Source organism: Centruroides vittatus, unplaced genomic scaffold, assembly GCF_030686945.1.
Source record: "Centruroides vittatus isolate TY-2023 unplaced genomic scaffold, ASM3068694v2 contig_885, whole genome shotgun sequence".
In the NCBI taxonomy this organism is placed as follows: Eukaryota; Metazoa; Arthropoda; class Arachnida; order Scorpiones; family Buthidae; genus Centruroides; species Centruroides vittatus.
Window position 1 is genome coordinate 702,696 of NW_027122577.1, and position 576,716 is coordinate 1,279,411.

Here is a 576,716-nt window from a genome sequence, read left to right on the forward strand (position 1 = left end):
AGCATACTCTGTTATATGCAAAAATATGGTAACAACAGTATGATGTCACAACAATTTTTCTCAAAAATATTAAATAAATGATGTAATAAAAATAATTGTTATGAATTTAATGAATAAAATGTTATGAAGTTAAGCTAATAAAAGAAATTTGTTTTAATGTATTCTTTTAAAATAGCTATGGTATATAATAAACGTGTATACTGAAAAAATATTGTTTTATAATGTAATAGCAATTTTATTTACTACTCAAATTTCAAATTGACAGTTTATTTATGTCCATCAATAGCACAATATTACACTTTAAAACCACGGCTCTTCCTTCGACCACGAGCTCTCTCAAATTTCCTTCCCTTTGATCTAACGTAGGGCCTATAAAAGAAAATATTTGTTATTTTAAAACACGAAAATCAATAATTTGATTATATTTAATCCAATTAAGATTTCAAAATTGAAAAAATGGTATTCAGATTTTTGAAATGTGCAAAGATAATTTAATTATTAATTCTTTTTACCTCTAGGTCCTTATTGCTTTACATTTCTGTGTATATACTGTCTACTTGGATCTTATTTATTCATAGGACTTATTATACTGGTGTAGTTTCTGATTAGCAAATCGAGGAGATCTAAGTCAAAAGTCAAAACAGAATAGCTTTATCTTCACCCGAATGAAATTTCAAGCAAAAATAAAGATATTTTGTTTTGACTAAGATCTCCTCGATTTGCTAATCAGAAACTACACCAGTATAGTAAGTCCTATTAATAAACAAGGTCCAAATAGATGTAATATATACACAGAAGTGTAGAATTTAATTATAAATTAATAAAGATGTAAAACATTTTCAGAATTTCTTAAACAGTATGTACATAAATATTTTCAAAACTAATAATAATCATAATCAAAATATGATGATAAATTGATAATTAGGTTAATATTAAGACAAATTGAGATTTCAGTTCTTGATTTGTCAATTGCAATGTTGTAATTTTATAGTTTTGAGTTTTAAACTATATTTTTAATAATACTTACTTAGTGTGGCTGTGTGGAACTCCAGGAGCTGGACCAAAATGTCTACATGCTTCTCTAGCTTTTCTTGGTCCTACAAAATTAATAACAACTCATTAATTTTGTCACAGTAATTCATAATTTAAACAAATTTTATTCAAACACGTATACTGTATTAACAAAACAAAGCTGTAAAGAAAAAATTAAACACTATTCAAACATCATTAAATAACATTGTGAAGACCCATTTTATTATTATTGAATCTATTTATTAGAAATTAATTTCAACAATTTTATTTCAAGTCATGGGTTAAAGTTACACTTAAGTTATCTGCTGTGTTAAAACATTACAGTTTATCAATTTACATCTGTAAACCTACCCAAATTTATTTATTATATTCTCATGATTAATTTTAATCCTTCAATAAAGTCTTTGGATCCATTCTGACAACATTTATACCTTCAGAAAGGGCATGTAGCAAAGATAAATGTAAGAAAGGTAATAATTGTTTTAACAAATCTTACACAATACATAATTAGCATATTTTTGAAAAAAATGACGTTATAAAAATAATAAAGATTTCTTCAAATGTTTTAAACAATCCTTTTAGAATTTGGTTTGAAAAGCAGTTGAATCTTTTGAACTATGAAAGTTGAAATGGAATAAGGCCCATTCATAGAAGGAATAAAAAGATGACATTGATCAAGTGCTGTCCCTTCACTCTTAACTAAAGAGTGAAGGGACAGCAATTGATCAATATCATCTTTTTATTCCTTTACATGAGAGATTCTTTCATAAAGAATATCTCTCTTCAATCAATCTCACCATCCTCAGTGAAACAATTTTTGAATTATGGAACACAATTCCAGTACTAGCCTTATAAAACTTCCTTGACTGAAACAGCTTTTGTCACAGTGTCAGTGACATGAATGGCACTAGTGTGGAGTGAGAGATGCCAGCTCACCCCAAAATAATTTATTCAATTTACCTATATTGACTATTAAAGGAGAATTTCTTTAAATGTGTATTAATTGTTCACCAAATAATTACAATTTTCATTAAACTTTTTCCACTTATGTCTTACTGAAGATCACTGAAGATCAATTGTTAAATTTAAAATCTGCAGATAACATCCACCCCACTAAAACAATGTTCTGTCCCATCGTCACTCCCAGAATGAAAATCATAGCACTAGTCAGTGCCAGTTTCTTTAATAAAAGCATTCTTGAATTCTCCTGGAATAACTATTCTTTGAGTGTTCATATGTCCCATCCTAAGTAAATAAAAACTGTAATTGAAGCCATCAATCAAAAAGGGCCAATGTCAGGAAAACCTAATTTTTACAAATTACAAAAAACTGAATTGTTTTAACACACTGAAAGAAACACAGTCTTCACAATGAATTAAATGATAGGTTACACTTTGTTCAATTACAAAGGTGATTTGATAGGATATGAGACTTCAAAATGAAAAACCTGAGTTAGTGAATCATTTCTTTTGTTTTTCAACACATTTCCTTTGTAATTCAACACAGTAGAACCAGCAGTGCTGAAGTGCCATTATGCCTGTTCTATAATGATTGACTTCAAGGCTGCAAAATACTGCTCCATTGCAGCAATAACTTATTTATCCAATTTAAATTTCTTTTGACAAGGAAAAGTTTGAGCTTGAAAGCCACTCTCTGCTAGATATAGTGTGAAGGATTACTTGGAATCACAACAGATTCTTTCGAACAATGTGACTTAATACAAGAAAACACATTATCATGATGGAACAGCACGTTTTTCTGTAATTGCTGCTATTCAATTGGTCTAAAAGAGCAGCATAATAAGGACAGGTGATAGCTTGGCCTTTTGTAAGGTAATCAATGAGAAATGCCCCCTTCAAAAATCATGGTCATTACCTTCTCAGTTGATGGAAATGACCTGGCCTTCTTTGGTGGAGAACTGCCATGATGCTTCTGTTCTTGAGATTGCTGTTTAGATTATGGAATATAGTTATAATGCCAAGTTTCATTGACTGTCATCAGATTTATGTGAACTTGTAGCTCACTTGCTTGAGAACAAAGTGATACAAGAGTTCTTACCAGAGATACTTTATTACACCTGTTACATTGATGACATTTTGATCATTTGGAAGTTTGAACTAGATGTGAATAAACTGTTGCAGTGATTCAATGTCAACCCCTAATGACTCTCACTTAAAATAGACCAAATTAGCACTAACGAGGTCCATTTCCTTGATCTCTACATCATATTAAGAAATGGCAGGATTGAAACACAAGTTTATAACCTACCTCATCCATGTTCTATTCCTTCAGTTTCCAGTGACCCATACCATTATAAGCTGGCTGGGTTTAGAGCATTAGTAGAACTTTTACACACTGCTCCAACACTAAAGGTACTAAGATAGAATTGGAGTGCATTAACAGCATAGCAATAAAGCACGGATAGAGCAAAAACCTTATTCCATCATTAGCTTGTAAAATTGAATGTAAGAACAATATCCACCCTACTAACAACAGGGAAGAAGAGATACAACCTCAAGAAAAGGAACAAAAATGCCTCATAGTGGACTATGATCCAAGGCTGCAAGCCAGTTATAATTAATAGATTTGAAAGAGATTTTAATTATGTGGGCTCTACTAAGAGATCATAGACACCTAGAATTAAAGAACACCACCAAGAGGACATCTCTAATAATAAACTAGTAATAATTCTGGTCCAACATGTGAGTGAGCCAGGGTGTCAATCATCTGGAGTAAGGCAAAACTCATAAGGAGTCTTAATGCATCAATTGATGGAAAGTGCATTAATAGTAAAAAGACCATGAGACAATATCCACTGCATGGCAGTTGTTGGTTGATAACTCTCTAAAGGGGAACAGATAAACTATATTACAACATGATGATACTATAGATAAATAAGTTTTTGTACTATGTGCATGTATCCTCTTGTTATAACAATTTGTAGAATATATGTAAAATGTAACACAGGTGTTAAATATTCAAAAACCAGTTGACACAAATAAAAAAAAAATTTTAAAGAGACATTCTAAAATAGAATCTCTAAAGTTCTGTAAAGTTCAATGCTTGAGGCCCCTAAAAGAGGCTGAAAACATTCTGTTTTGTATATAATTCAAACACACATTATTTGCTGGAAGATTGTATACATGGTATGCAGTGTTTAATCAGTGTCATAGATAAATGTTCCAGCTGTTACAGACTTTTATAAAAAAAAAAACAAGATTCACACATTTTTCTAATGCTTCTTTACTTTTTTAACATAATTATATGTATTAAATGACAAACTGTTTATATTTAAATAACAATTTATAGATACAGTATTTAAAAATTCACCTTGTATCAATACAGTTCCTTTTCCTTTTGGTGACTTCAGAGCTAACTGATCAAAAGTCATTATTTCGCCTCCAGCTTTCAAAATTCTACCACGAGCTCTCTCAGTAATTCTCAAAGCACAGATCTATAAATGACAATTTTAATAAATATTAGCTATAAACATCAAAGTTTTACAATAAAATATTTTTGTTTCAAATCCTTAATTAGCTATTTAGACATTTTGGTAATTATCGAGATAAGATCATACACAACAAACTGCACTTTCTTTTATTGCTTTTTTTTGGCTTGTTCATTGTCACCCCATCACTTTGGGAAATAAGAGTACACAAAACAATAAACTTTAATGTTGTACTGCTCAAAATGAGACAAAATTTAAACTACAAATAATTCAATGTGCTTGACATTTCTTAAAAAAAAAAAAAAAGTACAAAAATCCATTAATAGGTGGCGCTGGAGCACAGAAATATTGAATATGCGTACACATGTAAATGTTGAATATGTAGCATTAAATAACTGCTCAATATGTCCTTCTTCATTTTAAACAATGTGCTCTAATCGCAAAATCATATTTTCCACAGCCGAATGCAGAGTGTCTTCCAGAATATCCAGAACATGGCATCGAATGCAGTCCTTCAGATCTGGTACAGATGCAGGTCTTCTACAGTAGACAATGTCCTTCAGGAAATCCCATAACCAAAAGTCACAAGGAGTGATATCCAGTGAGCAAGGAGGCCATACTGTAGGAAGATAATGGCTGATTACCTGTGCATCTGTGAAATGCTGTCTTAGTATGGTTTTGTGATTAGAGCGCATTGTTTAAAATGAAGGAGGACATATTGAGCAATTTTAGTGCTACATGTTCAACATTTCTGTGTGCTCCGGCACCACTTGTCAACGGACTTTTGTATTTTTTTTTATATTTAAGAAATGTCAAGCACATCATTTGAATTATCTATAGTCCAAATTTTGTCTCATTGTGTCTCAAGCAGTAGAACGCACTCTAGAGCTCTCTAAAGTGGGAAACTTATTTCTTGCTAACCTTCTACTTGGATATTTAACAAACCTGTTTATAATAAAAAAAAACTAAATTTTTATAATCATGCCTATCAATTTATTAATTACTTTTTACTTATGTCCATGCTTCTATATATAATTATGAGTTTACAAAACTGTTTAATTATTTGATCAAAATTATATAATAAAATTATCATTCGTTCATCAAAAAGATTGCCTGAATTTTTAACTGTAAAAGCAACTTTTAGAGCACATATAGAACTTAATATTGGCAGTCAAAAACATAGTAGTTGACATGCGGTGGCCATCCCCGAAACCTCAGCAAGAGGGATAAAGTGCTACCTATATAATTCTTCCAAGACTGCATATTACTCAATAGATAAACATTTACTCTAAAACCTTTTAAACGTGCAGCCAAATTTATTAAATTCAAACGTTTTCGGTCATGTTAAAAGACCTTTCTCAAGAAAAACATTGTAAAATTCGAAGACTTAGTACGAATGCAAAAAACGAAAAAGCTTTAGGATGTTTTTGAACGATACTCCGTTGCAAAATTACTTGCGTCATCTTAATAAATAGCTAATGTTACAATGTGCGCGCAAAATAGAGAAAAGAAAAATAAAGAAAAGAAAGGAAAAAAAAAAATTCCCGAAATATAACATATAACCAAGTGAAGACCTATATAAAGTAGTAAGGTTAAAAGCCTTTGCGCTGTCTGTTTTAAAAAAGATCGTATTCTGTAGTTTCGGTTTCTTCTGTTTACATAGGTTTAAATTAAGCTTGAACGCCAAATTTGGCTGCACGTTTAAAAGGTTTGAGTAAGTGTTTAGCTACTTCATGTATAAACCACATGTAAATGCTATCACCAGTAAACAGCACAGTTGAAATCTTATCAATAGTGCTCAGGAGTTCTGATTGTAATAATTACAGAAATGAAAATATTATAATGCATTGTCTTTAATGGGTCAGGAATTAACTACAAATGCTATTATATCACTTATTTTTAATTTTATCCTAAACATAAACACATCTTGTAAACAATCAAGTACTCCAAACACATGCTATCCAATATGCAAAAATATTTTATAAAATTAGTGCTGCCACCTGTAAGGCTTTTTGGCTGCCAATTAATTTATACATATTACATTTGTATAAGTTACAAAAGCACAATTCTGCACAAGAATAATGAACTTGTTAATTACAACAAAATTAGTTTGATCCATTTTCACATAGCAAATGATTGTCTTAGTAACATGATTTCTCACATTATACAAGTACATATAGAATAATCTTAATTTATTTTATTTAAAAATCTTTTAAACAAATACTTGCTTTCAAGTTTGGTATTTCAAAGATACGAAGATCATCTGTAATCGTGCCAACAACAACAGCTATTTTATTTTCCCGTCCAGGTTTTTTCATCATTCGAACCTAGAAACAAAAATGTAATAATATGCACATATATCTTTCAACACAAATACATAATATTTCATTTTAAAAAGCCAAAGTGTAAATAATTTTGTAATTTAAAGGCAACTGAAGAAAGCTTAAAATGCATGTTTCATGTGAATAGATAACTCAAGCTTGTTTATTGGTCAATAAAAGAAAATTTTTAAAAAGTCCATGCATTGCTTAATATTCAACTTGAAGACAACATAACCTACTTAATTATATGTTTCAAATATAATAATAATAATAATAATAATAATTAAAATTAAACACAAGAATTGTTTACACTAGTCAGAATTATTTTTTAACAGAAAAATCACTTACCAGTCTTGCAAGAGACATAGGTGGACGATTAGTTTTGCTCATGAATAAACGCTTCAAAATAATCTTATTAAATTTTGCCCCTGTTCGTCTTGCCATAAAACGATACAACTACAATTAGAAATACTTTGTCAAAACATTTAAAATATTTTAAAAATTCAGTTGTTTAATTTAAAATAACAACAAATTGTAAAGTATATCAGGAAAAAGTGCTATATTTATTTATATTTTAAAATAAACTTTCTATCAAATTTGCTTTGGGATCAAGATATTCCAATCTCTGAATATTTTCATGCATTTCAATATATTGGGGCAAGTCAAATAAATAAATGAACCAACACAATTTATTCACCAACGATACATTTAAGTTAAAAGTAATTACCACCAGCACTGAGGCATTTGTCCAACACATTTGTCAAGCTATGGGACAAATGGGTATATTCAAAAGCTCAGCATCAACACTTTAGCAACTGAAAAATTGTGATGTCTTATGCAATGCAAATATACTAGTATATTAAAATATTCTATTACTGTATTAACCCGATTTTAATTTATTCAGGAACCATTCAACAAATAAATTAAATTCAAAATTGTCAATGCAAAATAGACTTTCACAAGTTTCATGGTGGTTCCCATATTGTTTGCTGGCATGTCAAACACCAAGACACTTGCAGTTGGCTTGCAACCAGAAGTTGCCTGGGATTTTGAATACTTGGTGCTGGTGAATTCACATTCGTAGTATTCGTTTGGCTTCTGACAAAAGAAGTCTGTGACCCATATCCTGCACTTTATCATCAAATGGAAAACCTGTGGTCTTTCAACAATTTTTTCATGTCACTAAAAACAAAAGTTGCATAGGTAAAGATCAGATCAGACCTGTAAGGAAATGATTGAATGATCCACAATTTTCTCACTTGAAAAGTTCAAGTGTGTCTGAAGTCATCCTGACTTTGTAGTCTCACATGATCTTAGAACAAGATTATCTCATCTGTTAATAAACTTGAGCCCTTGTTCTTGATTAATTGCTGTGTGGAGATATTGAATGACTAGTCTTCACAGTTTAAGTCAATTCATCAATACTCATTCATTGATCTTGTTAGATTAAGACATTCATCTTTGCTATTGTCTCACATGTAGTGAAATGATGTACCATCCTACACCATTTCAAGTTTTCCCAGTCTTCTTTAAATTGTTTGCTCTATCCTTTTACTAGCTAAAGAAATGCAACATTCTCTGTATTGAAAAATCAAACTTTCAGACACATGTACATTTTAGACCACGATGCTATAAAAATTCCAAAACCCCAAATGCTAAATTCAAAATTTAATTGTCAAAAAGGCAATAAAGTATACTGTATATGTACTGTACTAGCTATAACTTTACTATAGTAATAACATTTAGATTAAAACAATTATTGAAACAAACAAGTAATATGCATAGTCATTATATACAGCTTATTGTTTTATATTCTGCATGTAAAGAAACATGGAACTTATATAGCAATTTAAATGTCCATTTGAACTGTTATGTGCTTTCTCATGCAATATGCAAAATCTAAGTTAATTATTCATCTGCCAAGTTAATCTCTGAATCAATAGACTCTTACATATAAAAATCACTTGTTTTCATATTTCTGAAACATATATCCTTTGCTTATAAGAACATACCTTAAACATAAGACCACTACATGACTGTGTCAATGATCAGGTTACCATTTTCATTTATACAGTAAAGAAATCATTCCATTTATCTGTATAATAGTGGCAGGTTGCCAATTTATGGTGGATGTATGTACATATGCAGCAAGGAACAAAAAAGTGACATCATAAAACATATCTTTTCCATTTGTCTGCATCCTATTTGGCTTGTAATTTTAAATCTTTATTAAAATAGGGGTAATTACATAAAAATGGATAATTTCTTACAGTATCAAGAAACATTTCTTTATTGAAAATCATTTTTGAACCTTTTGACACAAAATTACACACACTGTATACTTTATTCACAAACTCAAATGATAAACATAACTACTGAGAGGAGCTGATTAGTTGTAGAAAAATTGTCTACTGCTTGTTTTGCAAGTTAAATCTCACTCTACTTTTGAGATTTAATGAAAACAATTAAGATTGCTGCAAACATGCTACTTTCCCATTCTGCAGCACATGTGCATTCTCCTTTACACTATTTTATTGTAAATTTAGGTTTTTTAAACCACTGTTAGAGTTAGATATTCTGTGTTAAGGGTTAGAATATATTTTAGTTTTTTCTGCAGTATGTAATCTGATAAACAAACATTAAAAAATTTATATCTCCAAAGTATCACTTGGAAAGTATCTTGTTTCTTTGCTTTTACTCCAACTTATTACTTATTGGATAGACTGGTGATCAGAAGGCTATGGCAACTGAAGGATTTATTAAATAACATATAATAGACATGAAGAAATGAGTAAGCTCATTTGATGAGTCATATTTCCAACTGATTTGGGCAGATGGAAGAGTTAAATAACTCCTTGAAACCTTCAAAAGCACCAGCACAATAATATATTTAATACAAATATGTTGAGACAAATGTTTTTGATCCAATCGGGATCTGCTTCAGGTCATTAATGTTTGAAAGAATTAGAAAATGCATTCTAATTCTTTCGAACATTAACGAAGTGCTGGCTGTTTTATTTTAAAACATACAAGAGGTTAAGCTAACTATAAGTGTATGAATATTTATTTCACGAGTGTTTGATCTTTTGGATAAAAGTGAGAAGACTATGCATCAAGCTCGATGGAAGGCAAGAGCAATTTATTCCCTAAAAACATTTCTCCTAAGGTCAGAATTTAACACTAGAACCACGAATGAGGTCATTTGACTCAATGACATGTTTAATTAATATCAAGTCTAAATAAGCATTATTTTTCAAAATACACACCTAGAACCACCAGTTTGGGTCATTTTTGACTATACTGTTAACCTCCATTTAGAACAGTGGTTCTTAACCTTGCTGGAGGTACCGAACCCCATCAGTTTCATATGAGCATTCACCGAACCCCTTTTAATTGGAAAAATAAAATATAATTTTTCAAATTCAAAACATACGTATATATTTTATTGGTCCACAAAATAAACAAAACCATTATAGAACAAAACATTATGAACAAAGAACAAAACATTAAGAACAAAGAACAAAATTTAAAATCAGTGTGACTGCTGCTGTTGCCTTTTAGACACCAGTTCGGAAATGCGAGGCTTTACCTTGGAAAGTGCCACTCGCATGTCATTTTCGCAACTAAGTCTGTTCCTTTTCTTCGTTTTAATGTCCAGCATCCTCGAAAAGGATTGCTCGCAAAGATATGTTGTCACAAACGGTATCAAAATCTCCAGAGCTTTCTTTGCAATAGCAGAGTACGTTACTATTTGGTGGCATCAAAACGATGAGAGCGTTGTTGTTTTGAAGAGTTGCTGTTGAACCTGGCTCTGCTGAATTTCAATGATTTCATCCAGGTATGTATCATTGACATCTGTTTTCTCAACATCAAACGTAAACGGCTGCCTCACCCATGCTGGATATAACTCTCTTGAAGGGAAGTACCCTTCAAGAGACTTTGCAAGCTCGTCTAAGTGCATGGAAATTGCGTGCTTCAGTTCCCCCGATACAGAAATATCTCCGATTCCAGGCACATCATAATTCTTATTTACACATTCGTCTAGCAGGGTAAAGTTTGCAAAGTTATCGTTTTCTATTCGTCGTTTCCACAACGGTAGCTTTTTTTGAAACGCCTTCAGGGCTTCTTCCGCTTCGATGATGTTGACACCACCGCCCTGCATCTGTTGATTCAGATGATTGAGAGCTGCAAAGATATCAGCCATGTACGCAAGCATGAGAATAAATTCAGAATTTTTGAAGCAATCTGCATGACCATGTTGGTGCTCTTGCAAAAACAGGGCTAATTCCTCACGTAGGGCAAAAACACGATTCAGAACCTGTCCCCGGGATAACCACCGAACGTTTGAATGGTACAGAAGTACCTCAAATTCAGACCCCATTTCTTTACACAACTCCTTGAAGATGTGGTGCCTCAGAGCACTATTTCGCACATAGTTCACGCATTCCACTACAATTTTTAAGACTTCTGCCAGTTTTGGAGGCATGGTTTTTGTTGCCAACGCATGCCTGTGTAGAATACAATGTGTAACAACTATGTGTGGTGCATCGGCTTTCACTAGCGCACCAAAACCAGACTTTCTTCCCAGCATGGCTGGAGCTCCGTCCGAACAAACTGCAGAAACCATATCCCACGAAAGATTATTTTCTTTGAAGAAGTCATCCACAAGTTTCTTTACATCGACTGCCTTAGTTGTTGTTGTAAGAGGCTTACATAATAAAAAATCTTCCTTTATAACGTCGTCTTTCACATAGCGCACAAATACTGCAAGCTGACTTAGACTGGAAACGTCTGTAGTTTCGTCGAGTTGAAGGCTGAATTTTGCCGGGCTTGAAATCAGATCTGCAACTACTTGGGCCAAGATATCTTTGCTCATGTTGTCTATTCTGTCACTGATGGTGTCATTTGAAAGAGGAATTTGGGATAACTTAACTTCAGCCGCTTTTCCCAGCATGATATTCGCCATCTTCAACACGGCTGGTTTTATGAGTTTTTCACCAATATTGTGTGGTTTGCCCTGCTTTGCGATAAGGTAAGCGACTTTGTATGATGCTGTAAGGATCGGTTTATCGATGGGTACAAAGCCGAGGACAGGCAGACTACCCTTTTCATCAAATCTGGCCCTCTTCATCTTGAATTCAGCGAGTGTTGTATTTTTGTAATTTCCATGCAGATTAAAGAAGTGTTCTCTTAGTTTTGCTGGTGCTAAACTAGAATTGCTCAACTTGGCATTGCAAATCATGCAACAAGGACGCTGACTCCCATCACGTTCCGTTATACATGTGAATCCATATTGTACATATTCGTCCGACCACTTTCTTTTTTTGCTCGACATAGTATGAAGGGATTAAAATATTAAAAAAGAAATCACACGACGTACAATCACGACAGTCACAATTTGAATACTGGGCGCACCAAATTTCATGCAGCATAGAAAGGCCAAGCGATGTTACGTGATCACCCGCAGCCAATGAGAGCCGAGTGGGGCATGTCATCACGAACGTATGAGTCGGGTGTGTGCTTGACTGTCTTGCAGGTCGTTTATACGTGTATTCGATTGGGACCTCTTCACTTCGTTTCAGTTAGAGAGTAAGAGAAGTTAGTTTCCCAATAGAACACACGTTATGTAGCATTAGTTTTCGAAACCAATACGGTTTCTACGTCACGATGACGTCAGGTGGTTGATCTCCGCCGAACCCCAGGGGTTCGGTCGAACCCAGGTTAAGAACCACTGATTTAGAATGTTTATGCCTGCAAAAAGTAGTTTTTTTTCGCCCAAAGCTAATTGAATGAAAGAAACTATGTTAATTGTGGTAATATACATTGACATAAGCACATGCTAAATATTTTCAAAGTGGTCTTGTCAAAAAATAGTTCAACGTAGAACACAGTTGTTTGAATGAAAATAGAATTGTTTTCTCAAAAACTGTTTTGAAATGTTTTCACAATATTGAAGAAAATCAGTCTGATGTTGAGAAAGATAATATGCAAGTAAATATTTTAAACAATGACACTGTTCCTGCCAGCAAATCAAATTTCCATGAACACGGAAACTGTTAGATGAGAAATATCAATGAGGAAAACATCTCTAAAAAGTCAGTCGTTCATTAAGTACAGGTATTTTTATTGTTTTTAGTTGATTATTATAAAGTAAAATTTTCAATTGCAACTCAATAGGACTGGATGGTAAAAGAAGTAAAAACACAGATACTATAACTACATCATCTTCAAACTCTATCACATAAGATATAATGTCTCATCCCAGTGATATTTTTCACGAAATTTTCATCAGTCCTAGTCTGTCCCAGAAGCCCTTCACTCATTTGCACGCAATGAAAGAATATCACAAAATGCAATCAACATGCATTTCCACAGATGAACATAACACAACAAATGAAGATAGAACAAACTGCTTTTGGAAGATACTACATAAAACTTGCTGCTAGAGTTGTGCAAGTTGCATTCATATTCAACTATCGGTTAATGCATAATTTAAAAAGTTCACAAACTTTCCGAACAGACCTCATATAATTGTTATATCACTAGTTCAAATTTTAAAATAAAACAATTAGTTACATAAAACATATATTTGTAGTCAAACTAGACAAACTTACTATTACACATTTTCTTTTGATTTTTTTTAAAACATATATTTGATAGACATTTCCAAAAATTATAGACATTTTTGTCGCCAATGCATATATTAATAAAAAGTAACAATAGCAAGAAAATCACAGGACTACTTGTCGAGTGTGCACCATTTGAGATGCCATTGCTTAAGCTTGTTTTTGTTACAGAGCAGCATGGTGGACCTTGCTTCAACACCACTCTGTCATGTGACTACCTAGAAACATCACCACCTCAGTCATGAGACATCACTGATGTATTTCCTGATAACTTTCTTATTGAAAAAGACTTTTGGGCTGAACTTTGAAGGCATCACTTAAGAGCAGTGAGATCATATTTTATATAAAGTTATATCTATTCCATTTTAGCATTTTTAGTTAATCTTTAAGAAAGAATTACTTTCAGTAGCAAGACATTTTGTATTCATTGTTTCACATAATCAGAAAAAATAAACTTGAGTAATAACTCCATTTTATAATTATTTAATTTCAGGAAAATACTGGTCCATGAACACAAACTTTGAGAAGCACTGCTTTAACACACACACTACATGTATTGTTTTAAATATAGTAGATTCTTATTAATTTAAACTTGATTGTGCAGCCTTCTGTTTAGTTGAATCAAAAGTGTGTGTTAGTAAATTGTAATCATCTATTTTTGGAATTTAAAGATTTAATTTAAAAACATTTCAAATCAGTTGGGACATAATTACAACAGTTTACAGCTGCCCTGTGGTGCTTGCTCATCATGGCTTAGTGATGAGCAAGCATCATAATGATAAAGAAAAAAAATCATTACGGTGAAATTTTTTCTTTATCATCTTGAATGAACTACTATATTTTGTATTTCTCATTCATTAAACATTATTTTGCTTGCCATGTGGTGTTAAAATCCTCCCTTTTTTCTTTTGTTCTATAGCATCTAGAAATGGCCTCCTTTTAACTGGAATTGTTTACACTGTTCCAGAATTCAAATTAATGAGTATTGTAAAACATTTTATTTCCAAACAGAAGTCTTTATTTATGTAAGACAATTATATACACACAATATATATATATATATATGTATTATATACATGTATATGTATATAATTGTTATATAACTTTAGTTCAAATTTTAAAATAAAGCAGTTACATAAAACATACATTTGTAAATTTATATTTATTTACATCCTTTGTCAGAAAAGTTCCAAGACAAAGCTTGTAAAAAATAGAAAATTGCAATTATCAAGTAATAATGCTAACTCCTTTGTCAGGAGTTAGCATCATTACTCCCTTGGCTATCTATACACAATTTCCAATACTTCTGGAGGTCTTGGAAGCAAGCAGAGGAAACTTCAGGTGTGATGCTCGTTAGCTGATTTGTCACAGCCTGTTAAATGTCTATGATACCTTGACAAAATGTTCCTTTCAGTTGCTTTTTCACTCATAGAAACAACAACAACAAAAAAAAAAAAAAAAAAAATCACAAGGTGAGAAGTCGAGCAAATATGAGGGATGTGGTATGGCAGTAATGGAATGTTTGACCAGATACTCTTGAATTGATAAAGCAGTGTGGGGTCTTGCATTGTCATGCAGTAAAAACCACTCCCAAGCATGCCACAAATCAGGATGCAGATTCTGAATTGCTTGCCGCAAACGTTTCAGGACCTCGATGCAATGAGTTTGGTTCACTGTCTGACCTTTAGGAACACACTCATGGTGGACCAATCTTTACAATCAAAAAATGCAATCAACATTGTCTTTGTTTTCGAAGCTTGTCATTTGACTTTTTTCATGGCTGGTGATCCATGACCCCACCACTCAGCACTTATGATGCTTCGTTTGACCCTCAAACGAAGCATCATAAGTGCTAGACTAGTAGTGAGACTAGTCTAGCACTTAGTGATCATAAGTGCTAGACTAGAAGTGCTAACTGGTAACACCAACTTTCATCCCCTGCAATAACCTTTGACACAAACATGAGATTATGTCTGGCTCTGTCCAATAGTTCAGCAGCAATTGTTCATCTGTGATCTTTCTGTTCAGCTGTCAGTACTCAAGGGATGATTTTTGCATTAAGTTTCCATTTCCCTAAATCTTTGCATAAAATCTTATGACACACATCATGATTCAAATTCAGTTCTTCTGATATCATATGTACAGTTATAAAATAGTCTTCTTGCAGTAACAGCCTTACACGTTCCATGTTTGCATAGCTATGTGCTGAAGACAGGTGACCAGCTCTAGGATTGTCTTGCACTGAATCTCTGCCTTTGTGAAACCTTTTGTGCCACTCAAAAACCCGGCTTCTTGAAAGTGCCTCGCCTGCATACGCCTACTTAATCATGTTCCATGCTTCAGTTGGGTTTTCCCAAGCTTAACGCAAAACTTAATGTTCACTCTTTGCTCACAATCAGCATCCATCGTGTCATTCTAACTATTAAGACAGCAATGCAAACAGTGTGTTGCTAAGCTAAGCTGCCATCTAGTGAGTTTGCACGAAAACATTTCCAAAAACATGTCGAAATAAGGACACATACCAGGTGACACTAAAACACCAATTTATTGTTTATTATTATCATGTGTACAGAAAAAAAATTGTCCTGGAACTTTTCTGACAAAGGATGTATTTAGGATTATAAGTATGTCACCTGAACTTTAAAATAATTCCATTATTTCTTATTTTATTTGTTCTTTTTTATGTGGAGTTAATATTGAAAAATAAATTGTTGTCAAATTTCACCTTTGTTGGGCTTTATTGTAATGTTGATACTGGGCGTGCAATTTTTAAAACCAATATGTGACACTAATATCAGACATATGGATACATAGTTTTCTGTTTCATCTGTCATACTGTGTTTATGTTGTTTAAAATTATTATTTTTTTACTTATTCGAATATTATTGAAATGCTGGTTTAATTGTTATGTGCATCAGTGTAATGCCAATAATAAAAATAGAATGGGAAGTAAAGATAAAAACCAATCAATACACTTGGATCTGTATCAGGCATTTCGATGAAAACGATTATGAAGTTACTAGTTTAGACAAGTTTACAGGACACTTCTAATTTATACACTTTATGAAGTGCTACTTGTAATTGTAGAATGATTTTTATTTGATAAAAACTGTATGATGTTAGTGCTTTTCACAGACTGTGTATTTACTGTGTGTAGTCAAATCTATGTCTAAAAGTGCAAAAGTATAAAGCTTCACAGCGGCAAGCAACAAATGGTGGAAATGCTGATTTAAGTTCATATATTTAGATTTAAAAAGATGTTCGGCTAAACATCCAATCATATGTTCTTCTTGTCGACCACTGACAGGAATGTTCGAGCGGACTGTGGTATGTGGTATGGGTGCCTGTCTGGGATCAATGAAGTTATATGAGTGATTGACTGTCAGATGGCAAAAGCCCTCATTTTGGAGGCAATCGTAGGCCCTCCAACAATAACTGATAACTGTTGTCCCCAGAAGCACCCACTCCAACACATTCAGTAATGTCTTGCTGTCACGAGATTCCACAGGGACAAGGCATGTTGAGACTCCTGCTCAATACCTCCAAAAATCCATTGACCTGGAATCACTCTTCCCCTGTTGTATTTCTGCTTTCCAAATTTGGCTTCGTCAATCTCCATTACTCAGTTTTCTCCTCCAATTTTCTCTGATATTGTAATCATATCGTAGATATATACCTCTCTAAAGAAAGAGGCCCAATCCACGACTGTGTTCAGGAAAACACAGAGTGTTTGCTGTGGAATATTCTGCCTTGGAAACAGTAAAATCACCGGGTGATGAAATCTCTACAGGGTAAGGAGCGGAAGATGTGTACCACCAAGAAATGTCCTACACCAAATAGATTTTGACTAATTGCAACTTGCCACATTGCTTTCCTCACCGGACTAATTTCCAGCAATGAAATCGTCCACTTTCTCCTGCCAAATGCTGTGGCATAGCAATTCCTAATTGATCTGGGGATCGGAGAAGTCCATTACAAAATGCAATTCCCAACCTGAGAAGATAGAACTTGGAGTAGCCGAATCATTCAAAATGGAAGAGAATTTAATGAATTAATGCTATTATTTTTACAAAATGTTCCGCAAGAGTTTTCGATTACTTTACGAATATGTATGCAAACAGAAATAGTGAATGGACTACTTGGAATCAGAAAAATTCATTAGTTAGCACAAACATGTACGTGGAATCATTCCACAGATTATTGAAACATGGTGAAGACATGATGCAGGGAAGGCAAAATAAACAAATGGATGCACTCCTTCATGTATTGATTAAATTAGAAGATTACTATGTCAATGAATGGATTTGTAAATTGGAAAAGGGTAAAGTGACCAAAAGAATACAAACCATAAATTCTCGACATCGTTCAAGTTTGAATTTAAGTGAAGAAGATTATTCCTTTATCAATGTAAATGAATGTTGGAAGTTTACTAAAAAGAATCACATAATTGTTAGAAAGAACTGTCCAAGATCAGACTGTCGACTAAGATGTGGTTTATGCAAAATTTGTATACATGATTGTATACTGTTCTTGTAATGATTCATTGTATGTAAAAACAATTTGTAAACATATTACTTGAAAAGGAAATTGGATACAACAGAAATAAGTACTGGTGAAAATAATGGTGACTATAACTTGGAGGTCAGTAATGACAAAGTAATAGTATCGCTTGAATGCAGACAGTCAACAACTGAAATTGGAAGTGAGAGATTGGAGCTGGATGATAATGCAATGCAAACTTCAAGTTCCGAAACCAGAAATGCAAAAAACAAATTTAAGCAAGTTCTAGAAGCCAGATCAGTTCATGAAATGGACATTAAATGCAGGGTTTTTGCTACAACACAAAATTTACTTAAAACAAAGACATTTACACTCCCCTAACTGAAATAAAAAGAATTTGAAGGTAACTAAGAGAATTACAACACTGCAGTACGTGTAACAATGATGATGACCAACAAGAAACAATCTCGTGGATACAATGCATGCAGTGTGATTCTTGGCATCATACGTTTTGTCCCAATAACAATTGATACTACAAATTTTATGTGTAAGCTATGCTTGTAAGGATTGTAACACACATTAAAACCTTTCAAACTCATGAAATCATCAAAAATCATTATTTTTCCTACTAAATTCACATTAAGCACATTAGAAAACATTCTTAAAAATATAAAATCATAATTTTTTTATAATAAATTTTTATAACATCACATTTTTATTTATAATTTTTTTTATTTTCATATTTATAATTTTTAAAACATGAAATATAAAAAAATAAATATGAAACTACTAGTAAAGGCATGTGCAGTCTGCATAATGAATGTGACCAATAGGAGCGCGACAAGATCTCAGGCTCTAGTCACTTGTCCTACACATTAGTGTAGGCTATGTAGTGTAGCATTATTACCAATTACCAATACTTTTGTAAAATTAAATAAAAATAATTATAAAAAAAGAGTTTAAATGCATTTTTTTTACAGTTTAGACGAAAAAATTGGAAAAACTACAACAAAATATGATCCTAATAGTCTTTAAAGATGTGTTTGTGAGCAGATTTTGATCGTCGGTACACCTCTGACACTAAGGGTTTAAATAATTACAAAAAGCTTGTAGCTTTTAACACTAAGTAGCATACAAAAATAAGTCAGCATTGAAAGAAATTGGAAATAATGCCATCAACAAAAAATTGTCAACTGAAAGGGAACTGCTGGAGTGTCTTTTAATAAATATTAATAAAATTTAGTTAATAATTACATTAAAAGTGTACAAACTCTATATTAAATTTGTAATACAGTATTTACTAAAACTGTTAATCAGGGTTAATAGCAATCAAATGTCATACTATTTTATCTTAGTTTAACACAAAAAAGCAAATTTTTAACAATGAAAAGGTTGTGGAGGAAGACGACGATATTACATTTAGAATAAATTCTAGAATTTTCGAAAATGGGAGAAGACTTAAATGTAAATATTCAGAACATTATAGTCAAATTTAAATGTTTATGTGATAATGTCTGGCCTACAGAAGAGATTTGTAGGTCTATTATTTTGCACATTAATAAACAGATAACTAAAATGCTTTTTAATGCATTTAGCGATATTTTAAGTAATTATGTAAGTAGAGATGAACAGTTTTGTCAGATAAAAGATAATAATTTGATTAAAGATATTTCAGATGGAAAAAAACACTTGTTTGCTTCAAGAAAAAGTTGTTATGCATTTCCCAAATGTCTATTAAATATACTTTCTTTTTAAAATAACAATTAAAAAAACTCGTATTACCTTAAACTGTATAATCTCCCTACTTAGTCTCGAATTTTTTGTTTACAGCACTTTTTACACGGACTGCTCCCAAAAAATGCTTCATTTTGTTAAACACTATCAAATATGTCTTTTAAGAAGGAAATTAAAAGAAAATGCATAATGGTCTGCTTCTAGTTTTATCAACAGAACTCTGGTAAATCACACATAGTTTACAATTTCAATACTTAAAATGAAATAAAGAAATCAGATTCTGTATGGGTAAAGTATCCACAACTATACTTCAGTATGGTGCATAAATCATCATTTTACTTCACTTCATCAATTATTAAAACTGTAAACTATAAAATATCGCTTATGATTCACCAGTTGTCTCAATAAATACAATGTATTTTAGTAATTTTTCTATTATGAAAATGAACATGAACAGATTGTAACCAGGCTGCAGTTACTGTAAATATGAAATAATAAACAGTTTATGTATTGGATTATTCATATTCGGGCAAATCTTTCTCTTTTGTTAGCCGCTAAATTAAAAAGTAACAAATTACCTTAACTAAAAGCCTCAGGTATATATCATTACTCTTCGGAGCACGTCGGACGACTTTCCGATCATGTTTATGATTAATGTCGATACCCTAAAAATATCGAAAATTATAAATTTACAAACATTTATAATTAGTGAATTATAAAACATAACGACTAAGAACAAAACGGAATGGATTAAAACGGATTAAAATAACACGCCACGAAACTCACCATCTTCGACTTTGATAACAAATGGCCGCAAACGAGAACGAAACTTCAGTGTTGCCAACAGAAGAAAGTCGAAAAATTTTTAACGAAATTTTAAATTTTATGAAAATAACTACAATTACGAAAAATAGTATCAATTTAATTATTAATATCTTATTGAAATTTTAATAATTAAAATATAACTTAAATTATATACGACGTAATTATGAATTACAGAATTTGTCTTTATTTTTCAAAAGAACAAAAAAATTAATAATTACATTAATTTAACTTTGTTAATTTATTAACTATTTTTAATTAACTAATGATTGATTTTAACTATTATTAATTTAGCTTGTTATCAAAATTTATAATTACATTAATTTAATTTACAGTATTGTTATTGTATTGATAGTACTGTACTGTACATTGCTTTTTACCCAATCCGATACTGTAATGTAGTAAAGATAATTAAAACATGTAAAATTGATATGTGTTGCCTTTTTCTTTTCTTTTTATTAAAATTAGCTGATATACCAGATACTTTATTTGTCAATAATTAAAGATACCCTGCCGCCCCATATGATACCAAATTATTTTATCACACTCCTACTGTATAATATAGGGTGGCTGCACGCATTCGTTTATTTTCTTGTTTTACTTTCCCGGCTCTGTTATATATAACAGAAGAAAAGTATGGTAATCGGTAAAAATAATGATCCCAAGAGTTTTACGTCTATTTTTGGACTTAGGGAGGGTGACTATATCATTTACAATCCAACCGAAACACATTTTAGAATCAGTGAAAATAAGGTCTAAAACCGATTGAACTTTGGTTATGTTTTAAAATTTGTTTATTAATTAATCTATAAATTGGTAAAATTATATTGGCGTGTTAATAAAATAGTTCTATTCAAAGGTGGATTCTATAATCAAATATTAAAAATAGGCAAAATCGGCGACGTCTGGTCACTCTAACTTAGGGAACCTTGAAACAGCGAGAAATGCATAAAAAAAAATCGGGTTTTTTTCCTGTATGTATGGATGTTAATGTGTGGAGGGCACGATTTTGTTCACTCTCTTTGAAACTTAATAACCTCCGTGCTTTCGTAGAAAATTTCCGAAATTTTGCATGGAGGTTTCTGTATTAGGGAATTGATGCTATTAAATTAAAGGTCGACGGTATGAGGAGATGAAGGGAGTCGTGTGTCATATTTCTTGTAGAGTCGGAGTTAAATGACAATTTTACTCGTTATTAGCATTTACATTTTTTTCTTTTTTATAAAATCCACCCCTACCCTCAAAATTAACCTATTTGTCATTTTATAGGAACTAAAAATATTAAAACTTTTTAAAAGTCCAACCTTGCTAGAAATACACACGACCCATCATCTTCCCACCCCGTCGACCTTTAATCACTAAAATTTAATAACATCAATTCCTAATAAACAAATCTCCCTGAAAAATTTCAGGAATTTTCGACATAAAGCACAAGAGTTTTTAAGCTTCGAAGAGGATAAACGAAGTCATGCACCACACACACCCCACAAGCGCACAAACACAAACACATACACACACTAACATCCATATAGGCTATACGGAAATTACCCCCGATTTTTTTTTTTTTTTTTTTTTTTTTTTTGCATTTTTCGACGTTTCAAGGTCTCCTAAGTCCAAAATGTAAAAATCTGGGAGGGGTCATTTTTTGACCGATCGCCATACTTTTCCTCTGTTACACATAACAACCAGAAAATTGAAAATGTACTGTACAATATATCTTCTTACACAATTTAGATTGTATAACCGATAGCATAATGATTCTGTTACGAAGTATCAGAGGAATGTATATTTTTAAAATAATCGATACCATCAATTGAATTACTTATATCTAAGAAAATTCACTTCTATGAACAGAGATATTTTACTAAACTCAATAATCGAATATTTACATAATTCCTATTGTCAAATCTTTCTTATTGCCTACGTACTGTACAGTGAAGTTATTCACAATAGATGTTCAAGACTAGCCTCAATAAATGTATTTTTTGGAAAGAAATTCTTTTCATAATTTGGTAATTTCTTGAATATCTCAATGCAAAACCTTCAATGTTTGCTAATACATATTTCATATATTACAATACTGGTATTCAAAAACCTTAATCTATTTAATGTCGACTTACGTAACGCTTTTTGTAGTGATATAAAATATTCAACACAAAATCTATTGTTCAGTGTGCCGGTATATTAAAAGCTTGGATGATCATTTTTTCGTGATTCCTGGTTGCGTTTGCTTAACAAACAATACTGATGAAAAATATTTTAATAGGCAGTAATTATTCAACTAATTAAAATGTTTTAAAAATTTCTGTCAACTTATGAATGATCGATTGATGAAAGCAATGCACACTTGGGTGACATTGCAAGAGATGTTGCCTCTGGGGATGATTTTCAATAGAAAACTGGTCCTAGTTAGGTGTTAGACACGTGAAGAAAACACGGGAAACTCCACTTGGCCAGCCAGTGGGTGATGCGCGAACCCCTGACCATCTACCATTATTGTGCAAGTTTATCCATTCGGACACTGGTGGACCGCTGTAAATTACTAAATTTATTCGTCTTATATTATTATTAGTCGTAGTAGTAAAAATACAATATCATTAATTAATCTAGAAGTAAAGGTAAAATATATTTAATATTTCCTAGATCATTATATTAGTACCTATATATTTTCTTAATTAGAGAAAGATAGAAATATTACTATTGCATAAAAGCTTTAAAAATAATCAACATTGCTTATACGGGAAGTTAAATATGTATAATAATAATTTTCTAAATTGACAAGATTCAACTAAAGTCAAAGATCTGATCTGCAAAATATGGATGGCAATTCAAACGTTTCAGTGGGAATAACAGAAGAACAAATATGTTTGAACTGTTTACTTCGTCCAGTATTTTCTCTAGTTAAAACTGTGGGACTAGATATATTAGAATCGTGCGAAAAAGAAAGTAATTTTAAAACACGAGCATTAAAAATCTATTCGTATTTCGTGCAGTTAGTTTTCTTCGTCCATGCTTCTTCTAAAGCGACAGAAATTGTTTATAAATTAAAAGGAATTCATATCGGATGCCTGTCAGACCATTCTTCTCAACAAGACACAGTATTCTTCGCTAGCTTATTTTGTATCGTTTCAAGTGGATGTTTCTTAATTTCTGTCAGTTTGAAAGATAAAAAAATGCTATTAAATCTCTCAGTCGACTTCGAAGAATATTGCCAAGTAATTAAATATCAGAGCAAAATTATTATGTTGTGGGGGTCTATTCACTTTCTTCTTGTTTCTTTATATCCTACGACTTTGTTAGTGATCCACTTCCTGAGTAATTATAAAAGTTCCACTCATTTATTCTGCGGATCTTTAAAAGCTTTAAATTGCATATTTGCAATCAATCTAATCATATTCTTAGTAATGCCAGTTAATGTCATTTTATATTTGATTCAAATAAAGATGTCGAAAATGGAAGAATCTACCGGATATACCATAGCTTCAGTGGATCCTCGAAACATGCAGCGCAACATGAAGAAGCACGAAAAAATGTATCAATTCTTAAACCATATAAACGATACATTGGAAAATTGTATATTTACGGCTTATTTCACGGGTATTTATGCATTGAGTTTATGTTTTTATAACATAACAATCGGAGAATCAGAAATTCTGTTTCAGAAGTACTTTTTAATCCCAATTACTATTATCATTACTCTTACTTTCGTTTATCTTGCATACGTAGTTTCGAAACTTTCTATTCTGGTAAGGCTTTTTTAAATTAAAATATTTGTTATTCTTCAATATAAAATATCTTGTTTATCCTATTATTGGCTAAAAAACTGACAATTGCATTATTTTTAACCTCTATAATTCTAGTTTTACGGATCTTATCAAGAAATCAGAATATTCTCTATTTCTTCTTTGCCCATTCAAGTGAAATTGAAGGTCTATTTTTATTTGTTGAATAAATAGCGAGGTTGAGGCCGAAGTTTTAAACTCAAAAACGTGTACGTCGGACGTTCGGCGCCGCTTTCTTGTAAGCCCAGAAGTTTGACAATGGTGTTTAGAATGTCGAGCATGATTCCACTGACTATCCAAACACCATTGTCAAACTTCTGGGCTTACAAGAAAGCGGCGCCGAACGTCCGACGTACACGTTTTCGCGTTTAAAACTTCGGCCTCAACCTCGCTAATATCATAAAACTAATTTTAATAATAATAATTACAAAATTAATTTCAGATGTTGTGTTTCATGAAGCTATTTTTTGACAAAAAAATTGGCTTTTCATGTGGCGGATTTTTTACTCTTTCAAGAATCTTTCCTTTAAAAGTTCGTAATATATCATATAATAGAGAGAGGCGCAAGTACAGTACAAACGTTAAACTTGTACGGCAAGCAGAAGTACACGTTTGACGTTCTAAGTCCAAGTAAAAGACGTTACGGCGCTCGTTCACAACATCACGTGACTCAGTGAATGTCGCGCATTGACTCACGGGAAATTTGTTGAAAAAAATGGCGGATACATTTAAACTGTTTAAAAGTATTCATAGGATGTTTAATAACACTAAATAATTATTTTTAATTAGCGTTGTGTCTCCTACCGTACGATAGGACTACCTCATACTTTTGTCGAGGGTAGTGGCGGCTTATGTAAATTCGAAAGCAGCTCGGAAAATTAATTTTTAGAAAATTTACAAACGTATTACGCTTTTGATGGTAGAAGATGCCGTGGAAGAATTGGAAGAACAAACCTACCTTAAGATAAGCTACTATGAAGACAAATATATGTAAATTCTATAGTCACTTCGCATCACTCGCTAAAAAATTGAATTATTAACTAATTTCTGGGTTAAAATCGTCCGTTTCTTTACATTATTATTCGTAAATGCTTAAATAATCATTATTTTAATAAAATAGGTCATAATTTTAACCCAAACACAAAAAAAATGAAGAAGTTTAACCGATCTTCTACTCGCCATTCTAGACGTAGCGAACGCCATTATCGACCGTATAGAATTGCCAGATGGCGGCGCTCGTCCGTCCGCCGTTTACGTTTTGGGCTGAATACGTGCGCCTCAACCTCTCTAATATTTAAATATATTTTAATTAAAACAAACTTTATTATTTACTTTTTTTCAGGTTACCAAAGCTCTCTATAGCACATTTTCTGCCTTGTTGGAACTAAGAAGTTTAATGGAGGAAAAAAAATCTTGCAGAGATATTTACTTGGCTCAAAATATCAGTTCTAAATTCAATACATTTTCTCAAAATTCTATTCTTAACTTATAAATCCGTCTATAATGCACTTTCTAATTCGAATAAGTTGTTTTCATGCGATGAGATTAGATTGGATTGATGGAATAATTTCAAGTAACGTAACACATGGGCGATCTGCGAAGAGGGATGGATCCCTTCGCAGATCGCCCATGTGCCAGCTGGGAGGATTTTCTATAAGAATATGGCCCCTATTTAGATGTTACACACCCGAAAAAACCCGGAAACGCCACGTTAGTGAGGTAATGAGGTGCGAACCCACGATCGTGTTCAACGGTTTTTATCTACTCGGCTTCTGCTGGGCCACCTGAATTAATTTCGATAATTTGAAAGACTTCATTATTTGTAACACTATGCAAATAGTGCACGTTTTCTTCAACAATAAAACTGCTCTTTGTACTGTAGACTTCTGTACACAACTTTGAAGGTCAACTACACCATGTCGTCCTGAGCATAAAAAAAAAGCTTTTTTTTTTTCAAACCAATTGTAAGTTCGGCTAGGTCCACAACGGCGGTTGGGTTAGAGACGGGCCAACACATTCTGAACAGATCCCGAAAATTCCTGGGGTTTTTCAGCCTGCCTGGATTCCATTCCAGGTCTATAAGAGTGGTATGTAGTAATTCTGGAATTTAAAAAAAAGTAAATTATGGACTGTAACAATGGAGAATTCTATAAATCAAGCATGGACAACCTGCAATCCTCAGCGACTTTTATGACTTGCATAATATAAAGATCTTTAAACATATTTGTCACAGGTAATTTACAAGTCAATATGTCCAGTGAACAAATCATAAAGCTTTTAGCAATATATTTAAAAAGTAGTTATCCATAATATTCACCTTTCCTTTACAAATTAGTAAAAAATAAATTCATCCTAATTAAAATTGTGACAAATGTGTGAAAACTGCCAATCATATTCTGCAAATTCCTTCTCTTTAAAACAAATAATTGTGTTGTTTATTCATCTATCTTAAAATTTTAATCATTTTCAAATAATCTACTCATTAACAGCAAATATAATTGTGTTATTTTGATGCAGAAGACCAGTAGCACAAAGTACTATTGTATTAATACAACTAGATTTAATAAATTAGTATTTCTAGTTTCTTTAAGTTTCTAATTGGCATTTTATATTACCTTCATTAGATAATTTAATTCATTATACACCTTTGCAATACAATCTTTGGTTGAGTGTTTTTTTTTTATTAAAAATATTTACATTGTAAAAGTTACATGCAGGAAAAAGAAGTAAATACTTTTATGGTTAATGTTATCTTAAGTAGCCAAGATGGCGGCTGATCTCTAATTCCAGCAAGGAAACAGTGGGACACACGTTCTAACCTAACCTATTCTAATAATTTGGTTGCTAATAATTATGGTAATTTATTAGAATAGGTTAAGTTAGGTTAGAACGTGCGTCCCACTGTTTCCTTGCTGGAATTAGAGACGAGCCGCCGCCATCTTGGCTACCTAAGGTAACATTAACCACTTTTACTATTTAAAAAATAATTTCAAATTCAATGAAACTTTACAAATTATATGAGAAATTTTTTTAACATGAAAAGTATCAAATTCTTTCTACATTTCTTTCAGCTAATGTTTTTCAGTCTGTAAAAAATATTTTAATATAGATAAACCCAGCACGTTTTATGTTGCAATTATTAAGCAAATATACTCTTAAAATATTCAAATTAAAATGAAAAACACACAAACAAAAAGAAATTATAAAATGTAAAACAATTTTATTGATATAGAAAATGTTATTGCTATTACAAACTTTATACATATACAAGTTTTATACTAATGGAGGGCAGGATTTACTGTAGAAGTACAAATTAATTTAATTAGTTGTATATTCAAGATAGGAACTTAGATGAGGTAATACTGAGTAAAATATTTGGAATGTTGATCATGTTTGTTTTCAGCCAGTGTTGCTTAATTAGGAAAATTTAACAATTTACAACATTAAACTTGAAACATGATGATTTGGCAACTTGATGAAAATAAATATAAATTAATTAATGAATGATAATGTTGTTATATAACAAAACTTACATGAAAATGGAATTTTGCTGGTCAAAATTTGGCACAATTTGTTTTTACTTATAAAGCTCAAATTTTTTAAAAAACCACATTTGATCTCCTAATCATCTCTAGGATACTAACAAACATTTATTTTTTTTTTTTTAAATTGTTAAATTTGAATTTACTGTGTTACAGTATACTAGATACAGTATATAAACCACAACAGTAAGTTTGAAAACTGTACACATAAATTTCCAGTTGTGCTCTGCTATATACCCTGAGTTATTTATTACACCTTAGCCAATTGGATGGATATTTCCCTCCGGCTAATTAAAAATATGATTAAGAAAACGTGTATGTATGTGTATATATATATATATATTTATATATATATGTACTATAAAAGATGATACTTAATACAATCCAAGTCCCCTAACATCGTACAAAAAATATTTTATGTGTTTTGGCATCCATGGTATCTATGTCTTATACGTAACACTTTTCAACAATTAACATAATAACACACAAACATGTACAGTACATAAACACACGTGTATATACAAGTATGTAAAAATAAAGTTTATGAAATATTTAACATTATTCTAAGATTTTATTAAGCAATAAATATTGGTCTACTTTTAGGTAAAACTAACATTTTAAATTTTTAATGAAATTTTATTTCATATCAAGGTTTTGAATGTTAAACATTATATTTTATTATGCCCCAAATGTTCGTATTAATTAGCACAATCGTATCTAACAAACAATAACAATGATGCAATTGCACTAATAAATAGACCAATATTTACTGTTTAAAAAATGTTAACATCATTATTTAACATTAATAGAGTATATTCTTAATCTAAAATTGAATGCAATCTTTATATATCTACACTATCTTGTTTTAATTCAAGAAATTGATATGGAACATGTATTGTATGATTTTTATATTCTACGATCAAATGACCTCGTCGTGCAGATGCTCCAACAACTAATACTGACTCTCCTTTTAACAGTATCACATCAGCATTTCCTTCCTCTATTAAAAATTAATTAAAATTTATAATTTGTAAGAATTAAAATTAATTAATTATAAAATATTTATATACCTGGATAAGTCATCTTCATTATTCTTGACTGTGGATAGCCCATTTTTGTATTTCCTGAAACAGTGTAAGGCCGACTTGGTGGGACAGGTGGAGGGCGTTCCTTTTAAATTAAAAAAACATCACATTTAGAGTTTTACAAAAATTAAAAAAAAATTAGAAATTTAAATTTAAAAATATTTAAATTTTGAATAATAAATGATAAGAGAGAACTAAAAGCATGCCATTGTTATAACTAGTACTATTTTCTAAATTCACATTTTAATATGCATGAACAACTTTTTAAGAAAAACCTGGCATATTTAAACTTTGAAAATAAATATAAATAATGTTAAAGATAAATAAAATTAAGTTAAAAACTATAATTAAATCAGTTATAATTATTATTATTACTCCTCGTAAAAAATATATGGTTATGTAATTAAAAACGTAAATCTCACCAAATCTAATCCAAATAACGAACAGGTTTGCTGAATAGTTTTCTGATCGCATTTTTCTAGATCAGGTGGTGGTGTTCCAGCTATTGGCTGAGGTCGAGGTCTTGAGCATAATCCTTGGGTTGAAGTATTTACAGTTGTTGAAGATTGAGGTCTAATAATAATAAATTTGATTAAGATATATTTGAATTCAAATATATTTTAATTAATACATTAATTATTTAGCATATACCTAGTAGTTTTAACTCTTGCCTGAATTTGCAAATTTCTTTTTAAGGTAAGCCAATGACACCTGCGAAAATGCCATCCTCTCCATACAGATTGAATGAGAACGGAGGCATTGTGACGTCTTTCCACCCTTAATAATTCTAACTGCTGTCTAGCTCCTTCACTGTGAAGTTATTTTATAACATTTACATGATTTTTATGAGGCACTATTGTTTGCTTTTAATTAATAACATCAAATGATAATTCTAATGATACCTAAGGAAAATATGACGTTTTCCCATTGACCAAGCTGTAGATGCATGCGATAAAGAACATTTTTCAGTTGCTCTCACAAAATATTCTAAAATTAACTAAAAAGAATATTTTAATGTAATAATTTAAATTTTAAAATTTATAAAAATCTATTATATTTTTATTTTTATTTATCTGTCATTATTTCAACAATTTTTATATTTTTAAAATTAAAAATATAATTTTTTAATTTAATATTATAATAAAATCCCATTTCTCTTATTTTTAAACTATTATTTTACTAATATTTATATAATTTAAAAGAAACAAAATTTAATGATATTAATAAAATAATGTCACCTTAGGATACGTGAGAAGCTTTCTGATTGGTCCAGAGTGGGACAATAAGTGAAGCGGACTTCCGGAGAGCGGGAAATATAAATTGAGGGACTCTCACGATTGAGGACACTTTTTGGCTGCTTTTGGATTCGTCGAGGAAGGTTGCCGAGGAAGGGTCAGCAAGGACGTCGGAGTTAGACCGGGAGAACAGGAGTCTAGAAAGGGCGACCACTTTCAGTCGGGAAGCACAATCCGTTTCCATCGTAGTGTAATTGAGAAGTATCAACGAGGGACGTACTTCTGGTGACGTAAATTACGTTCAGGTATCGGAAAGAACTATTAGTTTTGTGAATTAACGTAAAGAAAAGGAACGCTTGGAACTCGAGATCGTGTTGCATTTACTTAACATAATACCGTGATTCGTCGAAGGCTAATATATGCAATTATTGTATAGAAGGAAAATGTGTATGTATATATGTATATAGAGTATTGTAAATTTCGTTAGTTTTAAGTCGTGTATCGTGTAAACTTGAGGGTTAGGAAGCATCTCGCGGTTATTGTACTGTTAGAATAAATTACTGTTGTTTCGCCAAATTCGTGCACGTGTAATTGGTCATTACTTGAGTCCTTAACATACATCCTTATTACATCCGTGGACTTAGATCCATCGGATAATCAACATTGGCGTCCGCGACAGGATATTGATCGGGTTGTTTGTTGTAAAAGGACCGACCAAACGTGCATCTTGTATTAACCCCTCATCCTACTGCCGCTTATATCTGTAATTATAGCCATTGGAATTGTAAATTATATTATTGTAAAACCAAAAGGTTTCGGTAAACTATGGATGAACAAATTACCAGCGGATCTTCAGGGGCAGGGGAATTGGGCAATGTGCCTATTGTAACGGGATTTATGGGCATGATCCCATGTTTTTCGAACCTGCCCGGAGATATTTTAGATGTGAGTAGGTTTTTCCAAACCGTCGAGAACGTCGCGTCGTTGGCAAGCTGGGATGAGACTGTGAAGGTCACCGTAGTTCAAGCCCGCCTAAAAGGTGAGCCCTTGTCTTTATTTTTCGATTTAAGGGACCAGGGCGTCATGAGCTATGATGAAATAAGGAGGGCTCTTATAAAGTGCTTTGGTCGTAAAGAAAAAGAACAGGACCCGTTTGATCAGGTATTAAAGATCTCCCAGAGAAGAGGGGAGAGGGTTTGCGAATACGGGATTAGGATTAAGTCGTTGTTTTCACGAGCGGTGACGCGCAATTCTAATTTAGCGACGCTTCGCGACAATGCTGTTAAGGAATGCTTTATAAAAGGACTACTAGCGGAGATTAGGAGGCAGGTGATGCAGAGGCGGCCGGACACCTTGGATGAGGCGATAGTAAAGGCCGAAGAAGAAGAGGAAATCGAATCGGCCTGCAACAAACGAGGTGGGATAAGTGAGGTATGCGCAAATGTTGAGCATGAAAGGGGGTTGGAGAGAAGGGAAGTACAATTGGGTAAGCGTGTAGAGGAGTTGGAGACTCAAATAAGGAGTTTGACCGAGTCCATGGCATCTTTACTCGAGCACATGAAGGGGAACAATAACCGCGAGAGGTGGGGAAAAGAGCGCCGTTGTTACACGTGTGGTGAAATAGGCCATATTTCGAGAAAATGCAACAAGAGAAGAGGTTTAAACTAGTCAGAGGTCATTTGAAAGGTCAGGCGAATGACCGGTTAGTTAAATTAGAACTGACCAGAAAGATCCACTTGTCAGACCGGGGGTTACCGATTGTAAGAGGTGTAATCCTAGGACGTGAAATTGCTGGTCTAGTAGATACAGGTGCAGAAAGGACCGTAATTAAGAATGAATTGACTGAATATATCAGGCGTGAAAATAGGAATTGGGTGGTCCCAAACAATTCATGTATTAGTGGGATGTCGGGAGCACTCATAAACAGTGATGAGGCCGTAGCAATCGAGTGCTGTTTCCACGATGGGAAAAAGGTATGCACGACAACACCAAGTGTTGGGTTTCCTGAAAGGGCAGGTTACGAGATGATCATCGGGATGGACATTATTTGCCAGCACCCTGGGCTGTTGGTGGGGATCGAATCAGTGGTTAAGGCAGATAAGCAAGGTCGTGAAGGGAGATTTTGTATTAATATAAATAGTGAGGTAGGGGTGGCAGAGGTAGAAAGAGAGGTGTGGAGATTGGATCACCTAGATGAACCGGTTAAGAGGAAAATAATAAATATTTTGAGAAAGTATCCGGACGCTATTGCTAGCGAAATTGCCGAGTTATCTGGCACTAGCAGACATATGCACTCTGTTAGCCTGACGTCGGAACGTCCGGTCAACGTTAGACAGTACCGAATTCCGTACAGTTACTTACCTGGCCTTAAGAAGCAAGTTAGTGAGCTGATAAAAGCAGGTATATGTGAGGAGAGCTCATCGGAGTGGAACTCTCCTATACATGTTGTTCCTAAAAGCTCTGGTGAGATTCGTATCACTTTGGACCTGCGAAAAATTAATGATATAACAGAACCCCAAATATTCCCGATGGCTCGAATAGACGACATCTTATCCCAACTTAATGGGAACAGATATTTCTCGGTATTGGACTTAAAAGCAGGGTATTTCCAGATTCCTCTAGATCCCAAGGTAAGACACATATTTGCGTTCTCCACACCATGGGGAAAATACCAACTTTGTAGGATGCCTCAGGGTGGGAAGAATAGTGGGAGGTTTTTTCCAATACATTATGACGAAGATCTTAGCAAAATTTGTCGGAAATAGCTGCTTTGTGTTTCAAGATGATATTGTATTATTTTCACAAAGTTTGGAGGATCATCTTGAGCTTGTCGATCGAGTAATTAGTACATTAAGGGATGAGGGCCTAAAATTAAATCCGAGTAAATGCCAAATATTAGCAAAGGAGGTGAGATATTTAGGACATATTATTAATAGCGAGGGTGTGCGACCTGATCCCAACAATGTTGAGTCGATCAAGAAAGTGGAAACACCTCGTAGTGTAAAAGAGGTCCGCAGTTTTCTCGGTGTGGTTGGATTTTTTCGGAATTTTATCCCGTCGTTTTCCGATATCGCTGCTCCATTAACAGAACTCACCAAGAAAGGGAAGAGATTTTTATGGAGCCCAGAATGTCAGAGAGGTTTTGAAAAGTTAAAAGAGGCAATAGCAAGCCCACCAATTCTAGCTCACCCGGATTTTGATAGACCATTCTATTTGCACACTGACGCATCTGACAACGCGGCAGCTGCGGTGCTCGAACAACGGCACGAAAAGGGACTGGCTCCGATAGGCTATTTTAGTAGGAGATTTCAAGGGGCAGAAATCAATTATTCCACAATTGAGAAAGAATGTCTAGCAATTGTTTTAGCCTTAAGACACTTCAAATTTTTAATTCTAGGCCAAAAAACGATAATACTCTCTGACCATAAACCCCTTGTGTTCCTTAGCAACATTCAAAATGGGAGCAAGCGTCTGACTCGTTGGATAATGGAGATTATGGACTACCATATAGAAGTCCAACATGTGAAAGGCGTTGACAATAAAGTAGCGGACTTCCTTTCGAGGAACGTTAACGGGGTTCATCACTTCGATGTTGAATCTACAAGGGCTGTAATCCCTAATAGATACGAGATTGGTTTATCACAGGATCGCGATGAAACTTTTGGCCCCATAAAAAGGGATTTACTGAGAAGCCCCGGGAATAGAAATATTGGGAGCTATATGCACCAGTATGTAGTAATAAGCGAATGCCTGTATAGAAGAAGCCTCTTGAAGTCCCGTGACAAGTATGTTAGCCAATTATGCGTAGGGGAGGATCTTGCTAGGGAAGTGATTAAGGCTGTTCACGAAAACAATCTGTCGGGGCATTGGGGCGTGCGAAAAACTATAATTAACATTGAGAAACACTATTATATTCGGAATTTGAGGGAGAAGGTCGAAGGTGTCATTAAGACGTGTGAAAGGTGCCAGAGGCATAATGTACACAAAGGAAAGGCTCCTTTCCAAGAAAACGAGACGGCTGAGGCACCTTTCCAAAAGATTGCTGTGGATATAGTAGGACCTATCCGCACATCGAGCAGCGGTAACCGATTCATCCTTGTAATAGTAGATATTTTCACTCGTTTCGTCGAAGCACACCCTTTGAAGGACCAAACTGCATGGTCTGTGAGTAATACAATATTTAATGAAATCGTTTGTAGGTACGGTGCCCCAGAAGTAATTATTTCCGATAGAGGTACCAACTTTCTATCATCTTTATTCTCGGACTGTTGCAAGTGGTTAGGAATTAGGAGGAACATTACTACCGCTTATCGACCTTGTGCGAATGGCACGTGCGAACGGGTGAACAGATCGTTAGTCGAAATGATAACTAAATCCTCTGACGATGGGAGAGTCGAATGGGATGAAATGATACCTTCTGCATGTTTTGCCTATAACAATTCGCACCACACTGCCATAAATGAGTCACCTGCCTTCCTCTTGTATGGTGTTGATCCCCGTACCCCTAATATCGAATACCTGCCTGATGATATGTCTACCGATGAGCGTAGGGCATTCCTGGTCACGAAACTCCGTGCATTACGGGAAAATGCGAGTATCCATGCGCGAAATTACAACAAGAAAGGAAGGGATTATCGAAGCAAAGGGAGAACATTAGTAAGTTTTTCGGAAGGGCAGAGGGTTTGGGTGAGAAAGAAAGGTGTTAAAGGGAATAAGTTTTCTTATAATTATAAAGGACCCTTTCGGATCACCAAGGTGATAAACCCAACTACGTATCGTGTGGAGGGTTGCAATATGAAGGATCAGGAGACTGTCCATGTCGATCGCCTAAAACCTTGCTATGGCTATCCGATTTGTAATAAGAAAAAAAAGAGGGAGGATAGAGGAATTGTACTGGAGGATGATGATGAAGTCCTGGATGATCGGTTGGTGAGGAGACGTGGGGTGGTCACTAACACGCAAGGTGTTGACACAAGTGGTGTGCAGAAGTGCACTGACCTTGAGGTGCGTAAGAAACCTTATAACCTACGTGAACGCAAAATTGATTTCCGTAGTTTGCACTACGGGAAGTGAGTCGCTTGGGGGGGAGATATGTAGTGCTACGCAACTATGTATTATTGTTATTATTATTATTATTAATTATTTTCTCGGTTTCCTTTTTGTATGTATCGGGTTTTCTTGGTTTGTACCGTGTCGCGTGGAATTTTCTTATGATGTCACCTTAGGATACGTGAGAAGCTTTCTGATTGGTCCAGAGTGGGACAATAAGTGAAGCGGACTTCCGGAGAGCGGGAAATATAAATTGAGGGACTCTCACGATTGAGGACACTTTTTGGCTGCTTTTGGATTCGTCGAGGAAGGTTGCCGAGGAAGGGTCAGCAAGGACGTCGGAGTTAGACCGGGAGAACAGGAGTCTAGAAAGGGCGACCACTTTCAGTCGGGAAGCACAATCCGTTTCCATCGTAGTGTAATTGAGAAGTATCAACGAGGGACGTACTTCTGGTGACGTAAATTACGTTCAGGTATCGGAAAGAACTATTAGTTTTGTGAATTAACGTAAAGAAAAGGAACGCTTGGAACTCGAGATCGTGTTGCATTTACTTAACATAATACCGTGATTCGTCGAAGGCTAATATATGCAATTATTGTATAGAAGGAAAATGTGTATGTATATATGTATATAGAGTATTGTAAATTTCGTTAGTTTTAAGTCGTGTATCGTGTAAACTTGAGGGTTAGGAAGCATCTCGCGGTTATTGTACTGTTAGAATAAATTACTGTTGTTTCGCCAAATTCGTGCACGTGTAATTGGTCATTACTTGAGTCCTTAACATACATCCTTATTACATCCGTGGACTTAGATCTATGCTAGCAAAAAGTTTTTATAAAATAAGGCAAAATTATTTTGCCCATTTTCAGTAACGTAGTGAACATAACTGGTGCCCAGGGCACAACACTTTATTGGCATCCCCCTCCAGAAACACATATAGTAATATAATATATAGAATTTACTCATAATAAGAATATAATACAAATAATAATAGAATGTAGTACCTACTTTAAAATATCTATAATATATTACGAATAGTTACTATTATCTTCATTCCCCGGGGCACCCCTCTGCGAGTGGTGCCGGGGGCATGATAGACCCCCTCGCTACACTACTGCCCATTTTGAACTGTGTGTTTATTATTATTAAAAATCTAAATTAAATAACTGAACTACAACTCAAAATAGCTTTTAAAATTAGCTACTTTAAATTGTAGTTCAAAATACCTAATTTTAAATTTTCTTACCTTACAATCCTCGATGGCTTTATCATCGCTTCTTCTTAATTTTCTGAATGGAGCTAATAGTCTATATCTTGAATTAAAAGCCTTAAATCTCATTCTATGTGGAAAACCTATTAATAATATTAAAAAAAAAACAAAATTTTATATTATATATATCCTATTTTAAATTTATTTTTCCTTTCAAAAGTAGTATCACTTTATATTATTATTAATATATTTTATATATTAAATTATATTAAATAATATTTATATTTATTGAAATTAAAAATAATAACAAAAATTTAACTAAAATAGATGAACAGAAAGTAATTTAAGTATCAAAAAATTTTAATTTAATAATATCAAATAAAAAAAAAATTTAAACTATCGTACTGTATTTATCAAACAAAAGTTTTTTCCTTCTCTTTTCTTGACTTATATATTAATTCATACCAAATCAATGGTAACTACTTGATATTAATGGGATATTTATATTCAATCATTTTAATTTATTCTTTATGAGCATAAATATACATAGCCTAAGTCTATCAATTTTAAAACTTAGAAAATTTACAAATTTAAATGGTAGATAAGAATAACTGAAGTTTATCCATTTGTTCACATTCATTTGTCTTAATATATTTTTTAAAGAAGAAGTGTTGAACATGAGATTGTGTTAGTAACAATCACATGACTTTTTCCACCTTTATTTAGTTGATATGGTTTTTCTCTTATACGTTTCGGGCTTTGTGCCCCTCATCAGTCAACAGTTTCCCCCAGTATGGCATGTAATATACAAACTTACAGTGTACAAGTGCCATACTGGGAGAAACTGTTGACTGATGAGGGGCACAAAGCCCAAAACGTGTAAGAGAAAAACCGTATCAACTAAATAAAGGTGGAAAAAGCCATGTGATTGTTACTAACACGATCTCGTGTTCAACACTTCTAAGATAATACAACACGGTTTCACAACAAATTAACAATATTTTTTAAAATAATTTTTATAAAATTATCTTTATGTTATCAAAGATTTAACCCCATTAATACAACAATATAAAGAAAAAAAATATATTAAAGTTTGAACCTATGCTTAATCAAACTTTAGTTTTATTTCTATTGAAAATATAACATGAAAATAATACTCATTCCCAAAAATATTATTAATACTTTAGAAATATTTATTTGTATGTTTTAAAAGAATACCTCCTGCCATTAAATTGACAGTTTCCAAAATCTGAAGAGCTCTGACTTGTCTCATCACTACAACTCGATCAAAATGACCTGATTGTTCACAATTATTTGCCTAAAATACAAGGATAGTTTATTTATACAACTGCATTACAGAATATAATAAAATTAATATACAAATCGAAACTGAATTTAAATAGTTAACAAAAATCAAAACATTAATATTAAAATAAAAAATTAATACAACAGCAAACCACAAAATTGTAAATATGTAAGGCAATTCAAACTAAATAAGGTATGCACTATTTTATTTAATTTGAATCACTTTCCATATTTAGTTTAGTTTGTTTGCAAATTTTTTTAAGTAAAAATATATTATGGTACTATGAAAATGTACTATGACAATTAAAATGTTCCAAATATCTTTTTAATCTAAAAATTTTATTTCATATATTGTGAAAGCGTTTTTAGTTTATAATTGTAAATTTCACTTATAAAATGTGTATCTTCTTTTCAAATAAATGAATTTATTGCAGTGAAGAATACTTAAGCTTTTCTTTTTTCCAACAAATCAGTGATTTTTCTATTCAAATTATTATGTCAGTAATAAATCTTCGTAGGCTGTTTTTTTTTTTTTCAACTTCCAATGATCTATAAAACAAAGACAAGTGAAAACAAAATGAATTTATTACCAAAAGTTAGGTACAAACCTGGTTACTCTCTGACATAATCACCGTGAAGATTGAGGCATTTTTCATATCTGTGGACTAGCTTTTCAATCCCCTCTTCATAGAATGTTGCCGCCAGTGACTTAAGATGGGCCTTAACATTGTTTTGAAGATCGTCATTAGTCTCGAGCCTCTGCCCTCCTACCACGTTTTCAGTTCAGGAAAGAGGTGGAAGTCGTTTGGTGCTAAATCGGAGCTATACTCTGGGTGTTTAAAAAGTTCCAAGCTGGGTGGAAGTCTGAAAGATGGAAGTCTTCACATCTTTAATGTGTGAAGACTTCCACCTCTTTCCTGAACTGATAACGTGGCTAGGAGGGTAGAGGTTTGAGACTAATGACAATCTTCAAAACAGCATTAAGGCATCATCTCAAGTCACTAATGGCAATATTCTATGAAGAGGGGATTGCAAAGCTTGTCCACAGATATGACAAATGCCTCAATCTTCATGGTGATTATGTCAAAAAATAACCAGGTTTGTACCTAACTTTTAGTGATAAATTCATTTTGTTATTTACACTTGTCTTTGTTTTATGGACCATTGGAGATTGAAAAGAAAACTGTCCTCATATTTAATTTATTTTTTGTTATGTTTATTTGAAATAAAATTAGCCATTGCTAACAACAGGAAAACAAAAACTCTTCAGCAACTTTCATAGCAAAACATGTGTTTTGTTTAAAATAATTAAATCATCCAATATTAATCTCTACATTCAATTAACAATCACACCAGTTTCTGCTTTAGTAAAACATAAAGTCTTAAATAGTCTTTAAAATTTCAATTTAAAATTGATTTTTTGTGTTACAATAAAGCAGGAACTAATGTGATTGTTAACTGAATTATTGTATAAAATAAAGATTCTATTCAGATTGAAAGGAATCTGACAATCTTTAACTAAATAGAAATATATGTAAATAATTTCTTTCTCCACTCTACTGTAAGGTTATTAATGATTGGATGACTTTAGAAATGAAATAGCATCCTGCCAAAATATTAAACATCACATTTAAACTGATGTAACTGGTAAAAGAGTTTATAAGTAAAAAGTCTATTTAAAGTTATTTAATTAACACCTTAAAAACAGTGTAAATGAGAACAGAACCATGCAAATGAAGTTGGCATTAGGTAGTGAAAACAGTTTGTCATAAAAAAGAGAGACTAATTAATCCAAAGAAAAGCAAAATTGGAAAAAAGTTGCATACTAAAAAGGAAATGAGAAGAGATGATCAAGAGAAAAGAAAGATTAAAGTTAATCACATTCTCCAAACCAATTACAGTGAGTAGATAGTGAAAACAAACAAAAACGTTTTCATTATCTACACACCGTAATTGATTCAGAGTATGTGATTAACTATATCCCGCTGTGGTGAGTGGTTGAAAGATTAAAGCATACTTTCTTGAATTGTTGTTACTGTATAAATAAATAAACAACTACTAGCCCGTTATAGATAACGATCAACCAATGCTGAATTATCGGGCTAGCAAAAGGCTAAAGTAATATTAATAATTTAAGATAATTTGGTACTAGAGTTAGGCGTTAGGCGCCATCTCTTGCTAAATTTAATAATTAGAATTTTAATTAAATAATTTAAATAAATTTAGGCCTAACTGGAAGAAAAAAACTGCCCGAAGCAGGACTCGAACCCGCAACTTCTGCTATCCGCGCAGACACGTTACCAGTTACGCTACCCGGACCTCCGATCCGCTCTCGTCTTCCAGCTGATATAAGAATCATCGTTGATAAGACATCAATGTAACTAGTGTAATACTTTCTGTTTTCCACCCCAGTGATGCCTAGCGGTACTGGGGCTTTTAAATAAAGAGTTTTACAAAGTGAAGTGAAAGCTGATATAAGAATATCGTACGACCGATGGTCATTACAATGCCGGCTGGGGACAAATTAATTGCCCACGTCCTCCCAAAGGCACTCAACCGACCATCGCAACCCCAGCAAGGCGTATATATATAAACAACTACTAGCCCATTATAGATAACGATCAACCAATTGGTTGGTTCGTTAACTGGCATTGGTTGATCGTTAACTGTATAAATAATAATACATAGTGTAAACAGTTTATAGTTTTATAAATAATTAGATAAAAGAGCAAACCTAAAATTGACTGTGATTTATAAATCATTTCAGAGGACAAAAACTGGCAATAGTCAATTCTCTTCAAAAAGAACATAAAAGACAAGAAGCATTGGACTTCTGGAATTACGAAAGGCAGGATTGTAAGTGAAATGAAAATTACAAGTAAAGCAAGAGAAGGAAAATATTTTTTAAAAATTTTATTATGTAAACTTTTGAGTAAGTTAGAATTTCTATACTGAAAAGAAAGATCTTTGTATGAAATGTACAGTACATTTTCTTAATTTGGTTTTTATGTTGTTATGTTATTTTAGTTTTCTCTTTTACTATTATTTTACTTCATAATCCATAGTACAAAAAAATTAAACATTTTCATAACATGATAAAATATTTATTGCGTTTTTTTTAGTAAAATCAAGGAAAAAGATAAATAAAATCATTTTAATGAAATTTACCTTTATACATCTAATAAAATGAGGTTTGGCATGAACTAATGTGCGCAGCAAATTATCTAATCTAGTGTGAAAGTCTTGAGTTAATGTGGAAACTGGTTCTTCCCCATTATGTCTATAAAATAATGAACTGACTATAAATTCTTAAACCACCAAATATAATAGTTAATTATAAAACAATAATCACTTAAAATATTTATCATATAAACAATCTAATAATAAAATTACTAACAGATCACTGTATCCAGTGGGAGATATTCGAAATGCTACACCTCTTGGAACAGTTTCCCCTAAATTTTTACAGACAAAATTATATAATTGAAAATTAAATTATTATACCTTAACTAGAATTAGAATCTTACCTTGATTATACAATGTTTTTAATTCACTACCAAATAAATGAGTGGCAAAACCAAAATTACAAGTTGTTTTATAAAAAACACAAATTATATCATCAGTGACAATATCTCTATTAGTTTCTAAAAAGTTTGCGGTGTCGTAAACTACTGTTCTAGCAAAATGACGAATTCCGAACATATGAGGGTCTGGAGGTTTAGGTTCAAGAAATCTTAAAAATATAAAATTGATATATAATGGCATTAAAATTAAAGTTAATAAGTAAAAATAATATGTAAGTGAATGAAATAAGTTAAACTAAACTTTTAATTTTAAAAATAAACTATTTTAAATTTAAATAATTAAAAATAAAATTTTGTATACAGGTTAAAATATTTACTACTTACAGTAGAACCCCTCTAATCCGTCACCTTTGGGACTGGGGGTATGGTCAGAATGCAAAAAAAGGTCGGATTATCAGAAAAAAGTAAAATAAACAATCTTTCAACTCAAGAATGACTGTATTGTTCTCTACAGTAAAAACATTGCAATAAATCGCACAAAAGCCGTTATTATTAATGAAAAAGAGCAATACTGAACGTATTTACTCATTATTGTACACTGTAATGAACACAGAAGAATGCGACGGGCAGTGAGTCACCGACGAGTTGGAACAAGTTTCTCGACTCCGACCACGGTTGGATTAACTGGAGCGGCGGATTAGCCGAGGGCGGACTAGAAAGGTTCTACTGTATTCTCATATATCACTTAAGAAATTTTAAAGAATATTTAATATTCTCTAAAGTTTCTTTTAATTTAAATTATTTTTATCAACATTCACTTTAGATCTTAGATGTAGACAGACAGATTTCAGTAAAGTAAATGTTCACTTCATAAAAATCAAACTGCAAAAATATTGTGTATTCGTGTATAACTTCTATAATTATTATGAATACAAATGCAATAAATTTAAGTCAGAATAAACCTAAATTGCTAAAACTATTTAATGAATTCAAAAATTCAATTCAGAGAAAAGAATATACTGTATATATCTATTTAACAATCTTCATGTTAAAAGTATTTGTATTCAGATTAAGAAAATAATCAGTTAATTTTTTATTATTAAAAGTACAGATTCAACTGCTATATTAGCTAAAATATAAAAGAAAGTTATTAGAATTTAATTATAATTACATATTAAAACCCTTAGATCAATTACATAAAATAGTATTTTCCTGTATTTAATTAATTTGCAATGAGTACAGAGTAAATAAGTGGTAAATACAGTAATTTCTGTTAACATCATTCTTGTTGATTTTATTAAGAAAGTTGTATACAGATTTTACAATGTCTGACACCAAGGGTTCAAAAGTCAATTGCTTGACTTTTATTCATTATCAAAAACTAATATAAACTAAAACCAATAGTCAGCTTTGAAATAGTTCTCCTAAAACCAATACATAGAAATAGAGAATTACTAGACATATTTTCAAATTTCAAGATATAACTTTAAATGAAAGTGTGTAAAATATCAATTAAAACTTGGATTAACATATAGAAAATAGGAGAGAATTAAAGATGAGACATAAATACAGTGGAAACTTGATTATTCAAAGTTGGAGCAAGGAATCTTTTAGATAAATGAAGTTTTGGATAATCCAAAAACTCATTTGTTTTTTGGATACAATAACAGGCACTGTGCTTTTAGAGTTTCATGAACAATAAATACTGTAATGCAATTTACTCTATTTGAAATTAATTTGATTTGATTAAATTAAATTAGTTTAATCAAAATCTAATATAATATTATGTATAAGATCCAGTTTTATGGCACTATAATCAACAGATGATTTAGTGATTTCCAGTTACGTGGAGAGTTTGGTCTCTGTGTATTATACTGTGTGGAATGTACTGTACAATGCTACATGTTCTGCTTTTTTTTTAAAAACTGTTTCAGATAATCACATTTTTGCTGTATATATTTTTGATGATTTACAGAAAACTTGAATATGTGTGATACATGATAGTTTTTTCATGTTTTAACGATGTTCTTGGTAAGTTTAGACAAAGGAAGAGTTGTTGGATGAGCTCTTAATTGCAATTTAAAATCAACAGAAAATTTCCAGTAGCCCATACTTATCTTCAAATTGATGACCCACAGATTATTCACAGAAAATTACAATAGTTAAATATAATAAACATGATAAATATTATGTTACAAATTTTTATGAATTTATTAACTGTACCTACTTAGATTTCATTTTTGTATTTTAACTTACTAAAACTCTGATCTGCCTTCTTTGATTTATTAATTTTATTAATAAATTTAGTTTCATATTTATATTATTTTATTAACATTTAATCAATGTACATAATGTGCACACACTGCACATACACTCCAGAAAACTAACTACATTTATATCTGTAATATAATATATATATATAAGAACCTAATAATTTTTATCACAATAATATTATTATTTATAAAAAAAAGTACCTCTGTGAATTTTGGTATTGGCTCCTAACTTTTTGCATATAAGACTCTGGTGATCCTCTTAGTGAACATTCAACATCTAGTAAACTTAATAAGCCTGTTCTCTGTGAATTGAACAGATTTAAAATTCTGATCAATAATAATAATAATAATTCTAATGAAATAATGTAATGCTTGAATACTCACCAATGATGAAATAAGATCAATGCATGGAACATTATCAACATAGTCTACTTGAACATCTGTTAATACTCCTTCTTCTTTGCAGGATTCAATACTACTTTTAAATACATGTGTATTATAAAAGTGTTGCAACGTTTCAGCACACAAATTAATGCATAAATGTTCTAATTGACTGGGCTGTAAAAACAAATTAAATTACATACATGATTTTGTTAAATTTGATCTGATTCTCTCTTACATATATAGCATAGAATTAGTTAACTTGTTACTTTTTAAAGATAATAATTTTGTAAAAATATTTTAATCAATTTTTAGAATGGAAAAATAAAAATGAGTAAATATATATTTCTGTTCATTTGCGAGTAAAATATTCAATTTTTGACTTTTTAATTTTGATCTTATTTTATTAATGAAGTTGGAATGGAAATATGCATTTAGTGAAATAGAAAGGATAGACACTGGAAAGAGTTAAAATAAGAAGTAAAACAACTACAGTGCCTGTGACCAGTGTGCTTCTTCTCCAAGGAAATCAGAGGACTTCATAAACGTTTTCAAATTTAGTCTGGTTCTTCTTCAGGCGTAATGGAATTCCGTATTCTAAATTTAAATTTCTCATTGAAGTTGACCATTGTTTTAGAAAAAATGATTCCCCTGTTAACTATGTACCAATCACGTACAACCCGGCACTTAAGTCCATATACTACCAGATAGCAAAGAAGAAGAATCTCTGCTTAGCATTTAGGAGGTGCACCACTATTTTCGAGTAGCTTAGAAACGGAAAAGACGCTCCTGATAGAAACAGACTTCCAGGGATATACTCTGTACCCATCATCGACCACAGAGACAACAGCGAAGCCATCTATGTCGGATCCACTAAACGCAACTTAGAAACAAGGATTAATGAACACAAAGCAGACACCATACATCATAGAAAAAACAGCGCCCTAGCAGTCTATTCATCCGACCCTGAGATAGAGCCTCTATTCCCCCGAGCCAGAGTTATTCACTCCACGTTCCGCCAAGAACACCTCAAATGGTTCGAGGCTATATACATATTCCTCAACACACACAGGAATATGCACTGTATTAATTTTAAAGATGAAATCATGTTATCGACAGCATGGGAGGCCTTCCTCAATAAATCTCTAAAGTAGCACTATACTCTCATAACGCAGGTCCAATATGATGACATTGGTTACACGTGACAACGTTTCAGAACAAATTTTTTCTAAAACAACGGTCAACTTCAATGGGTAATTTAAATTTAGAATACAGAATTCCATTATGCCTGAAGAAGAACCAGACTAGGTTTGAAAATGTTTGCGAAGTCCTCTGATTTCCTTGGAGAAGAAGCACACCGGTCACAGGCACTGTAGTTTTACTTCTTATTTTAATATGCATTTAGTTTTAGGTGCTCATAAAAAAAATCAAAACTTTATAAGTTATACTCTAGTATTCATGTAAAAGCACTTCCATAAAAATTCAAATTTTATCAAAATGTTTAGTGTTTTGATAGATTTTTTCAAAATTAGATAAATATCTCAAAATAATACATCATCTTTCATTTAAATAGCAATCCTGGAAACACATTGTGATACTTAATTTATTGAGTATCGCAATGATCTGAGTCATAGCAACAAGATAATCTGAAGGATTGCTGGTTACTAAAGGTTTATGCCAAGGTTGTTGTATTTTCCCAACATTATTTAAAATTTACATTCAAAAGGCTATGGAAATATGGAGGAGAAAATGTAGTAGTATGGGTCTAATGGTTGGAGACAATACTGTGTATACATTATAATTTGCAGATTATTTGACTAATTAGTTATAGCTGACGATTATGATGATTTAACATATATGACAAGAAAGCTGAAAGAAGAATACAATAACTGGGGACTAAATATAAATATGGGAAAAACTAATTATATGGTAATTGGAACTAAAGACATACATGATTTATTTTTGGAGGAAAATGGAAAAATTAAACTGATTAAAGGATGTGATGAATTTAAATATTTAGGAACAAAAATTACTAATGATGGTCGGATGGAAATTGAAATTAGGGACAGAATTATGAAAGGAAGATCTATGATAAAAATGTTAAATGGAATCTTATGGGATAAACAAATCTTTAAAACAACAAAAATAAACATATATAAATCATTATTCTAATTGTGATAACATATGGAGCAGAAGTGTGGGTATTGAATTCAAAATTTAAATCTAAATTAGAATCCACAGAAATGGACTTTTTGAGAAGATCCATCCAATGTTCAAAACTAGATAAAGTAAGAAATGATTAGATTAACTGACTAGGTGTATCGACACATACTCCGTCAACGCTAGCCCAGGACTCTCTCTGCACAACCACTTTGGACATGTTATTGTTGTACACCCGTAGGGGCAGCTGTTCATAGGTATATTCAACTTGTTGTTGCTCCCTTGCCTTGATGTCGATGTACCTCGGGCTCCCAGCTGTAACCAATTCTTCTATCGCAAAAGTGCGGTATAAATTTTTAAAAATTTTATTATTATTATTTTTAACAGCATTATAGGTAACTGTAATCTGTTAACTGTATCTACCATAGCCAAATTGGCAATTGTACATATGTAAACATTTCTATACTATTTCAGCTTATGCGTTGTAAGACACATTGTGACCTCTTCCCTACCACCTTCCTTCCTTCCTTACTTTCAACCTCCCCATCCCTCTTTCCCCCCTCCTTCCATGGCTAAGTCGTCTAGACAGCCTTCTTACTTTAAATTAAATAAATAAATAAAAGTAAGAAATGAGAAAATTAGGAAAAACATGGATTATCAAAACTCTATAGTCAATTATATCCATAACAAACAATTAACCTGGTATGGCCATGTTTGGAGGATGGAAGAAAATAGACTACCACAACAGATATTGAAATGGATTCTGGCAGGTAGAAGGAGGAGAGGAAGGCCGCAGACTACATGGATAGAGGAAGTAACAAAAGCTATGGAGCACAAAGGACTGACAGAAGAGGATTGTCAAGACAGAACAGAATGGAGAAGAAAAGATGCTTAAGCATTATTAACCTGTACAATAATAATAATAATAATAATCCAAGTCTTGAAAAACATCAAGATCAGTAAGCCATTGTCTAAGAGAAAGAAGGTGGAAGATATAACATTTGAAATCAAACAATGTAAAATTACATTGAATATTTCAGAAAAAATTTTTTTCAAATTAGGTATACATGTAGATAAAGATGTTTATTGCTATGAAGTTTTTATGATTGTTTTATTGCAAAGATATCTTGTCAGAACTAATAAGAATAATGTAAAATTCCATACAGAGAAGGAGGTAAATTATTCCTAAATGCATTTATAGCTATTAAATGACAATTTATGAAATAAAAGGAGTTTGACAAAGTGTTGTTTTCAACTAATTTCTTTTTTTGGAAACTAGGTAATCTTTCATTAAATAATATATTTTAATATTGATTTAATTTCATATTTTTAAATACTGAAATTTAAATCAAAATCCATAACTAAATTTCAATATAAAGAATAATTTCAAGGTTATAAGTTTTGAATTTATTATACAGTATATAAACGTATTGAATATAATATAAATTCTAAAATATAAACTAAATATATGTAGTCTACTGAACAACATACCTCTTAATTATGTTTTAGGATTTAAAATTAAAATTTTAATACTGTGACATTGACTATTTTATTTAAATATTTTATACTTATTTTAAAAATAATAACTTTAGAATAAGGAAAAATGTTAATCCTGTAAAGAAATTTATATTACTTTAGTTTTGAAATATATATATATAAAAAACATATCAAGAATTCTTGCACTGTACACCAAAAACAGTTCAATAGTTTTAAAATTCATATTTTTGATGTTAATATATAAATGAAACAGTGTGTATAACACTAAAAATATGAATTTTAAAATTGAATATCCATATTGGGTTAATGTAACCCTTGGTGCCAAGATGGCTGTTCGTCTCTGATTCCAGCAAAGAAACATGTTCTAACCTAACCTAACTATTCTAATAAATTACCATAATTATTAGCAACCAAATTATTAGAATAGGTTAGGTTAGAACGTGCGTCCCACTGTTTCCTTGCTGGAATCAGAGATGAGCCGCCATCTTGGCACCAAGGGTTACATTAACCCAATATTGAATGTGTATAGATAGAAGCTGTGATACTAGAAAATAATTTATTATATTATTGCTAAGAGTAAGTATTACCTTACACCCTTCAAATCCAAACATGTCAAGAATACCAATAAATCCATCTGTGGCATGCCTCACAGCTGAATTAAGAACTGTCATAGATTTTGACGATTTTCCTCCACCAGAACCTGCAGTGGATGCATACTGGCTGCTGTTCTCTAAAGATACAAATTTATTCTTTTATAAAAATACATCTTTAATTATTACTTTAGTCACTGTCATTAAAAGAGAAATATTTTTACCTGTATGATTGTGAACAGATTCATTACTGTCTGAACTGAGAGTTCCTGAAGTGGAACCTAACCTTTTTAAATTATTAGCTCTGCGAACAATTGTGGCCACAGTTCGACAATATAATGCTTTAGCTAGAGAATCCCGTGTCATACTTGCCTGATAAAGCCATAAAATCATATATTTTTAGGAAGATATTATATTCAGAAAAATTATTTTATATTTTATAATTTAAAAATAATTAGTAATAGTTAGAAATTACCATTTTTGCATCGCATGAAGATTTTACTCTCTGACCTCTAACGTTATGTGTACGAGTAGTCAAGCCATGAAAAAGTGACATACTGGATACTCCCAATAATAATGACACTGCTTTAATTTCTATTGAAAAATATAAAACATTATCTAAGACATTAATGAGTTTTTACTCATTAATATCTTAAAAAGTATTTAAATACTTACCACTTCCACCTTTAACATCAACTTCTAATCCTGGACCATCTATAAACTGAATGTTTCCTAATAATAAAACTGCAGCTAATACTCTTACAACATCCATAAATGGAATTCCAAGAACAGAAAGACAAGTCTGAAAAGTAATAATAATCATAACATAAATATAAAATTATTTATAATAGTTATGAATTTAATGATCAAATTTTTCACCTTCCAAGCTTCAAATCTTGTTGCATCTTCTGTTTCATGCTGCTTTGTACTTCCTTGGTTGAGATAACGTAAATTATGGACCGAATAACCAATTAAATTCAGTTGAGCTAAAAATGTGTTATAAAATTGAATTTTAAATTAATATATTATGAATTATGATAATTCAGGTGCCTTAGAAGCGTGTTTTATAGTGCTGCAGGTGCAGATGTTTTGTTTTTATGATAGCATTAGGGATTGAGATGAACCTCCCTCCTTTTTATATGCAAACCAGTCAGTTTTCAGTATTAGTTACATTAGTCCATAGTTATGAGACATTACAATCACAAAAATGTAAACAGCCATCCCAGTTTGCCTTCCTATAGTTAAGTTGTTGATAGCTCATTTTACATGCACATTTGTGAAAATATAATAGGTAAATTAATTTTTAATGAAAATATTTAACCTTTATTGTTTTTTACATTTTAATGCATAATATATTTAGAATTACACTAGAATATCTGTATTTCACAATTGGATGTCTTGATGTTTATAGAATTGTATTCTCAGGCTTTGAATATCAATTTTCTTGTATTATTTAAAAAAAAAGTAATTTTAATACATTTTTTATATATTTATTTATAAAAATTTGTAGTGTGATGAGAACACTTAGTCAAAACATGTAACCCTACTTGGTAAAGTTGTGATGCTTACAGATGTAAACCTTTGAGAAAAAATTTCATTATGCAAGTTTTATAAGAAATTATTACAAGTGAGAATAAAAACTTTTTTACTTCTTCCAAAAGTTACATTATACTGATGTAATTACTTGTTAACAATGTTCCCTTTAAGCTGCGCCACTGCATGGCCATGCACTGCTCAAATTGTTGCCGCCCACGAGAATTTATGTGCCGCGCAGGCGAGTATGCACACTGATTTGAATTGTTGTTTACTTATTTCTCACTCTGTCTGCAACACAATTATTGCTATGTATATTTCGACTAAATACATTAAATCATTGACAAAAGATAATATTTTGTATGGAAGTATGTTTTAAAATAAGATAAAGTAAGATTTTATATATATATGCCCAGAAAAATTTTTGTTCAGAGAAGTACACATTCTGCTCAGCTACAAAAAAAATTAGAGGGAACATTGCTTGTTAACCAGATAAATTCAAAATTCCATATGTAGCTAATGACATAATATTAATACATCATCATTGGTATGGTATTAATAAAATGGCAAACAAATATTACCTCTTTCTTCCTGTGTTAATCCAGCCAGCATTTATAAAATATATGATAATTTTTTTCATTTGGTAATGGCCTTACAACTCTTGTCTACAAATAAAATAACATAAAATAAAAGCTTTATTCCAAATATAAAATTAATAGGAAATTAAAAATTATAATATTTTGAAAATGTATTAAATTCCAGTTGCTTATTACTTTTAAAATATTGAAAAATATTAATTACCTGATCAAGAAAATAGCAATGAATTTTTGTCCTGTAGAGAGCCCCATCTGTCACTTGTACTTCAATAAAGTAGCCCTTAAAATATTTTATCATATATATGAAATCAAAACATTGTATACAAACGATAATTATATTCAATTATTTTTCCTAAAAATATTGAATAAATCATTTTTTTATCTTTATCTTATGACTATTCTTTTGCTTGTATAATTTGTAGTCATGACACAAAGTTAAAAAATGATTAATTCAATAAACTACTGTTGAATTTCATTCTCACTTTACTAAATATTTAGTATCGTGTTGAGTTAAATTCTTAACAAAGTGTCCTCTCAAAATACTAAACCACATTAATTCTATAATTATATCGAAAAAGATACCGAACAGAGCATTTAAATCAAAATATTACATTCACTATTCAATTAATTATTTAACTCAAGATTAATGACATCATTTTTGCCAGTGTAGTGGAAAGCTAAATGGAGAATTTTTTATTTAAAAGTTATTTTTCATGTATTTAGCACAAATAATCTCATTTTTAACTATTTTTCAAGTCAAGAATTTTATATAGATCTGTGATATTATTCAAAAAATATTTACAAGCAGGATAAAAATATTTAACTTTCTAAATCAGGAGTCTCCAACCTTTTTCTTAGAAGTTGTCATTTAAGCTGTAAAAGACAAGTCTGTAGGGTGTCTTTGACCAGGCATGAAAGATATCAAAGATTAAGATTTTTATTTATTTCCGAATAACAATGGACATAAATCAATGCAAAATTTGCAACTAATCTTTCAAAAAATGTCATTGAAATGGGGATAACTTTTGTGGCACCCAATATTAAAACTGCTATTAGATATTTGTTAGGCAATAATGTTCGGTATTTTGTTTGACGCACCGTATTTTGTTTTCGAAAAGGTATATATAAGCAAAAATAGAAAATATCCCCTGCAAAAATAAGTTTTTATAAAACTTATTTGCATCCTAATGACTGAAATAGAAATGCAAACAAGTTTAAATTAATAAGAAATAAAAAGTTATGACCCGAATACAATAATTTACCAACATTTAAAAACTTAAAAAGAAAAATCTGGTATGATGAAAAATAAAAAGTTCACGTGTGGTAAGTCTCAAGTTATTTTTTTTCAAAACTCTGTATAAATTCTTATTGATTTAATAAAATAAAAAGTATTGATAAATTTAATCAACTGGCACCTATGGCCAGACAACATTGACCATATTCTTGCTATGTCGACCAATACAAATAGGCGAAATGAAAAATACAACTCATTGGACAAAGCATAAGAAAGGGGATAGTTTTCCAAGCTTGAGTCCTCCCCATGAGAAACAGAAAACATAGGTTAGAAAATATTCTTATAAAAATCAGTATCCATTATCTCCAACCTAGTTAAACAGAAAGAATAACCACAAATTCCTTGGAATATGGGAAAAGTAGAAAAAAATAGTTTCTTGTTTCTATAGGATAATATAATTTGGTTAACCTAGCACAGTGAAGGCTCTCAATTTGAAGCGGATGTACCCTCAGAGTGAGATATGTTTTCTCCAGTACAAGACTTGTTAGTTTTGGATATGTTTTAAAAAATGTATATTTGCTTAGTAACAGAAATGTTAAAAATATGTTTTTTACTATTTACCAAATAAAAATCCAGCAGCGAGTTGCATAAGTTTCCCAAAAAATGTTTAAAATTGTGTATGGCGCCATGTTTTACAATATTTTATTAATTATTATAAAATGGCAAAAAGTTTAATTTTAAGAGTAGAGACGAGTTTTATGAAAAAATTGTAGATGTTAATAACCAGTAAAATCTTCATTAAGTCCGACCCCACTCTATATACGACACATGACCTCCCTCTATCTCCCCACCCCTTCGACCTTTAACCACCAAAATTTAATAGCATCAATCCCCCTAATACGCAAACTTCCCTGCAAAATTTCAGAAATTTTCCACAAAAGATACAGGAGTTATTAAGCTTTAAAGTGGACGAACAAAACTGTGCTCCTCAAAATATACTAACGTTCATAGACTACACACAGAAAAACTTTTCCACATTTCTCCACGTTTCAATACCCCCGAATTCAAAAATGTAAAAATCTTGGCTCATTAATTTTATTTGGTATTCATTTTCTATATCTTGATATTGGATGGACTGCGACTTTTAATCACCGGAAAAATATACAGACATAATCATATTATACACAACATATTTACATCTAGTTTTGAATGTCCCCATTACTGTCAGTGGCGTAGCGAACATAACTGGCGCCCCTCTTCCCCTTCCAGAAACACACATAGTTTGTCTTGGAGACCATTTGGGCACCCTTCTGAGAGTGGCACCCGGTGCATGATGACTGAGGGTAATCAGTAGCGTAGCGAGGGGGTGCAAGGGCACCCCTTGCACCCCCCTCGCTACGCTACTGATTACTGTCTATAATAAAGTCTCAAATTTCTAATTAAGATATTTATTTTCCGTTCTGACAATTCTTAACGAAATTATTGAAGCTTAAATTTGTTAAGAATTTTGAAAAGCACCAAAGTCGGATGGCTACCCCTAAGTAGGACCTCCGACTTATTTCGCGAAAAAAGTGTTGCAGACTAGCGTTAAGTGGAGTATATACTTCAACATCTTGACATCAACCTGTGGAATCGTTTATTACTCGGTTCTGGTTTCTGTCTGTGAAAAGTGTGGAGATTTTTATTCCTGCTATTCGTGAAATTGTTAAAATACGACTTTCTGGCGTCATCGCTTCACTTTTAATCGGGTAAGAGTTCGTTTCTCGTCATTAACATGTAGTGGAAGAATAAAATTAACGGATTAACCGTTTCTGACACAGAATGATTGCCGATGTTATGTTATTCTAAAACATTCCCTTCTCCTACGTCATGATATTACTTTAAGTTCCATTAATTAAGTCTTTTTTATGTTTAGATTGAAAAACAATGACAAACGACGAATGAAGAAAACGGCATGGTTTCGGAATCCATAGCTAAAGCCATAGAACCTATGAGAGAGAAGATAGAATAGAAAAAAGCTGGCAAGGGCTTTTGCTCGACTTTTCCGGCACTGGAATAGGTTAACCATCAAAATTTGAAAGCATCAATGCCTCTTGAATACACGTTATCGTGCCAAATTTCGATTCTCAATCCTTACCCCATCCAGAAATATTAAACGAAATAGACACCAACACATACACTGTACTGTACATATATACTTCGGTAAGTTTTACTTTCCTGGCTGTTTTGTATATAACAGAGGGAAAGTATGGCGATCGGTCAATAAATGACCCTCCAAGATTTTTATAGTTTTGGACTCAAGGACCTTAAAACATGAGAAATGCAAGAAAATTCGGGTTTTTTTTCCCTGTGTATTTGTGTGTGTGTGTGTGTGTGTGTGTGTGTGAGGCACGACTTCGTTCATCCTCTTTGAAACTTATAACTCCTATGCTTTTTTGTCGAAATTTCTGAAATTTCGCATAAAGATGTGTTTAGGACATTTTGGTGGTTAAAGGTCGACAAGGTGGGGAGATAAAGGGGGGTCATGGATCACATTTCTTGTATGGTCTGACTTAATGAGGATTTTACTCGTTATTTACAAATTTTTAAAAAATCCGTCTCTATCATCAAAATTAACATTTTTATAATAATTAAAAATATGTTTTTAAAAAATAAAATATTATAATGACGGCACCACATACTCAGTTTTAAAAGTTGCCGGAAAAGTTAAGCAACTCATTGGTGGAATTTTTTTCCCCTTTTTCCGACACTTTTGGTTTCAGGGGTCCAAAAACGTTGCGATTTGCAAAAAAAAAAAAAAAAAAAAAAAGAGTCAAGTTTGTTCACAATGCTTTCCCGTGTTATAACAACCGAGAAAGTTAAAGGCGACGCTTAGAGCCTCGCGAATTTAGTAGCCTAATATATTTTAGTATTCAAATAATCAAACTGGTAAATATTGAAGATATAGTTGTACAGGTATCTATTGCATCTGCAGAACGACCATTTTAAAACTTAAAATTGATCAAGAACTATCTCCAAACAACGATGTGTCAAGAAAGCCTCTTCGCTTTTGATCTTGTCCATTGAGAGAGATATTGCTTCAGGACAGTTTTGTAAGTGAATTTCTGTAAACCTATTGAATTTTCCAATTCATTGTAAAACTATTGTACACATTTTTATTACTTTATTGTGTGTTTTATTTTCCGTTTCTGCCCACCAGTGGCCGATTGGATAAAACACAGAACACTGGTCGTGGTTTCCCGCCTCGCCAACGGCTGGCCACGTGGAGTGTTCCGAGTTTTTCCAACGTTTGTAACACCTAAAATAGGGTCAATTTCCCATAGAAAGTCTTCCTGAGAGGTATCCCCCCTCGGCAGATCTCCCACTTGTCGCGTTGCCGTATACATACAACTTTCTGTTTCTGTATTTAAAATTTTCATATCATTGTAGACCTAAATAAATCTACCCTCTACATCCATCACTCTGTTTTTAGGACCCCAAAATTGCCTAGGGCCTCTTAAATCCTAGCGCCGCCTCTAGAATACATACGACATTCTGATCTATTACATAAAACTATTTTACTAAATCGATTTAACTTCAACCTTTAATATTTGACGATTTATCAGATGTATCGACTAGAATATATTAATACGCGAAGATAACATTTTTCATAGACAGATCGGGCATGGCAAAGTACGTTCCACGGACCGGATCCGACCCACGCACAATCTTGCTACGTTCGACTATATCATTTAAAATTTGTGATGTGAAAGAACTGGTTGTCGCAAACTTCTCGGGAAAGCTTGTATAAAACAATAAATTTCATTTACATATGAAAGTTATAGATCAGAAGTGGGCGTAAATGAGAATTTGCGTCTAAAATTCTCTATATTTGTGCTTCCAAGTCTTTGATAAAGCCCTTTGCAATACACATTAAAAAACCAGAGAGCCGGTTCCAGAGGATTCGCGAAACGTTTAGAAGGCATTTATTAAGCTACAATAGTTGCCTATAACAGAGATGGGCTACCTTTTTAATCAAGCGTGCCAAAATCGCCAAATTAAGATGCAAAATTTTCTCACGTGCCAATCGAAATTTTTAGGAGCGTATCTCGTATTATTACTTACAAGTTAGTGTCTTTTAAGTATCGAAAAAAGCTTTTAAAATAATCAAAAACCTACATATACTTTAGCGTAAAGTTCTTTACGAAACACAAAAAAGAAATATACAAAAAGATGTTGGATATTTAATTTTTACGGTGATTTTTGCGTGACGAAAAAAGTCGTTGTCGTGCCATGTTTGGCACGCGTGCCAAGGGTTGCCCACCCCTGGCCTACAACGTCGTTTTAGTTTTAATCATTACATACATCTAGTTTTGATTTTAGTATTGAAACTACGCTAGTTGACTGCAAACATTTTTTTGATTTTTAAAGGGATCCGAAGATCTCAGTAGTTTGGAAACAGCTGGTTTAAAAAAATGTTTCTCTTTACAAACAAATGGATTACTGATACAACCGATTTATGATTGATTAACCATTGCAACAGACATTTTTCATAGTGTTAAGGCATATGAATGTCGCGATAAATCCAAATAAATCTTACTAAACAATTGGAATTGTGTGCAAAGATCACAATCGAATTTAATTTAATCTAAATTTACTGATATCCCAATTGATACCACAGTTTAAAAATGAAATAATTATGTAGCCTACATTATAAAGAGAGGTGTCTTATTCAAACTAAATAAAAACGTGTTTTCTATGGAATAAAAATAAAAGGAATAAATGTAATTTATATGTAGTCTGGAAAATATCTTAAGACGTAAAAATTATATTTTAATCAATTACCATTACATAAGAAAATTAACTATTAATATCTATTTCTTTCCAATTTAGACACTCCTTCGAATAAATCAAAATAATTGATCGCTTGTTAAGTAGAATTTCATTTACGCCATCCATCTAAACTGGTCCGATGTCAAAGGTATTTTAATATTTAGAGATCATTATTTTTTAAATTGGAAAAATCTCTATTTGCATGCCGAATAGCTGGAGATAGAATAAGAAACCAATGTCAACAAGACAGTGAAGGTCAAGGAAAAGTTTTTGAGTTATAAAGGTCGATCGTTCCCTCCGTCAGTTGATAAAATTACAGTCAATTATCGGTAGGTTATGCAAACATTTCTTACGTCCGTCAAGGATGCGTAGCATAAAATGCTACATCCCGGGCCACTCCGGGTAAAATGCAGACTGGTAGTTAATTTGTTTATAACCGACCATCATATATTGTGTACTAGTCACCTCGAGTTGAAGAATTACAAAAAATAACACTTTGAAATAAGCCGGGGGACAGTGACCTCGTACTAGCCACCCCCGCAGGCAGATAGCTACCACACCCATGCTGATTTTTTAATACTTATGCCTGTTACACTCCAACCTGTATGCTTAACCGGAACTACTAGATAATCAGATATTATTTAATATTTTGAAATTTTTATATATCCATATACGGTACATTCCCCGTGTCTAAAAATCAAATTCAGTAAACAGCGTGACAAATTTCGAGCGATTTTTTAAATGTTGTTTTCTCAGGTATTTCTTTGTTACTTTATTGTTATTATTGTTTTCTTTCATCTACATCCAATAAATACACACACAAACACAGCTTTATCAAAATAAACTTCGATTAAAAACACTAAACACAATACTGTACTTCTCATAGGAATTGAAAAAAGTGAAAAAAAATTACGGAAATTTTAATTCTACGCACAACCCGCATTCTTTTGGATAAACTTAATAAATTAACCTACATTAATAATTTATATTATTCAAATTTATTTACATTACTGAATTTTGCGTAATTTAGATTAATTCTTTTTTCGGTTAATGTTACCTTAGGTAGCCAAGATGGCGGCTCGTCTCCAATTCCAGCAAGGAACGCACGTTCTAACCTAATCTAACCTATTCTAATAATTTGGTTGCTAATAATTATGGTAATTTATTAGAATAGGTTAGGTTAGGTTAGGTTAGAATGTGTGTTCCACTGTTTCTTTGCTGAAATTGGAGACGAGCCGCCATCTTGGCTACCTAAGGTAACATTAACCCTTTTTTCTTTTGCAAATTCTTTATATCTATTGCTCTTGGTTTTATTTTATGACTATTTATTATAATGACTGTAAGAAGAAAAAAAAGCAAATGATAAGCATATAAAATAAGGTTTGCTTTCATGTTTCTTCCAAACGTTTTCTCGTATTCTAAAAAAGTAAGAATTTCATAAATTACAACTTCTGTTATTTGATGACCTAATGGTGCAACATACCAGGACAAATTTGGATTTGCATAAAATGTAAACATAAAAAATAAGATATGCTCTGGTTAAATTATATTTTTCTTAATGAGAGTCCATAAATAAGCTAAAAAAACTAAACTTATGTTGAAATCTCATAGCATATAAATATAAATGGTTTTGCACCGAGCGGATGTATAAAGAAATGTCTTTGGAAAACAGACTTTCTATTGTTAAGCAGAGAGCTACAACCTATTAATGTATGAATGAAAGAGAAAAATAAAAACTAACACTCGATATCAATAATTCTGTTTCCGACAATTGAACATTAAAGTCAAGAATGGGAAGAAAGTTCGTGAGGAATGTTGAAGATCTGGTCTCAACTCATTACAGATACGTATTTTAAAACAATAAAATTTCATACAGCAGAAAGTTAAAATAAAAAAATAGAACACTGCAAACAATTAATGATGCAAAAACGTGATAAGTAAAACGATACTCACTACTCGACTAGATTGAGAATTAGATGATGTTTTTGCACTTCCCAGTGATCTAAGTACTGTAAATGCCGCCGCTAAATGTTTAAAAGCATCCGTCTCCGGTCCTCCACCTGCTACATCAAATAGCTGTCTTAACAGCAACATGGAGGAGTAAGTTTTTCCGCTTCCACTTTCTCCACTAGAATAGTTTTCAATGTAAGAATATGTTAATTTGAAAAGGATCAAGATAAGGAAACAACCCACCTGAGAATAATAGCTTGGGGATATCCCGTTTCACTTTGCTGTCTCACTGCTTCATGAACAACTCTTTGCAGTTGAGGGCACCGAGAAGCAGCATGAGCACTGCTCAATGTTAATGGATTACTAACATCCTGATAAGGATTGATTGACAACAGAATTGGACCGACATTCGTCTAAAAAATTATAATATAATTAAACATCATTGTAACAATACTGTAAAATCGAAAGTGTTGAGTAGAACGTTTCATTTTAGAATAACGAAGCCGTTTAACTTTCTTGAAATGATTCGATAAATAATTAAATTCAATTATTTCGAAAATAAAACAAGTAGCTTTTAATCATAAAAATATGCTTCGTATTCAAATAACAGAGCAGAGCGTAGGTAAATTATAGATAAAGACTTCTCCCAGCTTTTACTACTAGAAATTAATGAAATATAATAAAATAATATTCGATTTACATCCCTTAACTTCGAAAAAAGTGGATCTATGTTACTACTGCTCCGCTTCCAAGTCTTCTGTTTACTAATAAAAAAGTCTGATTGTTGCATGGAATGTTATAGAATTTTTTCCTAGCAGATCATTAAAAAGAATACACTACTTATAAAAACAGGAATGAACAAGGGCAAAAGAAATAAACAGATAAAACCAACACTTTCTCTAATGGAATTTGATTTCATATAAATAGCGAAGGACATCGAACTACAGTAAACCAACGTGGGTCACGCACACCAGCCCAGTAAACGTACAAACAAGAGGAATGAGAACAACAGCTTCATCCATTACGGAGTCTAATGAAATCCACTGTGCATCGTTATGACCACCTAGATTGTGCACAGTATGTCATTATAAGGATTTCATTCTGCAGGCCCTTTAGGGTAACAACGCCATCTTATGTCAACGTCCAGTTGTCGCTGACGGTCATGTCTGCAGTAGAGTATGCAATTGACCGGTTATTGGCCGTTCATAAATGTTTACATCATTAATCACTGTGCATACTCGACTTCATTATTTACATCTCAGAATATGCTCCCAGATTGTAATTAATCGAACGCGTTTTTAATAATTTACAGTGCTACACTTACAAAGTATTCCTGATTGAAGAACCTAGCATGCAGGGTTCGTAGGACGGCGTCCTCAGTCAGTGGCCCGGGCAAATGAATTAAGTCTTGAATTTCAGCACAGACAGATTGTCGAATCATGCCACCAGTTGCGCTTTTACATAGTTCGGCTGTAAAAATAAAAATATATTTGAAAATCTATTCTTCTTCTTCCTCTTCTTCTTAACAATCCCATTTCTGTTTCCAATCGAGTCGTATCATTTGTCAACCTCTGCATTTTTATTTTACAAAAATGTAATCCTGTTTTGATAAAGAATACGACACGTAAAACACATTCCGCTTGGTCACGTCTTCTTCTAGTAAAATCCAATAATAAATATCAACATTGCTGATTGACCATTCCAAAAAAGACTTGCGCACTCATACCATTGTTTTCTTACGGTTTTGTATTATTTATATGAATAAAATTATTCTTTTTATACAAAAATTAATTTTCTAATAATACTCTTTTCAATATTTTTTAATTAAAATTACGATATATTACAAAATGCGGTTAATGTTACCCTTGGTGCCAAGATGGCGGCTCGTCACTGATTCCAGCAAGGAAACAGTGGGACGCACGTTCTAACTTAACCTAACCTATTCTAATAATTTGGTTGCTAATAATTATGGTAATTTATTAGAATAGGTTAGGTTAGAACGTTCGTCCCACTGTTTCTTTGCTGGAATCAGAGACGAGCCGCCATCTTGGCACCAAGGGTAACATTAACCCAAAATGCTAAAATTCTTAATTAACCTTATCAGGGATTCGAAAATGTCGAAAGGTCGTGCAAACCCTTTATTTTAGCGGATCCCCGTGTTTAGCTATTGGCTTTTAGTCATTAATTAATTAATAAACTACAATAATAATAAGCATCCGAGACATCTTATATTATTTTTTGACGACTTTTGAATTGTTAAATAAAATAACAGAATTGATAAATTAAAAAAATTGAATAAAAAGAACCAACTTTTTTATTTATCAAAAAGTCATTAAAACGTATCATTTTAATGTATAATATACAAATTCATCACATTTCACCTAAAGCTTAATATAGTTTTAAAGAATATTTTTAAATATTTGCTATGTAATAAAATAAAAACGTTTTTAGAACACGGGCCTGCGGACTCCCGACAAGTTTATAAACAAAATTATATTTATTTATTTTATATGAATTTCCAATATTTAAGTCGATACATCTGGAAGAATTTTTGCTCCGTTTGACTATACTTATCTCGGTATACCTCAAAGATATTTCCCGAGGGAGATAGTTAGAGATTACACGATCTTAGTCAAGATTAATGATGTTCAAGTCAATGTTTTTTGAGGTCCTGTCTCTGATATGCATGCAACTTCGAGGAATGTTATGGGTCCAAAGATTAAAAAAAAAAAGTCGAGAATGATAGTGTTTTCGATAAACGAAATTCACGCTTTTATTTTTGAAAACAGTCTTGATTATTAATAGAGGCAGGCATTATTAATAGTTATTGAATCGGTTAAAAGATTGGTTCGAAGCATCGTTCATGTCCTATATCCCAGATAAGTCGATGGTTTTTTTTTTAACCCAAACTTGTTTTTTCCCTCCCCTTACCTAAGAAACGCCCGAAGGTAAGTTAGAGCTGTAAACAGTGAAGAGAGGAGGGAAGAAATAACTCGAGGAATGCGAGTCTGGTTCTCCCCATTCATTCAAAAACATTCAATGAAGTATTTCTTTTAGGTCCTATATTTCATTCATTCTCATACTATGACTCGAAAACTGTGAAGAAACCAAAGCTAGAGATTACCCCCTTTTTAAAATAATTTTGATATTTAAACGAAAAAAAGAGTTCATCAATGAACCCACCCTGCTGATAAGCGGAAAATGTCTGACCATTGAGGGGTGCGGGCGCTGCTCCAACACTAGTCACATGAAGCCGGTTTCTTAATGTCACCAACTCTGAACTGAGACTGCGCAGACGTTGCTGAAGATGGACGGCTTCGTTTGATGATGCATCTACAAATACAAATAAAAATAAAAACACGATTAATAAGCTGAAACTATCGGCGTAATCACGCTACCCTAACACTAACGTTTAATTATTGGAAAATTTTCATTCATATTATTGTACTCTTGTTTTCGTAATTCGATAGTTTTATCTGGAAGAAGTTTATAGCTCCACCTTAAATCCAAATTGTCTACAGGTGCGTATCCTCGGGCTTTTTTCCTATCAGCTAAACTGATGGGATTTAATTAGAGCTTACAGGATACTCCTATTTTGAAGTAAACTTACTCGCGGCTTTTTATCTTACGCCATTAAATGAAAAACACAACGTAATTTCACTCGGTTATTTATATGTATTCTGTTCTACTAAAGTTTAGATAATCTTGAATTTATTAGGAAAAAAATATATAATTTATACATCTAAATCTGCTATAAATTCAATTTCTTTGAACATCTAAATGTACTATAGGCCTACATAATAATTAATAGGAGAGACAATTACTAGAAACACCCGCATATTGTGGAAGTAAAAATTAGAAATCTTTACTCTTTTATTCAGAATGCTTATCTCACTTTATACAAGTTTACGAAAGAATTGACAGATTTAAGTATTGTTTATTTTCATACCATGAAAAAAATCGAAACAAAAATCCCATTTATATGTCATTGCCTACTCTAAGTTTATATGTGATATATTTATATAATAGTTTAAAGTAAACGTATTTGTATTTTGTTAACCCGGTAAGTAAAATAACAATAATTAGAATTTACAGTAAAATTCTATTCACATCACTCGATTTTACTACTAAAACGGTTAAAATTTCGTTTGATTATTTCCCAAATCTCGAGTACAAAATATGAATTTTTCGCATAAGAATATACGACAATAAAATTGTTTACGCGTTAATTATTACCGAGAGATTTATTATAAACTTATATTAATTTAAAATTAATTAAATAAATAGTTTAAATCGTTGATATAATTAAATAAACTGATAATTTAAGTAAATTAATCGTATTAATACACTAGGTTATTATAATTAAAATTAGATTTGTAAATGTTTTACTTATATACTTTATACACGTGAGTTTTGTTTACAAATATACTAAGCAAATACAAGACAGAAATAAATTACATTGCTTACAGCTTAATTAGATTTTGTTTGAAACAGTGCAGAATATATAGCTTCGTTACAGTCCTGATAAGATTACGATACGAGATTGTTAAGATTTTCGTCCGCCACCACATGTCACGAAGACGCGTGACATTAAATGTGTTGTCAAAAGAGTTGAATGACCTTTGTATTTTCAACCGGTAAAAAGAAATACAACTTTCCAAATATGAAATTATGCAGAAGAATTAAGCGGAATTATTCTTTTTGGTCAACCATCAACAATTGCATCGTGTCAACACAGCGCTCAGCACCCCGCATGAGACGGCAGAACTTGTGTGGCAGGTTTCTAGCTTTCGTTCCCTCTTTCGACGTCCCGGCTCTGCACAACCTCTGACCTCTCGAAAGGAAAAGAAGACGGTTCTTTACAACTTAGATAAGAGTGGCGTTTAAATGCATTGGGGTGCACTGGTCATATACATTCCAGTGGCTTTGACGTTACAGTCAGTGGCAGTAAAGTCAAAATAAATTCCATCGCTTATAATTCGGAATAGTACCCATTCTACTACCACTATTCCAGACTCTGTTCAGTAATCCGAATCCGGCGTTTACTGTTTCACGGCAGAATCCGGATCTAGTTACACACAAACGTGACTGACCACTGCCATAAAACGCACCCGCAACTGCAACATGGGTTACGTGATTGGTAAAAATTGTTAAGGTGGAAGTAAGCATTTGAAATCTCTTCGAAAAGCTCGAGATATATCCCAAATCACGTGACCACAAGAATGGGTGATTTTAGAGGTAAGTAATTGCAGGTAACTCACCTTGCAATTTTCTCTCCGTCTCCCAGAACTTCTGTAATTCGGTGAAATACTTATCGAGAATGAAGATTTTCGAAAGGCCGAGTGTTGCCATCACCTCTAACGATGTTGAGTAACGCGCGCTTTAACGTTGCCCAATCATGGTTTGAGGACTTAAACGAAGAAGAGGAAGAAGCCAGGAACTTCTCATCACGATAACTTGTATTCATCTACGTCTCGCGGCCATGAGGGGGAGAAGACCAAATCGGTAGCAGCAACTCTTGTCCAACCACTCGCGAGACCGTTACAGGTAAGGGTTGCTTCCATTCCCAGGCACAGGGAAGTGCACAGACGGAGGGACTTCTTAGTTTATCTTGATTTCGGCATAGCGCTAATTCTCCGACAAAATGAATAAAAGGCAAACAAAAACCATATACCAATACAAAATTCTTTTCCAGTCAAACTACGATCATTGTTTTGCCAATTATAAATTAATGAATTAATTAAAAGAAAAGCTCAAATTTCTATGCATTATATTCCAAAAACTTTAACCTTTTTTTTATATTAATGTTTAAAATACAGCTAGAGAAAATATTACAGATGAAACACAGAATTCCAGAGAGGAAACTATTATATAAAAGATCAATTTTTCTTCCTCCTCTGAAAAACTCTAGTAAATAAAATTAGTTCAAATTCATTTTCAATATATATATATAGGCCTAATAGAAATTCTTTTAGGTTTTTCCCCTAAGATTCCTACTTCCCTGAAATCGCTTTTAATTCGTTTTAATTTATTTAATTAGATTATGCAATTTACCTATAAAAATATACCTTGTTTAAGTTTATATACTTCCGAGTCAATAGTTTGTCTTTTATATTAATTAAAATATAACTAAGCTTTATTAATATATCTTTTAACTAACTCAATGAAGGAACGTCGAAAAGTAAAACACGCCTTTTAATATTATTCTATTAAAATCGAGAAGGAACTATCAAATTCTATTGTATTTTTACGAGTTTCACAGTGCACAATCGGTTTCGTATTTTTTATATTGCGTTATATGAGACATAAGTGAAAGTGATTTACGATCGTATTTATAATTATAGAAAGTTTATATTTGTTTAAATTGGGTTATAATGAAAACAATACACGTGTAATGAATTTGAAAACAAAGTATTAGTGTAGAAATGAATGCACGACGTTGCTTATCGGATTATCAATGAACAAAGACTCTTCAATAGTAATATTAATTGTAATCGTCGCTTAATATAAGCAACACAGTTTTATCCTCATCACGAAATACTACAAATCCTGAAACTTCGCAGAGCATCTACACCGTCATTAAACGGTGGGAGTGGCAAGATTTTCTTTTAAAACCAGCGCCGTCTATATGTACTGTACATTACTCAATCATCTGGTCAAACTGGTTTTACTTTATATTGCCTGTAAATATATCCGAATACAATTACGATGAAGAAAAAAATTCAAGCAGGAAGAAATGAATATGTTTACTGATCTTTATAGTTTTTGTGCATCTGACCCTTTTGGCCTTCTTTGCACCTGCAAACTTTCCTGATTATTACTCTTGCATTTATAACTTGTTCTGATGGATTCTATCGCATGCTAAAAATATTTTACACTTATGAACTATTATTATTATTTTTTTTAAATCGTGAAATTAAGGACTTTTGACTAATTACAATATGTATTATTTTCCCATTAAATTACAGAAATAAAGCTTTATAAGTCAAGTTTTTATTGCAGAATTTAATACAGAATTGAAAGAAATTTCAAGTTCGGTTCATTCCTTTTTCCACAAAGAAACAGATTTCAAATACAAAAATATTTGAAACTTTATTCAATATAAAATATTTAAAACAATAGGATAACTACAGCACAACTATTTAACATATACATTTATTTAATCAGTTTTAGTAAATACCCACTTCCTATTCGTATACAAAACAATACTACACGATTAAACCTTCAAGTATATTTCTGTATTCTTATATTAGTAATAGGGAGCCGACTAAAGTGTTCGTTTATTCCGTTTTATCATGTAAGAAAATGGAGATGCGAATTGGTCAGTGCAAAGTATATATAACAAAGAGTTATTTCGAGAAAACTACATTTCCCACGACCTTTGACCTCTAACCTGCACAGGCTGTAGACGTGAGAGTGGGCGGTTTGAGGGAGGAACTTATGATGGATTAGCATGCTGGGTCAACGTGCAGACAGAAAAGTTGAGACGAGAAATGTTCATTTCTTTCATCCTTCTAAGCAAGTAAAACTAACTCGATTATTAGAGAAACCTTAATTGTGTGATGGAATGAAAGCTATGCAATTCTTTTTTAAATTAAAAGATTCGTTGATAATTTACATAATGCACGAATTAAGTGTTAGTTGGAGATTGGTATGAAGTATAAACTGTAATTCCCGGTACACAAAATTTGAATTTGTATAATTATATAATTGAACGCTAGAGGGCAGCACAGCGTAGAGAAGAAACAATACAAGTGAAATAATTTATTTAATTAAAATATAACTAATTAAATAAATTCGAAAGTAATTAGAATATAATTAAAGCCTTCGACATTTCAATTTAATTTATTATTAGAATTAAATCGATTTTCTTCAATCTCGCACATTTAAAATAGAAACAACAATAACAACAACAAAAATCAATATATTGCCAGATTTGAATTATTATTTAATTAATAAGAGAATATTAAAATAATAATTATACTTTTAAAATAGTCTTAGCCTAAGCAGTTGAAACGCCAAAAGTCTGGCTTCTTTTCCAATATTGAATCTTAAATACATAATAACACGTTACTTTTAAGGGTAATTTTGAATTTTTATCTGTATATTAATTGAAAGAGGGTTTCGGCTTAGTCCGACTTAGTTTGAATAAACGGTTGGGGTTCAAAATACGTTTAAAGTATCGAATTAAAGCTCTTATCGTGTAGATGATGCCGCTGAAGAGCGATTTGAGAAAGGCGTAATGGGAAAGTGGCAAATGTACAATTATAAGTCTATAGGACAAACATGTCAGGATCCCACCTCCTGTTAACTTTAGCAATTTTTTTATGTTTCTCAATTTCATTATTGTAAATGCCGAGATTAATAAACGTAGAGGTCTCTCTTGCTTAACTCGCGAAATTAATTACGGTAATCCTTTTATATGCGCGGTAGAAGTTTTAAAAAATTAACCGCGTTAATGAAGGGATACCTGTACATTTTAGTTACTATTTTATTTTATTTTTTTTTTCGCTCTTTCCCAACTCAACCTCACCAATTTTCTACCCCTCTCAAATGCTCGAGCAACCCGGACATACAAGCTAGTTTTGATATAAAAATTAGCTGTTTTCTAAGCATCTGTTTCTTTGCAATAATTAGTAGGACCATAAGCATGCATACAAATGAAGATCCATTCTGGTTTTCAAATAAACAAAACGAAAATAAAAGTAAATATAAGCAATTATACTTTGTATTTATCTCCAGGAATAATTTAATAAAATATAAGAACATGTGGCTAATTTAAGCTTAATTCCTACTCTCTATCAAACTTAATTGCTGGCTACACCACTACTAATTTTTCATAAGTAATTTTAAATTTAAATTTTAGGACTACAAATGTAAGTATAAATACTTCTTTGGCTTTATAGTAGATACAAGTTTAAATAACTCGAGAATAAATTTAGTTAATTTTAAATTTGAGGTATATTTCCTGCTTTTAAAATGGCTAAAATCTATAAATTTCTCACAACTGTACTGTATATCATACAATAGTCATTAACTATAAAAAGAAACGTGGAGATATTTTCTGTCTATCGGAATAAATGATCTTCGAAATTTAAGCACTCTCGATAGATTTTTTTTTTTTTTGTTTGTTTTTGACCTGGGATACATTTAAACGAGTAGATTAAATTTATATCATCGTTCGATTCTTCGTGGTTTTATACTGTTTTCGTTAATGGCTAAATTTATTGAGGTATTTAAGATAATTTCATTATCAATTCGGTATATCGAAAAATAATGATAAACGTGACCAGTTCTCTTACAGAAAATCCCGTCATTTGCAACAGTTGTAGATCTTGTCTGTTGCATTCTTAGAATAAAACAAATATAATAATACTCTTGAAAGACAAACCCTAATGTGCGTTCTTTATCATAAGCAGCTTTTTTTTTCTTTTTTTTTTTTGTAATAAATGGCCTGAGAATGTTTATTGTATGATCCATTATAAAGAACAGTGAAACAGGAATCTTTTATTTTTCGTAAAGTGTTTTTGTTTGTTCGTTTTCCTCAATTCCTTGCACATGTTTCTTTTATACATTCTAATTAAGTAAAACTGCTAACTTTGTATATAGTAGCACCAGATGGCGCGACTTATCAGATTTGACTTTTTATTTATACACAGTACAGTAATTAGTGTTTTATATTCGCATCAATCTTCGCAATAATTTAATACTAAATATATTATATTCGTCAGAAAAAAAAAAAACATAATTAGACTAATTTATATTTAAAATGATAAAATTTAAATAAAAATTTACTTAAAAGTTATGTATAAAATATACAGTACATAATTGGGAAATCATAGTATATCGGCTGTAAATTCTGTATAAATTTTTACTTAAAAAACATCAAATTTGACTTTCCAAAAATATGTAAGGATAGAGAATATCGTGACCAGTTGCCTTGTGTCTAAACCTGAACTGGTCTTGATAGCGTATTGTTTTTAAATACTTAATGAAAATAAATAACGATTTTAAGCAATATCTTATTAGATTTAAATAAAAATTACAGATTAACTCTGGTTTTAGAGTATTATTAATTAATCAATTTAGAATACCACGGTAGATAAAGCCGATTTTTTGACATTAATAGAGGACTGATGCTGGATATTCAGAAACTTTGGAAATGACGAATTACAAAGAAATGCGCGTTCCCATTAAAAATACACATCTCAATTGATGTCGTGAAAAGAGAAGAAAATTTTCTTAATTCATCGAATGAATATAAAAGCAATTACGCTTCATCCATCAACGTCAACTAAATAAATGGAATCTTCCAAGACGTACACTTTTACTAAGTTGAGTGACCTTCTCCCCTCTCTTAACATTAGACCTTGTCACTATATTTCACGGGTTCGAATTCTGATTTCTCATTAAAATGCGAATTGCGTATTTAAAAGCATAGAATTTTTCATCGAATTAACTTGTTAGAAGCGTTCTTATCATTTTTTCATGCGTGGTATATTTCTGTGACATTAATCTATGCTAAAGGTTAGTGATTCGACCGTGCTTAACTGATACAGGAACGTTTTAATACAAAGTATTTTTAGTGAAGTTACACAAACAACTTACATCTTCCGGATTATAATTTTTTCTTTAGTTCGGTAACAAAATGAATCATCTTCTAATTCCTTCTTTTTAAGTGGAAAACATGTAACGATCGAGCAAAGATCACGTCCATTTGTCTACAAAGGTCACGTACCAAACAAGTGGTTATCAACTTCAGACAATTATGTGGTTCTGGTCTCGTCCTATTACATGCAGTGGCGTGCGGTTTTATCTGCACCTCTATACCTCACCCATAAGGTCAAGTTTTGTGGCGCGAGTCGTGACGTCGCCTTTCACCTTGCACCCCCTCCATCCCCTCCCAAACCCGGGTCTCCGAGTGATAAAAATTTCAGAAACAATAAACATTACATTAGAGATATTCAAAAAAAATTCTAATATTAGTTTTGCCAGAATAATCTAATAAATACGCGCCTGTTCGGAATGCTTCACCGTATACAATGTAAGGAAGACTTATGTACAGGGGCATCATCTCACAAGGGTACGAATTTCGTGTATCTGCTTTAAATCTCGCTCCAGGGAAAAAATTCCGTCACATACTAAGGTTGTAGGTGGGTCAATATCTGCTGTACTGGGTATAAAAACTTCTTCGTTTAAGGTGTACTGTAAAGGTTAAGAGGGGAAGTATGAATTTCCTAACCATCGAACAGTGATGGGAAAATCGTGGATATATGTTACTCCACCTTGACATCCGTTATCAACACCAAACCTATAATAAAAGATTGTGGAACGTGATCTTCCCTCGCCGATTATCATCACGCATGCTCCGTGCCCATTACCCTCCGACTGGGAAGATAGCGGTCAATAGGAAAAGCGATATGGGGGAAGTCACGAATTCAAAAAGTATCCATCGATACAAAATTAAACTAATCACATGATAAATATTTATAGCTGTAATAGATTTTCTCCTCGTCTGGCCAAAACAATTGTCTGGTGTTTTTAAATACTCTTTTCTTTCCAACTATGTAAATAAGCTGGATTTAATTGTATATTTTTAAAATTAAATAACTAAAAATGAAAAAAAAAACTTTTTAAATTGTATCATTTTCCCAAACTTATATTTAATGACGTCTGTATTTAAAACCTTATAGAAATTTTGAAAAGTTTCTATACCTAACCGGCTTTCGTCTGCTTGAATCAGAACGTCGTCTGCTAGAGTAAACGTGTTTTTTGATTATTTATCGTGGACATAATTAAATTTTCACTCACCTTGCGTGATTGCCGAATCGCAACGATACTTTTTCCATAGACTGCTGAGTTTTGGCATTAAATACCATCCCTTTTCGGTTCGATTTCTGGTAACTCTAACATCTTCTACGGTTGCTTGCCTCATTGTGACGTTTGATTTACAAGAATAATTCCTTAATTTACGTAAAGCACGTATATTGTCGCGTATCTTACGCAATTCGCGTTGACAATCCGTAACCTCTTCGCCGTAACGTAGTACGTCCCCGTACAACTGGTCGGGGAGAAGGACGTAGGTCGGCATGTTGACCCCTCGGTGGCCCACTAGTTCTGGTGCAGGCGCCATCACCTCTTATGGAGACACCTGGCGGGAGATTGACTCGACTGAGGTAATGGTCGCTAAGTAAACAACGGCACGTGCTCACGTATCAATTAAGAGGAAGTACCAATAAAATGTTAAGAAGATTTTGATTGGTCGTTTTTCATTTGATATTACTTTTTTTCGTTTTTTATTCGCTATCGTCGACTTTAAAAATGTGCAACCGACCTAATTTAAATACACTATAAATATTATAAATCTTTAAAATTATTTAGTGAGAGCTATTTTTCACAAGGTTAAGTAAGTCACGAGTTTTTCTTAATTATCGATTTTGTTCTTTTAAAATTAATAATTAATTTTATAACTTATAACATTTGAATAGACTGTAATAGCTTTGATTAATGAAAGCTTCGTGTACCTCATTTATTTTCTAAACATTAATTATCGTTTAGGGGATAATAAGAAGTTTTGAACCGAAATAAACTTCAACTTCATACTCAAAAAATTTAACAAAAACTTGCATTTTGTCGTCAATTTAGTAAATTTTTATTTGTAAAAATGAAATGCAAATTATTTGGTAAGCTTTCATTACATTTCAATTGTAATTATCATTGCATTTACCTTCGTTACCATTTAATTATCATTAAATGTAAATGCAATGATAATTACAATTTAAAAGTATTCTTAAATTTTATATGTTAAATTATTTTGATATATATTTAATTAGCTTTGGAATTAAGGGAATATAATAATAAAAATATAGAATATCAGTTTCATTTATCAAAGCTAATTTTTTGAATTTCAAAAGGTTTAAAATATTCTGGAAAAGGTTTTAAAATCTTCGTTAAGAGTTATGCTAAATTATTATTATGAGAAGAGGATCATCGGAAACGATGCTATTAACTGTATTGAAAGAGAGAAACAAATAAGAAAGATGAATGAACGAATTGAATAAATCAAATAGCATCAATAACAACGTCAAACAACATCAATACTTACTCGAAGGTTAAGAGGAGGGGGTCACAAGACTAAATACTAGCGAGTCACGATAGTGAACTTCCGTTTTAAAGAATGCATTGTATGTTGATAAAAGTTTAAAGTATATAATTTTAAAAAATATAATGAAACAATTAAGTTTTCCTATGCAATTATGATACTAGTTATAATCTTTTCCAAAACGAATGAAAAGTAATATAGCTAAAATATAATAATTTACGTTATGATAATTATTACTTTTAATTTCCTGTATTTATTTAGTTTTTAGATTATAAAAATTCAAAAATCAATTTATATTTATAAATATTCTAATTTATTAATACAGTACTAATAAACTGGAAAGGTTTAGGATTTTTAGAAATTTTTAAAGAAATTTATCCCTTTAATTTTTATCCTGTTATTAATCCAAATGCCAATGGATAGATCCTATTCAAAAAGTTGATAAGATACTCTATGGCTTGATATAAAATTTGAAGGGTTAACGTTATTTATTACCATCGATTTATAAGAAATACTAAACTGTAGACCCGTTAAAATGGTAGATAAAAATAGTTATGATGTTTGTTACATTGTAAATTATCTAAATATATGTATTATATCACGTAAACATTATAAAAAAACAATAAAATTTTAATATACGGTCGGTTTAATAATTTAAAACCTCGTATACGGTCACATAACCGAACAATAGTGTAGTAATAGAATACGTGACCAATCAAATTGATTACGTGATTATAAGAGACTCAATAAAATATTTAACGACTTTCATTTTGAAAAGCAGATGTGCAAACAAATATAAAAATTCCAAAAAGAATATATAAAACATAAGATTTATTTTACGTTTCAATCTCCTTTCACGCAATTTCATATCTAAATAAATCAGTAGTTCTTCCATATTTGAGAGTTTATGCACGATAAGGTTCCGTGATTACCGACTTTATTTATAGAAATTCTTGAAATTTAAAATTTTTAAAAGTTGGAAAAAGATTTTTAAAGACTATATTAAATTTAATAATTAAAGATTTCGGTTAATGTAACCCTTGGTGCCAAGATGGCGGCTCGTCTCTGATTCCAGCAAGGAAACAGTGGGACGCACGTTCTAACCTAACCTAACCTATTCTAATAAATTACCATAATTATTAGCAACCAAATTATTAGAATAGGTTAGGTTAGGTTAGAACGTGCGTTCCTTGCTGGAATTGGAGACGAGCCGCCATCTTGGCACCAAGGGTTACATTAACCAAATTGGTTAATATATTTTTTCGATTGTAACGTAGCAACAACCATGTACTACATTATTCCAATATTTTGTTTTTTAAACCGTAGCAACAATAATTAAATCTGTCTTCATCATTAGAAATTGAGAAGTGTCATAATATTAAAAGGAAAAGTAAAAAGTAATACATAAAATAAAGTAAAATCGAAAATTGCTTTTTAAAAAGTACGTACAGTACACTTGTCTTTCTGACTAATTAAACTTTTCCACAAAAGTAATCTTCAATACAAATCATGATCTATAGTCTATGGACGATTTAAAACTAAAATAATATATAAAATGACGACACTTCCACTTCATTCAGTTTATATTTTAATTAACCTCATTATAATTTTCTTCATTTTGATTCAAATTTTTAAAATTCTTTATTAAGCTATATTAAATTTCATCGATTTATTTTTCACCAAATGAGAATTTATTCATACAATTACTTAAAATGTGTCAGAACCACTTGCACGCTTTTAATTAAGAAAAATAATCTCAATCGGCTGATTATCTTATTTTATTTAGTTATATTTGTCAACTTCTTATTAATTGTCAAAGAAATATTCCACAAATAAATAGATAAATGGAAAATTTTATTTATCATTCTCCCGAAACGACGGTGCTTAACAGTTAAACTTATATAAATAATCAATCACTATTATAATTGATATTGATCATATAAATTATATTACCTCATCATAAACGATATAGAAAACATAAATCATTTTTACGACTATATTGATGCGTTTCAGAATAATTTATTTTAATTCATCGTTTTTATATAAAAATATGTATACCAGAATAATCAAACGAAAAACTACTTTCCTTTCTTCGGTTAGTGTAACCCTTGGCGCCAAGATGGCGGCTCGTCTCTGATTCCAGCAAGGAAACAGTGGAACACACGCTCTAACCTAACCTAACCAAACCTATTCTAATTAATTACCACAATTATTACCAACAAAATTATTAGAATAGCTTAGTTTAGGTTAGGTTAGAACGTGCGTTCCCACTGTTTCCTTTTTTCTATTTGCTGGAATCAGAGACGAGCCGCCATTTTGGAACCATAGGTAACATTAACCATAGTGAATATTTTAAAATATAAAAATTTCATAAATTTTAAATTAATTATACAACTTTATCATATAAATGAAGAGGTTAAAGTCGGATCGTTAATGATTAAAAATTTAATAATATATCATTAATAAAAACGTAAATATTATAAGCTTTCGTCAGTATATAAAAATAACTTTTATACTCAATAAAAAAGTAGATTCGCGACCATTTATAATTTAACAATTACTCAAAAGTTTGAGCAACGTAATTATATAATTAAAATACATTCCTTGCTTATAAAATGACATAAAACTATTTAGATATAGGCCTACTTCACAGAATGACGATAAAAGATTTTAAAGCGAAGTAATTATTTTACAAAGGAAATACATTTTCTTTTTAAGAAAATTCCGTAGTGGAAGACAACTGAAAATTATCTAATCATTCAACAATTACGATAACCATTAAAAAGCACGTGAACGATAAATGAAAATAAATGAATTAATTCTTGTTATTCTAATCAACAAATGCATAAGGTATATATTATTAACGTAACTACCGAAAAATATGGAAGTAATATGTAGTTGAGTGATAAATTTATCCTTTATAACTGCATTCAATATACAGTATTATAAACAATGCGATACATTGTGTGATGCGCGAGTTTATTATTAATAGTCAGGTATTTGAATTTAAAAAATCCCGCATTTAATCTTACGTAGAAAATGTCTTATTTATTTTATAATTCTCTAATTTCATTTATTCCTTAAATTTATCCATTCATATATAACATATAGGCCTATATGTATATAACAATAATAATGATAATAATAATAATACTGTACAGTACGTTTTCGATAATAAAGTTATTTAATTTGATTTCGTAAAATATCTTAAATAATCAATGTCGAAAGGTGAATGCTGTGTTAAAATAGTCTGAAAAGTGTCGCTGATCGTGTGACCGCATGTAAAGTTATAGCATTCTATCAGGAGGGTCCGGATTTAAATTATGCTTCGGGGTGGATTCTATCCTTCCACTTACTAGACGACCTCTTTTCGACTTTTGAAAAAAGGGGGCTAACTGATAACGAAAAAAAAAACATTAAATGAATAGCCGGATAGAATGCAGGAAATCGCTCAGAGCGTAGGTTGACAGCGTGTAATTCATTCGTGTATTGGATATTTATACTGTATATAGAGACATACCCCGTTATCCGAATTTAATACTTTCCTGAAAACGATTCGAAGATTGGGAATTCGAAATCAGAAGGTTTCTTCATTATTTCTTATGGGAAAAATTTGAACTCGTTTCTGGTCCATTCAAATAATTCTAATCAATTTTTCCAAATGACATTAAAACACTCAAAACGTCTACTTACCTATCAATCTGTGATTTTAGCATCATATCGAATACTTAAAATCTCTATCAGCTTATTAGCAAACACTTTAAAGACTATGTGGTTAATATAACCCTTGGTGCCAAGATGGCGGCTCGTCTCTGATTCCAACAAGGAAACAGTGGGACGCACGTTCTAACCTAACCTAACCTATTCTAACAATTTGGTTGCTAATAATTATGGTAATTAATTAGAATAGGTTAGGTTAGGTTAGAACGTGCGTCCCACTGTTTCCTTGCTGGAATCAGAGACGAGCTGCCATCTTGGCACCAAGGGTTACATTAACCGAATCTGTTTATAAGCAGAAAAACAATGAAGTCAAACAAGTGAGATAGTGAATTTATCGTACAGTAATGAACTGTTAAGAAAAAGCTCGTAAGATTGGACTGAAATTTTACAATAAAAGTGTCCAACTGCGTTAAAACATAGACACAATGGGTTCTAAAGAACATCATTCGTTGTAGTGGAAATTAGGACAAGAAATAGGCTTTGTCTATATATAATTATATGTGTATTTGCCTTACGTTTTTCCAAAGCTTTACATTGAAAGTATTTTTTTCTTTTAATTTCTTCGTCTCAGTACATAACTTTGTGAATCAATTAAACAATACGAAAGTCACACTCACCAGAACACCAGAACAGACAGCACATCTTATAGATCGTAATATATTAGTCTTTGCGCTCACTTTTACAATCTATCCCAAATAATTAATAGAACTAAGTAAATAAATGAGATGGGGTTCTGTTGTGCCCACTAAGTTTAGACTATTATTTTCACCAACTCCAAGAAATCATCTAGACCAGTGTTTCCCAACCTTTTTTTGTGCTATGCCCCACATAAGCCTTTCTAAAATTCTTATGCCCCCCAACATATATGTTTAACTCTTTTGGAAGGTCTCTTGTTGCCGTGTTTGTTGAAGTTTTTTCTTGCACTTAATTGTCACACTGTTTTATTGTAACCACGATAAAACCCAATCCTTTCATCAAAGTCTCTTGCACTTTCCAGTCATTGCCAAACGCGACCTGGAACACCACAACTAACGTCTGCCCACCTCAAGGTCTGGGCAAAGAATGTTCTTTCTCCTCTTTCACCGGCCTCAGGGCCTCGTTCATCTCTTTGTTCTCAGTGGTTCCCAGAATTGTTAATCCCACCCCAAGGGAAAAGGGTTATAAAGGAAAGTTCTAGAAGGAAAGGGAAACAAAGAAAATTAAAACTAACTTAAATCAATATTTACAATAAATATGGCATACAGCGGCTATACGGTTAACTTAAACTCTGGATGAGTTTCGAATTGCCCCCCTTAACAATCAAATTGCCCCCTTGTGGGGCGTGGGCCCCACGTTGGGAAACACTGATCTAGACAGAGTTTATGCGACGGCTTAGTCATTTCTTGGAAGAAAAATTAGAGTTGGTCAAAATAATATAATAGCCCAAACGTGGTGGGTTATAACGGAGGCCCCTTACCATATATAAAATATTGATAATTATATTGTCTATAGACCTATTAGACTATATAACTTTACAATATGTAGCCTATGTTATATATACTTTTCATAAACAACTTTGAGATGATTAAATATTGTATTTTCAGTGTTAAATATATAGCACAAGCACTCGTAAAAATAAATAGTAAATATTTCTTAATGATAATTTTATTAAGTCAAGGTTTGGAGAAAATTATCGATTGGCAGTTATATAAATGTTTTGAGATATATCTTTTTAAATTAATTTTAAAATAAGTAGATATGTAATAAATTATCAGATTTGAAATCAATTTTGTATTTTTGTTAGTGCAACATAGTCCTAACAATACAAGATTATTAATTAGGATTATATTAGACTGTAATGCATAATGATGATCGTGGGTATCATTGGATAATGTGGAATGTATGCCCGGAATTATCATCAAAATGTAAGAATATTGTTATAAAATCAAAGTTTTGTGATGATTACAATTGAAATTTCTTTAATTTTTTTAAAATTCATATTGTCATAAGATCAGAGTAAATTCTTTTCAAAACTTCTGGCATGCTTTTCCAGTATCGTGCATCGCCCAGTCAAGATTCGTGAAATGAATTGTATTGAACTACGCTCTTGTGTTTGTTGACACACATATTGTGAAATATCTATTCAGATCTGTTTAAAATATTGAAGAAATATATATTGAAACAAAAATAATTCAAAACCATCAAAAATTTTCTCCTCTTATTTAACTAAGAATATATATTGGTGAATACTAGAATACTTTGGATAAGCGTAATATTAATTATAAAATTATTGCACTCGTGCTAAATGTAAATGTTCTAAAAATAATAAACATCTTAAAACAATTTTTAAGTTACAGTTTCTTAGATCAGAATGTAGAATAAATAGCGTACTAAAGAATTATATATATAGAATATACAGTATACATAGTACTCATGTATATTTTGCCTGTATCATTAATAGCGAGGTTGAGCCGAAGTTTTCAACGCGAAAACGTGTACGTAGTTCAGCGCCGCTTTCCTGTAAGCCTAGAAGTTTGATAATGGCGTTTGGAACGTCTAGCATTATTCCACTAACGTTCTAAATGCCATTGTTAAACTTCTAGGCTTACATGAAGGCGGCGCTGAACTACGTACACGTTTTCGCGTTGAAAACTTCGGCCACAACCTCGCTAATGTTAGCGTACGTATATAAACACACACTAACATTAATGATATATAATATCGTGGGAAGCGCTTGATAACTTAACAATGGTTTAATTTTATATAAATTTAAAGTATTATTATTAAGTTAAGCATTACATTTAATGTGACATTAATAACAACGTCTTAATATTTATTAATTAAACATTAATTATATTTGTAGTGTTTTGTATTTTTAAAACTTTAATTAATATACAATTTCAAATTAAATTCGAATTTAATACGTGATATCTGGTTTATCAATTTATTTACTCATATAACAAATAGAACGTATCTCTAATTATATTAAATTTAATTTTTTCACTTGTGTACATTTATTATCAAACCTACACTTCAGATTACCCGTTTGTATTAAACAATTAAATCTAAAATACTGTCAGTAATTATTAACTTGAATTTTGAGAACAAGATGTAGTAGAAAAATCAAAGCATGTATCTAGAATAGTCACTCAATTTATTCGCTAATCCCCCTGAAGACTCATTCGAGAGTCGACTGAAATATTTATTTTTACTATATTTGAAAATATAATAAAATAATAACATAATATAATAAATTCACCTAAGTTTAAAAGTGGTGTACCAGCAAAAAACGTTGGGCTTGAATACTCAGTTGGAAAAAGTTATTATCATTATAAATTTAATATATACGGGCCACAATTATAACATAAACAAGATATAAATAAATAACAGAAACTAGCAAACTAGCTCTAATTCGTAAATTTATCCATTATTTTTTAAAATAAACTATATACTTTATATATATTTTTAATCTAACATATCGCAAATTTTTTTGACAGACGTTTACGTCAATAACTTCCTTGTTTTAGTTATATTAAATAGATATTTAATGAAATATAATATAACAATAATAAAACGCCTGTTATTAACATAACCAAATAGCGTAAATTAAGATTTAAAAAATGTTATTTTCTTCAACAACACTAATAATAATTCGTAATGACAATAATGAATACTAAATTCTTATATTATAAAAACAGTTTTGAAATGCTGTATCACTTGTTTTCAGTAATTTAATCAAATATTTATTACCTCGTTTAGTAGTTATTTTAAACTTTTAATGCAAATTAATATATAAAAAATGTAATTGAATAAAAAAACATAATGTATTTTTCAGAGACTTTTGTTTATAATAATAACTAAAAAGATAATTCAACTATAGATATTTCCTCGGGTGATATTAATTAAAAATCTTTTTAATAATTATGAATTTAATTACTTAAATATTTATATCACGTGTCAACTTTTCAAAAATATATATTGATTATAACTAAAAATGAAACTTGTCTGGCATTATATAAAAGTTTTCAATATATTTTAGTCTAACTATATGCAAAAACCCTGACGAAAACAGCACTTAGAATTCTTAAGATACAGCTCAAACAAAGCTGATAAGATGAAACGATATCATACCGGTATATACGACTAAAAAACAATTTAAAACGTATACATATTATGAATTAATTCAGGAAATAGCTTAATTAAAATCGTATTAAAAGTTAAATAAAAATAAATAAAATTTATTAAATAAATTTAAAAAATAATAATAATAAAGTTTAATTACTTAACATTAAGGATTCTTAAGATTATATTTCCTGTAGAAATGAATCTCTGTTTTACAACGTTCCCAGTAGAAGTAATAATTGTTGTCACTTTTTATAAGTGTAAAGAAGCGGAAACGAATGATATCTAATGGCATATTCAAGGTCTTTAGAGTTACCTTGCTTAAAGATAATGCTCCTTTCGTACAGGTTTGTGTTTTCTTACGCTGTCTACCTTTAAAAAAACAATAAGTTGCTAATTATAAATTGATTAAAGTTGCGGAATATTAAGTGATAAAATTACAAGAATGAAATAATATATCCTTTATTGTAGCGATTTCCAATCTTCTCTACATTGGAGGATCACTCTTGAAGTTAAAAAAAAAAAAAAAATGTCGATCTGTTCAGAAGTGTCGGTTTTTCAAACGAGAGCTTTAAACTATGAGTATTTTTTTGATTATTTCATGATTTTACTATGTTTAAATACGTAGCCACTGTATATTTTTAATACCTTTTGGAATCATCGCGATGAAATCAGTTGAAATTTTAACAATTTTTTGATGTCTTCGAAGATTAAACAGACTATAGATTAAAAATTGCCGTCCAATTACAAATGTTAAGAATAAATAAATAGTACTGTATATTTCTTTTGATAAATCGATTTTTAATCTGTAATTCAAGTAATATAAATTCCATAAATCACGAAACTTTGTAAATAATAGATTATAAATAATTCATATTACAAATATTAATAAATAATAATTTGTCAAAACTGATAGCAGAAATTGTTTTATTATTATTATTATTATTATTATTTTTATAACGTGCATTTGTTTCCCGTATGGCGGGTAATTACTTATATTTTTCAATTTTCAATAGTGACATCTGTAAATATTCATATATCCGGGATGAATTTAAAATTCATATTTTTATTTTTTATAACACTGAATAAATGTGTACTTTTTGAGAAGAATACGAACGTGAATCCCGTTATCCTGTTTGTATGGAATATCGATGATAGTGTAGTTTATTTATTTATTACTTATTAATAAGAAAATAGCAAAGTATTAATTGTTTTGTATACGTAATTACTTATAAAAAGGCTATCGTGAAGGGTATATGCAGGGCCGGATTTTAGGCTATTGGAGCGATTGGTGCCAATCGGGCCCCGCGCTTAAAGGGGCCCCGCATCACGTCAAAATTTATATATTTAAAAATAGTACATGTTACAAAAATAAATATCTAGGTATATTATTATTAGAAATAAAACAACATATTTCAATATGTAAATTAACAGTTAATTAATTTTGTTATTTAAAGTTTGAGGGGCCCCGCAAAAAAAGTATTCAATCGGGCCTCGCACCTATTAGATCCGGCGCTGGGTATATGCACGATATTTTTTACCATAGGAATATTGTTTACCCTCTGAGATACGGTTTACAAATACAGTATATATTGTATGTATTGCAGAAAGTTATAGTTTTATGCTATATTATAATAAACGAATAAATTCTAAATAATATATTATTATTATTATTATGATTTTTGAATTTCAAATATCCAAATCAACGTCTTAATTTTGGTAGGTTGACGCCTTAACCGTTTCACCTACCTTGCTGTTAAATATGAAATATAATATTAATTAATAAGTTATTGGCGATAACATATATTTAATTAATAAATATAAAATATAAAATTTACGCTACAATAAATAATATGATATACTAGCCAAATATATAATAAAAATACGATTTTTTTCAATTATTGGGTAGCAGACGAAGAGAAAATGTGTTTTTAATACAGGCAACTCTCGATACTCATGAGAGTTAGGTTCCTTGGTAATCTCGTGAATACCATGTAGGAAAGCCTTTTGAGAAAATAGAGTTAGTAGTGTTCGTATGGGTAAAGCCAATATGGCTAAGCATTTGTTGTCTTAGGAACATTTAAACTTTTGCAAATGATTTAGAAAGCAAATAATAACAAACAATGCTTATTTTATTCATACATTTAACTATATTAAAAACAAAATCAAACATATATTGTTATAACATCGTCACAATGATGGGCTACAATTTTTAATAATATTTTTATTTTTAAAAAAATCACGTGACTTCCGATCCAATCAGAAGTTCATATTTAGTTAATCAGGGCTTCTAGCCCATAAGCTTTCCATGTCTGGTCTCGATTTTCATCTATCTAATTTCATTCTCGAGATTAACGAAGGATAGACGGAAGGAACCAGGGCCGGATTTACGTAAGGGCATTTGGGGCCGGTGCCCAGGACCCCTACAAAACTATGTTTAAACATAATTTTTTTTTTCTATCACCGCGACAGCCTAGTGTGGCCTAATCATGAGGGCCACAGGCAGAGAAAACCAAACCCGGGAAAAAAACCTATGAAACATAGGAAAATTTCGGGAAAAATTTCACATAAGTATTTCTCAGTTAAATTAAAATAATTAGTTTTACACAATAAAATATATGTATGTTTACAATAACCTTATTTTAAAATGAAATTTACAACTTCCTAGTTGAAATCTAATTGAAAGTACAGTATTTTGTGTAAATTTTCTAAATCATCAAATTTGCCTACTCTTAAAGGGGGCCCCCACCGTATTTGGGGCCTCTGATTGTTAAATCTGGCACTGGACGGAACAGTAATAGGAATGTATAGGCTTATGTCTGAAATCTGAAAATTGCAGTCCAATCAGTCTCACGTTTTAGAGTGATTGTGAAAGAATTATAACAGTTTGACTAAACTGAGTAAATGTTGCTGACGGACTTTTTTATTCGTGTCCTTCGAGACTTCAGCACGTAGAACCAGACTGCTTCCAAAGCTCACTTAAACTTGAGATTACGTTCAGGAATAAGGTCACATCGTTCTTGCAATTCCTTACACAAGCCATCAATAGTGCTATATATTTTTGAATATACTGTGTATACAGTATATATATTGGCAGCTTTAGCGTTTTTACCTATTCATCAGCTTCCTCTTCGCTTTCGTGCAAATTTTCTGTAATCATCATGTGCAGTTCCTCATTTTCATATTCTGCAGCGTTCTAATACAGTATGTTTTCAATATCTTGTGTCTATATTCCTCAAACCCCTCACTGACTATTGCTTAGTCGTCTCATATTGTTATAGCGAATTATTATTATTACTGTATAAAATTATGTATTTACTGTATGTAAAATATCTCAAACAATACGAATTATACAGTATATAGTAATGAGGTCTACACACAAGTTTGAGTTCTAAAGTTTGAAAATTGCATAATTTAATGATATTGGTTGCAAAGCAAAATCGAACATTTTTTAATTCACGGATTTTATTTTAAAATGCCATAAAAATATGTAAGCAATAATTTACATATTATTTGTAATTAAATTCATGATATTAAAACATTTATAGCAGAAAATTGTCCAGAAAACACTGTAGTTTTAAGTAGATATTATGTAAATTATGTAATTAATTTAAGGAAATTAAAAATTAAAAAAAAAAAGATAAATGTGATTTTTAAACAATTAGTACTAAAACTGAATAAATAAATAAAATAAAAATATTTAAACCAAAGTTAACAAATATTTGCTAATTACATAAAAATAAAATGGCATTTATTAATACTTATTCGCAATATTTAATTAAATTATTATTATTATTATTTAATATCATAATATGAATTGCTAATAGATAATAAATCTGTTCGTTGAATTAAACTGGTACAAATCAGTTGTATTAATTTATATAATTTTTCACATGAACAAAATGAAAGAAAGGTGTTAAATTGGTTTCTAAATCTATTCTAATCAAACGAATTAATCATACTTTTTAATATTATGAAAATATTAATCAAGTTAATGGATGCTTCTAAGTAGTAAGCAGTTATGTAAACATATGAAACAGACTTTACTATTGGTTTTCTTACTTAGAAACTCAATGAATCACTTACGCCATCTTTTGATGATAGAAATAAATGAAAATTAAAAATTGAATAGTTTATTTATTACGGTATTAATATTTTAAGATAGTACTTAAGTGGATACATAAAATACTTAATTCATTAAATACAATATTTAACTAAACTTTGCTTTTTGTTTATTGTATTGTTTTGTAAAACAAATTTTGGTTAATGTTACCTTAGGTGCCAAGATGGCGGCTCGTCTCTGATTCCGGCAAGGAAACAGTGGGACGCACGTTCTAATCTAACCTAACCTATTCTAATAATATTAGACGGCCGTATGGCCGAGCGGTCAAGATGGCAGCTTACCGCTCTGGGGGACCCGGGATCGAATCCAAACGGGTCGAATAATCCCCAGGAATTTTTCGGGGGTGGTCCGTTCGTATATGTCGGGCCCTGTTCCTCACCACCCGGTCGCCCCATTGTGGGCCTGGCCGAACCCATAATGGGCCTACTAAAAGAGGCCCTCTTAGTGCCCACAGGGCAGAAAGAGTTTAAAAAAACCTATTTCTAATAAATTACTATAATTATTAGCAACTAAATTATTAGAATAGGTTAGGTTAAATTAGAACGTGCGTCCCACTGTTTCCTTGCTGGAATCAGAGACGAGCCGCCATCTTGGCACCTAAGGTAACATTAACCCAAATGTTGTTATTCGAAAAGAGGTCTTCAATATAATTTAGTTTTCTGAGAATTATACTACCCAACAAAATTGTTCTTTAACTCCGGCATCAAAATAGGGAATTCCTATAGAAAGAATTCACCCGTACCTTTAAATTGGTAAGCGCTTCAATCTGATTTTTACTGCTAAACGGCACACAGTCCCCAGTGTTTGCATGCGATTAAGGAGGCAATCTACTGCTGTGAGGAACTGGAATTGAATTCGGACCGGTTGAAAAACTCCAGGAATTTTTCTGGGTGATCTGTCCGGATATATCGGCCTCCGACTCTCACCACCCGGCTGCCAGGACCGTCGAGAGCTTGTAGACATAAGTAGAGTGCGGTAGCGCGTTATAATTTCATGGGGCCAAAGAAAATTTGAATCAGGGTGTCCCCAATACAGTGTTGACTTCAGACATTTTTCTTCAGGGGAATATTTTCTTATAAAAGATTGGTTCAGAACCTGTGTGATAGGGATCCTAGGCCAATTGCCCTTTTTGTCCGTAGGATCAGCGTTTCTCAAACTATGGGTCGCGGCCCAATAGTGGGTCGCATTAAAATTTTAATGAGTCGTGAAATAATAGTATTTTTTTGCGAAAATACAGTACTTGTAATATTTGTATTACTGATATATTCTCTAAAAACTAGGAACAATAGCTATAGAGCTAGTGGAAGGAACGGCGAAACTAGATCGAGGCGTCTCTAGCGGCGACGCCGGGTAACAGAATCAGGGCTACAAAGACGGCACCAGTGTTGTTTCACCTAGTACTTTTGTACTAATCTAGTACCTTTTGTTTCAGTACCAAGATACCAACACCATTTTCCTAGTACCATTCATGAAATCCCAATACGTTTCCTTTCAATTTAGTACCTTCCAAAACATTCATTTTTATTCTATATTTCTATATTTTATTTTTACCTTACTTTGGCAGTAAATAGATGTTTTTATTGCTTCCTCATTCAACTGCAACAGTTGAACATATTTTTTTGAATTAAATTTAAAATTTAATAAAAACTAAACTACTAAATCGAGTTCTTACCAATTCATGTGAACCACTGTTATTAGCAAAGGAGCTACTTAAAAGCAACAACGATAAAATGTGAACACTTGGAAACCATCTGCTTCAACCATACAAAAACATTCTAGTGAGAAAGATTCTGATGATGTTGATCTTACCAGTGATTTTTCAACGTGATAATTTTAATAACACGTTTTTTTTTCCGGTGGTTATCGGGGGAGAACTTTCTGAATTATGTATAGTTAATCGGGACATCCCGCTACTAAGCTTTCTATATTTGGTCTCGGATTTTATCGAACTCCGTTTTCGAGATTAAGGAAGGGCAGACACACGAATGAACGACAGTGGGAATTTATAAGTGTACAATTTTTTCAAATTGCAGCCTAGTTTAAATTAACAAAGAGATGCGCACCAATGTTATTAATTGAAATATTAGTACATAAATAAATTTTGTATACACATACGTATGTATTATATTTATATACTAAATAAGGAAAATTTCTTTTTAATTCGCAACTTGTATGTTATGGCTGCGCAGAAATATAACTTTAAACAAAGGCTCGTATTATTTGAATAAAATGAAAATAAATATATATGAAATATTTTTAATGGATATTTTTATGCCTCTTGTGCGTTGGGTTAAATTTTGAATTTACTCGCGATTAGCATTGGTAGGGATGATCAAATATCTCTGGCACGCAGGCGGATAACAGTCCAAAACCGGGCCTGTTGGCCAGATGACCGAGATGGTTAAAGTGTCAGTCTACCGGTCTTGGAGACCCTGAGTCAGATCCTGAGAATCGAGAAATTTTTATTTAGAAGTAGCCTTACGTAAAAGTGAAAAGGACAGCTTATAGGACCTCACAAATTTCATAGTACAGTATTTAAATCAGCAAATTAGTAATTTTTTGAAAATAGAATTGTTTAGTATCTGTTGCATCTGCAGAATGATCATTTCAGAATTAAAATTGATACAAAAAAATATTTCTAATCAACAATGTATTACGAATAGAGGCAGATCTATGAGGGCTACATGTGCTTAAGTCTTCCCCATTGACAAAAAATAATTTATTTGTTCGAACTTCAAAACATTGTTTTTGAAAACATGATGGTAAATACGGTTTATCTAATCATCCGCATTACAATTGTGTGGATGTCAATAATAGATCCTTATTAATTCAAAAAATAGATGTTTATTAATTCAAAATATTTAGTTTTTGAGTTAGCCCTCTTTGAATTTTTTGGATCCTCTACTGGTTAAGAGAGCCATTCTCACACTCGACCTTGTTCGTTGAATGAGATGTTAGAGAGGTTGAGGCCGAAGTTTTCAACGCGAAAACGTCGGACGTTCAGCGCCGCTTTCCTGTAAGCCTAGAAGTTTGACAATGGAGTTTGGAATGTCGAGTATGATTCCACTGACTTTCCAAACACCATTGTCAAACTTCTAGGCTTACAGGAAAGCGGCGCTGAACGTCCGACGTACACATTTTCGCGTTGAAAACTTCGGCCTCAACCTCGCTATTGCTACATAACTAATCACAGAAAAAAGCCCAGTTAATTCAGAGTTGCTAAAAGCAGGAGAGCTATTTCGTAGTTGAATTTCTGTACACCTGTTGAATTTTCCAGTTCGTTGTAAAACTTTCGTATACCTTTTTTTTTATTATTTTATTGTGTTTTTTTACTATGCCCTTCTATATTAAAGATGTTTGTATTATTATTATAGACCTAAATAAATTTAACCTATATATCCTTGCTCTTTTAATGAGCCTCAAAAAATTTTGCTTAGGGTCGCCTAGGTCCTGTATATGTCGGTCCCCGTCCCTCACCATCCGGCCGCTCTATTGTGGTCCTGCCCGAACCCATAATGGGATTGCTAAAATGAAGCCCACTTAGTGCCTGTGGAAAGAAAAGACTTTTTAAATTTTAAAATAATATTTAAGTTCTATTATTATTTTTTTTCCATTCGTTACAAACATTATCTAAGTTTTTACTTTTATTCTAAATTTCAGCGTTCACAGCGAACGCTGAAATTCAAAAATACATAACATTTTTTAAAAATTAATTTTTGAATTTTTTTGTACGATGGCAGGTGGCGCTTGTCTTCAACACATGTTTCCGGTTTCTCGGAAGCCATTCAAATAAGTTATGACGAAAATAAACAAGTTGACATCTTAATTCAAATCAAAAATTTCGAGAGTCAAAGCGATATCATCGGCTAAGTACGTAAATGAATGATTGTTTTAGTCAAAAATTTCGTTTAATACGTATTATTTAGAAGTAAGTACACGTGTATGTTTTTTATAAAGTTAAATATTTTTTTCATACTTAAAAATTGGCTAATATCTAAATATTAAATTTTAAGAAAAAAAATAAAATTTTATCCCAAAAGAAAATATATGGTCATACATTTTCTCTACATACATTCTTGTTTAAATTTTTTTACATACTCCCTACTGTTGACATACTTCACCATATAAGGTGATGTGTGACAATGACTAGCTATTAACCATCAGACAAGACAAGACTAGCTTCTTATACAGTGAGTAGCATGGATTTTCATTCTTGTAACACAAAAGTTTAGCATATAAATGATGTAAAAATTATTAATTACATAAATTCTATAAATTATTATTATAATTAACGACAACAGAAATTGGGTGGAAATCTAACAATGAATTGTTATCACTCAAATAGGCATTTATTTATACCAATTTTCTAAAAATTCAACTTTTTGACATAGCACGAATATTGGGGTTTGGGCAAGAAAATATGAAAATTACCTCAAAGGTTGTAAATTTATCTAAAGTTTGTGTGTTCTATTATTTTACAATTTTCTGTTGTAAAGTGCAATTTTATTAGAGTAATATACTTTCAACTTCAGCTATGAGACATAAATCAAACAACACATCTGTGGAACTGCACAAACTTATTTTTTATTTTAATAAAGGAAACGAATTACAGAAAAATTTCAGAAATTGTTAGAACTGGAAATTTAGTGTTTATAGATTCAAATAAGGACTAACACATTTATTTAAATATTCTGAAGCTAAATTTGAAGCAATTATAGGCATTTTAAATAGTTTCAGATTTTACCAGGATAATGATCCAAAACACAAGTTACTTAATATTCACTTGTAGCTAGTTCATAACTGTCTAAAAGTACAGTACTAGAACACCTGCATAGTCACCAGATCTTAATGTCATGAATATTTATGGCTTTAGCTGGAGTTACATGTATGAATACATAATTAGTAAAACCAATGAGTCGAAAGAGAAATATACTGCAAAATGGAAAAATATATGGCAAGATTTATGTAAAAAACTTGTTTCATCTGCGCCAAGAAGATTGACAGATATGATAAAATGCAAATATACCCAATAAAATATTGACATTTATACTGTAATTGCATATTATTTTATATACCAGCTTAATGAACAAACATCCATGTGATGTGAAATTTTCTTATTGCCATTTATTTTGTTTCATATAATATAACAACAGTTTTATTTATTAATTATAAAACTTTTTATTAAAACATCTTGAAATAGTAAATGTCTTATGTTAAAAATATATTGTTTATTTATGTTACATGAATCAAATATTCATGTGATTTTAAATTTTATATTCATGAATAAAAATAGAAACAAATCATGAGAGTCCAAAATAATAGTCAATGATTGGTGGTTTTTGATTTTTTTTAAGCATTTGTATTTATAATTTAAGGAAGAACTCTTTTGTAATTACATAGTTATATTTTTATATGCATTTTTTTAACTTTGCCCATTTCTCTGCCTGCTGTCTCTGTCCAGATAAAAGAGAGGTTGAGGCCGAAGTTTTAAACATGGAAACGTGTACGTCGAACATTCAGTGCCGCTTTCCTGTAAGCCTAGAAGTTTAACAATGGTGTTTGGAAAGTCAGTGGAATCATGCTCGACATTCCAAACGCCATTGTCAAACTTCTAGACTTACAGGAAGGCGGTGCCGAACGTCCGACGTACACGTTTTTGCGTTTAAAACTTTGGCCTCAACCTCGCTAATGTAACTAAATTTTCATCCACTTCCCAATTTTCAATCAAGTTGAAACTTTGCATACATATATATTCCCAATAACAATAAATTTTTTTTACAATTTTCAAACAATTTTAGCAATTAGCAAAAAATTTAAAAAATTTGATAACAGATGGGCTACATGTAGGATAACCCTTACCCCTTTTTAGTCTTACTGTTTACATAAAACCTTGTAACTCAATTTTTCACCCACTTTCCAATTAAATGCTAAAACAAGAATTTTGATAATTTAGTGATAAAGGTATAAAACTAAAACAATAAATATAAAAAAAATTTTAAAGAAATGAAGAAAAGTTTTGGTGCATTTATGTGAATATATGCACTAAAACTTCTCTTCATTCAGTAAAAATATAAATTTTTTTCAGCTTTCACAGTATTTGTTATTACAGGACCAAAAATGAAAGCATGGTGTGTTTACGTTTAGAAATATTCTTAGTTACACTTGCTATTAATTTTTATGGGCTTTTCATGAGTGCCAAATGCTTTTGTTTTTGATCACATAATACCAAGAATACAGTTAAAATTGAAGAAAATTTACTTTTTAATGCATTTATGTGAATAAAAAGTTTATCTTTAAAAACTTTTTATATACAGTATATAAATATTTTTAGTCTAAAATACACTAATATCAATTTCATATTGTTATAATAGTTTTTTAGTTCATCAATGAAATCTAGAATTTATTGAGACAACTGTTTTTGACATATTAATTAATTAGTTTATTCATTTATTGCTTGGTGATGATCCTGATTTTTGATTATATCATATCTGAATTAACATACAACTGAAAGAAATTTGTCTTTGAATATTCAGAAAATATAACTGTCAACAAGCAAAAATTATTATGATATTGTCATAATGTTAAGCTGCAATTTTTAATTTATTTAATTTAGAATATATACTCTCAATTTCAAATTAGTAATATTTTGCCCCTGTACATCATGCTTTTCCTGACAACAACAGAGTCATGCCAGTCATCTATGTAACTCTGTTCTGAGGAAATTTTTGATTTGAAATCACGTCATTTTCAGTCTAGACCAGAAGTTTGTATATAGTTAATTGGGACCTCCTCTTGCCTTAAGCTTTCCATATCTGGTCTCGACTTTCATCTAACTTTGTTCTTGAGATCAAGGAAGGACAGACAGATAGCTGACAGTGGGAATTTATAGGGCTACAGTTTTTTCAAATTGTAACCCAATGTGCATAGTCATTAATCAAGAATTGTAGATATTTCAGTTTTATTCTGAACTGTTTTTTTCCAGACTTCTAATATAATTAATTCAGTAATTGAATAATTAATGTTGAAAAATGGCAATTCATCTGTTACTAATAATTTCTTTTGATCATTTAATGAATTCACTAGATAAATTGTATTTAAATTTAGTCAATATATGACGGATAGTTTAATAAATATTTCTTTACATGTAGAATTGTATAAAATCAAATATATAGCCTATTGATTTTGTGTAAAGTTGAAAGCTTGCATTATCTTTTAGTTCCAAACATAAGCATTGTCTTTAAACTAATGGCATTTTATAAGTTAAAAAGTTTTTAAATTTTCAAATATGCTGTACAAACAATAAGTATGTAACAAAACTTTTATTTAAAAATTTTATAATATATTTTTTTTATTAAAGCGTACATTATTTCTTTGATTATTTATTGTTACACACAAATTATTATAAATACTATTACAGAGCATCATCATGTAATACGTATTTATTAATTTGAATCTTATGAATCTTAAATTTTAAAATATGTTCTCTTAAGTAACTTTATTTAAATTCTATTTTTAACATAGGTTTGCATACCTTTTATTATTATGAATGAAACACATGATTGTGAAGTAAAAGAATCTTTAAGCACCGGAAAGGATTATCTAAAGCATCTTCAAGATCTATTAGATCAATTAGGAATAGCTGTTAGACAGGCAAGTGAAAAATCAAATCATTTATTAAATTACATAGTAAATGTCAAAAATTATTTGAATTTTAGTATCAAATTTTGCTATTTTTTTAATAATTTATTAAGATATTCAAAACAAAAATTTTTATATTATTTAATCTAATTAAAGGTTGATCAGTCTGCCAAGAAGTCTGAAAATCTTGTTAAAGATTATTTTACGAACATAACTAAATTGATTACTACCACTTTAGAGAGACGACGTGATCAACTTCTAACAGAAATAACTACTTTCTATAATGAAGCAATTGTTCCATTAGTTGAATGTCAGAAAGAGATAGAGGAAAACATGGCTGCAACAAGTGCCGTGTTACGAGAGGGTAAATTTTAATTTTTTTCAGTATAACTATGACATAATTATAAGTTTTTAAAAACATTTTAAAATTTAAACTATTTATTTATACTATATATATTGTGAAATGTGCAGAAGACCTGACTATATGGACTCGTGCATCAAAACAAAAAGGTTCCTGCCAGTGGCGTAGCGGGGGTGGCGGGGGCTGCCCGCCCCGGGCGGCACTTATAGGGGGTGGCGGGGGCTGCCCGCCCTGGGCAGCACTTATAGGGGGCGGCAAAATTTCACAATAGATAATAATATCTTGTAAAAATACCTAAATAAGGGGGCGGCAAAATTTTCCTCCACCCCGGGTGGCTGACACCACGCTACGCCACTGGTTCCTGCATCTTACAATTTTGTTAAATAGGCACGACTGTGTATTACAAAAAAAATTTTTACAACTAACTTAAAACTAACCTATAACTACAGAGATGAAGTGGAAAATTAAAATAGACGAAGGAAATGGAAAAGAAAGGGGTACCCATACTTGGTTGATTTCTTTTTTTTTATGGACATGATTACTTTTGATGATTCTCTTGCGAGCAATATATTCTATCCATAACTCACTTGATCTGTTTTTACAAAATACAGTTAGTGCTTTTTCTTTTAATCTTTTGGCTTTATAACAGTCTAAGTCATACCACTCATGCTTAAATTTAGAAGTTATCTAAGACTAATATTTAACTTTATTTGGATTCATTTTAATTATGTAATTACAGTAGAGACTTGTTAATCGGAACCCCGGTAATCGGAATCGCCAGTAATTGGAACGGTTTTCAGTCGGACTGTGTTGTGCTGAATCGAACGTTTTTGATACTAAATTTACTTCTAAAGTATAATTTTCATGTTTATATATTCTTCAATATATTTATTGTTTGTACAAAATGCAGAAATAATTTTTAACGATACGATAGCCTCGATTATTATTATAAAAATTTTCGTTAGGCTTAAAATCAACGAAAATTTAACACAAAGCGACACGCAACGGAGAAAGATTTGAACATTGGACAGGTTAATATATTTATTCGTACATAATCGGTAATCGGAACAAATCACTAATCTAAACAACCCCAGTCCCCAATTGATTCCGATTTTCGGTTCTCTACTGTACTAAAAAGTTTGCTTATTTTACTATAAATGAAATCAGCACCTTCTATTAATACTATATTCTGAATTGATCTTATTTTATTGTCAATCTCTTGTTCAAAGGTATTATTATCATATTTATAGTTCTTTGTAATTGACTGTACACTTTTCCTTGATTTTCTGTCAAAGGATGAATTACTTAAGCCCCATCCTATTGTCAGCTGAATTGGAAAATAATCTGACACATCGACATCAGAAACCTCAAATTTAGTACAATAGTTTAACAAAAATTCGAATGTATAACTTAATCAATTACCGAAGCTTCATTATGGGAGATGTGGGTATAACAACCTGGGATATCGCCAACAAAGTGCCAATTTAAGACAAACAGGTTATAACGTTGGATGAAAATTTAACAGTAATTTTCCTTTGTTATTAGTTCCAGAATCATGACTCATTCTTTTGTTACAGACTGCTGAGTTATTCCTGTAATAATTTGTGTTACGCAGTACATTTTTTTATTACGTAAATTATAAAATTATTTACAATAATTTTATAATTTGTGTTACATTCATTTTTTATTATTGCATAAAATTGCCAATTATTAATCAAGAAGAAGTAAAATGTAATCAGTTCTCCATAATCTGCTCCAACTCATCAAAGGGATTCAGAATATTTTTGTATTGCAGCATATAGTTTACAGCTATAGATAACTATTTGGAAATATCCGAAAATCATTTCTGTCAAGTTTGATCATAGCAAATATTAAATATGAACATCGATGAAAGTAAACAATTTCTCCCAAAGTTTTTCTTATTAATAACAACATACCGCCCCTTGGTCTACCCATACCAGGTTTTTTGGTTGCTTAGACCAAAATATAATTATGTAAACTTCAGTGGAATGTCGTCATTGGAAGCGATGGAAGCGCTGTTTCCCTTGTATTTTCTAAAATATAAATTTTCATATTTTAACATAGTTTGAATCAATTAAAATTAATATTTTATTATAATTGCATTATGTATCTTATTACAAATTTCTATTCTACATGTGAAATAAACGATAAGATTGCTATTGTATATTCGAATATTAGTGGCGGAATGGAAGCACTGTATTGTCGAAACCCGGTCAGCTTCCAAACAGCCAGATTATAGGCGTTGGTGCATGCGCTTTACAGAGCACCAACCTCACATGGTTTAGCTGGTGGAAGCTACACACACATAACGCTTCCAATGATTCTATCCCAGACTGGTTCTGGGCTGTTAGCCGCCCTTGCCCGATTATGTGAATCATAAGTACATTTATAACTTAACCCAACCGATAGGAATTTACTGGTATGTTTTTATGATAGTTCTGTATAGTTGACAAAAGTTAAAAAAAAAAAAATCCATTAAAATATTTGATATTTTTATTCTGCTCTCCCATCTTATGTTATGGATTTCAATGTTAAACCGGTGATATTACAATTTCGTATGTCCCATCTACAAGGGTATGTAGAAAAAAATGTGTACAATTCTTGTACAATGTTAAAAAATTAACTGTTACTTTAGCAGCATCATTTACAACCAAATTTAATGAATGAGATGCACAAGGTACAAAAAAGCTCCAGAATTTTTTTCCTTAAATTTAAGATTTATATATCCATTGTCATAAAAATTTGTCTTTCCACTTTTTTCCCAAGACTACAAATATTCAGGTACAAAGTAACTGGTTTCAACTTATTTCTACTTAAAGAAGTAATTAAATACAGGTACTCCTCACTTTATGACCGAGTTCCGTTCCGACGACTACATCGTTAAGCGAATTGGTCAATGAGCGACGAGCTTGTGCCGGGAATATAGGATTGTTGTAAAATTATACAAATTATGCAACAAATTTCAAATTTATTCATAAAAAGGCTATTATAGTACGCTATTAGCCTATTATAGTACTATAAGACTATTATAGTATGCTTAGTGCGCATGTCACCATTTGCCACTGACCGACTCTCAAGCTGTGAAAGGGGATTCCTCAAATTGCAGGTCAAAATTCGATTGGTTGTTAAGCAGATAGGTCGTAAAGTGAGGAGTACCTGTAATTAAGAGATTAGGGAATTGGGGACATAAATAAAACCCTGCTGAAAGAGCAAGAATTTTACTTAAACAAAAGCTTAACCGAACCAGTCTCTAGCCGAGTACAGTGGGGACTGATTTCTTCATAATATTAGATAATAAAGACAGAAATTTTTCCAGTTCAACGAGAGTGATTAAAAAGTTGTAAATTTTGGAAATTTTCATGGACACTGGTCCTAAAACAAATTAGTTAGAAAACAAATGACGGACAATCTACTTAGTATTAAGTTTAACATATTTAGATTTTTACAGCTATGGTGAGAAACGTTTAAAATTTACAACAACCCTGTCGCGTTCTTTGAGGTACACTGGTGATGCGACAAGAGGCATTTGACATTGACCGGTACGGCACCCTCGGGTTTTGGCACGCACACACTGCACACCTACCTGGACCATCTCTGATTCCATCATTAGCCACTTGTATTGAGCTATTTGACTAAGTGGATTGTTTTAAAATTTAAAACGTAAAGAATATTTTATGTTAATTTTATGTATGTTTCTTTACAAAGCTACATTTAATTATAATTTCCTTTAAAAGTATATTAATACAATTGAACAATATATTGTACCAGGTATGTATATCCACCGCACATTTTATTTCACTAAGTAAGTTTTTATAATTTATTTTTAATTTTAGCCCTTATATCGTGGCTAGCGATTCAGAATATAATTGTGATATTAAAAATACATTTAGAGAAGTCTACAGTTTTTACTGGCTTATTGAACAAATGAATACAAATGGACCCTAGATCAGGGATGGGCAATCTTTTTCTATGTAAGGGCTGCATTTTTAAGACTTTTGAACTGATGTGGGTCGCATACAAGAGAAAGAGAAAAAAAATGTTGGTAAATCAGAATTATTTATTCATATATAATTATAAATTAGCATAGGTATATTTAATTTAGTTTCTGGAACTGATGTAAATGTAATATATTGGAAATATTTGGTTAAATATTCATCACTGCTAGTTTCAAATTAGTTTTGATGTGTCTGTTAGCAGGTTTCTTGTTTTAATTTTTACTAAATTCATCGCAGGAAAAACTATTCACATACATAAGTTGTAAAAATAACGTTTGAATTTTTGCTGCATACTTCCTTAAGCTGGGAAATTGATATATTTATTCACATTTTATGCATCGCGGGTTGCAAAATATATGAATATGGCTCGAGGGTTGCAGGTTACCCATCTCTGCCCTAGACCATCACTGATGTGCAATTAAACGATTACTCCTGGAAGTCGGCTTCTTACAGAAACACAGTTTCCCTGTCATCAAATGTCACGGCATGCCACTGGTAAACTTTGCAGGAATGCAATTTCTGTTTCAGTAAATTTAATTATCCAAGTTTCTTCCAAACCAAGTATATCATATCCTGTTAAAATTTTGTTAAAATAAGTTGAAAAAATCTTATTTCTTACATCCTGCATATTCCAACAGATAACTTTAACATTAGATTCATTATTTAATGGAATGTCCAAACAATCCAAGTCAACTATTCTACTCTGGTTAACCATATCTTTAGCCATTAGTTGAGCGAGCTAAACCACACTGAAAGGCATAGCCTGAGAAAGAAAGAAAGGGAGGGGGATGAAGAGGGAAGACAGGGAAGGAAGGAGAGGAAAGACAAGGATCACGTGTTCCAGTGCCAGGTGTCCATTTCTAGACATAAAGATAATATATACAAAGGGTCCCTTGCAGGGGAGAAGCACAATAAATGGTGAAAGAGTGTACATAAAATTGCGCATCTATTTTTATAGAGAAGATAACAAACCACACAGTGTGGTTTTACACAGCTAAATGGGAAAAAGAAGGGGGCCACTAAGGCTCCCTACTCAGTGACAATATTAACACAGCCAAGAGAGTCCATATTGGTAGAGTCTACTTATCATTGAGTAGACCTACTGGAGATGAGTCTTGCCATAAAGTTTGCAAAGGCTTTGTAGTAGAGATTATTACTGATGAGGAGGCTAGGACTACAAAGCTGAATATCATTGGTTTTTAGGATGGTGGATACGAGTTTTATAATTATAAAAAGCTGACAATATTTGATTTTTTCTCGGGATGGAACTTAACTCTATTATAACAATAGATGAGTCAACCAAAGTATATTTTATAAGAAAGGTAATTTCTTCATCTTGCATCTCCTTGAGTTTCAAAGATTCCCTGAACAAATTTAAGAGAGCGTCTCTGATATTCACATTATCTGTCATGGGATAACCAAATATTATTAAGTTAAAATGGTTAGATAAAGTTAATAAATTATTCACATTGTACTGTTGTACTGTAAGGAACTGAGTCCGAACGTTATTTTTATTTTATTATTATTTCTGTTTTATTATCTTTTGTTTGGGGTTTATGTTTATTTAGGACAAAGGTTCCCCACCACTCTCTTGTTAGTAATGAAAAATGAAGATAAAACAACTCACGGAGAAATAAGCGCCGTAGGAAAAATCTTGCGCACTTGCGCTGCCCGGCGGAAGTAACAGTCCGCAGAAAAAAAAATGGAGGGGGGAGTCCCCACAATCACTAGTAGAGAAATACTTGATAAACCGTCTTAAACATCCCAGAAAATTATGATAAATATTTTGTAAACGGTTTATAAGCTTTGTCGGAAACTTAAAGCTGCCAGAAAAGAAAGTTAATGTTAGCAACTAAGTATGTAAATAAGGGGAGTAACCCAGCTCAAGTGTGACGTCACCTCACAGTATAAAACCCGTACGTTAACCGAAGAAGAAGAGGTGATTTCCAAACAGAGGTGAATTCCAAATCGAGGCGACTGTGAGAGCGAGGTAGATTCGAAAGCGAAGTATTTTCTGATAGAAGTCCAGATTGATAATTGGACGATCCAAGGTGCTAAAGAGGAGTTTGATTGACGATTTGACGATATCGAAAGTATTGAGGAAATAGTTATCTTCGTATAGTGAGGTGACGGATAGACGTTTAATTAGTAAGAGATTTTGTTCATAGTTTCTAAGTATTTGATTTGTCGAAATTCAAAGGGGAATTACTATTAAGTTAAGCTAAGTAGCTGAGTTTATTGTCGGGTTGACTTGTTGATTTTCGTTAATAAATTTTGTTTGGATTATTGATATTTGTACATAGTACATTCTAGTTGCTAATTAAATATATTTGAACTTTTGATCTGACTTGATATTTATCGTTATTGTTACTAATTTTTCGGTGCACGCTTAAAAGCCCAGGCCTGGCAAACTAATCTCGAATCTGCATAAAGTACCCGTTAGGTTAACGGAAGTTTCACCGACTGTAATTATAGTCGGTTTCCTAAGCTACTAAAAATGGTACTTTACAGTACTTGCAATCACCTATCAATATCTGGTAATAACATTTCTAATATATTAACTTTCTGTTCTGGTATATCAATTTTGGCATTGAATTCTTTGATATCTTGATGAATTAAAGGATCTCTGATTTAAATTCCGATAGTTGTTCCATTACCTTACAGTGTAATACTTGTATTAACTTAAGTCATGTGATGCAGGAAAGTTTCAGTTTAGCAGTCTTCGTTTTCCATGCTTCTAACGTGGTTTCGAAATTTACCTTTTTCTCTTTCTCACAAACTTTCTCCCTTTTCTACATACCAGAGAAAGTACCAGATGGCATATGAAGCATTGTATCAGCCTACCTTGTCACTTTAACTGCGTTGCTACCTCTTGTTAAAGATGGCTGTCCTCTTTTCAATGGAGAGGATTCAGATTTTGTTATACACCAGCTATTATCAGTAGAAAGAAAAGTATTATCATTAGAAATACCTGTATTTGCCACCTTGCCCTCTTTAGACTTAGCATTTAACTCAAATCAGAAAGGTACACTTTAATTTGCACCAACACCATTAACCGTCAGAAGTGTTCCCCCTTATATATATGTACCGTGTGTTTCACAATGTTTTGACGATTTCAAAGTTGAATAACTTGCGTTAAACCCGCAATACAGCGATTGTGGCACCCTCTATTAGTAGTGAGGACTGTCAACTTTCATTTCATATAGGTTACTACATAGTATCATGGTGTACTAGTCAAATCAACATTATGCATTTGCAGTAGACTGCTAATTTTGCGTCGGTGAATCTATCATGTGCGTGCAACGTAAATTTTGTAAACATTTTAAGATTTAGCCGCGATATCCAATTCCTGCTTGTGGAACAATATTGAATTGGGTAAAAACTTCAGTGAAACTGCCAGTGCATCGAATCGAAAGTCAACCGGCCGTAGGAAGACCGTATGAACTCCCGAGAACATCGAACGTGTGCGTAGCAGTTTACAGAAAAGCCCTTGTGTAGCTGCAAATGGTCGTAATTTGTCCGATATAGTATTTCATAAGTAAAATTGAATAAATTTTGTACCTTGTGTAAAATTTTCAACTTTTTTCAGCAATTTTAGTTTGTGAGTTATTCAACTTTGAAATCATCAAAACATTGTGAAACACCCTGTATATAAACGAGCTTACAAATAAAATTATCAAGAAGTCTTAATAAAAAAGAGACTAGTATTGTATCATTTATTTCTTTTTTCCTTTTACATTTATTTATTTACTTTATACATTTGAATTTAAATTAATTAATCAGGACTGTTTAATATTATTTAATTTATAAGATGATATTTCAGGAGAAAATATTTTGAAAAAAGATGTTCCAGTTTCTTCAGAACAAATTACATCTTATTTAAGCAAGACTTCCATGATTGGATTGTATGTATTATTTTATATATTTATAAATTTCTTTTAATAAAAATAGTTTTTAGTTAAATACAGTATGTAATTGATGTATTTTGGCAATCGTTTGGCATTCATCTAAAAATCGGGTTAATGGATGTTTATATTTTATAATTGATGTATTTTATGGACTGTTATATTTAATATTATGATTTTAAAAATTTAGATTGCCAGAAGTTCCAAATCCTGCTCAAGTTGCAAATATCAATGTTAATTTTTCTACAAAACTTCTTCCAGAAATATCAAGTTTAATTCATAATCATGGATTTGTAAGTGCATTTTCTCCAGTTCAGATTATACATGTTGAAGAAAGACCAGGAGGTTTAGTCATTCATTGGGAAGAGGTAAGAAAAAACATTAATTATTTAGTTAATCATCAATAATACAAAATTTTCTGATTTAAAATTTTATAAGATTGTTTTTATAAAGATTATGATATATATAAAGTGTGTGTTTTTGATTGCAGACAGATGAGGAAAACATTGAAGAGAGAACTTTTGGTTTACAATATTGCTCTGGAAATGTTAGAAAGAATCCACAGTTAGTTAATAATTATGAATTTGCTTATAAAGGCCCTGAAAAATCTTACCTGGTCAGAGATATTCAATACAGAAAACAATACACATTTAGAGTTTCCTGCTGTGTTAAAAATGGAGAATGGAAAAGATGGTCAGAACCACACATTGCAATGACTACAATTCCTAATTATGGTAATATTTTATAATTTACTGTAGAAACTTAAGAGAAATAATTACTTAAGTAAAAATAAACTTTAAGTGATACATTAAATTCTCTAATGAGAAGTTGTCTTAAAATGTTTGGTATTAATTGGATTATTTTAATTAAAAGATATGTTAAATTTATATTGCTGTAAGAGGAATCAAAGTGCTTGTAATACCAATGATATTCTGAAAACTGAATGAAAATATCAGATGTAATTGAAAGAAAGCAATACTTTCTTTTTTATCAGAATAATTAGTTATGATATTGTAAATAAGATTTATAACTTAAATGAAGTAGTTAAATGTTAATTTTGTTAAATTTATATTTCAAACTTTAATGGTATTAGAAGAAACTGTGTTTTCATTCATGTAAACAGTATGTAAGGTTTATTCTGTGTAGTAGAGAGGTTGTGGCTGACGTTTTTATCTCTAAAACGTGAACGTTTTAGAGATGAAAACTTTGGTCGCAACCTCTCTAATAACAAAAATGTAAAATTTAATATAAGAATACAAGAGTTGTTCTTAACACAAGATGATGATGAAAATTTTTTAAATATCTGTACCAAACAATTATTAATTTAAAAATATTTTCCATTAAATTCTTGTAAGAGGTTGTTGTTGTTTGAATGTTACCATATACAGGCGTACCCCAGGTTATGTATGTAATGCGTTCCATCAAATAGTAGTAGTATCACAAATTGCTGTTTCCACACTTTTTTTTATTTAAAAAAAGTTTAATTTTATGGAAAGTTTTTGAGCAATGACCAATATGGTTTCACACCCCAGCATTCCACATTAAATTCTGTGATACTCTACAGCAAGGAAAGACAAGACTGATGTCTCTGTTAATATTTCTAGATATCAAAGGTGCAGTTGTCAATGTGTGGTGGCCCTCAATTTTAAAATTTATTAGAAATATCAAAGTTCTACTCTCCCTAAATAAAGACTGTCCTCAAGGTTCAGATTCTGGACCCCTATTCTGGAATGTTTTATAAATGACTTGCTAATTAAATCAACAGACTGTTTGTTGGTTATAAAATCAGCTATATCATAAAAAATAATTAATTATTGACAATTTGCCAAATTTTCCTAAAACCCAGACTTTTTGGTCCTTGCCCAGACTCGTGATGCAAAAACCAGACAGACGGAAACTCTTGGAACGGACGAAGCATTGTATTGTTGAGGATAGCAAGTCGAATCATGATAGGAGTAGAAGTATATGAGGGTCAAATCTGCAGTTTGTTTTATTGTGAAATGCTCATAACTTGGGGTATGCCTGTATTTTGTAATATTCTGGAAAGAGAAATTTCCAAACTGTGAATATAATAATTTTAGAGATACAGTATATGCTAATTATAACAGTAAATTTCCATTAACACGTGAATAATACATAAAAATGTAATAATCTTTTAAACTGCTATTTTAAGGAATAATTTTATTTTCCCAGCTGTTATATGTAGCAGGGAAAGTATGGTGATCAGTCAAAAAATAACCATCCAAGGTTTTTTATTTTTAGACTTTATTAACATTATATGATCTTTATACAGTTCTTGCATAGAAATTAATAAATCATTTTATATATACAGTAAAAACTCACTGTTATGGACTCTGATATAATGGATAACAGAAAAAGTATAAGAAAATTATAAGAGAACTTGTTTGCTGTAATAGACTCCTGCTACTACTGACTATTTTTCAGGTCCTGTAGACCAGTGGTTGCCTTCTGGTGGTCTAAGGACCACTGATGGTTTGTAAGAAAATTCTGGCAGTCTGTGCAGAAATTTGGATATCGATCAACTCAAGGTTATGCAAAGTATTACTAAAGAAATGTAGAATGCTTGGTTCCTTTTGTTACTCATTGGGGGGTTTTTTATTCGAATCTAAAAGCAAACACAAAATGACTGTTATTAATAAATAATAATGTTGATAAATCAATAAATAATGTTGTGAGTGCAATTGTCATTCTTCCTGGAAAGGAGCCAAGAAGTAGCAAAAAACTTCACACTAATTTGCTATAATTAAGCAAGTGAATTTCATATTAATAAAGTAAAATTGAACTTTTATGATGATTATTGGGCCGCAATTTGAAAAAATAGTATGGCTATAAATTTCTACTGTCGTCTGTCCGTCCGTCCGTCTGTCTTTCCTTAATCTTGAGAATGGGGTTAGATAGATGAAAGACAACACCAGATAAGGAAATCTTAGGGACAGGAGTAACTGTATACAAATGTATGATACAAACCAGAAGTCATGCTATTTCAATTCAAAAACTTTCCCTGAAAGGTGTTGGATAGATGACTGGCACGACTCTATTGTTAAAGGAAAAGTATGATGTACTGTACAGAGGTAAGACATTACTAATTTGATATATGGTAAATTAAATATGATTAAAAATTGCAGCCCATCATTACGATGATGTCATTAAATAATTGCTCGTTCTATAGATGTCTGTATCATTTTAAAAAATTTGTGATAGTGGTCCACGGGATACAAAATTGTGAATTTTGTGGTTTGTGAGGTCAGAAAGGTTGGTGAACACTACCATAGACCACTGTCCTTCTGTTATTAGACTTTTTAGTCATTTTTTTTTTTACTTTATTTACAAAAAATAATATAAAATTCATTTTTAATCAATTTTTTGGGTAGATTTTCATTTTACATCTAGTTTTTGTTTCATTTTCTGATTGATCAGTTTTCTTCAGTTTTGGTTTTGTTTTCTCTAAGAGTCATGAGTCTTGGATTTTTTGTGTCAAGCAAAACCATGGATTCATAAGAGAAAATGAAAACCTTTAGATTTATATTTTAGATTTAACAATAGACAGATATATTGATTTTACAGGTTTAATAAAAATAGGGCTTATACTTTACAACTGAAATTATGTTCACTTTTGTTCACAATAAATATTGATACACAGTAATGGACAACATGATATTAGAATCCCCCCTTATATTAGCAGTAACAGATCTGCTGAAATGAGGTAAAAATACATTGATTTGGCATCTGGACATGGAGGAAACATCTGTGAACTGCAGATATTTTCTGCAGGTCTGTTATCGAAATACATTCTAACATGATTCTACTGTATAGTAATTGACTTTTTGATATAACAGACGAGTTTGTAATAATGAGTAATCACGATAAAATGGACTTTCATTATAACAGACAAATTGGTCTTCAGTCCTGTGGTGGTCTGTTATATTGAGCTTTCACTGTGTATATATAATATACACACACACATGCACATATGTATTTACTTCTGCAAAAGAAAGTAGAAATTGTTTGATGATATTCTGGATTATTCCAATAACGTTAAACTCATGTCAAATTCTGTAATTTACTTTGTACCAGTTCTATGGCAGTAGCTTGAGACAGATTCCATTTTTCTGATTTACATAAAAGAACTGGATATTTATTCCTTTTTTTTCCTTTATTTTTACCTTATCAGATGCAATCTTTCAATCCTTTTTTCCTTCCACTACATTTTAGAATCATTGGAGTCATTAAATTCACCATGTCTGTAGAATCATACCTTTACCTTTTAAGTTTAAATATTTATGCAAAATCTTGTTTTATCATAATACAAATAATGAATTATCATTGTTGTTTTTCATCTTTTATTTTTAGGAGTATCTGTTATGTTTATTCGTTTAAGGAGATGGGCATTATAACCTTTTAAAGTTCTTTACCAACACAGGTACCCCTTCCTATCTGAAAATACTGTATATCATTTCTATGAAACTTGTTGTAAGCTTAATTGGGGTAAAGCAAAGAAACAATTACAATTAATTTATACAGGAAAAATTTTTGAGCAACCCCAGACTCAAAATTAACTTACTAAACTATACCAAATAACACACAGAATCTAAAATAATCTTAACACATAGTAAAAGCAGGAATGATATGATAAGTATGTAGCCTATGTATAACATCAAATTAAACCGAATTCAGTAAAAAAATATTGTAATATTTACCAAAAACATATGTTTTTAACAGCTTTCAGCTATCATCATCAAGTTATAATAATTTAAACGATGGTGAAGTGCCTTCTGATTGGTTATTGCCGAAGTGATGTAGAAAAATTAAAACTGAACCTCAAATAAAAATCTCCAGGCCTAATGTAGAGTGTTTGTATCTTTAAAATTAATTGCACATTTTTCTTATGAACTTTATATATTTTCTAATTTTTCTACATCACTACAACAACGTTAGGTTCACAACCAATCAGAAGGCACTTCACCATCATTTAAAGAGTGACAGTTGAAGTTATGTTCTGTTGTTGAACACTACACCATAACCTGATGATGATAGTTGAAAGCTGTTGAAAACATTTGTTTTTTGGTAAATGTTGCATTTTATACTGGAATTAGGTATAATTTGTGTTATTCATAATTTTCCAGTTTTTGTGGTGGTTGTATTATAGCCTATATGAAGTAGAAATGTAAGTACAATATTGTTAATAAAACTACACCAGAAATAGTCTCTCTGATGAGTAACCTTTAAGCTAAAAAATGTCCTCATCTCAAAAACCAATCAAGCCACCTTTAAATCCTGTTGTTGCTAAACTTCATTGCCATTGTTCCATTCTTTCTGTTTCAGTTTACAGAAAAGACTGGCTGATTTCTTCTTGTGTAAAGATAAGATCAACTTAAAACAGAACACCATCTATGTACATCTATCGGTCACTCAAGCAATAGATCTTCCATTTTCTCACTTTATTTTTGCTAATGGATGCACAAAAAAGACATAAAGTACAAGTGCTCAGACCCAGTTCAAAGCAATAACAGCTTGCTGCTGGGTGTAGTTCCTAGGGAAAGAGTTTGGAGACTCTACTTGTTGCATAAATGAAATAAAAACAAATAAATAAATAAATTTCTAATGATATACAGTGTAACTCAGGAAGATTTTCAAGGTACCATTTTAAAAACTTCTTAAGCAAAAACAAAAATAATATAGCTTTTTTTCCAATAATCTATCAAACTTTCAATATCCGTCCACTTATCAAACTTAGCTTAATATCTTCTAGATCTTAAAATTTAACTGTTATAAATTATACAATAAAGTTTATATATTTATTTCTATAATAGAAATGACAATAAGGAAATTTTATTAGCCTCTTGCTCTTTTATTAGTTTTCAAACTTTGATCTATTTTTACAACTCTTAACATAATTGAATCTTAATTGACAGCAAGTGAAAAAGTTTTTTAAGTTTAATATTTTATTGTTATTAGCGAGGTTGAGGCCGAAGTTTTAAATGTGGAAACGTGTACGTTGGACGTTCAGCGCCACTTTCCTATAAGCCTAGAAGTTTGGCAATGGCCTTTGGAAAGTCAGTGGAATCATGCTCGACATTCCAAACGCCATTGTCAAACTTCTACGCTTACAGGAAAGCGGCGCCGAACGTCCGATGTACACGTTTTTGTGTTTAAAACTTTGGCCTCAACTTTGCTATTATATTTGCTTTCAGTGAAATAGTTTAAATTGCTGAATTTCTTTTGTTTAATTATAAAATGGATTAATCACTATTGGTTAATCTATATATAATTGAGATGAGTTGATAATAATAATAATAATAATAATAAACATCCTGTATTGCAAACAAAATATACAAACATGTTGAAGAACACGACATTCTTACAGAACAACAAAAAGGTTGTCGTAGAACCCACAGGGGATGCAAAGAACAGTTACTCATAGATTCAGTCATTTTACGGCAAGCACACAAACAACACAAAAACATACACATGGCATATATAGACTACAGAAAAGCATTTGACAGTGTTCCACACAGTTGGCTGCTACATATTCTACACATGTACAAAATACATCCATCACTCATTGCATTTTTCCAAAACACTATGCAGCACTGGAGAACAACACTACATCTCAGGGCTCATAACATTTCCATACAAACAAACCAAATTTTTATTAGGCGAGGAATTTTTCAAGGAGATTCCTTGAGTCCTCTCTGGTTCTGCTTAGCCCTGAACCCATTATCCAACACTGTTAAACAACAGGCAATATGGTTACAATATCAGACATGAAAAAACAACACAGTTTACACTGTTATATCTCATGTACACTGTACATGTATGACATAAAACTTTATGCATTCACACAAAAACAACTTCATCAACTCCTACAAATCACACATTCATACACCAAGGACATACAAATGGAATTTGGCCTAGATAAATGCAAAACACTTCACATAGAAAAAGGAATCCTGAAGAAAGGAGATTTTGCACTTGGAAATGGAGACGTTATTGAATCCATGGAAGAGGGCGAGTTCTACAAGTATTTAGGATTCCAACAGGCCAAACTAACAGAACATGCACAAATAAAGCAAAGATTAATTAAAGAATACCAAAGTAGGTTAAATGCTATTCTCAGAACACAGTTAAATGCAAAACACACAGTTAAAGCAATAAACACATATGTCATCCCAGTACTCACATATTCTTTTGGAGTTATACATTGGACTCACACAGATCTTGAGCAACTCCAAAGGAAAACAAGAACAACACTTACTAAGCATAAACAACATCATCCTAAATCCGCCACAGAAAGATTAATCCTTCCACGTAAAGATGGCGGCGTGGCCTGATTGACATAGTTAACCTTCACTACAAACAAATACAGTCACTGCGAGAGTTTTTTTATGAAAAACAAGAAATATCACAATTACATAAAGCAGTAACTCTAGCAGACTCAAATAACACACCATTAAACTTACACTCACATCATATGGACACAACACAACATATAAAAAGCATAGACACTGTTAAACAATCATGGGCTCGAAAGGCACTCCATGGCAGGCATCCTTATGATCTGGCCCAGGATTTTGTTGACAAAACTGCGTCAAACAGCTGGTTAGCTTGGGGATTCCTCTTTGGGAAGACGGAAGGATTCATGATCGCCATACAGGATCAGGTCATAAATACTAAAAACTACAGAAAACACATACTCAAAGATGCAACACTCACAAATGACACATGCAGAAAATGTCACATCATGCCAGAAACTATACAACGCATCACCTCTGGTTGCAAGCTCTTGGCACAGACAGATTATCTACACAGACATAATCAAGTAGCAAATATAATACACCAAGAACTTGCAAAGAAACACAAATTAGTAGACATCCACGAACCATACTACAGATACATTCCACAGACAGTATTGGAAAACAACACGCACAAAATGTACTACGACAGAGCCATAATCACAGATAAAACAATTTACCACAACAGACCAGACATCACACTCATTGACAAACACAATAAAATCACATACATTATAGACATATCCATTCCAAACACTCACAATATACAAAATGCTTGCACTGAAAAAATTAGTAAGTACACAGAACTCGCCCAGGAAATAAGGTATCTGTGGAGGATGGATAGGGTGCTTATTGTACCTGTCGTTCTCTCCTCTACAGGTGTCATACCACACACACTACACAAAAGTCTGGGCACATTACAATTGAATAGAAACACATACATCACACTACAGAAGGCCACTATATTGAGCACATGTCATATTGTGAGAAAATTCCTGAATACAGACACACACACTGATACACTTCTTTAATTTCTGTTTTGGTTACTATGCCTTGACTTTGGTCCGGCATAGTACATAGCCACCGGTGTTAACCAAGTATATCTCACTTAACCCAACATAATAATAATCAGCGCAGAGCCCAAATGGTTAGGAGTTGAAAGTTGAAATTTGGTACACAGTTAGGGTACGTCACGAGAACGCACACTAAGAAGGGATTTTTCAAAATTCCTCCCCACGGGGGAGAGGGACAGGATTAAATCTTCCAAATACATTACGGAGACAAGTTGATGATAATAAAAATCAGTGCAGAGCCCAAACGGTTAGCAGTTGAATGTTGAAATTTGGTACACAGTTAGGGTACGTCATGAGAACGCACACTAAGAAAGGATTTTTCGAAATTCCTTCCCATGGGGGAGAGGGACAGGATTAAGGCTTAACACTTCCATCAACAATGGAAGTGTTAGGTAACGATAGAAGTGCCAACAATGGAACTGTTAAGAGAAAGCGACGTGCAAGACGCAGATGCAGTTTTTTTCGTTTTTTCAGAAAATCGAACATATTTTTAGACCTATCTAAAAATCCTGTAATTAGTCTGGAAACAGGGGGGGGGCCCAATTCTTGCATTCTGTGAAAACAAGTAAGGTTGACTATAATGTAATAATCTTAATTTTTGCTAAAACAGTTAGGAGTTGAAAGTTGAAATTTGGTACACAGGGTACCAAATTTAAGTACCAAAGTGTTAAGTAACAATGGAAGTGTTAAGTAACAATGGAGAACAAGAGAAAGCGACGTGCAAGATTTACGGGCGCTGGAGAGAGAGAAAAAAAAAAAAAAAGAGTAATATGTTAGAACATGTTCGATTTTCAAATTTAAACAGATTAGTTCGGTTTTTCTCGACCTTTCTTCTTTAGAACATTCGATGAAAATCGAACGATATAATCAGAACACGTTGTGAAAATCAATTAGAAAAATCGATTATGTTCTAATTCGATTTTCAAATTCGACCTTTCTTTAGAAATACTTAGTTTGTTGATGAAATTACTCTTTTTCTTTTGTGACTATAACGTAATAATGTTAATCTTCGCTATCGTTACTTTTGCCCGAGCAACGCCGGGCCTACCTGCTAGTAATTAATAATTGTTAGAACAAGTAAAAAAATATAATTAATAAAATATCTTCTTAATGTTAAAACCAGAACTTTCATTGATATTTACTTACTCTGATTTAATATTATAAGTCAATTATTATTATTATAGGCATTTTAGAAATGCCTATATTGTTAACATAGGCAACCCTAAATTAATTATAATAAATAGATTCTACTGTATATAAGATTATACAATATACAAAAAAGTGCTTACATTTTAGTGCATTTCTTTCTTAAATTTAATGAGGAATTATTTCTCATTATTATTATTATTAAATTATACAATTAAAATTGCATAATTCATTTACACATGTATATTTGGATTAAAGTTTAATTTTTATTTCAGGCTTTTATTTACATTTATTATTATTTTTACTTATAATTGTTGTTGTTTTTTTCCAATAGAATGGGAATCAAATAATCCTAATTATAATTTAACTAACGATAATAAGATAGCCACGAAACTCGAATCCGTCGGGAGTTCTAATCTCTACTCCAAATTATCTCTACAGAGGTGAGTTGGTATGGCTATTTAATATTTGAATAAAATTTTACTTATGAATAACATAAAATAATCCAATTTCAATTTATGTAAATATTTTATAAAATTTTTACATGATTAAAAAAGTATAAAATTGAAAATTACAATGAAATACCTTATCTTGAAATGTAAGTCAAAAACTTACATTTCAGATAATAATGTTATACCTAATTTTTTGAAATTTAAAAGTTCTAAAGTCAGTGTTCAAAAACTGAAGTCGTCGTTCTAAACATCCTGATTTTAGTTAATAAAATTATACGAAAGGGTAGATTTTTATTAATAAAAAGTGTTTTACTAAAGAATTTAATTAAAAAAAATATATGTATAATTAAATACATACATAATTACATTGAAAACATCTAATTATTAAGTTTTAAAAAATCAAAACACACTTTGTGTTTTAGTAGTCAACATGGGACTTGTAAAGTTATCTAACAGAGATTGTAATAAATTAGAAAGAAATATTTTAACACCGGAGTAGATAAATTAAACCAACTTCACTGCCTGTAACTGGTGTGCTTCTTCTCCAATGAAAACAGAGGACTTTGCAAATGTTTTCGAACCTGATGTGGTTCTTCTTCAGAGATTGTAATCTGTTGAAATGTAAAATGACTATTCAGTTTTTCAGGATATAAAAAGTAAGAAAGAAATACAATGTGATTCTAGAGGAAAGAAAGTAATTAAAAAAATATCTAGTAAAAAAAGACAATTTGTAGATTTTCCTTACTAAGGTCGGAATGTTCAGAATGACTTCAGTTTTCAAATTTTCTCAATTTTATATGAGAAAACTTAATACCATAGATTTATTACTCTAACCATGGATTTATTATTGGATAAATTGACAAATTTTACGTCTTTCTGTCATAGACCATTCCTTTCTTAAAAAACCGAAAATGTAATTCGCTGGGAATTTGATCCCACTGGATTTTATGGCTTATTAGCATAACATTACATTGAATAGTTTAATATCCAACTCTGCCCAAAACAAAATATTGTTCATATCTTTATGTGCATGTTTATGTGAGTTCTCCAACTTCTCTCTTCTTGATCTTTATCCAGTCCATGCTACAATTGCATGGATTACATATGTTTATTTCTTGATTCTATTCTTGAGAGAACTAAAGTTGCCTCTCCTTTAACAAAACAAAAGATTGCAACCGCAACCATTTCCCTTTACTTTATGGCTTTTTTTTCTGATTATGGAAAGAATACTGCTAACTGTCATAGCTCAGATATTGACTCACTTGGCAATCTTCTCAAACATGAAAATTTTGATACAGCTTTACCAAGGTCTGGAGTTTCATCATCTTGACAAACTGTACCATATTGTTGGAAATGAGGATTTAAAACTTGTAGATTTTTTTAATAATGTGAAATTACATAATCTGTCTGGTCATTATTCCAGTTACCTGTACCACCAAAAGGAACATACAATATAATGCAACCATTAACCATCTGTCAGTGAAAAAGTTAGTGTTTATTTAAAACTTAAGACTAAATATATCTCTCTTTTAAAACATCTTTTTGAATATAGAATAAGTCTCAAATGGAAATACCATTCAAAGACTTGCCAAATTGTTTAACAAACACATTACCTTAACACTAAAAAGACCAAAAGGGTCATTTTGATTCATTTTGGTTTTTGAATGCTATTTGTATGATATTAACTTTTGTTGGAAATCTAGTCATCACCTTACCAAAGAAATCTTGCAGTGATCTTTGCAAAAAATCATGCCTATCCCGACCATAACCTGCAGTGTCCCCATTCAATTTCAGTTATTAATTTATTAAAAATGTTTGCTTATTTCAGTTTTCCAGTTGGAAATGACAATTCTCTGACAACATGAAACACTCTTTTGCTATTCCAAATGATAAAATATTAGGTATTTTTTTGCCAGCTCTTAAGTAAATAATAATGAGCAATTATTTATTGTGATATTGTCACAATGCCAGGCTGCTATTCCAGTCCCTGCTGGAATTTTGTATAATTAATTCGAGCCTCCAGCCTCTAAGCTTTCCACCTTTGGTCTCGATTTTCATCTGTCCAACTTCATTCTCGAGATTAACGGACAGACAGGTAAACGACAGTAGGAACGTATAGGTCTAAATTTAATCGGTTAGTTTATGTTGTAGGAATAAAACTTGCTGGTACCACATACATAACATAACTATGTTTAAAAAATTTTAACAGATTTATGATTTTAAATTTTAATTTTTTCAAGTGAATAATAAAATTAAAATAGTATTTAGGTACTTTCTTAATTTGCAGAATCAACCATTCCATCAAATTTCATATATTAGATGTAGGAGAACAAGAAGAAATTGATGAAGGTTTGGCTCTAGTAGATACATCTCAGACTAAAAAGGATGCTGCATTTTTACAACCCGGAGTGATATTTATAAATATGAAAGGTAATAATTATTATTTTACAAGCTTGTCTTATTGTTTGAGTATTCTAATTTTCTCATTATAAATCGTTATAATGATCAATTTATTGTTCTTGTGACAATAAATAACAAAATAACAGTTACACACATATATCAGGTCAGTCCATAAGTCCACGCCCATTTTTATGACCTTGAGAAAAATCTTGTTTTGTTGTTAAAAATGTCAGTCTAATGTGATAAGTTTTACACTGAAGTGTTAAATTGGATCTTATTCATATAATACTGTTCAGAATTGTGAACATTTCAGTTGTTTATTTTGGTTAAAATGGAAGTAACCGACAAATACAAGACATGTTTTATACTTTTTATTTTTAAGTGATGAGAATGCTACAAATGCAGCCAAAAAAATAAATACTGTACATAATCAAATCGTAATTAGTGCAAGGACTGCGCAGAAGTGGTTTGAAAGATTTAGAAACAATGATTTTAGTGTGGAGGATAAGGCTCGTACTGGAAGACCCGTCGACTTTGATGACGATGCTCTCTCTGCACTAGTTGAAGCAGAACCATCTTTAACAGTTGAATTTAAACGTTCCACAATTTCATCATCCCATTTAACTGTTCATAGACACCTACAACAAATCGGAAAAGTTTCAAAGCTAAGAAAATGGATACCACACAAACTGTCAATAGCTAACCGACAACGTGTAAACATTTGCACGTCTCTTTTATCCCGCATTGCTTTAGAACCTTTTCTTGCTGGTTGGTTACTGGAGACGAAAAATGGATCCTCTATAATAATGTGACGAGAAAAAGACAATGGATAGATCGTGACAAGCAGCCAAAACCGACTGCAAAAGGTGGGTTGCATCCAAAAAAAATTCTTTTGTCTGTTTGGTGGGATATGTCAGGTGTAATTCACTTTGAGCTGTTAAACAATTACAGCTCAAATGTATTGTGAGCAATTAAAGCGTTTAAATGAAAAATTGAAAAAAATCGACCGTCGTTAGTGAACAGAAAGCAGGTTCTCTTGCAGCATAACAATGCCAGACCACATGCTGCAAAAATAACTGTACAGAAACTTGAAAGCTACAACTGGGAAATTTTACCTCATCCACCATATTTGCCAGATATTGCTCCCAGTGATTATCATCTTTTTCGCAGTTTGCAGAATTTTTTAAAAGGGAAAACTTTTGAGGATGAGAACAATGTAAAAAAGGCTATTTCTGAATATTTTGATTCAAAACCGAAATCATTTTATGAAGACGGGATTAAAAAGCTACCATCAAGATTGCAAGAAATTGTACAAAATAATGGTGAATACATTATAGATTGAAATAAAATTTAATTAAAATTTTTTGCTGCTTTTTTTTGTAGATAAAAATATGCACGAACTTATGGACTGACCTGATACATTATTTATTAGTTGATCATAGAGAATAATATGAATCCATTATTTACAACAATTTAATATTTTAATAAATTTAATGTGAAATAAATACAATAATTGTTTTTATTTTCAATCAATATTATTGTTGAGGAACCGGGGATATATGATATTATCTACATAGCTCTTATTCGACAATGGTTTATTGAAAACCGCTCACTTGGTGAATGGATGGCTATAGGAGGGCTTATTAGGGTTAGGCCTTCTGTCCTTTGAAAGAATGTATATTTGACATCATTAAATGAATGAAATGTAATACTTTAATTTTTCTATATATATAATTTTTTTTTCAGGTAATGTATATGTTAATGGAAATGTAATGACCAATCACCTACCCACTTTGAAACGTAACTCCATGGTTATATTTGACGTAGAACCTCTAGATTCTAACGGTAAAATAAGAGTGACCATACGCACCGAAAACCAAGAAATTACTTACGATTGGAAAGCCAGAGAAGGAAATTCGACCCATCTAGATATTTATTTTGCCGTATTCTTTCGGTCTTGCGGATGGAAAATATTGGTGGAATAAACTCGAATAATCACTCGTGCCATTTTATAAAAAATTTTTCTACTATAACTTTTAACAAACTAAATTAAATTTTATATAAATGTACATACATGTTTACTAATTAAGAAGAATGAAAACAATTATTAATTTTTATATATTCTAAACAATAAATTGTTGAATATGCCTTTGTTGTGTTTTTGTATTTTCTCCAGATAAAAAGTTAATTGTGAAACTGAGCGATATCAAATTACAAAAGTTTAAATAATTCCTTTATTTTCTACCTTTTTGATAAATTAAAAATTTATTATTACCAATTTATACTTAACAGTGAAAAACTGTATACAGGAGCAATGTGATAAACGAATAAATATAACATATTTATATTTAGAAGTGTTTTGCAGAATTCCTTTCGAAGTGCTAATTTGAAACTTTTTAAAGTTTCTACAAATAATATCCAATAATCAGGTAGGCTTAACAGTATCCTGATTTATTATTCATCAATTGTTTTTTTTTTTAATTTAGTTAAATTTTTCTAAAAGAAAACCTTTGTTTCATTGATTATGTCAATTTTATTCTTTTGTTTTGCAATTGATTATAATTAATTGTAGAAGCAATATTTTTTTTATATTAATCATGCCTTTTTGTCACTATATTTTTATTTATCAGGTCGTCGTCATTAAAATACTGACTATAGAGGTCCAAATTTGGACCTCTAAATAGTATGGTAACATTTCAGGATATGCAAAAGACATTTGGTACTAATTCATTTTTTATCAAAAACTCATAGCTATTGCTGTGAAAACACTGAAAACAACGTTTGTACAAAACACTCACGCTATACAGAGACCTTAGCACTTCAGGGAAAACTGCTCAATTTGGTCCCTATTCTGAAGGTGTAAACAATGTCGGACCGAACAAATTTCAGATTCGCGTGATATAATGTCTTTTGAGACTGCCAAATTTGCAACGTGTCATTGATAAATCACACTTTTTAATTACAGATTAAGATCCACCAAAGATGCCAAGTAGTAATATCTCGATAACAGAAATTAGTTTTGTGGTGTGAGGATTCAATTCAAACAATTTAAAAGATAGAGAGACGAGTATTTTGTTTTTGAACATTACAAAATGTGTTCAAAAGATATTTTGTAATGGCAAAACATTTGAAAAGAAAATATCTCTACCTTTTAAATTCTTCAAATTGTATACGTTGTAAATATTGTATAAATTGATAACGTGTAAAGCTTGTCCGTGAAAATTAATGACAAGAATTAGTTAATTTATATCATTATGAAGAAATTCAAAAACTGCGATTATGAAGAAATAAAATTGTTCGTTCTGTTTTATTAATTAAATCTGCAGGAAGTAAAGTAGTTCTTAATCTAGTTTAAATTGTTTGTCTCGATTATATTCGGCAATGCATTATCAAGTTTTAGAATGTTATTTTCGAGACTTTATTATATATCATAATAATTAAATACAATTTTCCATGTTAAAAAATGAATATTTTAGTATATTATTGCTATATATTTTTAATGATATTGTTCGGAGACTGTCCGATTTGTGAATAAGAGACTATATCTTACCTGGAAAATGAAAAGTAATCAGTTTAGACTAGTTTTCTGGTAATTATTTACTTTTAGGTTTAGAATGAATTTAATTCTTGTTTCACTATTGTGTTTGTTATCTGTTAATACAAAACAAGTCTATACAACTTATATGTTGTATGAGCTTGTATGATTATTTTTTTTTTTTGGTACGTTTTCTCTCCACATCACGGTTGTACCAGTGTGCTCGAATAAATATGTAAAAATATAATTTATTTAATATTCTATTATACATACAATTAGTAAATACCTAATAATTATTTCTCTCTGAAATCAAAATCAAGCATTAAGAAATGAATAAATTTTATATGTATCATTTGTATACTTGTACAGATAAATTAACAATTTATATTAATATAATTATATGATTAATTCAAACTCGCTAAACTTTAAATGATTACGAAACAAAAAGACAAGAGTCAAGCTGCTAATCATCACTTTTATTACACTTGGAAGTATTTTGTAAATTGTCCCACCAATATACACTTTTTGTAAAACTTAACCAACCCTAAGAAAACTACAAAAGTTTTTAAAAATTCACATACATTACTCAGACAGAGTCAACCAGTGACTCCTAATGCAAATACTATATTTGATACATTCAAAAATTACTGAAAAACAAGATTGTCTGTTTTGCTGTACAAATTGCTGGTGTGAATAACAATTGACATGGATGCTTGTCTGTGACTAACAGTGGTTAAGAAATCTTTAAAAATTTTGAAAAATTGTGAGATCGTTTTTCCCTCGAGTCTACTAACAACTCACGTCCTGTTTAACCACACGTCTACGAACTCCGATTTTATTTCGGAGCGTCTCGAATTTTTTTATTAATTATAATCATAAATAATTTGACAAATTTGGACAAACACCATAAAAAATTAAGGCAGTCTGAAAAGCGGGGTTGTTTTGCAATGTATAGATGTCTTTATAAAACTGTAATTATTGCTGAAATTTGAGCAGATTTTCCAAATTAATTGATCGGTAATATTTGAAATTTGTACAATTTCTGCAGGTGTTGTACTGTTAGAGCTGAAATTTTAAGTTTATCAGACAGCCCAATTTAGACAAGCGACGGATTCTAGCTAATGAGGTAACGCGATTAACAGATGAGGACAGGAATATGCAGGAACTTCACATTTCTTGGTTTCAGCTATTTGGCAGTTTTTTTTTCTTTTTGCCACAATAAAAACCATAATGATAAAATTATACAGCAAGATAATAATATCTAAGAAGAACTTAACAGTTTAGTCCGGGACACGATTTCAAGTTACCTGCTCGAAATCGTGCTCCAAAGACAAAAATGTCATAGAACACATTTACTATCAACAGTGCCTCTACAAATCTTAACATAAATCCCCTCTCTCTCGGCAGTGACAAACTATACACAATACTGGTGCAGGGTGCATGTCAACTTTCACAAAACTAACTACAACTTTGACTCTTCCTGCTAAGTTTAATTTCGTATCATTCAATTATTATTTTAAGGCACTAGATGTTCTGGAAGACAACAGATGGCATCTTATGGAAACTGCCGGTTGTCTGTGACTGCAGACATAAAGCAAGATGACCAAAATTAAATTAATTCAATAGTTGGCACCAATTATCTCATTCGTCATTCATTCCATCTTCTAACATGGCATCTAATTGGTTGGATAAATTAGCTAACATGTTCTCTATGTCGTCTATAACGTCTCCCGAAGTTGTCAAATTGGGTTTAATTCTGGAAGAAAAAAATTATTATAAATTATTCAATTATTCATTCTAATTGACTAAAATGTAATATATTTAAGAATGTCAAATCATTATTTTATTCGTGTTAAAGTCAAATGACTGCCAACTTATATCAGGCTATATTACCACTACTTATATAATACAGCAATTGTTTGACTTTTATATATAAATAACTATCACGGCCTGGATTCACGAACGTCTCGCAAGATAAGACGTAGTACCTCTCCAATATTGTAAAGTTACAAGAAACCGACAATATTTTATATTCACAAAACACATCACAGTAGTGACTGCTTCTATTTTAATAGAGCCAATAGGAAGATATTTCTTTTAGAATTTTCTCACTGCATGTGATATTTAATTTGTGGTCTGAGGAAAGGTAGCATTTTAAAATGGATAGTTGGTTTTTGATTAATTAATTCATATTTATATGTATAATAGAAATATTGAAGAAGTTTGAAATAAATTAACAAACTAATAGTTGATTCAATAACAACTACAACTAGCGGGCCTTCCGTTTCGACCACATATGGCATCTAGAGGCTTGGGAGATTTATAAAACCAGTGTCAATGGCACCTGCATCAACTACAAGGACGGGTACTTGATTGCACTTGCGTGGAGGTTCCTGTTCGAAGAATTCGAACGGTGCCAAGAGGAGGGGTGAAACGCGAAACGTAGATTATTTATTTTATGGGCAACACATTCTGGCGGTCGTGGGGGATAACCTTTTACTTTTAGTTCTCAACCTGATGCAGGCCTCGGTGGAGGCCAAAAACGTTCGTTGATTCTCTATACAACACTGTGAAAGGCTTTCAGACTGTGTCTCTGTGCTAATAGTTGATTGGCTGAAAAAAGATTCATTATAATTTAATGTTATAAGATTTTTTCGGACGACATTCTATAAACAGTTTTAATTCCACCGTGAAGAATTCTATCAATTTTTTTCGTCATTTGATAACGTCTTTGAATCAGAAAAGTTTAGAAGAAATAATCAAAGAAAAATGATTGAATCAATTATCTATCGATAGAACCAGATACTCGACCACCAGTACCTAGACATACAAGACTTTTTACAATATTGTAGCTTACAATATGCTTTGTGAATACCAGACTCTTTGCATCTGGCAACTTATCATGAATTTCCCTGTAAGTTATAAACGTCCAAACACCTCATATTGTATTATATTGTTTTAATTTTTTCTCAAAAAATTTCATTATTAAAACTAAATTACAAAACTTGCACATGATGCAGTGAAAATAAGCATTGAACAGAAGCATGGAAGTGATTATATCCATATGTTTATTCAATGGAAAAAATATCATGTACAATACACTGATCCCCATGTTTGTGAATAATTTGGACTAAGTAACTCTTCATAAACATTGAAAATGAAACTCAAAAGTTCAAGAATTCAATGTTACATTTGTAATTTGTTCCAATGGTGGCTAAACTGTGGCTCATGAGCCACATGCAGCTCTTCCAGATCTTTATTGCAGCTTCCATGTACCTATACAATTTCTTTTTATAAACTTAGTGCATATTACTTGCACATATACAGTATAATATTTTTAAAGTTTTCTGACTATTACAATCTCTGTGTATATTATACTATATACAGTGTAACTCTCAACTTAGCTTTTAGTTGCCTGTTTGAGGCTTAGGGTAAATTCATAAAGTTGAGGGAGTTTATGACCGACTACGTAAACAGTCATTTACGTACCAGTAAAGTTAGAGTGATATTTACTATAGAACAGTGATAACTATCAGGAGTTGCTCTGGAAAATTTAAGAATATTGCCACAATTTCACCAGTTTTAAATTTTTTTGCCACTTCATATTGTTTAATTAGTGAGTAAAACAGGTGGCGATAATGTAGGTGCTGGTAGCCTTATTTTTGCTTTCCAGATGCCAAACTGATAACATGTTGAACTGTCACTTAGTAGGAAAGGGCCAGAAGTTCCGGCCAGACTCAGATTTGAACGAAACTTGGTGAGCACATAGCCTTAACACAGTCGGCTCCTCATCCAAACACAGCTTAAACACAGACGGCTCCTCATCCAAATAATAGGGCCCAATTTTCAAACATTTCCAAAAAAGTGGCCTTTGAAAATTAATTGTTTAGCTTATAAGAATTTGGAAGTTTCATGTCCAGGAGTGGCAATAGTCAAGTAAGAGGCAACACCCTGGTGCTAGTAAAAGTAGGTTCATACCTTCAGAATTTTAGTTTAGGTTTTTTGATTGTGTGACATTATTTTATTATTTACCGCATCATCAGCATTATTATTACTATTACTCACATTTAAAGCTTATAAAACAAGAAATTAAAAATTGTGACAAGCTTTAAATGTGAGTAATAGTAATAATAATGCTAATGATGCAGTAAAATAAGAGAGTTATATATTAAAAAAACTAGACTAAAATTAAAACTACAAAGGCTCAAACATACATCACCTATGCCCAGTACCTAGGGTCTTATTCACTTGGTTATTGTCAATCTGGGATATGAAACTTCCAAAGACTTATAACCTAAACATTTTCATACAGGCTCTACTAAACAGTCCATGGACATCAGAATACAAGAGCATCATGCAAGAACCTCCACTGCCCTCGCTACTTATGTAACAGATCCAGACATTGGCCTGGGTAAAGTCGGCTATTATCTCCTCCTTGCCGTGCCTCCCAATGAACACCTGAAATGGTTAGAGGCTATGCATATCTTTAAATCCTCCATCACAGCCATGTGCATAAATTTTAAAGAGGAGATGGTTTTGTCATTGGCCTGGCAAGATTTGATTCATAACACGATCTTAGCCTGCCTGGACATAATGAGTGGCTGACTCTGTGCATGCTCGACGTAGTTTTTTGTAAATTGTTTGAAATTTATGATCAAACTTTTATTTAAATGACATTCGTTAATCGAATAACCATCTAGGAATGGTTTGAACCTGATGCAGAACCCAGAAGGGGTTCGAAAACGTTCATTTTTCATTGTTTTGTTATCATATCGTAATTGGTTTAGTGTACGTTATTACATTTTTGGATAATTTTTTAATGAATAATTCCAAATAACACATTTGATCACAATGTTTAAACAGTATTTCACAGTTTCTGTCATGTAAAAAATTTTATTTTAGTCTACTGGAAAAAGATCAAAGTGGGAAAAAAGTCACCCCAAAAAAATTCCTCAAAATTTCTGTCGGTCAATAAAAAATCTCCACTCTTGGAATTGCACAAAACTTCCTTCAGTTCTCGACATCACTTCTTACTTTTCTGCCCAAACTTGCCATGTGACGTGATGAAATTGCTAGGTGTGTGGTTCCTATTGTACAGAACTTGACATTTTGATGTTTTTTCCGAAGTGTGATTTGTGAGTCAATTTAGTGCTAAATGTCAAAACAAGCAGACTGAGTTTTTATTGCCCATACTATATTTTTATTGCCACTTTAATAAAAATATTGCCAAGTGGTGATTTTGGCACTATGCAGTGAACTATACAATATACAGGGTGTACATATAAAATAATATAGCAGTTGGAATTGGTTATAGTATCACTTACATTACGTGTACAAAGTTGGTTATAGGCTAGAAGAAAAGAGCAAGGAAAACAGTTTTAGTTGTATGCAAAAACTTCTCAACTGAAATGTTGCAGCAGGAAAATGATGCCTTTCTTGATTGTGTAGTTTTTAGTGATGAATCCATATTCCATCTTATTGTAAGGTGAACACATGCAATGCCAGAATCTGGAATTTGAAAATCCCCATGAACTCGTACAATGCTAACAAGACTCCCCAAAAGTTAATGTCCTTTGTGCTGTTTCACAACGACAAGTTTATGGACCGGTTCCTTTTCACTGAAGCTACCATAACAGGGTGGCTTATTTGGATATGCTCCAAGAATGGCTATTTCCCCAACTGCAAGATGACCAAATAACTTCATTTGACAACAAGATGGCATACGTCTGAGTCTACGTGCCCTCACTGCCTACTACCTTGCCCAAGTTGAGATACAGGATTGAAGAAGATGCTGCTATCATCATTCAAGAAATGCTGGTTAAGATATGGGAGGAATTAGGTTGGATGTGTGTTGCATGACAAACACAGCTCACACTGAACACTAGAAAGAGTAACATCTTCAGTTTACCTTATAAATCACATTATAATTGCTCTTTTGGTTTGTTATTCTTTGTTAAATTTAAACACCTTTAAAACTGCTATATTCTTTTATGTACACCCTGTATAATTAAATACTGTAAATAAATGATGCAGCACTCCAATACGTGGTTCTTATTTATTTCCAATAGGAACTGTATGTACATTGCCTGTCATGACAAGGTTTGGCCGCCATTGCTGTTTAAAAAATTTTCATAAAAAGGAATGATTTTTTTTTGCTTTTTTTCCCTCACTACTAGGTGCATTAATAGACACAAGGCATTTTTACTTTATCTTTATTCTGGATCCTCTATAGGCCAATACACATTTCGGCAAGTGCCCCTCTTCTGTCGGCATGACTTGCGACATTTTCCTCAGGTGGTGTTGACACATCTTGCTTAAAAATTACTTATTTACAGGTAAAAAAGTGAGATGTGTCAACACCACCTGAGGAAAATCCCGCAAGTCATGCTGACAGAAGAGGGGCCTTTGCCCGAAATGTGTATCGGCCTATAGAGGATCCAGAATAAAGATAAAGTAAAAATGCCTTGTGTCTATTAATGCACCTAGTAGTGAGGGAAAAAAAGCAATAAAAGGAAGACATGGTCTTGGAGTACATAACTATAGGAATGATTTTATTAAATAAATATACTGGGCATGGTTTTTAGTGCTGCAAAAGTTACTTTATTTGAGCCAAAAGAAAAAAACAAATAAAACAGTATCATAACTTATGACAACCACTGTACGAATAAATAGTGCAGTGATCTTCTACCATTGCACCTGCTCAAACAACCAGTTTACAGTATTCCATAATCTCCCGTTTCCCTGAAAGGTGAAAACCTTTCATAAAAGTGAAATTTTGGTGCCTAAATTTCTGATCCTGAATGATCAAACTGCCAAATATTGATGTCCATGAACATCAAAGATGTAATGAATGGTATCACAATAATAACAGTTAAACATATTCTCTTGTACATTCCTCATGATTTCTGAACCAATTGAAATTACAAGTGAGTACCAAGATGATGATCTTTTTGGATCTTCATCAGCAGACAGAATTATATGGATTTAAGTACTATAAACATTTCTGTATTTGAAATCATTTTCTGTTTATCTACAGTATAAGGAAATGATTTTAATATATAGAAAAGTATTAACAATGACAAACTTAGAATAACAATAAACTACACTGTCTTTTAGTGTTAAAGTTGTTTACTTGAAAAATTTTTAACTACAGCAAGTACTTTCAACATTTCAAAATGTCATCTTCAAGCAGAGCATACATAACATTTGAATTACAATTTTTTTAAAAAGTATGCTCTGCCTGAAGATGACATTTTGAAATGTTGAAAGTACTTGCTTTTACTTTCAAGTAAACAACTTTAACACCAAAAGACATTAACAATTAGTGTAGTTTTTTCTCATAATATAAACTGATTTAATCATGATTTCAAATTTTTAATTTCATATAATTGTCAATAAGTAAAGATTAACGAGCAATTATTTATGGCATTGTCACAATGCTGAGCTGCAATTTTTAATCATATTTTTAATTTATTTCATTTGAAATATATGCTCTCCACCTCATATTAGTACTGTAGTGTTTTGCCCCTGTACATCATACTTTTCTACTAGCAATGGAGTCATCCCAGTCATCTATTAACTGCTTTTAAGGAAGTTTTGAATTGAAATAATGTAACTTCCAGTTTGCATCAGAAGTTCATATATAGTTAATCAGGGATGCCTCTCCCTAAGCTTTCCATATCTGGTCTCAGATTTCATCTATCTAACTCTATTCTTGAGATTAAGGAAGGAAAGACAGATGGGCGGACAGCCGGACAATAGTGGGAATTTATAGGTCTACAATTTTTTCAAATTGGAGCCCAAGAAAATCTTAACATGTTCTCAGAAGAGTTTTGAATATGATCATGAAATAAAACAATAAAGAGAGAGAGTAGGATTTCAAATTATAGAGAATTGAAAATATATTCATATTCAGCAGTTATCTGTTTCATTTGGACTGCTTCAATGTCAATATTAAATATTTTCAAATATATAAATACATGGCCACATGTAGCTAGCAGGTTAACACATTGACTGCCAATTACGATATAACTCATAGTTTGTGTTATTGCCTAGGACGCCAACTACAAGTTATATTGTAGTTTGTTTCCTTGCCATATTTGTGCAGCTACAATACAATTTGTAGTATATCAGTGTAAATATGAATAGATAGCCTTGGGCAAGAACAAAAAATCAAGTAGGCTTACATGAACAGAACATTTATTAATAAATGAACAGAAAATATAATCATAAAAAGTTTATTCAAAATCAAAAGCAAAAGAATATTTTTATTGTTTGTGATAATTTTTAAAACAATAACAATCTTCCACGCAAAGGGCTGGCTTCTCTGGACAGATTGGGTGTTTCTCTGTGTTTTTTAACTTTGGTACAAATTAGACATGGCTTTGTCAGATGCTATTTTTTTTCGGTAGGTGAGATACTCTCAAAAAAAGTACTCGCAAGTATATCTGAAGTTTAATAAATCACTGTTAGTAACGCCCAACACAGAAGTGTCATTTATTTAAACTCAAAAAAAAATTTGATTGCAAGAGCTTCATTATTTACAAACTGGTTGAATCTCTTCTCCAATCAATGTCTTGACGAATGCTTCTCTAAACTTTATAAGTTTTAAAATTTATCTTGTATACTAGTACTTTTTTATCAATTAACAGGACTTATTATACTGGAATTATGGATGCAGATTAGTCTTACTGATAAGAAATAATATTTTTTATTTAGTTTTTTTTATTTCTGATCTGTAAAACTAAATATCTGCATCCATAATTCCAGTATAATAAGTCCTGTTAATTGATAAAAAGTACTAGTACACAAGATAAATTTTAAATTACGATAGAGGACACAAAGGCATAATAATTTATAAGTTTTATTTTAGAAGTTGCTTTTTGAAACAGTTTATGTGCATTATGTATATTTATAATTATAAAACAACACACTCAAGAAAGACGTAAATGCGCTCGACTCTATATCTGATTTATTACTAATGAATTTAGATGCATACCTCTGACTCTGCTGTAGCAAAGCGACAAATCGAATAGTGTCCATGCACGAATTAACTCGTAGTTTGGCTTTAACAAAGAGCTTTCTGTTACAAATTATCTCACAGTTGGCTTATGTAAGATCTTATTTAAAAAAAGAACACATTCTGTATGCTTTTTGATTATTACTATGTACTCTAATTAAAGTTTTTAATAATATAATATAATTAAATTAAGTTGGCGTTTTACATTGGAATTCTGAAAAGTAACATGGCAGTCAACGTGTTAATTATTAAAATATTTTTATTTGCAGGAGTTTTTGGTTATCTGAGGTGTTTATTTTGATATTTGTATCAAGTTTGAAAAGAACTATATTTTGTATAAATATGGTTATGCTGGCCAAATCTTACAGGAAGATAGTAATTTGAATTTGTCATACAACACACACACATCATCCTTGATGCTCTTGTTCTCATCCAATGACATTGTATTCTATCTCTGTTTAAATTTCTAGATCCCTGTTTATGTTCTATGTTCAAATAATGTAAACCCAAGGATGACCATTGAAATCTGATATATATATGTATATACTTTCAAAAATCAATTCTTATATTAATGTAAAATCTTTCAAGTTAAAGTGTTAAAGTTTCATATAAAAATTCCATAAAATAATCATGTTATGTAACTTTTTTTAATTTGTATCATTTGAAAATTCACTTACTGTTTCATATCTTTTTCAGCACTATAGCCATCTTGCCCTTTACCTAGCATCTTTCCTGTTGAATTTCCTAAAATTACAATAGGAAAAAAAATTACTGAATGATCATTTTATAATATATATCTTTTAAAAAAAAGTCAGAATTAAAATTAACTTTCTTTAAATTTGTGTCACCTTAAGTACGAGTAATAAAATTTAAATACTTCAGATACTTTAGAATTTTTAATAAATATAAGATAAAGCGTAGCATGATTATTGATTTAATACATTTATATTTTGATGAGTGAATTTTATAATATAATATTAGATATTCACATAGAGTTGGCAATGTACAGTACATTACAGACAAATGTAAACACTTTTTATTAATGAAATATATATTTCTAAAGCAACCATGTTTTATTTTGTTACAAATTGTTACATAATTGCTTTTTTTAGTTTTGTATTTTTCATGAATGAGAAATACAAATGTTATGCACTATTCTCTACATTAGGCAATGCATAATAATAAAAAAACTTTTAACCTTAATGAATGGTTTAAAAAAAAATTGTTTATATATACATTATGTATATATATAAACAACTTTTATATATAATTTTTAAATTACTATATATAATATATAGTAATTTAAAAATAAAAACAACTGAAACACTGAATAAATATTGCTTCCAAAAAACAAAACAAAAAAAAAAGCTGGATATTCCATAAAACAGTATTGAGCCATAGAACACCTAAATAGAGCTCTCTTTGTACCCACAATGCAAAGATGTGTCCAAAGATTAAAGTATAGTTTTCTTAGATTGAAGAAAATGTCATTCTTAATGCAGCCAAATCCAATGGCTTCATCAGATGAAAAGTGGACCATTTGTAACTGAAAGGGTATATTATGGAGCAAGGAATCCACATTTAAACTTTGGGGAAAAACTGGTCCCAGAATCATCCGCAGAAAAGATGTGAGAAACAATCTGAGGTGCTTCATTTGCAACTCAAAAACCATCTTCTGTTAGGGACTGTGTCATCATCTAGAATAGGCAGCTTATATTTCTATAAAAGCACCATCACAGTGCCAAGGCACATTAAAATTTTGAAAGAACATTTGCAACCATCACAATGAAAATTGATAATTGTCAATAGCAATTTCAACAAGAGAATGCCAGTCAAGTCCCACTTGGTGAAACTGATGACCCAATGGTTCAGGCCAATGGATTAAATTACTCACATGAGCTGCTAGAGGGTTCTGATCTTAGTCCCATCAATAACATCTGGTGTTATTTGAAGCACCAACTTCAGAAATAGTGTTTAGCAATGACAGAGCCCCTTAAGGAATACTTGAAGCAGAAATGAGACAAAATCCCTCCTACCATTACCAAACAATATGTTGATATGTTGTCCAATATAACTGCAAAGATTATTAAGTTCAGACAATGCAACTTAATATTTAATATGAAATAACTGTATGTACTGAAAGTTTTGTCAAATGCCAGGGCACCTACTAAAGGTTTTATTTTTCCCATTCCCAGTTTTATAAGCTGTAAAATACATTCAGATACAATAAACAATTATTATTTCAAGTCATATCCTGCCATTTAGGTTTTTTTAGTTTATACAAAACATTTTGACGTTGCCTTTGTATAATGTTTTTCTGTTATGTTCAATAAATACTATAATGATAAATATTTTTCACTTCAAAAAGTTACCAAGTATTTATATATTTCGGAAACAAGAAAATAAAGTGTAACTTTAGAAACAATGTAAAATATGGTATTTCACAATATACTTTTTATGATATAGTATTCTCTAAAAGTTAACATTAACATATAAAGAAAGATCAAACGTCACAAATTTTTTCATAATTTGTTTCAATACAGAATTTAATTACATTGAATCCAATCATTTTCAGTTCAACCATAATAAACTAGAATGAATCTTTATTGCAGTAGATTAGAATGAATCTTTGATAGATTTATTAATTATTTGAAATAAAAACAAGGTTTTATAATTTTATTTAATGAGTTTATAAAGTCTAGAAAAGTGTTTGATAGTGTATTAGAAATTGTAATAAGCATGTTTAATTTGTTTAATGTTTTTTCTTTTAATACAAACGTGCAATTCATGCAAAATCATAGCAGTTCTATAAACTTAATATTTTGTACAGTATATATTAGCCCAGGATTATTTAACTATTTTCAAAATTTAGACAATACAAACAAAGTTTGAGTCCTTTTTTCGTAGTTATCTTTTTATTACAGTCCAGGAACCCCAAACAGCCGGAAAAAAAAAATTCTAATATATTCTCTAGATCAGTGATTCTCAAAGTGGGGGTCGTGAAAAATATTTGGGGGGTCGCTGAAAAATTGATTCTAGATCAATTTTTTTCAAATATTTTATAAATTTACTATGGATTCATGTTTAGAAATAATAGAAATAAAAACTATATAAAATAATTTTTACTTAAATAAATTGCACATATAAATAATAAAAAGAATATAAATATTTAAATATGAGCTTAACCCCTTCCCTCCGGGATGTTTTTCGACACACTCATTCTTCGGGGGTCCTTTGAAATTTTTAAGTGCAGATCGGGGGTCGCGGTCCAAAAAGTTTGAGAAACACTACTCTAGATGATATTTTAAATACTCTGATTATTTACTTATATTTCTAATTTCGTTTAAGTAAAATTTTTTTTATAAGTTCCAAATGCCGAAATAATTTGAATTATTCTAGATGTTAATTAATGAAATTAACATCTAGAATAATTCTTCCTTTGCTGGATTAAACTGTGATTCAACTGACAGATGTTAAGAATGAATCGAGGAGCGAGTGAAAAAAGCGGCATATCCCACATTCACGAAAAAGGAGAATTTGGATTTCAATTCGCCAGCATTTTAGCGTGCAGCACTTTATTAACGTGGATGTACAACCTGTATGGCATGCAATTGAACTGTAAAAGTTTCTTAGAAGATGGACTGGTAATGCACAAATCGAAATTTGTTAGTAACTCTCTTTTTTTGTAGTTTTGTGGGATATGCCATTTTCCACTCAGTCCTTCAATTAAATTATTTATATTTCGCTTAACTCTAAAAATAATTTACGTTATATTATTATATGTAAGCGGAACATCTAAAAGTCAAAGATGAAATAAGATGGGCTGATTGTAATTACTGCTAAATATACACCAAACAAAACCTTTACCATCCAGTAAATAATTTTAACGTAAAATTCAACAAATGTTCTCGATCTTACACAAGATCTGCGTCGGGTCAACATTCTAAATCGGAATGTGCAGAACCAATTTCAAATTTTTTAAATAATTGGAACAAAAATACAAAGATGTAAAATATAAAATCGTATACATAAAGATTCAGTGGCATTCTTAAGATGTGTAAAATTAAAACAGTTTGCTGAATTTTAGATTAAATTTATTTGCTGGATGATAAAGGATTTGTTTGATGTAGTGTTCTTAGTCATAGATCCAGTTTCAAGAAGAAAGTTATTTTGTAATTATCGTACTTATTAAAAATAGGTAATTACTACTTCATAGATTAAAAAAGATATATCATAAATTTAAACTTTATTCTATAAGATATAAAATCAGTTGTTGATATAAGTTTTATCTATTTGATAATTATCAAATTAGAAGAATTTTATAAAATATTTTAAGTGTTAATAATGAGTCTTCAATAACCTATTTAAGATAATACAATTTATTGTTATTTTGCATTATTCTAAAGCATCATAACCTCTTAATGAAGAATGCAGAGCCATTTATGCAACAAAAGTGTAAATAGAAAATTGTATTTCTCAATACACACTGTGAATTACAATCAAATAATCAAAAGGAATAAAAAATTGGTTTTTATATTAAAATTGTGTGTTTAAAACTACAGTAACACCTCGACTTACGCTACCCCAACTTATGCGATTTTCAAATCTCGTCGATTTATCTGTTTGGGCGCCACGCAACTCTTGATTACTCACTCCCTTACATTATTGTTCAGCTTACATGTTCGAACGCATCGTGCGGAATCGACGCATAGCTACAATTTATTTTGTGTTTGTCGGGGTAGAATCGTGCAGTAACACGATTCCCGCCCTTTTTTTTAACTGGTAACGGTCACCGTTACAAAAAGACAGTTGAGGTAGCGACCGTTGGAGTTTGAATGCGTATCCGCTGATTGGTCATCAGACCATCACACCACCTGCGGACCTCCGATAAAGCTACGACCATCGGGAATTGCTGATTTTATGAAGCCTTCTACATCAAAATAACTTTGGTTTACGATTTTAATAATATAATTTGCTATACATATGTATTATCTAAGATTTTATTAAACATTTTTTTCTAAATTATTGTTTTATTTAGTCTCCGGCCCCAATTAAAAACAATTTGTATGTATTTACATGCAAAATTATACCCCGACTTACGCAAATTCGACTTACGCGGTTATCGCTCGGTCCCACCTATCGCGTAAGTTCGGGGTATTACTGTAATTTTAAACTCTATATGAGGTGAATCTAACTTATTATTATTATTTTAATTTTAGGGATGTTGACTATCTTTAAATATAAACCAGAAATTTAAAATTGAAAATACAGTCCCTCATTCTAATATTTTCTATGTTCCACATACAAACTAAATGAATATGTTGCAAATTTTCTGTAACTATTTTATGTTTTGTTATTGTTCTATTTTAAGTTTCTCAAATTCAGTTTTATATATGAAAATATTTTTCAGTTTACACTTAACTTTTATATTTCTAAATTCTATAAACTGAATTTTTATGTTTATATGATTTCCTCTTTAACAAATGAAAATAAACATTTCAAACAGTGTTCACTAGCTAAATTTCGAATGACTTTTTAAATTATGAAAAAAATATTCAAGAATTACTTTTCATTAAAAGAAGTGCGTATTAATTAATGTTTTGTCATCTAAGAGTTAAATAAGGATATTATACAGGGTGGGTGGAAAGTAACTAGGCATTGTAAAATTTTGCTATAATTTTTGTAATAATAATGCAATCATAATAAAATTTGTGTATGTATATACAGTACATCAATCAATGGAATTTTATAATTCCTGCATCAGTAGTGAGGCTATATATGCAATGGCAAAAAGATGGCTGACTGCTTGACTTACAGTATGCCGCAATCTGTGAGCAAGCACATATTGCTGCATGCTACTTTATAAGGTGTGGAAATCGGCAATTGCTGTACAGAGATGGTGGCATATGGTGAAGGGACATTATGCCACAATCCATCTGAAAAAAACACATGATCAGAGGAAAACATGTCATTGGTAGATGATGTCAGTATCTACATTAAATCTTAAAGTATGCAACCATATTTCCATTTAATAAAGCACATGTCAATAATTTTCATCATCTTTGCATTAGAAGCATAGAAATTACAATTTCTCAATGCCTAGTTACTTTTCACTCATTCTGTAGTATAAAGTATAAACTAGAAGCTGAAAATATATCAATGCTGATAAAAAAAAATTAGTACATTTTTTAGATTTTACAATTTAGTACATAAAAGGGTTATATCTGTAAGGGAAAAACTATATACACATTATGCCTAGAATATTAGCATACAGGTAGTTCATAAAGATTGTTATATTTCAAAAATGTAATCATTCTTAAGTATTTGGATTAAAATAAGAGAAAAACTGGTAAGAATCATTAGTATTGTTAATTGCTGTATTTCTTTAAAAATGTATGAAAACATATACTTTGTCTTCTTTTTAAATTTACCTTAGACACTTATTTTGAGTATCCATTGATAAGCAATGACTGATTAGATTGCGAGAAGTTAGAATCAACTGTGACAAAAGTCACTTACTTATACAACAATAAGAAAAACTGTTTCTAAAGATCCAAGTAAGATGAAAACATTAAATAAAATCAAAAATAAACAACAAAGAGGATTTACTAGGCAATATATCAAATTGTTTGCCGAGATATCTTTTGAGACTTAAGACAAAGAATGAGTAATGCACATTGTTGGTTTGACATAATTACATCTCACAAAACAGAGATATGTATGATGATAAATAGCTTCAATAATGCATCCCATAACTTAAATATAATTACATATACAAATAATTAGATAAAAATTTCATTTTACTGACAATAAATAATGCAAAACTTCCTTTTGTAAAGATTTTAATACAAGTTGTATGATAAAAAGAAAAAGAACTAACTAGTAAAATTCAATAAAATTTTTCAAATTTATTGAATTTTAAAATTTATTTTAGATAACTAAATAATCTGAAATATAAATTGAACGTGCTTATTCAATTATAATATATTTTACAAACTTTCTTTATTCAATAACACATTAAAGTACTGTATGGATCAATTAATTTAAAAGATAAGTGTAGCATTTTATTTTGCACTGTATGAACTATAATTAATTTCTTTATCTTTAATTAGAATATAATCATATACTAAGCTGGCTGCAAACATCACAATGACATCACATTCCCTTTAGAAAATTATCTTAAAGTTGAAAATAAGTTCTCAGAATTTATGTTGTTTGTCTAGTGCTTTCATTAGACAATTAGGAATGCTACAACAATAAAATTACATTCAGGCAAACAGGTATTTTAAACAGTAATTTTCATATTATTCCTAATATACAGCACATTTAAACTGAAAGATGGAATATTTTCATGAAGATGATAAAATTATCATTATGAATACTTATTCAAAATTTTTAAGAAATTATTGATATATATTTTAATCTTGATACAATTATTATTAATATTAAAATAATTGTTTTTGTTACTTTTTCAAATTACTAAAATTTTCTTTGGAAAGGAAAATCCTTGTATACATAATAAAGCTTAATTAATATCAAATTACATTTCAGTACTTCTTTGTCTCTAATTCAGATATGGATAACCCGAGGCCGTCCGTGGCTTTTTCTGCAGCCTGCATACTATCAAGATCCTTAAATATATTAATGTCTTAAGTAATTTACAATAAATTCACGTGTCCAATAAACAAAAGTCCTAAGAAATAAGTGATAAGTTTGAAGATTAATTATGCATAGTGTTCACATTTCCTTAATAAATATTTTCCTTCTTATAATTTAATCCTTCCTTAATGTTTTCCTATATAGTCCTTTGTGCATAACATCAAATTCAATGTTCAGCCGTTACTATAAAAAAAATTGTCCATGCATAGTCCACACTAATAATCCATTCTAGCTAAATTAAAGTATGCCGTTTACATCAGTGGTCGCCAACCTTTCTGATTTCGTGGACCACTAAACTCACAATTTTGAATCCCATGGATCACTATAATGAATTTTTTTTAACAATACAAACATCTATAGAATAATGATCATAAAAGTTCCATTTTACTTTATTTTACTTTATTAATATGAAATTCACTTGTTATAATTACACAAATTAGTGTGAAATTTTTTGCTGCCTGATTGAAATAAGTTTATGAATTCTTGGCTCTTTTCCATCAAGGACAATAATCATACTCACAACATTATTTATTGATAACTGTCATTTCATGTTTAGTTTTATATTCAAATAAAAAATCCACAATGAATGAGAAAAAATAACCAAGCATTTTGCATTTCTTTCATAATACTTTGCATAACCTTGAGTTAATCAATGTCCAAATTTCTCCATGGACCATCAGTGATCCACAGACCACCGGTTGGTGACTGCTGATTTACATATCTCAAGAAAGCTATTAAGCTATTTAAACTTTAATGAAAACAAGTAACTAATTGAATAAGTTTTGATGTTGTGTTGTTCGTGTATTTCTCCAGTTGCTGAATGTTTTTGACTTTCATTCAGAAACTTGTGCTTAAAATGGAAATATTGATGTATTTTAAGAATTTATATGTTCAGAACATTTTTAAAATGAAAATTAACAATACTTGAAAAAACAGATTATAAAATTAAAGCATGTATTGGTTTTGTATTGGTTTTGTATTTGTTTCATATCAGATAAATTATATAAAAACAGCTCAAGAACCATATTTTCTTATCTGAAATGTGTATAATATTAAGGATAAAATTAATTTAAAATTTTAAATTAATTTTCAGTTTTTATAAAATAATAATCAAACTGATTGAAATTAATATCTTTAAATATTATACATGAAATGAAAATGCATTTGAATAAAATCATATAATGCAACTGTAAAGACAACAGTCTTTAGTGACAAATTCCAATTCTGTTTAACACTAACGTGGTCATCCATTCCCAGAATGTGGAGAATCACTGGTAAATAGTTCAATCCCACTTTTACTGTTGAGTGGTACACTGTCTCACTTGCTAGTATGCTGATCTGGGGACCCATCTTGTATAACAATTGGTCATCCTCTTGTATTGATACAAGGAACATTGACAGCACAATTTACATTTCAGGGAGTCTTCACCCTAATACGTTACTTTTCGTAGCAGGGCTGAAAACAGCCATTTTTAGCAAGATAATACTTGGTTATACATAGCTACGGCTTTCCAGGAATGTATCCATCATTTTATTACATTTTTTTGACCTGTCTGGTCTCCAGATATGTCACCCATCGAGCAGTTGTGCGACAAGATCTTGTACCTCAATGCAAACTTCAGCAATCAACATCATACAATCGTATACAATGTCTGTATGACTCCATTCCTCACCATATTACTATATGTACTGAGGTAAGGAGAAGATTTTAAAAGACATTAAAGATTTATTCACACTGCACTGTTGTTCTACAAGAAACTGCTCTTTGTTACAATATTGTAATCATTTCTTACCATCATTTTCATACTAATAAAGTTTCGTTTTATTCTAATGCTTCCTTCCTGGTGCATAACTTTGTCAGTGAGTATATTAAAATAACTAAATTATCCTAAAACTGATTAACAGCTTAATAAATCATATGATATATCAAAGGCACAATTTATGTGGCAAAAATTATGATAAAAATAACTGAAACAAAAATATTCAAATCTCTATTTTTTTAAACAATTGTTAATCAATTTTAGCAAAATATATAGCTAATATATATATAGCTGTTGCTAATATTTAATACAAATTCATTCAATGAATTATTGAATATAAGTTTTCTAGCTAATTGTTTTCAAAGAGAAGCTAAGAGAAAACGTAGTAAATAAAAAAAATTTTAAGTTAATATAGCAAAAAATACATGGATTAGAACAAAAATATATTCAAGTCAAATTATCAGTCAGCCATTTTTTGAAATGCATATTTATAGACAGAAATATGATCAAGTATTTAAGTTTTAGCTAGACTGTTCAATAAGTAATCTTTTTAATAATGAGGGATTTAATAATGTTCAATTACTTATTTGAACAGAATCTTAACTCACATATTTAGAGTTGCATTTGACAAATATTTACAAACAAGTTTCACTAGAATCAATAAATTAATGAATAAAATTATTTATACAGACATTAATTACTTAAACATTTTCTTTGATTTGAATTGTTATCCTAAGCTAAATAAGTTTCTCTTGTTGAATGTTAATTAATTAAAATATAAATTAGGATGTTAAACATTTTATTTTTTGAAATAATTTTTTTTTTGCTTAATCTTTGCCAGTCTTGTGAAGAATAAAATTAGATATTTAAAAATTTTAAATTTTAAACCAACTGAATAGATCATAAGAGAGAATATGAGAATAAGATTATCGTGTCATAGAACAGGCTATACACTGTTTTACAGTATAGCCTGTTCTACGACACTATGACACGTTTTTCCAATAAATGATTTCTGTTCATTTGTGATTAAAAAAAAGAGTAGAAAAATTAATTTGTTTTAAAGATTCTATTAATTAATTTAAAAAAACAATGCAATGAAACCTGTCTGGCTTTTGTATTTAGGATAAAAGTTTAGAATGAGAGCATTATGAATAGTTCATTAAATAATCTGAATATGTAAACACCCAGTTAATACCTATTATATTGTTCTGTCATTAAATGTTCCAACCAAAATCAAAGAAATCACAGATATACACTGTGTGTATATATATAATCATTCTAATTTCCTTTTCTTCATATGTAACACCACTAAACTGAACTCTTTATTAATCTAAACAACTCTATAAATTAATTAGTTCAGATTAGTGAAATTGCACTGTATTTAAAAGATCAATTATAATATTTTTCATATCATTCATCTGTTACAAGTAATATCTCCACCAACCTCGAAATTAGTCCAGCAGTCGTCAAAATTATCATCTTTCTAACATTTTCGATCTACTCCAAAGGTCTTCATCAGGAAATTAGAACATAACGAAATGTTTGTTGAATCTTTGAACAAGAACATTTAATTTTGTATTTAATACAGTTTAAATCAGCTGTCATGCAAATACTTCATAACGTATGGATAGGCAGTTCAGAAGATATTGTCAAAACATGCCTGCCATGCTTTTGAGATTGCATTAATAAAGAAGAAAGGGCAATTTCCTGCTCTTGAAAATTTCAAGAACTTCCATCTCTCATTATAATATGTTCCCCACTTTTTCAACAATCCTCCATGTTGAAAACATCAATAAAAAAATATTAAAAAAATCAATATCGACATCAAAGAAGAAAGGGCATCAAAAGCATAGCAAGCATGTTTTGACAATATCTTCTGAACTGCCTATCCATACATTATGAGGTATGTGAATGACAGCTGATTTAAATTGTATTCAATATAAAATTAAATTTTCCTGTTCAAAGATTCAACAAACATTCCATTATGTTCTAATTTCCTGATGAAGACCTTAGGTCAAAAATGTTAGAAAAGTGATAATTTTTATGACTGCTGGACTAATTTCGAGGTTGGTGGAGATTTAACTTTTCATTACGTTGAAGAATTATTTTGAAAAATATCAAATTACTGGTAAATTTATATGCTTATGTCAGTCAGCATTTAATTTGCTGCCAGTTAGTAATTATTTTTTCAGGCTTATAAACTTAACCAATAATTTGACATTCTTAATAATCTTAAATGCCTTACAAGCAAAATAATTTTCCTATTAGCTATTACTAATCAATCACTTTTAAAAATTTTACGCTTTATAATAATTTTGTTATCATTGTTTTTCGAAAACTTATTCTAAATTAGTTTTGTACTTTTTAAGACATATATCTTTAGCCAGCAGAAATTCATTGAAAAAATTAACATTTCTGATTAATTCTATGGCTACTGTCAGCTTTGGCAATTGCAAAATAAAATAGCACTTTTGAGATTTCATAACAGAGCCTAATTAGAATAATAACATTATTATTCTAATCATTATGAAATCTCAAATAACATAATAATAATATATTAATAAGTATTTTTCCATATTACATATGTATGGATTTTGTCAGCAAAAAAATTTATATCCAAGTAATTTTATTTTATTTAATTTATACTGAAATTTCTAATGAATAAAAGGAAGTTTAATAATTTTACCTTGAACATGCAAAGCTGCAGTAGATACTGCTTCTTCCATCATCAGTGCAGGATGGGCTTTAGCTGCTCTTTGCTTTATAGTACCAACGTTCTCATTGGCAAAAGGTAATGAATTAGATTCTGTACTTGAAGTGGAAATATTTGAGTCGGCAGAGTCTTTTCTACGTTGGCGGAAGTTGGCGTGGAGTTCCCGCAATTGCACGTCGTCTTTGGCACCAATACGATCGTCATTTGCAGCCAATTCTGAAATGATAGAAGGAAGAGGTGATGGTGGAGGAGGAAAATCTTCGGAATCAATTGGCGACGAAGGTCTATCTCTGTCACCCGACGGAGGTGAAAAATCATTAGTTGTCATGCTAAAATGTGAAGCCAATCCTTTAACACAAGTGGCAAAAGCTTCATCTTTCATTTCTTCTAAGCTTCTTTCTAAACAAGAATCATCATTACTTTTAATGGAATTTGTTCGTTTGGGAGGTGGCGGCGGCGGAATTTTCTTTCCTCTTAAAGATCCGTATGGATCGACCGAATTATTAATAACAGACGATACTAGAGATGTATGTTGAGGAGAACCTGTCAACCAACTGTTATCAGAATTAATAGATTTAAAACTCTCTGTTTCTGTAAATATTTCCGGTGGAGATTCCACTTCCACATCAACAGAGCGAGATTTTGCAATAATTTTTGCGACAGGTCTAGGTTTCACTAATCCTCTGGGCCGATGCAGAGATGCAGTACCATCAGTTTCATACAATTGGTAATTGCCAGTAGAATGCATGCCAAATTCGCTATCAGTATCGTAACCACACTGCCTCCAAGAATTAATTGTATCATACCAACTGTCTGTATTATTTGAATAGGGATGAGCCATAACTGTAGAAATGGAATCATCCATATCTAAACTTTCAAGTGAACGGCCACGACCGGATGACTGGACCTAAAACAGATCATAAACATATTAAAAACATTGTTACATCATAAGTAGATTTTTAATAATTTAAGTATTTATTTTGATTTTTACTTTAAATTATTTAAGATTAAAATAAACTTTATTTACTTGTTGATTTATCACATGTGTACACAAAGGAGATGGCAGTTCACCAGTCATATATTTGGCAAAACAATCTTCTTTTGGAGGGGATTGTTGAAATGTTTTCATTTCAGGAATACTACCAGTTTCTATGGAAGGAGAACTTTTGGCACGCAAGGTGGTTATGGCAACTTCTTGGCCTTGAAAGTGGAAATTTGGAAGAGGGCATTGATTCACTGAAAAAATATATTTTAATAATTTTATTAATAATGCATTGTATAAATTTATCTAAAAAACATTTCATATTCATTAATATAATCACTTATTAAGCATATTTTATAATTTCTATTGATTTTTAAAAATAAATTATCAAAAATAATTCAGTACAAATAAGGAAGTATAGATTTTTCAAATTTCATGCAAGATTAAAATAATAATTTAATAACTCTAACATTATAATAAATAGTTTTAGCAATCTTTAGTTATTGAGCTTTAATTATAAAAATGCTCTAACTCCAAAACCAATATTGGAATTAAAAGCTCAATGTACCATTTTAATAAAATATATTTGAATATTCAAAGAGACAAATTTTCAAATACACTTTTAAAATTTATTTCTATTTTAAATTTAGTATTATTACTGAGATAAATGCAGAACTGTTTTTTACACTGTATTTGACAATTCAATAAAAACTCCCATAAAACCATGTTATAAGCACATGCAATGCACATCATTGTTTTGCATATAATTTTCAAAAAATAAAACATGAAAAATAGTCAATCAGTTTTATATTAATAATACTTAAAGCTTCCTTTATTCAATTACTTTAAACTTTTGCACTAATACTAATGATGTTTCTTTGGAAATTTATAGAGCAAATACAAAATGCATTGAAAAAAATAACATCACGTCAAACAAATTGTCGAAACAAACATTTTTCTCATTGCCATAAAAGACTATTATATATTAATTTTAAAATTTAAATCGAGTCTTTCAATTCATTATTATTAAATGTCAATTATTTCAAAAATTTCTTTCATCTATATTTTGCCTATGAACTGTTATTTAATCTTAAAAATATAATCAATCCTATTTTCTCCATACAACATTGTGATTTATATAATTATTTACAATTATATAAATGACAATATATCATAATTTTAAATAAAAAGAAAGGTTTTTATTAAAAGAATAATGTGTGTTAAATTTCCATTACTGAACACCAAATTTGACCAAATTTGTAATAATCAATACAATAATAAAAATATCTTGACAAATAAAAACAACAACAACTCTGTTTACATAATACTGTTGTATTATATGTGTATATACTATACTTATTAATCTGATTAATACGACGATATAAAAACAATGTTTCTAAAGAAATTTATAACTGTTCTTTTATTTCTTTTAAGATTTTTATAAAATTTTACTAGGACATCATGTGACTGTCATATTGCAATAAAATTGAGGCGAGCTGGAAAGAAAGAAGCAATCCTTACACTGGTTCAGAAGAGGCAATCCTTGCACTTGACAGTTGTGGACAGATGAATGTTGCACTTACCAACATGGAGAGATGATCCAAGAACAAAGCAATCGACAACAATTGCTTCGGTCTTGTGTTTTGTTAGGTTTTATGCCTATTTTCTGTTAAGCGCACACAATGCTGTTTTTATTTTTGATCCCCAAATTCCATTATGTGCACTTAGTCATGTCAGGAAGCACGGATGATGTCACTTTGACTCCACTGTATATTGAAAACAAAGTCGTAGACCCCAATATTTTATTAAATTTTTGGATTCATCATTGCAATTAATGGAAAATGGCTAAGTTTAATAGAAATCGATCAATCAAATTTTGAGATCAAATAGAATTTTGTAAGCTACATAAAAGAGGTTTTGCTAACACTGCTTCAATTAAAAATAATTTTTATTTTAAATACTTACTGCTACTTGATTTTACACTATCAAACGGTCCGCATATCATTGTATAAAAATGATTAAAAAATTCCCTGTGAATTTCACATAAATAATTATATGATTATGCTGTACTAACAGATGAATTTGAAGTTTGAATCTATCTTATGTTTTTTAAAAACTTAACTTTTTCTCGAAAACAATCATTTCTCACACGTACCGAATTTAATATTTTATTTCAAAATTATATAGAATTCTATAAAAATACATAGTACATTTTAGCTGAGAATAGTAAAATATTGTTGTTAAGTTGACAGATATAAAATATAACAATAAAGATAGCAAAATGAATGCAACAGTAATTTATATACAATTATTACATGACAACATAAATATTTTAAAGTATTTTGTTGTTGTAAGCATTTCTTAAAACATCAAAAATAAATTTTATAAATAAAATGTCATATAAAAAAATTTAAAATAAAACTCCTTATAAAAAATCATAAATATATAATAATGAAAATAAAGTTCAAATTCTTTTCAATTTTATGTTTCTTTTTCACTCAAAATAAATATAATTTATTTTATAATAGAAGTGTCTTCTGTTGTCGCTATTATTATTACGATTAATATATATATATATATATGTGTGTGTGTGTGTAGCATAATGGTATATGAAAACGAAATTAAAATATTATATTCCAGTGATTGTGAAAGGACACTTAAGAATCTGAAAGTTTTTCTTTTTGTATAAGTCTTCAATGTTGTATATTTTTTACGTTTTTAAATATATATTTTGTCCTTGCTTTTAAATAATTTTTCTTTACAATGAAAATTAAAATAGTTCTGTATAAAAAAATGTATGACAAACATTTCTCTTTTGAAATACAGAAATAATTCGGCTAAAAAAGTATGTGAATTAATTGAAACCGAGACTCATAATTTAAAGAAAATTCTGTTTGTATTATCAATTATAACAAAAATATTTAGGAACTTAACAGTTCCTAAATAAATTTTTTATTAATTGCACAGTTGTATAGATAAAACTTGTTAGATTATGGTATATAGAAGTAATATATTTACAAAATATCATAATAATATTTATCATAATTGTAAAGAAAAATAAACACTAAAATTTTGGCCATTGTTCTTATTCAATAATTTGTATAGCTTGTTATTTACGTCATCACATGTTTAATTAATATCATAAATGTTTTTCTTTGTTGAATTCCAGAATATGTATTAATCATTAAATAAAAATGAAATGTGTTTATTATCATTAGCAATAAAATTATAACAAATCATTATATAAAAAAATATCATCACACAATCATTTAATCCTTCAGTTCTGACATAAGGAGAGAAAATGAATGTGTCATATTTGAAGTAACTTAATAAGCTATGTGAAGGTCACAGCAAGATCATACTTTAAAAAATTACTATACTGTACCATGTATAAATTTTGTTCAATTCAGCTTTATGAATCAATAGAAAATTTATAAAATTATTGGGGTGATTTATATAAGTGAAGTTAATTTAAACTAATTAAATATGTAGAAATAGGTCAACATCTTTCATAAACTTCAAATATTATACTATATATTAATACTTTCATAAATTTATGTTTTTAAATAATACTATGTAATGACTTTTGAATTAAAAATTATATTGTTACTAGTATTATAAAGACATTATTATGAAGAGAATTAAATTTTTAGCTTATAAAATTAATGGATAATAATAATTGTAAAATTATACACTGATATTCCATTATTTCTTTATGAAAAAATTTTTTTAAATGTTCATTATCAAATAAATACAAGTAGCAGTGTTAAAATATTTTCATACAAAATAACATACAATAAATAGACTGATTAACAAAATAAAAAAATCAAATTTTTTTGTACTATATTAAATCAATATTCTACAAATTCAGTTAGTTAAAAAAAAAAAAAACAAATTTCAACTTGAACTTGCTTGGCTAACTTGGATGTAAAAATATTTTCATTTGTAGAATTCCGTCGGATGGCAATTATGTTTAAAAATATTTTCATTAATATGATGTCAATCTTTTATTATAATACAGACGTCATTATGTAAATGTCATTATTACATATTGTTATTTTATGTAAAGTATTATTTCTAATATGATATCAGAGTTACATCTTAAACTTTTAAATAAATGTTTGTAATGAACATTATGCAAATACATAAATATTCACATTTACAAATGTAAATTTAATAAGAATATAATCTAGACTAGAAAATCATACTTATGTAAATATATGGTATATACAGATATATATTTATATAAACGTTGAAAATGGAAATATATATTCTTATTCTTTTTTATATTTAAAAAGAATAAAACAGATAATTTATATATAATAAGAAATTTTTTACTTTATTTTAAAAAAATATAATGAAAAATAACTTTTCTTTGTTATGAGATATTCCAATGAATTTGTAAAATGAAAACCATTAACACTTTTCTAACAAAAGAGTTTATGGAACAAATGTTTTCAGTTTGTTTTATAAACTTGCCTCACGTTTCAAACTACAAAATTCTGAAATTCCAAATTGGAATGTTTCAAACATTCAATGATGTTATTTATATACATAAATGATTTTCATTTTACAAGTTATCTCTTCCATTTTATTCCAATGAGAAAGAATATTTTATAAAAATGAAATGGTTCATGTTTTGAAAGATTTCATAGAATATATAAAAAAAAGATTTAAATGTTTGTTATCTTGTTTTAAAATTAATCATTTTAAACCCCAATTTTCTTGAGGACTAACACACTATATATATATATAGTGTGTTAGTCCTCAAATTACTAAATTCCCATACTTTTATTATTGTATATATATATATACATACAATAATAAAAGTATGGGAATTTAGTAATTTGAAATACAGTACAATCTGCTTATTGTAATCACTTTGGAACTTGCCTATATTGGTAACAATGACTGATATCAATAAGTAGCATAATTAAATAAGAATACGATCAGTGAAAATTCTAATTTTATTTAATCTACATTAGAAGAATACATTAATAAATCTTCAAGTCACACATTATAACTTGTGTAACTTGAAGGTTTATAATTAAAATTATCATTCACTTAATTTTTTGGGATGTGTTAATTTTGATACTACTGAACAATTGATAATATCTGTGATTACAAGAAAAGTCTACTGTATATTATATTATATTTTAAATGTTACAAAAATACCATTGATGAGTGAATTGATAAAATATGAGTAAACTCGTGATACCATATATGGATCATAAGTTTATAATATTTTTAATATATTCAAATTTTAAAAAAATACTTTTACTGGTCATGTTTTTAGAGATCAAGAGTGTGAATAGTAGGGGTAAAACACCCATACTATACATTGCTACAATGTATTTACATACACACATGATTAAATTCTAAATTTGATTAAGTTTATCAGATTTTAGGATGGGGCCACCTTCCTAAAACACCATTAAAATGCATTGTCTTTGCACTTAAGTATGTCCTCAAAGTTTCAGTCTTCCATCTTAATTAAAAATGGATGAAGTTTGAGTTCTAAGATACAGCACATGATACAAAGTACAGTACATTAATTAAGGACATGATACAAAGTTAAATAAAAACATTTAAAAATAATATTATTTTATAAATCTTTCATTATATGTAAAAAAAAAAAAAACAGTTAATGGAGTGTCCAGTGTTCATAAATATGTATGATCTATAAATAGAAGATAGAAGAAGATAAAGTAGATTCAGTTTCTCAATTTCCTAAGTATTTTTACAATATATATTCCTTTATATTCCTTATATTCTAAATATAAAGTGAAAAAGTTGAAATATGATAATTAATTCATATCTTGAAACAATATTGAATAATAATCTTACTCATACATCTGATGTAGCTATATAATTTCTACATTTTATATGTAAAATACTTCATACAGACATTATATTAATTTACACACACATTTCTTTTACATATTTTATACTTAAAACGATTCTTTTGAAAACAATAAATGGGACCGATAAGAAAAATTTTATGCATCCTATCGATAAAACACATTACGTTGTTATTCCAATTTGCTAACAAATATCTGAATATTGGATATCACTGTATATAGTTTTCTTTAAAAAATATGATACTTAAAATGGTATCATATTTTTAAGAAAAATAATACAAAAAATGATTAATGATAACAGTGATACTGCATTCTATTAAAAACAAACAGACATATTTTAAGATCAGCACCTGTTAGAAAGATGTATGGTTGAAATAAACATGAGTCTTCTCTTACCAGAAGGATAAATGACAAGATTCAAAGAATACTTTTAGCACTAAACAGTGGTCCTCTTATAAATTCATTCATTAAAATGTGCAAAATTTCAATGAATGAATTTATAAGAGGGTGACGACTTTACTCAAAGTAGAAGAAGCATGATATAAAATGGAAACCTTTCTACAGTTGAACCTCATTGTAATAATAGCTTCAAAGCTAAAAAAATCTCATTCAGCTATTTCTAATAAAACTTAAATATTAATAAAATAATGGAAAAAATCATTTAATATAAAATGAATAAACAGTATTACTGTAATTAAATGTTACTTTTCATCTAAAACAAAAATAAATAAGATGAAAAATTTAAGATGCCATATTTTACGAAATAAAAGATGCATTCCATTTCAGTGCAGAACATTTAGGAAAAAGAATTTAGTGTATTTAAAAACCATCTGCACCTTTGGCACTCTGCTTCCAAATTTTTGTTTTACTGTATTCTGGTTAAAAAAGTAAAATTAAAATTTGCAGTCTTATATATCAGGGAAAATTAATCTTTACAATTAAAATAGCCTGCATGAGAACATGCAAAAGCTGCTTAGTTATAGCAAATAATAATAATAATGTGTTTAATTAAGCAATAACATTGTTATTCGAGGGTTAGACAAGATAGAGATTACCCGTAGCCTACTGAAGGCCATTTGGGAAATTCATTAGCCTATGAGAGATTGGAATTATACACATACGATGCAGGGTAATTTTTTTAGTCTTTATTTTGGATAAAAGTTACATCTCATACGCTGTAAAATATGGCAATTCTTATTCATATTTCCTATACAGTATCATATAATTATATGCCACAAATATTTTATAAATCATAAAAAACTCCCAAGCTCTCCTTAAATAATATATATAATGCCCATAACTTCATACATTGATATCAATTTTATCATTATTAAATGATTCATGAAATTAGCCAATCAGATAAAAATATATAAATTTATTATTATATATTTAATAATAATAAATTTATATATATTTCTGATTATTAAGCCTATGATAATAAATGCAAAAATTGCTTAAAAAAGTATTGAGATTAAAACTAATGTTTGAATGGAGAATATAATGTTGAAACTATCATTGTACACCTCATAATAGGTTTACCATAATATTTTTTTCTCAAACCGGTATAATTTTCAGAAAATACTCGCAACAGAAAATAAAGCCTACTAGGATAAGTACTTATGATTGAAAAGGCTATATAAAAAGTTGTTAACAAAAAACAACGAGTTTAAAGCAATTTTTAATAATTCAACTGAACATACGTTATTATTCAGAATTTATTAATATTTATCACTAGTGTGAAATTCTTTGTCACTTAAATCAGTACCTTTAAAATATGACAATGTATTTGAGGAAGTTTCTATTGCTACAAAGCTTGCCTTAGGTTTCGCACATTTCAAGTGATTTTTAATGTTTGAACGCTCACCACGAGTTACTGAAAATAAAATTCTGAAAAGCACAGTTCATATTTTACTTCGTCAATACGATCATTTTCAAAACCAGATAATCCTTTTTTCAATCGTCAGTAAACAGACGGTTTCTTTTTGGCATTTTGGAGATTAAATTAATTTAATGTACGGTACAAAATAATCGCAAATGCCAACTAGCAATTTGAACCCGACTAGTTACATTTAAAAAATTGTCTCTGCAACTTAAGGTGTAGTTGGGTAGTCTATTCATCTAGATAACATTAAAAAGTACTTTGATCTAGATACAAAATATTTAGATTGGCAACAGTGAGTGTAACAAAGGGGATTATTTAATGGAATAAAATCGCCATTTTACCCGAGGCCTCGCTATTTTTCCTTTTTGTATATTCGACACTTAAAATTTTACAAAATAACTGGGACAAAAAGACAAACTGACCGGGACGCAGAGACTACATCATCAAACCGGGACAATCCCGGTCGAAACGGGATGTCTGGTAAGCCTACCTTATAATAAATACAAAATCTTGTAGGTATTCATAAATGTACTATAATTTAATAACTGTATACTTCTCATATTGCTAATTTGTAGAAAAATATGTAAGAATAAGAATGTCATTTTAGAGTTTTGCATTCAAAAAACAATATATTTTGAACTACATTTGGAGAGCAATTCACGGAACATATAGTTATAAGTATACTAAACATAATAACGGATTTAAAGCCAATTGTTTAAGGCGATCGTCCAGTTAAAGAACATATAGTTTCAGATAACTGAAACACTATCATATTTAATAATAAATAATGCTTACTACGCATATATTTTAATCTATTACATTTCTAAAAGATTTCTAATTTCTTTCTGTTGGTTAAATAATTTATAATTACTTTTAATTAGTGATTTTTTTTGGATCGTACACAATATACAATATCTGTTGTAAACAACTTTAAAACAGTAACAGACTTTTATTAAATCCAACTTAATACTGTAGAAAGTTACAACTTAAATTATTATATATTTATTATACAGAGCTGGATAAAACAGGAATATACATTATTGCAACTTTTATTCAAAGCCTTGTAATTACTTACGACGAAAGATAAATGAACAGCAAAATAAATACAACAAATACTACTTTGTTTAATTATGGTAAAATAATTCAAAGCACGTACACTGTACGGTACCATACATGCAAATCCATAAGTAATTCAGTTCGGTTCAAAATTCCCGATTATTACAACATAAAGTATTAAAGAGTCATCACTTTGAAATTCTGTATGTATTATATATGCAGTTTATCTCCAAATCTATTCTGCGGGGGCTACAAACTTCAAATTTGACACCTCTGACAATTATTATGTATTTTGAAAATTTGAAGTTTGTAACCCCACAGAATAGATTTGGAGATAAACTGCATACAGAAAGAGCAAGAGGGGTACAAAGTGAAAACAATAACTGAATATTTCACGAAAAAAAAAGGGCCTTAAAATACAGATAAGGGGAGATTCCATTTAGGAAGGTAAACACGATTCACGCACACACTTCAGCTTGTGCTGAAAGATTAAAAAGATAAAATGCAGTCGCCAGAAACGAGGCCAAATTTATTATTTTGTTTCCCCCGTTTTAGTAATACAAAAGAATGTTAATTTGCACGTTTTGTTTAATTGGGACGTCATCGACTTACGAAGTAGCCATTTCCCACGATAATTATTCATTAAAACGGAAATAATAATAATTCTTTTTTAATTTCGTTTTTAAGTTACGAATGTAAATTAAATCGGAATAATCCCTCAAAAATAAATCAAATACATGAAATAATCCGATATTTATCGTTATAGATCGCACGCGGATCTTTAATCTATTGATTCTCCCCTTCCGTTCTACCATTATTCCATACAAAAAGATAACGTTTAATAATGTAATATTACATCTTCGGATCAGGCATAGCAACCAACATCCAATTTGGCTTCTTTAGGCACGGGTAATATTTTTAATGAAAGATTATTTGTAGGCAGAACTGTGTATTTACAATACACACGATAAACAATTCATAAAGATGCTACACATTAAGTGCAACTCTTGAATTACACCCAAGAGATGACTAAGGTTATCTTCAAGGTTATTATATCCGCAAAGTTCCTTAAATGGAAAGAAAATTCCATCGACGGATTTTCTTTGATTTTGCCGGACTAATCTTTCTTGTAAAGTTATAATTCTCACTAATTACAACTCTTATTATAGAAGAAGAAAAAAAAAGCGCGTGACCTTCAATTACGAATTATAAACTCCGCGTATTAAGTTACAAACGATTCCGTAAATGGGGCAAATAAAGTATTAATTAATTTTCGGGAACCTTTATTCCCTATACGACCGGACGAGTGCACCTATAATCTACATTCACCGCTAAAGAACGTTATAACGCGACTTCTGTCACGTCATTAACCGAGACGGTAATTATTGCGGTTCGACTTTTTCGATTTGATGCTGACCATCTGTGCAATTTTTGCATTGGTTCAACGACCATCGCGTTACTAAATTGTCTAGGGACGATGTGTTTATTCCCATTAATTATAATACATTAAGTAAAAGTTTATTCGCCAATTTATTTAAATATGGCATACAAAGCAGATTGCCTTGTAAAATGTGTCCTAGTTTATAACGTCTTCTTCTTTCCCCCCCTTCGAAAATCGAGGAAATAAACATTGACACAATTTACGACTTGTTTATAACGAAATTTGAGCATCCCCGAGAAGAAATTACTTACAATTTTGTATTGATATAACAGAAGTTTTGAGTTGGCAAAAGAATTCGATAATCGTATCTCCTGCCTTATGCAAATGCGTATTTATTAAACACCACCTCGAAGAATAAACAACGAAACAAATATCACTTTGTGGAATAACGTAAGAAAGTAAAGCAAACTCTTCTGGGTCATAATTATCAAACAGTTTTATAAGCTTAAGAAAGGCGAGATGGTCGAACAAGTGGCACTCGAGTACGCGGAAGAAGCCTCTTCGACCTTGTAAACTCTAAAGACGCGTTATGATTAAGAAATGTTCTTACCCAGGGTGGGACGGGGCAGAGTGGCCACACTCTTAACTGGCAGATCCAAATTGCGTCTTCTGGTATCCTTGTCCATGTCTCTGATGCGCTTAATGGCCAGCACCATTTTCTTTTGGTGACCTACAGAAGACGACAATTACCGGAACGTCTATCCATTATGGATTAGGACGGGTTCGACGAGACTTACCTAATTTCTGAATTCCAATTTCCTCCAGGTCTTCCCACGTCAATTCGTTAACTCGGTCTACCGTGTCGTAACCTTGGCGACACAGAGTTTCGTAATATTCTTCCAACTGAAGTAACTGCAACCATTCCAGAAGACAATCCTAAACGAAATTTACACCGTTGCAATTGTCTTTTTATATCAAAAAATTAATAATAATAATTAAAAAGAAGCTAATGTTACCGGTTTGTAATCCGGAATACCATCGGATATATTTAACTTAGCAATTTCGGCTTTCAATTTTCGGCGATGGTTAGGTTTCGTTATTCCAATGGCCGTCAGGTCCTAAGAGAAGGAGGATAATCTTTATTTAACAAGGGTTTAAATCTAATTCGTTTTCCTAAAATATGTTCAAAAATTACCTAATTTATTCGGGTTAATGTTACCTTAAGTAGCCAAGATGGCGGCTCGTCTCTGACTCCAGCAAGGAAACAGCGGGACGCACGTTCTAACCTAACCTATTCTAATAATTTGGTTGCTAATAATTATGGTAATTTATTAGAATAGGTTAGGTTAGAACGTGCGTCCCACTGTTTCCTTGCTGGAATTAGAGACGAGCCGCCATCTTGGCTACCTAAGGTAACATTAACCTTTATTCGTTCCCAAAGAAGCAGATTCTCCCTACACGAAACGACTAATTTCAGTGTTCTCGATTCGGGCAGAATTCTAATGGCGTCCGATGTATCCTTCCCCAATTTCGATTCGAAAAGAGCCGAACGGAAATTTAAACTACCAATTTCTGTTTGGCATCTGTTCCAGGATTTAAACTTACGTGTTTATTTCGCAACTTATTTATCCGTGCGGATTTCAAACGACTAAGATAATTAAAAGTCAACGGATCTATCTTATTAACTTCCGAAAATTGTTAAGTTATATTAAAGTTGGAGACATTGGTCGAGTAAGCGTCAAAGCGGAGGAAAAAAGAAAAAAAAAGTTGTTTTTACCAAGCCACCAATGACGAAAACTGTTTATCTAAAATGCCGACCTGCCGTATTTCTCTTATATACAATTGCAGCCTATACGAATAGGGGTTAAGTTTTTTGTTTACGATTCTCGGAAAATCGGGAACTGGCGAAGGGGAAAAAAATTTTTTTTTTATCTACTTATGTCATACTTTCGACTTTTATAACACGAATAAATTCTAAAATCTAATCTTAAAACAGCGCGAACAATTTTTCAGCCAAGTTGCGAGAAGGCCAGAAAGAGAAAAGAAAATCCTAAATGAAATAACAATAGAGTTCGAACTTACTCGAATAGTTTTTTCTATAATTAAATTTGAAAACTTGTAAAGAACTTTTTTAAAAGCTAACTTTAAGTCGATAAGATTCTTTTAAAGTAATTATTATTCGTCCGTAGTAAATCGATAAGTTTTCATCCGCCACAGAACGGCTTCGGAGGAGGATTCCTGACGGTCCGAAAAGTTTCGGAAGGTAATTTGCGAGCCACGTCCGTTCGTGTGGACACTCGTCCGTAAAACACGCCAAACCAACCCGTTTCTTTCCGGTCTGTCGGCTCCCCCGGAGTATTTACTAGCGACGACCGGGAGAAAAGTCGCGTATTTCGGAAACGAAAGGGTTTCCTCCTCGACACTCGGATAAAGTCACTCGACTCGAACCACCCACGAACCGGGCGTATCGAACAAAAACAAGGGCGCGAAACCGCCCACTCCGACGGCTATTCGCCGAAAAAGTCTCGGAATCGAAGGAACTCAGTTTATCCACCATCGACTTTTTCGGTAGAGGGAAAACGTCTCCGCCCACGGAACCGAAGAGCGACCAAGGTCGAGACACTCACCTCGGGAGTCATTCGGGAGATGGTGGGCATGTCGTATCCGGCCTGCAAAAACAGATGAACGTACTCCTCGAAGTGCAGACTGGTCAACCAAGCCGTCAACACGTCCACGTCCTGCACGTCCACAGAAAAAAAAAAACACAGAGCAAAAGAAATATATTTTAGAGCATTCCGAATCCGGATCGGGCCGCGCTCGGTCGATGGGCGTTCCGATCCGTCGAGGCGAGAAATTCCGATGGCCCGGCCAGACCGGGGGATGGGTGCGAACCGGCAGTAGACGAGTCGTTCACCTCCGGGTCGACGGCCCTCCGCGGATAAAAACGGGCCGGAAAGAAGCCCCGGAGAGAAACGCGGTGTCCGAAATGCTACCGGAAGCGGAAACCGGCGCCGACGGGATCCGCGCGGGAAAAGAGAATCCGGAGAGGCGCCCACGTGCCCGGTAAAGGCATCTTTCCGGGCCGCGAGGATAAGTCGCTCGAGACGTTACCTTAACCGCATCCATACGGATCCGGAACCAGATGCGCGGTATCCGCCCGTCCGGACCCGAGCCGGTCGCCTACTGGAGTAGCTTCGGATACTCCTCGGTCGGCTTCGCCTTCTTATTAGTTCGATACCGTCACGTGACGTCGGTGGCCACCCGGACGACGGCGGCGCCCTTCCACTTCCACCGATCCCGCGGCGGGCCCGCTCCTCCGTTCGGCCGTCGATCCCCGTCCCAGCCGAGACGTGGGTTTTCTCCGCTCCGCGGGAACCTTCCTCGTTAAGGCAAATTTGGCTTCCCGCCGACTGGCACGCCTTGCCACTTCTAAACATCGTCCCGGCCGCAATTTCGCCTCGTTTACTTCCCGCCGATCGTTTTTCCATTAATGAAAGAAAACTCGAAGGACCGGCGAGATCCGCCGACGGTCCACTCCCTCCAACTCGAATTAAGAGCGATTCCTCCGTAAACGAACGGAATATTGACGCGCCACGCGTTGCGGTGGTTAGTCCGAGCAGAAAGGAGGAGGGTTTACGTACCGGAATCCCGTGCAGAACCATTTCGGCCACGTTGACGGCCGGGGTGGAAGAGGAAGAAGAGGTGTGTCCATCTTCGGTGACCCTGTCCACGCTGCCCAGACTGGAGTTGGAACTGTAACAGCTGTGGCGGGGCGTCGATTCGTAACTGTGACCCGAGAGACGGCAGGGAACTTTGACGTCCGATCCCGACGCCCTTCCGCTGTCTAGACTGGAAGTGCTGTGTCTGGATCCGCTGGTACTGCTGCCGCTGCTCCCTCCCGGACTGTCTCGGCCCGGACAAGGACCTACGTCTATGCCCTGGTCCTCCAGCAGCGCGTGCGTGACGTGCAACTTGTGGTGTCTGGTAGTGGAGGTACCCAACGGATGCGGGACCTCGTGCGTGGGGGTGCCTGGCGTGCTGTCGGGCTGCGGGTGGACGATGACTTCGGCGTATTGCGTCTACGGAAGAAAAAAGAGGAAACCGTCAAAAGAGCGGGGGCGGAGCAACGGAGGGGGAATTGCGACTCACCTGTCCGTCCGGGAAACAGAAGTGAGGCCGGTTGGGGGACGACAGGGTAGCGCAGCTGCCCGGATACTTGGGGTAGTCATCTGGAAAGAAAGAGCCGTTCGAGTCACGTGACCCGAAAAGAGAAGCGGGACCGGTCGGGGCGGTGACAAAAAAAGCAGAGATCTTACCGGCGGGTGGCGAACCGGGTGCGGGAGAAAAGGCGTCGTCGGCGCTCAGACTGCCGCAAGAGTTCCTATCGACGGTGGCCTGGCTGCCGTATCCGCTGGAAAAACTGGAACCGGAATGTCGATTGGTCAGGTCGGGTGCGATGGGGGGCGTCACCTTCTTGATGGTAGACGACTTGAGGGTGGCCGTCCTCTGCATGCCTCCCACTGCAACGGCAGCAGCAATTAGGCGAGCGAAGAACGGAAACAAGGAGGGACAGACGGGAGATGCACAGGAAATGGCAGACAATGGCAGCGGTCATTAGCCCGGCGCCGTCCGGAGTGGACCCTTCCAGTCCAGACACATCCACACTCACCCGTCAGCTTTCTGGGCATCTCGAGCTTCTCCTCCTCCCTTGGGCGCGGTCCTGGTCCGTCTGCGTGTCCGGCGGGCTGGAGGGACGCCACTCGGGACAGTCCCCGTGCCTCTCTGCGCTACCTTTACCTGTCTGGCTGGCCCGACTCGGGATGGCTCCATTCCCAGCCGGGGGAGTTCGCCGCGCTGTACACTTACCTGGCCTGTTGAGTAGTTGGACGGCCGTAGCCGGGAAGTAGCCGGTGCGGGAGGTCCTGTTGGGGTTGAAGATGATACCCTTCCACCTTCCGTCCGAACTCTGCTCCAGCACCTGGAGTAAGAAAATCCACTTTAACCCCAGCGTCCTTTCTATTCCCTTTTCGCCACGTGAAGCGGCGTCCTTCCCAATCGGGTTTCGGTCACGTGACTATTATGGCGCAGTTTATCCGGTTAGGCGCCTTCCGAGTAATTTCAGTTTACATCACGTGACATCCGTCTTAAATCCTCGCCCGTGAATAAAACTCTAAGGTTATCGCGATTATCGATTAGAATTCGAGTTCGGCGTTAGACCGGTTCGACTCGGTCGCGCTCGTATTACTTAACGTAGCGAATTTCCAGCTTAATCTTCTCGTTGCCTGCACCGGAACTAAGCAGTACGACAACCGGCGCCTTCCGATTAACGTATATCACGTGACCCGCGGCAATTCCATAACCCGAAACACCGGATCCAATTACGAAACCGTGCATAACCTGACCGACCGAAACCCGATCGGCCGATCCGACGCGTCGTTCCGTCGATAAGCCGCTTTTTTTAATAGCCGACGGCGGGACGTAAAACGGAGAAATGGAGGAGGCATTCCGGCACTCGATCCGTAACTTCCGCCATTTCCTGCCTTCTTCACTCCCGCCTGCCGAGCGGAAGAAATCGAGAGTATCCTTACGTTGACGATGTCTCCTTCCTTCAGAGCCAAGCACTCCGAGTCGGCGGGGTCGTCGAAATCTCTGATGGCCCTGGCCTCCACGGCGCTGATGATCTCTGCCAAAAAACAAAACAAAAAAAATGTCCGCTAAACTCGGTCGCGCCCTCTTCGACGGGGGGAAAGGGTTCGTTTCTCCATCGGACGACGAGTCGGAAACAACTCTAATTTATACTCCACCGGGATGGAAAATGGATTGTTCCAAGTGGTACGCAGCAATTGTCGGGTCGGAGAGAAGTGCCGCTAATTCGCGTTTCCTATCTCTCCTCCGACAGGCTAAGTAGTCGGGTAATTTATGATCTTTCTCTCTATTAATGAGCTGCACACTTCATTACTGGCAACTTGGCACGGAGATAAGGGCTACACGGAGCTAAGAGCGCCACTCTTCTTCCTTTTAAGAACCGAACCCTTTCTTTCGACCGAGCAATCGGGTTTTACCTTTTAGCAGCTGCTTCATCTCCTTCTCGGCTTGGCAAGAAGTGAAAGATCGCACGATATCCAATGCCGTCTGATCGTAAGAGTTGGGTTTGTTGACGTCGATGCCGCACTGCAATACAAAAGAGGAAGCAATCACACATCGGACAATTAATCAAGGGCGACGAGGATGACATTCCCGCCGGCGAGGGTGTCTCCCGGCAGATTGCATTGATTGGTCCCCTTTTGTACCAAAATACGCTCCACGCGCCATTGGATTTGCCCAATTTTTTACTCCGGAGCATTTGTTTGCCTTTCAATTAGTGCCTGTCCCTTCCTCGTCCGCTTCTTCTCCCCACTTCCTACGTCCATTTAAATAAAAGAAATTTCCCTTCGGACTTCTTTCGGGGATGCGAGAAAGGAGATTTTCCTACAATGGGATCCTTTTCTCGTTCGTTCTAACCATAAAAACCTTTCATCTTGCCCTATCCAATCGAGGTGTTTCTACACGACTACACACGAGTGTTTTTAAGCAACGACACTTCATCCGTTTCTGGATTAGATTTCAAAAATCTCTCGTAATTTTCCATCCGACACTTCTCTATGCGTAACCAAATTTTTTTCTATAATAAATAAAATCTTTTAAAAACAAACGAATGTAGAAAACTATTTATTTCTATGCCAAGTTTAAAGTCAGTTTCTTCACTTCAAAGAGTGAAGAGAATGCCTCCATTTTTTTTTTTTTTTGATCTAATTAATAAATGAGTTAAAATTATACGAACTTCTTAAATAATTAAAAGTTCATAAAGATGAAAAAGTACAAAATTTCATGCAGTTTTTAATTGAGTTGCATCCGGCACCATTAACTTCAATTCCGACAGTAATTTCCTTAAACCTCCTACAATCTAACCGACGTTAGATTTTAATAATAAATTTTCACGGTTTTCCCCATCCAAACAAAAACGTGAAAATGTCTAGTACCGCTTTTCCGGCATTTTAACTACGGAATGGAGATCGGACTGTCAAATAAATTCAAACAGATGGCCTAACACAGTTTTGACTTGACAGGGCGTCACGTGACGTGCATTCCTTCCATCCATCATTCTAAAGACAAACATAATCCACATCTCACCGGTATCTCTCTCTATATATATATATTATCTGTTTTCTGGAAAGGAAATTTATTAGTGAATTATCTGATTTATATAAATGTTCTTAGATAAAATCTACATCACTCGAAAGAACTGGATTCTTAGCTCTTACCCTGATAATACAACTGTTAAATCCATTAAAGAATCCCGAGATATACAACGCGATCAATTTAATCCCCTGTTATTATCTGGATAATCAGATATTAGGTAATAAGAAAATCGAATTTTTTGGCTTCATTCTTTCGTATCGAGTTCCGTTACTTTAACTTTTAAACGATCCAGAGGGCAAATTGCCACGGTCAAGTGGCACAACTCTCGTCAAACTGTCTTAAATTTTAAAGGAATAAATCACGCGTTTGGTATTCGATACAAACAAACATTTATATTTTCGTTTTTTTTTTTTTTTTTTTGAAAAATTTTCGTGCTGAATAAAGCTAAATAAACTACAGTTCTCACAGAATGCGAAGGCCCTAATGGAGTGAGCGTTTGAAGAATGAAAAATAACCTGAATAAGGCCTCACTTATAGGTCCTCGAAATTGTAAGGATATGGATTAGGGTGAGGGAGATGGGGCTCCCTTTAGGATACACTCGAATTCAAAAAGATCAGTTTGGAAGAAAATAAAATAGGTCACGAACCTACAATTATTAGAAATCTCGAAAAATAATTGCTAATTGGGTTCTTCGGGGTTCTAATTGTACGTCACGACAACGAACACCTCGAGTTTATATAATATGGTTTCCCGGCCAGATGACCCATTACTAAATGGAACAGAAGGCAACGAATAAAAGGCGGATGCCGAGAAAAAAAAAGGCACTCTTTCGACTCTATTTTCTACACAGTACTTGGACCGTGTGAACTACATATCTACAGTTGGATCGACTTTCTTCGATCCGATAACTTAACCGAATCTTAAATTGTTTTTGAAATAGTCTCATCTATAAGATAGCTTCCAGATATTTCCGAGGGGGTGAGGAATTCCCTCTCGAATACAATCGAGTTTTTGTGCTCTTACATAAAAGTAGATCGAATTTCGGGAAGTGGTCGATGACGTCACGGACGACATGCCACTTTCCAATTTATTTCTACACAAATAATTGTGTGAAGTGTGTTTGCCTCCTTCCGCTCACTTCCTTCGCTTATTGAGTAATTATTAAGGTCGAGACCGCCAGCTACTTCTGCTCGAGACCTTTCGCAGTTTTTTTCGCCTCTTCCGTCGTTCGACGTGGCGTGACTAATTATCTAATTATGTTAGGGCGAAAAATAAGAAAAGTTTGTGGCCTTCTCCGGCTGAATAGATTCGAAGCCGCCTTATCTATGGATGTACGCTGCATCTGGTTAATCCCGTTAGTTATGGCTGCCTCTTCCAGATCTATATATAACCGGATAAGGCTGTCAAATAAATTAACTGATCCTCTCCCGCCGTACACTCTTCTAACTACTTTATTTATCGGAAGATCGTCCTCCCGTGCAATACGTGGCGACATCTGGTGCGTGAAAAAACAACTAACAAGTTTTCTAAATTATTTCATTTTTTAAAAATCGATTTAAAACACACTACAAAAATTTGATTTATATAGCTTTTTCTAAATTTTTTTCCTATTAAATAAAGGGGAAATAAATCAATACATATTCGTTTTTTTTTGTTTTTGTTTACTTTAAACAGTATACTGTATTATAGGAATGTTTTTAAACTTTTATTTTCGTAAAGAAAAATCCAAATAACTTTTTCTAGGTTGAAAAAGCGTAAGTTTCTGAAACGAAGAACGAAGATTTATAAACTGAAATTATGTGATTTGCTTCAGATAATAATACATTTATATAAAATCTGAGAGAACTGAAATAATATATAGACCAGAAAAATACAGCACAAAATATCATAAAAATCCGAAAGCAAGCCTTAAAATAAATAAATAATAATAATAATAATAATGTAATGACGACATTTTTTATTTTATTATATTTTTTACGTAAAAGATTAAATTTTGGGGTTAATGTTACCTTAGGTAGCCAAGATGGCGACTCGTCTCTAATTCCAGCAAGGAAACAGTGGGACGCGCGTTCTAACCTAACCTATTCTAATAATTTGGTTGCTAATAATTATGGTAATTTATTAGAATAGAGACGAGCCGCCATCTTGGCTACCTAAGGTAACATTAACCAATTTTGGGAACCCCTGTAATACTTATTTAATGTACAGTACATACACACACGTGTTTGTTTCTACATTATTATTAATTATTAGATATTTCAGTTACACATTTATAAGCTCGGTTACACGTACACACGAACCAATCTTATAAAACAACGATGCGTGAGAAAATACATTTTTTTTTTTTTTCTTCGGTATCTTAATCGGATCTTCTATATATAATAATAATAATAAAGTAGCTTGGGGAATATAAAAAATTAAACTCGTTCCACTTTCATTAAAGAAGAGACACGAATGACAAATATAGCGTTTATATAAACTGATCTGATCTATTAAGATATTGATAACGTAAACAGATTATGTATTGCGGTTGCGACAGTAATTCCTAAGCATGACAACCGAACCATAATCATCGAAGTATGCAGAAAATTCTGTTATATCATTCTTTTAATATCATGCATGAAGAGAGAAATAATAAATAAATGACTTAACAGTTTTTCTTTCGACGTTTCATTATTATTCACTGCGTGACACTATCTTCCACTCTAATCCGACAATGATAAGTCACGTGATTCACGCAAACCTTTTTTTTTATTTTTTATTTTTAAATTTGTAAATGACGTGATTAATAATTACCAATCGGAAAGCATCATCTGTTTTAATTCATTCTATTATATAAAAAAACAAAACGGATGTGGCGACATCTGTTGTCTCACACAAATATATTTCAGAATTTTCTCATTGTTTTCTCAATAAATGATTTATAAAAATTTAGATTAATTTTAGAAAGAACAAAACGAATTAAACGTGATAAAACTTTTATGATAAAATTACTATTACTTTCATACCAACATATTTTGTTTATTATATACAAAAAAAAAAAAAACTGGTTATTCAATAAATAAAATTTAAATTGAAAATTTAACAATGTTTAGCTACATTAATTAAATGCAATGGTGATAAATTTTTAAAAATATGGCATCAAATAAGGCAAAATACAGACAGAAGGTACCTTGAATGGAAATATGACCTTCCCTTTTTTTTTTTTTTTTAAGTAGCTATGTTAGGAATGAAATGAAAGTATTTTAATTTATGGACTATCATATTTCAAGATTGCCTTTAAATGAAAGTGATAAACATCTGTTCCTTAAATGTCTCACAATTTAATTTAACATCTGTGATTAGAAAAAGTATTGAAGTCCTAACTATAATGTTAAATATATCATGATAGAAGAATAGATTCTTTATTAAATATTAAATTTCAATCTTTCCGGATTTAATTGTGTTTAAAATTAACTGTTAAATATTATTATTTAATTTTTCTGGTAAAATATTTACGGGATATATTGTTTCTGGAGAGAATTAATGCAAAAAAGTTGAAATTAATTTTAAAATATTTAATAACTTTAGTGTTGTTGTTTATAGAATTTGGAGAGCTTCCTATCAAAAAATCAATAAATTATAAATATGTTCTATTTTGGTTTTTATTATGGAGATTTTCAGGTGTTTTAGAAATATAAAACCAGCCACTGCATACTCAAATGTAATTTAAAAGCATTGAACATCAAATTAATTAAAATGATTTTTCCTATTTAATTTTAAACTATGAATTCCTCCTGTTTTATTGTTTTTTTTTAAATTATATTCACTTTTCCAGTTTCATTTTACATTAATATGTCGCTGCTGCAATTACATCAACCGTGACCTACTTTATAACCAATAAATACGGTATATTCGTGATAAATAATACAGTAAGTCATTACGTAATTCAAAAACATTCGCATTTCAAAACAATAGATTCGCATGAATAAATTTATATATGAAGTATATCCAACTATTGTGATTTATATTATATTATGAGAAATCACTCATGAATCTAATTTTTATTAATTGTCTTATTTATAAAACTGACAAATTAATTAACTCAAATACAAATTCATGATAACGTTCAAGGAGATTTCCTGCTATTATATGACAAGATAAAGCTAAAGAAAAAACATCTTTAAAATCGCTCTACAAAACAATGTTTTTTCTTTCTTAATTCAAACTGTATCATTTGAATTAAAACTTCTTTATTTTTTATTACAAATGTTGACAGTATTGATTTATTTGTCATGATAATTAAAATTCTAAATTATTTTTCTGATATTAACAAAAAAATTTATTATAAAGTTTTTTCTATTAGAAATTTAGAACTGAAAAAATGGTAAGTTTGTTTAATATAAACATTTTTTTTTTTGTTATAAATCTTATTGTTAGATAATATCTTTAAATAAGATTAAATAATACATTATGCACTGTTTTAAGAACCAGGAAAGAATTATTCAAGACAAAAATTTTCCATAAAAAACAAATTTTGTTTAAATTAAATATTTAAAACTCAAACAAACAAGCCTATATTATTCCAAATTATACTATTATATAAAAATACATCTAAAGTGATTTAATATCTGATTATTAGTCCGCTTACATACTTTAAACTATTTAAAGCAATAACTTTGAGAGAATTTTGATATGAAATAAAATGCAATAGAGAATTACAAAACATGGATTCTGTTGTGAAAATTTAAATTGAATATACTATTACGTGGATGTATAAAAAATATAATATAAATATGAAAAAATAAATTATTTTTCTAATTTATTATCAGCTAAAAATCAGACTATTTGCATTTATAAACAAAAAATAGAAAATTACAAACTAAAATGTTTTCATTAGATTTACATAATTCTCTGAAAAACTGGTAAAAATAATAATTTAATTTATTACAAATACGAATATTTGAATTAAATAAATATAGCAGTTACGTGTACATTGTTTTTATTACTTTAATTTACAACTATATAAATTCTATATAAAGAACAGATTTAAAACTTATTATTTTTAATGTCCTACTATAGCCTATAAACTTAGAATAAAAACTGTATATAAGCTTTATAAATTGTATATGAAATAACCATGTATTTTTCCAAACGTTATTTGTCGCGTATACATATACAAACACGTATAGACACTTTTTTGTAAAAAGATTTAGAGAAAGTAAAATTTGAATGCATGTTAATGTATTGTGGAGTTCTAGTTCAAAAACATCATAAAGCTAAAAGGTTTTTAACTGCTTAAATAAATTACAGTATATATGAGTATCTAATTTAAATATATTTTATTCAAAGAGAAAAATTTTCATTGAAGATAATGTATATTAAATATATATGATTTATTTGAAAATAAATGCAATTTATTAAGTAAATATTTATTATTCAGGTTATTTTTTCTATTTGTTAAAACTGAATTTATGTAATATGTATTTCAGTATTTTATAAATAAAAATCTTATATTTTAAATTAATTAAACAAGATATTAAATTATTAAATATATTTTTTGTTTACCAATGATTCGAAATCTATTTATTTGTTTTAATCTATTTAAATAAAAGGAACGACCAACTCATATCAAATTATTAAAGATAAAATTATATTCACAACTATTATAAATTTAAAAACAAGAAATTTTTGCCAGAAAGTAATCTGATTTAATATTAATTTATTTGTCAAATGAGCAAACTACACAAGTAAAAATATCTTTCATTCTTTTCATTTTAGTAACGTTATAGTTTTAAATTACATTCAAAATGAATTAAAGATCAAAATCTTTTATCAGAAATAAAATGAAAACTTTAAAATTAGAAATAATTAAAATATGACTTGAGATAATAAGAAATGATAAACATATGAAGAACATATAACAAATTATTATAAATATTTTTAATTATATGCATGTACTTGATTATCTGAAATGCAATTATCTGTAACTCCAGATTATCCAAAACGTTTTTAAAAAAAATACTAGAATGTGTAGCATTGTATATACCACAGAATTTAATTACACAGAGACCAAACTCTTCATGTAACTGGAGATTACAACATCATCTGTTGATTACTATGCCACGAAACTAGGTCATATACATAACCTTATGTTAGATTTTGAGTAAATTAATTTACTTTCAAATACAGTAATTGCATTAAAATGTTTATAGTTCATGAAATTTTAAATTTACAGTGCTTGATTATCTGAACTTAATGTGACCAGGGGTCTTTTGGATAAATGAAATTTCAGATAATCCAGAAACTTGTATGCTTTTGTGTTTTCAGTACATCAAGTTCACTGTGTTTTTGTAAAAATTATTTACTTAATAAATTATAAATATTATTGAACAATTCACATACTAACTATTGTTTTCAAATTAATATCATATAATAAAAACAAGATTAAAAACTGGATGTATACTTTCATAGTTTTATTGAAAAATATTTTAAATATGAAAAATAAAATTCATATAGTTATTTTAATGAAATTTGTTTGAATTTTTATAATTATCAATATAAAATTTATTTTCTAGAATTACATAAAATTTATAATATTCAAATAACTTGTTATAGCTTAACAGGAAAGTTTGTGACAAATTATCTTCAATTCAATTTGCTTTAAAATTCTGTTTAACTTTTTTTCTTTTTTGTATAAATTTAATATTTTTCAAATGTAAATTTTTACTAAAGAAATTGCTGAAATTAAATTTTCTCATTTCATGTAAGAGAACTGCATTCATTCTTTTCATAAAAAGTACATAAATAAAATATATTATCTCTCTCTCTCTCTCATGACAAGAAAAATGAATAAAAATTTTTCAATTATTAATTTTATTAATTATTTTAATTATAATAATTTATATTCTATCAGAATGAGTAGCATTTTCTACTTTTTAACAATACTATATATAATTACAAATATTCTCAAAATAAAATATGTACCTGTACAGTAAAACCACTCTATAACAGACATTTGCAAGACCAAAAACATTGTCTCACAAGAGAGGCATCTGCTCAAGAGAGGATTTATAAAAAAAATTAAGCTTTAAGTGAAACATCACACATTATTTTTATTTACAAACATGTAATACACAAATCTTCAAAAAATAGTAATACAACACATTATCATAAGAGGATCACTGTTAGTTTTTAAAAACTCGGTTATGATTGTTGTTTCTTACAATTGACTTTAGCAATCTGTTTCTCACTATGTTTAATTAAATTTTGTACTAGCTTTGTACTGTCTGAATCTTTTCTACTGATGTAAAATTACTTAAGTTTGTTCACATAGTTCAGGATCTGTTTGTGTGACTATTGGTAGCTCTACAGCAGGTTTCATTTTGACTTCACAGCCAAAATAAAACCTGCTGGATTAATTGCCAAATGGGCAATTAATTAAGATATTAAGCAAACTCATACAAAAACATAGAAATTTTACTGTCGTAATGAAATTGCACAGTCAAATCAATTTTTTTAACTTAACAAGGAATATGATAGAGAGTTTTTGGAATGCAACAACAAAAATTCCAAACAAGAAAAGACAACTCATTGAGAATCTATTGTGTCCATTAAGGGGATTGAGACATCAATCATAGGGCAATCGTTTCTGTCTGTAATGAAAAGTGTCTGCTTAAGAGAGGTTAATTGTAATAAATTTATCAAACCATAAAAACTGTCCAGTATGGTGAGGGGTGTTTGCTTTAGAGAGACACCCGTTAAGGCAGTTTCACTGTATATATAATTATTAATCATTATATTCTTTTTTTCAATAAAAAAACGTGTTACTTGATTGAATATATAATAATTCTAACAAGATAAATAGTTTAGTTAGGTAAATTTAATTTACAAATGATAATAAAAGTAGAAAGTTTGAAAGATAATTTATCAATTGAAAATAAAACTTGAAAGTGTAAAATAATCTTAATTGTAATTTTATTTTAAAAACTATAGCAAAAGAAAAAGGCATCTTTATTTTAATTAAAAAATCATTTTTCTATGTGAAATATTAATTTTTTAAGGTTTGGAAATTTTGTAAACAGTCTTAATATTTGAATAATTTACAAATATATTTCAAAATAATCACTTTCTACATAAATGTTAAATCTAAGATTAATATTTAATATAAGAAAGATATTTTTTGACTATATAAAATAATAAAAACACTTACTTCAATTAGAAGTCTTACAACATCCAGCTTTCCATGCATTGCAGCTTCATGTAAAGCTGTTCCTCTGAGTGTACATCTATTGATGTCTACTCCATATTTTACTAATAATCTATAATATTAAAAACTTTATTAGATCTTTAAAAGAACATCAATAAGATAATATAAAATAAAGAAAATAATTTTTCTCTAATTTATTATTTAATAAAATTTATCTGGGTTATTGGAATTCTTAGTTCATAGTTTTGATCTTACTTTTATTTTAGCATTAACTTGAATTTTTAAATTACCTACCCTTCAATTACCTATATAAAAATATAGATAATCAAAGCATATATCTTTAAAAAGAAAGATAAAAATTTTGGTTAATGTTACCTATGGTTCCAAAATGGCGGCCCATCTCTTCCAGCATATAGAAGAAAGGAAACAGTGGGGACGCACATTCTAACCCTATTCTAATAATTTTTTTGGTAATAATTATGGTAATTTATTAGAATAGGTTAGGTTAGGTTAGGTTAAAATATGCATCCCCACTGTTTCCTTTCTTCTATATGCTGGAATCAGAGACAAGCCGCCATTTTGGAACCATAGGTAACATTAACCAAAATTTTAAATACCAAAAAACAAAAATTTACAGAATTCTTATATTTCACATGTGAAACATAACGTGACTTAATTTTGTGCTGAACTTTTCTTTACTTATTCAATTGATCAAAATATATATTCAATTACTTTGTAATCCTTAAAGAAAAATTTATTTTTAATATGACTATCTATTGTACATTTTTAACAATGTATTTCATTACATTTATAGATACATTTCAATATACAAAATTCATTAAAAAGGTCATTATTAATATCGATAAAAAACTAATCATTAGTTTAAACATTTAAATATATAAATATACTTATACTGATGTGTGCAGTAAAGTTTTATTTATTCAACAAAATATAAATTACAGTGTTTTTATAGGCAGAGAGCTATAAATAATTTTCTGTAATACAAAAACTTTAGTGCAACATAAGTAGCATGAGCAACTGAATCTTTCTTCTTTACATACTTTCTAAGTCAATAAATCAGGTTTATTATGACGGCATTCAAAATATACTCACATAGCTAACAAAGTTATCTTATAAATTAATATGATGATAATATTCCTCATTAGCATTTTTAATGATGATTTTAAATTCTAAGATCTGAATTTATCAAATGAATAAATAAAATCATGCACTTAATAATATAAATTTCGGAGATTTCAGCTGTAAGATATTTTTCGAGTGTTATTTTCCATTTATTTTTTATTTAGAATTTAAATCAATGCTGGCGAGTAATAAAAACAGGAAAATTATTTTATAACTAATAAAACATTTTGATTTTAAATGTATTAGTTACTTTTAAAAATTTTATATATTTAAATTAAAATATTTATCAAAATTAATATTTTACAATTCAAATTGAATAATATTTAAATTTACGTCGTCATTCATTAGTTATTAACATATTACTTTGTTATAAATGTATACAGATTTACTACAACAAATTAGCAATTAATAATTCTTTAATTAAAATTATAAATTTTAATTATTGGCATTTAAAGTCGACTTTTATTAATTTTTAATTTTCTTGCGTACAAATTGTGTTCAGTATTTTTTATACGAGTTACATTTTACTAATGATTACGAAAACAATCTGCGAGACTTTTTCCGGCCGAGCATGTAAACTGTATTAAATTTCATTTATTAAAAACATGCTTTAATGTTTAATACAAACTATGTAATAATTATGATTATTTTTATTGTATTTTTATTGTACAATTATAAAATATAGGTTTTAAATTTTTATTTGATTCTAACAAAATTTTAACAATTATATTTTACAAAAATTTATAAACAATAATATTTAAATTTTTAAGTAAAACAGTAAATTTAGTCCTAAATTTGAATGCCTTTGTTGATGAATGAAATATAATAGTAATTATATTTGTATAATTATATTATAGGTTGTTGAAAAGAATGATTTTTCTTGCAGCTCTGTTGTATTGCTTAGTAATTTTTATTTATTTATTTAAAGAAAAACTATCATAATTATATGCTAAATATATTAATTCTTTGAATTTTATATTGTTGTTCAATTTTTATTCTTTTCCTATTATTCAAAAAATATAAAAATAAATTTATTTAGTTGTTATTTTTATTTATTTAACTAATAATAAGACAAAATTTCAATAGAATTACTAATTTATTGAAATAAAAAACTCGTTATAATTTAATACTAGAAATTTGTAAAATAAAAATATTTATATTTTCCATCTGTTTAAGATGAAAATTTCAATTGTAACAGAAAAAGTTTACAGATAAATATTTTTATTTTACAAATTTCTAGTATTAAAATATAACAAGTTTTTTATTTCAATAAATTAGTATACATTCCATATAATTCAATATTTCTTTTTCAGGATATTACTGATACTACTAAAAACAGAAGAAAATATATATATTAAAAATCTTTCCTTTAACTTATAAGTGTATTTAAACTATAATGATTGATAAAGTATTTTTACATTCTCATGTGTAAATACGCAGAATAGTGAAACATATTCGTTATTGATTTATATATTTTTATAAAAGAAATAGCTCAAGGACAAAAAAAATCCATTTTCCTAATGTTTTACCAATGTTAGTGCGATATTTTTCTTTAACAAAATATAAATAATTATGGATTAAAATTAGTCGCTCATAAATTTTAAGTATGATAAATATTAATGTACACTACATTGATTTTTAATTTAAAACTACTCTTTCAACAGTATGTTTTTAAAATTAGAAACATTGATAGTTAAGCTAATATAATAATAAACTGTAAAATTTTCACCTTTTATAATAATAATCATATGCTATACTGTATATGTAAAGAATTTCATAATCATGAACAGATAATTTTAAAATAATTCTAAACTTTGAACAAAGTTCTATTTTGTTATCATTGATCAAAGTTCAAATTTTGTATTTAGCAGTAGGCAATAAATTATAGCAATGTGTTAAAAATTTACAACTCCAGATTAATTAAATTTTCTTTTATTAAAAAGTTTCTTGTTTTGTAAATTTTAAATGCAATTAATTTGAATCTATAGTAAAGTTTTTTTATGTTTGAGGTTTAACTTTTTTATATTAAAATTTTAAAATGTTATATTATAAATTAATATACGTAGAAATTTATTAAAATTACAGATTTGGAACTCAATAACAGATGCTTCTTGCAAATTTATCCATATATAAATACTATCAAAACATATTTCTTTCAATATAAAGATTATTGAGTTGGGCAAGAATGATTTGTGCAGATACGAGAGAAAATAGTTTGAAAGATATGTTAATTTTTCATTATTTTAAATTAATATGAGACCCTCAAAATCATTTTATAATAAAAATTTGAATTAATATGTTAACAATAAATTCAAATAAGTAAGTAAAATTAAACTAGATATACCTTTTTTTTTTAAATATATTGTATTGAAGCATTTAATATTAAACAGAAATATGAAAAAATTATATGTATGAAGTTAACTTGAAGCATATTATCCATATACAGAAGATACTAATTTATTGTAGATGTTAATATTATTGATAAATATCAGTGACGTGTGGTGACATTTGATGATAGGGAAGCTGTGCCGACCCTGGATAGAATCATTGGAAGCATTATACGATATTTTGGTTGTAGCAACCGTGAGCTAAACCATGCAAGGTTGGTGCTCTGTAAAGCGCATGCACGAATGCCTATAATCTGGCTGCTTTACACTATTCAAATATTTTCGCCACGGAAGCTGTCCCGTATTCACAGTATAGTGCTTCCATTCGGAATATGCATATACGAATTTATACTTGAATATACAATAGAAATCTTATCATTTTTTTCACATGTAGTATAGAAATAAGACGTATAATGCGGTTATAATAAAATATTAATTAATTCAAAGTACGTTAAAATACAAAAATAATCGCACAATATGTATTTATGTTTTAGAAAATACAAGAGAAGTGGTGCTTCTACAGCTTCCATGGACGAAAATATGGCACACCACTGATAAATAATATTTTATTAAAATCAAATGAATAAGAAACAAAAGTGAATAATAAGTTTACTTGCTTATTGTTAGCATTTGGAAAAGAAACACCTCCATTATCAGAAGGAACATTCTTTTTACATAAAATATTACTAACAATAGACCTTCAATGGAAATGAATGAATCAATGTAAAACTGAATTTGTAAGGAGTATGAATATAAGTAAGTCTCATGTAGAAAAACAAGATACAAAATATTTTAAAACTTCAGAAATTTTAATTAGCAAATTGATAATTTTCTAATAATAAAATCTTTATTTAACAATTTCAGGTTTTTCAAGAAAAATAATTTCTATCAAAAGTTTAGCTTTTGGTAAATTTATTGATTAGATTTAATTGATTTAATGAACCAATTTTCTGGTTAAATATTAAAGTAAATTTTATTAAACAATGAAAGAATGCTAAGTCAATATTTATCAAATTATTATAACAATAAGTATAATCAAGAAAATTAATTTAAGCATCAGAAAGACAATTTTTATCTTTTTAATAACTTGAAAAGCTTATCTATTAAAATTTTTAAGCTGAATTTATGTGTAATTAAAATTTAAAAATATAATTGGTTCTAATTAGTCAAGGGGATTTTTACCTCTCGTTATTTTAATAAAATGTTTAAAATTTATTTTGTTAACAAAGATTTACAACCTAAACCTTTATGTATTAAAATATTAATTGATAAAAGTTCTACTTTATGAAATTTGATCGATTCATTGATGTAATAGAGCAACATAGTATGAACTATAAAGAAGTTTACTTATAAAATAATAATTAAAAAATATATTATTATTTAAATATTTAAATTCCATACTAATATAGCAACTACTTACATATATATATATATGCAATATTCATTTTAAAATTTAATACTGATTATGAAATGAAATCATAAAAGTTAAAAAACTTCACCACAGAAAAATTCAAAAGCAGGTAACTATTTCAATTTTATCTAATATATATTATTCATAGTTATCTAAATTTTTTATTTTCTATGTTTCTGATGCCTATGGCTGAACTATGCACTTTTGCCACATGTAATAAAGTACAGTTTGAAATGGATAGTTTCTAAGTGAATAATTAAATGATCTAATTTGATTTATATGATAGTATTGTATGCAGTTTGATATGCTTATATTATTCTGAGACTAGTTCAAATGAATGAATAGAATTAGTCTTAATCTTCAAACTAATAAAATTATAAAACAGTAAGCTAGTGTCTCACTCATAAGAACAATCTTAGTAAATAGTTTATTTTAAATACTGATAAATTTTTGCCTATTGTCTTTGAATTGAAAAATATATATAGTAATTAAAATTATGATAAAACTATTCTAAACCTTCCTGAGAATATCATAACTGATTCTTTGAAATGAATATTTTTATCATTCATGTAATATGAGATCACTGTTACTGACATGTTTGCACAGAAGTACAAATAATTCAAATAAACTTTTTACCGATTCTTTATGAATCAAATAAATCAAATAGATCAAAGACAATTATTAGATTCATAAATATAAATTAATCAAAAATATTGTATAATTTCTTTGATGTGTTAATGCTAAAATTTAAAATATAAAAAATTAAAATCTCTTCTTATTTGACAAAATTTTAAGTGAAATTTGAAATAAAATGTTTACATATCAAAGCAAATATATTATCAATGAGCAATTATTTATTGTGACGTTGTCACAATGCCGGGCTGTAATTTTTTATCATATATTTATAATTTATTTAACTTAAAATATATGGTTTCCACCTCAAATTAGTAGTGACTTGTCCCTGTACATTATACTTTTCCTTTAACAATATAGTTGTGCTTTCAAGGAAAATTTTTGAATTGAAATAACATAACTTCTAGTTTGCACCGAAAGTTTGTGTATAGTTAATTGGGGCTTCCTATGTTAAGATTTCCATATCTGATCTCGTCTTTCGTCTATCTAACTCCGTTCTTGGGATTAAGGAAAGACAGACAGATGACAGTGGGAATTTATAGGTCTACAATTTTTTCAAATTGCAGCCCAATTCAGTTAACTAGAATTACTAACCACATCTAACTAAACCAAGTTAGATGTTTTTTAAAAATATATGCATTTAAATTAATATAATCAATATAATTTTTTATTACTAACTCAACAAAGGAAATTTAATTCTACCAACTATCAAAATATTTTTGATTAATAACAACTTCAGCGCAATTAAATCTTTTAATTTACCTCATCAAAATGAATCATTTTCTCTCCTGACAATGCAATAATTATGCAGCCATTATCAGCAACATTATATTAATATTTTTTTTTAAATGTCTTATTTATAACTTAAAGTTATTATTGTGATAACTTAAAATCAATTGAAAGAAAAACCTTACTTTTAGAATTTACACTTTTACTTAATTTTACTTTGCTTTAAATAAACATTTTCCTTCTCAGGAACAAGATTCGTTTAATATGATTGAAAGTTTAACACCCATAGAACTTTCCAAATATATCAAAATTTGAACAATAAAAGAATAAACATATATATTCCAAAAATATACCAATAAAAACTAAATATTTCAAAAAATCAAAGTCATTCTTTTAAAATAAACTTTTTAAATAAAATAAATAATAAATTTGAATAATTTATGTCGAAACAATTGATTTTATTTGTAACGTATTGTAAATGAAAAACTAAATGTATCTTCAATAAACTGTATTATACAAATGTAATTCATCTACATCAGCAATATAATAATAAAAAAAATGTAAGCTAAGTTTTAATATAGTTTTGAAATTAGATATGATTTTTTAAACTTTGAAATATTATCATTAAGAAAATAAAATATATCATAAATATATTTAAATCATAATTTAGAGCACACGTCTTATAATTTAAATTAATAAATCTAAAATTAAATTAAATTCAATAATTTAATAATGGTCTTTAATTAATAAAAATCAAATAAAGGAAATGAGTAATTAAAAAAAAAATGTTTAGAAAAATATTTTAAATAAAAAATGAAATTACTTTGTATTATTTATCATTTTAAAAAATATATATTTATTTATATATTTTTAAATAAATATTTATCGAATTTATATCTAAAATAAACTTATTATAAATTCAAAAACACCAAAAAATTAATTACATGTAGCACACTATAAATTCTAATTATAATAAACTGTCATTTAAAAATCTTTAAGCAGAATTAAAAATTTTTTAAATTCTGCTTAAAGGTGTAAATTTGATTGCATAACTTCAAATAATTTAGTAAAATTTTCAATTAAAGGATTCAAATTATACAGGAAAATTTTGTTATCAAAGAATTCTTAGCATTAATGTAAAAAGATAGATATAAAAAACATTAAGAAAATATTTGCTTAAAAATTTATGAAGTCCTAAGAGACCTAAATTCTGAGCTAAATAGAGAAGAACTGATCAATCAGAAAAAATGAAAATACAACCTAAAAAGAAAAGACTCAAAGGAAAGGATAGTTAATCTAAAAGACAGTTCATTTGACTTCTAATCATCAAAACAATTTATTGTAATCTGTTGAAGATAAAAAGTCAAATAAAACTTTTTTATGGTAGATATAATAGCCATTTGCAAGAGCAATTATATTAATATCACTTAAATATAAATTATTTGTTCACTAGTTTACCAAGATAATAATACTCTTAAAATCAAAACATTATGATGGCAGAAAGTACAGATGAGAATTAATTAATTAATTAATACAACCATATACAATCTATAATTATGTATGTGGAATAAATTAGATCTTAAAATTAAACTCTATAAGTTGTTAAACAATAAAAATGACAAAATTTACTAAAATTAATCAATAAAAATTAATATTTATAGCTTATATCATCAGTCTTCAGGAAATGAAAAATTACTTAATTTTTTAAATAATTAAAGTTTTATGTTTTCACTAATGACAATTTTTTAAATTAATTTCTGCATTATTCTCATTTTATATAATAAATCTAAAGAAAGACAAACATTCCTTAAACATATTTTATTAATACCTTTAAAGAATATTTTAATTATCAGAAAGTAACTTATATATTCTTTATGGCATTGTTATAATTAATAAACATAAACAACCAAAATTAATATATATGATTATACATAAACAAGTAATTATTATAAATATCCAACTTAACATGCAATTAATATATAAATATTAATAATATTCAAGACACAAAATTATATAAATGAAAACATTTTATAAATATTGAAATTAATAATTAGAATTTGAAATAATAGTTATACATAAGTTAACAAACTGAAATTTTTATCTTCTATTGATTCTGAAAAATTATATATTTATGTATAGAAATATATAATAGTTTTAAGTTAAATTATATTATTATTTTATTAAAATCATATATGTACTTTTTATATACATTTGAAATTTAGTTAACTTACTTCATTAATATTAAGTTTAAAAAGGAAAAACATTATTTTTATTTTTTTAATACTCGAATTTCGAATCCTAAGTGATAATACAACCAAAATTTCAAATTGCATCTGCAATTCTAATAATTCTCCAAACAAAATATATAAAATATAAAAATGTTACTCTACAACATCGGTACATGAATTTTGTATATAAAATTTTGTATTGAATTATAAATAAATAAAATTTATTTTCTACATGAGAAAGAAAATTTGTGTGTCCATAAAAAAGTCTTTTTAAAATATAAAATCATGTATTTTTCTTTTTATAAAATATATTTTGTGATAAAATATGAGAAAAAGTGAGCATTCAATAGAAATAATGATTGCACCTAAAATCAGTTCTAAATGACTTTTTTCTAAAAATAATAATCTATTAAACGAATTTTCTTATGAAATTCAATGGATTTAAATCTAATAGCAAGAACAGTTGTTAAATATAATTCCTATTTCTTATTAAATTGCCTTTAAATAAAGATCATGAAAATTTGATATATATACATTTTTTAAATTATATGTAATGTTTTAACGTACCTAATAACATCCACGTGTCCATTACGTGCAGCTAAATGAAGACAAGTAGTTCGATTATTATCTTCCATATCTTGACAATGTTCCTCTAATAGAAATCTACACCTATTGCTTTGCAATAATAATTCAATAACCTATTATAAAGATAAACATTATTTTAGAAAATGTGCAGTTTAAGTTTCATTAAATGCCAATAAAAAAAAAATGTGACTAATTCTAGTTTTGTATATTATTTCGAAATATTATATTATACTATATAAAGATTAAAGTTAAATTATAATATATTATTATGTAGGCTTTCATTACTTTTAGAAAAGTGTATTTATAAAAGATTTTTTAAATTTAAATTAATAAAATATTTATTTAAATTAGAAAACTTTACAAACATTTTTAAAAATAAATTTACCTGATATCGGCCAAACTCGCAAGCCACGTCTAATGCAGTTTTGTGTTCTTTATTTCTTATGGTTGGATTTGCATGGTACTGAAGCAATTTTTTTGTCTGTAAATATATATAAATTATTATTGAGAATGTGACTAAATTAATTGCTTCTGATATTCTGTTTTTATGTTTTCTATATATATAAATTAACTTATATAATGTTTTTTTTTACTTTTAAAGTACTCTTAATTTGCATTTTTAAAACAAAAATTAAGCAATAAAAAAATAAAGTGTCATTATATATCTTTTTAATGAACTGCTAAATAACTTCTATTAAAAATATAACATTACAGCTGTATGACAAACATTATTAAACTGAACATTATTTAGAAAAAAAAAATGTAAGTAGATTAAGGCTCTTAAATTATTCTTATGATAGTCTCACATTCACTACCTCAATAAACATTATTTAATGACTATTGTCATTGATAAGAGTACGCTTCTAATACCAAACATCTCTGGAATGTCTAATAAATATTTCTTTACTGAAGCAATAGAGAAAACAAAAAAATACAAACCACTTCTAAATGACCATGCTGACAAGCAAAATGTAGTGGTGTTTCTCCTTTGCAGGCTTGGTCATTGACAGAAGCATTGTACTGCAATAACACAGCTACAGCTTCAGGCTTTCCTTGCCAAGCAGCATAATGAAGTGGTCTCATGCCTGTAGGATAAACAAACTACAGTTATTAATAATCAATTCTGAATCCGTGTATGTATTACAACAACAGATTTATCTCTAAGGATAATGACATTGACACTTTCGCATTACAAAATGATAATTTTTCCGCAAAACTGAACGTATCAACTGAAAAGTAACGGCAAATTATACACAAATATATATGTTGTTTAATAATACTAATAATAAATAATGTTAATTTAAGTTTCTTACTTAGATAAATATTGTATTAAAATAAAAGCTTTATAAAACTGATTTTCAATCTTACTGAAATTTTCTTCTCTAAAGTATGAAAGGTTACAAGGACAAAGTTTAATAATGATATATGTTCTTTCATCCACGTTTTCACCATTGATACAACCTCACACTTTTAGTTGAAAGTACTTAAATAATATGAACGAAATTACTTTCAATGTTCAAGTTAGTGGACATTAATAGATTGATGGAAGCTAAAGTCATTTATTTTCATTTTCAAGCTGTACATGAGGATGTGTATTTGCCATTACTCTAAAGTGCATTGTGCATTTCAAAAAAGGAAAAATTGTTTTCTTTTTTTGTTAGGTGTTGTAAGATGAAACTCATGAAAACAAAACAGTTTATTTGTGTTTGGAAAACAATAAGAAGCAGGAGAAAACAAAAGGTTATAAAATGTGAAACATAAAGTTATGTCAATTTAAATAATCTGTTTGTTGATTCAATGTAAAAATTTTTCCAATAAAAAAATTTACCTTTATTGTCTTTAATATCTACTTGTGCCCCACTATCTAGTAATAATTGAAGAATAGGAACACTACACATGAGGGCAGCTTGATGAAGGCCAGCCATGCTATAAATAATAAAATTCAAAATATTAATTTATTGAACAACTTTTAAAATAAAACAACTTCATCATTATCTAAAAACTACTTATTACTATAAAAGTAATTAGCATTAGTATCTTTCATTATTTATAGATTTATTAGCAACTTATTTAATTCCAATTCAATTCTGTTTAAAATTGTATAATTATTAAGAGAGTCATTCATTAAAAGTTATTTTCCAAAATATTTTCTATAGGCAAAAAAAACTATAATTTAATTATTAGTTATTATGTGATTATAATCAGAAATATGATCACAAACACCTTTAAACACCTGGATTCTGATGTTTATATTTCCTTACAGCTATTATTAATAATATATTTTCTGTTATTTTTGTTCTTTGTAACGAGATTTCAACAACAAATTATGTCGTAAGATGTAATAAAGTTAAACGTATCAATATCTTTTAAATTAAGGTTTATGCAATTATTTCCGACTAATCAGTTACAAATTATTAAACTGAAATTAACAAAAGAATGAATAAATAAATAACTAAGCATAAACTATAGGTGTCATTCTAATACATTAAATTACACAGTATCATTATATAATATGATATTCAGAAGAGTAAATATATTTAATTAGAATACCTGACTTTAACCAAAGTAAAAATTGTTTCACACTTCAAAATGATTTTTATTAAATTAAATCTGAGTAAATCATTATTTATTTTAACAATTAACAAAATAAGATGAAAAATTCTGAGAGAAAATAATTAAACAATACAACTGTGAGATATAAATAGAATATTCTTTACATATACAGTATTACAATTTTAAAAAATAATGATTTTTTGTTTAATATAAATAAAAAATGTTTATACAAATATAGGATTAAACTTCTCATTAATTATATGTTATTTTAAAATTTAAAAGAACAATAAAAAGAAAATGTATTTAAATAATATTAAAATGAACATAAAATAGAATTTATTTTCATAAATTACACATGTAAACCTACATGTATAGCTTATAGTATTACATACAAAGTAAATAGTTGTTGTTATTGTTCAAATAATAAAACAAACTTTAACAGCGTACGAACAAAACTCGTAGATTTTGAGAATTTTTTGAAATATTATTACATAATTATTGAATTTATGTATTCGTAAAATTAATTAATAGGTAAACAATTAATCAAATAATATAGCTGTACAGTTTTGTTGTATTTTTGTTGTAAAGAAATAAAGCTTTCATTATCTACACGATATCATCATACATTTTTTAAATAAACAGAATAATATTTTAAAATACTAAGGACATATTTATTTTGAGATACTTCTTTTGAAATATAGTAAAAAAAAGAAGCATCTATAGTATAATTTTTTTTATTAATTCGGTTTGTATGTTAAATTTCTTCATCACAAAATCAATATAATAACAAATTAAATATTGATATTTTGGACTTTTATGAAAAATAATTTTTATTTTAATATCTACGTTGTGTTTTAAATAATTATATATTTATTTTTAATTTAAATTAGCACAAAGTTTTTCACTCTTTGCGCAAAGAACAATATAACATAAAAACACCAAAATAAAATCACAGAAGATAATTAAATTTTAACTTTATTTCATAGAAAAAAAAATCGAATTAAGCTAAACATTTATTATATTTCATTTTTTTTAAAGTAATCTGTAAATATTTGCAAAAATATTAATTGTAATATTTGATCAAAACGAATTGAATAATCATTTAACATAAATGAATGCTTAGTTTTTACAATTACATATAAAAACTACTTTTAAATATTCTACGCTAACATCTTTTTTATTTAATTTTAAACAATTTAAACGGTTCAATATAACAAAATTTAAAAATTTACAAAACTCATAAAATAAACTTATATAGTCTGAATTGATCAGAATTAAATTTATTTCGTGTTTTATGGTGTTTAAGATACCTTAAATTGAATATAATATTACAATTTACTAAAAAAAAGAATATATTGAATTTTCGAATACATATAAAAAAGATACAGTTTTCTAGGTTTAAAACAAAGATGTGGTATAAGAACACAATTCAGTCAGGAAGCATCAGAGCCATAAACAAAGATATAGAAGTTTCCTCCTTCAGACTGTTAAACTTTCACCAAATATATTTGACATAAAAGATTCCAAGACGAGCAAAACACGCCAGTATATGACAAGTTGATTGATGTTAAAGCTTAACCATGGTTGTAAACTTTATAGGTAATGCCATCAAGCTGAACTACATAGGAAAGTTTAGCAATGGAGCGAAATGAAAAAGCGAAATGGTTACAATCATCTCGGTCTAGGGACGAGCACATGGCTCTAGGAAATTCTACAATCATCGTCATCAGCATCTCAGAAATATCCGCAGATTATCTTTGACAAATTTTCTTTCGTGTGAATAGGAATTCTTTCAACTTCAAAATTACTCTATATGTCATTTTCGTTGTATTCCAACGTCTTTTCAATACCGAAATTCTTTGGGTTATCATATTTTAATCATTTATTGAATATTATATGCTTTAAAAACAGTTTACTAAATATACATTTCCTTTTTTTTTATATTCAAAAAGTTATTTCTTAAAATAAACCCCGATTTCCTTATAATATTCATTCAAGTGTCAAGCCCGATAAAATATTTCATAGCTGCGTGGCTGTTATTTTCCTTTATATATTTTTTCTAGGACTTTTTAACTAGTCTAAAATCCAAAGTTTTCCTATGTTTTTATAATATTCCACGATAACACTTTTATCGACGCAATCAAGCGAATCCAGTGATAATTAAAATGTATCTGTGATTAAGAATAAAATCGCTCGGTATTTTAAAATAAATTAGCTTTAAGATATAATTAATTATCATAAATTAACATCATCTATTGTTAGTTCATAATTAAGGAATAATTCTGTTTCGAGTTCGCTGGCGGAAGAAGGGGGAAAAAAACGCGTTACGATAGAATAACAAATGCCGCAAATCATATTTAGATAGATGTGAAAGTGGTACAGACGAACTAATTTACAATATCATTAAGGGCCGGATTAGGCAGGTAATAAAATCCCCACAACCATGCACCAAACATCAAGTTGTAGACGCAGATCTCAAGACGAGATCATAATAGGAACCGGTAGATCAACACAACAACCTACGAGGTCATTCACACAACATGTGCATGTTTTCCTCGTTTTTACTAACAGACTCGACCCAACCATTGTTGTCGAAAGGTGAGAGAGGAAAGGTGAATGGGTGTGGGAAATGCCGAACTTTTAATTAAGATTTTTCAAAGGAATAAAAATCAGGCGAAAACAGTGAAAAGTTCTACTCGGCCGATGACGTCACGACGGCATGTTAATGATGCCAGCGCACTCGAACTAAACAATGGAGTAAATTACCAACGGTGAATGGTGCAACCGAGCATGTTTTTGAAATGATCTGATATCTCTTTTCGCCTTTACTCTACGCTCATTAAATCTGGTTACTTGTGAGAAAACGTTCGTGAACAACCGCCATTCCTACTTGGGTTACGCTGACTCGTTTCAATTCCCGATCCTTCGTGAAGATAAATTTTGTTTAAATTAAATATAAAAATTGATCTCGCAATTATAACAAATCATACCAAAAAAAAAAACAACCAAAGTATGCTAATTCCTTATAGAATAATTAGTCATTTAAGATAAAGAAAAACCCTGAAACAATTACACTCGGGAAATAATAAATCTTAAAAGGATATCAGCAAGAATTATTAATTAATACGTCCTCAAAAATTAGATATTTTATATTTAAAATAAAAAAAAATATTTCTTCAACATCAGATTTCTAAGGGGACAAATCAGGAAACTTAAATTTCAATAGGAAAATGTTAAGGGGGGGGGAAATCACGTTATATGTTGAGAGTTAGGCCTATTTTCTTTACTTCCTCACTGAAAAACTAGAAATAACTAAGACAATAAATAGAATATTATGGAGAATCTTAACGCTAACTTAAAAATATAAGAACATTTTCACGTTCCCGTTATAGTTTTAAAATATATAGTAAAAAGGAAATAGTGTAAAATAACAAAACTAAATAAGGTATTTTTTTCCGAAAATACAATAGAGAAGTACTACTACCGCATATATTTGTATTCCTTCATCGTATACTAATAATAATAATATCTATAATTCAATGTAGTAGTCTATCGAATTACGTACATTTATTCCGTGTTGCTGATTCTTCGTATTTAAAAAAAAAAACAAAAAAAAAAAAAAAAAAAAAGAAGATTGCTAAAATAACAAATTTTGAATTGGAAATTAGATAATCTTATAAAAATATATTGGTTTTATATAATAAACCGTTAAAGTTCTAACATAATTATCAGTAAACTGTTGAAATTCTGACGCAAATATATAATACATTTAATCGTTATCATAAATTTTCTGGAACTCTGCGATTGAAATAAAATTCAATTTAAACTTGGCAATTTATATTTAAATTAACTATGAACTACGGAAATGCAAATTTTGTTTTTCACCAAAAAATAAATTTCAATAATTTTTCTATTTGTTAATCAGTATATTTGTTTCTTTGGACGTAGAAAACGTATCTCGGTTGCCGATCTAGTTAAAAAACAAATCGAAGTTGTTGAAGAATTGACAAGTGTGAACGGCGTTTAAAGCAGATAGCAACATAAAATTTTGCTTCTTTTTTTTATTATTTTTTTATAAGCTGTATTTGAACAGAAACAGATGGTTTTAAATGCAAATATTGAAATTTTACCTTTGTCAGATTTACGGAATTTGATTTTATATTCAAGCTTATCTGCAACTTTTATTTTTATCAGTTCTGCAGTTTATTAAAAGACCAACTTCCTTATTTTACTTCAGATAGCTTATCTTTTTTTTTCCATTATTTTGTTGAAATAAATATGTGAGAAGATGGTAAATCGAATATGTTCAATAAAATAAGAGACAATAGTCTTTGAATTACAGATATTATTGGAAATTCGAGTATCGGTTTTAGTGTTTAATAGTAATTAGATATATAAAAAGCACTTATAATAAATTATTTTTGGAAGGCCTGAAAGATCATAAAAAACTTTTTTAAGATGGAGAATGAGTCATCTGGAAAAGTAATTTTTTAACCATAAAAATACTGTAAATTATCCAAGGTATCTTTTACTGTTATCCCCAACAGGCGAAACTCGTTATCTTCGGGCGAAATCATCCTTAACTTCAATGAAAAATGTTCACCAAATGGATTAAATAACAAGAATGGACGGAATTTAGGAAGTTGACTCAGTGATAACGGCAAATTTTACTACGCTAGATTCAAGGATAAATTAATAATCTAAAACAGCGGATGCTGCAGCGTTGGTGTTGATGTTTAGAATTAGTCATCAGCAGGCAACTTGTTACTCGATCGATGGCATTTGCCGAGAAATATAGATGCAGGAAAGACACTCAGTCTACGCGGTAGAAAAAAATCCCGACCGCGATTATCATTCCTATCAATCACATCAAAATGACGGTTTTATTAAAGTAAATCAGGGAGAGGGAATATTCCGTTGCAAAACATGAAACTAAGGCTGATAATTTATTACGAGTCGTAAAATGTGACGTCATGACTGTTTCAGATTTTTATTGCGTGAATTTATTAAAATAAGCGAATTTCTAATACGGAAAAGATTTGTATGTCTGAAGAGCCTGGCCGAGACGACGGGAATAAAATAAAAGAGACTTATCAGTCAATATACATTCGCGATTATTCAAATGTTGAATTTTGTCCTCCTCGGATGAATGGCTACCAATGCGCTGCTTTAACTATTTCTCCGTTTGCATACGTCGTTGCGAGATAAATCATTACCGAATGTGCAATTAGGGAATTATGGATTTATATACTGTAATTGAAGATAAAGTCTAGGAAATGACCTACAACTATTATCAACCGGAATAATTATACAAGGATTACTCTTAGTTCGTCTCAAATGAATCATATTGTAAAATATTACTAATCACTGGATTTAAAAGAAAAATAGCTGTCAATTTACGGAAATCCCTCGTAATATCTAATGAATTACACAGAATATAATACATTGAATATATTCCATGCAGCTTGTAAAATATTACCAAGAATTAAATAAATTGAATGCTTTCTTATTCTAAATCCGGTAATCTCGCCACATACGTAAAGTCTGTAATATTATTTATAAAAATAACTGTAAAATGATAATAAAAACACTATTTTTATATAGAACTTGTGTATTTTTAACTATGAGTAAACTATGTTGAACTTTAATATCAGTGTTTTATTGAAAATATTCACTAGTAAATGATTGATTGATACAGTATTTCTCGAATAGATAAAAAATAAAGGATAATGCAGATCATTGTTTAAAAATGTACGTAGAAAAATGGTACATTGTTTTCAAAGAATAAAGCCTATTATAACATCACAAGCTTTTAGGTAAATATCTATTACAGAGAATAATTTGTATTATGCCACAACAAAGGTATCTAGGTATAGTATATCGTTAGATTGTATCAGGATAATAGTTTCCCTTCCCGAGATTAGATAATAACCACTGTTTCTAAGTTAGTGCATCTATTTTAGGCTTGTTTTTTAATCAAAATATTGCGTTACACTTTTATAGTATCGTTAAATCAAGGATAAAATGTCAAAGAATTACTGTCGAGTTAATATAATAAAGATATAAAAGCTTCGTTTCATTAGTAATTGGTTAACGTAATCACGATATATATATATACACGGTATATACAGTATATATATCCCCACGTCACCTTAACACGTAACATAGTGTCACGCTTTTTCAACGACCTTGACAAATTATCGTAATTATCGCAGGGACTCAAGCTGCACTGGGTCAATAAAATAACGGAAAATTATACAGAATAGCGAAATTCTGTTTTAAGACAACGTTAATAACAGTTATAGTTTACAGTTTTTAAAATTTTACATTCAATTGTAAAATTATTTTAAATTCGTATAAAAAACTAAAACTTATAATTAAAAAATATGCTTTTAATATTAAAATTATCACTAGGTTTATTTTAAAAAAGTATTTTTAAAATACAGTAATTATCATTTAGAACATGATTCATTACATTAACAATAACATTCTGAGATAATTAGGAACTTCATAATAAGGATCATTATACTGTAGTTAAGCATTGTTTTTTTTTTTATGTGATAAAAGTAGGATCTCTGTCAGTAGGCCAAGGGGAGAAGGTGGGTGTGACTACCTCTTTACGTCTGATAAGAATGAGGTAGTAGAAGCGTGGAAGATATTTTTCCAGAGATTTGGTAAACTTGGCTCATTGAAAAAAGCTGGGAGAACTTCTACGAAAATCCGTGACGGCTGCGAAAAGCAAGGCTCATAAATTTTCATGGTGGGGTAGTACATATATCTCATGTTTTTTCATTTAAAATTTTAGATATTAGAACTTTAAGAAGTTAAAGTACCGGCTTTAGTCGGTTGTAAAATCATGTACAGTATTTGCAAAACATGCTGCAAATTAGATCTACAATTAAATCGTGAAGTAATATAATATCTCCCATTGAAAAAAAAATGATCAACGAGTTTTTACTTACTGTATTATAATATTTTGACGAAAGATTTAAAATGTAATCCGCCATTAAAACGAAAAGAACATAAATTAAAATATAAAATTGTTAACAGAACTGCAAAATAATGGACAAATATGTTTTTTTGTAAACGATTTATCAGCGTATTATATAAACACTTCGGCGAATTAAATTAGTTGACATCAACGAAACTATTGATTGAATCACGCCATTTGTTCTATTATCCGAATTATTAAGTTGCCTACAGGAGAAGACTTTAGCGGCTATCAAATTCGAAATTTTAATAAAACTGTTGAAAAATAAATTCAATCAGTAAATAATAATTGGCGATTTCTGTTTGCATCAAAAAAAATAAAAAAAAGAATCGATAAATACGTCTTGGCCGAGTTATTTTTAGTATCCAATATATTATTGTTAATAGACCGACCTTTTATTCGCTTAGGAATAAAATTATTAATAATCGTAATTCCATTATCCAAAGGATTTTAACTTAATTAGTTTTTCCTCTTCCAATTACAATTTCTTCCCCCTTTTATAAATGAAAACACAAATCTCCTTTAAAAATATGATTTTTTTTCCCCTTCATAACTGATTTCGTTTTAACTAAATTTACTTAATATGATGCAAAAATGATCTTAAAATAGATTACATTGTGTCGTTCTCGTATAATAATTACATATTTCGTAGAAAAATATTGCAGAAATCGAGTAAAACGTAATTAATTCTTAACTGGTCGCTATCGATGAGGATTTCTATTATATAACCTATGTAATTTTCATGACGTATTTAAGTAAAATTAAATTTTGAATATATATAATTTATTCTGATAATTATAACTGTAAGTTTTGACAATTCTCAAACGGTTATTATTTGAATAATTGAGGAAACTATACTAATAGCCATTACAGTAAGCGATGTAATGATTAACCTATATTATAATCATCATCCCCAAATTGCACAATAACTATAGTTCCATTTATCCTTAACAGAATAACAAATATACATTTTTGTTACGTAATAAGCGATTACATTAAAGGATAAACATTAAATACGACGATTTTGGTCTACGGGATAATGTAGCTGTCATCTTTTAACTATCATGGCGGTTATGTTACAGCGATACATCAATCTCACGGACTACGCGCGAGATAATGTCTAAGATAAATAGAATCAGTCAAATCTATAAGATAATAGATTATTTTTTCTTTTACAAAAGAACTTTAAAAATTCTAAATAATTTCACGACCAATTGGTAAGAGGAAAGCTGTCTTCAAAAGGCAATTATTTTTTTTTATTTTGTTTCTTTTCGAGAGACCAAAATCGATCCAATCAACGAAAGAGAACAAGTAAATTCCAAAAACGAGAGAAAATCGTCTCGAAAACTGTTTACAACGCAAGAAACGGAACCATCTCGTCACCATGACAACCGCAGAGTGTCTCAAATGTCCTCCGAGGGGTGTCGGGTACGAAAAGGAAAAGGTGACATTAAGCACAGTTCCCTGATTTCCAATATCTTCTACGCGAAATACTAAATCGGTGAATAGTGGAACTGGTATTTCACGCTCCGATTCTTCAAATGTAAGAGAAGTAGCAGCGGCGGCAGCGAAGGTAGGAAGCAAGAAAATCGTTTTTCCATCTCCAAAAAATGATTTCTAATTATTAAAATCAATTCGGTCGGCAAGAGCTTCTTAACTTCGAATTTATAAATCTTCTAATCGGATGTAACGAATGAATTAAGCTTCCCCTTAAACCTTAAGAAAAATGTTTATTTCGCGGTATACTTTATTAAATTAATAAATTATTTTGTCAGTGAAATATCGAGAAGGTAAATTACTACCATACCGAGAAGAATTCATATTAATGTAATACATATGTAAGTCACGACGTAATTCCCCCTATCCAATTTCTCCATAATCTATTCCAGAATGTTTACGAAAAAACTGTTAAACATTAACATACAGTTTGTTTTAATAATATACGAGTACAGATCTACGTTAGCGATTTTTCCACCGTTAGTTATAAGGGAAAATATCAAATAAATATTAAAACAGAAAAAAAAAATTTGTTACGGAAAAATATCATCAGTATAATATAGCTATATTTTACCTACTCTATAAATTATATTATATGACTTCTCTCGGTAACTACTTCCAAAAACTTCCGCTTAGAAAGACTGGGACCGTACTGGAGATCCTCCGCTGGGATTTTTCAACGTAAATGTGATAAAGCTACACACACACTGCTGGACATTGTTTCATCCTCTAAATCACTCAACAAACAAACAAACAGGACAAACGGTAGATGCCGAATGAAAGACATCTGCTTAATCGACTTAGCAAGTGAGAATAAGAAAATAATCTTTTCAGATCAAGTAGAAGAAGCCGTACTTGATTTGTAGCAACGTTTTGTGAAGAAAAGCTGCACACAATGATTGCCATTTAGCTATTTACTTAATTCGGAGTCTGACTGTAGAATATTAATGACAGTTTTGCGTGTCCAGTTAAGAGGTTCGTCTCTCAGTTTGTAATTAAAGATGATGCTACAACTTTTGTTCGGACGTTATTGGATTAGTTGCTAAAAATAAACCAAAATGAGAATTAAACGAATAAAAATTAATTATAATTTGAATAAAAACTGCATTATTACAGCCTACGTAATTTATGAGACATACCATTTACCTTTTTTTTTCTATCTTAAAAATGTCAGAGAAAGAATTAAAAATTTCTTATAAGTAATCTTTAAATTTTCTTGAACATTAAAAAAACAATAGTTTTAAAAAGTGTTTTATAAAAGTATAAAAATATTTTTTTTATTTTTAATTGAGGGAAAAAAATTTATGTAAGCACTCTTTTAATAATAGGACTCCTTGTAGTTTGAAATCGAAGATTTTGTTAACACAGTTATTGATGAAAGAGAAGACGACGACAAAAGGAAGTAAAAAGGGAAAAGAAAAGATTAGAAACTGGAAAAAAGTCATAGGTATAGAAAAATACAAAACATTATTAAAACTCACAATATTACAAATATATAACCGTAGCAAAAAAAAACACGTTCAGTTTTTGTATCCAGATTTCTGTCATCCTTATTATTTTTGAAGATGCTGTTGAGTGATTCTTTCAAATTATGATAGCCGTGACATTTTTGAAATATTTTATATTTTTGAAGGATTTATCGATATTATTGAGTGCAACAAAGAATACAAATTTCCATTCCTGGAAACAAACTGTGGAGAGAATCAAAAGATATCGAATTATTTGTAAAAATACCGGAATACGTTTACTATTAAAATAAGATTATTCGGGACTTTAACTTCAATATTCTTAATTATTCCTATAAAGAATTTTAATCAAAATCCAAACATTATTATTATTATTATTATGTTAGATTCTTTTTCTTTGACATTTTTAAGACAACGTGTTTGATGAAAATTTAAAATTCTACCGTAAAAACATTAAGTACATTGCTCTGTTTTAAATTAACCTTTCGCTTGTTTCCATGGTTATGAATTCTAAAACCAAAATTTGTTATGTTTAATTATGACTCGCGATAAGATTAACAAAACAAACAAAATACGTAATCTACGCGAAATGTATTTTTGAAATGTAATTTTAAATTGAGAGTTTCGTAAGAAACTTTTTTCATAATTTACTTCCTAAGACACAAACCGTAATCTCCACAGATCGGCACAATTAATAACGAGGGAACGGTGCCACATCGATGTGCAGCGTACTGTTAAACACTCGGACTGGTGAAGCCTACCGTAATTAAATGATTTTCACTAAATTGGACGTGACGGGTTGTATCTCAATAGAATCTTTCTTTAAATCGAAAACGGCGAATCGGGAAGGTTTATTCGATTGTAAGCTATCTTTTCACCAAAAGGAAGCTTTCCCATTACAACAGGTGTTTTTCTTTCGAAGGCAATTTCACAAAAACATTACAGAAGATTTGGATTCCGTTACACGGTGGATACGGCGATTAAGACTCGAAACATTGCCGAGCTATCGAGATAACTGCCGCAGTTAAATTTATCTTTTCTTTTTTTTTCATTATTTTAAGTGCTTAATCTCTTGATATGAAGAGCTCATGATGTTCTATAAACAGCTGAAAATATAAACAATTTTTCACTTCATTCTTCGTAATCTCTTTTATGGTTTCTATAGATTTTTCTACAATTTCATATAAAGATTCTTCTAGGCACGTCCGCGAAGTAGCGTAATACGAACGTCGCTACTTTTTAAATTAGCAGAACGCCGTAGTTTATATAGATATTTATGTTTAGTTAAACAAAAATTTAATTAGTAAACAGGATAAAACGGAAAACTTACTCTCCGAAATATCAATCATGCAGAGATTTTGAGATAAATAAAATACATAACAAGTACCTCCTGGATTCATTATTCAAAGTAATTATTAAAAAATCGAAACTGATTACGAGAACTACCCAGATTAGATAAGACACGTCCATTTCCAAAATGGCGATTTTTCGGTTTTATTACGGGACAATTTTATAACTGTATCTGAAATATAATGTTCTGATAAACATTTAAAAAGAAAATAATAATAAGAGAATATGTGATTTCATATATTTATTAATTACTGTAACAAAATTAGTTAATGAATCTTGATTATTTATCAAATAATCGTAAAATGTGTTTGGATCCTGGATTCTTAGAACAATATCAAAGAAATTTCGCATGCCAACAAAAAAAAAAATTGGTTAATGTTACTTTAGGTGCCAAGATGGCGGCTCGTCTCTGATTCCAGCAAGGAAACAGTGGGAAGCACGTTCTAACCTAACCTAACCTAACCTATTCTAATAAATTACCATAATTATTAGCAACCAAATTATTAGAATAGGTTAGGTTAGGTTAGAACGCGCGTCCCACTGTTTCCTTGCTGGAATCAGAGACGAGCCGCCATCTTGGCACCTAAGGTAACATTAACCAAAAAATTAAAACTAAATATGAAGTGCTTACGTAATATTTATTATGATTTACATGAATTAAACTTTGAATTAAATATTTTAAACTTGGACGTACTGTACTTTAATATTTTTCTACATTCCAGTATGATTTTTGTTGATTAATTCAAAGTTATATGTTAAATCATTAGGTCTAATTACAAAAGCGAAGAACAAACATTTCATATAATTTATTAGTGATTATAATAACGATTCTCAAATTGAGTTTTACTCTTTTTTTTATTTCTATTTATTTCAATGGTATGTATATTAAAATTTAAAATTAATTACTCGATTTATTTTTATATATATATATATATTAACTATACTGACCGGATCAAGAATGTGTCGTTTCAACCATTGTGTAGATGCATGCAGATTAATTTCAGACAACAAAATGAAATAAAAAAATAAATGGAATAAATATTCTTCGTTAAGAGTCATTTATGACTCACGCTATTCAGTTATAATTGAAAAAAAAAAGAAAAAAAATCTATCGTATTTCAATTACCAAAGTAGAAGAATGATGGCTTCTCTTTATATAGCTACATAAAAATATAATATAAAATTTATTCAATCGTCATTTATTCGCGTATGTAAAATTACTTTATACAATTTTAATAAAATCAATAAGAAAATTAGCTGATTGTTATCCAAAAACGGTTACTTTGATGATTACTTTATTATTTAAAAATTTAAAAGTTTTCAATTAAGCTGTTTTATTTTTTTTTAAATGAATAATGAATGGAAAAATTCTTTAAACCGTAATTTCTGTTATTATATTTTATTATATATAATAGTTCATCTCATTAACTTTATTATACTGTAGTTAACAATATAGATTAACAGCAACGTTCTTTTCAAAACACAAACATTCGAATTATAAAATAACGAATGTACAGTACAGTACAGTACAATATTCAACACTATATAACGAATTCGTTTTGAATTCGTTAATTATTTAAATGAAAGTGTTAATCGGTTTTCCTTTTGGAGTCGAAATAAGCCTTTTAAAATTGATTGAAATATCAGATACATAACATTTTGATCAAAGAAATTTTACTTTCAAAAACTTCATTCCATAGTTTGGCTACATGCTTGGAGTTGGATTGCAGAAAATTTATTTTAAATCTTTGCCGTTATCGTAAAAGCCCAAAAAAGAAATTTTAAATTCCAGACTATTCGTGCAACAATCAGATTTTTAGATAGTATGCTGTATCTTATATGTTATCGGGCTGAACTGTGATTTACGATTCCATTTATAGAAGTTTTCTGTTAGAAAAACTTTCTATAAAAGCTGTTATGCGATTTTATAATGTAAATTCTATAAAATTACATAGAGATTTCTGTTTAATAATCAAAAATTAAATATTTTATTAGACAACGTTCATACATCATTAGATCCGAATTTAATAACTCGGTTAGTAATTGGTGCATAACTTTTAGAGTTTGATATAGAATTAACTTTAATCTGGAATCGTGTGTAAATCTATTTGAATAAATTATCAATAATTACTAATTAATATATACAGTATAGCTGTTAGGTATATGTGGGATACACTTTTCTTACTTTGCTCTTAAATATACTACAATAAATTAGCCAATCAATTGTTTTATTAAATGCTTCAATCAGTATTCGAGTGGAAGATTAGAATACATCAGTGACATTTTTATTTGTACATTAAATGGAGCATGATTTCGTCGAAAATTTTCTCTTGGAAAAATGGTTGAAACCTGCCAAGTAATTATGTCACAAATATAAATCGATTTTCTCAAAATATAGCAATCAGTAGAGCAACAGTATGAAACCGAAGAGAAAGTGTCGGCATGACTACGTAGCATAGCAAATCCGTAACAGATAGAGTCAAGCATGACATATTAAACACCAATCAAGTAACGCTTCACGATATGTGATTTACGAGATGATAATATTTCCGGTGAATGTGCATCATTGAAACGAGGTTAGTCAGGCAATTACCGAAGAGATAAGGTCAGTGGGTCAAAGTTTCCATGTTACTCGTCGGGCGCCACCCAGATTTGAGTGCCGGCGGACTGTTTGTTTTCTTATTTCACCTCGTGTAATACACGGTTTATCTCTTCTACATCGCTCTTCGGACGTCTGTGACGTAATGCCTCGACCCAAACAGAAATCGGAACCCATAACAAGAATCTCACCTCTCTAGAAAAGAGTAGCGAGGGCACGATCAAAAACGCACGTAGAATACTAGACGAATTGTTGAAAACAATCCTCAAAAACGATGATAACAATGTTCTGACATAAGCGGCAGTCGTCGCTTAGTTACACCATTCGACTTAAAAATTGTAGCATATTTTGCATACCATTAGAAGCGTTATAATAAAACCCACGTAAAAATGGACCTTGGAAAGTTTGGTATTCATTAAACGTAGGCGATCGACATTGCTACGGCGCCAGGAGGATGAAAGTAAAATATTTTGTTATTTTCTACTTCCTTGTAAAGTTTGTAACAAATTTGGATCCTTACCAAAGACTCCAACGCCCGTCTCGAAGCAGGTAGAAACGCCCTGAACCAAAACAATGAATATTCATTGATCGTCTCTTCTCTATATATCCAGTTACTATGGGAACGGCAACCTCATCACTATGAGGCTTTCGTGTAAATCGCAGAACAACATATCGATAAACAGTGAACGAAACGTCGAGAGCTCATTAAATAAGACAAAACATTTCTAAAATTAATCACCGACTTAATTACCAGAATTTCCTCTTTTTATATAACTATTCTCAATGCGAGAGATTCTTATTATTTTAATGAGTCTGTAACTTTATTTACTACAAAAACGACTAAATTCTCATGTTTACGGAAAAAATGCAAACTCGCAATATTCTGACTTTTTATTTCGGTAGAAAAAAAGAGCATTAATCTTACAGAACGGATTTCTTTTTTTTTCCTCCGAGCTTACAACTACGAAACACACATAAATTAGATTTATTTGCATAATAATTCTAAATAAACTATAAATTAAATTCAACGAATGAAACTAGACCTACCTTAACTATAAGTCCTGTTGCTAATCCATCACCTAACAATATTTACCAAATCGCATACAAGATTCTTTTATCAGATTTAAGAGAGCTTAACTGCTGAAATCAAACTCGACTGAAATTAAATCTTACGGGTGAGTGCTTGATTCGGTTTGCATTCGCTCGGGTCAAAGACTAATTAACTATCGGGGCCAGCTCAGTATCACACAGCCGAAGAAAAAAAAAATAGAAAATATCAGAAATCGAATAATCAAAACACAGTCGTGCTCTTTCGCTTCCAAGTTTAAACTTACAAAAAGAAAAAAGCAAACTCGAAACTTTCTTAAAATCTAAGATTCGATCCCGATAAAGAATGTCAGCTGTGCACACAAAAATTAAATTTGTCTATATTCAAAACTTAAACACGGATCTTTTAAAAAAGTATTTTTTCGACCGATATTCTGATGTGAATACTAATGTTCAAAATCTCTTCGGCTGTTTCCTCTCCCTTACGAATAATGGTTTGGTCGTTGAACAGTCCCAGAATCCAAGAGTACCATGTGGAAGGGTGTTGGGTTACAGCACTTCACATATTCTACCGACTGTTTTCTATTGGACCCAGCTGCAGAAATTCAATTTTTGGATATCTAATTAACAGAACCGATACAATTCGGTACGATTATTTTTTTAACAGAGGCACGAATCTGTAGTAATTTTAAATCGATGTCGACGATTCGTGCGTATTGGATTAAACAACTTCCATCTTCGGAAAAATTTATCCCGCTTTTTTTTTTTTTGATTAATTTCTACATTGGTCAAATGTTTGGGTAGAGCGTCGCCCATTTGGTAGCAATGTTCTACGGCAATGGAACAATAACCCGTAGCTGTGTAGGAGATTTGGAATGTTCGGCGTCGAGGCCGTTCCACCCTTTTTACTACATGCGAAGAGGAAAACGTAATCAAGCCATTTGGTCTCATTCAAAAGACATACTCCAGGGGAACATTAGGAGAGTTTCCAAAGTAGCATCGAAGATGGGATGTCACGTAGACGTAGATGCGAACTGAAGCAAGGTGGATACGGAAATGGGGAAGGGACTAGGTACATTTCTCGCACGTGGTGCGTTGATCGATTATACCGTCTCTTTCCATTTCGATAATAGTCGGAGATAGAGCGGTTGCGAGCATCTTTTCACGCAAGATTCGTTCTCCGCTTTAAGAAAATGAATGCGGCCAACAGATGGATGAACAATTGGATTTATGCGGTTATTTTTCTTCCTGCTGCAGAATGTGTGGAGGTGATAATAAATAATAGTTTTTTTTTTTTTTTATCTTACAATAATCAGTTAATAATCACTGGGTATATAATGGAACTCGACTGTCTAGAGCGGCGCGAAATTCCATAAAATATTCCCGAGTTTCAGCGGCAATAATACATAATGTAAAACAAGAATGCGGAGAAGTCGTTTCGGAAGGAACCATTCTTATTACGACAAAAACTCGGGAAATTCCGAATGCGTTATGTAAAATAAGCACCGTCTCGAAGTATGTCTAAAAATAAGACATCTTTACGTAGCAGCAAACTCCTACAAGGATCGGACATTCAAATATAAAAAAAAGTAATAATAAATAAGCTCGTGCGCATAATAAAACATTGGTATAATTTACATATAAATAATAAGGAATATTCTGTTAATTTTGTTTTTTAATTATTTGAATAAGGATGGAACTTGTAGAGGGAATATTAAAATAATTTAACAAATTATGACTTTGTTTTTTGCGTTTTAATATTTTCTTTTCGTTTGTAACAGACAATCTTTTATCTGCATGAAATTATTCTTCAATGTGACAAATTAATGCTGAATATATTTGAATCGTAAAGCAGCGGAACGTGTCCGCAAAAAAATTACTACAAAGCACGAAAATAACTTTTGTCTGGACGTAACATAAAATATGCATATACAAATATTCTAAATATATATTTCAAACAGCTATTCGAGGAATTTTAAATTTTCTATCATTTGTATTAGACTTTCAAACAATTCTGTCCATTAAATTGCTGAATAATAGCAAAAACAAAAAGTTCACAACCTTTCCTAAGCTGATAAAGGTGTTAAGTATATATTAATCGAGTTAAGCTGGGAAACCTACGTGTATATATGTATATATATATATATATAACAGGATGTATAAAAAAAACTCTTTCCGAGCAGGAAACTATTGAGATAACAATCCAAATTTTGATTACACTTTATCCTTCCGGAGTTTACTTCCGATCTTTGAATTTCTTACAACAGCGCTGGCGTTTCCCTCCTTCGGAGGCCCCATGTCAGCAATTCACCCAGGAGAAAGAATGGGACTAACGGAAACACGTGACCGAGAGGTTTTTCTTCCCCGAATGACCTCTGACACCGGGCCCGTGGCTTGTCCTACTTAAAAGTTACACACACACAGAAGGCAACTCACCCATCATTGTCCTGTATGTTGATGTTGAATCGTTTACCACTTCCAAGAAGTTCTATAAAAGAAAAAACAACACAAGATATTATTTTGCAACAAAAAATAAATTAACATTTACGTTTTTATAGACTTATATATAAAGTGTATTATAAAGCATACAAATATTTGATTTATTCGTTTTTCAATAATGTATATAATTTTTAACTTTGAAATAATTTACCGTATATAATCTATTTTTAAATAACTCAAACATTTATTAAATAATTCTTTACAATATGAACGAAATATTTGTAATGTAATTAAATTATTACAAAGCAACTAAATGTTTTTCTTTCATAATTAAATATGTAAATTGTCTTTATCTCATTAGGATTTATATTAAGAGTTTTGTTAGAATTAGTATTAAACACTTAACTGCTTAATTCTGCTTTAATAAACTTGTTCAATTATTTTATGATGTAATTTGATTTTTGTATCATTATAAATGCAAATGTTCCTACAGCAAATTTTTATCTCTTACAAACATGTCTGCAGCAACAAAACTTTCCTCCTCCCAGAAGAGCAATGAAACTCAAGGTCAATAACTGTTAGAGAAGCTCCTGTTTCAATGAGTTCTGTTAAACAATTGTCTTTCTAAAATCTACACAATATAAAAATAAAAATTCCACTCAAAATTATAATCAAGTTCTTTAAAAAACATCTTCAAATTAATTCTGCACAAAACGGCATTTAAAAAAAAAAAAAATTAACTACAATTCGAATGTTAAATTTGACTTTTTTCAAAATTTCCTGACTTCATGTTGACCACATGAAATCTACTTTCAATACATGAAAGAATTTTTCAAACTTTTACAAGTAAAAAGCCAGATGGTTGGATGAGTTGTGAGGGGAAAAAAATCAATAAGTGAAAAAAGGATCAATTTTATTTTTATTCTAGCGCAGGTAACACAGAATTTCAGTCCCAACAGAGTTAAAATTTTTGCTTCTTTATTTATTTCTTCGTGTATTATAGTCAAAGTTTAAAGTAAGTTTGAAATTCAACTAAATTCAAAACAGACTGAATAAAAATCTGTTTGTTGATTTCTATATAAATGTACAATAAATATAACAAACTATTTTTTTTTTTTTTTTGGTGAAAAATTTCTATCATTTAGATTGTAATTTTCAAAATATGTTGTTAATTAAATATAAATTTAAATGTTTGAAGGTTATTAATGAAATAATTACATCCCAAATAAAATAAAATCATTGCAACTTGTTAATTAATAATGTATTTATATCACAGTGTGACTCTGTAAGAATTTAACTTGAAATATAAAATTGTTAATTATAAAATACTTAAGATAATTTTTTTTCAAAAATGTTACTCCAATTTCATTTTAAAAAACAGTAAAAAAAAAAGAAAAGAAAATAATTAAAAAAGAAATTTAAAAAACAAATATTAAATACAATAATTATTATTCATACTTTCAAATTCAAATGTAAAAATTTAAAACGCTGATTGACATTAAGAGAAAAAAAAAATTTTCATCAAAACAACTCTGTTTCATTTCTTTTAATTAGATATTTTGAAATTCTAGGTAAAGATTCATAGATTTAAAATTAATCAAAAACTCAATTATTTAGAATGGAGATAGAATGGGATAAATTTCAGAAACGAATCACTTTTTCATATTTCCACTTCTAAAATTAATTTATTTTCACGGGATACCATATTTTAAATTAAAAATCCGACGAAACCAAAATTTTATCATTTCTGATAATTTGTTTTTAGAAAAGCAAAATATGTAGGCCTATATACACTATATATCTATAATGGGATAATTGTTTATTTATGCAAATAATAAAACATTTTAATTATTTTCAAAAACCAGAAATAAAAATTTTATTCCCGGTTTCGGAATTAAAGAAAGATTTGAAGGAGTAAAGAATAAAATTTAGACATTTACCAACGATTTATATGACCAATAAATATATTCTTATTTAATTAAAAACGAAATGAGATATGATCGTCAACCGACATTTATCGTCGTCGAAAATAACTTTTCGAATTGATTTTAGATCTATTGTCGGTCTCGGACGATAAAATAAAATATATTAAATTCTCCTACGGTTTTATGTATAACGTACGGTACGTACTTACATGTGTATTTACTTGTATGTGTATGTGCAAAATTATATTGCATATGTTTAATATTTATAAATTTAAAAAAAAACTCATAAATTAAAATTTTAAAGATGTAAGTTACATTAAACAAAAATTAAATTTCAATTTTTTATATAATTCTGAATAATTGAAATAAAATGGAAATTCAAAAATATCTTGACATGAAATTTTAACTCTATTTTTATTATATATCCAGCTTGACATATATATAAAGAATATTTAAGAATAAATTCAAGTAAATATTAACAATTATTCCAGAATTCGAGCCAACTCGGTTACCTCATTAATAACTAGAATATGGAATATCTCCAATTTCGACTATACACTTATAGACTATATATACATATGTAAGTGTATAGTTATAGTTATTTATTGTAATATATATATATACATATATTACAATAAATAACTATAACAAATTTTTATTTTACATGATAAAATTTTGCAATAATAATTTATTCTGCATGCAACAATTTCACATTAAATATTCAAATATAAGCATAATATATATATATAAAGTGTATGAATATTGATAAACTCATATTTAATAATAAATAGTTTCTCTAGAATAAATATGCATACATACATATAAAATTCAAGAAAAACTTGGCAATCTTGTACAATTTATCCATTTTGATACTGTTTTGCTATTCTTGCATAAACTATATTTTAACATTTATTCGATACATCAAAATATTTAATATTTTAATGTTTAAAATAATATGTTATACGTTGCCATTATTTTTGGCAATTAATAATGAATTTAAAAAGTCAAATAGACTTTTTTAAGTGTGTTTTAATGAAAAAAAATTTACTGATTAGTTAAAGGTGATTCAAACATTCTTTCTGAGGAAGGAGGTTTACCATTTCCTATTGATTCCAATTCTTTTATAAGATGATCTTTATAATTTGAACTCTGAACTTAGGCAAGAATAAGCATTAGATGATGTGATTCAATAGGAATAGAAAACAAAATGTGATGAACTGTAACAAGAGACTGGCTATGCCCTTTGAATTTGGCCGAGATTACTTATATTTAAAAAAGTGTATAGATTTACAACGAAAGAGAAACACTCGAAGGAAATAACTTTAAACGGCTTAATAATCACTGTTGTAATTTATTCATTACTTACTACACGTATACTTAATTTCGACTTATGATTATATCTATTTCATATTAACACATAACACCACAATTCGTCAGATTTCCCCGCTCGGAAAAGAAAGAGAAAGAAGAATATTTCATTTAGAATAATTCGAAGTTTGATAAATCTACCGAAACGATTTCAAATTAACGTAATGTTTTCGTTTGTTTGCATTTATTTAATCTGATTGTAGTTATTATGATTTACGAGCCGCCGTAAGATACTTATATTTTTAATCTAATAGCATTCGAGACTTTATTTTTGGTTTAACTTTGATAAATTTACAAAATATTTGAACATTTTTTTCAAAAGAGTAAATTCGGTAGAGACTACTGACTGAGAAAAAAAAAAATCTCACAATCAGGAAAATATATAAATCAATAGTAATAATTAAAAGACATTATCTGTTTCATAAATTATATTTTAATAAAAATAATAATTAAATTTGAGTTTTCTTATTACATTTTTTATAAAACTAATTTTATTCTGGAAATTTAGTTTGTTTTCTGAAGGTCATGTTCATATAAATTTTTATTTATAACTAAAAAAATGATTTTTTATAGCACTGTGACAAAATTAAATTTGAAAACTTAGGCGAGTATTTTATCTCGTTTTTTATATCTAAAACTGATTAAATTTAAAACGTATTTTATGTACACTGCAATTTAACTTTGTTGACATATAATCTACCCATATAATGGTATGAAATGACTTCTGAGAAAGCTGAAATATATACAAGCTACGCATTTATCTCTAATTTAAAAAAAAAAATGATACTCTGTACCAAATAAATTGGAAACGTTTACATGTATATGTATGATAAATATTTAGCATTTGGTTGTAATGGTTTAAACAAAATTTGTATTTAAAAAAAATATTTTAGACAATAGATATTTTGCTAACCAGTTGAATTAAGAGAAAAGATGATGAAATAAGAAGCTGACTTGTGATTGAAAACAAAAGTGTCATATTAGTTCCGTAGTGGAAAATTTTTACAAATGTCGTCTTAAATAGGTGTATTCCCGGACTACACGTGTCAAATGGGAATCTTTTATCAAGGCAAGTTACGCTTGACACCATCCTAAGTGCGTATCATAGCAACGAGCATGGAATAGTTTAATCAGCCACCACGCCTGCCTCTTTCTGACAACCATAATAGGGAGGGCAGTAAATGGCACGTGTCCAAATGGCATCCACCCATCACGCGTCATTGCCCAGTGTCTGTTAAGATACCAAACGCAACAACCTCTCTCTTTCCGGACATTAAGGTCAAGAGAAAACTGATCCGTTCCGTTCCAAAAAGGATTCAATCATATTCCTGTCGGAGCTTTTCTTTCTCTACTATAGATAAGCGACATCGTCCGCGGAGAACGTTTAGCCCATTTACTGGCAGGAAAATTGCGGTTCTAAAACTTTATCTCGGGTTTATCTCTGGTAGAAACTCCCCACGAAATTGCGGGTCGGGGTCCGTCACGGTGGCAAAATATTTGGATCTTCGTGCTCGGCCCGAGTCATTATAGATGCCAGGAGACTTTTCTATCAGCTGGAAACTTAAAACATAACATTGTCGGATCTGTTACAAGATATAATATACCCAATTTGAGACAAAATACAGGAATAAACCGCTTTTTTTTCCGCATTTAAAGGGCAAAAGGTCCCGTAACACGTAGAGAAACATATTTGCAATCGGGAAATCTTTAGAGTAATGCATTTTTCTTTGTTATAGTTTTCTTTACTGATCGATCGATTATAAAACTGTTAATAAAAATATTTTTTAAATTTTATATTAAACCTAATTATAATATTTAAATAATTATTTTATGAAACCTGGGCCATTAATAATTGAATTTACCAGATTTGGTCAATTGAAAACGATCGTGTTGAAAACCAGCGAAAATTGAATAGTTTCCGCACCTCCGAATTCAATTGGTATTTCAAACAAAACAGAGTTCATAGGAAAAGGAAGGTGTGGTTGTACTCCCAATAATCCTGCCAAAACGTCTATAAAAGCAGTTCGTTCACAGGTGTCCTTTTGATGTCCCTCGGGGCACACCTGTTTACGGTGAAAGTTGAAGGTCACCTTCTGACCAGCCTCCGAACGGCCTTACAAGCCGATGAAAGAATTACATTAAATCGGAGAATTGAATGATTGCATAATTTCCGCTGAGTCTACGTGCCTATTTCAACCTACACAGATTCCTCACGATTAGATATTGTACAGCCTTCCTCTACTACAATTATCGATACATGGAATCTGAACGGCATTGAACCTAATATATCTATTCCCACTGTTCTTAACCTAGAAACTAATTAAAATGGATGGAACGTATGGTAAAGATTGTCAATTTGATAAAACTGGCAAGTCATTATCATTTATAACAGTTGACTGCAGGCGAGAGAATACGAAGCTGATGTAATGATTCCCGAATGAATGAAGTTTTTCTTCCTCAAAACGAATTTTTCTTCACCTCCACACGAAGAGGATCCTTTTTTTTTTTAAATACGTTCTCCCACTGCATCTACAAACAATTAATTACGACTAACAATTATTAATATTATACTGGAAAATTTATACACAAACATATTTAATTTTAACAAAACCCGTTTAAAAATCATGTAATATCAGTTTCAATTAGCTTATAAAGAACGGAGAGGAGAGTTCGTTAGTTTAATAATAATTTAATCTTAGACGTTCCTTGAAACAATCAGAAAAATCATTTAATAATAATATAAATTGAAAACATTTGGGTCGAAACAATTCATCAAACTATTGATGACTCATATTAACAGCTTCCGAGCAAAGAGGAAATGACGCATAGATAAACAATATACATCCTAACAATTATAAACATTAAAAAAAACCTAACAAATCTTCAATCTCGATATAAAAAAAAAATTCACCAGATATTTATTTTCGTACGTATAAGAAAGAACACGAGACCACCAGAATCTTCCGTTTGTAAAGAGAAACAGGAGACGAGCTCGGGCCCCATGTTCTTTTCATTTACTTCGAATAGAAGACATATATTGTATTCTATTCTCTTCCTTTGAGTGAAAACCATTTTAAAAACTTTCTTTGATCCTATTTCCAAACTGTAGAAGCTCGGAAGACTTCCTATTTACGTCATTCGTCAAAGAAACAACTTTAGAATTTGCAATTGGTGCAGACAATAGCCAAGGGATCGTAACTGCATTATCTTTTGGAAATATCATCACTTAAAAGTAGAAGAAATGCCATAAAACTCGATATGCTATCGTATACGTCACTTAATCCAAAGCTTGTTGCAGCGGTGGCGTATAAACAAAAAACGGAGTAGACAGTGAAAAAGTAGCTTCGTCCACGCTCCATGAAATTTAGAAGACGCAACTGAAATAAAGTCTAGTATAGGAAATCTCACGGGACCACTATTCTCCACTTACAAGTACGTTAAGAGACGTCAGATCCGCTTAGAGTATATTAGCAGAACTCTTCTCCAAATGAAAGCGGAGAGAACTCGTTCCCTTCACAAACGTGTCCACTCTCTTCAAATTACATTAATCGCCGGTACAATTGACGTATTGTTATAGATTCTAACAAATATTCTTTATGTGGCTCGTTTTTAAAGGTACAGTATATAGAAATACTACGCGTAAACATATTCACAAAGACTTTCTTTTCTCCTAATTTTCCTCTATCCGAACTTGCTCGATTTAGGAATTATTAATTTATAAAAGGTAGACCAACGTCGGATCATCATCGATCACTCGAATGAGAATTTTGTATTATTATTATTATTTTTTCTTCTTTTTCCAACGTCGGATTACTAGGATTTATAGCCGTTTCCTTTTATGTTAAGAGAAAAATACACTCTTTAAAGAGGAAGCGTTTCGTTAAATAAAGACGTTCATTCATAAAAGTGTTTTTAAGGTTATATTTCTTTATGGTTAAAAGGTTTTTCCTTATACGAAAATCACCTTTATTATATTAGGAAAATATTTATATTCTGGAACGTAATTCCCCGTAAAATAAATTCATTTTATTTACGAAAATTTATAGTTAAATTTTATATAACATTTAGAAGTAGCTTTTGTTCGTGAGAACTCGGAGAACAATTTTCCTTAAACGGATTTTTTTCGAATGCGTAAATATCGAAATTTGTTACTATAAATAAAGATAATCGCGTAAAATTTTCTCATTAAAAGTTTCTCGATTAAAAAAAGAATTCATTCTTTTCTTACGAAACAAACCGAAATGTCCTTCCGCTTATGAGATTCTTTTCACGTGATTTAAAAAACGGTGACCCAGACGAAACAAACCTTTATTAAATAAGATAACTTACAAAACGATGTAGAAAAATGAATATCTTCTTCTTAAAGAAAATTATATAAAGAAAACTTTTAACTGTGGAAAAGTTTTCTTTATTCCGCAGCCAAAAACAGCTTTAGATAATAGACTGTTAGAATTACATTTGGGAACAACCAAGCGTGACTTTTGATAGATTTTCCAGATAATTTTTCATAATTTTGCCCTAATGAGACTTTTTGTACTTAAAAATTATTTTATTTTTGGCGAGGATAAAAATTCCTTGATGAAACCTTTCTGGCGTGTAAAGAGCATATTGACCTTGTTGCTCGAACATCCGATACAGCCGATTTCACTCCCGGATTATGATGTGGCTACCAATTATAAAGGCTTAAGACCTTTATGATAAATAAGGAGAAAAATCGGACTTAATCGAAACTGCCGAACAAACGTCGTGTTTTAATTAATTTCCTTTTTTTAATATTCCGATTTTCCTTTCCTTGGTAATCGAAGAAAAATATCTTTAATGGAGATAAAAATATTCGCGTGTAAGAAAATAAAATTGAAGGTATTTTCCCTAATTATTGGAAAAATGTTTGTTAAATAAAATTGTCTGATAAATATCGCCACGAAATTCCTTACGAAAGCTCGTTTAAAATTGACAGACAAGGAATCCGGAGCGGTGCAGAAATCTTTGACACCGCCAAAGATTTCTCGTTTTCCTGGTTGTCGGAATTCCAATTATCAAAGCACTTATTTACATTTCATGGCAATTCGAGAACGTCAGTAAAATTTGCGGCGTATTCATCGAAGCGATTTGTTCGATCGAATCGATACAATGCGTTGTGTATTACGTAACGATCTTCATTGATGTCCCTCACACACGATCCTTAAGCACAGTTATCATGCGAGATTTCGTAAGTCGGAAATCGTAAAAACGCTACTCGTCCATCATCTCTGTAAAATGTCACGCATCTTTCTCCATCCCGTTACCACGGCAACCAACGATGAAGAGAAATGGATGAGAATTCTAAACATTTTGAGAGAAGTTCACACCTGGTGCGATCGCATGCGGCCGTCGAGGGAGGAGAAGGTTCACCTCCGGCAGCTGTCGTTTCCACACGCTCCCTTATTATCACGTGATCATCTAATGAACTCGCGCCTATCCCTTTATCGAATCTAGAAAAACATTGACAAAATTGGAGCAGTCCAATGCTCCTTTTCTTTCGCCAATCTAGAAGAAGTTATGAGAATCGATGGGGTGCAACCACACCCAATAGTACCTGTTCAGGTCACAAATCCTGCTTTTGAGAGGAGGCGTCGAAGGGCGTTTGTCCACCTTCGCACTGATGACATCAAAGTATCACCTGGGCACTTTTCAAAGGAAATTAAATAGTTCATTTCATAAAATTTGATTGGTAATTACGTATTGTTTAATGTTCGACACAGCTGCATCAATGTACAGATTTATACGAACGATATTAGGTAAATTGCCCGACGTACTTTTTTTAATCCGAAATATTTATCTGACTTCGTTATTAGTTGATGTAAGCAACACGAGAACCAAACAGGAAGGTATAAACGCTTGACGCGACCTTATCTTAACAAAAAATAGTGTGTACCTAGTTGTAAAAACAATCACGAAAAGTCACTTCTGATTCGCAGAATTATTTTTTGCGGGCAAACGCGGGTTATTTTTAGACAGTTCACAGTAAGTATTATATGCTTTCCTTCTCCACTGCAACAACTTCAAAGAGTTCAACGAACCTGTAAGTGCTATATGAGGGACGTGTTGTTTTTTGGGGAAACTTCGAATAAGTGAATCATCTTATAGAGTGGTTCCTGTCTGACCTTCATTGGTACGTCCTCCGGATTATAAGAACTAAAAGATTATTTCTTCTAAACCCGTACGTCTCGAAGTATCCACGTTACCACCTTTCATACAATTCGTCATTCCGTAAAATGATTTAGGATCAGATAATGTACTGTGCACCTGTTACATTTATAGCGTTTCTGCGTAGAATTAATCCTGCTATGTCTCGTTTGATCACAGCAAGCAAGTAATTTATAATAGACAAATTTATTTTAATAAAACTTGTGCAAGATTTTATTAATTCGGCTGCGATGTATCGTTTAGCCCACGTACTGTACGTATAATGCGATAAGACGGACATTTAATCTCAAATATAACACGCCAAATTTCGTCTCTCTTCGTCAACATCTTTAATTAATTAACGACAAGAGTAAAAAAAAAAGTATTTCAATAAATGAAACGAAAAATATGGGAAATCCGGGCGGAAAACCAATTACATAGCAGTAGAGAATTAACAATTATGCTAATAATCACCCAACAGGTAAATAGAGGACCCGTCCTTGCCAGGAATGCAGCCCCGAAGCCACACTACCTGTTTGCTTACCATCCAAGATGGCGTAGCCTATGCCGCCCGAGCACGTGACTCGGTCGTGTTGAAGCCAAACAGATGGACTTTGCTACCATCTATCAACCCAGGCATCAGTCAAAATAGAATTACTCTAATCGCGTTACGAAACTGGAGTGAAGCTGTAAAGCTATGACCTAAACATAAGTGTTTCGGCAAGACGAAAACGGGTCGCGTCTTTATAAGGAAAATTCGTCGGTAATTTACGGTGTAATTATCGCCCGCTGTGCAGTTTAAATACAGCCGTTGTCCGCTTTTATTAGCAGAGAATTTTGTTTTGATTAACTCGTTAATTACAATAAAAAGCAATAAATACGAACTTGTGCACCACGAATGTTCTTCGCAGATTCTAGCGTAACGGATAACCTAATTATAGGTGACGTAGAAACTCTAAGGCGTGTGATACAAAGACACTGACAGAGAAGAAAAAAGTCGGATAATTAGGAACACGACTCGAACACAGCTTCTGTCATGTAGGGGAGTCGACGGATCAAGAAACGAACAAATGAAGCGAATTACGAGAAGAACCGGGGGCGCACCTTTTGTTGTTAAAATGAAAACTACACAAAAAGAACCCGATAAACTCCAACCTTTCAAATAATTCGATATATTCAAATATTTTTTTAAAAAGTACCGACGATACACCGCAACTAAGCAAATCTTTAATTAATTTGATCAATTTCCCAGTAAATTTCTAGCGCGTTTCTACGGTGACAATAAAAACCCAAGCGAGTAAAGCAAACACCTGGCGAATCATCTCGCCATTTTCTTATATTTATGTACAGTACAACTTGTTCCATTTTCTATATCCAATAGCGATTCGATAATAAAAACCCGACCTTCTGGTTTTCCGTGGGCACAATCGCACCCAAGCTCATTCGAAGTATCTCACAGGATTATAAATACGTAGCTAAGCTACTTTTAAGGTTAAACCGGAAAAGTACCTGAATAGAAGTGCAAGGTTGACGGCTACACCAGTTCCTTGTCTAGTGACAGAAGTGATGAAGTGGTCTTACCTTGGGGCGCATCCCAGATGCAGCGGATCCAGTCGCAGAAAATCATCCAAAGTGCTCCATTAACCGACGCGATTTTATCACAAAACCGAGTAAAACTTCCATTAAAAAAAAAAATAATAATTATAAAGACAAAAACTTCCATTAATAACCCCCAAAGTGTAATTTGCGGTAAGGGCGTCTTTTGCCAAAAATTGCCAGCCATCAATTGCAAGATTGTAAACAAACATGGCTGACACGGTTAATCCCCGACTAATAGATTACACCGAGGTTAAAATCGTATACACGTATTGGAATATAGAAAAACAAGTTAAACGGGAGCAAGGTAGATACCCGCATGCCATCCCGAAGGTAAGGCGAGTGGTATATAGAGATGGTAAGCAATTTTTAAACAAAGGTTGACTTACTGGGTTTAGTGCTCCTGTACTTGGACAGGAGTCTGCTTAATCCTTGTATATCCTCGGTTTTGATGGCATGAAACAACTCCTGTTCCTTCCCCATGGTGGCAAACATTGGCAGCCTCTCACTTATCACCACTCATGTAGTTAAACACTTTGTCGGGAGGTCAAACACGAAATCGAACCCGAAATCACGGGCGTGTTAATTTCTTTTCGTAAAAGTCGAATCTCGGCACGACGCGATCCCGACTCCTCGACGTACATACAACCGACTCTGCTTCGACGTTCGCCCGATCCGACAAACCGCTGTTAACGCGCCTGCGCACAATCCACTAATAGCGACGTTTGGCGGACAAGGTGATTCAGCGGAAACTCTCGTAAACAACGAGAATTCCGTCTGCGTAACATCACGTTACGTTACGCAGACGATTTCTTTTTAGCGGTTTGACATTGAAAATTTTCCTCTGATTCATTTTAAGGAGGAAAATATTTTGGTTTATTTTCTTTCTTTTTTTTTATAGAAAACCGTCGATGAAGTTTATATTACAGGTGTTGAATTTTTTATTTATTTATTTATTTATTTATTTGTTTGTTCGTGTGTAATTATTTTCAACGATGTCGTTTACTTAAAATTATTTTCGTCGACGTAACTCTTACGATAAATTAAGTAACGACGTCATTTTTTGGTTATTATGGGATATGACTTGAGTTAGCAAAAATGTCCAATGTCTGGCTTATTTCTGCATTGCCGTCTTTCCCCCTTTAAAGAGAATTTCACGCAATGGCCAAGTAATATTTGTTTTTCATTTTAATCTATTTCTATCCCCTCTTCCATTTTCTCGAAATTGTTACATTTCTTATTATGTGAAGTCCAAGTACTTCAGCAGAGAGGCTGAGTAATGTCAATTTTGCAAAAGTAATTTTTATTTGAGATCTTTATTTATTTTTTTAATATTACAAAATTCGATTTTTACCTGATTATTTTTTAAGTAAAAAAAAAATTTTTTTTAATATGTGTATAGGTACAGTAGACATTATCCATTTAAATTCTCCCTCCCTAGTCTAATATATATCCTATACAGCACCTATACGATATATTACATCTATTTATTTAAATATTAATAAATATTTTAGGCCTATAGTATAGACTTAAAAAAAATAATTGAATATTGTTTTAATTGTTTTTAAATACAGTAAAGCTGTAAAAACAAAAATATTAAATAAGCAGAGAATTTACATTGTATAATTAAATTCTATTCTAACCGTGCTTATTTGCTAATTATAATTTAAGTCACACTTTATCCTTCCAAATTATTCTAATTTCAAAGTCTGCAGCTTTGTAATGTGTTGTTCTAAGAATAATTCTATTATTAAGCTATTATCGTTTTCCTCTTGTTGATAATAAATGAATTTTTTATGTCATGCTTTTAAAATTTACACGATATTGACACATCCCCTCTCTTTTTTTTATTTTTATTTTTCCAGTTTTAAAGTTGTCCTGTGAGAGTTTATTCTAAGTTTAATTATAATATCAAAATTCCGTTAAATAAGGGTTACACAAGATGGTAATCAATTTGTATCAAGGAAGATAAGTGAGAATTTTTATTTTTCTACGCGTAAGTTTTCTTTCTATTCGCTGTACGATGATGAAAAATTGATAATTGCTTTATATTGATTACATAACTGTGTAGAAGTAAATACACTTTTTTTATATATAGGCTATGTAATCAAATTTCCATTGTAAAGCGCTATCAAAACTTAATTATTTATTTAAAAAAAATTTACATTATTATTATTGTTGTAAACTAGTAAATCGCATGAAAATTTAAATAGTTACATCCTATACAAATTTGTGAAGTGTATAGTAGAGTAGAAACTCGGCTTACTACCTCTTTCCCTTGTGAATCACGGAGGAGATGGAATGTATAGCGATAATCCATAGCTGCGCTCCGACTTTATCCTCATCTAACACCAGATGCCTGTCGTCTAAAATGCTCGGATAAATCTCAAAGCAATTCTAAAAATCACTATTCTGTATCGGATTCGATCTTACGTCTTTCCGGATGAAATCGTTAACGTCGATCCATCGCCATCCCCGAGCAAATGAACTCAATTTGAATATTAAATATACCATTAAATTTTCGAGATTATTATCTATATACTATACGCGATTATAGCGTAATATTGTATATCAATATACGTGTTTGTGTATAGAACGATTTATGACAAATGTCTTTACGTATCTGTGTATATTGATCCCGTGTTTTAAGCTCGCTAAATCGATATATTTTTTTTAATAATACGAAATCTTTTAAATTACACTTAACGGGAGGATCTCGTAAGTGTAACAGGATCTAGATGACATTCTTTGTCTTCTACTTTTTATTTTTTTTATTTTTTTAATTGCTAGAATCGGCTACTTCCCTGATGTTTCGCGTGTGTGAAAAAATCTAAAAAGTTTTTCGTATATTTTGGATATTTTCCTGAAATTTTAGGTCATACGTCGCTTGTAATATTCTGATATCCCGGAAGTTGTTGTAAAATTTTCTACGGGAAATTGGATAAAAATGAAAGATGCCTTATTATAGTTATTAAAAAAAGAAAAGCTAGCAAAATAAATATTTGAGGAGTGTCATCGAGTTACAAAAGATGATAAAATTCTCACTTAATTTAAGGATTTTTGGTTAATGTTACCCTAGGTATACAAAATGGCGGCTCGTCTCCGATTCCAGCAATCAGAAGACAAGGAACAGTGGGGACGCACGTTCTAACCTAACCTAACCTATTCTAATAAATTACCGTAATTATTAACAACCAAATTATTAGAATAGGTTAGGTTAGGTTAGAACGTGCGTCCCCACTGTTCCCCGTCTTCTGATTGCTGGAATCGGAGACGAGCCGCCATTTTGTATACCTAGGGTAACATTAACCGGATTTTTTAAAATAATAATAATAATAATAATAAAAGTTTTAACTTTTGTAGCAGTGAAATTACTAAAATTAAATTACGGTTAGATGCTAATTTGCTGTAATAAATTAAAAATTAGGAAAGTTCTAGACACGAGACCATTATGAAATTTTCTTACAACTCTAAATTTTTAATATGGATAAAAAATTTTCAGGAGTGTTTTTTTAAGATAAAAATCGATAATAACGATTCATTTAATTAAGCCAGTAAAAATATATATATATGTATACGTAGCCTATATCCACTTCTACAATTTTTCTTTTATTTTTGTAATAAAATTCGAATTTTGATTAATTATATTATCCGACGGTAGATTAAATTTTGTTCGGGGAAAAAGCATTTGGTTAAAGAAACTATGGAGATCTTAAGGTGGCAATTATAATACGTTTATTCTTCAATAAGCGGAGATTGCTGAGGAAGCAATATCGGGAGATAGAGTGCTAAGATAGGGCTTCGGGCCGAAATGGCCCCGTTATTTTCATTCCGGGCGGCAATTTTGATAAAAGTTGATGTTTTCTCAGATAAGGCATGGTTCTTGTGTTTGTTAATCTAACGACGTCCACCCAATAGCAGGTATTAAATAGGCCCACTTACTTCTCCGACGTTAAAAGTTATTTGCTTCCAGACCGTTGAGTATATTGTTTTTACGTCTCGCTTCTTTTAAAACCGTAATCCGAGTAGACGATTTTTTTTTCAAATTTCTTCCTCTTTAATTGGGATTTAACGTAAATATTTTTACACTACGACGTTTAACCGAAAATTATAATTAGATTAGCTATTAATAATCCTTAAATTTCCTGTAAATGTTTATTAAAAACGTTATTTAAGTTAATACGGTCCTTTTTTTTTAACATCTAAACCTAAGTGAAACTCCATCTTTCGTCCCAATTCTAATAGTTCGGGTCGGGATTTTGTTACAGATCAACTTGAATTTCACTTTCTCCAACTAAATTTAGAAAAGTAACTACACGTCGAAACACAAATAAAGATTCCTCTTCGATTTTAAGAAACTAAAGGCTAAACGATACAGAATGGGTCGACAGAAATGATATATTTAAGCTTTTTTCAGATTACTTTAAAAAAATAAACGCTCTAAAATGAAGATTTATGGAAGAAAATGTCTCCGAATAGAAACTAAGAGCCTTTCAAAAATAGAATAATCTGTATTTATTACATTATTTTCAGCTTATTTAAATAAATTTCTATATTTATTTTTTCACTAAACATTTTTTAAATAAATAATAATAATAATAATAATAATGCTTAAAAATGTTTTCAATCTAGAAATTATTTACTTGTTCTTACCATTCAGTATACCGCTGAACGATATAAATGAAGCTAAAGAATGCAAAAAAAAAGAAATATTATTAAAGGATTTCTTGATTTTTATAATAACCCCAATAGGTTAATGTAACCCTTGGTGCCAAGATGGCGGCTCGTCTCTGATTCCAGCAAGGAAACAGTGGGACGAACGTTCTAACCTAACCTAACCTAACCTATTCTAATAATTTGGTTGCTAATAATTATGGTAATTTATTAGAATAGGTTAGGTTAGAACGTGCGTTCCCACTGTTTCCTTGCTGGAATCAGAGACGAGCCGCCATCTTGGCACCAAGGGTTACATTAACCAAACAGGACTAATGAATTTTCTAAATATTATATATATATATATATAATAAAAAAATAAGCGTAGTGTAGCCTACTCGATACATATGAAGTAATGAATAAATTAGTTTAGTAATTAATGTCTAGCGACACTACTTTTGTATTACTTAAATTAAAATTTGATTATCTTATAAGAAAAATTCGTTAAACTATAATGAAAACATTTTTTGTTACTTTATATGATGAACTTTTATATTAAATTTAAGTATTATTATCCGCATTCGTTTTAAAAAATTATCCTTAAGAATACTTTTTTATTTTCATTTTAATAAACACAATAATACATAAACAAAACAGAATTTTAACCTAAAAATTATACGTTGTACAGTCTAGATATTTATTTTAAGTAGTTTCTGGATACTTTATTTAGTACGTAGGCTTTTTAAAATGTTAATGATCGATTTATATTAAGAACTGAATAAATATAAATAGAACGACCCGAAGCGTAATTTATTTCCAGACAGAATGATATTGAAATATTACATTCTTAATTTTATTCATTTCCTTTTGTTAGATATTTGTAATGAGTTAAGGGGGAGAAAAAATAACGTCAAATGTTGTCAAATGGCATTTTATAGTTACTGGAAATTCAAATGCGAAACGATAACAAAAGCAAATGCTACACGCCGTTTAAAGTGTGCGGCTGTCACCTTCGTTGACTAAACAATGTGTCAACACAAAACGCGACTCTGCAGATCAGATCGCAGACCTCCCGCAGTTATTTTCATTCAATTCCTCTTTACTTTAATCTCACCAAAGAATGTGGATTACCGATTGCCCACAAAAAAAAGAAACAATTTTAGAAATTCAGATTTAACGTGTTTTTCTTTTCATTCTTCTTCTGTAGTGTGTGTGTGTGTATGTATGTATATATATAGCCTATGTATGGACAGTTTGACTTTTTTTTCCTGTACGTGTCTCGGTTTCTGTCAGAAATATTTAAATCTTGTGACACTATCGCTTGAGGTAAACCTGCTCTCTTACTTCATTTCCTATTAATAATTCATACGTCATAAATAGTTGGGTTGTTTTTAAAAGACAGAAATTCCTTATAATAGTGATGCGGAGGTGGAGTATAAACTATTAGTAGGAAGCGGGAAAAAAATTCCAATGCTTCCTCTTTATTGCACAAAACGAGTAATGGAATGCCATTAGATACTTTGTTTTCTATCAAAAAGTAGAAGACATAATTCAAGTATGGGATATATGCCAACTTTTAAAAATCGTGAAATATCGATTTCCTTTCTAGAAAAACGAATTCGTATATTTATACTCTTTGACCGTACGGAATTCATCGATCCGACCATGCAGGCTACCTCCAAAAGGGAGTTATGAGAAGTGTGTGTGTGTGGGGGGGATAAAGCCTGCAGGCATTGTGGCAAGAGAAAAAGAAGGCTGGATAAAACGCATGAAGGAATCACTTTCTTATTGTCATATCTTTCTTACCTCAGACAATGAACGACGACGAAATTGTCTTCCTTTTTTATACACGGTAGAAATTATTGAAAACAAAACGTATAAGACGGAACGATACGCGTAGAGAATTGCGATTACAGTTGCCGAATGGGATAGAACGCCCATTTGGAGAATCGATGGAAAATCTTGTTTAAGTCGAATTGCATTTCCATATCTTCGAGCATTTCTATTATTCGGACACTTTTTTTTATTGTATTTCTATACTTCTCGACTCCAATGGAATAAAAAAGAGAAGTAACAAATGGGAATTCCTCCGCCAGTGATTCACACATCTCCCTACTGTTTATCTTCATTACGCATATAACAAGCGAAGGCATTTTCATTTTTGTTTATGTAAACTTGTAATATAAATAGAAAACAAGTTTCTTTTCTTTATATAAGTAAAGAACGTATATATTTTATTATTTTACTTTATATACAATATTTACAAGCTATAAAGAGGCACCGCGGAACTATAATAAATAATGCAACGTAGACTAAGTGCCATAAAATTCCTTCGGTGATAATTCGATCAATTTTTAACAATAAATCGATATAAAATTTATTACTTATTTTAACCGAAAAATCGCCTCTCGTTTTAATGAAACGAGTTAACGGATTAAATATTTAATTTAATTATAAATCTGGATACATTACGGGGTCTTGTTTTTAGTAAACATTGTTGAATTTTTTATAAAGAAAAAAGTTAGAACAATAAATCCATAACACTGGCTATTGTGCGAGAAAAGAAAGAAGTAAAGCCAATTAGGAGAAGACGAGTGAATGAGGCAGCTTCCTAGCTGGATATTGCATTATCTAACAAACTTCATTTACTATATGTACTTTTGTTTATTATTTTTTAAGTCCCTGTTAAATGTACCATTAAATTTGTACGTCGGTATCCCATACGGTCGGAAAATGTCTTAATTACATTTTCGATGGCTTAAAACGATTGGAGCGAGATGGAACATTATCTCTGATAATAATAATAGTAGTAGATCTAATGCATTTTTTCCGATAATCGTCGTCTGGAAAGGAAAATAGATTGAACTCGTAGCCATTGTCCAGACATTTATAACAAAAATGTTAAGAGGCTGGCTGCGGGGACACTACGAGGACCCGTAAAGGACCCAGGACCCGCCGACGCAGCAAAACTAATAACCGTATTAAAGGGAATAAAATAGCGATAAATAAAAAGTTGGAGGGCGCGAAAACGATATTAGATGCTAAATGGAAGTAGATCGATAATAAATGGTGAGGAAGGCAGGTAATGATTGGACGTGGGGAAGAAATTAAAGCGGCGAGTGATTTTCCGACCAATGTCGGCGATTGCGGGCGAAACGAAAATTTGAAGAATTTCAAATTTCTTTTAGAAAGGAAAAAACGCCCAATATAAAAAATGGGAAGTTTCTGACAAAATTATAGACTGTAGAAGAGTATTTTGATGGCATTCCTCCCCGAAATAGTGTAGTTTCCGAGGGAATCAAAGATGGAAGAGAGGTGCTTTACGTCTATTGATTCATTTTTCACCATTTCTCCTTTTGATTCCTGAAGGAATCTCAGAATGCGATTATAAAATAATATTTATGGCAAATTACCGGTCGTCTTAATTTTAAAACTGAAATATTTAAAGGACAAATCTACTAAAATTAACTCGAATCAATTAAATACCTCTGGGGGTGTGCTCCGACATAAATATTTCGCGTCCGAATTCAATTCTAAATAATGCAATTTGATCACCAATTTTTAAATATTCATTAAAAAATCGAAAATTTATTAGAAAATGAAACGATAATAATGTTATCGATATAAATAATTTCGAAACGAATTCAATCGAATAAACAGAAAATTCTCTACAATTTAAATAAAATCATGAGCTTAATGTAAAATTCAATTCGAAATCATTTTGAAATTGTACATTAGTAAAAAGAAAAAAAAGACGTACAAAATTTTATAGCCCGAAGTTGAAGATTTTAAATTTAACTAAAGAAAATAATACATAAATATTATTAATAGATTTAATAACTTCTTTCTCGATAATAAGAATTCGATTTTCTTATTTAAAATGTTATTAATGCGACGAGTTCATTAAAAGAGAAAGAACTAATTGTCTTATCTTTTAAAATTTGTTTGTCGTAAAAAGAAATGCTCGCAAGTCGTGGCAAGATAATCACAAACGAGAGAGGAATTATGAGATTTTATTTTGTCTTTCGCTTTAAACGGGTGAGTGAACCTTCTTTTAATTTCATTTCTGACACTCTTCTCTGTAAATGGATTTTTTAATTTGTTTTCTGGAATACAAGATTTAATGTCCTATCCCGACACAATATTATTAGAGTTCCGTCGGATTCCCAAGAGGGATAAAGAGGCCCCCGCATAAAATATTTACAAGCATTCGTGACTTTACGATCTTTTTTATGCAAATCCGGGATTGGTTTATCTTCCGGATTTTCGAGATCTTTAATCGTTGTAATTTAAATATTCGACGAAATATCGAAGCCGTGTTTTAAAAGATGCTTAACTTGTTGCAAAGGGAAAGAACTCGGACGTCACTCGGAGCTCCCGAGCCACGTGTCTTAGTACTTCAAATTTCCAAAAATAACCCGAGACTAAAGTGATATAAGGTAAAGATGCAGTTTGAATGTCAGTTCGAAGTGGCATTTTCCTTCGGAAGTAAGATAAGTCTCGATAAAACGTTCTCTGAAGAATACCCAAGATGGTAGTAGAAGAATGACAGGAAGTTGACGGTCCGAGCACTTTTCAACTGCTGTGTATTTTTTTGTTCGGTAGTGATAATGCAATTATTTCACTCGGGTTCTTCGTATTTATAAAACGAAATTATCAGAATCACTTTGTCCTCTTACAGCTTTATCATTAAGAGAAATCCTTGGGCATAAATGGAGCGTGCACGGTAGATTTACGAATTGTGTTTTATTCGAAAATTCTGGGTTAACGTACTGTTTAGAATATTTCCATCGGCTTTTAGTGGAATTAGATAGTTTTTTCGCCACTGCCATTTAGCGTAAATAAGGTCCGAATTCATAAATCACGCTACTTCACCGTCGTTTACCGAAAGAGGTCTACGTGTTTTAATTCAATATAGATAACCCTTATAGATAGGACATCATTATGTTCTACGGCGTAGGCGAAATTTATTTTATAGTTCAACGAAACTAGAATGTCTGGTGATCCACTTATTACTATCTGGATATTTTCCCTTCCGCATTTGATACAGTTATTAAAACGGAGCCAATTGCTCAATTAATAAAGGACATCGTCGGGGGAGTTTTCTAATTCCCGTTGTCTTATGGTGTACAAGATGGACGAATGTAGTTAAAAAGTAGATCGAATACAAAAAACGGCTCGATCTCTTAATAAAGTACGACAGGTGTTTCCTTATCTCTTCGAGATTTACTTTCTTCAATAATGGCCGGCCATTCGATGAACTAAATCGCACATTATATAAATAACTCAAATCCGCTTTTCCCTCTCGTTTTCGCTTTAGGATACAACGAGAAAAACTGGTCGGTTCGAAAATTAGATGATAACTGTCTCGGTTGACAAATGTAAAGATGAAGAAAATGTGTTTACTTCTTATCGTTATCGGTTACATTAAGAGTAACACTCGATAAAGTTGCTAAACAAAGATGTCCTTGGCTGACTTGCCTCATTCCAAGCATCTGTTTCTACTTTGATCCAGAAAAGATTATTGTTTTCTTTTCTGTCTGCATTTGTTTGCTTCTAATTATATCGATCCGTTTTTCCTTAATGACGGCAATGTTTTCGATACACAGAAAACGTTCGAGCTTCTAATAAGTTACAGCCAATAAACGTTTGATTACTTATTAAATTTGTGAAAGTTTTTTTGAGTATCTCGGTTACGTTTTAAAATAATTTCGGCAGCAGAATTCGGCCTTACAGACACGTCTCGCTGGATATCGGTGATGTTGGGGACCAATGACCCTTCGGTAAAAGTTCTGGTAGTAGTACAGTCAGGTTTTTATAGCATTTCATACGTTGCGGGACCAAACGATTCTCTGTTACGACTGTAGAGAAGGCGGTTATGTTTGCAGATTACAAAATCTGATAATTACAACGGTAAACAATGGGACACTTTCCTATAGATAATGGCTGTAAAGTTTTTCTTCCAAAAGATTTTTTCTTTCCCCTTCAAGGGCGTACGATACTTTCTTCCTTTGATGTTCATTGTTGTGTTACCGAGAAAAATAAATATCTTATTAAAAGAATCATTTTGACCGTGTAATCGAAACTTTTCTCTCTTAAATTATCCGCCATCGTTTACTATCCGTGCAATTTAAGATAAGACCAAAAAATTATAGAAAAAAACTCTATCGTAATGATTCCGTACGTCGGGAACGAGTTAAGATTTTCCTGCCATCTACAGGCAGGAAATGTAATTAAAATATATTAAATAAACATGAAAAATTATACTGTTTTCATGATAATGAAGTTAAAAACTTTTTTCATATTCTCATTTCCTTTAAAATTATATTAATTGTTATTAATAATAAAATATTTCTCGAATTAGCAGAATTTTTAAATTAATTTATTTTACGATTTATATTATTTTAGTACAGTAAGTCCTCTACTTACGAACTTAATCCGTTCGTAGCGGTCGTTCGCAAGTCGAAAAGTTCGTAACTCGAAAAGACGATGTTTGACGCAAAAACTCAAATACAACGTTGTTTTTACAATTATGTAATGTTTAGACTACTTGAATAATGTTGAATTAAGATTGTTAAAGGGAAGTATAAATTCAAATCAATCGCATGTACATTATTTATTAAAATTATTCATTTAAAACAACTACAAATGTACTGTAAATGTTTTTAACGTAAAACTTCAAAAATAAACTTGACTGTACATAAAAAATAACCAACTGCACTTTAATAGTAAACAAATGACACCACACACGATTGACACACGACTACAGTCCAAACTCAACTAAGAGCCTCTCACGCTCGTGTTAACCCGCCGTCTGTCGGCTTTGTTCGTAACTTCGAAAGTTCGTAAGTCGAATGTTCGTAAGTAGAGGACTACCTGTACTGTACTGTACGTGTTTAAAATAAAGTGTCATTTAGTACACTTAAAAAAAAACACCAAATATATATTATTTATTTTTTTTATATATATATTTTATTGTTTCAATCTTTGTTCAAACATGACTTATATAACACGTGTCAAAGCAAATACAGCCTTTTGCAAAGAGGGGGTCATTCGGCAACAATCCTTTCATAACGTTCAAATATTCAAACATTCGATCCCCAAATTTTTACATAATTAACACTCACAAGCAAAGGTGATATTTAAAAACGCACTTTTTCGAAACTCTCCCACACAAATTGCAGCATTCCCGTTAAATACGATATGTAGACCTAAAAAAAAACGAAAGAGGAGGGAAATAAAAGTTAATGAATCGCTGCAATTTTTACTATTCTCTCTCGACTTCCTAAACTTGAGCTTTTTTTGTATTTTTTTTCTTTGTTTTTTATACATATATTTTTTAATTTTATTTTTAAGTTTTCACCAACATCTAGAGTGGAAAGTTGTGATGGTACAAAGCTTATTTTACATACATCAGCTCCGTTACGTGTAAAGCGAAATACAAGCAACAGTAAACACTATATAACGTGACCATTTGTTTTTTTTTGTTTAAAAAATTCCCTTAAAAAAGTCTTTGTACATAAACAAGGAATCCTTCCTTTCTAGTCGGAAACTAAATGCTTAACGTTAATAAAAGACAAAACAATTTCTCGTCGATATCATCAGACGTTTTGTCCTCTTTATTTTTCGGACTTTGTACATCTAATGCATTGTTTATGATTAAAATCGCGAATATACAAGTGGTGACTAAATCAGGCAAAATAACTGCTTCGATGTAAATCAAGGTGAAATCCCGTACCGAACTCTTTAAAATAACTTCTGATCGAAATAAAGCTCGTTTTAACTAATGACGAAGGTATTATTATTATTTTTTTTTTGCATATGTACTGTACTTCTAACAGAAACAATCTTCTTTTTTTGTGCCTTCCAACATTTTGCAGGGAAAATAGTAATAGAGCACATATTATTCACCTTCGTTTATTTATTTATTTAATTAATTTATTAAACCAACTAGTTACGTTTATTCCCGATTGTGGCAGGATTAGCAGCAGTTGTTTTAAACTGTTCATTCGATAATCAGACATTTGGGTAGGTGTTCGTGAAGGTAATCGAAAAGTTCTCTCGATGCACCCGGACAATTAGTTAGTTCTAGTTCCTGTAGATGGCGCAGTTGGATGAGAGACGACAGACCGCTCGACGTCAACAGAGGACAACCTAAAAGAAAGGAAAGAATAAAAAAAAAAAAAAAAAAAACTCGGTTAAAATCAATGAAGCTATTTCCCGCTTTTATTTAATTACGGCATTTGGTTTTGTTCGGGGAGGAAATTTATATCGTTCGATTCGAATTCTTTTGTTGGAGATGGCTTTGCATTTTGATGAGATCTGCGAATCACGTCACACAAAAAAAAAACATTTTTTTCTTTTTTTTTTTACCGGAGTTCGCGGAAAGCATTAACGATTATCCGAACTTATGTTTTTATCCTTTTAAACGGTATAAAAATGCATTTAAGTCAATTTATATATATATTTTTTTCGTTATTTTGAGGTTATAAATCTTTCATATTGTTTAACAGTGTATTGAAATAAAGAAAAAGGTATTATTGTTATTATTATTATTTTGATAAACACTACCCTTTCTAATTTATTTTATTACGAATATATCAAGTTGTGTAAGCGTATAATAAGTTATATATAATATCTTATTTTGTGCAAGTCATTTTTTTGTTCTCATTTATTTATTTATACGAATAATTTTATCTTTAAATTATAAAGTTTACAATATAATTTTAGGGTACGGTGGGCGCATTTCTTAAAAAATTTTTATAGACAAATTTATACTTGGAGGAAGGACTAACGACTGAACCATTGTAATAATGACTAATGTACTGTAAAATATTTAGGACGTATTAATGATAAGCTAAATAACGTTAAAATAATGTTAGTAAGTCTTTGTTCATGATAATAATTACACCGATGGTAAACATTATTATTACCGTGAAGGAAAATATAATGAAGTAAACTGAAACAATGGCTTTTTACTTTAAAGACAAAAATCCATCATTAAATGTATTATTTTGCTTATAACTAGCATAATGTAGACCCAGATATATATATATATATATATATATATATATATATATATTTTAAAATTTCTTTTCGGTAAATTACGTCTTACAGTTTAAACAATGTCATTCTCAAGTTTCTGTTAACTTTGTTTAATTGTATTTTCTGTATCCTTATAACGACTGGTATAAATTAGACAGGAAATATATAATGTGTTTATAAAAATTTAAAATGCCGAGCTTTATGTATGGAATATGAAATGATAAAGGAAACTGTCTGTAAGTTAGATTAAATCCGCTTGGAGCTGGTTTGATATGTGGAACGAATGAACGGGAAGAACACGGAGAGAGAAGATAGTAAATGTGGAAAAAGAGGCCGAGAAAGGTTAAAAGAAATGGAGGAGAGAGAACTTAAGGATTCATCATATATGTGAAAAGAATTATGGATACGGTCGAAACTAATAATAGTAAATTTTGATAATAAAAGTTTATTTATTACTATATCTTATACTCGGATACTTTACGGTAATAACAATAAAAATGCTTATTAAAGTTGCCGTAATTTTTAAAACTGATATATGTTTTAATACTGTATAATACTGACCTGCCACCGAAAGGATCTGAAGATTCCTCATGCTACATAAATGCTGTAGGCCAAAGTCTCGAACTTGTGAACACCATCGAATATACAGAGCGTTGAGATTTGCCATGGTGGAAAGATAACCCAGGCCGATGTCTGTTATGTGAACACATCTGTAAAAAAGTACGGATGGATTATGAATTTAAAGATATTGAATAGAAAATTATTATACTGCAATGGTTTATATTTTATCAAGAACTTCTAATTAATTCCAGTCTGATAAAGCTAATTATTTTGTCAATATTAAGGATCTTTTCTCTCTACACTCGCATTTTGTTCTAGATTTCTCGTATACAAAAATAGTTCGGTTTTAATTGGCTTCGTTACTTAATATCTTGCTAACTTAGTTCTTTGTTGACGTACTCCGCGCATCGATCTACAATCGTCGGTGTCTTATAATTATATCTTATATATGCACCAGTAGTAGAAGTTGAATTAAAAGCAATTCTTTATGTACTGTACGAGCGTACGCCAAGATTATTCAAATACCGGCTCTTTTGACTTTCATGCGGTTCGTGAGTTTATGGAGGATTTCTAGTACACTACGATAGCAATAATCATAAACACTGACAAAAGTTGCAATTTATGAACGTACGCCATCATTGTCTAGAAAGAGAGTGATAAAATAATGCCATTTAAAGCGAGCAAAGTGTCTATAATCACACACACTACGCTACAAAATGAAAAAAAGTTAAACAAATAGACAGGAAAATGATGCGGCATTCAATTTTACGATTTACAAAGTTCAGTTTTCTAAAGTATAAAATCAAATTGAACTGAATATAGCAACTTTAACTTTTTAAACACGTAACTCTAAGAATATCAATTAACTTGGTGTATTCGTGGGCTTCTATCGATAAAATAATGATTAATTTACAAATGTTCACTTCTCATTTTCGAATGACAATTTTTAAAAAATTTTTTATGACGTTAAAATATAAACGGAATACCCAATAAAAGAATTTCCAATTAATTTATTATACGACAGAAATTTCGTTTTTTCTCCCTCAGATGGCGCTCTAAACAGAACGACGCTGTTACTCGGTTGATTCGTATTTACATTATTAAAAAGAAAAAATACGTTTTAATATATTTTTTTGTCACAAATAACGGAGCACTTATCTACCGTTAAGCTTATTCATTTAAAGCCAACTGATGTATATTTTTTGAATTTTTTTAATCCTAGCTATTCGATTTTTTAAAACAAACTACCCCTGTATCATTACTGTAATTATCCAGTACTTAATTTATTAAAATCATAATATTTGAGAAATGTAAAATCCATCCGTAAACCAAGGCTCCGAGCAAAAATTCGGGTGGTAGGGAGGGGAAAAAATCAAATCGCGGTGACGTCACAGGCGCAATGCACGACCCGGAAGTAAAAGGCAAAAGTTGGCAGCTGCAGCTCCTCCTCTTCCTCTTTTCAACGATCGCCGTCATCGATCGATCCGGCAGACGAGCTGCTCTGGCGCCTATTCCGATCACGTGATTCGACGGAAGGTTTCATTCCTTACTCCGCCCCGAGGTTGTACGAGAAAAGATAACTCCGGAATTAGGGAAAAAATAAATAAATAAAAAAATGCCAAATACTAATTATTGAAACCAGTGGTTTAACGGAACGAAAGAAGCATAATTCGAGATACCATTTCCTTCTCTTCCTCCAAAAAAAAAGTAATTAATCGAATGGCGGCCTTTTCCGGTATTAAGAAAGAGTTGTTGCTTATCGAACTACGGTAAATGGAAGCTACCGCGTTGGGAGATTTATTTACAGTACTTTCAATTGAACTAGATAACTGTTTAGATCCTAACAATTCTCTTCTACCTCAATTAAACGGATTGAATTTTAAAAAAAAAGAAAGAAATTAATTAATTCTTGTCAATTAAAGATGGAGTCGTTTCGGCAAATTAAGTAAAATTTATTACTGTTTTGCATTCATAAATAATCTGTTGTAATTCAAAAGATGGCATCGACTTGGACGGGTGAATATTGTCGTTTATTATTTTTAAGGAGGAGGAAAATTTTATTGTCTTGTCCGCTTTTATTTTCTTAAACCGAGACAATTGCGTCAACTAATACTTTGTTTTGGACTTCCTCCAGATTATAAAAACACGAATTCATTTGTGTAATAATAAAATAATCATAATAATAATTGTTTTCTTTTATTCCAAAACCAGTTCGATTTTAAATTTTACATTTTAAACTCGGGGGGAGGGGGAGAAACAACCTTCGTTCCTTTACTTTTCCTGTCTTTTATCTAAGTTCTCCCGGAAAGTGCCACGGAAAAAATCTCTTAAGTGTAAACTTTCCCGAGTTATCAGTTAAACAAAGAGCGTGGGGTACGTGCGTACAGTCGAAACTTCCATTTAAGGATTTTTCTTTTGATTACCCTATCGTTTTTGCTTATGATCCTAGTCGACCCTTTTGCCAAATTGATTCCAGAAAAGAGATAGAATAGGCAAAGTTCTGTAATATATCTAGTCATAAATACCAAACCGCTCATAAACATATATATTTATGAGTATTTCTGCTCCGAATTCTCCTTTTTCTTTCGTCTGGTATATACGAATTTCCTCCTTTTATCCATCAGACATTTTTCTTTCACTCCCGTTAATCACTTGGGAATGGTAATTTGCCGTTGTTTTTAGGGGAAAACGTCCAAATAGTACGAGTAGCCTAACATCGGAAATTACACGTATTTGTTACTAAGAATAACCGAGTAAAATATTATTCTACATTCAATTTTTTTCGATTCATTACACCCGAGCGCAGTTTATTTCGGGCATTTTTTTTATTTTTTCAGCAGCTAGAAAGTTTGAGGAAGTAGATTACATCTATAAAAACATAAGTTTTTTTTTTTCTTTTTATCTTAAAATATGCATTGCATTACTATTGCTCTTCTTAAAAGAAAACATATAATCAAAAGTAGAATCTTTTACCGATAAAATTTGGTTAATGTTACCTATGGTTCCAAGATGGCGGCTCGTCTGATTCCAGCAAGGAAACAGTGGGGACGCACGTTCTAACCTAACCTATTCTAATAATTTTATTGGTAATAATTATGGTAATTTATTAGAATAGGTTAGGTTAGAACGTGCGTCCCTACTGTTTCCCTTCTTCTATTTGCTGGAATCAGAGACGAGAAGCCATTTTGGAACCATAGGTAACATTAACGTAAAACTTTAATCTGCAGCCTAAGATTTATAAAAGATAGAAGCATATTTTGGCTTTATAATACTATCGATACTCACAGGTTTATCACCCGAAAGAAATGCGCGATAAACAGTAAAGCTACTTTGTATTCCTTTCGATTAAAAGGGAAATACGTTTTTTTATTATCCTCCATTTCCTTCGCCAATTTGTTTTGGAATAAACTCAATCTGCTAATGGTATCCCAAAAATTGTGCATTTTATCTGCTATATTTTAAGATTACGTATGAGTTATCGTTCCCATGAATTTTTCATTTTCGGCTTTAAACATATTCTTTAAATTGAATATGGAAAAAGACGTCACGGAAAAAAGGCCAGCCTCGTTGGTGTTTTTCTCCGATAAAAAAATATATTCAGCTTTGTCGACTATATATATATCACCATATGTGCCTACGCCAGAAGCTTTAATACGATTAAAAAAGTTCATAGGCGAAAAATGCAATTCTGTACGAAGCGGTATAAACATTTTATTCTAAATTTTTAAATTTTAAACCTAATGGCTTAAAATGCCGATTTCTAAAGGTATTAAGTTATTGAATAATGCGAAAACGTTTACAATTTCCTCCATATTATTAGTTTTTTTTGGTTAATGTTACCTATGGTTCCAAGATGGCGGCTCGTCTCTGATTTCAGCAAATAGAAAGGAAACAGTGGGGACGCACGTTCTAACCTAACCTAACCTATTCTAATAAATTACCATAATTATTAGCAACCGAATTATTAGAATAGGTTAGGTTAGGTTAGAATGTGCGTCCCCACTGTTTCCTTGCTGGAATCAGACGAGCCGCCATCTTGGAACCATAGGTAACATTAACCTTTTTTTTTTTTTACTACACCGTCTTATCCGGCGGATATTTAGGTGCAAAAAAAAAAAAAATGCAAATGACAATCGCGATTAGATTAGAATTCTTCTTCTGGTAGATTATTAATAATTATAAATTTAAATATACCGAATTGGGAGGAGCCATTCGGTATTATTTTTCCAAATTAAGTGAGACCGGTTCCACATCTGCATTCCCCAGTTAACTATAATTAAAATTCCTCAGCTATTATATGGATAATAATCTAAAGTAGAATAAATTAAATAATGGCGGATATAAAGATAATTAAAAAAAAAGAAGAAGAAGAAGAAGAAACCACTCGTTAGCCGATGTGACCGATAGCGGATTGTTAATTCTTGCATCAATAGATTTCTTTATATCTTCAACCTCCATCAGGAGTCTTTGATGGGCTTTAAATATATAGCTCGACCTCCGCCCAATCGCGGGACACTTACGACAAGAGAAACGATGACTGTTTAGATACATGACTAAGAGAAAAGCAAAAATTACGAATAATTCTGAATTTCGGGGTTAAATTATGATTTGCCATTTTAAATTCGAGATATAATAAATTGCTGCTTGCTTCACTTTTATTGCGAAAGGATATCAAATTTCGTAACCAATTTCATTATATAAAACCACAAAACAAGCTATAAGTAGAACCTATATATAATTTTACATAGAAAGTAAAATAATTAACGTAATATAAGTATGATTTTACATAATTATTCTACATTTAAATTACTATACCGAGGGAAAGAATAATTACTTTGAATAGATGCAATTAAAAAAACGAATAATCGATTATGCTTTCAAATAATATAATGCACAGAAGCGCGTTATTCTACGGGTAAAAAGGGCAATTGTCTGTTAATGAGGGCCCTAACCAATCTTTTATAAGAAAAACACTGTACGTGAGGCCCCCTAATTCAAATTAGTCCGAGCCCCACGAAGCTATAAGGCGCCACTGACTCAAATAATTTTATAAGGAAAGGAGTAAAAGTTCAAAAAATTCCAGCTAGAAATGTGTATGTATATATATAATACACTCCGCGATAGTTACAACAGAATGGTTCAATCAATCAATTTAGCCTTAAATAGTTATTCTGCTTGGCGGTAGAAATTCAAGGACTATTTTATTTTTGGTTTCTTATCTCTTACCAGTCTTATAGCGTAAAAAAAAACGAGAGAGGAAAAAATATAGAATGATTTGCGTATTCTCACAACCTTCTGAAAGAATTTCCCTCGGGAATTTTATCAGGAAAAGAAAGAGTAGAATTGAAAATAGTAAACTCTGCAGAAATGCACGGTGGGCATATTGAAATAAAATAATGCCCGGGGAAGACAAGTTTTAGATTGCAAATGGGAAATACGCTTACCGTTTTATTCTCAAATAAATAGTATCTATTCGTTCAAACATACGCTACCGCCTCTTTTTTATTTTCGATACAACCTTCGCCGCCATTTAGCCGAAATATTCAATAAACTGGACCATAATCCTTAGAAGAAAAAAGAAAAGATAATACTTTCTTCAAATTTATTTTTATATAAAAGATAGCTTTGTAGACATAGATAAAGTATTGCGTTAGTAGAAGGAGAAAACAAGATCGACTTGTCAAACAGCCAAAAGATTTACAAGAAGACTGACTAATCATTAGAAAAACCCGCTTTCGGGAAAACACTATCACTCTATTTCCATTTTTTCCTTTTCTTTCTTCTTTTAATTTGGTAGAAAGTGATAAATTTTGGCGTCGTTTTGAAGAAAGTAATCAATTTTTGTTAGGCAAATGCTATAAACTGGATTGCTAATCTTCATTTTGACAACCGAATACAAAAATCTCTTCGAGAATTTCCATAAAGAAAATGCCATCTTAATTAAAATCATCCACCAGAAGAAGAAGAAGAAGAAGAAGAAAAAAAAAAAAAAACCCGCTTAATTTCATTTCTGAATCATTAATCCCGAATACAAAACAATATTTAGCTTTATAAAATGAGAATTTATATTCGTGATTTTGGAAGAGGGGGAGAAAAAAACACGGCCGTTTTCAATTACACTAAATTAAATTTCGAAACACTCGGCTATAAGCATTGTTTAATATTCGGTATAGTTACCGCATTAAATATTAAATTATAATAAATTTGTAATAAATGTGTGTGTGTGTGTGATGCCCTTCTCGTAGAGGTAGATAGATAATCCACCTTTGCAAAAGAGCTCCATTAAGGATCTCCTCTCTCTCCCTGACAGCTCCTAATACTTGTAATAAAATAAGAAACAACCGTTAGGAAATCCACTAAACTAGTGTGTACCCTTTATCGGGTGATTGTTCTATGCCCGATACAATTTCTTACGTGACTAGATGAATAGTTTATCGAAGAAAATCACTAATATCGCGTGAAGACCAATACGAGTTAACTTTCGGCGCTAATTGAAAATTATATATAAAATATATTTTTCCATATAAATATAAATTCGTACGAACGAAATAACTTTCTAAATGGAAAAGATTAAATCATAAAAATAAATAAATAAATATAACGATAACATTGGTGTGACCTTGGCTTAACTCTAGGCGAATATTTTTTTTCTTCCGATATTTAATTTATTACGCAACGTGAAAATAAATATAATACGTTTGGCATTCTTCCTGTTTTTAAATATTAAAAGATACAAAAATTTTATTCTACGTAAATAAAGCTTAAAGCTTTCGCGTTATATCGAATTTCTTATTAATTATATTTGTATGTAGAAAAGCGTATGTTTTATTGTACCGTATTTATTTATACGGTAGTAACGTTTATTATTTCTTTTAAACACATAAATACATAAAAATCTCGAACAATTTCAAACAACGAACTATGCCTAACCGCTACTACAATATTTTAAAGTAGAGCTTATCCGAATAACACGCATCTTTTAAGATTCGTTAGATAAATTTTTTTTTTTTAAATAATTTTAACTATTGAGTCGGTGCTAAAGTATTTGCATTACGTTTACATTTTTTTTCCTTCCACATTTCTATTTATAAGTATTACCGTGTGCAGATGCAAACTTCACTCGAAGAGAAATAACCAGATGTGAAAACTTACCACCCCCTTTGGAAATCTGATTAAAGAAAAAAAAAAAAAAAACATTAAAACTCTTTACAGCACAAAATATATTCTAACACCAGGAAAAATGATGCATCGTTCTATTTCTTAATCCATTTATTTAAAAAAATCACTTTATTTTTTTCATGGGCAAACATTATTCGACAGCGTGTCGTAAACTCCTCTTAATTAGAACGGGGTGGCTTAGTTGTCCCGTTACCAAACTTAATTTGATTTTAAATATTCTTATTAAGCAACACGGTGTTGTGGGGCTGTTTAAGCATCGTTAGACTGTTTAAAATATACGCACCCTTCAACTTTTATTTTTATAGGCTACATTTAAGAAAGAATTTAAAAAAAAAAATAAATAAAAGGAAATAGCTTCAACCTCTTCCTTCTTGAAGAAATCGTTCCCAAATTAAGAAAAAGAATAGCGAATTTCGAATTTCGTTACTATAGAGTGTAGGAAATTAATTATATTTCGATGTTTAAAGTCGTATTTAATCACGAACCGTAGCGTGCTTGAAGAATCGAAAACGCGATCTGGTTTGTCTCCCAAGGAGAAATTAAATATCGAGACATTAAAAGTTTCTTAATTATAAATTTCTAAATATGGATCCGTATAAAATGTTTTCATTTGATTTCAAAAATCTCCTATCTCGATTTAGCTTTTATTTATTTATTTATTTATTTTTTAAAAGTAATAATAATGGCAACTAAATTTGATTACGTGTATTAAGTGGAGTAATTTAGCATTAGCGCGCAATTAGCATTTTTTCTGCACTGATTAGTTCTAGTTTAATATAGCTTTAATTGCAAAACGATGTACCTTGCATGCAACGTTTAACGTTTGTATACGTTAACACTGTTTTAACATCTAACTCGAATAATTTCAATAGCAACAGATATTGTAATTTATGGAAGAAACGTGCTCTCTCCTCGTTCCTTACGTAATCTAGCAAATTAACTCGAAATCTGATTATATTCGGTGCTATTTTTGCTATAGATCATTTATAGTTGGCTCTAGAGAAACTAGGCTATACAAAACTAACGCCAGCAATAAATTTAAAAATTATTCTACACCTATAATTATGACGAATTACGCGACTAATATAGATTCTCTTTCGATTTTCATTAATTTTAAGTCGTTTTTAAATTACTTTTTTCGTTAAAAGTAACTTATAAAGAATTAAATTACACACTTATGTGTTATATAAACACATAAGTACACGTATTATATATTTTTTAAAATGTACTATATGTAAAGCTTATATGTTTTATCTATATAATGTAAGAATAGAATTTTATGAGGATTTTCCATCTAGAATTACATACCTTCGATTCTATTTCTAAATGGAGTTATATATATATATATATATATATATATATGTAACTCCATAGTGATATTACTATACACATACTGCACTAACTCCATTTAGAAATAGAACTAATTCTAGATGAAAAATCCTCATAAAAATCTAGACTATACTTATATATTCACTTAAAGATAAAATATATACACACACACACATACAGTATATAATAACTGCATACAGATCCATACGTATGTAAATGATATAGGCTATGTTTACCAGAAATTATGACTCAACAAAAATAGAAAATCATGAATTTACAATAAATCTAAAAATAATACTATGCAATATTGATTTTTAATTAGCCATAAAATATCTATTTTTAATACGAGAAAACAAATCGATTGCATTAATATAAAATTCGATTAGAATGCAGATTATATGGGAATTTAAAAATATTTTGAACTTTCGTGTCATTCAATCGCCAGGCAACTTGTATCGATTTTTCCTTTTTTTGCGGTAGACCTACAATAGTCTAAACTGAAGAGAAATATAACGATTTAGTGAATGGCACTTAATACAAAACTCTAAAATGATCTATTCGCAGAAAGTCTATTTCGACACAACGAAAATTATAGAGAAGTTTGCGTGTAAACAGCTGCAATAATTCATCGTTATGCACAGTATACAGTTCCTCTGTAAACGTGATAAAAATTTGAGAAAATTGTTTAATAAATCCGTTAAACATTTAGAATGTTGCACGTTAATTCGTTTCCATAGACTAGATTATTATTATTATTATTAATGTTCGCAAGATGTTAACATATTTTCTAAAAATATAATAATTGCTGAATTATTTTAATTCGAGTTTATATGTGTGTGTGTGTGTGTGCTATGAGATTAAACAGCTATTAAAGAAATTAAATTTCCATATCATTAAAACTGTTTTAAAATAGTAAAACTATATTTTTAACATTTACAAAAATGATTCGAAGTGGTTTTAATTATTTTTTTTACTAAATTTCTTTCAGTTTCTTTTTTTTACTTAAAAGTTTGACTTTCGAGTTTAAATGTCAAAGCGTTCTTAAGTAATCGATCAAACCATTGGATGAAAAGTTAAAAGGAAAAAATAGAAGCAATCTTTTCGGTTAATGTTACCTTAGATGCCAAGATGGCGGCTGGTCTCTGATTCTAGCGAGGAAACAGTGGGACGCACGTTCTAACCTAACCTATTCTAATAAATTACCATAATTATTAGCAACCGAATTATTAGAATAGGTTAGGTTAGGTTAGGTTAGAACGTGGGTCCCCACTGTTTCCTTGCTGGAATCAGAGACGAGCCGCCATCTTGGCTACCTAAGGTAACATTAACCATTTTTTTCTTATTCTTACATGTTAGATCTAGGAGGAAAAAGTTTAAACAAATTATATTTGGAGTAAAAGAGTTAGAAAAATCATTAATTCGTTTGCAATAAAAGAAAGCGCGAGTCAATTTATCGATATTGATTATAAAAGTTTGAAAGTTATTCAACAGGACGGATCGATAAAAGAAGAAGAAGATGATAAATTCTCGCATTCCTTTATCGAAGTAACAACGAAAATGCGCAAACAAATGCGATTTTTCATTCCAGAGAATCTTTAATTATAACTCGAGAAACATTAGGAATGATTGGTGAAGAGGAATACAACACATTTTCGCGCGAGTAGCGATAAAGAAGAATGCAGTTATTTATCGTGACAGATTTTTATCCATTAGCCCAACTTGTACCGCCATTGTTAACTTTAAATCGTGATATGTGATAATGAGTAATATAAGCAGATCATTTCGATGCGGAAGGCAATTATCTGGCTCTAGATTGCCAGACTAGTTTATTGTAAATGCACATTCTTTAATATATAAATTCCTTTGATTCAAAACGAAATTTAACGGCAACTTTATTTTTATTTTTGATGATTTATTTAGCTAATACACTTAAACATTTTTTTGGTAATACGTGAACACGAAATAGAAAAATTTCGATTATTCTTTTGGGGGGGGGAATTTCAAATTTTAATGTTTAATATTTTTAAAAACAAGTTTGCAAAGTTTACATTTTCGAACAAGTAATAACAGTAAAAAAAGAAAAAGAAAATAAATGCAATTCTTTGTCTTTACGAATTTACATCGATTCGTACAAAATCTGTGTTTTGGTATTAGATAATTTATTAAGGAATTAGATATATATTTAATGAAAATGTATAAAAATATAAATTATTTTTAATTATATCATCATCCAAAAGTTGCTTTTGAAAGAACACGAGGAAGGAAAATGGAGATTTCAATAGAGAAATGACAAATAATCACGGACAGAAATTTTCGGTTAATGTTACCTGTGGTTCCAAAATGGCGGCTCGTCTCTGATTTCAGCAAATAGAAGAAAGGAAACAGTGGGGACTCACGTTCGAACCTATTCTAATAATTTTGTTAGTAATAATTATGATAATTTATTAGAATAGGTTAGGTTAGGTTAGAACGTGCGTCCCCACTGTTTCCTTTCTTCTATTTGCTGGAATCAGAGACGAGCCGCCATTTTGGAACCACAGGTAACATTAACCAAATTTTCCAAGGGGGACAAAACTTGAAGACAAATAATTACATCAATAAATTTTTATTTCATTATTTAATTTTTTGGGTTTTTCATAAGTACTGTATTAAGGTTTCACGCAACACTGTATTAAGGTTACATATCTAAATCACTTTTACCATTATAATTTGTGGAATTTTTTACTCGATTCCAGGAAGGGGCGAGTGCCCAATTTACCTTTTTTGTGGCTGCCCATGCAAATAAGCCATTTGGATCGAAAAATGTACCGTATTCTGTAATCCACCTATCCGGATAAGGCCTAAATAACACATATTAATTTTTTCCATAGACGAAGTTAATTGAGCCTTAATTTATTTTTATTCCACTTTCTGTAGGAAAAATGTCGGATTCAAACTGAATTTAATTAATAACTATTATATATATTAAAATATGAAAGCTTTTACAATCTCTATTTAATTTCGGTATGTAAATACACAATATGAGATGAGAATGCAGAAATCCGAAACAAATTTAAATTATTTATAAATATATGAGCGCGATATTTGCATATTTAAATTGTACGATTTATTATTTTTTAAAAAAATGATCCTTTGTTGGACGTTCTAACCTGCATAATAAGTTTATTAAAGCCATGTCCGAAGAGATTAAATAGAATAAAAATCAAAATTAATTGAATTTCGCGGTGAAATATTACATTTCACCATTGCGAATAATGAATGTCTTCCGGAATGTGCAACAAACAGTATCAAAGTTTCCATTAATATGGAAGAAAAATAATTTTTGTTTACAAAGGAATAAAACGTAGATAATTTTTTTTTTTCAATTCCCGGATAGATTAAAATAAAGGAAAATATATACACATTTGGCAAATAAATCCTAAACTTATGAATTTTAATAGTGCTTAACGTTCAAATGTTTGCACTCCAGAAAACAACGTTTTCGATTAAATTATTTAAATATTTAAGGCGTATTCTGTCATTAAGGCAGGATACAATTATAACGCAGAAGGAATTATATTATTATATTGAAAAGTATAATTTTAATAGCTTTTATACCACGTATTTAAATAAACTGAAACTGCGTGTACAAATTTTTATTTAAGCCAAGTGATCATACTTTTCCGGCTTTTATATAACAGAAGAAAAGCATGGCGATCGAATTTTACGTTTTTTGGAACCTTGAAAAGTTAGGGAGTGTTTTCTATACTAGTATGTGTGGGGAGCAAGATTTTGTTCACCCAATTTGAAGCTTAATAACTCTTGTTCCTTTCGTCAAAAATTTCCGAAATTTTGAATGGAGATTTGTGTATTAGAGGCATTGATGCTATTAAATTTTGGTGGTTAAAGGTCGAGGGAGTGATGAGATAGAGAGTGGTTTGTGTGTCATATCTCGCACTTAAGATTTTGTTCCTTATTAGGGTTAATGTTACCTATGGTTCCAAAATGGCGGCTCGTCTATGTTTCCAGCAAATAGAAAAAAGGAAACAGTGGGGACGCACGTTCTAACCTAACCTAACCTATTCTAATAATTTTGTTGGTAATAATTATGGTAATTTATTAGAATAGGTTAGGTTAGGTTAGAACGTGCGTCCCCACTGTTTCCTTTCTTCTATTTGCTGGAAACAGAGACGAGCCGCCATTTTGGAACCATAGGTAACATTAACCCTTATTAGTATTTACAATTTGTTTTCTAAATGAAACTCATCTCTACCCTCAAAATTAATCTTTTTGCCATTTTATAATAATTAATAATATAAAAAGTTTTTAAAATAGAAATCTCATAACAGATGACGCTACACGCAATCTTAACTTTTTTTTCCGGGAAAGTTACGCAATTCGCTACTGGATATTTTCATTAAGCTAGGCGATTTTTTTTGTTTCAAAGTTCTTAATATTTTATTAGTTAAATCTATTCATTACTTTATTGCATATCGTTGTTATTTGATAAAAAAAAAACATTTTTCCTACAAATTTTATAATTATAATAATTAAGCTAATCAATAAAATGCAAACCGTTTAAAGTATATAACTCGACATTAAGATGGATTGAAGTGTCAGAAAAGGCAAAGTGCTTTTGAAAATAGCGGAATTCGGGTAATTCAAACGGGGTAATAAATGAATATCCTTTGAGAAAGAATGGTAACTCTCTTTGATCTCGTGACCGATTTTTTCGGAATTAAATCATTCCCACTAACGGCATACTTCACATTTTGAAAATATATTTCGATTTAACAATAATATGTAAAATCTAAATACATTTTCATAAAATATGAAACGTAACATTTAATCTAATTCTAAAAAAAGTATAAAAAAAAAAAAATTGGTCACGAAATCGATGTGTCATTTATTTATATATTATTTAGAACATGTAAAAACGATTGCCGAATGATGAGTTTTGATTAATTTTTTTTAAATAAATACGCTAAACCCTCGATATAGCGAACTCTCAAACGACTATTCACTATATCAAGAATTACATACATACTCATTATGTATACATAAAGAATAGTAAGTGCCAACAAAGTTATCAAAGGTTCACTACACGTCGAATTTATTCCATACGTTGCAAATATTTTCCTATCGAAACACTGTGTAGTGGTAAAACATACTTTAATAAAATGACAAATAAAACAACCTATTAAACCCTTAATTCGGCTTTCGGTTCCGTTTAACTGAAATGTTCAATTTTCCATCACAAATTTCCGAATTTTAAGTGACTTAAATAACCGAATTAAAATTGGTTAATTAGTCAGAAATTGAAAATGCTGCAATTGGATTATTTCCGTAATTTATTTATTTACCCGATAAATTTTAAAGTAAATCTGGTATAAATTAAATATCGGTGTAATTATTAATTATTGAAACGAATAGTGTTATTTTTATACCGTATGTAGCGTAAAAATACTGTATATGATATTGTATAAAGTTAAAATGTACTGTACGGTACGGTATATGTTTGGTATGTGTAGTATATGGTATTTGTATGTATATATGGTATATGATACTTTTAGATACAGCAGTTATTGTAATCACGGATATTGTTATCAATCGTATAATGTTATCGAAGTTAGCAGGCTCCAAAGCATAGAAGTTAAAATACACTTATTGTAATCAAAGTTCTGTTATCGTTATCATCATCATCGGGCAAATACCCGAAGCTAATGATAACGATAATTTACCTATATAATAGGCATTTTTTAGGCCATCTTTTCACGCTAACTATACGTGGCTGAAAGCATTCTATTTTTCTTTAAGCATTAAACGTTAATTATTTTTTTAATTATTTGTTCGCAATACAGTCGTTTAAATTACTAACATTTCTTAGATTAATTACTATGTAGCTATTGTTAAAGACCATTCATAATATTTAATCAATATTAATAATAATAATAAATTAATCTTTAAGTTATATTTTTTAGTTTTAACGTGTCTTTTTAATGTCATAGTCAATAAAAACAAAATATTCATTATTTGTTGTTTTATTTAATTACTTCGCTTAATGTTATCAGTCGGTTATTATCGTTAGGCTATAGGGCCATAAACATCATAAAAAATTATTACATTAAGCTAATATTTATTAGCTTAATGTAATAAATTTTGTAACAACTATACGTTATAGTTTATATTAATGGTATGGTTGCGCATCATTAATATTAATTAAGATATAAATCACCATTTTAAATCATATTTTAAACGCATTTTAGTACAATTCTTCGAGTTTATTCTAGATACTATTCAATATTTACAATGGATTATTATTAAATTAAAAAAAATTACTCGCTTCGACAGAGATTTAATCACATTGCCGCTTGCCGGGAGTGTGCGTCACTATCACGCTTTTCCTGGTCACGTGAGCACAATTCAGCATCCCTTTTCCATCACGTCAATTTGAAATTTCACACAAATTGTATACTATTGAGATTGACTCATTCGGTTTTTCATTAGATACAATTTTTGCGTAGGATTGGGCAAAAGATCGAAGATGGATTAAGGGAAATAAACGAAAAAATAAAGCACAAAAATAACTAGAAACAAATCGTTTTTAATGTACGAAGTGTAAATATATATTTAAAAAATCATCTGATTCAGACAAGATAATTAACAATTTATACAAAATATTACGATAAATCATTTAAAAACTCCCATTACCGGTTGGTTTATTAAGTGCGGTAAGCTTCTTAGTTTAATTGACCTTTAGCCGCTACCACATTGCCGTGAAGGATGTTTTAACATTACATTCTCAATTCTCAGCAGGACGTTGTTCGATTTAATATATACTGTGACTCTGATTCAGAAACTTCCTAAGGCTAATTAATAAAGAGAAGGAAATTGAAAATTGTAGATATTGATATTCAAATAATATCAATATCTACAATTTTCAATTTCCTTCTCTTTATTAATCGGGAAATTTAGAATTTACTTAAATATACGATCGCTCAAACGATACCAATATTTTGAATATATTGAGTAAATTATAAATTTCCTAATTAAGAGAAAGAAAAAGGAAATTAAAGATTATAAATATAATATTTTACTTTATCCATTATACTATTAAGCTTATTCGTACACTCTATACATTTATTATTAATTATATTATATTAATTATTATATGTTTTATTAGAAAACGGTCATTTTAGACAGGCTTTTGCCTAGGGTCTCCTATTTTTAGAAGCCTCAGACGGGATACAAATAATATATTTATCGATACATTCGGTCTTGGTTCAGCACTTAAAATCCACTACTGGTTAGGATCGTGTATCCGGTTTCATATTATATAAATTAACATAAAAGAGGCTTTCAAATCCTCATTTTTCTTGAGCCTCACAGAACTTCGACCTCTACTGCTATAAGATAAAGGAGAATTTAAGAGCCAATCTTGGTGTAATCGATTTTTAATTCGTGCAATGAAATAAATCATGTAATAAAAGTTTTATTGCTTTAATAATTACTTAAAATAAACAACGTAAAAAATGTAAGCGGTATACTGAAATATATACATTATAAAGAAATAACGATGAAGCTCCTGTTAGTAATGAAAAAACCTTAGAAGGAACAATCTGGCCGCCATAACCTCTCTTACCATATAATCTTTTTAGTTTTCAATCAATTCCACATCTAGTAAATATTAAAATACAGATATACTGTAATTATTAATTTTCTCGTAGATTAAATTGCATAATCAATATATAATCAACTGTTATTGATTACAGTATAACAACAAAATCACAAACCATAGGCTACTAATAATAAGGTATAATTAAGAAATTAAAACTTTCGTGAATAGAAAAAAAAAAAAAAAGATATGTTTTATCTTCATGGACGAAAGAAGACAGTTTTATAAATAAATGATTAATCTTCCACTGATTTATCCGAATCCTTTTGATTCTTATTAATATTTAACTTTCGGCTTTGATCGCGAAGAAATCTCGCATTAATCCAACATCAACGTCATAATCTTGTTACAAGTAACCTAGTTATGTTATTACTCGACAAATATGTTGGAATACTTAAAATAGATTTCGTGGAAGTTGTAGGAAAAAGAAAATATATATATATATTTTCTCTCAGTTTATGTAAGATTTCTGGAAGAAAACGTATAATGTTTTTCTATAATTTAAAAGAGATATTTCACTAGAGCTTTTAGCACGAAAAACCTCTCGTAACTCACTCTTAACAGTTTGTTTACTTTTAACACTGGAAAAGCTTGTTTATTGGCTCAATTTAAAAGCGTTTCTTTCTCGTAATTAAATAAACTTATCACAATACTAGATTCGTTTAAAGCGGGAAATAGTTCTTCTCAATTATTATAATTTCGATCGATGGTCCGTATAAATTTAACGCGGACGTCTTTCCCTATTAATTCGAATAAAGCCAACAACGCTCGACTCGTATTGACTAAATGCAACACGCTTGACTCTCCCCTTTACACGTTATAAATTTCATACTCGAATAACACCATGTAAATTTAATTCCACTTCCAAATCTTGCCATTTATTATTTAAACCAATCGATTATATCAAAAATTTACCACGTTATAATTACAAAAAGTAATTCAATTTAATGCTGGAAAATATAATTTAAGTAACGTTCGTAATAAACGTTTTACTTTGCCAACTTCTCCCGGTTGGCAAAGATAAGAGATTTTCAGCTAAGAGCCAGATTTACACGTAAGCTACAGTTCGGGGCCTCACGCTTCTAAATTAATTACTAATTTGCAAGAAGAGAAGGCCTTTTAAAATGTATCGCGTATTGCACGTGTAGTACGCGTGTATAACGGGTTACATCGACACAACACAGCGTGCATACGGAGTACGGTACAGTAAACAATTTGGCATATCTGAGAATACGGAATTAATAATAATGATTTTATCGAAGTGTCGTTTAAAAAATATATATATTTTTACGCAATTTTCGATGCGTAAGCGATTTTTCAATGATAAAATAATATAGTGCCGTCGAAATTTTTAAATCGATAAATGCATATTCATCATAACGTGACAAAAAAGGAACGTAAATAGAAATTAGGTGCGCATTTATTAAATATTTTTTAAAAAATTAAAAAAAATAGGGCAATTTTTTACGATGGCAAAAGTACTGTACAATAGCAGTCGGCAACCTAGTAACGGTAACCATGACGACCGGTAGCTTTTTTTTTTTTTTTTTTTTTTTTTTAAATTTCGCCGTTTAATAAATGCATTGTATCTTCCTAATATTTATGATTTAAAATGTTTTCGTAACATTTACAATTTATAACTTTTATTAGAAATTTTAAAAAAGTAGTTTTAAAAATGCTCGCTTGTTGCACGTTACCTAGTTGCCATAGCAACCAACTTAGCAACTGACTGTTTATCGATTTCTGCACCGCTTGGTGTCGCTTCGCGATCGAATGCGACACGGACGAAATGGCGATTTTTCCTTTCTCGTGGTTTATTATTATTATTATTATTATTAATTAATTGTAAATTATAATTATATTAATTCGGAAAAAATATTAAAATGATTATTAAAAATGCGATTAATTAATTTTAATGACGAATAATTATGATACAGTCTATTAATTAAATGTATCGGCAAATAATAGAGTTGCCGTTTACTTGAAAAAAAAGAAAAGAAATAAATACTGTATATATAATTATTTAAAATAGATTTTGAAGTGTAAATCTTATCGAGATTTCCATTATAAAAGTGGAAATTAATATCAGTGGACATAAACGGTTTAAACAACATAGGAACATCGATTTTTACGCTTACAACATGTCGGAAATTATGAATTCGCTGATTATAAATGGCGTTATTCTTAATTAATGAAGATATTTAAACATCTTGAATATTTATTGCGTATTAAATTAAAAAAGTAAATTCATTAAATAAAACGACATTCTGCAAAGAAAGAAAATTATTTATGCTCCATTTTAATCGTTATAACATACGAAATTTTCTAAAAAAAACTAATAATTAATAAGTTTAGAGTGTAAATAATATATATTTCTTGTATAGTAATATAATATCAGGGCCGACATTTACTTTAAAAATCCCTAAAAAGTATATATATAAATTTTGGAGACCAACAATTCGTCCTTTTTATATCAAAAGAACACGAGTCGAAACTCTTCTCCGCCTAAATAGGGAAAATTGCGTCGAAAAAAAACCCTCTGGCGTCGATATAGTTTTTTTTTTTTTTTTTAAATATAATTTACATATTTAGGCGAGGAAAAGCCGACGAAAGAAGGTAGGCTGATTGTGTTCTTGTTACTGTTACGTAAAATAACGAATTTTGAAGACTCCGAAATTCCAAAGTGCTTTTCATATTACGGTAACACGAGATGACGTGCGACTTTCTTTTATTGGCGCTACACCGTCTAAATATACAAACTTGCTTTAAAAATCTATGGTTTGGTGTATATTTTAAAAAAAATTACAATTAGTATAACAATACATTAGACTTGAAAGGCATAACTGTGAAGAATTTAAAGTTCTTTTTGTCTTATATTTACAAATTTCATAATTTTTCTTGTAATGTTTTAAAAATTCTAGTGAATGTTCTATATATTTTTAATAGCAAAAGAGGGGAAAAAATAAGATATTTCGCAAATAAGACTTTTCATTTTTAGCTGGTAAATCATTTTAAATTAAAAAAAAAAAAAAATTAATACTTTGTCTTTCAGTACTACTAAAGCTGTCGCGTAATTATATATATATATAAACAATGTTATCTTATTTGAATCTCATTATTCTCGTATCATACGTAGTGAAATACGAATGATTTAACCAATGAGCGCATTTGTTTGGATGTCATTGACCTTGTCTACCTGGGATTTTCATGGAGTGAGAAGTCCTACATCTGCATTTTTCGTATGAAAAAGATAAAATATTACTCCGTTCTGCTTTAAAACAGAAAAAAAAAACTGCCTTGTCCTTCCTCTTCAAAACTCATTTTTTCGTTTCGGTCCGGAGGGTCGATATTTATGAAATTTTCCATAAAAATCGAATGGATACGATCGATGGATTCGGCGAATTTTGTGTTTTTTATTATCTGTCAAAGTTAAGAAATGTTGGGGATTCAATTCAGAAGCTGTTTTGTTGGAAAGAAAAAGAGATTCTTGTTGTCATCTTCAGATAATTGACGTCATCGGCTTTCTGACGGACAAAATCGATTTTCGATTCCTTTTAAAATTTCCCAAGGTAAAGAAAAAGGGAAGGATAACTTATAATTTTAACTTTAATTCCTAAATAATAACTATATTCTGTCCAATTTAGAAACCTTTTCAGACTGTTTTTTAATCTTACATTTGAAGAAAACACGGACAAATTCAATTTATTTCTAACGTCGTTCCATCCTTCTAATACATGTTTTTCGTATATAATGTTATCGCAAACATACATTTACAATATTTTCTTTATTTAAATCGATGAAATATCCTAAATAATGATTTATATATTTTTAAATACTTAAACAATTAACTTAACTGTGTAATTTAAATAAAAATATGCTAAATTTTAATTGTTTTCCCCTTTTAAACAGAGGAAAACCACTTAATATTTGTATTTTTATGGCTTTTGCAGAGGGATAACGCCTCCTACTTGTGACTAATCTGGGCCTTTTCTCATCTCTCTCGGGTCCTATTCTGTATTTTTCAATACCTGAGTATAGTAGAGCCTATATTTAAGTATTGCAAAACGCAAAATTTCTATAAGAAGAAATATATATTACCATAAAAACCTTAATTTTTATTATTTTTAAATGTATTTTTAATATTAATATTCCATTAAACGATTGAAAATATTTAAACCTAAATATATGTTATTAAAGAATTGTAGTATTTAATTCAATTTAGTTATTGTGAATTTTTTATAGGAGGAAAAATTATATATAACGTATATGACTATAATAAGTTCAGAACGTTATTAAGTACTTCATTACTTTATTGATTATTATTAGATTTATATAGTCTATAGTAATATGAAAGCAGTATAAAAATAAATAGACTGTATCCAATAAAGTAATGTATATAAATAAACTGTCTAATTTAAAATAATAGGAACATTTAATTTTAATTAAAAATAAACTTGTTACAACAGTCAATGAATAAACATTAAATAATGAATCAATTCAAATCCATACTTGGTTTAAATGTCATTCTGTAATAGGAACTCAAATTAATCGTTTAAAAGTGTAATCAAACAGTGTTTTTCGTTGAAATTTTCCTCTTTCTCAATATTTGGGAATACGAATCTTAGAGAGGACCCGAAACAATCACAAATGTGAATCTCATCTCTCCTTGAATGCAGTAAATATATATGAACAAAATCAACAAACAGAATCCGATTTGTTCTCCACTTATCAAAAGAAATTCGATTTAAATCACTTTCGTGTCTTATTTTTTACATAAAAGACTAAATCTGAGAGCTCCTTTATGTCCAATGCCCTGCTTGTACAGTACCTTCTCTATTTGAATCCACTCGAGCAATTTTAAAAATGAATTTCACACCATTTAACGAAACCATAAAAATTTCGATATTACAATACATCCTCTTAACTATGCCGTTATCTTTGATTTACACACATTAACAAGATTATTTAATGGGAATATTTATATAAAAATAAAAATTTTAATAAAGATAAAATTTATTGATCTACTTAGGATCGAGTTACCTGATTATCTTGTTACGGCCAATATTAAAATTATTAGTAAACATTAACTTAAAAAAGGGGGGGTATTTAATTCGATAATCTTAGTTATAAAATTAATCGAATTCTCTAAAATAATTACTTACGTAAACCATTTACTGGTCAGCAAGAAATTTTATTAATATTTGTCACTCACAAGACGAGTTGTTCCATCGAAAGCGACTGTAAAATCATTATTATTAATGGATCTATCGATTTCTCTCTTCCTTACAAACGTTTTAAATATTTAAAATATTTACGTTTTAATGGAAATAAGAAGCGGATGAATTGTTAATATAATATCAAAGAAAATATACAGTTTTTCCTTCGGAATGACGTGAAGATTGACGCCATCATCCAAAATTTCTATGATGACATTTGTGTTCGAGTGCATATTTATATCAAAAATTTTCCTGATAATATTCCCTGAATTTTCCCTGATATTATATGTTTATAACGAGTAAGTTATTTTTGTTTTTTTTTTTTTTTTTAAAAAAGAAAGAAATATTTACTACAGTATAACGAGTTCCAAGAGCTTATAAAAAAATACAATTTATTGTTTCTAAACTTAGCCGATAAAAAGTAATTACTGTCATTTTTCAAATTAAAACAATTGCTTCATTCATTAATTAATTATACGAGATTGTATTTCAGGAGGAAGGCATAAATCTGAATGAGAAGAAGTCATCGGATATGCTCCGGCTTTTATTAAATTTGAAATTCGAAAAAGGTTTTTTTAAACAGACGAAATTTAGAGAAAAAAAATTTTTCATTTTTTCTACATTTAAAGCTATAAAAGACCGTAAAGTTACTTTCAAATATATACTACCGAATGATTTAAAGAAAAATGGCATCTTTAGTTATGCTATAGTTTACGGATAAATAAACTTAAAAAATGTCATTTCTTCACATATTTTTAAAATAAAATAAAAAATTTGTAAGCTATAACCAAATTCGACATGAAGGAATTTGAGTTCTGGACTTCGGATAAATTATCGTATAAATAAATTGTTAATGAAATAACAATATTATCTTTCATCTCGGTGAATGACCTATAACAGGTAACGCCTATATATTTTTAAATTCCGAATAACCAATTACCTTAAATAAAGTCATCTATCTACAGACCTAGTTGTATAATTTACACGCGAAAATAAATAATGTCGAATAAGGGAAGAGAATGAAAATAGTACAGCATCCGTGAAGAGTCCATATTGATGAAGTGAACGGATTAGATAAACGAGATGGATTTACTACTACCGTTGTGTCGTGTGAGCAGCAATAATAGACTGCCTGGACTCACGTGACTGACACATTCGCGTCGATATATAGTCTATTTGGATCCATCATGCACAGAATCGATAGACCCAACTTTGCCTTTTAGGTTCTGGTTTTTGATCTATCGAACGTTGTTCGTTTCGTTACGCTACATTAATATTTGCTGGCGCAGAGAATAAAATCGGCGATTTAAATATTGATATACTACGAAATATCAGCATTAAATAGCAATAACAACAATTACTAACGGCCGCTATTGTGCAATCCTTTGTTTAATTCTTCTAATGAGAAATTTTCCGTGGAATTGACCCGGATGCTTTCCTTTATTTATATTAACACGAATCGCTATTAGAAAATAAAGACTATTTATTAATCGTTTCCTTTACTTAATTCCGAAATGTATACACTTTTTTTAAAAAATAGTTCGAGTAAATAGTCACAGTTGGATGTAACAACAGAAGATTGTCACTATAATAATGTTTATGATATTCAAGCGCCAGTAATTTGATACATTTACTAAATTAAATGCAATCTGACAACTCTTTCAATGTGACCTAACCGTAATAAGTTTCAAAGTACTAATAGTGCTGTACAATAGCCAATGTATTTAAGGAAGAAACTAGTCGTTATCTGTTATTCACAATTAGGTTTGTTTACATAATTAAGAATATACTATAGAAACTGATCATAGACATTTTAATAGATAAATTTTACATTTATCGAAGAATTATAATCGATTAGTAGCTTTAATCTAGGAAGCAAACAGGGCACTTGCCCTGGGATCGTGTAAAACATTCCACAAATTATAATGGTAAAACTGATTGACCTATGTAACCTTACATTCTCGACCATGGGACTCTGTCTCTTTTTGTATTGATTCAATACTGTATTCTATAAACTACCTGTAAAAAAAAACCCCAAAATTTAATAAATTAAATAAAAATATATTGATTTAATTATTTCTTTTCAAACTCTGCCCCTCTGGAAAGTTTTCTGCGGAGGTCCATGATTCACACCTTTCGAATTTCTGATAGTTTCTTAATTATATACACACTTAAGATAATATCTGAAAATACCTGATAATTATGTAGATAAAGCCAGTGATATTATCGTCTCGAATAAACTTTATCATCTACATAATTTTTCTGGGAACAGCCTCTAAATGATCTCAGCTATTAGTCAATATCATTCAAATCACCGCGGCAATGTTTTGTCACAAACTGCTGCCTCTGATATATTCGAAAGCATTAATAATCAATTTTCTCACCTATCCTTACGTAGATACGCTGCCAACGACGCCAAAATCTAAAGCAAAAGCTATTGTAAAATAACAAAAAGCTTAGAAAACTTCAAACCTGTTTAAAAAGATTAACGACCTTTTTAAACAGGTTTAAGGTTTTATTCAAAAGAAACGGCATTAAAAAAAAATATTGTACAGTTGCCAAAATTTGGACAAGAGAAAAAAATTCATCGAACAAGAGGGCGTGTCTCTTCAAAATTTAAACGTAAACTGTACGTGTACAGGACTAAACGCTAATGATTAACAATACGCCGCAATTCCTCTTTAGAAGGATGCATCAATTTGGGCCCGAGCCCAACAAGGACGAAACAAGGTCAGGATAATGAAAAATCATGTTTATAGCTGATCCTTAAAATCTACAACGCAAACTATCTATTTTCTTACCATTTTTAGGATAAAAAACGTCGTAGGGGTCCTTTCATCCAAGTAGGACTCTATCGAATCACTTGTATTCGTGTTTGATAAATTCTTAAAATAATATATGTATATATATATATATATATGTAAGGCTATATAAATTCAGAATTTTGACTGGCAATACGATTACTATATTAGCATATTAATTATCTGAAAAACAAATCAGTGAAAAAGATATCTTAGAGCTTCCTCTATGGCGTCACCCTTCACTTTCATTTTATATCAGTCACGTGAAGCGCAAGCCACACATGCAATTCGGATAACTCGATTTCCATCCGAAGAAAAACTTTAAAATTGGATATAAGTGGTGCAGTTTTCAGTTCTCTTAGAAATTAACGCAATTGTAAAGCCACTTATAACATTCTTTCTCTCGAGACTGGAAGACGGCAGTAAAGAGAAATTAAGTCGAACACGAAAAGTATAGGTAGATAAAAGTTGTGTGCATAATTAAAATCCCTTCAGTCGTCTTATTAGAATCTGATACAGAGCAGCAATATCCGTGAAATCCTATTACCACTTACCAGATCGGTTGACCGACCCCGTCATATGACGAAACGATTACGTCAGCAGTGTTCGATTTCCTAGTTGCTCGAACACAGTAACGCGTCCTCGGGCATCTTGACCGATACGACAGAGATTACGTTCATAGTGTAGTAGTAATAGAACCCGATCGATTCACTTCCTTCCCTTTTATCCTTAACTCCCAAATAAAAACAAAACGTGCTCGTGCTAACAACTCTCCAAATTATACGTTTCGCAATGGTTACCATCGAAATTCCGACAGTAAAAAGGATCATTTTTTAATTAAATTATTATATTTTATTTGTTGTAAAATCCAGAAAAAGAGTTATTCTAGATTTGCAACGTCGAGGTAAACGACGCTAGGAAGGATTATCTTGCGATAATTGGAAAAGTGAGTACTTACCTGTCTAGCGTTAGTTCCTGCAGTGGAGTCAGATCACAAGCGATGTACTCGAGAGCAGCATCCGTGATTCGAGGACACCATGACAAATCCAGAGATCGCAACTGATGGAGATTCTCGGCCAGGAGTTCTACCCCGTCGTCCGTAATTTTGGAGCATCCCGATAGGGAGAGAACTGTCAAATTAGGCAGCACGTGGACCAAATTCAATAGCCCGTGATTAGTCAGTTCCCAGCAAGATTTGAGACGCAGCACCGAAAGGCTGGCACTCTGTTGGGGACCGAAAAAGGCCAAAGCGGCGTCGGTCACGTGATAAGCCTGGAGATTAAATTCGTACAGAGAAGGTAAAAGCTGCGAGACGGCGGCCACACTTTCGTCCGCCACGTTGATGCAATCCGATAAGTTCAAGGAAACGATGCGAGGACTGAGGCCGGCCCACAGACCCGCATCGGTTATCTCGTTGCACCCCGATAACTCCAACTGCACGATGGCCTGCAACGTTTCCAAGAGGGCTTCTAAACCTTTGTCGGTGATGTTACAGCATCTCAACACCAAATGGCAGACGTGCGGCACTTGCGATTGTGGACAGTTGCTGATGAAGTCGTACACATCGTCGTCGTTAGCGCCGAACAGTCCCACCGATTCGAAACCCCGACGTTCCAGACTGGTGTACACTTTCTTCCTCATCTCGGCCGTGCCGGCCAAATCGCCTCCGTGACACCTGAGCTCCCGACACCTGAGGACGGGCAGTACCCCTTTCCAGTAGCAAGGTTGATAGAGGATGTCCCGCCACACCGTGCACACCTGAGCCGCCACGCACCTGTCCTCGGGCGCTAGGTAAAAAAAGAAGTTGGCCAGGAATGGCGGGTCCTGCCACAGGTCCTCCTGCGAACGGGGCTTCGATAGGCTGGCCATCAATTCGGCCAGGCGGGCCGATCTCTCCGCCTTACTTAGCTTCCTCTCCGGCCAGCGGTCCCTGGCCGAACCGTTCTTCGCCCGCACGGACAGGCCGTTGAAACGGCGGCTGATTTCGGCTGCGGCCCGCTTAGTGAAGCTGACGTCCGCTGTCATTTACGCAGTCATCGGGGGCTGGACGGGATGTCGCACATGCTCACGCTCGCATCGTCCGCTCGGCCCGGCCGCTCTCGAATGAGCATGCGCCCATCGATCGGCGGAAGTCAGGTGACGCCTTCTGCAATCCGCTTCTGCAACGGATCGCTCCACTACCGTCGGCGGGGGCGACTGCTTGCCGGATAGGGTTGCCGATCGATAGTCTGCTCTTTCCTCTCCTTCTCCTTCTTCTCATCCAAACCTATCTTTCATTTATTTTCTTCCTTTCTTCTCCACGCGCCCCACTTTACATACTCCCGCAATTTCGCTCTTTTATATCCCTAACCAACTCCGTTCTGAAAATTATCGTTTGCTTACTAACTACAGAAGGCGCTAGATGGCAGCACTTCTCTTCCCTTCTAGTCGCGACCAATCGGATTTTTCGTACGTTCGAGCCAATGATATTTTTCCTATTAAAATTGGACTCGATTAATATTTATATTATTCTATTTTTTCTTCATATAATTTCTTATTCCGGCCCAACGTGTCGTATAAAATGAATCGTCGTCGAAATTGCGGATTATAAAGCGAAAGTAATATCAGATATTAATCATATAAAATAAATAAGATGTGACATTCTTCGTTATTTTTCAAATCACCATCTTTCACGTTCTTTAATTTTAAAGAAATATCAAATTTCGTAATGAAACTTTATAAAGTTGACCGGGATGGAGATAACATCTCATCTAAAAAAGCTACGAATAATTCTCGGAATAACGGTAGAAGAGATTTTCAGATAATATTTAGAAATTCCTCTAATTTTTCTATTTAAAAATGAAAGACGAATGTAAACCGGGATCGAATTTACAACCATCTTCAATCTCGTATACTCCTATAATATTAACACATTCGTTAATTCGAGGCTGTATGTAATTCCTTAATTCATTTCGTTATTTATCTCTTTCTCGGCACATCAATAAAACATGTAGAAATAATACTCGATTTTGTATGATATAACATGCTTATTGAAACCCATTCAATTTACATACAATACGCATCTTTTATCAATTTATTATTTGGCGGAGGAGAAGGATTTCTGATTAATTTAGGACCACAACAGCTCTGATGTAAACACCCAATTATCTACTATTTTCAAAAATGAGGATTGTATTATTTTATTTTCCTCAATAAATTAAGGCAACTGTCAACAGTAGTCAGCCCAAAAATATGTTTTTTTCTCATTAATTTCTATCACAATCGTTCTAATTTTAAAAGCAATTTTTCAAGATCCGATCGGTTTGTATACATTTTGCGTGAATAGATATGTTTTTGTTACTTCTAATATTACATCATTTACCGTACGGAGCGCCATGCGGTTCCACTACCTAAAATTAGAAATAAAGTCTTGTTGGCATGGATGAATAGCTAATTGCATGTCTTGTGATTGCGCTCTATGATGTAATACAGAAATATTAGTTTATAAATGTTGAACTAACCGTATATTATACTGTACAAGGACGACAAGAAAAATAAAAACAAGTTTTGAACCCATGTATCTTCAAACATTAAGTGGCAAATTAGATTTAATATTTATTAATATGCACATATTTTATAATTTAATTAGTGGAACGTGGACATTACTTTTATGGCGACACGTTTGAAGAGTTAATTAATTGAAATGAAACCTTAATTGTTTGAAATGATTACTATTGAATTCTTTCTCTTGTTTTTCATATCTAATACTGCGATTAGTGAATAAATATGCTCTACTGTTAAAATCTGTATTACATAAATAATCCAAATTAATTCTCGGCTATATTCGGATCCATTTAAAATGCATTATTACGGTTGAGAAAGTTTCCATTATCAAGGTTAATTACACACGATAATATTATCAAGACTTTACTATTGGAGTAATTTAGTATAAAATTTGCATTTAAAAAAATTGTAAGAAATTTTCACCTATAGATTGGGCACAAAATTCTTCCAGCCCTATAGTAAATTAATCTTACGTTTCATTTGTTGTTTGTTTCAGATAGAAGAGCATGAATAATGCCTGATTAAAGAACGTGAAATCTTTAGTTGTTGGTTTTATGGCAGACTAGCTGCTTGGTGAGAGAAATTCACGTTTCCAGAACTCGGATGATGTACCAATCATAGCGCTTCTCATGGGCGTAGCCAGGAAGGGGCATGGGTGGGCACGGCCTCCCAGTTAACGTGGTGCCCCTCCCCAGAAAATTACAGCTCGGCCTCCACGCAGTTAACCTGGTGCCTCTCTCCAGAAAATTACAGCGCGGGCCCCCCAGTTAACCTGGTGCCCCTCCCAGAAAATTACAGCCTCTACTAGGCCTCTCCCATAACAAAATCCTGGCTACACAAATGGCGCTTTTTCAGATTGTACAAGGCTTTGCTGGAAGCAATTTTGTTGTCGTTGTTTATTATTCCGTGGCAATGGTTGTTTTTAAAACGCTTTCCGCCACGTGGGCACAAACAGGGTCTTCTTAGCAAATCCATTATGAGTTCTGCCAGACCCACAATGGGACTGCCGAGTATGAGGGACGGGCTCAACATATCCGGATGGACCAGCCCCAATAACTTCTTAAGTTTTTCGATCCGTTTGGATTCAATCCCGGGTCCCCCAGAATGATAGCCACGCTGACTGCTTGGGCATCCGGCCATCTGTGGCAATTGTCTATAATCACGAAAGTACTCCCAGTCACGACTACTACACCATGGATAAAGAGGTTCGTCAAAAGGACAGCTGTAGTGAACTGGAGTGGGTTGTAATAGCATTTTGTACCTTTTTAGTATTTCAGTTTAAGCCTCTAATTTATAATCATCGTCTATTTTTTTGAAATCGCAATATGCATATTAAAAAGTGCATATTGCTCTCTATGGTGTGCCCCGTCTGGTCTGTGTTCAAACGAACGGTATCCGAGCATTTAATGCTTCTATTAGTCGATTTTCATCGTGATTCCTCTGCTTATTTTGTGAAGATGGTTTGTGACTAATGGCTGTAGATATTGTACGAGATAGCTGCATTTTCTGACTGTTCTGATTGGAATGTCCCATACTACTTTTTCTTTGTCGTTTTTCAGAGACAGTAATAAAAATGATAATTGGTTAAATTATGAAAATTGCTTTTTTTCGAACCTGCAGAGCGGCTTGAAATGTTTTTCCTTTTCTTAATTCACGATTAAAGCGATCTCGCAAATTCTTCCATTGTTTTTGTAACTTGACAGGCGAAACAGAAGACTGTTATTACAGTTAACTGGCAAAAGGGATGCCATTTATGAATCTACATTACTCGTTTAGATGTGGAGTTACAACTGCAAGCGCGATAGTGAACAATGTGTGTGAAATAGTACGCGTTCTATTGAAAAACATTTATTTTCCACGACTTACCAACTAGAAATGGCAAGAAATTGCAAAATGATTTAACAAACAAGCAAACTTTCCTAAATGCCTAGAGCTATGGACGGTAAACATATTCGACTTATTGAACCACCAAATAGCGGGTCCTTATAAGTTATTTCGATTGTATTATTGACAGTTTGTGACGCTACCTATTTATTCACACACGTAGATATAGGCGCTCGTGGAACGTGTTGGATTCTACTATTTTTAAGGACTTTGTATTCCAAACGTCAAAACGATGAATTAGATCTATCCGATTCCGGGTCCATTAACTCAGAATGTAATCACCACACACATTTGTAGAAGATGAGGCCTCAGGTCTCTCAGTACACATGTTACAACCATAAGGAGGAAAGCAATTAACAATAAATAAAAGAATCTTCATTATATGTTATCCCGAGAGCATCGGTATATCGAACGTCCCTTTTGCATTCTTGCCAATAAATAATGTATATTTAACAGAACGTGTCTATTGGTTATGTAACTGACATTGTTAAAGTAACCAAACCAGTGGCGTAGCTAGGATTCTCCGGGCCCGGTGCGAAACCAGATTTGTGGGCCCCCGAAAACATTTTTCGGGTGTTTTTTTCGTGATTTTGGGGCCCACATGGGCCTATCGTTTTCCAGGGGCCCGGTGCGGACCGCACCTACCGCACCCCCCTAGCTACGCCACTGACCCAAATCAAACAACACAGGTCGTGTTTTCCACATGGATTTCTTGGATATTTTTGGTGAACTCGTGCACAATGTAAATTTCGTAGGGGCAAACTAGTGTTTTCCTCGTGCTAAGTGCACCAGTTTTTGCTGGTGGATGTGAGCTAATGGTAAACACGATTACGTCTCGTGAATTTACCTACATATATATAGCTGTACTATATATATATGTATATGTGTAGGTATAACGTTGAAGGTAAAATATGTACTAATTTACTGTACGTACACGTATATATTTTATTAAGTACTAAAACTTTAGCATAGAAAAAGCAATTATATAATTCTATTTAACTATAAAATAATAATTACTATTTCATATTTACACAAGTTAATTTTTTAAATTAAATATAAAAATTTGCATTTATTACCTTGTTAGTCTTATAGTTTTATTATAACATGTTAATATAATAATTTTCGTGTATTTGTGATTTTTATTTTTGCAATTTTTTCCTTTTCCTCATATAAAGTTTTTGAAAATGCCCTGTGCAAAATGCATATTTTACAAAACATGTTTGGAAGTTAGTTTCCATGTTAACAATGTATGGCATCATCAAGATTCACATCGTGTCAAACTCGCACCCCGTTGACAGTACAATCTGATCGCATGCTCACTTTTCAAGTTTTAACAACTTGCCATTTTTGCTAAAAATTGGTATAAATTCTGCAGGAAAACAATCCATTTACACTGTACATCTGGTTTTTCTATACTTTCCACAATGTTTTACAAATTTGGTTCATACAATTGTTTATCGTTAATGTATCTTTTATTAACGAGCCAACGCTTTAGATTGTAATGTAATTAATTAGAAAGAATTGAGCCCTGTAAAACTTTTTTTAAAGTAGCAAATAACCTAATACTACTAAATTTGCTATCCATAAGGTATTGTATCCCGTAAATCTTTTAATTCCCAGATCTCTATTAACTCCCGAATTGTATAACAATCGAAGCTATTCTCGGACTTAATGGAGACTTTTCACCTTTCACCAGCTATTGGGAAGTAGTTAATCCAAGCATCCACGCTCCCCGTAACGAACGTCCTTTGTTACTGGCACTACTGGAAGTGTATTAATTAAATAAAGGTTAGACTCACTAGTAGTGTGTCAATCGATTTATTATCGCAGTGAATAAAGTACAACTAAAGAAGATTACTAGTTCTGGCAAGATGGTGGTTAGCTACCTGTCTAAACCGAAACTACTCGTCACGTAATGCTCGGATACTATCGAGCTTTATAAAACGATCATTATCGATAGTCCAATTTTCTATCGTACTTTTCACACGAAACTAATATTTCTTTTTTATTGTCATATCTTAAAATTAGTTTTAAAAATTTTAATACTGTAAAGCGCCATTTATTCTTTCTAAGTTTAACCATTAACTGCGTTGTTCGCAGTAGTGTTAAGGAAAACAATATTTCTGTTATGTTTAATTGTAGAATGTCCATCAGAAAAAAATCTAATATTTGATGAGAAAGGAAAATAACTTGTAAAAAAAAAATGTGCAAGACATCAGGATACACATCAAATTTAAGGGAATTATATAAAACGTTTACATCCTGTTGAATTTAGAGACGTTTTTATCAGCAATAATGACGATTCAACTTCAACATGTAAAGCTCGAGTTTTAGAAAACTCATCGCGGAAGTGGCCACTGACACGACAATATTTCACCAGTGATCGAGATATTTTCGATATCAATAGCAAAAGGGCAACTAATATAAGTAAAAAATTGGCAATATTCATTGCATATGATTTACAACCGTAAAACATATAATTACCTGAAACGTAACATTCGACTATTAATTTTTAGGATACAATAAACGTAATATACATAGTATGTAATTTTAATCTGATAAAAGAAACGAAATTTTATTATGATTAAGTTTATTTTGAATGTTAATTCGAATCGTTGTTTATACAAAGTACTGTAAATTCAAATTTTGTAAACTTCTGAAATAAAATTAATTTTTATATTATTTTTACACGTTAATTTAATTATGTATAATAAAATTAAAATTAACGTTTATCTATTTTTGAAACCGTATTTTACTGTGTTTTGAGTATTGAACACAGTCTTGTGTTCAATACTCTCTAAAATTAACGTGTTATTTTATTTTTCAAAACCAAGAGTAATCGCTCGATAAATCGTCATCCGAAGACGAATAAATAGGAAATTTTGTGTTGTAGCCAAATTTAAATTCCATTTTTTAAAGAACATTATTTATTTGTTTAGTTAAATACAATAAAGTTTATTTTCCAAAAAAAAGTCTTTATTTATTTCAATTTAGATCGTATACAATGTTGCCTCGTACTTCAAATTTAGGCTTAATTCATTCCAGGAGGCCGTTCGAACTTCGAATCGTTCGAAATCCGAAGCAATTTTTCCCATTGGAAATGCGAGGGGCCGAAAAGGGGGAGAAAAGATATTGCAAAACGAAATAACATTATATGGGACATCTCCATTGCCGTCTGGACTGCCAAGCTTTAACAATCAACGACATGTGAGAGCGGTTGAGTCAGAGATTGATGCCTCGTTTACAAACAACACAACCCGTTTATTAAACAATTAACTTACAATGAAAGTCAATATTGTCACGAAGGTTGAAGTCCTTGTAGATTTCGGCGCGTAATCTTCAAAAGAAGAGGAAAGTTCGGCGACGAAGGTGGTTTCCATTTGCCGACCGGATGATGCACTCTAAGTCCAGTTCTCGAACAGAAAACCGTGTCCGATGAATGCAGATCGGAATTTCCGAAGTTTCTCTTAACGAAGGTCTATAACTTTCGAAGGATACATCGGGAAAGGACGAAGATGGAACCTTGCGGGAAGCACCCCAGCCAGGAACATTGGCTCGTGGGACGCCACGGCAAACAACGAAGTCTCTTTGTGGCCTGGGCTTAAATATCTTTTGGTCTCGCAAATCTTCACTTTATTGGTTATTAATCCCCCTTTCTCGGTCCCAGATTGGTCTTTCACTGTTACCAGGTGAAATTGGACCAGATCGGTTCCCGAGAAAGACGATCTTTTATTAATACGATTTGATACCGTCTTTCGTTAGGTGTTGAACAAACCTTGTACCTTAACTAACATTTTCTTTTTTGTTCGTCTTGTCTTATAAAGAATTTAATTTACTAATTTTTCTCCTTTTTTACCGCGTGGTTTTAATATTAAAATAAGTTAATTTTTTCCCCTTTTCCTTTAAAATTTACTTCCTTTAATTTTAATTAATCGCGAAGATCGAGGTTCGTTTTTGTTTGGATATCTAGTTAAAAGAATGTTTTTCATACCAGCCCAGGGCTTCACAGAAATAATGGAAAGTGAATTAATCCATTCCAGGACCCCGAACAATATCAATTTCGATAAACTTAAAACAGCAAATACACATACTTTAAAGTGCTTAAAAATGCCCTAATAATAAATTAAAACACGAGTACAATAAATAGAATACGTAAATACTGTATAATAAAATGAAAATTGCTTTAGGCTGCTGGTCGCACACTGTCGACTTCGACATCTTAAATATGGCCGCCAAATCCCAGTGCGAAATACCACTGTAAGGCCGCGACTCCACTAGCCGTAAAAGGGCCGTAAAACCCCTCACCGTAAAAGCTTTTAATCACGTGATCATGACATTTTACGCCTGAGCAGGTCGTAAAACCAACGTAAAAGCGAGTTGAGCAGTGTTCAACTCGCTTTTACGTTGGTTTTACGACCTGCTCAGGCGTAAAATGTCATGATCACGTGATTAAAAGCTTTTACGGTGAGGGGTTTTACGGCCCTTTTACGGCTAGTGGAGTCGCGGCCTAATTGTTTATTTCAGTCTCAGAATTACGGTGAGTAACATAAGCAATAATACATATAGGAAACGTTTCTGTGAAATTAACTTTTCGTGCATACTTAATTAATTTTAATTACACAAACGTATCTACATAAGTAAAAACAGATGAACTAACTAATTAGTCAAATTTTTAACAGGCACATTCAAATACCTACTTTATCACATAAAGGACGGATTTTCCCTCTCCCGAATTAGTCCGCTAAATCGAAATTTTACTGTAGGCCTAATGCATTTTATAAGTTTTAAAATAAAGATACATTTAAAAAAATTAAATCAGTTTTTTAGATTATCTAAACTCTTTTACAGATGAATAAGAGCTCAGTTTTTGGGCTTCAATTTGAAAAAAAATTGTAGACCTATAAATTCCCACTGTCGTCCATCTGTCTTTCCTTAATCTCGAGAACGGAGTTAGATAGATGAAGGACAAGACCAGATAAAGTAACCTTAGGGACAGGAGACCCTGATTAACTATATACGAACTTCCAATGTAAACCAGAGGTCACGTAATTCAAAAATTTTCCCCCGAATGGTGTTAGATAGATGACTGGCACGACTATTGTTAAAGGAAAAGTATGATGTACAGGGGCAACCCACTACTAATTTAAGGCGGAGAGCATATATTTTACTCGTAAATTAAATAAATTAAGAATATGATTAAAAATTGCAGCTCGGCATTGTAACGATGCCACAATAAATAATTGCTTGTTATCATTAGCTTTGTACAAAACCTTAAGTTTTAATTAGAAGGGAAGAAAGAATTTATATATCAACTAAACTTCATATCAAACTCCCGTCGCGAGTCAGTGATTTTCATCCAAAGTCTTTTCAAATCTATTTTCTACCCACTTTTCCTTCATTTTGACTTTTGAAATACCCAAGAAAACTTTAATCAACAGATTAATTTAAAATATCAGTTATATGTATTCTCAATTTGACACTTATTCTATCCGATTGCCGGTAGTCTCAACAGTTTCAATAGATTTCAGCCTCGAAATATGTAAAAAAAGAGCATCGCATCTGACGGTATATACCAGGGTGGCCAGACTCTATAGAACTTGAGCCATATATTGAAAACAGAATTCGTTGAAGAGCCTCATATACATATATACATATTTTCCCACAGCAATTCTGATTCCAGCAAGGAAACAGTGGGGACGCACGTTCTAACCTAACCTATTCTAATAAATTACCATAATTATTAGCAACCAAATTATTAGAATAGGTTAGGTTAGGTTAGAACGTGCGTCTCACTGTTTCCTTGCTGGAATCAGAGACGAGCAGCCATCTTGGCTACCTAAGGTAACATTAACCAAAAAATATTGTTATTAAAATGGACATGTTATTAATATATTAAAGCGTTCGTTTGCTAATTTATTTATTTGCTTAAAATATATTGGAATTAAAATAAAACAAAGATAAAAAAATTATTGAAAGAGCAATGCTTGCATAATTGAAAAAAAAAAAAAAAAAAATACTGAAAACTAAACCCGCATCGATCAGTAGATGGCGTTAAGCGATTATTCACGTGGGTTCCACATGTTTCCTCCCAATTTCGTTTGGAAAATGAATTCGAGTTGCACGTTTTAAATGTATTATCAACACTATGTTACAATTAGATAAGATAAGGTATTTTTAATGTCAATATTGATTAATTAAAACGATTCCAAAGATAAGAAGTAAATTTAGATAACTTCGGATGTAGGAAACTGTAGATCTATTTTAAATTGCATGTATTAATTAGAAAATTTGTTAACTTTAAGTATAAAAAAATGCTATCTGATATCCAGTTTGCTTCTCGAAGAAGTCCAGTTTTGGCGACTCGAGCCTGCGTGTCCAGTGATGTTCCTATTGTTTCCAAAATTGGGATTGGTAAAGTAGCCAGTAGCTTCAACACTTCTATAATTAATCAATTTACTTAAATATTTTGATTAGAAACAATTTTTAAAAAAAAATGTTATGATCATAAAACTAATCTGTAGAAATATAATAAATCAATTAAAAGTTATATGATTGAATTTATTAATTATTTTTAAACAGATATTCTACAAGCTGGAGGAAATGCAGCTGATTCTGCCATTGCCATGGCAGCAGCTATGGCTGTTGTCGAACCAAATTTGACTGGATTGGGTGGAGATTGCTTTGCTTTATTTTACAGATCTTCGGATAAAAAAGTTTTGGGAATAAATGGAAAGTGAGTTTTATAAAATAATTTTTAAAAAGAAGATATGAAAATATAAAATTTAATTTACATTACAGAATTTAAAAAAAAAACTAGTTTTTAATGGAGTAATAATTACAGAAAATTAAAAATTATTTAAGTGCTTTTGAGAATTTAACGACTCGTTCCTGGATTCTGTTGTTCTGAAATGTTCTGTTGTTGTGAAAGCACAAATCATCATTACGGTTATGACGACGTCGCTATTATGTCGGGTAGAATAGCTCGTTAATTAAAGAATACATAAATAAATACTGGATATAACAGAAACATCTGACCGTTTTTAAAATAAAATAACACTTCGGGGAAAGCATAAATATATATTGCTTTACATATTTTTTAATGGAGAATGAATGCTTACCACTATTATTTCTTGAAAGTAACATTTTGTAAATGGTCACTATGACCTGCGATTTAAAATTTAAAAACTTTCAGGTATTTCAGCTCACCCTGTACAATAAATGGATTTGAAAATATACATTAATTTGTACTTCCATAACAACAGAAATTTCTTTGTGCTCCTGATGATAAATTAAGTTTGAAAGTACTTGAATAATTTTTAATTTTTTTTTTAGATATTACGCCATTAAAAGCAGTATTTTCATTTTCCTGCCTGTTATAGAATATAACAGAAGGAAAGAAGAATGATCAGTCAAATTTTGATTTCCAGGTTTTTTTTTTTTTTTGCATTTCTTGATATTTTGACACCAAGAAACTCAAAAATGTGAAAAGATCCTTACAAAATTCTCCATCTATGTGTTGGCATTTATTTTGCATTATATCTCGAGACTGGATGAGTCAAAAATTTTGAAACTTGTTAGGGTTATTTTTTATATATGGAGTATTGATACTAATAAATCTGATGGTTAAAATGATAATCTTTCTCAAAGGGATAGGAGATAGCAGGAAGGGATCATATGTCATATTTTGAATGGGGTCAGATTTATTGAAAATTTTATTCTCGGCATTTACAATTTTTGTACAAACTAATCTCTACACTAAAAATTAAGCATTTGCCTTTTTATAATAATTAATAACAAAAAGTATTTTTTAATAAAAATTCATAACTGATGGTGCCCCACACAATTTTAATTTTTAGCAGTGTGTCTTAGTGTTTTTAAACTTAAATATTCTTAAATTAAATACAGTAGAGAATAGATTATTCGAAACAATTCAGGACTGGGGTTGTCCAGATAACTGATTTTGTACGAAAAAATATATTAAACACAAAACTGTACTGTATATAATTTGTATCATACGTCTTATAAATACATACCTTAAAGTAGTACATTAAAGTAGGCCTACAGTTTAGATTGGCAGCAGGGAGGGGGAGAGTGCTGCAGTGCCACAGTACTAGCAGAAATTTGAATTTGCTGACTGGAACGCTTTTGGTTAACCGATGTTTCGGTAGATCGGTATTCAGATAATCGATGCTCTACTGTATTACAGTATTTAAATAAAAAGAAAGATAAAATTTTACGAAGGAAAGATGATAAAATTCAGTAACACTGCAAACCCAAACACAAATGTGTCGTCTAGAAATGCCTTATATAGATACAACTGTGCTGCAAACAAATAAAATTTTCCTTTTATATATAAGATAATCAACTACTGATGGATTCCAATGGGTTAATGAATTTAGACAAAAAAGTAATCATTATAGGGTCAGAACTAGCAGCATTTACATGCAAAACATAAATAATAAATCTCATTTGATTGGAATCATTTTTGTTCTTTATTTGGACTTTGATGTTTTCAAAGCTATTGCTTTTTATCATGAGAAGACAGATGAAATGCTAGATCACTTAGTAACAAATTACTCCATTGTGAATAATATAAAATATAATTTACTATAAATTTATTCTAATTAGTGGAAGAAGTCCAAAACAAGCAACTCTGGAGAAAGCCAAAGCAGCTACGGATGATGATAATCTTCCTGAAAATAATGGATTAACTGTTACAGTTCCTGGAGCTGTAAGAGGTTGGACTGATATATTGGAAAATTTTGGTTCTGGTAAAGTAAGTTTCTTTTGAAAAAATTAAAAATCTACTACTATAAGAAATGTAACAGTTTTTTTATATTATCATATTAATAATATTAATATATATATATATATATAATATACATACACACACAACACATAGTTGAACCTCTCTACTCCAACACTTATGGAACCAAAGAATTGTCTCAGATTATTGAGGTTGTCAGATTACTGAAACATTAAAAATGCATAAATTAATTTATTAAAAAAGTTAGAAATCTCAGATAATTTCTGTGACATTTTTGCATTATATTTGTTACATAGCCAACAATTCATTTTTCAGTATCTGGGGATATTTTTAAAGATAATATTTGATTTAACAAAGATAGTTCTTTTTCTTGAGAAAACGAAAAAAGTTTATTTATTAATTTTAATGCTTCACTATAGGTGTTTAATTCTTTTTTCCCCCTTTTTCTTCTCCTTCCACTTTTGTCTCATTGACTTCATTCATTACATCAGAAGATTGTTGCAATCGATTATTTTCGTAATCTGATGAATAATTTTTTGTTGCAACTGTTTTCTTCAAACCCTAACATTTCTGCTTGTTCTACTTGGTAATCTGTTGATAATTGCTGCAAACTAGATTGATAGAAACAAGTCTGATGTTTTTGAGAACAGAGTAAACAACCTCATTAGCTTAATGGGGTTAATATTGTAAAAAAGCCACAGAGAGTTGTGTCCATTTACATAAATGGACACAACTCTCTGTGGCTTTTTTATATGATTATTTCTTACAGTCCCTAAGTGATTGTCAGATTAGAGAGATATTATTATACATATTATACTATTCATACATACTATACTATTCATACATTCATTCATACATACAGTGTCAGAAATCTAAGTACAGGAATGTAGGATTATGGAGTTAATGAAAAGTGTTCCAAGAAGTTGGAATAAAGAGGATGTCAGATTAGAGAGGTTTGACTGTATGTATACTTATTGACAAAAAGTTATGCACCAATGAGGAGGTAGTTAAAACTTTTCATGATGAGTTGTAAAGTGAATATAGTAATGCTTATTCAATCACATTAACAAGCTGAAGAAAAGGTGTACAAGATACACATCTGTAGAAACACAATTAACATAGCATGTAATAGCTCCCAGTTCTTTAATAAAAGTTCCCATAAATTCTGGGGAGGAGTGCCAGTCTCACTAAAAAGAAATTTCAGCCTTTTCTCCAGGTATGCCTAAAGAGAAAGCAAAAGGAACAAATTGTCCTGGTGCTGAAGAAATAGGGTTCTCTACACAATATTGATATACAATATTTTTAAAAAATTAGTTAAAAAGTAAACAATAGATGGCACTGAGATCAGTACTAATCTAATGCTTTTGTGTATATATAAGTATAACAAACAAACAAAGCAAAGCCCAATAAGTATATATAAACATCACCAAACGATCACCTAAATAATCGGGTTATAATTCCACTAATATATATATCTCACCAGGTAAAATTTTAGCTGGCTGAGTGCCAAGGTGGTGTTGTTCTTAGGCCATGGGCATAGGAGTCATCCCCAGCCAGGGCCATGATAAACCGTGTAAAGTTATATCGAAATTTAAATACATCTGGAAGTGAAGGCTTGCTTGGGGGTCTGGGTGGTGCAACTGGCAAGTGCACTGCATGGCAAGTGGAGGCTGCAGGTTCAAATCCCGAGTCAGTTCTTTCCTTCCAGATGGTTCTAAATTATTTAATAAATTACTAAAATTATAATTATTAATTTAATTAAGAGATGGTGCCTAATATCTATCTCTAGTAGCAAATTACTTTGTATTAATTATTTAAATTAGCAGAATTATAGCTCGATTATTATATAGGCAATCATTTAGTGATGTTTATATGGTACGTATCATTTATTCACTTATATTTGCTACAAAAAAAATTAACATTAATAAAATGAATAGATCATGAAACAGTTTTTAGTTACCAATCTTCATGAGGAGGACAATTGAGCTTACCCCAAAGTTTTTTAACAGATGAAAAACATGTAAACTTGTGGACATGTGGATCTGTGAAAAACATATCTAAGGTTGTTTGCTTCTGCCTCTTTTTTTAAAATGTTTCTGAAAAACTGCACAAACTTTTCATTAAATAGACCTGCAGTTTCGATAACCTCAGATTTGTTTGGATTCCATTTCATAGCAACATTTTGAACTTCTTTCCACTTTGCCAAAACATTTTTGATTTCAGCAGTTGTAATTTGTTCTTTTTCTACGTCTTCATCTTCAGATAAAATTTCCATTTCTTTTTCTTCACATTGTTGTTTAAAGTGTTTTTTAGCTATTGGCAGTCAGTTCTCGGTCATGCTCCTCCAATAATTCTTCAACATCTTCCTGTACTTCCAAGTTGTGATCATGAGCAGTTGCCACAATATCCTTTACCAATTTGTGCCCTTCATCTGAAGTTTATTCATTATCAAAGGAAGGACACAGTTTCCTCCATGCTGCTTTGAGACATTTAATTGTTACTTCTTGCCAAGCCTTTACAATTAGTGTAATTGCAATGATAATGTTGAATTCTTCCTTCCAAAATTTTCTTAGGGTCATATTGGAAGCTTCACACATTTCAAAGCACCTGATAAAAAGTGCTCTTGTGTAAAGTTTTTTGAAATTTGCAATTATTAGCTGATCCATAGGCTGGATCATAAAGTTGTATTGGGAGATAGAAAAATTACCTTGATAAACTCAAATTGCTCTGGGAGCTCTTCTTGTATGCTTGTTACATGACCAGGTGCATTATCCAAGGATAAAATGGATTTTAGAGGCAGATTGTTGTGGTCAGGATAGGCTTTGACAGTTGGTTCAACACTTTGTGAATCCAGTCTCTAAATTCTATTCTTGTGAGCCAGGCTTTACTGTTGAACTTCCACAAAACACCAAAATTGGATTTAGAGAAATTGAACTTCTTGCATGCTCAGGGATTCTCTGAGTGGTAGACCAACATTGGTTTTACCTTGCAGTCTCCACCTGCATTTTCTGCTAAAAGCAATTTTAACCTATTGTTCACTGGTTTATGCCCAAGAAGTGTTTTTTCTTCTTTTGTGACAAATGTCCTGTTTGGCATTTTCTTCCAAAATAAACCAGTCTCATTGCAATTGAAGACTTTCGAGGTAGGTATTCTCTTCTATAATTCTTGTAAAGTCATTGACAAATTTATCTGTTGCTGCCTCTCTGTCTGACCACACTATGAATTCCTGTTCTCTTTTTAAAGTTGTTAAATCAACCTCTGCTACCATTGAAATTATCATCATTTTCCTCAGAACTTGATCCTGGAGTCTATTTTCAAATCTTATAAATCTGTCTAGCTTTCTGATAGATAGCATTTTGAGATGTAGTATAATCCACCACTTCTTTTTTTTTTTGATTAGTAATAGATTTTCCATTTCCTGAAGAAGCCCTCTGACATTAACCTTGAAGTTTGCTTTAGCAATCTCAGCTACTATAAGTTCTTTTTTCTTATCTAAAATGGTTGATATTATAGAATGACTGGTTTCATATGTTTGAGCAAACTGCATAACTTTCACACCTTCATGATGCTTTGCTATGATTTCTTTTTTCTGTTTAATAGGGGAAATTTTTCTGGTTTTTTCCTCTCACTAATCTTCTGGTTTTTTCCATTTTGTCAGTGTAAAAAATTCATTCTATTAAATAAATATACACAAAATATTATTACAAATTTGTACAACACTAATACAAGGAGTTCAAAGAACATATTAGATACAGCACTTAATGTTACACACATTGATTAGCAGCTTATAGATACAATGATTATTATACAGATGAGATTTATTTCATGCAGGAAATGTTATATGGGAGAGAAATCACACTTAACCAACATTAAAAAACATGTATTTATTAAAATTGCAAGTACTTTCGAAGACATACAGTATTATGTGTGTATACAGACGAGATTTAATTTTGCTGGTTGATGGCGGACAAACAGTGACATGAGCCCGCATTATTTTGAATTAGGGTTATATGTATGATTGATTGTCTGTTTGAATAAACATACAAAAGAATAAATGCTTAAATACTCATTTTTATCATAAACTGCATTTATATTCACATAAAATAAAGCACAGTACACTACAAGGAAAGATACAATTATCAAAAAATGTAAACAGCTGGTTCTGATGGTCAAACATATCTGAGCTTCACTGATATGCCACATGGCTGTTCTCTGTTCAACAGTGTCCTCAATGCATGGCTGAGTGCAAGATCAGATAAAAGTTTGCTGTCATGCAGGACAAAAAATATCTCTGTGTCAACTAATGAACGGAAACACATTAACCAAATTAGGCACATAATCAAGCATCATTAACCAAAGCCTGCATCATTACCCAAGACATTTCTTTCTTACAGCCACTCATTGTTAACCAAGTTCATCATTATCTAAAGCTGTCATATTAGCAAGCACCATTGTATTAGCAAAGTGTTCAAAAGCAAAGCATTCTAACATAAGCTATACCTTTACTAATTATTTTTTTATTAGAAAAAATGATACTGTTTTATATTTTTTTCGTATATATAGACATTAAAATTTATTATGCAGTTGAAATCAGAAGTTTCCATAGATAACAAATTTTTAACGTATTTTGCTATAAAAAATTATTGGAAAAATGATTTTCTATACTTGTTAATTTCAATAGTAATTACTCTTAATATTAAATATTTAATATTTTAAAGAATTTGAAAATATTAATTGATACATTTTACAATTTATTTGAAAAAATAAAAGTTAATTGTATAATATGCATTATGTTAAAATAGTGCATATATTATAATAGGTAAATATTTTTCATTAATTATATTTGAATGATTTTGTATAAAATATTTTATTTTATAACAAGAATAATTTTGAATAAATTTATTGTAGATATCACTTAAAGAAATTTTATCGCCTGCTATTAAACTTGCTGAAGAAGGGTTTCCTGTCACCCCAGTAATTGGTCGAGATTGGTATGATTACACACCTTATCTGAAACAGACTAGGTTTGGAAATGATTTATTATTGAATGGTAGGGCCCCAAAAATTGGAGAAATTATAAAACTTCCATTGATTGCTCAGACATTAAAGGTAATTTGATTTATTATTATTTAAATAAAAATTCCTTTTGAAAACTTTTTCATTAATCAGGCTTTTTACATTTTAAGATAACTTTTCAGTTTTTGTGCAAATGACTAAATACTAGGGTTTCTGTAACGGAATCCTGGTAATCCCAGCTGTTTTTTAATGTGGGAAATTCTCATTGAGAAAGCTTGCAAATTTCTTAAAAGGTCACTTTTTTCTTATTTTGTATTAAGGTTGAGGAAATTTTGCAAATAGAAAGTATAATTAACACATAAACTTCAAAATACATTTGTGTTTATTAATTTTAAACCTACTTATTAGTTTTTTAAATTTTTGCTCGTTATGGCATGTCACAAATAGTCAATAATCAGTATTTAGCCTATTTGTGGCAAGACTCTGAAAATTTTTTACTTGTCAGAACCTGTAATATCTTGAATAATTGCACCAATGCTGTCTTAATTTTTAACCACATCCAGTAGCTTCAATAACTGCATTATGCCAAGTTGTGCAAATTGGGCAAGGATACAAATGAGTATGAAGTATGCATTTATGAAGTTTTTCTTCATAAATCTGATCATTATGTAAAGTACTATTTTAATTTACAACGATTATCGACTCTACCGTGTCGGAAACAACCGTTAACCTACCGGGTACTTTACTCAGATTCGCGTTAGCGTGCCAGGCCTGGACTTTAAGCGTGCACCGAATTAAATAAAGACAATATTTGTCAATAGAAAAAAATCAAAGATTTAATTAATCGTTTAGCAATAACTATGTACAATATTAAGTAAAAATCAAACAATAATTTATTCAAAGAAATTCAACAAAGTCAACCCGACAATTCTCAATTCAAATCTATGTCTAACTTAACTCTATCCCCTTGGGAATCCGACAAAACCAAAAAGTTTAACTTAAAACAATAATTCTTATAAACTAGAAATCCTAATCGTCACCTCAATATACTCGGAACCTATTTCCTTAAACTCTCAAGACTTTCTCAGACTGTCGATCCAAACTTCGAATCACTTCAAAATCACCTTGGAACTTATTCGAGATCCTATCGGACACCTCTCTATTACTGCTGCGAAGCTCACCAAGCTCGTTGCTATCAGAATTCACCTCACCGTCTTCACTTGAGATTCGGGATTTATAGTGTGAGGTGACGTCACAATTCTTAATGCGGTCACTCCCCTCATTTACATACTTAAATGCTAACAATAACGTTTTTCATCGTCTGGCAGCCCTTTTTCCGACAGTTTACTCACTAACCTTTTACATTATTAGTTTTTACAATTCTTTCCGGGACGTTTTTATTACTTAAGGTTTAGCGAGTTTATTTCGTGCTTGTGGGTTCTCCCCCCCCTCTTCTCGGTGCGGACCTATTTTCTGCCGCTCGGGGAGCGCAAATGTGCGTGAGTCATATGGCGCTTTTCTTTCGTCGGTGAGTTGGGTTTTATTTCTTCTCTTTTTAAATACTTAAGGTGAATGGTGAGGAAACCTTCGTCCTAACAAAACATAAGCCCCAAACAAAAATAGAATAATAGGCAAAATAAAAGTAAAATAAAAATAACGCTCGGACTTTGGTTCCTTACACCCCTTCCCCTTTAGAGTAAAGAGAAAGTTATTTCTCTTTTTACTTACTGCCAAAATCCTCCAACTCCTTTTTCTTTTAAGTAGTGCGCCTTATTTACAATTGCTGCCAGGTTACAAAGGAATCCGTCCCTTACAATGATTTATCATAAGCGAGAGTGACTCGTTGCTTAGTAACTTTATTCTAACGTAATGATACAATAGAGGGGAAACTGTTGACATGTGCTCATTTCGTGTTCCAAGGTTTGTTGCCATTTTCACGCTCTAATTTGGCGTGAGCAGGGTGAAACGTTAACCCAAAATTTTGTTCTAACGATTATTATCATCTTTCTTACGCTACGGACTGATTGTCGGGTTATAATTTAGCATTGTTAATGGTTTTAGTATGTAGTTACTCCAGTCCGTCATCGTGAGAAAAAAAAATTTTTTTTTTTGTTTGTTTGTTTTTTTTTTTTTTTTCCTCCCGTAGCCAAAATCCTTTCCCTTCTAGGGACCCTTGGATTACAATTTAATTTGGTCAAGGACCATCTGTAAAGAAAAATATATACCTCTGGTTTCCTTCTCTATCTTTGGGCTCTCGGCTTCCTGGTGAGACCGGCGAGTTGTCTGTAATCCACTCGTTGCATCGGTCGTAATCGTCGCTGGATGACTCCAGACGGTCTAGCTCTGGCGATGGACGGCGCTCGGGTTCCGTGATCCATCGACGATCCCGTAACGGAGTGTGATCCTCTAACGTTGCCCCTATTGGTTGCGAGTAGGGGTGTAGTAGTTTTCCTCTTTGGAAAAAGGGTGTATCGCTTCAGATTAGCGATGTGTTGACTTCCGTGGCTGGCCCCAGTGTGGGGATCTTTTATCTCGTAAACAGTTGCGAGTATTGCAATAATACATTTTTCAAAGTTACTAACCTTTCACCACTTAAAGTGGTTTGGAGTTCGTCCCACTTAGGTGAAATTCTCTCTTTGGGATGACTTACGTCCAAAGAAATTTGACAATTCTTAAAGTCCATTGTTATTCTATGATTCTTGGCGAAATCACGCCCTAGTAAGCATGGCATTATAAGTCCTTTTACTACTACGCACGCCTGTCGAAGGGTAACACTTCCAATCTGGATTTTTGCCAGGAATTTTCCAATGGAGGTTCCTTTTCCTCCTTCAATGGCTAACTTAAAATTCGGCCCTGCTTGTAACCGAATATTTCTATTCTGCAAAGAAATTCTCCTCCACACTAACTCATTGATTAAAGTAAAGTCAGAACCCGTATCAATCCGGGCTGAGGTTAGTACTCCATTAATAAAAATATTTACCTCAGGCAACTTGGAGGCTTCACTCACGATTAGTCCTACGGTGGAGGTATTTGGATCTATATCGGAGACAGGATCCTCCCCTCGCCGTCTCCGGTTTAGTTTAAAGGTTTTCTTTTTCCATTACCTCTCCAGGTTACTTTTCTTTCGGGACTATTTGGCGTCTTGACATTTGTGTGATCATTTTGTCCTTTCCCTTTTGGACAATTCCTCGAAAAATGTCCCACCTCACCACATGAATAACAGGTCATGGGTGACTTTGCCGGTGCAAAATTTTTCGGTTCTAGTTGCTTACTTACTTTTCGACAGTCCTTAATCTGCTTTGCACTGTCAGGAGAACCTTGGTCGTTTCGTCTAAATTCGTACTCTTTCGCAGTACGTACTAACTCGTTTAATGAATAAGAACGGCGATTTTCCAGATACTCACGTAACGGAAGAGGCATCTGGGCAACTACACATTGTATAATTTCCTCATCCCGAGCTAAAGGTCTCCACGTGCGGTATAGCTGAACTGTGGTCCATATAAACTGCTCGACTCCATTGGTTCCTGTGTATTGTCGGCTAAATAGTTCTTTAGCGACAGCTACTTCGTCAGCTAAAGGAGCGTAAAGATCCAGAAAAGATCGCTTAAACAACGGCCAACTGTTGCCGATTCGGTGGCGTCCTTCATTCTTCCACCACATTGCTGGGCTACCGCGAAGACAACTAGCGGCAGTATCAACCCATCTAGTGTTCGGTATTTGGTTTACCAGGAAATGCTGTTCGAGGTCCTGCAAGAAATCATTAGCAGTTAATGCTGACCTACCGTTAAATTGGATGGCTGGCGGCGGCGGTGCAGTCTGAAGCCAGACCATCGATGCATTAGATGTAGGCACTTCCTGTCTCGGAGTAGAAGTTTCGGGCCGTACAGCACTTGTAACGTTCGGTGTTGTTGGCTCTACAATTCCAGACGTGACACATGAAGTTAGATGAGTCACGGCGTTTGACAAGGATGACACTTGTTGCAACAGTACTGACAATTGTTGTTGCAACTGGTTATATTCGGCTCGGGTGACTGGTGCACTATCTTCCATTTTTTTTTCTGAGATTACGAGGTGTTATTCCTCTAAGCTAAAGTCAATATCAACAAAGAAAGCAACAAAGTCTAATATTAACCTTTAGAGTCCCTGTTCGGGCGCCAGTTGTAAAGTACTATTTTAATTTACAACGATTATCGACTCTACCGTGTCGGAAACAACCGTTAACCTACCGGGTACTTTACTCGGATTCGCGTTAGCGTGCCAGGCCTGGACTTTAAGCGTGCACCGAATTAAATAAAGACAATATTTGTCAATAGAAAAAAATCAAAGATTTAATTAATCGTTTAGCAATAACTATGTACAATATTAAGTAAAAATCAAACAATAATTTATTCAAAGAAATTCAACAAAGTCAACCCGACAATTCTCAATTCAAATCTATGTCTAACTTAACTCTATCCCCTTGGGAATCCGACAAAACCAAAAAGTTTAACTTAAAACAATAATTCTTATAAACTAGAAATCCTAATCGTCACCTCAATATACTCGGAACCTATTTCCTTAAACTCTCAAGACTTTCTCAGACTGTCGATCCAAACTTCGAATCACTTCAAAATCACCTTGGAACTTATTCGAGATCCTATCGGACACCTCTCTATTACTGCTGCGAAGCTCACCAAGCTCGTTGCTATCAGAATTCACCTCACCGTCTTCACTTGAGATTCGGGATTTATAGTGTGAGGTGACGTCACAATTCTTAATGCGGTCACTCCCCTCATTTACATACTTAAATGCTAACAATAACGTTTTTCATCGTCTGGCAGCCCTTTTTCCGACAGTTTACTCACTAACCTTTTACATTATTAGTTTTTACAATTCTTTCCGGGACGTTTTTATTACTTAAGGTTTAGCGAGTTTATTTCGTGCTTGTGGGTTCTCCCCCCCCTCTTCTCGGTGCGGACCTATTTTCTGCCGCTCGGGGAGCGCAAATGTGCGTGAGTCATATGGCGCTTTTCTTTCGTCGGTGAGTTGGGTTTTATTTCTTCTCTTTTTAAATACTTAAGGTGAATGGTGAGGAAACCTTCGTCCTAACAAAACATAAGCCCCAAACAAAAATAGAATAATAGGCAAAATAAAAGTAAAATAAAAATAACGCTCGGACTTTGGTTCCTTACAATTAAAGCCAAACAAACTGCCGAATTAGCGGACTGTAAGCTTGATACTATTAAAGCAGCCGAGGTAGATGGCGAAAGAAGTATTGTAATGCGTGTCAAAAACAAACTAGATATTTTCGAGACTACAAGTGAAAAAACACACAACAGCTGTCTTCTCTTAAATGCATTAAAGACAATTCCACCCACATCGATTGAATCGAAAAGTGCATTCTTGGTAGCAGGACTTTTCTTTAGTAAAATAAGAATCAAATTGAGTGATCGGAGTATTGACCATCTTTGCTTTTTAAAACTTTATTATAAAAATTTACAATAATATTTTGTATTATGTTTTATTAAAAAAACAAAAATACCTTCTAAGTTAAAAGTTTAATCTAAGTTTATTATTTTCTTTCAATTTTCAACTCAATTCAAAGGCATTTTTTGTTGTAAGCAGTTTCCAACAAACTTTAGTAAATTTTTTCTATTTGTGTGCCTTTCGATAACATTAACCGAAGAATTATATAAAGAAACTTATACTACTTGTAATATTTTTTAATGCATAAACCAAAATTCACAAAAGCATTACAAGGAAATGCATGTAAATACATATTTTACACAGCATTATTATTATTATTATTTTGGAAGTTGCAGGACATATTAAATTACTTTAAAAAAATGAAAAATAATTATATAATTCAATTTCAAGATTTATTTTATATCTTAAAAATAATTAATTATATTCTGGGATCCTGGGAAACAGATCACTTTTTCTTGAAATCTTGGGACAAGCAAAGAACCAGGCAATGAGAAACCCTACTAAATACCATATTTCCTTGATTAAACCCCAGGAGGTTTATTTTTAAAATGTAGGTTATGTTGCACAGTAATAAACCCTGAGATTTTTGAGTTCAAGGTTTATTACCTTGTAATGGGAAATGAGTGGGCAAAAATTGAAAGAAATACCTTGATTACATATATAATTTTGGAACTATGAAAACTGTTTATTGACTGTATTTATAGGTTACAGCTATAATATTTGAAATAACTACTATTTTCATAGTTAACCTGATTAAGTGTCTTCTAATTCAGTTGTTAAATTATTGTCAGAATCAGGATCTTGACTATCACTAAGATCCCGATTCTGATTCATCATCTCCAGTGCAAATTTTCCTAATTACCCTTCATTTGATAAGCTCTCAACTTATGAACTGATTGTGACTTTCCTATGCTCAATATCTGAAAATAATTTATAGTTTTATTTTCAAAAATGTTCCTATGAACCTTGGAATAGTAATGTTTGACTTTAGACAATCTGAAGAGGTAGAATTTTAGCTAAACTACTTTATCTTATAGAGTGCTGTACTTCAGCATGTTCCCATGCTTTTCTACTTGGGTTTATTTGAGACTGGGGTTTAATTTTAACAGCATATTTATTTCCCTGGAGTTTAATCAAGAAAATATAGTAAATAACTAAACAAGTGCAAAAACTTTATTACTTTAGAATTTTAATAAAATGAAAGTGACTAAACTACATTTTGCATAGTTCTAAATAAAGCAGTACTATGCAAAATGTAATAATTGTATATCACAAAGAATGAATAGATTTTTCCTAATAGATTTTGAATAGCTTAATAACTTTCCTAAAGATATATATTTATTTTCAATTAGAATATTTCAAAAAAGGATATCCGTTTTCATGTGTTTTCATGTTTATTTTCTGTTCCTAATCAAACAATGGAATTATATGTATATATATAATGTAAATAGCCCTATATTGGAATATTATGGCCGAAACATTTTAATTAATTGAAGAAGTTTAATATTACTTAATTTAATATTACTACTACATAATCTGATATTACATAAAACATATTCAAAACTCTTAAACTTTAAAATTGTTTATATAGTAATAAATTAAGACTTCAATTAATTAAAAATGCTTTATATTTGGTTTTCGAGACATTATCTTAAGAAGTTGATAATTTTTTGGCCTTTATTCAAAAAATATATATTTACATTTAAAACAGTAATGTAAAACAGTTTTTCCATTAAACAAATTTTCTTTCTTATAATTACATTATTTCTTTATATATATGTTACTCTGAATGACCGATATCCGGTGGATGTCGACATTCTCTGGTGAATGTCAGCATTCACACAGTCGTTTCGTGTATGTATGAAATATTTGCTAAATATCATTATTTCTCACTTACACCGGAAAATGTTGACATTCAGCATGCACTGATGGTGAATGTTGAATAAAAATATTTTTATTACGTTAAGACAAAAATGCAACTTTTTAATATGTCAAAATAGGAGAAAGTGTAAGTAACAGCACATGTAAATAAACTGTTGAACCTAAAACGAACAGTACATTCTAAATCATTAAAGAAAATAATACAATAATAAACTTACACATAAATTATGTGATTAACGTTATACAATCATATTTATTTCAACAATTTAAACTGTTGTGGCAGTTTGAATTGCACAAGAGCCTTTTGCTTTTACAACTGAATTTATTCGTGGAACACTTCTTTTTGCAATGACAGCATGTATAGCCTTGCCATCCACTTTTCGAATTAGCTGCAGCTGCTTCTCTCAGTGATATTTCTTGAGAAGAAATCTCATCTATGGAAAGTAACTTTTCTTTACAAATTACGAACTGATTACGGGTATAAAGCTGCTCGAGGGTACCATTTTTGTTTGCTAATTTATAAAAGTCAGAGACTTTCTTCTATTCCAATAACAACCGCCAACACATTTCGGGCATCTGTACGGCCACGGTCGACATCAGGGACTAGTATTTGTAGGGCATCACCAATTTGAGCAGAAGGAAATTTTCTTTTTGAGGTTAGTAACATTTTCGTTGCTTGCAGTAGAAGATTCTCTTTTTATAGAAATAACTTCGTGTTGTTCAGTCAGGGCTTGATACGAAGACATGGTAGGTTGCAGCTCCTCTTCAATATTTTCCTTCGAAATATGGTATTCGTTATGGCTACTGCTCAAGTTTTCTTCAAAAGTATTAACAATTTCTTCGAGCTGTTCTTCGGTTTCAATATTTGCAATTTGTTCGCCAGGCAAAGATGATGTTGCTGTGCCTCTTTCTGATTTAATGCCAAACATGGCTTCATAAGGACTTTGGCATATTCCTTTGTGATATGTAGTGTTCTTGGCAAATTATACAAAGGGCAAACCGTCTGACCATTTATTTGTATCATTATCATTCATCCATGCAGTCAACATATTCTGTATATCCCGATTGGCCCTGTCAACTGATCCTTGTGTTTGACTATGACGAGGCTTTCCATGAACTATCGTAACATCTTTCCACATAGCAGATAGTTCGGATATGACTTAATTACAGAATTCCCTACCATTATTTGAATGCAATATAGCTGGGGCACCAGCTTCTTGGGTGTCGTTTCGACTTCCACCAAAGCTTATCTGTGCTTGTCGGCGATTGTTTGAAGGTATAATAATATAACCAAGTATTTGGTCTTTCACCGATGTATTTTGTATGTGTCGACATTCTCTAATTTCGGTCATTCACAGAAACATATATATATATATATATATATATATATATATATACAGTAGGTGATTGATTAATGAATATAATCTGTTCCAAGACTGTTTTGCTGTCCGAATTGTTCGTTAATCGATTATCGATTTACCATAGGTTTTTATGGGAATTTGATTAATTTGTTCTGGAGACTCCAAAAAATACAAAATATATACTTTCTTACTACATTTATTTATATGTAATGATAAAAATACATATATAAAAATGTAATGATAAAAATACACAGTCTTGCATTTTTATTAGTCATGTTTTTTCTGTTTGGGGGTTAAAGAATATGTCTAATGTCGATTGCTTTTCTCTCTTCAGGATTTTTCAGAAGTAATTAATAGCCTTGTAATTGTAGAGATTCTTAAGCCTATTAACCTCAACTTGGTTTGGATGCCATTTTAAGACTGTTGTTCTGACATCCTCCCACTTCTTCAAAAGATGTTTAAGAGCAGATATCAGCATTAATCCTCTTTTTCAGAAGAAAAAATATCTTGCTGAGTTTCTTGTTCTTCATTCAAAAGTTCTTGGAGTTCTTCTGTCGTCAGATCAGTTTCAGGTTCCATTATGAAAATCACATATTCACACCTTTCGAAAATAAAAACTGATGCAAAACTTAACGAGTGCCTGCCCACAGTCTTGCGAAAACTATAAAAGAATTGTTTCTGTCAGAAAGATAAAAGACTGGAATTACAAAGGAGAGTTTCAAAGTTTGGAGGAATACTATCCAAATCAGTATATACCAGGTTGAGCGTCGATGTCGACGTCTCTCGTGCTCTGAAAAGTTTCGAATTGTTGCCTGAAAACAAGGGAAGACCAATTGGTATTCATTATTTTATGTCACTGCTTCTTGTGTTTGTACTGTGAGGTGTTCATTATCAGAACATGTGTTTGTTGTCGAACATAAAAATCTTACGCGAAAGTGTTCGTTATCCAATTTGTTCGTTAACCAATCATTCACCCACTGTATATATATATTTTTTTTACTTTTTGTTACACTAAGTGTTGTTTTGAACTAATCCATTTGTGTTACTTCTGCCCATTTCTGAAGTCCAGGCCTGGCAAATGGTTGATCTTCATCTTTCATTGTTTTATATAATGCTGTTTCATTAGGCTAGTTACAGGCTGATAAACACTGTGTTACAATAGAAGTGCAGTATCCAAAGAAGTAAAATCTAGAGACCTACAAAAATCATATATAGAATTTTTGCACAAAAAAAAGAAAGTTCTTTCAAGATAGAATTATGAAGTTACCAAATAGATGGAAGAAATCATTAAAAAAGAATGGTGCATATATCACAGACTGGAGATAAAAAGTGACATTCTAAAATTTATACTTATTTTTTCTAAAAATTGCTACAAATTTTTTGGACAACCCAATAATTTAATGAAATTTTTATATTACAGCAATAATTTGATTACTTTTTGATTTGAACTGATATTGCTAACTAGATACATAAGTAATAATTTATATTACCTTAAATAAGGTATTTTATTATTATTTTTTCCACAAACTTTTTAACGTTTAAAGTAATTTCTTTTTTGCTTGAATAACATTGGATTATCTTTAATTTCATTATAAATCAATACAACTTAAAAAATTAAAAGTTATGTTCTGTATTTACTGTATTTTCTGGCATATAAGACAACTTTTTAACCCAGGAAAATCTTCTCAAAAGTCGGAGGTCATCTTATACGTTGGGTGTTGTCTTATAGGGCGAGTATATCCCAAAATCTATATTTTAACTGTAAAAGTCGGGGGTCGTCTTATACGCTGGAAAATACAGTAAGTTGCATCTCAAATATCATTTTATGATAATTTATTTTGGTGAATTAAAAATTAAGATTAAAAAATTTATCTTATAAACTATTAAATAAATTTAAAATATTATAAAATAGGAAGTTTAAATAAATAGTTTTGTAGTTATAATTTATTAAATAATTTTAAAATTTTTTAAATTTAAAAATGAATTTTACTTACATCTAGCAAATTGCAGCTTATGGAAAAGAAGGCTTTTATTCTGGTTATATAGCTAAAAAGATAGCCGAGGAAGTACAGATTGCTGGTGGATGTATGACTGTTGAAGATTTAGAAGATCATTTAAAAATTCCATGCTGTATAGTAGAACCAATTAGTACTGATTTTCACGGAGTCAGATTATGGGAGATCCCACCTGTTGGACAAGGATTAATTGCTCTTTTGAGTCTAAATATCTTGGAAGGATTTGATTTAAAAGGTAAACTTAAATAATTATTTCAAAAAATGTTAATTAATATTCTTAATTTTATGTAATTGTTTGTCTGTATTTATGTATTCTTTGCATGTATTATACAGGCTGATTCAAAAAGGACTTTACAATTTTGAAAGCATACAGAATTTTAATCAGAAAACTTTACAGAATTGATTGATTGAGGAAAATTTATAGCAAAACATATCAAGCTTGTTTCAAATAGTGCAGAAATGTTGTATTGAATTGAGGAAGATAAGACATTTCTGGACAGCATCATTTACAATGAGGAGTTGACATTTCATCTCACTGATAAAGTGAACATTTACAACTTTAAAAGTCCACAAGTGAGTGTGGAATGTGTTTGTGACAGTCCACAAGCGAGTGTGGAATTTGTTTATGACAGTCCAAAAGCAAATGTGTTTTGTACTCTTAGGAAAGATAGTGTAGATCCTTCTTTTCCATAGAGAAACCATCAATGATATTGTGTATTTGGATATGCCGAAAAATTTTCTCATTTCACAGTTAAACCATAATGACAGAACAATACATGCAACTTTCAGCAAGACAATGTATCACCCACTACTGTACAAATGTCTGGGATTTTCTCAGTAAATATTTCTCAGGTCAGTGGATTGGTGATAGCATGGCCATCTCATTCTTCAGACTTTATGTCTCTTGAGTTTTTCTTCTGGGTTTTATTAAAGATTTAGTTTTTATTTTACTCTTGCCTGTGATGAACTCAAAACTTGAACACTGTTGCAGTTACTGAAATTACAATAGAAATGCTGCCTTAAGTTTAATAAAAATTGAATTCATATGAGATGTTGGCCATAGCACCATTATCACTCAAGTCAAAATGACTATTTGAGGTAAAACTTGATGTGTTTTGCTATTAATTGATACTGTACCTTAACTGTGTGAGGCCAAGACCTTACCCTTTGATGAGAGATGGGCTGTCGAACCAGAGTCGATAAATCAGTGACTTATTTTCATAAACAGAACCGGGGCTGTGGAGAAACAGGGTGTGATGCAATTTAATTGTCACATTCCCAGTCGTAGATTGATAGAGAGTAGTAGGGCGACAGCTAGGGAAAATTTGCTGATCACCTTATACAGAGTTTAAAGCAGAAAATACAAACGTTCCCTTGAAGGGAGGCAACGGCTAAGATCATATGAACCCAGCTGCATCTTCTCCGAGACAGGAGAAAACACATTGCCGGTAATTTACAGGACAATTGCTTGGGAACGAGTGTGACCCTACCCTGGGGAGAGTGGTCTGGACGGGGGTGTTCGACAACCCCATGACCTCAATTGTGTCCCTAGCAACAGGTTGGGGACCAATAAAGTTATGGGAGGCCACTGCTTCAGACCAACCAAAAATTGGGATTTTGGGCCAAAATGGTATAAAAGCCCAAAATTCCAGGACATGGGGAGGTGGAGATCGAGAACGCCAGTCCTCAAGACCCAGACCTGGATTATCCAAAGGACCCAAATCTCCAAAAACAAGGACAGAAAGAACTAGGGATTCAATTTCCAACGACTTGTCCATCCTTCCAACCTCCAAGTCTACCAACAACCATCGAAAATGAGTTTTCTCTTTTTTGTGTGACAACCTATATCATCGGAACAAACTCTCTGGTGTGCTCCTCTTCTTTGTGTGATGCCTTTTGACAAGACAGCACTGTACTTCATTGTAAGCATGTTTTGTCTTATTAAACAATTAATTTTGTCACTCCAATATGCATGTGAGTATCTGGATCCAGTACTGCTATCCCCATAAGTTGAAAGCACTGACAAGTAGTGAGAAAAGTGAGTATTTCTTCTGTCTTCCACCAAGACAGACCATAGTTGGGTAGGGCCACTGGGGCCAGCATATAAGTCTTCTCATTAAACTTCTAATTAAAATGCTTTCAAAGTTTTAAAGATTTTTTTTGAATTATCCTTCATTTCATATTCTTATTTTCAATATTTATTTTTCTTTGTTTATGATTATTTTCAAAGCCAAATGACCACCGTAATAAATTGGGCTATTTTTTTGCTACTATTAATAATTAAATTATAAGTAATTTGGTACTAGAGGTAGGCATTAGGTACCATGTCTTATTGAATTTAATAATTAAAATTAAATTAATATTTATTAAATAAATATCATTTTAATTTATATTATAACATTAAATAATTAAATTTAGAATATTCTGGAAGAAAAGAATCAGCCGGAGCAGGACTCTCACTTGCAACTTCCACTTACTGTGTGGATGCGTTGCCAGTTACACTACCAGGACCTTTGTGTGACTCTTTACTTCCAGACATATTTAATTTTAAATATAACCAATCATGGTTACTCATGGTGCTGACTGGGGATGATTCCTATGTCCATGACCCAGTGGCGTAGCGTGGGTGTCAGCCGCCCGGGCGGAGGAAAATTTTGCTGCCCCCTTATTTAGGTATCTCAATTTAAATGACTAAAATATACAGTAATTCTAAAGAACTTTTCGGCAAGAACAGTCATCATTATTGTGTATTATTATTATTTATTGTGAAATTTGGTGTGCTCCTCTTCTTTGTACAAGGTGTGTTGTATTATTATTATTTATTGTGAAATTTTGCCGCCCCCTAAAAGTGCCGCCCAGGGCGGGCTTCCCCTGCCGCCCCACTACGCTACGCCACTGCCATGACCTATAATCACCCACTATGGCACTCAGCCAGCTAACACTTTGCCCCAGCATGGTGTATATATACATGTATAAACATCTCTAAGCCTGATGTTGTTAATCAAAGTTTATTTATGGCAGTTGTTGGCTTTGTTTAATAACATCAGGCTTAGTAATAAATTGTTAATTACCAACCAAAACGCTACACTCAACAGAGATTTAATTAATACACAATCCTCACCAATCACCTTAATTTGCTGAGATTGTTTATTTTGATACAAACTAGCATTTTCAACCTATTCAATAGGCCATACTCAAGTTTTCATAACTGTTGTTCCAAAAGTTATTCTGAATTATTTGGAATGAGAGTACATTTATGAATCTAAATCCATATACTCGTGTTCATAATTTAAGGAATTCATGAGTACACATATTTGTCACTGCTGTAAAGGAACAAAACACAAGTAGAAATGCTTTGTGACAACTTCTGAAGGCAGTGCTGTAGGCGTATGCAAATTTACTCTTATGCCAATTGATATAAAAGCATTTTCCATCACTTTGGGCAATTGGTGTTGTAAGAGGTCATTTTTGCATTGCATGTGCAAATGTTATCACCTTGTAACCATAAAAGACTATTTGTAGGCAGTAATTATAGTTTAAAGAAGACATATTGATGACATTATGTGTGGTAAGATTATCAAGAGATTAGAGGCTGGCCAAACTCAGAGACAAGTGTCACAGGAACCGAATGGGTTATCTGTAAGCTTTGGCAAAGGTTCCAACCCGGCCAAGATGTTCGAAGGCAATGTAGTGAAGATTGCCATATGTCAGAACTGCACATCAGGACCAATATACAGTCATAAATGTCCAATACCACCCTTTAAAGGTATGATTGTTTTTAGTTAAATCTGATGATATTTTGGTGAAATAACTGGCAACATTTATTTTCATTCATCTCATTTTTTGCAATAGAGAAATAAATTCTAGTTGAGTTAAAAAACAAAATTCCTTATCTATTCAATCTACATCTATAAGTTATCCAGCTAAAGTAAAACCCTAAATTATTTGCTCATTTTATTCATTTGCATTTATTTATTGCATTTTATCATTTTGGTTTTTTATTTTTCATAATGGTTACCACAGAGATGTGACTAAATACCTATTGTATCCATACATTTGCATTTAATTTATATTGATACAGCAGTGCAATGCTCTTATAAGCCAAAACAAGCTGGCAGATGTAAGAGCGTGCTCTTATTTGTAAGTGTGTAAGTGTATATATTAGTATATATTTTCAGTTATGGGACACAATTCAGCAGACTATCTCCATACTTTGGCAGAGACTTTCAGATTAGCATTTGCAGATGGACGACAATATATTGCAGATCATGAAATTTTAAAATTAGCTCAATCTGTTTTGCTTGACAAAAATTATGCTAGTAAACGGAAATCTCTCATCAAAGCTAATAGGTAACCTTCTTTAATCTCTATTATTTATTTACATTAAGAGTACAGGTATCCCTCATACAACACTGTTTCGTCCTAACACAGTTTGAAAATTGCGGATGTTCCCCATACAACACAACTTCCGATTTTGCTCTAACACTGTTTGGGAAATGCTCCATACAAAATTTCACAAAATATAAGTATAAACTCTGTTATTTTATTTTATTTTTCTTTATTCAAGCAAGCATGTATGTTGTCTCAAATTTGCCCATGGAGTTTATAATATTGAAATTTTCAATTTGTTTTGTGCCACTGTGCCTTTTGTCACATTTACTTTAATGAAAACTGATAGTACAATTTTTTCTTCCTTGCTTTCTTCTATCAATCAGGTGTCGTCGTTATTGCTTTCAAATTTTAGCCTTTAAGACCCACTGTGTTATGTTTTTATAGATTAATCTTCGTATTTAGTAAAGTTTATTTAAACATTTTTAGATAAGTGCTATTAAACTTTTTTTTAACTGTAGTTAAGCAATCATTCATAAAATGACAAACAAAATATGGCAGTATCTAGGTACTTCGTACCTAGATATTGCCTAGATTCAGTGTTCAAGCGCAAATTCTGGAAAAAAAGTCACTGGGTACTTGACTGAACGAATGCAACCTGCTAGAACAAATTTTCGATTAATAACATATTTTTATTTTTTTATGATAAAAATTTAAAAAAATGAAGACCTTACTGATATTTCTGATCAAGTTCTACAAGCAAGCTCAGATGATAATACTTTGTAAAAAGAAAATACCCTCATTTAACTAAAATTAATATTAATGCATAACACAATACTTTTAATTGTGATTGTTAATTAATTATTGATTGCTTTAATTAACATATTTCTCTTAGTAACAAAAAAGAATAGTATACTTTTGCTAACTTCTAGAATGTAACCCTATGTTTTGCATTAGTCTTTTGTTTTGCAGGCCTCGGAGTCGTTTACTTTTCTCACTTGTACTCACTTTTTTGAAGTATCCTCACTTTTCTCACTTTTCTGGTCATTTTCACATGCTTAATTAAGATGTGGGACAAACCAAAAATAATTTTAAAGCCAAACGAATTGCCAAATTATCGGACTATCGGAATAGAATTTTTTAGAAGAAAATACGCGGCCCTGAGCAGACTCAAAATTGCAACTGCTCGCTCACTGTCGTTAGGTTATAGGAAACAAAAATTTATTTAACGTATTTAAAAAAATCTTTTATGCACTTAAAAAATCCCTCTCATTACAAATTCAGAAGCCAGTGTTGAGTAAAGTTATGTACTCATGCCATATTTTCATTATTCGCCAAAATCTACCTTATTCGAATTGCATTTCCTTCTACAGAGTTTAAAAATAAGTATTCTAAGCATCCCTGCGGTTTTGGCTGTTTTCTAAGAAAATTACTAAAGTCCTTTTGCAGGGGAAAACACATTACGCAGAGGGATTAATCTCTCAAGCTGACAACACTGCTGCCGCTTTTAAATTCAAAATACAGTCAAACCTGTTTTTATGCGCTCTTTTTATGTGCGATTTTTATTTGTGCGATTTTTTTAATGCGAATTTTTAATTTGTGCGGTTTTTTTGTGCGGTATAGTTGGCGACTAGTCTCGTGCGATTCGTCATGTCTTACGTTGACTTATTATAGCTAAATAAACTTATTATAGCATAAATGCACTTATTATAGTAATATTATTGCATGAATATGCGAAAAATGAAATAATTTACTTTTTAAGTCAACAAAACACCACCTGGACAAAAATATGTAAAACAGACGATAGACCAGACGATGCAGTCAAGTGCTGACATCTGTTGTCAATAAATTCTATTTCGTACGGTTTTGAGTTATTTTCTACGTGAGACTTTTTTTATGCGGTCCCTGTTGACCGCATAAAAAATATTTTTTAATTGTGTCGCGAAAACTATTATTTACAGCCATTCGTGAAGTTTCGTGAGATTTTTTTTTAATGCGGTCCCTATCCCCCGCATAAAAACAGGTTTGACTGTATATAATTATTAAAATTAACACGAGATAGTAACGTAACCTCCTACCACTAAAAAAGATTTCGTTTCTGACCATTTAGTTATCCTGGTTATAGCCCAATAATTTGGCAGATTATTTGGTTTTAATTAACAATCGGGTTATGGAGTTGTCGTTTACAAAAATATTTTTTTACTTGATTTATCTTTAAATAATTTCATAAACTTGAGTTTAATAAAATTACTTTAATGATTTCATAGCATATTGTTAACGTTAAATCACATCTACATCTTCCCATAAATGTATGTTTAAATTGACTACAAGTATAATTATTCCATATAGTAAGTGTTATTTTCATAAAATGTGTGATTACTTTGCTTGTGAAATATCCATTTTTTAATCTTCTCTTATGCCGATTATAATTGTGCATTAATTGAGAGACTAAAAAAGTAAACGAAAATGTAAATTCATATTTACATATAAAATTTACCAAATAAATTAAAATATTCGAAGTGTTGTAAAAAGTACAACACGTAATTGCTTGTGAGAAAGATTTTCACACGCTTCCCAAAGGTTAACAACTTTGCAACGATGTTGGTTTTTAGTCATCTGCAGGAAAAAGTTCCTTTTTATTTACGAAATCATTAATAAAATATTATTTTACTTATATTATTTGGAGTACTGTATATTTCTTTCAGATTTATTATTTTATTTTGAAATCAATATTTACACATCTCGAAGCATTAAAAAATAAACAGTTTCTGATAATGATAAATATCCGAGAATAGCCAAATTAGTGAAATCAGCATCGAAAATCCCGTTCCCATGAAAGAGAGGATCAATTTTATGCCGGGCACTTTCTCCTGATAGAGCATCAGTGTTGGAAAGAATGCTTAATTCACTTTTGATTGTTAAAGAGGGACTGAACATGTATGACCAAAGCCCACATCTTGTACCTATTACAAAGGACGACCGAAGTTAGCTTCCTCGGTGCGTAGAAATTATCAAGAACGATTGGAAAATGAAAAGAAGTTAAAAGAATAAGAGAAACGGAAAAAAAGAGCACAGAAATGTTTTGAAGAACAACAAAAGAAAGCTGTTCGTAACATGAAGATTATGGAACTGCAACTGAGTTTAAACCAGAAAAATGTAGAAGAAAATGAAATACATGCGACAGTCCAAGTTTTGTTAGAAGCAGCAAACAAAAAAACTGGAGAAGGCTATTAACAGCAAGAACATGAATGAAGTACAAGCAGCACGTGTGATGCTTATTAGTGTTAAGTGTTCAAAAGCAAGAGGAAGCGAAAAAGAAGGAAGCTGATAACATGCAGAATAATCTTAATAAAAGAACATCATCTTTCATGACTGATTATTTACAGAAGCCAAAGACTTTTCAAGTATTCATGGTTTACTTGAAATACAGAAGCCACTGGTTATCGGGAGACAGAAAAAAAACGTGATATAACCGAGTAATAAAAATTCTGGGCTTTTACTGAACAGATTATACATGCTATGGAATCGCTATTCTTTCATCAGCAAGTGTTTCTGATATAAAATAAGCTTAGTTTTTCAATCCTGAATTTTATTCGTAGGTTATATCGAATTAATTGACGTTTACGCAAACATCGAAACCATGAACGCCCATTTAGCATTATTGTTTCTTGAACAATGACATTGAAAGACAAATACTGTCGATATAAAAACAAAACATCAATTGCGATTTTATTATACAGTACTATATAAATCGCTTATTAGAAATTCGTGTAGTTTATATTTTTCAATAAAAATTATAAATGCTGTAATTGAAAATTTAAAAAAAATAAATATTGAATATATAATAGAACATCAAAACTTATAAAATTAGAGTAAAAATTCTCTAAAAAGCAAAATAAAGTTACTACTGTATAAAATTTTTAGAAGTTTTCGTTCAGAATTAAAGAGATCGTTTCCTTACACATTATGCGGTGAATTCGAAATTTCACACCTTTATGTGAATTGACACAATACCGTTAATTCACATAAAGGTATGAAATTTCGAATTCACAAACTTTGTAAATGAGGAGACTGTACTTAAAACTAATAAATAAACAACTTTTATATCAAAAGGAAACAAATGACAATCGATCTATCCACCTGTTCTGCATATTTAGCTCTTTCTCGTATTTCGTTGCAAATAGAAATTCAGTGGCAATTGGTAATTTAAAATTAATTGACTCAAATGCTTTTAAAATTTGGGGGACCGAAAAAACGCGATATAACCAGTGGCTACTATATTACAGCATATACAGAAATTTTTAAAATGTGTTTAACCATAACAGAATAAAAAGAAAATAACAATTTTTACCGCTATTTTGCTGAGTTTTCCTTCTGTTTTTTCACTTTGTTTTGTCACTATTGCCCTCACTTTTTATTCACTTTTTTCTGTATTTCAACTCACTTTTCTCACTTTTTCAAAGGGGAAATAGCACTCCTAGGCCTGGTTTTGTATAGCATGGATTCACATAACGTGGCACTTTTTCAGAATGTAACTACGGTGTTATATGAGGGATACCTGTAATTTATTTTTCATAATTTCATATTAAAATATTTCTGACTACTTACATTTAGTTCCGACAGGCCAAATTATCTTAATTTTATATATAGAAGTATTATTTGCCATGTTGGAATTAAGTTTAATCAGAAATATTTTAATATGAAGTTATGACAAGTAAATCACTATTCATAGAAAATAAGAAATTACATAAAGAAGATGAACACCAAAACTAAAAGTCATAAAATTATTTTTAAATTTGCAAGTATAAAAACATTTTGAATAAACATTTTTCTGTATTTCAAGCAAATACACCAACAACTGCCGTAAATGATCGGGCTAAATTTTGGATATATGATTATAGATTAGAAATGAATTTGGCACTGGCACTAGAGTTAGGCGTTAGGCACCATCTCTTATTAAAATTAATAATTATAATATTTAATTAATTAATTTAGATTAAACTGGAAGAAAAGAATCGACCCGAAGCGGGACTCGAACCTGCAACTCCCGCTTACCGTGCGGACGCGTTGCCAGTTACGCCACCCAGACCTTTGGTTCGATCTCCTCTTCCAGCATATATAAATCTAAGAGTTTATGGCAGTTGTTGGTGTATTTGCTTATGATATCAGGTTTCGTTTGATGTGTATATTTTCAATATTTTAAAGTAGATATAGGACTATTAAAAAAAAGCAGCATTTAGAAAACATGTCCAAGGAAGAAGAAAGATGAAACAAAATAATGTTTTTAATAAAATAAAAGCAAATTTACAAAAAAATAAGATTAAAAAACAATTCCTTTAAAATGCTTATGTTCTGCAATATTCATTGTATTTTCAAATAAAAAAAACTTTTTTGAAAGTATAGAACTCATGAAATAATCAAAAGTTATGGCAGTGTTAAACAAATTTTTTTTCTTCTTGTTGAATGAATTACAAATAAATACTTATAAGAATTACTTCTTAAAAGTACTTCTGCACAACAGTTACAACTTTGAACAACAAAAACAGAAACATTCAATGCTGTAGTCAGCTTAACGAGCAAACTGACTGTAGCAAGGAACTGAACTAATGTAGTAATTAATGGCTGATAGCCAACATGAATTAATTAAGAATTGCTATAAATTTATTACTTTCATTAATTATACAAATAAGAAAAAATATAATATTAAGTATAATGTAAAAATGCTTTTAAAAAGCAGAGTTCTATTGTTTAGTATTCATAGAATTGCTCAACATGATTCCTTTTATATCCTCCAACGGGTGGCAAACCTGTGGCACGTAAGGAGAAATCATCTGGCACATAATGTATCATACAATTTCTGTCTTTTTCAATCAACCTTTCGGTTTATCAGCTGATCATCCTTTTTTCAATCAGCTTTTTTACAGTTATTCTAATTAAAGCGTATTCGTTTAATTTCTTTAAATATCGTTATTTGAAGTCTGAAACTTTGACACGCATTAACATCTATAAAGCTAAGTATGCTTATAATATGGCACGTGAACACAAAAAGGTTTGCCATCCCTGTCCTACAAGAATGTCTTACTTCGGAACCAAAGAAAATTTATTTAAAATAGAACTAACAGCTATATATAAAAGAAAAGTAAAGATGAAAAAGAAAATATAATAATGGAAATCATTTTTACACCTAAAATTATATATTTTTACTATAATTGCAATAAATATGCTGATTATAGAATTAACGGACCTACAAGAAGACATTGTGCTTCTTCATGTCCATGTGTATTGAAAAAAACAGAATTAATACAGTGGCATTCTGCTAACCTGAGATCATTGGGAATGATGTAGTGCTGGGTTATCAAATATGCTGCTTTATCTGATGGAGGATGTTTTTCCAGTTTTTTTTGATCCTCTGGACACAATTTTATATATCTTTGTGTGTAAAACTGTGCAGATTCACCTTTTATGATTGTTTAACACACCATTTCAATTTTTTCAGGCTTCAAGGGTTGGCTTGAAATAAGAACACACTATTTTTACTTTATGCTTTGTACACTTTTATTGCATTTAAATACAGACAAACTGTAATTATCAAAGTATATGAACAGTAATTACTGTAGCTGTTTTTGTGATAATTATTGATTCCAAGTGTGGTAACTATTTTTGCTTCTCATATCAAACCTTTGCACTAATGTTTTTGGAAAAATCATGCATGAACTAACTGGTTTTACCTAAAACAGTATTGTGTCATTTTGGCATTTGTCATCTCTAAAAGGAGAACCCATACTCCTTTCCAAGAACTGCATGTTTTGAGTGTTTCTACATGAAACTCTTAACTCCAGACCTACCCAGTGCACCGATAACCCCAATTACAAGCTTAGCACGCCAGCTTTATTGGGTTAGCAGAATTTCACTGAAATTAGATTAAAATAAAAATTATTTCAGCGAAGGCCATGGTACGTTAAAACGAATCTTGTTTGTATATTTCTATTACAGAACATGCATTTACATTCCATGTCGCATCTATATGTTATGCAAGCGCTTCACATATAAGAACATAATTCAATTAACAACTTAACTTCAAAATTATATTTTTGAATTTCATTATAACCAGACTAATTTTGTTAACTTATATAATAAAGTTGGTAGAATCACGTCAGCACTCGGAATGACACTGTAACTTATGTTTGGCACGATACTGATGAAAGGTTGCCAACCCCTGGTCTATTTTATTCTTTCCAATAGGAAAAGGATAAAATGAATTAAAAATTCATCAATTGCAGATAAAAATTCAACTTCAGTTGTAAAATCTTCCACTTAAAATTTTCAAATGTGCTAACACAATCATATTCTTTGATTAATTGACTTTTAGGGCATTCTATATAAGGGGTTCAAAAATACAACTTAAATTACTAGCCACAAGAAAATTTTACTTGTCCATAGTACAGTTTCTTTTATATAAATATGCAAGATTTGTCCTTAACAAGCTTTGTCCATTAGTAGCTGAGTAGATAAAACCATTGAACACTGGCGATTGGTCCTGGGTTCATATCTGACCAACAGGCTAGCCATAAAGAATTTAACAAGTTCCTTCATATGTCTAACACCTAAACGAGGCCAGTTTTCTGTAGAAAGTACTTGTGAAAGGTTATTCTTCTTCTTGACAGATTAGTCTTGTGAAGAGCTGGCTCAATGGATGAGGTGATGAGATGAGTACTCAAGTGGCAAAATGAATGGTCAAAAATGTCAAAGGAGAAAAAATAAATAAATAAAAATAATAAGTTGAATACAGTGAAGTCCAGTAAATGTACTTTAAAGTTGTTTATAAATAATTCATACAAGAGTTCTAATGCTTAGAGATTTTATTTCAAAAATAAACCTATTATATAACAATGTTTAAAACTACTTTCGTTTATCTTTAATATTATTTAACTATTTACAAAAACATTTTAAATTCAAGTATCAATTTAACCAGATATAATTTATAATGATAAACAAAAGTAGAATATAAAAAAAAATAACACAAAAATTGTTCTTTATATATTTTCAGTCTACTTACATGATGCTACTAAGCATTTATATGATATATAAATAAATTTTTTCTAATTTAAACTTGTAGTTGAAGATATTCAAAATATATGTAAATTCTAATTAAATATTTTATTAAAAATTATATCTGAAGACATTTAATATGTACACTCATGCAAATTAGATGACTCAATAAGAAGTCCAGAGAATATGTATATGTTACCGGCAAAACTCGATTTTACGCCAAACTAGTTTTGCCTAGGCCAAACTAGTTTAGAATTATTATTAAAGTATATTAATGGTTAAAATAAAATTAAAAGGCAATCAATTAGATGAACAATATTTATTCAAACATAGTCTACTTAATTATAAAAAAGGGGGTTAATGTTATTACCCTACGTATCGAAGGTGGCGGCTCGTCTCCGATTCCGGCAATCAGAAGACAGAACAGTGGGGACGTGTGTTCTAACCTAACCTAACCTAACCTATTCTTCTCAATGTCAGATGTGGTAGCTGTATATACATAATGTGAACATTCATGCTAACCTATTCTAATAAATTACCATAATTATTAAATAGACTATGTTTGAATAAATATTGTTCATCTAATTGATTGCCTTTTAATTTTATTTTAACCGTTAATATACTTGAATAATAATTCTACACTAGTTTGGCATAAAATCGGGTTTTGCTGGTAACATATATAAATTCTAGAATAGATATACCTATTCTCTGGGCTTCCCATGGAGGTGTCTAATTTGCATAAGTGTATATATTAAATGTCTTCAGATTTAATTTTTATGTTTATTTAAATAGACTTTGATAAATTAATATTTATATATTAAGCAAAATTGACTTGATTTATGTTGACTAGTATCCTCTGCTTTGATAATTTCTCAAAAGAGGATATTTATGAGAAGACATTATGAATGTTTGAATTGCATTGGGAACTTGGGGGAGTCGTGGACGGTGTTGGTGACTTTTTATTCGGGGTTAGAAGTGACGTTCTATTGTAGCTTTGTGGAAAGTAATTGAATATGGTGTATCAGAAAGTTTACGAATACACAAATATTTTAAGATTAAGTTTAATAAGGTGCTTATTGCAAATTGCGGGGATAGAGTCTAACCCTGGCCCTTTGGCTAGATCTCCTCAGGAGATGGATCGTGCAGATATGCAAAGAAAGGGGCGTGGAAGACCCCGGAAAGGTAGTGCGAAAGAATTAGCGAGAGGAAATGAGTTATTGAATCTGATGCATGGTGAACAAGAACAAATTGTAGAAACTCCCTCTATAACTAAAAGTGGGATAGTGAGAGACTCAAACATTCAAGACTACTTTGGATTGGTAGCGGAAGAGGATGAATACGAAACGGAAGAGACTCAATATACTTTAAAAGGAATATACGTTTTGATTCAGGAAAAGTTTACGCAATTAAATTCAGATTTAAGTACGATAAAAGCAGAAGTAACCTCACTAAAGAAAGAGAATAGAGAATTGAGAGAGGAATTGGATAAAGCCTTCCAGAAAGTAACCGATCTCGACCAGATAGTTAAGACTGGTAAACAACTGCAAGGTAAGCTGGAGTTTCAAATCGATTCTTTGAGAAACGAGAAGGTAAAGAACAATATTATAGTCCTGAACTTCCCGTTTAAGACAAACGATCTCACGGATGAGATTAATTATTATATTAAGAATAAACTAGGACTACCTGATTGTTTGCCTGATAGTTTGGTCAGAGTGTCAAGTGGGGACGATAAATCCATTGTGAAAATTACGTTAAGCTCAATCTATGAAAGAAACTCGATTTTGCGAGAATTTTGGAAAAAAAGATCAAAATTAGCAAGTATAGGAAAGGGAAAGTTTCTATTTATAGCAGATCTATGTAAGAGATCCAGGATCAGAAGAAAAAAATTAACCTTAACGATAAGTCAAGAAAAGGCAAAGGGACATAAAATAACGGTCAGAGACGATTATTTCATAAAAGATGGTAATATCTTCACGTACGATTTAAATTTGGAGGAAGTAATTCAGATCAGTTATTTTTTATGAGTCGCCAGACTGCTGATACAGAGAGTCGTGAGCAAGAAAGATTGGAACTAGAGGTTAAAAAGCTGACTAATATTAAGGAAAATTGTAATCTTCACCAGGAGAGTTCATTAAACTCGTTACCTCCAGACCAAGTCAAAGAAAATATTCAGGCTATCCTAAACAAAATAAGTATAAGCTTTTGGAATATCCAAGGTCTATTTAAAAAAATCTATAAAGATCCTGTCATACAGTTTTTACAATCGCATGAAGTAATAGGATTTACAGAGACTTGGATATTAGATATAAATAAGATAAGGAAGAGATCCCTAGAAGATAAGTTTTGGATTTTATATAGCAAAATGCTCAAAGGCCACAAAGATTTGGTCGACCAGCTGGAGGTTTGTTACTATTAATTAGGAAATCGGTTGGTCATCTAGTGCAATCACATACTACTTCCAGTTTTATATTCGCATTGGTGGAATTAAACCAGAGTCTTTTTTAGTGGTCGGCTGTTATTTAGTTTTTTTGAACCAATTATATCGGAAATCATTACAAACAGAATCGAGAAAGAACTGGGTAAGTCAGCTGACCAGAGTAATTAACAATTTTGGATTTCGATGGGCCCGTTTATACACCTTCCGGAGATTAGTGAAGAATTATGTAAACAACTAACTAGAAATGTAATGGAGAATTCATTGATACTTGACGTGGAGGATATCCGGACACGAAATCTGCCGAATTCATATAATATAATACCTAATATCAATAATTATATGTAGCTTAATTTTCCCTTTGGTGTTAAGGGGTTCTTCATCCAGCTTCGCCTTAATAATGACATAATAACCATTGATAACAAGATTTATATCTATTCTAAAATTGTATGTCCGAGGTGTTTAGAAAACTTCTCTAAATTCTATCTGGTTTGTGGATGCGAAAAAAACAATATTCCTAAGACAAAGTTCCGATTTAAATAATTTAAATGAGTGCTCCTCGGAAAAGAAATGTCTATTTTTTCCATGTGGCTACGTTAAAATCTATTTATAACTTGTATAATTTTGTTAAAAAATTTGTAACTACATAATTGCTTATTTAATGAATGTTAAACAAAACTCCCCTTGTAACAGGCCAAGGCCTAATACAAATAAAGATGAATTGATGATGATGATGAATTGCATTCAAATATCACTGAATTAACATTTTTAATGTCTTCTCGGAAACATCTTCTAAACTCCTAAAACTGAGACTGTTTATTTATAGATTATGTAAAACATAAAACAATAGAGTTGACCTAAATAACTAAAATAGTAGTTTGTAATTGACTTTTACATTTTAAATAATGTATTAAATTAATTTATTGACAGTTTAATCTGAAGTTGTTTATTTTTTCAGTGTTTTATCTCTTGCACATCCTGGAGATCTTTTTGACAGTGATTCAAATACCACTTACGTTTCAGTGATAGATGAAGAAGGAAATGCTTGTTCCTTTATTAGTAGTTTATATCAGAGTTTTGGTTCTGGCATCGTGCCTGAAGGATGTGGATTCCCTTTAAATGTAATTATTGCATTTTTATTTTGATTGAAATAACTAAGGTTAACAGAATGATGTATTAAAATTGATTAATAAAAATTGCTTTTATATATTGTTAACCATTGTCATTAATTTGTTGCGAGAAAGTATTTGAGATGTATTTTGATGTTTGTAGATCAGACAAAGAGAGATGATATTTAATCTTTATTAATAGAATTTTTTAAATTTTAGAACAGAGGGCTGAATTTTTCTTTGCAATTTGATCATCCAAATGTATTTGGACCAGCAAAATTTCCTTATCACACTATTATTCCAGCAATGTTGACTGAACCTGAAAGTAATAATTTATTAGCTTCCTATGGAGTAGTTGGAAGATTTATGCAGCCACAAGGACACGTACAGGTAAGAATTTAAGAAAGTATTTTGTTAACGATAATTACTTATGGCTCTATTACATAATTATTATTCAGAATCTAATTATTTTTTGAAATTATAAAATTAAAAAATTACTGTCATAATTTTAATATGAATTTATTTCAGTGATAATCAATATAAGTTTTTATTGATTAGTCTCTGAAGGTGGACCACATACTCAAAATCATTAAGATATACTAATTTTTTAGTTTGATAATGCCAATAGACTTTTATTTTTTTATATTATTTTTGTATTTTGCTAATTAAAAGTAAGGAGACAGAGTCATATGGAAGCTTTGTTTCTTATACTCAAAAGAGTTAACATTTAAAATGTAAATGAACTGTTCTATTTAAGCATAGTATCTGATGTTGGAGCCAAGTTATTCCAAAAATTAATTTAACTGACTTTTTTATTTATGTTGAATTTGTGTTTATTACTACTTTTTGTTTATATAATTCTAGTAAATGAATACAATTGACAATTAAATATTTTAATGGTTTTTTTAATTATAACATGGTTTTAGAAGTACTGTACTATTAAATGTTAACTACTTTTATATTTATAATAGTCATTGTTAAAATTTGGATAAAGAAGCCACAGACATAGCCTATTTCATTTGAAACAGACTGTGTCATTGGCTTATTGGTTGCTTATCCATCTATATTAAAGTTGCTTTAACAAGCAATGCACCCATTTTTCAATAAATTTGGTTATCTTGCACCAATAAACCCAAGCACTCTCCCATCTCTGATACAAGGTGTCCCCAAAGTTACTGTGCAGTGAGAAATTTGGGTTAATGTTACCTATGGTAGTGAACATGGCAGCTCACCTCTGAAACAGTGGGGACGCACATTCTAACCTAACCTAACCTAACCTATTCTAATAAATTACCATAATTATTGCCAACCAAATTATTAGAATAGGTTAGGTTAGAATGTGCGTCCCCACTGTTTCAGAGACAAGCTGCCATGTTCGCTACCATAGGTAACATTAACCGAAATTTGTAATGACATTAAAGTTATATGTATGGCATTGCATATGAGACCTGCAAGTACCACATTTCCATTTTGTGGTAGATGATGTTATTGCTTGTTTACAGATATTCCGGTTTTCAGACTAGTTTTTAGAAGACTTCTTTGCTGATTGCATACTCTCTCATGGAATCTGGCTTGTTAGGTCTATAGGAAGACATTTTCAGAATTTACTGTAGGAGAAATTGCTGTATCATATGTAAACTTTTATTAAAAAATATTTTCTACTGTAATAGTAACTTTTCAGAGATCCCATGCTTTTGGAGAATGCTATATTTTTACACACATTTACACATTTAAAAATACATTAGGTTTTTATAATTTTTTTTAATAATTTAAACACATTATAAGTTAGAACATTTAATTTATAGCAACGTATTAAGAAAAAGAATTATTTTCATACTGTTCCATATACAGTAGAGAGTCGAAAATCGGAATTAATTGGGGACTGGGGTTGTTCAGATTAGTGATTTGTTCCGATTACCGATTATGTACGGAAAAATACATTAACCTGTCCGATGTTCAAATTTTTCTCCGTTGCGTGTCGCTTCGTGTTGAATTTTCGTCGATTTTAAGCCTAACGAAAATTTTTATAATAATAATCGAGGCTATCGTATCGTTAAAAATTATTTCTTCATTTTGTACAAACAAAATAATAAATATATTGAAGAATATAAAAACATGAAAATTATACTTTAGAAGTAAATCTAGTATCAAAAATGTTCGATTCAGCACGACAGTCCGACTGAAAATCGTTCCGATTACCGGGGTTCCGATTAACGACTCTCTACTGTATTCTGTTCCAGTATATAAAATTATAGTCTGCAAAACTATAATTTTATATAGTGTTTTCTGAATTGTATCTAAGTTGTATTTGTAGTGCTTTGATGCTTCATGATATTAATCTGAAAGCATTTCTAAAAGAATATACAGTATAGTTACTTTAATCATGATATTTGTATATTTGCAATTCTTTATATTTCATTAAACTGAAAAATATTTCATAAAAATCAATTTTACATTAAATGTCAACTTAAGAATTTATGCTGACTTATTCTAGATGCTGTTAAACATGTTGATATTTGGAATGGATCCCCAGACAGCTTTAGACAAGCCAAGATTATTTGTTAATACAGAATTCTATCAAGAGTAAGTTCATTAATGATAACATCTATATTTTTTAACTGAATTTAAATACACAATATATAAAAAGAAAAATTAGAGTTTATTAGGGATACTCTCAGAAACTAACATATTATTAAAGATTAAAATATAAACTTATTTAAGAAAGTTTTTTTTTTGTTTTATTAATCTTTATAAAAAGTAATTTTTCAAATACAGGTACTCCTCACTTTACGACCGAGTTCCGTTTCGACGACTACGTCGTTAAGCAAATTTGTCGATAAGCGAGGAGCTTGCGCTGGGAACATAGGATCGTTGTAAAATTATAAAAATTATGCAACAAACTTCAAATTTATTCATAAAAAGACTATTATAGTACACTATTAGCCTATTATAGTAGTAGACTATAAGACCGTTATAGTACGCTTAGTGCGCATGTCACCATTCGCCACTGACTGACACTCAAGCTGAGAAAGGGGATTCCCCAAATTGCAGGTCAAAACTCAATTGGTCGTAAATGCGAGTGGTCATAAAGTGAGGAGTACCTGTATAAATTAATGTGAATTAATTTATTATGAATTAATGTGAAATTAATTAATTATTAAAGAAAAATAAGTAAAATTTTTCTTCATAGAGAAATAAAGAAAAACTTCAATTAAATAATTTATACGTAAAGTTTTAAAAGACATAAGTGATTTTAAGGTTTTTCTTTTTCTTTAAGTATATAATATGTACAGAGTGAAACAATAAATTTTATAGTACAAATGAAAAAAAATTGACAGAAGTTTTTATATAAAATCTTAATTATGCTAGAAAAATTAAGTGTTTATAAATTCAAAATAAATCTTGTTATTATTAGTTATTTTCCGTACTTTATTTCTCTAATTAGTCATTTTATATTAATCATATTTTAGTTTTATTTTATTTTAAAATATATAAATTGTAAGATGTCAACATTTTTCCTGTCTTAAATGGCTCATTTTATTTTTTTAAATAATATATTCATTACTATTTGAAGTTTGAAACATTAATCATGACAGAATTGTTTCATTTATAATATTTTTTATTATGATTTAATTTCAAAATGTGTAACTTATTGCTTGCAATTTCATGTTATTTTTATGTAATTTAATTTATTTTAATATATTTTTGAAATTTTTGTTATAGAAAGCCCTATACCATATGGTTAGAAGATGGAATTGCTTCAGAAGTAAAAGAAAAATTACAGTCTTTCGGACATAATATAAAATATCCAGTGCAAGGTTTTGATCGAATACGATTTGGCAGAGGGCACATCATTACTCGAGGCACTTGGTGGAATAAATCAGAAAGCTCTTCTGATAATGTTCTGTGGGTTGGATGTGATCCTAGAACTGATGGTTTGGCTCTGGGTTATTAATACCGTATTTTACGGACTATAAGACGCACTTTTTTCTTCGAAAAATTGCCTCCAAAATTCAGGTGCATCTTATAGTCCATAGCGTCTTATAGGTATTTTTTTTTAAAAAATTGCTTAAAAATTAACGTGCGTCTTATAGTCCGTAAAATACGGTAATTAATATGGAAGTTTTATATACAGTAGACTCCCCTATAACACAGAACTTATCTACTGTATTATAGGGGGGTCTACTGTAATAGTATATCATTACATTTGAGACATGTATTGTTATATTAATTTATAAAATCTTGCAAAGATGTCGATTTTTGCATATTTTTATTATATATTGTTTAAAAATATAGAAAATATACACATTGCATTAATGATTATTGTACTTATATAACTTAAATACAAAAAATTTTAAATTTTTTAATTACTTTAATATTATAAAACAACTTTTATTTCATTATATGAAATTCAGAAATATTCCATTAAAATATATTCAAATCATTTTTATAATTTGAGATAATTTTCAAGAAGATTAAATGGAACAAAATTTAAAAAAAAATCATCAGTAATGATTTATTAGATTGAAATTTATATCCAATTGAACTTACAGATTTTTATAAATTTTACATTTAAATAAATTGTTTTGTCTTAAAATAATTAAAAATAATTTAACAACAAAATTGAAAAATAAAAGTTTGTACATTTATTGATGTCCAAAAAATATAAAAAGTTAGAAATAGGGTTGCCCATTTTATATTTTTGTTTGCTTATTATATCTTACAAATTTGTGCTTTATATACATACATTTTTATATAGTAATAACTCATACATAACATTACGCTATATTTTGAGTAAATTAATTCACTTTCAAATACAGTAATTGCATTACGGTATTTATACTTCATAAAACTTTAAATGCACGGTGCTTGATTATTTTTATGTTTTGGGTACCAAAACACAAGAATAAATGAGTTTCTGGATTATCAAAAATTTTGTTTATCTGAAAGACCTTGCATTCCATCAACTTTGGAAAATCAAGTTTCTACAGTTCAGTAGATCCCCCCGTAACACGGTAGATACGTTCCGTGTTATATGAGTCACTTAGATTTTACAAATACATAAGTCGTTCACAGCCCGACACTTGTGCAGTTTAGGGGTACAGCTGTTTGGAAGGTTTTCTTCCATAAAATTAATCGATTCTAGACTAATTTGACTCAAACATTTCCAAAACACGTATAGTTTTTTGGGAACAATCCATATAAACTACGCTATAAATAAAAAATTGTAGGAATACTTACCGAGTGTGCACTGTTCGAAGATGCCATTGCTTAAGCGTCGCGAAGTGGCTCAACGAACGGCGGATGCGTATTTTCTGATAAGTTATTCTTTCTGCGAAAAATTCGTCGAACTTTGGAGACATCATTAATAGAAATATAATTTTTATGGCCATTGAATAATAAATGTTTTTTAGTAGGTCCGCTGCTTGTTTAAACTTAACGGTTTGCCACTATTGGTCCAGATTCAACCAATCCTGTCGAGACACGAGTCAGCCATGACGATCTGTCTCATTCTTGTACCGTGTTATATGAGCCTCTTTTAGCATGTTATATGAACACAATCGCAATTTTTCCGCCGTGTTATACGGAATCCATCTTATATGAACCCGTGTTATAGAGGGGTCTACTGTATATATGTTTTTAAATTTATTCCTATAAAAAAGTATAGAAATGAAAAATTCTACTTCCATTAAAAATTTTAATAATTTTATTTTTTTTTTGTTTTGAAGGAAACAAAATTACATTTGAAAAATGGTAATTTTGTTTTTTATTGTAATATTTTTATTAAAATGTTACAATATAAATTTGATTTAAGTAGTTGACATATTAATACTATTGTACTATAATTATAGATTCAACTGCTCTATGCTGTTTTTTTCTAGATAAAATCAAACATCTTCAATTAATTTTTCAAAATATATGAAGTGTGCAATGCCATAAGGTTGTAAATGCCATTTTTCTCAAAATACGTATTATTGAAGAAATGAATTTTAAATGCAATGTTTTTTCCTACAAAAAAATATTGTGGCGATAGTGGCGCTCTAAGTGGCTATATTTTGAAGATGAATTTATGTGCAAGCCATAACGTTTTAAGCGCCAAAGTGCAAGCCACGTGACTTTTGGAGCGTAAAATGTTACGGTTTACATTTACATCATTTTGTTATTCCAATTTGTAACGCAGTGAGTTTTTTTATGCAGAACCGGATAACTGAATGCCAGTTTATTAATAGTTAACCTGTATCAACTTATTATTTGATATTTCAAAATGATATTCGGACTTCCATTAATCTTTCAAATTTGAAGTTTTTAAATACATTTTAACTTTTATTACACTAAATTAATACCTTATTGTTTATATTTTCCTTTATTTATCATAATTATATTACAATTGATAAAGATTACAGCTCAGTTCAAGTACCAAAACTGTGGGCCCAACATTGTTGAAGCCAGGAAGCAGTCACTAATAGATTATTGCCAGTTTTTAATGTTAAAATTGATATTAAATTTGTAAATTGTGTTTAATAATTTAAATGTAAGTTTTTGGTATTCAAAACTGTTTTTCAGCTGTAGAAACATTAATTTTATGATTGCAATTGTTTTTGGCATTTACAACGTTATGGCTCTAACCCTGTTTTTAAACTTTTTTTCTTTCCTTACCATCATACTTAGGTGTTTGAAATTAAACCCAATGTTTTATTCCAAAGTGTAAATTGTTAAAATAATTTTTATAGCATTTGATTAAAGTTTGTTCATTAGAAAAAGTGTTTTCTCTCTCTCCTGAAAAGTTTGTTTTTTGGCATTTACAACATTATGGCATTGCACGCTTCAATTATAGTCATTATTATTTGTTATTGGCAAAAACACAGAGTTTTTCAAAACAGGTTTTTAAACTTAAATATTTTAATTCATGAATACATTTGAATTATAAAAAAATTCTTGTATTTTATTGTTGAACATCATAATAGAAAATAGGTACAAATATGTTACATCTATATTTAAATTTGAATTGGGTAGAGCCAAGTGGGTAATTATTAATAAAATTTTTTATAAAATATCTTGCTTAACATATTTCTATTTTTAAATGAATAAAAAAAAATAAATTTCAAAATTTCTTTTGAACAATATCTAAAACTAATTTATTAACTAATTAAATTCATATAATTTACTTACAGAAAATAACAGGTATGGTTAACATTTTTATTACCTAGATCAAAATATGTATTATTGTTAATTACTTAATAAAACATTTTTTCTTTATAAATAAATTTCATCTAACAAGGGCACAACATGACATTAGGGTCACTGATTTTGATCAGACTTGGTGAGGTTATAGTATATCCCCAACAACTGATATGCCAAGCAATATGGTGCAACACTCAAAATTAATGAGAAAATTGAAGTTGAAAATTGCAAATCACTTAAAACCTTTAGAATTCTCATCATTTGTAGTGGTTTGTTGGGGTGTACCAGTTTCATAGTTATGAGGTTGGTGTTTTGAATCTTGGTGGTATCAATTTTCGATGAGACCATGTTTTGTCTGTAAAATCGCACTGCTGTCAACAGCTTCACACCTTAGAGATATGAAGGAGTACATGCAGTGTCGTAGCGTAGTGGGGGCGGCAGGGGCAGCCCGTTCCGGGCGGCATTTTTTCACAATAAATAATAATAATATCTTGTAAAAATTTGAACCATTTTATTTCATATTTTTGTTGTGCCTACGATTCGGACCGATTGAAATGAGCACGGAATTTTTCATTACTTATTCTGTGACTAAACTGGGGAATCCCCTTTCTTTAAATGAATATATAATAATGACATCTTGTTCATTGTAGCGACTGACAACACTGTCTGTACTGACTTGTAGGGATTCCCCATATTTTATTTAAGGGGGAGCGAAATTTTCCTTCACTTTGGGCGGCTGACAACTATGCTACGCCACTGAGTACATGTCAGGAGTTGCAATTTGGCACAGAATATTTGGTGTCCAAATCATGTGCTCATAAAATAAACCCGACTTGTAGGTAGTCAGGGGACCAAAAACTGGGTCAAAAGAAAATATGAAATGCTGAGTTTGTTTCTACAAACAGGCGTGAGTGCGAGATTTGCACATGCATTGCATGCACTCTCTGAGACATTGTCTCGTCTCAAGAATTGGCTTTGCTGTTTCACTTGTTTTTTCTAAAACTATAATTTTCACTTTTATCCTTGGTACTTTTAAATTTATTATACTGTTAGAGAAAAAAACTGATTTAATTTTAGAAAACTACAAATGAACGATACGAGGTGTGGCTATTAAATAACGAGACTGACGCTGTAAAACATTTTATTTTCATTTCATACATATTTACTTATTATCACCTTCAATATATACCCCTCCTCTATCACTACAATGCTCCATGCAAATTTTCCATTGTTTCTAACAGTGCTGGAAGTCTTCTTCTGTCAGCTTCTTTAGGATGCGTGCTGCTTTCTCTTTCACAGCTTCAATGGACTCAAATCTTGTTCCTTTTAATGCAAATTTCATCTTAGGAAACAGATAGAAGTCCCACAGTGCAAGATCCGGTGAATAAGGCGAATGGTCTAACACTGGGATGCTGTACTTGGCTAGAAACCTCTTGACAGACAATGCAGAATAAGTCGGCGCATTGTCTTGGTGGAGAACCCATGACTTGTCCTTCCACAATTTGGGTCGTTTTTTTCTTATTCTTTCATGGAGTTCAGCAAGAACGTAAAGGTACATAATTCCATGAATATTGAAAAAAACAATCATCATTGCTTTGAATTTTGATTTGCTGATTCAAGCTTTTTTGGCTCTTGGTGAGGTTGGGCTCTTCCAGTGCATGGATTGGTGCTTTGTTTCAGGATCATAAGTAAAAAACCACAATTCATCACATGTTATTATCCTTTCCAATAAGTTTGGATCATTTTCAATGGCATTTAAAGTGTTAGTACAAACATTTTGCAAGCTTCTTGTTGTTCAAATGTGAGATTTTTAGGCACCATTTTAGCACACACTTTTTGCATGTTAAAATTGTTATATAAAATTTTCTGTATGCAATCTTTGTCAATTTCTACAGTTTCAGCAATCACACAAATATTTAACCAACAGTCAGATTGAACCAGATTACTAATTTTTTTGATATTGTCATCTATTTTTGACATGGAAGGGCAACCTGGGCATGAATCATCATCGTCGTCTTCTTGGCCATCTTAAAAATGCTTAAACCACTCAAAAACACGTGCACACAATAAACATTCATTGCCATACATTTCTTTCAATAAATTATAAGTTTCAGTAGCAATTTTCCTAAAGTTTCATGTGAAATTTCACAACAATTCATTGCTCTATTGTTACACTTAACATTTTTCCAGCAAAACAAAAAAAAAAGACTCTAATGTGAATGAAGGCTACGGCTATACGGATTTGTTTACAGAAGCGAGAGGTACAGCATTCAAAAGAGAAGGCTTCATGCTAAATAGCTGGCGTTTGGCGCATGCGTACTTCTGTAGCAGCATCAGTCTTGTTATTTAATAACCACACCTTGTAAACAGGGTAATAAAATAATAAAATTCATCTGTTTCAAGTAACTAGTGAATGTCAAAAGCAAATGCTACCTAACAGTATTCATTTAAAAAGAAAACATTTTCTGTATATTCAATTCATGTAAAGTTTGTACTTACTCTGCCAACAAAGTCATTGTTTAACCTATATGTGTCTAGAATTACATCTTCATTCACTCGCTTATTTGCTAAAGAACAAAAAGATGGCTTCATTATCTCATGCTAACAATAGAAATGTGTTCTGTAGAAGAATCATCACATGAAAATACTACAAAATTTAAACATTGTGAAAACATCCTTCAAAATTAAGACCTAATTGCAGCCAAAGGTTCTTTTTTTTTTTTAACTCCTTCTGCCCTGTGGGCACTAAGGTCTCTTTTTAGCAGGCCCACAATGGGGAGGCTGGGTGGTGAGGGATGGGGCCTGACATATCCATCCCCCAAAAAATTTCTGGGGATTTTTCGATCCATTCGGATTTGGTCCTGGATCCCCCAGAGTGGTAGGCTGCCACCTTATCCACTTGGCCATCCGACCATCAAAACAGCCAAGGGTTCTACATCAATTTCAGAAGTTGTGAAGGCAGCTGAAAAAGCAAGCACTCCAATATTTTCAAATATATGATATGCATGATTCTTTTCCTAATTAATTGATGATGGAGAAGTGTTTTTAAACATTAATCAGGTTTGTTTTTTCAGTGACAGTATATCATCTTATTGTAAAAATCTGTATTTATTCAATGTGCACATTGCAAAAATGTTTATTGTTTCACATGCTTCTACGACAATATCATCACAAAACTGTGCTCCTGGAAAGCAAACAAATTGAATAACGTTAATAAAAATGTCTTTTTTATTAACAAAATTGGCCTTTAATAATAATAATTTTATATCTAATCCTCTTCCGAAATAAATTATTGAATATAAATAAATGTTAGTACAAATCCCATATGTACTGTACATGAATATTCAAAAATAATTTTAAAATACCAAGAATAAAGTGAAAATTATAGTTTTGGGGAGGGAATCGATACCACCAAAATTCAAAACACCCACCTCATGACTATGAAACCAGTGCACCCCACCAAGCCACTGATCACTCTACAAATGATGGGAATTCTAAAGGTTTTAAGTGATTTGCAACTTTCAACTTCAATTTTCTCATTTAATTTTGAGTGTTGCATCTTACTGCTCGGCACATGTTAGTCATTGGGGATGAACTACAACCTCACCAGGTTTGATCAAAATCAGTAACCCCAACATCATGCCATCCCCTCATAAGATGAAGATTGTGTGCAAAATATCTATCTATTAAAATCTTTTCAAAATTTGTAATTTCAATATGTTGGCAACAATGAACAGAATTATTTTTCATGAAAAATTTGGGTTAAGTCAGCAGTAAAATGAAAATTAGAATTGTATTCTAAGGGTGACAAACAATTAGATTGGCAGCTTCAAACTTGTAGGTGAAAATTGGCTCTAAAGAAAATGTTTCAAGAGGTATTCCTTATCTGTAACTTCTGGAAATCAGAAGAGCAATAATTTGATGCAAGAAATTCCATAATTTACAAATAGTTTTAAATGTATTTTCAATATTCTAATGTTACAAAAATAGAACAAAGAATATGTTAATGTATAGGTAGACATGAAGTTGATCTGTAAGGCAGTTCAAAAACATTTGTCCAATTATTAAATAAGTGTGCTGGAAAGTGAAAAAGTTGTTTGCATGATATTATCGGCACAAGAAATTCATTTGATAGGACAATCAAAAGCTTATTGCTATAAGTTCAGAAATTCAAATCAGGTAATTACAGTAAACATGTTGTATTGACAGCTAATACCTTGATGCCTACAATTATTATTTTAACAGATATTTGGCTACAAGTAGGAAATACTACAGTTACAATCAAATCTTGAATTGACAATTGAAGACATGTGGATGAACATGTATTACAAAACTGAATTGGTGTTCAAGTTTCTATTATGTAATTATTTTGGTGTAAATATATCCACAAAATAGTGTGTCATGAGAGTATTAGTGTTTAATTTCTGATGATGGTATATGAGAGGTGGATACATTATTCCTTCATCTATGAAAACAATTGGGTTTTGAGGGATTGTAACGTAACATCATTCACTCATATCTTCAATTATTCAAAGAACTTTATTAAACATTAAATATTAACAATCTTTAATAAGGAGCCTTTAAAAAGTTTAGTATACAAATTTTCTTAACTCAGAATGGCTTTGTTGTCTAGTTATACAAGGTGCATCTGAAAAGTTCGGCGAATAGTCCCATAGTTGAATAACCATGCTGGTTAGGATGTTGTGCTCATGCAGACGTAGTGAGAGACTCGCCAACTAGTGTTTCCTAGCGTCGAAATCACGACAGTTAAACAGAAGTGCAGCAAACAATTCAACGCAGTCAGTGTGAGGAGTGTCACTGCGAAATGGAGCAACGCATGAACATTACAGCACTTCCTCGCTACATGCCAGGTGACAGTTCTTCAACACACTCCATATTCTCCAGATCTGGCACCTGCATATTTCTTCTTGTTCCCCGCCTGAAATGCCTATGCTTTTCCGACATTGCACAGCTCCAGCAACCTGTGACAACGGTGCTTCGTGCAATACCGAAAGAAGTGTTTGCTCGCAGCTTTCAGCAGCTGTACAACCGCTGTCAAACGTGTGTTGTCGCTAATGGCAATTACTTTGAATGCCAGTAAAAGTATTTTGTTTGTATCTCTTGTTTCCTTTAATGGTCTCATAAGACCATTCACTGAACTTTTCAGACACACCTTGTATAATTTGAAATGGAAATATACTTCATTCATCCCCAGAATGTTCCAAGGTTATTCTATATTGACTTTTTTCATACATAGTGTGAAAGTGATAATCGTTGATATGAGGAAGCAGAGAAAAACTTATTGAGTAAGAATGGTTAAAGGTGTAAAATCATTTGTGTAATTTCATGGACAATCTGAATTATCTTCCATCATTCATCATTATAAATTCTTTCATTATGGTTACAATATCTTCATTATTTATTTAGAGACAGTTCGTCATCTATTTAACAGTTGACATTCCAGTCTCTTTGCTTTTACATAAATCATTTACAATCAGCGATCCGTAATAAATTTTTTAGGCTATGAAATTCTCTCAATAGAACCGATTACTTAGTGTTATAATTGTTCAGATTGAAATCTAATCCAGATTGTCATAACTTATTATGAGTAGTTTAGATTGGAAATAATTTTCTATCATTAATAAATTAATCAATTACAATTTCTGATCATCAATATGAATTGTAATTGACTTTTTATAATATATTTGAATTTTTATGAATTCTCTTTTATTAAATAGAATATTGTTTAACCTTCTGGCGAATTTTAAAATGCTTTATTTCTACATAATTTTTTCTGTGGTTATTCTTATAAATTTTGAATGGTTACATTTTTTTCTGATAAGCTATTCAAGGATATTTAAAAAAAATTCATTCAAAATATTTTATCTTTAATTAAACAAATAAAAAAATAAATGAATATTTAGAAAAATTGAGATTTAAATTTTTTTTTTTTTTTAAATTATTTTTGCTTTCAAACTACTCAAATACAATTAATAATTTTGAATTTATTCTATTACATAAATAAAGTTTCTACGTTTATTGTACACGTAAAATCTAGACTCGAATTAATCGTAATTATTGATACGAATAACTCATTTAATGATATACAGCAAAATATTTTAAAAAATAACTTTTTAAAATCTATAATAATTTATAAGAAACAAGCATTTAATTAATTGTTATGATAATTTATGCACTTGTATTTTTAATTTTAAATATATGAGTCTATGTCGAAGCATTTTAATTTCAAAAAGTCAATGATTTATGGAAATTATTCTTTAAATAAAATTTAAGACCATTTTTAATAAATAAGTTTTATTTTTTAAACCTTAAATCAAAGTACGATCAAAAGTTTAAGTTTTATACTTTCGATCGAATTCATTTAGATACAAATTGTTTAATATGTGAATTTGAAATTTATTTTGAAATTGCAAATACATTAAAATCAGATGTTCTCGGATCAAATAAAACTTTTAAAATTTTAATGTAAAAAAATAATTAAGTAACTTTAATTAAAGTTTGTTATTTAAATAGTTACGTATGATTTGTTTTTTGTATATTACATCACATCAATTTTCGAGTTTTCTATATAATATAGATATAAGATTCTGGTTCTAAATCTTAAGATCTTTCCTGAACATCATATTAATACACAGTACATTATTATTGTTCACGTTTCTGATGCATTAGAATTTATAATGATTTAATAACACCCTATTAATTTAATGCAAATATATTTTTAATGATATACGGAAATAAGATTTAAATATCAACCAACGATGAAGATATTGGTTGCATTTTATTTTGGACATGATTTAATTTTAAAAATAATTGCGCGAGGATAAAGTAGTGAAGAAAATTAAAATTTTGAACCGGCATAGCGCAGTTAATGATAAGTACGAAACATAAACACAACGATAGGATTTTTGCAAAAGCCATAAAATAGAAACCAGTGAAAAGTAATCAAAACTCACACCAGATCCACGTTGACAGAACAACAGCGAGTGACAGTTGTCCTAACCACGTGACGATTCGATCCAATCTCGTCGAGCGCCAATTCACGTGACCAGTAAGTAACCAACGGTATTAGCATTACGTCACAGCGTGCCTTGCGCAATTGTGGATGCGCAGAAAGAGGTATTTAGGAACAATTCCAAAATGCCGTCGACGTCGTCGGACGCGAAGAACGTCGCTTTGACCACCCAAGCTGAGAAGCCGATACACTACACGTAAGTGTCGGACACGTTTGAAAAAAAAATTAAAGTTAAACAATCAAAATAGTAATATCGAAACCCTTCAGGTATCTAAAAGAGTTCCGCGTGGAGCAGTGTCCACTATTCCTTCAACATAAATGTACTCAGCATAAACCCTTCACATGTTTCTATTGGCATTTCATGAATCAGCGGCGAAGAAGACCTATTAGAAGACGCGACGGAACTTTTAATTATAATCCAGATGTTTACTGTACGAAATACGACGAGACAACGGGTGTGTGTCCTGCTGGAGACGAGTAAGTAGCCATCTTCTCTTCCTTCCTTCTCTCTTCCGTTCTCTACCGAACATAACTCCTCCCGTTTTCATGTTAGTAACCCGTGCCCATCCCGCAGGCGATTAATTATGATCGCCCCCTATCGTTCTATTTCAATTCCAAACCGAGTTTTGACGTTTTTATCGAATTGTGATTCAACATGTGGATTCTCTTCTTTGCTTGTAAACAAAGTCCGCCATCTTGCTTTTCTGACGCCATCTTTGGTAGAAGCGCGCTCAATCGGATGACGTTCGTTCGTCCCCTTCTCCACTCCGTCTGTTTGACTTGCAAACGGGCACATGACAGCTGGCTTATGAATGGAACATCGATGCAAATCGAATCTACTACTATTCTCATCCAACTTGTCTTTTTCGCTTCGTACTTTCTCACTAAACATTTCTTCCATCAAATTTTAAATTCATAAAATGTTTGTTTTAAAACACACCCTTTCTAAAAATTATTAATAAGGAATTTCGTCGTCACGTTTTTATTTTGAAATATTAATCTGTCAAAAAGTTTCACTTCACATTTTTCTTCATCAATATGCTAAAATACTCATATTTATTTCCAAATTATTATTATGATGTTTGCTTTTCTGTATGACACATTATGTAATTTAATCAACATAATTCACAAGATATTTTTCAATTTCTAGTGAAGTAATTTTCGGTTTTCACGCATTATAAGAAACGTAACCGATTCTATTTCGTATAACAATTACCGTCGTAACGTTTCTTTTAAATAAATTTGTTTTAAATACGATTTGTTTGACATATTTCCACAAATACTTAATGTTTGAGTATAATTTTAATAACATAATTTATTATATCTGTACGTTGCTTTTATATTGAATATACCTAAATGAGAACTCGAATGTATAGATGCGTAATTATTATTATTATTTTTTTTTTTTAAAAGAATCTTAGAGATTTTATTTCTGATTTAGATACATACACACACTTATCATTTTTAAAATAATTCAAAATTATAAAATAGAGAATATACGCAATTAATTTAATAATTTTTACATTCTTTTAAATATAATCCATGTTGTTCTTATGTTGAGACAGTCAAAATGTTTGGCATTTTCTGTTTTGAATAATATTTTTACAGCTTCTACAGTTAAATTGATTTGTCAAAATACTTCAAAGCAATTTCAATATGCATTTAGAATTGTTTTGCTATTATAATTCTTAACTTTTTCACTAGCGTAATGATCAAATTAAAATTATTATACAACTTTTTGAGGAATTCTGGAAAGTGGAATTATAAAACTCAAACTTACATTACATATTGAGTGAAATTTATAAAACAGATATTCAATAGTATATTATATAAGATAAGAATGAAAACTAATATAAACTTGATTGTAATTTCGACGTCAATAAAATAATTTAAATTTCTAAAAATGATTATAAACATGAGGAATGAATTTTTAAAATTATTGATGGTTTCAGATCTTAATTTAAGAATAATGTTGGCTGCAGAATATTTATTTAGTTAAGTAATAGATTGTTCACATAAAATTTAGATATTTTGTCACAAATGTGATTATTAATTAATAAAAAAAATTTGATTAAATTATTATGTATAATGTCATTTAAAATATTGAATTAAGTTAAAAATACTATTTATTATATGTACTCTAGTTTTGATTTATGTTATACTCCATCAAATATTACTATTTTTCTATAAATATTGCTTCTCGGTATTAAAAGTCATTACGCTGTTATAAGATTAGTAAAACATTTTTAGATTTTCATCTCAATATTCAGTGGTACAATTTTTGTTACTCCAGTTTTAAAATGTTTTAATATGTTTTTTGAAAGAAAGTATTAAGGCTGATTACGACCTCTTTGGTTATGCAACAATCTACAAGAGATGGCATTAAAAGTGTAATCCTTTTTCTATGGGGAAAATCCTTTTCTAAAAATTCTCAAAAATGAAAGTAGATGGAACCAAAAAGGTTTTCGTGTTAGAATCCTATTTAATTCTTTTATTAACGTACAGTTCAGAATTTTGAAAATCAAATTTTTTAATTTTTTACAAACTTTTAAAATCGTAGGAAATTAATGAATTCAATTTCAAAATTCTGAACTATACGTTAATAAAAGAATTAAATAGGATTCTAATGCAAAAACCATTTTAGTTTCATCTCTTTCTGTTTTTGAGAATTTCTTGAAAAACATTTTCCCATAAATAAAAAGCATTAAATTTTTAATGCCATCTGCATTCATAACCAAAGAGGTTACAATCGGCCTTAAGAATGATACTTAATTGTTTTTTTCCTTTTCTAAAGATGTTTCTTAAATGTTTTAATCATTTAAAAATAATTATAGTTAATTATTTGTTTTTATTAAATATATTTTATTACGATAATCATATCATTTCCATTAGGTTTATTAACTTTTTCATTGTTTTAAATATATATGTTGTATTCTTTAAACTTGTGTGATTTTTATCTAAAAATGATTTATATTGAAATGCATCTTTTATGCTTCCAGCTCTAGTGACTTTACTATTATCAATTATGTTTAATTATGTATTACATTATTATTAACAATTACATTTAATTGCTGTATAAAAGTTTCTGAACATTCAGTTTCACAGGAAGCGTTATATAATAAATACTATAGTAGATTAAAATCAAACCTTAATTTTATTTGATATATAGATAAATAATTTTCATCTAACAGACAATATCATTTATTAACGTGAGGAAAAACATATTCATAATATTTATATTTGTTTGTGTTTCATAACACAATTATAGTACTTACTTTAAATTGTAAAAAAATTTTGATTATTATAAAGTAAGGTTAATATAAAATTAATAGCATTTGAATCTTTTGTAGAAAGCTGTTTTATATGGAGAATCATTTACGTATTTATGTAACAATTATTTAATGAAATAAATTTTACTTTTATAAAATTATAATGAGCAATATCAATGAATGTATCTGTTTTAAATCTTTAATATTATCATAAAAAACTAAAGCAATGCTTTTACTATTATAGATAAAAATCAGTCATTTTGTAAGATAAAAGCAATTTTGGTAGTTGTGATAAATTAGGTTATATATAATATATAGGCTGTTTAGTATGATTTAAACTTTGAAATCTTAGTTATTAAAACAGTAAGATAGAATTAGAAGTTATTCAAATAGATACTTCATATAGGCAGATGCTATTTTGATAAATGTTTTGTATATATGATATATCAATATATGATAATAAACACAATATACAATATTAAGATTGCTGACAGTGTTTTATACATTGTCCAAAATGAAATTTTATTTCCCCAGAAGCTTGAAAAAATATCTGTGAATTTCAAGCTCCTTAACTGCAAATAAAACCTTGTATCATTCTATATATTGCATATTGTGTGCTTATGTTTGACACATCAGTGTCATGTAAGTACATGCTATACTAGTATAGAAATGTAGGATTAATATTTGCATGCCTACAAAAAGATATTTGTTACTGCAAGGTCCAAAGGATTGACAATCCTAGCATTGCCTAGGCAAAGTTAAGATTGCTGACAGTGTTGTATACATTGTCCAAAATGAAATTTTATTTCAAACGTTGCTTGAAAACAAATTAGGCAAAGTTAATGTCTGAATTTGATATTTTTGTTTGCATGTTATCTGCTTTTTATTCCAGCTTAATAGAAATCATTATCAGTCAACTTCAGAGCCAGTCTTATATTTCTTGTATCTCCTTTTGATCAATCAAAGCATGGTACCAGCACAGTTATAGATTTACCCACATAGTTCTTTAGAAATTTATTATCAGAAACTGATATCATTTTTTCTTCCTGTCTTTTTTCTATCATAGAAATATATGACTGGTTATGGAGTTGACTGATGATGGCTTCTGGCTTCTACAAAGTTGAGACGGAAAGTAGGCAATATGCAAATAAAAATTTCATATTCAGACATTGCAAAAATCTCTTTAGACAATTTTAAGTTTGCCTAATTTGTTTTCAGGAAAAATCTGAAATGAAGCTTCATTCTGGACAATGCCAAAAACACTGTTGGCAATCTTACCTTTCCTAGGCAATTCTAGTATTAATAGTGGCATTAATATAGCTTGATGAAATCCAGCAATTATTTGGCATTAATGGTGGTGTTGCCAATCCTTCAGACCTAGCCAGCAACATATATATTAATCCTATACTTATAATCAGTTTTCATAAAAATAATAATTATTTATTATAATTTAGTAGAAGTAAATATAATTGCATATAAATTTTCAGAAGTATTTTTTAAAATGAAGAAAGATATAATGAAAATTTTACATTTATTTTCAAATAAAGTGTAAAACTTTTATTAAAGACATTTTTGAAGTTAATTTTCTCATCTCCAGTTCTTTGAATATTTTCCAAATTCAAATGATAATATTCAAAGAACTAAAGTTGAGAAAATAAGCCTTGAAGATGTTCTATAATAAATTTATAATCTTCTGTCATTTTAAATTGAGTTTCATATATTTATTTAATGTACAAATTGAGAATCATTACATATATCTATCTACTGAATTTAAAATTTTATTATTTGCACAAAATAATTCAAATCTATCTTTCATTAATAGGGTTAAATATTTATAATGAAAGTTATTTTAAAATATACAAGGTATAGACAAAAACATCCACCAGGCTATATCTTATTTCTGCTATGTATTAGCTGAATACAAGTGCACAAGAATATAAGCAATTGATACCCTATTCTACTCAATAGTGAAGTCTTGATACTGTTTTTCATGAAGCCAAATCCTCCTTTATCCTCTATGAAAGATAAAAGCATGGGTTTAAATTACAAAGTCATACAGCATCTCAAACTACAAAATATTTGTCTGCTCTTCTGCACTTTTATTACATATTTGCCAAATATAATATATAGTCTGGTAGAATATTTTTGTCTACATCCTGTATATACATTTCATCATCAAAAGTAAATCAGATTAAGAATATTGTTTTTATATAGAATAAATGGAATGAAAAAAATATAATTTGTTTTTTAAACTTAAAATTGTACAACTTAATCTTAAATTAAATTTTTAACTTTATCTTCTAGTGAATGTAAAAAGAATGATGATATAATAAATGAAAAGCAAAGATTTTATAAAACAGCCAGCATATTATAAATCTGAACTAATTGATAATGAAGATTATTAAAATAAATATAACATGAAGAATATAAATAAACTTACAAAGATTACAAAAGTATCAAGATACCATTATTATTTTTTGTATGTATGTAATTTTAAGTTAACTTAATCTAGTGATTAATAAATGTAGGGTGAATATTAAAGTAATTCAGGACCGAAATTTCTTAAAAAATATTCATTGCATTTGATGATCATATTTTATTGTAATGAAATCTAGTGTGTGTGTGTGTGTGTGTGTGTGTGTGTGTGTATATATATATATATACACACACACACACAACACACTAGATTTCATTATAATTGCTGAAAATTTACAACTATATATATGTATATAATTGTAAATTTTCAACAATTTCCTTTACATATTTATAAAATTTAAATCATTAAGCCATTACATCATTAGTAATTACCATATAAACAAAATTTGAATACTTTCATTCAGTTTTATTAACATGGTAGAAATTTGATCAGACATGCTTCAAAAAACACTCATCCAAAATATTTTGGCTTCTTTTTAGATCCTTTTTTTAATACAGCTGAAGAGAGAACAGTCCTAAATTCAATACTCTGTAATTTACACTAATAAAAGTAAGTACAAAATCCAACTTTACTTATGATACAGCTTTTCAAGTCATAAATTACCAGTTTTCTCTCATGGTGAATTCTAGTTTTGATATCAGTCAACAACTGATATTCGTAAGCAAACATATTCAAATAAATAGTTCATTTAGATGAAAATCTAAGTCTTTCTGTTGATGAAATTTTTTGTAAATGAATACCGTTTTGAATTTTGAAATGCCACCTATAAATGACAACATTCTAAACAAACATTGTTTTTTTGTCAATAGCAAAATACTCTGATAATAAATATAAAAATTCAGTAGGATAGTAAATAAACAATATTGAAATTTTTTTTTGTTTATAAAGAGAGCAAATGTCACATGAAGTTATAACATCATGCCATCAGAGAGTTTTATTTTACATAATTGGAAGAATAAAACACACCAAATTTAGTAATTTGGTGTGTTATATCACAACTAAATCTCAAACAACATATGTATAATACTTAAATATTGTTGAAATTAAACAGATCTCAAATCTCTGATGACTGTATCTGAATATAATGAAAATAAAACACATTTTTAAAGGCATGCTGACTATGATCTTGAGATGAGAAATACTGTCATTTGTTTAACAATAATTGCATTAATTTTTTAATGAAGCAATTGTTGCATTTAAAAAATGAATATTATGCAGTTGAATATTCCAGATAAATTATATTTAAAAAAATCTCAAAAAAACTTACTTGGTAACTGTTCTCCTAATACTGTATTTTTCTGAAATCAGTCTTCAGGTATTTTCAGACTAGCATGTTAGTCACCTGTGATAGAAGTATAAGCAATATTAAATATAATGTAATATATAATGGAAAATATTGTTATTTTTATATTAAAATAACAATAAGATTTGTTGAAGGCATAGTTTACTGTTTCAAACAATATTGAAGTTTATAGATCTTAAAATAAAATATTACTGCAACTCACTTTTATATCATATGCATATTGCAAATTGTAACAAAAAAGAAATGTATAGGATATGTTATATTGCATTGATTATTTAATAAAACAGGCTTCACTACATAAAACATAATTAATTTCTTTATTACGCCTACAATATACAATTATTAAACACTTTTTTATTAAGTTAATATTTTTTTAGACATAAAAAAAGCATTATATTGCATTACATCTTATTTTTTTCTATTTCACATAAACAAAATAAAATACAATTGATAATTTAGAAATATTATTGTCTTTCAACAAAATTTGTGAATAGTTGGCTTTATGTATTTAAATTTTTATGAAAATGAATAAATTTATCATTTTTATTCAACAATTGATTTGCATTTCAGTATTATTTTGTATTGTTATTATTTAAACATTGAAAAAATAAACTTATAATTCAAATATATAATACTTAAGAATTGAAATAAAAAGAAGTGACAAAAATTTAGTTGCTATATTATTGCATAATACATGATATAAATAATAAAGTTATAGTGCACTGTCTTTACTGCAATTTATTAGCTAAGATTGATTCAAATGTAGAATTAGGTTATTGCTCTAGTGACTGTGATTTTATTTTGTTTACCTAGTTAATTTGTTTTCCTGGGAAAATATAATTTTTAATAGTTATATGTTATGTTATAAGCATAATAGTTATTTTCTATGAATTGAAACTTTATTAATGACTTGAGACATCTGAGGACTTAAACAAAGAATTAGCTTAGTATATGTCCATTGCATGATTACAATTAATTTGTTATATTGTCTACTGTGTGTACAGTTTCTTTTATTTTCCTGGTTCTGTTATATATAACAGAACCAGGGAAAGTACAGTGATTTGTCAAAAAATGAACCTCCAAGATTTTTACGTTCTTTGGGCTCATGACCTTGAAATGTTAAGAAATCAAAAAATTTGGGGTTCTTTTCTATTTTTCTTTTCTATATGGATGTTAGTGTGTTGGGGGCATGATTTTGTTCACTGTCTTTGAATCTTAATAACTCCTTTGCTTTTTGTTGAAGTCTTCTGAAATTTTTCAGGGAAGTTTGTATATTGGGAGGATTGACACTATTAAATTTTGGTAGTTAAAGGTCGTTGGGTTGGGAGATAAAGCAGGGTCGTGTCATATCTCAGATAGGGTTGGATGTAATGATGATTTTACTTGTTATTATCACTTACATTTTTTTCTTATAAAACTCATTCCTACTCTCAAAATTAAGCTTTTTGTCATTTTATAATAATTAAAACTGTAAAGAATTTTTTAAAATAAAATATCATAACAGATGGCACCACACAGTTTAAATGTAACCAGAGAAAGTTAAACAACTTGTTGCTGGATTTTTTATAGAGTAGAAAGTAAGTTTATGTAATTTATTAATACAGCATAGAACTTGTACTTGTCAAGACTTGTTAAGAATATATTGAGCAATTAAAACGGTAATATCGTTATTCTTGCCCTTTATACTTTGAATAATAGTTATTTGGTATTATTTTTGTAGAAATAAAAATTTATTTTAATATATAAATACTAATAATTTTAATTTAATTATATTACCAATAATCATTAGATATTGAGTAGAATTTTGAAAATAGAATCATGAAATTGTTATATCAATATCAATTCATAGCACTCTGATGATATAGTCATGGCTATTCTTGGGAAGCTGAGGTGCAAATTGTCTTTAAAATAATGGCTAAAAAAATGATAAAGCTTTATAAGTGATGGATTTTCACAAAAAAAGTGCTAGAAAGTGCTCCTAAAAGCATATAAATCTTTTTATTGTGCATATATTACAAAGAAATATGTAAAACTCAAGAAAATTCAAATCAATTAATCACTTTCAGAATCTGATTCGTCAGTTTCATAGTTTCCAAACAGAAAAGCATTGTATTTCAAACACAGTTAGTTCTACATTCTCATGATCAGCAGCAGTCAGTGTGAGGAAAGTAAATCTTTCAATTGCGAAAACAATCTATCGACATCAACATATATGATAGTAGTATATTTAGTTTTCACTAAAATCTCCAGGCATTGCTGTTAGAATGATAAGGAGCAGAACTTTAGATAAAAATATATTCTTTCCTGAGTTTCCCTGGTTGAAAGTAGCTTAAAAACAAAATTTTTGGTTCAACTTCTGTTACTTCACAAGATATAAAAGCATATTTAACTAATTTGAGGCTAAAAAGCCATATTTTGTTATATTCTTGTGTTTTTTGCATATTTATTTCACATGTTGATAGCAGGATAGATTGCAATAATTGATTGTTAATGAAACATCACTACCATGCCCAGCATCTATATATGATTTGGCTATTTTTTGAAATATGTAACAATGAATTTTAATTTTGAGTTTGCAGCATTAAAACTGCATATTAGGAGAATAAATGCTAGGTTATTTAGTGTAAGGTTTGTGTCTTTCTTTTGGGAAATTTTTTTTAATGATTTTTATTTATTTAGATCATTTTTTCAAGTGGTAAGTGATACAAGTCAGTATTGAGAAAAAATTGTCAATAATTATATAAAGCTGTATTTAGTCAGTCAGTCATTGTTTTAATTGAAATTACTTTGGATGTATACAGTCTAATAATTGTATATGTTACCAGCAAAACCCGATTTTACGCCAAACTAGTTTGGCGTAAGCGTGTCAGGCCAAACTAGTTTAGAATTATTATTCAAGTATATTAATGGTTAAAGTAAAATTAAAAGGCAGTCAATTAGATGAACAATATTTATTCAAACATAGTCTACTTAATTATAAAAAACGGGGTTAATGTTACCCTAGATATCGATGGTGGCGGCTCGTCTCCGATTCCGGCAATCAGAAGACAGGGAACAGTGGGGACGCACGTTCTAACCTAACCTAACCTATTCTAATAAATTACCATAATTATTAGCAACCAAATTATTAGAATAGGTTGGAATGTGCGTTCCCACTGTTCCCTGTCTTCTGATTGCTGGAATCTGAGACGAGCCGCCATTTTCGATACCTAGGGTAACATTAACAAAAAACGGTATTGATTAGAAATGACACAACACTTGTACAAAACTGTAAAATAAAAATAAGCTAATCAGTACTTATTAGTTTGTATTTTTTTTTTTTTTTTATTAAGTCATGCACTTTTAAAGGTAATTAACTTTTGAAAATATTTTCAAAAATTTAAACGAAATAATAAAAATAACTTTTAAAATCAAACTAAAATTTAAAATGAACTTATTTGTGTTTTATGATGAACTTAAATTAACCATTAATATCTTCTTCCTCAGCTTTACCCACTCTATGTAGGGTCGCTGTTTCTGATGAGTCGCCTCCACTGCTCCCTGTCTTGGGCTGCCTCCACATTCAGATGCCTCCCTCTCAAGTCCTCCGCCACAAGATCCATCCACCGTCTCCGCGGTCGTCCCCGCCTCCTCCTCCTCCTCACTGACATCTGCATAACCCTTCTTCCCACATACTCTTCTTCTCTTCGTACCACATGACCAAACCACTTCAACCTTGCCTCCTGTATCTTTGCTTCTATGTTCGTAACTTTCACAGTCCCCCTCACACATTCATTTCGAATGTGATCCCTTCTCGTAACCCCACACATCCAGCGGAGCATCCTCATCTCCGCCACCTCCATCCTTTTGACATGGGTTTTCCTCAAGCTCACAGTCTCAATAGCATACAGCATAGCTGGTCTCACCACCACCCGATAAACTTTCCCTTTCAACCTAAGCGGCACCCTCTTATCACATAACACACCTGACATATCCCTCCAATTCCTCCAGCCAGCCTGAATCCTGCCTGTCACCTCCTTATCCACACCTCCATCCTCCGCCACAGTTGACCCTAGGTACTTAAAGGTATTGACTCTGCGAAATACGTCTCCCCTCAACTCCAGATCCCTCTCCCGGGCACCATCCACCTCCCCACTACACATATACACTGTTTTACTCCTACTCACCCTCAAGCCCCTCCTTTCCAATGTGCCCAACCACCTTTCCAATTTAACCCTCAGCTCCTCTTTAGTCTCGGCGCACAGAACGATATCATCTGCATACAACATGGTCCAAGGCGCCTCTTCTCTGACCCCGTCCGTGATCACCTCCATCAGCATGTTAAACAAGAAGGGGCTCAGTGCTGACCCCTGATGTAAACCAACTCCCACCTTGAAGCACCGGGACACTCCAACACAGCTCCTAACCTTTGTGGCCACATCCCTATACAGTTCCTGTATCAATCTAACATACTTTTCAGGAACTAGCTTTTCCCTTAGACACCTCCAGAGTTCTTGTCTAGGCACCGTATCATAAGCTTTCTCCAGGTCAATGAATGCCATATGCAGCTGGGTTTGCTTCTCCCAATATTTTTCCAACATTTGCCGAAGGGCAAAAATGGCATCGACTGTTGACCGTCCTGGCATGAATCCAAACTGCTCTCCTGCAATGGTCACCTCTGCTCTCAACCTTCTGTCTAAAACCCTTTCCAAAATCTTCATCGTGTGGGACATCAACTTTATTCCTCTATAGTTTTTACACTCTTGAACATCCCCTTTTCCTTTGTAGATAGGTACAAGTATACTTTCTCTCCATTCGTTAGGTATTTCCTCCTGCTCAAAGACTTTTTTGAATAGGTCCCATAGCAGGTCAATGCCCTTCCTCCCCAATGACTTCCACACCTCTACAGGAATTCCATCCGGGCCCTCCGCTTTACCGTTCTTCATCCTCTTTAGGGCCCTTTCCACTTCTTCTCTGGTTACCATCTGTACCATGCCCATGTTTTGGCTTCCTTCCTCTCTGTTCTTTGTTTCATTCTCTGTATTCAAAAGTCCCTCAAAGTATGCCCTCCATCCTTCTCGTATGTCGTTCTCCCTTCGAAGGACCGTCCCCGTTGTGTCCTTGATCTGCCTTACATGCGAGATGTCCTTCGTTGCCCTATTCCTGATTTTGGCTAAACGATATATTTTCTTCTGTCCTTCCCTTGTATCCAACTCCTCGTATAAATTCGCATATGCTCCTGCCTTTGCCTGTGCCACTACTCTCTTAGCTTCACGCTTTGCCGTTTTATACGCAAATCTATCTTCCTCAGTACGTGACCTGTCCCACTTCCGTTTTGCCTCCTTCTTTACCTGAACAACTTGTTGCACATTTTCATTCCACCACCAACCTTCCTTTTGCACCCTAATCTTTCCAGATGTTACACCAAGCACCTCCTCCGCACAGTTCCTGATAGCCTGGGCATTATATGCCCACCAGTCCTGCACCCCCTCCCATTCTTGCGAGATTTGTAGCAGCACCCTCTCCACATACTCCGCCCTCGCCCTCTCCTCCCTCAAACGAAACCACTTGATTTTCTTCATCTGTGTATTTCCACTTTTCCTATACATTCTTAACTTCATGTCTATGCACATCAACCGATGTTGCGCCGATACCTGATCTGTTGGTATAACCTTACAGTTTATCACCGTCGCAAGGTGCTCTCGTCTAGTAAGGATATAGTCAATCTGCGAACTATGAGGCCCACTGTTGAAAGTTATCAGATGACTGTCCTGCTTGGTGAAAAACGAATTCACAATCCCCAGATCAAAAGCCACAGCAAAACCCAATATACTCTCCCCCTCCTTGTTGGGTTCCCCAACCCCATGGCCTCCATGGATCCTTTCATAGCCCATGTTCCGCCCCCCTATGTGCCCATTGAAGTCGCCTCCCACAATTACTCTCTCCCCTCCTTCCAGTGTCCTCATTTCTTCATCCAATTCACTCCAAAAACATTCTTTCTCCTCTGTTGCACATCCTACCTGGGGTGCGTACACACTAAACACCACAAGTAGATCATCTCCAAAACTCAGTTTCATTCGCATCATCCTATCACCTCTCCTGTACACCTCTAGTACCTCGCTCCTCCACTTGCCAGCCACCACTATTCCAACCCCATTTCTTCCATTCCTGTTTGCACTGCTATAAAACAATTTACATCCATCTCCAAGTTCCTTCGCCTTGTCTCCCCTCCACCTCGTTTCTTGCACGCACAGTACATCAATCCTCCTTCTCCGCATCATATCCACCACCTCCATTCCTCTTCCCGTCATACTTCCCACATTCAGTGTTCCCACTCTCAACACCTTTTCCTCATGTAGGGCTTGCTTCTTTAACCTCATCCGCCACTGGTGAGGTAGCCCTTGCCCACTTTTCGCAGTTTTAGGGCGATCTAGCTGCGCGTCGCCTACAGGGTACGCCCTAGTTCTCCTTCTATCACAGTTTCTGAGACTCATCATGTAGTTTTGGCAAGATGTTTTACGGCCGGATGCCCTTCCTGACGCCAACCCTCCTCCTTTATCCGGGCTTGGGACCGGCAACAGCCATTTTCAGGGCTGCGTAAAAGACAATAAATATTCGATAAAATCGATTAATTTCACTTCGAACGAATTTCAAAGAATTTCAACTAATTTAAACGATTTTCGAACGTTTAAATTAACCATTAATATACTTGAATAATAATTCTAAACTAGTTTGGCCTGACAAGCTTACGCCAAACTAGTTTGGCCTAGGCAAAACTAGTTTGGTGTAAAATCGGGTTTTGCCAGTAACATATATAATGTAATGAATAAATATCAAATAAATGCATACATTCTTATACAGTATGGTGTTTTAATTCCTTTACATGTTTCAATTGTATTTGAATTGAAATATTAAAAAATATATTTTGCTAATTTTTAATATAATATTAAAATGCATATTCTGTACGGTCATATGACCTAAAATTCCTCTCCTTAAGGTTGAGTGTATTCAAATGCAAGAGGAGAGAGAAAACCAAGCAAACCAAGGTCATATACCTACAAGAGTTGCAACTAGAGTCCTTGTTTTTCCTATAGTTGCATTCAGGCAAAAGCAGAAAGTCGGATAAATTTTATAACAAAACAAACAGTTATTTATTGTGACATTAAAAATTGCAGCCTGGTATTGTGTCAATATTTTTAATTTGAAATATATGCTCTCCATCTCAAATTAGTAGTGACTTGCCTCTGTACATCATACTTTTCCTTTAACAATAGAGTCATGCTGGTCATAACACCTTTCAGGAGAAAATTTTTGAATTGAAATAACATGGTTTCCATCTTGCATTGAAATTAATTGGGGGGCTTCCTGCCCCTAAGTTTTCCATATCAGGTTTTGTCTTTCATCTATCTAATGCCGTTCCTAAGATTAAGGACAGATGGACTGGACAACAGTGGGAATTATGGGTTGACAATTTTTTCAAATAATTCTATTGCAATTCCAAATCTATATCTTTCCTTCATCTGTTTTTAAATGATGTTTTTGAATTTTTTTAGTGATAAAATCAGCTGCTCTAAAATTTTCTTTGCTCATTCTTTTTTAGCAAAGTCTTTATCTTTCTGACAAATGTGTAGAGTTAATTGGCATATCTTGTACTTCCATTAATCATAACTTTAAAATTGTTTCTAACTTCCAGTCTTTTCCACAACAATGCCTTTTTAGTTTTGTTGTTTTTGTTAGATTGTATTACTTTTTCAAGATTGCTTCTGTTCTTCAGAAGTGAGTACAATAAGAATTGTGAGATTTTCAACTAGACTGCATCTTTCTTTGACTCATTTTTGGGAGATTATTAGCGAGGTTGAGACCGAAGTTTTAAACACGAAAATGTGTACGTCAGACGTTCAGCGCCGCTTTCCTGTAAGCCTAGAAGTTTGACAATGGCATTTGGAATGTCGAGCATGATTCCACTGACTTTCCAAACACCATTGTCAAACTTCTAGTCTTACAGGAAAGTGGTGCCGAACGTCCGACATACACGTTTTCGCGTTTAAAACTTCGGCCTCAACCTCGCTATTGTAACATTCTAAAATCTTCAATTAATTCTTTAAAGATAGATCATTATGTATTCAGTTGTGCACTTTATTCATGATACTGAGCATTAAAGATTGGAGTGTTTACAGTGCAGTACATAGACTGTGAGAATTGTTCTAAATAAAATAAACCCTTCTAACCTTTTACCCGGTGTCGTTCTATTTTTAGAATCGTTCTATTTACAGAATTGCAAACGTTTTCACAGCCCCTCCTGGGCTCTTCTTCAGGCTTCGTCGAATAGGCCGTTAACATTCGAATAAATATTCAATTTGAATTTTTTTGGAATATTAGCACGTGCAGCAGCTGGATATTTGTACTGCGCATGCTCGATGCTCCTCCCTTTAAACGCTGTTTTCTAGCACAACCTGCCATGCGCTCGATAGGATCATTTCCTCCTTATGATTAACGCAGGTACTACGTAATCCAGCCTTAAATATCTCCATGGCTTCTAGCCATTTCAATTGCTGTGGGTTATAGCTGGGTATAATGATTTTCGCCGCATGCAGGTCCGCCGTTATCTCCTCTTCCGACGCATACGTCGCCAGGGCCGTAGTGTATCTACCGTGGTGTATGTCTGACTCGTGCTCCTTTAACCTCACTTTTAACGCACGTTTCGTGGAACCAATGTATGTTAATTGTCTATCGCACCTGTGATCTTCTAGTGGTATCATATATACTCCCGGAAGCCTTTCGGGGTTTGGTGGGTCTTTGCCGTTGCTTAATATTCTGAAGAAAGTCTGACATCTTCTGTACACGATGTTAATTCCTTGTAGGTTGGCCACGGTTTTGTAAATGGATTTCAGCACTGGATTGTATGTGACAGATATCCTTTCATTTTCTTCCTGTCTGATATTCAATGGTTGTGCTGTCTGATTATTTTTCTTTTGGGACTTCTCATGTCTTCTAGACAACTTTTCAATGAGAGCTTTGCTGTATCCATGGCTTATAGCAATATTTTGGATATGATTGAGCTCCGTTTCGAGCGCTTTTTTTGTAGAGGAGTGCGTATGAGCCCTTCTCACTAATGCTCAGAAGGCAGCTATTTTGTATTGAAACGGATCATATGAATTTCTAGGAATATATGTGTGGAACGTGCTAGGCTTTCGGTATACTGATGTAAGTATATTAGCTCCTTCAAAGTTGATATCAATATCCAAGAAGTGCACCCTCGATGAGTCATGCTGCTCCACCTCTAATGTTAGCCCGTACGGATTACTGTTTATGGCTTCGAGGAATAATTTTATGTTCGGTTCTACTTTCCAAAATATAATAATGTCATCAATGTAACGTTTGTACAACAAGATGCTGGGCAAGTATCGCGGTAGGATATTGTTTTCCAATCTCCTAATTACCATTTCGCACAAATCACTCGAGAGCGGGCTGCCCATCGGGACTCCTTTGCCTTGCATGTACGTGATCCCTTTAAATTGGAAAAGAGAGCCATAGCATAACAAATGGGCTAGTTCGAGAATATGTTGGTGCATTGTGTTGTCCTCAAAGTTGTCTAGAAGACATGAGAAGTCCCAAAAGGAAAATAATCAGACAGCACAACCATTGAATATCAGACAGGAAGAAAATGAAAGGATATCTGTCACATACAGAACAGCGTTTAAAGGGAGGAGCATCGAGCATGCGCAGTACAAATATCCAGCTGCTGCACGTGCTAATATTCCGAAAAAATTCAAATTGAATATTTATTCGAATGTTAACGGCCTATTCGACGAAGCCTGAAGAAGAGCCCAGGAGGGGCTGTGAAAACGTTTGCGATTCTGTAAATAGAACGATTCTAAAAATAGAACGACACCGGGTAAAAGGTTAGAAGGGTTTATTTTATTATTACAAGTTCTGGTGCATAGAGAGATTATATGTTCTAAATAATTTGCCTTTTATAAAATATGATGGTGTGGTATGAGACTGGAGCTTTTATATTGTAAATGTATTGTTGTAAACACATGTGTAGTTACAGTAATCAGTTGATAGATATATAGTGCTATGGTCTTGACAACATCCAAATACAGTGGAACCCCGGTTAACGAACTTAATTCGTTCCACGAGTCCATTCATTAACCGAAGCAATTTTTCCCTTAGAAATTAATGCAAATACAATTAATCTGTTCTAGCTGTTGGTATTTTTTAAATTTTATTTGTAAAATGGATTTTCTTTGATGAAAATATAAGAAAATGTAGTATCTGTCATTACAGCAACAAATATGTAAACTTTAGTTAATAAAGTAGCATTGTACATACCTTTTGTTTCTGTGGAGCTTAATGCTTGGAAGAGGATCCTCCTCCATAAAAATATCGGGTTGCACTGCGTTGGGATATTCTTCAAGTCAAGGTCTTTTTTGATAAGGAACAAGAAAGTGGGGGAAAGGAAAAAAACTGTAGTTGTCAAAACAAACGCAATGTGAAAATGAATGACGTAATGGATTAGGTGGATCAGGTGGAATGTCCGCAGGAAAGATGGAACTCTGACAGAAGCACTCATAAACAGTCAATCTAGGTTAAATTTTCGGAAAAGGGGAAAGATTTGATGGGTATAAAAACATTGTGTACAATCGTTAAAGTTCTAAAATGACAGATATCAGAAACAATGGGCTAAATTATGAGCACAAGGCTTGTAGGTTTATCAACAATCTCTGATCAGAGTCGATAAACAGGTGTCAAATGAATGCCTCAGAACAAACCTTTCTTGTGACCTGATCTGGTTTCGGTTTTCACGTGGAGACAAAGAAGAAAACAATCGGGAATCAAGAAATGGGATGCAGGATTAATCATAACGTGAGATTCAAGGAAGAAATACTATAAAAATCCCGAATCTCAAGGTCAAAATGCAGTTCTCCTAAAAATTCTACAGCAATTAATCTGTGTCATCTTCATCTGGATTAAAGCTGAAGTCATGCCTGCTAAAATTTGTGTTGTGTCTCACAGACTGCTCCAGTCGTTGCAGCTCCATCACCTACCATCGCTTCTGTGACCAAGCGAACCCATCTCGTCTGCTCTGGAGCTACAACTGATCAGCTTGCACTATTGTAGGACCAGCAATACGCTGCTTCTCAGTGCTGGGAGAAAATACTGTAGATAAACCATTTCCAGCCACCTCAAATATGTAAGCATCTTCTAGTTCTAATAAACGATTTTCACTGTAAAGTATTTGTCATCTTTGTCTCCTCTGCCACCACCAACATACGAATGGACCCTAGACCATCACCGACACACGATTAACTGATTTCCCCTAAAAGTCGGCAAGCTTACAAATTTGATGCAAAAAGCCATTTAGTTCGTTATCCGAGACAAAGTTTTTGCAAAATAAAAGTTTAACTGATTTAGTCATTAATCAGGGCGTTCATTAACCGGGGTTCCACTGTAGTCTACAGTTCCAGATTTTTTTCCATGTTTTGTCCATTTGTGTAAATGACTGCTCCATTGAGATAGGGAAGAACAGTGGTAAATGTGACACAGGTCTGCAGATTGTGTCTACAGATGTCTGAAATAGCTTATGCTGGTATAGCAAGTAATTAGTTAATCATAAACTGATAATATTAAATGCTGAATTTTGCACAGAATGCATGAATATGCAGTTTGTGACTTTGAAAAGTGATTATAATAAGAGGCTGATACAATAAACGTGAAAGAAATAACTTATTTTCTTATGCCAAATAATTCTTACCAGTTTCTGTAAAAGTACAATAATTGTTTTCTGTTATTAGGAGTAACAGAAAACAATAATTTATGTTTCAACAACCAAATCAACCTTCAAAAACAGGGCATACCAATGAGCTCTGCTCTTTCAGTTGTTCTAGATGAATTAATCATGAGAAATATTCAATTTAGATTTTTTCTGTTTCTCTCATATTCTGGTATTCACTGTTATATATTCAATATGTAGATGATGTATTATTAGCTTGGAATGGGACTGATTTCAAGTTTTCTCAATTCATATAACAATTATCACTGATATACATATCAATCAATTTTACTATAGAAAGAGAAAAAAGATAACAGCATCAATTTCCTAGATCTTTTAATACAAAAGAAATCCAAAGGAATTTGTTTCAGAGTATATCATAAGTTTGATCTATATCCTCACATCATACTGGCTACTTCTCTCTAATTGCCTGAGTATATAAACAATGCCATAGTTGCATTTATTTGTAGGACTTATGTATTGCATCCTCACAACATTTAGAATGCAAAGAATTGCAATAGCCATGTATAATGCAGGATATACTCAGACAAAATTCAAATATGTTACCCCAAGACACCCGTGTGCCTAAATCACTCTTCCCACCAACATTAGAAGTAAAGAAAAGGGATCTCATTTATATAAGCCCACCCATTCCTTATCTTGAGCCTATGTCCTTGTTCATAACCAGAAAGTTTCGAAAATTAGGATTTAACCTTCCAATAAAACCAGTGTTGTCAGAATACTATGTAATGATAGAGATTGTTTAACTACTTTAGAAAAATCACGTATGTACTTAGTTTTTTCAACACCAAAACAGTGATGCAAAGGTGATTTATATCAGGGGGCCACAATAGGAAAATTAAAGAGCCACATAATAGACCACCAAGATGACATTTGTAATAATAGACTTTCCATAGAACTAGCTAGGCGGGTACTCAATCATAGCTTTGTGTCCCTTTGGAACAAGTCTTTCCTTCTTATACAATGTGTGGACTGTGACTGTTTATTTATCTTGGAAGCATATTATTTATTGAGAAATTGGAACCTTGTAATAGACCCACTCTAGAATTCCCAAGAATATGGGTTTCACTATTAGTATTTAAAAAAATTAACTCCTGACTTTGAATAATTTTTGTTTCTGTTTGATCTTGGATTAAATGTATATAATTGATAACATACCATTTAAAATTTTATATCAATGTTCTAAAATTTGTGTTTTTTTTTTTTTTCTTGAAGATGACAATCTATAAATGTCAAAAATACTTGGGGGATTATTTGTTTTAATTATTACAGTGGAATCCACCATATTTTATAGTATAATTTAAAAGTCATGTTCATTGAAATTCTGTTGAATATAAAGTTGCTTTTCATAGTCTTTTCATTTTTCATGTCTTCTCCTGATCTTCAGACAGTTTTTTTTCCCACTGTGTTCTATTTATACATATTTCTTCCTTGGTGTCTTTCCCTTCCAACATTTTTCAAATACCTTCTTTCCTGCCCTGTTTTGTTCTTCCTCTCCCTTTTATGATTTCTGTTCTATAGTTATCTTTGGCAATAGGATTCTGTAATTCTTTTCACATGACCATATCATATTAACTGCCTTATTTATTCCTTAATATGTTATTACATTGGCAATGCTGGAATGGTAATGGTGGCCACCATCCCCCAGAAAAGAATAACAAACTCCCTATCAAAAAAGTAATACAATAAAATTACAAATGTAGGATAAAAAGACAAAAATATGTAAAATTGTAAATATAATAATTAAAAAAAACAATAAGAACACAAAGGAACAATTCAACAATAAAATCTAATAAAATTTATAAAATAGGTTAAAGATGGGTTATCAGTTGTATAAAATTCTTTTACAAATAGCTTTAAAACTGTTTACATCTAACTGTAAAAATTCTCTGACAGAATGGCCAAAGACAGTAATCTCATAGAAGGAACACTGGGAAAGGTTTCATCTGTATTGCATTCTTTTCATTTTATCAATAATTGAATTATTTAATTTTTCTGTCCATGTACAATATTTGTGATATTCTCAGTGCATCCATTTTGATTGCACTTAGCCTTCCTTAATCTGCTTTTCATATTTTCCATGGTTTGGATTCATATAATAATATACTTTTCACTGTGGTATTTTATGCTATATAGTCCATTTTCTTTTTGAGATTTTGGCAATTCACCAGATTCTATTCAACCTTTTTAAACTGTCTTGTTCTGTTTTTTATCTTTCAATTATCTCTCCTATTTTGGCTCATTTCCACTTCTAAATATTTGTAAAGGTCAGATAAATATTATCCATTTTTATACTGTTACCTGTTTATCACATATAAATATTCTGTTTTTTCATGTTCATAAATACATAATCTATACTCACAGTTATATTGAAGTGTAGAAAATAACTCAAAAACATCAAAAAAAACCAGTAAAAACTGAAACATTTTATGATACTAACATGTTATTTTCTGCATATACAACCTGTTTGAGTTATGATTAATAACATACTGAAGTGTATTTGAAAGAAATTGTACAGAAGTTAATTCATTACATGAGTCAGCCTCTTGTAGTCTGTTATCTACACTGGTGTTCAAAACTTAAGCAACAATTTTTTTTTTGCTGTAATTCTGCAAGAAATCACCTGGGAGACTTGAAATACAGAATACAGAGATGGTTTCTTCCAGCAATATTGCACATACAAACTCACATGAACTTGCAGTGAATGTCTTTATAGCACCTTTCATCCTTCTTTTTATTGTAGTCTTGCATTGTGCACACTGACTGCACACGTTTTGTGTGCTTTCACGTGATGTGAGGACACACAAAACGTGTGCAGTCAGTGCGCACAATGCAAGACTACTACTACTTCCTACGTATGAATTACCTTTCTTCTGAATTGGGTATTCATTGTACTGATTACAACAACTTTCTACAATTTTATGGCTTTGCTTAAAAATTACATCATTGCTTAAGTTTTGCATGCCAGTGTATTTGATATCCTTATTACTGTGCTTATTAGTTTTGTCTTTTTAAAATACTGAATATTTTGGTATTGTTTAACTTTAAAAGCATAGTTTTATAAATAAAAATTATCATGATTACTATATTTAATATGAATAAATCACTGATTTGTGGCCTGACAATGCCTTGATCCCACTTGTGTAAAAATACATAAAAATACTGTAGAAAACAAAAAAGTTTTTCTTTCTGGGCAGAAAAAAGTTTTTATAAAGCTTCATAATTATTTGTATAAATGATAAAGTTTTATAAAGCCCAAATTTTCCCAATAGGGAAAATTGCTCTAGTGAAAACTTTGGAAAACAAATGACTCAAATAGCATATATCTAATTCCATTTTTGAAAAATACAAAATTTTCAGAATAAAATCTATTGTTGGTACCAATGGAATGGCATTGACATTCCAAGATGGATATAAAACAAATTACAATTAGTCCTCTACTTATAATGGATTTATTGCTGACCGACTTTTGTTCTAAGTCAAATATAAAAAATAATGATGATAATGTGGTATGATTCATAACACTGCGCACAAGCCAATATCACAAGCATATATGTATTGTAATCAGTAAACCTTTATATGCACATTTTTAACCCAAAATATGCATTCAAAACATGCGAAAATATTCATATCTTGTGATAACACAAAAAACAAGACAATTTTTTACACGATGAGCTAGAACCTATTAATAATAAAGTATGGAAGACACGACTTATTATTATTATGATAAAAAAGACAGTGAGAACCTTTATTTTTATAGCTTAATTTACATTTATGATTTAAATCAACATTTTCAGGATTTTTTTTATTTGCAATTTTGATCTACAAAATACGCACGGCAAACCACAAGTTTTCAGTTATTTGCCTGTGCTGTCAATCAACTAACACAGTTGTGCCAAACTACAGCTTCTGGCCATAAACATATTTGACACATTATTTAGGGACCATTTAAATATTATAACAGCAGTTTATTGGGGAGGGGATTTGGTTGTAACTTATGATTGCTGATGATAGACATGGAGTGTGAACCTTTGATGACATAAGATTGCACTCATTGTTTATTTTTCTCTCCAGTTATCACAAAATTATCTGAAAATGTTTCCTGTGTATTTGCAAATGGTTTAGACGTCTGGCACGATGACACAATTAAAAAGAGTGGAATACCTTGATTTCTGATGATTGGTGATGACAGAAAGGGGAATAAAAAAAATTGGGAAATTTTTGTTAATATAATATTTGAACAGCCCCCTTGTAATGATAGAAATAGGCCTACTTTTGTACAGTACATGTGGAATATACATAATATTTGTGGTTTGCCAACATATGACTTGCATTCAATTTGGTCTGCCAGTCAAAAAGTTTGGGCATCACTGATCTAACTTATGTATTCTTATGCTAAATGAATGTTTAACATTGAAGAATGTTTGAGCACTGCTAGATTTTCAGGTGATTTCATTTTTTATTCAGAAAAATGTTTTCTTTTACATGTAATCAATCAGTTTTGTCAGAATTTATTGTTTTAATTTTATGTTCACTTTTTTAAAATGCAATATAGTCATGCAGTTATCAAAAATCAGTTATCTGAATTCAAAAATTAATATTATGTAAAATATTTTAGAAAGTATAAAAATTTTTTGCTTATTATTTAACCAGGAATGTTTCCTATATAAGCAAAGTAGTGCATGGACTGTCAAAAATTTGGCAATTGATCATATGATGATGACTGCATAAATTGCTAGATTTATAACTTAAAAAGTTACGAGAATTTTCTCAAATAAATGCATTTGTCATGATACTTGAATAACACTTAAGAAATGTACAACAATTTTACAATTTTCAGACAAAATTAATTTTTTTCAGTTTTGTCTCTCTGCACGACATATAGCAATGTGACACTCACTATGTTGTGTTACATAAAACAACACAACATAGTGAACACTCCTATTTTTAAAATTAATTGGAACTTATTTTTGTTGTGTAACAATGAAGAAATAGCAGAGAATGGTATTTTTGCAAGAATAAATTTATTTTAAGTTGCTATTGTGTTGCATCCTGTTCATTCAAAGCAACAGTTGCTGGCATGAATGTCCATACATGATCCTGCAATGGAAGCTATATTCATTGTGTTGCTTGGTGTCTCTCAGATATAAGCATTTTTTTCTCAAAAAGTATCCGCGTAGTAAGAAAAGTGTCAGCTAATGTCATTCAGGTTGAAAGATTAGGAAGTAGAAATTTTAAATATAAGAAGTATTGAAAAATATGTGCTGTGGCATCTCAGAGACATCACGCAATATGCAGAGATGCAAACTACTGATTTTCTGTAGTTTTTACAGAAGTCATGTAAGTTACAGACTTAACTCTCTAAAAACTATGGAATGAATGATCTTTTGTATTCTCAAACAGTGCACTAGTGTAACAGCATGCATAGATGTTAGTTAGCACTTTATTTGCATTAAAATTGCCAGTATGCCAAATCTTAATCAGTTCATACCAATAATGTGGAATGTATAGACAGCTACTTGCAAACTGGAAGCACCCAATAACTAAGAATCTGACTAAAAATTGTTCTTCTGCTTGATCAGGTTACATGCTTATGCTAAAACCTGTCAATAAATGACTCTTGCTTGTGTCTAAAAGTAATCTATATTCTTATAACATCAAGTTTGGACATACTGGAAAAGACTGCATCGAATGTGCATGATTTAGACAAAACAGTGGATCCATCAGTTATACAGATTTTATTCTATTGAATGGAAATATAAATTTAAATATATTTTAAAGATCTATTATAAAATAATTTATTAATAAATAATAAAAATTTAAGAACTTTATGATAAAATGGATTTTTTTATTTATATATTTGAATATTTAATATAATTAAATTTATAAAATTAATCTAATCTACGTATACGGTATAAAATATCTAGTTATAATTGTCATGACATTTGTTTTTTCTTTCATGACCAAAAAAAAATCAAAACAGTGGCACCAGAAATCAATGTATCGCCACAAAATTTTTTAAAAAATGGATGAAGCTTCCTTGTAGCATTATAAAATTATAGTTTGTTTCTCATATACAGATGATAATTTGAAAATACTAGAATTTAACTTATAACTATCTTAAAATTAGGGATGAAATCATATTGTAAATAGGGCATTAATCCCTATACACTCCCCATTTTCTAACCTAAATATGATCCTCTGCTACTGAAAACCTTCTTTTCAGGTTGGCATCTCTTCACAGAGAGTTAAAAGTTAAAATGTAACAGAATACAGAAACTGGAAGGAATGTTAGAAAATAAATTTATGCCTTAGAAATCAACATCAGAAAAATATTTAATGAAACAAAAACATTTTCAACCTAATTTGATAGGTCAGTCGAATATTCCAAAATAGAATATATTTGAATAAAAAGAACATTCGGTACTTTTCTGTTAACTGGGCGCCAGTCATTTTTACTACTATTTTTAGCGAAATTGATATTTTATTTTGTAATTCACACATGTTTAATATTACAATGAATATGTTTATACAAATGTTTATAAGGTTTATCTGTAAAAAATGTGAAATTAAACATCGTTTTTTCTAAAACTGGATTGAAAATTGAATAGCACCCAGTTAACGGACAAGTACCTTACACAAAATACCAGTAGATAGAACAAAATAAAATTTAAATACAGTAGAAATAAAATAAATATAAATTAACAACTATTTTGGAATACTCAACTGATAAAGTCCTATCAAATCAGGTTGAAAATGTTTTTGTTTCATTAAACTTTTTGCTGGAGTTGATTTCTAAGATGTGAATTCATTTTCTAAAAGTTAAAATATTTTTTAACCTAATTTTCTGGAATTTCTATACCATAGAAAGGGAAATTTTTGTGTCTGCATTACTCTTATAAATACAAGAAAAGAGCTTTTCAATTTATAAGTATAATTATTTTGACTTATTCACCAGATTTAGCTAGCTGCATGGTTTATTCATCTAAAAAGGTTGGAAAGAAGAATGAATTTTATCATGTAAATGGATCTGGTACGTTTTCTAGTTATATGAACAGAACTGTAAGATTATCTAGTCTCAAGCTAAATGCATTCAAGAATTTGTGGAACTTGCTTCTAGGAATACTGAATATTTTGAAGTCTTTTCTCGGATAATTTTTTATTTACAACTTTTTTGGTTACACACAGGTTACATCTACTTACTAACAGGATTTCAAACATATCCAAAATTTGTACCAGCAGAGAGTTATTTTTTGTATAAACTGTTGCCTTAATTTTCAGTAACTTTTTAATGTAACTTTTCAATAAGAAAATATTCTTTTTTATAGTGGTATAAGACATTTCCATTTATCTGACAACTTAATTTAAATAATTACAATATGCTAAGCTATACTTGGAGCTGGAATGCATGGGAGGAGTTTGACTCGCTGGTCAAACTCCTCCCATGAGTTCTGTTTTAATTTGATTGCCAGATATTTTGTTTTTGTCACTGAAGACAACTTAAGGAATTCTTAAATTCTTGGTCTTGTTGAATTTCAGACCATGGTTAGCTTCCAGTAGGCCTTAAAACTGAAAATCAGTAGGATTTTTGCATTCAAATTTCCTAACAAGATTTTCTATACTCAACATTTTTATCTACTTGTGTTCCTACATATTCCATACACTTTCAATATGAATTCAATGGTAAGTTGACAATGTTCTCATCCCAGTGATCTGGGACAGTTTGTGAAATTCTAATTGTCTGATGCCTTCTATGAGAGACTTCTTCAACTCTAAGCTCAATGGTCTGGGATTTGGTTGATGAGAAATTCTGTTCAAAAATTGTGAGAATCTTCTATGTAGTCTAAGATATCTTTATTGAAAATCAAGATGACTTAAGATGACGTATTTCACGAAAGAAAATACAACTATTGGTGGCTTATAATTAGGGATGTCCCAATACATTAAAAGTATCGATACCAGTATCATGATTAGTTTTAAAGTATCGGGATTTGTATTGATCTTAAAGTATTGATACCGACCAGTATTGGCATTGGGTATCAAAAGTGGAAATCTTGTCAGGTGTCCTCCAAATGACAGTAGGCAAGTGTCAATGGCTTTTGACAATTTGAGAACTTAGCTTTTGATAATCCAGTAAGAAAGCAGATTAGGCTCATTTATTCATCTGATCTTTGCTTTGATCAAACCTGCTCCTGTATGATCCAGCATATGCTCTCCATCTCTGGACCAATGTCTTAATTTATTCTGTACAAACTTGGCAGGATGGTTACGTATATAGACTCTGAGATTGATGTGTCTTAATGAGAAAAGTACAGTCTTGTTTAGGTCAGAATTTGTTCACATGTATATCCAGACAAATTGGAGTCCAAAGAAAAAGTTCTTCACAATTTATATTTATTGAAAAGGATAACTCTTTCTTACTATGAAGATTTGGATGTTATTTTATAAAGCAAAGTTAGAGTGATATTGCCTTGTGTATTGCATATACTATTTTTGCCCTATCTTAAGAGAGATTCGAGTTAAATTATTCCTGCCATTTATTTACATTTGGTTAATTTTTTCCTCTGACATTCATAACATTTTGCAAAAATCAACATAATGTCATAAATTTCAAATGTGATTTGATATGTATAAAGTGAAATAATTATTATTGAAGTGGGTCTAATTATTAAATAAAATAAATGATCTGAGATAAGTGCAATTTATGTAGCACAACAATACATCCAAAGTTAAGTCGAAACTTGATAGAACTGAATCAGAATATGAAAATGGTGCATTCTTGCTAATCCAAACTAATTATTGCATGGGGTTGTTCAGATTAGCTGGATGACATGAAGAAAAGGTAGTCAAATAAGACCACATACATTTAAAAACTATATTGTATTTGGTATATATATTTGTGGTATTCCGTTTAATTTTCAAGGAAGTGTGTGTTAAATTAATATGAAACATCATACACACTCTTTCAGCAAAATATGTATTCCAATTTTATCATTAAATTTAAGCAAATACTTGTTAAGCATTCAAGTATAATGACATCAAAAGAACATACTTATAAAAACATTCTAAATTTAGGATTTCTGCTAATGTTCTGTAACAATTGATGCCTGATGTAAGTCCCTTAAAGAGGCCAAAAACATTCATTTTTATGATTTCAATATACAGTATATTATTTTGCTGGAAGAGTGTGTAGTGTTTTATATTAATTTGTATACAATCTAGCTTTTGGAGACTTGTGAAGTATATACTGCCTTGCAAATCAGTGGTTTTTCATAATTTTTTCTAGCTCACTAACCTTTACATTGCATACCCCTTACTCCTTATCACAGGAGAGAGCAATTAGACTGGGCAAGAGAACATTTTAACTGAACTAAGGATCAACATTGCACTATTCTTTATAGACAAGTCTAAATTTGCCCTGAGAAATGGCAGATGTATGCTGATTTAGAGAGAATCTGATACCATATATCATCATCTAAACATGATCGGGATTGACTCTTGGAGAGGGAGCAGTATTAGGGTATAGACAATGGACAGAAATATCCTTGACAGTCATACTGACCTCTATGAAGTTCCAGCAGGTTCACTGGCAGCTCAGAATTATGGGGACAAGATCCTCAGGTTTCATTGTTAGATCATATGCTAGGCAGTAAGTGAAAGTTTCCTTTTTATAAGACAATAATGCTTGACCCCATGGAGCCAGACTTATCATCCAGTAGCCGGAAGCGAATGCAAATTACCCATATGGAGTACCCTACTTGTACACTGGACTTGAATCTGATAGAACATGATTGGAATGCCCAAGTATGTCTTATTTCATTTCTCTCTCCACCACATCATAACATCCAGGAACTGTGCATTATACCCTAAAATAGGAATGGTAATTATATTAATTACTCTCCTTGACACCCTGATGCAACATGAGGCACCACTGCTAGGCCTGCATTGCAGTTAGAGGTGACCATACACATTACTAACTTTCAAAACACTTAAGTTCCAGCAGAAAAGAAACTTTATCTTTCAGCATGTAAACACTTTTATAATTATGTATTAAATTTATTTTTTGGACTATTTGATCCAATAAGTCTCTTTTGTTTATGTATGCCTCTCATGTTCATTTCTTTACCATGAATGGTTTGTGTTAAAATAAAAGGATACCCTTACCCTACTTAATATTATGTGAGATAAGCAGTTGGTTTACTTACCCTATGTAATATTATCAGTTGGTTGTTTTTATCAATATATATAGTAATCCCATAGTGATTATAATAAACAGGTTTTGCTGTATTATAAATCATATATTAACTAATGTATTTGGATGTCATTAAATAATTTCTCTCACAGAAGCTATTGTTTAATGACTGCCATTACCTTCCACTAAAGCCGTTTTCTTTCTTTTTTTTTATTTTTGTAGACATTAAGACATTAACCAATATTTTTATTCTGTAATAAGCTTTCCTTGAATTGGAATTTCTCTATAAGGAAATAGTAAATGAATATTTTTCTCTTAAAATTTTATTTTATAATGAACTATGAACAAATACTTAGATGTTTCACTATGTAAATCATAAAATATTTCCACGTGTTATACAAAAGTTGTGATAATTGAAATGTTTTTTATTTACTCATAAAATTTGTTTTTTTTTCATTGATATTAAAATTTTAAAATAGCTTTTATATTTTAAATAAAATACAAAATCTATATTATTAATATCTTTGTGATTTATTTTAAAGTGTATTTGAATGCAAATAAAACAGTGAACTTTATTTTATAAATGATTTTCAAATTTTGTTTGTAATTATTTTCCTAATTTTATAATTTGTTTCTGTTTTTAGTTGCCCTTATTTACATAGAACAGCTGGAGATACTGAACGCCGTTATCATCTACGGTATTATAAAACAGGTATATGTGTGTATGATACAGATGCTAGGGGATACTGTGTGAAGAATGGTCCACACTGTGCATTTGCTCACGGTATTCATGATTTACGAAATCCTGTATATGATGTTAGGGAATTACAAGCAATGGAAGGTGCTGAAGAAGGACCAAATGGTACCTCGGGCCCTAATAATTTAGATAAAGAAAGAAATGCATTAAATGAAGATCCAAAATGGCAAGGTAAATTTATGTTGAGTATTTTAATGAATTTTTAACTAATGATATTAAGATATCATTAAAATGCTCAGTATTGTCATGATATATGAGCAAAGTTGTTATCTTTTTTACACCCATTCTGTTGATATTGATATTGTTTGAGAGCCAATCAGTCTTTCTGTGTAAGTTTTGGATGTTATTTCTGTTTTTGTCTGACATTTCTAATTATTAATTTTTAAAGCAAACTGCTCTTTCTGAAGGACTCCCTTTTCTGTGTAAAATTTTTATACAGAAAGGAATTTCATTCGTATCTCATTTAATCTATTTGACAATGGCAATGGATTTAGACTGGATAGAATCAGCATAGATTTAGAGTATTCTTGAAAAATTCTTCATGTTATATGTATTTGATTTGTTTTAATAAATTATGAAATTTAAGCTATGGCATTGTTTTCAGTTTTGCATGATATTTTCTATAAATAAGATAAATTTTAGATTTATTTTATAAGGGATTAATATGTGAAGCAGCCAAGTATATGAGATATTGTCAAAGCCAAGTATATGAGGTATTGTATATGAGATATTCTCTGTAGTTTATATGCAATAGGTTGATTTCTGAGCTGCTTATGTTTGTCATAAAATAATTGAATCAATGAAAATAATTATTCCTTTTTCACAACTGTTGATTGCTTTGCAGTGACCATATTTGTGCCAGTGCCACCAAGGTAGACCTGGATAATTTTTCAGTTGTGAATTTTTGTCTATAGAGCAATGAATAGTGTTTGGTAAATTGGATGATTTTCAAGCTGGTATTAAATTGTGAACAAGTGTTTATTATATTTGGTTTTTCCACATTCATGAACATGTTTTTTATTCTGAAACTAGGTGTTTATACTTTAGCTATCCTTATGTGGTGATCAAATGCTATTAAATAGCTGCACATCCTAATATTATTAATGAGTTAATGAGGCTTTCTCTCTGTAGCTTTTATAGTATTGTAGTCATATCAAGAATCTATACTTTAGTGGTATTGCTGGGTAAGGTTTGGACACAAAGCTTCCAATTCCAGTTCCTCAATTTTTAAATTCCTGGCTTTTCTTCTTTTAAGAAGCATATGTATACCTAATTGTTATGTATTATTATTAATACATGAATACAGTGGCGCACTTGAGATTTAATCTTGGGGAACCGAGTTAAACAGATAAAAAAAACTTTTTAATATGAATTCAATAAAAGTCCCAGCTTATATCATGGCTAATTCATTATTATAGAAATAAGAGGCACAGCACAGTATAAATAACAAAAGGAATATTAATTAAGTAATGATTTTCAGAAAACTTTGTAGTGTTTCTTTCCTTTTTTTGAAGGGGAGTTGGCCCCCATCTGGATGACTATTGCATGAATATGTATTAATAATAGTAAACCTTGTAAAATGGTAAACGATACTATAAAAATTTCATCAGTAATGTATGAATCATTATGCTACTTTTAGATTTATACCATATATTTGAATGCAGGCATACCTTAATTAACGAAGAGGATGTGTTCCACAAATTTGCTTTGTTAGGTGAAACTTTGTTCTCCAATGTAAAAGTACTATGGTTTTAATAGGAATACATTCTTACATAAAGAAAATGAAAGACTTATTTTTGAAAAAAGGAAAGCTTTATTAAATATTACATTTCAAACATGATAAAATCACAATGTTTTAAAATAGGAATTTAAAGTTGATTGTTTATGCTTGTTTTTTCTTTCATTTAACAATTACCTGTACAGATTTATTGCTATTAACACTGATAGCTTAACAATAACACTTCTTCCTAAATCATGATCATTTTCAATGTCATTCAAATGTCTTTTGAAATCTTTGGTTGTTAATACTTTTTTCAGTACAGATTTTTTTAAATTTCATCTTTATTTGTTTTTTTGTTTTGTTGTTTTCTCTAAATCTTTCACTGAAAAACCATTATCTTTTGCATTTAATAAATTTCATACATCCTTTTTGTTCACATTTTCAAACCTATTGATTGAGCCATTTTCATTTCTAGTCTATTGAATGTTATTTTCTTCTTCTAGTACAATTTATTCTTTTCTTCATACCTTATTTATTGCATTACACCACACTGAAACACACGTTATGAACTGTAAGCAATGACTAAATTACTCCAATGATGCAAAACTGCTAAAACAGACACACTTATAACTTAGAGTATGTGATGAGTTGTGGTCATTAGGCAATCAGATGACTTCCTGATGTTGATCTTGAAATTTTAATATATTTACGTTAAATGGGGCTGGAAATTGTGGCCTTCATTATATTGAAGTTTCGTTATCAGAGGTAATGCCTGTACAGTAAATTTTCAATTTTAGCAGAAATTCTTAATTTGCAGTCGACAAATCTATCCAGTGTCACTTAGAACATACATTATATAATAGATGGCAAAAACTGTAATAAAAGCAGAAGCTGTTTAGCTTTAATTATCTTTTAAAATGAACATAAAGAATATATGATAAAAATGCAAACCATCTAAGAACCATTCAGCTTACAAGGTTTTTCAATTTGTAAAGAAACCTTTAACAATGAATTAACCATCTAAGTTGAGAACTTGCTTTATAAGATAAAATCCATCCAATAAACAAAGCATTAATTATAAGTCAAATGAATTACTATATCTGTATCTTAATGGCTTTTTTCCTTTGTTTTTTATATTTAGTGATATTACTATAATGAAAATTCAATATTGGTTATAATAGTAATATTAAGAACAGATATTATGCACTTAATACTGAGAGAAAAGTTATACAGCCCAAAATTATTAAAATAGGTATCTCTTACAACACAGTTTCACTCTACCACAGTTAGAGAATTTGAGAAATCATCCATACAAATTTTCACAATTTTTAAGAGCAAACACTGTTGTTCAATATTTTTGTATTCAAGTAAGCATGTGTGTTGTCTCAAATTAAATACCACAGAGCAGTTAAATTTCTAAATTATTTAATTTAATTACAATTTTTATTAAAATTAATTAGAGATGATGCCTAACACCTCCCTCTAGTGATAATGTTATTTAGAGATTAAGAATAATCGCAAATCAATAGCCCTGTGTAATCCAGTAATTGTTTTGCTTGTTATTCTGTATTTAGTAAAGTTCATTTAAACATTTTTAGGTAAGTGTTGTTAAACATTTTTTTAACTAGATAAGTAATCATTCTTAAAAACAATGTGATATCTCAGTACTCAAATGCAAATTCTAGGAAAAAAAATGCTTGGTACTCGACTGAACAAATGTGATCCACTAGAAAAAATTTTCGATTAATAACATATTTTTATTTTGTCATCCATGAAAAATTTTTTATGATAAAAATAATTAAAATAAATGAAGATATTGCTGATATTTCTGATCAAGATTGACAAAAAAGCTCAGATGATGATGATGATACTTTGTAAAAAGAAAACACCCTCGTTTAACTAAAATTAATATTAATGCATAGTTATGATTGTTAGTTAATTATTGATTGGAAATAAATTATTGATTGCTGTAATAAACATATTTCTCTTAGTAATGAAAAAGAATAGGATACTTTTGTTAACTTCTGGAACCTAACCTAATAAATTAGTCTTTTGTTTTGTATATCATGGATTCGCATTTGTATAGCAAATTTTTTGGAACATAATTACCATATTATATGAGGGATACCTGTATTTTCTTATGATTTTATGTTGAGATCAGAATTGGCATATTTTTTACCAACTTCAACTCGATAGACCTGATCTATAGTTCATTTCAAATTATCTTATTCTCTGAACTTCGAAAAGTGATAATTAGCAAGAGAGTCATCGTTATTACTTACATTAAAAAATATATGTACATTTCATAGTTAGAAATAATTACATTTAAATGTCTAAATATGTTTTTTATGTACATATTAAATTTATATTTATTATGGATACTATTATGTTTTTATTTAAAGTAAAATTAGATACATATACTAAAAAATTACTTCTTTATTTTATAAAAATAAAGAAAACTTTTTTAAATAATAGTAAATATAACTAAATTTTTTAATTTTCAGATACTGTTTATGTATTAGCAAATTATAAAACTGAACCATGTAAACGACCTCCTAGATTATGTCGACAAGGATATGCTTGTCCTCAATTTCATAATAATAGAGATCGTAGGAGAAGTCCTAAAAAGTACAAATATAGGTAAATGAAAATGTATACTTATGTTAGTAATGAAATAAAATAAGTTAATTTCTCAAAAATAGATCAATTTTTTAAATATTTTATTGTGATTTTTTTTGTAGTAAATGATATATACTGTATTTTCTCAATTAAATCCCAGAAAGATATTTTTAAAATGTATGTATCCCAAGGTTTTTCCAAAGCCGGGATTTATTACATTGCAACATTTAGAAAAGGACAAGAAATACCTTAATTACTTATACATTTCCAGAACAATCAATACTATTAATTGACTTTATTTATGGATTACGACTAACACTTGAAATAATTACTATCTTCATAATTCAATTCATTATTTTCCAATTCAATAATTACATTGTCATTTGTGTCTGTCTGTTTCAATGTTGTTGTAGAAATCAAGATCTTGACTACCATCTTCTGGTTTAAAATCACTATCTCTTTCCACTTAGAGTTTTCTTGAAAACCCTTTGACTTGATAAGCTCTTGACTTATGAACTTGATCACAACTTTTCTGGGCTTAATATTTGACAATATTTATAACTTTATTTTAGAAAATTCTTGAGTGAACCTTGGAGTAGAAAATCTTGTCTGGCTGTAAATATCTTCATGAGGTAGAATTTTAGTTAAACTTTTTACTTTCCATTCTAAACTACATCACCCTATACCAAGAATGGGAAACTTTTGGCACACGTATAAAATGTAGCATGCCAACAACTTTTTTCTTTCATGTAACCTATTGGGACCTTGAATAAGTTCTTGCTGTTTTTTCATGAAAATTAATGCTTTATTTTAAAAAAGTTGTAAAAAACATGTCACTGAAAGTATTGTCCATCGCTAGCCACTACTTTCTCTTATCGTTCTGGCAGCATTTGAATTTCACGTCGGAAAAACGACGTGTCTTTTGAAGCTATCCAAGAATCGACCCATTTTTTGGCATCTTCATAAGAATGGAAGTGCTGCTCAGCCAGGCCATGTGCCATCGATCGGAACAAGTGATAATCGGAAGGGGCAATGTCTGGTGAATACGGCGGGTGGGGTAAAACTTCCCATTTAAGCAGTTTCCAAGTAGGTTTTCACTGGTTGTGCAACATGTGGCCGAGCATTGTCATGTTGCAAAATCACTTTGTCGTGTCTCTGCTCCTATAGTGGCTGTTTTTCCTTCAATGCTTGGCTCAAACGCATCAACTGTAGACAGTAGCGATCTCCCATGATGGTTTCATTCAGTTTGAGCAGCTCATAATAAACTACACCCAGCTGATCCCAACAAATGCAGAGCAGAAGCTTCAAACTATGGATATTCGGCTTTGCCAACAATGTTGATGCATGGCCGGGCTTACCCCACGATCTTCTATGCTTAGGGTTATCGTAGTGTATCTGCTTTTCATTGCCAGTCACGATACAATGCAAAAACCTTTTTTTTTTGCTGTTGTTCACACGTGAAAAGATGTTGTTTGACATCTCTCGGCTTCAACTCATATGGCACCAAATGTCCTTGCTTTTGAATCATTCCTAATACTTTCAGGCATTTCAAAACTGTTGTGTGATCAACTCCTAATGATTCTGCAAGTTCAGCTAGTGTCTGACATTGGTCTTCATGAAGTAATACTTCCAATTCTTCATCTTTAAACTTTTTTGGTACACCAGAACGTTCTTTATCTGCAACATCAAAATCATTATTTTTGAAGCGTCTAAACCAGTCTCTGCATGTTGTTTCCAACAGAGCATGGTTGCCGTAAGTCTCAACAAGAATTCTGTGTGCTTCAGCAGCAGATTTTTTTGAATAAAATAGTTCAATAAAATTCCCTGCAAATACTCCTTTTTTGGGATGAAACTCGACATATTTAACAGTAAGAAAAAAAAAAGTTGTTTACACTTTGGCAAAATGACACATACTGAATTTCAAGGTCGCTTATGCTACTTTCTTACAGATGTGTCACCATCATAAACTACATGCATGCAGTTCTGGTAACAAAATCTGTTGGAAAACAGCAAGAACTTATTCAAAGTTTAACTTATACTTTGAATAAGTTCTTGCTGTTTTCCAACAGATTTTGTTACCAGAACTGCATGCATGTAGTTTATGATGGTGACACATCTGTAAGAAAGTAGCATAAGCGACCTTGAAATTCAGTATGTGTCATTTTGTCAAAGTGTAAACAACTTTTTTTTTTCTTACTGTTAAATATGTCGAGTTTTATGCCAAAAAAGGAGTATTTGCAGGGAATTTTATTGAACTATTTTATTCAAAAAAATCTGCTGCTGAAGCGCACAGAATTTTCTCGCATGCCAACTGAAATTTTTGGAAGTATATTATTTAGCATCTTTTAGCATATTAGCATCTCAAGGTCCCAATAGGACTTTTCTTAAAAATTATATAGCCAACATTTTTTTGTATATTTTTTTCATGTTTCATAAGGTTTCTAAAGTGTGTATATATGTGGATATTCTGAATATTGGAAAAGGTTTTCTCAAAAGATGCTAAATAATATACTTCCAAAAATTTCAGTTGGCATGCGAGAAAATTCTGCATCATAGATTTCGTAATTTTGATATGCACACTTTGGATTGCCCACTTTACAATTTAGTGCTTCAACATGTTTTTCATACTTTTCAACCCAGGAATCAGGAATCACTTTTATCAGTACCTTTATGTTCTGAAATTTATTTGAAGACTGGGGATTTAATCAAGGAAATATAATGTGTATATGTATATATATATATATTACATAATATCAATCAATTATTAAGTTTCTGCTTTATGAAAATATTCATGAATTTATTAAAGCAATATGAGATGGTTTGATTTTAATTGTGTCTATATAAACTAAGTATTAAATATCGCTCTGTATATTCAATTTTAGATCTACTCCATGTCCTAATGTTAAACAAGGTGATGAATGGGGAGATCCGGCTAACTGTGAAAATAGTGATAATTGCCCTTATTGTCATACACGCACAGAACAACAGTTTCATCCAGAGGTTAGTACTATTAGTAATTTGTATTATTATTATGTTGGGTTAAGTGAGATATACTCGGTTAACACCGGTGGCTGTGTACTATGCCGGACCAAAGTCAAGGCATAGTAACCAAAACAGAAATTAAAGAAGTGTATCAGTGTGTGTGTGTCTGTATTCAGGAATTTTCTCACAATATGACATGTATTCAATATAGTGGCCTTCTGTAGTGTGATGTATGTGTTTCTATTCAATTGTAATGTGCCCAGGCTTTTGTGTAGTGTGTGTGGTATGACACCTGTAGAGGAGAGAACAACAGGTACAATAAGCACCCTATCCATCCTCCACAGATGTCTTATTTCCTGGCGAGTTCTGTGTACTTGCTAATTTTTTCAGTGCATGCATTTTGTATATTGTGAGTGTTTGGAATGGATATATCTATAATGTATGTGATTTTATTGTGTTTGTCAATGAGTGTGATGTCTGGTCTGTTGTGGTAAATTGTTTTATCTGTGATTATGGCTCTGTCGTAGTACATTTTGTGCGTGTTGTTTTCCAATACTGTCTGTGGAATGTATTTGTAGTATGGTTTGTGGATGTCTACTAATTTGTGTTTCTTTGCAAGCTCTTGGTGTATTATATTTGCTATTTGATTATGTCTGTGTAAATAATCTGTCTGTGCCAAGAGCTTGCAACCAGTGGTGATGTGTTGTATAGTTTCTGGCATGATGTGACATTTTCTGCTTGTGTCATTTGTGAGTGTTGTATCTTTGAGTATGTGTTTTCTGTAGTTTTTAGTATTTATGACCTGATCCTGTATGGCAATCATGAATCCTTCCGTCTCCCCAAAGAGGCATCCCCGAGCTAACCAGCTGTTTGACGCAGTTTTGTCAACAAAATCCTGGGCCAGATCATAAGGATGCCTGCCATGGAGTTCCTTTTGAGCCCACGATTGCTTAATGGTGTCTATGCTTTTTATATGTTGTGTTGTGTCCATATGATGTGAGTGTAAGTTTAATGGTGTGTTATTTGAATCTGCTAGAGTTACTGCTTTATGTAATTGTGATGTTTCTTGTTTAATGTAGAAAAACTCTTGCAGTGACTGTATTTGTTTGTAGTGAAGGTTAACTATGTTAATTAGGCCACATCTGCTATCTTTACATGGAAGGGTTAATCTTTCTATGTCGGATTTAGGATGATGTTGTTTATGCTTAGTAAGTGTTGTTCTTGTTTTCCTTTGGAGTTGCTCAAGATCTGTGTGAGTCCAATGTATAACTCCAAAAGAATATGTGAGTACTGGGATGACATATGTGTTTATTGCTTTAACTGTGTTTTTTGCATTAATGTGTTCTGAAAATAGCATTTAATCTACTTTGGTATTCTTTATTTAATCTTTGTTTTATTTGTATATGTTCTGTTAGTTTAGCCTGTTGGAATCCTAAATACTTGTAGAACTCGCCCTCTTCCATGGATTCAATAACATCTCCATTTCCAAGTGCAAAATCTTCTTTCTTCAGGATTTCTTTTTCTATGTGAAGTGTTTTGCATTTGTCTAGGCCAAATCCATTTGTATGTCCTTGGTGTATGAATGTGTAATTTGTAGGAGTTGATAACATTGTTTTTGTGTGAATGCATAAAGTTTTATGTCATACATGTACAGTGTACATGAGATATAACAGTGTAAACTGTGTTGTTTTTTCATGTCTGATATTGTAACCATATTGCGTGTTGTTTAACATGTTGGATAATGGGTTCAGGGCTAAGCAGAACCAGAGAGGACTCAAGGAATCTCCTTGAAAAATTCCTCGCCTAATAAATATTTGGTTTGTTTGTATGGAAGTGTTATGAACCCTGAGATGTAGTGTTGTTCTCCAGTGCTGCATAATGTTTTGAAAGAATGCAATGAGTGATGGATGTATTTTGTACATGTGTAGAATATGTAGCAGCCAACTGTGTGGAACACTGTCAAATGCTTTTCTGTAGTCTATATATGCCATGTGTATGTTTCTGTGTTGTTTGTGTGTTTGCCATAGAATGACTGAATCTATGAGTAACTGTTCTTTACATCCCGTGATTTCTACAGCAACCTTTTTGTTGTTCTGTAAGAATGTTGTGTTCTTCAAAATGTTTATATATTTTGTTTGCAATACAGGATGTCAATAATTTGTAGTGTGTTGGGAGACATGTAATTGGTCTGTATTGTGTGGGGTCTGTGGGATTGTTGTTTTTAGGTTTCATGTAGGTGATGCCCTGAGTAAGAAAATTTGGCATGTCTTGTGGATTGAAGATGATGTGTGTTAGGTGTTTAGCTAGTTCCTGGTGCAGTGATGTAAATTTTTTGTACCAGAAATTGTGAATGTTGTCTACACCAGGTGTCTTCCAGTTGTGTGTTCTGTTAACAGTGTAGCGGATGTCATGTACGTTTATTTCAGCACAGGGCATAGTTGATATGTTATGCAAGTTTTTGTTCTCCTCCTCGATCCAGCCTGCATCAGTATTGTGCGTAACAGCACTGCACCAAAGAGAAGACCAATAAGTTGTGAGTTCTTCTTCTGTTGGTCTGCCACTATGCTGTGTATCAGTGCTTGTTTTGTTACCAATTTGTCTGTAAAAGAGTTTTTCATTGTTTGTAAATATTTATTTTGTTGTTTTTCATAGTGTACATGTTTTGTATCATTTGAGTCTACATGCTTTGGCTGTGAGTTTTTGTTTTAGTGTATCAATGTATTCTGTAATGTGTGTATTCTTGTTTTGTGTGTTTTTATTTTCTTGTTTTTAAAAATATTCAAAAGGAGTCAACATGTTTTCTCCAACATTTTTTTTTCTTCCAAACCTAAAGTCTAAAACACTTCCTGTATGTTCTCTTCTTTGGTCTGGCTCAGCTGGTCTGCTATTATTTTAAATTTTATTATTGTCAACAAACACTAGTGACAGAACAAGTTCTACATTAACAGCCTTGTCCTCTCTATTAGATTACTGCTTCCCAAAGCTGGATATATGCTATTAAATAACACTAACAAAACCTTCAAAATATACCAGCAAATATAATTTACTATAAATATAATAAATAGAATCTGTGTCAGGTCAAAAATGTTTGATAGAATTAGAATGCTAAACGTTTGAATTTAAATATTTTAAAAAGGTTGGAACTGTAAATATTAGAACAAGTATACAATAAAAATCACACCTAGGTGTTAACATTAATGTTAAAATGAAAATAAAAATTAACGAATACATTTTTAAAATAAATCTTAAGTGAATTAATTGGTTACTTATTTTTTATTAATATTATTGGGATCATCGAAAAAGGACTGCCAAGCATGTGAGATGTTTGCCTTTTCTTTAAAATTGATACATTTTCCTCTTTAGCTTGGCTTTAAAAATTTCAAGAGGAGCTAAAATTTTTATTTGATCAGTACAAAGGATGCATCTAATGAGACTGGCTTGCTATAGTTTAGTATATATTGCTAGGGCAGTGGTCTGCTTTTTGTTTTGTATATATTTATGCTCCACCATCTGTTTTTTAAGGGATTTCTTGGTTGAACCAATGTACCCCAGATCTCTATGAAATCTGTTCTTTCTCACAGGTATACTATACAACTACCCCAGTGTGTTGTATGTGTTAATGGCATCTTCGCCATTTCTTAATAATTTATAAACTGACAGGTTATGCCTGTATGTTATTGCCCACACACTCTATTAGTAGCAATTTCTTTGTTATGCAATGTTCCACAGTTGCTAACACATCTATGGACTCATAGAATTGAGTTCACTCTCAAAATTTAATGGGTCGATTTTGATAAAACTTTGCTAATTTCTATTAATTGTGGTGGAGAACCCAAAAATATAATGAGGGTTTATTTAAATGTAAATAGAAGGTCCATGACTTCATTTTCAATATACAGAGGTATTAAAGCAGGGTTTTCCAATGGAGTTGATGAAAGTTTGAGGAGGACACTAAAAGTTTACAAATATAAAAAAGTTATTTCAAAATATTTAAAATTTTACACATTTTTTTTTTTTTTTGCTCTGAAATAAATGTAGGAAGATGTCATAGATTCTTATATGTATAATATTGTATAATATACAGTATATTATATTTAATGGGGTTGAAGGAAAAATGTTTTCCTTAAAATGGGGTCAATATGTGAAAAAAGTTGGGAACTTTCGTATTAAAGTGAGAATGTCTGTGTTCTCTGATGCAACTGGGCATGCCTAACAGAATTTATGCCTAGAGATCAAAATAAAAACAGCATTGTGTGCACCTAATGGAAAATAGGCATGAAAAACAAACAAAACACAAGAACAAAGCAATTGATGGCGAGACATGATCTTTGCACTGACCAGGTACAGAGATACAATCCTTGCAATTGCTGACATGGAGAGGCGATCCAACAATAAAGTAATTGATGGCAAGTGCTTTGTTCTTGGATTGCCTCTCTATGTCGGCAAGTGCAAGGATTGTCTGTCTGTACCTGGCCAGTGCAAGGATCATGCTTTCCATAGCCAGCAGGTACAGTACGTGAATTGTCTCTTTTATGCCTAACAAGTGCAGGGATCACTTCTTTCTTTCCAACTTTGCCTCAACTCTATTGTAATACAATACAAAGTCACACAATGTCCTAGTTAATAAATAAAATAATAAGTAAAATATTTTTAAAATGAAAAAATTATTTTGTTGCCTGGTAATTTAAATAAAAATGTAATTAATAGTTTATCTTCTTTACATGGTATCATGATTTTATCATAATTTTTTACAGAATTATTTAACAAAAGTGCAATCTACTTTATATATTTACTTTGATAACTTGTTGTCAGATTTTAAATTGAATGTGTTATGATGTTGTATTACATATATCCATTTCATTCTATTTCTATAATTCAATTCTATTTATCAAAATAATCAGCATACTAGTAGTACAGTGGACCCCCAATATAATGTGCATGTCGGGCGGGAAACAACACCCGTGTTATAAGGTGAACCGCGTTATATCTAGCAGCGCGGTGTAATGCAGTTCACCTCTACTTTCGCAATAATGTCAAGCTTTTCTTTTACTCATCATGCATACAATAATTAAACACTATTCAAAATACATGCAGGAACTCAATATATACACAATTACTCAATACGCAGTAACAATAAAATGTGCTGCTCACTAACGCTGCACGGACCTGTATAAACAAGTTTGAACTTATTGCGTCGCGAACATCACCCACGCTATAATCGAGTGCGCGGTATAGTGAGCAGCACTATAACGAAGGTCCACTGTATTTTTATTATATCAACTTAACTGAATGCATTTAACTGAAATGCAACAGGCTGATTTTGTAAGCACCTTTAATTGACAAAATAACTAATTTTAAATTTACTGAGAATAAGAATTCAGTTGCTTTTAGTTGCATTTCAGTATTGAAGCTCTTTTTTTTTGTTGAACATCCTTGGAAATATTGTGTTAAATATTCTAATTCAGATTTAGTCAAGTAATTATGCAAATCTTGTTAAAGGACAAAAGAGAAAGGATAAACACACATTTGACCTAAAAAATGTTAGTATCATCCCAAAATATTTTAAACCAAGGTTAATAAATTAAAAGAAAGTTGAGGATATTAATGTCCTTTTGAATTATGTACCCTCATTCACTATTTATTTTACAACAGTCTTATTTCTCAAAGTAGCACTGAGGAAAGTCAGAGATTAAGTAAGGTAGATGATGAAGACTTCTTTGGCATTTTTGACTATGTACAGTATGTATAATCATTAAAACGATTTAAACCAATTTACTAGAACTTGTAGAACACTGTTATGAATTTATTGAAAAATTATTTAAAGTCCAATATTTATTCAAGTAACTTTATTCACTTTGTTATGTGCAAATAAATTTTCAGTACAACAGTAGTTTAACCAAGAAATACTGTTTCAGTATTTTCATAAAAATTATATACTTAAATCTATTTAACAATAGACTATGTAACATTGTATTTAAGTAAAGAAAGCATTATATAGTACATCATTATCAATAATATAGCATTTTTTAAATTAAAAGGAAAACCATAAATGTAAAATTTAACAAGCTCTTTTTTAACATGCTCTCAGTACAAAACAGCCAGAGAACGCTACCTTCAGCAACAAATATCTTCAGATGACCAAATTTTAGGAATATACTAGATGAGAATGGACAAATTCAACCTACAATGGCATATCTGAAGGCAATAAACTTACTTACAGAACTCTAGGACATACAACAGAAAAACAATGACATATTAACCACTCAGCAGTGAGCGACGAATATATTTGTCAAGGGCGATCGTGTGGCAGTGGTGAAGGACGAATATATTCGCTAAATTCTTTTGGGGGTATCGCCAAAACTAGCCAAAAATTACCGCGAAAAAAAATTCACATAAAAAATGAATTATGTAACAATAAAAAAAGACTTTTCTTTACTAGACATAACTGTTTACAAAATCTTTTTCCAAAATGGTAATGAGAAAAAAACGCGTGAAAAAATACTTTAAAAATTTCCCACATTTCTTCTCCACAACTAAGTGGTAGCGCCACATCTGACTGTTCCACTGTTGAAAGGTTGAAAGACTCAAGACAGCATACAACAACATAGCTGACTAGACCTGGCACTTTTTGGCCTACCTAGGCCCTCGTGCCACAAAATCCCAAATCCAACCAATCAACAAGCTGGTTTTTTTTAGTGGCTTAGATCACTGTTTCACTGATCTTTCTGAATTGAATGTGTTTTTGTCTAGTTACTAAATATGGTGTATTAATAACACTGAAACTAAGAGTATCATATTACATCATTAAAAGAATAAAATAATTGATAATTTGCTGATTGTATCAACTATTAGTTTTACTGATTGCCATTTCCTTAAAAAAAAATAGGAGCTGTCTAATTAATTTCTTAGTATTTATATATTTTTTAACAATAAATTTACTGTTATTAATATTAATGTTTTTTATATTATAAATACTAAAATTATATTATAAATATTTTCAGATTTATAAATCAACTAAATGTAATGATATACTTCAAAATGGTTATTGTCCACGTGGACCTTTTTGTGCATTTGCTCATGTAGATAGTAAGTGTTGTTATTTAATTGTTAATTTAATTTACAATATAAATTTTTATTTTCTCTAAGTTCAAAGTATATGAAATAAAGATATAATTTTAGTTTGTTGGATATTATGATCTTTTATTAAATATAATTATTGACAATAACAATAACAAGATTCTACTGTACACATACATGTGCAACAAGTCTCCACCACTTAATGTTATATATATATATAAAACATTAAGTGGGGACTTGTTGCATGTGTATGTGTACAGTAGAATCTTGTTTTTTAATGGATTATGGAACAATGGATTTTTTCCCAGGTCCACCAAATCAATGTAATTTTACCTCCTTTTAGCAGATCCGTAGTTCAGAATAACAATTTTTTTAGCCCCGTCTAATGTAAAGTTTGCATTTTTTGAACATTTAGTTAATATTTGAGTGTTTCTAGGAATTTACACAGTTTCATGATGCACTTGTTACATCTGTGATATGTATAGTTAAAGAATTGTATGAATAGAGGCAGCTGATACGATTTGAGGAGAAACCACCTTAGGCCAGAATATTCAACTAATGAATATTCTGGCCCTAGTTGGTCCAAGAGTACTGCCAAAATTTTTTAGATGATTAATTAACTAACTAAAAATTGTGGATGACATAATTAATAATATATTGGCAAGGTATGCAGAAATTACAAATTTATATTCCATTAAAATTTTTTTTTTGTTCTTATTTTTGAATAATTAAGTAATTACAGGGTGGTTATAATTAAAGTTGCCCTACTTAGACCTGTATAGAGCCCATTCTTGTTGACATATTTTCATGAAACTTGGTATATACATTATATGACCATGGGGAAAGGAAAATGCAAAAAATATTTAGTTTAAATTTCTACCACTGGGTGAAAAAACATGAACAAGAAACATCAAATGAAAACACACAAAACGATTTTATTCATATTTGTTCAATGTGCAATCCACCTGCGTCAATCAAATGTTCAAAGCACTTTACAGCATGTTCAACAGTAGCCCAATGGATTTCTTGAGGAATTGGGATTTCTTGAGCAACATGGCATGTTATGCTTGCTTTCAATTCAGGCAGAGTCCATATACCTCCACTTCAGACACGATCTTTCAGATATCTCCACAATCAAAAGTTAGAAGGATTCAAGTCTAGAGAACGTGATAGGCATTCAGAAAACTTCTCGAAATTACCCGATCATCTCCAAATTTGTCATGAAGCAGTTCCTTCACTTGTTGAGCAGTATGCGGTGTTGCCCCATCTTGCATGAAACAGTAGTCTCTAAACATCCTCGTTCTTGTAAAGCAGGAATGACGTGATGCAGCAGAAATTTGTGGTAACGGGCACCTGTTACAGAACACCTTTTCTTGGGCCTTGAGGTGTGATCTCCTCAAAGAAAAAGGGGCCAAGAATGAAGTCAGAAGTGAAACCACACCAAACAGTGATGTAAGCAGAGTGCAGAGGCTGATCATGCACATTATCAGGTCTTACAGTACCCCATATGTGACAGTTCTGAGTATTCACTGCTCCATCTAGGTGGAAATGTGCCTCATCTGACCAGAAAATGTTCCATGGCCATGCATTGTCAAACAGCTATTCTGGCCAGAAACCACCAAGCAAATTCTGTGTGTTGTTCTGGATCTTGAGGGTGCAGCTTTCATAACACATGGATCTTGTACGGATACCACTGTAAAATGGATCGCATAATTTTTTGAACCATAGACCAAGGAAGAGACGAAATCACATGACACTACTCAAGCACTTGCCGAAGAATGTTGGGAAGTGTTTGCTCTGTCAATCACAGCAATGGCGACTTTCTCCACAATTTCATTTGAAATCCTTTTCCGATCTCTTCCTGGCAATACACCCAACTCTACAGTATCTTCAAATTTGGTAATCATCTTTCTCAAACCATACCCCAACATAGGCCTATTCACAAGCCTTTCAAGCGTCGATATTCTTGCAGTGCAGCTGAATTATGACTACTGTTCTGATAAAATAACTTTACCAGTATAGTTTGATTTTCTTCTGTAAAGACACGAGGGTTATAATAATAATAATATGGTTATAATAAGAGGTGACAAGGTAACTTGTATAATGTTCTAATAAAGTTGTTTTGTATGACTTGCAACCTATTCAATACAAAAGAGGAAGCTGTGTCCCATATGGAAATACCATATTGGAATTTCGGTTTCATACAAGCATGATATAAATGCAAAACAGTCTCAAAATTTATGTAACTCATTATTCTTTTCAGTATTCCAATAAATTTAGATAAAGACAGTGTTAGATTATTTATATGATTGTTTCATCATAATTGACAAGACTATGTCTTGTTTATAAAATCGTACATCCTGCTGTCTTATCGGCTTAGAGGTATGAAGGAGTACATGTTAGGAGTTGAAATTTGGCACAAAGTATTAGGTGCCCAAATCATGCGTGCATAAAAAAAACCAGACATGTAGGTAGTCGGGGCCGAGAACTGAAACACAATAAAATACAAAATGGCGACACTCTCTACAAACAGGCAGTAGTGTGAGATTTGCACATGCATTGCTGGTTGGTAAGTTGGAAATATGAATATTGTGAAATCGAATTTTGACAAACACATCTTTGAAAAAAACCCATTTACCTGTCCCGTGTTATTCCCCACATATTTCTGGTTGCCGCGTGCTAACCTCGACTGATTGACCGGAGATATCTCATTTCATCATTGAAACTTTTTGAAACCAGATGGTGCGTCATTATAATTTTATATTAAAACTAACTTCTGAAATAGAATTATTGTTTCTTTTTACATTTATTAATATATATATATATTTCATTTGTGCAAAATAAAAAAAATAATTGCGAATGACACAATAGCCACCATTATTTTTTCAAAAATGGGAAATTTTTGCATTGACAAAAATTTAACCTGGGGTGTGGTGCAACGGAGAGAAATTTCAACATTCGATAGGTTAATTTCACCAAAAATGCATTGTGGATGACCTCATGGTCGTGGCTGTGGCTGGTGAAGTTTGAATGATCACGCTCAAAACCAGCAATACCAAAGATGATTGGAGAATGAGAACAAGACCTGCCATGAATGTTGAATGCCACTCAGTAGTGAGTCTCCGAGATAGTCTTGTCCCAAATACGGCCTTGCTGTTTTACTTGTTTATCATTAATTTCAATACCTAAATATTTTACAGTATTAACTCTTTGAATACATTTATTATTAATTCTTACTTGTATATCATCTAAATTGACTTTTTTGTTTTTATTTGACAAACAGATATATTTTGTTTTATTCTAAAGTTATTATTTTTCATATATTTACTTAATTTAGCCAGTAATGAATTTATATTATTTTCAGTTAATTGAAGATTCCAATCTGCATAGGTTATAACAATATCATCTGATACAATATATTTTTGGGAATAGTTTTTAATATAAAATTGTTTACGTAAATATTAAAAAGTAAAGGGCCCAGAATGGATTCCTGTGGGACACCTTTGTTCACTTGAAAAGGTTTTGATATTGAATTTTTTATCTTAACATAGTACATACAGTTTGATAAATATGATATTAGCCACTCCAATGGCACTCCTCTCAATCTGACTTTAAACAATTTGTGTTTTAATATCTTGATATCCATGCTATCAAAAGCCTTAGTCAGATCGATAAACACTGCCATTACAATATATGAATTATCAAGACCATCAATAATATGTTGTTTAAGATGAGTTAAAGCATCAATTGTAGAGACCTCTCTTTTAAAACCACACTGGTTATTAGATATTATATTTATTGACAAATTCAAAAAATCTTTTATAGAAAGCCATTTCAATTATTTTAGTTATACTCTGAATGATAGTAATTGAACGATAGTTCTCCAAGTCCTGTTTAGATCCTTTATTTTTAAATATTGGTATTACAAGATTGTGTTTGAGCTTCTCCAGGAACCTCTCACACTTGAAGGATTTATTAATTAAATAAGGTAATGGTAATGCAATAATATGTGCTATTTGTCTTAAAATAAATATATTTAACTTAGTCAGAGTATTAGCTTTTACACTCATAATATAATCAAAAATCTCTTTAGGAGAAGTTTCATCTAAAACAAAAGAATCAACCATACCGCATGAAGAGGAATGTGAGAAAGAATTAATTTTTAACCGTGATGTGACAAAACCTCTCATCTGTCTATAGTGATCAGCAAAAATATTACTTATTTTTTCTTCATTTTGAAAAAGTTTTCTATTATACTTCAACTGATTAATTTGTATGTCATTAACTACATTGATAGACAGACATTTAATCTCTTGCCAAACTCTATCAAGGAACGTATATTAGAGAATTGTCTGTCATAATAATCTACCTCTTCTTTCCTAATTTTATTTCTAATATCCTTGGATAGCCTTCTCACTTCTGTTAATATTTTTGCATTCAATCTCCTGAAATACAACACTTATTTAATTGTTTAAACAACCTCTTCTTCTGGCTAATTAACTTTATTGTATCGCTTGAGATAATTTTTGCCAAAAATGCCTTTCACTTTATCTTGGTTTTCTTATTTAAAGTTGTTATGAGAAGATATTTATTAATAAAAATCTGCAGGATATCCTGAAAGTAATCCACCAATTGGTCAACAGAAAGATCTGAGGAATAATAGTAATCCTATGCAAAACAAGCCGACAGTGCATTACGTAAAATATGTGTTGACATATTATTTATTTTCCTACGTGTTTTTAACGAATTACCACCCATTTCCGCATCTTTCCTTGGGAGAAAGAAAACAATAGGCGTATGATCTGACAATAAATCCTGATGAATTAAAAATTCTGACTCACTAATATTTGTTAACCCAAAGTCAATCAAGGAGTGAATATCTTTATCAAATCTGGTCGGTTGCCTCCGATCAGCCAAAAGTGATAAATTTTCAGAAAAGCAAAAGTTTGACAAGTCACTAGTACTTAACGCCAGTAGTTGAATGACATTGACTACTGGCTTTTTAAAGGTTACTAATTTGCATGGCATCTGCTGCATGTGCCATTTTTTCACGTAGTGGTAGAAATTTGAACTAAATATTTTTTTGCATTTTCCTTTTCCCCATGGTCCATATAACATATATACCAAGTTTCATCAAAATATGTCAACAAGAATGGGCTGTACACAGGTCTGAGTAGAGCAACTTTAATTATAACCACAAACTTTTTAAAAATTAGAACTTTTTTCAGAAATTGCCGTCCCAGATTTCTGCATTATAGGACGCATGCGCAATGTTTTTCACAAGTTTAAATTAATATTCTAAGTTTTGTATTGCGTTTCAAACGACTAACACTACTCTTGTTCTCTGCGCACTATAAAGCATGCGTGATGTTGTTATGCGTGTTTTAATTCTAATGCTTTATATTTTAAATTATAACCACTCTGTACATTCTAATTAAATTACAATTAAAAGCTTATATTTAATTTATTTTCAATGAAATTTGATATTAAAGATGAGCAGTGTTAGTCTTTCAAAAATCTTGATAATTAGAATTAATGTAAAAGTAATTAAATTAGAATAAATAAAGCATGTGTGAAATAAGTTCAGGTAGTAAATATAATGTTTCTAAATAATTTAACTAGGTGTTTTCTCATATGATATAAATGCAGAAAAGAATGTTTCTAAATAGAATTAATTGTAATAATTTAATTAAATTCATCTCTGATTACAATAATATATTGTGTCATGGTAATGTATTGATTGTTCTCAAGTTATAAATAATCTATTCAAAAAATTCATATTTTCAGTTTTATTATCATTAAAATATTTTGTGTTTAATAAAAAAAATTATACACTTTGCAGAAGAAATTTCTGCTATTCGAGACTTAGGACCTGATAATACAACAGATTTAGCAGCAATTTTATCAAGTGCATTGCCACCAAGTGTAGTTTCTACAAGCAATTCAAATGAATATTCTCAATCACAGTCATCTCCTGTAAGTATTAATTTAATATAAATATTTTTGAAAGGATAAAACTAAAATTTAATTGATAAGTTTTGATTGTGTTTTATATGAAAAATATTAAAAATATTTCGTTTTGTAATTTTTGTTAAAAACATTTATTATTAAATTTCAAATATTTACATAACTTAAGAAATTAGCTTCCAAAAATAAAATGAAAACAAAAAATGTAATATTTAGTTTTTACTATCAAAATTATATAAAATATTATTCATTATACATTTCACTTTACAGAAAATCTTAAATTTTAGTTTTATTTGTGCTAATGTTTAGATTATGTATAATTTAGATGTTATAATCTATTGGAAGATGTGTAAAATAAAAGTTTAGAGTTTTACAAATCTTACTTATTGTTACCATCATGAGTATGTTTGTTTATATATTTTTCTGATCAATTGCAGGAATCAAATAAAGATAATTCTCAAAACAAAGATCAACAACAAACAAATCAAGATTATCATATGCATTCGGTATCTAATTCACAGGTTTGATTTTTGAATATATATATATATTTGTACTGTAAAAAAAAAGATTGCAAGCTTTGTATAATTTTTAAAATAAATATTATATTTAGAATACTAGAGAGATGGATATCTATTCAACATCCAGTCATCCACTGCCAACACCAATAAGTCGTCCTCGTTCGTATAGTTCTTCAACAAATCATTCAGGTGACTCTTTGCCTCAGTATCCTAAAGCACCTGGTTCTGAACGAGAAGATAAAGAGGTGATTTTTTTTTTTTGTATAACAATTGTTAATTCTAAATTTGTTATTATTCAAAAAATAACCTAGTCATTAAATTAAATTATTTATATTAATTATGCAAGGTCATCCAAGGGCTGTAGATTAATGCCAAGTATTCTATCCATAAAGCACTCTTTTGGTTATTCTTAACCTTTCTGCAGTGGGATAGTCAGGTGTGGTGCTATCCCTTAGTAGTGGAGAATATACCTGGGAAATTTTTTAAGTATTTTTTCACGCAATTTCTCTCATTACTGTTTCGGAAAAAGACTTTGTAAACAGTTATGTCTAGTAAAGAAAAGTCTTTTTTTATTGTTACATAATTCTTTTTTTATGTGAATTTTTTTTTTTTTGCAGTAGTTTTTGGCGATACCCCAAAAGAATTTAGCAGATATATACGTCCCTCTCCACTGCCACACAATCGCCCTTGACGTATATATACATTCCTCACTGCTGAGTGGTTAAGATAAAAGAACAAATTAATGATATATTGACATTATGTTTAAAATATAAATACACAGCATATTTATAGTTTCAAAAGGATATTAATAAATTTTAAGTAATTTTAAAATGAAATAAAAAACTTAAATTAATTTTGACAATATTAACATAACAATCATGCAGAAACCAAACAACTATGTAAAGATGCAAAATGTATTATTGATTTATAATTAATCCGGTTTGTCTCATTATATAAAATGATCTATCTAATAGGTCTAATTATTTTAAGAAAATAGTTATAATCTGAAAAATTTTAATATTTTTAAGATAAAAAAAAAATACATTTCAAATATAATAATTAAATATTATTTATAATTATATATAAAGTTAAGTAGCTATGGTAATTATAATTTAACAGTTTATAAAGTTTATATTATAATACATAATTACATAATTTATTATTGATTTGATGTTAGCAGGAAAAATACTGAATATATGGAGTGTTGTTTTTGGAAAAGAGATAAAAAGTAAGTTATCAATCTAGATGATCCAAAAGTGAGGAGGGTAAGTTAAAATGTGTGCAGTCTGTGATTGAAATAGATGGAGCAATAAAGATGTAAACAATAGAACTGATGCAGGATTAAGGAAGAAATCTTATTTAATAAAGTGGATACATTGTATTTTGAAGACAAATTCTATTAGGATGTTATGAAATCAGAATATTTTATAGCTCTAGAAGCTGAGCAACTGAGGATTGATCAAAATTACACTAAGTTATACATACTAAAGATGAGAATATTGAAGTTGGCAGGATGGAAGAGTATGGAACAACATTATTAGGAAAAGTATAGAATGTTGCCAGTTAAGGAGATGATAGAATTAAAAGAAAAATTATTTTAACAGCAAAACTACTCACATGTAACACAAATAAAGGGGTTCAGGAAAGCTTTTTACTTGGTAAAATATTTTTTGGAATGGTTTGTTCAATCTTAAAACCAATTAAATGTCATAGTAGGAACAGTGTTCTAAAACCTCTCAAATTTAAAAGATTTTCAAATTTGATGATAAAATACTAAAATCAAGGCATCAAGGCAAACAAGTCTGACAAAGAAAGACAACTTTTACAGCATCACATTGATCTGAGCCCTCTTATGGTGCAGATGTACATTGGAAATTTATTCATAAATATAAATCAAAAACTGGACAAACCAAATCAGCTGCCCATAAGCATATATTACCCAACAACTAAAACATTAAAAAAAAAAAACAAAATAGACTGATCAGAATATATCTCTTTGGCATTCTTTCTATTTATCTTTTGCTGGGATGATTTCATCAGTTATATTGAGGATTCTAAATCAGTAGCCTCTTCTTGTTCAGTAAAGGCCATCTGTTGTGGCTATGGTTAATTTCTCTGCAATTCTGAGAGGGGGTATCTGGAGTCCTGCAAAATAATCCCTATATCAGCCCAGTGTGATACTGCCAATTTATCAGTGAGCAGCTCCCTGACCAAAGATGTAACTTTGGTCAAGAAGCTGCTCACTGATAAATTGAAGTCTTTAGGCAGGTGTCTGCAAGAAAGTTGTCTATGAAGAGGGTACAGGAGAGGACTCAAAGAAAAATAAGTTTAAAAACTATCAGAAGATATGATGGATTACCATGTGAGGATGTGATGAGAGTCAAAGAATAGTGGAGAAGGATTCATAAAGCTAATTCTAGATAGGTGGGATAAAAGCTAGAAATAAGTATATTTATAAAAACAAGTATCTAATAAAGAATATAAATATCTTAATAATAAAATGTAATAAAAATATAATTTGGAAAAGAAAATATATTTTAAATAAGTATAGAAATAAACATGAAATACATTCTAACAATAAACTACAAATTTTTCTGACTGAAGACAGTTTAATTTTTTATTAAATTAAAACTCAAATATCAGCTATGAATTATTGAAAGAAACATTCTGTTTGTGGGATCCAAGAGACAAACTTAGTTTGCTACTATAAAATTTCTGTTTCTAAATGGTGGAAAAACAAAGGCTCTGGAAATAATAGAGTTTATAATGAAGTAATCAGCCTTCTAAATCTAGCAAATTTATTATTATTGATTAGTGTTTCCAGAATTTTTTTAAAGCTATATTTAGATTATCAACAGAATAGAATACAACAACAAATAAATTACAAATATGATTGAACATCATTTAAATAGATTCAAATTTTTACAATGACCAGTTCTGACTGTATAATGTTAAAAGTTTTAAGTAATATATTTCATAAAATATTTCATTATCATTGTTTTACTAATACAAATATAAGTTGATCTTTTTGAGGAAGGAGTTTTATAGGAACTCTTATCTAGAACTCTTTGCTGTTAATAGAAATATCCTATCAAAACTCCTTCTTATTTTAGATAGAATTTTGTAGAAAATATCAAAATTAAATTTGTTAATCAGTAATTTCAATGTATATTTTATGGATCATTTAAGATTTTAAATAATCCAAAGAATACAAACATTTTTTTTTAGAATTTAAAATTACATAATTTCATCATTTATAGCAGGGGTTCTCAAAGTGGGTGTTACCGCCTCCTGTGGGCGGTGAGTAAATCTAGGGGGGCGCTGGAAGCAGTGTATGAACGGTGACCAAAGGCAAAAGTTGGGGTCACTGATGGGTTAGGGGGCGTTGGGTATAACTTCATGGAACAAAGGGGGCAGTGGATCGAAAAAGTTTGAGAACCAATGGTGTTGTCATTTTTATAAAACTTTTAAGATAACTAAATATTTAAATTTAAATCTTTATAATAAAGAAAATTTTGAATTTTTAATATTAGAGTGCTGAAACAAACATCACAAAATCCAACAAATTTGTAAAGCCAAACAACCACCAGATTACATGCAGCTACTTTTCCATAATTTTAATTAATTAATTATAATTGTGAAAAAGTAGCCTAATATAATCTGGTGTTTGTTTGGCTTTATTATAGTGCTGTTTATACAGTATTTTTATATAAGTTATTGATCTAAGTTAACAGTTTGAAGGTGGAGACAGTCTTTTTATTAAAAACATTTTCAGAGATAATTTTTGGCTTCTAGAAATGAGTTCATGCTTAATCTATTGTTATTGAAATTAATAATTTGTTATACTAATTATAATTTAAATTTTATCATCATTCATTAAATGAAATTGTAACTTTTTTATAATGAAATTTATAAGTTATTTTTGATTTCAGGCTAGTATTCAAAGGCAGCTACAGTTAATAGACAATGATACAACTCTAGATCCTTTAGAAAAAGCTAGAAGAAAACAAAGTGTTTGTTTATCTTATGGACTAAGCCCTGGATTATTAACAACAGGACAGTCAATAAAACAAAGCATGTCATCTTTAGCAAATTTATTTTATCCTGTTGCAGATACAGTGGAATCTGTTGTAGGTAAGTTTTATAAGTTTTTTAAATTTTTGCATTTCTTCTGGCATAAAATTTTATATTCATGTTTTAGTTGTAATTAGAAAAAAACAAACATACTTTTCTTCAAATATGTAAAGTTGTTCAGTAAATCTCTGAATTCATCTCATTATATTGTTTAATCTGTGTATTGGAAGATAAGGCCCTTTGTGTGTGTGTGTGTAATCTGTAATCTTAAGTTCATCATTATGTAAATATATTAGATATATATCTTATGTGTACTGTACAAATTATGTCTTAATAAGAAAAATATAAGTACAGTAGAGTCGTTAATCCGAATCAATTGGGGACTGGGGTTGTTTGGATTAGTGATTTGGTTGGATAACCGATTATATACAAAAAAATATATTAACCTGTTCGATGTTCAAATTTTTCTCTGTTGCGTGTTGCTTCGTGTTGAATTTTCATCGATTTTAAGCCTAAGGAAAATTTTTATAATAATAATCGAGGCTATCGTATCGTTAAAAATTATTTCTTTATTTTGTACAAACAAAATTAATATATTGAAGAATATAAAAACATGAAAATTGTACTTTAGAAGTACAGTAGAGTGTCGATAAGTGGAACGTCGGTAAGTGGAATGGCCGGAAAGTGGAACGATTTTCAGTCGGACTTGTCGTGCTGAATCGAATGTTTTTGATACTAAATTTACTTCTAAAGTATAATTTTCATGTTTTTTATATTCTTTAATATATTTATTTTGTTTGTACAAAATACAGAAATAATTTTTAACGATACGATAGCCTAGATGATTATTATAAAAATTTTCGTTAGGCTTAAAATCGACAAAAATTCAACATGAAGCGACACGCAACGGAGAAAAATTCAACAGGAAGCGATACGCAATGGAGAAAAATTTGAACATCGGACAGGTTAATGTATTTTTTCGTACAAAGTCGGAAACTGGAATAAATCATTAACTGGAAGGACCCCAGTCCCCAATTGGTTCCACTTATCGACGCTCTACTGTAATTCTAGTATCAAAAACGTTCGATTCAGCACGACACAGTCTGACTGAAAATCATTTGGATAACTGGGGTTCGGGTTAATGATTCTCTACTGTACTGTGAAAAAAAATTTTCAGCAGTAAACTTAATTGGAGAAAAATTGATTTTTATAGAAATAATGTTCAATATTAAGATGAGATTGATATTGTATGTTTAATGATATAATTTTAAGCATGTATACAATAGTTATCTATTTGTAATGCCTTTAATATTATATAGTTATTTTTAATTAGTAATGTGAGTAGGTTTTTACAAAACACTAAAGAGTTTGCATGGGTCAGATAGCTAGGAATTTAAATGAATTATGTGGACAGTGTATGAGAATCAAACAAAATAAAATGATGGTTACATCATATAGGGGGCTATGAACTATCCAATTATGTGTATGCCAGTCATATTTTTAATTGTTTATCCAAACTTGGTAATCAGGCTCTGTTAACATAGTTAACAGAGCCTGATTACCAAGCTAGGGTAATAATGTTACCCTAGGATCCAAAATGGCAACCGGGGAAATTTTTCCCTACTTCGGAGACTGCGACGAGGAAATAATTTTCCCCTGCATTCAAGATGGCCGCCATATTGAATTTCTCTGCAGACTCCGCGAAATTTTTAACCGAAATAAACAATAAAAAACAACAAAGAGGAGTTTTTTACTCACTTTTCGATTGTTCGATATTCTGAGTATGATCTCCTGTTTGGGGGTCGACAGAATTTTTCGAATGGTTGACTGTTCTATGTTCGACCGCTACTCCTTCTATGTCGTCAATGTGCATATATCCTTTCCATTAGTCCGTTATTATCGTACTGCCGGAATTCACGTATTTACAAACGATCCAATTCACAGTGTTTTCTGATCTGTCGTTCACCTGACATATGAAGCATTTCTTATCTTTATCGCAATGAATGCAAACGGACTCGGTCGGCTGTATGCTTAATTTTACAGCAAAATTCGATGCGTTATCGATACGGGGAGGCAAACCAAGCTCCGAAAAGTCGTCTTCCATTTACTTGTAGAAATCACGGGAAGTGCATCTCGACCAAAATTCGTCGTTGCAACTCAAATCGGCAAAACTAGTCATTATTGAACAATTGGCATAAAACTTAACGCGGGGAGGTAAGGAGAGGATAAAAACACGGTCTTTCCTTAATTTCTGATTACTTGGTTCTCTAACTTTTAGGATTAAATTGTAAAAACAGAAAGAAAAATACTTACTAATACTGGAGGAATTAATAACAATACATATTCACAGATAGCAATTTGTGTGCAAATGAAATATCGTTACGAAAAAAAAAAACACAGCAATTAATCCAATACATATTTCGTCGCAACACAGCAGTAAACGATTCCAACAGGAAACTAGTCGATTTGCATAAAATTGCCCAGAAATGAACAGAATTCACGTCGCAGATCATGCATTTGCATATTCGTTCGTAACACCCCTACGAATTTCCCGCTGATTTTACTCTCGCACAACGTCACGAAAAGGCTCCCTCTACCGTCGTAAATTTACACAATACCGTCTCTGTTTCGAGGTTACAGAATACTCGTCAACGTCGAACGCAGGGTAGAAACCGAATGGGGAAAAAATCCCCACGTCGTCGATGTCTCGACTCTAGGGAAAAATTTTTTCCCCGTCGCAGTCTCCGAAGTAGGGAAAAATTTCCCCAGCCGCCATTTTGGATCCTAAGGTAACATTAACCGTAATCAGAGACATAGGTAAAAAAAAATTTTCTTGGAAAGAGGGGATAATTCATATATATTTCTGCTGATAATTCAAGGATTCAGTCAAATGAGATGCAGATTAACTATCTACAAAAAAGGGGTTTGAAGGAAAGATCTTTTGAAAAATTTAATCAAATGGAGAGAAAATAAAAGGAATGTATTCATGCCTCCAGACAAGAAAGAGAGTAGTCTCTGTCCTTGCAGCATCAGGGCTCCACTTGCCAGTAGGCAAATAATTTTTGCAAATAAAACTATTTGCATGAATAACAGAATCATGCATACATTTGTCAAATCATAAAAGGACCACCTATGGTTTTTCATCAGATTTGAAGTGATGTTTTCTGGTGGCAATTCAAATGCCTGCGTAATAGTAGGCTGTGTGTTCATGATACTGCCTGATTTTTCATAAGCTGTGCATTATTCTCTCATTGATAAGGTGCACATTAAGACACTATATATGAGTGGGCTGGAATTTTAGCAAGATTGAAAAAATTGTAAACGTATAAATTCCCACTGTCGTCCATCTGTCTTTCCTTAATCTCGAGAATGGAGTTAGATGGATGAAAGACAAGACCAGATATGGAAGCCTTAGGGGCAGGAGTTTGTTTATAGGTAATTGGGGCATGGAAACTAATTATTCTCTGCCCTCTTTAAGTTTTGAATTGCTTAATTAAATTGTAAAAAGAAATTGTTTTAATAAATTGTTATCTTCAATTTTATTACAACATTAATTTTGATTTCAGTATTATTCAGAAAAGCTTTAATAACTTACAGTATATATGTCTGCAAATAGTTTATTATTAAAAAAACATTAATAAAGAATGAATAAAGATTTTCCATCAGTTTTGAAATCTTTGTTGTAGTAGATGCATTTTTTGAGTATAAAAATATTTTAACTTACTTGTTAAAACTAAATATTAAAGAAAAAGTTTGCTGGAAACAATGCAGCATGGTTATGGAACACTCAAAAGATCCCACTGTGCATCTGTAATTTTCTTTAATAGCATTTCTTTATTTCACATGAATGTTTCAATTAATAAATTCGGCAAGATTACAAAATTAAGTCCAATCTAACTTGCTAAATTTAAAATATCCTAATGTAATTTGAAAAGTAATAAATTAATATATTTTATCAGTAAGTTCTGTTGTTTTGATATAACGGATTTTTGGAACAATGGATGATTTTTAGTACCTTCATTAAAACGAGATTCTACTGTATTTGGGTGTTTCCAGGAATTTGTAGAATTCGTTGATGCATTTGTTACATCCAGAATATGTACAATTGAAGAATTGCATAAAGAGAGGCAGCAGTCTGATACAGTTGAGGAGGAGCCACCTAGAAAACATTCTGGCCTGAGCTGGTCCAAGAGTAGTGCAGAAATTTAGCAAGGCCATTGAGTCTGTCTAAATTGTGAAGACCTTTCTGACAAGTTTCAGCATAAACAGACTATATATGATATTGCTAAAACCAAATAGTCATATTCAATAGGCAGAAAAGTGGCATCAGAACAAACTAAGATGAACAAGATTTTTTAACAAACCACGAAGGCAATTGAAATGCTAATGAGCATATGTAATTTCTCTCTTTTTGTGCTTTCAGCATGTACAGTTTCTGTCAGCTTTGTCATACACACATAGGGGGTATAATATAAAATTGGTTAAACCCCTGGTTAAATCTGAGTCTATGGGTTTAGATAAAAGAATAACATGTTGGCTTACAATCAAACAAACCTCTTTAATAATAATGCAATAATTAACAAGCAGGAAATACATAAGGTATTAACCCTCACAAACCACGACTCTCGTGTTACAAAAGAATATACCTTCACGCTCCTTCCATCCAAATTTCATTGATACACAATCCGCAGGATCACGCATAACAAGGTAAGACTACAAAATTAACAAAAGAAGGATCAAACATGAACCCAGGTTACTCACGGTACCTTTCCCATGGCTGGAAACGGAGATATGAGCCATTAATCATCTCACATGAAAAATAATGTATCTGGGCAATCCTCCCGTTGATTCTTCTCTTTTTTATTATAGTCCTTTCCGAAAATTAAAAGTTTGTCACCTCGATGGAAACAGATTGTGTTTCTTTCTGAGGGTAGTCTCGTGAACCTAGTCCTTATTCTTTGTCCTGGATGGTCTCTCTTACCACTCGTTAACACGTGTCCTGAAACCCTTTTCACAGGGTTTCAGAGGCAAAAACAAAAGAAAAAGGCTTTTTTCACACAGCATTTTGCTATTTATATCTCCCAAGGCTGGATGTCAGTTCTCTACACGTGATTTACCATTCAGCAATCCTGTGGCTTCTCCCACCAACCCAAGGAGAAGGTGATACAGAACAAAGGAAGGGCTGCATATAACAAAATAAAAAAGAATGCCCAATACAAAAAAAAGGAAATAAAAAAAAACCCGATACATAGATATATCTATATATACATTCATGATTAATCAAAACAAATATTAAGTAGCAGAGCACTACAAAATCTTGTAACTTATGTCTTTCTATAAAATAAAGAAAAGAATAGAGATCTCGAGAGATTGAATAATTTCAAACAGAGGTATTTCTTATCTATAGGAGGTAAATTGGAGGCTAAATTGCCATCTTAACTGATATCAAGCTCCCTCACATTTGCTAAATCATCTGACAGAAACAAAAGAGATTATCTTCCTTGATAACAATGTGAGATACAACATGGCAACAGCTACAGCATTCCATATCACCAAATTTCAGTTGGGAGCATCTTAATTACCCTCTTATAGTCCAGATCTTGCATCCATCAACTTCCATTTCTTCCCCATTTTAAAGAAGACACTAGGAAGACAGTATTTCACCTGCAAAAAAGAAGTTGAAGCTGTTTCAAACTTTGTTATGTAGGGCACAGACTTTCATGAGAGAGGTGTCTTTAACATGCTAAAGCAATGCATCAATATGATGGACACTACATCAAGAAATAAATTGAGGATGCCTCTTCCTATCTGTAATATAATACTTGGTTTCTGAATAAACCCTCCTGTTAATATCAGACCCAGGAAACATATTTTGGACTACCTGTTATAATGAGTTATCATAAACATATTGTTTAGTAAATATAAAATGTAATAAGAAAAATTATTGAAATTTTATTAATTATAAGATAATGTATAAACTAGTTCTTAAAATTGTTTAATACCAAAACTTGGATATTTTTAGGTAATGCATTAGATGACCTTAATCTTGATGAAATCAATGTCGAAGCATCATTAGATAGAGATTTAGAAAATGAAACAAATAGCATCAATAATACATCTAGTTCAGGTAAATATTTTTAATATTTTAAAATATATTTCTTTTTTGATATGATTATACAAAGGATTGTTTCAGCTTATGGAAACCTTATTAATAATAGTTAGTTATTCAGGAAAATTTTTTTCTCCTCCACATGCTCTATTTGCTTCTCCTTGTTCCTGGCTATTGCCTGACATCAAATTTTTCACTGAAAAAGGGTTCTCAGAGAATTTTGGTTTAGTTTCTCTCATTCATCATTGCAAGCTTTCCATGATCATCTAATGTGACCTTTCAACCAATTTTTCACAGTTTGCCATAGCAGAAACATGCAATGACCATATATAGCCATTACTGAAATTTTCCTTGCATTCACAGGACCTAAGTTGAAAAGTGTTTCTGATCCATTGGCTCTTAGTATATTATTAAATTTTATTTATGTCAGACAGGTACAGTACACTTACACTTTGTTGAGAGTTATGACAAACTTTCATCTCTCACTCAGGTACTTCTCATATAGTTTTCTACAGTTGGTCATTTCACTTAGCAGATAATCCTTTATCATTTTACTTTCGGCAGATGATAATCAGCACATACATAATGAAAAGGTAAAAGTTTTTAAGTCATTTCCATAAGGCTGAAACATCTCTCTATATGTAATCATATCAGTTTATATTAAAAGCTATATATTTTGTTATAATCATTTCTAAGAAATTATCAAAAAATAAATAAATACAGTCAGACTCTTGTACAACCTCTTTTTATCTGGGAAACATGAAGAATTTGTTAAATGGAAAATGTGCCAGTAGCAAATAAAAAACATGTATGTATTTCAACATTTTAGAGAAAAGTTGTTGCAAAGGACATTGTAGTATGGAAGTCCAACTGTATTTTATACAGTGTTGTGTATTTATAAATTATAAAATTAAATATAAATAAATTTATTTACATACAGTGTGCTGCTCAAAAGTACCCAATTTGATTTGGTTGTAAAAAATTAACAGTTAAAAATATAAGTTCACCAAAGTTTTTATATGAGAGAAAAACTCACCAAATTTTATTGAAAAAATCTCATCTCTCTGTGTTCACCAGCAGTCACAGTGATAACATCAAGGCAGTAGGCAATTTTTTGCTTTGTATGCTGCAGCATATCCTATCTCACAGTGGCAATGGCTGCAGTGATATGCTCCTGAAAATCCTGAAGTTAACCATATCTTTCACATAGCCCCACTTTGAAAGAAATCTAAACGGGTCAGATCAGGAGATCTTGGCAGCCACACTATTGGGCATACCAGACCATGACTTGTGCTTTCTCCTTTGGCGAAACTATGACTAGATTAACCAGATGCCATTTGTTGCTTTTATTTATCTTAAACTATTCATTTTTTATGGCAAATGAAAATCATAAACTTTTGAGCAGAACACCCTGTATTATGATTCATGTGTATATTATTCAGCTAATAAAGCTATTGAATTGTAAATTAAATTTATGATTTTACAATAGGTTTATTAGGAGCTTCAGCCCCAATGAATATTCCTCAAAGTGATAACAGAGTATTAAGTAATCTTTCACCTCCTGTTTCTTCACCTTTACCACATATGTTACACTTAGGACCATCTTCACTTACATTACCATCTGTTGGAAATAATCCTGAACACTCTATGGATAAGGTAACTTTATAAAATTTTCAGTGTAATAGTATAATTATGAAAATGCTGTTATTTATTTTTGTTGAAATAAAAGAAATATTAATATTTAAAAATTATTAATTATTTTTTGCATTGGACAGAGTCCAATTCAGTATTTTGTTGTTGATTTAATTACAAAAAAAAAATTGACCTAATTTTCTCTTAGGAACTTCAATAATTAAAATGTAATATTTTAATTAATTAGTTAATTTTGAAATGAACAAGTTCTGTTTCATGTTTTTATATGTTAATTATTTTTTTAAACATTGTTACAGAAATTAAGTCCTATTTTAATTAGCTAGATAAAATATAGAAAAATTTTTCCCAAAGTTTGTGAAAAAATTTTTTAATTTACATTTTTGTGCAATTGAAAGGAATATTCTGCAAAACAGAATGCTAAATGAATTACTGCTAAATTAAAATAGATAAATATATTTGTTTATAAGTAAAATAGATAAAAATTTATTTATATACAATAAAAATAATGCAGTTTGTTCATGCAGACCAATTACTCTGAGGCATGATTTATCTTACTGGTGTATTTGTGTAAAAATATTTAATAATGGAATTTGAATATTTACTTATTCCCTAGTTAATAAAAAAAACTTTTAAATGTTTACAAAGTTAAAATTTGCAAAATTATTATAAAATTATTCTTTCTTTTATAAATTATAAGGATTACAATTCCAGAATAGATATTTAATCCACAGACACTTCTCAATTTACAAATAAGATCCATTCTTAGAAATAAAACAATAAAACGTAGCAAAATTAAAGTACTTACAGTATACAGTAGTGTACTTTAATTTTATTGTGAATAAGCCTTTACTTATTGATAGTTTCATTATTTGGTTTATAGTCCACATTTTATACATAAGTTGCTTCAGATACAGATGAAGAATAGATAGAGAAGGTTAATGAAATAGTTGATCTTGCCACCTTTTTAAAAGATTGCAAAGTCAGTTATTTATTTATTTATTTATTATCAAAAGTCTTATACCAACATGCTAGACAGTTATCGTGTACAGTTGAAGAATCTGTTGGGTATGTTTACTATGATGATCATTACAGAAAATGTTTGTAAATCACATGATTCATGAAATGCTTGTATGCACAGGTATCCCTAGCTTAACATATAATTTGATTAACATGCAAAATTAATTGCAACAATCCTTTTATGCACACCACAGAAGTTTTAATTAATTAATCTGGTTTTAACAGCTGTCTTTACTTAAAGTAGCTATGCTTTTCTCAGTAAATAAGGTGTGAAATTTAACACCTTTGTTTTCAGTTTTTTTTTTTGTTTTTTTTTTGTTTTATGTTTTTGATATCCAAAGGTATCAAGGACATATAAAGAAAACAAATAAGGGACATATACGAGAAAGGACTAAAAAATATATACATACACAGTGATTGGGCGACAATTTGAAAAAAATTGTAGATTTATAAATTCCCTCCATCATCCAGCTGTGTCTTTGAGAACAGAGTTAGATAGATGAAAGACAAGACCAGATATGAAACCTTAGGGGCTGGAGCCCCAATTAATGAGCTTCCAATGCAAACCAGAAGTCATGTTATTTCCATTCAAAACTTTTTTCCTAAAAATCAGTTAATAAATGATTGGCATGACTCTATTGTTAAAGGAAAAGTATGATGTAGAGGGACAAGCCACTAATAATTTGAGGTGGAGAGCATATATTTTAAATTTTAAAATTTAAGTAAATTAAAAATATGATTAGAAATTGCAGGAATTTTGTGTGAACTCATCATCCGTCAGTTAGTACTACCAGAATCCTGACGTCTTACTTTGGTTTATGCTAGGTGTCAAGGATATCCTCATGTTATGGTAGAGGAAACTGGATCTACAACTCTGTCTACGCAAGCTCAATAATGACCTATGTGGTTTTTTTTCTAAAACTTAAACAAGAAAGTGCTGCATTAGTCCATTTCTTTGACATATCCATTATTTTTGAGGATGGTAGAATTTATGGCATCATCTATCATAAACCAGTTTTAATCATTTACATACTAACCAGTTTTAATCCTCTACAACTTAGTCAACCCACCTTACATCCAACTCTCAGCACTTACAATCATTCATACAAAAAGCATTCACACATTGCATGGGCATTACAGATGCCATAAGCAAGCTCAAGTACAGTACATTGAAAATGTTTCCAAGTGACATGGCTTTAAGATCATGGTGATACAACACTTACTTTCCACCAAGGTTTATGTATCAGCAAGGTTCATACATTTACAACCTGAGAATAGAATGAGGCTTACATTAAACTATTATCTGGTGTTAAGAAAAATACACAAGGCAAACCAAATACAACATAAACCTGGTGTATAAATGCCGCCATGCAATTTTTAGAATTCTAAGAAACAATAAGGACAATTATTCCAATGCCACTAGAGTTTATTCTATTGTGTTAAAAGATATTCAGTAATTGTGGCCAGTTTTACATTCGTAACTTGTCTACAACACATGCATGTTCTTATGCAAAGCAAAGTGACTTTTCATTGCTTGCAGTGCTAAAAGTTTTAGTGGCAAGTTTTGGTACTAGGTTTTTTTTTTTGTAAAAGTCTCACGAGCTTTAAAATGTTACCATACCAGATCTGGTTACATTTAGATTGCTATCTCTCTCTAGACCATGGTTAATAGAGTTACTTTAATTACTATCATTTGTGTATATATATATATTGGATTGTTCAGTCTGTCTTTTGGATATTTTATATTTTTTGAGCCAATCTATCATAAGCAGGACAGTATAGAGCATTGTGTTGATAAGGATATGGACAATCAAAATGTTTTCACAACATAATTAATATACAGTGGAACCTCACTTAACGAGCATAATTCATTCCAGAATTTTACTCATAATGTGAAACATTCATTAAGCGAAAGAATTTTTCACATATAAATTAATGTAAAATATGATAATGCATTCCATGCTAAAAAAAATACTCAAATATTTTATATATAATGTTTGTTCAAAGAAAATTATACAGTATACATTGTTAAGGAGCGTGAATCATCATCATCTTTTCTTCTAGCATGGAATGAACCAACCTGGAATGCGAATTCAATTTGCAGGGAAAAAAAATCAAAATACAGTAATTTCTAGCATTTAATTATAGCCTTTACATAGTCCAAGAATTGGGCATATTGTTTGGCTTGTTTATTATATAATGGGCTATGGTTGTTTATGTTTATGTAATATGTCTGAACACAAGTTGGAAAAATGTATGATCACAAGCACCACTAAGATGCTAGTGGAACAAGTGCTAAACACAGACTGATGGAGCATGTGCACAATCTGGGACTTCCCCTCTCCTCATCACTCGTTATGCGAAACATTGTAAGAGAGTCATTTTTTTACAATTTGTTTTGCTCATTATGCAAATTACACATTATGAGAGGTGCTCATTAAGCAAGGTTCCACTGTATAGTTTCCTAGGATTTCTAAATTAATTTGGAATACATGGTTATGTCTAAAATAATCAATTAATGAGGTCAAATCATTGGATTTCTATCAGATTAATACAGCAAGAAGTGATATGTCTCTCTAAAGCCTGGCTTTTATTGCTTTTTGACTAAGAACAATGCTTCATGAATAGCATTTGACAGAGTAGTAAGTGATTTTTGACTGAAATCTTGCCTGATATCTGCACTATATACTAGTCTTGATATTTTGTCCAATTGTTTCATGGTATATTAGCTTTTGCAGGATTTTTTATTATCCACATCAGCTGTAATGATTTCATGGTGTCTTTCCTGACAATTTTTATTCTATTCTGTTTTCATTTACAAATTATACAAATTGCATATTTCATTTTCATTTGCAAATAATTAGCAATTAATTAATGATATTTAGATTTATATAATCATGGAGTCACAAACCAAGTTTTTTGATCAAAGTATCTTACAGTCTTAAGTCAATAAGCATCTATTTTATAAATATGACCATAATTATTTATTGAATCTTACTTGTGGTTCTTAAATGAAATGTGAGATGGAGTAATTTCAATGTCATCTGAAATTATTTGATTTTAATTGATAGGATAGTATGTATTTTAATTGTTTTAGATGATAAATTTTTTAAAAATTATTGCATATAATATTAACTTTAATCACTATATATAAATTTTTTAATTATTTAATTACAGTAATTTTAAAAAAGTTGTTTGAATTAACATTTTTCATATATTTATCAATTAGTTTCTAAGTCTGAATTAGAAGTATTAAAACATATTTAAGATTATAAAATTTCATGTAATTAAAGTAATATTTTCTATAAAAATTGGTGGTGCAAAAAATGTAAAGACTTTTACATTGAATGCTATTTTTTTTTTTTTATTAAAAACAATATTTGCTAAATTTATTATTTCAATAAATTTAAAATATTTAGTGACATAAAATAATTTTAAAATGCTTTTATTTACATTTTATTTTTTAAAAGTAAATCCTACCTATTTTTGTCATTTAATTAGTGTTTTATTTTGTTTTCATTAGGCTGCTGCTGCATTTTATGGTCATTCTAGTTCATTTAATGCCAAGTATTCAGGTAGTCATTTTCCATCTAGTATGTATGATTATTCAGGAACTCAAAATATGTCACCAGGAAGTCGAATAGGAAGTCAATCGTCATCATTAGTATCAAATATGACATTTAATTCTTTTAATTCTACATCAAATTTATCAGAAATTCAAAGGTTAAGAGAAGAATTAGCATCAAATAGGGCAAAACTTGTTGCATGGGAAGAAGGAATGTCCCAAATTAGAACTGTAAGCTATTTATTTATTTTGTAATAGATGCCTATTATGATGACAAATTCTTCTTATTTTAAAATTAAAATACAGTTATTATTTATTACAAATAATAATATACGTTAAATTTTATAGTACTCATAGTTAATTTCTATAGACTGCTCCTTTGTTATATTTTATGTTGATATAAATTTATATGCTCTACTATTATTTATTAATATTATAACACTTTAGTAATTAATCTAATTGCATTTTGTTATTTATAATTTGAGCCGACTTTTAATCATTTTTCTATTTGATTGCAATAGTTTTTTTTATTTTTGTTTTAGCATTAAAAGTGAGATAATAAAATAATAAATGAAACAGTTTGATTTTTCTTCATAAATATTAGTATAGGCAGAAAGCATATTTTATCATTTTACATAAAATATGAACAACAAAATAAATTTTATAAATACATTTCTTTAAAAATATTTTAATCGAGTATTGATTCTGAAATAAAATATATTAAAATTTTTATTAAAAAAATATATTTTAAATTCTAAAATTTAGAGATTTTAGTTAAAGGGCAAAATATTACTAAATGATGATTAAATACATCTTTTGCTGTAAGTTATTTACAAATTATTTAATATGTTAAGTGATATTATAGATAGCTAAATAAAATAGATTGGATTAAAAATTTTGAAAGTGTTTATTCGTAAATAAATGTAAACTTTTGAGTTTTATTTTAAAAATACTGTCATATTTGAGGTGAAATGTTACATTAATTATGACTAAATAGTAATTATAAATAGTATCTACATCATACGAAATTTGGCATAATAGACACCCAATTCTCATTTATGATAATAATCAATTTTTTTTCCATATCCTTCTACAGTAATAAGTGTTTATAACAAATATGAAATTTTTAATAAAATAATTACAGATAATTAGTAATAAAAAAATTCTGTCAGCATTGAAATCATTTTGCATATAAAGAAAACAAATTTTCATTTAGAAATGAGAACATACAAAAATATTTCGAAATATATGAAGTATGGCTTTATGAATTTAAATTAAACTAATAGATATTTTTGCTGCTACAAATATATTTTTATATGATATAACTTTGAAACAAAAAACTCCGTCTAATTTAGATTAGATAAGCCTTGTATATACATAAAATAATGAAGAAAAGAATAAATTTAATATTTCTGGATCTGGTAGGAACTTTTTTAAGCATCGGTGGCGTAGCGAGGGGGGTGCAAGGGGGTGTATCGTGCACCGGGAGCCACTCGCAGAGGGGGCGCCCAAATGGTCTCCAAGACAAACTATATGTGTTTCTGGAGAGAGGTGCCAATAAAGTGTCTGGCGCCAGTTATGTTCGCTACGCCACTGTCAAGCATTTTACTTACTCAGACATTTTTATACTTTTACAACCAACTTAAAATGAACTGTTTTTAGCTCTTTTTAATTTGCTGTTTTAACTATTTTTTGGTTAAACTTATTTTTACATTTAACTAAAAATAATATTAAAAGGTTTAACATTATAATACACATTATTAAATTATTGTGATATAATGAAATGGAAAATACAACAACAGTGTTTTTATTTCTTTTCAGTCATTTTTTTATTTACAACTTCAATAGTGTTTGGTATTCAATAAATAATCTATGGAAGGAATTAAACCTTCGTAATTCCATTTTGTTACATGCAATGTTTTGAAATATATAAGTTCATAAAATGCAAAGAAACAAAAATAAATTGGAAGTTTATGAATTATTTATAACTTATTCTTAATAGATTCATTTACAGTCAAACCTATCTATAAGGGGCCGTCCATAAATTACGTAAGAGTGATTTTGGCCATTCTAGACCCCCACCCATCCCTGTGTAAGAAACTGTAATATTTTCTTTGATCCCCCCTCCTCTTCCCTATCTTACGTAATATTTACGCATAATTTTATTGAAAGATTTTAACAAAAATAAATTTTTTTTATGAACCCCTAAAAACCTTAGGTCCAAAATATATAATTATTAATTAGTTAATTAATATGTACTACTATTATTTATAAAAGACTATGTGAACAAATTTAAAAATATAAAAATTTAATAAATTCGAGTGAACAATTTATTTTAAGAACTTTACTTTTTAATTATTAACAATCTTTTTATTATTATGATTAATCAACGTCATAATATTCATTTTTATATCAATTTTAATTTTCACAAAAGGACGCAAAAAACTTTGACAGATTGACTAGCTACTGCATGTGTAAACAGAAATGTCATACAAAATAAAACAAGAGAGAATAGAGAGAAACCACATTCTGTTGTGCAAGTTTGCCGACCTGGTGGAGATTGGAGACTTAAAATCCCACTTCTCAGACACCAGTGTAAGTTTGTTGACTTTTAGGGGAGGATCCTTAATCTCTCATCAGGATGATCTAGGGTCATTTGCATGTGGGTGTGGTGGAGGAGACACAGATTACAAGTATCTTACAAAAAAATCGTTTATTTTAACATGAAATGACTTACACTATGCACAAAGTTTCTTTCAACAAATAAATGTTTGAATGTTTGAAGCGTCGAAGATGGTTTTCTCTATAGTTGCTCGATGGTAGGCCCCGGGGCAGTGGCAGGTGAGAAGAATCGTTGGTCGGTATCGGTGACACAGCTCTCTAGATGGGCACAGATATGGAAACTCCGTGCGTTGACACACACGTCTTCTTGCTTCCGAAACTTCTCAGAGAGTCTTCTGTCGTGTCCTTCAAGATCGGCATTATCCATCTCCGTTTTCCCTTTTTGTCCATTCTGAATGGTTCCATGATTGTCCCTAAGCGAAAGATGAGACCCGTTCGGGTCCTGAGAAGGTTTGCTTCAGGGAATTTACCCGACACCATCTGCTAACTCTGGACAGAAGATGTTGATGAGACTTTGAACTTGTGCTCATGTTATTTCATTGTTGTCTAGTCTATGATGTCTTAAAATTTTAATGACCCGATGCGATATTTTCTTTTTTTCATTAACCTTTCCTCTTTTCAAAATTTCTATGTTCTAATTATTTGTATACGAGCACCTTGTCCAAGGTCCATCTCTACTGGAGGACACTTGTTTACATTTCTGCAAAGGACTACACTCACATCCCTCTCTCACGTAGCAGCCTTAAAAATTATATTCATGACAACACTATGCAAAAGTGGAATCAACAATGGTTGAGCAGTAAAACTGGTAGAATAACAAGACTTTATTTTCCTAGTGTTGAATGCAGGTTCTCATCACAACTTAGAGACTTAACATTTTCTATTGCTGAACTACTTACTGAGCATGATAATTTTAGAAGCCACCTGGGGATGTATAACTGGGCAGAAACTGCCTCTTGCCTTTGCTCTACAGAAAACCTAGACACTGTCGACCATATGATCTATCACTGTCCAATTTACAGTTAAGATAGACTTATTCCGAAATTAGAAATCTTTATGCTTGGTTTCAAGTGGCCATATCCCTCGGTGAGCTTGTTCAGAAGCCACTGTTTGATGCTTTTTACAATTATGTTAAAAAAATATGGAAGATAAGACTATTTCTAATTTCTATTTTCTAGTTTTACATTTTAGTTTTCACTACAAACTGAATACTAATTTTATGTTTACTTTGTATCATGTATTTTGGTTTATGTATTCTTAGTGTTATACACCCATAGGAGTGGTGCACTTATTCTAATATAAAAAAAACGAGAGAGAAACCACCATATGACCTTTCTCCCGTGATAAAAAAATGTGTTTGCTAGCGTTATTATTTTATCATGTCAAACCTGATGGCGTTAGTACAAGTGTTCTTAATAGAAACTGCCAAATTGAAGCCAAATTCAAAACTCCATCACTCAACAAGATCAAAAAATAAGAATATTACATAAGAAGAAATCTATTATCCACTACCCCTGAGTGAGAAATCGTAAGAAATCCTTGACCCACCTACTCCAAAATACCTTACGTAATTTATGGACGGCCTCCAATGGAATTCCAAGGGACCGAGCAATTCTTCTGTAATAGACAGGATTTTCTCTACGTACCTACTACACACATCTCTTGATTAACGCGATTAATTAATCTCTTCATGCTATCATATATATCAAAATGCATTAATCAAATAGTGGTATATCGGTATTCGACTGAACAATCACCACCCGCTAGAACAAATTTTTGGTTAATAACAAATATTTTTATTTTAACTTTAATTTTGTTATCAGTAAAACTGTTTTCTATGATAAAAATAAATAACTAATTTAAAAATAAAATGAAACCTTAGAGCTGCCTATTTTCATCAGACAAAATTATACTAGGTCCAGTTCATTTTTTTTTCTTTTTACTTAACACTTTAACTGCCATACGACACGCCAGCGGTCGTACTAATTAGGGCCGTACAGAGCCATCCGACACGCCGGCGGTCGTACTAGTTAAGGCCGTACAGAGCCATCCGACCGCCCGTCGTCGCTATAACCAATGTAGTTTCACTCAAGGTTAAATTATCCTGGCTTCGTAAGACGTTGTTTTACATCCTAGTGGTGGCCTCTCGCGGATGTCTATGAAGTTTGTTTCCGACTGCCAGCCGTCGTATGGCCTCAGAAGTGGTCCGACGGCCGACTGTCGTAGTTTTTTTAATAAAAAGCTATTTTATATCTAATAGTGAATAGTTAAAAGGAAAAAATATCGAAAACTAGTTTAATTATTCTCTTTTGTTACATATAAAGTAATTAATATTAAATATTTCATGGTCTTATAGTCTCCGGTTTCAGGCCATACGATGGCCAGTCATCTGTTGTACCCTGATATATTTTTTTATCTTCACTCTACCGACTGTTATATAATGACCCTTTTATTTATATCATAATAAAATATTAAATATCAAATTTTCTCATTGTGGCCTGAAAAAATGGAAAATATCATATTACAGTTAGCCTGATAAAACGCAAAATATCATATTACAGGTGGCAGTTAACATGTTAATGCATGTGGAATACAATCATCATAATGTTTTACAACCATTTCAAGTGTATGAAGAGTTTCAACAAAATGTATCTATGACCGTCTAAGATTTGTTGCATGAGTTGTTATTTGTGTGTTTTGAACAATTTCAACCTGCACTTTTTCATCATTGACAGTTTTTGGGTGCCTCGTATGTTTTGTATCCTTTAGTTCAAAATTTTCCTAACGAAATTTTCAAAACCACATTTCATGCATTTGAAGTTTAGGAGCATCTATCCTATTCACAGTATGAATATTTTTTACTGTTTGTATAGCATTGTATCCTTTATGAAACTTAAAAAGCGTAATATGCATTTTATCTGCAGACATTTCAACCAGATTTTATTCAAACAAAATGTGATGTAAAAAATTTGAAATGAGCTTGTAAACAAAGGATACAATCTCACATTAGCAATAATTAATCACATAAATATTAAATGACATATCTATTAAGGAAAGACAGCTGTTAAAAATATGCAAAAAAACTTTCCATTAAGCATGGAAGAGAATACCAAATTTGTTATACAGCCTGATTTTCCTTTCTGTTCCTGCATTGGACAGATTCTGCTGTTTGCAGGTTAATTTACACTGATTTTTGCAGAAAATTCAAGTGATCGAAGAAATCTGTTAATGACAAGTTTTTGCCATATACAGGTTCCATTGTAGACAGGTTTGACTGTATTTAAAATTTCAAAAATATATATTATATCACAAATTTACACAATATGTAAAAATAGAAAATTATGCCACAAAATGCCAAATATTTATTCAAATGTTTGGTATTTTATGGAAGGCATGTCCACTATATTCTGCCTGATTCACACTATTGGATTTTTACTTCTGGGGCAAACCATTTACAGTGCAAACATTAACAATGAAAGATAAAGGCATGTTTGTGGAAAAGTCTCATTAAAGAAATTCAAATAATGTTTGAAAAGTGTGAAGGAGCATCATATTGCTGACATAGTCATCCATAATTTGTATCACAAATTATGGATGACTATGTCATCAAGCATGCAGTGCAGTATATCAAGCTATTTGTGACAACACAGTTGGATCTATTAAGGAAAATGTGTTAATTTCTCAATCTTGTGCAGGAGCACATTATACATTTATTTTCAGGTTGTCACATTCATATTCAACTAAGGCATTTAAAGGTTCATTAACCCATATTCTGATATATGTTGATGAACATATCCTGAAATGTTACCTCATCACTGAACACTATTCAAAAACTGTCTTTTTTCTGCTCTGTAGGCTTAAAAAGCTTTGATAATTAGTTTAAAATATATTGAAGAACTAATTATATTTTTTAATTACAGTAGAAGTTTGTTAATCTGGCATCTGATAATCCAGAAATCTTGGTAATCAGATAACCTTTGTAAAGTAGACAATAATGCAATAATTTAGAATTGGCTATATAAGGCATGTTAGTATTTTGCAAGTTGGAACTTATTTGGACACATTGTACACTAAAGATCCTAAATGGAAATTGAAAGAGAGGGGTGTGACTGTGCCCATTGCTATATCTATGAAGAAGTCTGTGAAATCAAGAGAAATGTGATTCAGAAAAATGAATTGTATGTACTTTATACAGTGCCCTTCTGAAAAATCAACGTTACACATTACTGCACAACGTTCACAATGGTTCATGTGAACGTTGATTTTGTGCAGTAATGTGTTCATTAAAATTAATACAGTATAATCATGCACTGTATCATCTTCAGACTGATTAAAGAGCGTGTGTAAACAAATCAGAATAATACAGCAACATGCACTGGTACAAAATGTAATGTCTGCATTGTTCAGATTGTGTGTAACACACAAAATTTTGTGAAAATACAAAAAGTTTAGTAATTTCGCATTTCGATAATCTGCCACCACTCTGATCTTGTTAGGTGCTGCATTAGTCAACTTCTACTGTAATTAATTAAATGAAATAACAGTCTTTCTATTGATTTGTTACAATAAAGCTTGACAGGGAAGCTTATGTAAATTTATTTAATTTGTATGTTTTGTCAATTAATGGATAAATATCTGTATTAAAAAAGCTATTTATTATTAAAGTTTTTCCCTACTTTTAATGCCAAAACTGTATCTTGGTAAAAAGATTCAAATGATTTATTTCAATTCCTGAATAGTTTTTACTGCTGGATTTTATAATGACTGAATGTGACATCCATATTTATCTAGCTTTTAGTATAAAATATCTGTTTATAAATTATACTTGTATTTTATAAATAAGTAAATTGTAATAAATGCATTTTTTTTCAATGTGTTATTAATATTGTTTTAACTTTAAAAAAATATAGAAATATCAGGTTTTCACCAAAGATTATAAAGTTGTTAAATATAAACATCCATAGGCCTGATAGTTAGATTAAAGCCAAATGATTGCCAGGTTAGATTGGGTATATTACTGCTATTATTAATAATTAAATGCTAAGTAATTTAGTCTAAAGGTAGGCATTAGGTGCCATTTCCTATTAAATTTAATAATTATAATTAAATTAATATTTATTCATTTAGAAGGCTCTGAAAGAAAAGAATTGGTCCAGAGCAGGACTCAAACCTGCAACTGCTGCTTACCATGCAGATATGTTGTCAGTTACACTACCTGAACCTCCATCTAATCTTTGCTTTCAAAATAATTAATTTAGATATAACCATACTGGTTATTCATGGCACTAATTAGAAACAACTCAGAGCCCACAGCCTATAATCTTTCATTATGGCACTCAGCTGGCTATTGCTTTACCCCACATGATGTATATATGTTACTGTGAAAGATTAAAATTAGAGAATGTCGATATTTTCTGGTGAATGTCGACACATACAAAATACATTGGTGAAAGACTGAATATTTGTTTATATTATTAAACATTCAAACAAAAGCCAGTGTATGTTGACAAGCACAGATAAGCTTTGATGGAGGTTGAAACGAGAAGCCGATGTCAATAGAGAGGTGACAGTCTGTTGCCAAATTCTTTGTTCTGCCGCAATTGAAATCGTGTGGCATCTATTTTTATACTCTGGAACACAGCTGTTTGTCAGTCTTATGCAAGGTTTGCTGGTGTGTGCAACTTTTTCTTAAATTTTTATTTTTTTATGCAATACCTTAATTTATATTGAATGGATATTGTGGTGAACCACAAACATTTTTTTTTTTTTTTTGAAAAGTTATGTGCATTAATTGCACGTAAAGGAGTGTTCCACGACTAAATGCAGTTGTAAAAACAAAGGACTCTTGTGCAATAACAGTTTAAGTTGTTGCAATAAATAAGATTGTATAACATTAATCACATAATATATGTGTAAGTTTATTATTGGTATTATTTTTCTTTTCTGATTAAGAATGTACTGTTCGTTTTAGGTTCAACAGTTTATTTACATGTGCTGTTACTTAAGCTTTCTCCTACTTTAACATATATTATATATCAAAAAGTTGTATTTTTGTCTTAACGTAATAAAAATATTTTTATTGAACATTCACCATCAGTGTATGCTGAATGTCAACATTTGCCAGTGTAAGTGAGAAATAATGATATTTAGCAAATATTTCGTACATACACAAAACAACTATGTGAATGCTGACATTCACCAGAGAATCTCTACATTTTCCAGAAATAGGTTTTTCACAGTAACATATATACAAGTATCTAATTCAGCAATCATTCGGCATTAATATAACTATCAGGCTTACAGATGTTTATATTTGTATGTATGTATGTATGTATGTATGTATGTATGTATGTATACACCATGCCGGAGTAAAGCAATAGCCAGCTGAGTACTGTAATGGGAGATTATAAGCCATGGATGCTGAGTTGTCTTTACTCAGTGCCATGAATAACCAGTATGGTTTTATCTAAATTAATTATTCTGTAACAAAGATCAGACAGCGTAACTAGCAATACATTTACATCATAAGTGACAGTTGCAGGTTTGAGTCCTGATCTGGGCCGATTCTTCCAGAACCTTTTAAATTAATAAATATTAATTTAATTATAATTATTAAATTTAATGAGAGATGACATTTAATGCTTATTTCTAGACTAAATTACTTAGCATTGAATTATTAACAGTAGCAGTAGTATAGCCTAATCTAATGTGGTAATTGTTTGGCTTTGATTATAATTGTCAGTTAGTAAATAAATTAGTAAACTGTGTTAACTAAAAAATCACTAGTTGAAAACTTTTCTGAATAAACTACCATCTAGCTCAAGATATAATAACAGTAATTATTTCAAATTCAATTTTTTTTCAGGTTTGATTCAGTAATATAATTTTAATAAAATAATTGCTGCTAATTTTAACCTATATTACCAGGCTTGTGAAGCATGGAAACGAGAAGCTGATGAAGCAAACCGAAGAGAAAGGTTAGCTGAGCAACAAAGAGATGAAGTAAGTTTCCAAGCCTTTTTTAATAGATTTATTTTAATAATTTAAAAGGCAATTTTTACTACCTTATTATTATTACTATTTTTATGCATCAGAATCTTTTTTACTATTAGATAATCAAATTAACAATTATATAATTTCTGTAATTTTTATTTAAAATTTTTCTTCAAAAGTTTTAACTTCTAAAGTATCATTTTTTTGTTTTTATATTTTTTAATATATTTATTTTGTTTGTACAAAATAAATAAATAATTTTTAACAATACAATAGCCTCGATTATTATTATAAAAATTTTCGTTAGGCTTAAAATCGACGAAAATTCAACACAAAGCGACACTCAATGGAGAAAAATTCAACTCAAAGCGACATGCAAACGGAGAAAAATTTCAACATCGGATAGGTTAATATACTTTTTTGTACATAATCGGTTATCCGAAAAATCAGTTATCCGAACAACTCCAGTCCCCAATAGATTCGGATAAACGACGCTCTACTGTAGCTTTTTGTTATATTGCTCATTTGGATATATCACACTTTTTTTTTGTCTTTCAAATATTAAAGCACTTTATCCAATAATTTTAAAAAACTTGATTGTCAATGAATTTTACTGGCAAAGAAATATTACTTTATTCCAATTATTGAAACTAACATTGTATGAAATAGAATTCACAAAACGCATGCTACCACAGAGATCAAATATAGATAAATCAGGTGGATAGATGCATCAGTTATTCTCTGTTATCTGATATATTATTCAATTATTTAATATAATTAATTAGTTGATTACAGTGCCATCAATATACTAAAGTTAATTTAAATAAAAGCAAAATTAAATTTTATGCAATTTATATGACTAAAATAAATTTAAAAATGTTTACACTATGCCTTTTAAATGAGCAACTAAAAGTTCTAATTCTGAAATAGAAATTTTTTCTTGCAACCCACTAGATACCCTGTCAACTGATGACATTATTATAAATTACTTAATTTGCTGCTTAGTTACTTTACTCCTGTTAATTATGAAAATCATTTCTGCCAAGAATAACATTGATCATGTTACCATCCTGGACTCATTTATAACCTAGGTAGCTCTTCAAATAAGTATACTAAATAAGTATATTAAGTCTGTAAAATTTTTTTTTAGATAATTTTAGCATTTATTACTGTTGTTATTATATTTTATTAATATTATTTGATAAATAAAATAGAATGAAAATAAAATAAAATAATTTAAAAATTTGGTTGTTTAGCACCATTTTATATTTTTGACATTCAATGGAATTTAGATAGTTTAATCTCAAATATTCCATTTTTTCCATGTTCACTTATTTTATAATTACATCTATTTCCATTAGCGATTTCATTATAGAACAGAGGATATAAGGAATAAACAGAATGACTGAAATTGATTGATTAATTAATTAATTCTTCTATTCTTTTAAATACTATTTTATTAATATTAGTGTATTGTGATTATAATGTGTTAATTGGACTTATTATACTGATGTAACTTTGAGATGAAATTAGAAAGATTGAATCAAAAGCATAAACTTCATTTGCATCTGTATGTAAAAGAATGCCAGAGACATTTTTTTTCTAAACTGTGTGTGGATTAAGTGACATTTTTCACTGTAACTTTAGAGGTACAAGTGTAAATTATTTTTGTTTTACCAGTTATCTCTGGTATATATATCAGTGTGGGTTATATAGAAAATTTACAGTACATATTTTAGCAATTAACTTTCAGAAAGTTTTCAGATGTTTATTACTATATTTAGATTAACATGAGAAGAGGAATTATTACTGTCATAATTATAAACAATAGACTTTAATAAGATCCAAAATTGATATGGTTACTAAAGATAAACAAAAATATGTACTTACTAACAGGCAGTATTTAATGTAGATTAAACATTTTATTACTTATTATAATGGAAATGTTTCCAATGTACAGTAGAGTATTGTTTATCCGAATCAATTGGGGACTGGGATTGTTTGGATAACCGATTATGTACAAAAAAAAAAATATATTAACCTATCTGATGTTGAAAGTTTTCTCTGTTGCATGTCGCTTTGTGTTGACTTTTTCTCTGTTGCATGTCGCTTCGTGTTGAATTTTTCTCCGTTGCATGTCGCTTCATGTTGAATTTTCGTCGATTTTAAGCCTAACGAAAAGTTTTATAATAATAATCGAGGCTATTGTATCGTTAAAAATTATTTCTTTATTTTATACAAACAAAATAAATATATTGAAAAATATAAAAACAAAAAATTATACTTTAGAAGTTAATCTAGTATTAAAAACCTTCGATTCAGCACGACACAGTCGGACTGGAAAGCTTTCGGTTGACTGGCTTTTGGATAAACGATGCTCTACTGTATATACTATTCTGTTTAATGAATTGCCTTTGGGAATCACAGAGAATTTATTAAATGGAAAATGCATCAATAATGAATATTTAAAAAAATGTATTTTCAACATTACACAGAAAAACTAATTGAATAGAGGAATTTATTATATAGGATTTCATAGTATAGAAGTTCAACTGTATATATATTAAAAACTTCTGTAATGCTTTTGCACAAGAAAAAGGAAATGTCTAAAATGATTTTTTTTAAATTACAGGCAATTAGCAAATTAAATGCTTTACAAAGTGAAGTGGAAACAATATCTGGAGAACAATTTCTTCACTCGTTAGCTAGGATATCTGAATTAGAAACATTACCATTAACTAAATTAAAACAACTACAAGAACAGCTTCGTAGTGATCTGGATAAATTAGATAAGGTAAGATTTTGATATTTTTTAAAATGAATAAGTTTTTAAATTATATTTTAAATGTAACAAAATTATTTTATAGTCTATTTATTATATTCTTAAATCAAATTTATATAAGTTAAAAATTATTTATTCTATAATATATTTTCAGTAATTATGTTTGTTTTTTTATAAACTGTTGTTTATAAAATATTCTGTAACTGTTAATTGTCATTGGTTCTTTAACTGTATGAAAATATTTGTATGAAAAATGGAGAAATACCTTTGTTTTAAAAATTAATAACTAATTTTTAACTTCTATAAATTCTGTTAGTGTTTAGTAAATAAGAATCAAAAAACATTCCTTTACCTGTTTATGTGTATATATTTATGTAACTTATTGTGAATTATATACTCGTAAATGTGGATAGAAAATAATATATATATAACTCCATTGATACATTAAATTCAACATCATAAGTATATTTTGACTAAAAAAGTTGCACTGTATCACAGTCTAAAAATAATATGGCTCAGTGAATTTAATTTTTCTGTCTTGTATTATAAAGTAAAAAAAATGTAAAATATATTATTTTACAGATTTATTAGAGAATTTGATTGCATTTTAATAAAGGAATATTTTTTGTCTAAAATGTCTTTTGTTATAAATAATTTAAATTTTTTGTCAACTCAACTTTTGTCAAAAATATTTCTGTATAGTCAGTGTAATCAGATGATATGTTTTGTTAAAACCCACCATTAGCGGCCTGATCCAAAACTGACCAGAATCAAGCATTACAAGATATAGTATTTGACAAAAAATTGCATTCTTTGTGGTGGAGATAGAATTCAACAAAAATTCTTTAGTCTTCTGCAACTAAAACCAACAGTCACATTTTTATTATAAGTGTATAAATTTGTATAATTCATTATGACTAAGGGCCTACTTTTTTGTGCTCTAAATTATAAAATATTTAAAAAATTTTGCATTACAAGCATATTTTTTTTTTTTTTGCACTGAACTTTATGCAATCTGGTGTTCTCCCCAAGCCCTTTTTACTTTTTGCCTGAATGATTTTTCTGACTTTCTGCTGATAAATTTCAGAATAAGTATATATATATGTACAGTAAAAAAGGTACAACTTTTTCATATTTCTCAACTGTAATTTGATCCTAATTTTTAACATATGTTCAAAATTTAAACAAAAATATTTTTTTTCCAGCAGGTCAATTTATATCTCTAGGTGAATGTATTTAAAATTGCTTTAACATGTCTCTGTGAATATCTGGTTAAAAATATTTTCACCCATCTAAAGTAAATACATTAGAAAAATAGTAATAGTAAATATGTGGAATCCTGCTATATTGATGTATAATTTTTCTTTTGGAATGTAACTTTTAAATTTTTGTTTTAAATTTCTAGAATGTTTTACAAAGTTGTACTAATCATTCTGTTTAAATATTGTTAACTAATGAAACATTAAATAAAATAAGCAAAAGTGTTTTTTTAACATAAACAATATTATAATGTTCTATTTATATATCAAGTTTTAAGAAAAATGTATTCACATCAATGTGTGAAAATTTTTTTTTATTAAAAATTAATAAAAATCCTTAAACAAACAACAACAAAAAAGAAAGTTAATTAGGCTAATTGAGCTGCAGTTTGAAAAAATTATAGACCTATAATTTCCCACTGTCGCGTGTCTGTCCTTCCTTAATTTCAAGAATAATGTTAGATAGATGGAAATCAAGATCAGATATGGAAAGTTTGGGGGCAGGAGGCCTTGATTAACTATATACAAACTTCCATTATAGACCGGAAGTCACATTTTTTCAGTTCAGAAATTTTCCCTGAATGGAGTTACGTAGATGATTGGCATGACTGCATGACAGGCAAGACACTACAATGTCACAATAAATAATTGCTTTTTACTTTGATTTTTAGAAAACAAGAAAGTTGCCAAAATAATAATATAACAATATAACAATTCCAAAATGAGTAATTATTTATTCTGACTAGGGTTTCTCATTTCCCGGTCTTTTGATTGTCCCAGGATTTTGGGAAAAAGGTGAACTGGATCCCTGGATATAATTAATTATTTTTAAAATATAAAAAATATCTTGAAATCGAATGATCCGTTTGAAGGCTGTACAGTCCAAATTTGGTATGCCAGCATGCAAAAGTGCCATGACCATTTAGGCAAGCATACCACTGCTTCACCAGGTTGAATATACCCTGTTAATAAAACTCCTGTTTCTGCTGCTTGAAGGACTTCTTTAAGGCATGAAAATCGCATGGGGAGAGATCAGGACTGTGAGGTGGGTACTCGAGTGTCTCCCATTTTAGTGCACATAACTTCTGCGTTATGACATTTGCAGTATGGGGACATGCATTATCATGAAGCAGAATCACTCCATTTTACAGTTTTCTTGGACATTTCACCTTAATTGCATGTAGTAATCTCTCCAGCATTTCACAGTACTGTGCCCAGTGATGGAGACACTTGATTCCTTGAAATCAATAAGCAATGGGCCCTGGTGATCGAAGAACAGAGTAAGCATCACTTTTCCAGCAGATGACTGGCTCTTGAATTTCTTGGGATGAGGGGACAGAAGATGACACCACTGCATGGTCGCCACTTTCGACTCAGGTTCCCAGTGGTGGCACCATCTTTCATCGCCAGCAACAATGCGCTCAAGGAACATGTTGCATTCAAAATTGAAATGCATCAGGTGCTTTGGGGAAACAGGCTACCGTAAAGTCTGCAGCCAATGGATACCCTGGGTGTTAAATTCCGAACAACAATCAAACCGGATGGCTAACTCCTGCCAGATTATGTGTTGCACGCTACCAAAGCTTATGTCGAGATCTTTTGAAAGTGCACGTATGGATATGTGACGATCCGCCCTAATCGCATCATCAGCTGCCTGCTTGTTGTCTGTATTGGATGTGGCTGGCCTCCCAGATCGACCTGCATCTTGGGTCGAATCGCAAGCAGCTCTGAACTTTGTGCACCATTCCGTTACAATGGTTTTCGACAGGCATGCTTCTCCATACACATTCTTCATTCTCTGATGAATGTCTACTGGTGTGTTTCCTCCGGCAGCCAAAAAAATAACCACAGCATGTTGGTCCTGTTTGGACGCATGTGGTATTAACATCGCCATTGTTCATTCATGTTTCATCGTTTTCCACACAATAATACCATGCCTCACTGTTGGTGCTTATATACCCCACATCAGTGATGTGCTAATTTGCATATATGCTGTAGCCATGTTCTTAAATGGAAACTTTTTGATTGCCCCTTATAGTTTGTAAGTAAAAATCCAATCAAAAGTGTGATAATTTTAAAAAATCACACTATTTTGTGTAAAATGATAAAATTCATATATTGAAACTTTGTACTTTCTGAAAATTCTGTTGAATTGGTAGTCCTTAATTATGGCATTACAATTCTGAATATTTCCATTCAGATCTTAGGTTAGATAGATTATTAGGAACTTGCTGTCTAAAGAAGGATAATGTCCTCTATAATTTTAAGTGTAAGGACCAGATACATTGAAAGTCCTCAAGCTTATTTAGCATAGAATAAACAATAAGGAAAGAAAATCTTTCCTTCAGACACACTCAAAATTTCTCGGCATCACACTCAAAGGAGAGTCCAAGACAACTACATTCTAATTACAGAACATGAAATAAATCCAATAAATCACTAAATTAGCATTTGACTGAAAGGATGTCTATCGAAACTGTCTTTGTAGTTCAGAAAAGCAACAAAATTTCTTGGCATTGAAAACTTTTTAAATTTGGAAAACCAAATTTTGCAAGGTTTGTTAGATTGAGAAACAAATCAGAGATGATAGAGGAAATATTCCCTCAAGCAAAAACATCCTTTTGATGCTTAACAACAGTTTCTCGGCTTAGAAGACATAAAATGAAGAGAATGAAAGATCTTTAATCTTAGAATGTGATTCTCCACCTAGCTTTGGAAGAGTCATAATTAATCATTTTCCAAATATAGAGAACATAAACAGGAATGATAAATGTAGTTAAAATTGCAGCCAAAATTTCAATTACAAATGAGTTAAAATTATATCAAGTTCAACTACTTCTAAGAATAAAAACTAATTTGATTTTTGTAAAAAATTACTAATTAATTTAAGATCTGGAAATCTCATTATGTCTAAAATTATTGATATATTATTAGGAAACAACAGTGTCATTGCAATCAGAAATCTTGGAATCTAAGGATTGTATCATGGCTAAGTATTGCAGTTTACAAAACTAAGACAAAATAAATGAACCAAGGAATTCTGACCAAGAGCACAAGCACAGGTTCTTACCATAAGCATTTCATGAGTCTACATAACAACTCTATATCGGATATGTCGAACAAAAATTTCTTCAGAGATTGCTTGCCTTATCTCATAGTCTTTTTGTATTAGATTAAGATAATTTTATAACATTCATTCTATTTATCAGTAAACTTAGGTAATTAAAATAATTTCAAGTAAAAAACTATAAAGTATTCAGCTTGTGAATCTGGAGGATAATAAATAGTATAGGACAGTATATTTATAAGGCTTTATCAACAAGACAAATTACTTAAACTGTCAGACAGGCATTACTATAAAGTGCCCAATATGACTTCCCAGGATAGCAAAAAGATCCACTTTTTTTACTCTTGGAGAAATGCTAAATGTGAAAGTTGAATATCTGTGATCTGAAAAAGAATTATCATCAAACAGTTACTCATTCCCATTGGCATAATGGGGGGCAAGGGGGTGTATCATGCCCCGGGTGCCACTTGCAGAGGGGTGCCCAAATGGTCTCCAAGACAAACTATATGTGTTTCTGGAGGGGAGGGGGTGCCAATAAAGTGTCGTGCCCTGGGTGCCAGTTATGTTTGTTACGCCACTGCTCATTCCATAATATCAAACAAGAAATTACAGTTAAGTCAAGAATTTCCTTCCTCTTGAAAATAATTAAAGTAAGTTCATCATCTTGATTCATGATGTTACGGCTAGTACTAATTAAGTAATCCAGAAGAAAATTATCTCTGAGATTACTCTTTTTACTGTTTCACTCTGGTAAACATTAGCTTCATAAATTGTCAATAGTAAGAAAAAAAGTTGCTGAGTGAATTTACTTAGACTGAATTCACTCAGTGGAAAAGGATCATAAAGAAAATATTGATAGGTAATGCCTCTATTTCTACATCTCAAACAAGTCAAAACATGTAGAATAGGTAATTAGAATTGGGAAAGACCTGAATCAAAATGTTTTCAAAAATGATTTTCTTTGATCCTGACAGAAATATAGCAAAAACAAAAAACTGTTTTACGAAAGTCTTGTATGACTTCCATAAGTCTAACACTTTTTGAATCTGTATTATACAGTACTGACATTAATTCTGGACACTTTTAATACAGTTTTTCAATTTTTATTATACTCATAAATTTCATACAGCATTTAATATTCTAATCAAAGGATGATGTGTTACAATGCTTTCTGTTAAATTTGACACTATAATTTTGGAAAACTTTAGTAAAATTATTTAGTAAAACAACAGTATTAAAAGAATGTTTTATTTATAAGATTTCTTAAAAATACATATCATGAAGTAACAGTTTATTTTTAATACTTTGTTAGATACCTCTTTTCTTTTATCACTGCTTCAATTCATTGAGGCATTGAATCCACCAGATGTCTGAGACCTTGTGGCATGATTACTTCAAACCAAGTTTGGATGATGGCTTTTATCAACTTCATTTTGTTACTAGAATTGTGGCATGACACCAAGACTTTCAGCCTTGGTGGTCGATGTCTTTTGATGATTTGCAGGGACAGACAACAGATTCTGCACATATCATGCTCAGTTATTTTTGTTTTCTACCTGTTTTTGTCAATACAGACTCAGCAAGTGTTTGCAGACTCTTCTCACACCCGTCTTTGTAGTCCATCACCCAACTTATAGGTGCTAAAAATGAAAAAACTGTCAGATGTGGTTACTCAAACTCTCCTGATTGAATACTGAAACATACCCGTGTGTTAAAATAAATACATGACAACCAACATTGCTGTTGCTTCTGATCAAGAAGTTAATTCAGAAGTTCTTATATAAAAAAATATTACTCCTCCTAACTTGTTAAACTTGTTATATATTGAATTAAGATGCTTAAATATAATATTAAAATGGCAGTTTAAATATTAAAAAAAATTTTTTTTACGAATATAAATAAAAATATCCTGAATTAATGCAAGTACTGTATATCAATATCCATCTTAACGATATCCCAACTGATGACTATAAAAATTGTTCTGTGATGTTGAGATCAGTTTCTAAAGTACCAGAAATAAAGTTTAGTATCGACGTTCCATTGGCTTTAATTGATTTTGGCCATTCCAATACAAATATTTCCAGAGGATAAACTAATTTACAGAGAACTACACTAAACGTTTTGAATGTAATTCTTTATCATTAAACTATAAATTTTTTTTTTAATTCACTGTACAATGGTAGTAAGATTTTTTGGCAAGCTCGTTATGAGTTATTTAGCAGCCGGGCCTATAATGGAACAGGAAAGTTGGTAAGGGACGGGGCTCGATATTTCCGGACGGACTACCCCGAAAAATTCCTAGGATTTTTCGACCCTGTCTGGATTCGATTCCTGGCAGACTGCAACCCCATGGCTGCCAGTAATCGGACTACGATCGTATTTTTCTTCTGTTAAGTACAGTAAATCGTAACAGTTTTCTTGTGGTATTTAGACTTCTAAAAATGAATTAGTTAATAGCATAGGTAACGAAGTCCCTTAATAAATCAGGGGTCGCCCTGGGTTTTTACTTTTCCGGCTGTTATATATACATAACAAAGGAAAGTGTTGGAATCGTGTCAAATTTGACCTTCAGAGTTTTTTGCAAATCTCCACGTTTTGAGACCACCTGAATCCAAAAAAGCAAAAAAAAAATTCAGTGTGTTGGCGTCTGTTTTGCGTAATATCTCAGGATGGGGTAAAGCTTAAGAAACAAAATTTGGCATGATGGCTTTATATATGACAGGGTGGGCAAGCAAGAGTTCAGTGGGAGCCGAAATGTAGTTTTGCAAAATGCATGGGAGCTGCAGTTCTGTACTGTCGTGGCGTATGGTAAGGCGCGCGATTTTATTATATAATATAAAACAAATATTGAATTTTTGTAACAAACATATTTTCACAAAATTATAAAAATAAAATTGTAAAAAATAATAATAATAAACAGAAATTAACACTTTCAGCAAGAGCCGCATTTGCCCATGGCTGATATATGAGATGCATTGATGCTATTAAATTTTGGTGGTAAACGAGAGGGGTAGGACTTAATAAAGATTTTATTCGTTATTAGCTTTTTTTTTTTTATAAAACTCGTCCCTACTTTCAAAATTAAGCTTTTTGTCATGTTATAAAAACCATTATTCTTTTAATTATAATAAAATCTGATAACAGATGGCGCCATACACACTATTTTTTGTTTAATAAAAGCTCAACTACCGGGAAAGTTACGCAACTTTCGTTGCTAGATTTTTTTTTTAATATAGCAATCACCAACCCATTCGCCAAAATAAAGTTATTCGCCAGGTTACTTTTTCGCTTGCTGTGGCTTTTTGTACCAACCAGAAATGAAAGGCCTACCGATAATATAAAAATGCAGACTTCTCAAACAACCTTAACTTTCTTTCTTAACAGTAAAATTGTATCAGACCAAGACCGATTCATGTTCTGTGAAACTTTCACCAAGTGACTGTCCTCCCCCCCGAGTGCTCTCTGGCTGTTCACCATTCCAATCACCAGATGATAAAATCAATCGTCAAACAAATATAATTTTTGCGAATGGCAGTATGCCCACTGATAAATTAATTTTTATTCCATAATAAAGTTTTAAAATAGAAATTTAAAAGTTTTATTATTTTGAATAATAAACTATCCTTTGTTATATTAAATTTCACGAGATTAAAATTTTATAATTAATATTTTTATTTGTAATATTTCTTCTTCTTGGAACCATAATCTGAACAAACCATGTTAAAATATTGGTAATATAGTTTATTTGATATATAGATTGATTGATTTATATAATATAGGCCTATTTCCTTTTTAAATTAAATAGCTAATTAAAATTATTTGTTTTAAATTATAAAAATATTTCGTAATTAACTAATCTTCCATTTTCTTTATCATTTTCTTTCATAAATTATCCTTGGGATTTGAAGTTCGATTACGTTTTTGTTTATTCAGATTCTCGTTAAATATAAATTTAGTTGATGTAGCGTTTAATTCTAATTGTCTTTTATTAGTAAATGACCGATAAACAAAGCAGTTTTCATCGAAATGTACAGTACGGAACAAATTGGTCTACTTTTCTGCAGAACGCTTTCTACTACGGAACATACGGAGTTTGTATAGTAGCAGATTTTGTTTGTTATTTTCGGGTAGCTATAACTGATTAAAACCTTGCCCGTATTAGTCGATACGGACACTACACTACACTCACTAAGGATGCTACATATAAGAGTGAGTGGCCACAAAGAAGGCTACGTTATCGTCGTTTTCCACAGTGTTTAAGGTGGCGGAAATTCATAATAGCAAACCCAGGGCGACCCCTGATTTATTAAGGGACTTCGTTACCTATGGTATTAATGTATCGGGGCAGTGGTTTTTCTGGTGGTAATATGGTATATTACTTTTCCGTAGCCGACATGTTACCGACTATACGCCTGCACAAAACAAGCATTGTTGTGTGTTTGTATCAGACTGAAAGCTGTAGATCAAGCCCCGACTCTTGTCTCTAAATAATAATTGAGCTGAAATTTGAAAAAATTGTAGAGCTGTAAATTCCCATTGTTGTCCGTCTGTCTGTCTTTCCTTAATTTCGAGAACAGAGTTAGGGTAGGAAAAAGACGAGACCAGATCTGGAAACCTTCAGGACAGGAGGCCCGATTAACTATATACGAACTTGTGATGCAAACCAGAAGTCAGTTATTATAATTCAAAAATTTTCTCTGAAAGGTGTTAGATAGAGTCTATTGTTGAAGGAAACGTATTATGTACTGTACAGGGGCAAGTCACTGCTAATTTGAGGTGGAGAGTATATATTTTAAATTAAATAAATTAAAAATATGATTAAAAATTGCAGTCTGACATTGTAATGATGTCATAATGAATAATTGCTCGTTTAGAAATATACAGTACATTGATAATATTATCCCAGAATGACATTTTTCACTATCAAGTAAATCACAAACCTACTTTTTAAGCATTTTTTTAAGTGAATAATCGGACATTCCTATCGAAATTGAAAGTATTGAATATTTATCTTTTTCAGAGGTTTTATTATTACCATATTATCATTATCATCATCTTCTTCAATGATACATTGACACACAATGTTTTCCAACTGTAGATACAGTAAAGTATATTCAAAAGCACTAGATTTAATCTGAGTCTTCTTAGACATTTTATGAATGTTGTAACAATAAAAATTTAAATTTGGCTAATACAGAACATATTCGAACATAAGTTTCTGTAAAGAAAATCAATAATTAGTGATATGCAAAGAAAGATTATGAAGTAAGGTCTAAAATAAGATTTTCCATTACAGAAAGCTTCTATAATGCAAGATATCGCCTATTAGGAACTTCATATAAAATATATAGGCTAATAATAATAATAATAAAACAGGAGTTGGAGTCAGTTTATTTTTGTCGACTCCAACTCCTCTAGCAACCAACGAATTTGCTTTCGACTCCACAATCCTGGTTTATATAGCCTGCCAGTTAGTTACGTTATCATATGAAATTTTCCACTTTCGTAAATATATCGGAAACTTTGATAGAAGAAACTTGGAAATATCAATGTAGGAACGTGTCTAATCTACTGAAAAACACTGTCAAACTATCATGGACACTCAATAGAGTACGTACTGTACGTAGCAGTCTATGTGGCTGCGACTCAAAGATGACTGCGTCCATAATAGCAAGAGAAATATATATTCTTTGCACGTATGAAGATGTCCATTACAATATTAATCCATTCAAAAGCATTTATTAGCAACTAAAAACGGATATAACTTTTTCCGCAAACTTAACACTTTGTGTATGTGTGTAAATGCACTGTAATATGTTATATGGTGGGTGAACCCACCCACCATTTTTCCCCCCAATTGATAAATGGCCACGTGCTGACCACGTGCTAACAGATGTTTAGTTTACACACTATCACATGATTTTTTACATTACGTGAATAGTCTTCATTTATCTCATAAGAAGTCATCACCTGGCGTGTTAATACATCAATAATAGATATATATAAATAATAATAATCATTTTGGGCTATATTACTCACTCAACTGTCACATATGGGCGTTTGCTGATAATGAACATTTTATTTATACTTTTTAACGTTTAAAAGCCTTTAAAATGACATTATGATGTAACATTGAAAGAAAAATATTTTATATGCAGAAGAGCGTGGAAATAAACTGTCGAACTTACTAGTTTCATGCATTTGTATTATTATTATTTTATATTTACTTGTTACTAAACAAAAACTTGGAAAAAGTTTAAAATGATCGGTTTTAGTTTTCATTAAAAAATTTAATTTCAAAATTATGGTTGCATCTTAGAACTAAAGAAATTTTATAATTTAAAAAAAATTATGATTTGTATGGCTTTATGATTTTTACAATACACAGTTTATTTTGTACTAAATCCGTATAAGCATAACCGGTTGTAGAGTTATAAGAATCGCATTTTTTGAAATAATGAAAATATTAATTTTTCTGTAAATAAATAATAAGATTGATCAAAAAGTTCTAACACAGCTTATTTCAAAAAAAAAGTGTATACATAAAACAGTATTGTGAACTACGTCTCTCGAGTTCACAATACTACCGTCGAAAGTAATACTGGAGATCGTTAGTTGTAAGGTGATTTAATTCCACTTTTGCTTTAATACGGGTATTTGGCTCGTTAACGAAGACATAATGTTCTAACCGTACGTTGTTTAATTTTTATTATTATTATTATTTTATTTCCTGAAACAGAAAAATCACACAGAACTAAACCAAATGAGTTTGGAAACTATCTTTTTATTACTACAGATATTTCTCAGGAATTTTATATTTATATGATTAAAAAAAATTCTTGAATGAGGATAGCACTGTCTATAAAAGAGCAATTATGATGCAGAAATTATTTCCAAACTGGCAGTTTTTCTGTTTTCCGTCAATGGTATCAAAACCTTTACAAGACAATCTTGCTAGTTTAGCCACACTGTTTTACAATACTCCGAACATCAGGCTTAGAACTTTTTGATCAAATTACCTCAATATATTAATTCTTATTTTCGCAGTGTATAAATTGTGTGTGTAATATGTTCCTAAACTGAGAAGTTTATTTATAGAATAATAATAATAATAATGAAATTTTTCTCACAGGTTGTATATCATCAAACGACAAGTAAATGTATGATATGCGAAGAACAAGATCGCAGCATGGCTGTGATGCCCTGTAGCCATTACGTCTTGTGCAGTCAGTGCGCATCACAACAACAGACGTGTCCCTCTTGTCAAGCAGAGATTACGCAACGGTCAAATATATCCGTTTCATTATAAGACTTTAACCAATTTTCTAGTTGTGCAGTAACCCACTGCCTCCAAGGACTTCCCGATTTGAGCGGGAACGTTCGTTTGGTGTATAGCAATGTCTTATTCTATTACTACAAATATTTCTGATTGTACCAATATCAGACTCAGAGAGACTACCCAATGAAATTTCTCACAGCACAAAAATGGTCTCTCCGAAGTCCAGTGATTCTGACTATATATATGTTGTCTGTGGACATCGCATTGAGAAAAGTATTCGAATGACTTTTTTGTGTACGTGGACCGTCATAAAAAATTAGTAAATAATTATCAAAAAAAAAAAAATTTAATATCATCTGTAGATACATCACTAGAAAAACTTATTCAAATTGTTGTTATTATTTCTAAATCTCTTTCAAAGTGCCAGACGATAATCTGTGAATATGGTTTGGGATAAAGACCTTCATAATCAAATTACTAGAGAAAATTACAAAATATTGTTCTATACTGCACAGTTTATCTACTAGGTGTCACTTTTAAAAACGACTCAGGCCATTTTTGTTTTTGTTTTTATATATATATATATATATATATATACATATTATATATATATATATATAATAAAAAAAGACACTTGTAAAAAACTTTTTTGATGCAATGTATTAGTGTAAGCAAAGTGACGATGTACAAATTTCCCTTGGCTGATCGCTCTTCCGTATCTTTAAGCTAAATTTTTTCTCTCGTAAGCTTAATCTTTATATATATATATATGTAGTTATATATATTTGTATATATACATAATATATGCATATATATATTACATATATACATATATAATTATAATTATTATTAAATAAATTATTATATATATATTATATATGTATGTATCTCACAGGAGAAGATTTAAGAATTATATTCTCCTGTCGTAGAATGATACGATTTGTGATAGTTGTGCAGCAATCGTTAGCACATCCGAAAAAAAAAGAAAAAAATATATATATAGTATTAGGATTGAACGATTACTTTTTAAATATTCTTAAATGAGATTTTAATGGCCAAAATAGGCAACAACCAGTGATCTATATAAATTTATAAATTATAAATAAATAAATAAATAAATTATATATTTAAACTTGTATATTGCTTTATTAAGTAGTTTGTGTGCTAATTATGCTGTACAGGATCTAAATGGGCAATGTTTTTTGAAATATATTTTTTCAATGAGTTATCATGATAGCCAAGTGGAACAAATTATATTAATACTGTTTTGTTAAATTTAATTATTTAAGGCAAAGTGCCCTATAAATTAAAATAATAATAATAATGATTAAAAAATCTATTTGATATATATATATATATATATATATTATATATATATAAAAATAGTAAATTATAAGAAGAGGTACCTGCGTCGAGTCTGTTCGCATCTTTTGTTTTATCCCAAAGAGAGAAAATTTGTTTTGCAGCGGATATATTACGAAAAGTGTCTTCCATGTTTGTGCTATTTAGATTTCTAAAAATCATCCAATTTTTAATTAAAAATATAAAAAATGAAAAAAATTTATTTTTTGCTCGATGCATCGTAGGTCTGACCTGCACTTTGTTATATGATCTATATTCTGTTACATTGACTTTGATTCAAAATAATCCAAATTCATTTGCTCAGCAGGCTGAGTAAAAAAAAAAAATTGTTTTTCGTAAAAGGTGATGTAAAAAAAATCAGATCGTTGTTTTTTTTTTCCTTCTTAAAAAAAAATTTTAATTCTGTTTAAAATGGAAATAAAACTTTGTATATTTTTTCCCGCAGTTTATATCCAAACACCAGGGGCAAAAGAAGGAAAATATTTTTCTTGCTTATATCATTTCTAATTAATAATAATAATAAAACTTTGTATTATTATTTAAGAAAAAAAAAATTGAAAAACTTAGAAAAGGAAAGCTACCATAATGCACGGCTCATAAGGGTGCAATATGAAATCAGGTATTCTGGTAGTTGCCTTAATTAATAGGCCTTAAAATAATTGTATATTAATTAATAAATTGCGATCATCCCTAGTTATATGTGCATATGTGTACTTCTGTACTTAAAGCTATTCGATAGATCGATGTTTTATATTAAATTCATCTTTATCAAATTAATGTCATTCTTATGAAAATTTCTCTCTTTGGAATTGCTGAAAAAACGTAAACCAAAAAAAAAAATCGTTGCTCGAATTGTGATTATTGTATTTCGTTTTTTTAACCACGGATCTGTTGTAATTTTCATAGCAGAGAAAATAATTCGTAAACTTTTATTAAATTATTATTATTATAGAAAAATATTGGTTTTCTTTTTAATGTTCGATCCATCCCCCCTGGTGATTGGCAGTGTAAGAAATTAATTTATAAGCTCAACAGAATTATCAGCTGTATCCTGTTTGTTTTCCAGAACATCGCTGCACTTTCAATGGCAACGTTATTCTTGTAGTACTGCAGCACTATTCATACTCTATAAATGATTAAAATTTAACATTTCAACTAATTGTGTGTGTGTATGCATTGATCTTAACATGATCTTTTTTTATGTTCTGTCGCATATTTGTTTTCATGTAAAAGCTTCTTAAAACGGAATTTTTCCATTCGCCACTAATGTCATCAATTGATAGAAGAAAAAAGAATTTTTTGTTGTCGACACTAACGGAGCAATATTATCACTATTTAAAAAAATAGCTGTTTTATGTTCTAAATAATACAATTTTGTGCTAAGAAATAATTTTTATGTTGTTCAATAACAACCTTTAATTGGTTGTTACTTAAATACAATTATCTTTTAAAAAAATATTTAAAAAAAAAAGATTTTTAAATGAATTGTTTTAAGCAATAAAAAAGCTTTATAAAAGTTAAATAATACTTAAGAAAATTGTATTAATATATCTGGAAATCCAGAATATTAAATTTTCATTTTTAAAAGTGATCTTTACCCGTATTTTAATTTCATCTTTTGTTAATGAGAAAATATATGATCCAACACATTTTTATAATTAGTTTATGCAATACATGTACAACACAATAAATATATCAATGATTGCGACAATATCGAGTTAAAAGTGACTTTCCATTATACGATTTCATCTGGGAAAATAGATCCATAATGTCAGTTCCCATGCAACCAGCGTTTTACTACAATAGAACATGGAAAGATCAGTATTATTCTGATTTTCTGATGAATATGAGCAAATAACAATAGATATTTCAGCAGCTCTTTTGTTGGATTTTCTGTTAAAATAATGATAACAGGAGTGAACTTTTTCTGTTGGCAAAATCGAACTTAGAATTTTTTTTTTTCTTTTTTTTTCGATGTATAGCTTAGTACTGTCTCAGACACCAGATGAATTTGTTCTAGAAAATCTCTCAAAATTCTTAAGTTAAATAATTAGGAATTTTAGTAGTCTACTTAAGATTATAAAAGCTCAAAAATTGCATTTTTTTTTTTTTTAACTGCAAAAATATTTTTATATTTAGAAAATAACAAACTGGCTTGTCTGGTAATAATGACTTCTTCTGTGACAAATAATCTCGAAATAGAAATCTTTGATATTACAAGCTGATGTAAAATTATTTGATATTCCTCTATAACAGCTATAAAATTTGTTGGCTTCAATTTTTTTTAATATATTCATCTCTATTAACTTTGTCTATAACTCTTTTGCTGTTCTGTGTACTACTATAACGCCTTTCTAATGTTCCGCTATTGATTTCGACTCAAAGATAGGTGACTTTCTTCAATTAAACCATTAATATTTCATTTCTTCCTAAGGTAAGTCAGTATTAGAATCCACCTTTTATTTTTACCATATTAAAATAACTACTGTATTTACATTTAATTAAATATCTAATGATATCAGTTTATCGTTATTTTGAATAACTTTTTATTTACTTTCTAAATTTATCTATTTAAAAAATAAATAAATTATTTAAAACAAAATTATGAGCAAATAGCTAATACAATTAAACTTATTCAGAAAAATTAAGTTTAATTTTCTTTTTAGCTTATTAATCATTTTAATCGATTTATTAGCAAAGAACTTAATAAGGCGAATTGAATTGTGATTCATACACGTCCTCACGCTAAAATCTATGTTCAAACGTTTTCTTCTTTATTCGAAGGGTTAGTAGCTCCATTTCAAATCTGAGATAAAAATAATCGAAAAATTACATCAAGTGTATCGTTAATTGAAAAATATTATGCCGACCTGGCAGAAAATAGGCCTAATAGATTCTATTGTTTCTTGGCAAAATTTATTTTTCACAGATGAAATCGTATGGTAAATATCCGCTTTTATTTTTTCAATCGATTAATAAATAAAATGAACACACAAAATATTAATATACACTATAAAGTATTATATCAATAAATGTTTTTCGATGATGATGGAATTCGGGTGATAAGAAACGAATTAGTACCAGTAATTTTAAAACGTTATGTTTATTATAAAGATCTGATTTTAATGGAAGATAGAAATATAATGTTGATAAATATGAACTTTGATAAAAACCAAACCATTCTATAACAATTATTTACTTTTGTTTAATATATAACAATCATAAAGACTTATTAAATATAATAGCAGTTGTTAAGTCTTGCACGAGTTACAAACATGTCGAGGTTTTTTTTAACTAAAAAAATGCAGTTAATGTTTTTTTTATATCGTTTTCTTGGTAATTTCGTGTAGATTCTTACGAAATTTAGTTATTTTGTAAAAACAATCTGAAATACAGATCAGTTCTTATAATCGAGACGAAAGAAAGTAACCAATCATATGCTAGCTTACAATGACTAATAAGAACACCACCGTCCACGGAGGTGTTCTTATTACTCATTTCCTAGAATATAACTTAATAAGTGCACACGGGGCAAAATTAAGGCGATATTGTACGTCAACGACAGATTCAATCAATCACCCATTTTAATTATCATGGTCAAAAGAAGCGATTGATGGCAGCACTCGTTGATGTTCAATGTCGCCTTAATTTTACCGTCCATGTTCCTCCGTCTTTAATGGAGGGATTTGAACTGGAATTAGCCATAAACACTCGGCAGCTTTGTAATACAGTACGATGTTGTGAGCAAAATGAAAGACACGTTTCTTTCGATTCAGCAAAGGTATCTCATCGTTTTCGTCCAGTTGAAGGATTATCGTCTAGACCAGAGGTCCCAAAATGGTCGATATTGACTCACGGGTCAAATCAGAACGGTTAATTAAAAATTATTAATTCAGTAGGTTATGTATATGACAGTTCGGGATGTAAATTTGGACACTGAGTAACGGATGTAGTTGTAAATTAAAGTACTTGGGCCCTAACCTGCTCCCCGAGTTTGAATCTCCACTGTCTATGGAGTTATGTTTGGGCAAAGCGCAACTTTGTGGCGCAATATCTGCAAAACGACTTAAATATGCCAAAAGTATTCATAATCAGCGCAAAAAGCGTGTAACAAGTAATTTTCTCAGTTTTTGACCGAGATAAATATTCTAAAGTCCAACCTTATGTTCAAAAAGTATAGGGTTTCGCCCTGCTTAAAAAAAGTACCAGGGTGCCGCCCTCGTCTGCCTTGGCACCACCACATCACTGCTAAGTAGTTCTTTCCTATAAAAACGTGTAACCCACCAGATTAGTTAATTATTATTAACTGTACTAACAAAAACAAAGTGGGAGTCGATTAAAGGATTTGAGGAATCGTTGAAGAGGGCGATAGTAAAAAGTTTTGGGACCACTGCTCTAGTAGATATCGAACGGGGTGGCAATCGTTCTACGGTTAAGGGTCGATTTACACACAACAGTGACGTGCCAGCACAGTGATCGTTTTGTGCATAAACATCGATAAATATCATACATAGCTAATCAGAGTTTCATCTACGACTCATGATCTGTATTCTGTCAATCATACAAGTGTAGTACATAAAACTCTGATTGGCTATGTGTTATATTTATCGATGCTTACTGCACTGTGCCGGCACGTCACTGTTGTGTGTAAATCGACCCTAAAGGAACAATCGAGAAGAAAACCTACGGGGAGTGTCGTTTTTAAATCACGTTCCGGTCGCCCGAAGTACTCATCAGCAAGGGATAACAAGGTTATAAAGTGGCTGTCACAAACTGGAAGTTGGCATTGCATGAACTACTCCACAGCTACAGTACCAACATCTAAGATGGGCGACTTAAGACAGCAAAGCGTCCCATGGGCAAGATTGTAAGGTTAAATATGTGAGGACCACCATTTCCCCCCCCTCCAAAAATACCTCGATGTTAGCATTTGTGAACTACTGTTTACAACATTTGTAATATAATAAATTTTACTTAATCACTTATTTTTACCTTTTTTTGCTAATTATGTATTCGCGTGAACTTTAATTGTATTTTAAACAACAACCGAAGTTGTAAGAGGAAATTCGCCTATTTTACCAATCTAGGGACCCCCCTTTTCTAAATTTTAATATTAACTTAAAACGATTAGAATAAAACAATTTATTATCCAAATCTCACAACATGCCAAGGGAAAGATGACAAAGCAATCAATGAGTAGTGATGAGAACTGCCCCAAAAGATGAGTGACATCGACTCAATGATGACTCTACAAAAGCTAGAGGTCATTGCCAAATAAAAACAACAGAGAACAATCATCTCAGCTGCGATGACGACACCGCAAATAAATCGTCACTCGATGATGACACCACAAATGGATCATCACCGGATGACGAACCTTTACATGCTGAAAATATTCAATATTCAAATATCTTTATTCACAAAAAGGGGATTATCCCTGTTACATGCTGAAAATATTTAAAAAGGAGAATTCCAGTCCGACGAAAAGGCAGTATCATTCTCATACTCAGAGAGACAGAGAATACTCAAGACAGGCAGTAAGTGAGAGCAGACTCAGGACAACAGATAAGAGAGAATAGACCAGAGGCGGTCAGACAGACACAGGACTTAAGCAGCCAGAGAGTGCAGTCCAGTCCAGACAGTACTAGAGCAGTACGAGTAAGAAAGAGCGAGAGGAAATAGGATCAAGAGATTGATCGACTGTCTGAATAGACGAAAGAAGACATCTTGTTTAACTGGTATGTTGTGAGTCGCGTAGTTCGAATACCCCCCGTTAGGTACCCCCTTCGTTGTATAGATAAAGATAGGCAAATTTCCAAAAATCGGATTTGATAACTCTGTTCTGAACTTTCAGTTTTTTTTTCTAATAAATTCCTTTTAATTGATTATATCTGACTCTGTATTCTTCCTCCTGAGAGGCTCATTCCTGGACTTCAGAGTGACTCTTACCCTCGCGCCTTAGTCATTTACTTCATCCCAGTCGGTGGTGTGTCCGGTAAAACACACCTGGTGGCAGGACCCTATCAAAAACGTACGTAATAAAACATCTTGACAGCCCGAACCCCACAAATATCTCAATCACCTTTTACGATTATTTCTGAAATTTTTTACTCGATCCCTGGAAGATGCAAGCGCTCCATTTGTCCTTCCTTGAGGACGTACCGTACATGCCTCCTAATGGCCTTTTGTCCAAAAATAATCATCAGCAACGTAATTTATAAAATGTTATTTTTTAATATTTTGCCATATTTTCTTAATTGACTATAATAATAACAAGGTAATTATTTGTATCATAAAGTTGTCCTATTCAGATGACCGTATCTCCAACCAATGGCTTAATGAATAATACAGCCGATCGACAACAAAATTCGTGTACTATACAGCCTATTCAAAGAACGCGGAAAAGATGTTGCAAAGAAAAAATTTAGTTGCAAAATTGTTCGCTATATGGCGCTGAAAAACAAACCTGCAGGGAAAGTGTGCTGCGAATGGCGCCATTTCCTGTTCAACAATAGCCGTAGTAACGTCTTCAACGGTTTCTACAGTGCTCGCCCCCTGTCAGATTGAACTCCTAAGGATTCATTATTATTAAGCCTTTGTGTCCTTTTTAACGATATTTAAAATTTATTTTGTATACTAGTACTTTCTATATATTAACAGGACTTATTATACTGGAAATTATGGATGCAGATATTTAGTCTTACAGATCAAAAATAATGTTCTTTATTTAGTTCACCCGAACACATACACTTTAAACATGTGTTTCGGACTTGTTCGTCCCTCCTCGGCAGGCCTTTAAACGACACTTTCTACAACTAACAATAAAAACATTACTTGGTACAATTATAACTAAAATTAGTTAAAAACACAAACATTTCCCGACAATAAATTTAAAAATTCTTACAACTTCTGTATTTCCGATCTTCTCTACATTTCCACTTAAACTCACGATCCACAGCAACCATACAATTTTACACATTCCTGATTTTTATACATTAAAATCAGTTTAAAACGATAAATTTAATTATTATCTAAAATATTATTATTTCAATTAACTTACTTCTTTTTGTTTATTCGTTTCTACTTAATTTCTATTCTAATACGTTCCTATCACTTCTTTTATACCTCTTCCTTCCCTCTTTTTATAATGCTTAACCATGATTGGTGGATCTCTCTACCATTGTTGTTATTCATTTTATTAGTTTGTCTAATTATATTTAAATGCTCATACAGTTGACTTTTATAATTGTTTTTTTTTTTTTTTCTTTTTTCTGATTTTTACCGTATTTAGAGCAATTGCACAAGGATTCTAATCCTAAGGATTCAATTGTCTCAAATTGCATTATCATTTTCCCAACAGCCTGTGGCGACATTGGTCTACAGCGTAAGTTTTTATGACAGCAATAGTAGCCGCAGCACTACCCCGATTTTCATAAAAGAGTTTTACAATTAATGCACCCTAAGGCGAAGTAATGGCCGTCGTAGCTGTAGCTGATAAGAATGGCACCCACTTTGTCAGTATTTTTAAACCCAGTGTCGGCTGCATTTCATTTCTCTACTTGCAGCGACATTTACCCTGTAGCGGATAATGTTGAAACAAACTTTTTTTTGCAAAATTATTTTCCACTTCCTATAAATAGCGTGTACACAAATTTTGGCGTCAACCGGCTGATTGATTCGAGCTACAGAGTCCTCTGAATAGGACAACTTTAAGTATGATCATCCTGTATAAAATGTTCGAAAAATTTATTTAATCGCAACTGAAAACTTTTTTAAATTTAAAATGCGCTCTGGCTAGAAGAGAGGGAGTTATAGGCTAAACTGATAATAGAGATGAATACGAAAGGTGAAAATCACACCGTAGGATGCTCCATCTCACATTATCCAAAAACATTAATTCAAATTCTTGAAGTATGTTATTGTAATAATGTACTTATCTTTTAAGTAAAATATGTTTTTTGTCGTTCTTCACTCCTACGGGCAAAATATTCAAATGAATAAACTTTTACAGTCGGTTGTACTTTTAGTCATGACAGAAATATCGTGCACAGTGTGAAAAGAAAACTTGCCAAATAAATAAATAGACTTTCATAGTCACAAATAAAAAGTTCAGTAAGTCGAATAACGTGTGTAATACGGGATAATGTATTGTTCGTAAAGATAATACAGCATGCAGTAGACAATATTTTATTTGTTCGGACGATCGTTATAGAAAATATAGCTTTGTGGTTTCTTTCCCAACTTCTTCCGCCCTGTGGGCAATAAGGTCTTTTTTTTCATGGCCATCGTGGGTTCGGCCAGACCCAAACGGGGCAGATGTACCACTCCTGAAAAATTTCTGGGGCTTTTTTGACCCATCCAGATTCGATCCCCAGAGCGGTAGGCTGCCTGTTTAACCGGAATCCACTAATATGGAATGAGTAGTGGACTCCGGTTAAGCTGACAGTCTACCGCTCATTCGGACTAAGTAATGTATTAGTTTATTCAGTAAAGCTAGAGTTAACATATTTCGAAATTTTTTCGGAGTTACCGTATTATTATTTCATTTGACCCCTGCCCCTATGCAATAAAAGAGCCTTTATTCCTAAACCATTATGGAGCGGCGGGTAGTGAAGGTACAGGTTTGACATATGGACGGCCGGATGGCCGAGCGGTAAAGGTGGCAGCCTACCGCTCTGGGGGACCCGGGATCGAATCCGAACGGGTCGAATAATCCCCAGGAATTTTTCGGGGGGTGGTCCGTTCGGATATGTCGGGCCCCGTCCCTCACCACCCGGTCGTCCCATTGTGGGCCTGCCCTCCTCGATATATATTCAATATGCATTTCACGTAAAATTCCATTACATGTTAGCTTAAATGCAAAATATAATATTTGGGAATATATTTACATTTAACAATTTAACATTCACATTTTTTGAATTTTTCCACGCCATTTTTTGTAAAAACTATAAAAATTTTATTTTCTATAACATGATTTCAAAATAATGTTGCTTTTATTTGAATTTTCCGACGAATTTGAACCAGAACAACCAAATGAGAGACAGAATGTAATATGTACCGGTCAGTCATCCATGAAAATTTCGTAGTCGACCAGGACCCTTGAGAACCATCTACCATTATATGCCAGTTAGTTGTGTGTTCTTTTTTTAAACTTTTTAGCATATTTTATTATTTTTAGTACGGTACTAACTTGTAAGTAAATAAACTGGTCCAAGGCAAGTCATTCGAGTAGTGGACGGAGTCGTGGACGTTACCATGATACCCGACTTCCGGGTATCAAGGTAACACAGACTATTGACAGAAAGCTCCTATTTAAACTACGATAAAATGATTTAAACTACAAATTTTGTAAAAAACGTGGAGCAGTTACTTCTACTTTATTTGTGCAATACTAAAACACCCAACTTGTTAATTATTACTTCGTAATTTCTATATTTTGTTGATTTATTTTCGTCTGCTTAATAAACAACATATTTTCGTTTGTAAACAGAATATTAAACGATTTTAAAAACCTTTTGTTTTTTTTAAATAAGAGTATTGCAAATTTCTACATATTTTAAGTATATTTATACAGGTATCCCTTGCTTAACGCGGAATTTGATTAACGCGCGAAATTAATTACGTTAGTCTCTTTATATATGCGGCTTTACCAGCTGTCTTATTAACATAGATAAACGGCCCACTTCCGCTTCATGTCGGAAGTGTAACGTAATATTTCAATAATGCGTATTGAATGGAAGGTTTATATAAAAGGCGAAAGCACACCTTCCCATTTGCTTTTGTTCCCGCTCTCGTCTGATGTTTACACCAAACGTCAAATGTTTAGCCAATGCTCTCGTTTTGGCGCCTTTGCCCAGTGCCCGAGACTTTAGCCATCCTTTCTCCGGTTCTCAACCTCCCGTTGTTCCCAAGAGCTACTAGACGTATGTATGGACAGGTAATATGACTATTTTATGTAAACTCTCTTTCAGGATAGAATTAGAAGTTTAGGATTAGATATCCTGGCATATTTTGGATTGTCGAACTTGTCATTTATGTTTATCATAGTTGTTTTTATTGTATTTATATTTAGTTATAATCTCATATGATAAATATATTCTAAACATTTAGATTGATTTATGCCTAACCCCATCATCGGCTCGCGTTACCGCGAAACGTTGGAACTAGATATACTTTCTAAGTTTCCGATCATTTAAATTTATTCTTTAGCCACTGGGATGGAAAAATAAAAATAATAGAATCGCGAGTTAGGACGCGGAATAATTTTATTCTAACTGGTGTCGGGAATTCTGACGATACAGTCGGAAGAAGCTATGGTATTTACATACTAGCGAGGTTGAGGCCAAAGTTTTAAACGCGAAAACGTGTACGTCGGACGTTCAGCGCCGCTTTCCCGTAAGCCTAGAAGTTTGACAATGGCATTTGGAATGTCGAGCACGATTCCACTGACTTTCCAAACGCCATTGTCAAACTTCCAGGCTTACAGGAAAGCCGCGGTGAACGTCCGACGTACACGTTTTCGCGTTTAAAACTTCGGCTTCAACCTCGCTACTCACTAACTTCGAAGACTGCTTAAACAGCATCCTGTCTGTGAGAGGGCATACCGGAACCGGCACCGATGGCACCGGTGCCGGTTCCGGGAACGTTCCGGGCTTCTTAGGTCGATTTCGGAGAGACACTTTTCTTGTGGCACCGGTGTATGGATGGATGGGGTCCCGTTGTAGCGGAGGAGGAGTTCTGTCGGCCGCTGTAGGCGGAAGAGTTGGTTTCACGGGATCTTCGGACAGTCTTGACTGGAGAAGACTCGACTGGAGAGGAACCGCCCTTCGACCCTGAGATCCGGGGGTTTTATAAGATTTTTCCGAAACCCGAGACCGATCCGGGTCGAGAGGGGTTGACGGAGCCTTTGAAGTCCGCGCTCCTATTTTACGCCATTATGACCCTCCCTCTGACGTTTTGTCGCCAAGCGGTCTGCCAGATGTCTCTGTGGCTATTTACTCCCCTTTGTTTCCCGATTCCGACGCTCGTATGCACAAAGCTCCTCTCTCCGTTGACATCCCCCTCGGTTGTTCGTCATCGAGTCGCGTTTGTTTTAAGTTTTAAGAAAGTTTCTTTTGTGTCTGGTCTCTCTCCGATATAATTTCTTGTTCCGGTTTAACCTTTGCGATTTCTCGACTTCGGAACTTTATAATTGTTTGTAATTTCGACGGGTTTTTACAACCCTCACAATTGAACGTTCTAGAACAATTTCCAGTCTTTTCTAGGAAAAAAACTTGAAATGTCTAAATTTCACCTTTACATTCTGATATTACTTGATATTACATAACTGGTGTTAAATGATATGTATGTTAGAAACAATTTTAATAATTTTTATAAATATTAATTTCATTTATTGATATAAATTTATACCATTTCTTATAATTTCTTTTGAAACTAACGAAAAACCATTTCAGAAATGATATCAAATAATGTCATTGATGATGAAATGTTATTTTCACTAGGGTAAAGCCGATATCATTTTATTCCCACTAAAACTTTGTAAATATATCTCTCCCCTAATTTATTATTGCGGGAAAAATCCAAACAACTCGTTGCCTTTTTGAGCACAATATGACCAAAACCTCCGGTAACATGGCGGACAAATTATATTAGAGAGAATAGGCGCATCAACACAGAACCGCCGTTCTAGTTAGAAGACTTCTTTAAGGTTCTGTTGGCCCTATTTAGTGCTATGCGATGGCTCCAAAATTATAGATGTTTCGTGAAATAATTAATGATTATATTTGACCATGGTCTGTTTTTTCTTTCTTTCTTTCCTTTCTATGAGCAATAAGAGGATCTTTATTTTTAATCACGTCCATCATGGGTTGGGCCAGGTCCATGGGACAGCCGAGTTTTCTAACAAAAGCTTAGTTGGAATATGCCAGCCAAACAAATTCAATTGGTTTTACACACAAAAATTGGTTTGATTTAAATAAATATTTAATTAGTCAATATAATTAGTTTAATTAGAATTATCCACTTGTCGACTAGGACCTAGCTTCTGGATATTCATGAATTTTCACAATAATGTTACCGCGTTTAGAGTTCCTATTTCTGGTTTGAAATTATGGCAACCTCATTTATTGGAAACGCGTGACATGACCACTAAAATTCAATCAGTCTTTTATTATTTTTTTAAACGATACCAACCGTTAATAAATTATATGATGTCCTTATCACAGTAAACAGTTTAAGCGATTAAAATACCGTATCATATCTGTATACTGTTAATAATTTAAAAATAAATATATTTATTGATAAGGCACTTGTTTTTTTTTTAACTCTTTCCGCCCTGTGGTACTAAGAGGGCCTCTTTTTTAGCAGGTTCATTATGGGTTCGGCCAGGCCCACAATGGGGCGGTTGATCCGGTCGGACCGGTATTTTTCGATCCCGGGTCTCCCTGAGCGGTAGCCTGCCACATTAAAACAATCAAGAATTTTTTTAAAATATAAAACTTAATTTCTGTTTTTTGAACAAAATATTAATAAAATAATTTTATTTAAATTTATTCTAAATTTTAACTTAGTTTAAAATAATGCTTTAATCATGACATCACTTTTTCCAAATAACGTTGACGTCATAGTGTTTATTTATTTATTTTGTTGCGATTTAAATTAGTTGCTTTAGATATTTTATTTCATTTTAATCAAAATTAGGAATTAATATTACAAAAGTAATCAATTTACTTATTTACATTTCCTTCGATGAAAGTAACTTAACGATATTTTTATTAAATGTCCTTCTCGTTTGATTTTGTTCTCGTTTTAATCGATTATCGTCAGATTTGCAATTTTTAAAATAATGATTAATATTTTTTAAATAGAATTTAAATATTTATATATTTTATTTATCCGTTCGATTTTTTTTTCATTAAATAAAATTGTAAAGAATATTTTCCTTAAGAAAAAAATGTCAATATTATTCAACTAAACGCGAAAATAAATAAACTGGAAAAATGAAAAGACGTCTTCGTATTTTATCAGATTTTAATTTTTCATCTAGTATATCGTAACACTTAAAACAAGAACAACAACGGAAGAATAACGAAACCTCGACGTTATACTCCCAAAGAGTGGATTGAACTGCTAATATTTAAACCAATGAACGCAATGCTTTTTAGCCAACCACCATCTAGGAAAAGTCCGGCTTTAACCAATGGTACTATAGATAAGAATGTCCAATCGGATAAAGTTTATAATTTAACTGGGCCAATCCGCGCGGGTCTTGTTTTGACGTCACGTTATCCGTAAGTGAGAGAATCGTTTGTTTGGAAAGTTCTTTAGCTTCTGTTTGTTGTGATCCGGTAAGTTCGATTGTATGAATGAATTTATTAATTAAAATTTATCTTCATATTTAACATTAATCGTTATTCGTTTTATTAATAGGCGAAAATTAATGAATAATTGGTGAAATAAAGATTAATTAATGTTGTCATTGTCTTTCTGGTTAGTCTTAGTAATGACGGCCATTTTTTTTATTTTTTATTTTTAGAAACTTAAAAATTTAAATTTCGTTTACTGTAAGAATGAGGTAATAATTAATGTTTTTTAATAAGAAAAGCGTATAGAAATGGTATTTGTAACGGTGTGTTATTAATGTGTGTCGATGGACTTCCATTTTCCCGCTGTTCGTTTGGCAGCATTTCAATTCAACACTTCCTTTCTATCATCTGATTGCACGTGCGTCATTGCCTTGTGAGCATGGTTCTTTTCGTTTTGATCTACACGTGTTTAATTTAAACGGCACGTGGTGCTTGTATTTAATCATTCGGATTTCAAAACATGTTTACCATTTAATGAAATTCATCTTTATTTTTTCATACGAATTCATATTGATTCTATTTGATTTTTACTTGATTGAAATTTTTAAATAGTTCCCTTGTTCATTGATGAACATTCTTATAATTCGGATAGATATAAAATAAGATATTAACAACAGAATGAGATCTGAATCTATTGTTAATATTTACAAAATGAAATATTCTACAGAGTTCTAACAAAAAATAGCGAATAAATCTTTCAAAAAGATTATATATTTTGATTTATGGTGTAGTGTTTTTGTTCTAATAAAAAATAAGGTATAATTTTATCAAAATATTTTGAGAGAAATTATTTTGAAATGTCAAATTTTACTTCATTATTTTTCTTTTACTTGTTTCTAAATTTGTGAGAGTACAGTATTTTGAAATAGTGATTTATATTTCATAGTATTTGTGGAATATGAATTGATAGAGATATTTGTATAAAACTTGATAACTGAATTAAGTTTATTGATTTTATTGGGCAAGAAAATTAATTTAAGCATGCTTGTTAAAAACTACCCATTTATTTTTTAATATAGTTATGAAATATTTATAAGATTAATTTTTAAACATTGAATATTTCATATTATCAGAACAATTACGTAACAGTATTTTTTACTAACTGAAATTCTCATTTTCAAGAACAATTTTAATAAGATTTATATAGATTTTAAGACAGTTTATTTGTATTAATTTATCGAGGAATTTATTCAATATTTTGACACTCTAGTTCATTTTGTAAATACAAGAAAATTTTAACTTTCTTAGAGGATGATAAATTTATTTCCCATGATGTTGGTAATAATATGGACAAGAAATTTTAGAAGAATTTGATAGTAATTAAGAATGGATAGCTCAGTAATTTGATATTTTCTCTGGATATAATTTTATTTCAGTTATAAATATATAGGGTGGGAGCTCCTATTGCCAATCTCTTCCCGTAGTCAACCGTGTAAGCCAAAATCAATGCATGTTAGTTCGTTCTAGCAGGTTTAGGTGATCCGTCTTCATGGTATCATAAGATGACCCCATTCTCAATGACATAAGAATAACAGGTTGCCTCACTCACAATGATGAGAAAACTTATTGTGCACTACCCCATCTGGTAGTTGACCATGTGAGGAATTGTCAGGTCTTTAGAAGATAATGGGGGTTGTGTTTAGGTGTGTATTTTCCACAAAATGCCTATTATTGAGCCTGCTTATTCTTTCATGGTTACCACATTTGTGAAACTCTTGGTGAAGAAAAACTCGGTTGTGAATGCCATAAACTAATCCTGCGACCTTGTTGATCAACTGCTGAATGAACAGTCCATGATTATTTTTTCTTAAGGTAAACAAAGGTCTAATAAAAAAAAAAATTTTTTTCCATGACAAGATAGAACAAACTTTATTTTTGTATATGAATTTTGCTTTTTGCATTACTATACATTGTAATAAAAAATATCAAAATGGTCAACTACTGGTGCCTTTTCCATTATTTTTTAAACAATTTCAATTATCAAGAAATTAAAAAGGTACATTCACATGTTATACTTTTATCAGATGTATAGTAATCAAATATGATTATACTTATATAAAAAGTTAGGTGTCATTAAATTAAAAGATTTTGAAAAATTATCTTAAAATATGGAGATGTAAGCTTTTTTATTTATTCAAAAACTAATTATTATTATTTTTTTCCCTTTGAAATTCTTCTGAGATTGGCTGATTATAACTGGCCAATCTCATATAGTAAGTCTGATGAAGCAACTTGCCAAAAAGATTTGGTATATTAAAAAAAATCTAATATGCACTTTATTGGCTGATGATATAGAGTGCATTTTAGGCTGAATATCCTCAATCTGAAATCCATAACTTTGCTTTCACAGCAAGTCCTTTGGGATAGGACTATGACTCATTGAAAAATGATTCAACAAACCATCAAACATTGCCAGTGTGGGACCATGCATTAATTACATGTACAATAGTTTGTGGACTTTCTGACAATGAAGAAATAAATTAAAATTCTGCAAATTTTTTATAATATATATGTATTTCTGGTAAGGAATTTATCAAATAAAATTCTTCACAAAATAGGAAAATATATATATATAAAAAGATGAGTGGTTTTTTTTTTAAGTATGCCCTGGATAAGGACTAGAAAAAAGTTATTAGTGAGTCATGTTTGATGCACATATCAAGGGTTGCTCACTCCTAATATAAGGGAAAAAGTAATTTTATATTCACTTGATATTTAAAAAATGCAGCTTATCTTAGTAATTTGTTTGTGTTTAATTTTTGTAAATAACAACATAAAGTATATTTGTCCATTAAATTAATAGATAGGCTTAATGTGATGTCTGCTGCATCAATTTGATAGCAAAGTAAAATTATAGTTGTTGTGTTTATGAAATAATATTTTATCACATATGTTGTTAATGTCAAAATTAATACTGACAAAGAATAAGTTATTTGCTAATAATTACTGAACGTCAGAAATTCTGTATACTGAAAACACATTTATATACAATTTAGTATGGTACACTGTGGGACAATTCCAACAATTCCATGTTTTTGACAATGCAAGAGAAATAATAGTTGGGTTCATTGTCTACACCACTGTTCTCTAGATTTCAACAACATAAAGGAATGCTTTTTTGCAGTTTCTATGAAAGGAATAAAATTTGTTTTTTTTTTTTAATTATTTAAATTTTATTGCTTTCATGGAAACTGAAGAAACATTTCTTTATGTTGTCTACACTCTAGAGCAGCAGTCTGCAACCTTTCTGACCTCATGGACCACTAAACTCACAATTTTAAATGATACAAAATCTGTAGAATGATCATAAAAGTTCAATTTTACTATATTAATATGAAACTCGCATGTTTAGTTATAACAAATTAATGTAAGCCTAAAGTTTGTTGCTGCTTGTTTAAAATAAGTTTATGGATTCTTAGCGTTTTTCCATGAAGAACGACAATCTCACTCACAATATTGTTTATTGTTCATTATTTATTGATAACAGTCACTTCATATTTGGTTTTAGATTCTAAAAAACTCCCAATGCAACTAAGCATTTTGCATTTCTTTTGTAATACTTAGCATCACCTTCAGTTGATCAATGTCCAAATTTCTCCATGAACCACCCAAATTTTCTCACGGACCATTGATGGTCCATGGACCACCGGTTACCAACCGCTGGTCTAGAGAACAGTGGCATAGACAACAAACCCAACTGTTGCATAAGTATTGAAAAATGTTACACAGCAGCCAATCAGTTATTTTCATTTATGACACTTGATCTATATTCTGCCAATCATGCAAGTTTTAACATTGCACTCCAGCAAACCATAAATGCCACTATTATTTTTCTGTTGCTTCCAAGATTTAATCAAACATTTGAAGTGTACTTAACTTATGTCATATTTTCAGTTGAAAGTTCATGTGTTGAGAATAATTATACAGTCAAACCTGTTTTTATGCGGGGGATAGGGACCGCATTAAAAAAAATCGCACGAAACTTCACGAATGGCTGTAAAAAATAGTTTTCGCAACACAATTAAAAAATATTTTTTTTTATACGGTCAACAGGGACCGCATAAAAAAAGTCTCACATAGAAAATAACTCAAAACCGTACGAAATAGAATTTATTGACAACAGATGTCAGCACTTGACTGCATCGTCTGGTCTATCGTCTGTTTTACATATTTTTGTCCAGGTGGTGTTTTGTTGACTTAAAAAGTAAATTATTTCATTTTTCACATATTCATGCAATAATATTACTATAATAAGTGCATTTATGCTATAATAAGTTTATTTAGCTATAATAAGTCAATGTGAGACATGACGAATCGCACGAAACTAGTCGCCAACTATACCGCACAAAAAAACCGCATAAATTAAAAATTCGCATTAAAAAAATCGCACATAAAAAGAGCGCATAAAAACAGGTTTGACTGTATATTCATTATTTTCCTAATTGGTTTTGTGTTTGTAATTGTTTGAAATGAAAATGATTTTTATTCTAGATGATAACAATGGTTGTAAGTCCAGTTCTGTTATAATATAGTTCTATTTTTCTTTTTAAAATTTACATTAAAAATTAAGAAAGTTAAATTTTTACATTCTGTAATTTTTTGTCCCAAGTATCTGTCCCATGCATAGCTAATCAACACAAATTAATTTTAAATTATTTTTTGTTTTATAAACATAGGTCTTCCATAAGTTATATAATACAGGTTTGGGTGGATTTGCAGAGAATTATATTGCATTACAAGGTGGTGGGAGAATGTTTACAAAAACTTTTATGTAATGCTAAGATCTCAACCCTTGGATAACAGGATGATTTGGTTTTTTATTTCCAATGAGCTGCATAGCAACCCGTACTATTTATGTCACTGCTTTGTACATAATGTTCAATACCCTGTGCTGTGTATTATTCCTTACAATAATTATGGGGTCATTCTAGGATATACATTATGCAATGTTGGAGGTGGGTCTGTATGATCTTTATGACTGATCTAAGCAATATAGCCTGATACAATTCAGCAATCATTTGGCTTTAATATATAACTAGTAAGTAGCCTGGGATGCTCCCTAGTGGGCATTCTAGCAGCAGTGGTGTCATTCCGTGGTATAAATAATAAATTTCTATTAAATAATATACTGAATTATATTGTTATAAATTATACTGTTAATTTAAATAATAGCTGAAAATCATTGCTAGGGCACCTCTAGTGGGCTTTCAAGGCATTCTGTTAGATATACAAACAGCATGGTCAATGGCTTATATAAGTAGATTTGTCTTGAATGTTTGTATTTGCATTACTTCCTTTTTTTAACTTCATAAAACATTGTCTAATGTGCATGTTGTTCACATCCATTTTCAATTACTAATCTTGGAAAATGAAAGTTATGCATTCTATGCATTTTTAATAAAAATGCCTCCATGTTGTTTGTGATGACATTGTTGGTAATACTGGAATGGGTTGTCATATTTTTAACTGTCTCAATGTGAATTTTTCATTATGGCATAGCATGTTCTGGCATTTAACAAAATGCAACGACTATTAGTAGCTGGGACAAATGGTTTTGTTTTGGATGTTTCTGTAAAGCCATACTGTGTTCTGGTTGTTGTTGTTTTTTTTTTTGTTTTTCTTTCTTTTTTAATTGAGCATTTTTAATCTTTGGGCTTAACATGTACAGGAGGGTCTAATGATGTGTTCACTTGTTTATAATCGATCAGCGCAAATCGCAACCGTCAATCTCGTAACGGTCAAATCGTAACGGTCAACTCTTTGATAACAGGTGCGTGTCTGGGAATTGTAACGGATAAGTTACGGCGGCGCTGATCGATTATAAACAAGTGAACACATCATTAGACCCTCCTGTATATTTAAGAATTTTAATGCTTTCAACAAAATTAAATTGTTTTTGTGCAACTGAATTTTGGAAGCTTTTGAGTAAATTTAAAACTTTCCTTTGTTCGAGAAAGTCAATATTCGTTGGTGCTGTAATAAACTTATCCATTTTTGATTGCTTAAAGATTATACAAATTTATTTGGTATACTAACATGATATGGGTCTGAGAAAATAATCTAAAAGCTGAATTTGTTTTGTAATAAATAACATGTTTTTGTGAGACAATGCAATTTAGATTTATTTGACTTCTTAGTTAAGAATGTAAATAGTCATGATATGTTTACAATCAACATTTTTGTGTATTTTTTAGTGTTTTGTGAAAGTAAAAACGTTGAAAATATTTAAAATCATCTGCATTCTGATGTATCGTGCTGAGTACGCATCACAATCCTTTATTGTGAAAATCTGTTGTTAAAGAAAAAATTTAATTTGAAAAGTCGTTCTTGGCTTTTAAATTCAAAAAGAGGGAAATTTGATACTTTTTGTGTTTCAGGGATTTTAATGCAGCAAAACAAAAAAGAACTAAAAAATAATAATAATAATAAATAGGTTTAAATATCAATACAACCAACTAAATATATTACAAAATTTTAATTATTTCATTTTGCATTACAAGGATAAACATACGTTGATTGAGGTAACCAACAATTTTATTTGTGAAGCCATCATTATAGTTATGTTTTCAATGGAGTTTAAATAATGATACAGTTCTAATATTAAATTTACATTAATAAAAATGTGGTCTAATATAAATGGAACTATATGCTGTTGGATAATTTAGGATAATAATAGTTTTACTATTCCATGATGACAATTTTTTAAATCAATAGATAAAAATTTAATAGTTGTTATAATACTGAATTGTCCTGTTTAGATGTGAAAATTTGATTATGGCTAAGGAATGTGTTCATTCATTAATAGAAAAATAAATAACAAAAATTCAAAACAATTATATATATATAAAATCATAAAAATACAAAGATATTTAGAAAATGATTAGTTTTGTAACTGAATGATTCTAGTTATTATTTGTTAACTTTAAAGAAATGAAACTTTAATATATTTAATGGTTTAATTTTCAGAAGAATAAGATATGGCTCGTACAAAACAAACTGCGCGAAAATCAACTGGTGGTAAAGCTCCTCGTAAGCAGCTTGCTACAAAGGCTGCAAGAAAAAGTGCACCATCGACAGGTGGAGTAAAAAAACCACATCGTTACCGACCAGGTACAGTGGCTCTTCGAGAAATTCGTCGTTACCAAAAATCCACAGAATTGCTAATAAGAAAATTACCTTTCCAACGATTGGTAAGAGAGATTGCACAGGATTTCAAAACTGACCTGAGATTTCAAAGTGCTGCAATTGGAGCTCTTCAAGTATGTATTATTAACTAAAATTATTATTATGATATATATATATATATAATAATTGGCATGAAAATAATCACATTTCTGATCTATAAGAAGAAATGCACTTTTAACAAAACACTTTTAACAATGCTCGCTTATGCATTGTTATATCAGTATTTAGGATATTAATGGAAATGGAGAGCCGTCTTATTAAATTTTTAAATTTGTGCTAATTAAAATCCAAACACTTGAATTCCTATTTCCTATTCTTCATACAGGATTTTAATTTATTTTATAGCCAAAAAATTTATATTTTTTGGCATAATTAAAATTTTCACTGGTATTAAGTATTTACTAGATATTTGACATTGAGAAACTCAAGATGATGTTTATTGATGTAGTTAGCCTGGGTGAGCAGTTTGAGTGCTGATATGTCACAAATGAAAGATTATAAGTGATTTATTGTTAAGAAAAGAAAAAAAATATGATGAAAAGTACAGATAAAAAAAAGAGAAGTGTAATAAAGAAATTAAATTAAAGTAAATGAAAAAATAAGATAAAAGAATAATAAAATAAAATCAGTTGGCATTTAAGCAGGAAAAGTCTTGGATAAATTGAAGTTGCTCGTTAAAAGCAGTGGCATTTGAGATTTTGTCCTGTCTCCACTGAGGGAACTGTCTGAAACATAATGTCGGTGAGTTCCTTGACACGACTAAAAAACACATATTTTGAAATAGTTACATAAACGTTGAAAATTCTGATGGGACAAGAGGAAGGAGTTGAGCCAGTTTAATCCGGAACAAGGTCAGTAGCTCATATTCAGATCTGCCTCAGACGTGATATCATTATGTCCCACTATGCTTGACCCCCCTGCGGAAAAACTGAATTGCCCGAGCAAAAGGCAAAATTGCTTTGTCTCCACTAACCATTAGGCCTACACAACATTAGTGCTGTGGTCTCCATGTGGAGTACACAAAGTGATAGTTGGGGGTTTGCCAAGTTTCCCTGATATAATATATTATATTCTAGGGGTACAACTTATAATTATATTCATCTTAGGGGGCATGTGATCAAAAAAGTTTGGAGATCACTGAATAGTATATGTAGAGTTGACATATTTTCAGGTCCCTAAAATATATCAAAAATTGCTAAATTCTTTTTCTGCTACTGTCCCAATTAAGCATTTAAATTATGTATTCTCGTTATTAGAGCTAGGTAATGATGCATTATTTAGTGGCAATGAGGGACGTTCCTTTTTTCTTAGAATTTGTGTAACTTTGATGAATTTCGGTTGAACTACAGAAAACTCTGGAAAAATATCAAGCAACTGTGTACCTTTATATTCCAAAAAACAGCACCCAAAAATGTCAACATGCTTTTTTGTTATTAAGTGTCAAAGTGGAGAAAGTTGACACTTTTGATTTTTGAATATATCTTTTCTCAGAGTGGATAATATTTTATAAAATGTATTCTGACAAAGGACAAGGTTATACTGAGCATTTTGACACCAAAATCACAAAAATCTAACGTGAGAATTATTTCTAAAAACTGACAAGAAAGTGAAAATGATACCCCAGTAACCTGTACTTTGCCCAGACAATTATATAATCCCTAAATATTTTGTCAGCTTGCTTACTTTTTATCTATAAGTTATATAATTAGAAGTAGTAATGTATTTATACCTGCAGTACATAGTGAATGGTGCTAAATCTAGTAATGATCATTGATCTTAAAATCTTAGTCATTTACAAAGTTTGAGATCATAATTTCACTTTTATTATACAAAAATAAGCAGTCTTACAACAAGTTATTAATTCTAAAACAAACACTCCTGTATTAAGTCTAGTAATTTTTATGGTAACTATTTTTATTTTTAAAGTTAGTGATTGATCATGAAAGGAGTATCTTTGACTTAAACTTTTGAATCAAGACTAGAGGGAATTTCGAATTAGACTGCATAGAACACAACAATAATTAGTCTTTTTCTATAATATATTACAGTGATGTGGTCAGAAATTTTTGAGTGTGTGGGATACATAGGCAGACCAGTCAGAGAAATGTGAAACGTAATGTAATACGTTTCACATTTTAGAAATTATAAAGTTTCAGTTTTTGGAAGTCCCCAGTGCTACAGATCTAACCACTGTGGGATAATAACCAAAACAGAATTTGGCAATAAATCCAATCATTATAGTAAAACAGCATAAGTCTGAAATATTTTTCAACACGTCACAAAATTCAGTCAAAATTCTCGCACCCTAACTAGTGGCTACTGAATTACAGTATATACAGAAATTTCTAAAATGTATTTAGCCATAACAGAATAAAAAGGAAAAAAAAACTTTTACTGCTATTTTGCTGAGTTTTCCATCCATGTTTTCACTTTGTTTTGTTACTATTGCACTCACTTTTTACTCACTGTTTCTGTATTTCAACTCACTTTTTCAGAGGGAAAATTGCACTCCTAGGCCTGTATATTGCATATACAATACATTGAAATATGTGACTCTATCATCTGACAACACAATAAATTGAAAGCCAGTGTGCTTACAATTTCAGTGTATGGTGTTTCATCACACACTTGATTTGAATTACCCAAATATGTAATTCTTATGCATTCTGGTTGAGTACATATACAGGTACTCCTCACTTTAAGACCGAGTTCTGTTCCGACGACTACGTCGCTAAGCAAATTGGTCAATAAGCGAGGAAATATCGTATATTCCCTTGCATCGGGAATATGGGAATGGGATCACTGTAAAATTATACAAATTATGCAACAAACTTCAAATTTATTCATAAAAAGACTATTATAGTACGCTTAGTGCGCATGTCACCATCTGCCACTGACCGACACTCAAGTTGAGAAAGGGGATTCTTTGAATTGCAGATTGAAACTCTAATGGTCATTAAGCAGATAAGTCGTAAAGTGAGGAGTACCTGTACTTTGGCTTTGAGGCTGGTAGTGTTTTGAACTATAAAGATTCTACTCTATAAAATATAGATATAGATTCAACATTATATATCACATGAGAATGGCTAAACTGGTTTTCATGAAACTTATGTCCTTCCCATTACTATCCTAAATGCAGGTACAAAGTTAATTTCCATTTCCAAAATTGTTCAATTTTATAAACTTTGATAGAATTGTGATATTGTTTTCAAGAGCAAATAGTTCTTATAAAGTCAAACCCACCAGTGGCTAATGGCTAAAATCATTAAACTCTGGTTGTGAGTTTGCACCTTACTAGTGGGCTGACTGCTTGAAGTTTCTTGATTTTCTTCATCTGTAACTCCTAAGTAGGGGCCAGTTTTCCATAAAAAGTCCTTGCATTACCTTATTCCACTAATTCAATCTAATTCTCGTCAGGTGTTTTACATGAATAGGAAGTTTTGCCCAGAGGCTGGTGTATGTGAAGTGAACCATGAAATTCAAATACAATAGGCTAAAGAGGAAATTAGAATTGTCAGTGTTATTTGAGTCAGTACTGAATGTATGACCATTACTGTTTTTACTATATCAGACTATCCCTAGAATTTCTTTTAGTGTAAAATTGTTTTTGTACCCTTCTTTGGATTTTTAATTTCTTACATCATTGTTTTCTAAAATGAATTTTGAATAGTTATTCTTTAGTTTTCTTAAAAAGACCCTGGATATATAGGTAACTACATTAGTAATTGATACTGTACTAGTTATTGCCGTTTAGAAATGAAAATTTTTTAAATAATTAGTTAAACATGAAACCTTTTCAGTTGTACCATCTACTGCCATAGAATTGAATTAAAAACATGTAGTGTAAAAATTATTCCAAAGGAGAGCCACTGTGGCTTATATCAAAATCTAATTAAAAAATAAATCAGTTAGCTGGTGAAATATTATTGTAGAAAATAAGTTGATCAAATTTGTACAGTAGTTCAGAAGAAAAACTTTTAAGGAAAGGTTCTATTGGTAATTAATGATACATTAATTTGTAACATACATAGTATTTGATAGCACATAGTTAACAATTATTTAAATATGAGAGAGAACTTTTATCCAAAAATCCACAACAAATTGCTTAACTTTCCTGGCAACAACATTTAAAACTGCATGTGGTGCCATCTGTTATATTTTAAATTAAGTTTCTTAAATAAAATATATCATAAAATGGCAAAAAGCTTAATTTTGAGAGTAGAAATGAGTTTTGTAAAAATTTGTAAATGCTAATAATTAAGTCCAATCCTCTATCTCCCCACCTCCTTGACCTTTAACCGCCAAAATTTAATAACATCAATCCTATTAATATAAATATATAAACCTCTGCAATTATAATAAATTCTTATTTTTTGTTATGGGATTTGTTATAATAGACCACTATTGTTTTCATATAATTGTCATTAGGGATGTTTTATGTAAAAGATAAAAAAGTAAGATTTAATGTTTTTAATTCTGACTGTTTATTAGTTTTAAAGGGAAATTATATGCCTAAAAATGAAAAAAAATATTAGGATGTCATTGTTGCATTAATTCTGTTGATTTAGTTTATAGATACAGATCTTGAAATCTGTGTTCCAATAACTGGTAAATCATTTCAAGGTTCTTCTTTACCAGTATTAACTAAAATTAATTCATCTATAAATATAATTTTGTAACAGCATGAGGGATATAAAATGAGTATATTAATTAGTTCTCTTATTCTTTTGTTCAAAAAAATCCAATTACAAAGCTTATCTGCAAATTATAAGTATAGTAGTAACATTCAGAAAAAGAAGAAATAATATTAAACTAAAATTAATTTATTTCAATGATTAATTGTTAAATTTCTTTTTTTAGGAAGCAAGTGAGGCTTATCTTGTAGGATTGTTTGAAGATACAAATTTATGTGCTATTCATGCTAAACGTGTTACCATTATGCCCAAAGATATCCAGCTGGCAAGACGAATCCGTGGAGAACGTGCTTAATGTGTATATTGCCCGGCATATTTCTGTATGAGCACTCACCACCTCCATCACCAATTTACAATCAACATGATCATCAGAACTGCATCTTAGTAATGTTTTATATACTGGAATCAGTTTTGTAGAATTCAAAACTTTTGTATATCACAGATTTATAACTTATTTACTGCTCACACAGATAATTACTGGGATCAAGATTTTTTGCACTTCTCTTGTCTAAGTAGCTTGTGACACTCTTCCACTCCCTTTCTTGTTCATATGACTTTTACATGATTTCATTGTGGTGTGACGTGTTACATGTTTTTCTTGTTGATCATTTTTGTGTATTCCTTACCTATTCAGTGTAATAAGTGATATTGCCCTATATTGGTAAGGACAATCAGTATATATATATAAATTTATATGTATATATAATGATTTAGAAACTAAAGCTAGTGTTGTATGTAGTTTAAAAATAACCAGGTTATTTTGAATATTTTCTTTTTGTAAAGTGAAATGTTGATAAAGAGGAATAAAACTTCACTGCCATGCTGGTGATAACATCACCAAAAACTGTTGGTTATGTAAAATAAAATTCAGATTTTTGCCAATTAGGCAATTACAGATCTCTACTATCAACTTTGAAATGACTCCCTTTTATTTGTTACTATGTTCAATAATAAAGCTTTATATTCCAGAAATTTATTTATTGTGTTTAAGTGCATTTTCTAGTTCTGAAGTATCTTTACCTAATTTCTTGTGTTCTTGAATAGCTGCTTTAATTAGTCCTTCTTCTAGACCTGGAACTTGTTTCCAAGCACTCTGACTTCCCAACATTTCATCAATATCATTTTCTTCTCTTAGAACACAGAAATAAATCAAGAAAGTTGTCAGACAAGCAATTATTACAAAACCTTGACTTTTTGGTGCATCACTTGGCACACCTTCCAAACTGTTTTTGGCTTTCCAGTTTGCTGCTTTACTAGAAGAAAATTTTATCGGTTGATCGCCATCATCTGAAATTTTAGATGATATCCTTCTGAAATAAATATAATTGATTTGAATCAATCAAATAATACTTGAAAGTTGTTTATATAACAACAAACATCTCAAATAGCATAATTAATTTTAATTGTAACAAAAGTACTTATTACTAAATTTTTATAAAAGGAAGCTTTATAGCAAGTATTCTTTGAGCACTTTATTAATTTGATCTGTACATCACATTTTTAAATCCCAGAGCAGTTGACTTTCTTAAAACAATATCTAGGATAAAATAGTCAGCCATGGACATTTCAGACAAAACATTATTATTATTATTTATTAAGCATACTGGTTTCATCCAGTATGCTTAATAAATAATTACAAAAACAGTAAAAAAAACCACAATACTGTAATTAATGAATTACTACAGAAAAAACAAAATAAACAACAATCAAAATTGTAGGGATAACTATCCAAAAAATAAGAAACAAATTTTATAAAAAGTAACTACATCCACCTAAAAACAAGAAAAATTGTCACATCGAAACAGCGGATAGTCTCCCAATATTTCTTAGGCTCAAATACACATTTAAAGGAAAAAAAACGCCACCTCTACAAAATCAAATGATCCAAAATGCAAAACAAATCAAAATATTCACCAATCTACTTGAATGACAACTGAAACAAAATTAACATAAGATTACCTAAAATAGTTTAACCTTCTGGATAAAGAAAATTAAATCAAAAGTATGTAAATTAATAATAAGGTCAAAAATTTTTCAAACGAAATAGTAGAAACACCAAAAATACTTTCACGGCGTTCAGGAAAATTAACACGCCTAGCTATCACGGGATACGCATCCAAAGACTGATCACCTTGGCAATGTATGCAAATATCTCTGCAATAATTGCAAAAAATTAAGAGAATTACACCTAACTTGCATTACTGTAGAGCTAATATTATAAGAGAGGTTATTATTATAAACAAAACAATCAAAAAACAGTTTATTTAGATGCTCATACCAGATATTATAACTCAAATTAATACACCGATTCAAGTCTGAAATAAAATTATCAAAATAATTTAGTTTCAGTAAACAGCAACAGTTATAATTATTTATTAATTTGTCAAAATGAATACCATTATTAAAACATTTCTTCCTTTGACTTTTTGTGGACCAAAAGTTTTTCTTTTTCAAAATATAACAAACAAACACATTCTACTCCAACATTTTTTATCCAATTCAATCACTTATTACCTTTTTCTTTTGTAGTTTTAAATAATGAACACTCCATAAAAATTAAAAATCTTGGAGTACACCGAGATAAATTTTTAATAAAAACAGCCAATACCGGATCTAAATCATCAGATTGATAACCCCATACCTCGGAAGCATATAGCAAGGACGAAGTAACAATTGAATTAAAAATCCTTAGACCAGAAATGGCAAACCTTTTTGAGTCCGCATACCATATTGTAAGCATACTTAGCTTTAAAGATGTTAATGCATGCCAATGTCTCAGACCTCGAATAATGATATTTAAATAAATTAAACGAATACGCTTTAATTCGAATAAATGTAAAAAATCTGATTGAAAAAAAGATGATCAGGTGATAAACAGAAATGATTTCTGTCTTTTTCAATCATCCTATGATACGTGCCAGATGATTTCTCTTACGTGCCACTTTGGGCACGCGTGCCAGGTTTGCCACCCCTGCTTTAGACGATCACTCATATTACATAATTTAGCTGATCTACACATCTGAATAACTGTCAGTTTTAATAAAAGCATTCCTTCTAGAAATCAATGTGGGATTTATATTTTCCATTACACTTAAATATAACACCCAGATATTTATATTGCAAAACTACTTGTATTACATCATTTCTAAACCACCATTTATCATACTTAGAAAGTTTACCTCCATTACGAAAAATGACGACTTTAGATTTTATAAGATTCAAACTCTTATTATTTTGTAATAAATACTTATCTAAAATATTAATAAATCCCTGTAAACCTCTAACAGAATCAGCAATCAAAACTATATCTGTATATACCAATATTTTAACACTAGTATTGTTCACGTCGATACCTTCGTAATCAGAATTATTTATCCATTCAATTAAATCATTTAAATATAAACTAAACAACCCTAACACCTGTAGTTGTGAAAAAAAGCCTGGAACAAAAACAGCCCCATTTAATTCTAATTGTTAACTCGATAATCAAGTGAATAGTGCTCAAAAGGTGAAGCAAGACCAAAAAGGCCATGTCAGTCAAAACTCAAGATTGTGTTGACTTCTTCAATTGTGGTGTTGTGCGTCACAAATTCTTTCCGACCGGCCAAACTATTAACAAAGAATATTATTTGAGTGTTTTGCATCATTTGTGTGAAGTAATTCATAGAAAACAGTTCAATTTGTGGTGAGAAAACATGGATTTTGCACCACAATAATGCACCTGCTCACAATGTTCTTGTTGGTGAATTTTTTTGCCAAAAATTCAACATATACTGTTCCACAAGCTTGTATTCACCTAGTATGGCACCATGTAACTTTCCTATTTCCTTAACTAAAATTTTCACTCTGTGGTCACCGTTTTGAGTCAAGTGATGCCATAAAACAATTTGCTGCAAGTCCGGAAAGGAGTTTTGCAAAAATGACTTTAAAGTGCATTTTAAGGAGTAAAAAAATATTGGCATAAGCGCATTGCAATGGGAAGGGATTACTTTGAAGAAGACAATATAAATTTTGATGAATAAATTCAAATCTTGCATTTTATTGAATCATTGTTGATATTTTGATCAAAGGTATGAATGGTTTGTCTGTCATTGAAGTTACCTTTTATCATTTAACAACATGTATTACAAAATGATTTTAAAGTAAGTTTTAATGATATAAAACAAAAACTCTACAGGACCTTTCTATTCTTTCCTTTGCTGCAATGTTCTATATCATCTCGGCAACATCCAATTGGCATAGTGAAGGTTAAAAGTAGGGTTTCTCAAACGGGTTCCCGGTTATTTTTTTAACCCAGAAATCCCACAAATTTCTTAAAAATTCACATTTTTTTCTTATTTTGTGTTAAGGTTGAGGAAATTTTGCAAATAGAAAATATAATTAACTCATAAACTGTCAGAATACATTTGTATTTATTAATTTTAAACCTACTTATTACTTTTTTAAATTTTTGCTAGTTATGGCACGTCACAAATGGTCAATAATCAATATGTATTTGTGGCAAGACTGAAAATTCTTCACTTGTTGGACCCTGTAATATCTCGAATAACTGTGCTTATGCTGTCTTAATTTTTAACCATGCCCAGTAGCTTCGATAACTGCATTATGCCAGGTTGTGCAAATTGGGCAAGGAACGAGTACGAAATATGCAAGTATGAAGTTTTTCTTCATAAACATGATTATTAAAGACAAATGAACTGCCGAATTATCGGGCCTTAAGCTTGATGTTTCTATTAAAGCAGCCGAGGTAGACAAATCAAGAATAGTAGAGAGCAAAAGAAGTACTACAATCTCGAAAACCAGAAATCTTCCAGGCTACAGGTGAAAAAACACATGACATCTGTCTTCTCTTAAATGTATTCATTAAACACGATTCCACTCACATCAATTGAATCGCAAAGGGTATTCTCGGTAGTGGGACTTTTCGTTACTAAAATAAGAATCAGATTGAGTGATCGGAGTATTGATCATCTTTGCTTTTTAAAATCTTAATACAAAATATTGTAAATTTTTATGATATGTTTTATTTAAAAAACGAAATTTACCTTTTAAGTTAGAAGTTTGATCTAAGTTTTTTTTTTTTTTTTAAATTTTCAATTCAATTCAAAACATTTGTTTATTGTTGTCATCGTCGTCGTATGCAGTTTCCGGCAAACTTTAATAAATTTTTTCTATTTGTGAAAATTTCTACGTAATTCAAAGGTAATTTTTAATATATATCTTACACTGCATTATTAATATGATTTTGGAGGTTGCAGAACATATTAAATTACTTTAAAAAATGAAAAATAATTATATCATTTGATTTCAAGATATTTTGCATATCTTAAAAATAATTAATTCTACCCCGGAAACAGTTCACTTTTATCCCGGAATCTCGGGACAAGCAAAAGATCGGGAAATGAGAAACCCTGATTAAAAGTAACTACATTTGGTGCATTCGTGACAGCTGTGAATTTTAAGAAAAGTAATGTTTGCTTTTATTCAAGTCTGAAATAAAATTATCAAAATAATTTAGTTTCAGTAAACAGCAACACTTATAATTATTTAATAATTTGTCAAAATTAATACCATTATTAAAACATTTCTTGCTTAAACTTTTGGTCCACAAAAAGTCATTCTTTTTTAAAATATAACATAAAAACATTCTACTCCAATGTTTTTCATCCAATTCCATTGTTCTAAAAATCCAATTCAATCACTTATTTAAAACTACAAAAGAAAAAGGTAATAACGAACACACCATAAAAATTAAAAATCTCGGATTACACCGAGATAAACCAAATAAATTTCTAATAAAAACAGCCAATACCGGATCTAAATCGTCAGCTTGATAACCCCATACCTCGGAAGCATATAGCAAGGATGAAGTAACATTGAATTAAAAATCCTTAGACGATCGCTCGTATTACGTAATTTAGCCGATCTACACATCTGAATAACTCTGTCAGTTTTAATAAAAGCATTCCTTTTAGAAGTCTGAATGTGGGATTTATATTTTCCATTACACTTAAATATAACACCCAGATATTTTTATTGCTTTCAATTAACTAAAAATGAATACAGTAGAATTCTAATTGTTCTTTTCCTACGAAGAATTAAATCATATACCAAACATTATCATCAAGTTAGGATAACCTATCCTAAATTCTAAACAATGTAAATTTATTTCTCATTAAGTACAGGCTAGACACAAACATTGTACTAGGTCAGGGGTGGCGAACCTATGGCATGCATGCCCAGTGGCACGTAATGTATCATACAATTTCTGTCTTTTTTAATCATCCTTTCGGTTTATCGCCCGAATGTCTTTTTTTCAATCAGCTTTTCTACAGTTATTCTAATTAAAGCGTATTCATTTAATTTCTTTAAATATTGTCATTGGAAGTCTGAAACTTTGGCACGCATTAACGCAGTTAAAGCTAAGTATGCTTACAATATGGCATGCAAACACAAAAAGGTTTGCCATCCCTGTACTAGGTTATATCTTATTTAAGTAATATTTAGAAGCAAGTGCAAAAGATTATAGGTTATTGGTAGTGGCTATTCAAATGGTGTAGTTGCATGCATCCCAATCCCATTGTGGAGTGTTGTTATCAAACCTAAAATTTGAGAGATTTAAACATATTGCCTTGCATATGATAATTCAAAACATATTTTTTTGTTGTAATTAAATATTTACTACCTTGTCATTGTAAATCTTTACATGCCAAAACTTTATACTTCATGTTAGGTAATTTAATGTTGAAATGTATTTTGGACACCAATGTGTTATGTAGTGTGAAATACACACAGATTTAAAGCATTACTCAACTTGAACAAGCAAATGAAAGCTAAGGAAGGATACATTTGTACAAACCAAACTTAAAAAGTTAGTATCAACTTTAAACCCAGAAACCAGTAAGTAATGAAAGAGAAACATTAATATGTATTTAGATAAAAAAGAAAATAAAGCCTAATTTATAATAAACCTGTCTAAAAGACTTTTTCTTACATACCTGCCCAATTCATAACCTAACTGACTGATATTTACTATAGAAAGGAAAGGTTATATTTTTTAATTAAACTTAAACTTTAATTATCAAATTCTTTTCTGCAAAAATGCCAATGCGTAATTATTCTAAATTACACTTTATTTTAAAAAATTGTTAAAATATCAAATACTGTAATTATATTCACCGGATGATTTGCTTTCCCCGCCGAAAAATTAAAATATAGAATACAAAAAGCAACATATTATTTAATTTTTTCAGTAAACATATAAATTGTTTAATTAATGATTAATAACGTAAATAATAGGCATTAAATTGAATTAATGCTTAAATTTTATAAAGGAACCTGTTATATAAATGTTCTCTTTTATTGGTTAGGAATTAGCATCTCTGTAAAATCTATTATTATAGGTTTCCTCAAACAATAGATCATTAAAAAAAATCACACTTTCTTTTAATACAGTATAAGTTTAATCTGGTGCCTACAAGACCAGAGTGGTGCTTGATTACTGGACTTTATTTCTGTAAATTTGATAAGTTATATGTGATCTGAACATTGCAGACAGCACATTCTGGCAAATAATGTTTGGCAACCATATGCTTTGGATTTGCTTACACGTGCTCTTTAATCAATCAGACGATACGTTGCATGATTGTAAAGTGTATAAAGCAAAATCTTTGATTCGTTCTATTCTCAATTCCCGAAAGATTGGCAAGAGTAAAGTATCGGACACGTATACCTACGATTCACAAAAGCTATACGTGCCTAAATGTGAAATTGTTTTTAGATGCACTTCATCTCTGCAATGGCCTATGAGAAAGAAAATACATCGTGCGCGTATGTGTGCACTAGTTCTAACAAAGCAATTTTTATTTAGAACAATACAATGTAGACTATGTATAGTTTACCAAATTAAGTTCCTTAGAAATTTGAGGTCCTCCTAACTAAGTTATTCTAGAGATAATGGAATCGTTTCATCCAACGCCTTTGTTATTATTGGATTATTTACTTTTATCGGCTACTTTTCGGACGGCGTCGGATTACGGTACAGTTTGGATTAACGAATTTTTATCGTAGTATAATTTAGCAGCTAAGAAACTACAATATGATCAATAGAATTATAATCAAATACGTAGAAGTTTATTGGATAAAGAATTTACTTTCAAATTTAATGACAAAATTTATTAGAAGTAAATATGCAAATTTGAAATCTATATATATAAATAATATTTGTTTTGTTTTATTAAAAGAAATGAATGAAGTAAGATTAAAAGCCAAAATATTAGCAATGTAGAAGAAATCTTAATGTATTTCTTAAGGAAGTTGGCACAAATGTATGTGTTGATCATATGGAAATGTTTTTTTAAAAAAAAACTGCAAGATGGAAAATACATTTTATTCCCAGAGTTTCATATCACATAATTGAAATATAGTTCTGAAAAGAAACATTTAACTAATAATTATTTGTTATAAACAATAAATGACTTCTTCTAATAACACTAGTGTGTAACACAGAGACACAGACCTTTCACCTTTTAGTTCTCAACCTGAAGAAGGCCTCGGTGGAGGCCGAAAACGTTAGTTGGATCTCTATCGCATACAACACTGTGAAAGGTTTTAGTCTGTGTCTCTGTCTTATAAACAACACTAATGAATCGATAACCAGTTCTTTCTCAACAATGGAAATACTAATGAATATGCTTTTGTCTGACATTAAAGAATTACTACTGATTCTTACATTAACTTCTATTATTTAATTAGTTATAGAGTATCAATAGTAGTATTTTTAATACACAAAAAATCATAATCTGCTGCACATAAAACATATTTAAATCTTATAAAATTTTAAATGAATTATTGATCTAAGAACCAAGCATTTATGTTAGTATTAAAATCACTTAGTCAAAAATAAATCATTACAGGATATTCATTTCTAGAGAACTAAAAGATTTCAATCTGTTAGTTATCAATATGTTAAATATGAGAATTTGGCTCTATTGTCAATAATTAATGCTTATTATCCAATTTACTTTCAATATAAATATTTCATTACTGTATATTCTTGTAAGATAGGAGAGGATAATTTAGTGTCAAGATTTAATATACATTTTATATAATTCGTGGACTTGAATACAGTTAATGGGTTAATGTTACCTTAGGTGCCAAGATGGCGGCTCGTCTCTGATTCCAGCAAGGAAACAATGGGACGCACGCTCTAACCTAACCTAACCTAACCTATTCTAATAAATTACCATAATTATTAGCAACCAAATTATTAAAATAGGTTATGTTAGGTTAGAACGTGCGTCCCACTGTTTCCTTACTAGAATCAGAGGCGAGCCGCCATCTTGGCACCTAAGGTAACATTAACCCATGTGTTTATTATTTGTATATAAAATATTCGGTTAGGGTAAAGCAAAAGGTATCCAGCTAAAAAAAAGTCTTAAACTAAATATTAACGAATAGACATAGACATATTTAGATGTTATTTGACACGCTGAATCGATTGGTATTAAAAAAAATTACTTACGATCAACCGTTTAAAAGTTACGAACGATTTTTTATTTCCGGCTACTTGCTTCGTTTAAGAACAACTTTATTAAGAAATACGCAGGAACTCATCGATATTAACAAAACGAATTATTTTAATTCACCATAATACATTCCATCTACGAGAGAAAGCGACATTAAAAATGCTAAAATGGTGTCGTTAGCCCGCGAACGCACGTATTCAGTAGAGACTGTAATTTATATCCGAATTACTTAAATATAACTCTACCAAAAAATTAATCCTGTAAAAATCTCACCTTAAAAAATAAAGATTTGTCGAAATTTTGAAAAACTTCATTCTGAAGCAATTATCACAAATTTTCAAGAGGGCCGCCATTTTGATGCCGAATTTTCCTGCCAAATATTTTCCATTTAATATAGTTTTTGGAATATCGTAAAATACATCACTTGTTAAAACATTTAACAAGTAATAATAAACGTAATTTTATGTAATTAGCGAAAGAATACGATTTGGCGAATTTCTGAATAATAATATAATTTAATATTTTGCTTAAAACAAAATGGCGACTTCGTGTAGGTATACTCGATTGACGACGTATTATGGAGAAAATACGTAATTTAAATTGCTTAACGATGGAAAAAGCAAATGATAACTCAAAAAAAATAACAGGTGAGTTCTATTACCAGTAAAATATCTTATTTTTTTTTTAAATTTTGTAGTTAAATATTTCATCGATCGAGTGCATGATGCATAGTAGAGGCTGGTCAGTCTATAAACATGAGATTTTGATAATTCAATGGGTCTTCCAGTTAGAGAATATCTCGATGACAGGTTCGATGGATCTATATTCGGTACAATTGAAAATGTGAATGACGCTGTTGGGACCCTAACAGAACTGACCATAGGAGCAAAAAAGCCAAAGAAACCATACCTCTACCTGTGACTCTTTTCTAGATACAGTCCTCCAAAATCGGCCGCAAGCGATTGGGATTTGCACTGCTCTGCCGAGGCTTCTAGGTTTGACTATTTAGCCGATGCAATTACTCTGGCTTTGAGTAGCCCATTTTGACTGTTCGTGGAGTACTCGATGTTATATAGTTTTAGGGTAGCGGGAGCTTACCCCGGTACAATTACATCTGTGTATGAGATGACTGGGACTTTACCCGAGCTGCAGACCGTACCTGTAGGAGTAAAAAAGTCAAAGGAACCTAACTTCATCTACGTGTGATCTTTAGCAAGATATAGCATTCCGAATTTGGCCTGTTTCTGGGATGCACGTGTTGAACATTTAAAAGCAACTTATTAGGGACTGTTGTAATGACTCTTAACCGTTGTGGTAGTACACCATTACCGTATTTTACGGACTATAAGATGCACTTTTTTCTTCGAAAAATTGCTTCCAAAATTCAGGTGCGTCTTATAGTCCGTAGCGTCTTATAGGTATTTCTTTTTTAAAAATTGTTTAAAAATTAAGGTGCGTCTTATAGTTTGTAAAATACGGTATATTTTTATTTTTGTATATATATATATCCAGTGGTGATGAGTTGAATGATGTCAAGTAAACCGAGTTTTTTAAGGTTAATAACGTTAATGCCTATGTAAGTCGGTCGGGACCACAAAAAACTGACTACGCAACCGACGAGTGACGAGTTATCCGGGTGTCGACTTATGCGGAGTCGACTGTATATATATATCTTTATATATATATAGTTAATATGTATATATATTTTCCTTTCCTTCCTTCTTTGTTCTTGGTTTTTTGTATATAACTTCCTACAAACTTCTCCATAATGCAGATGGTGAGTGAAATTTATAAAAATATTTGCTAGTACTTTGTTTCATCATAATTTCACAATTTCTACAAAATCCTGGACAAACTTAATAGTTAACCCACCGGACAATGAATTAAAAACCGGACTGTCCGTTTAAAAACTGGATGGGTGGCAACACTACTTACCAGTCATGGAGAATAGCTGAGACATTAGTAGAAAAACATTGACAGCATAGAGCAAAAAAATTATTTATTAACATTGATATTGCACAGAGCATATATAAAATATCTTTAATAAACAAAGTTGAATTAATCTTTGCATATGATATTTTATAAAGCTATTGCCATAAACATTGTTGAGAGTATGGCAAAAGCTCTATATTCGGGGATACTATAGATTACCACCTATGGAATTTCGGGTCTTTGAGTATATATCTGAACTCAGGAGACCGAGACGAGTTCAACGATACCCTACTTTTGGACCGGAGACGAATAAATAATAATCGCTGGAAAAAATAAATAACTTTTTTCCAGCGATCGCGCGATGATAGGGAGTCGCGTTGCTTTCCGTTAAAATTGCCTTTAGTAGACGTTTCCCCCTTTTTTTTACTTTGTTCAAGAACTATTGTGAATCAATAACTAGTGACGTTTAGCACATGGCGGCCTGCCGGCGTCTCCCCTCTGGGAGGTCAGTCGGGAGCACGAACAGTGGGAACGGCCTGCCATGTTCGCTGCCATAAGTAACATTAACTGAAATGGCGATCGCGCGATGATCGGAAGTCGCGTCGCTCTCTCCGCTCTCGTATCGCGTGTTTAACCCTACTGGAGATGACCGTAGTCCAACGTCACAGTTTGCAGACTTTACCGCAAGATGGCAGTACTAGCAACTATGGTGCCGTCTTCGTGAGAGCATTAAAAAAGTATGGTAACTTAAAAAGTATGATAACTTTTTTATTTTTCGTCTCTGGTCCAAAAATAGGGTACCGTTGAACTCGTCTCGGTCCCCTGAGTTCAAATATATAATCAAAGTCCTGAAATTCCATAGGTGGTAATCTATAGTACACCCCTATATTCTTTAACATCACAATTTTAAAAAGGTCAAGTAGTTTACCGGACACATCATAAATCTATGCGTAGATTTATGATGTGTTCATCTTAATCTGTCAGGAGATGGGATATTGTTGCATGATGAGTGTCCTCTGTTGTGTTTGTGATATTGTTTGCTTTGTTAGTGTTACAGTGTACTCAACAGTTACTAACAGTCAGTTTATTGACTTTCACTGCAGTTATTAAGGACAATGATTTTTCTAGTTGTGATTTATTTCCTATCTCTGTCTTACTTTTTCTTACCATACAGAATGTCTTTTTCATTTGCCACACTGCAATGTATGGAAGACTCTGCAATGCTATGTGGCAAAACCATCATCAGCCTATTTTACTACATTATAAAGATTATAAATCTTTGTAAAATCTCACAAATCTCAAAGAACCATCTGGTTTATTTTCTCGAGAAAGTTCATACCATATGGTATGCATATTCTTAAGTGACGAATCAGATGTTTCTTCTTTTTTGGGAGAAACTGTTGCACTGCTCAATAATTTGGTCTAACTGTAAAAGTAACTCGTTTCTTTCTGACGAGTTGGCTGTAATTGATCTAACTGCCAACATAAGGGTACTAATGTTGCCAGACTTGAAGATGCAATTTAAAATTATCATATTTGAGCTAAAATTCTCATACAAATATACCAACATACATATACAAAAATATCAGTCTTGTTCTTTCCCAATTGAATGAATCTGAGAATGTCATTCTGCTTCACTTCAGTCGTTCATAATAAAATACATACAATATTGTCAGAATGTAAGAACTATATATTGGTATTACTCGTTAAATAATGTGTTTATGTGATAATATCAAATTCTTTAAAAATGCTGACAAAAGGGAAAAGTGGTCTGTTCACTAATGGAGCATACAAAATGCTGATGGTTGGCAAGTATGTTAGTGCACTAATCACATCTAATATTAAATTGATGGAATGTAAAGTTACTAATCTTGGATTTAAAATAGTTGTTAATTCTGTGATTTGTGTAATTATCTGTTGGTGAAATGAGTCTAAAGGTTTTTTTTGTAATTCTGCCTTGTGAGCACCGAGAAAAACCTTTTTTCGGCAAGCCCATTATGGGTTCAGTCAGACCCGCAGCGGGGCAGCTGAGTGGCGAAGGACAGGAAGGACCCAACATATATATCTATATATGTTGGGTCCTTCCTGTGATGGACCATCCTTTCAAAAATTCCTTGGATTTTTGTCTATGTGGATTCAATTCCAGATCCCCAGAACAGTAGTAGACTTTCATCCTAACCATTCAGCCATCTGGCAATCCCAAAAAATGACTTAAGACTTGACTGAAGTGGCTCCATACTTTTTGAGAATTTTAAAAAAACTTGAGACTTGTAACTTATGACTTGAAATCAAGATTTCCAATAATACTATTGCTTTAGCAGTTATAGAAAGCTATATTCTACTGAAGTGACACTGTTACAATCTACATCATAAAGTTTAATATATTATTTTTTAGAATTTTTCTAATCAGTAATGTTAGATAACAAAAAAGATAAAAAAAACTGACTCCATAATTTTTTAAATCTTAAAATTGTTTGTATTGTATTCACAAGTATATTACAGTACAAACAATTTTAAAATATTAGAGAGAACAAAAATATCAATTCAGTTGTAGTATTAAACTCATATTGCAGTATTCTTAATTATTTTAACCAGATATTTTTGATTAATCATTAAGAAGAAAAGGTAAACATTCTAATTCTAAAGTGCATCGTATGAATTATAGTTAGTAACATTCTAAAATTTAACAGAACTGTTAACATTTAATATAAAGAAATTTTAAAATGGCTTCTTCTAACTTTAGTAAATAATAGGCTATAATTAATCCTCTGTTAGTACAAATTCGAATTACACAATCTTATTTCTTGAAAAATTAGAGCAAGGGTTGCAAACCGGCAGCCTGCAGGCCCAATACGGCCCGTCGAGGCTTCATATCCGGCCCGTGGCCTTGATGATTTCTTTTCTAAAAATCAATATTTCTAACATCTCGCGGGGAATAAAACAGAAAAAATTCAAATGTCTAACTGTTTACATATAAGTCAAAGGTCTGGCAGCAAAAGGGCCCTTGTTAAAGCCTTTTTTTATTACAGTATATTTTTGTTTACTGGATAATATTGAATATGATCCGTACCTGATATACATCTATTTGACTGGCCCTTTGTTGTGTTTGAGTTTGAGACCCCTGAATTAGAGTAAAAGTATATAATTTAGATCTAAGAATATGTTTTTCTCTTATAATGATTGATTAATTTATTTCATCAATATGTCTCTTTTTAATATTTCTGTTTGTATAATAAAAAATTAAATGTAAATTAACAACATTTTAATTAATATTATTTAGAATATTCCAACTCTTCTGTTGTATCCTTCTCCGAAGATGTGGCTAATGAACAGCTTTCACAAAGGAAACGCAACACCCCATCTCGATATTGGTAAATAATATTTCTTCTCTGTGGATTTTCTAAGAAACAATACAAATATTTAACATTAAAAATGAATTTATGAATTAACAACAGCACTTAGTTATGTTCGTAGAAAGAATTGAAAAACAATTTGTAAATTTAGATATGCAAGAAAGTCGTCATTGATGTAATTTATTGTTGAGTGAAAGAGTGGAATAAATGCCTCCATGTTACTACATTGTTGCAATTTTAGCAAAAATTTTATTGATACTGGTAGTAAGAAAGCTGTAAGGTGGTTCTGTAGCTCTGAGACTCAAGCCAAAATCTGTATAATAAAACCCTAGAAAATTGATTTAAATCATTTTCAGTTCATAAAAGGAGAAAAAAGAAGTGAATAAACTGAGTATCTCTTGGAAAAGGAAACAATGCCTATCTCCAGGGTCATGATTGCATTTTGATTTCTAGACAAATAATGGAATTAATTATAAAAATCATTTCTGTTGGAATGTTTATACTGAGAAAAGTTGAGTACAAGATAAGAATTGTGACTTTTTGAAGAAATACATCATTTGAATAGTGAAACTACGATTTTTAGCATATAATGGTATTTTAGAAAGCTGAAACTAATACTAATGGTAATGTCTTAATGGATTTGATGATTAATGCTATTATGATCAACCAGAATATTTTTTATTGATTTTTTAAAATATAAATAGAGTATACAGTCAGAATATGTCATATTTCATAAATACAAAAATAATAATGTTTTTAATTAAGTTTTTAGTATTCAAGGATACTTGATGCTGGTGATGAATATTAAGTTTCTTTGACTTACTATATTCAACATCAAAACAAAATATTTTCTGGTGAAAATAAAGACATTTTGTTTTGACTTTTGACTAAGATTTCCTCTCTTTGCTGATCAGAACTACACCAGTATAATAAGTTTTATTAATAAACAAGGTCCAAGTAGACAATGTAGAAACAAACAAACTAAAACAGTAAGGAAATAGAGGTAAAAAGAATTAATTATTGTGATGTTTTGTATAAGCTCTCTATAGAGTAACTGAACTTAAAATATCCATAGAATGGCTTATTAACATTTTTATCTAGTATAATTAAATGATTAATTATCCTTTGAGCGATTATTGAAAGAATCCAAAGAAAATGCTGCAACTTAACCTTTTAATTTAACAAAGAGGAGTGAAATTGTCTAATCATATAGATGAATATAAATGAAATAGACATTTGGTTTATATCATTAGTAGAAAGAGAATAATGTGATGAAATTTTTTAGACTCATAAAATAATTAGGAAATGATAGTGAGAGGATTTTGCATATATGTTTGAATGAACATCAGTTTAATATTTTACATTATATATAATGTCTTCTACTAAATGAAATAATAAAATTATTTTATGGAATTTCATAAGTGAAACACAAAAGTAATAAGTCTGCGTACTTCACACTGTTCCACATTACATTCATATTACTTAGAATCTGTCTGGATTTTGCACACACAGCTATAGTAAAAAGGGTTAATGTGAGCCTAGGTATACAAAATGGCGGCGCTTCCAGTCGCCATCTTGTTTGCACACGCAAAAGTGCAAACAAGATGGCGACCGTCGACAATAACCTAAACACGCCTACATTTAAACTTTTTTAAAACTAAAACATTTTTAAAACGTAAATTTGCTACTTACTTTTTCCTCTGCTTTTGGTTACTTTTCCTACTCTTGGAACAGAAACAAAAAATAAAAAAGTCATCATACTACCTATAAATTCAATCGATGAACAGACGAAGTGAATTACGAGATTCTATACATCGGTGGTTCGAACAAAATTTGCCTGTATTGTACATAAATTTTACTCCTCTTAAGAACTGCAGTCTTACGATTCACATCTCTCGCCTTTTCATCTACGATAGGCAGAGTCTCCATAGAGGTTGGCACCTGCGATCCACGGCCACCTAGCCTTCCATGTGTCGTTCACGTCGTCTTTCGGGTCGGAAATCACTATTACATATTCTTGGTTATGACAAATTTAACATGTTTAACACACATTTGCATACTTTTAAACACATTTACACACTATAAACGCACATTTAAACCACGTTTAAACACGTTTAACACACATTTACACACTTTAAACGCAAATTTGAATCACATATAAACCCTTTACAAAATTTTTATCTCACTTACACAATGTTAACACACCTTTAATACACTTTTATGACATTTAATATGCATTAAACACGTTAAGGACACATTTAACATGTTAATTACCATTGACAAACTTTCCTCCTCGATAACTTTAGACTTTGAGTAAATTGTACAAACTTTAAAAAAACACAGGCACTTTTAAAAAATTAACAACGTGCATAATCAGTCTACATCGTAACCAAAATTCGAAATTCACATTACTCCTCATGTTTCCCTAACAGAATTTTTTGATGAATATTTGCATACGAAAGCATCATTACTATCAGTGCCATCGACATTTCTTTTCTAAAAACACTTGCCATCGAGGTTACCAGAAGCACCACCATTTTGTATACCTAGGCTCACATTAACCGTAAAAGGATATATATTCCATTTAATTTATGGTAAACTATATCTTTTGTAACTGTAAAAGTTTAAAAATGCCAATTAGATCTATTACTATGACATACTATCTTCTATCTATTGCATAAGTGTAATATAGTATCTAATTGTTAAGTGAAATATCTTAAAGTAGTTAGAAACTTGAATTGCATATCCTATATTAGTTTGAACATCTGTCAGAGTAATAAAAACAGATTCTCTTATATTCAGAATCAGTTTTTCTATCTCCAAATGAAAATAAATAATTGGTTATTTATTATGGCTGAAGAAATGTTTCCTAAGAGATTTATAGAAAGATTTCTTTCAGGGATTATCAGTCCTGGTCTTCCAGTAGTAATGATGAATGTAATTTGGATGATTTGTACAGTTCACTTAATGATTGTGATTCTACATTATCTCAAGATATTAGTGAGTATTTATTATAAAAGCTTGCTGTAAACATTATGAAAGTATTACTAAAAGCCAACTAATGCCATATGTAAAATTATAATTACTAAACTTATTAAGAGATGGTGCCTAACATCTCCCTCTAGTATCAAATTGTTTCATAATTTATTATTATAATAGGTGTTATGTAGCCTGATGATATATAGCATTGGTTGGTTTTTAGTAACATAATGTATCAGGTTTTAGTTGAGTTGTTTATTATGAAAGTATAACATAAATTTTTTGTTCATTCTAAACAAATATAATGCTTTATTTTGTTGTTATTTTATGAAACATATGTAAAAAATTTTAAATGTTTTAGTTAAAAAAGATGAAGAATCCGAAGATTTTAAATGCCCAATATGCAGCAAAACTTTTGCTTTGAAAGGAAGTTTAAAAGTATGTATAAATTAATTTTCAATTATAGTTTATACTTTTTATAATGTTAATAATTGTTATAAATTTTAGGCCCATTTCCACATACATAATGGAACTAAACGATTCATTTGTTCTATTTGTAATAAAGGATTTAAAAGTAAAGATGGAATGCTTCGCCATAAAATTACTCACTCAGGTTAGATTTTTATTTTAAAATAAGCCCATATAAGCCAAAAATATTAAGGAAATGACATTATTGTCTGTCGATTTTTCTATATAATACAAATTCTTAAAATATTACTGATCATATATTAAATAATAATTTTTTATATTCTTTTATATCATTTCGTATCTACAACAAGTTAAATTTATGTGTAAATAATTCTACATATTATTATACAATCCAACAAAAGTGAGATAAGAGAAATATAAGATGACAAGTTTCCAATAAGAAACTTGTCATCTTATATCCATTATCCAACATGTTAAACAACACACAATATCAGACATGAAAAAACAACACGGTTTACACTGTTGCATCTCATGTACTGTACATGGATGACATAAATCTTGAAGAAGTTGTTTTTGTGTGGATGCATAAACTCCTATAAATCACACATTCATACACCAAGGACATACAAATGGAATTTGGCCTAGATAAATGCAAAACACTTCACATTGAAAAAGGAATCCTGAAGAAAGATTTTTGCACTTGGAAATAGGTTCGTTATTGAATCCATGGAAGAGGGTGAGTTCTACAAGTATTTAGGATTCCAACAGGCCAAACTAACAGAACATGCACAAAGAAAGCAAAGATTAATTAAAGAATGCCAAAGTAGGTTAAATGCTATTCTCAGAACACAATTATAGCAATAAACACACATCTCATCTCAGTATTCACATACTCTTTTGGAGTTATACATTAGACTCAAATACACAGATCTTGAGCAACTCCAAAGGAAAAAAAGAACAACACTCACTAAGCATAAACATCATCATCCTAAATCCGCCATAGAAAGACTAACCCTTCCACGTAAAGATGGCGGATGTGGCCTGATTGACACTGGTCTGTGTTCTTGGGTTAGACAGAGGTTCACGTTCGAAAAATAGGCCACAGTCTCCCTTGGTTACTGGTGGCGAAAGCAGCCCAAGCATGGCTACTGCAATGCCCTCAACAGATGTGAGGAACCATCCTCGTAAAGATGTGGTAGTTAACCTTCACTGCAAAAAATACGGACACTGCAAGAGTTTTCTACAAAAAGCAAGAAACATCACAATTACATAAAGCAGTAAATCTAGCAGACTCAAATAACACACCATTAAACTTACACTCACAACATATAAAAAGCATAGACACCGTTAAGCAATCATGGGCTCAAAAGGCACTCCATGGCAGGCACTCTTTATGACCTGGCCCAGGATTTTGTTGACAAAACTGCGTCAAATAGCTGGTTAGCTCGGGGATGCCTCTTTGGGGAGACGGAAGTATTCATGATCGCCATACAGTATCAGGTCATAAATACTAAAAACTACAGAAAACACATACTCAAAGATACAACACTTAAAATGTCACATCATGTCAGAAACTATACAACACATCACTTTCGGTTGCAAGCTCTTGGCACAGACAGATTATTTACATAGACATAATCAAGTAGCAAATATAATACACCAAGAGCTTGCAAAGAAATACAAATTAGTAGACATCCACGAACCATACTACAAATACATTCCACAGACAGTATTGGAAAACAACACTCACAAAATGTACTATGACAGAGCCATAATCTCAGATAAAACAATTTATCACAACAGACCAGACATCACACTCGTTGACAAACACAATAAAACCACATACCACATACGTTATAGACAAATCCATTTCCAAACACTCACAATATACAAAACACATGCACTGGAAAAAAATAAGCAAGTACACAGAACTCGCCCAGGAAATACGGCATCTGTGGAGGATGGATAGGGTACTTATTGTACCTGTCGTTCTCTCCTCTACAGGTGTCATACCACACACACTACACAAAAGCCTGGGCAGATTACAAGTGAATAGAAACACATCACACTACAGAAGGCTACTATATTGAATACATGTCATATTGTGAGGAAATTCTTGAATACAGAGACATACTGATACACTTCTTTAATTTTTGTTTTGGTTACTATGCCTCGACTTTGGTCCGACATTTTTTTGGTACACAGCCACTGGTGTTAACTGAGTATGTCTCACATAACCCACCAACATAATAATAATCTGTAATTGATTGATCATAGGCCATAGAAAATCTCACAGGATGTAGTTTCCTCACCACTGACGTAGACTGTTTTCATTTTCAGAAATAATTTTGTAAAATAAACAAAGTTTAATCAAGTTTATATGTTATCAATATACACGTTAAATTATAACAGTCTGATTTGTACGCTATCTAAAAAAATAAGTAACATCAAATAAACAGAATTTTCCATTTAATTTTAATTATAATTATAATTAAACTTAAAAATATCAAAAAATTTATTGATAATTTTTTTTCTGTATGGAGAAACTGGATTATGGATTTGTTTGCAATTTAATATTTTTACAAACAAGATTTAAAATATACACCCTTATTTTGTAATAAGTAATTTGTTTTCCTCCTTTTAATTTAATTTTAGGAGCAAAACCTTTCCCTTGTGACATTTGCAAGCAGAGTTTTTCAAGTTCCGTCTCTCTGAGAGAACACAAAGCAAGACATAGCAATCAAAAATTATACGAATGTAGCATTTGTTCAAAGAGCTTTCGTCAGAATAGTTGCTTTAGAAGACATTTAACAATACATTCTGGCGAGATGCCCTTTGAATGTAAATTGTGTAAAAGAAGATTTTCTCAAGCAGTTTATCTTCGTTCACATATGTTGAAACATACCGGTGAGCGACCACATTCTTGTCAAATATGTGGAAAATCATTTGCTCATAAATCCGATCTCAAAAGACATAAAATTCTTCACACGGGAGAAAGACCTTATAAATGCGAGATTTGCCACGCGTCGTTTGCCGACTGCTCCAGCAAACGTCGTCACGAAAGAGATCACGAGGGAACGAAATCATTTCTGTGCCAGTCGTGCGGAGAAACATTTAAACGTGCTGCCCAACTGAGAAGTCATTTTACAAGAAAGCATAATTCTGTCGGAGATAAAAAATGTAATACTAGTGCATCGGCATTTCCGACTACCGATAATTTTTCATTCGAAGCATCTCTGGAACCCGAAAACCAATTAATAAGCGAATCGGTAAAATCTGTTTCAAATATAATTTCGCAACAAACTTTTATTCAAGATACCTCAGGAATTTCAACCGAACAGTGTAGGGATAAAATGACTGAAAATCCCAATACCACAACAGTATTAATTTCATCGTCACCATCATCCATAACAAACTCAGATAAATCTGCAATTGATACCAATCCAACAACTGTTTTACAAATGTTTAGTTCCGTAGACGTGTCTAATATTCTATCGAATAATTTAAAATACGTTACAGAAGTATCCGACGGCACAAAATCTACGGGACAAGAAACACTTTTAGATACACCTAATCCCGATCATATAGATTACGTAATATATCCCGACTTCAACAGTCAAGATTATTACAATTGGTTATCTAGTTTTACTTCCGTCTGCAAACTTTTACTCTTACCGGTAGACACAGATATTTTTACTAAAATTAGTCAGGTTCACAAATCTATTACAGACGTTTTAGCATCTCCGTCCGGCATTCTTTCTAATAAAGATAATTTTAAAATATTAATGAGTATTTCAAACGATTTGCATCAAGTTATTAATAGTCATCTCAATTATACTTTTGAGCAATTATGATATTTCTGTATCAAAAAAAATTTTAATGCCGTTTTAGAAATTTAAATTTAATCATGCATAATATTTTACTAAAAGAAAATAATTTATTTTTATAAAACTATTTGAATCAATGTTAAGTAATGATTAATATATTTTTGTGAAAATAACCTCTCAGGTTAGCAGAAACATTTTAGATTTATGTTTAAGAAGTCATTTATTTTAACATGATTAAGTAGTTTTGACAGATTAACCTATTACAATTATTAACATTCTGATGACGAGAGATTAATCTTTCGAAAGTGTGAAATATTAAAATAAAATCACTTCTTAAACGTAAGACCAAAGTGTTATCATCATAAAAATATGGCAGTTTAGATGTTATATTCCTCTTTTAATTAATAGAAAGAATATAATTTTGTACTACATATAATATTTGCTATATATAATACATAATACACAATACAGTCAAACCTGTTTTTATGCGCTCTTTTTATGTGCGATTTTTATTTGTGCGATTTTTTTAATGCGAATTTTTAATTTATGCGGTTTTTTTTGTGCGATTTTTTATTTGTGCGATATAGTTGGCGACTAGTCTCGTGCGATTCGTCATGTCTCACGTTGACTTATTATAGCTAAATATACTTATTATAGCATAAATGCACTTATTATCGTAATATTATTGCATGAATATGCGAAAAATGAAATAATTTACTTTTTAAGTCAACAAAACACCACCTGGACAAAAATATGTAAAACAGACGATAGACCAGACGATGCAGTCAAGTGCTGACATCTGTTGTCAATAAATTCTATTTCGTACGGTTTTGAGTTATTTTCTATGTGAGACTTTTTTTATGCGGTCCCTGTTGACCGCATTAAAAAAAGTATTTTTTAATTGTGTTGCGAAAACTATTTTTTACAGCCATTCGTGAAGTTTCGGGCTATTTTTTTTAATGCGTCTTTTTTAATGCGGTCCGTATCCCCCGCATAAAAACAGGTTTGACTGTATAATACAAATATTTGTTGTATGAAAATAAGCTTGACATCTCTAAATTGTTACCATTTTCAAATGCAAAATAAAATTTATAATAGATTTTTCTAGTAATATTTATCTGTCTAAAAAACAGCAATGGCTTTCATTGTCAGCAAAAACCTTTATGCCTTGTTTTAAACTTTTTACCACCTTTATTAGTCAATTTTTTTAAACAAATTTTAACCAAAATATTTTTATTTTTACAGTTTTACTGGTTCTACCCCATAGTTTTAATAATTAGTTATTCCAGTTGTCACTATAATCATTTTTAGTTTTACCAATATACATAATAAAATAGGGACCGAAGAGGGGCATAAAACCCGAAATACGTATCCATTATAAATTATATAAAATAAACATTATCTTTTTCCGTAAAGAGGAGGGTTGATTTGTTCTCGATAGCAACTTTATGCTAAGTTTCAAGAACATACAACTAATTGAACAATGAACAATCAAGTACTATGAATTTCAGAGTTAATATCTGCATGTAAATTAGTGTGATTTTTGTAGAATATGAAATTAATCTAATCATAAAATCAAATTTTTTTTATAGTGAACAATTTCTTAACATTTCTATTTTGATAAGAAGCCACCAGATTATATAGAAACAATAGTTCAATTTTTGTTGTTTTATTATTATTAAAATAGTATGTCAGAATTCTTGTATAGTTTACTTAGTGTGTTCATATATTCTTTTTCATGTAATATGCAAGTTAAAAATTTTAAACAGCAGATTTTCTCATACATAAACAAATAGTAATAAAATTAATACAAAAATGACCTTAAATTCAGTAAAAATAGAATGTTTATTAATTAATGGAACAAACATTTTCAACCATGTACAGTGGCCTCATCAGGTTCTAGAATGGAATATAATAAACAGGACATGAAGCATATTTTAAATTAAAAACATTGAAAATTACAAATTTACATAGCAAGTCACATGCACAGGTACATAAATATATTAAATAGGAATAAATCATAAACAAGAAAACTATAAAATAAATAAATAAATACGACATATATTGCGAGTAAAAACATAAATATCGCAAAATGGTGATAAATAAAACTTCAAATAATGTCCTACAAGCATGTGACATCACTGCAGAATCTTTATAAAGTTAATTGTGGCCCTTTTCTTGCTAACCTTATAAATTTTGGACTTTCCAAATATCGAAGTCACGTCATAGCCGAAGCGTGATGTAGTGGGCATGCTCTATCTAAAGAAACAGCTATATCTCCGTCACGAGCAAAGGCTGCCGAGACAATTGTACGTAGACACTTCCTAATGGTGTCTCGATGCTCCCCAATTCTAGCATTCAAAAATCTGTTACTCAACACTTAATAAATGTTCATTTTTACTGAATTTAAGAATTTTGGTATTAATTTTAGTAGTACATCCACTTTTTGGAGTTTTTTTCAAATAGTAATACTTAATTTTCACTTTTAATTAACGGATAATTTGAAAAAATTAAATCTTAAATACTTTCAGAACATTAACCGTTCAGTCCATAAAAAACACATTAACCTATTGCATAATTAAAAATACATTACAAAAGTATTTTTAATTATGCAATTGAGAATGTTCCTATACTATACACATCTACAGTTAAATTGTAGACACTAAATTTTCAAATCACAGCCAAATTACTTGAAAATGAATATGTACAATATTGGTAATATTCAAGATTATCCAGTCTACAGTCTAATTTTTTACATACCAAATATATCAATGATGGTATTGTCATTGATATATTCATTCTTTTAAAAAATTTTTTGTTAGTAATAAATCTTACATCAGATGATTTAAATCTTTAATTAGTTTTATTAAAACTAATTTAAAAAGTATATTTTTACATGTAAACTATTCAGTTTTGATAATATATTTCCATCATTCATATACAAAATTATTAATATTTATAAATGTATACTTTTGCTGCTATCAATCAGATACAAATTTTGTTTACTATACTGCCCCTTTTAGAAGCCCACTAAGCTCAAACATTTTCCAAATGTGGGCTCTTAAATATAATATACTGGTACAGTAAATAAGGTTTTACAATGCACACAAAGTATGAAATGTAGTTTCTAAAAATTATTCCCAGGACTTTTAATCCCATACACATAATATAAAGCTTCTAATAGGAAAGTTCTAACAAAAGAAATTGAAGAAAGTAGAAGATGGGCTTCTGATAATAGAGTATGAAATGTTAAACTATTCCTATTATTATGCATACATTTATGAAAATACAAACTTGATAAATAGAATACCTGCTCCAAGATTCCCATCATGAAATAGTAAGCAGGCTTGCTTGCCCTGCCCTGTGAGCTGTCATTAGCAGCTTTGTTACTGACAGGGATACCCATGCTGAACAGGTTAGAGGATAGGGACCAGACTGATGTGTGGTCAGCTAACATCCCCACAACACAAAAACTTTTTCTTGTTAAAAGAAGACAAAAGGAAAGAGTAGGGTTTGGGAGTAGTGGTGCTCCTGACCCTGAGAGTTGTTTTCCACCAACCAGGAACTGGAATAGGCTGAGAAAAAGAAAGTGGAAGTGTGGGATGAAAGTAGAGCGAGAGATAAAGTGACTGAATTAATAAGGAAAATGACTGAAAATAAGTTAGATGTTCTTTGCAAAAGTGAGACAATGAAAGGCAAGGAGACGATACATGCATGAGATCCAGAATGACTGCATGTGGAATGAGAATTGGAATGAACAAGTCTGTCATTTGTTATATGCAAATGACACTATGCTATTAGTAGAGAACAGGGAAGTGCTTCAGACTCTTGTTTCTAGTCTTGATGAGGCATGTGTTGCAAGTGAATGTGAGTAAAACTAAGATGCATTTGAATGCAAAGATGAGCAAATATATTGCATGATTGAGCCGGATGGTAAACAACTGGAACAAGTAAATGAGTCTGTATATTTGTGAAGCATAATGGATAGGAATTGAAGGATAGACAGTGAAATCGCTACAAGAGTGAACACAGGAACACAGATGGTGGGTGCAACAAGTAAAATTGCATGGGATAAAACAATATCCAAAGAGACATGAATGACTATGTATGGGAGTATTATGGTGCCTGTGCTCATGTATGGTAGCAAAACTTGAGTGTGGCAGAAGAGTCAGGAGTCACATTACTATGAGATAAGATATTTGAGAGGGGTGTGGGTCACAATGAAAAGAAATTATGGGAAATGAACAAGTACTGGAGGAATATGGGATGAAAGAGAATGGTTGAAAAGGGTAAATCAGTCTTATGATGGTTCAGCCACATTGAGAGAATATACACGAGAAAGGTGGTGGTACACACGGGAAGCATGGTAGAAAAAGGCCAAGAAGTTTCAGTTGGAACAAGTGGATAATTATCTAAAAGAACATATGTTAAGTCAGAAAGAGAATGTGAGGAAGTATGCTAGAAAGAAGCATGAGTGTGTCTGAACAGGAAGGTGCAGAGAAAGGAAAGTTGCCAATTTGTAGGATTGCAGTCTCCTTTTGCCTTCCACAGTCTTTTGGATTTTGAGCATGAGGATATATGTATTTATGATAAATAAAATAAAGAACTGAATACATAATTCTTGCCTTATACTAAAATATTACTTATATATCCTACTAAGTTTTATAGTAAACTTTCATACCATATTGTTTATATTCAAACAATAATGTGTTTAAAAAAGTTCACAGATATTATTTCTATATGAATCAAATATAAGATTTTATGTATTGTTAATAATGATGAATCAACTATGAAGTGTACACCAAAGAGGGCACAAAATTTTCAATAAATACCTTTATTTATGCCCCTGTGTTTATTTTATTAAAAACATCAGTTGAAAAAAACCCGAAAAAAATGCTTATTTTCTTTCAGGTTTTATTGTTTATTTGTAGAAAATTAGTCCTCTTATATTCTTAACATTAAAACATTTAATTAATAACAAAACATAATATTAAAACATTGTTTTTTTTTGTTATGAGTTAGGGGTGAGAGCATGGTTTAAAAAACCTTTTTTGCATTAAAATGTAGTATTTAAATATACAGGATAATTCAAAAGTCCCTTTTATTCTTTTCATTCCAAAACTACTGAAGTTATTTAACTACATTAACAAAATTAATATATCTTCAGTAGTTTTGGAATGAAAAGAGTGCAGGGGACTATTGACACTGTATACATAGTCTTGAACAAACTACTTTTCATGCTTTATATTCAGTTTTTATGCTTTTAATATCACTTTATATATATGTACTTTTTAACCTAAAACAGTTATAGTGATTTCAAATGTTTTTAGTTTTAATATTTTTTTAAATAAACAAAATTGTATAATTTATTTTTAACTGAAAATATAATGATTTGAATCAGTGAAAAATAATTATATAAGATGTTTATAAATTATGTAAACTTACAAAAACATTTTGCTTTTAGATATCATTTTATAGTAAACCCTTCATTTTAATTACTTTTATGTATTCATTTATTACCACCAATACAAATAGATTAATGTGTTCAAAATAATAGTTGAATGCCGAGTGAGAAAAGTATTTTTTCCCCCCACTCTTTCCAATTCACAAAAACAGATTAATGTTCTAAATGATTTTCAAATCAAACAAAGCAAGGATACAATATTCATCATTTAAGTGTGGAGCAGTATATCAGAGTGATCAAACAATACAAAGCTAAAAGAAACAAGCAATTATTTATTGTGACATCATCACAATGCTGGGTTACAATTTTTAAATTCTTCAATTTAAATAAAATACAGGGTGTCCGAGAAAGATCATCATTCTAAACATTAATAATAAAAATACTAACAGGTGAAATGAAATGCAGTTTGCTGCAAAAGAATGAAGACATCTAAGAGTATTTTCTGGTATCAATATCAATTGCCTGAGATAGATGGATTGATTGGTTGTAGAGGACCCGTATCTTGGACTCTGCTATCACCCAACATAACTCCACTGGATTTCTTTTTTTTTGGGTTATGTTAAAGACAGGGTTTATCAAACACTTGTTTCTGATATATCCGTTTTAAAGGAAAGGATACAATTAGCAATCCTCACTGTTACACCGCAAATGTTAAAAAACACTCGGAGGGAAATTGAGCAGACTTGCATTGTTCATGCTACTGTACTAACGGAGCTTACGTACTGTACGTGAATTGTATCCTTTCCTTTAAAATGGATATATCAGAAACAGGTGTTTGATAAATCCTGTCTTTAACATAACCAAGAAAAAAGAAATCCAGTGGAGTTATGTTGGGTGATCGCGGAGTCCAAGATATGGGTCCTCCCCGACCAATCAATCCATCTACCTCAGGCAATTGATACCAGAAAATACTCTTAGATGTCTTCATTCTTTTGCAGCAAACTGCATTTTATTTCACCTGTTAGTATTTTTATTATTAATGTTTAGAATGGTGAAGACCTTTCTCGGACATCCTGTATGTGCTTTCCACCTCAAATTAGTACTGTAGTGTCTTGCCTCTGTACATCATACTTTTCCTTTAGCAGGGCTTAAAGCAGTCATGGCAATAAAAAAAAGTGAGAAAAGAGAGTTCACACTGAAAAAAAGCTAAAAAAGCTAATAGTGTTAAAATGAACGAAAACAGGCATTATTAAAAAACCACACAAATGCACACATATTTTGTATCAATAACATTGCGTATGATATTAGATTGATTATTAAGTGGACTGATAAGATTAAATATGAAAATAGTTAGGCTGAGTTTATACTCCAGAAAAGTGACCAGTAAGACTGCATTAAGCCAGAACAGGCCCGCATTAAGTTTTCATGTGCCCCATACAGAATTCCCACCATTACACAGCAAAGCAAATGGAATAGTAACATAACTACCAGAATGTGTTTCCATATAACATGCCAAATTTCAAATGCCATTTATTTCAAGGTACATTTTTTGATTTCTTCATAAAAAAAATGTAATTAAAGAAAAAAAAAAAAACTTCTGGCAGAATCAGTGGGTTGCATGTTCATTATATAGCAGGGGTGGGCAAGCAAAAGTTCAGTGGGAACCAAAATGTAGGTTTTGCAAAATGCATGGGAGCCGCAGTTCTGTACTTTTTTACTCTGTACTGCAGTTCTGTACCTTGATTTTATTATATAATATAAAACAAGTATTGAATTTTTTTAATAAACATATTTTCACAAAATTGTGGAAATAAAACTAAAAATAATAATAAAAGGCAGAAATTAACACTTTCGGCAAGAGCCACATAAAACTCAAAAATGCGACTCCGAGACCGCATGCGGCTCTCGGAGTCGCATTTGCCCATGTCTGTTATATAGCAATACTACTAGTAATTGTGACCCAATCATTTATTTGGTAATTTTATCAATATTTTTTAAATGATTAAAAATAAAATTACAGCATTCATTACTGGTAATACTAGTCTCACAAATCTATTCCCCTGAATACAATAAAACAATTTGTTAGTCATTCGACCCACAACTGACAGAGAAGAGAGTTTATGAAAACAATGTAATTAAACATTTAGCAGTTTGTTGTCCTTCACAGTGGGAAACCGGCAGAGTCTATTACTTTTATGGGAGAAAATATACAAAGCTTTCTGCTACCCTGAAGTTGAAAAATAATACAATCCCATGAAATTTAACAAATCTGATGTTAATAAGTAAATGATGAAATTATTTACAGAGAGTTGATATTTGATAAGTTTAGCTTTTTGCTCTTATAGAACAAATTACAGAAATTATAAATAAAAATCTCATTTTTTAAAAATTAAAATCATAAAATTTCGCTTACAAAAGATCGAGATGGAATGCACGCTTTTTATTTTTATAATCACTTTGTTTTATTAGACACAGATATTATTCTTATATAGATTTATTAATTATAATAAACATACATTATGTATAAAATTATATTAAAATAACACTGTAATTAACGTCTGAAATGAAAAAGTAATTGAATCGAGTCTCGCCTCCATATTAATTAACGCGCATTGGTGTAGCCAGAGTTTGTTATGGGGGGCCTAGAGGCTGTAATTTTCTGGGGACCCGCTCTGTGGCTCCATCTGGAAACCCCTCACGCCACGCAACCTCACCCGGGCTTTGCAGGACACCACCATCGGCACCCTGGCGGATTCCTGGTCAGCGGTGCTCCGCAACAAAGGCCAGGACCACCTACGCCCTTTCGCCCCCTGGAGGTACAGTTGCGTGTCATCTCGCCACGCGGAGACGCTTTTGGCCCGGCTCCGGACCGAGACGGCCCCGTTACATGCTTTCCTTTACTCACGGCATCTACACGACTCCCCGGGGTGCCCCCATTGTGGCGCAGCAGAAACTATACTTCATTACTGGCTACATTGCCCCAAATACACTATAGCCCCAAGGACCTAGGCAACACGATGACCCTAAACAAGTCTCTGGTGCGCACACTGACATCTATCTACTGGCCGCCGGCCTCCATCACTCCTAGTCAACACGTGGCAGCGCTGGAGCGCTACATTAGCCTCACTAGCCGTTTCACTTAGCAACTGGCAACGTCTGTCGGAGAAAGAGCCGCAAAGGCTATAATCTACATATTAAATTGAATAAGAAGAAGAAGAATTTTCTGGGAAGGGGCACCAGGTTAACTGGGGGGGGGCGTGCCCACCCATGCCCCTTCCTGGTTACGCCCATGTTAACGCGCCACAGTAATTAATTGATCACGTTGCATCAAATTAAATAATTTATAAAAATTAAAATAATAAATACATTTATAAAATAATTGGCTGTATCTGTTCGCAATGATAATGTAAAACACACTGTACTTATAGTTTAGCATTTCCGATATTTAATTTATTTTTGAATTTTAAAATATAAAGAAAAACAATTTTTTAAATAAAGTTTTACGCATTGATATCTGCAACTTTAGATAATACAAGGATATAAGAATCCATCAAAAAAGTTAGTTAATAATAATTAAAATCGAGAAAAAATATAAGTTTCTTTCGAGGTAAGGAAACTTGTAAAAAGTCAGGCATGCGATCACGTGACGCCCATCTCCCCACTTTGCGTAACCAAACGGTCGAAGTTGAAATAAAACCCCAGCAGAAGTAAAAACGAACATCGGCGCATGTATAGGACAATAAACTTGAACGGGAGCGAAGATGAGACATAACACCATGTAATTTATGCTAATTACTTTCTAATATTAAAAAATTAAAATCTTCAATAAATTATAATTAAATTAATTTTTTGACAGAGTTCGACTAGAAGCATATCGAAAAGCTAGATTAAAGTGAAAATAGCGGTTTTTCGACACTAAATATTTACAAATTAATTTTTTAATTTGGTGCCGGATTGACTGCAGCTGTTCGAATGCGCACGTGCGTGACGAGTTTTATAGTTTCTGTCAAAATGGAAAATGAAGGACACCGTTAGAATACAGAAAACCATGGTGCATGCCAAATATATAAGCACCCACTTAAAACCAAACTTTTGTCCTTGTCTAAAGATTGTCTCTACAGAAGTTATTAATATTTAGGATATTAGTTTAAAATCTTGTATTTCCTGGCACGAGATTCGCTCGATCTTTAATTTTACAGAGTGCTAGAAAGATACAAGCTTTGAAACGAGTGTCCTACAACGTTTTATTTAATAATAACAGTAGAAATCAAATTTATTATCGCTCAACAATTATTATTTTTGGTTTTTCTACGGTAGTCAAAAACGAGTAATGTCATCATTTAAGCTAAAGAATAGCAGGCGGTTGGGAAGAAGTTTGCTTAGCAACTTACTTCAGAAAGTATTGGGTTCTATACGATTTTCGTTGCTAAAACATGAGTTTCTACTGTTAGTATTAAATAAAATCTATTTCTTTCTTTTGTCCACTGCACTTAAATAAATACAAATGCTAAAAATAATGCTGTATAAAAATCACTCTTAACGCTGAACTAGAAGTGTACTTATGTCTTAATGCAGCGTGATTATATCGAAGTGCCGCGGAGATCGGTATTTCACAAGGATACAAGCAAGGAGAACCCACGTGCAAATTCCTACAGCATGTGCAGAGTATCAAGCTTTGGGAAGCTCCTCGTTTTGTTAGTTTATATAAATGTAGTACACTACATGTGTATACGACAGTGCCTTATCATGTCGCACACGGTCCATAAGGCATATGGGGACGTGCTGGTCGCTATTTCGCTCCTGAGCGCATTTACGAAAAAAAAATTTCACATGGGAAGTGAAAAAAGCTAAAAAAGTGAGTTTTTCTCAGAAAAAGCTAAAAAAGAGAGGAGCTATGAAAAAAAGCTAAAAAAGAGAGTCACTTTAAGCCCTGCCTTTAGCAATGGAGTCATGCCAGTCATTTATTAACTGCTTTCAGGGGATAAGTTTTAAATTGAAATAATGTGTCTTCCAGTTTGCATTGGAAGTTCATATATAGTTAATTGATTAACTACAGTATATATGGCCCCTAAGGTTTCCATATCTGGTCTCGTCTTTCATCTATCTAACTTTGTTCTCGAGATTAAGGACAGACAGCCGGGTGATAGTGGGAATTTATAGGTCTACAGACTGAACTGCAATTTGAAAAAATTGTAATTTTTTTCTGCTGAAGATTGTTTGAAAAAGTAGAAAATACTTTTTTGCACCAAAAGTGTAAAAATGGAACCAAATTTGTTACAAAGGAGCTAAACCTGCACCCCAAATGCAAACTAGCATGTGTTTGCACGGGACTGCATCCATTTAAAGGATTGGGCATCCTTAAATTTTATCCCTATTTTCTGAATACTATAGAATGATCTGCTAAAACCAATGTTTGAATTGCTCTGCAATTGGAGGTCAAACCAATCTTTGCTTACTAGGAGAAAACCCATTTTATTCAAAATGGAACATTTATTACAGTACCATTCTTTATTGTTCACTTTGAAAAGTGTAAAAAGCAACCTTTATTGGAAACAGGTTATTTCTTGGGGGTTGTGAAGATAATTTATAGTTTATTTTAATGAATCCTGGTAAAATTTTTTTTACATTTACTTTACAGTAATGAATTATTGTAGAGAATTTGATCTAATGGCATATCACATTTTTCTGTCATTAACAAAGGATCTGGCTCCAACGAGAAATTCAAAAAATAGGAAAATATCCTAAAACTTTCGAAAACTTCACTGCATATCTCAGACAATAATTTCAATAAGTTGTTACAAGAGGTAACAGCTTTTATTTGATCCAACTATTTATGATGAGACAAGAGAAAATGGTTTATATTTATATAAAATGAAAGGACAAGATCCATCATCAAATAATAATAATGCTTCAAGTTTTAAAAAAATAATTATCTGATTCAGCTACCTACAGAGTCAATGAACACATTTTACATTAATTGAATTTAATCTTTTAGATGCAGAAATTATTTTAAAAAATTTTTGAGTAATATTGTTTAAGTATGAAAACTTATTTCATAGTTTTAATAACGTTTTGTAAAAACTTTTGTGATAAATAAAAAATAAAAATCCGTAAAAAATTAATCTCAGTATTTGGATATAACAAAGAAGATTCTTTTTAATAAGTACATCGATTTATTTTACACACTTTACAATTACCAAAATTTATATTGTGTATTAACACATGTCCAAAATTAGCAGTTTATTTTGACATAATCCATCTGCAAAGTTGGTTGAATTGAATGAATTCACAAATAAAAGGAAAATTAAGTGCTATGATTTGCACTATTTGTATGAAACAAAATAAATTGGTGAATATTTCTAAAATAAATTTTATTTTTGCCACCATGCTTTTGTTTTGTTGTCATAACCAGAAGCGCCATTAAAAATATTTTTAAACTTTGTGAAAACATGATTTCTGTCTTTAAAATAGCATTGTCAATTTTATTTTAATTGTTCAGGAACAACTCCCACAATGTGCCTTCTATTTCTAAATCCTTTTGTTTAAAATAAAATTCTACATTTGAAAAAATGGGATCTGCCACGGGGAAGAAGTCAAATTTTCTCTGTAGATATTTTTTACTTTAACTTGAAATAAAAGATTGTCACGTGGATGGACTTCAATAAATTCCAAAGCACCAGTTTTTCTTTTTTTTGATGTCGGTGACGATCGAATATTTTAGCTGTAGAAATGACCGTCGAGTTCTTTCTTTACATATCAATATTCATAGAATGTTGATATGAAAGCTAAAAATAAGATTTAGATGTACCAGTGGTCATCAATAGTCAACTGCCCATTCATTTTCACCCAAAAAAGTATCTACCACTTCTTTCATTGCAAGATTTGGGATGAGCTGATCTTGAGTGAGGGGTGTTCTCGTCACTGGATCAAAGTGACCGACACGCTATATTAAAATAATTCTCTTATATGTAAACAGATTCTGTAAAAAGCATTTTACAATGAAAATTTGTTAAAAATTCACCTGTAAATGTTCTTCGATGTCCTTCCTGTCGTAAGTGATGCCGCTTGGTGTTATCACAGGTTCTCTCATTATTTCAAAGCTTATTTTGCCACATAAATAGTCTGGAACATCACGCTTCTAAAATATAAAAAAAAAAAAAAAAACAATATTAATCTTATAATCAAGGAAAAGGTAACTATAAAAACCAACTTACTCTTCTTCTGTCATCAATTTTTGCAAATAAAGAGTTGAGTTCAGTTAAATATTTCATCTGCAATTTATAAAAGAAAAATTATGTATATATTGTCAACTTTTGTATTTAAAAATATAGTTGTTATTATTTTCTATTCATAAATTCCCAGTAAAATACAAATAGTTTTTAAAATATCTTACTTTTGTGTAATTTATCAAGTTAACTCAAATTATTTTTTAAAATTATAAAATAAAAATTCTCTAGATAAGCTTTACCAGTAAATTATTTTTGTACAATTAGTAACCAATTAAGGTAATACAAAATTATAAAATACTAAAAGTTATCATTACATAAATTAGATAAATCTTTCAAGACATCACTGAAATATATATATTTTTTCAAATTTTAAAGTAAGAATCATTTTAGTTAATGCTACTATGGAAACACTGTTTATGGTGACATTAGTATATGAAATGCAAGACAAATAAATCAAGCCAGAGAGGATAATAGTTATAACTACAAAACAATCTCAGTAATCTGACCATTGGCTAGTTTGACGTATCCAGTAATCCAATTCTAGTCAATTCTTGGGAATTACTGGAACTTTTGCCAAGTTGTAGACAAGCTTCCTACTAGTTCAAACTCCAATTCCCACTAAATGTGGGATGATATCAAGCCTGAAATTGAAAACTTAAGCTTGGGTACAATATTATAGATTATTATGCTCATCATCTTAGGCTGATCAAAAAAGTTACAGTATTTTATAAATCAATACTGTATATAAAAATTAGTCCGTCAAAACTTCCCACAAAAATACTGTACCTCTCAATTAATTTAATAGGAATTCACAAACTTGGCAACATTGATCACCCACAACAGTAGTGCACTCAAATGTTTCAAATCAGTAGTCTAATTGTCTTTTCCTGCATCATTAACAGTTGACTCCATGGTGTCAAATTCATTTATGTTCCATTGAATTCACCTTACTTCAAATAATCTGGCAATATCCTTAATCTGATACTGTTTCAGTCACATACAGTAAATTATATTACTAAGGTTGTACTGTATTATCAATGCCAATTCCAATCAATGCCATATTAAAATTCAAAATTTGACAAATTTCAAGAGAGAACTATTGCACCCACATAACAGCACAGGAATATAAAATTCAGCACTATGACAACCGACCAATTCAACTTTCTTTCTTTCTTTCTACAAACACATTTATGTCATTTGCATGTAATCGTGTCACAAATTTTATACTATATTGTATGTACTCATTACATCATTTGCAGAATTAGAAAAAAAAAATTTATTTAGATTGCAATAAAGTTTAAAGCATGATCAAATCTGTGGACTGATAAATTATATAAAATATTGTTATTCTCATCCTCAATGTTTTCGAATAGTTTGAGAGACTGAGGGTATGTTTGTTAAGTCGAACGAGTTAAATGCGTTAGTAACGAATCGTTCGAAAAGTAGTAGTCTCGCTCAGTGCGCATGCTCCGCAGTGATGACGTATCGAACGAAACTCTAACAAAGCTCACGAAGGAAAGAGTTAGTTTACTTCGTTAAGAAAATGGCGCCCGACGATATCGATGTTTCTAGATCTACTCGAGTGTTTAAATTGTGAATTAAAAGGTGAAATTATTGAAATAACTGTCCGTCCAAAGCAACCTAAGAAAAATATTTCAGATAAGGCTGCACTAGCAACATTCATATCTTCAATTTTAGAAACAGCCATTTAGTTATAACGAATCGTTCGAAAAGTCTAATGAAACAAGAATAACGATGACGTCATTCTCATTTAACTCGTTTGACTTAACAAACGTACCCTGAGATGGCTAACACCACAAAGTACTTATCTAATAGACATAATATGTACAGTACATAGAATTTCTTTTATTATTTTTTTAAATTCCCATTTCACCTGTGCAGTTCATTCTGCAGTGATGAACAAGTTTTTGATAAAATCTGGAATTGTCAAAAGAAACTGGCTTTCTCATTTCCCTGATTTATTTCATGTAGATTATTTCTTATTTCTTAAAATCAAATTGACTACAACTATCATCAATTTTAGGATAAAGTGAGTGTTAAACAAAATTTGAAAAAAAATTAATTAATACAAATACGTTCTAGTGAGTTTAAAGAATATTTTCACAGCTAGGTCGTTGTTGTTGTTATTATTATTATTATTATTATTACTAATATTACTCATAAAAAATGTTTTATCATTCTAACATGCAGTTTTTTTTTTTAATTTATATAATTCTGAACCTTAATTGCCAAATTCTATAATAAATAAATAAATACAGTAGAGAGTCGAAAATCGGCATCAATTGGGGACTGGGGTTGTTCAGATTAGGGATTTGTTCCGATTACGGTCTATGTACGAAAAAATATATTAACCTGTCCGATGTTCAAATTTTTCTTCGTTGCGTGTCGCTTCCTGTTGAATTTTTCTCCGTTGCGTCGCTTCGCGTTGAATTTTCGTCAATTTTAAGCCTAACGAAAATTTTTATAATAATAATCGAGGCTATCGTATCGTTAAAAATTATTTCTTTATTTTGTACAAACAAAATAAATATATTGAAGAATATAAAAACATGAAAATTATACTTTAGAAGTAAATTTAGTATCAAAAACGTTCGATTCAGCACGACACAGTCCGACTGAAAATCGTGCCGATTATCGGGCGATTCCGATTACCAGGGTGCCAATTTTCGACTCTCTACTGTATATATATTGGTTACTTTTTTCTATGAATAATAAGGAAAAATTCTGTTATTGACAATTTTGTTTGAAATAGATATAAAATATTTAGAAGTTTAGAACTATCATATTTTGTCTCAAAATGAGATATTGGATTCTCTCATTTTTCTGTCAAACGGTTACAGATATATCACAAATTTATTCAAATTAATCACATTGCACATTTTGAGTGTACATTAATTTTACTTAATATGTGTATCATTTTCCCAAGAAACGTCAGGTGACTTAGCTTGGGAAAATGATGCACATATTTAACTAGTAGGCCTAATGTAATAAAAATAGATAATTTTTAATATTGTGAAGAAATATTTTAAGAGATTAAGATTACAAATTTCTCTTCTTTTCAATGCAATTATATACTTTATTATAAATATGACTTTTTAAAGTAAAAAAATTTGAGAAATGATTCAATTAATTGAATTATTATGAAATTAAAAATGGGATCAAAAAACTTTTTTAGTATAAGTGGAAATATTAATTCTAAGTTTAAAATAATTTTATCTCAAATATGATACTGAAGATATTATATTTTAAATAAAGACAGCAAACAATAGCAAAACTGATTTATTTATAAATTATTTAGTAAATTCAAAAAAATAAAATTTCAAGTTTTTTTGATTTTAAAGTAAAGCATTTGATAAATATATAATAATAAAATTCGTATAAAACATTATTTCCATCTTTTATTGTTATTGTTGACTTAACTTATATTGAATTAATAACAATTTTACATAAACATATCATGTAAGAGTTGTGTCAAATAGTTTATAATTTACACATAGATGTACTTTCAATAAATCATTTTTACTACATAATTGTGAAATACATGGTTATTATAAAATTTTACGTATGTATTTCCTATCATAGCATATGTAAAAATGTTTGTGATGTCAATAACTGCATAGGAATAATCACAAGGAACTATAAATAGCATAAATCATATAAAATCATTTTTTAATTATTTTAAAGGAATATTTTAAGTATGGTAAGTAGTTGTGTATATTTAGGTCAATACTGTACTTAAATACAGTACATACAAGGTGTTATAAATAAAGTGAACCAGTCCCATAATTTGGAAATGACTGAAAATTGGAGGGGGATGGACTAATTAGGCTAAACAAGGTGTATGGGATACATGTTCAAAAGTTGACAAATGTGTATTTCAGAGTTCTTCAGATTATAAGGTGTTTCGTGGGTGTTTCTCACCAAAAACTAATGGTACATGGTGTCGGAAATGGTACTTATTAGAAAATACACGAAAATCTAAATAATGTTTACTTTTCAGTAATTTTTGATAATTTGCACTGTTTCAAGTAAAGTAAATATAAACATGTAAGTCAGGAAAGGCAACCAGGTAAGCATGTAAACAGTGCACCTGTTGTTAGCATGCATGTTTACAGTTTTATGCACCTTCTTTGGCCATAATTAGTCCAATCCTCCAACCTTTAGTCATTCCCAAGTTATAAGACTAGTTCACTATTTGTAATACCCTATATACATATGTGACAATGTGCGAAGCGCCTCCTATGCTTCGGCACCACGGAACTGAAGATTCAACATTGCGTCGGTGAAGACTGAAATGACTAATTCATCAGGACTGACTCCACTGTCTTCTAGGTAGATGCAGAAACCTAAGTGGTCACTAATTTTGATTTTTCCCGCGCAAGCGATTGCGTTGTAAGTGTTTGGATCTGATACAAGGGATGGCACAGATTGAGGAAGTGCACCAAACACAATTCTAACAATAACAATTTTTGTTTATTTAATTAGTTCTACAAAAAGGTTATTATCTCACATTTAAACCTTAAAGCTTCTTTGCGAGATCTAAGTTGGAGAGAGAGAGAAAGCTTACATGACATTGCGTGTCGTTATAAATACCTGAGGCACTGTGTGCGGGTATTTCACTATTTCAAGATGGCTGTGGAGTTGTTGGGGAGGCTTGGGACTGTCTCTTTCCTTGAATGGCAGTTAAAGTCTATCGGAGGAAATAATAATCCGTACGTGCTTTGAAGGTGTTCCAAGAGAAACAAGATATTCTTGGAGGAACGGGCGACAACAATAAACCTTTTTGGCTGGGCACTAAGTGATACACTCGTGGACTCTCAACGACCTTCCGTTCCTTGAGTTCTTTTTATATTTCCAAGTCACGTTGTCTTTTTTCACCAATAGTGAATTTATAGTTTTAGTATATCTTCATCCTACACACCGGGGTGTATAAAATATAAATCGAACTCACTTGTGCCTATGACCGGTGTGAAATAAATAAATTCAATTCAACGAACGTTTTCTGGACGCCTTCTGTTCAGTTTTAGTTCCCAGTGATACATTCTGAGTTCCCTGGGAAAGGAAATGACTCCGGGGAGAGAAATGCACTCATCCTCCGGTAATAAAAATGGAAGAAGTTTTTTTTCTGAGATTTAAATAAATTTCCTTTTCAAGGCAAAAAATGAATTTTCTTTCGAACATTTCATCAAGACCAGTCTCTCACACATACATATGTGTATTTAGGACAATAATAATCCAAATATAAGCAACTACTATCCATACAATGACAAAATGCTATAAACATCTCACAAATATCATACATCTAATTTGTTGTAAATTATGCATTTACCATGCATTTTATACATATTATAAATATTTAAAATACATTTATTTTTAAAATGAAATGTAAAAACATACTTGTTTTTCTTCTAATAAATGTAATTCTTGGCAATCAGTTACTCCATTTTCCTTCAGTCTTGAAAGTTTTCTGTTTAAAAACAATAGTAATAAGAAACAAAAAAAGTGTGTTAAATATAAAATGTTTAATTAATATTTTCAATTAGTTTGACAATCAATAACATAACAAGTCATTCAAATTAACTCTTAATATTTGATACAAACCATCATCTTAAGATTTCAACTGTTGCATTATATCAAACTTAAGGATAAAGATCACTTTATAGGGTAGATGTACCAGTTTTGGCCAGTGTACCAGTTCTGGCCAGAAAACAAATTTAACTTAAAAATATAATTACCACATATTCAAATCTGTCCAATGAAACAAACTTTTATTGTTAACTATTCACACAGTTAACAATAAAAGTTTGTTTCATTTGTGATTATATTTTTAAGTTAAATTTGTTTTCTGGCCAGAACTGGTACTACACTGGCCAAAACTGGTACATCTACCCTACATAATTTGACTACACTGAATATAATTATTAGGAAATGTCTTATATTACCATTAAATATTAATCACAATCTTATCATAATCATATAAACTGAAAATCATTTATTTAAGTTTTTAAATTAAGTCCATCAGTATTACCATTTCTTTCATTTTTATTATATTTAATATTAAAAAAAATTAATTTATTAAATTAGTAATTGATTATTACTAATTTAAAATGCAAGTTTTAGAAAAGATATTATCTAAAAATTAAAATTCCTACTTTTTATCAAATATTATTTTATTATAAATAAAACAGTATTTGTCTTCAATTGCTGATCTCAAAACATTTATTTAAAATAATATTTATAAAGCTGCTTAATTAATTGTGAAAACCAAATAAAAGTTATTAAATAACATGTTTAAATCTTTTTTAATCCATTCTCAGCTTACAAATTGGAATATAGAATACCTTTGAAAGAAAACATTTCATAATTTTAAATGTTCTTTTTTCTAAGTTACATTCTACTTTAGTTTACATCATTATAACATTATATCAGCTTCTGAAAACACATGATAATGATATATTTTTTTCAACACCTGTCCCGTGTTTTTAGGCATTTTATTGAAAAACGAATGTTTTGCATAAGAAATTTTCTGGCAAAATTTTTGGTTAGTATCTGTAACATGAGCAATGGTTTCTCCTCTCCACTCAAACATTAATGTATACAAATTACGTCAAACTGATATTTTTATAACAAAATCTTTAAAAGTCTTTCATGTGCTCCTCTTGTTTATCTTGCAGAATTCACCCATACAACTTCAATCTTTCATTATGCTCATTGTGGTATACCTACCTAATGATACTTTTGTACAATAACCCCATAAAATAAAATTGATTTCTAACACATGCATGACTTTTCAATCATCCTGTATAAATAAAATGAAATAAATTATACTAAAAAACAAAATAAGTTATTTTATATATCATTTATTAATAATTTATTGAACATTATTAAAAGATTATGAGAAAAATATTCTACTCATTATTACCTTATCCAAAATAATAATTTTTATTTTCTTATTATGGTGTGCATTATGGCCAGTTCTCAGCTTATCCCACAGACAGAGAAATGGTTAAAATTCTTGCAGATAACCACACCAAAAAATTATCTACAATTTCTATTGCATAATTTCAATTTTATAAATTTTTCCCAAAAGTTTTTGGCACATCATTGTGACTGTCAAAAATGGATTTCAATAGTTGGAAAGCATTTGCTGTTTATCAGCTCATGTTAATTTTCATGTTTTAATGCAACTGTTATCAACCCAAAGTGATGTGATTAGTCCCAATAATCATTTACAATCTTCACTGCAATGGAAAAGTTGATTCAAAGCAGCAGCATTCTTCCCATTACAGGATGACATCAAAACCACTCTGTTAACATCATTTCACTGCAGTTTCAAGTAGGAACTGGCCTTTACTCAATATACAATTATCAGAATTTAATACTGTGAATGTCAAAATTCATTGTTCTGAATTTGATGAAATAATAAATGCTTGCTTATAAAACAAAGTTACTAATGACAACCTGTGGCTATAGAAATTTTGGATAATCTTAATGCAGATTTGTAATCCAAAAATGAATGATTCTGTTGCAGAAAAACCATTGTTCTTGAGAAAGATAGTAATGGACAAATAAATAAGATAAAAATAGAAATAAAACAAGTAAAACGCCAAAGCAATTTTTGGGACAAAACTGTCTTGGAGACTCAGGGCTTGATTACACACAGTTTTCTAGGAAAAGAGAAAAATGAGCATTCTCCAATGAGGAAAAGTTAATACCAGTACTTGGGGTCCTGGCAGGCTTTACAGCAGGATTATGGCAGGCTTCATTGCCACTATGGTTATGACAGGTTGCATTGTCACGGGCCTGTTCTTGGCTATGGTAAGCAGGATCACTTCAATACTCACGACGGGTCTCATTCTCATTCTCCAAATCCTCTTTGGTATTGCTGGTTTTGAGTGCAATTGTTCAAATTTCACCGGCCTCAGTCATGGCCATGATCACAAGGTCATCCACAATGCATTTTCGGTGAAATTAACTTATCCAATATCGAAATTTTTTTCCATTGCGTGTCACCCTGGGTTGAATTTTTGTCAATGCCTAACGAAAATTTCCCGTTTTTGAAAAAAAAATAATTGTGGCTATTGTATCCTACGAAATTATTTTTTTATTTTGCACAAACAAAATATATATATTAAGAAATGTAAAAAGAAAAAAATTATATTTCAGAAGCTAGTTTTAATATAAAATTATAACGACTAGCACCATCTAGTTTCTAAAACATTCCGATGCTGAAACCAGATATCTTGGGTCAATCGGTCAAGGTTAGCACTCGACCAGAGATATGTTGGGAATAACACAGGACAGGTAAATGGGTTTTTCAAAAGATTTGACTGTCAAAATTTCAATTTGCAACGTTCACATTTCCAACTTCCCAACAAGCAACGCAGGTGCAAATCTCGCACTAGTGCCTGTTTGTAGAAAGAGTGTGGCCATTTTGTAATTTATTTTGACTCGGTTCTCAGTCCCAAGTACCTACAAGTCTGGTTTTTTTATGTGCGCATGATTTGGGCACCTATTACTCTGTGCCAAATTGCAGCTCCTGACATGTACTGTACTCCTTCATACCCATAAGATGGTAAGCCAGGATGGCACTGCGATTTTATAAACAAGACACAGTCTTGTCAATAATCAAAATTTAAACTATGATTTAAAAAATAAATTTACAAAATAAAAAGAATTATTCTTTATAAATACAAGCTAACCTTTCTTTATCTTCTAAGATAAGTTGATTTAAATATGTTTGTAGTTCAATTTCTTGCTGAATTCTACGTTCTTCTAAAACATTCCATCGACGTTTCTTTGCCATTCTTAATTGGCTAGCAATATCATCACCAAAGTTTAGTCGTTGCTCTTTTGCTAAATCACTTGCTTGAATAAAACACAATTTGATGTCTTTATTTAATTTTTTATTTCAAAAACATACATTTATTTAAAATGCTATAAATTTAAATTAACAAATTAATGAGATTTTATTATTTTTATTTTTTCTTAATATTCAATGACTAATCTTTTATTTTATTAGATCTGGCAATTTCAGTTTTTATTAAACTTTTGCATCTGAAAATCCAATGACAAATATTTGACATTTAACAGGTTCATAAAATTGATCATTATTTTTTAAAATCAATAACACACAAAATACAGGCATTTTAAATATTTTTCATCCTTTTTAATTTAAGTAGATGTTTTTATTATTTTAGATCAATACAACAATTGGCTAAATATCACTTGTTTCTAATCAAAAGTGTTATTAAGTAAGTATTTTCTAAATTTTGACATTAATTGTTGATATTCAATGATTTTTTTCTGAGTTGTAATATTTTTATATCATATATACTTTATGTATGATTTTTTTTCAGTTATTATTTAATCTCCATAAACATACCTGTAAACCTCACAGGTACAAAAACTGCCGTCAATCAAGTGTATATCAATCATTTTATCTTAAGTATAAGTTTTCAAAGTATGAAACCTTTATTCAACGACTACATTTTACATTTGATGATAACCAGATTAATCTACCATTACTTGACATCCAGGGATGTCAAGTAATTGTTCCGACGTTAAAAGCTGTAATAGTGGTGTCAAAAATTTTCACTATATAATTTTGGCATTGATGCCAAACTATATATTATTATTTTTACTAAAACAATATTTTGGTTTTTAAACACACAACTGGCAGTGAATTACTTATTTATTTCATTACTAAATATTCCAAAGTTTATTTCATTATAAACAGTTTGAAGGAATTATCATCACATTAAATACACTTTAAAGCAACAGTGAAAGGAACTGTGATCTGTAAAAAAAATGCACTGCCAAGTGTGTTTTATTAAAAAATGACATTGGCACCAATATTAAAGTTATATAATAAAAATTCTTGGCATTACAATTACAGCTCTTAATGACAGAATGATTACTTGACAACCTTGATATCAGCTTTCCATAGCAAAATAATTATGAATGTAAAATGTAGTCATTGAATGAAGGTTTTATACTTTATTGTATTTCAAGTAGAGTACATCTAAGATAAAACAGCAATAATTTGAAAATGATTGATATACACATGCTTGACAGCAGTTTCTATACCTGCAAGATTTACAGGTATCTTTTTGAAGATATCACTGGTTTTTCATTTTGTGTGCTTTATAAACAGTTACATTAGTTCACTCATCTACAGTTAATTTATATGTGGAAGGCTGTAAGATGAAAAACATCATGTATAGATTCTCCATGGTGGAGAAATAAATGGAAAGATAAATTTGAAAATAATTCTTTAAATATATTTCAAATTATTATTCACAGCAAGTAGAAAGGACTTAATTTTTCCAGCAACACTTTTAAATGGTATCTGTGGAAAATGCTCTAATTTAGAAGAATTAAATATTTTCAACAAATGAGAATGCATTTAGCTATGACCATATCAAATTGTATTGGGTTTGAAACCAAATGCTAAGAAGACAGCAAAAGCAATTCTATATACACCACAGTTGACTATTTGGTTATTGCTGTACTCTTGGAAAGTTCACAGATGTCAGTATTAATATGAGGATACAATCTCTGTAAGAATACTTTCAATTCAATAGATATTTTACCGTAATTTATAGAATTGTATTTATGAATGTGTTTTGTGTCGTAATAAGTGCAAATCTAATGGTCATTGCTATACAGAATTTGTGTGTGATCAATAGAGGATCTGACAGGAAAAATAATTGCAGGATTTTTGATATAATTTGATAGTAACATCAAATAATAAGTACAATTTTGCAGAACATGGGTAAAACAAGTCATGTTCAAATCCTCTAGTTCTCCATCAAGGGCTGTTCATAAATTACATCTGAATTTTTCTTGAAATTTTTATATCCCCCTCTTGTCCCAGTTTGTCCAAGTTTTCTATGAACATCCAACAAAACTCAATCTCCTTAAAACCTTTATCACTTTATGAATGATAGATACCATAAGTAGAACAAAACATACAAGAAACTTATATAAGTAAATATAATAAAATGCATGAATTGTATACAATTTAAAGAAATAAACAGACATCCACTGAAGCTCAACCCCTCTCCCCTTGTCCGACTTGTCATAATCCCCCCTTCCAGTGCAGCTAGCCCTTTATGTATAATTGTTGTTTTATCATTAACAGACAGTTCAGTAAATAAATGATCCAAAATTTAATAAAACTGGAATAATGAAATCAATCTTATCAAATTTTTACAAAATTCAAATATGTATCCAATAAAGGACAAATATGACCTAGTACCTACTAATTTCAAACAGTCCACAGTTAGAAATGGATAGTTCTGGTCGAAGCTGCTTTGGACTCTATAAACTATTACAAACAGTTACACAGAGTGTCGATATAGTTCCGATTCTGGAACTACCAACACATTCTTCATTTAGTACTTTTATGAATACAACTTTTAATGAAACAGTGAACTCTATCTAAATTTGAACATAAAACTAATTGACAATATTCCACAACTTTTAACCTACTGTTATTGTGGTTGTCATGAAGTGTGAAGATCAAATCAAGAGAGTGGGGTGTTCAGATTTCATAAAAGTCTATATTCCCCCCCCCAGAGTCCAGAGAATAAGTAGAAAAAAATTTGGTACAGATCAAGCAAAAGGTTTAGGAGTTAATAAGGAGAGCAGGGTGTCCAGACTTAACAATACTCTATATTTTCCTCAGAGTACCATAGAGAATATGCAAGAAAACTTTGGTAAAGATCAACTAAAAAGCTAAGAACAGGGAGATACAAATATTCTATTTTATACACACACACACACAATTGATGAGTAACATCGAGTCCAAAAGCAATTCTAACAGATCATAATGATTCCATGAAACCATCTAGTCCAACAGATTAAGCAGTTCCAAGAAACAATTTCGTTGGAATAGTTTCACACACAAATCAGTTCCAACAGTTCCAGTTCCAGAAGCAGAACTGGATTTTTCCCACCTGTAATGCAGAGTTTGAACATTATATTAATATAGACTAATATAATTTAAATAAGTTCAATAAATCTGTTATTTAAAAATTTAAATTTTGTCAAAAAAAAATTAGAATTAAAATGATGAACATAATAATCGACACATCCCTAGCAGACATTTTGTGAAACATAACTGTTTTGACTGGGGACAAAATGTAAAGAGGCTTGTTCCTTTGTAAATGTATGTCTGCTTTCTATCTTCTGTCAAATGTTATTTACCCCCTTGTAACAGGCGACTGCCTATTATGATAATAAATTGATTAATTAATAATTGACTGAGGAGAAAAGAATTTTTAAGTGAAATGAAAAATATTGATAAAAATTGATATCCTGTGAGTGAATTGACAGAACTTGATAAAATTTGATACACAGGGTAAAAAAAATTTGCAGATGATGATGATACTCACATTTTGTCCAGATAACACATTTTTAATAAAATGTGAATTTGAAAAGACAAAGTGTTCTAATTCCAGTATACTAACATTTGTTTTGTTAAGCTATTTATTTGTTCACTCACTTACTTGACAGCTTACCTCTACCAAGCCTTAAGATAATAAAATAAATAAATGACATTTAACTAATTAATAAAAAAACTATTACCTCTCTGAAGATATTTGATAGCATCATCATAACTCTCCAACTCTAAAAGTGCTTGGCCAAGAAAAAAATGACCTTTTACAGAAGTGCTGTCCATATCTAATGCTCTTCTGCAATCTTGACAAGCTAATTCCCATTGATGCAACTTCAAGTAACACAGAGCTCGATTTGTGAAGTATGTGGGAATCAGAGGATTTTTAATCTGTAGAAAGTTTACAAAAGAAATGAGAACAAATTTAGTTAACATATTAATTAATATTATAGAATACTTTATAAATTTAATTTTGTGTAAGTCTATATGACTTATAGAATACTTTATAAATTTAAATTTAATTTAAATTTGTTATATACATAAGAACTAACTGCATATGTTTTATGTGCATTATTAAATACATTAGATTGCATCTTTTAATTACTGATATTTGAGACTAAATTACAGTATAAGATAATTCTAAGAAACAGAGTTTAAATGTTAACATAACAAGATTAAATATATATATAAAAATAAAAATATTTTAAAATGTAAAGAAATCAATATACAGTATTTTGAAATAAGGATGTGTTTCTGAATAAAGAATTAAATAATTGAAGTTAATGTTAATTCATAAATATTTCTTTATTCAAACAAATATAATTTTGTTCAATTTTAATATTTCTTAGACTGAAATTATAAGATGGTATTTAATAAATAACTAAATGCAATTCTAATGATCTATCTTAAGTCATCACCAAAATAAATGTGTATTAATTACTACAAAATCTCTCTCCTATATGATTATCAAATTACATTGACACTGTGTTCAGTAAAAACTCCTTTTATAAGCAATTTTTCTCAATTGAAACAGTTATCATGAATAAATAATATTGGGTTGTTTGGAAAATAATTTTGTTTTTTTTTTCCATGGGGAAAAAAAACAATTTTCTTATACTATATAAATATAAATATTTTATTGAATTATATATTGACCATTTTGGTCAAATACTGTTGCCATCTTTCTGGTAGTAACATAATTCCATGTTCATAAAAGTTTTGATGTTTGCTTACAAAAAACTGGTCCAAGTGGTTTTTGACATCATTTGAAGTAAATGTTTTACTATTTAAAAAATTTTGTAAAGACTGGAACAAGTAATAATCTGAGGGTGCCAGATCTGGCAAATATGGTTGGTGTGGTAGCACATTCTATCCAAGCTGTAACAGTTTCTGATGAATTACAAAACTTGTGTGAGGTCTGGCATTATCATGGTGAAACACTACTCGTCTCTCGCTTTGATGTCATTCATCAGTGAAAGAAGAGACGAGAGATAAGTGACCAGAATACAGCCCCAGGTCTACAATAGGGTGAAGTTCAATCTTATCTAAAAAAGATACAGTATAATCAAGAAGACTCAAGCAGCTAAAAGGAGTAACAAAAATCACATCTGAAAAATAAAGAACATTGAAGAACTCATAATGGAACCTGAAACAGATATGACAACAGAAGAACGCCAAGAACTCTTGAATGAAGAATGCCAATAAACTCAGCGAGATATGTTTTCTTCTGAAAAAGAGGATTAATGCCGATATCTGTTATTAAACATCTTTTAGAGAAGTGGGAGGATGTCAGAATAATGGTCTTAGAATGTTATCCAAACCAAGGTGAAGTTAATAGGCTTGGGGATCTCTACAATTACAATGCTATTAATTACTTCTGAAAAATCCTGAAAGAGAGAAGCAATTGACATTAGACAGATTCTTTAACCCCCACAAACAAAAAAAAACACGACTAATAAAAATGCAAGACTGTGTATATATGTATTTCTATTATTACATATAAATAAATGTAGTAAGAAAGTATACATTTTTTATTTTTTGGGGTCTCCAGAACGAATTAATCAAATTCCCATAAAAACCTATGGTAAAATCAATAATCGTTAACGAACAATTCGGATAGCAAACAAAGTCTTGGAACAGATTATGTTCGTTAACCGATCACCCACTGTATTTTTAATTTTTGAGTTAGCCTCTCCTTTGAATACTTCTGAATCCACTACTGATTTAGATGAAACAAAGCATTTTTAGAAAGGAAATAAAAAGAATATCTTGTTTCAACTATCATTCAAAGATGAGTAATCTTATAAAATTAGATCATTTAAATAAATTTTAAAAATTATAGCTTAAGTTTTTAATATGAGTACAAGAATTAACCTACATTATTAATATTGAAATTTTAAACACAAAATAAAAATGCAAAACAATATACAGTAATTTAAGAATGTGAACAAAAGTAAGTTTATTTAGATATATTTCAAAATCATCCGTAAAATTACATTAAAAACTAAATCATAACAATTGTGACCAAAAATCTAATAAATGAGAAATTGTGTGTCTCAAGAATCAACAAATTCAGTTACATAAAGCATACTAACACATTAGAATTTATACTTAAAAATGTTTTAAAAAAAACTAATGTTTAAAAACAGGTTTAAGCAGACAAACTAGTTCTATAACAATGAAAGTATACACATTCATTACAGATCTTTCCTTACAGACAAATGTTGGAGCCAAAGCTCTTATCTTTTCTATCAACAAACTTCTCTTGAAACTGCTATTATACTATTTATATTTAAGTAAAAAAATTGAATATCCCGACTGATAACTGAAAATACTCAAAGAGACTAATGCTAAAAATATGTTTATACATGACAAAATAATTTCTAATTAGTCAAAACTAATTTGTCATATTTAAATATGTTTTCAAATGTTAGCCCTCTGTGTCTCAAGCAAATCTGGGCCCTCAACTGAGGAGCAGTCAGTCAATTAGACCCTGTAGTTTTAATATAAAATAATGAAATTATATCTCTTGCATAAAAAATTACAATTTTTCAGTTAAATTCTATGTTATGTTTTCTTTCTAATGGTATAAAATACTCGTGTGTTGACAAAATTGCATGTTTTTTTGTTTATTTTTTGTAATTTAATCCTAAAAACTAAATAAATTACAATGAGTTGAAATTTTTTTTAAAGTTTCACCGATTCTCATCAAGTTTGTTTGTGTATAAAGAAAAAATATCACTCTTACAGGTGATGTTAGTAAAAGTTCATTACTACTAATTTTTTTTTAACCGACATCATAAAAACCTCTTCTTTTTGGAGACCAAAAGTATTTTTATTTCAAAAATAAATGATGCTATGCAAAAAGTTTGAATGGCATGTTCATTGGGTTGAAAAGTTAGAAGATTGTAACTTTTTCAGTTTTTTTTAAAATACCGTATTTACTTGCAAATAAGACGACCTCGCATATAGGACGAGGTGTGACTTTAAAGATTAAAATAAAGAAAATTAGATTTATTAATACAATTCTAATTTTATTTTGTTTAATCACAAGTAAAATATCAAATGAATGTAAATTCACACACTGTCCCACAAAAATTACTGGCATTTTAAACTTTAAGGAAAAATCTTGTAAAATCAACAACATAATTTGTTCATGTAAAAGTGGACAATTCGGAACTTTTTTTTTGCCAGTTCTGAACAGTCGAATCCACTCTGTCAATTACACTTATGAGTTTCTTCAAATTCTGATTTCCAAATGATCATCTGTTTTCACATGGGAATGAATTAAAACTTATATCGGACTCTTGTGTAATCTTGGAATTTCAATCTGGAATTTAATTCAAAAGCTTTGCTTTTCCTATTGCTATTTATCTTTACTCCTGACAAGATCCATGAATAATTCAAATGACCCAGATAAAAGACTTATGTTTTTAAATACAAGAGAGTAAGCATCCGGTAAAAAATGCGAATACATGGTTCATAAAATTTATTTGCAAAAACACAAAGAATCTTTCACTCGTGTGTATAGGACGACCTAGGAATTTGAAGCTGTGATAAACGAATAAAAACCTCATCTTATATGCGAGTAAATATGGGATATTAAATATTGAAAAATGTTCACCAACCTAATCGATACAGCAGGACTAGGAGATGTAGACAAGTAGGATATTGAGGAGTTACCACAGGTTTCTGGTGACAGTCTAACCTTCAAGAACTGGCAGAACAAAGAATTCGTGTACAACTGGAAAATAGAAATTCTGAAAACAAAGAAATCAAAGAATTTCTCTACAGATTTCCTTAGTAAAAGTTTGGTAATGATAACCAAACTCATTGATCAAACTGTAGCGAATGATCCAGATTTTGAAAAGAGTGCAAAAGCAAAACAAGGCATTTTGGATGTGATCTTTTCCTACCGACATTTGCTTAAGGGAAGAAAAAGGCAAAAAAGTGACAAATGGAACTTCACACAACTTTATTGCAAAAAAAACAAGAATTTTAGAAAAGTCAGAACCTTCATCACAAAAAATGAACTTTACATTTCTGCGTGTATATGTTTATGTGCTATTTAACATATTTTTATATTAATTTGCATAATAATATAACTTAAATTTAAAGTAAAATTTGTTTATTTTTGGTTGCGTGTTCCCTTATCTCTATTTACTCTATGTTAAAATGATCTCATTTAACGCTGTTTCATTTAGTGCTTTGTCGTCTAGGAATGCATCCCCTGCATTAAGCGAGGTCTTACTGTACTTTCTGTCTTGATTGACTTGGTTATATTTCATGCCAGCAGTCAGAACTTAGTCTCTATTTATAGTATTTCTTTGTAAAGTGTTAGTTTCAGTTTCTGTTGGTGGTGACAGAACATTTTGCTTTTAATATATGAGGGGAGTCCAATATTAAAGGTACAGACCAAAATTACATTAATATTTATAATTAAAAAAAATATTTAATACATTCCACAAAAACTACATACTTTTGTTTATTTCTTGACATAATTGCCATAAACGTTAAGACATTTATCCTAGCGTGATACTAGTTTGAACCAGTGGCGTAGCGAACATAACTGGTGCCTGGGACATAACTGGCGCCCAACACTTTATTTGCGCCCCCTCCAGAAACACATAGTTTGTCTTGGAGACCATATGGGCACCCCTCTGCAAGTGGCGCCCTGTGCATGATACACCCCCTTGCACTCCCTCGCTACGCCACTGGTTTGAACATCCCTTCAAGGCACTGTTGCTTGAAGTAATCCAGAATGGTGTCTTCCAATTCCTCCTGATCTGTAAAGTGTTTCCCCACCAAAAATTTCTTTAAAGGTCCGAATGACCCATACTGAAGAAAAACATGATCTTCGTTTTGACCCCTATCTCCAGTTCTACAGAAATGGTCCATTTTTGAGAGTTGAAATTTTAAATCAGTTCATCCTTGAGTGATGATGAGTCATCCTAGAAAATTTCATCAATATCAGAAAACTCATTCTAGAGTTATAATGTTGACAAGGAATGCATGAAGTCAAGTATTAGTCGTCACTTTGTTCCGACAAATATTTTTTAAATTATAAATGTTAGTGTAATTTTGGCCTGTATCTTTAATATTGGACTTCCCTCATATACATAAAATAAATATAGATATAAATATAAATAATATAACATTATACTGTATTATAATAATATTATATTGCATATGTAGGCATTTTTATGCATAAAATACAGCTAAAACAGTAAAAAAAAATAAGGCCTTGTTTTGGGGGCAGAATCAGAAATGGATTAATCTATTTTATATTGTTTCTTATGGAAAAATATGTTTCGATTTTAGAACAAATCAGTTTTCAAGTTTTTAGGAACAAATCAAGTTTGCAAACCAAGGTTTGACTGTACTGATTAATAGCCATAATTGATATTAAACTGATAATATCAAGCTGTTAAATAATAATTAGTGCTTATTAAATCAATCTTATTTTCATTAAAAAATAAATTTTAAATACTAAAAATTTCATTATTATTATTTATGATAAATAATCAATTATATTTAAAACTGATATAAGAATAGATTAAACATGTTTCATTTTTAATCTATTAATAAATATACTACATAAATAATACTAACGCTATAAGTATTGTATCATATCATATTAACATAAAATAATCAGTATGACAGCAACCACTAAAATGAATTAATTAGTAACACTAAAAATGTTGCCTTAAATAGAAAACACTAAAATAAAATAGTGAATACGCAAAGAAAAATTTAAGAAAAAATATCAGCAAATGTAAAAAAGAAATAAAAGTATTTTTTAGTTGTCTTCTTTATAAAAAATATTTATTTTATTTTTCTATGACATTCTTCAAGACAAGTTTACTCATTCTCATTTAAAACTGTTGCAAACATTGCAATCAGTATAAATTCAAATTTCAAATATCAAATTTGTTTATATTGCAAAGATTGCAATATAAACAGCTGAGTAAGATATTATGGAATTCTTTCTTGATAACAGCTTAATGTATTATTATTAGTGTTAAATTACTTGTATCTTTATTTCTTCATATATTATGATCAATATTGCAAATTCTAATGATTTTTATGTTAAAATATGGAATTATTTTAATCATTTTTTAACAGAAATGTTAACCATTTTTACTATACTTTCTTATTGGATGAGAATATAAAGTCATTGTCTACTGCAACTTTTGCAAAATCTCTGCCAAAAATTTTCATCTCAGAAAATATATTTTTTTATTATAAAAAAAATAACAACGAGAAAGTTAAAGAAAAATTTCTCTGTTCTGTTAAATTCCACAAAGCAATTTAACAGATTAGAAAAACATTAATCAGTATTTCTCTACAAATTATCATCAATCATTTAAATCTCTTGATTTTGTAATCTTTTAAATGAAATCAACTGTTATAATATTTTAATAGGTCTAAAAGTTCTCATAACATATTTTATTATCATCATCTTGTTTGATAAAGCTAACTTCAGACTCAATACAGAGAACTTTATCTTCATCCTATATTTCTTACCTAATTATCATTACTTTAAATTGATTCTTAGATTATATATTATAGATCAGCGGTCCCCAACCCCCAGTCCGTGGATCAAATGGTATCGGGCCTCCCAAGGAACATTAAATTATTTCCATTTTATTTACTGTGGTGTATTTCTCTCGAGTTTGTGCGACTTTCAGTAGACAAGACATTAACCGGGAGCTGAGAGACGTCACCTAAAACCACACCAAATACTGCGCATGCGCAAAATCCCCCTCCAGCGGGCCGTCCCCCCTCAGCGGGCCGCGATAAAATTGTCAAACGTTGACCGGTCCGCAGCAATAAAAAGGTTGGGGACCGCTGTTATAGATCATTTAAATTGAATTCAATCTGATATAAAAAGTATTCCTCTGTTACAAGAAAGAATAATTTTAATAATTTTATAATTAATTACAGTTACAGACAGCAAAATTTGAAATAATTTGAAAAACTTTTAAAAATAATATATACATGTAAGCTGCAGATAAATACATGATATACACACACAATACACAAAAACAAAGTTTGCTAAGGAAAAAAATTCATATTTTTTAATTATTTAGTTAATATAAAAATCAAACTTCTATAATTATTTTTTAATATTATATTTCTAAAAGTAGATCCAAACTAACAGATTTTTTATATTACATATGATTTAAATAATACGCTTTATAAATAAGAGCAATATCAGTAATCAATACAGAATAAATATCCGGAATCAAAAACAAACAATAAATAATCAGTAAAAATGTTTAATCTAGAACTTTTAATGATTAGTAATAAGCGAATATTACACAACATAATTCACACGAGACAATTTATTATAGAATTTTGATTTTAAAAATATTTCATTTTTATGTTAAGAGTATGTCATATTTTATTACATACAAAATAAATCTTGCTTTATTAAAAGCAATGAAAAAATATGTTCAAATAATAACTAATACAAAAATTTTTATTATAATATCAAGTATAAGAAAACAATTTATAATTTTTGCTTCAGCAAAAGCATAAAATAGCTTAACTTATTTACTTTAAACATTTTTCGGTTAAATAATAAAATTAATTTTTACTTCGCGACCTTTAACTCCTCACTATAGTTGCATAACTTTTTTTTAAAACGGGTCGCCTCTCGTCCACATTTAATATTTATGACACGTTACAACCGTACCGATTCGATATATTAATTCGCACCCTAACAAAGTGTCGAAATTTTAATTCGAAAATCAATCTCAAATTGTATATTTGCATGTTTTTCTTTTAACTTTATAACAAATGGATAAGAGTTTCATATAAATAAATAATTTTTAAATCAAATCTAATATAATCGACAAACATACAAACATATTAAGATTTAGGTTAGTAGTAAATTAATTCCTTAAGAAATTGTTATTAAATAATTCAATTTACTAGATAAAGACTAAGAAAAATACACTTAATTTCAAATTAATAGAGACATATTACATCAATTTAAAGCATTATTCATTAATGTTTTTATATTGAAACACTCATTAACCTTCATTGAGGTAGATGTAGAAATGACTTCATCTCAGTGAAAGCAGATTTATGCAATGAAAAGTATTCCATTATTTAATTAGTAAAACTTAGTAGTTTGTTAACACTTTATATATATTTTGAAGGTGTTTAAGAACATATAAACATTCATATTCTTAACGAATATTGTGAAATTTATTTACGTGTTGATTATTATGTAAACTGGATACGAGGAAACTTATAAATAATTCAAAGGTATAACTCAATTAAAATTTAAAAAAGAAAAAAAAAACAAATTGTTTATGAAAAGGAAAATAAACTTACAATTGCCTTGCTGTAACAGCCAACAGCTTCTTCGTATTTTCTGGCACTAAACAGTTTGTTTCCCAGATCTTTTAGTTCTGTCGCGTTCATTTCTTGTTTCATTTTTAGAAGGAATTAAAAGGTAATCGGGTAATCAACAAATAAAACGAAGTTCCTCTGAAGTTTTCAAATTCGCTGCATCGCTTGGTCTTGCAGTTCACCTTCTGTTTTAAGTGTTGCCAGATGAGAAAAATTTGTAAATGTCACCAGACGATTGTTTTCTCCGTAACGTGACCTTAATCCGAAATCATTTTTATTTTGAAAACGAAGTTTTATCGGTTTCTTTAATATTTATCTTTTCTAATTCAAATAACAACATTTTATCCAACAGGTAATAAAAACACTGCATTATTTTATCTAACAAGGAATGATTACACTTAATTTAGATTTAGATTTTTTTCTTTTTTGCCTCTTCCCGCTCCTTTCCGTTTTAATCATACCCCTATTGCGTTTGGCCAGACCCATAGTAGAGAGACGGCCGGATGAGGTAGTTAAAGCATCAACCTGCTGCACTGAGGACCCGCATCGAATCTGGGCGAGAAAATCCCGGGAATTTTTCGTGGGCAATGTGTCCTGTTCCTCGACTACTCCTATTGGGGGCCCGACCGAACTTACGATGAATACGGAAAAAAGACAATGAAATATTGCATTCGGCATCTCAGATATTGCACAAATATAAACCACAAGCTAACGCGTTTCAAAGTTTTGGCAAATTTATCTATTGCAAATAAACTTATCCTACGCGTACAGAAAATTATATACAATATATGATTTCCAGTATAATTTTTTCAGGAAGAATTTTAGTGTATTGCTTCAACATCACCCACCCGTCATGCCATATTCCTATTGCATTCGACATTGTTGAGTTTAATGGAAATATGAATTTATTTGGAATTTATATGAATAGGTTTAATTTGGGTATTATATGCTTATCAAGCGAGACGATCCAATATGGCGTACAGGTTTTGGCGCGACTTTCGAATTGTCAGAAGATTCGAGTGCTAGACTTGTGCTTTTTGGTTTCTCTCATATTTTGGTTTTTGGGAGTGTAAAGTTTTTTGGTGGCTTTTCGACTGTTCGGTTTTTGCTCATTCCCAGGCAGAGATTACTTCCTGGTGGCTGGTGCCCCGAGTGGCTACTTCAGCATCGAAAAAGGATTTCCGGAATTAAAGTATTTCCCAGCTTTCTCCCAGGTAGGAGCGCGATTCACGGGCCTATCCGGTGTGGATTGCTCCATGGCTTCGGAGGCGTCCTCGCCCCCGCGCATTCGCCCCCGGTCCCCGGAGTCGGGCCCGGGGGGCCCCGATCCCTCGGGACTGCGGTATTTGGCTCCTTTCGCGGAGGCGGATAAACTCCGCTCTATTCGGCCGTCCCTCCCATCGGACTTCTTGTTCACGATCTTCCTGGAGGGCCAGGGCCCCCTTCGTCGTTTACGTCCGGCCGAGCTACACGCCGCACTCCGGACGCGATTCCCACGCCCGGAGCTCATCGAGGACGTTCGTTATTCCAGAAGTGGGCTTCTTCTGTTGAAAACAAGGGACTTCTCCACCGCCCAAACGGCTCTCGCCCTGACGTCTCTTGGGGATTTGTCGGTGTGGGGCAGGTTGGCCCCGGAATGCTCCCAAACGGCGTATCTCTTGAGAGGAGTGGATGTCTCGCTAACCGCGTCCGAGATTTACGAAATGCTCACGGAGGCCATGTTGCCTGTTGTCGAGGTGCGCCGCTTCACGCGGAAACTCAACGACCGGGCAGAGGTGACCCCTAGTACGACGGTTTACTTCTCCATTGCCAGTGCGGACCCGATCGAGTCGGTGAAACTGTACTATCAACGGTTTCGCTGCGAGCGCTTCTATCCTAAGCCCAGATTCTGTGGGCGCTGCCTTACTTTCGGCCACGCTCCGGCTTCTTGCCGTGGGCGCCGTCGTTGCCTAAACTGCGGGGAGGACCACGACTCCACGGGGTGCTCGCGCCCGGCGGAGAAGTGCGTTCGCTGCAGGGGCCCTCACCGAGCGGACTCGCCCAACTGCCCGGCATACCTCTCGGAAGCGCGGCTACTCAAATTGAGTGTTATCCACCGCTGTTCGCATGCGGAGGCTAAGCGTCTCCGGCCGTCGGAGCAATCATCCTATGCCCAGGTGGCGGCAAAGCCTAAACCTCTCCAGGTTCCGGAGGCCAAGAGTGGTCCCAGCGGTAGGGTAGAGTCTACCCATCAGGCCGACTCAGCACGGGGCCCGGACCACCAATCCTTGACCCGGCGAATCGCCCGGCTGGAAGCGGCTATTGACTCGCTACGGACAGAACTCCGACAAATTAGATCTGAATTTCGGTCTACCCCTCCCACCAGGGAATCGGAACTCCTTCTCCCCGAAAACATCTCGTCGCAACCCCAACAATTACCTACCTCCCAGGCTCAAAAACGTCCGCCGCAGCGGGAGGAACGCCCTACGCTCTCTGGCCCGCCTAGAAAGAAAAAAGGAAATAAACAGAGGAAGGCGGCCCCAAAGGCTACTTCCGACTCAGACGGCCCAGCATCGGACATGGACCTTTCCTTCCCGCCTGGTCCAACCCGGACAGTATCGTTGGAAGACTTTGGCTCTGCCAACCCGGCGGAAAAGGTAAAACTTCGCCACCGTCAGTCAGCGCAATCGGCACATAATGCCTAGTCCGGCCCAATTCAACTCGGCCCTTCGTATCGTTCACTGGAACGCCCAAGGCTTACGCGCTAAAAAGGACCTTCTTTTGGCGGAACCATGGCTCCGCGGGGTAGACGTCCTTTTAATCCAGGAGACTTGGCTTGTCCCGTCAGCCTCCTTCTCCCTCCCTGGGTTCACCATTTTCCGGTGTGACCGTCCCAATTCCCGCGGCGGCGGTCTTTTAGCGGCGGTGGCTACGGCCATTCCCGCGCGCCTCCTTCCGGCCGCCCCAGGAATCGCGGGCCTGGAGACCCAGGAGCTCAGGATCTTTCTCCCGGGGGGCCCTTTTTCCCTCGTGAACGTCTACGCCCCTCAAGGTGTTCAGCCGGATATGGATCTTGACGCTTTGCTTCGGGACGGTTTTCGCCCTCGGATCATCTGCGGCGATTGGAACGCGCATCATCCTTACTGGGATGATGGCTGCACCCACCCCGACACGGCGGGACGCGCACTCTTCGATTGGTTTTCCACAGCAGACCTTTGTTGCCTGAACTCGGGGGTTCCTACCCGGTTCAGTGCCTCTAGCGCTTCAGCCCTCGACTTATCATTTTGCTCTCCGGACTTGCTCGGCTCGACTACTTGGAACGTCCTCTCAGACACTCTATCAAGCGATCATGCCCCAGTCTCCCTTTCCATTACTGCTCTAGCACCCCGGCAGGGGCCTCGGGTACGCTTTCGCTGTAGTACTGACTGGTCCGACTTCCCCACCCGGTTCGAGAACTCCATCTCTTCACTGGCCCACCGCCCCCCTTCGTACTCCCAGTTCGCCGGCCTGCTTCGGCAGTCGGTAGAGGACTGTTCGGTGTGGCGCGCCCCTCCTCCCCCTGGGTCCCCACCTTGGTGGACTCCGGCTTGTAGCCTCCTTCGGGCTAAGAAACGAAGGGCCTTTCGTAAAGCCCGCCAATCTGCCTCCTTGGCTCTTTGGACTCGCTACAAACGACTCAGCGCCCTTCTCCGCCGGCAATCCCGACAAGCGCGTCGGGAGTGGTGGGGCCGTCTCTGCTCCTCCCCTCCTTCTCCGTCCACGATCTATAGGATTTTTCGCCGCCTCCGCACGCCCGCGGACGCGCCAACGTCTCACCTCATTCTGCGTACGACGGAAGATATCACTTCGCCAGCCCAGCAAGCCGAGGCGCTGGCCGCCTATTTTGGTCGGAACCGCCCTTCGGGCGCTTTCGCCCCAATCACAGCGAACCACAACGATCAGCTAACCCTAGAGGACGGCCCGTTCCGTCCAGCGGAGTTGCTTCGGGCCCTTCGGGGCCTTCGCCCAACCACTCCGGGCCCGGACCGCATCCAGGCCCAGGCCATTCGTGCACTCCCTCCGTCTGGCCTTGCAGCCCTCCTGGCCGCCTTGAACAGAGCATGGTTGGCGGGGACATGCCCCCAGGAGTGGAAGTTAGCCCATATTATTCCTATTCGTAAACCGGGTCGCCCGGCGACTAATTGCGCCTCCTACCGGCCAATTTCTCTCACTTCCCACATGGCCAAACTATTCGAACGAATGGTTCTGCACCGTTTCCATATTTCTGCGGCTAATTCCACCTTCTTCCACCCACACCACTTTGGGTTCCTGCCCTATCGGGGCGCCGAGGAAGCTTTGCTCCTCCTTCACCATCAGGTCGCAGTGGCTCGGGCCCAACGGAAGTGGGTCTTTTTGTTGGCTCTCGACTTGGAGGGGGCCTACGACTCGGTCAACCAGCAGGGCCTCCTGGCCAAGATCCGGACTTATGGCATTGGGGGCAGGTTTCTTTCTTGGCTTAGATCGTTTCTGCTAGACCGCCAATTCCAGGTTCGCTGGCGTGGAATCCTCTCCCATCCCCACCCGTTCCGGCAAGGCATCCCTCAGGGGAGTGTACTGGCCCCCCTCCTGTTTACCTTATATATGGCCGATCTCTGGAGGGCTATTCCACCGGATGTTTCGGTGATAGTATATGCCGATGACATCTTTCTTCTCTCAGCTAGCTCGAGCCCTACCAAGGCCCACGCCCGCGCCCAACAAGCTCTAGACCACTTGGAACATTGGGCGTCGGGGTGGAGCATGTCCTTTTCTGCAACCAAGAGCGCATCCATCGATTTTTCGGCTAAAACCAATCGCTCACCTTTATCTTTCACCCTCAGTTCGGGGACCATCCCCCAGCAAAGGGTAGTCCGAGTCTTGGGCCTCCAACTCTCACATACTTTCACTTGGGACAACCATGCCCAATTTCTCCGGACCAAACTAACGCGGTCCTGCTCCTACTTAAAATACTTTGCCTCCCGCCGAAATGGGGCTCGGACCGCCGACCTCTTGCACCTTGTCTACTCGGTGCTTCGCCCAATGGCGGAATTTGGCGCCCCGCTCCTGGAGGGGGCTCCGCCCTCCAGCATTAGCCGTATGGAGCGCCCTTTACACGAGGCCCTTCGTACCGCGCTGGGGGTCCCCAAATCGACTCCCCTGATCTCTCTCTATACGGAATCCGGGTATATCCCGCTTCAGCTTCGTCTTCGCCACAGAGCGATAATGCATGCGGTAACACACTTATCTCGGGGTCCATCAAGCCCTCTGTTCCACCTTTTCCAGGCGGCTCCCAGTCTGGCCTCTCACCATTGGCGCCGCTTTCAGTCTCCTTACGTCGCCCGGGTCTTTACCCATTTCGCTAAGGAGAGTCTCCCGGTCGCCAGCCTTTACCGCCAGAATTTCCTCCCTCCGTGTGCAGATCAGATCCGGCCCAAGGTCCACCTCAACGAGTGGTCCGTAGCGGGTGCGGATCACGCCGAGGGCTTGAAAAGCCTTTACTCTGAGCTCCACGCTAAACTTTGGTACGACAGGTTCTGCATCGGTACTGATGCATCGAAAACTACTCTCAGGACGCAGATCGGCATCGTCATTCCTAGCGAGGGTATCCGGGAGACTTGGCGTCTCCACGACGCCTGCAGCGTTTTCACGGCAGAGGCTATCGGGATTCAGCGAGCACTGATGATCGCCTCTCAATATAATCGTCCGACCGTAATTTTTTCAGACAGCCGCTCTGTCCTGCAGGCAATTACGAACGTCTCTTTCTCATCGACGGCCATTATCTCAGACATTGCATCTATTGTCAGCAGGTTCCCCGCCCCCCTGGACCTCGTTTGGATCCCAGGACATTCGGGCATTCAGATTAACGAAGCGGCCGATAGGGCAGCCAGTCACACCGATCTTACTGGTTCCTGGCGCCATTCCCTTACCCCGAGAGACCTACGTCGGTTCAACAGGGACAAGATCGTGCTCGCCCTCACCGACAATTGGTCGGCTGCTCTCCGGCACAAGGGGAGGGAGCACCTCCGGCCGTTCTCTCCTTGGCCTTACCATCTGGCCTCCTCGCGCCGTGCGGAATCGCTTTTGGCGAGGTTACGTACTAATACGGCGCCTCTTCAATCTTTCCTTTTTTCTCGTCACCTTAGCCGCTCACCGGACTGCCAGCACTGCGGGCAGGAGGAATCCCCCGATCATTTTTGGCTGGTGTGTCCGGCGTACAACGAGGCCCGTCGGGAGTTGGGCCAAGCCCTTTCTTTGGACCTGAACCAGACTCGCCACCTCAGCCAACTTTACTGGCCACACGCGGGTTTAGACCCGAGCCACCACATCTCAGCCCTTGAGCGGTACATATATAAGACCGGCCGCTTCGCCTAACCACCAGGCGGCGCATCGGAAGAAAAGCCGACAACGGCCATACCTTCCAACATAAACCCACGAACAAGAACAAGAACAAGAACAAGAGTCAACAAGCATATAATACCCAAACATATCCTTGATTCAATAGTACTATTCCAAATTTACAGTACGTAATCACGAACCTATACCCTCCGAAACAAATATCCCAGTAGTCAAATGCACAAGAATCTAGCTCCAAAACGAACATTAGTTCTAAATTATGTCACTACGGCGAACAACGCCAATCGCGGCAACTGGATTTGTGTCAGTTTCGTTAAATAAAATGGAAGGTAGTGAGTGTGGTTTAAAATATAATCAAAGACAAAGTTTAAACAGTACGATTTCTGCTATACTGGTACAATACTTGTGTTTCTGTCATCATCTTGCTTAAAAATGAATTATTCTATTAAAAAATTAATACTGTAAGGTTGCGACTATGCAGACGCGAATTTAGTAGCAAGCGAGAGGTTGCGAGCGATATAATTGTCGCAAAGGAAAACATGCACAAGCGAAAAGCGAGAAATATCGCTGGCGAGAGTGAATTTCTGATTCTCGCACATATCTAACCACAGCCTACAATTATAACAGTTCTTATTGTAGGCTGTGATCTAACACGGTTTGATATTTATCGCTTCTCGCCTCTTCTCGCCACATGTTCTCGCTCTCTCGGAAAATTCGCTCGCTCTCGTCTGCATAGTCGCAGCCTAAAATTATGAGATGGAATTATGAATAAAATAAAACATAGGGGAAATTAAAATTTGACATTATCTCACACAGAAGTGATATTATCGTGTGACAATGTTTTTTTTTTTTTTTTTTTTATAACGTTTATCTGAACACAAACTACATTTATATAATTTAATATCTTTATCATTCCTGTTATAGTCCTTTGTATGATTCGCTTTAATATGTCTATTTAAGCTTTGTTTATGATTAGATTTCAAATTACACTCACCGCATTCCATTTATACAACTAGAATTTCTCATTTCCTGGTCCTTTGCTTGTCCCGGGATGTCGAGAAAAAAGTGATGTGTTTCCCAGGATCCCGGAATACAAATATTTTTGAGATAAAAATAAACCTTGAAATGCGAATAATATAATTATTTTTTTATTTTTTAAAGTAATTTAATACGTCCTGCAACTTCCAAAATGATAATATTAATAATGCTGTGTAAAATATGTATTAAAAATTACTTTTGAATTACGTAAAAAGTTTCAAAAATAGAAAAAATTTATCAAAGTTTGTTGGAAACAGCTTACAAAAAAATGCCTTCGAATTGAGTTGAAAATTTAAAGAAAAAAATGAACTTAGATTTAAACTTCTAACTTGGAAAATATTTTCGTTTCTTTAATAAAACATAATACAAAACATTGTTGTAAATTTTTATAACAAGATTTTAAAAAGAAAAGATAGTCAATACTTCGATCACTTAATTTGATTATTATTTTACAAAAGATAAATCCTGCTACTGAGAATGCCCTTTCCGATTCAATCGATGTGGGTGAATTGTCTTTAATTTCATTTAACAGATCAAACATCCGGCCATCACCTTGTTATACCAGGTGTTGAAAGTATAACAAGTAGCGACACTTCCATATAAACAGTTTCTTATTGTACGCAGGACACTTGCACATAAATTGTTTTTAGTTGGTCTGCAATGTACCATATCTCTTACACAATATATTATTTCGGTGACATATTGACACCATTTTGTTCAGGACGCGTTTTAGGATCTTAATAGCCAATTTCTAACGCGACCGGATTTCAACAAATCTAACCAAACTTGGCCAAACATATAACACATAGGAAAGATGGATGGGAGACCGACGAAGTCTCGCTTGTAACGACTCAGGGCCAGTTTTGGTAGGTATGCAGTGCGTGCATGCAAGCTGGCAGCCTATAGTGCACTAAAAAATATAATTTTTTATACTGTAAATATAATAATCAACTGGCTTCTGCCGGTCGTTATCTAACTCCTTTCGGGGGAGACCTTTTTGAACGATGTGTAGTTAATCGGGACATGCCGCCCCTAAGCTTTCTATATTTGGTCTTGAGTTTTACATACGGACGGACCGATAAGCTTTTTATATTTGGTCTTGAGTTGAGACATACGGACGGACCACAGTAGGAATTTATAGGTCTTAAATTTTTTCAAATTGTAGCCCAATTTAAATAAACAAAGAGGTGCGCACCAACGTTGTTAATTTAAATAAATTTTTATATACACATATTCATATACTAAATGAGAAATATTTCATTTTAGTTTGCAGCTTCTATTTCATGGCGGCGCAGAAAGGCGCCTATTATCAACGGGGAGGTTTGATTTGAATAAAATTAAAAGTAATATATATCAAATATTTTAATGGATTTTTTTACCCCCTGTCAACTACATGAAACTATCGATAGTACGCTCTCGTGGGTTGGCTTGGGTTTTGAATTTACTCGCGATCAGAATTGATATGGGCGGTCAAATATGTGTAGCACGCAGGCGGCTAACAGACCAAAACATGTCCTGGTGGCGTCGACAAGGAAAAGAATTCTACTCGCAGGTCAACATCCGCCTCCCACATATTGTAGTATTTTCCATTATCAGAAATTGCTTCAACAACAGCTACCGTGAGAAACTAAATTCATTCCACATTAAATAAATGTTCTAAAAACTGAAACATGAGAAATAATTTCCTCAGGCTACAAAGTATTAATTAATCATATCATTTGTCTTGGTTTCAGGGGGTGATCACCTTAAGCAGGTCCTACTGTATTTGTATTTTCATATAAAATTTCAAATTATGTCTGCAAAGACTTCAACTAAGTATGAGTTTATTTAACATTAACTAAATATCTGATCAAAAATATATCTCTTTTTACGCGATTGATTTTTTTTTTCTACACGGGAAAGACAGTTTATTTCAAAATTGAATTATTGTTAAAAAGTTACTTTTTTTTTGATGAAATGAAATGTTAATTTATCTTTTAAGCACAGTACACTACTGTATGTACTGTACTATACAGTACATCAGAGACTATTGTATGTTGATTTTGTTTTTTATGCTACTTTTTGTTTATTATATTTACGTACAAATAATGTTAACGATAAATTATGTTAGAATAAAAAAGCTCGTGTTTCTTCTATAAATTGCTTATTTTTTCGTTTCATTAAAGTTTTGGATCCTATCAAGCATTTTTTTCACAAGTTGCATGTACTGTACTTTTTTGCGCAAGTTTTATTTTACTAGGCGTTATTTGGAACGTATCTACCGCGCAAAAAGAGGTATATAGGTGTACAGTAATATATCGTAGGTATAGATCCATTAGCGGCTAACTGTGAATTTTGCAGTTTTTCAATAATAGAGTATTCTAATTCAGTATACCCCCCTATAACACGGATTCGTATAACACGGCAAAAAAATTGCGATCGTGTTCGTATAACACGCTAAAAGAGACTTGTACAACACTGATTTATATAACACGGAACGTATCTACCGTGTTATGGGGGTCTACTGTATATTCAATTTATTTGGGACCATAAGCAGATATGTAAAATTATAAACGGTTACGTAAATATGGTTCAATTTCCAAATCCCCTTTTTTTTGAAAATTACAGTTTCACAGTTCGCCGCTTATGGTCTAACCCTCGATATACGACGGCCGGATGGCCGAGCGGTCAAGGTGGCAGCCTACCGCTCTGGGGGACCCGGGATCGAATCCGAACGGGTCGAAAATCCCCAGGAATTTTTCGGGGGTGGTCTGTTCGGATATGTTGGGCCCCGTCCCTCACCACCCGGTCGCCCCATTGTGGGCCTGGCCGAACCCATAATGGGCCTTCTAAAAGAGGTCCTCTTAGTGCCCACAGGGCGGAAAGAGTTAAAAAAAAAACCCTCGATATACTGATGCTATTTATAATTAAACTTATAACACTAAATATAAATGCCAATATATAAATTACGTATTTAAAAACAACACTCAAAATCTAATGTACAAAAGAATATTTCAATAACAATACTCTTTTGATTAGATTAGATTTTTTTCTTTTTTAACTCTTTCCGCCATGTAGGCACTAAGAGGGCCTCTTTTTAGCAGGATCATTATTGGTTCGGGCAGACCCACAATGAGGCTGCCGAGTTCACCACTCGGAGATGGGACCGACATATCCGGTCGAAAAATTCCTGGGAAATTTTCGATCCGTCCAAATGCGATCTCGGGTCCCCAGAACGGTAGGCTGTCACTCTGACTCCTCGGCCATCCGGCCGCCTTTGTACGTACCGGTACCGTTACATTAGATAACGATGAATAAAAATAACGATACCAAATTACAAATTTATTGTCTTTATCAGTGATTATTTCTTTATTACTATTTTAAGGAATTTATAAAATAATATATTTGAAATTTGCGGAATTATTAAGGATTTTTTTTTAATGGAATTTATTCTTAGCTGTTCTGGCAACTCACCTGATTCTGGCTAAAGCTTGTGTTTATTGGAGTGGGATGTAGGTGGCTTCAGTCGTGATGTGTTTATATTTGCATTTTACACTTTTAAGTTTTATAATATGATGAATAAATCACGTGTCATCAAATAAAACTGATTCAATATTAGAAATGATACTGAAAACCTTGCTTGTTTTGATTTTATTAATTATATGTGTGGAATTCGTCTTTGCGCTTGGTAAGTAAATTTAGTTTTCCATGTCAAGGGTATGTTTACTTAAACTTTAGTTGACTGATTCAACATTGTCTTATATTCCACTCTATTAGATTTCGCCTTAAAAATTGATTTTAAGGTTATATTGAGATAAATTACACATTTCTTTTAATATAGCTCTGATATCAATTTTTCTCTATATTAAGTCTATTTAATCAATATTATGTGTGTTGATAATGCACCCTAAAATGTATTAACAATCAAGTAACAAATTATAATATGGTATTAATTACATTAATAAATGTCATCATTAGTGTTAATATTACATAAATAACTGTATGAAAGCATTAATGATAGGCAATTATCAGTTATTTCACTCATCATTGATATCAAAATGAAATAAATATATCATATTGGTTAATGTTACCTATGGTTCCAAGATGGCGGCTCGTCTCTGATTCCAGCAAATAGAAGAGGGGAAACAGTGGGGATGCACGTTTTAACCTAACCTAACCTATTTTAATAAATTACCATAATTATTACCAACAAAATTATTAGAATAGGTTAGGTTAGAACGTGCGTCCCCACTGTTTCCTTGCTGGAATCAGACGAGTCGCCATCTTGGAACCATAGGTAACATTAACCATTATGACTATAATATTCATCAAGTTTGACCGTAGTCGTGCATTTCTTGAAGTTTGCGAAGTATCGAAATTTAAGTATAAAATATTAAGTCTATACATTAAATTCCATTGTTAAAACAAACTGTAACGAGAATACAATGTCGCCTTATTGGTGTTAAAGTATTAATGAGTATCCGTTTCATTATTTTTATTAATTACAGTATCAGAATATATTGGAATATGGTTTTGTTATTATCTGAATTATATTGAAGTTACTCTCAACGTTTTTAAAGAAATAGAAAAATATTAAACGGATATGTAAATATAATAATTTTAAAAAGTGAGTAGAGAGATTATTATAAATGTTAAAATGTATTATGATATATAAGAGAATAGAAATATTTAAGAATAATTGTATACAGTAAAACTTGTATAAAATGGAACATGAGGGTACTGGCTAGACTCTTTCGTTTTGACAGGTTTCTGCTGTTATATTTTTATTGATGTAGAAAAAAAGAAAAGTTTTAAAAAATGTTGAAAGTTGTTATGTAAATCTGCTTTTCCTTTGATTACGTACATTTCAGAGTTTTAGCACTAAAATTTGGTACTCAGAGGGAAAAAAGTGTATAAAATATCAATACCTTTTGGAACGTGCTTTAATTATAATTTAGAATTCAGTTTCCACAAAATTAAATTCTGATTCCACCTTTACTCAGTTTATGTTAAGTAATTGATATGCAAAAAGTCTTCCGTTTTCATGTTAGACAGGTTTCCAACTTATTATAGTATTTTGCATAGCAAATCATTCTGTTATGAGATTTATTTTCTGTTTAGACAAGTTTCTTATTTTTGTATAGGCTATGTTTTCATACATGTTTTTGTATTATTTATTGATCATTCATTCAATTTAGAAGTTAATAGATAAATATTTTGTATATTTTATAAAATATTTCTCAGATATTCTCTCTACATTATGTATTTGTAAAATATTTAATAAAATATTTAAAATGCTTGAATGTTAATAAGAATTAACATTAAAACTGTTATAAAAATTTTTAAAAATATCCTATTTATTTTAATATAATATAAAAATTGTAAAAAAAATAGCATAACAAAATTTTATTTAATATTTGTGGAGAAAATATGTTGTAATAATAATTTTTGCTCTGTTATTGAAGAGGGAGCAAGAGACACTGAAATTATAAAGATATGTATTATTCAATGTAAGAGGAATTTCTCTCTCTCTCTTTTTCTTTTCCAATTTCTGCCATTATTGTTAGATTGATCAATAAAAAGGATGTATTTAGTTACAAATAGGTTACAAATAAGTATCTGTCTACAAATTAAAGTGAATTACAATTATTTCTTGAAATTAGTACTATGCAAAATTAGTTTAATTGACTTATTATTTCTTGATACATTTGCTTAATTGAAGATCGAAAAGCTTTTTAAATTATAAATAATGAGATATTAAATTATTAAGCCAGATATGTCGAGAAAGTTTTTTTGAAAAACGTGTCAGTCACACATGTTATGAGTAATGATGCAAATAGATCATATGTAGTGCTTAAATTTATATCTTTAATGTATTGTTCATAATAATGCTAGAAATTTGTTGTTGCATGAATGAATCACTGGGCATCCCACATGCTACTGCAGTTGGACAAATGCATGGCAGGCATACAGGCATGGATGTCTGCACAAATTTTCCAGGAGGGCATAGTTTGGAAAGAGTGTGACAAGGAAAGAGACATACAATTTTCGGTTAATGCTACCTTAGGTAGCCAAGATGGCAGCTCATCTCTAATTCCAGCAAGGAAACAGTGGGACTCACGTTCTAACCTAACCTAACCTATTCTAATAATTTGGTTGCTAATAATTATGGTAATTTATTAGAATAGGTCAGGTTAGGTTAGAACGTGCGTCCCACTGTTTCCTTGCTGGAATTAGAGACAAGCCGCCATCTTGGCTACCTAAGGTAACATTAACCCAATTTTCATTATTAAATCCATGAATACAAAAATTATCTAACAGAAAGATACATAATTATTATAAAGTATATATGAAGCATGCAATGCCATAATGTAAATGCCAAAAAACAAACTTTTCAGGAGAGGTAAAAACCACTTTTTAGTGAATCAATTCATTTTAGTTTTACAATAAAATGGTAAAAAACTCAATAGGATACAAATTCTTTGGAATATCAAAATGATATAAATATAAGCTGTAATGTTTTAGGTATCAAAAGTCATGTGACTTGCACTTTGATGCTTTAAATGTTATGGCTTCACATATATTCAACTTTAAAATATAGCCACTTAGTGCTAATATCGTCATAATATTTTTTCAGCAGAAAACATCGCGTTTAGAACTCTCAATTCTTCAATAAACTGTACTTAGAGAAAAATGGTATTTACAACATTATGGCATTGCATGCTTCATATAAGGAATTAATAATTGATGAAAAGAATACAATACTTTCAGTCATATTTTTTGTTTTATCCTTCAAGATAAATGCAAAGGAACTTTACACTTTTTACAAATATATATTGTTTGACTATGGCATTTTTTTGCGTCTTCAACTGGTTTTCTTTTTTTTTATTCACTTTACACAATATCATGACTCACTTTGTCAACATTTCTCTGTATTCATAGTGTTAATACACAAATTACATAATTTACCTGGAGTTTTTGGAAAATTTTCATCTCTCTTTAGCTAACATTACACAAATCATCACATGAATGACAGCATATCTTTTTCATATCTGTATTTCCAAGAAAAAATCCACGCATTGTTTACATAAACATTTATGAAAAAACATAGTACTGGAAAGTACCATTTCTTATCACAAATTCAGTTTTGTGATGGGAGATGTTTTTAATCCATTCACATATGTAATTATTATTTATGAACATATGTCATAGAAATTTTTTCCTGCAGTGTATCACTCCACTTTTTTTTTATAGAAAGCAATAAATATCAGACATTATCAATCTATCTGACAAGCAGGATATTGGAATCTGTGTCCAGAAAATGTTCTCTGTCTTTTGGCAGTTTTCTAAATTAATTATTATTCAGAAGACATTTTTCATTTTTAATTCTTAAATATGAAAGGGTTGTTTGGTCATTTATATCTATATTTGCTCTGATATTTATCACTGTCATATCTTCCTCTGTCTTCCAGCCAATACTTTGTTAGAAAGGAAGGTGTGATATTAATTAATGTTAGTATAAGTTTCAGCTCTGAATGACACATTGCATACATTGGCTCAAAATAATGTAAGATAGATTATAGAACACAATTTCAGTAACAATTTAACTACGTTAAAAATTTCCTAATTCTTAGACAGTTTTTATTTGTTTTATATTTGTAAATCATATTTATATTCAGCATGTTAATAAATTATTTTTGCCATAGGAAAACAAAATTTTAATGAACTTGTGAAAGAGAAATTTACTTAACAATATATGATGATGAAAGATTTATAAAGTATCTGTTAGTGCTAAATATGGTATAAAAAATTTATCATTGATTATTTAACTTAAAAATTGCACAACATAACATTGAAATAATTGATTTTGAAATGCAAAATTTAAAATATATGTAACATAATTTATAGGTATACAACAGGTCTTTTAGGTCAGAGTTTTTGGCACAACTCCCACTGCATAACTTAATTTTCTTTTTATCTAATACATTTAATTAACTGAATTTTATTCTATATTCACTACACTAAATATGATATTAATAAATTTTCTTAGAATAAAATTTATTATAAATACTATATTTGTTGAAATCTAAATGATTTCTTGAACATTTCAAGATTAAATATAATATATTAAAAAACTGCATTTTTGATTCTGTATAAAATTTGAAAATTATATTTTTTGAGATAGGATTAGATTTTTTTATATTTTGCAAAAATTAAAATTGAGAAAAAGTGTTGCGTTTTTAGGAATTCAGTTTTTCTCTGTTGTTTAACAAAATGTAAATTAAAAATTTTTATTAATTACATTTAATAACAGAGTAAATTATGTGCATAAAAAGTCTTTTGCATACCAAGTTATTAAAAAGATTAAAGAAAAACCATCTTTTTGGTTTTAATTTTTTGGGGTTAATTTTTCATTAAAATTAACCATCAATTTTGATGTATTCTTATTTACAATGCAATAAATTATAAGTTTGAAATAATTTATTGTGACTATGTAATTCTGCTATTGTTATGAAGATCATTTTTAAAGTAAGAACTTCTTTACAAAGTAAGAACTTCCTTAAAGACTGCTTGACTGTAAAACAGTCAAGCAGTCTTTTAGACTATTTGTTACATTTTTAGAAAGTTTTGAGCTTTCATATAGTGCTGACAATACAGTAGAGCGTAGCTTATCTGAATCAATTGGGGACTGGGTTGTTCGGATTAGTGATTTGTTCGGATAACCGATTATGTACGAAAAAATATATTAATCTGTCCGATGTTGAAATTTTTCTCTGTTGCGTGTCGCTTAGTATTGAATTTTCATCGATTTTAAGCCTAACGAAAATTTTTATAATAATAATCGAGGCTATTGTATCGTTAAAAATTATTTCTTTATTTTGTACAAACAAAATAAATATATTGAAAAATATAAAAACAAAACAGTTAATCTAGTATCAAAAATGTTCAATTTGGCACGACACAATCCGTCTGGAAAGCTTTCGGATAACCGACGTTTTGGTTGACCGGCTTTCGGAGAAATAATGCTCTACTGTATTTCTCAGCTATTTACAGAGAAGCATGTCCCACTGATTATAAAGTATATTCACTATATTCAGTTTGTGAGGTTTATGGGAAAAATGTTATGAATGAAAGGAATGTGTTTACCAATCATCAATAAATAACATCAACAACACCAATAACCAGCAAAATGAAACAGTTTTATTTTAATTTTTGTTATTAAGGTAGTGTGTGTAAGTTGTATTTGCAAATGGATATATATATATATGATGGAATAATCAGAGCCATGCCGTACTATGATGCAGAGAGATGGCACTGTAAGGAGGGTGGCATAAGCAGCGAAATCAAAGTATTATTTGAACCATTCGATAATTAAAAATTTTTATGCAATGCTTTTCTATATTGGTCTATGTTATTTCGATATTGATGTATATGATTTATGATTAATCGCACGCTTCTGCCTAAGTGCTTTCAGTACCCTTTGATTTCAGTTTATGGTGCAGGTGCATTGTTGGCGAGCACTCGCCAAAAGGCTTTTGACATGACAGCACAAAGCTATTGTTTTTGTTTGTAATATACCGGGTGACTGCTCCTAAAAGCTGAGGCGGCAATTATCATAAAAGATAATTGCACCTGTAATGTATTGATAGTTCTGCTTTTGAGCTTAAGTTATTGGCAATATTTAACTTTAAAATTAATTTGTCTCGAGAAGTAGCAAGTGGCTGTGCTGTGTTTAAATCAGTAAATTTGATATATATCTGCTTTAGTATAATATTTTTGCATTTATACTAGTTCAGTTTTTTGTGTTTAAAAAGTATATCAGGTAAGAGAATTATTGTTTTTACAGGAATTGTAGTTACTTATTATCATTGAAAAGGATTATGTTGTGACAATAGGGACTCAAATTAAAAAGTAGCATTTGCATGGACTGGGTATATATCAGAGGTGGAACACGTGCCTGTGTGTGATAGGTAGAGAGTTAATTAAGTAATATTGAACTACTTTTACATTCTGTGTGTGATAGAGAGAGTTGCTTAGATAATATTTGCATTTGCCTACTTTTGCATTCATTATTTTTTTCTCTATTTTTACTGATTCATATACATTGAAGTGGAGACAATACATTGACAAGTTAAGGAAAGGCATATGTTAAAATGGCTGCTAGCTGTCAGTTGAACAGATATTTGTTATCTATTTACTAGCAGATGAGCCTGGCATTGCTTGAGCAAAAAGTAATGATAGCAAAGATTAAGATTTTTAGATTATAGCCGATCTTACCCGTTTTCACTGGGTGCAAGAATTAGGTCTCCCTCTTCTGAGATTAATTAGATAATTTTTACATGGTCTGAAAATAGGTTTGATTTTTTGCAAAAATGCAAAAAAAACTGCATTTTTGCAAATAGTACAGTAAAGCCAAGTTCTTTAAGATAATCCTTAACACTCTCCCTTTCCCTTGTGGGGGAAATTTCAAAAATCCCTTCTTAGTGTGCGTTCTCGTGACGTACCCTAACTGTGTATCATATTTCAACTTTAAACTTCTAACCGTTTGTGCTCTGTGCTTATTATTATTATCAACCCATCTGGATTATATTATAAGATTAGTTTCTGTTACCTACAAATCTTACTAGCTTTGCAACTCATTTCTATTGTTATTTTATACACCCTATTTTAATAGCATGATAAGCATCATTATATTTAATCATTTTCAATGATCCTTTCTGGTCTTTGCGAAGGACTGTGAATTTTTATTTAATATTTTTTTCCCTTGCATTATTTGAAAGTGTTGAGCAAAGGTGAAGTCGTTGAGGGATGTTGGTTGATTTATTGTTACAAACGATGCTGTTTTTTGCTATTGTTGTATTTTATTTATAATTCGTCCGCTATTAGTGACTGGCCCAAAAAAGGTTATTCTGACTGGGGAAATTTTCCAAGAGCTCCCACAATGCACGAAAAGTCATCACAGAAATGCTTTAGAGCATTGAAAGAATTGGACATTCGAATAAAACAGAAAAAACTATTGACGCTGAATATCAACGAATTATGGATATAGAAATTCAGCATTGGAAAGGAGTTCTAAAAAGATTTATGTCAATAATTAGACTATTGGCCTCACAATGCTTAGCTTTTCGTGGAACAACTGAACATTTGTTTCAGCCTAATAATGGAAACTTCCTAAAGTTGGTAGAATTGCTTTCTGAGTTTGATCCAGTTATGGAAGAACATATCAGGAGAGTCTGATAAATGGTCTGTGACTTATCTAAGCAATAATATACAAGATGAATTGATAAATTTGGTGGGAAATGTAATTTTAAGCAAAATTGTCAAAATAACAAAAATCGCTAAATATTTATTGATAATCGCCGATTGTACCCCAGACGTAAGTCACGTTGAACAGCTCTTATTAACAATAAGAGTTATCACTTTTAACTACATTCAAAATAAATGTGGAATCGAATAATGTTTTATTGGTTTTTTTGAAGCTTGTTATTCAGCTGGAGAGGGTTTGACAGAACTTATTCTGACACATTTGGAAAAGTTAAAGTTAAATTGAGTTAAAGTGGCTTAGAGGACAAGGCTATGATAACAGAGCTAATATGAAAAGAGTAAAAAAGGATGTACAAAATAGAATACTTGAAAAATATCCAAGGGCAATTTATGTGCCCTGTGCATGTCATTCTTTAAACCTAGTTATGAATGATGCATCTCCTTCTACAGAAACAACAACTTTTTTTTCTATTGTACAAGAACTTTACACTTTTTTTCTGGTTCTACAAAGCATTGGGAACTGCTAAAAAAATATGTTTCACAATTAACTTTAAAACCATTGAGTGCTACTAGGTGGTGAATATTTTATTTTATTTTTATTGTTTGTATAGTGTTATATCCTTTCTGAAACTCATAAAACATAATATGCTAGATATGCTTTCTATTCAATAACATTACAACTTGATTTTATTCAAAAAAAATACGAAGCAAAAAGTTTAAAATAAGCTTCTAAGTAAAGAATACAATCTCTCATTAGCAATAATGTATTAAATGTTACAACCATTATAATTAAGCACACATCTATGTTAAGTAACAACAGCAGTGGTGTGCAGTGACATTTGATGATAGGGAAGCTGTGTTTCCATAAAAATTATAAACAAATATTGGGAATGACAAAAATAAACAGTTGTATCTATTTTAGAATTAAAATAAATAATCGACATGAAACAAAGATATAAGAACTTGTTTATGAAAATAATTGCACAATATGTATTTATGTTTTAGAAAATGCAAGGGAAGTGGCACATCCACAGCTCCATGGACTGCATACCACTGAACAACAGCTGTCAAAAATACACAAAAACTACCTGTTCAACCTAATATAATCTTTACCTATTAACCATGGCATTCAAGAAGTGTGTGGAGGCAATAAAGTCTAAGAGGAAGAGTGTAATATTAATGATTGAGGTGAAAGGAAGTAATTGGGAAGCATGAAGACATCACACTTGTGACAGATTTGGCAGTCATTTTAAGTTGCTGAAGTCCTCGGAATGTGACCAATTAATACAATATTCATTTTATTACTCAGTATTTACATATTTTATTATTTGTTTTTGCATTTTAACTTATTATTAGGGCATTTAATTGTGTTATTTTTACCTTAAATGCATATTTGCTGTTTTAAGATTATCAAAATGGATATTGTTTCGGGTCTGGGAATGGATTAATTTGCTTTCCATTATTTCTAATGGGAAAAATTTACTTTGACTTTGAACGGCCTCCTGGAATGAATTAAATTCAAAGTACAAGGCATCACTATAATCTGATAATTTTGATAACAGCACACCAAAATTTTATATCTAAAAATTTTGGTGTGCTGTTATTTTAAAATTTATATAAAATTTTAGAATAAACTTTATTAAATAAATTTTATTCTAAAAGTTATTTAATAAATTATTAAAATTATAATTATTAATTTAGATAAGAGATGATGCCTAATGTCTACCTCTATAAACAAATTACTTAGCATTTAATCATTAAATAGTGGATTTATAACCCAACTATTTAAGGTGATTGTTTCGTTATTTATTTTCAAGCATTTATTTTAAAAATTTCTTTCAGATAATTTGAATCTAACTCTAAAGAATGATGGTCCTGCTATATTGGATTCTCAAATTAGATTTTTTGCAACAATAGATGATCCTGATTATTTACATGAATTTGTTTTTCAAGACAATACAAGGCATTCAAACAAGGTGACACTTTCAGGAGGACAAAGTGTCAACTATACTTATAAGTATGAAAGTGGAAAATATCAAGCAGGTGTTTATACAATGAAGGTGAAAGTACACAGACATCATGAAAGGATGGTTGCTTTTGGAGAAATGAAATTTAATTTAACAGGTAATTTTTTTTTATTTTTAAGGATATGTCATATTTTTGTGCAGATAACTTGCAGCAGCATATTACACATAAATTGAAAAAAAAAAAATTGCTAGAACTGAAATAAAACCTTCACGTAATCTGCATTAAGCTCTACTCAGCATCTCTAAAGTAGTGTTGAAAACATGATACATTATCCGTAAGCATTTTAGAAGATATTGTCTAAATCAGGCCTGACCAATTCAAATTGTTTCGCGGACCACTTTGATCATGCGTAACATTACGGTGGGCCACAATTTAGGCAAACATGTTTTTAAAAAAGTAAAACAAATACAAAATGAATAAGATTTTATTGTTATACCAAGAGTTCATACTTGCACTTGTGCATTGTAACAATGACACATGCAAATTTTCATTTATTTAATTGTTTTGGTATACACATAATGGGAAACAAAAGTTTTAATAGATATATAATATCACTTAGCGGGCCACACAATTTAATGTGACGGACCGCATGTGGCCCGCAGGCCACTGGTTGGCCAGGCCTGGTCTAAAACATTTGAAAAAGAAAAAAAAATTTGTTTCATTTCTGTTAGCAATTCATTGTAAATGTAATTATCAAATAACTGAAATGGAAAAGCCAAAATATTTAAAATAAAACTATACTTCCTTACTGAAGAGACAATATAAAATAAAATAAACAACCATTCCAACTTCAGCAATGCAATCCAACTTCAGCAATTTAGAGGATCCTATGCCAAAATATTTGGCATAGGATCTTCTAAATTGTGTCAAAAATATATGTTGATTACAGATCAAAGTATAATTACTGATAATGTTAAAATATATAAAGAAAAACTAAGAAAATTAATTAGAAAGAAATAAAAAGCTCAAATAAGATTCAAGATTGCATATTTAAATAAATGCATAAATATTTGTTTCAAAATAAATTTCAAGAAATTTATTTTTAAACAAATATTTATGCATTTATTTAAATATGGGAAAATATTTTCGTGTGAGAAGGATTTTTCACATTTTCTGAAAATGTTCTTGGTGACATTGAATATAAAGGAAAATCTAAGTATTTCATAATAAATTGTAGGTTGCAAAATTGTCAGAAAAGCTATCCCATTGCATAACTCATATCTGATTTCAAATGACTTTATATGGATAATTTGTGGATTATTTGCATAAAAATTCAGTAATATAATTTAAAATATTTCATTTTCATAGTATTAATTTATAAATAGAAGTTAGTTGATGACATTTACTTAACAAAAGCAGAAGCATGCATAAATACAGTGAACTCTCACTAATCCAAACTATACTTAATATGAATTTTATACTATAGTATTGAGATTACAAGACTCATACAAACAGACTGATCATTCTTTGATTACTAATCTGTTGATACTTATACAATTACTATCACTACTACCACCACCACCGTAAAAACAAACAGGTATTAAAATGCAATTGTTATAAAAATAATAGATTTAACATGATTATGATGCCCCAATAACTCTATTAGTGGACTGACATGCATTTTTTACGTAGATGCGATGCAGTATTCTTTACTTGCAAAATCTGTTTATTTTTAATAATAATTACATTATTATATAAGTATTAATAAACTAGTAATCAAAGTGTGATTAGTCTGTTTTTATGGATCTCAAAACCTTAGTAGTATAGTATAATCAAAATATGGATAAAAAAGCTAAATATTAATGAATTAATTTTGTTCATTTTGCCATTAAATGTTCCAGCCAAAAACAAAAATAAATTGGAGATTATCAAACATACATTAAACGAAACCCGATATCATAAGCAAATACACCAACAACTGCCATAAATGATGCCTAAATTTTGGATAAATGATTATAGATTAGAAATAAATTTGGCACTAGAGTCAGGCATTAGGCACCATCTCTTATTAAAATTAATAATTATAATTATTAATTTTAATAAGATTTCTATAATCATTTATCCAAAATTTAGCCCAATCATTTACGGCAGTTGTTGGTGTATTTGCTTGGAGATTATCTTTAAAAGCTAGAGAAATTTGTGAAATTAATGTGTTCTTAGGATTGCCAACGTCCTTTATTTCAAAGGACAATCAAAGCCAACCTGTCCTTGTTCTTTATTATCATTTTTCAATGTCCATGTTTCATAATGGCAGTGGTGGAATTTTACAGTTATATTGCTTATCCTTATATAATCAATTTTTGCACAGTATATCAGTGCATAGAAAGATATGGTTTATTACTAAATATTTTAAATTCTAACGTAAACTAAAATTTGCAATTATTTATTGTCAGTATGAAAACTGTAATTTTTAAATTAAAATCTAAAAAATATAAACAGAAATTAACTAAAAAATTCATTCAATTTTACTTTTTTTTGGGTAGGACAGGACTAAGTGAAAGTTGAAGAGTGGTAGCAATAATCATTTTTAAGTGTCTTTTAGTCAAGTCATAGAAATCTGGTAACCCTATATGTATTACACTTTTTAACACACATACATTATATATATATATATAATAAATTAATATATGTTAAATATATATACCGAATAAAGTATAAAATTTTTTTGGATTCTATAATCATTACAAATGTTGTTATTAGTTGTTTAGTATTATCAATGTTACAGGTACCGAAATATAAGTTAACAAACAGTTTGCTCTTGTAATCAGAGTTCAGTTATTATCATCATCATCTTTAGTTAAATAGGCATTTTTAAGTTCTTTTCATATTATCAGCCTTGATATGTGACTAATAACATGCAATCATTACTAGTCTCATTAGTCAAGGTTTTAAATATTATTTGCTTGCAGAACAGTAATTTAAATTGCTAACATCACTTGCTTCACTTATATGCATAACATGTTAAGGATAATACTGCAGAGACCAGCAGCAAAAAACACTAGATGAATCACTATTATTTAATAAATCTTTAAGTTTCACATTTATTAATAGCTTTAACATGTCCTTTTAATTTCGGAAACAATAAAACTGGAATTTCCACTAACTGTAGTCTTATTTATCTTGCTTAATATTATGGTAGATCTTGCTTAAAATTATGACTCTCCTAAAGTGATTACAATAAGCAAATTCTACTATATGTGTGTGTGTATGTATATATCCTTTTTGACTTTATACATAATCTGACAAAAAACCCCCATATTATAATTAGCTTGGATTAGTGAGAGTGCATTGTTTAATCTTTCTTTAGAAAGCTCATCTCAAAAGTTCCTCGTAATGATAGCTTCAAAAATGATAAAATGCAAATTATTTTTTGAACGATTTCATTGTTATGTCAGTTTTCATGAAATAATCCAATTCAGTGGTCTTTGAGATAGTGCACAAATTTTATTACATTTATTATGCAAAGAATACCATATTTTCTGACATATGAGATGACCCCTGACTTTTACAGTTAAAATATAGAGTTTGGGATATACTTGCCCTCTAAGATGACCCCCGACTTTTGAGAAGATTTTCTTGGGTTAAAAAGTCGTCTTATACACCAGAAAATACGGTATGTTACGAAGCTACCAACTTTGTGACAGAAATTTGAAACACAAAGTTATTGATAAAAATAAATAAAAACTTAATTGCAGAAAGTAGTATAAAATACAATGAAAATATTCATTACATTAATAATAACTTTATATTTAAACTTTATATATCTAAATTGCTGATGATGATAACTGATAAATTTTTAAGATAAGACGAATGAAAATTTGTTTTATTTTCTTAATTTGCTATTGTGTACAAATTTCGTATAAAATGTATTTATTAATTTTTGTAGAAAATATGGTTGGTGAAATAATTGTCCAGGAAGATGATTTTGAAGATACTGAAGCTTTTGCCGTGAACAAGTCGATCAACTTCACTGCTGTAATTTATGATCCAAATGGATTTTTTTTGGACAGGCAGCTATTATATTTTTGGGATATTAATAATAATAAAGTTGTCAATGAAGGAAGCACTTTTTTATATAATTTTACTACAGCTGGAGACTATAGAATCTCAGTGATGATTATTGCAATAGGTATAGATGGTGATGAAAATTTTCAAGATAAATTTAAGACTAAGTGGGGTCATTTTACAAAAGATATAACTGTTAAGGGTAAGTACCTATTTTTAAGTTTTACATAGGACATTTATATATTAAATTATTTCTGTATGTATAAATTAAAAATATTTAATTTACTCCTTATTCCATCTTCATTTTGAGCAGCTTTAAAATTTTGTCCATAGAAAAATTTACTATAGATTGATTAATAAAATTTTTAATTTTAGAATTTTAAGAAGTATAATTATCTGAAAAAAGTCATTTTGTTATTAAATACAGAATTTTTTTTCTGTAAATTTAAAGTTTTAGAATGCTAAATAATTATTTAAATTGTATATACGTGGTACGATCCAAAAGTTCGGGGACTGCAGTAATCTATGATAACAAAAGCATGTATTTGAAGTTACAGCGTATGAAATGGATTCTACCAAACCACCTCTACGTGTTCGGGTTAATTTCACCCATGTCATGTGATTAAACCTCGAGCGCTGCTGTTTTTTTCTGGAGATAGTTACCTTTGTTCCGCGACGTAATAAAAGTGGAGTTTCAAGAACAACCTCCAACATTTCGACCTCGCCATGGTAGAATCACCGTACACCTTTCTTAACAATTTTAAAGTCTCTGTAGGTGTTTTACCTAAACGCTGACAAAATTTAATGTTGGAGTTTGTTCTTGAAACTCCACTTTTATTATGTCGCAGAACAAAGGTAACTATTTCCGGAAGAAAACAGCAGCGCTTGCAGTTTAATCACATGGTACGGGTGAAATTAACATGAACACGTAGAGGTGGTTTGATAGAATCCATTTCATACGCTGTAACTTCAAATACATGCTTTTGTTGTCATAGATTACTGCAGTCCCTGAACCTTTGGATCGTACCACGTGTACTTGGATATGTCTAAACTTGTATATTAGATAATATTCGGATTCTAATGGATAGAAATATTAAAATTTGTTGTTTTTATGATGATATTAAATTTTTCTTTTATTTTTTTAATCTAAGTTTTCATATAAATCAAATTATAGTAATTTCTGAGATTATTTTTACTATTATTTTATATGAGAGAGAAATGAACAAGAAAGTAAATATGTTTTAATCTTTTAAATCTTGCAACAACTTATTAATGAGAAAATGTGTTTAGCCATCTTATATGACCATCTTAAGGTTAAGCGATATTATATATCTATTAAAACTTTTGTTTCCTGTTATGTGTATACCAAAACAATTAAATAAATGAAAATTTGCACATGTCATTGTTATAATGCGCAAGTGTGAGTACAAACTTTTGGTATAACAATAAAATCTTATTCATTTTGTATTTGTTTTACTTTTTTAAAAGCATGTTTGCCTAAATTGTGGCCCACCGTAATGTTACGTGTGATCAAAGTGGTCTGGAAAACAATTTGGGTTGGCCACGCCTGTTCTAGAACATAAATAATTTAAAATACAAGGATATCCATATGTATGATAGAACAAAAGCAAACATTTGAATGTTAACATGATATGAAAATTAACAACAAATAAAAAAAATGGTTAAAACACTAAATAATTGCAAAAATTAATACTAAACATAAAGTAACAATATTAAAAGTAAACAAATGCAAAAATTAAATGGCCAAAATTAAACTTTCAAAGTTATATAGGAACAAATCTCAAATGTCCACTTTCAGTGATTTAATAATTCCTTTCTAAGCTTGTAGATTTCCAGTATTTTTTCAATCTTGATTAGAAGTATTGGGCATTGATCCTAATAAATTTCTAATAATTCAAGTATTATTCCATAAGTTTGAACAGATTTTCAGTAGTTCAATCTTTATTTGATGGATAATTTCTAACAGGTTTTTTGTTTAAATTAATCATTTTGTCATAATTGCTATTTTCAAAGAATTGATGAAATACTTTAATTCATACAATGCTATTATTAATTCTAATGAATTTACTACATATTACTTCTTTTAACTTTTATGTCCTTACTCTTTTAAATTTCTGTGTATATCCTGTCTTCTTGAACCTTGTTTATTAATAGGACTTATTATACTGGTGTAGTTTTTGATTAGCAAATAGAGGAGATCTTAGTCAAAAGTCAAAAACAACATATCCATATTTTCACAGATGAAAATAAAGATATTTTGTTTTTGATGTTTGAATTGTAAATTTAATGGTTTCTTCTAAATATCATTTTAAAAATTAAGAAGTTTTTCTAATAGTAATAAGAATTTAATAAGAATATTTCATATTTATTTTTTAGAACCAATTTCTAAGATTAATGTCAGTGGTAATACTTGGTTAAAACATGGAGATTTATTAAACATTAATGTGTCCTGTGATGGTAGGTGAGTAAAAAAATTTTATATTAAATTTCTGTAATTTTTAATAATTTATTGTAAATTTTAAAAAGCTTATAAAAGTTAAAAATAATTAATTCATAACTTTATTTTTTAAAAATTATATTGTCTTTTGATCTAATTAATCTGAAGTTTTAATATAAATAATTTGTAATTTTGTAATATGGACTCATAAGATCAGACAAACTGTTTAACTAAAACTTTGACAGTCAGTTATTTTATATAAGTTCAGATTTCTTAAATCAAGATATGCTCCTCACACTACAAATGTAATCGTACTCATACTGAATATAGAATATTATAGAGTATTAATCAGATTAAGAGAAGTAAATAATGAACACAATAAAAAAATTTTTATACTAAAATAAGTTTAATGCATGAATAATTCTATAACTGGAAATATATTTAAGAATTATTTAAATATTCTCTAGCAAATGTTCAGAATGTTGATGTGTTGACATTTCTATACTGTAAATTATTCCTTAATTATACAAATCATAAAACAAAACTATGATCAATATACTTATTTACAAGCATATTAAATATTTTAAGGGACTTTTAAAAATAAATTTAAGAAAAACACTCTTATAGAATATTATCGTCTTTGTAATTATTGCTTTTTTAATTTTAAAAGAATTTTTATTTAAAAAAATTGTCTTTAAGTTATTAAATTATTTTAATATATAAAAAAATAAATTTATTGGACAATATATTGACATTTAAAACTTTTCATTTCTATAATTTCTTTTAATTAAGTGTGTAACATATGCTATACTTTAGATTTATAAATGAGAATTAAAGCAGATCTCAATGTATTTGAAAATATTTCAGATAGCAAGATACATAATTTTAAAGCCATTCTTGTTTCTACTGACAAGAAGATAAATTTATCAACACTATCTCTCTCTACGTGCCATATCAGGACTCCTGACATCGGCAAATACCTGGCATAGGTTAATAGATGGTTAGTAATGTGCCAAGGTGTATCTGGGGGAAATTACATCCAGAGTGGTTCCCCATTGCCTTCTCTGGGATGTGATGTTACGCGAGGGAAAATGCCTTCCGGGAGGTCTTGTAAGGGAAACTGGTCTCTATTCAGTGTTACAAACGTGGAGAAAACCTGGAAAACTCCACGTGGCCAGCTTGTCTGAGTGTGTTGCAAACCTGCAACCGAACTCCCAGTGTTTAGCAACAGAAACGCTCGGCCACTGGTGGGCTATCAACACTACAGATAAATTGTAATACCATAATACTAGATTAGACACACTGGGTCTATTTTTAAAAATCTTTTTACAATTATAGTTTTGAATAAGTCTACAGTAATCCATAGTTTAAAAAAATAAACCCGTGTGAGACTATCTTAATCACATTTTTTAATGGGACTGAGATATGGGTTTAATCAAATGCAAGTGGTACTTCAATATTTTTTTAATCTTAAGTTCAGTGTTTTATTGATTCTTATGATTTCTTTTTGTTGTTTACAGTTTATCCGTATATTAATTAATTCACATCTTATTTTTATTGATTATGCTTTTCTTATGATGTAATATTGATCAATGAGAAATACAATATATTTAATGTAATGGAAAACACAATCAATAAAACAAGAAATTGATAATTAAAAAAATTTAATGTTAATAACATCATAGAATCATAGAATTACTTTAAACTTATCTAAGGATCTTTCCATCTGAAAATAATTTCAAATTCAACAAAGATCTGCTTTATTGTAAGATATGTATATCTTACATTATCACTTTGATTATCTGAACTTGATTTGATGAGGGTCTTTCAGATAAATGAAATTTTGGATAATCCCGAAACTGTTTATTTTTACATTTTGGTATGCATTTAAAGTTTCATGAATTATGAATACTGTAATGCAATTGCTGTATTTAAAAGTAAATTAATTTACTCAAAATATAGCAATGTACAGGTATATATATATATATATAATGACCTAGTTTCATGGTGCTACAATTGTGACAGATGACATTTTTTTTTTTTTCCTCCCCCTCCAATCACGTAAGCTATATGTTACTTCTGCGAAGCTCATCGACCAGCATGTACATATTGTATACCTTCTTTTTGTAATTCTACTCATGTTTATGATATTCAGGCCACCCTTAGAACTCTCTTCTCTGTAAAGGAACAAGTGGTTCCAATTCTCATCTATATCCGAGAGTACCGGAATGCGTGTTTACCTCCGTAATTTTAGGCCAAATGGCCAGCAATGGAAAGCAATCATCTACAATTTTGTTATCAGGAAAGTCTTCCTAATTATTACTGTATATTTTATTGGAAAAGCTTTCCATCACTGTATACTGTTTTTCTAATGATTATCTTAAGCGATGCAAATGCCCGTGTGGTCCCATGGGGCCCCACAGTTGCTCTTGTTCTTCACATTTTCCTATCTTCCTTACTTCCTCTTCCACCTGACTTCTTCTCTTTTCTAATTTCTTCCTTCCGTTTCTTTAGGGCAAAAGTCTGACATAAAGGTCAGACAGCTCTCTACCTTCTTTAAGTAAAAGTATAAGTAAAATTGACAGATGACAGTAATTTTCCCTTACATGGAGTTTAGTGTCTATGTATTGTATTCTGTGATATGTATGGCTCTGGTATTTTATAAAACTACTTTAGATAATCAAGTTTCCATTGTGTATTATATATAATTTTATAATTTAAACGTGTGTTGAATAAGAATAAAATTATTATTTTTTTTTTTTCAGTGGTCCATCATTTGAATATTGTTGGGAAATTGTGCCATTTAATGAATCTAAGGCAAACTTTACATGCATTTATCCAATTGTAACTACAACTTGCAATTTTATTATTGTGAGATATTTTCATGAAGTGGGACTACATTATATAAAGACGTTTTTCAGTAATTATATTAGTAGTAAACAGAAAACTATTGAGGTTCGCATATATGATGGTAAATATAAATATTATGCTTTATAATTAATTCTTTCCTCTAGTAAAGTTTTTGAAAGTTTATTTAAACAATTTATATCTCAGTTTTTTCATATTTTCATTAATTTTTATACAGTCTGATAAATAAAATTCTACTGGTTTTTTAAAAGAATTTATATGCTAAGTTCATCATTTACAGGAATTTTAGTTCTTATCTATACATATTAATTGACCTGATTTTTCAGACAATCTGGCTGTAGATTTCTGATTTTAGGATTATCTTGTAAGATAATTTTCTTCTTTTGAAATTACAATTTCAAACGAAGAAAACCCTGTTATAAACAAAATACGGCAAATATTTTAGCAAATATATTCAGAAATGAAATTTATAACATTAAAGAGACGATATTAGTTGTTTAAGAAATTGAGAAACAGACAACATTTATGATGTACATAGGTTTATTAAATATTACAATCTGCAAATAGAAGTGTAAAATTGAATGATTGATTAATGAAAATAAGGCTTATTTAAAATATCAATTACTTTTAAAATTCCTTTATTTGGAATTGAGAACAATTACCTTTTCTACAAAGCAAAGAGATGAAAAGTCCAAATATTATTCCATATTTGTTTTATATAAAATTATAGACGATGTTCCTTAACTAAACAGCTGTTGAATAATTAGACATTAAGAAATTCACACACACTATCAGACAAAGCTAATATTATAAAATGTATTATTGAACATTAATCACAGTTTGAATATTAATTTTTGTATGAAATTTACAATAAAAGAATGGGAATTTACTTCATTTCTTACTTTATGTTACTCATTTTATGGAAGAAAATGCATTGAATTAAACGCATTTTGACTATATTTGCAGAATCAAATCAGTTGAGTTGTATGTGAATGTGAACTTTCAGATATAGTAAATTAGTGAAGCTATAGAGAGAACGATGTAGTATAATTCCTTAATGCTTACATTCAAAATGATTTTAGGAACTTTGATTTATTTAATGAGAACAGATTTTTTTTTAAAAAAAAGAACATTTTAGGGCAAATTTTAAAAAACTATAATATATATTCATTAAAAATCAATGCACTATGTTGAATTTTATATAGTTTTTAATAGCATTAACATAACAATAAAATGAACTCAATTGAAATTATATACTTAGTGGATTATCACATTTTTTAATTTTTTTAATATGATTATTATTATATCCTTTTTTTAAATTCAAACCATATAATTAAACAAATTTATTAGACCAAGTCCAAATTCAACTTGTTAGATTTAACTCTAGTGAAATGACCTTCAAATTAGCACATAAAAGATATGATTTTAAATAATCATATCAGTTTAATTATAACTACTTTCATTTCAATAAGTAGTTCTGGCAGCATCATGGATTGCCCTTTTCATTGCCCAAAATTCAGATGATATACAGGTAACCTTCATAAGTGCAGAAGTTAACAAAAATGTTGTGGTATATAAATTGTGTTAAGCAAGACTCATATTACATATTTAAAGTGGGTTTATGTTCCAAAATAATTTTTTTAAATATAAATTTTATCTATTGTAAAAAAAAGTTTTATTTAATTTCAAAAATATCATTTAACAAAATGAATTACAAAACAAAAACAAACTTATTAAAATTCATAAAATAAAGAATAATACATAACAATCTTTTATTGCACACAAAAAATAAATTTTAGTTGTCTTCACGGCTATCTTCTAAAATAACATTTCACCAATATTATTTGCCAATAGATTGATTCTTTTTAACTGTTTCTGCCCTGTGGGACTAAGAAGACTTTTTTTTAGAAAGTTCATTGTGGGTTTGGCCACGCCCACAATGAAGCAGCTTACTAGTGAGAGATGTGGTCTACCTAGATAGATCACTCAAAAAATTCCTGGGATTTTTTGACCTGTTCAATTGCTTCATTGCTTGAAACCTTTTAGACATTGCTGTAACTTTAAACTACTTCAAATTCTTCTACTAGCTTAATGTTCAAGAAGTTTGTTATGAGTGCTTTTTTGTAATTGTTTTTGAAGTTCACTAAAAGATGCTAAACATATTTCCAGTTGTCTTTGAAATTTACTGAAGTGCTCAATGGAGGAATTTTTCCAATTGGGATGGCCACAAAAAAAAATTTCGTAACTTTCTTGCCAGGTCTAATCCTTCTCTTAATGTTTAGAGTGAATTCCTTAACAGATTCGCCAGAATGTTCAGCTAAACTGTTTTCATTAATATTTTGGGTATGTTGATGTTCATTGATACATACTGTATTTTGGATGAATGTCATCTATTAATTGTACTCATTCATCATCATTCAAATCTTCCATCTCATTAATTCATAAATATCATTTTCATCCATATCATAAAATCCCTCTCTGCCAAGAATAAGATAAACAGATGATTTCATATGAACTCTTGTATCAAAACTGTGTTATATAAGTACTGACTTTGTGAATTGCATTATATTGAAATCATGTTGTATAAGTATCATGTTATATGAGGGTTACCTATATTTTGTTGTTGTTGAATGAAATTTATGTAGTAAAACATGTTTCACAAATCTTGCTTGGGAACTATACTTTACTTGAAAGGGACTCTGGATTTTTTTAATAGAGAATCTGACTTTTATCTGAGATGTGCTTCAAAATATGTTAAATTCATATGATCTGTACCCTCCACTTATTAACATAGCCTCATCCATGCTACTGCACATTGCAGCAGCCCAGCCAAGATTTGTAAAAAAAAAAAAAAATCTTATCGTTAAGTATGAAAATTTATTAGAATATTAGATTCATCAAAAATGAAATAAGAAAATATATTTAAGGGTTATAAATATATCCTGTAACCATTGATATTAATTATGTTGTTAACTGAAATTTTAAATAACAATCAATTATTTAAACTAGAATAAACTTTAAAATTCTAGTTAAAATAATTTTTGTCTCAAAAAATTGTTCTAAAGAATTTATTTTCCTAGAGTAATAATAGATTCTTTATAGAGATATAAAACCAGATGGCTGAGTGGTTAAAGTGGCAACATACCATTTTGGAGACCCGAAATTGAATCTGGATGGAATGAAAAACTCCCAAAAATTTTTTGGGGATGTTGGGTCTTGTTCTTCATCACCCAACTATTTCATTGTAGGTCTGGCCAAACCCATAATGGGCTTACTTTAAAAAACTCTCTTAGTGCTCATAGAGCAGAAAAAGATAAAAATTGGAAAAAAATATGATCTTGTTTTACAGAAGTAGCATGCCAGTAAAGTACTGTATAAGTTAAAATTTGTTTCCTTCTGAGTAATCATGGAAGATTGATTAAACACTCGTGTAATCATTTACAAATTAATAGAAAATCTTTAAAATGTGTTTAAAACATTTTACTTACATTCTTACTATAATGAATAATATTTTAATCCACTTTTTCTGAATGTATTGTACAAAGCAAAATTTTATTAGAGTGCATTGAATGTTACTTGAGAAAAGTTCATGCAAACGAAATATTCACCACAGTGAATAGCATTCAGTGGTTTTTCATATTTGGAATGTCGGAAGCTGGAGAATCGAGGCTTGCTGACTTGAGTCGAATTCATTGGCACTAGAAGTGAGTTAATCTAACCATCCACCATATACAAAAACATGAATTCATGTAAAACAAGACTCTACTGTAATTGTTTCAGCCAGAAACAGGGAGATAATTCTTTTATTTTTAAGTAACTTAGACCATTTAGTTTGGTATATTTTAAATATTCATTTTATTTTCAAACAATATTATGAATATTGCTTGTTTATTTTGTTTTTGCTATGTTAAAGAAAGATTACTATCTTTATAAAAAGATAATTTAAGATGATAACGGATTTGGATTTAAGATTGATTTAAGCATTAATATATATTAGTCTATAAATGAAAATTAAGTTTGATCACAGAGTAAAATAAATCCAGAATAAAAAATTCTACTTTAAAATTTAGTCTAAAGTAATTAATTTCTAATTTGCAGCATTTTTTTTTGTGAGTTTACTGTTGATTAATATTAATTATTAGTTTTAAATTATCTGGTAAAATATTACATAAAATAAAAAGGAAGATCTCAATATTAGTATTATACTGTATATAAATGTGGGGGTTAGGTGAGTCAAATTCCTAAACTGTTAAGAAAATAAATGAGTGGTTGCAGAGGAGGCGAGTGAGGGGAAGGAGTGAAGAGGACTAAAGACAGTTATGGACACTAGAACATTATCATTCTATTTATAATTTGAAGAGAGTTACAAATGCTAGAATATTATTGACATTTGTATTTCTATTACCATTCCTACATAAATGAAAGAAAAATACTTTTCATCAAAGCAGAGATTTGTTGGGTTCAGAGGGCTGCAAATATTTATTATATATATATATATATGGGCAGTGATTAATATGGGCATTATGAATAATGACCAACAAAATCAGGCATTGTAATAAATTTCAATAATTTATCAAATTGACTGGTTAATCTGATAAATTAATCAATATTTATTCATAATGACTGGGCATTGTGAATAATGCCCGATTAATCACTTTGCCCATAACATATATATATATATATATATATATATATATAATTGTGCATACACTGCTATCACCTACTTGGGCAAAGTGATGATAATATGTTGAGGAGTGATCATCCAACCCAGTGTTTCTCAAAGTGGGCAATGATGCTCCCTTGTAGGCGGTGAGTAAATCTAGGGGGTGCTGGAGGTAGTGTAAAGTACTATTTTAGTTTACAACGATTATCGACTCTACCGTGTCGGAAACAACCGTTAACCTACCGGGTACTTTACTCGGATTCGCGTTAGCGTGCCAGGCCTGGACTTTAAGCGTGCACCGAATTAAATAAAGACAATATGTGTCAATAGAAAAAAACCAAAGATTTAATTAGTCGTTTAGCAATAACTATGTACAATATTTAGTAAAAATCAAACAATAATTTATTCTAAGAAATTCAACAAAGTCAACCCGACAATTCTCAATTCAAATCTATATCTAACTTAACTATTCCCCTTGGGAATCCGACAAAACCAAAAAGCTTAACTTATAACAATAATTCTTATAAACTAGAGATCCTAATCGTCACCTCAATATACTCGGAACCTATTTCCTCAACTCTCAAGACTTTCTCAGACTGTCGATCCAAATTCGAATCACTTCAAATCACCTTGGAACTATTCGAGATCCTATCGGACACCTCTCTATTACTGCTGCGAAGCTCACCAAGCTCGTTGCTATCAGAATTCACCTCTCCGTCTTCACTTGAGACTCGGGATTTATAGTGTGAGGTGACGTCACAATTCTGAATGCGGTCACTCCCCTCATTTACATACTTAAATGCTAACAATAACGTTTTTCATCGTCTGGCAGCCCTTTTTCCGACAGTTTACTCACTAACCTTTTACATTATTTGTTTTTACAATTCTTTCCGGGACGTTATTACTTAAGGTTTAGCGAGTTTTATTTCGTGCTTGTGGGTTCTCCCCCCCCTCTTCTCGGTGCGGACCTATTCTTTGCCGCTCGGGGAGCGCAAATGTGCGTGAGTCTTATGGCGCTTTTCTTTCGTCGGTGAGTTGGGTTTTATTTCTTCTCTTTTTAATTACTGAAGGTGAATGGTGAGGAAACCTTCGTCCTAACAAAACATAAGCCCCAAACAAAAATAGAATAATAAGCAAAATAAAAGTAAAATAAAAATAACGCTCGGACTTGGTTCCTTACAGTAGGGCACTGAACAGTGACTAAAGGCAAAAGTTGGGGTCACTGACAGTCGTTCCCTTTTCTCTGTTAAACTGATAAGAGGAAACATTGCGTTTAATGGTTTCCAGATGTTGAGAACAATGTACAGTAAGGGCACAAAGTGTGAGATTCATAGAAAAGTTTCCCTAAGAATATTTCCAATCCTTTCACACACAAGAGAAAATGGGTTAGGGGACGTTGGATATAACTTTGTGGAACAAAGGGGGCAGTGGATTGAAAAAGTTTGGGAATCACTGATCCAACCTATGCTAGCCAATCAGAACTTACATCTTAGTTGCACATGCGTATTGCATTTAGTACTGAATTTTAAATTTATGTGACCAGTAGTTAATCTTTCTTCTTTGAGAAAAGTAAAGATCATAAAGGAAGCATTAAGTGATATGAATAATTGCTTCAACAACCAATTAAATGAGTTACTAGCAGGAATAGATGAGAACAATCAAAGTTTTACAAAATCAGCATATTTGTCAATGATACAAAAAGTGAGTCAAAAATGAAAGTTACTTCTAAGTTACCAGAAGAATATCAGTTAATAATATTGTGAAATAATTCACAAAAAATAAATATTTTTAAATGAAATAAGTGAAGTTTTTTTAAATCAAATTTAAAATTTGGTACTAAACACAATATGTGCATGCAACTCAGAGTGCTGATTGGCTAGCATATGTTGGATGATCACTCCTCAACTTATTATCATCACTTTGCCCAACTAGGTGATAGTAGTATTCATAATGACTGGTTAATCTGATATTATGAATAAATATTGATTAATTTATCAGATTAACCAGTCATTATGAATAAATATTGATTAATTTGACTGGTTAATCTGATAAATTAGTCAATATTTATTCATAATGACTGGGCATTGTGAATAATGCCCGATTAATCATTTTGTCCATAACATATATATATATAATTGTGCATACACTGGTGGTAATTATAACATCAAAAACCAGTATTATAATTAGCATATAATTTTAAATTATGAACGCACGTAATAGTAAATAACATTTTTTATCATTTAGTATTGGAAGTGTATGCCTCTCTGCTCTATCTCTTGTGAAGTACCTCTGTATTAATATACAATTCTTATAATTTTTTAGATGATTTTGCTAACAAAATCTAATTTGTAATTAGAATTTAGTCAAAAATGACATTACATTACATTTGTACTTAAATCATGAAATATCAATTTAAGATGTAGTAATATATGAAATATGCACAAAAATTGTAACTCATAAGTTCTGTGTTTAAGACAATTTGAAAGGGAGTGCTAGCTACATGCCAGTTTGAAATTGCAATTATGAACTTGTTCATGTGGAGTAACAACTCCATGGAATGAGACAGGTTATGCAAAGATTTTTGTTTTAGCAGTTTTCTATGGGATATACATCATCATATATACAGGGTGATTTTTAATTCACACAAACTTTAATAACTTTTCAACTATATGAGATGAAAATTCAAATAGCATATTATACAGAATTTATTGCCATTTAATGTATTAGGTTTTTAAAATGACAAAAAGTATTATTGAAAACAAAGGTAAACTGATTTTTGAAACATTCAATAATGGTAATAAAGCTCTTTCTTGGAAGAATTGCCATTATCTTTTATTTTCTATCAACCCTAGATAAACCCATAATTTTTTTTAATGGAGCTAAGTCGGCTATAAGGCAACCACTCCAAACCACCACTAGCATATTTTTCGTAATCTAATCTGATTACATGCTTCTCAAACATGCTGTACAGGCTTTTGAACACTTGCTTTGTGCAATGGGGCCTTGCATCATCATGTGTAAACCAAGCACAACAATGTTTATGCCCAACAAGCATTTTGGGATAAAACTTTTCCAATAATTCAACATATGCAGCAGAAGTAACATTCTTTTCAAAGAATGGTCCAATAAATATCACAACTGATATCATCAAAATTCTAATTCTCCAATTGGTGTGCTAATTCTTTACAATAAACACACTGTTTTAAAGTGAGCACCACTATTTTGAAAATAACTGTTTACATTTTTGATGTCTGTGATTGATTAATGTTAATGTTGTACTATATAGAAATAGTACTTTGAGTTTTACCTAAACTAAATAACTTTTCAACTGAATGAGAATTCAGTTGAAAAGTATAAATGTTTAAAGTTTTGCATGAATTAAAAATTACCCTGTATGTGAAAATACCAGTCTCATTTTACAAATCAGAATTACTGTAACTTTGTATATATTCATTTATCATCATATATTGATTTTAGTAATTCACTTTTTTAATACCTTTCTATAGAATAATACATGAAAATACATTTTAGTTTCCAGGCAACCCCAGCTATCTACTGTGATAATCCCAATAGTGTGCAGCGTATTGACGATCGTGATCATCATCATGGGCATTGCATATCACATTCAGCAGCGAAAGAAGTATTCCGTAGAAGTGGCAGACTTTGACTTCCATCACACAGAAGATTTAGTTGAAAAGACTTTTTTTGAACGTTTAAGGGATTCTTTCAAAAATGCATCATGTAGAACAAAATTGAGAGAGGACGACGATGACGAAAAACCTCTCGAGACAGAGAATTCTATTGTCAACTAACTTGTATATACTGAACTTATTTAACTTGTTGAGAATAATAAATATTAATTTTTCTGTTATGTATGTCTTATTGAAGCTTAAATATCAGTCATAAAATTTTAGTTTAATTTATTTAAAATCTAATGCTCAGCTTTAAAATTAAATGAAATTTACATAAATATAAAAAGCATCATTTTACTCAACTTAGTTTGTAAATGGAATTTAAGTATATTACATTTTATATGTTAAACATTAAAATCTAATTTTTACATAATTAACAAACAAAAAATGATTTCCAAGATAACAAATCATAAAATTCTAATTCAAGTGCAAACAACTATAGATAGAAATATATTAACATTTCATAATCCTTTACTGTAAAATTTACTGTTTAGTAAGTATAAAAGCAAATTAACGTTAACCTTAGCTCGTCCAAACATCTTCATGATTGCTACTCCTTCATACTGTAACTGCAGCAAATCTTGAATGTCTAGTTCTACTTTTTCTACTGCCACTCCCATAAATTTGGCACAAACAAAAAATACTCCCATCTCTTCAGTAGGAGTAATATCAAATGTTACGTTTTTTAGTTGGGAATGATCTATATCTGTAATTTCCAATAGAATGCCTTTTTCATATAATTTTGCTCCAGTATATCTCAAACAGATCTTGCATTTTACCTCCTGTTCTTTATTATTCTTAAAAAATAAATTCTTGAAATGTACTTTCTTCTTTCCTGACGATAAATTGTCTAAACATCTTTTAATGTATTGGTTGTAACACTCGAGTTTATCCTCGTAGAAAGATAACTTTTTATTCAATTTCTCTTGAGCTTCGGTTAGTTTCTTTAATTCCTTTTGACAACACTGTTTATAATAATGGCGATTACAAATGTCTTTTCCTATATCGTTTATTATAGTTTGATAATTATCCTTTCTTGATACAAATTCTGCCAGTTCTAAAATAGATAAATTGTGCAACAAATCTTTCTGTAAGTTATACAATGATTTATGCTCAACAGTCTTAGAGATTTTAAATCTTGGCACATTCTTTGATAAAGATAGATTTTCCTTGCTGTTTGCAAATTTCAATTCCTCCTCTTGACTAGGCTTAGTATTAAGTAAATCCAACAAAGTTTCTTTTACATTTCTATAATGAAGAAGGTCTATTATCATTTGTTTTGTTTTCACGTATACTTGCTGAACGTCAGATGATTCACTTTCGTTTACTAAAAATTTGTTGGTTAAAGTAAGACAAACTTCAGTCTGGCCAATAGTGGAGGTTGGCATCGATTCTAAGTCTTCACCCATTAGCGATTTCACAGTTGATGGAAGACCAAGATCAGATAATAATTGATGCAAAGGATCAGAAGATTTTGGTGCAATTTCATCTTCATACTGCAACAACAAGCAATGTACATCACACAGTTCTTGCACAGATATATAAATTGTAGGCTGAGCAATAAGAGCAGCTTCTGAATAACAATCCATTTTGAAATAAGCTTCTGGTTCTTCCACTGTACAAGCTTTCCTGAAGAATTCTTTAAATTTTTCGTGACACTTTTTCAAAAAAGAATTTAAACAAGTAAGATGGTGAGAGTCAGAACTAAACTTTTTACCAGATGCTGCAAACTGTAATAGTTTAGCAATTGATGCCAAATTACGTCTTTGTTCTATCGTTAACGCATTACCTAATCCAACATCTATGATGTCAAAAGCATCTGGAGCTGCAATTGCAGAATTAATGTATCTGTAATACAGCAAATTCCCTACGACTTTTAAAATTTCCTTATCTGTGACATCAGGAAATTTATTATGTAGAGCATTTTTCAATATTTTAGCCATATATAATATTCCATATGGAATTTTATTCAAGGAATGAATAATAGTATCAAAAAATAGTAATGTTTTCTCTTTTAAATCTCTGATGGTTCTATCAAGCCTATTTTTTACTTCTTCATGTTGTAAAGCTTCACTTTGGGTTATTACGTAGGGATATGAACTCATTTTTCCAGTTTGTGTTTCCATTTCATTAATCCATAATTTGTAGATCTCAACTGGATTTGTATTAATATGCAAATTCTTGTCTTCTATAACTTGTTTTATCACAGGTCCAAGTAATTCACGTAAACATATCTGACCTTGTCCGTTTCTATTAAAGCCCACTATCATTTTGATAACTAGAGGATTTCCTGTTAATATGTCTACAACATGATCAACTTTAGTTTTGATCTCTTCTTCGAGTGCTGTACGAAACAAGCACAGCAGTAAATATTCGTCTCGAGGAGTAGAACCATAATTATACAATGTTAAAATGAGCGATTCTATGAACTTGGAAGCTTGATTTATTGGTATGATCAGTAGCAATTTTGCAAGATATCTAGGTTCAGTCTGAAGTGTGTAGAAAAGATGCTGAAAAGCCTCTAATTTTGTTCTGCTATTTTTGCTTAAAGCTCCAAGTCCCTTTTTGTTGCCAAGCCATGATATGTCTGATAGTTGTGCATCTTTCTTTCCTGTTAAAGTCCTTTTTCTTTGACTAATTACTTCTTGAAGAGTGAGATGGTTTTTAATCAGCATGGCAATTTTTAAATCCATATCATTTACTTCCTTTTCTAATTTTTGGTTATATTTTATAGTCTGCACCACTTTATTTCTCATTTTTTGCAAATCTAACTCATCTTTATAATCTTCATCACTGATACTTAACAAATAAACAAATTTATGTACTACTCTCAAAGGAGGAGCAGAGGAATGTAGTATAAGTTTAAAATCTTTTCTGGTTTTAAAACTTCTCCAAACTAATTGAATTTTCTTTGCGGCACGTTCTTTGAGCAAAAGAGACCGAAAATGCCGTTTAGCCAGCCATCTTCTAACGTAAGACTGCACCTTTATAATTTTCTGAATTTTGATAGCTAAAGCATGTTTTTCAACTAAGTATTTTCTCCTTTGTATTAAACCTCTCCACCATGCTTGAATCTTTATAATTTTATCTACATTAAGCTTAAAAGAATTCATTCTGGCAGAAAAATGCGATCGGGTAAGAAATCCACGAGCATAACTTTGCAATATCACAATTTTTGGCTCAATGAATTTGAGAAATTGTTTTCTTTCATCTTCCGAGTTTACTCCAGTTACTATTGAAGTGATATCATTTTGATCTAGGTAACAAGAGTCCACACCGAGCTGAGGCCGCATCCAACGACAATCGAGTGTCTTAACATTGAAAGAATAAAAGTAATTATGTAATTGACAGGTTATCCAAGACGTTTCAATATCATCTTTATCTAAATTCTTGCTCCATTTTTCTTTCTTAATTTTTAGTTTTTTTAAATTCTCTAGATAATTATCAATACAATGAGGAAGAATTTTTAAATTATCAGACAAAACAAGATTCAGCATTTGCAATGCTTCTTTCAAAATACTAGAGTTTTCATCCTTAACTGCATTATTGACGGTGATAATTGTTACGCACGTGCAGTTGGCATCTAATGCTATTCTGTTGGCTTCGTTCACAATACATTGGATCTCCTCTTGATAAATATATTCATCTTTGCACTTAGATTGTTTTTCAGCAAATAAAAACTGATATAAATCAGAATTTTTTGGCTCTACACAAAGAATGGAAGCTTCTGGACAAGATAAAACTTTAAATAGCTTCTTACAGTCATTCTGACGTATTGTCCGATTTATCCTACGTATAGCTTCTCGATTAAGTATTTGTTTGTTCACCTTATCAACTGCTTCTTGAATTTCGTAATGATTTAGAAAGGGGATAAATCCTTTAAGAATTTTATCTTTTCTCATTCGTAACAATAAAATTTCATATTGAGAGACAAACTGCACGTTAACTCCACAGATATGAGCATTTTTATCGGTCAAGCCTTCAAATAGATTGCCTTTGTTCACAAGGATTTGATTAATTTGTGCAATGGCAGTCAGAACTTTCAGTCCACCCATTATTTCTTTGTAAGTCAAGTTATGTCCATTTTCCTTTCTTATCACACAAAATTCTTCCATGTAGAATACAACAGCAGCTTCTATAATATCTAACGGTTCCGGCGAGTTTTGCAAGTATTTTATCAGCATTTCTTTATCTCCGTAATCTAAAGCCAGATTGAAATTATTTACAAAGTTTTGGATGTTAACGTTCCGATTAGCTTCGGCCACCGTAGAAAGCAACCGTTCCCAACTCACATCGCGATCTTTATACAAATTACCTAGAAACTGCAGGTATGCGTCCACGTTTCCTGGATCGATCTCGACCTCGCCCGCCAAAGACGCGAGAGCCTCTCTCAAACTCGGAACGTCGCCGCTAAGTATCGCGGCTCCAATTTTATCTACCGTGACTTGCTTGTTTGCCCGACAAATAGAATCCCGTATCTTGCCAAAATCCGGCATAACGACACCGTCTCTCTCAAACTGCCTCTCCATGGCACGTATCTGCTCCGTACTGAAATGCAAACGTCCGTAAAGATCCTGAATCCTGGGAGCACGTCCAAGTTGGAACAGATATAAACTAAGAGCATGGAGGCAGTATACCATTTTCGGGATATTTCGCTTATCGTACACGTCAAACGTATCGGGATGAAAATGAGGAGGCAGGCCAACATCCTCCATTGCCTTTAACCAATGGTTAATATTGTCCGTGTGTCGGAAATGCAGACCCTTCTTTAAATACATCTCCTGATTGGGATCGTAGATCTTCTTAGCGGGAACCGTATTGGGAGAAATTCTGTGAGCTAATTTAGCCAGGTAAACTCCATTACGGAAATTTTCTTCTAGTTCCGTAACGGGCGGCAGTTCTTCTTCGATACACGACTGAATCCATAATCGAGCTTCTTCCAGGTGACACAAGTACTGGTAAGCGATGTTTTCTTGTCTTTTCTCGTCCATTATCTCCGAACTTACTCTTTCCGCTTCGTTCCCGTCGCTTTCCGTATAATTTGCGCAATCCGAACGCCCATCCGTTTCCGCCGACATTACGAAACGGCAACTTTTAAAAGTCGGCCTCCGATTCAAATTTCGCTCCCGTCAACCCAACCGATGATACTCTTACCTCGTCACGTGACGGGTCCATTATTTATTTCGGCCATTTATACTAACCAATAATTATTATACCGTAAAAATTTCGATTAATTTGTTTAAATTCGTAAACGTTCTCGAATAGCTTGGAATTCCGGTAAATAAATATATCACGTGACCGAATGCCGAACGGTAGCCATAATCTCGAACGCCACGAGATGAGACTGTAGACATTTTTAACGTCTGCTGGGAGACGTGGTAGTTAATGTTTCGATAGAATTTAAAAGATATAATAACTTTACATTAGTCGCATTATGAAAATAAGAACGGTTTAACGGTGTAAGATGGACGAAACGTTCGAATTACCCGATTCAGACGAAAGCGTAAGTGAAAGTGACGTCACATTTCGATTTTACGTCAGTTCGTGTGCATTTTTATATTCGAGTCGCACGTGATGACTGTACTGTACAATTTCACTTCCTGTAAATTCAATGTTCTCCTCCTTACTAGATTTACAGTTAAACTGCTGTATTCATTTGACGTGAATCATTCTTTTCACTTTCTCAAATAAATAAATAATGCAGAACAGAAAACATTTGATGCATAAAGTTTATTTTGTGTTTAGCTCAAATGAAAGAAAGATTTTACAAGTTACTTTAGGTAATTTATGTATGTAGTCTATACACAATTTATCTGAAAGTAACTTCTACGGTTAATGTTACTCTAGGTATCGAAGATGGCGGCTCGTCTCCAATCCCAGCAATCAGAAGACGGGGAACAGTGGAAATGCACGTTCTAACCTAACCTATTCTAATAAATTACCATAATTATTAGAATAGGTTAGGTTAGGTTAGGTTAGGTTAGAATGTGCGTCCTCACTGTTTTCTTTCTTCTGATTGCTGGGATTGGAGACGAGCCGCCATCTCAATACCTAGGTGTAACATTAACTTCTACCAAATATTATATTATTATACGTTCAAATATTAATATAAAATTCGTCACAGAGAATTGTAATATGAAAATACGGTAGAGCACCGAAACGTTGATTAACTAAAAGTGTTGTGGTCGATGAATTCAAATTTCCACTAGTGCCATGGTGCTGCGGCACTCTCTCTCCTCCCGCCCACCTAAACTAAGCCTACTGTAATGTACTGTACTACTTTATGTAAGGTATGTATTTGTAAGAAGTGTGATACAAAATATATACGATAAGGTTTTGTGTTTGATATATTTTTTTTTGTAAACGATTGGTTATCCGAACGACCCTGGGCCCGAATTGTTTCGGATAATCGATGCTCTACTGTACCGTTCTTTGTAATTTGTATTTCTGTGACTGGGGCGTCCGTCTGTTTGGGCACGTGCCACCTTTGTCTTTGAGTTCCCCTATTCTTAATTCTCGAGGGAGCTCTAAGGTTTTGTTTTAAATTAGTCATTCGTTTTTATCACGGAAAACTTTTTACCGACAACAAAATTTTAAAAGAATATTTGTTATTAACCAAAAATTTGTTCTAGAGGCTTGTGATCGTTTATTTGAGAACCGAGGTACTGCCGTGCCGTATTTGATTGAGGCGATTTCAATATACTCTGTAGCGTCGAGGTATTAATTAAGCACATTAATCGAGAAATACTTGTGTATGTATATACAGTATATATACACACAATATATATATATATATATACACACTGTATATTTTATATAATGTACAGTACATGCTATGCCCTTTTGTAATTGTCTGTGGATACTGCCTTCTGTGATGTTAAGTGAAGGGTTTGATTTAAAAGATAGTAATAATGTCATAATGAAAGTATATAGAAAATGGAAAGATTAAACATCTTTAGATATTCAATTTTTCCATTGTAGATGTTCATTAGATGAATATCTAATTTTCTATTTTTTCTTTAATCAGATTAAAGTACATGTTAAAGCTAAAAAGTATATACAATATTTAAATTGAAATACAGTATGCTACTGTTTAGTAGTTAGTATGCACTATAATGCAGTAATGGAAATCTTTTACACCTAAACCCTTCAATCTAAAATTTGTGTAATTTCTAGAATTAGTTGATTGTAAAGTGTTTTTGATCTACTGATATTTATTTAGGAAAGTACTAACTATGAAGTCGAAGGAATATTTGATTGTCATCTTTTTTTTAACTCTTTAAGCTCTGAAAATTTGTTTTTTCAATGTTCATAGAGACTAAATTGTTTCTACCCCTCAGGCTTCAAGGGGAACTTGTATAGAAAAGTCAGTTTAACAATTTTTTTACCAGCCAATTTTGGTCAATTTTGCGTTTAAAGGATTAAGTGGAAATTATTGAAATATGCAGAATAATGAATTAAATTATTGTGACATTGTCACAATGCTGGCTGCAATTACTAATCATATTTTTAATTTATTTAATTTAAAATATTTCTAAGATTTTTTTTAGATGTTTCAGAATACATGATGCTATTTCCTATTCACTTCTGGATGCAATAGTTTCATCCCAGAGATACATGTAAACATTATCATCATGTAAATTATGAAAAACCAGATTTAAAACATACATATTATGCTTGTAATATGCAACTGAAGTAGTCAACTTTGGGTAAGGTAGTGCTTTTTGCAGGTTGAAAGAAAAAGCAAAATAGTGATCTGGATTAAATAATGCTAGATCTTGGTCTTGTTTAATGATTTTCAAACCAATTCTGCTCGTCTAAAATAAGTATCACGTTCTTCCACAAGATTTGCCTCTTTTTCTTCACAATTATTCGATACCTTAATTTCAATGTGTAATAGATTGCATTTTTGACATGTATCTTTCCACAGCTGGTGGAAATGTAGATGAAAATCTTCTTTAAAAATTTTTCTATAAGATCACTCAATAACAGTACTTGTTTTATTTTCTTTACATTCAAGCAAGTATAAACTAAACATCTTTATATTCAGATTAGGATATAAGAATTTTCTGTTAGGATTATGGTAGGTGTTAAGATTACCGGAGATAGCACACCATCAGTATGCTATTGTTGTAAAATTATGTTATATTTAATAGATTTATTATTGTAATTATTAACTAATAAAAATTTTACTCCATAGTATGCTCCTTATTAGTTTGAAACTTGTCAAAGCAGACTTAGATCACTTTCAAAATAAAATTTTTATTGTTCTATTAACCAGTTAATTTTCTCTTTCCAAAATCTTAATGAATTTCAAATATAATAAGCTGAAAATTGTTTAAAATGAAAAATAATTAGAAATGTAAATATTTTAACAGCTGACTTAATTTTTTTGGAAAATGGACTTAGGCCACTTTCTTGTTATTTTTGCTCCAAGCAATTAATTAATGAATAATTTTGTCGATTTGTACCGTTTACAACATTTATCAAAGGAACGATATCCATTTTTATCTAAATTTTTCCACCGACAAAACTACCACTCGAATTAAAAAGCCCTCTAAACCTGCTATCGAGTGAGTCTAGAAAATAGGTCAAATAACTTGTTTCTAATCGCTGTCTACATTATGGCAAGCTCGAAAAACGCTGTCTCTGCAATGAAATTTTTCTGAACCGCAGTCTACCCGATCTGTAAACTGCTGTTGGCCTCTAAACATTCTCTGCAATCAGCTGTGTGAGTTTTACAAAACTAAGTCACACAAACAAGAAATTACTTGTTTTGATGACTAAATGATAGATGTTTACCTAGTAACATTGTTTTATTTGGAAATGTTATCAGCAACTAAAACTTTTTTATTTATTTCATTAATATTTTAAGTATTTATTTTGTTAAATCTGCAATCAAAAAAATCATGATATTTTAAGTAAATAAAGATGCAATTAAAGTAATAGTGCAATATTACAATAAGCTTATAGTATACTAAACTATTATTTAACAGTGATATTAGATATTAATTTTTATTGATATTATAATAGATATTTTTCAATAAATTTGGTCAAACTTCTCGTACATAGAAGTTTATTATTATGGGTTAGTTACGGATAGGCCCGAAAAACCGAGATGAAGCCCGAGCCAGTTACAAATACCCATCCTTTTCCGAAAGCCATAAGAATTCATCACTTTTCTCTTTAAATTCTTCAATATGCCCAAATATATAGTGTTTTATAAGAAATAATAATAATAAAATACATTAGTTTTATTTTAGATTAGGAAAAATTAAAATACTCATTGATAATCTAACAGTAATGACTTCCAAACTTTTATCAGGAAGTTAAAGACTGTTAATGAAATATTTATTGTCAGGAAAATGGAATGAGTGTATTTAATGATATAAAGTAGTTGTAGTTTAATATTGAAAATCAGATATTCATAAAACAAAAAACTACAAAAATAATGTATAATAATATATAATATAGTTATGAGCTATTTTTATGATTTTGATTAGGGTTTCTCAAACGGGATTCCGGGATCCCGGTCGTTTTTTTAACCCGGGAAATTTTTCTTATCCTGGGAAATCCTGCAAATTTTTTAAAAATTTACTGTTTTCTGTTCAGGTTGAGGAAATTTTGCAAATAGAAAGTATAATTAACTCATAAACCGTCAGAATACATTTGTATTTATTAATTTTAAACCTACTTATTAGTTTTTTTTTAACTTTTGTTCGTTATGGCAGGTCACAAATGGTCAATAATCAATACGTAGCTTATTTGTGGCAGAACACTCAAAATTCTTTACCAGTAATATCTGGAATAAGTGTGCTTATGCTGTCTTAATTTTTAACCATGCTTAGTAGCTTCAATAACTGTGTAATGCCAAGATGTGCAAATTGGGCAAGGATACAAGCGAGTACAAAGTCTGCAAGTATGAAGTTTTTCTTCATAACCTGATTATTAAAGACAGATGAACTGCCGAATTATTGGGCTATGGTCTTTCTATTAATGCAGCCAAGATAGACAAATCAAGAATACTAGAGAACAAAAGAAGTACTACAATCTCGAAAACGAACTAGAAATCTTTCAGGATACATATGAAAAACACATATTTGTCTTCTCTTAAATGCATTAAACACGATTCCAATCACATCAATTGAATCGGAAAAGGCATTTTCGGTAGCAAGACTTTTCATTACTAAAATAAGAATCAGATTGAGTGATCGGAGTATTGACCATGTTTGCTTTTTAAAATCTTATAAAAATTTACAATATTTTGTATTATATTTTATTTAAAAAATCAAAAATTGCCTTCTAAGTTAGAAGTTTGATCTAAGTTTATTTTTTTTAATTTTCAACTCAATTCAAAGGCATTTTTGTCGTTGCTGTATGCAGTTTCTAGCAAACTTTAATAAATTTTTTCTATTTGTGAAAATTTCTACGTAATTCAAAGGTAATTTTTAATACATATCTTATACAGCATTATTAATATGATTTTGGAGGATGCAGAACATTAAAATTACTTTAAAAAACGAAAAATAATTAAATCATTTGATTTCACGACATTTTGTATATCTTAAAAATAATTAATTTTGTCCCGGGATCCCGGGAAACAGTTCACTTTTATCTCGGGATTCCGGGACAAGCAGAAGACCGGGAAATGAGAAACCCTAATTTTGATGTAGTTAGTTTAATAAAAATATACTAGTATTTTCTTCTATTTTCAATTACAGTGGAACCTCAGTATACGACCTTAATCCGTTCCTGATGTTTGGACTTATACCAAATAGGACGTATACCGAACCAACCTTTCCCATAAGAAGTAATGTAAAAATGATAATCCGTTCTCATGTAAAAAAACTCCTCTTGGTATAGTATATTAATGGGGTTGTAAAATAATTGAAACACTGTTTGATCACATTAATAAAAGAATAAATTTTATTATAGATTTTTAAAGTTATTACAGTAATAATTGCTTCTGATATGCTGTCGCCAGCACATTGTTTTTCAGTTATTGAAAGCAAAAGCAATTTCTCAACATGATCTAATGTCTCCGATCTCTGTTTAGAAATTGATTTAACCCCTTTCGCAATGTTAGCAGATTTAATAATGTCTTTATTTTTCGCGATTGTCAATATCGTTGTTCTCGGAATATGGTATGCAACAGTTAAGTCTCGACACACATGCCACCTTCATATTTCTCAACAATCTCTTTTTTTCAGTTCCATTGTGATTCTAGTCATTTTTTTTTAGTTTTCTGTTGCTTTTCATTTGCCTTTTTGCAATTCATGATTAATAAAAATAATAAAGTTTTACTTACAAATTAAAATCAGAAGAAATTTAACAAAGTTATAGACCGTGGCACCACGAACGTTTAGTCTGGTCTAGTACACCGATAGTGGTACTTGTTCATAGATGGTGCATATAATTAAGTCGTATACCGAGCAAAATTTGTTTCGTCCAAACAGGACGTATTCTAAAGCAGGCGTATACCGAGGTTCCACTGTACTTCAAAACATGAGAATTATTAAAGTTTATTTTAAATCATTTCATTTATAGATTCCCACCCATTTTAAACCTGGTGAAATTTTAAAAAGTATAGAAGCAGAAAATGAAGCAAAGAAACAGAAATTGTCTAAATCTGATCCACAAGAAACCAATGAAATGCAACACAAAATAAATGCGTCGTCTTTGTCTTCGGCTTTTGAAAATGCTTTTGGCCATTTAAAGAACTCAAAATACTATGAAGATCCATATTTGTCTGCACCTTCCAGGTATGTATATTTATTTAAAATTAATGCTTTACAGTTTTGATATTTAGTAGAATGTAAGAGCATTCAAGAGGACTATTTGGAGAAACAGTTGGAGTTACAATTTCAAAACCAAAATAAATAGATATTAGATATTACTTATAAAACAATAAAAACTGATAAAATTTAAATATGTTAATTAAAAAAAAATTACATGAAATGTCTTTAAGTCGTTTAAAGATAAATAATCCTGTTAGTAAAAAACATGTCGAGAGAACAAATTTTAAAAATTATTTCTTGTAATTATACAGGAATAACTCTCTAAGTGTGATTTCATTTAATGTGTGATGATTCATTAAAATGCAGTCGCTGCCAATTTAATATGTGAGAGTCCAGATGAGATGGAAATTTTATTTAACCACAACAAAATATATAAAATTAAGAATAACACTTAAATTTCTCATATTATATAAAGAAAAATTTTCCCAACACTTAATAAAAAATGGAAGGATGTGATCGCATCTTTCCTCGGATTTACTTCCTTTCCAAAGGTGACAACTTCTGAATGTATGTGTCACCAGGAACTTTCATCCAAAATTCATCTATTGGTCAAAAAAACTTAATATTGCTTAAAAACGGCATCAAAATCAAAGGGGAGGACCCCAAAATAAAAAAGACAAACATCGAAATCAACAGTGAGAGTTCACTGACCCACCTCCTTTTCATGTGAGTGTAGTTTAACTGTGCTCTGTCGCCCATCTCTTTGATCACCATTCCTGTCCATTGCTGCCATTCTCTGAACATTCAAATCCTTTCAATCCAAGAACCCTGATAAGCCAACGCAACGAACTCGAATTTCCTCAACGATCTACGATCCCATTTATCAAGCGATCTCAACCTATTAATCAAGTTATAAAGGCATTAGTTTAAGAAACTTATGATCCAGCAATTTGAGAAAGAACCTTATTCTTTGAGGCTATGGAAATTTTACACTTGTGTACAAGCTTGAGATGAGGACGTACAAACTTACGTAGTTAGACTGCAAATGCTAGCAGCTGAAATGATTATCGAACAAATTAGCAATGACGCCTGCGAGGCAAAAATCATCAAAAGATGCCAACAAAAGAAAAAGGGATAAATGGTCGTGTGAAAGCCGCGAATTTACACATTTGTCAGAAATTGTAACAAATCCAATGGAAGAATGTGCCGAGTGAGAAATTAGATCGTCATCACCGTTTTGATAAGAATCTGATGGGAAAATTGGCACGTAAGTGCCAACTCAGCACTGTTGTGTCAACTTTTGACGGTCATGTGACCCCCTTTCCCACGTTAAGGAGATAAAAGGCGAGAGTCGCAGGAACTCGGGGAGAGCGATTCAACAGGAAGTTAGATCGGGACATTGTGCGCATCCCGTCTCCCAGGCCTCCATAAGTCAGACTGGACCCAAGAAGAGGAGAAGACACCCATTGGATGAACATCCACAACAATGACCCTTCCATACAACGAAGTTCGTTGAATCAACTCTCCACTACGCAGAGAGTCGATTTGACGAAGAGAGGTATTTAGGGAACTAGAAACTTGTAAACTCTCTCCGCGAGCAAACCTCTAGAAATAGAATGAGAACGCGTTTCGCGAGCAACGTAGAACTATTTGGCTCTCCTCCCGATGGGAGTATTTGTAGCTGTATTTAATTGCATATTTAACCGCATGTATTTAACCTGTACATCCTATCTTTAGATTTAGAATAAATGTTAACATTATGTCTCCTGTCAATCAAAGGACACCTGTCGACTTACTTACAACCTCCCCACTCACTTTTTGCCCTCCTAGCCATCCAATGACAATGAGATCAGGTTTTACCAATCCGTGCAGATTAAGTGGTCAGGAAGAGGTTAACTCCTGACCCCCTGCTTATCTCACAGTTGCAAATGCAATTTTTAAATGGCCTAAATGAAAAAATAAGGTGACAAGTGATGTTGAGAGAGCCTGATACAATTGATAGGGCAGTATGAGCAGCAATAAGTGAGGAAACTATAGATCAATTAATGGGGAAATCCCGAGCGATAATGGCGACAGTTAATAATCTCTTTATTCGCCTATTTAACAATGCATTAAGGATTGGAAAATACCAATCTGTAATGCATTGTTCTCTGGGTTTGGTGTGGAGCTTTTGTCCTTTAACAAAATAAAAACATCCCCAAAATAAATAAATAATGTGAACTAAATAAAAACCCTGAAAATAAAGTAAAATTTGGACTTGACTCCTTACAAGTTCAAATAACATTGATATTTTTTTTTAAAAAATGTTAAAAATTTAATTTCAAAGTAAAGTAATATAACTTTAATATCTTTTTGTAGTTTGTTTTTTTTATAGGTTTTTATGACCTCCAAGTCAGTTATAATTACCTTTTGAGTGAAAAAATTCCCATTTCAAATGAATCACCATTTTCCCTATTAAATATATTCCTTGATTAGTGCAATAATCTTCTGGAGCACATCAAGCACACTAAATCAGGGTATTCCTGTATACACACATGTTGCTTTATGAATGAGATTTGTTCCTGGAAGGTTCTTCATTATAAATTTTTGTTAATTATATATTAAACATCTTTAATTAAGAAAATAGAAACAATTAGCAAAATTCAAAATGTGTTATTGTTTACACTTACACTTATTTATTGTTAATAAGTTTTAACCCAATAGTTTATTATTTGATTCATAGTCCACGAATGACTCTAGATATAATTGAATTAGATGGAAGAGGATCTAATAACAAAATAACTGGGCTCAACTTTTTTAAAATACGAGATTACAAAATTAGATTCCTTTCTTTATCGTAAATCTTACTGTAACATACTAGACTTTTATCATGTATAATCGAAGAATCTTTGGGCATATTTGTTATGATGTTTATTTTAGCAAATTTTAGTAAACTAAGAAATGTGTGTATAAAATGGATAAATATTAATAAATCAGGTTTATTTTCAGCTCTGCTTTGTTAAAACTGACAATTACGTTATAAAAAAAATGAGATAAGTGTTAATACACGGTTATTAGATTAATTATATATTAATACATTATGGTATAATTGAAAATATAACTTTTGAGACAGAAACAAACAATTCAATCAGTTATTTATTGGAACTCAACAAAAATTTATTATAACAATCATTATTTTAAATTATTCTTTATCTACAGTTTGTTCTGAAATTTTTATAGATTTACTATTAACTAAAAATCTATATGAGAATATGACTAAAATATTTTTAGATAAACTTACAAATAGTTTTATTAACACTGAAAACTGATATAAATAATTGAAAATTATATTATTCCTAGGTAAAATTGTTCTTATTTCTTGGAAAAATTGTTAAAAAATTAATCTATATTTCTTAATATCCATTACATATTAATATTTATACTAATATTTATCTTCATTGAACTTTATAAAATAAATTGTAAAATCACTTATAAAAATAATTCTTTTGTATAACTAAACATAACAAAAAATATTATCTAAATTTCTTTAGGATTTTATTTAATTTTCAAATTATTATTCATTTACGCGAGTTCAAGATTAAATTATTTAAATAAGAACTACATTAAATATATAGAAGTCTCTGTAATCCGAACAAAATATACTTGTAAATCGGTAGACTATCTTTCAGCCAAACTGCTAATAACTTCTTTTATTTAGTATGGTAAATGCATTTCGGTCCTATTTTACATCATGGACCCTCTTCAATACCTTCATACTCCCGGATCTTATATGCGCTTCTACTGCACTAATACAGCTAATATACATGTAAATATTCACCCAGTTGTTGACTGTGGTGGTTTTTGGTAACCGTGGAATCAATTCCGTACAATATATATATATATATACCAATAAAACATCACTGCGGTATACAATTTTCAGTGGTAATACGTCACATAACCAACCCGTACAAATTTACCACTGAAAATTTATAGCAGTGATGTTTTATTGGTATATAATATATATATTGTACGGAATTGATTCCACGGTTACCAAAAACCACCACAGTCAACAACTGGGTGAATATTTACATGTATATTAGCTGTATTAGTGCAGTAGAAGCGCATATAAGATCCGGGAGTATGAAGGTATTGAAGAGGGTCCATGATGTAAAATAGGACCGAAATGCATTTACCATACTAAATAAAAGAAGTTATTAGCAGTTTGGCTGAAAGATAGTCTACCGATTTACAAGTATATTTTGTTCGGATTACAGAGACTTCTATATATTTAATATATTAACAGCCGTCATTACAAATTTCAAGAACTACATTGTTAAAGAAAATTTCTTTATTGTAGAATTAATAAATTTAAATTTTATTAATTATTTTGATTTGAAATTGTAAACTTAATTTTAGTTATGTTTTTTTTTTTTTTCTTCTTCTTTCCAGTAGCAAACAAGCAGCAGAAAAGTCAGTTGAAAAAATTACACCAAACAAGAATTTCATTATTGTTAACTCTTGTCAAGTAAGAATATTTTCTTCATTAATCCAATTTGATAGTTTTGATATAATATAGTGATAACAAATAGTTTTTGATACCTACAATCATAATATTTATAGACGTGTAAACGTGAAAGAGAAGCTCAGAGTTTTTCACAATTATTCTTCTGTACTACCTTAAATAATAATGTGTGAAAAATTCACATCCTGACTAAATATATTTCTTAAATATGATGGAAAAATTTTTTTAGCTAATTTATGAGCAATAGAAATTTGGCCAGTTACAAAATTGTGATTATTTCTATTTTGAGCTTCCCTAAATTTTTTTGGAAAAATCTTATCTGGCTCGTAAAAAGTATATTTTAAATTTTCTTAATCGTCAAGTTTGGAAATTTACTTAAATTTAGTTAATCTATACACTAAGTTTATAATAAATGCAGTGTTCTTCCCGGAATTATTTCGGCCGGTGGTCAATGAAACTGCCGAGTGGACCTCCTCGTGTTAATAACCTTATTCTAGCTTGAACGAGGTTATTGACATTCTAGTTTGAAATCTGTGGTCCTGTTGTTTTGGAATTATCATTATTTTGGCCATTTTCTTGTATCTTAAAAAAACTGTAAATTAATCCGATTTGATTTGTTTTTCTGTGCATATTTAGAGATTTTTATTAGTTTTTGATAAAAGAAAAATTTTTTTTACGTATCTATGTAAATATATTTTTTTATAGGCTTTTTATTAACTTACTCTTTCCAGATAAACACCTCATACTTTTATTTTTGGTTGCATAATACCAAGAATGCTGCGAAAGTTGAAGAAAATTTATTTTTTACTTTTTAGTGCATTTTAGTTTCTTTATGACTTTTTTTTATATTTTAAACTTAATCTTTAAACAGAACAATATTATAATCTTTTTAGGTTAAAAAAGCACTTTTTCCTACTTTATTTAAGACTGAATATTGTTTAACAACATAAATAAACAGAATGATCAATACAACTTTTGAAAAATGTTCTAAAAATTAAAAAAAATTTTAATGTTGCATTCCAAAAGAAAAATTATATATCAAAACATCATGGTTATTCCATATGAAAAGATTTTTACCTGTCTATGAAAAAATACATATAAGTTATTCACAGAGACATGTTATTTGCCAGTCAGAAAGAAGGCATAATTGTTTACATTTTGAATGTATTCGGGTAAACCTACATTAAAAATTGGAATTGAACTCCTCGAGAAATATGAAAAAGTCACACACGTCCTTTTGTATATATACAAATACTTCTTTCAGATGGAAGAGTCAAGTTTATTAGCTGGGTGGCCAGAAAAATTACTGTAAATACTTCGAGATTAACGAAAGATGACAGATAAACAATTGGCAATTTATAGGTCTGCAATTTGACTAGTAATTCTTCACACATTTTTAGTGAACATTGATTTGAATGGAGAATTATGGGATAAAGATATTGTATAATTCTTGTTATCAATACTTATCATTTGTATAATTTTATTTGATAGCTAATTAACTTAATCAACAGATTTAATTTTACCATTTTATAAAATACTACATGTATCAAGCATTTCAACTTAAATAATTATACAAAAGAATAAACATTGATTGCTGATTTAAGAAATATTGAAGGATAATTTATATTTTTATGCAAATGATCATATAATCATTTGTTATTCATTAATTTTTTAAGTTAAGTCATACTGTAAATTTCTGCTTTCTGCTGTTGCCTACAATAAATATGATGTCATAAATCATATCTCTAAAATACTTTAACTGAATTTTAAGAATTATTCACCATAGTGAAGTTAATTTTTAAAAAAATAAAAGATCCTTCTAAACATATTAACTGCATTAACAATATAATATCACAGCATTACTGAAACTTGTGTTTAATTGAAATTTTCATTAAATTCATGTTCTCATATAAGGAATTAGTAAGTTTCCAAATAAAAAATTCAATTCAGTATGTTAAATATGCATTATACTACTAAATATATTGAATTTATCTTTGAAATGATTGAATGATGACTGTAAATAGGTAAACATGGAGTAAATCAAAATTTAAACTAACACAGTTAAAATTAGTGGGTCTCTTTTTGAGGAGCCTAGTGATTTTTTAGAAGATTACTGTGAGAGTACTTAATCGGTCTTCCGAATTCAAATAAATTGAGACTTTTTGAACATCATTTCAAATAGTATGATCTTAATCTAAAAGCTTGCATTGATGTTATGTCAATGTTTAAAGGAATTGGAGTGTGAATACAGTTTGAATCAACATTTGAAGAGTGATTTTAAATAAATTATCAAAGATTAAGGATAACCTTGAAAGCACTTAATGAAAAAAATCATTATGCTCCTTGAAGGAGGTCTGTTAACTTTTTTATTGTTTTTATTAGAGTTTAATATAATATATTTGTTTTGACAGCAACTTGACTGAAATTGTTTTTGAATTATAATTAAAAATAAATTTTACTTTCAGCGTGGAAATCCTCTTTTGAAACACATACGCAACGTTCCTTGGGAGTTCGGAGAAATCGAGCCAGATTACATCATGGGAAAGACAACTTGTGCTCTTTACTTAAGGTTAAACCAATTTTATTTATCTGTTGTTTTTCAATTACTTTTTCATTGTCGAGAGAAATAATTATAATTTTGTTCATTTCAGTTTAAGGTATCACAACTTGTATCCCAACTACATACACCAGAGATTAAAATCATTAGGTCGCTCTTACGAGTTACGTGTCTTATTGGTTCACGTCGACATCGTACGTTTCGAGTATCGTATAAATAAATAATAAAATTCTGTATTTCAGAAACTTAAAAATTACTTATTATTTTAAGATTGATCCACATCCAGCATTAAAAGAATTATCCCAGATAGCTATATTAGCTAATTGCACTCTCATGTTAGTTTGGAGGTAAATTTGTTATATTTTTTAAAGGGGGGAAAAGCAATTATTATAAATTTCTTTCTTTTATTTAGTTCAGAAGAAGCAGGAAAATACATAGAAACTTATAAAAGTTTTGAAAATAAATCTCCAGAATTAATCATGGAGAAGCAAGATAACGATACATACTCTCAATTGACTGATTCCTTGACTTCTGTGAGATCCATAAATAAAACTAATGCAGTAACCTTATTATCAATATTTGGAGTATGTTTATCTAATATCGTATAGATTATTTGATCTAATTGAATTTCCAAAGATGACTGACAATGATTTAATTTTTAGACATTAGAAAATCTTTTGCAAACAACAACTGAAGAAATAGCTCTGTGTCCTGGGATGGGAACACAAAAAGTAAGTTTATTAAATGTTTTTTTTTATATGTTGTAGAATATCAAAGATAACATTGTGTTAAAATTTTCTTTTTGATTAACTTTAAAGAATACTTTACTAATGAGGAATGATGTATTTTATTTGTTTCTTATTCAGTATTATCTATATACAGTGTGCCTGGCAAGAGAGATCAGAATCAAATATATCTATTTAGCTGTATTAGAATTTTTAGCATAATAAGCCTTTTAAAGATCTCAAAAATACAAACTGTATGGCAAACCTTAATACTACAGAGAGCTACATATATAAATAACTTATTGTACAAACAAAATATTAGAATTACGGTCCCTACATTTGCTTATTTGATGATAAAGTTGTGCAAATTGGTCTTCCTCTTATTATATCTTATTAAATTAAATTATTTGTCTATTTTAACTTTTTAGAAGTAACAAGTCATGCGACTTGTTACTTCTAAAAAGTTAAGATAAACACTCATTTTGTTTCTGTTTGCTGTTTCCTCGTTCTCAGTTTAATTTGCTACATTTATGAATTTTTTCAAGTTCCTTTTGGCACATAGCACTATTTTACCATATTTAAAATATGGTTAAACTGCACATTAGCAGTATTTTTGTTTAGGTTCAACTTCTTCCTTTCCTTTGTAGTTGTTTTCTGTTTGCTGTCATCACTGCTTTTTGTAGACCTTAATCTCTACAAGCTCATTTACAACTAGCTGGCTTAAAAAATTCTCATGGTTGACTGTCAAAATATTGGGTGCATTCTTTTATTCCTCCACAGAACTCTGAGTGAGCGGAATGTGTTCCTATATTCTGGCTGGGGTGTGCACTGTCGGATGGCAAAAATGGCCGCTTGCTTAGTAGTAGTTGTTTACGATGGAAAGCAACAGGGTGTCCTCCGTGGCTCGGATAGTTTCGTTTCGGGATCCGTTATGTGGTTTTATGAATGAAAATTTAGAAGTTGTGAAAGCACATCCACACGGTGATGTGTCTTCTCAAATTTTTTTTTTTTGTGGTTACTTTGAATGCTCTGTTGGCAAGATAATCCATTTTATGGTTAAATTTTATAATTGGGATTCTTCTTTTGTCTCAAAACACATATTTTAAAATTGTAGATCACTCCAACATGATACTGTCAGTAGTATGGGTGCCACCATTGTACCTAAATGCCTACAAACAGCAGCAGAGCAACTGCTATTAACACACGCCCCTGTTACTCGTATTATGATATTCATTTAAACACCTGAGCTCAATCTATTAAATTGTTTGTCTTTATCATATTCTGTTGTTTTTTTTATAAATTTTTTTATTGAATTTTACAAAAACAACAACTAATCAAGTCTTATTTAATTTTCAGGCATCTCGACTTCATGAAATTTTCCACCAACCATTTTTGAAAGCAAAAAAGTCTTGAATTGTTGGCACTCTAAAGAATGTTTTTTAAAACCTACAGTACAATAATCTCATGGCTGACTAGTTTTATCTGGAAAAAAAATCAGAATAAATATTTCTCATTTTATAACAATTTCCGACAAAAAATATTTAAATCAAGTTATTACCTTTTACACTTTTTAAATCCATTACAAGTTTAAGTGATTCAATTTGTTGTTTTAAATCATCCATTTCCTTCCTTAATTCTTCATATGCCTATTATAATAATATTTATCAAATGATGTCAAGTAAAAAAAAATCGTCATGTACCATTATATACTTACATTTTTACATTGGTCGACATTTTCAAATCCTGTTTGCTTGTTTGGCATTGCAGTAGTAGTGGAAGTTATGGTTGTTTCTTCTGCAATGGATTGCGATTGCTGAAAGTTTGCCAACTCAAAAAGATTTCTCAGACCAATTTGATAGCCCTAGATGAAATTTTAATACTTCAGTTTTCAAAAATTTAAAAAAGTGAATCACTTTTCAAAGACATACCTTTAGTGTTATGTAGCCTAGAGTCAAATCTGTCTCCAAATTGTCCCATTTGAGGCGAAGAGGAGGCGGCAGTCTTGGATAGACCAGCGTAGAATCCTTGTGGCAGACAAACGGAGTCATAAATATAGCTTGATATTGGCATTTTGTTGGTTCGGTCACATTTAAAAGTGCATTTTCAGTTCCGCATCGAAATATTACCTAAAAATACAAAAATTCGCCAACTCAAAAAAGATTTCTCAGACCAATTTAATAGGAAATTTAATGGAAGGAAGTCGAGATCACTCAACCAGTACATTTGTCAATCTTTAGCTAAAAAAGATAGTAACATCCCCATTGTAAATTCTTTCTATGGGATGCTAAAGCTTACCAACAGCTTGAAAATACATTGTTGAATTGGTAGTAAAGCAATTATGAAAATGAAGATAAATACCTTATTTAACATACACAAGTCAAAAACATTTGTGAAAGGCATTCTAAATAAGATATTTGAGTGTTATTAATGCTGAGAAAATGTTAACTATTTTCCTGCAGAAGATTGTTTCAGCTATGAAATTTTAGTGCAAACAAACAGCAAGTCATGGTATAACCAGTAAAGCCCATTTAAAAATGGTCTATGAATCCGTACTTCACTGTTAAACACTCAATAATTTGTCATAAAATGTATTGCAAATTTAATTAATCATATGGAAACAATCAAGAAACTTTTACCATTGTCATTCATAACTGTTTTAACAGTGCTTTATTAATATGACTGAAATTCAATAGGCATACCGATACTCTTTGAATTATTATTGTAAAAAATATCATCGAGTGGCACTAAAAATCCTAGTCTGCTTATTTCAGCTAAAGCAAAAAATTTTGATATGACAGAATCTGAGAAATGCTGTTTAAGCATTGTGATCAAATGTGTTGTTTGAAATTATTCATTAGAAATCATTTTTTCAATAATTTCTATTTTAAGTGACAGCTCAGCAAGTTATCGATTTGGAGTCTAGAAAACAAACAAGGCTACAAATACCCACCTTTATTAGTAAGTAAAACTGGTGGTAAAAAAAAATTAAAACTGGCAAAATGGTGATTTTGTAAATTTTCCAAAGGGACACCTGTAATTTCAATCAATCAATTATTGAATGTGAAGACAAAAAAGTTTAGAATGACTGCAAATTATGTTCTCTCGCCAGGTCATCTGCCATTTTTCCTGTGCAAAAAATGACACACGCTATCTATATATTTACATTAAACACACATAATATACATTTAATATAAAATTATATAAAGATTAATTTATAAAATATTAATTAATAAATTCAATTGTAAAATTACTACTGGCAAACATTTTGATGAATTTAGAATGTTTAACTTCTGGTGCTAGTTGATGTGCAAATTGTTCATTTTTTATTAGTTAGGCAGACTCATTCATTTTATATCATGTAAAGATTACGTAGAAAACAGTTAAATTGAAAATTATTAGTCAAAATCTTTTAATACTGTAAAAACAACTTTTTGAGATTATATTTGAAATGACGTTATTTCCCTGTTCATATTTTAACCAATTTTTTAATTTACAAGTAAACAACAAGAGATCGGCGTGTCACGGACTCATTCTTGAGAATTTAATTTTTTTATATTTTGTTCGAACAATACTTTAACATTGATGATAGTAACTAAAATGGTATCTATGGAAAAAGTTATTTTTCTCTTAATAAATTCAAAGTGAAATTGACCATACTTAGAAATTATCTATTAAATACAAAAGCTGAAGTGATCTTGTTTTAGAAGGATTTTACTTTTAAAATCTTTCACTGTATTTCAAATATTAGATACAAAGATTATCCTTGGCAAACAATCTTCTTATTTTTATCATTGGCTTTAAATATTTAAAACTACAGTGGAAAGGAAAATCTTAATTTCCAGTATCCAGTGGGAAACACTAATAAAATACAAGATTTAAGAGAGGAGCATAACAACTAAAATCTTATAATTTAATGCAAATTTGCAAATTCTTAAGTTAATAACCACGATTTCTCGATTTTAAATATATCATCATCAATTAATTAACAAATTATAATACATGGTATTATCATTCTCTGTAGTTTTGTTTTATTAAATTTAAATAAAACTTACTTTAGCAGACCTATCTGTGTTACCACACAAATCTCCTTTACTATATATCATAGCTGTAAAGGTATTGTTTTCAATTTCCCATTCTTTCCAAATTCTATGAAATAGAAAGAAAATAAAATGTTTGACATCAAAATAGTAAATTTAATTTATAACAACTTAAATTTTAATGAATATTTCAAAATTTACCCTAATATTCCTTGGTATGCATTCCAACGAAGTGCCATTTCGTGTTGTGTGAAATTGTAAAATGGACACAATACGTAACGGTATCTAAAATAAATAAATCGATTTTAATACATCATTTATCAAACACAAAACAAAGTTTTCAAAAATTGTAAACCTATAAATTCTCACTGGCATCCGTCCGTCTGTTCTCGAGATTAAGGAAAGACAAAGTTATATAGATGAAATTTGAGACCAGATACGGAAAGCTTAAGGCGGGAGGCCCTAATTATACGAACTTCCGGTCTAAATCGGACGTTGCGTTATTCCGATTAAAAAATTTTCCGAACGGAGTTATATAGACGATTGGCACGACTATTAATGGAAAAAATAGGCCGTACGGGATCGAGACCCTACTAAAATTGAGAGCACCGACAAAAAACAGCAGCCCTGCATTTTGACGATATTACAATAGTTGCTTACGTAAATATATATAAATATTGGAGGTAATTTTACTTCTGATTGTATTGAAATATGAATATAAATGCTATTTTCAAAAAATTTTACTTCTGAAGATAAAATGCATTTGTAAATGCTCCAAAAATATTGAAGATTTCTCAAATTGCTTAAGTAGGACTCTTTTTTTATTAATTATTTTTCTTTATTAAAATCGGTTGTTTTAAAAATAAAAATTAAGCAATATATTAAATATTTGATACAACTGTATCATTTTAAACATTCACAGTTCCTCAGAAAATCATAAACTTAAGGCAAGGATGTGATTCAAACAGTAAAAGATATTACCGCAAAGTGCTAAGCTGTTTCTTGAGATTTATCGAGATACAAGTCTCTTATTCTTTCCCTTCAATGTCGTGAGGATTAAAGACCGACTTTCTGTTTTTTGGAGAGCTAACTATAAGAGTTGGGTTACAGCTGCTTTGTTTTATAATTGGTTAAATAGTTGTTTTGTCTCTAACATAGCTATTTTTGTGACAGTAACACTCTATCCTGTAAAGTAAATCACTACATGCAGGTGCATTATTGAGAAGTTTATCTGAACATTCAGTTATTTAAAGTAGTGTTTCTACTTCCTAATACAATATTTTTGCTTCAATCTTTAGATCAAGGCAACAATGAAAAATTATATTTGTCACATATTCGTGCACATCTTAAAGAGTATGGAGGAAGACTCAGAATTTTGTCACAGTGTTGGAAAACTTCACCATTCTAGACTGTAACATTATTATTAAGAATTTGTTCAAAGAGATTAGGCATGATATTGAATGCTACTTGGAAAGAGGTTATGAGAAACATAAATGAAATTTCTTCAGATGCCATTAAATAAAGCACATCGTGGCAGTTGCTAACTGTTTAGAAAGTGCATATTTCCCGACAGCCGAAAAGGAGATTGAAGAATTTCTTCAACAACAAGATAATGAACTGCAACAATTTTAAGAATCTCATTTGAAATGAAGATAACAACAAAGCTGGAAGTGAAAACCAGTGCTGATCTCACTGCAATAAACAAAGGAGTGCAAATGACATATGAACTTTCTAATCATTCTACAAACATAATTCAGTCAGTGAACAAAGTTTGAATGTTAAACAAAGAATAAAAGCAGTGCTGGTGTGCTATGAAAAAATTTGAGAAAAAATAAAAGCTAAAGATTGATGATTTTTATTTTTTGTAAAAATAAAGCTTTTTAAAATTTTTTATGTTTATAAATATATAAGGAACATTTCTGTAAATCTTTGTGTAAATTATATATAACTAATTATAATAATTTTATCATCATCTTAAACTTTGACACTGATTACATTTTGTATCTTTCTTCCCCAGACCCTATGTTTTGTCAACCATAATTTTATCAATCGTGGCATTTCTGCAGAACATAACCCTGTCATTGATGAGGGACACCTATATTAAACTTTAAATACGAATTAATATCATTGATAACAATGATAATCGCTCCCCTAAACAACCATTAGGCACATATAAAGCAAATAACACAAAAATGTATATATTTATAATTGCTAAGTGTGTTAATTTCTCACTCTTAGCAATTATAAATATTGACAAATTTATAATCTAGTGATTTAATCTTCTAATTTAAAAACTATGTTAATGAAAATATACTCACATAACATAGCATAATCATTATTTTAAAAATAAAAGAAATGAAAAAACTTAAATGATAATATATCTTGTATGAACCATGGACATATTTAAATACTATATATTGATGGTGATGATCATATTTCAAAACCTGAATATCATATTTTATATTAAACTAACTTAAACAGAAATATTTGAGTGAGAATTAGTTATTTATGATACCAACATCTTTCTAGAATATACAAACAAATTGTAGCATAAAATAGCCCAATTAATTAAGGCTGTCATTTGGTTTACAAATAAATTGCGAGAACAAACCAATTTAGTATCTCCTACGTGACAAACCAACCGTATTCTCTTTATCACAGAATGCCGAGGACCCTATCGACACAGAATTTGTCTGGGATATATTCTATCTCTATTATAGACAACAGATTCAACAAGAAATGAGTCTACATTGGAGCAACAGCTCAATCTCTTTACAAGTGTATCAAGGAGCACCATTATTCTATCCAAAAGGGCTTTTCCAGCACAATGTTAGTGACGTTTGCATCTGAAAACAATGTAAGTGTACTTCTCAATGAAACAAGATTAATACATTCTAGTAGAAACTGGACTTATCTGAAACATCTACAGATTTCAAAATATACAAAGCTAATTTTTGGGACAAGACCATAAATCAAATCTTATTACCCCACTTAAAAATAATAGTAATTTTTGACCTCGGCCTTTTCCAACCAACGAAGTGATTGCTCCTTGCACTTTTAAAGTGACGTCGAAATTTTCACACCGATGTTCGACTGGCTTTAACCCGAAGACGACAATTTAAAAATCATCATCACGATCGTTATTTTTAGTAAGTATAATTTGTGTTGGATATTTCTGGTATATTTACATGCATTGAAGTTACTTGTTTTGAAAAGTTGTTTAATAACACATGTTTTATCATCTTGTCCCCAAATATCATATTTTCAAAATTATATATCTAGTAGTAATACACGTGGACATCATTTGTTCGTTGTTTTTAACGTTGCCAGAGAATATCACTAGTTACTTTTCGTTAGTAGACATTCAGTATACTATATTTCCTATTTAAAATTATTAATGAATTTTCTATTAATAGTCAATCTTGATATTTATATAATTTTAAATACAATAACAAAGCAGAAGAATGCCCAAAACTGTATAAACAAGTCTAGGTAATAAAAAAATCTTACTTTAATTTATAATAATTACATTCTTTCAAATCTTAGGATTTTTCTTCTTAATCTCTATGGACATTTGCCAATAAATTTTAATAAGTAAATATTTAAATATCAATAAACTTACTGATCATTAGTCAAATTGAAACACTGTCCAACTAATGTTTTAAACTGCAATGGTCCCGAAAAATTTGAAGGCTTAGTTCTGGCAATCAGTTGGTCGACATTTTCACCTTGTATTATGTTACTTGCATAGAATCTACATAATAAATAAAGTATAATTTCTGAATTAAGAGAATAACCAATACATAAACATTTCAATAAGTATACTGATATTTATTCTTAATTTTGGGACATATAATGACATTGAAATAATTTAAACAATGCATAAACATTGAAGTTAAATGAATTTATATAAGTTGCATCAACTCAAAATCAAAAATGACTGTCAGCATTATCATATTAATTCCTTTATATTGAATTTTACTTCTATATTTAATAGAATCTTGAATAAAATGAATATACATAAGTACAGTAGACCCCCCTATAACACGGGTTCACGTAAGATGGATTCGTATAATAAGGCGAAAAAATTGTGATCGTGTTCGTATAACACACTAAAAGAACGAGACAGATTGTCACGGCAGACTCGTGTCTCGACAGGATTGGTCGAATCTGGACCAATAGTGGACGAGAGCTACCAGAATAGCGAGGATGCTGATTGGATGACCGCCGTCCAGCGGCACGCATATATACGGACAGTTTAGGCGGAAAAGTTGAGTTTTCTTGTGGAAAAAAAAACATTTATTACTCAATGGCCATAAAAATTGTTGTCATGTAGTGTCTTAAGCCCAATTACTAAAGAAAGTTATTTTAAATATAACAAGTAAGTTAATCGCTTTGGGCTGTGAACGGCTCATGTATTTGTAAAATCTAAGTGACTTGTACAACACAGAACATATCTACTGTTATAGGGGGGTATACTGTATAAAATTATTCTACAAAAATTTTATTGTCGGAACGAAGTGACGACTAATACTTGACTTTATGCATTCCTTGTTGACATTATAACTCTAGAATGAGTTGTCCGATCTTGATAAAATTTTCTAGGACGACTCTTCATCACTCAAGGATGAACTGATTAAAATTTCAACTCTCAAAAATGAACCATTTTTGTAAAACTGGAGATAGGGGTCAAAACGAAGATCATGTTTTTCTTCAGTATGGATCATTTTTGAGAGTTGAAATTTTAATCAGTTCATCCTTGAGTGATGATGAGTTGTCCTAGAAAATTTCATCAAGATCAGACAACTCATTCTAGAGTTATAATGTTGACAAGGAATGCATGAAGTCAAGTGTTAGTCGCTTCCCAAGGACCTTGAGTCACTTCCTACACGCACGTGTAGAAGCGTCATCTAGTGGTCGGAAAATATGACAAGCATTGAAACGGTAATTTTGAAAGGTAAATGGTATTACTAACTAGATACGCAACAAATATAAAGAATCTTTATAGAATAATAAGTTTTAAAAAGTTTTCTTTTTAAAACATGGAGCAGCAGCGATCAATATTGATGGCTTTACGATCCATTCTCTCCTTCGTCTTCCTATTGTTAGTACGAAATTTCAATCTCTAAATGGAGAAGCTGCACAGAGATTTCAGATTGAGATGAAATCGCTCAAATTCATCGTCATCGATGAAATGTCAATGATTGGTGCAAGAATGCTTTACATGACCGAGAGAAGATTGGGGGAGATAAACCCCGGGAAAGATGAGCCGTTTGGTGGATTCTTTATCTATTTGTTTGGTGATTTTCGTCAGCTTCCTCCTGTTAAAAATACTCCTCTCTACTCGAGTGTTTTTTACAATGTCCCAACAAGGTCCCTACGTTGTTGGGACATTACATTACATTACATTCGCATTTGATTCTTTTGAGAAGTTCATTGAACTTAGTAATTCTCATAGACAAAATAGCACAGATAGTTCCTTCACAGATGTCTTACAACATCTAGCGTCGGGTGATTTCTCTGATACAGATCTGAACATTCTGACGACAAGAAATCGAGCCTATTTATCCAGAGATGAACTTGATCAGTTCCAAACAGCAGTAGAGCTATATCCAACAAACGAGCAAGTTAAACAAAGCAACGAAGACTACTTGCAGTCAACTGGATGCCCTCTTGCTTATACAGCATCTGAAAACATTCCAGATATTGCCCTGCCTTCGTCCAAAGATGACTCAGCTCTTGGTCTCTCCAAGTATTTGAATCTCTCAGTTAATGCCAGAATCATGCTGAGAGTCAACTTATGGGTGCAAGGTGGTCTTGTCAATGGTTCACTAAGAATTATACGCCACATTATATATGCTACTAATGCTTGCCCTCCAACTCTTCCTCTGTTTATTTTAGTGGAATTCGATAGCTATCGGGGACCTTTCATCTAGGGTAATCTGTTTCCAATAATCCCCATAATAGGCTCTTGAACAATGGCAGTATATTGCAATCTCGTAGACAGTTTCCCCTTACCTTAGCATACTCAATGACTATACATAAATCAGGGATTAACTCTTCCAAAAATCAAAATAGATATAGGGAAAAAAAGAGACAGCTATCGGTCTTACCTATGTTACATTGAGTCGAGCAAAAAAAAAAAATAACTGACTCAGTATTTTTAAAGAGTTACAATAAAGATCGCTACGAGTCAATCTGCAAGTCCAAGGCCCATAGTGACAGACAGAATCTCATGTGACGTTGGCATAGCAATGAATTAATGTCTTATTCTGACCTTATATTTGTACCTTTAAATGATCCAATAGAAATCAAATATATTGTTGAGAACAAATGATTCTTTGTTTCTTTTTTCCCTCATAATCTAGAAAATAAAAGTGCGAGCAGCTTCGTTCCGACTACACGCTGATAAAGTGTTACTTAACTAGTTTATATAAAAAAAAAAATGTCAAAATAAAAATACTTTGACATTCAATATAAGGACAAAAACAGATTGTAATAGAATCCAACTCAATGAGATTTGATGCTTTGCCGAAATACATATTTTTAATTCACTTCTATTATGACAGTTTCAACTACCTATTTATAAGAAAATTTATACATTTTTGAAAGAGAATGAATAAAATTTATAATTTGATATTAATCTCCAAGAAGTTAGTCACAGTTTTTTAAAGGTCTTCAATATTATCAAAACACATGACTTTTATTTGCAATTTTAGTTTATGGAAGGAAAAATAGCTGAAAGATAAAAAATTAGGTTTTAGGGAGTTAGTATTTTTCATCTGATAAGACACATCACATTTTTCACATCAATTTTTGGGAAAAAATATTCTTCACAGTATAAGAAATATTCAGCTTATAGGATGTATCCTAATTTTCAGATAAATTAAGGTACAAAAAAGTCTTATAAGGCAAAAAACATTGTAATTAAGAACAACAACACTTTTTCATGCTGAAAAAAGACATTTCAAGAATAACTGTAGGTAATTGTTGTCATTAAACACTTTCAACACTTTAAAAATTCCAATGATATAAATCAACAGCTGGAGACAACTAAGAAGTAATTAAATCAATCCAGAAAATTTTGGGATAGGTCAGGGATGGCAAACCTTTTTAAGTCTATGTGCCATTAAACATGTTTTAAAATGTGCCAAAGGTTTACACTTGAAGTAACTTTATTTAAAGAAATGAAATGAATATGCTTTAATTAGAATAAATGTAAAGAAGCTGATTAAAAAACCTGATGATCAAGTGATAAACCGAAAGGATAATTGAAAAAACAGGTGCTAAATTGAAATCGTGCGATACGTAACGCGTCGGATAATTTCTCCCGACGTGCCGTAGGTTTGCCACCTCCGGGATAGGCTATGTATTTATATTATTCAAAGTATTTTATAATCTCCAACATTTTTAACAAAACAGTTTATTGAATTCTTAATAACCATCATTAAGTAAAAATGAAATCATTTACAATTTTCTTTTTTGCTTTGATTACAAACAACAGTTCTCATAGCAATTTCTTATATTTGAATGTAAATACTAATTATACTAATTATAACCGTAGAACAGATAATTTGGAATGATGCCCTTATCACATTTCTAAAATAATAACAAACACGATCTCATAATTAATGGAGAAACGTTCATATAAAATCAGTAATGAAAAGAAAATTGTTAAAAATATGCATTAATTTTTTTTTAAAATAATTTATATCAAATAAACTTACCCATAAGTTGCTGGTTCTTGAACGATTTTTATTGGAATTTTATTGGCTAATATAATCTGTATCACTAACAATATAAAAAATATACTGTATGTCAATATTTGAATATTTTTGTATATACATACACATACAGGAATACTTTACTCTAAGGGTGTTTTGTATTACTAATATGGTGCTTTTTAATTATATTATTTTTAGAGCTTGTCTTGTTCTTTACAAGGTTTTTGAGAATTTTTTATTTTTATTTTTGCACCATTTTTTAGACTTAACACTATTCCACATTTAATAAGTGATAGAGTAGGCCTACCAATAAATTTTTTAAAATTTTTTATGCAGAGGCAATTAGAAAAAGCCTGTATTTCGCTTTAAGGCAATGGTCTGGAACATAACCCACCATTTTAGCAAAGTAAGTTTGTATGTATAGTACATACACATAAATATAGCATTAGAAAATTTAAGAATAAATCTTGACATATTTTTATTTGATATAATTTTTTAACTTTACTGTCGAATTTATAAGTTAAATATACTAGAAACATATCATAACTCAAAAACAAAAATAATAATTCATATTTAGTAAACTGTTAATTTTATGAAATACAATAATCATTTCTATTCTAACAAGCAGAAATTCAAGGGCAAACAAAAAATGATTCCTATCATACCAACTATATAACTATCCTTAATTGTACCAAGGAATAATATACAACACAGGATTGCTATTTGGCAAAAAAGCCACAGGTAACTTAATTAATCCCTACATTTTTAATAAACAACAACAGTTGATTTAAAGACTCTAGGATTACATAATGTTTTGTAAATATCCCATCCCTTGTAAGTCATCATAACAATGCATGCCCATCCTCCATATCTGCATTATATAATTCATGGATGGACTGATTTGTTTATTACTACTTTTAATTCATTGTATACATCTGATAGTTATTTACTATTTCAATAAACTAGCATTGTTTTAATAATAATTTTAAACATCTTCGGGAACGATAAATTGAGTCCGAAGCAAAGGAGGTGCGTCCAGACGGGAAGGTGCGGAGAAAGTCGCCAAACGGATAGTTTATAAGACTGTAGTCTCCTTTTGTCCGTCGCTCGCCCTTTTTAGATTATGAGCGCGAGGATATTATATTTGTACATACAATAAATCGATATCAAACTCTGATAAATTGAAATTATAGTCAATCCAAGGAATTTTTCAATAAAACAGCCCATATAATGCTTATTCATTCAATTGACATAGATTTTAAATACGTTCCATCATTTGATTTGTCTGCGAACACACCAAACAACTTTCTCGCAGAAAATTTAAAAGGACAAACCTAGTAACTTTCCCGCCCGTCGAAAATTTCTCCGACCCCCGGATGCCACAATCGGATCGATCGAATCCCAATCGCAGTAAAAGACTACCAATTCCTCAAAATAAGTATTATATCGTCTCTACGCCGGCCGCAAGATCCGAAAAATATACCCCAAATTTGTACATAAATACACATTAATATATAGTCTAAATACGCATTATATAAATAAAGACTCAAGTATTGTCGACGTAATACACTTTTCTTTAAAATTAAATGTACGTCATCTAAAAAAATAACTTGGGAAGTTCCATACAATACATAAATCATAGTTATTCTAATTAGTACATTAAAATAAAACACAGTCAGAGATAGTAAGATTAATAGCAGACATATAGAAGCCAACTTATCCCAGATATTAATCAACATCAAATTCATTTTAACAGTTATTAACATATATTTTTTGTATAAATATAAAAATGGTAGAAGATACTCTTAGATAATTTATATATACACATACATACAGTATATAAAAACCATACATAAGCATATGAATGATCTAAAGGTAATTTCTACCAGAAGCTACAGGTAGAAGAGGGTTAATGTTACCTATGGTTCCAAAATGGCGGCTCGTCTCTGATTCCAGCAAATAGAAGAAAGGAAACAGTGGGGACGCACGTTCCAACCTAACCTATTCTAATAAATTACCATAATTATTACCAACAAAGTTATTAGAATAGAATAGGTTAGAACGTGCATCCCCACTGTTTCCTTTCTTCTATTTGCTGGGATCAAAGACGAGCCGCTATTTTGGAACCATAGGTAACATTAATCTAGAAGGGTTACCTTTACCTGTATTTACCTGTAGCTTCTGGTACAGGTAAAGATACTTTTACCATTCTCGACTTTTGATATAAATTTATCAATAGTAAAAGAATATATATACCCAAAATAACAAAAAAATGGAGCTTCATTATTCTAAATAAATTCTCACAACTTTATTTTGAATTTAAAGTATGTCATGATTTGTTTCGCATCTCGTAACCCACACGGTAAATGACATTTTAAATTGTTAGTTACTAAGATTGACAACAGAGAGCGCACTAAAAAATTTCAGTTTTTTGTTTTTGTTGTTGTTTTTTCACAAAGAATCACTTTAAATTGTAATTTATTAATGAATAACATAATATTTCTGAAATTATAAAAATAGTAGGTAATTATAAATCGTCTGTTTACAGTGAGATCACGTGATTTGATATTTGAGTCTTTTCTGCGTCTTCATTTATTTTTATCACGTGACTTATATCACGTATTTTAATTAACCGAAATAACTACTTTTTATATTAATTATTTGTTATCTTTTAGTAGAAGCAACAAATTACTATTTTTTTTCCTTTTTTTTAGCATAACCGGTTTGTAAAATAGTCGCAGAGATCCATCAAATTATTTCATAAAAATCACGGAAGATGTTTTCAATTTGTGGATTTCGTATATTATTTTTATCCTATTAAATATCAAGAAAAACTGGAAATAATATTTAGGAAATCAAGAATATTTTCTACATAAGGAAGCGTTTCAAACTTCCTTATTATTGTTATAGCCTCTTCTCATTCGGCGACTTAATTACCAACTGACCTATACTTTACTTGAATTATTGAATAGTTTTTAGATCGAATTAGCCTACTTACATGTAAAAAAAAACCTAATTTCTGTTTGAAATTTGATACAGATTTGTTTATCTTTTAGGCATACCATATTCTACCAAAATTATATTAAAAATCATTTCCTTTACGCTCCTATTTACACGTCTTTTTATATAAATAATCAGGGGCGTGTCGTGGCACTGCTGCATCCTCTTAAAATCAAAGAGAAAAGTTTTATTACTTTAAAAGAAAAGTAAAAATAATAACGCACATCCTGCCACTTTAATTAAGTAGTAATTGTAAGGTAAATGCGTAACATTCTCCGAAAAATGACAGAGAGCACGTGCCTAGTTTACACCCCGAATCTGCCTCCAGCATCACCCATATTCTCGAAATCCCGGATACTTCACTGCAAATAATTCATCTTATATGATAAAAATGACTTTTTTTTAAAAGTTTTATATACTGTATTGTGATTTTAAAGCTGCTTTGAGTATTTAAATAAATTTCTAGTGGTCCAAGGACCACTTGTTGACGACCGAGGGGGTTATATAAACTTATTCTAAACGAAAAATGCATATGGCCCATAACAACTCGGTGCCAGTATTTTAGGAATAAATTCTAGGACTCAAATAAGGTTAAGACATGAAATATTCAGAAAATAAGATAAAATTGAGACTATATTTTATAAAAATTTAGATAAAATTTAGACTATATTTTATAAAAATTTAGATAAAATGTACTATATTTTAAAAGAAGAATTCAATTATAATAATATATAAAAAAAAGCCAGTACTTCGAAACTAATCCTCGTTGATTGTTACATAATTGAAGCGTAACTGTATTGCATAAAAGTTGTTTTTCCTCTTTCTAAAATAAGTGTTTTAAAAAAATATATATATATATCGTATACGTAGCTTATATAATAGTCGCATTAAAACAATTTAACTCGAATAATCGAATCTCAAAATAAATTGTATTTTAAATATCCCATTAAGGCAGAAAGAGGAACCAGTCGATGTTTAAATGTTAAAGGAAAACAATCAGACACGGTTGAATTGAGGTGGGGAAAGTACAGTTTAGATTCGAATAAAAAGACACGTTTGCGTATATACACAGTTAGAACTTTCTTAATTTACCGGAAAGTTAACGAATTTTTAAGAGGAGTGCCACAAACGGTAGAGACATATTAAGCAATGTAGACGAATGCTGACCACCATTTCTATAGGCTAACAATTGGTCACGGACGAATCATAAATAGGACATAAAGCGGTTACGAAAAGCTGTATCGAATGAATAATAATTGTAAGTATGAAAAATATCGTATTGTTTAAAATAAAAATTTAAATATTGTTTTATCGTCATCTTTCTTTTTGAAATAAATAGCTTTTAAATTTATTCTTAAATAATTTTTAAAGTATTAAAGACGACAAAACGTATTAAGTTTGAATGATTATATATTAAATAATAAAAATACAAAATACATAATATATTTTATAGCTATTCTATAAAGAATACAGACTCTGACAAACTTATTTAACCAATTATTATCGAATTAATTGGCCCGGCCACAATTTAGGATATATCCGAATTTTATCCGGAAATGTTGGCTTTTTTAGTATTAATATCTTTTTTTAATTGAAGGATTTGCATCTGAAAATATCCGCCCCCTCTTCTTCAAAACAGATATGATCTGGATTATCAGGAAGTAATAAGACTTATGTAGGACAAATACTCGAGAAAAAACTCGGACTTAGTGATTTTAAAATGTGTGTCAGTCGGTAGAACGAAGAAATTTCAATACGAACGAAACACTAAACAATTGTCGACTTTAAATATAAAAATATGGAATCATTTACATATTATATTTAATAGCTTTAAAAAATGTATTTATTCTATTCAATTTCTTTTCTCGTGTTTTTAATTTAAATTTTAAGAATTCTTGGATGAAGAGATTCGAACAAAACATTTTAAACGATTTTCAATTCTAGACGGAATATACGAGAATCTTTTCTGTCTTCTCTATAGAAATATAGGCTAAGTGGATCCATCAAAGCAGAACCAGCTTTTCTGCGCACGCTCGATGGGCAAGGTCGACCCACTGGTCCGCTAACCTTAAGTGGAAGAAGATGCCAAGTTTATCTCTACATTTACTGGCCTTGACGATGATGATGAGCAACTTCTTTTCCATCGGTAAGTGCATAAGCTGTATACATAATTGGAATTAATACCGAGTGGGAGTGGCGGGTGTAACGATCTCGGGGATCAAAACACAGAATAATTTAAACTACTGGCGTGTTCGATACCGCGAAAAGGAGGATAAAGATTAATAGTTTACTACTTCAGTTTTGAATATTGTGAATATAACTTATATATATTATCTCTAACGCATATTTTGGTGTTGCTAAGAAGAATTGTAGACCACCCGCAGGTAATACACAATACATGTTCTTATTTTTAATAACACGTTTATTATTCGGAATATACATAGGTCCTATTTTCTGAATTAACAAAACTACATTTAAATTAACAGATTTATGTTGTGGGTTGCTTGAATTTCATAATTTTAAAGAAATTTTTATATTTTTACAATATGAAAATAATCAATTAATGTTTTAATACGCAGTAAATCAAGCGTTATAAAATACAATAAACTTAAATTTTATAATATAATATAAAGTTAACTGTGTGAAAAAAACTAAAGGGTTAATGTTACCCTAGGTATACAAAATGGCGGCTCGTCTCGGATTCCAGCAATCAGAAGACAGGGAACAGTGGGGACGCACGTTCTAACCTAACCTAACCTAACCTAACCTAACCGATTCTAATAAATTACTACTAATTAGTTAGCAACCAATATGGTATTAGAATAGGTTAGGTTAGGTTAGAACGTGAGTCCCCACTGTTCCCTGTCTTCTGATTGCTGGAATCGGAGACGAGCCGCCATTTTGTATACCTAGGGTAACATTAACCTGTAATTTTACATTATAAGGTGACCTTAACGTACGAAAGGTTCGACATTCGACCTTCCGATATTTGAAGTTTTACACGAAATTTTAAGTTAGACATACGTTTTTAAATAAGTAAATTTTTAATCAACGGAATTATAGAATTAAGAATTTTTAAAATATTTTTAATGGGATTATGAAGTAACGTTTCCGATTGTCCGGTTAATACACTTTAAGTAAAAGAGTGTGTAGAGTGTGTTATTTACAACTAACCTCTAAGTAGAATAGTGGGTTAACATTTCTGGTATTGATGAGTCGAAAGGTTGCTCGACTTCCTCATCGACAGATAAGTAACGGAATAAATTTATAATAAAAATTATATTAAGTAACCGGAAAGCGTATACGATCCCGCAACGGAACGTCTGATCTATTCATTTGTAAATTCTATAAATAATATTATTAATGTAAAAATGTAAACTAAACTGTTATTTATAATATCTGCAACTCTATTTTTATTTCATAACATCACAGTTTCCTTCAGAATGGAAGATTTTTAACCTCCGTTACCTGTTTAATGACGGATGAAAAGTTTAACTTGTGAGACAATTTTAGATCTTGCCGGGGTCAATCTGGACAGACGGTTTCAGTTTATAAATATCTTTTTTCTTCCGTCCAATTTCACACAAAGAGTAGAGCAAATGTGGTGTGTTGTAAAATCACAAAAAGTGCGCGTTTAAAAAGTAATTTATTAGAGACATAAACAAAAAAGAAGTTTAACGCGTTTCTTCGGTGGTTTATTTACCTTAAAACGTCTTTTGTGGCGAGAAAGTGTGTCAGTGCACTTTTCTTTGATAGTTCAATAGTGTAATTGTCTACAGGTATTTATTTGCTCTGATAAACAAATAAACGATTAAAAATTTATGCCAAATCTTCTATAAAATCTTATTATAATAATTTTGCATACGTTTTAATGCGTTTACTCCTACAGCAAAAGTCATTAGTATTAATGAAACGAGAATTTAAAACGATCAAAATTCACAGCAATGACGACGCTAATATAGAATAATTATATAATTATATATATATAATTCTCCGTAAATTTATTGAATGTCTTTTAAGTTTTTTGTGATATTGCTTAATTCCTCCTCTCTTTTCTGTCCTGTGAGCACTAAGAAGGTAGTTTTTTAACCACACACATCGTGGGTTCGGCCAAGCCCGCAGAGAGGAGTTTTTTTTAACTCTTTCCTCCCTGTGGGCACTAAGAGAGCTTCTTCTAGCAAGCCCATTATGAGTTCGGTCAGGCGCACAATGGGGCCCGACATATCCGGACGGACCAACCCCCGAAAAAATTCTTGGGATTTTTCGACCTGATCGAATTCGATCCCGAGTTCCTCGGAGCGATAAACTGTCATCTTGACCACTCGGTCATCCGGCTTCTTAACAGCAGACAGAGGAGCATGACATGTGAAAACCGCTTATGCAAAAATTTCTGGGATTGTTTGATTGCCTGGATCGATCGAGCAACAGCCTCGGCCATTCGATCTCCAACATATAGACTAAATATCTTTAACCGGGTATTAGTCTTTTAAGATCACAATTGTTTTGATCTTGAGATTTATCGATCTAATCATCAAACTCTGTTGAAATTGTTTTAAACCCCATTGCACCTTTACAGTTCCATTATTTTAAATTTTTGGAAATTGAAAATAATCTTCAAGCTGCTTGCTAGATGCAAGGTATCAAAGTTACACCATAATACACCATTTACTTATCATTTCGGTATCAAAATACAAACGAGAGTTTATTTTAGTACAATTCATTTCTTCATTATATAACCTATTGTTTCATTTCTTATCGTGTAATAATTGTAGCATAAGATGGGAAGCAGCGAAATTTATAATTTCAAAATTTATTCAAAATAAATTGAAGAAAGCAAAAGATTATTTGGAAAACTTCAAAGTTTATAGACGGCACTAAAATAATAGCGGTACTACAATCTGCCCAACAAAGTTTTGGGCATATTGAACGATGATTCCAAAGACAAAAGGATAGACGGCCGGATGGCCGAGCGGTAAAGGTGGCAGCCTACCGCTCTGGGGGACCCGGGATCGAATCCGAGCGGGTCGAATAATCTCCAGGAATTTTTCGGGGGGTGGTCCGTTCGGATATGTCGGGCCCCGTCCCTCACCACCCGGTCGCCCCATTGTGGGCCTGGCCGAACCCATAATGGGCCTACTAAAAGAGGCCCTCTTAGTGCCCACAGGGCGGAAAGAGTTAAAAAAAAAAAAAAGGATACGTGAAAATTCTTAAATATTTATTTACCAGAGCCGCAGCGTGATTACATGAAGGTTTCTATGATATGCTGTTAAAATTAAAATTTTAAGCGACTTGAATATATAAATAACGTTTTATTAAAAAAGTGTATGTATTTAACTAGCCAAAGTAAATACAAATACGAGTACTATTATCTTATTCTTCTATTTAGTTTAGAGAGTCGTTAAAGACCCATTTAAGGCGGATGCACGCGAGATGTGGAAGTAAAAAGCCGCAACAGAAATCGCTATGCCGCCTGTGAAAGAGCAGCCACACTTGTGGCATGCCACTTGTTCATTTTACACGGCATAATGGAAGGAGGGCATAGGATAGGAGGCATAGGAGCACGGGCATAGGATGAGCACGAGGATAGGAGGCAGAGGGCACGGCATAGGAGTGAAAAGTAACGTAGATATCCAAGACGGATGAAGACGATTTCTATGCTCGTTTCAATGCTGTATTATTATTATTATTTTCTTATTTCGATAAGGAAATAAAACGTAAGAAATAGTTCATAAACACGTGTTAATTCCTTAAGTTTTCTACGTCGAGATCTACTTTCGAATTTTCAACCAAGTTCACGTGGTATAATTCAAAACGTTAGATCACGTGCAATGAATCAGGTTTGTCATTTTTCACGATGCGCTGCATGCATGCATCCGGTTTTACCGATTGCACCACGCCGAATTAAATTTTGTTAATGGAATTTTGAATTAAAAATGTATTTCACACTAATACCAAATTCGCCAAAGCCAAACGAATGGGTCAACTTTATGTTAAATCTGATATTAAAGTTTAATTATCATTACGGAGTTTTTGTATTTACTATACCTTTTATTCTAAAAAATTTAATTTTCTATAAGAGTTTGCTAAATTTAAAAACTTTTCATGTTGCAGGATAATCCGGATCATTTCGATTCATTGTATCACGATGGAAAAAAATAAAAAAATGCTACAAGACAATTCGTATGGTCCTTTTAGCGTTTCATCCACTTCTCCTACAGGATTTGAACGATCTTTAGAAATGGAAGAGCGCGGCAGATATTTCCCTCGACAGTTGGCCACTGGATTAGGAATGGCAAAAATTCTGATGTCCATTTTACTATTCATCTTTGGTTCTATCGCAATCGTTGTGGAAGCATCGCTATCTTTACTGGGAGGAGGCATGTGGAGTGGCATGGTAGTGCTGGTGACCGGAATTTTTGCTATCATCGCAGCCAAACGACCTTCTAGTTCGGTACACGTCGTATCTTTTCTCTGTTTGTCCATATTGAGTATGGCTGCTACCGGTATGGTAATCGTTTTTTCTGCTACTGGACTAGTGAATGACTTGAATAGTCCCAGCAGTTATTTTGTGGATAATGAAGGTAACAAACTATCTACTTTCGGTGAAGTAAATCTAAAAGGTCCTGCAATTATCTTAAACGGAATCTTGGTGGTGGTAGCCACATTAGATTGTCTTTTTTCCGTTGCTTGCTGCGTGATATCTGTTAGAGAGGCATGTAGGTGTATTTCTCTATATCAAGATTCCGCGTGTGAAGAACAAGATTCTCAAGCTCGAAAAGAGAGACTTATCAACTGGTTAGGGCAACAGGCACTAATGGAGTCTAATACTGTTTCTTCGGCAAGTTTTAACTGCAAAAACAAAATTCCATGGCATCTGAGTACCAAATACGATAATAATCACACATTATTGGGACGAAGTCAATCGTCGTCATCTACTGGTTCTGTACCATCTCGCCTGGCAGCGTATGAGGTACAAACTAAATCACCTACGCCTTCAAATTAGAAAAATTGTTATTCAAATCGTCTATACCACCAATTCATACGCAAGAGATCAAATTGATGACAATTTGGATCCCGATGGCGATGGTTCCGAGTTCTGTCCGATTCGAATTCCTATCTGTTTTACCTGGTCGAGCCAGCTTAATTTGGCCTTAATGCCTAATATTATCATATGTGAAATGATTTATCTCAACATTAGTTACATCAAAACTGAATTAGATAGGTTGTCGGGAAATTTTTATGTATTATCGGCTTTTTTAGCCTACTAACAACAAAACAATGTAAAATTTTAATATGTATAAATTTATTTATAGAAGAAAGATTATTTTATTTCAAAATACTTCATTTATGTATATCAAAAATATTATAGAAAGTAACCTAAAGAAATTATAACATCAAGTGAATGCTCCAATTCGAAAAGATCACGAAAGGGAGAGAGAAAAAGTAATTTTGTTAGAATTTTCTATGTATGATTATATCAAGATTTTAAATAAATATCACAAATAGCTGAAAATACCTCGTGTAATCAAAATTTAAAGTAACTTCAATTAGCCTACACTCTTCTTCTCAGGTTACGAGACCCGTAAAAACAATCATCACACTTTGGTTACGACTTTATTGATACTTATACTCATTTGGAGGGCCTAGTAGAGGCTGTAATTTTCTGGGGAGGGGACGTGCTCACCCATGCCCATGCTTATACTACTACTAAACCAAAATGTTTTTCGGCTGGCTAAAATAACTATCATATATTACGTCATTTCCGTTTGTGTAACTTTTAAATACTTATACCGGGATTTATCTAATTCGCGCCCTAAATTATTATTCATTTCATTATTTCTTTTTTAATATCTATATGTTCAAATAGCTGTCTCATAAACAATTTTTTTTTTAACAGTAGGCCTATTTAACTTAATTTCAGTCATGTCATTGCAGTGTCTCTCAACTGTTGCGTTACAGTAATTACGTTTAATGGTTCTCTCGTGCTCTGCAATTCTAGTTTTTAATTTTCTGCCTGTTTCTCCAATATAAACACGACTATTACTGTATTACTAGAAATTCTCCAATCAAATATGACGGATTCTGAAAAAGTAGAGATTGAAGAATTGAGAAGCGCTTCGAGTCAAGCATGAAGTTGTGATGCTGTTTCTGCAGCCCTTGGCAAAGCCATTCTTACTCCATGTTGTTCAAATCGGGCTTCGGAGGTCTCGGTTATTATCGAGGTTTCCGACCGAAGTTTTCAACGCGAAAACGTGAACGTCGGACGTTCAGCGCCGCCTTCCTGTAAGCCTAATAGTTTGGAACGTCAGTGGTATCGTGCTGGACCATTGTCAAATTATTAGGCTTACAGGAAGGCGGCGCTGAACGTCCGACGTTCACGTTTTCGCGTTGAAAACTTCGGCCGCAAACCTCGATAATACTGTAAGTACATTATATGATTTTAATTTTTTCATGTAGTTATATTTTTATTTCTTGCGTATCGACTTTTGGCTGCGTTTCATACTTTTCTAATTTCATTAGTCATTTTTGAACAAGTTTTCAGATTTATTTATTTAACACACATTTTACTACATCTTTTGCTTTTATGGGTCTCGTAGCCCTAGTAGTATAATCAGAATACACTAAGAAAGCTAAATATTAACTAACTCGGGAGTACTATAGATTACTATCTATGGAATTTCGGGACTTTGAGTATATATCTAAACTGACGGGACCGAGACGAGTTCAATGGTACCTTACTTTTGGGCCGGAGGCAAAAATAAGTGTTATACTTTTTTCGGCAATCGCGCGATGATCGGGAGTCGCGTCGCTCTCTCCGCTAAGCCTGTCGCATGTTTAACAGGCATACCGGCAAGTCGGCCATATATACCTTCAACAGTGGCAGATGTTGATCCATGTACTGTACACACTGATCGTCTACAGTTCGAGTTGTCCATCCTCGCTAGTCGATCTCGGGGGCTACGGCCCCTCAGTCTCGCTATCGCGATGCTTGAACAAAAGGAACTAGCGTTCCACTGTTCGTGCTCCCGACGGACTCCCCCCGGGAGGGGAGCCGCCGATTGTTTAACGTAACTAGTTATTGATTCACGATAGTTCTTGAAGAAAAAAAGGAAGTGGGGTTCGACTGTTCGTGCAATTTCTTGCCTTTCAGCGTGTTTTTTTTATTTGCAGACTACCGCGAGATGGCAGCACTAGCAACTACGGTGCCGTCTGTATGAAAGCATTAAAAAAGCATAACTCTTATTTTTCGTCTCCGGTCCAAAAGTAGGGTATCGTTGAACTCGTCTCGGTCCCCTCAGTTCAGATACATACTCAAAGTCTCGAAATACCATAGATAGTAATCTATAGTATCCCCAAATAGTTTAACAATAAGTAAATTTTTTTAATGTTTAGAATAAACACTATTTTATTTATTATATATAAACAAAATCAGAATAAAACAACGTGTTTCAAGTGACATTGAGTTTTACATAATAGAAATTTAATAAATTTTAGTTCAATAATTATGAAAGTGGTGTAAGTCCATTTATGGCCCAGAAAGAATACATTAGTGTAATTAAATTCACACAGAAGTCTTTAGAAATATGTAAGATGATTGCATAATGTCATAGAAACATTGTCAAACTTACAAGTTAGTACACTTTATTTATATTTTTGAATGAACTAAAGTGCAAATGTTTAAATATCTCAAAAGAACAAAAAATGGACTTACACCACTTTCAAAATAATTGGTCCATATATTTGAACTCTGGACTAAGAAGAGCTCAACGGTAACCTACTTTTGGACCGCAGACAAAAAATAAGAGTCATCGTACTTTTTTAATGCCATAATGCAGACGGTACCGTAGTTGCTAGTACCGCTATCTTGCAGTAAAGTCTGCAAACTAGGGTTTCTCAAACGGGATCCCGGTTGTTTTTTTTAACCCGGAAAATCCCGCAAATTTCTTAAAAATTCACTTTTTTCTTATTTTTTGTTAAGGTTGAGGAAATTTTGCAAATAGAAAATATAATTAACTCAAACTGTCAGAATACATTTCTATTTATTAATTTTAAACCTACTTATTCTATAATGGTCTCGTAGATGGTAGTAAGTTGCCTGGCATCTTTACCAACAGTCATACACTACAATCTGGCCCCAAGCACATGCCTTCTTCTGATTATCACCCTGTAGAGTATTTTAACCTGTTTTTCACTACGTCGAAAAATATTCTGTTTGAAATGAACAGAAACAATATTATACAGTGATATGCAAGTGAGGCTTTAAAAATATACCATTTAAGAAGTTTAGAAAAGTAATTGGATGCATACTTGGATGAAAGGACCAAAAAAATATTAAAAGAAAGTAGCTTTCAACATCATAACCAGACAAATTAGATTTAATATGGCATCATCAAATTGACCATTGCAAGCAAAGCTTCATACACAAACAACTCAAATTAAACTCACATCAAATTATTAAAGACAAAGTATCAAAAAATCAAGTGTAAGTTTTAGGATGGCACTGTGATAGTTAGAAATTTTTTGAAGAAATATTATTTTTAATCTGGACCTATATAGGCAAGTCAGATATATCCTCTGCAGACAATGAAAGTGAAAGAAGTTAGAATAATGCTATTCCCATACACATCAAATATTAATAGTATTAGTTTCTATAAAAGGAAGCTTTGGGACTGGCAACACTGAGACTCCACGCTTACTGTAATGCTCTGGCTAAATATGCAGATGTTAGAAAAATATTTTTAGACAATTGACTGTATGGATACCTAACCTCAACGAATATGGATTAGGAGCAGTTGCTGATGCTTGAAAATGATTAAAAGACGGAAGTACAAAAAAACGTCATGTTATAAAGAAGAATGTTGCTCCACATTTCTGAGCTACTCAATCCAAATCTTTTAACTTGGAAGAATTCGACTACTTAGATTCACTAACGAAATCTGACAACTGATATGACTCTCAGTTAGATAGATGCAAATCGACATTTGTATGGTCACATTTGCATAGAATCAGAAAAATGGTTGAACATTACTTTTATTTTAGATCTGGACCTATGTTGGTGTGTGGCTTCCGAGATAAATAATATCATCATAATCAATTATGAAATTCATTCTAATTCCAGCGAGTCACTTCAGTCAGATATATCCTCAGCAGACAATGAAAGTGAAAAAAGACAATATTACATATTACATAACTCAAATCAGTTGCATAAATGGTTGAAAGGTCAAGGATCAAAATGCCCTCACTGATCATACGGGAACAAGAAACAACATTCACATAGGAGAAAAGCCTTATACTACATTTGCACACAATCCACAACTCACTTCACCTACAATCTGGATTGTGACTGTTGCCAGTCGAACGTCGTGCTGTTCGCACAGGCAGTCCGCTTGATTAGAACCCAGCTATTACATGCGATGATAAAACTTGACATATCTACGTGGTAAGTCTCGAACACCAACAAACAAAATGGAAGTTTTGGTTAAAAATAAATACAGTACTTTTTCTTGCCATATATTTAATAATAGACAGATGTCATCGTCTCTCCAAATACAGTATCTTTATTTCTCTATTGATAGCTTGGCACGTGTTCTGCAGCCATCTTGTATTTTCTCGTGTGTGTGGGTTCTCTCTTATGACTGGATCTAGTTTCAAGAACTCTCGAGTCGATCGCTATTGAACCTTGTTTGAGTCGAGATTGAAACGGTCGAGGGAGGTTGCACCAAGACATAGTTGCAATCTAGATTGAAATGCTTGGTGCAAATGGGGTATTACAGTTGTAACAAGTGTACCGTATTTTACAGACTATAAGACACACCTTAATTTTTAAGCAATTTTTTAAAAAAATACCTATAAGATGCTATGGACTATAAGACACACCTGAATTTTGGAGGCAATTTTTCGAAGAAAAAAGTGCGTCTTATAGTCCGTAAAATATGGTAATCAGAAATCCTTTTACCTGTGACCACTGTAAGCAAAGCTTCAACAACAATAATATTATGGATATAGACCAGGCAGAGGCAGAATACCCATCTTATATAGACATCAAGCCCATTTATTATTTTCAAGAGAAAGAACATATGAAAAATATTTAGTACACATGGAGAATTTCTGTCTGGTAAATGCTGTTTTTGAAGCTCTGCATAATCCTCTATTATTTCAGCTCCATTTCCTGTCATCCCAGTGCTTGACACTGGTTTTTCTTCTTCACCAGTCAAATGCTGAAACGACATCAAATTGTAGTTTTGTTTTGCTCTCTTAACTGTTTCTATCCATGCGTTTTTTACATCATCTGGCACATGGAATGGTTCATAATTCCAATTTAATTTCTCTCTCATCTTCTGTCAAAACACCACTATGAGCAGATGTGCCAGTACGGCTTAAAAATTTTCTCAGATATCCTGATATTATGCGCAGATCAGTGACCTCACACAATCCTGTTACAGATTACATTACTCTTCCATCTGAAAAGAGAAAGATCAACGTGTAAATTACCACAAAAATGCCATTATAAAATTCACATCCCAAAACTAAGTCAGCAATTAAATATAATCAAATTATTCATTCAAGAGGTATCAAAAAGCAATAATCATCATTCACAAAACAAATAAGACTTAAGTAAAATATTCTATACCTTTATTTGTCTCTCACAACTTTTTTCCTTTCTAGCTTTGATGAATTTGTTCACCTAATGAATTTTGTACTTCTGGTTTCAGCAAATTTACTACTTATTATTATGAAGTGCTTATACAAAATCCACGCAAACTAATATGAAAAAAAAAGAAAAAAATTGTTATAAAACGGAAATTTAAGATAATATTTAAATTACAATAAACATATCAGTAAAAGATCCCTCTATCATTGTTTTCAGAGGTGTCCTAAGAAGTGATTCATCATTTACATTAAAAGTACACATACACACAAAATAAAACTTACCATTGCAGCATTCTTGAGGCATAAAAATATTCCTAAAAAAAAAAAACTTATGAAAAATCAACCATTTATGAAAAATTTAAAATAATGTAAATTATATATTTTCAGGATTTATAATTTCAACAGTATTTCTGAACTCTAGCCAAAATAAATCATCATTAATTATTCTGAAAAAATTAAATGGAATGTCAGAAGATTGATTTTCTTTTATTGGAAAACCATTAGGGATATCTAATGAATAAATTTATTCAGTACTAGCAGACCCGGCAACGCGTTGTTGTGGCTCAAATGTATTTATTATAAATGTATAAAACTTCCCCCGTGGGGGGAATTTTAAAAAATCCCTTCTTAGTGTACATTCTCTTGACGAACCCTATTAAAACGCAATCAAAACTGCATCTAAAATAGTATAAATAGAAGCAGAGTTCTTTATAGTAAGTTTTATTCCTGTCCCTCTCCCCGCGGGGGAATATCGGAAAATACCTTTTTAGTGTATATTCTGTTGACATACCCTATTAAAACACCAAAAAACCGCATCTAAAATAGCATAATAGAAGCCGAGTTCTTTACGGTAAGCCTTAATCCCGTCCATCTCCCCTGGTGGGTGGAAAATTTTGACATGTATATTATATAAAATCACGTGCATATTCGAATGCAATGTTGTGTCAAAATTTCAAAGGAATCGGTAGGAACAAACGAACATTACATTTTTATTTATATAGATAGATAGAAGATGATCTGCTTTAGTCCATTCTCACAGAAAAGCATAATGCCTCGCAGTAAAGCAAACTTAGGTTGTCGGAGTTAGCGCCATCTATTGGACATAAAAGCCTTAATCCTAGATGATATCTTTTAATTTATATGAATGTTTAACGGAATAATATATAGCCTATGTCCACCCTGAAGGTCCATTCTAAATATTGGTGAAAGAATTTTTGAAATCGGATGAGTAGTTTTGGAGATTACCTGTTACAACCAAACTTAGTTACCTCTTTATATATTAGTATAGATTCAAGTAAAATCTTTGCTCCTTCAAAACTTTTTTCCATTAAGGGACAATTTTTGAAGCATTAAAAACACTTAATCAAAACTTTAAACCCAAGATGTAGTTTCAATTATAATGCAGATTACCTTGTATCCAGCCCATAATACAAATGCAGGCTCCATATTCATGTCAAAACAGGATAAGTTGATAAACCTTGAATTAATTAAATATCTTATTAATAAAATGACATTTCAAACTATAAGCAATAAAAAAAAAATTCAATTAATTCAGAAAATTAAAATTTGTCTACAAAATTTATCAGTGACTGAAGCAAATCATCATTACATATAAGTTCTGTAAATATAATATATATAAATACAAAGATAAGTAAATATTTTGTAAATGATTAAAATACAAATGAAATGTCAGCCTTTTTTGAGGATCTGATGCTTTAACAATAATTTTATCTTCATTGTTGAAAAATATTTTATTTTCAGGCTTGTTGCGGAATGGCATGTGAGCAAATACACAGTTTTATTGGCAAAACACCCATACAATGAAGTTTGAATGCAGGGTTACTTGCCATTCTCACGCTTCTGTTAGGATAATAGATGGCAAGGGGGTAGCAGTGGCAGCCAGAGATGTAGAGAAGCATACAAAAATAATTACTTTTATTTTGAGTTAAAAATGCCTTAGACTAGGTGGGATATTAAACTGGCAAGATAGAGTTCCAATCCCACAACTAACATTCTTTCAATTCTCCCCTTCAAATTGGACAATAGTTTACCCGGTGTTTGCATTGGACACATTGGGTATTGGGCCCAACATTGGAAAGTAGGAGAATTTAAGATTTCATAACAGATGGGCACTCAAAGCCATCAAGGTGAAGTTATTCCTCTTTTTAATCTGGATACTTCCATGGTGATCATGTCACTGGGTTTCTATATGGTATCAATATCAGTAAATTAGGGAAAGATAAGAAATATAGCTACAGGCAAATATAAGAATTTTTCCTATTGTAGATCAGGGGTTACCAAACTTTCTTCACAGTGGGCCAGATAACCGAGAGGAGGACAAGCACAAGCTGCACAAAAAATAAAGGCAACCACCATATTTATTTACCAATACATAAACATGATTGCTGCAGCAAGCTCATAATTGCTTTTCTTAGAAACTTCATTGTAGGTACTTACACAAAAAAGTGCTGATATCCAAAGTTGCAAAATGTTGGTGAATTTATTTCACTGATTTTCCTAAAAATTATATCACTGTCAGATGCAAAAATTAGATTGGACCAATTTTAACATTTTTACTTACACTTATTTTAATTTTTTCAACTTAGTAAGGCTCTCCCTGGTTAGGACTTAATGTTAGGTCAATATTTTCCATGTCTTAGATCACATTTTACCATTTGGATAGCTGGGTCAAGACATGCATATGTAATTTCAGTTACAATTATCTGTCATGCTAATATGGGAATCCAAGGTTAAGAGAAGATAATCTCTTGGCTCCAGATCTGCCCACAGGGTCACTGATGGGATTTTAACAATATTAAATTAGGGGACAGGAAGTTCTTACAATCTTCCTGATTTTTCCTGACACCAGCCTAATTAGAGTGTTAGGCACACTAAACAACAATTTGTTACTTCTCTGAGAAGAAGGGATCATAGATCCGATATGAAAGCAAAAAATTTAATAAAAACAAAATAGAAATACTTAAAGATCCAGATTAGGGCAGTTTTCTAGATTGATTAAATGAAATGTAGAGTTTAATAAATTTTATAATTTCCATTCTGATTCTCACAGTAAGCTTTCTGTGATGTGATGAGCACAAGGCAGTGTATGAAAATAATCTTCAATATTAGGATAATTATGAATTTTGCTTCTGATTGAAGTGAGTCATGTCACTCAGTAATATGAAGGGTGATTACTATGGAATCTTGTCAGATCCCATTTTAATGCACCATCAAAATGAAGTTTCATAAGTTACTGGTTGAAGTGATCATACAATTTAAGTTAGTATGTCTGCCTTTTCACTATTTCCCACTTCATTTAAGCATGAGAAATATAACAGGCCCAAAACAAGCAAGTTCAACAATTTGAAATAGTGAAATATGTTAATTTTGGTATGCTTTAGAAGGGAAAATCTAAAAAATGCAGAATAGTTATGATCAGCAAGTATTGCTATATCTGACAAAAAAATTTCCTTTTGGCTCTATGAATCACTCAATTTTTACATATTACTAACTTATTGATAAAAATATTACATGATTAATTAAAAAATAATCCAAGGTTAAGTTCACACTTGCTTGTGATGGCATTTGTATCAATACACTCCACAAGATTTACAATGGTTTGTTTAATTAACAATAAATTGTCACATGCTTTAAACACAATTATTTACATATCAACTTCTGATCCCAATGACTTATTTCTGGAAGAAAGATCATTCACATCTAGTGAACAGTCTGACTGGGACAGATAATAGCAGAAAATGATGATATGCTACCTTGAATCTTGGAGTTGCATATCATCAGTGGTTACTTCCACAACTGGGTTTGTCTTGGCATGTTTTAAGGTCTGGAAATTAACATTCCATGCAGATGGAGTTTTTACATGGATTTTTCAAGTGCTTTTCTACTGCACAGAAACAGAATTTGGTGTACTGAGAAATTGTGTTCTTCTTAAATAGAAATGCAAATAAAAACATGTAACTAGTTAAAACCAGCTCATTGGTTAGACAAATAACTGACATAACACATGAAACAAATTATCACTTCAAGAACCAGCCACAAATTAAGTTCTGACGGAAAAACTATAGTTATTATTTTCGATTATTAATTAATTATTTAAACTACACACGAGAGTTTAAAATATTAAACTTACTTGTAGTATTTATATTGCCAAATTCAATTTGAAAATTACCTGCAAAATAATTTATTTAATTTTAAATATAAAATTTTAAAAAATTTTCAAATTTTAAAGTTATTTTCATTCATCAGATAACAAATTTACATTCAATTATTAATCAGAGACTCTAGTCTGAAATTATCATCATTACAAAAAAAGAAAAAAATTAATAAATAATACTTTCACTTACCATTATGAAATGGTAAAAAATTTCAATTTTTAATTAATGGAGAAACCTAGGAAAGAAAAAATAAAAACTTTTAACTTTCAGTATTCCAAATGTACTATTCAGTATGTATTAAGATAAATATATCAGACAGCCAAGGGGAAAGTCTTCAACTTAAGTCAGATGTGAAGAGACATAACTGTATCATCATGTTTTTGATTTAACCTATCCTGAAATATTTGCTATACAATTATTATTACGAAATTTATCACACAATAAATCAGTGTATTAACTTTTATGAAGCTATTTTAAATATAACAAAACTTTAATATTCCATAAAGTATAAGCAATCTAATTTGTTCTATTATAAGTAAGTTTTAAAATTTACATTTTTCTTGAATTTTAGGCATGTTGCAGAATTCAACACTTGGCCTGGATTTTTTCTGATAATGTCATCTTTTATGCTCATCAAAATCTAAATTAGACAATGTCTACCACAAATTCTAGGTTGTATAAATGAACCAATACAAATTCAGAATAACCACAATACACTTAAAGTTTTTGTTCACTTACAGAAAATAGTTTTCTCAAATATTTGTTTTTGTGTCTTATATTTTCATGATATTGTTGTACCTAATGTTCATTGTGCAAGAAAAACATTAGGAAAAAAAAAACCAAATTTTGCATATTTCTTATTTTATAGGGAAAAAATTTCTATTAGAATTCTATCATAGCAAAGTGCAATTTCCAAACTACAGTAGAGCATCGATTATCCGACTCAACTGGAGACTGGGGATGGTCGGATAACCGAAAAGTATGAAAAAATACATTATTAGTATAGTATATCCCATGTAATTCTATATTAGTATATCGGGTATATATCGCTATTAACCTACTTTGCATTGAATTTTCATCGATGTTAAGCCTAACAAATTTTTTAAAAATAATAATCGTTGCTATTGTATCGTTAAAAATTATTTCTTTATTTTGCACAAAATAAATACAAAAATAAAGAAAATTAAACCTCATTTAAATACTGGCTTCCCTTTTACGGTCAAGCCATGTTGCCAGCTAAAACATGCAAAAACTTAACAAAAATAATATTAAAGTAGCCAAGACAGCCAAATATTGTAGCGCCACATCACTAGCGAACATTTGAATTTGCCGACTAGAACGTGGTCGGTTAACCGATGTGACAGTTGATTGGGAGTCAGATAATCGATGCTATACTGTATTTCCATTACATTTATATGGCTAGCCAATAGCTTTGAAGTTGCACAGCATATTTAAATGTTAGCATGTGTTACATTTCTGCAACACATGCCTGGGTTAATTGCTGGATGTTTGCACACTAACACATTAAGCATCATTTGCTGCAACACACAGCACTTAATTTGCTAAAGTGATTAATAATTGTTTGTAGATACTGATTTTTAAAATCAATTATTAAACTTCTCATTAATATTTACCAAAAACATGTTAGATATAAATCATTAATTAAATGTAAAGTTTTAAAACTTCAAATTTAGAAACTTATTTCTAAAATTCAAAACTATAGTAGAATTAAATGTTACTACTTACTAAATCAATTATCCAGCACAATCGGCACATTTAACACCTGAAATTAAAGCCAAATTAATTAATATATTATATAATTTCAAACAAAATAATTATATCCACAAAAATTATTTCAGACAAATGCCTCGATAAACATCACAACTATCAGACTCGTCATCTTTTAGTCATCATAATGATAATTTTTAAGGTTGCATATAAAGACTAAATTACAATTAAAAAAAATAAAATTTTATACTAATTATATTCTTTATTACTTGAAGTTAATTAAACTTTTGAGAGATTTTTTCTGCAGTTCGATATTTCTCAATATCATGCAAACATTAAGAATATTGTTATCAAAAATGTTTACTTACTTATTATTTTCTGTTTTAATTAATTCTTCTTGTATCTGATATTCATATTTTAAAAATTAAATGTCATCCATCATTTAATATGCACTTTGTGTGCATTTCATAAACATGTAGAATCTATAAAATAATTTAAAACAAATAAGTGAGAGTAAAAAAAAAAAAACTATAATTATTATTATTTAAAAAGTAAAATATCAGATAAACTTTATCCTCATACATATATATATATTTGGTTCTGGATAACGATCATCACAAAAAGAAAATTTAAGAAACTCATAAGCTAGATTAGATTATTATGGATTTGTGTTATATGTAATGGAGTCAATTCAATATAACACAAATGAATATTTGACAATATTAAGCAGAGAACTTTTCGTATCTGTGGATTTGAATAACTTTCTAAATTAATTCTTCTTTAATACTGTAAAGTTGTAACTTGACATCTGTTGCTATTCTCTATATCAGTGGTTCTCAACCTGTGGGTCGCGACCCCTTTGAGGGTCGAATGACCTTTTCACAGGGTTCGCCTAGCCTAAGACCATCAGAAAACAGACATTTCCAATGGTCTTAGGAACAGAGATACCACTCCTCTATCCATTTCCAGGCAGGTCCACCCACATAAGAGTACCCAGAATAATGACATCATCACACCAACCCCATGCAAATACAGGTGTATGTGACAGGATTGGCACCATAATGTACTTATGCAGACCAGTTACACATGTGTAGAGAGCAGCTACTGTGTTGAAGGTAAAATGACACTTCATGAATTATAATTACTGGTTAAATGTAAAATCATCAATCAACTACTGCAAAGAAAAAAATCTGTATCACAGCAACTGGATGCCGATCAGTCTTTTTATATTCAGCTGTGGTTGATGTGAACACTGCCCCCTTGTGATAGTAAGAGGTATGTAAAAAAAAAAAAAACAACAGAGAATGGTAAATCATAGGAAACTTTAATGAACTGTACTATGTCTTGTGTGAGCCCGCAGGTTTTGAAGGCGTAAATTCGAGAGTTTAAAGGGGTTCATGACCCACGAGTTTGATCGGATGTTGATTACACAGAAAGAGAAAACAAAAATCCAAGTCATTGCGAGTCAGCAAATTACTCATCGAACGTTGAATGATAGGCTGGCCCAGTGCCAACAACGATCGTATAAAAACCCGATCGACTCTGGAAAGCGCGCAATCGTCCAGGAAGGTCTGAATCCAGTGTCTCCAGTCCCGAACGTAAGACTGATTCCAGTTTCCATAGTCCAGGAGGTTGTCGCATACTGTCATCGGACCACATATTAAGGTATATCAAGGTAACATTTGTAAACTCTCTCCCACTAGAAGTTAGGCATGTGACCACTTTATTGGTTAGATCGCAGTTAGCGATAGGGATTTTAGCAGTAGTTATCTTTATATCTTTATTGTATCTCTTTTGTTATTTAATAAACCTTTATTGTTATTTGTTAAACCTGTCTCCTGCCAAAGTAAAGATTTTTTAAGTGCCAAAAAGCAAATTTTATAGGAGCAAAAAAATGCAATTAATGTTGTATATCAGCATAAGATTTTCCCCATAAGATTCATTATAACTGAGAAAAAACACAAGTACATTTACAATTATTGTGGTCGAATTTTCTTTATAAACAGTAAAATTGATTCTACAATGTGGAAAATAAATGCTGGAGGATGTAAAAATAATCCAATAAGACTAACCAAATTTCCAGTCTTTTCTTGAAATCCAATTAATATATATTAATCATTACTTTCAACTTTTTTAAATGACACAAACCCATGTCCACATTAACAACACACAAGATATCATTTAATATTAAAGTAAAACATGACATGTTTCATCATTTTAAATTTATACAGCAGCCTCTATAGTTGTTGAAATTCCAATTGTTTTTAACTGTAGTGGTAGAGGGAAAATTTTACAATTTCAACAAACTACAATTTTCCCTTTGCAAACATTTATTCTTTATTACTCATCTTTATCCATTCCAGTGGTAAGGAGTTAGCCTCCTTCCTTAAATTATACACAACTACGCATACACTTCCAAAATCGGGTAACCATATTTCCTCAAACCTCAGGATTCAAAAAGTAAATCTGTCTCAAAGACAAAGTTGAGATGCATAGGACAGATGTTAATGCACTGCAAACTGTACAATAATGTAGTTTAGAATGACATGTAAAAAGTAAAAGCTGCAATCGTCACCTCCTTACTTAAGTCAGACATTATAAAAAGTGCTTTCAATGCAAATGTTTCTTTTTCTACAAAACATGAAATCAAATCATACAACAGAGAACTCGTCAATGTATGTTGAATTTAGAAACATACAGATAGTAACTGAATCAATTTAATTATTATGCCTTTGTGTCTTTTCTATCTTGATTTAAAATTTATTTTGTATACTAGTACTTTTTATATATTAACAGGATTTATTATACTGGAAAATATACTAAATAAAGAACATTATTTTTGATCTGTAAGACTAAATATCTGCATCCATATTTTCCAGTATAAGTCCTGTTGATATATAAAAAGCACTAGTATACAAAATAAATTTTAAATTAAGTAACTAAATCACATTAGCTATGAAAACAGTAACTATTTCAACTGTTGGTGCTGTAACCAATAAATAGTAAATAAATGTTTTTGAAAGTTTCAAACTGTACAAGTAATTAACCTTTGTAGAGAGGGTTAGTCAGATATGGTGCTATCACGATGTAGTGGAGAATAAACATGGTAAATTTTTAAAGAATTTTCCCACACGTTTGTCTCGTTTCCGTTTTGGAAAAAAATCTTTTAAACAGTTACATCTAGCAAATAAAAAAAAAAAAAAAATGTTTATTGTCACAATTCCTTTTTATGTGAATTTTTTTCACGGTAATTTTTGGCTAAAATTTTTTTGCAGATATAGATGTCGTTCTCCAGTGCCATGTGATCACCCTTGATGGGTACATCTGTCTATCACTGCAGAGTGGTTAAGATTTCTTTCAAATTTTACCCACTTGTTACAATAAACTCAGGCTATAAAAAAACCTCATGAGATATATTCATTTAAAAAAAAATCTCTCTGGGTTTGTAATCAAGGAAATACTATAATCATCTTATTTATTTTTTTATTAATCTTTCTTAAATATATCTATAGCTCACATTTATTATAATATTTTGTATCAGACATTTTGGATCTTTATTCAGAAGTTTGAGTGTCTTTTTGTAACCAGAAATATAGAAGAATTTAACTCTTGCTTATATCATCTAGCCTGTGATAAAAAGTTTCATTATGTTCACTTTCACTTAAAGAATTAGTCTTATAATCTTTGGACTTGCTGTATAGGAGAGTCCAGTGATTACAACAGAGTATAGTAAAATTACCTGTAATTTTAACAATTAACAAAAATTTGTATGTAAAGATCAACACTTGCAACTTTGAACTATTTATCAAACTAATTTTATTCAATAAATCTCAAATCATTTAATTTTCCATAATGAATTTTTCTACTTAAAACTGTGACACTAATCAAGAATTCAAACAATTTATATTATCAAGCAACTTACATTAAAAACAACATACCTCGTATTTTTCCATAATACAAGCATTTGATCTTCAAACATGATGCAGAATATCCCTGAAATAATAATTTAAATTTTTATTAACAAAGTATTAATAAATTTAAAGCTCAAAAGTAACATAAAGTCCAGAATATTCAGAAAATTATCTAAAAATTGTCTACAAAAGTAATCAGTGACTGAAGCAATTCATCATTAGTTAACTCAATTCTTAAGAATATTTATCAAATCTTTACAATTTCATTTTTATATTAAAACAATTTTGAACTTACCTTAACATATTCACACCCAATGCATTCTTCACTGGCCAAGTTCCTGAACAAAAAGAAATTTTTGAATTACTACAGAAATACTTGATTCTTTGTTTTGAAAATATGTATATTCAAATTATTTAAATTACCAGAAGCAAATCTACTTGAATTTTTTACTGATCCTGATTTTGTTATAAAAATAGTTCTCAAAGTAGATCAAATCTACAACCCTCTCTTTCTGCCAAGTATTAGATCACCCTCCAAAAATATATGCAATCAAAACTACAAGATCGATAGCTATTTTCAGTTACGTTTTATAAATTTCCCATATTTTTCCCTTTAAAATTCAATATTTATGTAACAGAAAAAAAATTCACAATAGAATTTTAATGTGATTTAACATTAGAAAAACAATTAAATCATTTGCAAGTGTGAGACAAAAATTTTAGAGCAGCAAAATTTTATTACAAAAGATTAGAGCATACGAAGTTAATCCACAAATATTTCACAATAAAACTTGATAATTAATAGAATAAATCTGAAATGTTCTAACATGTTCAGAGGCACTAAATGAAACCACAAGTAAACCATTGAACCACACAAACTGCAAATATACAACAGCATCAGAGGTTGTACCGTAATAAGGAGCTGGGAAATGATTTAAAACTTTGAATATCAATATTCAAACAAAACACGCATTAGATAAGAATTTCAACAATACTAAATGTAAGTAAAACTGGAATTTAACCAATGATTACACCAAAACAGATGAAACTGTGACTAAAATGGACCAAAAAATATAGACTGGAAGATAGTTTTCCACCGATTTGGGACTTTATTTCAGGAAGTGGAATAGGCAAAGTTTGCATTTTCAATTGTAAACAGTAACATCTATCAAGATATTTTAAATTACTTTTTGATTCAATCTATTGAGGAAATGCTCTGAAATAATGAATGCTTTTTCAAGATGACAATGTTTTCTTGTCACTGAAGCAAAACAGTTAAGAAATAGTTATTACAAAACAAGATCAGAACTATAGACCGGTCAAACAGTCCTGATATGAATTCAATTGAAAATTTTTGGTATTTATGGAAGAAAAATATATCTAAAACAAAACCATACAAGGAGGAATTGAAATTAGCTATAACCATATGGGAATGAAATTACACAAAGTGAGTCAATATCTGTATATCAAATTCCAAAACAAATTGCAGCTTTAAAGCCATAGGTGGCCCTACAAGATTTTATACAAGTGTGGTCTAATATTTTTGTCTCATATGCAAATGATTTAAGTTTTTAATATTAAAACACATTAAAATTCTATTGTGTATTTTTTTTGTTAAATATTGAATTTTGAGAAAAACAAAGAAAATTTGTGAAACTTAGGGTCGAGTTATAAACTCCGTAACGTAACCATATCTGTAAATGTTTGCTACACTGGATTTCTATAGCAATAGTTATAAACTACCATAAGGCCCTTTCCGTATCCATAAAGGTACAAATGCTCTTTATGGTTTACAAAGCAGTCCATTGTGAGCCAGTGCAAAATCATCAGCTGCTGCCAGATCTAATACTATAATTATTTATTCATTTTATCATTTTTCTATTTTTTTTTATGGCCAAAGTAATTCTTATCTTAAACTTTTATATTATTCAGCAGCAGCATTGTTGGTCAACCAATTTGTCAAAGTTTCGTCGGTTGCTTCTGGCACAACTTCCAATTGTATATCGACTGATGGCAACTTAGCGCATGCACAGTTGATCAAATTCTCCATATCCCAACCGTAAGTTTGATCGATCCATTTTTCTTACAGAATATGGTACAGCCATACAAATATGATAGAGTTTATAACTCAACTCTGAACTAAAAATAGTTGTATGCAATCAAAACCACAAAATCAAAATTTTTGAAGGGTGGTCTAATACTTTTGGCAGGGAGTTGTATTAGTTTGATGAGTCACATTATTTAACAGAAAACTATATTTTATGTACTTAAAAAAACATTCAAACTACATTATTGTAAAATTAAGTATGTTATTCAGTAAAAATATATAAATCTGACTCAGACAAATGCCTCTTAGTTCATCAATTGAATTCAGGCTCGTCATCTTTAGTCATCATTGTCAAGATTGATACAAAAGATAAATGGTTTTAATTTTTGCATTAGGTTATACACAACAAAAATTTAACACTTGTTAATAAACAGGTTTGCTGAAAGTACAAGGATGGTTAAAAATTTAACAGTTGCACACCATAAATGATATTAACCAGTTTGTAGCTATCAGATGAATAGGTACAAACCAAAGACCAACCACCAGCATTATGGTTTTATCCACTATCACTGTTGGAGCTAACCCTCAACAAACCAATGAGTACTTATAAATGAATCTTTACTGTAAAGAAAAAATATATACAAGAATTTTTAAAATTTAATAAATAATAGTGTTCGTTCTTTGTACTCATGTATAGTCACACTTGCTATTTCTCTTGCACAAGCCAACTTGAAGATAATCAAGACATTTATAATAAGTAGCTTCAAGAGTGATTTGAAAATGCCAAAACTGCCATCTAATCTTGTGCCTAGCTCATATCTACATATTTGAGTTTGTGTATGCACATCTGCATCTTCTGGGTCTACAAAATCTTCATGAACAATGAGCAGAACGGGTGTAGACTCTATTGGCCCAATGCTCATTATTATTATAGGCTCTCCAATCATCACTCACAATATATGTACAGTGGTGTCTTGACTTATGAGTTTAATTCATTCTGGGACAAAACTCATAACTCAAATTATTCATGTCAAATCAATTTCCCTCAGTGAAATGCCATTAATCCGTTCTGGACCCCCAAAACCAATTTTTTTTTGTTACATGTAAGCAGAGTTTAAAATCTGCTATTAGCACCCCTCCCCATTAACTCCACATCTGTAATTTGATTGTCGAGAATGAGAATTCAGAGAACTGAGGAGTCACGAAGGGGAAGAAGAGTTTGGTCAGGGGATAGAGAAAAAGGTCACCACCTTACAGACTGGACATGTGGAAGGGACGTTGAATTCACCTGTGGTTGTGATCGCCTTTCTTTTTAGTTCAATTGTTGTATTATTAAAATTTGTAATATTACATTACATGTTTTTAAATAAGACAAATGTACTTATAAATAATAAACATTTTATAAAAACACAATTGAATGTACTGCAATAAACTGGTTTTTCAGATGTGGGATTTGCTGCATAGATAAAGAAATTATAGAAAATTTTGAAAAATGAGAGACAGTAGTGAAACACATGGAAATGAACTAATACCTACATTGCTCAATCATGTGTTTTTCTATAAGTTAGCCTGTCAGACACTGGAAGAATAACAACAAAATTACAGCAGTTTTCTATCTTTTTCTTAATCTATGGTTTGCTGCGCCAACTAGCAATGTGGTATCTGAAGGTGGCTCATAACCCAACTCTCAACTCAAAGCAAAAAATCAGTCAAGATGAATTGTACATCAAAAAAAAAAAAAAAAAAAAAAAAAAACAAGTCAAGGTACCACTGTACTGTACCTCATAAAAACCACTATTCAGTTAAATTATGCAGTATCTACTTCTCTCAATCAGGTACTTCAACAAGAAAACATTTCCCAGTTACTATATTCCACCAAACAACAAAGGCCATCTCTCCATTGTCCTTTTGATTGTCTCTACAACAATTGGTTTCCTGCTGTTGAATTCAAAGCCTCCAATTCTCAAATTTGTCTCACAAAAACAAAATGTCAGTCTGGTGCATTTTATCACAAGCAGAAGAATGAACATAAGGAAAACAGAAAATTACAAGGATCCATGCTGATATTCATAAAGTTAAACGAGCTCTTCTGCTTGCGATAACATGCACCAGACTGATGTTTTGTTTTCCTATCTGACATACCTAAACATGTCTATAATAGTAATTCTTTGCTTACATAAACTATATATATATTTCAAATATGTAAGGGGTTGCTGTCCATAAATTACATCTTTATTTTTCTTGAAATCTTCCCCCATTGTCCCAGTTTGTCGAAGTTTCCGTAACCCCTCTCCTCTTCAGACGTCCAACGAAACTCAACCTTCCTCAAAACCTTTATCACTTTATGAATAATAAGATGCATAAACTATAAAATTTAATGAAATAAAATGGACGTCCATTGAAGTTCAACCCCCCTTCCTTTCCAGTGTGGACATCATTTATGGATAGCCACTAAAAGTTTCGTAACGATTCAAACCTGATTAACACATGGCTTACACTAAACTAAAATAAATAAGCACAAAATGAAAACGATATCTGTCGTTTATTCTTTATTAGCAAAAGTTCTAATCCCTTATGATTTCCTAGGTTAAATTTACGACTTATGCATCTGTTGTCATTAAAAGTTTCTCTTCCCAGTTTTTTCCGAAGACTACAAATATTCAAGTACAAAATAAAGTTTCAACTTGCATAGAGAGTTGTTTATCCGAACACCGGTTATCCGAATGCTTTCCAGTCGGACTGCGTCGTTCTGAATCAAACTTTTTTGATACTAGATTTACTTCTAAAGTATCATTTTTATATTTTTCAAACAAAATAAATAATTTTTAATGATACAATAGCCTCAATTATTATTATAAAAATTTTCGTTAGGCTTAAAATCGACGAAAATTCAACACGAAGCGACACACAACTGAGAAAAATTTGATCATCAGACAGGTTAATATATTTTTTCGTACATAATCGGTTATCCGAACAACCCCAGTCCCCAATTGATTCGGATAAATGAGACACTCTACTGTATTTCTACTTAAGCAGTAGTTAAATAATTTAGGGATTGGGGAATTAGGGATATAAAACCCTGTTGCAAGAGTAAGAATTTTACTTAGGGTGCATTTACTTTTGAGCCAATAGTGCTACTTCTGAACACCGAAAGTGATGTCATTAGCATGTGTATTCGTGGTTACATGTCCAATTCGAAAGTAAACGCAAACGCTAACAAAAAATATGGAGATTTCTTGCAAATAATATTGTCAAAGCTGCTATTTTAAATGTTGCGCTACAGATAGAACTACTTGATTCCGAATCAGATGAAAAAGATCTTATTGTGGATATAATTGTAGAAAAAATGAAAAAGAAAAGTAAGGTCAAATAAAAAAGAAACTTTTATTGAAGAGACTGTACCTTTTTATAATCCAACCGATTTTAAACAGCACTTAGACTTACAAGAAAATCTTTTGAAAGTCTCTTTTATACAAACTTTAGTTTTGGATTATTATTAATGCTCTGGACATAACATTTCTGAAGATTCCAAACGTGTATAAGGTAAACTTCATTTTTAATCATAAACAATGAGTAGAACTTAATTTTTTTCACATCTGTTTATGAAAAAAGTCATCTAAAGCTATTGAACCTTACACAATAAAAAAAGATCATTGTAAACATTTTATACAACAAATAATTGAAATTTACCAATAAAAGTACTTTCTGCCATTTATTTTTCCAAAAATAATTTCATTTTCATTACTTTGTACAGAAAGTAATTTTTTCATGGGAGCAGCCACATTGAATTAGTGCAAAGCTCAACAACAAACTAGCTAGCACTCCGAGCTTACCAATTTCACTAAACATGACATCACATAGCTCTAAAGTAAACGCCAATGAGCGTGGCTCTGAGCATGCTGACAGCAAAATTAGCTCAGAAGTAAATGCACCCTTAAACTGAACCATTCTCCAGCCAAGAACAATGGAGACTGATTTCTTGGTAATGTTATCTATACCAATGGCGGGCAATCCCGGCCCATGAGAGCTTAAATAGATTAATAAATTGGAAAAATAACTAACTAATTAATAGCTATTTTTCCAATTCTTTTTAATTTTTCGAAAACGATAAGAGAAATAAATGTAGTAATTAACTTCTTTTTTTATTTATTTCATATTTGCAGACTAAAAAATTACAGGTCACACGAAGGCGTCAATTGACTACTACAGCCTGCGGAAGAAACGTAAAATTTATTCTGACCCATGTTATAAAAAAGGTTGCCCACCCTTGATCTATACTAATATTATAAAGAGAAAATGTTTGGATGTAACAGGTAATCTCCAAAACTACTCATCCGATTTCAAAAATTCTTTCACCAATATTTAGAATGGACCTTCAGGGTGGACATAGGCTGTATATTATTCCGTTAAACATTCGTATAAATTAAAAGATATCTAGGATTAAGGCTTTTATGTCCAACGGATGGCACTAACTCTGATGACCTAAGTTTGGTCGCAATTCTGTATGCAGCGAGTGTAGCAAAAATCACATCACGAGCAG

At 31.2% G+C, this 576,716-nt stretch overlaps 16 protein-coding genes and 2 long non-coding RNA genes across 27 annotated transcripts; 9 read left to right on the forward strand and 9 right to left on the reverse strand.

Annotated features, from left to right (window-relative positions):
* Positions 1-251: 251 nt before the first annotated feature.
* Positions 252-20,546, reverse strand: RpL18 (ribosomal protein L18). The gene is made up of 7 exons (XM_067280620.1): positions 20,448-20,546; positions 20,240-20,326; positions 7,150-7,257; positions 6,709-6,807; positions 4,363-4,486; positions 1,028-1,097; positions 252-369 (listed from the first exon to the last, which is right to left on the reverse strand). The coding sequence occupies exons 1-7, from the start codon at positions 20,448-20,450 to the stop codon at positions 294-296; spliced, it is 567 nt and encodes a 188-aa protein (XP_067136721.1). The 5' UTR covers positions 20,451-20,546; the 3' UTR covers positions 252-293.
* A 3,796-nt stretch (positions 20,547-24,342) lies between these two features.
* On the forward strand, positions 24,343-25,829 carry LOC136983785 (uncharacterized). Its single transcript, XR_010882092.1, has 3 exons — positions 24,343-24,412; positions 24,708-24,797; positions 25,608-25,829. It is a non-coding gene; the product is annotated as an uncharacterized lncRNA (long non-coding RNA).
* A 1,636-nt stretch (positions 25,830-27,465) lies between these two features.
* On the reverse strand, positions 27,466-70,334 carry LOC136983750 (uncharacterized). Its single transcript, XM_067280590.1, is given in 25 exon segments — positions 27,466-28,807; positions 28,878-28,977; positions 29,315-29,465; positions 29,544-29,702; positions 29,795-29,889; positions 36,424-36,530; positions 37,606-37,705; positions 40,861-40,972; positions 41,090-41,147; positions 41,220-41,425; positions 43,691-43,791; positions 43,874-44,047; positions 48,115-48,257; positions 48,342-48,489; positions 48,593-48,711; positions 48,793-48,919; positions 48,997-49,103; positions 50,232-50,264; positions 50,267-50,315; positions 50,452-50,526; positions 58,246-58,420; positions 58,486-58,655; positions 59,567-59,712; positions 61,426-61,575; positions 70,054-70,334. Coding segments are annotated over 25 exon segments (3,243 nt in total). The 5' UTR covers position 70,334; the 3' UTR covers positions 27,466-28,649.
* A 16,706-nt stretch (positions 70,335-87,040) lies between these two features.
* LOC136983764 (cytokine receptor-like factor 3) lies at positions 87,041-113,739 on the forward strand. Of its 2 annotated transcripts, none has more exons than XM_067280611.1 (9): positions 87,041-87,216; positions 90,810-90,938; positions 91,083-91,290; positions 99,127-99,208; positions 99,399-99,576; positions 99,699-99,942; positions 109,075-109,183; positions 111,480-111,622; positions 113,339-113,739. In XM_067280611.1, exons 2-9 carry the CDS (start codon positions 90,831-90,833, stop codon positions 113,575-113,577), a joined length of 1,311 nt encoding a protein of 436 aa, XP_067136712.1. In that variant the 5' UTR covers positions 87,041-87,216; positions 90,810-90,830; the 3' UTR covers positions 113,578-113,739. The 2 variants fall into 2 exon arrangements, with proteins under 2 accessions (XP_067136712.1, XP_067136713.1); XM_067280612.1 differs by having other exon boundaries at positions 87,041-87,158.
* A 1,849-nt stretch (positions 113,740-115,588) lies between these two features.
* On the reverse strand, positions 115,589-203,608 carry LOC136983759 (caskin-2-like). The gene is made up of 21 exons (XM_067280602.1): positions 203,310-203,608; positions 191,864-191,915; positions 173,753-173,850; positions 172,864-173,009; positions 172,310-172,405; positions 171,907-172,037; positions 162,812-162,920; positions 153,503-153,611; positions 153,029-153,123; positions 152,307-152,418; positions 151,757-151,960; positions 151,590-151,669; positions 151,082-151,519; positions 150,068-150,178; positions 148,457-148,558; positions 148,238-148,376; positions 148,051-148,170; positions 137,306-137,514; positions 136,252-137,185; positions 124,824-124,890; positions 115,589-116,883 (listed from the first exon to the last, which is right to left on the reverse strand). Exons 1-21 carry the CDS (start codon positions 203,413-203,415, stop codon positions 116,769-116,771), a joined length of 3,573 nt encoding a protein of 1,190 aa, XP_067136703.1. The 5' UTR covers positions 203,416-203,608; the 3' UTR covers positions 115,589-116,768.
* On the forward strand, positions 184,662-420,045 carry LOC136983773 (histone H3.3A). The gene is made up of 4 exons (XM_067280623.1): positions 184,662-184,672; positions 407,130-407,172; positions 414,157-414,449; positions 419,236-420,045. Exons 3-4 carry the CDS (start codon positions 414,168-414,170, stop codon positions 419,362-419,364), a joined length of 411 nt encoding a protein of 136 aa, XP_067136724.1. The 5' UTR covers positions 184,662-184,672; positions 407,130-407,172; positions 414,157-414,167; the 3' UTR covers positions 419,365-420,045.
* On the reverse strand, positions 214,520-243,701 carry LOC136983751 (F-box/LRR-repeat protein 16-like). The gene is made up of 3 exons (XM_067280591.1): positions 242,317-243,701; positions 217,180-217,328; positions 214,520-215,727 (listed from the first exon to the last, which is right to left on the reverse strand). Exons 1-3 carry the CDS (start codon positions 243,381-243,383, stop codon positions 215,579-215,581), a joined length of 1,365 nt encoding a protein of 454 aa, XP_067136692.1. The 5' UTR covers positions 243,384-243,701; the 3' UTR covers positions 214,520-215,578.
* On the forward strand, positions 252,930-291,181 carry LOC136983752 (glutathione hydrolase-like YwrD proenzyme). 3 transcript variants are annotated; one of them, XM_067280593.1, is made up of 11 exons: positions 252,939-252,953; positions 253,115-253,196; positions 253,365-253,518; positions 255,414-255,561; positions 260,461-260,661; positions 271,277-271,526; positions 275,470-275,641; positions 287,062-287,224; positions 287,432-287,602; positions 289,707-289,795; positions 290,936-291,181. In XM_067280593.1, exons 3-11 carry the CDS (start codon positions 253,409-253,411, stop codon positions 291,165-291,167), a joined length of 1,536 nt encoding a protein of 511 aa, XP_067136694.1. In that variant the 5' UTR covers positions 252,939-252,953; positions 253,115-253,196; positions 253,365-253,408; the 3' UTR covers positions 291,168-291,181. The 3 variants fall into 3 exon arrangements, with proteins under 3 accessions (XP_067136695.1, XP_067136693.1, XP_067136694.1); XM_067280594.1 differs by lacking the exon at positions 253,115-253,196 and having other exon boundaries at positions 252,930-252,953; XM_067280592.1 differs by having other exon boundaries at positions 252,936-253,196.
* On the forward strand, positions 301,162-394,985 carry unk (RING finger protein unk). 4 transcript variants are annotated; one of them, XM_067280606.1, is made up of 17 exons: positions 301,678-301,904; positions 307,001-307,183; positions 307,613-307,682; positions 331,049-331,332; positions 335,386-335,521; positions 338,383-338,500; positions 345,484-345,568; positions 351,402-351,535; positions 351,964-352,047; positions 352,137-352,289; positions 355,977-356,178; positions 362,141-362,245; positions 363,717-363,883; positions 368,421-368,693; positions 378,012-378,086; positions 380,710-380,871; positions 392,318-394,985. In XM_067280606.1, exons 4-17 carry the CDS (start codon positions 331,239-331,241, stop codon positions 392,492-392,494), a joined length of 1,965 nt encoding a protein of 654 aa, XP_067136707.1. In that variant the 5' UTR covers positions 301,678-301,904; positions 307,001-307,183; positions 307,613-307,682; positions 331,049-331,238; the 3' UTR covers positions 392,495-394,985. The 4 variants fall into 4 exon arrangements, with proteins under 4 accessions (XP_067136705.1, XP_067136704.1, XP_067136707.1 ...); XM_067280605.1 differs by having other exon boundaries at positions 307,001-307,179; XM_067280604.1 differs by lacking the exons at positions 307,001-307,183; positions 307,613-307,682; positions 392,318-394,985 and adding exons at positions 301,162-301,623; positions 381,605-382,130 and having other exon boundaries at positions 301,695-301,904.
* On the reverse strand, positions 419,976-428,961 carry LOC136983772 (uncharacterized). The gene is made up of 2 exons (XM_067280622.1): positions 428,870-428,961; positions 419,976-420,379 (listed from the first exon to the last, which is right to left on the reverse strand). The coding sequence occupies exons 1-2, from the start codon at positions 428,947-428,949 to the stop codon at positions 420,043-420,045; spliced, it is 417 nt and encodes a 138-aa protein (XP_067136723.1). The 5' UTR covers positions 428,950-428,961; the 3' UTR covers positions 419,976-420,042.
* Positions 428,962-428,966: 5 nt separating this feature from the next.
* LOC136983763 (zinc finger protein 596-like) lies at positions 428,967-441,162 on the forward strand. 2 transcript variants are annotated; one of them, XM_067280608.1, is made up of 6 exons: positions 428,967-429,243; positions 433,809-433,899; positions 436,781-436,881; positions 437,222-437,298; positions 437,368-437,473; positions 439,945-441,162. In XM_067280608.1, the coding sequence occupies exons 1-6, from the start codon at positions 429,174-429,176 to the stop codon at positions 441,141-441,143; spliced, it is 1,644 nt and encodes a 547-aa protein (XP_067136709.1). In that variant the 5' UTR covers positions 428,967-429,173; the 3' UTR covers positions 441,144-441,162. The 2 variants fall into 2 exon arrangements, with proteins under 2 accessions (XP_067136709.1, XP_067136711.1); XM_067280610.1 differs by lacking the exon at positions 436,781-436,881 and having other exon boundaries at positions 439,945-441,161.
* Positions 441,163-453,200: 12,038 nt separating this feature from the next.
* STUB1 (STIP1 homology and U-box containing protein 1) lies at positions 453,201-475,233 on the reverse strand. 2 transcript variants are annotated; one of them, XM_067280595.1, is made up of 7 exons: positions 475,021-475,233; positions 466,365-466,563; positions 462,473-462,638; positions 459,168-459,237; positions 453,735-453,791; positions 453,542-453,658; positions 453,201-453,463 (listed from the first exon to the last, which is right to left on the reverse strand). In XM_067280595.1, exons 1-7 carry the CDS (start codon positions 475,120-475,122, stop codon positions 453,338-453,340), a joined length of 837 nt encoding a protein of 278 aa, XP_067136696.1. In that variant the 5' UTR covers positions 475,123-475,233; the 3' UTR covers positions 453,201-453,337. The 2 variants fall into 2 exon arrangements, with proteins under 2 accessions (XP_067136696.1, XP_067136697.1); XM_067280596.1 differs by lacking the exon at positions 475,021-475,233 and adding an exon at positions 474,719-474,828.
* Positions 475,234-485,880: 10,647 nt separating this feature from the next.
* On the forward strand, positions 485,881-513,561 carry LOC136983765 (transmembrane protein 130-like). The gene is made up of 6 exons (XM_067280613.1): positions 485,881-486,091; positions 495,511-495,792; positions 499,583-499,903; positions 502,099-502,183; positions 504,925-505,130; positions 513,222-513,561. Exons 1-6 carry the CDS (start codon positions 486,025-486,027, stop codon positions 513,500-513,502), a joined length of 1,242 nt encoding a protein of 413 aa, XP_067136714.1. The 5' UTR covers positions 485,881-486,024; the 3' UTR covers positions 513,503-513,561.
* Positions 513,562-513,827: 266 nt separating this feature from the next.
* Positions 513,828-518,724, reverse strand: LOC136983758 (ras GTPase-activating-like protein IQGAP2). Its single transcript, XM_067280601.1, has one exon. The coding sequence runs from the start codon at positions 518,458-518,460 to the stop codon at positions 513,844-513,846; it is 4,617 nt and encodes a 1,538-aa protein (XP_067136702.1). The 5' UTR covers positions 518,461-518,724; the 3' UTR covers positions 513,828-513,843.
* On the forward strand, positions 518,696-534,427 carry Ercc1 (DNA excision repair protein Ercc1). 2 transcript variants are annotated; one of them, XM_067280614.1, is made up of 9 exons: positions 518,696-518,900; positions 524,930-525,144; positions 529,549-529,624; positions 532,087-532,190; positions 532,273-532,372; positions 532,449-532,525; positions 532,591-532,762; positions 532,841-532,909; positions 534,260-534,427. In XM_067280614.1, exons 1-9 carry the CDS (start codon positions 518,847-518,849, stop codon positions 534,314-534,316), a joined length of 924 nt encoding a protein of 307 aa, XP_067136715.1. In that variant the 5' UTR covers positions 518,696-518,846; the 3' UTR covers positions 534,317-534,427. The 2 variants fall into 2 exon arrangements, with proteins under 2 accessions (XP_067136715.1, XP_067136716.1); XM_067280615.1 differs by having other exon boundaries at positions 518,696-518,885.
* Positions 533,590-547,043, reverse strand: LOC136983767 (N-acetylglucosamine-1-phosphotransferase subunit gamma-like). Its single transcript, XM_067280616.1, has 9 exons — positions 546,921-547,043; positions 544,668-544,731; positions 540,563-540,694; positions 537,142-537,225; positions 536,956-537,049; positions 534,832-535,029; positions 534,618-534,764; positions 534,462-534,549; positions 533,590-534,385 (listed from the first exon to the last, which is right to left on the reverse strand). The coding sequence occupies exons 1-9, from the start codon at positions 546,946-546,948 to the stop codon at positions 534,366-534,368; spliced, it is 855 nt and encodes a 284-aa protein (XP_067136717.1). The 5' UTR covers positions 546,949-547,043; the 3' UTR covers positions 533,590-534,365.
* Positions 547,044-548,744: 1,701 nt separating this feature from the next.
* LOC136983736 (uncharacterized) lies at positions 548,745-554,983 on the forward strand. Its single transcript, XM_067280561.1, has 3 exons — positions 548,745-548,922; positions 549,646-549,810; positions 553,776-554,983. The coding sequence occupies exon 3, from the start codon at positions 553,810-553,812 to the stop codon at positions 554,665-554,667; it is 858 nt and encodes a 285-aa protein (XP_067136662.1). The 5' UTR covers positions 548,745-548,922; positions 549,646-549,810; positions 553,776-553,809; the 3' UTR covers positions 554,668-554,983.
* A 4,704-nt stretch (positions 554,984-559,687) lies between these two features.
* On the reverse strand, positions 559,688-566,269 carry LOC136983774 (uncharacterized). Its single transcript, XR_010882086.1, has 7 exons — positions 566,237-566,269; positions 564,680-564,725; positions 564,466-564,504; positions 561,726-561,792; positions 560,598-560,629; positions 560,296-560,426; positions 559,688-560,125 (listed from the first exon to the last, which is right to left on the reverse strand). It is a non-coding gene; the product is annotated as an uncharacterized lncRNA (long non-coding RNA).
* Between the last annotated feature and the right edge of the window lie 10,447 nt (positions 566,270-576,716).

Bases quoted from the DNA above. Each gene is read 5' to 3' on its own strand.
- RpL18 (XM_067280620.1), bottom strand. The intron at 7,258-20,239 runs GTAATTTGTTAC...TTCTAATTGTAG, and splicing joins ACCTGAGGCTTTTAGTTAAG to TTGTATCGTTTTATGGCAAG. The intron at 1,098-4,362 runs GTGAATTTTTAA...TTAATTTTGTAG, and splicing joins AGGAACTGTATTGATACAAG to GACCAAGAAAAGCTAGAGAA.
- LOC136983764 (XM_067280611.1), top strand. From the start codon at position 90,831: ATGAATGAAACACATGATTGTGAAGTAAAAGAATCTTTAAGCACCGGA. The intron at 99,209-99,398 runs GTATGTATTATT...TTAAAAATTTAG, and splicing joins AAGACTTCCATGATTGGATT to ATTGCCAGAAGTTCCAAATC. The intron at 99,577-99,698 runs GTAAGAAAAAAC...TTTTGATTGCAG, and splicing joins TAGTCATTCATTGGGAAGAG to ACAGATGAGGAAAACATTGA.
- LOC136983759 (XM_067280602.1), bottom strand. From the start codon at position 203,415: ATGTTTGCCACCATGGGGAAGGAACAGGAGTTGTTTCATGCCATCAAA. The intron at 152,419-153,028 runs GTAAGGATACTC...TTCTTACTCCAG, and splicing joins AGGAAGGAGACATCGTCAAC to GTGCTGGAGCAGAGTTCGGA. The intron at 148,171-148,237 runs GTAAGTCTCGTC...CGTCTTCTGTAG, and splicing joins AATTGGAATTCAGAAATTAG to GTCACCAAAAGAAAATGGTG.
- LOC136983751 (XM_067280591.1), bottom strand. From the start codon at position 243,383: ATGACAGCGGACGTCAGCTTCACTAAGCGGGCCGCAGCCGAAATCAGC. The intron at 217,329-242,316 runs GTAAGTACTCAC...ACTTTTTTACAG, and splicing joins CAGGAACTAACGCTAGACAG to ATGTGTTCACATAACAGACA. The intron at 215,728-217,179 runs GTCAGTATTATA...CCTTTCTTTTAG, and splicing joins TCAGATCCTTTCGGTGGCAG to GTTGTCCTCTGTTGACGTCG.
- LOC136983752 (XM_067280592.1), top strand. From the start codon at position 253,097: ATGCTATCTGATATCCAGTTTGCTTCTCGAAGAAGTCCAGTTTTGGCG. The intron at 271,527-275,469 runs GTAAACTTAAAT...ATATATTTTCAG, and splicing joins GGAAGGATTTGATTTAAAAG to TTATGGGACACAATTCAGCA. The intron at 287,225-287,431 runs GTAATTATTGCA...TTTAAATTTTAG, and splicing joins GATGTGGATTCCCTTTAAAT to AACAGAGGGCTGAATTTTTC.
- unk (XM_067280603.1), top strand. From the start codon at position 301,553: ATGCCGTCGACGTCGTCGGACGCGAAGAACGTCGCTTTGACCACCCAA. The intron at 301,624-301,694 runs GTAAGTGTCGGA...GAAACCCTTCAG, and splicing joins GAGAAGCCGATACACTACAC to GTATCTAAAAGAGTTCCGCG. The intron at 368,694-378,011 runs GTAAGCTATTTA...CTATATTACCAG, and splicing joins GAATGTCCCAAATTAGAACT to GCTTGTGAAGCATGGAAACG.
- LOC136983773 (XM_067280623.1), top strand. From the start codon at position 414,168: ATGGCTCGTACAAAACAAACTGCGCGAAAATCAACTGGTGGTAAAGCT. The intron at 414,450-419,235 runs GTATGTATTATT...TTCTTTTTTTAG, and splicing joins CTGCAATTGGAGCTCTTCAA to GAAGCAAGTGAGGCTTATCT.
- LOC136983772 (XM_067280622.1), bottom strand. From the start codon at position 428,949: ATGGCGGCCCTCTTGAAAATTTGTGATAATTGCTTCAGAATGAAGTTT. The intron at 420,380-428,869 runs GTGAGATTTTTA...TATTTATTTCAG, and splicing joins ACAAATCTTTATTTTTTAAG to AAGGATATCATCTAAAATTT.
- LOC136983763 (XM_067280608.1), top strand. From the start codon at position 429,174: ATGGAGAAAATACGTAATTTAAATTGCTTAACGATGGAAAAAGCAAAT. The intron at 437,299-437,367 runs GTATGTATAAAT...TATAAATTTTAG, and splicing joins CTTTGAAAGGAAGTTTAAAA to GCCCATTTCCACATACATAA. The intron at 437,474-439,944 runs GTTAGATTTTTA...ATTTAATTTTAG, and splicing joins CCATAAAATTACTCACTCAG to GAGCAAAACCTTTCCCTTGT.
- STUB1 (XM_067280595.1), bottom strand. From the start codon at position 475,122: ATGAAACAAGAAATGAACGCGACAGAACTAAAAGATCTGGGAAACAAA. The intron at 462,639-466,364 runs GTAATAGTTTTT...GTTTTATTCAAG, and splicing joins TATCAAATATCTTCAGAGAG to CAAGTGATTTAGCAAAAGAG. The intron at 453,659-453,734 runs GTAAGTTGGTTT...TTTATATTTTAG, and splicing joins AAATTGATGACAGAAGAAGA to AAGCGTGATGTTCCAGACTA.
- LOC136983765 (XM_067280613.1), top strand. From the start codon at position 486,025: ATGATACTGAAAACCTTGCTTGTTTTGATTTTATTAATTATATGTGTG. The intron at 502,184-504,924 runs GTGAGTAAAAAA...TTTTTTTTTCAG, and splicing joins AATGTGTCCTGTGATGGTAG to TGGTCCATCATTTGAATATT. The intron at 505,131-513,221 runs GTAAATATAAAT...AATACATTTTAG, and splicing joins TGAGGTTCGCATATATGATG to TTTCCAGGCAACCCCAGCTA.
- LOC136983758 (XM_067280601.1), bottom strand. From the start codon at position 518,460: ATGTCGGCGGAAACGGATGGGCGTTCGGATTGCGCAAATTATACGGAA.
- Ercc1 (XM_067280614.1), top strand. From the start codon at position 518,847: ATGGACGAAACGTTCGAATTACCCGATTCAGACGAAAGCGTAAGTGAA. The intron at 525,145-529,548 runs GTATGTATATTT...TCTTCTTTCCAG, and splicing joins TATTTGTCTGCACCTTCCAG to TAGCAAACAAGCAGCAGAAA. The intron at 532,373-532,448 runs GTACGTTTCGAG...TATTATTTTAAG, and splicing joins TATTGGTTCACGTCGACATC to ATTGATCCACATCCAGCATT.
- LOC136983767 (XM_067280616.1), bottom strand. From the start codon at position 546,948: ATGAAGCTCCATTTTTTTGTTATTTTGG. The intron at 540,695-544,667 runs GTAAGTTTATTT...TTTATTATGTAG, and splicing joins CAAGAACCAGCAACTTATGG to ATTCTATGCAAGTAACATAA. The intron at 535,030-536,955 runs GTAAGTTTTATT...TTGTATTTTTAG, and splicing joins ACACAGATAGGTCTGCTAAA to GTAATATTTCGATGCGGAAC.
- LOC136983736 (XM_067280561.1), top strand. From the start codon at position 553,810: ATGGAAAAAAATAAAAAAATGCTACAAGACAATTCGTATGGTCCTTTT.